Genomic DNA, 474,318 nt, shown 5'->3' with positions numbered 1-474,318 from the left:
CACACACACACACACCACACACACACACACACACACACCATACACACACACACACACATACACACACACACACACACACACACATAAATGAGACAACATCGATGTAACTTGATATTTAGTTAATAGTTCTTTCACTGGCAGAGATGATTAACTCGTCCGACAGACTCTTCAAACAATCTGAAGACGCTGTCGAGCAGCAACACCGGAGGATGTTTGTGCTACATAAAACAAAAAACAAAATGATCTGGGATCTGGATCGAGATCCACTTGTGGCTTTTCCAAAGTTATGAACTCTAAGGAGTCCCGGATTCATCAGCAGCGCTATAAGTCTGTCGTCTCCCCCATGCCTCGCCCCCTCTTTGGTGAGGAAGAACCAGAGAAACGTACCTTTTGCCACAGAGACTCTCTGGATGCCAGGCTGGAACACGCCGCCACAAACCAGCAGTTACCCAGCTGCCCCTGGTGCAGGTCGTGTGCACTGATGCCGTCCACAAAGAGGTGAGGATCCTCACACAGCTCCTGCACACAGCAGAGGTCAAACGTGCACACGAGGGTCATCTATTATCATCATGCAAATTATTCTACAGGTTTTAATGACTTTGCAGCGAAGACGACGCAGCAGCTCAAAACCAATCAAGGAGAATCAGACCGACGGCGGCGCAGGAAGAACTGCACGACAAGCAGGGAAGGTGACCTCTGGTTTGACTGTAATCTAACCCTCCAACTTCCTGTTAGAAGTCACAGAGGTTGCTGAAGTCTATCACTGATCTGCCCATATCAGCCAAAATTAATGATGCACGGACCAATTTTATATATACACACACACACACATATGTGTGTGTGTGTGTGTGTGTGTGTGTGTGTGTGTGTGTGTGTGTGTGTGTGTGTGTGTGTGTGTGAAATAATGTTTTAACAGAAATCCCTTTTAACGGCACAAATTTTTCATGTGAGGTGTGATGAAGGCATGCACGGTCTGCGAGCCTTGGCCTACCTCATCGTATCAGATAAATTAAGCCCAAGTCACCAAATAAGTGTGTGCACGTTGTCCACTTTGCCATCAGCCTAATTTCAAATTTCTTGAATAATCTATTATTTTGAATGAATAATCTTTAATCATTTTTTAAAATCCATATTTCCACATTTAAAAATAAAACATTATTCATTGTTGTACTCTGAATGTAACATTTTAAGACACATAGGTGTGTGAGAAATAACACACATGCACACACAAAACCAAGGTCAGTAATTTGCTGACTCTGCAAGAATTGATTGCTGCAGAAGCAAGCTTTTAATCAGAGGTTACTACAGTGCACCTCCATAAAACTCCATCAAACTGACAAACACGTAGATATTTGGTCTGCAAACACACATGTGAGAACATAGCCTCCTATTATCCAATTAATTACTAATGAAAACATTTATTAGTTGCTCTGTCTGCCGGAGATCAGATTTTTTTTAATTCCTCCTCTGTGGCAGCATTGATCGCTGCAGCGGCGGCTCCCTGTGGGGGCCCGCTGTTCAGGGACCACCTTTGGTGACAGAGTAATAGAATATCGATCCGCACACAGCTCAACACAGACTGAAGTAATGTACATGTTGTGGCTGAGCTTCCACCTAATCACTAGAGAGAACCTTAAAAATGGCTTCAAAGTGCTCCGTAATGTCCATCGGCATACGAGAGGAACCATCAGTTCCCAAAAAGAAGAAAAAAATAAAATAAATAAATCAATCCATCCCACAGTATTGATGTGATTATTTTTCTGCATCGATACACACATGAAAATCCCCCACCCCCCACCCCTAACAGTTAAACTGGGAATTTTTATTTTTTTGCACTGAAAAGCACTTTGCATGCCCTTGGGGGGGAACACAATTATTACAATGACAGGAGGAACTAATTGTTCAGAATAATGCATAATCATGTCCCCTTCCTCACACTTTTTGCATTAACTGCAATGAACCTGTTGCAAAGTTGATTGTCTACATCACAATTTGAATGTACCAACATTAAATTTTATGTTAACTTTAATTTTATGTTAAATTTTATGCACTTCCCAGCCACTGTACCAGTGGCTTCCAGTGGATTGTTTGCTGTTGTGAAGCTCATATTCTGAATTCTTAGATGAATTTGGTGCGTTCATCTCTAACCTGTCAACGAGTGCAGATAACATTCTGATCATTGGTGACTTTAACATTCATATAAATAAGCCTTCTGATGCCCTCTGCAAATCATTTATGGAAATTGTGGCTGCATTAGGATTTCGGCAATGCATTCAGGACTCAACGCACATTAGTGGAAATACCCTGGATTTGGTTCTCGCATGTGGGATTGTTGTCATGTATATTGACGTCATGCCTCTTACATCAGTGGTCTCTGATCACTCACTTATCAAGTTTACAGTTTCGCTGCCGTGTTTAGTGGAACAACAACCTTATTTATCACTACGGCGACGCATCAACTCCTGAACTTAGACTGAACTCGAAGCTAGACTGCCTGATATCTTAGCTTCACACTTGGCAAATACCCAGTCAGTAGACAGACTTGTGGATAGTTTAAACTCAGTGCTCAAAACTACACTCGACATGATTGCGCCACCTGTGTTAAAACCGCAGTCCCTGAAAACACAGTCACCTTGGTTCAATGACTACCTGCGTGACCTCAAGCAAGCAAGTATTCCACCATGTGTGGCATGATGCTATCTTAGACTATAAGCATGCATTACTGGCTATAAAGCGGACCTATTACTCTGATATGATCAACAAAAACAAGCATAACTCAAAGTTCTTGTTCGACACGGTGGCAACACTTATTCATGGACAACCACCTGTAGTTTGCTCTCCTTTGGATTACTTTGAGAAGAAAATAGAAGACATTAGGTTAAACATATCTCAGCATGCCTTAACCCAGCCACTACACCCTGCTATTGAGGTGGGCGCCATTACTGAGGTATTACCTTGATTTACAGAATTTGACAGTATCTCACGAGGCGTGCTGATGAAACTCGGAACATCAACAAAAAGCACAACCTGTTTATTTGATCCTATACCAACAAAACTGTTTAAGGACCTGTGGCCCACTCTTGTGCCAACTGTGCTGGAAATTATTAATCTTTCTTTAACTTCTGGATCTGTTCCTAAATGCTCTCTCTTCACCACGACGGTCCGATACAGTGACCGCATCACTGCAGATGCTGCACTGATCCGTCTATCGATCTCACGCTCCATCCGTCCCTTACTCGTGAACAAGACCCCAAGATACTTAAACTCCTCCACTTGAGGCGAGGACACTCCACCGACCTGAAGAGGGCAAAGCATCTTTTTCCGGTCGAGAACCATGGCCTCGGATTTGGAGGTGCCGATTTTCATCCCGGGGGCATAAATGGGGGCAAAGCTCTTGATTTACCGATCGATCTACGTTCCGATCCTCACCTATGGTCATGAGATTTGGCTCATGACCGAAAGAACGAGATCACGAGTACAAGCGACTGAGATGAGTTTCCTCCGCAGGGTGGCTGGGCGCTCCCTTAGAGATAGGGTGAGGAGCTCGGTCACTCGGGAGGAGCTTGGAGTCGAGCCGCTGCTCCTCCATGTCGAAAGGAGTCAGCTGAGGTGGCTCGGGCATCTTTTCCGGATGCCCCCTGGACGCCTCGCTGGAGAGGTGTTCCGGGCACGTCCTATTGGGAGGAGGCCCCGGGGAAGACCCAGGACACGCTGGAAGGACTACATCTCTCGGCTGGCTTGGGAACGCCTTGGGGTTCCCCCGGAGGAGCTGGGGGAGGTGTGTGTGGATCGGGAGGTCTGGGCGGCTTTGCTTGAGCTGCTGCCCCCGCGACCCGACTCTGGATAAAGCAGAAGAAAATGGATGGATGGATGGATGTTCCTAAATGTTTCAAATCTGCAGTGATTAAACCATTACTTAAGAAATCTAATCTTGACCCTAGTGTATTGAAAAACTATTGGTCAATATCAAATCTATCATTTTGCTCTAAAATTCTGGAAAATGTGGTTTCACGGCAACTCGTGGACTATCATACTGAGAATAACCTCTTTGAACCACTGCAGTCTGCTTTTAGAAAATATCATTCCACAGAGACAGTGTAAGCCTGATCCCATCAGATCTCAGAAGCTAAGCAGTGCAGGACCTGGTTAGTACTTGGATGGGAGACCTCTTTGGAACACCAGCTGCTGTGTGTGTTTCTCCAGGTAACACTGGAATTGCGTCACGAAGGGCATCCGGCGTAAAACCTGTGCCAAATATCAATGCGGATCTGGTTGCATCCACTGTGGCGACCCCGAACACAAAATGGGAGCAGCCGAATGGACAACCAACCAACCAGAGACGGCTCTCACTAAAGTGGTGAATGATCTTCTGCTTACAATGGATTTGGACATCACTACGGTTCTGGTGCTGTTAGATCTTAGTGCTCTGTTTGATACTGTGAATCATCATATTCTACGTGATAGGCTGGAAAATCATTTTGGGATTACTGGGAGTTCCCTTGCATGGTTGACATCATACTTGACCAGTCGTTCTCACTGTGTTTTGTACAGTAACACTACCTCTAACCTTAGTGACATGAAAATTGGGGTTCCACAGGGGTCCATCTTAGGCTACCTGCTTTTCTCCCTTTATATAGCACCCCTTGGGCACATACTGTGGCGTTTTGAGATTATCTTTCACTGCTATGCTGATGATACACAGTTATACATATGAGTACAAGGCTGCACAGTACAGACTGGAGAAGGCCATAACAGTGGCCAAGAGACAGCACAGAGAGAGGACGAAGGGCTTCTACTCTAACGCTGACCCCAGGAGAATGTGGCAATGTCTGGATCACATCACAGACTTCAGGACCAGCTCCAGAACCACCACCATCAGCTCGTCGGACAGCCTGCCAGACGACCTCAGCGTCTTCCACACCCGCTTTGAGAGCCCCACCCCCACCACCTCTACAGAATACAGACACGCTGCACTTTAACCCCCCTCCCCCCCACCAGTTGTCACATCAGCCCAGGTACACAAAGCCTTGAGAAGCGTCTGCCCCTGGAAGGCTGCCGGGCCAGACAATGTACCTGGACGTGCCCTCAGAGTATGTGCTAATGAGCTGGCGGATGTTCTCACCTCCATCTTCAACCTTTCCCTCAGGCAATGCATCGTTCCGAGATGCTACAAGACCACCACCATCGTCCCCCTCCCCAACAACCCCCCATCCTGTCTGAATTACTTCTGGCCAGTAGCATTCACTTCAGTCATTATGAAGTGCTTCGGGAGAATGATACTGTCTCACATTCATAACAGCATCCCGGACACCAGCGACCCACTGCAGATGCCTACAGGCACAACTGGTCTACGTCAGACGCCATCGCCGCCGCCGTTCACATCTCCCTCTCTCATGTGGAAAATAAAGACTCCTACATTAGGATGCTCTTTATCGACTACAGCTCCACCTTCAACACGGCCGTCCCCCACAAATTGTTAGCCCTCGGACTTCACCCCTCCCTCTGTGACTGGCTTCTCAACTTCCTGAATGGCAGGCCACAGTCTGTCAGGATCGGGAGAAGGACGTCAGCCAGCATCACTACTAACATGAGGACCCCACAGGGCTGTGTCCTGAGCCCCATCCTCTACACCCTGTTCACCCACAACTGTGTCGCTTCGACAGTCTGGTGATGTGGTGTGGAGACAGCAACCTCACCCTCAACACAGACAAGACCAAGGAGAGGAGGCCTCACCAGCCGCTGTTCATCCGAGGTCTTGAGGTGGAGAGGGTGAGGAACTTCAAGTAACTGGGGGTCCACATCAGCGATGACCTCACCCGGACATTCAACACCACACAGGTGGTGAAGAACCAGCGGCTGTATTTCCTGAGGAAGCTGAGGAAATTTGGGATGGCACCCAAGATCCTCACCAACTTCTACAGCTGCATCATTGAGTCAGTCCTGACCACCTGCATCACTGTGTGGTATGGCAGCCCTACTGTGTGGGACCGCAAATGCCTGTAGAGAGTGATAAGGACTGCGCCTAAGATCACCAGGACCCCACAACCCTCTCTGTAGAGCATCTACCAGCGCAGAGTCCACAGGAGAGCTGTCTCCATCATCAAAGACCCCACTCACCCCCAACATGGACTATTTACACTTCTCCCCTCAGGCCGCAGGTTCAGGACAGTGAGATGCAGAACCACCAGGTTCAAGAACTCTTTCTTTCCCACAGCCATCAGACTGTTACACAGCTGAAACTCCCCCCCCTTAAGGACGGAGCCCCCCATCACTGGTCACTTTATCTTCTATTGGACACTTCACTATATTACAGACACTTTATTCTATTGCACTACAGTACCTGTTGACTTGAATCCTTTGGCTCAATTGCACTAAATTGCACAAAACCATTTACTGCTGAATGTTGCACACTGATGCAATATCATGTACTTATGTAGGCCATTACACAAGCACATTTTATATTTCCCTTCTTACAGTGTATATTTCTTTTTATTACATTGCTTGTTATCTTCTATTGTTCTTACCAGCATGCTTATTTTATGTTATTTCACCCCCCCACACACTTATATTTAGACATTTTCTACTTGGTTTTATATATATATATATATATATATATATATGCATCCAGTGTGGGCAGCAAAGTAAGAATTTCATTGCACAGGGAAACATGTTTCTGTACTGTGCATATGACAATAAAAGCTTTGAATACATGCCAATAACTGCTGGTAATCTCGTTCACATAAAATCCTTAGAAGATTGCCTTGCATCAGTGAGAAGCTGGACGTCTAGAAACTTCCTACTTTTAAACTCTGATAAGACTGAAATGATGGTTCTTGGTCCAGTGAGACATCGGCATCAATTTGACCAGTTAATGCTTAGCCTAGGCTCGTGTGTTATACATCACACTGACAATGTGAGGAACCTTGGGGTAATTTTTGATCCTACATTGTTGTTTGACCTCCACATTAGAAATATTATGAGGGCTGCTTTCTTCCACCTGTGAAATATAGCAAAGATTCATCCCATCCTGTTGATGGCTGATGCTGAGACCCTGATCCATGTGTTTATCTCTTCTAGATTGGACTACTGCAATGTTCTATTATCTGGTTTACCGCAGTCCAGCATTAGGGCTCTACAATTGGTTCAAAATGCTGCAGCCAGACTTTTGACACGAAGCAGAAAGTTTGACCACATTACACCCATTTTGGCATCTCTTCACTGGCTTCCTGTCCCTGTGAGATCAGATTTTAAGGTTCTGCTACTAGTCTATAAAACTGTTCACAGACTGGCACCTGCCTACCTAGCTGACCTAATTAAACCTTATGTACGGCCCAGGCTCTGCGTTCTCAGGGTGCAGGACTACTTTGTGTCTCTAGGGTGAATAAGACGTCTGTGGGTCACAGAGCTTTCTCTTATCATGCCCCTGTTCTGTGGAATGATCTCCCTGCATCAATAAAACAGTCAGATTCTGTGGAGGCTTTCAAGTCCAGACTTAAGACGCATTTATTTTCCCTTTCATATGGCTAGCATACTAGCATAATATAGTTCTACGCTTTTCACTCTTTTAATCCATTTTATTAGTAAACGGAGCGTGCCGCGGCCTCAGCTTTACCTAAATTCTGGGTCTTTTAGTGAAGCTTAGGGCTAGTGGCCGGCGATCACCTTAGTATTTCTTATGTTTTTCTTGTTGTTTAATGCTGGCAGTATTTTTTTGTCTTTCTGATGCCTGATGCAGTTTTTTTCTCTCTGTTTAAGGTGCAGCTCCATCCAGAGATGGGAGTTGTATTTGTGTTGGCTACCCTCCTGTCCTGTGCACCAACAGCATTTCTTGTATATTCGTTTTGTGAATTGTTCTGTAATTTATGTTTGTATCATGGTCCAAGCAGAGGGTCACCCCTTTGAGTCTGTTCTGCTTGAGGTTTCTTCCTCAGAGGGAGTTTTTCCTTACCACTGCTGCTCTGGGGGTTAGTAAGGTTAGACCTTACTTGTGTGAAGCGCCTTGAGCAACTCTGTTGTGATTTGGCGCTATATAAATTAAAATAAAATGAAACTGAAATATGTTTGTAACCCGCCAAATGATTATGACGACCTTCAGGTTCACAAACACACACTCATCTTCAAACGCTTAGTCCGGGGGACTGAAGCCTATCCCAGCAGTCACAGAGCGTGAGGCGGGGTACACCCAGGACTGGACGCCAGTCTGTCACAGGGCCACAAACAGACAAACAAACACATTCACACCCACTCGCACACCTACGGACAATTTAAAGATTCCAATCCACCTAACCTGCATGTCTTTGGATGTGGGAGGAAACCAGAGCACCCGGAGAAAACCCACGCAAACACGGGGAGAACATGCAAACTCTACACAGAAAGACCACAGGCAGGAATTGAACCCATGACCTCATCGCTGTGAGGCAACAGTCTAACCACTAAGCCACCATGCTGCCCCTTCAGGTTCACCATTTGTTTAATTTTTCTTATCTAGACTTTCTATGTTCCACTCAACCACGAAGCTGTGACTGATGCAGCAACAGACAAAAATCTCTCTAATCACAGCTACTGAGGTTCAAAGCTCCTTCAGAGGTGTTGTGGGTGTCCCGGTGGCTTACCTCACTAGTCCCAGTGGTTTCCCTCACTCATCTCAGTAGCCTCCCTCACTATTCCCAGTGGCCCTCCCTCCCTCGTCTCGGTGGGCTCCCTCACTCGTCTCCTGCTTTGTCAGACTGTGCTACACTCTTTGTTTTAATTGATATAATAAAGGAGACAAACATTTATGATCAATATTTAGATTTTCTATTTTTATTTAATTTAGAGCATGTTGCAGAATTTTTTTTTTTTTTCATTTGGGGATTTAAAAGCATATATGTACAGTATATATATTTTTATATATATTTTTGGATAAAAAAGGCCAATACTTTTTGATTTTAGTTTAACGTCATTATTTGAGCACCAGAGTTCATAAACCTTCAGACAGAAACTTCTATAAACAAACTCAGACTTGACGGCTCCATTTTCCTCTCAAATGTCCATTTAAAGACTTTAAACACTGAGATAAAAAAATGTTTGATTAACAGACAAAACTCTGACAAAACTTGAAAAAGTTATCAGTATTATCTGCACTGAAATCTTCATAAAGGGGTTGGGCCAGGAATTTTTTTAAGATGGAAATTTCAAAAATTATTTTTTAATCTTCACAGAATTTTTCTTGCTGCCATTTTGCCCAGATTTTCCAGCCCTCAGAGCTCCATTAGTCTTTGAGTAATCGCACAAACATAAATAACCTCGGCGGCTTGGACTGATGTTAAGCTCCTGGCGGAGACGGCGGTGCTCCCCCTGCTTTTCTTCCTTTTCTTGCAGCATTCACGCTGCATGACTGACATCAGCACAAACCAAAACGTATAATCTGTGTGACCCAGTTACCATGGCGATGCATGGCGGCTGCAGCGGCAGAAGGAGGCCGCTCTCTAAACCCTGAGGATCCGCACAGTCCCCGAATGTGACAGACTTCAGCACAAAAGGGTGGAATCACAAAATAGATGTCACGACTTTGTTACAAAAATGAGTTGAAATTAAACATAAGTACATGGAAACGTGGAAGACTGTGAGTCTGATTTTTCATCACTTTGTGAAGTTTTATGGAGATTAATGGTCTTAAAATGACGGCCCAGGTCCCACTTATGGACAAAACATCAAACCATCTTATTTTGCTGCAGATCCTCGGGTGTGTTTTACAGTCACTCACTATGTTAAATCAGCTGAGTGGACAACTCCGCCTCTTACGTTACAGCTAACCCGAGCCTATAACTGAGCCTGGATCACAGTTTAAAAGGTGCCCTGAGTGATTTTCTTTTCTGCCAGCAGATGCCACAATAGCTCCATACTTGAGGACCAAAGCAAAGCTTTCCTTCTCAGCCACACCTCAATCCTCCACCCTGTCTGAGCAGAAGGAACAGCAGTTGGAGCCTTTTTTTTAACCATTCAAATGGCTCTCCATGTTGGAAAAGTCAGACGTATGATGATTTTAGTCCAACCACATACTGGATCAGAAGCATTTTTAGTCTCTAAGTATGTGGTATTTAGATGTATTTCTGGAAAGTTGCGGGCCAAAAAAAAAAAGCTATGAGTCCTGCTGTCTCTTTACAGTAATTGTGAAGAGACAAAACAGGTGGGAATCACATGCACCAGCAGTCATACTGAATATAAACAGGGGATAGAAAAGCTCAGAGCACAGAGGGAGTGTTGCTCCATTATCTGCACAGAGTGCCATTAAACCATAAACTATATAGAAAATTATTTAGAACAGTTTTAAATAGTTTCTCCAAAAAAAAGACATTTGTAAATGTGAAGATTTTCTCCTTTTCTATGATTTTTGAGTTTGAAACACTTCTGCTGTGCAGTAAATTTGACTGAATTTTTATTTCAGCCTGTGAAAAGAAAAGCCTCAAATGTAATTTTCATTCGACTGTAAAAATGGACTTATTGTTGCTTACGATGAAAAAGAGTCAAAACCCTGTTTTAGTCTTATTTTATTCCTTTATTTTGTTCTGTATCTGTTGCTTGTTGTTGTCCAGGTGTTTATTAGAAGGAATTTGAAAGTTTTTTTTTTTTTTTTTTTGATCAATCAATCAATCAATCAATCAATTTTTTTATATAGCGCCAAATCACAACAAACAGTTGCCCCAAGGCGCTTTATATTGTAAGGCAAGGCCATACAATAATTATGTAAAACCCCAACGGTCAAAACGACCCCCTGTGAGCAAGCACTTGGCTACAGTGGGAAGGAAAAACTCCCTTTTAACAGGAAGAAACCTCCAGCAGAACCAGGCTCAGGGAGGGGCAGTCTTCTGCTGGGACTGGTTGGGGCTGAGGGAGAGAACCAGGAAAAAGACATGCTGTGGAGGGGAGCAGAGATCGATCACTAATGATTAAATGCAGAGTGGTGCATACAGAGCAAAAAGAGAAAGAAACAGTGCATCATGGGAACCCCCCAGCAGTCTACGTCTATAGCAGCATAACTAAGGGATGGTTCAGGGTCACCTGATCCAGCCCTAACTATAAGCTTTAGCAAAAAGGAAAGTTTTAAGCTTAATCTTAAAAGTAGAGAGGGTGTCTGTCTCCCTGATCTGAATTGGGAGCTGGTTCCACAGGAGAGGAGCCTGAAAGCTGAAGGCTCTGCCTCCCATTCTACTCTTACAAACCCTAGGAACTACAAGTAAGCCTGCAGTCTGAGAGCGAAGCGCTCTATTGGGGTGATATGGTACTATGAGGTCCCTAAGATAAGATGGGACCTGATTATTGAAAACCTTATAAGTAAGAAGAAGAATTTTAAATTCTATTCTAGAATTAACAGGAAGCCAATGAAGAGAGGCCAATATGGGTGAGATATGCTCTCTCCTTCTAGTCCCCGTCAGTACTCTAGCTGCAGCATTTTGAATTAACTGAAGGCTTTTCAGGGAACTTTTAGGACAACCTGATAATAATGAATTACAATAGTCCAGCCTAGAGGAAATAAATGCATGAATTAGTTTTTCAGCATCACTCTGAGACAAGACCTTTCTAATTTTAGAGATATTTAGAGGTCATCCATGTCTTTATGTCTGTAAGACAATCCTGCAGTTTAGCTAATTGGTGTGTGTCCTCTGGCTTCATGGATAGATAAAGCTGGGTATCATCTGCGTAACAATGAAAATTTAAGCAATACCGTCTAATAATACTACCTAAGGGAAGCATGTATAAAGTGAATAAAATTGGTCCTAGCACAGAACCTTGTGGAACTCCATAATTAACTTTAGTCTGTGAAGAAGATTCCCCATTTACATGAACAAATTGTAATCTATTAGACAAATATGATTCAAATCACCGCAGCGCAGTGCCTTTAATACCTATGGCATGCTCTAATCTCTGTAATAAAATTTTATGGTCAACAGTATCAAAAGCAGCACTGAGGTCTAACAGAACAAGCACAGAGATGAGTCCACTGTCCGAGGCCATAAGAAGATCATTTGTAACCTTCACTAATGCCGTTTCTGTACTATGATGAATTCTAAAACCTGACTGAAACTCTTCAAATAGACCATTCCTCTGCAGATGATCAGTTAGCTGTTTTACAACTACCCTTTCAAGAATTTTTGAGAGAAAAGGAAGGTTGGAGATTGGCCTATAATTAGCTAAGATAGCTGGGTCAAGTGATGGCTTTTTAAGTAATGGTTTAATTACTGCCACCTTAAAAGCCTGTGGTACATAGCCAACTAACAAAGATAGATTGATCATATTTAAGATCGAAGCATTAAATAATGGTAGGGCTTCCTTGAGCAGCGTGGTAGGAATGGGGTCTAATAAACATGTTGATGGTTTGGATGAAGTAACTAATGAAAATAACTCAGACAGAACAATCGGAGAGAAATAGTCTAACCAAATACCGGCATCACTGAAAGCAGCCAAAGATAACGATACGTCTTTGGGATGGTTATGAGTAATTTTTTCTCTAATAGTTAAAATTTTGTTAGCAAAGAAAGTCATGAAGTCATTACTAGTTAAAGTTAATGGAATACTCAGCTCAATAGAGCTCTGACTCTTTGTCAGCCTGGCTACAGTGCTGAAAAGAAACCTGGGGTTGTTCTTATTTTCTTCAATTAGTGATGAGTAGAAAGATGTCCTAGCTTTACGGAGGGCTTTTTTTATAGAGCAACAGACTCTTTTTCCAGGCTAAGTGAAGATCTTCTAAATTAGTGAGACGCCATTTCCTCTCCAACTTACGGGTTATCTGCTTTAAGCTACGAGTTTGTGAGTTATACCACGGAGTCAGGCACTTCTGATTTAAAGCTCTCTTTTTTAGAGGTGCTACAGCATCCAAAGTTGTCTTCAATGAGGATGTAAAACTATTGACGAGATACTCTATCTCACTTACAGAGTTTAGGTAGCTACTCTGCACTGTGTTGGTATATGGCATTAGAGAACATAAAGAAGGAATCATATCCTTAAACCTAGTTACAGCGCTTTCTGAAAGACTTCTAGTGTAATGAAACTTATTCCCCACTGCTGGGTAGTCCATCAGAGTAAATGTAAATGTTATTAAGAAATGATCAGACAGAAGGGAGTTTTCAGGGAATACTGTTAAGTCTTCTATTTCCATACCATAAGTCAGAACAAGATCTAAGATATGATTAAAGTGGTGGGTGGACTCATTTACTTTTTGAGCAAAGCCAATAGAGTCTAATAATAGATTAAATGCAGTGTTGAGGCTGTCATTCTCAGCATCTGTGTGGATGTTAAAATCGCCCACTATAATTATCTTATCTGAGCTAAGCACTAAGTCAGACAAAAGGTCTGAAAATTCACAGAGAAACTCACAGTAATGACCAGGTGGACGATAGATAATAACAAATAAAACTGGTTTTTGGGACTTCCAATTTGGATGGACAAGACTAAGAGTCAAGCTTTCAAATGAATTAAAGCTCTGTCTGGGTTTTTGATTAATTAATAAGCTGGAATGGAAGATTGCTGCTAATCCTCTACGAGCATTCTGACAGTTAGTGTGACCCGGGGGTGTTGACTCATTTAAACTAACATATTCATCCTGCTGTAACCAGGTTTCTGTAAGGCAGAATAAATCAATATGTTGATCAATTATTATATCATTTACCAACAGGGACTTAGAAGAGAGAGACCTAATGTTTAATAGACCACATTTAACTGTTTTAGTCTGTGGTGCAGTTGAAGGTGCTATATTATTTTTTCTTTTTGAATTTTTATGCTTAAATAGATTTTTGCTGGTTATTGGTAGTCTGGGAGCAGGCACCGTCTCTACGGGGATGGGGTAATGAGGGGATGGCAGGGGGAGAGAAGCTGCAGAGAGGTGTGTAAGACTACAACTCTGCTTCCTGGTCCCAACCCTGGATAGTCACGGTTTGGAGGATTTAAGAAAATTGGCCAGATTTCTAGAAATGAGAGCTGCTCCATCCAAAGTGGGATGGATGCCGTCTCTCCTAACAAGACCAGGTTTTCCCCAGAAGCTTTGCCAATTATCTATGAAGCCCACCTCATTTTTTGGACACCACTCAGACAGCCAGCAATTCAAGGAGAACATGCGGCTAAACATGTCACTCCCGGTCCGATTGGGGAGGGGCCCAGAGAAAACTACAGACACTACTTCACATTGTTTTTGCAAAGTTACACACCGATTTAATGTTAATTTTAGTGACCTCCGATTGGCGTAACCGGGTGTCATTACTGCCGACGTGAATTACAATCTTACCAAATTTACGCTTAGCCTTAGCCAGCAGTTTCAAATTTCCTTCAATGTCGCCTGCTCTGGCCCCTGGAAGACAATTGACTATGGTTGCTGGTGTCGCTAACTTCACATTTCGCAAAACAGAGTCGCCAATAACCAGAGTTTGATCCTCGGCGGGTGTCTCGTCGAGTGGGGAAAAACGGTTAGAGATGTGAACGGGTTGGCGGTGTACACGGGGCTTCTGTTTAGGGCTACGCTTCCTCCTCACAGTCACCCAGTCGGCCTGCTTTCCCGGCTGCTCGGGATCTGCCAGGGGGTAACTAACGGCGACTAAGCTACCTTGGTCCGCACCGACTACAGGGGCCTGGCTAGCTGTAGAATTTTCCACGGTGCGGAGCCGAGTCTCCAATTCGCCCAGCCTGGCCTCCAAAGCTACGAATAAGCTACACTTATTACAAGTACCGTTACTGCTAAAGGAGGACGAGGAATAACTAAACATTTCACACCCAGAGCAGAAAAGTGCGGGAGAGACAGGAGAAGCCGCCATGCTAAATCGGCTAAGAGCTAGTAGCTACGCTAAGCTAGCGGATTCCTAAAAACACGCAAAGTGAATAATGTGTAAATAATTTAGAGGTGATTCAGCAGAGGGAGTGCTTTAGTTAAGGCACGTAAAGATTACACTGGGAAACAAATCGTAATCTAGATAACTAGATCAATCTAACTGCGCAGATTAAACAGCTAACAGATACAGAAAAACACCGCTGTGCTCCGGAACAGGAAGTGATACAATACCGCAGTGAGAGCCAACCACCAGTAGAGGCAAGCAAGTTTGTGTTTATCAAACAAGCAAGTGTTTGATAAACACACAAAATAATCTTTTCTTATCTCTTTTAGATCTGATCCATTTCCCACTGGATTTAAACTGCTCTAACCCAACTGGATTCATAGTACCACCTGCTGGATGGTTTGGTAAATGCTGGATGGATGAGGGAAATTAGGAGCAGGTGTGGTTGAATTTAAATGTAGCTTGCCTGCCACCTGCTGGACATGTCTGGGATTGTTGCAGGGAATAAATTGATGAAATGCATGATGGAAATTAATAGCAAGTGTGGTTTAATGAGTGTTTGTCAGTTTCTTTCCTTCCTGAAACTTTAGTCTGGTGACCACCAAGGCCATCGCTGCTCGTTTTCACTCTTTTATTTATTTTTTTTTCCTTTCAGGTATTTTACGTGTCGTGTAAGACGAACCGTGTGTTGTGACTGGGAGAAGATTGGTGTGTTTCATAGATTAGTTGGACTCGGCACTGACTCACCCGCGGCCGCTTCCAGACCACACGTCCGATCCTGTTGCCCTGGTACAAGAGCGAGTCGTCCTTGGCGGGGAAGCGAGGGTCCTCAAAGAGCAGGCCGCTCTGCAGGCACTGCCTCTTCAGGGTGGAGTACTGCTGACCTTCAAACGCCTTCACCGAGGTGAACATCCTGCAGCCCTGAGAGACAAACACAAACCACAGTCACATGGTGCTAACTGCAGGTCTTCACGGCTCCAGGAACCGAATAGGTCTACAGACGGTCTTCAGTCCGAGCTCTGCCTGTAATCAATAAAACCCAAGTGGATCCAATATTATGGTCCCCGATTTGTGTTGTTAAGATTTGGGAGATTCTGCGGTAACGGAATTACAGCCACAGCAACTTTATAATAGTGAGCTAAAATACGAGGTCTATTAGAAAAGTATCCAACCTTATTATTTTTTTCAAAAACCATATGGATTTGAATCACGTGTGATTACATCAGACATGCTTGAACCCTCGTGGGCATGCGGGAGTTTTTTCACGCCTGTCGGCTGTGGGCAGTCTGAGTGAGGAGTCGCCCACCCTCTCGTCGATTTTTTCATTGTTTAGGAATGGCTCAGAGACTGCTGCTTTGTTTGATCAAAATTTTTTCAAAACTGTAAGACACAACTGAGTGGACACCATTCGATAAATTCAGCTGGTTTTTGGTAAAAATTTTAACGGCTGATGAGAGATTTTGGTCTGGTAGTGTCGCTGTAAGGACGGTCCACGGCGCCTGACGCCGATCTGCGCTTCGAGGCAGCAGCGTCTCGCCGTTTCAAGTTGAGAACTTCCACATTTCAGGCTCTGTTGACCCAGTAAGTCGTCAGAGAACAGAGAACTTTCAGAAGAAGTCGGCATGAGGAGTTTGTTCGGACATTCCATTGTTAACGGACATTTTGTAATGAAAGAACGTGCGGGCAGAGTCACATGTCGGGCCGGACCCAACCGCGGGGGGTCGCGACCGGAAAAACACCTCCGTTGGAAACCTTAACGGGCAAGTTGGAACATGCCCACGCTGTTAAACAATTTCTCAGATACTCACTTGTTGAAAGCCATCAAAAGCCGCCTGAATTTTACAAATGGTTTTCAACACGGAGGTGTTTTTCCTGTCACGGCGCACACAAAATTTGCGAGCACGTCTTTCATTACAAAATGTCCTTAAACAGTGGAATGTCCGCATAAAGTCCTCATGCCGGCCTCTTCTGAATCTTCTCTGTTCTCTCACGACGTCCTGGGTGAATTAAGCCTTAAATGAGGATGTTTTCAGGTCGAAACAGGCCGACGACGGCGCCTGGAAGCGCTGCGCGATGTCCCGCTCCGTGGGAAGTCCTTACAGCGACAGAAATACCCCATAATCTCTCATCTCAGCTGTTAAACTTTTCACAGAAAACCAGCTTAATTTCTCGAATAGTATCCACTCGGATATTCCTCACAGGTCCAGAAAAAATTTTGATAAAGCAACGCGCGCCGTCTCGAGCAGCATGTGAAACAAAGGAATTCAGCCGAGAGGGCGGGACCACATCTCACTCAAGGCCTGCCCACAGGGAAATGACGTCACCGACACGCGTGAAAAAACTCACGCATGCGCACGAGGGTTCAAGCATGATTGGTGTAATCGCATGTCATTCAAATCCATATAGTTAAAAAAAAAGTAAAAGTGTCAGTTTCTTATCTAATACACCTTGTATGTCGTCGCTGTAATTCCGTTAGAGTAGAATCATCCATCTGTTGCATTTTGGATCCGGCCAGAGGGAACAAAATTAACCCAAATAACTATTACAAATCATCAAAGTAAACTTTACACTTCAGGGAACTGAATAATGTTGATGGAAGGATGACAATGAATGACAAGTAACGATTAGTTAATAGCTGATTAATCGATTGTTGTTTAGGCCATAAAGTGCACAATAAAAGGGGGGCAATATCAAGAATTGGGATTTAAAAACAAAACAACACAACATTAATAATTATTAATTATTAAAACAGTTAAGTAATTTAACAGTCGATTAATAATCGGCTAATTGTTGCACCTCTTACACTATTTGAATGGAAACATTCAGCGATGTACCAAAAAGAAGAAAACTGCAAAAACGTTTTGATACAACATCATCCTTTGGTCTTCTTCTGTCCATTTAGTACATTAAAAACACTGTTTTTAATCCAAAATATGGTGAAAAACTGTTTCTCCAACTTGCAAAAGGTAGATGGTGAATCTAAAAAAAAAAAAAAAAAAAAAAAAAAAAAAAAAAAGTACTGTCATTTCTGTTGAAATAAAAAAACAAAAAAGAAAAAGTATTTTCATAATAATGAGATTATTCTTTATAAACATCACATGTCTAGTCCCATCCAGTAAAAAACTGACCTGTAGCTTGACCACTAAAATGGTTCCTGGCTCCTTGTGGTAAGATGACAAAAGTTCCTACAGTCCTGAAAAATTTAAAATCGCTCCTTTGTCATTTTAACATTTTGAATCAATGTTTTTAAAAAGTTAATTTAATCAACTCTTGTTATAAAACAGGGCCGTAAGGGATCAAATCTAAAACTCTGGACCCGAGGAGAGCTGGACCCTGTGCGAGATCATCAGCTGCACAGAGGTGTCTGAACATCACCACGTAGAGTCCTTCTTCCAGAACGCTGACTGGCAGCAGACGTTAAAACGGTAACATGAACGCTCTCAGCGGGAACACAGAGTGGGTGTTTGCTGCAGCCTGGATTCACCCGATCAGAATGATTAATCTGTCAATTGACGGAGATCCTCTGGGGTCTAATTATCACTGACACGCATCCAAGACGCCGCGTAGCCATCGATCAGTCCAGACCTGAAGGAGCCAAGATAGAACCGCTGGAGGCTGATCGATATTGCACCACCAGGTAACCAAAAAATAAAAATAAAAAAGCCCAGCCCTCTACCTTTATCCAAGTCTCACTGCAGGAGCTCAAAGTTCTCAGAAGATCATCTCTCACCGTCACCTCCCCCGGATGTTTTCATCTCAGTAGAGTAATTCAAAAACAACCAGTTTCATGAAACTCATTAAATTTCGGTGATAATTCCAGAGTTAATTTATTTAACTTCATAATTGTCCACAGATTCTATCGGGACCGTCAGGGATCCAGATTTGGAAGACTGTTGGCCTGTGACAGAGTTATGAACTCAAATAAAACTGATGTCTCAGCCGAGAAGTCTTCGTACTCAACATCTGTCTGTTAGTCTGCAATTACAAAACTCAAACAAATTATAGGTACAGCATTTTCCTCAATTTCCATGTAATTTGCACTTTGGAGAAACAGCACCCCCACTAGCACATTAGCAGCACAGCTAAACACAGACCTGCTGGACCATCTATGTTTAACTGACAACTGTCCCAATATCAAACCTGCAATGCTTTTAAAAAAGACTGTCTCAAGGTCAAGCTTGCAGTGGTTTGAAAAGACCTGTGTCAAGATCAAACTTGCAACATTTAAAAAAGGCTCAATTTCAAACTTGCAATGCATGAAAAACAGGCTCAGTCAAACTTGCAATGCTTGAAAAAAGCTGGCTCAGTGTCAAACTTCCAACACATTAAAAAAGCTAGCTCAGCATCAAACTTTCAATATTTTTTTTTTTAACTGGTTCAGGGTCAAACTTGCAATGTTTTTTTAACTGGCTCATTTTAAAACTTGCAGTGCTTAAAGAAAATTGTCTTAGGGCCAAATGTGCAAGGCGAACCTTGGGTCAGGTTCAAACTTGGAATGCTTTTAAAAACTGTCTCACAGTCAAATTTGTCATGTCTTAACTGGCTCAGAGTCAAACTTGCAATGCTTTAAAAAAACTGGCTCAGGGTCAAATTCCTAATAGATTTTTTTTTTTTTTTTTTTTTTTTATACTGGCTCAGGGTCAAGCTTGCAATGCTTTTAAAAACTGGCTCACAGTCAAATTTGTAATGCTTTTTTAACTGGCTCAAGGTCAAACTTGCAATGCTTAAAAACTGGCTCACAGCCACATTTATAATGCTTTTTTAACTGGCTCAAGGTTAAACTTGTAATGCTTAAAAAGTGGGTCAAGGTCAAACTTGCAATGCTTTTAACTGGCTCACTTTAAAACTTGGAGTGCTTTAAAAAAAAAAAAACTGTCTCAGGGCCAAATGTGCAACACGTTGAAAACTGGCTCAAGGTCAAACTTGGAATGCTTTTAAAAACTGTCTCACAGTCAAATTTGTCATGTCTTTTAACTGGCTCAGGGTCAAACCTGCAAAGTATTTTTTTAAACTGGCTCAGGATCAAATTTGCAATGCATTTTTAAGACTGTTTCAGGGTCAAACTTGCAATGTATTTTTAAGACTGTTTCAGGGTCAAACTTGCAATGTTTTTAACTGGTTCACTTTAAAACTTGCAAAGCTTTAAAAACTGGCTCAGGGTCAAGCTTGCAATGCTTTAAAAACTGGCTCAGTGTCAACTTGCAATGCTTTACAAAACTGGTTCAGCGTCAAACTTGCAATGCCTTTTTAAAAAAAACTGGTTTCATGTCAAAATTGCAATGTTTTCAACTGGCTCACTTTAAAACTTGCAGTGTTTTTTTTTTTTTTTTTTTTACTGTCTCAGGGCCAAATGTGCAACATGTTAAAAACTGTCTCAGGGTCAAACTTGTAATCCTTTTAAAAACTGTCTCTGTCAAATTTGTAATGTTTTTTTTAACTGGTTCAGGGTCAAACTTGCAATGCTTTTTAAAAAAAAACTGGTTTCAGGTCCAAATTGCAATGTTTTTAACTGGCTCACTTTAAAACTTGCAGTGCTTTTAAAAAAAAACAAACAAAAAAAAACAAACTACTGTCTCAAGGCCAAATGTGCAACATGTTAAAAACTCTCAGGTTCAAACTTGTAATCCTTTTAAAAACTGTTTCAGGGTCAAGCTTGCAATGCTTTTAAATACTGTCTGATAGTCAAACCTGTAATTTTTTTTTAACTGGCTCAGGGTCAAACTTGCAAAGTTTTCTTTAAAAAAAACTGGCTCATGGCCAAACGTGCAATTTTTTTTAACAATGTATCTGCCATTATTTGTTGATCGACTGCAAAATTAAAACAATATTCAATTTAAGTTATTTTAAGCACAGTTAAAAATCAAACTGAAATAACAATGGAAGTTATAAAAATATTCAGACCTTTTTAAGTTTTGCTGACGTTGCACCAAAATGAAAAAACTGTCTGGAAATCATCAGAACTACTTCTTTGTCCATCAGTAAAACTAAACTAACGACAGCATGATGCAGCTGTTGATAAACGACACTGAAACCACCGCTGGTCGACATCCACCCTCGCATTTATGAAATAAAGACCGAAAAGAGACAACAGGAAAGTCAAGCAGCAACATTTAAAAATCATCACTCATCTTTATGTGCACAAAGAAACTAAGCCAAATCCACCCAAGTCTCTTAAACATAAATCACCAGCCAGAAGCACCACGAAATAAAGTGGTTTTTAATCAATCAATCAATCAACTTTTTTCTTATATAGCGCCAAATCACAACAAACAGTTGCCCCAAGGCGCTCCATATTGCAAGGCAAGGCCATACAATAATTATGAAAAACCCCAACGGTCAAAACGACCCCCTATGAGCAAGCACTTGGCAACAGTGGGAAGGAAAAACTCCCTTTTAACAGGAACATTAGGGGAGAAGAAATATATGCAGGAAAAAAAAATTACATTATATATATATATATATCAAAGAAGATGAGAAAAACAGATCCCGTCTCCAGTCCCACAGACATGTGAACTGATCCAGCATCAGACAGTTCCACTCCAAAAGTACCAAAATAAACATGGAACTAAAAATCAAACATGGATTCAAACCTGAGAACAGATGAAACGTGGTGCGCGCACAACAGCACGTCGAGCTCTACATTCATCATCATCATCATCGTCATGAAAAAAAACACCATGAAATGATTTAAAGTCAAGTCTGACAATGTGGACTGGTGCCGTGCTTTGCAGCATCCAGGACCCCTCAGAACCACCTTCGGTCCTGGATGACAACCGCACAGGCCGACAACCGATCCATCCCTACCTCCTTAAAGCAGCCATCAATCTGCTGCAACCAGGTGAAGGGTGGGCATGTCCTTGATGCTGTTCAGCCACTGGTGTTCTCAACAGTCAGGCAGCTGCATGCTGGATCGTGACCACAGAGCGGTGCTACATGACCAAAATGTCAAAGCTGACGCCCTCTCACAAGTCAAATGACACTCCTCAGCTGAGTGTTGAATACCAGTGGTACCCAAGGATCCTCTGAAGAGACCTGGTACCAAAAACATCCAGTCGCTGCCTTAGGTCACCAGTTTGAGTCCAACTCTCACAATCAGAGTAGACAGGAAGGACCAGGACCTGAAAGACACAGACTTGCACAGGAAGCCTGGATCTTAGTCTTGATCCAGGACAGTCACAAACCCAAATAATCAGCTTCGCAAATGCTGAACTCTGAAGTCACTGAACTCTGCAGTGATGTTCATGTCTCTGGGTCTTTAGTCTTTGAGACCCAGAGACGCCGGCAAAAAACAAAAAAACTGATGGAGTCACTGGACAGAGGTTTTTGTTGATGCTGCGATCTCTGCAGGAAATCTAAGTCCAGTGAACTAAAGTGACTTGGTCTCTTTGGCGGTTCCTTAGGTACAGGTGGAACAACTTTGTGTCAAACGAGCGGTTACGGTGGGCTCAGAAGAGGACTATCAGCTGTACTGTGAGGGAACGTCGGCTTCGACGTTTTGGACGTGGCGCATTTCTTTGGGCGTGATGCAGCACACTAAGTGTTGAGGTACACAGGAACTGGAGAAGGTCAAGGATGTGAACAAGTGTCACCTGGCTGCAGCAGATAGGTAATTACTGTAGAGAGATAGAGATGAACCAGTTGTCTTCTGCGATGGTTGCCAACCTAAGGTGGTTCTGTAGTGGAGTAGTCGTGGAGGTGCGAGCTGATGTGTTTTATCTCAGATTAACAGCATCCAAGCAGACTGAAACATCTACAGTGCATCCATAAAGTCTTCACAGCGCTTCACTTTTTCCACAATTTGTTATGTTACAGCCTTATTCAAAAATGGATGAAATTGTTTTTTGTTTTGTTTTTTCGCTTGGTGCACCTATCTTTGGGCAGTTTGGTCCATTCCTCTTGGCAGCACCTCTCAACCTCCATCAGGATGGATGGGGAGCATCGGTGCACAGACGTTCAGATCTCTCCAGAGATATTCAATCAGATTCAGGTCTGGGCTCTGGCTAGGTCACTCAAGGACATTCACAGAGTTGTCCTGAAGCCACTCCTTTGATATCTTGGCTGTGTGCTTAGGATCATTGTCCTGCTGAAAGATGAACCGTGGCCCCAGTCTGAGGTCAAGAGTGCTCTGGAGCATGTTTTCATCCAGGATGTCTCTGTACATTGCTGCATTTATCTTTCCCTCAATCCTGACTAGTCTCCCAGTTCCTGCTACTGAAAAACATCCCCACAGCATGATGCTGCCACCACCATGCTTCACTGTAGGGATGGTGCCTGGTTTCCTCCAAACATGACACCAAAGAGTTCAATCTTTGTCTCATCAGACCAGAGAATTTTTGTGTCTCCTGTCTGAGAGTCCTTCAAGTGCCTTTTGTCAAAGTCCAGGTGGGCTGCCATGTGCCTTTTACTAAGGAGTGGCTTCTGTCTGGCCACTCTACCATACAGGCCTGATTGGTCGATTGCTGCAGAAATGGTTGTCCTTCTGGAAGGTTCTTCTCTCTCCACAGAGGAATGCTGGAGCTTTGACAAGAGTGACCATCGGGTTCTTGGTCACCTCCCTGACTAAGGTCCTTCTCCCCCGATTGCTCAGTTTAGACGGGTGGCCAGCTCTAGGAAGAGTCCTGGTGGATCTGAACTTCTTCCATTTACAGATGATGGAGGCCACTGTGCTCATTGGGGCCTTCAAAGCAGCAGAAATGTTTCTATAACCTTCCCCAGAGTTGTGCCTCCAGACAATCCTGTCTCAGAGGTCTACAGACAATTCATTTGACTTAATGCTTGGTTTGTGCTCTGATTGCCAACTGTGGGATCTTATATGTAGACAGGTGTGTGTCTTTCCAAGTAATGTCCAATCAAATGAATTTACCACAGGTGGACTCCAATTAAGCTGCAGAAACATCTCAGGGATGATCAGTGGCTGTGAATTAAGGATGCACTGTATATACAGTGAGGTAAAAAAGTATTTAGTCAGTCCCTGATTGTGCAAGTTCTCCTACTTAGAAAGATGAGAGAGGTCTGTAATTTTCATCGTAAGTACACTTCAACTGTGAGAGACAAAATGAAAAAAAAAAATCCAGGAAATCACATTGTAGGATTTTTAAAGAATTTATTTGTAAATTATGGTGGAAAATAACTATCTGGTTAATAACAAAAGTTCAACTCAATACTTTGTAACATAATCTTTATTGTTAATGACAGAGGTCAAACATTTCCTGTAAATCTTCCACTGGTTTGGACACCCTGTAGCTGGTATTTTGGCCCATTCCTCCATGCAGATCTCCTCTAGAGCAGTGATGTGTTGGGGCTGTCGCTGGGCAACATGGACTTTCAACTCCCTCAACAAATTGTCTATGGGGTTGAGGTCTGGAGACTGGCTCGGCCACTCCAGGACCTTGAAATGCTTTTTACGGAGCCACTCCTTCGTTGCCCGAGTGGTGTGTTTGGGATCATTGTCATGCTGGAAGACCCAGCCACATTGCATCTTCAATGCTCTCACTGAAGGAAGGAGGGTTTGGCTTAAAAGCTCACGATACATGGCCCCGTTCATTCTTCCCTTAACACGGATCACCCATCCTGTCCCCTTTGCAGAAAAATAGCCCCAAAGCATGATGTTTCCACCCCCATGCTTCACAGTAGATATGGTGTTCTTGGAATGCTACTCAGCATTCTTCTTCCTCCAAACATGATGAGTTGAGTTTTTACCAAAAAGTTCTATTTTGGTTTCATCTGACCACATGATATTCTCCCAGTCCTCTTCTGGATCATCCATATGCTCTCTGGCAAACTTCAGACGGGCCTGGACATGTACTGGCTTAAGTAGGGGGACATGCCTGGCACTGCAGGATTTGAGTCCCTCTCTGCGTAGTGTGTAGCCTTTGTTACTTTGGTCCCAGCTCTCTGCAAGTCATTCATCAAGTGCCTCTGTGTAGTTCTGGGATTTTTGTTCACCATTCTCATGATCATTTTGACCCCACGAGATGAGATCTTGCGTGGAGCCCCAGATCGAGGAAGATTATCAATGGTCTTGTATGTCTTACATTTTCTTACAGTTGCTCCCACAGTTGATTTATTCACACCAACATGCTTGACTATTGTAGATTCACTCTTCCTAGCCTGGTGCACATCTACAATTTTCTTCCTGGTGTCCTTCGACAGCTCTTTGGTCTTGGCCATGGTTGAGTTTGGAGTCTGACTGTTTGAGGCTGTGGACAGGTGTCTTTTATACAGATAATGAGTTCCAACAGGTGCCATTAATACAGGCAACAAGTGGAGGACAGAAGAGCTTCTTAAAGAAGAAGTTACAGGTCGGTGATCGCCAGAAATCTTGCTTGTTTGTGGGTGACCAAATACTTATTTTCCACCATAATTTCCAAATAAATTCTTTAAAAATCCTACAATGTGATTTCCTGGATTTTTTTTCTCATTTTGTCTCTCATAGTTGAAGTGTACCTATGATGAAAATTACAGACCTCTTTCTAAGTAGGAGAACTTGCACAATCAGGGACGGACTAAATACTTTTTTACCCCACTGTATGGTAAAATGGTAAATGGACTGCATTTATATAGCACTTTTCCGTCTGAATCAGACGCTCAAAGCACTTTACAATTATGCCTCACATTCACCCCGATGTCAGGGTGCTGCCATACAAGGTGCTCACTACACACCGGGAGCAATAGGGGATTAAAGACCTTGCCCAAGGGCCCTTAGTGATTTTCCAGTCAGGCGGGGGTTTGAACCCAGGATCTTCTGGTCTCAAGCCCAACACCTTAACCACTAGACCATCACCTCCCCTGGACTGTATGGTTTATACAGTATAAATTTGGCCTACTAGACAGTTGGACTCCACCGCCTAATCACAATAACGCCCGTGGAGTTTTTTGATCCAGGAAAACTTCTGTGTAAAGTGTCTGTGAACCGCTGCTCCATTGCTGCAAAGGGTGAGAGTGTGTTTGTGTGTGTGTATGGGAGCGAGGGGGTGTTCTTGTTGCATTTTGGAAGTGCGTCTGTCCTGAAAACAGTTCATGTATTCAGAGTGGGTGTGCCATCTAGTGTTCAAGACAAGAAATTTCAGCCACTGGCCCAACAACAAGTGCACCAAAACATCAAATCTAGGCTTGCATCTTCGATGTACCTTCTGGCAAATTGCAGCTGTAGTTTTGAGATCAACAGAATAAATATTCTCAAAATTATACTATATGGGTTTTTGTTTTTTGTTGTTGTTATTTATTTTTCTCCATTTAGCTTTGCTAAGGGACCCATTCACAACACTTACATTATATTTTTTACACTTAAGTTTACATCATGATATATACTGTTACCGTGAAGGGATTCAGTTTATACTGCAATATAAATTTTAGGTCATATCGCCCAGCCCTACTGTGAATACTTATGTACATGTGATTTCTTAGGCTTTTATTTTTAACAAATTTGCAAAAAAAAAAATTTCACATTGTCATTATGGGGTATTGTGTGTAGAATTTTGAGGAATAAAATGAATTTACTATATTTTGGAGGCTGAAACATAACAAAATGTGGAAAAACTGAAACTCCGTGAATACTTTCTGGATGCACTGTACATTTTAATGTGCATGTCTTGAATGTTCTCATCTTTAAATGCCAGGACAGAAGAAAACATCTGAAGATGAATCAGCCACAGCTGAAGCTGGACACGCCTTCCAACATGCAAACTATAAAATAGTCTGCATGTTGGAGGGACCCCTGCTATAAATCAATGACGACAGCGTCCACCTGCTGGATATCCTCAAACTTTGACTTGGCACAACATTTGATTGCTGCTCATCAACGAAAACATCCCCGTAATTTAATCGTGAGGAATTAGTCCATAGGAGGATGCACACATGAGCGTGGTTATTATTGAAGGATGCTACATCAGTCCTCAAACAATCAAATGATGATCCAGATTACTTCTGTTCAATAAGATTAAGTCCAGTTATTACAACATTTACTATTATTACGAGGTTTTTGTTCTGACTCAACTATACTCATATATACGAGGTCTATTAGAAAAGTATCCAACCTTATTATTTTTTTCAAAAACCATATGGATTTGAATCACGTGTGATTGCGTCAGCCAAGCTTAAACCTTCGTTCGCATGCGTGAGTTTTTTCACGCCTGTCAGTTGCGTCATTCGCCTGTGAGCAGGCTTTGAGTGAGGAGTGGTCCACCCCTCTCGTCATTTTTTTTCATTGTTTAGGAATGGCTCAGAGACTGCCACTTTGCTTGATCAAAATTTTTTCAGAAACTGTGAGGGACATCAAAGTGGACACCATTCGAGAAATTCAGATGGTTTTTGGTGAAAATTTTATGGGCTTCAAAGAGATTACGGAGTGTTACTGTCGCTTTAAGGATGGCCCAGAGCGACTGGTGGTGCACCGCGCTCCGAAGCCGCCATCGACAGGCTGAGCGACCATTTCATTTCTAAACGGATGGCTGTATGGATCCGTGACCATCGTGTGCAATTTCTCTGGTTATCACAAGAGCTGGACATCAACCATTTTCAATCAATCAATTCAATCAATCAATTTTTTTATATAGCGCCAAATCACAACAAACAGTTGCCCCAAGGCGCTTTATATTGTAAGGCAAGGCCATACAATAATTATGTAAAACCCCAACGGTCAAAACGACCCCCTGTGAGCAAGCACTTGGCTACAGTGGGAAGGAAAAACTCCCTTTTAACAGGAAGAAACCTCCAGCAGAACCAGGCTCAGGGAGGGGCAGTCTTCTGCTGGGACTGGTTGGGGCTGAGGGAGAGAACCAGGAAAAAGACATGCTGTGTAGGGGAGCAGAGATCGATCACTAATGATTAAATGCAGAGTGGTGCATACAGAGCAAAAAGAGAAAGAAACAGTGCATCATGGGAACCCCCCAGCAGTCTATGTCTATAGCAGCATAACTAAGGGATGGTTCAGGGTCACCTGATCCAGCCCTAACTATAAGCTTTAGCAAAAAGGAAAGTTTTAAGCCTAATCTTAAAAGTAGAGAGGGTGTCTGTCTCCCTGATCTGAATTGGGAGCTGGTTCCATAGGAGAGGAGCCTGAAAGCTGAAGGCTCTGCCTCCCATTCTACTCTTACAAACCCTAGGAACTACAAGTAAGCCTGCAGTCAGAGCGAAGCGCTCTATTGGGGTGATATGGTACTACGAGGTCCCTAAGATAAGATGGGACCTGATTATTCAAAACCTTATAAGTAAGAAGAAGAATTTTAAATTCTATTCTAGAATTAACAGGAAGCCAATGAAGAGAGGCCAATATGGGTGAGATATGCTCTCTCCTTCTCCTTCCGGCAGATTTCACTTTTAACAAGAGATTTTGTCATGGAAAGCCGAGCGGAGGCTTTGCGCATCACGATGGATTCGCTACTGGAGCGAGACAAAACCACCTCCGTTTTGGTCTCACAGGACGGCTTTGAGATGGCGTTCAGACAGCTGTCAGTGGTTTTTCCATCGAGTGATTATCCGAGAAATTGTGGATGTGCCTGGACATGCCAGAACATGTCCCGTGAGGCTTCATCGTGGCGTTGCTTTGCACCATGCGGCACTGCCGCGACGCGCGGAATTCCTCCACACGTCTGTCTCAATGTGCCGAAAAAGTGCTGATGTCCACGTCTTTTCACAATTTCTGTGCTAGCCAGATGACATCCCGGATAAAACACAGCGTCCAGTTTGGAAATGAACGGCACATTCCACTGTTACAGGAGTTTTTGTCATGGAAAGAGGAGCGGAGGCTTCGCACATCGCGGCGGTGCCGCATGGCGCAAAGCAACGCCGTGATGAAGCCTCACAGGACATGTTCTGGCATGTCCAGGCACATCCACAATTTCTCGGATAATCACTCGATGGAAAAACCACCGACAGCTGTCTGAACGCCATCTCAAAGCCGTCCTGTGAGACCAAAACGGAGGTGGTTTTGTCTCGCTCCAGTAGCGAATCCATCGTGACGCGCGAAGCCTCCGCTCGGCTTTCCACGACAAAATCTCTTGTTAAAAGTGAAATCTGCCGGAAAATGGTTGATGTCCAGCTCTTGTGATAACCAGAGAAATGGCACACGATGGTCACGGATCCAGACAGCCATCCGTTTAGAAATGAAATGGTCGTTCAGCCTGTCGATGGCGGCTTTGGAGCGCGGTGAACCCCACAGCCGCTGGGAGCTGTCCTTAAAGCAACAGTAACACTCTTTATTCTCTACCAAGCCTGTAACATTTTCACCGAAAGCCAGATAAATTTTTCTAATGGTTTCCAGCTGCCAGTCTCTAACAGTTTCTGAAAAAATTCTGATGAAAAAAAGCCCAAATCATTCCGCCATTTCCTGGCAATGAAACCACGACGAGGGGGCTGGACCACTCCTCACTCAAAGCCTGCACACAGGCGAATGACGCAACCGACAGGCGTGAAAAAACTCACGCATGCGCACGAAGGTTCAAGCTTGTCTGACGCAATTACACGTGATTCAAATCCATATGGTTTTTGAAAAAAATAATAAGGTCGGATACTTTTCTAATAGACCTCGTCTATAAATAAAATCAACATGAAGCTGAAAACATCAAAGTTTTATAGAAAAAAAAAACTTGTGGACGTGATGAGCTGATTTGGTATTTAATCAATTAAAAGACTCTAATCAGGATTAGAGCTCCCTGATAGGAACTCGAGGCTGACCGATATATCAGTATCAACGTTATTGTTGCGGATATGAAAACTTTTATTTGACTGAATAAATAATGCAAAAAAAAAACAAAAAAAAAACAATTTGGCTGTTGGGAACTGTATCCTTTTGTAGTTTGTCTCCCAGATGGCACACTGAAGGCATTGTTTACATTTGTCAAGGAATGGCTGGCACCCCATCACCCCTTGGTCACATTACCTACAAGAGACAGAGGCAACGCAACCCGCTGCCATTCATGGTCAATCAGAGTGGGCCTTTCACAGCGATAAGAGATGAGTGGCCGCTACGTCACCAGCTAGGTGAAGGCAAAATAGACAAGAAGTCTAATTAATGTGAACGCTGAGTGATGCAACATGATCAGAGTGATGCCAGTGTGACGGACGTTTGTTATATTTATAGTTATTTATCATAAAGTTTGTGTTTAAACTGTAAAACATTGAGCTTCAACGACATTTTTGTCATAAGAGTTTGATAGCGAAATCCTTTTTTTATGTGTTTATCAGCAGATATCTCAGTATCGTAAATGTTTCTACTGACTAATATCAGTATTGTGCCCCCCCCCCCCCCCACCCCCCCCCAAAAAACAATCCAAATCTGTTTGGCTCTAATAGAAACAGGACTGACTGCAATGATGCTGCACTGAAAAACAGCAGAAACTCCAGAGAACCATGTCAACACCAGAGGAATTTTTTTTCCAACAGTACCAGGATTTTTTAATTTTAGACCAAAAAAGAAAAAAAAATCTTTTGGCAGTTTCTTTCTAAATTTTTTTTTTTTTTTTTTTTTTTTTTTTTTTTTTTTTTTTTTTTTTTTTTTTTAAGTGTTAAAGGATCTGCAACGGCCTCAACATTTAGGCTTCCCTCATCCAACCTTTTCATAATTAACTGATTGTTTGATTGATAACATTCTTTTTGAGATTAGATAGATCAGGTCTCTGCAACAACTGTTCACACAGCATCAGGACACATTCTGATTGTGGTTCTGGTTGAGGAGTTTCAGGCAGACGAACAGCAGCGGGACTGGACCTGCAGAGCTGCAGGTCCAGGAACCAGTTTCTCCTCCCGGCACCACAAACAGAACCAGTCACATGTAGGAACACCTACACAACATGACTCAGCAGTTTTTATCTCCATCACGTCATCATCAATCAAAGAAAACCAGCAAAACAGTCTCTGAGCCAAAATCTCAAATCGGACTCTTTTCCATCTTTAACTGGATTACAGTTTGAGTTCCGGATGCTTTGATCCAAACAACAGCAACAGCTAGAAGAGAACTCAGATAGCGTAACCCTGCCAGCCAGCAGAGTGTGGCTCTGTGATGTCATAAGGTGGGCTAATGAAAGCAATAAAAGGAAACCACAAAATGTTTTGCTGACTGAATGACCATATTCCACGCAAAATTTAATTCAACTGTATTTTGTGCTGGCACACACAATGACACCGCCATCACATAAGCTCCGTCCTCTTTTGCTGGTCATTGGAAATAATAATCGGCAGGTTCTTGAATGGTAAATGGACTGCATTTATATGGTGCTTTTCCATCTGCATCAGACGCTCAAAGCGCTTTGCAATAATGCCTCACATTCAACACCGATGTGAGGGTGCTGCCATGTAAGGCGCTCGCTACACACCGGGCACAACTCGGGGATTAAGGACCTTGCCCAAGGGCCCTTAGTGATTTTCCAGTCAGGCTGGGATTCGAACCAAGGATCTTCTGGTCTCAAGCCCAATGCCTTAACCACTAGACCATCACCTCCCCTCAAAGCATAACAAAAAATGACTTACGGCTTCACAAAAAACGCTGAGTAGTTAACTAAATTTATGTGTGCAAAAGAAATCTGAAGGTTTTTGGATATGTCACATCCACGTAACAAGGGGGTGGGGCAGAATTATTGAAGTTAGTGCATGCGAATTACACTAAAGTAGAGGGGAAACACCTCCACATGTTCTCTTTCACTTTCTTTCAATAAGATGCAAAAAAAAAAAAACAACAAAAAAAAAAACAAAGCGTGTCCACACAGAAAGAATCATATAACACAAATGCTCCAGTAGACAAGTTTGGTATTTCACAAAAAAATTATTCTTTTGGCTACTTCTTTTTTTCCTCCACCATGGGGTCACTACAGTGGAACTGGTTTGGATCCGCAGGCTGATGCCCATACTGACAACTCCAGCTGTACATGGAGATTGGATGGGCTTTGAACCAGAACCTTCTTGCTGCGAAGCATGAGCACCAACAAGACTCCCCCTCCCTCCAAAAATGTGGCTAGACACGTGGCAGATCTGACCAATTGGGGCACCACATCTGTTGATTACACCTCCCACATTTTCATCAATAAATTAAAAGTTTAGACTCGTTCTAAGCAATAATCCAAACAAAAAGATAGAAAACAAATTCTTCCACCTTAACTGGTGACTATGTTAAAAAAAAATATTTTGTGACACTGGATTTGGACAAAAGTAGCAAAATTACCATTTTAAGTTTCAACATCCTTCAGAATGTCTCAGAATCCACTAGCTAGCATTAGCGTCAATCTAGCTCAGTTTCCAGCAGAGCGCTACCCCTTCCAAGATGCTAACATTATCAAACAAAGGAGCAGGAGGCTCAGGCTAAATCGCCCTTTCTGGAATTCATGAAGAGTTTCAATTTGATTTTCAAGTTTCAAAGCAGTAAATACGAGTATGACCCAGACCTTACCCAGCCCATGAGCAAGCACTGTGGAACAAGAGGTTCCTTTTTTCATCGTAACCCCACAAAAGACTATTTTACAACCTCTTGTCATATTAAAACATCACTCATTCTGTTTAATATGACTGTGTCATATTAAAGAAATCCAATTATCAAACCGACAAAAACAGCTGTCAAACAGGAAATACGCGGGAATCAATAAGTTAGCATCAGTCGCATTGTAAAACACAAAAACACGTTTTTCCAAACCTTAAAAATGCACAGTGTAGTTATTAAGGTATTTACTTTACAACATATACAGTACTACCAGTGATATTATTGAATTAATAACGCTACAGCCGCAATGAACATACTGTGCGGAGCAAAACGAAGACCAATGCAGGGTCAATAAAAATCACTAAATTAAAAATTTTTTTTTACAGTATTATATTTATATTGTACATTCAAATCACATACAAAATGCTTCACAAATTAAAATGGAACAATACAATAAAAAATAATCAAACATAAAACCTGAACCAATAAAATACATTTTTAAATATCATTTAAAAAAATATTGAGATGGCCTTCATGTGCTATCGGGAAAATGGCACTTCGCATTTGTGAATTTGGAACTATGAGTTTTTTATAGAGCCCGACTGATATATCTGCCAATATAAGCCCTTTTCAAAGTACTTACTATCGGCCGAAATTTTGCCGATAGATAATTTCTCATAAACAGAACAGTTGCTTAAATAATGTTTGTGTCAGCAATGTAAAATGTCCTTGCACTATTTGTCCAGTAGATGGAGCTCTGACTCCATTCAACTGAGCGCTGCTTACACCAAGCAGCGCAAAATGTGTTCATCACCGGCCACTGTAGTTCGCCGTCACACTGCACTGATCGGCTGGCAAAAGCATACAAGTTTATAAGGATCTATATCCTTATCCTGAACCTATATCTAAGTTGCAGCAACAACAGGTACAAGATCAGATGTATTTCACAACTCTTTTTAAGGATATGTATTTGCTAATTTCACAAAGGTTTAATTCTTGATTGCATTTTTTGAACTTTTTTGAACTACTTCAGGAAAACTGTGACTGAGCTGTAAATTTACCTTGTTAAGTATAAGAAAATACGTTAACATTTTGTACAGAATCAACCGCAAACCATGACTGACGGTTAATAAAGGAATTATTTACCATTCGTGACAAATCCGGCAATGTTCTCCGCCATGTTGAAATGTCAAAGATTATCTCAGATCAAAATTATCTCCCAGTTCCCGAGTCAAAATCACAATGTGACTAGCCATTCATGTTAATTTTGCACAACGGACACTGGTTTTTATCCACAATTCCGATACCATATGAAGGCAGCATAAGATCACACAGTCTATGGAAGACTGTGTGATCTGAAAAGTTTTATTTTATTTTTATGATGCATCATCTTTGTGTCTACAGTATTTTTGTTTCATACTGTTTTTAATATCAGCTTGTTGACAAAATGTATCACACATAAATGATTCTGTTCTAAACTGATTTGTGTTGCTTTTCTAAACCAAGGACATTTTTTCTGTATTTTCCTAACATTTTATACAACAATTTACTGTAGTTGCTCAATTTAAGACGCCTCCCCCCCACACACATAATAACAATAATGATGATGATGATAAGAACGCCTCAAATGGAAGAACAGTTTAAAACATTTCTCTTATTAAAAAGTGAAGATTTAACAAACACATTTAAAAGGATAGATAGATAGGTAGATAAATAAATAGATATACCGCACGCGAGAGGAGGGTCTCTCTGATCGATAATCGATAATGGAAAATCCTGTTGCAGCAAAAATTAGTGTTTTTCTCTTGTGGATTCTGAGGTAAGATGAAAATTAGATTTTTAAATGTATTAATTTTTAAATGCCACATCTAATTAAGGGTTTGACGGACAACATCAAAGAGTGGCTGCGACAAATTTGCCGCTATTTTGGCGCAAAACATCAAAGCCCATTTTACGGTTCTAACGGCGGCGGTTTGGGGAAGAAAAATGTTTTGGGTTCTTTTTCTGAGAAAAATCCTGAATGTTAATCAAACACTCAGCGGCACATCTGCGGGGGTTCAACCGACAACCGCGCCGCCGCTCCGCCTCCTTCCGGCGGGCGGCCGCCTGTCAGCGGGTGTTTTTACCTGAAGCTGTCCGTGGCTCGGCGGGTCTCTGTCGGGGCTCCTCCGGGGGGGCGGGGGGGAAAAGCCGGTCCGGCACGCGCTCTCCTGGGCTGCGGGAATTCCTCGCCTCGCTCCGCCTGGTCCGCCGCTGGAGCTCCGCTCTCCTCCACAGCAACAGCGTCAAGACAGACGCCGAAAACACAGGCTGCGTCGTTGGCGCCTTTCAAAATAAAAGCACGCTGTTGCAGTCGCTGTGTGCGGGGAAAGATTTGTGCCAAAACTACCAATGCAACGGTGAAATGAAATACGCTCTTATCTTGTGCAAGTAATTAACTACTTGATTAACTATTATTTAGCCAAAATGCCACTTCTATGAAAAAAGGCGTTTTATCAATCTGCACTGCTCCCTGTAAGTGTGTGTGTGCATTTATTGATGTACATTCCAGGTCAAAAAAACTGTGCAATATTTTTGAGTAAATCTACTTTTCTGTACGCATCCTGCGTGTTTCTGTCATGCTTGCAGTCTACATAGTATTTTTCTATTTTTCATTCTGTGCCGTGTCTTGCCTTCTATCTGCTCTGTTGTTGCACAATCCCATTATCACTATAAATTGATCAATGTGTGAATAATAAAATAACATTTTATTTACCTAAAGCGGATTTGGCGTAAACTGTTAACCTGCCCATTATTTTAAACCAGATTTATCCATCGCATTGGCCACTGTAGCGGGACTGCAGGTCCGAGGCTTCATCACATTACAAAATCATTTTCCACAGTTTTTGCATGTATACTTTTGAGTGACAATGCGGCAACAACAGGGCTGAAGAAGTCAATAAACGTCATACTTTAGGCCAGTATCAGATAAAACTGTGTTTCTTGTAGTATAAACTGCATTTAAATTCGAAACAAATTATGGCAACATCCAGTTTAGAATCAATGTGCTTAATGTCTGGCCCCGCCCACTTTCATAGAGTCCAGTTAAACCCGTTGACATAAAAGTGTCAATATCTTTTTTTTTTCTTCAAATGAAAACATGACATCACAAAAGCCAATTGTTTCAACATTAAAGAAAATTTATCAGATGCAACAGAAAAAAAGAATAGAAACACCATGAATATACAGGTAAATTTTTAAATATTTTATTTCAGTGCTCTTTTACCTCTTGTTTAATTCCACCTTTCTCAACATATCAATGCTGCGTTTTCAGTCATTCCCAGTTCGGGTCGTTTTATTTTGGATGCGATGACGGAAGTAGTAGCAGGTGTCATGCGGGTGCTTTGACTGTGGTCCTCTCCTCCACAGGCAGCGCGCGGATGGGTGGCGCAGACTGCGCACGCGCGCAGTTAACAGGCCTGTAATCCTCACAAATAAGATGCTCATTAAAGCAAAAACATCCGCCTAATTCACGAAAATAAAACCAAATTAAGCGTCTGTTTCACACAAACCGACACACTGCAAATGCCACACACAGCACCAAATACTGCATTAATGCAGTATTTAACTTAGTCTGACGGTATATTAAGGTATTTTTTCGTGCTACAGTGACGTCATAGCAACATGAGCATCTATAAAGTATTTGGTTTATACATAAATATAAATTGCAAAACTCACCTCCGTTATTCAAGTTGTTCCTGATTGAGGTTGATTATTATTTTATGTCTCTTAAGTTAATTACAAATAAGAAAAGTATATAAATAATCAATATCCATGAGAATATGAGACCTTACCTGTGTGAAGCGCTTTGAGGCAACTCTGTTGTGATGTGGCGCTATATACGAAAATAAATAAATGAAAATAAATTGAAATTGAAGAATATCCATACAGAACAACTGTTCTGTGAGTCAGCAGGGTTGTGAGTAGAGGTGACTGCGAGAAAAAAGTTTTTTCACAAAATGTCCTGTCCTACAAAAGCAGTGTCCAATGGACACTTTGCCAGCTACAGTGAGGGAAGCCCCAAGCTTTAAAGCCTTCAAAAGTCACTTAAAGGAGTGGCTCAGATTAAATCAAAAATGTGATCATGAATTCAATTGTAGAAACTAAGAAGAACCGTAAATGTGCAATACATCACAGCAATATATAAGTTGTTTTTAAAATATACAAATGCATGAAATTAGATTTGTAAATTAATTTATTTAAATTGTATTGCAAATTGTAGCTTCTGTCCTCTTTTGTTCCCTTTTGTCTTCTTTGTCCTTCCTCTTCTTGTCTCTTGTCCAGTCTTGTGTCTTGTTGCTGTAGTCAGTCCTGTGTATGGTAACTTGTCTGTTACAGTGTAAGTTCCTGTGACGTCCATCTGTTTTTATTAACTGTTTGATATCAAACTTTTAAATCAGCCTGTCAGGAACTACAGATGGAAATTAGCCCATGGCTAAAATCTGACATATTTATATATTGTATATGTTCATTAATATGTACTGTCTCTTTTAAATAAAGTCTACCATATATATATGGGTGACTCTTTAACTACGGGCACTATTGGCCTTGTAAATGTAATTTCCACCACACCATTGCCTTACAATATAAAGCGCCTTGGGGCAACTGTTTGTTGTGATTTGGCGCTATATACATGTGCTCTGATGTCACTGTTTATCTCCATAGAAACTACCCAAACAATCTTTCATACAAACTGTTTAAAGGGACATTACAGTGTTGTGGTGGAAATTACGGCAATAGTGTGGGACAACTACATTTTGTTTAAAAAAAATCACAACAGTTGTGTGACACTGAATACCCCAATTATGTTTTGATTATTTTACTGATATTTTATTCAGAGATATTTTAAATCATTAGAAAAAACATTTCTTTACCATTCATTTTTATCATTGAAGATCAAAAGTCTGGGTGTGGGACAAGCACAAAACGGCAATATTTGCATAGAATGATGCTGAAAAAAGGTGAAAAAGTCATCATAGACTACTAGAACAAATTTCTTAAAACACTTTCATTGTAAAGATAACTATAAAAGTGTGAAATTTCCCCTTTTTTCTGTTTTTCATACAATATGATCAAAGCACATAAGTGCCCGTAGTCTAAGAATCACAAATATATATGTTCCTGTTATTACCGTTAATGAGTTTTATGTTTTCCATGTAAAAAAAAAAAAAAAAAAAAAAAAAAGGATTTGGTTTGTACGTTTTTATTTTCAGCTTTTTATTTTATGCAATCAATTTTTTACCTTATGATCCAAATTAAAAATATGAAATTAATGGATTGTTTATTCTCTGTGACTACATGATCACTTTTACAGCTAGCTGTTGCTTCATCAATCACAGCTACACACGCAGAGTGGAACAGACACTTAAAAAGATTTAAAATTCCATTTACACCACCCCCCCAACCCCGTAAGTTTATAAAAAAAAAAAAAAATCAAATCTTGTATTTTAAGTTTAATCATAAAATTCACTTCATCTGAAACAAATGTTTCTAAAATTTTCTTATAATAAAACTAATTCTGAAGTAGTGATGCCACTTCACAGGATCCAGAATTAAACTTTTTTTTTTTTTTTTGTAAACTGAATTAATTCTGTCGCATCACGTGCACGACCTTTGATTTCAACCCGCTGAAATTGCGCTTTCGCGCCATCTGCTGGTCGGCAACCTTTCTACGAAGCCACGCGGCCTATCCATAATTATTTCAACTTTTTATTATTATTGGTTTGATTCCAAAATCAATGAACGAAAACGTGGTTTATTTTCAATTTTTTTTATACACATAACACTCAATGCAACGTGCACAAGCTGCTCCATGCAGCAGTCGGGTTCACCCCACATCAGCTCCGCCCTCACGTGGTTTACAGCTGAGTGGACTGGTTTTGTTTTTTAATTATTACTTTTTGCAGCAGCTGGTTCATGATAATTATCCTAATTCTAGAGCAGTTGCACGATTTGCATCCAGGTGTTTGTAATTATCTAAAAAAAAAAAAAAAGACGCAGAAAAAACACGTCCTGCTTCTTACCGCTGGCGAGGGGTAACATTTTTTTTAATGTGGTAAACATCACTGAGCTGGTTTCACAGACGTCAGGAAGCTGATACAAGAAAATTTCAAACTCACTATTTCCTGGAGTCAGTATATTGCCTAGAAGCAGTTAGTGAGGGAAGCCACCAAAACACCCACAACAATTTTATCAGCCTCAATTCTGCTGAAGGTTCACCAGGCCTCTACTGGTGGTTGGCTCTCACTGCGGTATTGTATCACTTCCTGTTCCGGAGCACAGCGGTGTTTTGCTGTATCTGTTAGCTGTTTAATCTGCGCAGTTAGACTGATCTAGATAACGATTTGTTTCACAGTGTAATCTTCACGTGCCTTAACTAAAGCACTCCCTCTGCTGAATCACCTCTAAATTATTTACACATTATTCACTTTGTGTGTTTTTAGGAATCCGCTAGCTTAGCACAGCTACTAGCGCTTAGCCGATTTAGCATGGCGGCTTCTCCTGTCTCTCCCGCACTTTTCTGCTCTGGGTGTGAAATGTTTAGTTATTCCTCGGCCTCCTTTAGCAGTAATGGTACTTGTAATAAGTGTAGCTTATTCGTAGCTTTGGAGGCCAGGCTGGGCAAACTGGAGACTCGGCTCCGCACCGTGGAAAATTCTACAGCTAACCAGGCCCCTGTAGTCAGTGCGGACCAAGGTAGCTTAGCCGCCGTTAGTTCCCTTCCAGCAGATCCCGAGCAGCCGGGAAAGCAGGCCAACTGGGTGACTGTGAGGAGGAAGCGTAGCCCTAAACAGAAGCCCCGTGTACACCGCCAACCCGTTCACATTTCTAACCATTTTTCCCCACTCGGCGACACACCCACCGAGGATCAAACTCTGCTTATTGGCGACTCTGTTTTGAGAAATGTGAAGTTAGCGACACCAGCAACCATAGTCAGTTGTCTTCCGGGGGCCAGAGCAGGTGACATTGAAGGAAATTTGAAACTGCTGGCTAAGGCTAAGCATAAATTTGGTAAGATTGTAATTCACGTCAGCAGTAATGACACCCGGTTACGCCAATCGGAGGTCACTAAAATTAACATTGAATCGGTGTGTAACTTTGCAAAAACAATGTCGGACTCTGTAGTTTTCTCTGGGCCCCTCCCCAATCGGACCGGCAGTGACATGTTTAGCCGCATGTTCTTCTTGAATTGCTGGCTGTCTGAGTGGTGTCCAAAAAATGAGGTGGGCTTCATAGATAATTGGCAAAGCTTCTGGGGAAAACCTGGTCTTGTTAGGAGAGACGGCATCCATCCCACTTTGGATGGAGCAGCTCTCATTTCTAGAAATCTGGCCAATTTTCTTAAATCCTCCAAACCGTGACTATCCAGGGTTGGGACCAGGAAGCAGAGTTGTAGTCTTACACACCTCTCTGCAGCTTCTCTCCCCCTGCCATTCCCTCATTACCCCATCCCCGTAGAGACGGTGCCTGCTCCCAGACCACCAATAACCAGCAAAAATCTATTTAAGCATAAAAATTCAAAAAGAAAAAATAACACCTTCAACTGCACCACAGACTAAAACAGTTAAATGTGGTCTATTAAACATTAGGTCTCTCCCTTCTAAGTCCCTGTTAGTAAATGATATAATAATTGATCAACATATTGATTTATTCTGCCTTACAGAAACCTGGTTACAGCAGGATGAATATGTTAGTTTAAATGAGTCAACACCCCCGAGTCACACTAACTGCCAGAATGCTTGTAGCACGGGCCGAGGCGGAGGATTAGCAGCAATCTTCCACTCCAGCTTATTAATTAATCAAAAACCCAGACAGCTTTAATTCATTTGAAAGCTTGACTCTTATTATTGTCCATCCAAATTGGAAGTCCCAAAAATCAGTTTTGTTATTATCTATCGTCCACCTGGTCATTACTGTGAGTTTCTCTGTGAATTTTCAGACTTTTTGTCTGACTTAGTGCTTAGCTCAGATAAGATAATTATAATGGGCGATTTTAACATCCACACAGATGCTGAGAATGACAGCCTCAACACTGCATTTAATCTATTATTAGACTCAATTGGCTTTGCTCAAAATGTAAATGAGTCCACCCACCACTTTAATCATATCTTAGATCTTGTTCTGACTTATGGTATGGAAATTGAAGACTTAACAGTATTCCCTGAAAACTCCTTTCTGTCTGATCATTTCTTAATAACATTTACTCTGATGGACTACCCAGTAGTGGGGAATAAGTTTGATTACACTAGAAGCCTTTCAGAAAGCGCTGTAACTAGGTTTAAGGATATGATTCCTTCTTTATGTTCTCTAATGCCATATACCAACACAGGGCAGAGTAGCTACCTAAACTCTTTAAGTGAGATAGAGTATCTCGTCAATAGTTTTACATCCTCATTGAAGAGGACTGTGGATGCTGTAGCTCCTCTGAAAAAGAGAGCTTTGAATCAGAAGTGCCTGACTCCGTGGTATAACTCACAAACTCGCAGCTTAAAGCAGATAACCTGTAAGTTGGAGAGGAAATGGCGTCTCACTAATTTAGAAGATCTTCACTTAGTCTGGAAAAAGAGTCTGTTGCTCTATAAAAAAGCCCTCCGTAAAGCTAGGACATCTTACTACTCATCACTAATTGAAGAAAATAAGAACAACCCCATGTTTCTTTTCGGCACTGTAGCCAGGCTGACAAAGAGTAGCCAGGCTGACAAAGAGTCAGAGCTCTATTGAGCCGAGTATTCCTTTAACTACTAATGACTTCATGACTTTATTTGCTAATAAAATTTTAACTATTAGAGAAAAAATTACTCATAACCATCCCAAAGACGTATCGTTATCTTTGGCTGCTTTCAGTGATGCCGGTATTTGGTTAGACTCTTTTCTCCGATTGTTCTGTCTGAGTTATTTTCATTAGTTACTTCCTCCAAACCATCAACATGTTTATTAGACCCCATTCCTACCAGGCTGCTCAAGGAAGCCCTACCATTAATTAATGCTTCGATCTTAAATATGATCAATCTATCTTTATTAGTTGGCTATGTACCACAGGCTTTTAAGGTGGCAGTAATTAAACCATTACTTAAAATGCCATCACTTGACCCAGCTATCTTAGCTAATTATAGGCCAATCTCCAACCTTCCTTTTCTCTCCAAAATTCTTGAAAGGGTAGTTGTAAAACAGCTAACTGATCATCTGCAGAGGAATGGTCTATTTGAAGAATTTCAGTCAGGTTTTAGAATTCATCATAGTACAGAAACAGCATTAGTGAAGGTTACAAATGATCTTCTTATGGCCTCAGACAGTGGACTCATCTCTGTGCTTGTTCTGTTAGACCTCAGTGCTGCTTTTGATACTGTTGACCACAAAATTTTATTAGAGATTAGAGCATGCCATAGGTATTAAAGGCACTGCGCTGCGGTGGTTTGAATCATATTTTCTAATAGATTACAATTTGTTCATGTAAATGGGGAATCGTCTTCACGGACTAAGGTTAATTATGGAGTTCCACAAGGTTCTGTGCTACGACCAATTTTATTCACTTTATACATTTCCCTTAGGCAGTATTATTAGACGGCATTGCTTAAATTTTCATTGTTACGTAGATGATACCCAGCTTTATCTATCCATGAAGCCAGAGGACACACACCAATTAGCTAAACTGCAGGATTGTCTTACAGACATAAAGACATGGATGATCTCTTAATTTCCTGCTTTTAAACTCAGATAAAACTGAAGTTATTGTACTTGGCCCCACAAATCTTAGAAACATGGTGTCTAACCAGATCCTTACTCTGGATGGCATTACCCTGACCTCTAGTAATACTGTGAGAAATCTTGGAGTCATTTTTGATCAGGATATGTCATTCAATGCGCATAATAAACAGATATGTAGGACTGCTTTTTTGCATTTGCGCAATATCTCTAAAATTAGAAAGGTCTTATCTCAGAGTGATGCTGAAAAATTAATTCATGCATTTATTTCCTCTAGGCTGGACTATTGTAATTCATTATTATCAGGTTGTCCTAAAAGTTCCCTGAAAAGCCTTCAGTTAATTCAAAATGCTGCAGCTAGAGTACTGACAGGGACTAGAAGGAGAGAGCATATCTCACCCATATTGGCCTCTCTTCATTGGCTTCCTGTTAATTCTAGAATAGAATTTAAAATTATTCTTCTTACTTATAAGGTTTTGAATAATCAGGTCCCATCTTATCTTAGGGACCTCATAGTACCATATCACCCCAATAGAGCGCTTCGCTCTCAGACTGCAGGCTTACTTGTAGTTCCTAGGATTTGTAAGAGTAGAATGGGAGGCAGAGCCTTCAGCTTTCAGGCTCCTTTCCTGTGGAACCAGCTCCCAATTCAGATCAGGGAGACAGACACCCTCTCTACTTTTAAGATTAGGCTTAAAACTTTCCTTTTTGCTAAAGCTTATAGTTAGGGCTGGATCAGGTGACCCTGAACCATCCCTTAGTTATGCTGCTATAGACTTAGACTGCTGGGGGGTTCCCATGATGCACTGTTTCTTTCTCTTTTTGCTCTGTATGCACCACTCTACATTTAATCATTAGTGATTGATCTCTGCTCCCCTCCACTGCATGTCTTTTTCCTGGTTCTCTCCCTCAGCCCCAACCAGTCCCAGCAGAAGACTGCCCCTCCCTGAGCCTGGTTCTGCTGGAGGTTTCTTCCTGTTAAAAGGGAGTTTTTCCTTTCCACTGTTGCCAAGTGCTTGCTCACAGGGGGTCGTTTTGACCGTTGGGGTTTTTCCGTAATTATTGTATGGCCTTGCCTTACAATATAAAGCGCCTTGGGGCAACTGTTTGTTGTGATTTGGCGCTATATAAATAAAATTGATTTGATTTGATTTGAAGTCCACATCTGACATGCCAGCTTTATTGAGAATTATTTAGTCTGGAGGTCCTTTGACCAGGTTCCTCCAAATTTGTAGGTGAACGACAAACCTGTAATTCTTGTTAAAGGGTTTGTTTTGGGAATGGTCACTGGGGTCAAAGGTCAAATTCTATATCATCCCACCCACAACTCACTAATATCCACCAAATGGGGCACACATGTATTTGGGTTCCAGAACTATCCAGGGGAGGAGAAACTGTCCACAAGTCAGTCATTGGAGTGGAGATCGTGTCCGTCTCTGATGGACGACAACTCCTCCCACCTTTGAGCAATTTCTACCAAACCTCCTCTGTGGATGAAGGTGGACCCTGCAATTACCCTTAAAGGGATCCTGTTGGGAAAGGTAAAAAATCACTGCGGTCAATTTGATTGTCAACCTGATTTGGACCAAAGTCTCCAGGAGGTGGACTGCAGAACTGGCCTGGCAAGGTCAGCCAAAGGTCAAATATTTTAGTCAGGTGTTTAGGTCAAGGAATTTGCTTTTCCAAATTGATCTAGACCAAACCTGGCACATGGAGGTGAATTCCTGAATTGGCCCGGCGAAGTCAGGCATTTGGGTCAAAATAAAGGTCAAAGTCATCAAGGGCAGAGCCACTGGGGTTCAAGCAATTTCTTTCCAAATAGATTAGAAACAAATTTAGCAGTTGTGTAAGTGGACTCTAGAACTGGCCTAGTGAGGTCAGTCAAAGGCCAAGGACTTGTGTCATTTACTATGAAGGTCTGTGCTAAACAAAACGAGCGCATCGTCACTGACACTCTAAGGAGCGAGCGTACCACCTACCTGCCCGTGGCTCTTAGGGTTCGACTCTGTAGGATCGACTGCTGTTGGTCTTTCTGGTTGCAAAAGTAAACTTAATTAGATGAAAAATCGAACGTGACAGAGAGATAAACAAGGCGGCGTTTCGTAATAAGGTGCCGTTTATTTCATTATTCACATGTCACAGTTTACTCTCCTGTAGTAAACTATGGGAGATACTGCCCTCCGCCTCGCCTGACAGGCTGCCTGCAGATGCCTCCACCTCAGCGGGTGGATAAAACTTTATTTAAAATCATAGCAATATGCTAACATTTATCCACGTACAGTTCTACTGCTCACCCACAGGGGGCTGTCAGGTTCTGGGGGGAGGGGGTCGGTTCTGTTCACCACCTGGATTCAGTTCTGGGAACTGTCGTGATTGTACAGGTTAAAGTTAATGTAGAGTCCCGTCAGCTGGTCCAGAGTCGCCGCAGTGCTACATTCTGTTCACAAGATCCGGTTCTGTTGTGGATTCAAAGTGGACTGCCGGTGTTGGGAAGTCCAGAGAGGTCCTCTCACAGGCTGCAGCTGTGATCCGAGCGCCGTCAGCAATAAAACAGTCTCTAGATTCTCTCCGACTTTAAAACACCTGGAACCACTCAGTGCAAACTCCCACATTTGTGCAGCTTTTTTCCCTTTGTTTGTTTTTTGAAGTTCCGCTTATATTTTTAAAACAAGTCTTTAATTCTTGACTCCCTGCACAAGATTAGATCTTTTTCTAAAATAGGGGACGGGGGAGCCTGGACGTGTCCACGGTTCCTGATCCATTGAAGTCCAGGCACAGTATGCTACGCCATGTAGATGAAAGTGTTTATGTCCGTCTCATCCCGCTTGATGTATTTGTGGTCTATCAACCACTCGATCTGCTCTTTGATCATCTTCTTCTGCGGTAAAAACATGTTCTTTAGGATTTCCACCAGCTCTGTCTGCAGCTGGGCGTTATTGATGTGCTTCCTCATCTTCATGATCTGGATTATGGCCTCCTGTACACGGATTAGACATAGAACAAAACCAATGAACCAGCATGGACCACAGGGAAAAAAAATGTTACCAGTAGGGATGGGTATCAATAAGATTTTATCGCTATCGATACCATTATTGATTCCGCTTATCGATTCTCCTTGTGAATTTTTTGTGTACTAAAAATAGGCTTTACAGGTTTTCTATGTCAGCGGGTCAAAGAGCTTTTTCTTATCGTGCACCCGCTCTGTGGTACGGTCTTCCTGCAACCGTGAGGCAGTCGGAGTCCGTGGACATTTTTATTCTCTTTCTTATGAATAGTTTTTATTTTTTATCTGTTTTATTCTTTAACTTCTGTTTTTCATTATGTATTTGAATTTTTTAATTTTTCTTTATTTTTTTATATTGAACTGTTCTATGTGAGGCGCCTTGAGACAGCTTTTGTTGTATTTTGGCGCTTTATAAGATGATTAAATTGAAATTAAATTGATACTGAACAACATTTTATTGAGTCTTAAAGTAAATAAATAATGAAATTGGTCACTGGATCCTTAAACTCTGGACATAATAAACTCTACATGGTGGATCCTTGATCTCTAGACATAAACAGAAATAAACAAAATCTGTAGTTTTGTCAAAAGCATTTCCTTTCAGACATTATTGACATGAATGTCTTTCCATACCTCTGAGCTGAGCTCTTGCAGCTGGCTGTGCTGCACGTCAGGATGTAATTTATAAAGAATGCAGGACGTCTCATTTTGGGAGGAAAAAAACGCTTTAGTTGATTGTAGTTTATTGTCTGTATTACAGCGTTTGTAAAGAGTGTCATTTTATTCAAAGCGGTAATTCGTTTTGAAGTTATCAATTCCGACCGGACTCTGTCTCAGTAGAGAGCCATGCAGCGTTTGGAGCTGTGCCAACGGAACAGAGGACGATTCTTGTTTCTTGACTGCAACAAGACAAGAGTCCCAGTTAGTGACTTTAATCTGCACAAAAGTGACTCAATATTTTAATGGCTTTGAGAGGGGTTAAGAAGCGGACTTGCCGCTTCTGAAGAGCAGCAAATCAAAGAACCAACGAGCCAGTGGATCGAAGCACTGCTTCACTGATTCATGCTTCAAAGTGGAGTCCCGCTGCAGAAACGGTTAACGGTTGCAGAGTCTGTAATCAACATAGAAAAATGATCATTTTCCCAACAAACACCCCTCAAAAACAACGGCTGCTCTGAAGGACCAATAAGGGAATCGTTAAGCAAAAGGCTATTGATAACGGTGGATCAAATAATTTCTTAACGATACTCGAAAAGAACTGGTTCTCGATACCCAACCCTAGTTGCCAGAAATAAAATACAGTAGTGTTCAGAATAATAGTAGTGCTATGTGACTAAAAAGATTAATCCAGGTTTTGAGTATATTTCTTATTGTTACATGGGAAACAAGGTACCAGTAGATTCAGTAGATTCTCACAAATCCAACAAGACCCAGCATTCATGATATGCACACTCTTAAGGCTATGAAATTAGGCTATTAGTAAATAAAAGTAGAAAAGGGGGGTGTTCACAATAATAGTAGTGTGGCATTCAGTCAGTGAGTTCATCAGTTTTATGGAACAAACAGGTGTGAATCAGGTGTTCCCTATTTAAGGATGAAGCCAGCACCTGTTGAACATGCTTTTCTCTTTGAAAGCCTGAGGAAAATGGGACGTTCAAGACATTGTTCAGAAGAACAGCGTAGTTTGATTAAAAAGTTGACTGGAGAAAGGAAAACTTATATGCAGGTGCAAAAAATTATAGGCAGTTCATCTACAATGATCTCCAATGCTTTAAAATGGACAAAAAAAACATGCGTAGAAGAAAATGGAAAACAACCATCAAAATGGATAGAAGAATAACCAGAATGGCAAAGGCTCACCCATTGATCAGCTCCAGGATGATCAAAGACAGTCTGGAGTTACCTGTAAGTGCTGTGACAGTTAGAAGACGCCTATGTGAAGCTAATTTATTTGCAAGAATCCCCCGAAAAGTCCCTCTGTTAAATAAAGGACATGTGCAGAAGAGGTTACAATTTGCCAAAGAACACATCAACTGGCCTAAAGAGAAATGGAGGAATATTTTGTGGACTGATGAGAGTAAAATTGTTCTTTTTGGGTCCAAGGGCCGCAGACAGTTTGTGAGACGACCCCCAAACTCTGAATTCAAGCCACAGTTCACAGTGAAGACAGTGAAGCATGGTGGTGCAAGCATCATGATATGGACATGATTCTCCTACTATGGTGTTGGGCCTATATATCGCATACCAGGTATCATGGATCAGTTTGTATATGTCAAAATACTTGAAGAGGTCATGTTGCCTTATGCTGAAGAGGACATGCCCTTGAAATGGGTGTTTCAACAAGACAATGACCCCAAGCACACTAGTAAATGAGCAAAATCTTGGTTCCAACCAACAAAATTAATGCCTTGCAGATGTGAAGAAATCATGAAAAACTGTAGTTATACAACTAAATACTAGTTTAGTGATTCACAGGATTGCTAAAAAAGCAGTTTGAACATAATAGTTTTGAGTTTGTAGCATCAACAGCAGATGCTACTATTATTGTGAACACCCCTTTTCTACTTTTTTTTTTTACTAATAGCCCAATTTCATAGCCTTAAGAGTGTGCATATCATGAATGCTGGGTCTTGTTGGATTTTTGAGAATCTACTGGTACCTTGTTTCCCATGTAACAATAAGAAATATACTCAAAACCTGGATTAATCTTTTTAGTCACATAGCACTACTATTATTCTGAACACTACTGTATATATTCAAGGTTTAAAAATCACAAAGCAGGATTAAAATGTTCACGTATGCTGATGATGAAATTTTTTTTTTTAAATCAAAATATTTACTTATTTGATCTTATATTAAGCTGTTAGTATTGTTATACTGATTATAGTGAGATAAAAAAAACTCAGATGTACGTATGTTCGCCTGTGACTGGACTAGCCTCTTGCTCGGCAACTGTAGCCGTGGCTTCTGGTTTCAGAATCATAACAGACTTGGTGGGATCGAGTCCTCTATCTCACACGTGCTGGAAACTGGAAAGTGAAACCAGGTGCCTGCGGCAGGCGCCACGCTCCGCAGTGCTATGGTGTGAGGAGGTCCTCATACCTGTGTTCTTAGAATCCTGAGCTGGACGATGCCCTCATTCTCCTCCTCTCTCATTCGCTCAGTCGTCAGCTGCAGCCGACCAATCAGATTAATCTTCCCCCTTTTCTGAACTTTGGAGTTTTTTCTGTTAATTTCATCAGGATACAAACAGATGAGCAATTCACTGTTCAGCTATAGATTTTTTGTTTGTTTGTTTTTTTTGACAAGTTCACATCATTCTACAAAGTTTCTTACATCAATGAAAACTCCTGGTTGACGTAGAAAAGCGTTCCTTCAGCAAAGTCTTTAGGTGACGCCACCGGCGGCTCATATGACAACACCTGCCGCTTCAGTTTGGGAAATGCCACCAGAGACTGAAAAAACCCCAAAACAAAACAAAACCAGGTCCAGAAGATCAGGATCTCATATAAACCACCAAGCCAGAACCGGATCAGCTCTACTTCAAAATCCAAAAAACATCAACTCAAGTCCCAAAACATGTAAATTAATCAAATTTTAAATCACATCTGCATCTGTTGGTCAGAAAAACATCACATGGGTTTGAAATCTGACTTTAGCAACTAAACGGTGGTGCCATGACCCAAACTACTGCTGTTCTCAAATGTACAATTATTACTGCAAAGTTTCAAACACCTAAGCGGGTACGTTTTACCCAAAGTGTCCGTCGCAGCTCGGCATCTGGCAGCTCAGTGGCGAGTTTGAGGTTTTCAAAGCTGATCCTCTCTCTGGGTCTCTGGTTCCAGGCGAACAGCACGGCCAGCTGGAATGTGGTCACCTCCAGATCATACTGGCCAACTTCGTTCTTGAAGGTTATCTGTTATGAAACATGGCCAAACATAGGTTTGTTTATTCTTTTTTTTTCACAAATGGTTGGGAAAATCAATTTATGTGCAATGCTGCTAATAAACCAAATACTAAATCAGAAAGTAACTGTTCACTTCTCTAATTTAGTACATTAATGTGCAGAAACAGTCCCTCTTGGAGGTTTTCCATGACCTTCCAAACACTGCAACTTAAGATAGCAAAGTGAAAATACACTTAATGGAACTGGGTAGATTTCATTAAGACTCAAACATTGCGGAAATGTTTTTAAGCTTGTAGGGGAATAGAACAGAATTGCACATATATACATACAACAAAACTTGTCCTCTGCATTTAGCCATCCTAATGACAGACACAATCTAACCACTAGGAGCAGTGTGCAGCCACAGTCCAGCACCCGGGGACCAACTCCAGATGTAGAGACGCTGCCTTGGTCAGGGGCAGAGAAAGGAGCAGACCCTAACTAAGCATGTTTTTGATTGTGGGAGGAAACCCATGCAGACACGAGGAAAACATGCAAACTCCACACAGAAAGGCTGGGAATCAATCCCACAACGTTCTTGCTGTGAGGCATCAGTGCTAACAACTAATCCACTGTGCCACCAGAGGTGGTTTTTCATGCAGTTTGAAAAAGCCTTATTTCAAATATCTGCACTGCAAACACTTTTTGCTAGTCTAGGTCCCATGATGTACAGAAAGAACCACACGACATTCGAAAATACATACGACACTATACATGTGGATAGAGGAAGGGACAGAGAATTCGCTAAATGTTATAAAAGTTATGGCAATACTGGATTAAAAAAACAAATGGAAATATTTAGGTGGACCAGCCCAGCCGTTGCCGTGAATACTGGAACTACACTTCTAGCGAGATGATATATCTCCAACCTTCCTTTTCTCTCAAAGATTCTTGAGAGGGTAGTTGTAAAACAGCTAACTGATCATCTGCAGAGGAATGGTCTATTTGAAGAGTTTCAGTCAGGTTTTAGAATTCATCATAGTACAGAAACAGCATTAGTGAAGGTTACAAATGATCTTCTTATGGCCTCGGACAGTGGACTCATCTCTGTGCTTGTTCTGTTAGACCTCAGTGCTGCTTTTGATACTGTTGACCATAAAATTTATTACAGAGATTAGAGCATGCCATAGGTATTAAAGGCACTGCGCTGCAGTGGTTTGAATCATATTTGTCTAATAGATTACAATTTGTTCATGTAAATGGGGAATCTTCTTCACAGACTAAAGTTAATTATGGAGTTCCACAAGGTTCTGTGCTAGGACCAATTTTATTCACTTTATACATGCTTCCCTTAGGCAGTATTATTAGACGGTATTGCTTAAATTTCATTGTTACGCAGATGATACCCAGCTTTATCTATCCATGAAGCCAGAGGACACACACCAATTAGCTAAACTGCAGGATTGTCTTACAGACATAAAGACATGGATGACCTCTAATTTCCTGCTTTTAAACTCATAAAACTGAAGTTATTGTACTTGGCCCCACAAATCTTAGAAACATGGTGTCTAACCAGATCCTTACTCTGGATGGCATTACCCTGACCTCTAGTAATACTGTGAGAAATCTTGGAGTCATTTTTGATCAGGATATGTCATTCAAAGCGCATATTAACAAATATGTAGGACTGCTTTTTTGCATTTACGCAATATCTCTAAAATCAGAAAGGTCTTGTCTCAGAGTGATGCTGAAAAACTAATTCATGCATTTATTTCCTCTAGGCTGGACTATTGTAATTCATTATTATCAGGTTGTCCTAAAAGTTTCCTAAAAAGCCTTCAGTTAATTCAAAATGCTGCAGCTAGAGTACTGACGGGGACTAGAAGGAGAGAGCATATCTCACCCATATTGGCCTCTCTTCATTGGCTTCCTGTTAATTCTAGAATAGAATTTAAAATTCTTCTTCTTACTTATAAGGTTTTGAATAATCAGGTCCCATCTTATCTTAGGGACCTCGTAGTACCATATCACCCCAATAGAGCGCTTCGCTCTCAGACTGCAGGCTTACTTGTAGTTCCTAGGGTTTGTAAGAGTAGAATGGGAGGCAGAGCCTTCAGCTTTCAGGCTCCTCTCCTGTGGAACCAGCTCCCAATTCAGATCAGGGAGACAGACACCCTCTCTACTTTAAGATTAGGCTTAAAACTTTCCTTTTTGCTAAAGCTTATAGTTAGGGCTGGATCAGGTGACCCTGAACCATCCCTTAGTTATGCTGCTATAGACGTAGACTGCTGGGGGGTTCCCATGATGCACTGTTTCTTTCTCTTTTTGCTCTGTATGCACCACTCTGCATTTAATCATTAGTGATCGATCTCTGCTCCCCTCCACTGCATGTCTTTTTCCTGGTTCTCTCCCTCAGCCCCAACCAGTCCCAACAGAAGACTGCCCCTCCCTGAGCCTGGTTCTGCTGGAGGTTTCTTCCTGTTAAAAGGGGAGTTTTTCCTTCCCACTGTAGCCAAGTGCTTGCTCAGAGGGGTCGTTTTGACCGTTGGGGTTTTACATAATTATTGTATGGCCTTGCCTTACAATATAAAGCGCCTTGGGGCAACTGTTTGTTGTGATTTGGCGCTATATAAAAAAATTGATTGATTGATTGATTGATGACAAAACCTAGTAGTTCCATTCAATCACTCAATAGAAGCTCTGCCATTTTGAAGGGTGTTTTTTTTTGGGGGGGGGGGGGGCAGGGGCGCTGAACATTTGTGCAAGTCTGTAACTGAAACCCCAGCTTCTCACTGAAAATCACACCTGCTGCTAAGCCATCAATGACACAGACTTCAGTAACAGTCCAGCAGGTGGCAGACACTTTAAGGGATATTACAAAGGCAAAACAAAACAAAGATTTTTTTATTTATTTATTTATCTGACACATTAAAGTTCACCAGATGTGAAACGGTTTGTCTTAATCATTGTTCGTTAATTCAGCGTGTTACAAGATTTACTGTTTCTGAGTTATTGTCCTAAGAAAAATAAATACATAAAAGGCATACAATGGATTCTTTCCAAAGTTTGAAATATGTTTGATGACTACGTTGGAGATCAAACAGTGACAGCTTGACAAAAAAAAAAAAAAAACCTCCAAAGCCTTGGTCTCGAGTTTGGAGGTGCCGTTTGTGTGCGTCTGTGTGCGTCTGTAGGACTCACGATGCCGTTGGACATGAGGTGATGCCAGTGAAGTTTCCTGCCACTGTGGTTCTTCTTATAGAAATCTTCTACCTCTGGTATCAAATCTTCCAGTTCGGTAGGAAGTGACACAAAAACCTTCTCACTGCTCCTCGACCACGCTCCAGCATTCAAGATCTTTATGTTGACCGAGTCAGCTGGAGGGAAGACAGCAGGGAACGCACATTAGTGGCTGACTGACAGTGAGGCCCTGGATCAAGTCCGGGTGAGGAGCACGCGCTGGTGATGCACTCGGTTTGAAGCTCTTCAGTTCATGGTGACCAACATCTAACCACCAAACCTGCTCCAGTCAGCTGTTATGAAGGAGCGTTTTTGGTCTGGTCTGATTGACACTTGGACCTTTGTTCTCCTTTAACGGTACTGGAACCATCTCTGGGCACCAACTGTGTGGCTCCATGAACTCAGAAATTTCACAACAGCAAAACTTGAACGACACTATGAGGCTACACCTTGAGCAACCTTCAGCCAAGAAGTTACTCAGTTAACTCAAACTTGTTTTAGATTTTCAGACACTGAAGCCGCTCATTCAGCGTCTCGACAGCCTGAACCAGGCAATTCCCAGAGTCCACAAAGATCACAGCATCATCTGTGAAGTTCTGTCCTCAACAAGAAACAACGAACTGTACTGGTCAGGGCCAGGACCAGAACACATCCCCGACACAACCCTAGAATTAAGTGGAAAAGAGTCAGAAACTCTGTTCCCAGACAGGATTTCCCACAGAAGAACCCTAATGAGGGTGTGTCCCCAACAAAACAAAGCACAACTTAATTCTTAATATGCACTGAACAGCTCTGAAACCTAATCAGCTCATCTACACACCAGAAGGCACCAACGGTGTTACTAAGATATCATAATCACAAGAATACATTCAAACCTGTGCTTACTTTGAGAACACGAGTACAATTACACACCGCCTCATGTCCAGAAAACAATCGAGCCACAAACTTACAGCTTCGTTTCCTCATCTGTATTTATGGGCAACATTCCAGCATTTGCAGAAACTAGAGCAGTGAAGTTGATTCTAGCTCCTAAAGAGAAAAAAACACCAACATTTAGACAATATATGTTATTTTCAAAACACAACACCTCAATAGTCACAGTTTAAAAAAAAAAAAAAAAAAAAAAAAAAATCACATGGACTCACATTTTTAATTGTGGGTCAGCAATCAGTGTTCATCTGCGTGAAGTAACATCTAATGTTGTCCATTGCACACTTATTTGTGCATTTTGCTTTAGGTTTGGAATTTAACAGTCCTTACAGCACATGCCACAAACTGAGGTCTTCCTGCATAAATCCACTCTTCATTTCTGCTTCAGTGCCTTTGACATTTTCTCTTGTCCCAGCTACAAATAACCTCCAATATGTTGTCCATTGCATGTTTATTTGTCCACCTTATTCATTTTTGTAATTTAAAAGCCCTTATTTGAAGTAACAGCACACACTGTGGTGTGAACATGTGCAACATTGAGTTCCTGTCTGTTGTTAAACTCGTCCAAGGAAACACTGTTAAAGAGTACCACACACAAGAAAAAATGTGCAATTTATGGTTTTTTTTTATTTATTTTTTTTTTAACAGGTGCAAGTTATAGTGCTGGAAAAAAAAACAACACAGGACTTCCTTACACATGTAAGGGAAGGTATGGCTCTTTAGAAGTTATCAGAGATATTAACTGAGCGTCCTTGATCTAAGGTTCTTTTCAAGGAGGAGAATAACACAATTATGACCAGTAAGTAAAGTTGAAAAACATTGCCGGCATTTATTTAAATAATAAAAAACACATGAAAACTCTTTATCTTGTTTTTTTTTATATATAGTCTCTTTAAATTGTCCTTTGAATCATCAAAGAGGGAAATAGGAAAAACAGAAAAGTATAAAAAAAACCCTCAGAGCTCTGAATAAAATAAAATAAAATAAAATGAATAAACTCCAAAGTCCATCAATGTTCATCTACCCGGGTAAGTATGTTTTTTTTGTTTGTTTGTTTTTTATGTGTCCCACGTGTGGGTGTGTGCGTTAAACCTCATCTGGAGCCTTTGGATAGAGGACCAGGAAGTAGGCGAGTGGCAAGACGCTCCTCTTCTCTCTACTGGCCGCGCGGTGCATCCAGGGAAGTTCATTGATGAAATCAATCTCTCAGGAAAAAAAAAAACAACCTGCATAGCAGGGTAACAGTACTGTAAATAACTCTTCTTAATCACTCTCGTCAGATCTGAAACGTATTTTCGATATCTTAACTCAAAGTGCAGCCCCAACCAGTCTCAGCAGAAGACTGCCCCTCCTGAGCCTGGTTCTGCTGGAGGTTTCTTCCTGTTAAAAGGGAGTTTTTTCCTTCCCACTGTAGCCAAGTGCTTGCTCATAGGGGGTCGTTTTGACCGTTGGGGTTTTTCATAATTATTGTATGGCCTTGCCTTACAATATAGAGCGCCTTGGGGCAACTGTTTGTTGTGATTTGGCGCTATATAAAAAAAAGTTGATTGATTGAAGTTGATTGATTTCAAACATAATAGTCATTCAGTCCATAAACTGCACAAAACGGAATTATCGGTCGCTAGCTTATTAGGTCAATAACATGGATTCGAACGGCATTCAGCATAGGCAGTTCATTAGTTCAGTTCAACTCCAGTTGGTTTTTAGCTTACGGTCAAAATACATCAAAGTTGCTCAAAATAAGCTTACACAACGAATCATACAAGTACATGAACCTAATACATCTTCATAAGATAAGTCTATGTGCTCAGCTTCGTGTCTTTAACAAAGACCATGAATCAAAACAATGTTAGCTAATCTCGCGCCTAGCGCGGGAAGAAATGAAAAAAACTCACCGGAGCAAAGGAAAGTATATACATAATATTCAGCTGTTACGGACTCGGATTCAGACAGATTCTGAGACAGACTTGCTCATCATTCGTAGGCTCAAATGCTGGAGCTTCGGGATCAAGCACAGACTTTTCAGAACTCACGCTAACGTCTGGTTTCTCAGACTTGGTTCAACTCTCAACTGAGTGTCACGTTTGGCTGACTGGTCAGTTTCAGGTCTTTCAAACTTGTGGAATCTGTCTTTCCTGTTCAGCTTGAACATTTCTTGACTCCTCAAGAATTGATCATAGAGGGAATAATACTTTTCTTCGTCGTCGTCAGATTCCTCTTCTTCATCTCAGGTTGATCAGGTTCAGGTGCAGGTAAGTTGTCATGTTTCTGTTGGGACTTATTTTTCTTAGGTTGTTCGTCGTTGACAGTGGATGGGAGGAACCCACATGGCAAAAGTAAATCTCTGTGTAAGACTCTTTCAGGTCCATTTGTGTGCTCAGCGACTACGCAACACAGGGGAGTCTTGATTTACTTGACGACCTTGTAAATGGTTTCATTCCACCTATCAGCAATTTTATGCTTTCCTCTGATGCCAACATTGCGCACAAGGACTCTGTCTCTGGGTAACAGTGTGGACTCTCTCATCTTGCTGTCAAATCTGTGTTTTGTTTTGCAAAGCAGTTTTCAGACTGTGTTTCGGTGCAAGGTCTGTAGCGTTCTGTTAGACTGTCTGTCAGCTTTCTGACATACTCTGTGTGGGATATCTTACTGAGACCTTCTGGGGTAAGTCCAAATGCAATGTCAAGTGGAAGCCTTGGTTGGTGGCCAAACAACTGGTAAGGAGAGTAGCCTGTGGTGTTGTTTTCAGTGCAGTTATATGCATGTACAAGAGGATGCATGAATCCTTCCACTTCACCTTATCTCCTTCTTCCAGCGTTCCAAGCATCTCTAACAGTGTCCTGTTAAAACGCTCAACGGGATTCCCCCGGGGGATGGTAGGGGCTGTCCTCGTCTTTTGATGCCGAGCAACGCACAGAGATCTTTGATCAGAGCTGATTCAAGTCACATCCTTGGTCGCTATGCAACCGTTCAGGAAATCCGTAGTGGATGAAAAAGTTGTTCCAGAGAGCTTTTGCCACAGTCTCAGCCTTTTGGTCAGCTGTAGGAACTGCCACTGCGTACTTAGTGAAAATGGTCTGTTATCACTAGAATGTTCTTAGTGCCTCTTCCGTCTGGCTCTAACGACAGGTAGTCCATGCAGACCAACTCTAAGGGGACGACTGGTCTTAATGTTCACAAGGGGAGCACTTCTCTCAGCTTGCACCTTCCTTCGGATGCATCGCTCACATGTTCGGATCTTCTCACTCACATCAACGGACATACGGGGCCAATAGAATCGGGCACGGACTAAGTCCAGTGTTCTTTCAATGCCATGTGTCCGACAGCATCATGGAGGTTTTCCAGTGCAGCTTTTCTGTATTTGACTGGGAGGACAAGTTGATGAGAATGTTCACCCTGGCTCACTCGTCTTCTGTACAGGACGTCACTTGAAAAGACGAACTGGTTCATTGCCCTCAGCATCAACTGGACTTCTCTGTAGGAGAGTCGTTTCCCTGCCTTCACGATGTCGATGACTCTACTGATGGCTGGATCCTGTCTTTGCTCACGGGCCCAATCTTCAAGAGACATCCGTGGCAACGTACAGGATCCAGGTACATTGGTCTGAGAGAACTCTTCAGGGATAGCAGAAGCCTCCATTGCCAAACACTCGATTGGCACAGGTGGATGTATGGAGTCTGACCCATTGTCTGTCACTGAAGAATGCTGGTGCCTCTGACAAACTGCCTTCACAGCTCAGATGGGAAATCAGTTCCTTTGTCTTCCTGGAGGAATTGTGCAAGGAAAGCGCTGGATACAATTCTCCTCATCGTCGGAAGTGGGATCAGGCTGCAGTGGTCATGAGGATGGGGTCGCCTTGACAAGCCATCTGCATCTTGGTTTTTCTTCCAGCTCTGTACTGGATGTTGAAGTCAAAACCTTGAGAGGGCTGCTAGCCAGCGATGGCCTGCAGCATCGAGCTTGGCAGATGTAAGAATGTACGTCATGGGTTTGTTGTGTGTGATAACAGTGAACTTCGCTCCATAAAGATAGTCAAGGAACTTTTCTGTGACGGCCCACTTTAAAGAGAGAAATTCAAGTTTGTGTGCAGGGTAATCTTCGCTCACAACGGTTCAGTCTCTGCTCGCATAGGCTATCACTCTCAATTTGCCTTCTTGTTCTGGTATAATGCGGCACCAAGTCCAGTGCTGGCATCAGTGTGTACTACGTAGGGCTTTTTCATATCAGCAAAGGCAAGGATTGGAGCTGAGGTGAGTTTCTGAATGAGAGCTTAAATGCATCCTCACAGACTGGTGGTCCATTTCTCATCAAAAGGCTTTTTGTAGTCGGCACTTGAGGGGAGATGAGAGCTGCTGTGTGGGGAGACCAGCTTTCTCTTGGCGGCAGGTACCCAGCAATCAAGTCATTCAGAGGCCTTGCGATTTTGGAGTAGTCTTTTATGAATCTCCGGTAATATCCGGCAATCCAAGGAATGATTCAGCTTTTGATGTTGTTAGGTCAGGGCCACGTGGTCAGGGCAGCAATCTTTTTGGGGGTCAGTTTCTACTCCATTCGCGGACACAACATGTCCAAGGTACTTCACAGATGTTCTAAATAATTGACATTTCTCTGACGAGAGTTTTAGGCCAAATTCTCTCAATCTCTGAAGAGCTCTCAGTAGACGTTCTTCAGGCTCCTCAAGTGTTTCTGAGAACACAATGACGTCATCGAGAAAGACTAAGACCTCTCTCAGGTTCATTCCGCTCATACACTTCTCCATGACTCTCTGAAATGTACTGGGGGCATTAGTAATCCCTTGAGGCATCCGGTTAAATTCCCAGAACCCCATTGGTGTCACAAATGCTGTCTTACACCTGTCGTCCTCATCCATGTCAACTTGATAGTAGCCAGACTTGAGGTCCATGATTGAGAACCACTTCGACCCGGTGAGGACTGAGAAGGCTTCTTCAATGTTGGGTAAAGCGTATGCGTCCTTGATTGTCTGTCTGTTCAATTTCCTGTAATCTATGCACAGTCGGATGTCACCATTCTTCTTCTTAACCACAACGATTGGAGACGCGAAGGGGCTCTCGGACTCATGTATCACACCAACATCTTGAAGTTCCTTCAGGTGTCTCCGAACAGCCTCATAGTCGGAAGGATGGATTGGTCTGGGTCTCTGTTTAAATGAAGTTGGATCTGACAAGCGTATCTTGTGTTTGATTTCAGTTGTGTGACCAAAGTCGAGGTCATTGAGCGCAAAGACATCAGATACTGAATTGAGTTTCTTAGTAATTCTGTCCTTCCATTCTGCAGACAGAGGAGAGTCACCAAAGTCAAAGGCGAGTTTGCCACCAGACACATGCATGGTGTTGCAAGTTGCAGAGGCTGAGCCGAGACGTGGTGGCTCACTCTGGGTGACTTTGTTGCCCTGTGCAGGTAAGCATGACACAGCCGTGAGGAATGAAAGCTTTGCTATGTCATGGCCTCTGGAAAGCCTGATGTCATGTGCGGTCTCATTCTTAACTAGTACAGGCAACTGAGGGACTTGTCATGACATAGCTACAGAACAGGAGGCCGGCAGGTAGGCTGGACTGAGGGGGCTCAACTAAGAGGGTGGCGTTAGTTGATACAGGGACATGTCTGGCGTATCCATTCAAAGCCAACCTTTCTCCTGCAGGAATGATGACACTTTTTGCTCTGTAACTTCACAGTCCCTACTCGTCCATTCTGCTGGTTTATCTTGAATCTGTTGTACAAACTTTTTACTAGTGGGGAACAGTTGCCACTGTCCCTTCTGTGTTCCTCATTCTGGGTGGGTGCACAATTCTCGTAAAGAGGATCCAGAGCGTTTGTGCCAACCAAGAAGGGGACATGCATGTTGGTTCTGTGGTCAGGCACCACAAGTGCAAGGGTGTGGATCTTCACAGGTTTCCCCATGATGTTCTCTGGGAAATCAATGCTAACCTGGATGTAACCAGAGTAGGGCACGTCTTGACCACCAGCCCCTTCTATGTCTAACAAATCTTGAATGGGATAAATCGGCAGGTGTGAGAGGTGTGTCTTGTGAAAGGATTGGGAAACTGTGGTGACCTGAGAACCTGAATCTAGGAGGCTATCGCACTGAACACCCTCGATGACAACAGCAGAGGTACACTTTGGCCCTATTAACCTATTGGAAGAGCACCACCCAGTGGCTGGCTTGGGGAATGGCTTTCACATAATACAGTTTCTCTTGTCCGGTGTTCTGGGGATGTTTTGGTTCGTGTGGGGGTGCAGTGAGTCCCTCTACTGCACCCTGTCCAGTTTAAATGCCCGTACTGAGTTTGCCATTGATCTTGTTTTGTCTTCAGTTCTCTGTATTTCTGGTCCACCAGTGGGTTTGTTGGGGGATTTTCACACTGTCTGGCCAAGTGACCGTCATTGCCACACTTGAGCAGAACCAAGCCTTCGGCATGGGCTTTGAAAGTGTCTGTTGGGAGTGACTGCAGCTACAGCACTAGCTGAAGGGGTTCAGTAACTGTAGTCTGGGGGTTTTTCTAGCATACTTTTGCTTTCGTTGTTCTCTCTTGCTTGTGAGCTGCATTTTTAGTTCAGCAACCTGCTTACGTAAGCCTCGGTTTCGTTAATGTATGTCTAGAGAACATTAGCGCTCGGGTCATGACAGAAAGATGCTTCTTCCACTAGCTGCATGTTCATGGATCTGGTTTTGTGCTGCCTAGATGGCGTGCAATACGATCTTGCTTGGCCGCTCTGCGGTCCTTCCTCTGTTCTCACTTGAAGCAGAATCCGGAAAAATCTTGGGGCGTCTCTGTTTCAGGCCTAACTGCAAGGACAAAATGAGAGACGGTCCAGCATCCACGTTGGAACTGCCGCAGCACCTGGTTGTTGGCGTACAGCTTTGGCAATAACGCCCTCTTTATGACTGTAGTAATAACACCTGCAGTCACTGCAGGTACTCTGAGGCTCTCTCTCCAGCGTTCTGATGAGTGCTGAGAAATCTGCAAAAATCTCTTGCCCGTCCTCCACTAGTCCATAGCTGACTCGCGAAGCTTCACATAGTCAGAGGGGGCTGAATCTGGGCCTAGTTGTCTCACTAAATCTGAGGCTGAGGGGGAGGAGGCTTTCTAGGATTTGGATGTCGCTGTATGTCACGGGGGTTTTGTCCTGATCATGAGTGCCACATGGAGAGCACGTGTCTGAAAATCTGCTTCGTTAGCAGGCTTGGGAGTTTGCCTGAGAAGGGACGAAGGCGTTTGAATCTTGGTTTGAAGTATCAACTTTGTTGTTTTAATGACATGCTCTACTATTATCTTCTGCACAACTGGTGGGTTGACAATGTCTTCACTGAATACTCTTTGGGGAGTTTGGAATGAATGCCCTGTAGTGTACTTGGTTTTAGGGGTGTGTTCAGGGAATAATGCTGAGGTGGGCATGCACTGATGTGTTTTTTACAAACCAGGGGGGTGCTACTGTCATCAGAGTCAGCTTCGCTATTAGAGCTAGTGTCGCTACTTAACTCTAGGGGTTCGGCCTTGGGGGGTTTCTGAGGAGTGGGAGTCATTCTATAAGCCTTATCTACACGCCACAATATCTCAGGATTTCTAGGACTGGAAAAGTATTCAACTGCTTCAGATAGTAGGTTAGCTGATTCCTCTGATTCAAACTCCACAAGGGCTTAACACCATTCGCTTGCCCTGTCTGTCTAACTCCTAGCACCTTTTTCACTGTCCATAAGTGGAACAAAATTCGGTAATCTGCTCGTCAGTGTCATGCAACGTAATACCTCAACATACACAGCATTTCTCTAGTTAACACCATATGTATTTTCAGTATCCATGGTAACCAAAAAGTGTAAATTCAATTCACAGTATGAACTTCAAACTATTGAAATGGAAAAAAGTCGTACAATGTATCTTATCAGTCCAAACCGGCAATAAAAATAGTCAAAAATAAACATATACTCCTCCTGGCTGGCTCGCCAAATATGTAAGGGAAGGTATGGCTCTTTAGAAGTTATCAGAGATATTAACTAAGCGCCCTTGAGCTAAGGTTCTTTTCAAGGAGGAGAAATAACACAATTATGACCCAGTAAGCAAAGTTGAAAAACCATTGCCGCATTTATTTAAATAATAAAGAACACATAAAACTCTTTATCTTTTTTTTTTTCTATATCGTCTCTTTAAATTGTCCTTTGAATCATCAAAGAGGGAAATAGGAAAAATAGAAAAGTAGAAAAAAAACCTCAGAGCTCTGATAAAATAAAATAAAATAAAATGAATAAACCCAAAGTCCATCAATGTTCATCTACCCGGGTAGTATGTTTTTTTGTTTGTTTTTTTTTTGTGTCCCACGTGCGGGTGTGTGCATTAAATCTCCTTATCTGGAGCCTTTGGATAGAGACACAGGAAGCAGGTGAGTGGCAAGACGCTCCTCTTCTGTCTACTGGCCACGCGTGCATCCAGGGAAGTTCATTGATGAAATCAATCTCTCAGGAAAAAAAAAAAAACAACCTGCATAGCAGGGTAACAGTACTGTAAATAACTCTTCTTAATCACTCTCGTCAGATCTGAAACGTATCTTCGATATCTTAACTCAAAGTGCAGTATTTCAAACGTAATAGTCCATTCAGTCCATAAACTGCACAAAATGGAATTCGGTCGCTAGCTTATTAGGTCAAAACATGGATTCGAAACAGCATTCACGAGCATAGCAGTTCATTAGTCAGTTCAACTCCAGTTGGTTTTTTAGCTTACGGTCAAAATACATCAAAGTTGCTCAAATAAGCTTACACATGAAATCATACAACTACATGAACCTATACATCTTCATAAGTTAAGTCTTATGTGCTCAGTTCATGTCTTTAACCAAAGACCATGAATCAAAACAATGTTAGCTAATCTCGCACCTAGCGTGGGAAGAAATGAAAAAAACTCACCGGAGCAAAGGAAAGTATATACACAATAATGCTGTCGGGGTCTTTTCTTGCACGGATCTTGGTTCTCACAGGATTAATCACTCAAAACAAAGTAGTTTTTTTTTTTTTACTGAATCATGAAAATAAAATAATAATTTAACTCATAGTAGTCTTTGCTTCACCACTATCCTTCAATGCAAACGTTTCCTTCACGTTTGGGATCTCGCTCTGTTCACATAGCAACAAGTGCTCTTCATCTACTAATCTCCCTTCCCAACAGTGTTACTACTGACCCTAGTGGACGGGAATGGAATTTCAAGTACATAGATAACAGCACATAGGAAATATAATAGAAACTGTCAATGAGATTAACTGGAAAATTTGAGTGGGTTACACACAGTTGTACCGCTCACCTGGTAAAGCAAGCTTGTTATGTTTGTGCATTTCTTTGAAGGACTGGTTGAGGTCTTCTGACACCTTGATGTCCTGAAACATCCGTGCCAGTTTGTTCACATAGTCAGCTGGCATCCCTACTTCCTGTGAGGGCAAATGACATCAAAAAGTCAGTTTTGTTTGCATTTAGGGATCCACTCATCACCCACACTGCGCCCCCTCTAGCTGCTACCTTATCGTGGTGGGGGAGTTTGCGTACCTGAATGATCCTAGGAGCTATATTGTCAGGGGCTTTGTGCTCCCTGTAGGGTCTCCCAAGGCAAACAGGTCCTAGGTGACGGGTCAGACTAAGGGCAGTTCAGAATCTCCATGACCAGTAAAGATCAAGGACCTGAGACGTCGCCCGGTATGGCAGAGCCGGGGTCCCACCCTGGAGCCAGGCCTGGGGTTGGGGCTCACGCGCGAGCGCCTGGTGGTCGGGCCTTAGCCCATGGGGCCCGGCCGGGCTCAGCCCGAAAGAGCGACGTGGGCCCGCCCTCCTGTGGGTTCACCACCTGCAGAGGGGGCCATGGGGGTCAGGTGCAGAGAGGATTGGGTGGCGGTCGAGGGCGAGTGGACCGGTCCATGCTCACAGCCCCTGACTGCTGGGACGTGGAATGTCACCTCGCTAGGGGGGAAGGAGCCTGAGCTTGTGCGGGAGGTTGAGAGATACCGACTAGAGATAGTCGGGCTCACCTCCACGCATAGCTTGGGCTCTGGTACCCAACTCCTGGAGAGAGGCTGGACGCTTCATTTTTCTGGCGTCGCCCACGGGGAGAGGCGGAGAGCTGGGGTCGCATTGCTTATTGCTCCCCAGCTCAGTCGCCAAGTGTTGGAGTTCACTCCGGTGAACGAGAGGGTCGCGTCCGCTTTCGGGTCAGGGACAGGTCTTTCACCGTTGTCTCGGCCTACGGGCCGAGCAGCAGTGCAGAGTACCCAACCTTCCTGGAGTCCCTGGGAGGGGTACTAGATAGTGCTCTGACTGGGGACTCCATTGTTCTCCTGGGGGATTTCAACACCCACGTGGGCGGCGACAGTGAGACCTGGAGGGGGGGTGATCGGGAAGCACGGCCTCCCCGATCTGAACTTGAGTGTGTGTTCAGTGTTGGACTTCTGTGCTAGTCACAGTTTGTCCATCACGAACACCATGTTCGAGCACAAGGGTGTCCATAAGTGCACGTGGCACCAGGACACCCCTGAGCTGGAGGTCGATGATCGACTTTGTAGTCGTATCATCTGACCTTCGGCCACATGTCTCGGACACTCGAGTGAAGAGAGGGGCAGAGCTGTCGACTGATTCACCACCTGGAGGTGAGTTGGATCTGCTGGGAGGGGAGGAAGCCGGTCAGACTGGCAGGCCCAAGAAACAACTGGCGGAACTCTTCTGTCAGCAAGGTCTTCAAATCCCACCTCCGGGAGAGCTTCTCCCAGATCCCGGGGAGGTTGGAGACATGGAGTCCGAGGGGACCATGTTCTCCACCTCCACTGTCGATGCGGCTGCTCGTAGCTGTGGTCGCAAGGTCTCTGATGCCTGTCGCGGCGGCAATCCCCGAACCCGGTGGTGGACACCGGAAGTAAGGGATGCCGTCAAGCTGAAGAAGGAGTCCTACTTATCTTTGTTGGTAGGTGGGATGCCAGAGGCAGCTGACAGCTACCAGCAGGCCAAGCGTGCCACAGCCCATGCAGTCGCAGAGGCAAAAACTCAGGTCTGGGAGGAGTTCGGGGAGGCTATGGAGGAGGACTATCGGTCGGCCTCGAAGAGATTCTGGCAAACCATCCGAGCTTCAGGAGGCAGAAGCAGCTCTCCACCCGCACTGTTTACGGTGCAGGTGGGGAGCTGTTGACCTTGACTGGGATGTTGTCGGGCGGTGGAAGGAGTACTTCGAGGATCTCCTCAATCCCATCGTCACGTCTTCCGAAGAGGAAAGCAGAGACTGGGGGACTCAGAGGCAGACTCATCCATTACCCAGGCCGAAGTCACTGAGGTGGTTAGAAAGCTCCTCGGTGGCAAGGCTCCTGGGGTGGATGAAATCCGTCCTGAGTACCCTTAAGTCTCTGGATGTTGTGGGACTGTCTTGGCTGACACGCCTCTGCAACATCGCGTGGCGATCGGGGACGGTGCCTCTGGATTGGCAGACCGGGATGGTGGTCCCTCTGTTTAAGAAGGGGGACCGGAGGGTGTGTTCCAACTATAGGGGGATCACACTCCTCAGCCTCCCCGGTAAGGTCTATTCCAGAATACTGGAGAGGAGAATTTGACCGATGGTCGAACCTCAGATTCAGGAGGAGCAGTGTGGTTTTCGTCCTGGTCGCGGCACACTGGACCAGCTCTACACGCTCCACCGGGTGCTCGAGGGTTCATGGGAGTTCGCCCAACCAGTCCACATGTGTTTTGTGGATCTGGAGAAAGCGTTCAACCGTGTCCCTCGGGGCACCCTGTGTGCTCCGGGAGTACGGGGTCCGGGGTCCTTTGCTAAGGGCTATCCGGTCCCTGTACGACCGCAGCAGGAGCTTGGTTCGCATTGCCGGTAGTAAGTCAAACCTGTTTCCAGTGCACGTTGGCCTCCGCCAGGGCTGCCCTTTGTCACCGGTTCTGTTCATTATTTTTATGGACAGAATTTCTAGGCGCAGCCAGGGTGTAGAGGGGGTCTGGTTTGGGAACCACAGAATCTCGTCTCTGCTGTTGCGGACGATGTGGTTCTGTTGGCTTCGTCAAATCAGGACCTTCAGCGTGCACTGGGGTGGTTTGCAGCTGAATGTGAAGTGTCCGGATGAAAATCAGCACCTCCAAATCCGAGGCCATGGTTCTCGACCGGAAAAAGGTGCTTTGCCCTCTTCAGGTCGGTGGAGTGTCCTTGCCTCAAGTGGAGGAGTTTAAGTATCTCGGGGTCTTGTTCATGAGTGAGGGATGGATGGAGCATGAGATCGATAGATGGATCGGTGCAGCATCTGCAGTGATGCGGTCGCTGTATCGGACCGTCGTGGTGAAGAGAGAGCTGAGTAGGGGGGCAAAGCTCTCGATTTACCGATCGATCTACGTTCCGATCCTCACCTATGGTCATGAGATTTGGCTCATGACCGAAAGAACGAGATCACGAGTACAAGCGGCCGAGATGAGTTTCCTCTGCAGGGTGGCTGGGTGCTCCCTTAGAGATAGGGTGAGGAGCTCGGTCACTCGGGAGGAGCTCGGAGTCGAGCCGCTGCTCCTCCATGTCGAAAGGAGTCAGTTGAGGTGGCTCGGGCATCTTTTCCGGATGCCTCGCTGGAGAAGTGTTCCGGGCATGTCCCACTGGGAGGAGGCCCGGGGAAGACCCAGGACACGCTCGAGGGACTACATATCTCGGCTGGCTTGGGAACGCTTTGGGGTTCTCTTGGAGGACCTGGGGAGGTGTGTGTGGATCGGGAGGTCTCGGCGGCTTTGCTTGAGCTGCTGCCCTGCGACCCGACTCCGGATAAAGCGGAAGAAAATGGATGGATGGCTGGATCATCACCCTGTTCACAGTATGCATCCCGTTGCAGATGGACGAATCTAAGATTGGATGGCATAAAAATGGTGATGATGAATATTTGGGTCGTCTCATATTTTTGGTATTTCTCAGTGTGATGTCACTGAAATCAGGTGGTGAATGGGAGGAAATGAGATGTTGAGTTGAGAAAAATGAAGTGGACACACACACACAGGTAATAACAGAGATCCTACCCTGAGCCACTCCACCATGTTCTCCTCTATCTCGCTGTCGGCTGAGATGTCCAGGATGAGCCGACGGGTCAAGTGGGCTTTGTGATAGCGCATAAACACGTCCTTGTTCTGGACATACTTTAGAACCAACAACTGCAATGAAAAAAAAAAAAAAGTGTCTTGGGGGGGGGGTGGGGTCGTCTTATAAACAGGTTTGTCTTATATTCAGAACAGTATGATATTAACAGGAAAAGGGCCTCTGAGTGTTCAACCCGACCTTTGACAACTGCTTCATATAAAAATATTTCAAACATACAACTTCTTTGAGTTTGGCTTCGAGCTCTTCGGACGTCAGCTTCTTGCTCAGTGGCGTTTTCCTCAGCAGCATGTCGCAGTAGTTTGCCAGCAGCTCTGGACATTTGGACTCCGGCTGTGTTTTCAAACCAACCCTGAAAACACGGCAAAAGAAAGAAAAACACCTCATTGCTTCGGCTGGTTATCGGTGCCACATGCAAAAGTGCAGCTTACCCCTTTTGCTTCATGGGAAGCTCCAGTTTAAAGATAGTGGCGTCATTGACGACAGCCTTATACGCCTGTTAAAAAAAGGTGAAAACAGTGTTGCCGTCAGTTACGAGAACTCTGTGACATACTGGAGCATTGCTGGTCGAAGCGGTGCTCACTTTGTCTCTGGCTGTGAGGAACCGTGGGTCATCCTGAAATGCTTCTTTTACCAGCCTACTGAAACGATTAAACAAGGTCAGCAGCTGCTCCACGTATTTCTCAGAGTCCTGAGGAGAAAAAAAAATTTAATTAAAAATGAAAACCAATAAATCTAAAGAAAAAAAAATCTTATTCTAGCCAGAAACTGAAAAACAAGAATTCTTGTCAGGTTGTCAAATTTACGATGGTCCTTGAACTAATCATTTGCATCAAACACTTGTTAGGAAAAACAAGTGTAACAGTGATATTTCAGCAAAATAATTTTATTCTATGTCTCATTTAACATTTTGCAAGAAATAAACTGTTTCCATAATTCATATTCAATGCATGATTTTTATACTCTGTTGCATTTGGGTAATTTCCAAAAACTAAAAAATGAACAAAAAAGGGGAAAAAGATCATTCTGGATGTTTTTCCTTTAATTGTTTATTATTCAACCAAGGTTCTAGTTTTTGGAAATCCCACCAAATGCAACAAAGTATAAACATTTCAAAGTTAATCATGGGTGAACCTTTTTTTTTTAATCAAATCCAAAAATAAAAAAGACTGATTTTCATTGTTTTCTAGCAAAAGCTCATAAGAATATGATACAGGACTATGGGGTTCTAAAAAAAAGTTGTATCCCCTGGAGTGTGTGATGCTCACCGACGTGATAGTCTCCGCTGACGCCACCATATCAGCCAGACCGGAGCTCATGATGTGATCCTCCAGGTCCTTCAGCATAGGCTCAATCCCGCTGGGTACTTTGTCCATCAGAGAGAACATCAGACGGAGCTCTGTGAAAAGAGGGAAAAATGACATCATCGCTTTGAAGAGACAAAACATCACAATAATTACCATATCGACTTATTGTGCAATAGAGTGACCTCGATCACTTTTCAGACCTTAGTATGTCCTTCTGTGTTTATATAAGAATGTCGCCAACATCATGTTAGATTAAACAGTGTGGATTTTACTGCAGCAGTGGAGCAGTTCCCCACCCTGCATCATGGAAGCCGAATGGACAGAAAAGTTTTGATCCTGGTGGCAAAGCCCCCCCGCCCCCACCACACACACACACACACACTGACCAGAGTGACAGTGAAGCAGGTGAAGTGAAGAGGACGTGTTACTCGATGCAAACGTGTTTGTTTGAACAACTGCAGAATTCCAAACAGAAAGGTTGGAAGAATGATCTGAAAAAAGCTGAGGGAACATTCTGGGTTTAAGCTAAATTAATGTTAACATAAAGAGTCATTAAGTCAGCTTGTTTAAGGCCTTTTTTGTTTAGGTACAGGTTTTGTTAACAGAGCTGGAGAGCGCATCTTATTTGTTGTTAATTTACTTTTTACATTTGAATATTTTTTCCATTTTTCCAGTTCAAATGTTTGAATCTCCTTAAAAAAAATTTTTATTTTATTAATCGTTGAAAGTCTACTTGTATTACTAGTTGCACCTAATGCCGACTTTTATTACTTGCGACCTGTACGATGACTTATTACTGTGTTGTTGCATCTCTGAGAAGTAGCAGCTTAGTGAGCAAGCGTTTATGTGCAAACACTTCCTGATTATGACAAATTGTTCTTCAGGTGTTTTCATACTGAAGCAGATAGTGATGATGGGTGGGCGATTTCCTGGTGCAAACCTGAGCTGGCTGAGCCTTTGGTGGGCGCAGTCCGGCCGTACTCACTCTCTGTCTCATTTCGTTTGATCATGCCTGGACACTCAGCTAAGATGGTCTCCTTGAAGGACGTTACCAGCGCACTGACACAACATTCCATTAACTGGGAAAACACACCAGTTATTTACATGGAAAATTCAATATGGAACATTTTGCAGCATATGTTGAGATTAGCGATGACTTAAGGTGTAAAGGGGCCTGATGTCTTAATATGATCCAGATGAGACAAAACCAGCAAAAACACAAGCAGAGTTTTAAAATGTGGAGATTTAAAGCAGATAATCTGCTATTTATTCTGAAATAAAATGACAAATGGCATCTTATGAAGGCTCGGTGCTGAAACTCACTGCTTGGACAGAGTTACAGTCTCGTCTGGTCTCCAGGTATCGCAGTGCACGTTTCTCCTCTTCCCTCAGTTTAGAATCTGCCTGCATGGGAGAAAAAATAAACACCACAAAAAAAATTCAGTCTGGATGCTTTTGCATCTTTGTTGGCAAGATTCTGTCAGTTAATAAAATTGTTTTACATGAGTCTACCAGTGAGTAGAATTTTTTTTGATGCACAAACACTAAAATTTAAAGTATTTTTTTATTTATATACATTTTTATTTATTTATTTATATTTATTTTTATTTATTTTGTTTTATAATTAACCATATTCATGTGGAAGACCTCTTGCTGACATCCTTTTGTCTGTGTTCTAACGTCTCAAACAATTACAGTAACTCCTGCCTTTGATTTTCAGGTACTGACCCTACTCGTGAGGAATAAAGGTCAAAGTCAAAGGTAAAGTTCAAATGGATCAGGTGGAGTTAAATGTAGGTCACAAAGGTCAAAGTCACTGTTAACATACACCCTCAAAGACCAAATATGAAGGGCAACTTTCCATTCAGTTTAATTTATCTACAAGTACTTTTGGTTTATCCCCAATAATGTGGTCGCTTTGACCTCATTTGAGGACAGAAACAATCAAACATTAAGTAATTTTAAGGTCACGTGTCACCATTTTACTAATCCTTAGCTCGGGCTGACAGATTGCTTTCTGGTTTAAAAATTCTTTGACAGTCTATGCAGAGAAAATTGCTTCAAATCTGAATAATTAAATGCAGACTACAAAAAAAGAAAAAAAAATCACTCAAATCCAGCAGAACTTTGCTTTTAGAGGGCATGTTGTCCCACTCAGTCTGGTCTCCTTGAGGTTTCTTCTTGTCATCCAAAATGCGGGAGTGTTTTTTTCTTCTTCTTGCCCCTGTTGCCCCTGTGTTTTGTCTGGGGGGTGGGCAAAGTTGGGCAGTAGTCACGTGACAAGTCCCAGGCCGAGAGTTGTGATACGTCACTGTATCAATAAACTGAATAGCACGTCCGTGTCCAAATATTTGTGGACCTCGCTTTCATAATTCCACAGAGACGATTCACCAAGCTGTAGGTTTTACTCACATATTTCATGTAATTCTGGACGCCGTTTTGCTGGAGGTAGGCCGGTGCCTGAGTTCTGTAGAACCTTTCGGTGGAGTCCATGTAGGCCTTCTCAAAGTTGTCTCTGTAGATTTGCAGTTTATCATCAGGGTTGGAGCACAGATTCACTGTTCACACAGAAAAACGTGACATCACAGTCCAACACTCAACTTACACAAAAACTGTATAAACCACTTTCATAAGTCACATCTACAGACTGCAGTTTTGATTTTTACCATCTAGGCCCACTGTTATTTTTTGTATTTGTAATGTATTTTAACTTAAGCACTTGATTATACTTTATGAACACTTGCAGTTGGTTCGGTGGTGTGGTGGATGTAGCGAGACATTGCACCAGCAGTGGCTCTCAGAACTGACAAGAAAAGCAGGAGGAACCCATCTGTAATTTGTACAACGCTCACTTTGTCACAGGCAAAGGATCGTATGTTTGATGCATGGACGGAGTTCATCACGTACGTGGGGGATAATATTACAGAATTTATGACATTTAGTTGTCCTAACTTGGCTCGCGTTAACTCTAGCAACATTTCTCCCTCAACTCCTGGAAGATATGGGCCTTAAGGCCAATTGATGGAAGATAACAGATCTTATGAGCTGAACATCAGCATCATGCAAATTAATCTCAAAGCTCCAACTCCTCAACTGTTTTGACGTCGAGTCTACGGACATCTGTCAAATTTAATCATCAACAAGTCTTCCTCCCAGTTGCCCTCTGGTTTTGGTCCAGAAATTAAGAGTGTTACACAACTGAAGGGGTGGTGGCCAAGTGGTTAATGTGCTTGGTTTCACTTCAGAAGGTTCCAGGTTCAAATCCCACCCCTGCCACATTTCTCCATGTAATGTGGAGTTGCGTCAGGAAGGGCATTCAGCGTAAAACTTGTGCCAATTCAACATGTAGATCCACCTTGGATTTGCTGTGGCGACCTCGAGTGCAAACAAGGGAGCAGCCGAAGGGACTTACTTTACACAACCGAAAGAAAAAGGTCGCAGATACAAACAGCGGAAGTGAGATTCCTCCGTCAGGTATCTAGGTTTACACTCCAAGACAGGGTGAAGCTCGACCATCCAGGAGGGTCTCTGAGTACAGCCGCTGTTTCTTCACATCGAGAGGAGCCAGCTGAGGTGGTTCAGGTGTCTGATGAGGATGCCTCCTGGTCATCTCCCAAGGGAGGTTTTCCAGGCATGTGCACCTGGGAGGAGGCCACGGGGAAGACTGAGGACATGCTGGAGGGATTAAATCTCCCAGAAACAGAAGACTAGGCCGAAGATAGGGAAGCATGGGATGAGCTGCCTAGTCTGCTACCACCACGACCCAGTCCCGGATAAGAAAATGAATGAATAAAGACTGTTGTCGAAGTAACCATGTCAGCTTGAATCTCTCGGAGCGTTGGATCCAGACAGTTTTCCCCAAATACATTTTCCATATGCCTCTGATAGGTGGATTCTGTCACATGACATTTATTATTTGTCCCACTGTATCGGTGATGTAACTAGCTTGTATTTTAATACCAAATGTTTAGCTATGTACTTTTTTTAAATTAAAAAATACTTCCATAAAGCCAGGAAGCTAAACTCACAGGAACATCTTTAGTGCTCCTGGAAGGTCTTACTCACTGGATTCAGGAAAGCAAAGGTGCATTTCCACACATACTGCAGAGCTCCTCGCCAGCTCTCGCTCTGCTCAGCGGTCTGTCAGCGAGTGGCCTCCTGGTCACTCAGAGCCTACTCTGCCCCCTGCTGTTGCTTACCAGTTAAGTCAAATCTCACTTGATGTGAATCTATTTAGGTGTGATATAAACAGATAAGCACTGCTGCCTCACAGCAATAAGGTCATGGGCTCAATTCCCACCTGTGGCCTTTCTGTGTGGCGTTTGCATGTTCTCCCTGTGTTTGTGTGGGTCCCTTCTGACTGCCCCAGCTTCCTCCCACATCCAAAGACATGCAGGTTAGGTGGACTGGTAACATTAAATTGTCCATAGGTGTGAATGTGTTTGTCTATATGTGGCCCTGCAACAGACTGGCATCCTGTTCCGGGTGAACAACACCTCACGCCTCACAAGTAAGTGGTTGAAGATGAGTGAGTGATAAAACAGACAATGTTTTCCATTCGTACAACAGCAAGAATATTTGCACGAGTTGAAAGATGAAAATGAGGCACCTACAGAGTCAAAGGAAACATTCAACCTTTGAGCTCGTGCAAATATTCTTGCCGTTTCACAAATAAACATTCACCATTTGTTTACTAAACAGATTGTGCAGTCATGATTTTAAATCCAGACTATAGGTGAGAAAACGCCATGAACCTACGATAAAATGGTTTGTAATTTGGACAAAATGATTCTAGAAACTTGGATTCTAACAAAGTATTGGATTATCGTCATTTTAACAATACACCAACACTCAGGAGCGACGAGGAATCAAACTCACAGCATCTCTGCTAATAAACAATCTGCTGTTCTACAGAGACTACATGTGAAAATCTGCTGGCTATAATGTTGCTCACCGTAGGACTCTCGCACTCCGATGACCAGCTGCGAATCAAAGGCCTCGCCCAGCCGCTCGGCGTGTACGAGCTTCATGGCGCTATCTTGTAACCGGTTCTTAATGTTGGAGAAGATGGACTCGTTCCACGTGTCCAACATCAGCTGCAGAAATCACAGTGAGGACAGACAAAAACAAAAAAAAAAACCCTGATATTTTAAACTTTGTGGTCTGGGTGAAAAGTTTTTTCCATTGTTGTTTCACGTTTTCTGCACAGTGACGTCACAGCACAAATGAGTTCATTTCCTGTCAACCTGTTCTATCGGGTGCATACATTCAGAAATAGACACTTTCAAAAAGTCACATATCACCCAAGGACAGAAAAAAGATTTACTGCCCGTTTTTCTCCGTGCACATGTGAGGACTATCTGCTGTGCTGGATTCTTGTTTATTTGGTGATAAAAGTTTCACTCAGCAGGAGACACAAATCTTCAAAATTTGGATAAATTCTTCAAATGACAAAGGATCTTCTGGATGTAACTTCCAGAGTTCTGAGTAACTACAACATTGCAGAGTTGTTCATTTCATTTCAGAACTAAAGAAGTGAGCACTGTTGCCTCACAGCAACAGTGAGTAAAATGTTCTTTGCTCAGATTCAAAAATAACGTGTAAAGGCTTGTTTTTATGGGGTCAAATCATTTAAAACCCCACATAACGTGCATGATATGGTGAAGAACACTAAGAGAAACAGTCTTTACATATAATGATGTCAAGTGAAAACATGCAAAAACTAAAGAACAAATGCTCAAGAACAGGACGTTATGAAAGTTTTTACGTTTTAAGCAAATTTGAAGCTAGTAAATACTCTGATACTTTAACTGCAAAAAAAAAAAAAAAAAAAAGATTCAGGTGGACTGTGATGAGAGGTTGATCTATCATCCGCCCCCCCACCAGATCACCAACAATTTATTCATTTGACTGACTGATTGATTGATTTTTGGTGGAAGATCTATGGGCAGACAGAAAATCCTAAAAGTCTAGGTCTCTAAACCAAACCGGTTCCCCACCCCCACCCAGGGCCTCTAGAAGGGCAAATACATATCTTTAAGGCCAAAATCGGACTTGCTACAAAAAATTAGTTTTTGAAGTTTAAAAATCTCAGTGCGCCAATGACTGCCCAACTTCATTTTGACTGGCGTCAATCTGTGCTGGGAGGAGTGCCGGAAAATTGAAAATTTTTCACAGGCAGTTGAGGGCTCTGCCCATTAACATCACCAACCTGTGACCTCCAGCATTCACTGGATCGGTTCACAGCCGAGTGTGAAGCGGCTGGGATGAGGATCAGAGAGGACTTCTAAATCTGAGGCCATGGTTCTCAGCAGAAAACCGATGGATTGCCTACTCCGGGTAGGAAATAAGGTCTTGCCTCAAATGAAGGAGTTTAATTACCTTGGGGTCTTGTTCATGAGTGAGGGGACAATGGAGCGTGAGATTAGCCAGAGAATCAGCGCAGCAGGGGTGGTATTGCATTCACTCTACCGTACTGTTGTGGACGAAAAGGAAGTTGAGCCAAAAGGCGAAGCTCTCGATCTACTGGCCAATCTTCCTTTCTACTTTCACTTTTCACCTATGGTCATGAGGGTTGGGTCATGACCGAAAAAAGTAGACTGCAGGTACAAGCGGCCAAGATGTGTTTCCTTCGGAGGGTGGCTGGTGTCTCCCTTAGAGATAAGGTGAGAAGTTCGGTCATCCGTGGGGAGCTCGAAATAGAGTCGCTGCTCCTTTGCGTTGAAAGGGGCCAGCTGAGGTGGCTCAGCATCTGGTAAGCATGCCTCCTGGGCGCCTCCCTAGGAAGGTGTTCCAGGCACGTCCAACTGGGAGGAGACCCCGGGGAAGACCCAGGACTAGGTGGAGAGATTATATCTCCACACTAGCCTGCGAACGCCTCGGGTTCCTCCAGTCAAAGGTGGTTAATGTGGCAAATGAAACGGAAGGTTTGGGTCCCCTGCTGGAGCTGTTGGCCCCGTGACCAGATCCTGGATAAGCAGTTGAAGAAGTGATGAGTGATAATAATAACAATAAGTTTTCTTATTTTTTAATTTGTAGAATTTGAAGGTTTTTTCCATCTGCTCACAGACATCCCCCCAAACACCACCAAACCCCCCCCCCCCAAAAAAAACAGGCAAATCTGAGATGTGTGTGTGTGTATATATATATATATATATACACACACACACCCTGAACAAAAATATAAACAACACTTTTTGCTCCCATTTTTCATGAGCTGAACTCAAAGATCTAAACATTTTCTATAGACACAAAAGACGTATTTCTCTCAAATATTGTTCACAAATCTGTCTAAATGTGTGTTTGTAAGCACTTCCCCTTTGCCGAGATAATCCATCCCACCTCACAGGTGTGGTGTATCAAGATGCTGATTAGACAGCATGATTATTGCACAGGTGTGCCTTAGGCTGGTCACAATAAAAGGCCACTCTGAAATATTCAGTTTTATCACACAGCACAATGCCACAGATGTCACAAGTTTTGAGGGAGCGTGCAGTTGGCATGCTGACTGCAGGAATGTCCACCAGAGCTGTTGTCCATGAAATGAATGTTCATTTCTCTACCATAAGCCGTCTCTAAAGGCGTGTCAGAGAATTTAGCTTTACATCCAACCGGCCTCACAACCGCAGACGACGTGTAACCACACCAGCCCAGGACCTCCACATCCAGCATGTTCACCTCCAAGATCATCTGAGACCACCCACCTGGACAGCTACTGCAACAACTGGTTTGCAGAACCAAAGAATTTCTGCACAAACTGTCAGAAACGGTCTCAGGAAAGCTCATCTGCATGCTCATCATCCTCACTGGGATCTCAACCTGAATGCAGTTCGTCATCGTAATTGACTTGACTGGGCAAATGCTCACATTCAATGGCGTCTGGCTGCTGGCCAACTGTATGCAAAGGAGATGTGTTGCACTGCGTGAGGCGAATGGTGGTCACACCAGATAATGACTGCGTTTCTGACCCCTGCCAATAAATCAAAACTAATTTCAGAGTGGCCTTTTATTGTGGCCAGCCTAAGGCACACCTGTGCATGATTATTGCACAGGTAAGTGCAATACACAATACAGCCCAAACACTCAAACCATCTGAATATGCTGTGTGGCACTGTAACACTTCCATAAAAAACAGAGAAAACGTGCATCAATCTGTCCCATTGTGATATTTGTCTGGCTAATCTAAAGAGCACTAACTTTACAAAACGGCACACAGTAAATATTAAGTCTTTTAACCTCACCCGCTGCCTGCTTTCAGCTGGATTCATCATTAAAGTCTGATGAAAAACTCTTATCCACAGAAGACGCCCTTGTTTAAGAATACCACATCTGGAAATACTTTAATTCCTTATTGTGGAATAAAAAAGTCCATCAGTGCAACATCATTGTTTCAGAAACCTGACCAATGAGATGTGCCGTAAGAAATCCCATCAGGGGGAGTATGCGCTGGCCGATCAAGAGCACCGTCATTCACGGTGGAGGCGTGGAGCAATCAGCGGACCGCATGGAGGCTCAAAAAAATCGTTGATAACCTTAATTTTTGGGGAAAACCTCAAAAAAGCAGAAACCCACGTTTCATATTATATCATATTATAATCAACAGTTTAAAAGACACCCCCCCCTTTATTCTCATCGGATCTCCATTGATCTCATATATGGCACTTTGTCAACCCCAATTGACAGAAATCCCTCGTAGCAACGGAGAATCCCTGCTTATGGATGCTCTTTTTGAGTTGCTAGAGCTGCATAAAGGCAGCTACCATCATCTGAAAGCGCCGACATTTCAGAGTGTATCTGATCACCGTTTAACCTCGTTTGTCCCTGTTGCTCGTCACCTTGCGGACGATGCTGTCCTCCATGTTGGACTTCTTGTTACTGCCCTGCTTCCCCATCAGCGTGGTCTCCAGCTGGCAGAACGGTTTGGGCAAGATGTCACACTGCGTGAAGAACTTCCTCCATTCCACAATGTAGGCCTTCAGCAAGGCTGTGTCATCCTGGTGACTCAAGACCCGCTAACAAAGACATGAAAGGTAGGAGAGCCGCCATTAACGTGACACCACACACAGACGGGGTGGGTTTTTTGAGGGGAATTATTATTGTTTTTAAACTTACAGTTTGTGCTTGCTTGATGAAGTCTAAGATGTCCTCTTTCAGGGCCTGGTGGATTTTAGCTGGACCTTTATCATCCCACAGGCAAACGGCATGAACGTCGCTATGGAAGCATCACAGGAAAGTTTTTCTTTTTTTTTTTTTAAAGCAAAAACAGCGTTTTTTTTTTTTTGTTTTGTTTTTTGTATTCTGAAACTAAAGTTTTCAAAAAAAAAAAAAAATCTTCTACTGCCCACACACAAAAAATATATATAAACTGGATGTATTTTGTCAGAATATCAGCATTGTGATGAGATTCTGTTTTGTTACAGGCCCCCGAGGAACATAATTGTAATTACTTTCTCCATAGACTGACACAAGACAATGACGACCAGAATGACCCCCCCCCAATCCCCCCCCCAACACATTCTTCAGTGCCCTCATATAGTCTGACTCTTTCTCTCAATGTTTTAGACGAATATGGTGTTGGATTTGCGATTAGACAAAGAAAACCTTTTCAAGCTTTCTTCCATTTAAGAAAAACATAAAACTTACATTTTATTGGTCTCTGTTTTCTGTAATTGAATGAATTTTAAAAAATGTGCGTGCACACATAAATAAATCTGCCAGAATACATTTTAAATGCTTGATGTTCAGCTGTTATGGTGAACGTACGAGAAGAGGTCAAACCACTGCTGTTTGGTGACTGACTCCTGCCGCAGGAGCTTCAACACGATGGGACGCATCACATCCCATTTGTCCTCAAACTGGAGGGAGCCTTTGTTCTGGAAACACACACACAAACCACATTAACATCAGATTTAAAAAAAAAACAACAAAAACAAAAAACTGTTGATATTTGATTTAGTACACATTGAGAGAATGTGTTGCCAGATATTACTGCTAAAGGAGCACAACATGTGATAACTTTGTCAATAACTTGACTTAGGGCCCCTTCACACATAATGTGAAAGACGCAGAAACCAGAAGAAAATCCGCAAACCAAACACAAAATGGGGAACCACGAAACATTCCACCTGCTGTCTTGAGGGACGCACGGTCGCACAGGTGTGAATGACACACCAGCGCCCATTTCGTGCACGAGCGTGCACAAACACAGTGCGAGCAGCTGCAATGTGTTGCACCACATCGCCATAAAATTGTTAAAATTATCACCACACACCATAAAAAAACAGTATGTGTGCAAAACACACATACTCCACATGTGATTTGGGGGGAAGCGAGCGAGCACGACACGTGCACACACATGCACGCCACGTGTGTTGCTTTTTGCAATGCTACACTTGTGGTGGCACTTAGACAAATTTCACATCTAGCTTGAAAGTGATCGTCTGCTCACTGTTTTCGTGCTGACAGCGCAAAGCGCCACAGATTTTCCATGTGCCCAACAAGCGGTGTTGGATGTTCGCGTGTGTCACCTGGAATTTGGCCAACACCTGCGGTGAGAGGGATCAAATAGGCTCTTACAGGGCACTCTCTATTTTTCGGCCGCTGGTGTGTGCGAATAATTGTAGCGACAGGTGTACGAGGCGTTGGAGGTAGCTCAGATTTTTCATGAATGGCATGCAATTAGGGCTGCATCTATCGATTATTTTAGTAATTGAGTATTCTATCGATTATTCTGGCGATTAATCGAGTAATTGGATAAAAAAGTACTTTTGCGTTTTTAAACATCAATAGTCCAGGGCTCTCCCTAAGCAATGGCACAATGTCGCTGCGCCAAATCCTTGCCATTTTCCTGAAATGGCGATGGGATGTAGCTTTCTGGGGGGTTTTTTATTAACCATTTTTAACTTGTTTTTTCTTAAAGGTTGGTGGACTGGGTCCCTGTGTGATTTTTTTTTTTTTAATGGACTGGGTCCCTGTGTGATTTTTTTTTAATCCCTCGTTCTCTGCAATTCAGCAGATGCATTTCAGATGGAGTTTGTACATGCAAGCCTCGCTGTCAGTTTTTTTTTTATTAAGTTACCGTGTTGTGAAGTGTTGTGTGTTGCTCAAAAAAGCAAAAATTAAAAAAACGAAACACTCAGTGCGAGTCTGAGCAAAACACAGAACAATGAGTGGACTTCTGCTGAGAGAATCTTCTTTCAGAATTTGTCAGTGTGGCCGGGGACAGAGCTGTGACTCGTCCGGTGTGAGGGGAGTGCTGAGTCCCTCACATTGGGCAGAAAGAGATAGCTGCCGGCTGCCGGGGGAACAGCCACTGCCCACGTAGACCGTGTGTTTGCACAGTAAGTCTCTTTCAGATGATCAGCGTGGACTGCCTTCCTTTTAAAAGGCTTCATTTTACTCTGTGTGTCACGTTGTAAAGCTGTAGCTTTTGGTGCTAAATTCCTCTAGTCTTCTGTTTTTTTTCTGGGACGTTACAGCGCCACACAAAGGCCTGGCATATGTACTACAATAGTAAACAAAGCCTTGAGGCACAGAATTTGCCTTGAACATTTTTTGTAATCGAGTTACTCGACTAATCGTTTCAGCCCTACATGCAATTCCTCCTTTGTGCGCTAGTCGGCGTCAATCCTGTAATGGGTAAAGGGGCCCCTCCTGGAGTTTGTCACTTTTGGCATTAAAAAACGGTCTTGATCAAACTGTATTTAATTAAAATCAGCAGCGCAACACGTCATCAATTTCTGTACAACAAATTTCAAAGCAAGAATTGTGCTTTACTTTATCAGTAACTAATCATATCTGTTGAAGTGTTAATTAGCCCCACCAACTGGCAGAGGAGGCGTGGAGCTTATGCAACCACTGTCTGTGTTTGTGCAGGAAACAACAGTGCACAGAGGGACTCTGGGCCAGAGGAAAGTTGATTCCATTTTATATGAATTCAGATTGAAATGGTGGAACTAGTTATCATTTTTGGTACCACTGTTAAGTGAACCCACCTTATGAAGTAACAAAGAGCTCAACTTTCTCTCAAAAAAGATTCAACTAAGCGGCAAAGTTCAGTGAAAGACACACACACACACACACACACACACACACACACACACACACACACACACACACACCAAGTCAGAGGTCTGCTCAATCAATATCATTAAATCTAAAGACAACTTGCATTCGGGTGTTACGTCATTTGTTGCTTGTTTTGTTCAACATGGTGTAAAATGATGAATTCACAGAAATTTTTCAGAGCACCAGAGTAAAAGTCGCACCTGTTAAAAAAAAAACAAGTCCTTGTGAAAAAGAGGAAAAACCCATGTAAGTCACACTGGCGTGTCAGCTGCACCTTTTTTCTGAATTATCAGCTTATTTATTTGGGATTTTTGTGCAGAAAAAGTGCCAACAAAGCGGGATGTCAGGTGTGTGTCTGTCTGTCTGCAAGCAAAAGGACAGATTTTCACCAAAATGGTGGGAATATTACTTGGGCACATATGATTAGATTTGATTTATTTGGCAATAAAGTACATGCAGAGGACAGCACAATAAAGCATAAACTTATTTCTATTGTGGTCCTCTGGATTCAGTCTTCTTGAGACTAGGGCTGTCACGATTAGGAATTTCTGGAGACGATTAATTGTCAGACAAATAATTGCGATTGACGAATATATTGTCTTTTTTTTTTTCCCTTCTTTATATTCTACTATTGTAGTATAATTACACAACTCTGGAAGAATGTTTGGCTTCTGTGAGTGGAGAAACTGGGAATGGTGCAACATTTTATTTTCTATTTTACATACAGTCCCAACTTTTTCTGATTTGTGGTGGTTTCTGTTGCATTTCTGAAATTGTTTCTCCGCATCAGTACGTTTGTGCTTAAACACTGCATTAAGCCATATTGAACAAATAATACCTTGGAAAGTAACAGCTGTTAAAGTTCAGAGTTCTCACCTGCTTTTTGTGATCTGTGCGTCTGAACATCACCACAGCTTCTCCATGTCAGGGTTTTTTGTTTTTTTGTGGCTCAGTTCATTCATATTCTCATTTTTAAAATAGTTTTTAAAGCTATTTGACATTTATTTCATCTCATGATCTCAAAAATTCAGCATACGACACGCACATGGTGTGAAGAGGACTGGTAACGGCAGAATCACACCTTTAGAGAAAGTTCAGAGAGAAGTAAAAGCAGCTTCACGTTTTGGGGGGTTTTTTAACTACTTGTTCACTCGGGTTAAAATCCTCTCTGCTCCGCACTCGCTGCGCACTGATGGTTCTCAGACTGTAACGTGTCGCGCCTGCATCAGGAATCTCCCTCACGCACCCCTCCCTCGCAGTCTGCAGCCTTTTGACTGTGCGCGCGCGCGCACGCACACACAGAGACACACACACCGACAGCTCCGCATTTTAGACGGCTTTTGAAGAAGACGGCCACTGTTTTAATCGGCCGTCTTATCTAAACGGCAGGACGGATCGTTCTTCAGCCTCCATGTTATTGTCCCGCCTTAAGACGAGAGCGAGGCTGCAGCACAATGACGTCAGATTCTGAGTCGTTTTATGCTTTGTGGATAAAATAAATAATTCACGGTAATCGCGAATATGAAAAATAATCGCGAATATGAAAAATAATCGCGATTGACAAATATTGTAATAATTGTGACAGCCCTACTTGAGATTAATCACGTCTTTATGCAAGATCAAACAGTTTGATCACTCAGACAGCAGACGCTGGTCTGTTCTTAGAGGACAAACATTTGACATACTTCACATATTTTCACAAATCAATATTTGACATGAAAAGGCGGTCGTCCTCCATTTAATGTTGCTGGAATTTAAATCTTGCCGACTCCTGTTTTTGTGCTGCACTTGTGGCTTTTTTTGTTTTCCAGATGACAAGCTGCTTTAGATAAAAATGTCAGCCAAATGAACAAATGTTAATACAATATTCCCTGTGCTGGTAACGCCGCAGGCCTTGGAAGCACTGGTGGAACTTGGGCCTGCAGCAAATATGAAGTCAGCTTGCAGAATTAAATTAATACTTAAAGTGGAACTATACAACGCTGGTCAGTGTTTTTGCCATTTTTTTGTTTTGGTCACTCATTCTTCTCTACGGAGCTTCACCTACAGCTCAGGAGCTTCGCCTACAGCTCAGGAGTACGCAGTGGTGGTGCCAAGAGAAAAATTTGCAGGGGGTGGGGGGGTGGGGTGGTACAGCTCCAGAGGAGCTGGGGTCTAGTGCCCTGTGGGGCCCCAGAATGAAATTTTTATCTAATGATACTTTTTCAGCATCTCCTGGAAGAACAAATCTCGAAATTAGTGGATATTTAAATGATCCTATATTCAACCTTTTATTTGACCTGTCAATGATGATGTTGTGTAAATTCATGCAGCCTAAATCCATTCAAAGCCACAATGTCTTTTTACAATGAAAGAAAGTCATATAATCTCGTCTAAAATCCTGTTTGAACAGCAGAATGTTTACCAGGGAGAGACAAATTCTTACCGTGTTTTCCTGAGAGGGCACAGCTCAGTTTTCCCGTGTGTTTTATCTTTCAGGTGTGTTGATGAAGTGACAGTTCCACGGATTCTTATCCTTATCAGACTTTTTCAAACAGTCTTTCTCGCCATCTTCTGTCTGTGCGACGTCGGTCTGTGACAGACATGCTGCACAAATCTTTTAAAAACTTGAAAACTCTAAAAGTTTGGGATGTTCATATGCATCGCACAGGAGACACACAGCGTCGCCGCAGCAACCAACCAGTCCTGCTTTACGACAACTATTGTAACGGCTACGCTTTGAGTGCAAGTTTTCCTCTGCGAAACTCCGCGGATCCGAGGAAAGTGATTTGTGTCTGTAACACACAGATCAGTGTCCGCAGACTTATAAAACTTACACGTCGTTTAAAAAAAAAAAAAAAAAAAAAAACAGAACGCTTTGCAATAGGCATTTTAAAAATTCAGTGATGTTCACGATTATGAGCTGATGTAACGTGAATTTCTCCTCTGTAAGATCAATAAGTTTATCTATCTATCTATGATTAAAGAGTACATCACTAACACCCCACCTCCCCTCCCCATGATGAAATCCTGTGGAGTCCCGTGGATCCGCAGAGTTTTCACAGCCCTGGGGGGGCTTGGGGGGCTTAAGCCCCCCCAATAATAAGACAAGCCCCCCCTCAGCGCCCCCAATAATTCTGCCAATAATGTGAATAGCGACTGACATATTGTGGATCTCAACTGCAGTTTTGCGCTGAGAATGTCTCAATATGCGTAACTGAGCAAATGTGTGTGTTTGGCAGTGTTGTATAAAGTACCGGAAAATCACACTTACGTAAAAGTACAGTTACCCATTAAAAAAAATGACTTTGGTAAAAGTTCAAGTCACTGATTGAAATGCTACTCAAGTAAAATTCTTAAAGTATCTAGTATTTATTGTACTTAAGTATGACAAGTAATGTACAACTAAATGTACTCCAATTATTTGAAAGTAAAGTACAAGTAAATGTTAATAATCAAAACTGACTGATTTTTTTATATTACTAGGCTTGTAAATGACTGGTAGTATTTGTCAAAATACTGAAAATTGTGCACATCACACAAAAACACTTCAGAAACAAGGTTTCAAAACCTAAACGAGAGTAGGCTACTCACTAGGTGTTCACAGGAAACAGTTATTTATTTCTATATGTATTTATTTATTTTCATTGTTACATGGTTTTATCTTTTGTTGTTTTGTTTCATTAGGTTCTTTTTGCCTCTCTAAAATTGTATTGTAATATTATTAGTCTATTATGTAGACTATTATTGTTGTTGCTATAATATATGAATTAAAAATTTAAAAAAATTACAATTTGACTCTTTTACGACAACGAACGCTGAGCCATTAATTATACAGAAAACAAATCAACACAAACATGCTGATGCGAACAGCTTAATGCTAACTTTAACATTGAAATGCCATAGACATGCTAACATGTTAGCATTGGTCCCGTTTTTAAGTTATAAAATACATCTATCACTGTTTCAGAAGACCATAACAGGTCGGTTTAACATAAAAATACTAAATATTACTCACAGACAATGCTCTTCAGGGTTTTAGTGGGGAAAATTTTGAAAAAAGCAAAATAAAACAATCATCCACGAATTGTAGATCGAAGCACTGCTTCGACTGCGAATCCTACGCTTTGATTGGTTCAAGGTTCAAAGCAAAGCCGCGCTGCAGAAAGTCAATTACAGACCCACTGCAGGTCTGTAATCAATGTAGAGAAATGATCATTTTCCTGACAAACACCCCCCCAAGTGCGCAACTGCAAGAAAGCCTATCGGACATGCCTCTGGACAAATCGGCCTGACTTCGTTGCAGTAACTAGTAATCAGTGGTGTCTCTTTTTTCGTGTGTGTGTGTGTTTTTTTTTGTAACAAGTAACGCCATGGCGCATAGAAAATGTATCGGAGTAGAAGTATGCAATTAAAGTCGGAAATGTAGTGAAGTAAAAGTGAAAGTAAGCTGAATTAAAAAAACTCAAGTAAAGTACAAAGTCTCCCAAAACGTACTTAAGTACAGTAGTCAACACTGGTGTTCGGTGATCCACCAATGCTGAATCACCCTTCACAAATAGAATTTTCAGTTTTGCAAATAAACATTTATTTGTAAAAACCCACACACGTTACAAATCAGAAATTTGTGTTTGTGGATCACAAAGCAGGTGTACAAATCAAAGGATATTTGTAAATCACCCTCTGTGATTTACAGTTGGAGCCCCTCCAACTTTTACCCCAGCACACCCTCAGCCCCTCACCCCCCCCCCCAACAAAAATTTCCTGGCGCCGCCACTGGGAGTACATATGTCACAAAACTCTTGTAAAAGCCCAGGTTACACATAGATGGTTTTGTCCGCAGGTAGTACATAGACTGAAGTTCGCGGTAGTTCCGGCTGTTTTCGCTGTGGAAAGGGGCGGAGCATTTCGCCGGCATTTTGAGCGCCGTACTAGCCGCAAATACGCGGATAAAACGCTGCTAAATCCGCCGAATAAAGCGGAGTTTTGACGCCGTAGCATCCGGCACACGTCAGGGAACGGGGCTTAATACTCAGTTCTATTCTTTACAATCGCAGGTTAAGACGCGCGTGAGAACGGCGGTTGTTTCTGCTGCCGCCGATAATGCCCAGTGTACGCTGGCTTTATCCAGGCAAATCCTGCATACTCCAGGAACTTTTGCTTATAGGCACCGCCCCCAGAGTATAATAGGCTGAAGCAGCTGTCAGTGCAGGGGGAGGGAGTGGACAGGGAGCTCATCTCTCAGCCTTTTCTTTTTTTCTCCTTTTCCCCCTCCTCAAGTCTTGCTCGTCTGCACCACAGGACTACCCTATGCTTCTGAACCAGACCTCTTGGTAGTCCTGCCGCTGCAATTTTATTTTAGGGGGTATACTGGAGCTTCTCTGCAAAAATATCTGGAGCTGGCCGCGAGTGAGAGACCTGCATGCAGCGCGCTAGCGTTTTTATACTGACCGCCGCCTATCGGCCGTTTGGTACGCCGTTAACCGGGAGGTGGCGTTTAGAACATCGTACTGTCCGCTAGCGCCGCCGTTTTGTCTGCCTCTGTTGCCGGTTAAAACGCCTTTGAGAACACCGATGTGGGCTCTATCGTCGTTTTACACGCCGTTGGTTAGGGATACAACGCCGGCCGCCAATTACGGCGGTGTAAACTGCGGGACAACAGGAAGGGGCGGGATGACACAGCGATTAAAAAGTATCAAACGCCGTTGTTCGCACTGTCTCCGTCGTCAGGCCACTTCTCCGGGAGAGCTCCCAGAATTATTTGACATGTTGAATAATTTTTTCGACGATTCCCGGTGAAGCCAGAACCAAACCACGCCCCCGTGCGCCGGCGTTAACTACGGCGTGTGATCCCTAAAACGGCCCGGAGGGGGCAAAATCTCTGTCGGGATGCTTCCGGGAGAGTTTACCATCTACAAGGTCTATTAGAAAAGTATCCGACCTTATTATTTTTTTCAAAAACCATATGGATTTGAATCACGTGTGATTACATCAAACATGCCTGAACCCTCGTGGGCATGCAAGAGTTTTTTCACGCCTGTCGGTTACGTCATTCGCCTGTGGGCAGTCGCCCACGCCTCTCGTCGTTTTTTATTGTTTAGGAATGGCTCAGAGACTGCTGCTTTGTTTGATCAAAATTTTTTCAAAACTGTAAGGCACAACTGAGTGGACACCATTCGATAAATTCAGCTGGTTTTCTGTAAAAATTTTAACGGCTGATGAGAGATATTTGGTCTGGTAGTGTCGCTTTAAGGACAGCCCACGGCGCCTGACGGCGATCTGCGCTTCGAGGCGCAGCGTCTCGCCGTTTTCAAGTTGAAAACTTCCACATTCAGGCTCTGTTGACCCAGGAAGTCGTCAGAGAACAGAGAACTTTCAGAAGAAGTCGGCATGGAGTGAGTTTATTCAGACATTCCATTGTTAACGGACATTTTGTAATGAAAGAACGTGCGGGCAGAGTCGCATGTCGGGCCGGGACACGACCGCAGGGGTCGCGACAGGAAAAACACCTCCGTTGGAACCTTAACGGGCCAAGTTGGAACATGCCCAAGCTGTTTAAACAATTTCTGTTACTCACTTGTTGAAAGCCATCAAAAGCCGCCTGAATTTTACAAATGGTTTTCAACACGGAGGTGTTTTTCCTGTCGCGGCGCACAAAGATGCATTTGCTTTCAGGAAGTCAGCGGAAGGCAATCCATGGAACCGAGTCAAGGAAGCGCAACAATCCACAGAAATACATAAAGAACAGAGAATTTATCTCAATGTACTTGCAAATGCAACAGCAAGAACACAGGTTTGCATCTGTTTGCATACTTCTACTTTTCAGCTCTCGCCATTCCTAGAAAGCCCGACCGAGGCTGACCTGTGTGTGATCCCTTGCTTGGTTCTCTTCCTCTTTTTTGCTGCTCTGCCATGACGATGAACATGTATGAAATAAAGCCTTCATTGGCTGTTATAGCTTGTTAGCTCTCCAGTGCCTTATAGGAGGGCGTGTATGTGTTGTTGTAGTGCTGTAAAGAAGTTTGTGTTCTCGTGAGACTTGAGATTCTCATTCAAAGGCATCCCTAAAGTTGCAAGGTTGGTTTTCTGCTATGAGATGCCTGTGGGTGGGGGAGCTATTCTTCCCAATGCAAGTCATTTAGCAATTACAATTACTACAAACTGTAAAATTAGTTTAAAAATGTTGCTAGCCCCCTTTAAATATATGGTCTCTCTCTCTCTCGCTGCCCGGTGTGAGGGGCTCAGCACTCCCCTCACATCGGGCGATGTCACAGCTTCGTCCCTGGCCACACTGACAAACAGACTCTGAAAGAAGATTCTCTCAGCAGAAGTCCACTCATTCTTCTGTGTTTTGCTCAGACTCACACTGAATGTTTTGCTTTTTAATTTTCACTTTTTTGAGCAACAACACACACTTCACAAACACGGTAACTTAAATAAAAAAAAAAAAACTAACTGCGAGGCTTGCAGGTTCAAAACTCCAGCTGAATGCAGGGAAGGTGATGATCTAGTGGTTAAGGTGGCTTGAGACCAGAAGATCCTCGGTTCAAATCTAGGGATGGGTATGATAAGATTTTATCGATATCGATACCATATCGATTCTGCTTATCGATCCAATTCCTTATCGATTCCCTTATCGATACCTCTTCTGACTTTTGTACTAAAGTAGGCTTTACAGGTTTTCTATGTATTTCATTGAGTCTTAAAGTAAATAATATGAAATTGGTCACTGTATCCTTGATCTCTGGACATAAATAAAAATAAACAAAACAGTGTTTCGCTTTGAAGTTATTAATTCCTACTGGACTCTATCATTCTAACTTGACTCGGCAGAGAGCCGCGCAGCGTTTGGAGCTGTGTGAACAGAATGGAGTACGATTTCCGTTTCTTCTTTGCAATAAGACAGGAGTCCCAGTTAGTAACTTTAATCGGCACAAAAGTGACTCATGACTGACATATTCAGGGATGAAAGTGGTGAAAAACAAAAAAGCTGAAACCCAAAATTACCCCCCAACAACACGTGCACGAAAATGTTTGAACTCTAGAAGCTCTGAAATGCAATCTGGGACTATTCCAGACAATAAACTGCAGTGAGTGCAGCATCCATTTTGGTGAGGAAAAAAAAAAAAAAAAAACACTTTCCTTATTCATATTCATTCCAGTAGTATTCTGCTATTACTAGGATGCAGCAGTTTTCTAGCTTGGCAGATAGTTCTGGAGGAAATCACTGAAGAAATTAACACATTGAAAATATGGTTTGACCAAAACAAACTGTCATTAAACTTAAATAAGGCAGGGATGAAATGGAGGTGTAAGAGTCACTAGGTGTTCACAGGAAACACTTATTTCTGTATGTTTGTATGTATGTATGTATGTTCATTGTTAGTTGGTTTTATATTTTCTGTTGTGTTTTTATTCAGGGTCTTTTTGTCTCTTTCTATAAAATTGTATATAATCATTAGATTAGTTATTATTACTATTATTGTTGTGCTAGCTATTACTATTAATATATAAACAAAAATAAATGTAAAAAATATTACAATTTGTAATACATTTGACTCTTACGACAAACGCTTGACAGCTGCAATTGCTTAATGCTAAGTTTAACATTGAAAATGCCACAGACATGCTAATGTGTTAGCATCAGCCCCGTTTTTAAGTTATAAAATACATCTATCAACTGTTTCAGAAGACCATAACAGGTCAGTTTAACATAAAAAAGGTAAATAATACTCACAGCCATATGCTCTTTAGGGTTTTAGCGGGGGAAAGTGAAAGAAAAAAAAATGTATCAACAAAGCAATGATCAAAGCACTGCTTTGATCTGCGAATCACTGATTCAATTGGTTCAAGGTTCAAAGCAAAGCCGTGCTGCAGGAAAAGTTTATTACAGACCCGCAGCAGGGTCTGTAATCAATGTAGAGAAATTATAATTTTCCTGACAAACACCCCCAAAAACAATGGCCACTCTGAAGGACCGATAAGGGAATCATTAAGTAAAAAGGTTATTGATGTCAGTGGATCGAATCATTTCTTAACGATACCCGAAAGGAACCGGTTCTCGATACCCATCCCTATTCAAATCCCAGCCTGACTGGAAAATCACTAAGCTGTGTGTGTAGTGAGCGCCTTGTATGGCAGCATCCTCATCGGGGATGAATGTGAGGCATTATTTGAGCATCTGATGCAGATGGAAAAGCGCTATATAAATGCAGTGCATTTACGGCACCCCCACTAATCCAAACTCCTCTGATTCCGCTAATATGTCATTAATACATACTGGTCATTGCCATGAAGTCAAGAAACCTCTGAGCCATGAAACCATGTACTTGAGTCAAGAGACATTCATAAGACACAATTATACAGTGTCAAATGACTTCACATAATCCAGGAATATTATGTCCTGTGGTACTTCATGGATCAGCTTTAAATCCAGAACCTCAAGAAGGGTTGGCACAGTCAACGAGACCGACCTGAGGCCAGGCTGCAGTGGGCACAGAAACCTGGTCATCCACAGATGTTCTAATATTTATTTATGAAGGCACAGCTTGATATGGGTCACACAATTAGCTGCAACACCTGCTGGAGTTTACTGAACAAAAACACCAGCAAACGACTAACATTCTCTCCCGCACATTCAGCCTCGCCTTTACTCATAAGCTGGAAATTAATTTGGTGACACTGACGACATTTATAATAGTATTTTCCACATTTAATCGCTCTGGTGTTAAAGTGTGTGTTGGAGCAGCTAGCTGTAAAAATCACTGACAGTTAGCTCCTGTTAGCATGCAGCAGCTAACAGCTTCAACCCGCTCAGCTGTTCGCTCACAGATAAAAGTTCGCATCTCAGAAGAGCGCTAACATAACAAACACATACACAAACAAAAAGACAAACGGTTGAATTAAAGCGGCTCCTACCTTCAGCAAATTAGACTTCGCCATGTTCCCTCAACTCATCCTGCCGCCAAATCTCGCGTGAACTGCAGAGAGTCGATTAAAGGGCCATTCTGGTTCCGCTGGGCGATGAAGAAGAAGACGACGACGACGAGTCGAAGAAGGAGTCCAGAGACAGAAGGAGAAGAAGGCAGAGGAGAAGGCGTGACAGATGAAGATACAAAGGACAGGGTGAGATGGAAACCATTGATCTGCCGTGGCGCCCCCTAACGGGAGCAGCCGAAGGCAGACGACGAAGAAGAAGAGAACTGGAATAAAGAAGCTAAAAACGCTTTTTTTTTTTTTTTTAAGCTGGTACTTTTGTACATTTACTAAAGTGACATTATCAGTGCAAACAGTTCTTACAGACCACTGGCGGATCTAGAGCCAGGGTTGAGAGGGTTACAAGCCACCTTGAGTTGCAAGCCAAAGGTGCGATAAAACATGGGATTCGTCTTGTAAAAAAAACAATGGTTGATTGATGACTGCTGCTGAATAACACGACTAGAAGATTTCCAGTTTTTAAAATCCAAATTGTGCAATAAAACAATGAGTAAGATTTTCAGTGTTTAAAATAAAATTGTCTATTAAAAATAAGGACTTGATGATGTCCAGTGTTTAAAATAAAAATTGTGTAAATGTGTAAGAAAAACAATGACTAGATGATTTCAAAAATAAAGTGTTTCAAAAAAAAAAATAAAATTTTTATGTTAAAATAATGACTAAGATTTGCAGTGTCTAAAGCAAACGTTGTGTATCAAAAATGATGAGTAGAAGATTTCCGTTGTTTAAAATAAAAAAAAATTGTCTTAAAAATGATGGTTAGAAGATTCCCTGTGTTTTAAAATAAGTGTATTAAAATAAAGACTAGATGATTTCTAGTGAGATCGATAGACGGATCGGTGCAGCATCTGCAGTGATGCGGTCGCTGTATCGGACCGTCGTGGTGAAGAGAGCTGAGTAGGGGAGGCAAAGCTCTCAATTTACCGATCGATCTACGTGCCGATCCTCACCTATGGTCATGAGATTTGGCTCATGACTGAAAGAACGAGATCGCGAGTACAAGCGGCCGAGATGAGTTTCCTCCGCAGGGTGGCTGGGCGCTCCCTTAGAGATAGAATGAGGAGCTCGGTCACTCGGGAGGAGCTCGGAGTCGAGCCGCTGCTCCTCCACGTCGAAAGGAGTCAGTTGAGGTGGCTCGGGCATCTTTTCCGGATGCCCCCTGGACGCCTCGCTGGAGAGGTGTTCCGGGCACGTCCCACTGGGAGGAGGCCCCGGGGAAGACCCAGGACACGCTGGAGGGGCTACATCTCTCGGCTGGCTTGGGAACGCCTTGGGGTTCCCCTGGAGGAGCTGGAGGAGGTGTGTATGGATCGGGAGGTCTGGGCGGCTTTGCTTGAGCTGCTGCCCCCGCGACCCGACTCCGGATAAAGCGGAAGAAAATGGATGGATGGATGGATGATTTCTAGTGTTTAAAATAAAAAATTGTGTATTAAATAATGACTGTTTTCCAGCATTTAAAATAAAAATTGTGTAATAAAAACAATGACTAGAGGATTTCTAGTGTTTCAAAAATAAAAAAAATCCCATATTAAAATAATTACTACGATTTCCAGTGTTTAAAGCAAATTTGAGTATTAAAAATGATGACTAGAAGATTTCCTGTGTTTAAATAAAAATGTGTACTAAAATGATGGTTCAAAGATTTCCAGTGTTTAAAATAAAAAATTGTGCATTAAAACGATTAGAAAGTTGGTATTTAGCTTCTCCGATTGCCTTAGAATGCAGATTTTCTTTCTGGGGGCGGGGGCATGCTCCAACCCCCTTCACCTGAAGCTAGATTCACCCCTGCAACCTTTTGCTGCTGATCAATTTCCTTTTTTTCAGTCCTCTTTATTCTCAGTCCTTTTCAACATAAAACACATTTTAAAGATGTATCAGATGCAGTGAACCTTTAAACTTCAGACTCGTGGGAATCTGGAGGAAAACTGCAGTGTGGTGTCACATGTTCTGGTCGGGAGCCAGATGCACTTTGACCTTGTGACCCTCTGACCTTTGCCTATGCCTATGATCACACTGTAGCTGCAGATTGAATTCACTTCCAAACATGGTGTGTTTGCTGAATAAGCAGACTTTGTTTTTAGGAGGATTTGTGTCCTCGATAGCTCTTCTAACTTCGTTATCTGGAGACCGTCTGAGAAACACAGACTTCAGACTTCACGCCGGCAGCAAGTCAACAACAAATCTTCAGTTTTACGGCTTCAAGGACACTTGATGTTTGTTTTCATTCTTTCTCAAAAGGATTTTTTTGCTTTTACATAATCTTAAAACAGGCTCCTTTACAATTCTACAATGAAAAAATATGAACTATTGTAAGTGAAGTAATATGAAATGTGTTATATTGAGAGTAAGTTAAAATAATTTACTGCAAGGTGAAAGAAAACTCTTAAATAAAAGTGACAGTTCCAGGTTTTTACATGGTGTTGACTCTGTGAGGACTAAATTAAATGAAATATTCATTAGGATAAATTTACTAACCAGGTTATTGAAACAGAAAAAAAACACAACCATTCATTTATTCATTCATTAGTTTTATTTTTTTCTGCTTATCCAGTCTGGGTTGCGGTGGCAGCAGACCAAGCAGCTCACCCCACACTTCCCTATCCTCAACCAAGCCCTGTAACTTTTCCACACCACAACCAGTTATAGATATTTAATTACATGTAATAATAATGACACCAATTATACCAACTAGTATTAAATCATTATTAATCATTATTTGCAGTACATCTGTTATCATCCAACGTGGATTTGCATATTGAATTGGCACAAGTTCCACGCCGGATGCCCTTCCTGACACAACTTCACATTACACATAGTCCAAGAGCCAGGGTCCATTTAATTGCGTAGAATGACAGGTTGTTTAATGGGTATTTTTGGAAAGGAGGAACCTTGGAACATTCAAAACAGGACTACTTACATGTCCCAGCTGGGGCGTATAGTAGGAATTAACCCTTTTCTGTTATTTTCCCGCACGTGCATTTAGCAAAAAATAATGGGGTAGGGCAAATTAAAACCTCAATATCTCCATAAGTATTATGGCTAGAAAAAAGTTCTATACACCAAAATGTTTGTTTTAATGTAGCCTTTTATACAAAATACAGTATTTGTAAATTGACCTACTTTGGAGGTCAGTGGGGGTCAAAAGGTCACCTGAGAGACGGTCAGCCCAAAATCCTCGCCCAAATTTTGTTTTGGCCAGATTTTGTTTTGGCCAGATTTTGAATGGAAATTCTCATGAATATTTACAAATTTATTTTTTATAGAGATCAGACATCAAGGTAGAAATTTAGAATAGTTTGGTTTCCACCAAAAATACAAAAGTATGGTAATTGTGCTGTACATTATAACATACGTTTCATAGAAAACTGAAGCTGATGCATTGGGATTGGAAAATACATTACAACATTGTTTTCACATTAACAGAACCAGCTCACTGTCTTTAAGGCAACCCTGAATTGACAACCTTTCTTGTCACTGCAAGATGTGGAGTCTGATGACAATGTTGATGATGAGGATGATAACGAAGATGATGAAATGTTGATGCAAAATGCATCTTCTGATGAAGAGGAGTCAGAGGAAGAATATGACTAGGATACCAGACTATGTTAAAGGTGAACTCCACACGGCAGTGCTACATGCATTACCTGGCAACTTTGTTGTGCAAAGTCTGAGATATTGCTAGGGGCTTTTATAGCCATTCAAACTAGAACTACAATGTTAGAAAAAACAAGTTGATTGGTGCTGTATGGGTAACTCCGGTGTACTTCAGATGTGAGTTACATTTGTAGATCTGGCATTAAGTTTGATCGATCTCTTGATAATGTTTATACATACTTGTATTACTTGTGAGGCACTTGACCTTGTGACCTCTACCACCAAATATGTTTATTAGCAATAGTCTCATTCAAGGTGGAGGTGGGATTACACCAAGGATCAGCTCTGAGTCCTTTCTTGTTTGCAGTGGTGATGGACAGATTGATGGATGAGATCAGACAGGAGTCCCCATGGACTATGATGTTTGCAGATGACATTGTGATCTGTAGTGAGAATAGAGAGCAAGTTGAGTCTAGTCTGGAGAGGTGGAGATATGCTTTGGAGAGAAGGGGAATGAAAGTCAGTAGAAGCAAGACTGAGTACATGTGTGTGAATGAGAGGGAGCCCAGTGGAATAGTGCGGATACAAGGAGTCGAAGTGGTGAAAGTAGATGAGTTTAAATATTTGGGGTCAACTGTTCAAAGTAATGGAGAGTGTGGTAGAGAAGTGAAGAAGAGAGTGCAGGCAGGGTGGAGTGGGTGGAGAAAGGTGGCAGGAGTGATTTGCGACCGAAGAATATCAGCAAGAGTGAAGGGGAAAGTTTACATGACAGTAGTGAGACCAGCTATGTTGTACGGTTTAGAGACGGTGGCACTAACAAAAAGACAGGAGGCAGAGCTGGAGGTGGCAGAGCTGAAGATGTTGAGATTCTCTTTGGGAGTGACGAGAATGGACAAGATTAGGAATGAACATATCAGAGGGACAGCTCAGGTGGGACAGTTTGGAGACAAAGTCAGAGAGGTGAGATGGTTGGTTGTCAATTCAGGGTTGCCTTAAAGACAGTGAACTGGTTCTGTTAATGTGAAAACAATGTTGTAATGTATTTTCCAATCCCAATGCATCAGCTTCAGTTTTCTATGAAACGTATGTTATAATGTACAGCACAATTACCATACTTTTGTATTTTTGGTGGAAAACAAACTATTCTGAATTTCTACCTTGATGTCTGGTCTCTATAAAAAAATAACAAATTTGTAAATATTCATAAGAATTTACATTCGAAATCTGGCCAAAACAAAATTTGGGCGAGGATTTTGGGCTGACCGTCTCTCAGGTGACCTTTTGACCCTATTGACCTCCAAAGTAGGTCAATTTACAAATACTGTATTTTGAATAAAGGTCTACATTAAAACAAACATTTTGGTGTATAGAACGTTTTTTCTAGCGCTAATACTTATAGAGATATTGAGGTTTTAATTTGCCCTACCCCATTATTTTTTTGTTAAATGCGAGTGCGGGAAACTTCAATTCAATTCAATCAATTTTTTTATATAGCGCCAAATCACAACAAACAGTTGCCCCAAGGTGCTTTATATTGCAAGGCAAGGCCATACAATAATTATGTAAAACCCCAACGGTCAATAACAGAAAAGGGTTAATTCCTACTATACGCCCCGGCTGGGACACGCAAGCAGTACTGTTTTGAATGTGCCTAGGTTCCTCCTTTCCAAAAATACCCATTAAACAACCCGTCATTCTACGCAATTAAATGGCCCCTGGCTCTTGGACTAACAGAGAAATGTGTCTGTGGGCTCTTTTCATCAGCATCAAGTTTGTCTGTGCGGCCCTGACGTCATTTATAAAACAAAGGAGGGGTAAGGACTTCTGTTGCCATTTTTTATTATTTTGTTATTTGTTACAAAAGAATTCGTGCCCTATTTCAACAGGATATAATAACTGTGCCCAATGTAATTTTTTACTGGCGAAACTTTGTAAATGATAATATCTGGAACCAGAGCTGGTCCATCCTCCAAAAACCTATGATAAATAACAAAATGAAAGATGTAGCGTTAAACTTTTGCATAGAATTTTCCCCACAAATCAATATATGGTAAAATTTCTCAAAACTATTGATCCCAGCTGTTCTTTTTGCAAAAAAACTCCTGAAACTATTAGTCACCTTTTCTGGAGCTGTCCAGTCACGAAAATCTTTTGGAAAGATTGTCAGCAATTTATCAGTAAGTTGGATCCTGCTTTTTTATTATAATTTGAACATGTAATTTTTGGTATTCACACGAATCTCCTCAGAAACAAAAAGATTGTTTTAAATTTAATTGTTTTTTTTTCAAAATTTTACATATACAAATGTCAATTTTCAAACACAGCTTTATTTTTCCCTGTTGTTATAAAAGAAACTGAAATGTATTTGTCCTCCATAGCAAAAAGCTCACATCACAAAGCAATCTTTACATATAATAGCTGCTTGTCACTTAATATATTCAACATTTCTTGATCTCATATTGTATAGACATTTTCTTTTGTATTTTTTTATTGTGTTACCAAAAAATGTAATATATATATAATTGCTTTTGCCTTTGCCTCCTCCTGGTATTCTGATGTTCATGTATTGTTTACTTTAAATATTACAAAAAAGGAACTCCTTTTTTTCTTCTTTTTTCCTTTTTATATCTCTTTGGCCTTATGTTTTGTTCGTTTGTTTGTTGTTGTATTTGTTGAAATAAAGTTTTGAAAAAAAAACGGACTTCTGTTGCCAGGTCCGATTATTAGAAGCACATTTGAACTTCTTTTGAGGTAGTTATATTGATGGTTATCGGTTGCGCTTAAAAAAAATCTTGTACAGAATATAGTTTGTTATTCATCATTCTTTCCCTATGCTTGAATAATAATTCAAATACCTATTCTCTCTGTCATGCACAAACCTGCATCAACGAGATTTATCAAGAATTTCTTTCATTGTCACTTTTTTTTAACGTGTCACCGGATCTGTCCATCACTGTTGTTGAATATTTCAAGGACGTTAATGTCCCCCATAGTTATTACTTATGGTTGCCAGTTGGAATTTATCATAAATCGTGATAATCAGACTTCCGTCAGATTATTGAGACAATAATGAAATCAGAAATTGTTTAATGGCTGGCCTGAGCAAATTGTTGCAGTATCTCTTCTTGTGTGTTTCTTTTGGAGATCCAACTCCTTTTTAAATTTCTTTTCCAAAAACATGTGTGCTTGATGTTTTGTCAATATCTGGCAACACAGTCCCCGCTACCGCTTTGTCTGCGCTGCTGCGTGGAACGAAGTTCTGCGGCCGCGTGGATCGTCACTTGTCTTACGGTTTTTGCACAAATATGAGGATTTATTTATAATGACTGAAGAACAACACATATGTACCGGTACGATCTTTGTTTTATTCTTATTCGGTTATTAGCATTAACTTAGTTTTTGTAGATAAAGATGACCTGGTGCCCGAGGATCCGAACTCCATTTAAAATATTAATGATTTAATATTAACCGAGTTTATTCGCAGTCTTTTCTAACTGCTGAAACTTCATTATAACTTTAGACAGAATCATGGGGTTGGCCGCTATAATTCGGTACGTAATATATCTAATGTAGTAATGGTCACTGTGAAACTGACATTTCCTAAATTTATTGTGTTCATATTCCAGAAGTCCAAACCTACACAGTCTGTGCTTATTATACATTTCGGTTTACGTGATTGCTACTTTATACCGTTTTTATTACAAATAATTTTGTCAATATTAATCTTAAACAGCCTTATGTGTGTATAAATTGTACCATATGTAGACTTCATCAGGAAAAACAACCATTTTGTGTTTGCGAGCTGATGTACAGGTGTATGAGGTGTAGTTTTTCTGTAAATATCCATTCTGGTTCTAGTCTTTGTACCAGTACACGTACTGATAATAATCTCACTTTGTGGTTCAGGTGTCCATGCTAAATTCTGATAATCTCACTTTGTGGTTCGGGTGTCGATGCTAAGTGCTGATACAAGTCTCGCTTTGTGATTCAGTTGTCGATGCTAAGTGCTGATACTAATCTTACTTGTGATTCAGTTGTCGATGCTAAGTGCTGATACTAATCTCACTTTGTGGTTCAGGTGTCCATGCTAAGTGCTGATACTAATCTCACTTTGTGATTCAGGTGTCGATGCTAAGTGCTGATACAAGTCTCGCTTTGTGATTCAGTTGTCGATGCTAAGTGCTGATACTAATCTCACTTTGTGGTTCAGGTGTCAATGCTAAGTGCTGATACTAATCTCACTTTGTGGTTCAGGTGTCAATGCTAAGTGCTGATACTAATCTCACTTTGTGGTTCAGGTGTCAATGCTAAGTGCTGATACTAATCTCACTTTGTGATTCAGTTGTCGATGCTAAGTGCTGATACTAATCTCGCTTTGTGATTCAGGTGTCGATGCTAAGTGCTGATACTAATCTTGTTTTGTGATTCAGGTTTTGGTACTAATGCAAGAAAAGCTGATGAAAGAAAAGCTGGATGTCTAGCAATTTCCTACTTTTTAAACTCTGACAAGACTGAAATGATGGTTCTTGGTCCAGTGAGACATCGGCATTAATTTGACCATCTAAGGCTTAGTCTAGGCTCTTGTTTCATACATCACACTGACAAAGTGAGGAACCTTGAGGTAATTTTTGATCCTACGTTTTCCTTTAACCTCTACATTAAAGATATTATGAGGAATGCTTTTTTCCACCTGCGAAATATAGTGAAGATTCGTCCCATCCTGTCTATGGCTGATGCTGAGACCCTGATTCATGCATTTGTCTCTTCTAGATTGGACTACTGCAATGTTCATTTTCTGGTTTACCGCAGTCTAGCATTGGGGCTCTCCAATTAATTCAAATGCTGCTGCCAGACTTTTGACACAAAGTAGAAAGATTGACCACATTACACCTATTTTGGTGTCTCTTCACTGGCTTCCTGTCCCAGTGAGTTCAGATTTTAAGGTTCTGCTATAGTCAGTTGCCAAGTTCTGGATCACTTTTTTAAAGTCCCGCTATACGGAGTCATAATGCAACTGAATGTCCTTTATTGTGTATTGTTGTATTGGGTATTTGGATGTTATCTCGCTGAAAAGGTCTGGGTGGAGTAGCCCTTCTACTTAAAGTGTGAAGCCACATTATGTGTGGTGCAAATATTTGTCGGAAATAGATCACTTTGCCGGTTCTGGATCACGACACTCTGCGTCACTTTGGATCATTCCTGGCATCTGGCTGGAGCCCTTCTAATGCAGAATGATACACACTGTGTCCGAGAATGTGTTTTGAACACAAAATGATACTTATTAAATGAGAATTTAGTTAGTTTTGAAAAGCGCCGTTATACATTTTTACGAGCAAAAAATGGAAGTGTGGAGGTGAGATTTCTCCCGAATTAAAAAGTAAAAGCCCCCACATTAATCCTCATTCGTGATGTTGAGATGACTCCCAAAGTACACATGGCTCACAAGTACTGACACGAGGCTTCTGCTTCAGTGATCCACAACCGGCAGATTTTCGTGTCAGAGATAAATGCATGCAGCAATTAAACAGCAAGACATAAGACACTGACATTTTCTACCCATGTAAGTATTTTCCCACTCTAGAACCAAAAACACAGAATGGCTAACTCACCTTTGCTACTTAATAGAGATCATCACTTTCACATGAGTGAGTAAGAAAATGCGCGCACACCACCGAGACCATATGTTTTGAATCTTCTGCTGATCACAAAGATGGCTGGATACGGTCAAGCTTGTGGTCGTTTGTAGACAAAACATCAGTCTTTCCATTGATACCAAGTATTAGCTTATTTGCGCTGATTACGAAAAACTGCAGCGCAAATACTACAGCAGTGATCCGGAACTAGGCAAGTGACTGTACTAAACTATAAAACTGTTCACGGACTGGCCCCTCCCTACTTAGATGACCTTTTTTAGGTTGCCAGTTGGAATTTATCATAAAGCGTGATAATCAGACTTTGTACGTACGTACGAATCAGACTTACCGGCCTACGTACCGGCCCGGGCTTAGTGTTCTCAGGGTGCAGGACTATTTAGTGTCCCTAGGGTGACTAAAAAGTCTGCAGGTCATAGAGCTTTCTCTTATCATGCCCCTGTTCTGTGGAATGATCTCCCTGCATCAATAAAACAGTCAGATTCTGTAGAGACTTTCAAGTCCAGACTTAAGACTCACTTATTTTCCCTTTCGTATGGCTAGCATACTGGTATAGTATGTTACTATGGTTTTTACTCTTTTAAATTCATTTTATTAGTAAACCGAGTGTGCCACGGCCTCAACTTTATCTAAAGTCTGGGTCTTTTAGTGAAGCTTAGGGCTAGTGGCCGGTGATCACCTTAGTATTTCTTCTGTTTTTCTTGTTGTTTAATGCTGACAAACTATATTGTATTTGTTGTCTTTCTGATGCCTGATTCTGTTTTTTCTCTCTGAGGTGCGGCTCCATCCAGAGATGGGTGTGGTGTCTGTTTCTGAAACTTTCCTGTCCTGTGCATCAGCATGGACAACCAAAATTTCCTGTATATTCGTTTTTGTAATTTGTGTCTGTATCATGGCCCAAGCAGAGGGTCGCCCCTTTGAGTCTGGTCTACTTGAGGTTTCTTCCTCAAATCATCAGAGGGAGTTTTTCCTTACCACTGTCACCTGTGTGTTTGCTCTAGGGGTTGGTGAGGTTAGACCTTACTTGTGTGAAGCGCCTTGAGGCAACTTTGTTGTGATTTGGCGCTATATAAATTAAAATAAAATGAAAACGCTGATACTAATCTGGCTTTGTGATTCTTTCTCTACGTAATACATGGAGAAGATGATGTAAGTAAGTCCCCTCGAATGCTCCCTTGTTTTCTCTTGGAGTCACCGCAGCAGATGGTGGATGCCTTTGCTGATGCAGCTCCACATTACATGGAGAAATGTAGCAGAGCAGAGGTGAGGTTTGAACTGAGAAGCATCTGCACTGAAACCAAGCGCACTAACCACTTGTCCACCTCCCCGTGTATGGAGAAGAGGATGCTGTAGTAGTATTCCAGATGTTCATAGTTACAGTTCAGGAGTTGTGGTGAGAATCCTACGAGTCAGGCAGAAAGAGTCACATGACATTCCTGTGCAGATTTGGTTCCAGGTTCTGCTCAGATCATCTGATGAAGATGATAAATAGGACTGATGTTAATTACTAAATTTTGCACATGGTGTTAATGTGTTCAGGTTTATCTGTGAAGGACATGGAATTGGTGGAGCCGCTGGCAGAGCAGCAGCAGTGCTGGAGTTGGCAGGCAGCCTGCGGCCTGCATGGTTACAACCTGCGGGATATTTTCACATGGTGAGATCTGTTCAAATATAAGATTACAGACTAAAAGACAGTCCAGAATCTGAGAAAAAAACAGAGTGCTTGTGTTGCTGCAGGAGCCTGCTGAAGACTGTTGCCATGGGCCAGGTCTTGTCCCTGCTGATTTGTGGGACTGCGGTGAGCTGCCAGTACCTGGCTGAGGCCGGAGTGGAGACGCCGATGCTACAGAGTTTCCTGAACTACGCCATGCTGCTTCTCGTCTACACGTCTGTCCTCGTCTTGCGGAAAGGTCAGCTGGTCCCCATCCACAGCGTTTACACTTCTTCTTCTCTGTGAGTTGTCTGCGCCACATTAAGGCCCCCATCACACATAGCAAGAATGTGCCAGAACCATGCCCGACACGGCAAAAATTGCCATAATTCGAAGCAGTCAGGAGGAAAAGAGGCGTGGCCAGCTCTGTCAGAAAGCATCCGAAGTACCTCATCCACACCTGCATGATGGTATCCAAAGCACATGTAGACAATAGGTAGATGACACAGATGGCTATAAAAGGTGCTGAAGACTGCCTGGTGTCCAAACGTCCAAATGTCTGGATGGCAGATCGGTGTTTTCCTGGCTATAATTATAACTCAGCCGTGTGTGTGTGTTTGCGCACATAATGCTGCATGGGCCACTAAGTGCACACATGTGCATGCCTGCCACTGCACAGCTTTGCTCCAGAGTTTGCTGCCATTGGGCCATGCTGTCCCTCAGACGGAGCTTTTCCAGGGAACTTTCTTTTTTCTTGTTTGCACACTTCAGCAGCACAGTGCAACTCTGGACACCGTAATGGTTGGATTATCACATGGAATTAATTTTTTTCTTTTGGGTGAGAGGATTCTAACCTCAGGCTGCTGTCCTGGCTTCATTTTCCATGTTGGCGCTGTGAAACACTCCTGGACTGCTGTTGGAGGTAAGATGCATGTTTATTAATGCTGTAACGGTCTGGCACAAGCTCCGTGTTATATCTCCTCCAGAGTTAGAAGTGAACATTCACAGCGTGAGATCCGTCCAGCTCTGAGCCTGACGCATGCAATGACATGTTATTGCACACCACGGAGAGAGGCAGCTGCCCATGTTATGATGGAGACAATAGTTCACATTATTTAAGTCGCCCATGGGAAGGAATGGACAGATATCTGTGCTGTAAGGTCTGTTATGGATATAACAGCTTGTCCAGATCTGCAGCACTGTGCCACACGTTGACCCCCAGTGCCACAGTGCTTTCGGTTTGTTCGTGCTGTGTTCACATCCCCTGCACGTGGATGGCTGTGTGCCACATACATATCAACAGTCAACGGTTCCTTTGCGCTCTGGGGGCAGGGAGCGACATTAGAGGTCGACATTATTATACGTGGCACATGCAGATACCAGCAGGCTTTGCGCCGTGTCAGATCCATCTCGAGGTTCCTTCCTATGCGCTCAAATAATTTCAGATGCTGTTTTGCCGCCATCAGAATATGTACATTGCGGTTAGATGGTCCTCAGACTGCTCATGGACCACCGTCGGATAGGTGTCCCATCTCGACCGCACCTGGAGAGTTATGAACATGTGCTTCACACTCGTGGCCGCCGGCAGATTTTGACCAACTGTGTGGACTTCCGTAGATGGCTGTCAGAACATTGTGGAACTGAAATCTGACACTTTTCAGTTGTGCGCCGATTTATAACTCCGACGCCATTCTGTGTGATTCTGGCTATGTGTGAGAGGGGTATAAATCTGTTTCCACAGGTGACCGGAACATTTTGCATATTTTAAAGACCAAGTGGTGGAAATATTTGGTGATGGGTGTTGCCGACGTGGAAGCTAACTACACAGTGGTGATGGCGTACCGCTTTACTACCCTGACCAGTATCCAGGTGAGACCAGGTGACCGCTGAACGGGACGCCGCAGAGTTTCTTTCTGGCCTTAAAACTTTAAAGGATGTTGACAGAACAAAGTGTGTGGCATTTAATGTAATATTGTACTCAACCTTCTTATCAGCGCTCTGCTTTTACCTGCATCACTGAAGACATGGCAGGTCGAGGAGTTGCTTTGTGTGTAGTTGTGGTTTATGTGTACGCAACATCTTGACAAAGACACTGTGTATCAAAATAATACTTGAATCACACGTTCGCCTCTCCAACACCTCAGACAGGTTTGATGCAAGTTCTCTGGCCCGTTGCTTTGGGGGGTTCAGATGCTCACTTTGCCCATGTTTTCCACAGTTTTCATATTGGTGCCTGTTCGAGGTCTCTACCAGAGTATTATCAAAGTACCACTATAATACGTGTACCTGTAATCACTCCCTGTATCTACTTCAGCATTTCATGCTGCAAGCTGTCAGTCCGCTGTTTTGTGCAGCAGGACCGAGTTGAAAAAAGAGTTTCCTTCTGTGTCTCAGAGCGTGACGACACAGAGCGCAAAGAGCAGAGTGTAGAGTTACAAACATATTTGTAACCTTTTCTTTTTTTCCCACTCTGCTGCTCTGTGAGTGTCCTCACTGTGGTTAAACTAAAAACACAACTGCAGACCTGCAACACATTAACAACCAACACTAACACCTTTTTTCAAATATGCCTAAAGTCTCTTTCTGAGGACGGCGTGAAGTAAAAAGCGCTGACAAAACCTTACCTCTCAATCAGATCGTGCCTTATACACAACTTCTCCACTGCAATCCGGGGGCGAATCCAGACAGAAAGAGGGTGTTGTGGCTGGGTTGTGCTCCCACGACAGCCCTCAGTTAAAGGTCCACTTTTGAAGACATTTTTCATACTAATAGAATAGAATACTACTTACTAGTACTACTACTATGGTTTATAGTAATAATGATAAGAACAGTATTGTTAATAACTAAAATGTTTAAATCAGTATTACTCTGGGCCCGAGTTTTACTACAGTTCTGCACTGTTTAATTGATGAGCTACATAAAAATAGATTTACTTCATTTAACTTTTCTGCATAACTACATAACTGATGTCTAAGCTCAGGCATTACTTGGTCTGTTTGTGGTTGTAGCTTTAAAATCTGGTCATTTAGAGTTTAGGGAGCCATGAATATGAAGATGATTGTGGCTTTTGGGGTTATCATGTGTTTGAGGTTCGTTTGATCAACAGATAAACTAACAGGTTTTTTTTTTCCAGCTACGTCTTCTGTCTAAAGTCAAGTCCTTCCTCAGTAGATGTGATCTTCAGATGGTCCTTCATGCTTTCATCAGCTCCAGACTTGATTATAATACACTTTGTGCTGGTGTTAACCAGTTTTCTCTTACATGCCTCCAGCTTGTGCAGAATGCTGCTAATCATCTTTTAATGAACACTTCCAGAAGTGCGCATTTTACACCTGTACTTTACTCACTCCACTGGCTTCCTGTTCATTTTAGAGTTGATTTTAAGATTTTAATGTTTGTTTTTAAAGCTATTCATGGCCTTCCACCTTCCTACTTGTCTGAATGTTTATTTTTTTACAGTCGGACATTATGGGCGTCTGATGTTCTGAGGTCAAAATATAAACTCTGGGGTGATGGTGTTTTTGCGGTAGCTCCAGACTGTGCCACAAGTTACCTCCTGATTTATGCACTAGTTCTGACCCAGCATTTTTTCAATCCAAGCTCAAGGCTTATTTAAACCTTTAACACCTGGTGGCGCTGTGACGTGTTTTGTTTTTATGTGCCTCTTTAATTTATTGTATGTTTGTTTTATTTTCGTCAGTTCTTGTTACTTGATTTTTTTTACTGTAAAACACTTTGGACATCGTCTGGCTGCTGTAAAGGGCGATACAAATAAATATTGATTGATTGATTGATAATAATCCTGTCAAACAAACAAGTAGGTTGTGATATCAATTTGGGGAAGAGGCAAAGAAAAGGTGAAAAGGTACAAAAAATGGCACACATATTAAGCAGTACAACTAAATTGATGCGGGAGGGGCATTAATAATAATAATAAAAACGTCCAAAAAAGATCCTTAGATATCAAAATCCCAAAATTCTCTGGGGGCCTTGAGTGGCCCCAGACCCCCTGCCAACAAAGGTTCACTTTCACCAATTTCAGATTCTGCGTAAGGGCCTGATTCTAATTGTTGCCACCAGGGGGCAGATTCTCTGAAACCTTGTGTACTTGATATCTTGACAAATATTTTGTATAGGAAGGTGAGCGTTAGTACACAAAGTCTAAGACCTCAGACAACTTTGAAATGGGTGTGTTTTTATGATAATCGTCACCACCAGGGGGCTGAATTTTGAAACATTTGTATGTGACATCTAAGACTTGAAGGTGTAAATTGGTACAAAGGTCATCTCAGTAATGTTTTGGACATATTGGACATTGGGCACATTAAATTCTAATTTTGTCCACCAGGGGAAACTTAATGTGTGCGGGAACTCCACCCGGTCTTCGTGGGTCGCGGTCAAAGTGGATTCTGTAGATTATTCCTTGCTAAGACCTTGTACAAGTTTGAGGTGGGGTTGGGTGGGGCAGGTTTGGGTCCGTGTTGCCCTTGTTGAGCGAGCTTGGAATTACGTGCATGCACATGTGCACAAAGCTTGGTGTTGTGCTTAATGCCTGTTGTGTTTCAGCTGCTGGACTGTTTTGTGATCCCAGTGCTGATGGTTCTGTCCTGGTTCCTCCTGAAGACTCGGTACCGGCTGGTCCATTTTGTGGCTGTGGGGATTTGTTTGTTAGGAGTCGGGGCCATGGTGGGGGCCGACATTCTGGCTCACAGAGACCAGGGCTCCTGTAAGGAAAATGATCTCATGTTTTTCTCTCCAGAATATTTTTTTTAAACCGCAGTCTGGATCTTAGATTTTTCCTCTCAGCTGATCAATGATCTTATTGATCACATATTTATTTATATCACTCTTTCCAATCACAGAATCAGATGAATATCTTTGTTGAAGTAATGATTAAAAAGCAGAAATGACTCATATTTTAAACAAGAGCAATCTGACGTCAAAGAGTTTTCTGACATCTGCCAATCTGGATCTCAATCACCTCCAAAATTGAGTGGAGTCTTCCAAGCTCTAGTATGTGTCTGTGTTGAAAATTTTTGTCAAAATCTGTGCAGTAGTTTTGACATAATCCTGCTAACAGTAATCCTTGAAAGCCTATATAAAGTGAAATTTGATCCAGAATCCGGATCCAGATTACCTCCAAAATTTAAAGTCTTTCATGGCTTAATATCTATCTGTGGTGAAAACTGCATCAAAATCCATGTAGTAGTTTTGATGTAATCCTGCTAACAGACAGACAGACTTTAAACTTTAAAGTTTTGTAAGTTATTTCTAGATTGTTTCTTATGAATGGTTTTGTATTTGGGACTTTTCATATTATAATTTTATAATTTTTAAAGATGCGTTTTCTTCTCAATTTAATATTCCTTCCTTTGTAAATGATTCCTCAATTAAAAAACAAAACCACAATTACTGTATTTTCCAGAGTGCGTGGCAATGATGATTTGATTTCTGGGAAAGTCCGATGTAAATAGTCATTATAATAATTAATAATAATGAAGGTGATATTTTTCAGTGTATAAGTCATAAGTTGCAAGACCTTCCAAAGACAGTAAGAAGTTGTGACTTATACTCTGGAAAATACAGTAATGTTATTTTCTAATTATATTTGTTTTTGCTGCCTTCCTGCGTGCAGATAATAATGTTGCCCTCGGCGATGGTTTGGTGCTGCTCAGCGCTGTTCTGTATGCCGTATCCAACGTGTGCCAGGAGTACACAGTGAAGAACCTGAGCTGGGTGGACTTCCTGGGCATGATGGGATTGTTCGGGAGCGTCATCAGCGGTATCCAGCTGTACGTTTCTGACACCATTCAGAAACTCGTAACCTGACCACAAAAATCAAATTAGAATTTTTCAAGTTTTTTTTTTTTTAACCATCAAATTTCTTTATGTCTTATGCAGTCTCGTGTTTTTAATGAAGCCGCTGTGTCAGAATCATTAACCAATTAGACATAATGTGATTTTATTCAGTAAATTTATTTTAATGTTTCTCTAAATTCCTTCAGGTTGCAACAAAGCCAAAATAATTTTTCTGTTTCAGACTGATCATCCGTCATAATTAAAAATAAATCATGAAGTAAAACTTATTTTGATTAAGGTTTATTGATTTTTGTAAAACACAAAACACAAACAGCTCAACTAACGACCTGATCGACCCGCCAAATTAAAATCAGTCAGACAATCAAAGCACAAAATTTTCACTTTTAAGTTTTTTTTTCTGATGATTGAAAACACATATCACAGCAGAAGCAGCAGCTTCATCAATGAAAGTCATGTTTCAGGGTTTTTTGTTGTTGTTTTTATGATTAGCTTCACCAGCCAGCAGAGAGGGTCAGAGGTTATTTTGATTCTGATTTAATTTTGTGACATATTCACTGGGTGGAGGAAATGCTGGTTAAAGTTTTGTGGTGATCCGAAAACAAGTCAAAATGTTTTTACTTTGATCCATTTCTTGAACGGTCTTTCTTTATGACATCACAGAGAGCTTTTCTGAGTGCTGCTGCCCTCTGTTGGGTTGTTGGAGGTAATGATGGATGACCATCGTTAACCCGGTGAAGGCTTGTGCTCTGTGTGCTCTTCTAGTTCAACAATCTGATGCTGTTCTTCACAGAGCTGTTCTGGAGACACAGGCGGTGAGAGCGATAACGTGGAACCTGAAAATCGGTGAGTTCCTGAAACAACATATGAACAAAACCCTGCTGAAGAGAAATGTAATTTTGTTTGTTTGTTTGTTTGTTTGGTTGGTTTGCTGTAACAAAAATGTTTGTTGTACAAACGGCCTCCTCTGTTTCCTGTCAGGACACAGAATCAGTTTAATTTGTATGGGAACGCCTGTGACATTATTCCAAAGCTACTGCTCGTTTTCCGCTTCACTTTCCTTTAAATGGAAAATGGGAACCTCTTGATGTCCCAGTGTCAGTTTCTGCTCAGCAAAGTTCAGCAGATTTTTCTTTTGCACTGTTGAAAGTTAAGATCATAAAATACTTTTAAATACACTCAACATAAATATAAATGCAACACTTTTGGTTTTGCTCCCATTTTGTATGAGATGAACTCAGAGATCTAAAACTTTTTCCACATACACAATATCACCATTTCCCTCAAATATTGTTCACAAACCAGTGACCAGTCACCATGATTAGTGCACAGGTGTGCCTTAGACTGCCCACAATAAAAGACCACTCTGAAAGGTGCAGTTTTGTTTTATTGGGGGGGATACCAGTCAGTATCTGGTGTGACCACCATTTGCCTCATGCAGTGCAACACATCTCCTTCGCATAGAGTTGATCAGGTTGTCAATTGTGGCCTGTGGAATGTTGGTCCACTCCTCTTCAATGGCTGTGCGAAGTTGCTGGATATTGGCAGGAACTGGTACACGCTGTCGTATACGCCGGTCCAGAGCATCCCAAACATGCTCAATGGATGACATGTCCGGTGAGTATGCCGGCCATGCAAGAACTGGGACATTTTCAGCTTCCAAGAATTGTGTACAGATCCTTGCAACATGCGGCCGTGCATTATCCTGCTGCAACATGAGGTGATGTTCTTGGATGTATGGCACAACAATGGGCCTCAGGATCTCGTCACGGTATCTCTGTGCATTCAAAATGCCATCAATAAAATGCACCTGTGTTCTTCGTCCATAACAGACGCCTGCCCATACCATAACCCCACCGCCACCATGGGCCACTCGATCCACAACATTGACATCAGAAAACCGCTCACCCACATGACACCACACACGCTGTCTGCCATCTGCCCTGAACAGTGTGAACCGGGATTCATCCATGAAGAGAACACCTCTCCAACGTGCCAAACGTCAGCGAATGTGAGCATTTGCCTACTCAAGTCGGTTACGACTACGAACTGGAGTCAGGTCGAGACCCTGATGAGGACGACGAGCATGCAGATGAGCTTCCCTGAGACGGTTTCTGACAGTTTGTGCAGAAATTCTTTGGTTATGCAAACCGATTGTTTCAGCAGCTGTCCGAGTGGCTGGTCTCAGACAATCTTGGAGGTGAACACGCTGGATGTGGAGGTCCTGGGCTGGTGTGGTTACACGTGGTCTGCGGTTGTGAGGCTGGTTGGATGTACTGCCAAATTCTCTGAAACGTCTTTGGAGACGGCTTATGGTAGAGAAATGAACATTCAATACACGAGCAACGGCTCTGGTTGACATTCCTGCTGTCAGCATGCCAATTGCACGCTCCCTCAAATCTTGCGACATCTGTGGCATTGTGCTGTGTGATAAAACTGCACCTTTCAGAGTGGCCTTTTATTGTGGGCAGTCTAAGGCACACCTGTGCACTAATCATGGTGTCTAATCAGCATCTTGATACGGCACACCTGTGAGGTGGGATGGATTATCTCAGCAAAGGAGAAGTGCTCACTATCACAGATTTAGACTGGTTTGTGAACAATATTTGAGGGAAATGGTGATATTGTGTATGTGGAAAAAGTGAGTTCATCTCATACAAAATGGGAGCAAAACCAAAAGTGTTGCGTTTATATTTTTGTTGAGCGTATAAACAATTGCAACACAGTTGCTCAGCATTGACAACTACATTGATCAGTTTGGAATTTATTGATTATCACCTTTTCTTCATTATTTTGAAATCATTGAGCTGTAAACCTAAAAGGGGTGGGGGGGGAGCAATTCTCTGTTTTTTATTCCACTGAAACTGTTTTTTTTTTTTTTGTTTTTTTTTTGTAATATTTGGAAATTTCTGCTTTGGATTTTAATTGACAATAAAAAAACAACCCAAAAATCAAATCATATCCATGTTTATGCAGGAACTCTGTTGCACAGTTGTCAGGATAATTTGTGTTTCGTGTGTGTGCTGCAGGGCTGCTGTTCACGCTTTATGTCTCGTGCATGTTCGCGCTCTACAGCTTCATGCCCCTCGTGGTTAAACTGAGCAGCGCCACCGCTGTCAACCTCTCTCTCCTGACCGCCGACCTGTTCAGCCTCTTCTGCGGCCTCTTCCTGTTCCACTACACCGTAAGTGATGCCTGCAAAATGGCGGAAACACCGATTTTACCAGTGCAAATATTTGCACTAAATTTATTTGAAATATTTTAATAATGTTTTGAGGTTTTCTGCTGATAAAGAGACAGTGATCCTGATTGGCCAATACACTGAAACAAATGGAACTAAAATCCACTGAGTTGTTAAAGTTCTAATACGCAGAAACGCGGAAACAACAAAGAGAATTTCTTCTTTTTGACATTGTGATGAACTTCCTCGTCTTTTTTGTTGTCCAGTTTTCAGCCCTCTACATCATCTCCTTTGTGGTCATCGCCGTGGGTTTCATCATGTTCAACGCTGTTCCCACGTACTCCGCTTTACCTGAATCTGGATCCACAGAGGACGAGCATGTCAATGTCACAGCCCAGAGCCCCTCAGACTCCCCGCCTACTGTCAATGGCCCGAGGCAGCCCTAAGTAGCCAAAGCGGCCTTCCTTGGACTGAAGCAGCCCGAGGTGACCTGAGTCACCCCGAGTGGCTTTAAGTAGCCTAAGACAGCTCTATGCGGCCCGACGTGGCCCATGTGGTCCGAGGTAGCCTGAGGCAGCACTAGATGGCCTGCGACACCCCGAGTTGCCCTCAGTAACCCAAGGCAGCCCTACAGTGCATCCTGAAAGTATTCACAGCGCTTCACTTTTACCACATTTTGTTACAGCCTTATTCCAAAATAAATAGAATAATTTTTTCCCTCAAAATTCTACACACAATACCCCGTAATGACAATGTAAAAAAAAAAAAAAAAAATTTTTTTTTTTTTTTTTTTTTTTTTTTTTTTTTTAGATCTGTGCAAATTTATCAAAAATAAAAAACTGAGAAATCACGCGTACATAAGTATTCACAGCCTTTGCCATGAAGCTCATAATTGAGCTCAGGTGCATCTGGATTCCACTGATCAACCTTGAGATGTATCTACAGCTTAATTGGAGTCCACCTGGGGTAAATTCAGTTGATAGTACATGATTTGGAAAGACACACACCTGTCTACATATAAGGTCCCACAGTTGACAGTCAGAGCACAAACCAAGCATGAAGTCAAAGGAATTGTCTGTAGACCTCCGAGACAAGATTGTCTGGAGGCACAAATCTGGGGAAGGGAACAGAAACATCTCTGCTGCTTTGAAGGTCCCAGTGAACACAGTGGCCTCTATCATCTGTAAATGGAAGAAGTTCAGATCCACCAGGACTCTTCCTAGAGCTGGCCACCTGTCTAAACTGAGCGATCAGGGGAGAAGGACCTTAGTCGGGGAGGTGACCAAGAACCCTATGGTCACTCTGTCAAAGCTCCAGCATTCCTCTGTGGAGAGAGGAGAACCTTCCAGAAGGACAACCATCTCTGTAGCAATCCACCAATCAGACCTGTATGTTAGAGTGGCCAGACGGAAGCCACTCCTTAGTAAAAGACACATGGCAGACCGCCTGGAGTTTGACAAAAGGCACCTGAAGGACTCAGACTAGGAGAAACAAAATTCTCTGATCTGATGAGACAAAGCTTGAACTCTTTGGTGTCATGTGGTGGCAGCATCATGCTGTGGGGATGTTTTTCAGCATCAGGAACTGGGAGACTAGTCAGGATTGAGGGAAAGATGAATGCAGCAATGTACAGAGACATCTTGGATGAAAACCTGCTCCAGAGTGCTCTTTCAGCAGGACAATGACCCTAAGCACACAGCCAAGATATCAAAAGAGTGGCATCAGGGCAACTCCGTGAATGTCCTTGAGTGGTCCAGCCAGAGCCCAGACCTGAATCCCACTGAACATCTCTGGAGAGATCTGAAAATGTCTGTGCACCGACGCTCCCCATCCAACCTGATGGAGCTTGAGAGGTGTTACAAAGAGCAATGGACAAAACTGCCCAAAGATAGGTGCACCAAGCTTGTGCCTTCATATTCAAGACTTGAGGCTGTAATTGCTGCCGAAGGTGCATCAACAAAGTATGCAACCTTGTTGTGTAGCACTATATAAATAAATGAAAATTAAATACATGGAAATATTGAGCAGAGGCTGTGAATACTTATGTACATGGGATTTCTTAGTTTTTTATTTTTAATAAATTTTGCAAAAAAAAACAAAACAATGTTGTCATTATGGGGTGTTGTGTTTAGAATTTTGAGGGGAAAAAATGAATTTACTCCATTTTGGAATAAAGGTGAAATATAACGTGAAAAAAGTGAGGCGCTGTGAATACTTTCTGGTTGCACCATGCATGGCCTGAGGCGGACCTAGTGGCCCTAGGTAGCCCGAGACAGCTCTATGCAGCCCAAGGTAGCCCTAGTGGCACTAAGTAGCCTGAGGCAGGCCCAGGTAGCTGAAGCGAGCCCTTGGTGGCCTGAGGTAGCTCGAGGCAGCCCTACATGGCCCTAGGTAGACTGTGGCAGCCCTGGGTGGCCTGAGGGGACCCCAGATGATTAGACACAGTCTTCAGTAGCCCACGGGGCTTGAGATTGTCTTAGGTGGATGGAGATTGACCAAGTGACCCTAGGTGGCCTGAGGCCAGTGACAAAAGCAGCCAAAACTACACGACCAGGTGGAAGAAGGCTGCAAACCTAAATCACACATGAGGATGAAGATGTTCAGTCTGTTTATGAAGGAATATTAGTGCAAAAAAAAAAAAAAATCAAAGAAGTCAGGTTATTAAGGCATCTCATACTTCCTTTATTATAATGAAATGTTGAGCCATAATCCATGAGCTCCAAAGTAAACACCACACATCAGGGTGGAGCTAAAATACTGTTTTCAGTCACTGTTGGTTGATTTGAATGAATTTCGAAGTTGTAAACTGTTTCATTTTGTACTTTTTCATAAAATTCTGCTCAGAGTGTGGATCTCTTACAAAAGTAGACTTTAAAAATTATTTTCTTTCATCTGTTACATGATATTTTTGCTTGTGAATCTGCTGCAAACTGTGAATACTGAAAAAATATCTTCTGAAACCTGAACGTACAACCAGCTTGCAAAACCTGAATTCCATCAGGATTTGGTGTAAATGCTTGACTGAGGAGCCAATGGTGCGAAGCTGCACTCTAAAAAAAGGAACTGTTGTCTCAACAAGAAAAAATGATGTAACAATTTGCATAGATTTTTCTAAAGTTATTTCAACTTTCAACTGAGTTAATGCCATTAGACTTCTCTAGTTAAGTTGAAATAACCAGTTAAGTTGAAATAACTTAAAAAAAATCTATGCAAATTGTTACACCACTTTCTCTCGTTGAGGCAGCGGTTCATTTTTGAGAGTGTATCATCTATGGGATTATGATAGCACACCTCTGACTTTCACTGCACCACTGGGCTTCGCGCCGCCCCTTGACTCTCATGCACATTAGACTCTTTCACATTCCTTATTAGTGGGTGAACAATCCAACGCGTGGTGGATTCTGCTTCATGATGGTAGGAAGAGTCAACATCGAAGGATCACAAAGTGACATCGCTGTGAACGCTTGGCCACCACAAGCCAGTTCTCCCTGTGGTCACTTTTCTGACACTTCCTGCTTAAATCCCAAAAGTCAGAAGAATGGTGAGGCCCTGCTTTCACGGTCTGTATTCAAGATCAAGCGAACTTTTGTCCTTCTGCTCCACAGGATGTTTCTGTCCTCCCTGAGTTTGCTTTAGGACACCTGCGTTACAGTTTGACAGGTGGCCCACCGCAGTCAAACTCCCCACCTGCCACTATCCCTGGAACGGGTCACACCCAGTGGGGCCGGGTGCTTGACACCAGAAGCGAGAGCCCGCTCGGGGCTCACCTCTTGTGAGAGCTGCATTCACGTTTTGTGGGATGTTTTATTCGCGGTTTGCAGCAAAATTATTCACAGTTTGCGGATATTCACGGTTTGCATAAATTTTCATTAATGGTTTGCGGACAATTCACGATTTTCAACAGATTCTCACATTTTGGGGGTCAATATGGGAGCTGGATTGATCCACTTTGGGCATTTTGTTTTTCATCATGAAGAGAAAATGCAGATATTTTTATATTTCATGTGAGATTAACAGATTATTATATTTTTCTAAAAATGTAGATGTTTATAAACAGATGTCAGTTGTTAACTTGTTAAGCAAGATGTTATGTTTCGGACGCGGTCGGAGCACCGACCCAGCGTTTGAAGGAGCCAGCATAAAATAAGCAGAGCACGGTTCAAAGGATAACAGAATTTAATAAACATAACAGTGAGTGATGCTAAACAACTAAACAGTCCGCGGTCTGGTGAGGTGAAAACACGGCGCGCTCTCAGCAGCGCAAACGGTCCGGAGCCACAGCGGTTCGGACCCAGGGACTCCGCCGACACCCCCCAGGTGGCCGCGACAAACCAAGTCTGTGAAGAAAGAAAACATGAGGTGAGTCCAACTCCACACAGAGAGACACAACTCAAAGGTGCACGCAATCAGCAAACACTTTCTGGCTTAAATCTATACATCAGCTTCTCACCCTGCAGGCACGGAACAACTCAGTTCAAATCTCCACTGCAGCAGAAGCTGATTAGACAATTAGCATAACGTGACAGCTCACTACAAGGTGTGAGGGACACCTAATCCACTTACTTCATAAAAGTCACCAAAACCAAATTACCTCAGGAAGTGTGCTGAAGAGCGTGAGACCTCACCCAATCCTCCTTCACAGACTGTGGCGTCAAACCTGGAGCGGTCTCTGCGTCCGTGATGGTGAGATTGTTCTCCTGACGTCGATCTCACACGTCTGCTCACAAGGTCGAGTCTCTGGCAATCACACACTGTGCATTCAAGATTTAAATGCAGCAATCTCTGATTAAGACAAAATATACCACAGCTGTGAGTCCTGATGACCTGCACGTGATAACAAGCCTCAGGTGTTCAGGGTGAGGTCCTGATGCTCAGCCACTCAGTCCTGAATGCATACCACCTGGTGGGAGAAACAGAAAACAAAAACCAAACCAGCCAAACACCCCAGCCCACAACACAAGAATATGCTACAATACGCTTTACTGTCACAGAACCTGTTTTCAATCTGTTACACAACTCCTTTCTCAGTTTTATATTAAAAAAAAACTTTTTTTCAGAATCTATGTTTTACAGTCCACTGTGTTATTTAAAAGGGTAAGATTGTGGAAAAAATCTATCATTTACGTTCATATATATTTGCTGAAACCAAAATTTTCACATCAAACACCTCATTTTAAACCTCTATCATATGATACAAAAGTCCATATATGGACTCTGCTTCCTCAATGACACACACCCACATATTGGGAGAAACACGTCTCCAAAGGGACAGGGGGTGTGGCCAGCAGCAGATGCTTTTTATTTCAGGCAACAGGCACAGAAACTGATTTTTTGTTAAGGATGCATTGCCTACTGTATTTTTTTTTTTTACTAAACATTTTGTCCGTTTTTCTAAATCGTCCTGAGAAAATATGGAATATGATTCTTTTAAAAGTTGTTTAATTTGCTGCTTGACCAAACAACAAGAAGAGTTTATTTATTTGATTTGTAATTTTTTTTTTTTTTTTACTATTAAATTGATATTTTCAGGCTCTGGAGTCCTGGTTTTTTTTTGTGTGTGTGTGTGTGAAATGTGTATGATGTTGAAGAATCTGTTGTAACATGTTACTACAAATTTGCAGTATTGTTAATTCCACAGGTATGTTCCACTTTGGTGAATGGTTTTAACATAGTTTTAAAAAAATTATTGAATGAACGAATGAATAAGTTTATTCAGCACGCACATGAACAAAATACCAACATAAAAATATCTTAACATAACAAATCAAAAAAAAAAAAAAATACAACACAATAACTCCCAAATTGGGTGTGGCCGAAAGGGCATGCATGGGCTGAGGCAAAAGCTTATAAACGCCCACCCCGTACACCAGTTACTATACACATTTAAATACACTCAAAACGAGGTAACAATCAGAAAATAACGTAACTGAACAGAACAATCAAATATATGTTGTGCAAGTAAACAAAAAAGAACCACAAAAACAATTAGCCTAATATAACATACTGTAGTAAGAAATTGCTTGTTTTTATAGAGCCTTTTAACACCTACCAATGAACCACTTGATTTAATACTATCAGCACAATTATTACATATTGTAACACCTTTTACAGAAATACGACTTTTAACAGTAGTTCAAATCTTTCTTCTTTCAAATCTCAATGTTCCTCGCAAATGATAACTGGACTCCCTCATTTTAAACAACTCCTGAATGTGTAGAGGCAAAAGATTATTTTAAAATTTGTACATGATTTGTATCGTAAAATAATCCACCAAATCTTGAAATTTCAAAATACCCAGACAAGCAAACAATTGGTTTGTTGGTTCATAATATAGATTTTTACTTATAACTCTTATAGCCCTCTTTTGTTACAGAAAAACTGAATTTGTTTTTGTTTTATACGTTTTTCCCCAAACCTCAATACAATACAGGGCCGTATATAAAATGTGAAAGGGGGGGTTCAAATCCTTGAGTTGGGGGTCCAGTGGGCCGCAGGGCCCCCGGTGGGATCGAGGGGCAACGCCCTCAGGGGGGCAAAGCCCCACGAAGCAGAAGCTGTTTGAGGATTTCGAGTGGTAAAAAGGTACATAAATTTCATTTGAAACCCAAAATGTATCATTTTATGCAATACATTTTTATATACAAATAGTCCTTGCTTGGGATTGGATCAGTTGCCATAAGAACCACCCAGGAAGAACCAAGATAACATTAATGCAAACTTTATACCTGCCTGTCTGTTGAGAATGACGCAACTGACAGGCGTGAACAAAACTCACACATGCGCACGAAGGTTCAAGCTTGGCTGATGCAAGCACACATGATTCAAATCCATATAGTTTTTGCAAAAATAAAAAGGTCGGATAGTTTTCTAACAGGCCTCGTATTTAGCGGTATTAATATTCGCGTTTACATTATGAATATGTACGTATATGTACGTTATGTATTAAAATAGCGGTATTTAATTTGGTGACCTTGTTTAACTCGTGAAATTCGCATAATAAATCCCACGCGAATATTTGCACCTTTACAGTATTTGCAACAGGAAGGAGAAGCTCCCTTTATTTCTCAGCTTATACATACAAACATGTTTTTACAAACCAGACAAGTGTAATTGTGTGTCTACATGGGTATTTACAAGCCTACTAGTCTGTTTGATATCAGAGGAGGATAGGGATCAGGGAGCAAAAATTCTCAACCCCCATGGGAAAAGTTTATCTAGCAGTTTCCCCTTTCATCATTTAAGGGATTACTCTGGCAGAGGAAATTGAAACTTGAGGGTGTGTGATAATAGCTGTGTAACAGTTAGTGCTTGTTGCTTATTATCAATGAAAAGAAAATACATAACGTTGATATCCAGATCAGAAAAAAATCAGCAGAAAAAAAAAAATCAGCAGAATTCTTGCGGGGGGGGGGGGGTCGGTTGAACCCCCTCTATATACGGGCATGCAATAGGTCATATATGGGACAAACTAATGATACAGCATGACCAACGAATTTGGGGGGAGAAATAATGTGCTTTGTACAAAATTGAAATAACTTTTGAAATTTTAGATTTTACATAATTTTTGTGACTTTTCCAACTTAATTTATCATCAATAAAAATGCCAAGAAATTTAGTTTCAGATACAGTTTCAACATTGTTCAATGATAAGTTTCTATTTAAATTCCTAGGCTTATTTCCAAATATAATACACTTAGTCTTACCAAAATGAAGTGACAATTTATTAGAATCAAACCTGTATTTAAAATTTAATAATTCCCTCTCCATCCTTTCCAAAAGCTGTTCCAAATTGTCCCCACTACCGAAGATAGTTGTGTGATCAGCAAACAAAATACAATGCACAGACTTTGACACCAAATCTATATTGTTAACATACAACAAAAGCAGCAATGGCCCAAGGACTGACCCTTGGGACATCCCACAGGTGATCCTCAACAATTCTGAATTTGTCCCTCCAAAATGAACACACTGATACCTGTTTGATAAATAACTGGCTAACCAATCAAGTGCTAATACTCTAATGCCATACTTCTGTAATTTGTCCAGTAATAAAGAATGATCTATGGTATCAAATGCTTTCTGTAAATCAAAGAAAACCCCTACAGTATATTGCTTCATCTCTATTGCATTTGTAACTTGTTCAACAAAGTCAATTACAGCCAGTGAAGTGGTGCAGCTTTTTTAAAAACCATACTGCTGTTCACTAAGTATATGATGTTTGGATATAAAATCATTCAACCTCATTACAAATATTTTTCCAGAATTTTAGAAAACTGTGATAACAAAGAAATTGGCCTATAATTTGAAAAAAACATGCTTGTCACCATATTTAAACAAAGGCATCACCTTAGGTATTTTAATTTTAGAAGGGAATTTCCCAGTTATTAGTGACAAATTGCAGTTAAAGGTTTAATAATACAATGAATAATATTTTTGATCAAAAACATACTAAAGTTATCACAGTCAGTTGATTTTTCCCCTTTAATTTATAAACAATGTTGATAATTTCGTTTTCATCTACTTCTCTAATGTACATTGAATCCAAAACAGAATTAAGTAATTTACTGTTGTCCATAGAATGTGTTTTAGAAGATATAATTGAATTTGATACATTTTTACCCACGTTAACAAAATAATTATTGAAATGATCAATAACTTTATTTTTTTTTACAGTTTTATCAGAACCTGTATAAAATAAGTTGAGTAATCTTTAACTATTTTCCTCTTGTTAATATTTCATTTAATATCTTCCAGGTGCCAGTAATGTTGGTTTTATTTTTAACCAATAAGTCGCAATAATATTGCTTCTTACATAATCACATGATATTCGTTAATTTTTTTTTATATATCATATATTTACTTTCAGCCTCCTTAGTTCTAAATTTTATAAACTGCTTGTACAAAAGATTAATTAAGATAATTAATTAATAATTAATTAAGATAATTATTAATTATTTAATTTAAATTCCAAGTAAAATCTAATCTTGGCTGTGTTATCAGATTTTATTTTATTTGCATTGATAAGTTCTGAACCCCTTTAATACAACACAGATATTTTTTTTACAGCCGGTTTTCTCTCAACAAGTGAGTCTGGTCAGAGTTACTTTAGTTTAGTTACAGTGTTACTTTAGTCCCGGTCTCCCCAACTGCGCATGCGTGTTGGGAGGCCCCCTCTCGGCTGAATGCGGAGCTGCAATGCGTTTGTGCGTTCCCGAGCGATCAGCCTCAGTCATGGAGGAAAAGTGAAGAGGACAAAGCGCCGGTTTGTCTCCGTCTCTTCCGTCAAACCAGTAAGAAAATTCACATTTTGCTCTGCACTGTGTGTTTTTTTTTCGGCGCTGCAGCGACGCGATTTTAAAATCGTCCTCTACAGGCGAATTAAGGACGCTGTCCGATCCGATAATCTGTCCGCAGGCTGGTGGCCTGGTTCGGTTCTCACCGCGGAATGGGATCGTTCGGATCCGGATTCAGGGTTTGAAGAAAAGGTTTCAGCACCGCGGACAGTTCCGCACGCTGAGGCCGAGCTCACAGCGCCTCTGTCGGCCTCACGGTGCAGCTTCAGGCCGGTCTGCGCACCCTGAGCCCGGACCCAATGATCTGGATCCGCATCGGCCCATGGAGATCGAGCGAGTCGATGGAACGCTTCAGAGCTGCAGATAACCAGGACTGACTGGGAAAAAAATGTTAATGGAAAAAGGTGTTTCTGCTCTAATTGGCTTTATTAATGTCCCAAAAATCATAGTCTGATGGGATTTAAACCAGGCTTTTCATAGGGGGAGAGGGAGTAAAAAAATGTAAACCAAAAATTTGTTTGGTCAGATTTATCTGGCACTTTAAAAAGGTGAGAATCAGATTATAATCTCAGTTTGTTGCCAGACGCCTTCTAGGTCCTTTTGCTGATTTCAACCAAACAGTGAAGTCAGTGAAGTTTGACTTTGAAATCACTGTAAAAGAATCAATTTGGGCAAAAGTCAAGGAATTAGAATTTCAACCCAATTTGAATGTGGCCCAAATTTAGAACGATTCCAGAATTGCCCTGGTGAGGTCAGCCAGAGGTCAATCATTTGGGTGAAGGTCAAAGTCAGTGAGGTGGAATGTCAGACTGTTTAATGTCTTCATGTCTACAGGTACGATGACAGAGAATAAAATGAAACAAAACACACTCTTCAAATGTTTTGTACCAAAGGAGCACCTCAGGAATAATTATACATTTTTTATTTCTTTTTAGGTGAAAACACAAAAACGTCTGTGAACACACTGGAGGGGTAAGCAGCCACGATGAAGCATTTTCTGAGGTGAGCACAGTGATTTTACAAACTGAAAGATGAATGAATTAAATGTAAAGTCTGTGTGGCTCTGCCCCAGATCAGAAGAATAAATGCAGTTTTGTTTTATATAATATGTTTAAATGTTTTTTTACCAGTCAAATTTTAAAAATAGTGACTGAACACTAAACAATGTGCCTGAGTGCAGTGTGCACATGTGCATCCACACGACAAATAACCAAAGACTAAAGTCTGAAGCTTGTGCATGTGCCTATTTTTTTGGCATGTTGTTTCTCCTGCTCTGTCTGCGTTTATTCGGAGTAACACTACAGAACTGTTTCACTGTTCATGTAATTTTCTGTTTCCCAAGATGCATTTCTCCATTTTCATTTTCAGTGTCACCTTTAAAAATAGCGCTTTGATCCGCCGGCACACGAGAACAACAGCACTGTTTTCTGACCCCAATTTAAGTGTCCTCCCTTCATTCTGTTTCCTTTTCAATGTTCATTTCTTTCTCTGGACATCTTTAGGTTTCTGCACTGCAATAATAAAATTATTCTTTGTTACTTTCCTCCTCAAAGTTGACTGAAAATATTAAACATTCCCATTTAAATCATCTGCGGTAGTCCAGACCTGTCACCCATCCATCAGCCTGACTCCTCCCCTCTGGTTCTTTGCAGAGTCCTGACCCAGTTCTTTGTGTTCCTCTACTGTAAATGTTTGTGGCGAGGCCTCAAGTTTGTTGTCAGGAAGTTTACGGGACGCTGTGAGCTGCAGCGCATCTGTTACAACAACAAACACGGAGCGCAAAGGACCCTCAAGATTGGTAAATCCACATACTGGATCACGTCGTCTGTAGTCCTCAAAGTCTAATCGCCTGCTGAGAATAACAGTTCAGATAGAATCCAAAAGTCCCAACATTAAAGTAATCAGATTACTGTCTTGATTTAATTCCACATAAAAAGAAAATAACTCTCAGAACAAGATGACTTCTACTGAGATATATTCTTTAAGACAACAATAAATATGTTTAGGAATGAAAATGAAGGTTAAAATGGATAATTATTGTTTGAATATTTGGTGTTAAAGTCCAGATTAAGGTCAAAGTTACACAGTGAAATCAGTTTTTCAGTAGTGTTCTATCTTAACTTTAATAAATTCTAAATTTTGTTACTGTTAATAACTTTAATTTGATCAGTAATTTTAGGTCAGAGTACAGATGGAGTTCTGTGCAGTGTTTACAAGCAGAAATCCAATAATGGTTTGGTGCTTGTTCCTTTTCTCACAGCAGGTAGAGTTTAGATTGTCACAAGCTGCACCAGAGATAAAATGAGAAATTTATGCAGTGACAAAACAGGTGAAGCTTCACAGATAAAGTCAGCGAGCCACTAACCCAACTCAAAAAATCTGCAGGATGTTGTTTTCCTATCAGATTCCTGTAGGATTTTCTGGAGTTGGCATAAAATTTTGCTAAAATCCAATGCAGATCTGCATCAGATCCACCATGGGGACCCAACAAACAGGGAGCAAGAAAAAGAAAAGCAACTACAACATTTCTATATGATTTTATTTCCCCATAGATAATGGTAATATTTTATTGAATTTAATTTTTTCTTATTGGATTCCTTCAGGACTTCATTTTCCTTTCAGATTCCTACAGGGTTTTATTTCCTGTCAGGTTCCATAAGGATCTTATTTTCATATATATATATATATATATATATATATATATATATATATATATATATATATATATATATATATATATATATATATATACTCGTACATACATACATACATACATACATACATATATATTTACTTATTTATTTGCTGTTCTTCCCGTCTGGTTCTACCATCTGGCATCTGCTCAGTCGTCTCTTTCAAATAAATATTGTTACCAAATCTTCGCTTTTTACAAGATCATATCTGCTTTGAAAATGTGCTTGTTTTGTTAACATGTCAATTGTTCTGAAAATAATAAATCTAGATTTTATTTAATGTAAACATTTTTCTTCCAGAATCGTCCCTGAAGTTCTCCAAGAATGAGGTAAGAGTCTCTGCTGTGAAGCTCAGTCTGGTCCTAAGTCTGAGCCGTTGACATGGCAACACTGACATTTCATCACTGCATACGATCAGCGTTCAGACCAGCAGAGTTCACTTTGAAGTGATGATGAAGTGTTTGTTGAAACCTCACTGAAGCTAGAGCTAAAATGGACTAAAAAAAAAATCACCAATTCAGATTATTCATGTAAAATATCCTAAAATCAGTCCAATCTAATGTCCTGCTTTAGCTCAGGATTTATTTGCTCATTTTTCTTGTTTTGTCTTTTACACTCTCATGTTCCAGCTGCTGCAGTCGTCTCTCAGCGTCCATCCTGATAAAGTGGAGAAGACCATTGATGACATCATGGCCTTGAAGAAGATTGACCCCGACACCAACCCACAGTGAGGCGCCGCTTTAACGCTCTCACTGATGCTAACGCGCTGAGCCGAAGCTTCCAGCTCTGAGTCTGCTGCCACAGCTTCGTAAAACCCGATGTCAAAGTTTGATTGTGATGCTAACAGTCACATCCATCCATCCATCCATCCATTTTCTTCCGCTTTATCCAGAGTCGGGTCGCGGGGGCAGCAGCTCAAGCAAAGCCGCCCAGACCTCCCGGTCCACACACACCTCCTCCAGCTCCTCCGGGGGAACCCCAAGGCGTTCCCAAGCCAGCCGAGAGATGTAGTCCCTCCAGCGTGTCCTGGGTCTTCCCCGGGGCCTCCTCCCAGTGGGATGTGCCCGGAACACCTCTCCAGCGAGGCGTCCAGGGGGCATCCGGAAAAGATGCCCGAGCCACCTCAACTGACTCCTTTCGACGTGGAGCAGCAGCGGCCCGACTCCGAGCTCCTCCCAAGTGACCGAGCTCCTCACCCTATTTCTAAGGGAGTGCCCAGCCACCCTGCGGAGGAAACTCATCTCGGCCGCTTGTACTCGCGATCTCGTTCTTTCAGTCATGAGCCAAATCTCATGACCATAGGTGAGGATCGGAACGTAGATCGATCGGTAAATCGAGAGCTTTGCCCCCCTACTCAGCTCTCTCTTCACCACGACGGTCCGATACAGCGACCACATCACTGCAGATGCTGCACCGATCCGTCTATCGATCTCACGCTCCATTCGTCCCTCACTCGTGAACAAGACCCCGAGATACTTAAACTCCTCCACTTGAGGCAAGGACACTCCACCGACCTGAAGAGGGGAAAGCACCTTTTTCCGGTCGAGAACCATGGCCTCGGATTTGGAGGTGCTGATTTTCATCCCAGACGCTTCATACTCAGCTGCAGACCGCCCCAGTGCACGCTGAAGGTCCTGATTTGACGAAGCAAACAGAACCACATCGTCCGCAAACAGCAGAGACGAGATTCTGTGGTTCACAAACCAGACCCCCTCTACACCCTGGCTGCGCCTAGAAATTCTGTCCATAAAAATAATGAACAGAACCGGTGACAAAGGGCAGCCCTGGCGGAGGCCAACATGCACTGGAAACAGGTTTGACTTACTACCGGCAATGCGAACCAAGCTCCTGCTGCGGTCGTACAGGGACCGGATAGCCCTTAGCAAAGGACCCCGGACCCCGTACTCCCAGAGCACTCCCCACAGGGTGCCCCAAGGGACACGGTCGAATGCCTTCTCCAGATCCACAAAACACATGTGGACTGGTTGGGCAAACTCCCATGAACCCTTGAGCACCCGATGGAGCGTATAGAGCTGGTCCAGTGTGCCGCGACCAGGACGAAAACCACACTGCTCCTCCTGAATCCGAGGTTCGACCATCGGTCGAATTCTCCTCTCCAGTACTCTGGAATAGACCTTACCGGGGAGGCTGAGGAGTGTGATCCCCCTATAGTTGGAACACACCCTCCGGTCCCCCTTCTTAAACAGAGGGACCACCACCCCGGTCTGCCAATCCAGAGGCACTGTCCCCAATCGCCACGCGATGTTGCAGAGGCATGTCAGCCAAGACAGCCCCACAACATCCAGAGATTTAAGTTACTCAGGACGGATTTCATCCACCCCAGGAGCCTTGCCACCAAGGAGCTTTCTAACCACCTCGGTGACTTCGGCCTGGGTAATGGATGAGTCCGCCTCCGAGTCCCCAGTCTCTCCTTCCTCTTCGGAAGACATGACGATGGGATTGAGGAGATCCTCGAAGTACTCCTTCCACCGCCCGACAACATCCCCAGTCAGGGTCAACAGCCCCCCACCTGCACTGCTTCCACCTCCTGAGGCGTTGGACGGTTTGCCAGAATCTCTTTGAGGCCGACCGATAGTCCTCCTCCATAGCCTCCCCGAACTCCTCCCAGACCCGAGTTTTTGCCTCTGCGACTGCACGGGCTGCGGCACGCTTGGCCTGCCAGTACCTGTCAGCTGCCTCTGGGGTCCCACCTACCAACAAAGATAAGTAGGACTCCTTCTTCAGCTTGATGGCATCCCTTACTTCCGGTGTCCACCACCGGGTTCGGGGATTGCCGCCGCGACAGGCACCAGAGACCTTGCGACCACAGCTACGAGCAGCCGCATCAACAATGGAGGTGGAGAACATGGTCCACTCGGACTCCATGTCTCCAACCTCCCCCGGGATCTGGGAGAAGCTCTCCCGGAGGTGGGAGTTGAAGACCTCGCTGACAGAGGGTTCTGCCAGTCCTTCCCAGCAGACCCTCATGATATGTTTGGGCCTGCCAGGTCTTACCGGCTTCCTACCCTCCCCGCGGATCCAACTCACCACCAGATGGTGATCAGTCGACAGCTCTGCCCCTCTCTTCACTCGAGTGTCCGAGACATGTGGCCAAAGGTCAGATGATACGACTACAAAGTCGATCATTGACCTCCGGCTCAGGGTGTCCTGGTGCCACGTGCACTTATGGACACCCTTGTGCTTGAACATGGTGTTCGTGATGGACAAACTGTGACTAGCACAGAAGTCCAACAACTGAACACCACTCAGGTTCAGATCGGGGAGGCCGTGCTTCCCGATCAATCCCCTCCAGGTCTCACTGTCACCGCCCACGCAGGCGTTGAAATCCCCCAGGAGAACAATGGAGTCCCCAGTCGGAGCGCTATCTAGTACCCCTCCCAGGGACTCCAGGAAGGCCGGGCACTCTGCACTGCCGCTCGGCCCGTAGGCCAAGACAACAGTGAGAGACCTGTCCCCGATCCGAAGGCGTAGGGACGCGACATTCTCGTTCACCAGAGTGAACTCCAACACTTGGCGACTGAGCTGGGGAGCAATAAGCAATGTGACCCCAGCTCTCCGCCTCTCCCCGTGGGCGACGCCAGAAAAATGAAGTGTCCAGCCCCTCTCCAGGAGTTGGGTACCAGAGCCCAAGCTGTGCGTGGAGGTGAGCCCGACTATCTCTAATCGGTATCTCTCAACCTCCCGCACAAGCTCAGGCTTCTTCCCCCCTAGCGAGGTGACATTCCACATCCCAACAGCCAGGGGCTGTGAGCATGGACCGGGCCGCCGGGCCACCCGCCCTCGACCGCCACCCAATCCTCTCTGCACCCGATCCCCATGGCCCCCTCTGCAGGTGGTGAACCCACAGGAGTGCGGGCCCACTTCACTCTTTTGGGCTGAGCCCGGCCGGGCCCCATGGGCTAAGGCCCAACCACCAGGCGCTCGCGCGCGAGCCCCAACCCCAGGCCTGGCTCCAGGGTGGGACCCCGGCTCCGCCATACCGGGCGACGTCACGGTCCTTGATCTTTTACTGGTCATGAAGGTTCTGAACAGTCATATTAACGACTTATTAATTAACATCTTTCCATCACATTCAGTTGCCACTAGATGGTGTCACCAGTGTAGGGAAAAGGCACCCATGGATCCACTGGAGTCACATGACACAGATCGGTTTCCGATAATGATGTTCACTTGTAGAACTCCTGCCCGACAATTCGTCCTGAATTGAGCCAGATACTGGCCTCTCTCTCCCAGCCTGTGATTGGCTGGCGGCCGAGACGCTGACGTCTGCCTCACTCCTATTGGTCGTTTAGGAGTGGGAAATCTCACTCCAAGATGCAGGCCAGTATCCGGCCCAATTCATAGGCAGGCTGGTTGTCGGGCTACTTGTAGAACTCATCCATCGGCTGTAGACCCGGATGTTCTCGGCTTTACACCAGATTTGTGTGAATGGGTGGATCACAGACACCACACTGCTCACTCTCCTTCACCAGTTTCAGCTCAGCGGTTCTTCCATTAGGGTCAGCACGCCTGCATTTGTGAGAAAGAAAGGATGATTTTGCACTGCTGTTGTGAAGATGTTTGTCCATCCTGCACACAGGTTGGGGATCTCGCTACAAGCCAGCCTGCTGCAGATTGTCGGTTACAGGACTCTGGTGGCTGAGGTGGAGACGCTGCGCAGGGAGCCGTACGACTGCGAAAACGATGACCACGAGACCATGCTGATGAAGGTAAACACCAATGTGCCGGGAGAACTGCTGGAGTTCAAGGGCCAAATTTAAATGTGGGTGTGGCTAAAAAAATCTCTGCTAGCAGTGACACCGCTCGCCAACAGGCAAGGTAGGCAACTGCTTGAGTTCCCAGACCACTAGAGGGCCCCCAAGGGCTGACAGCCAGGAGGTAAACTGTTGGCTTACTGCCGTGTACCAGCAGGTGGAGATCGAGCTGCTTGTTCATGAGGTCCAAAGCCGCCCTTTAGGTCACACAAACGTTTTTGTAGGTTTTAACACCAATAAGGCGAACCATCAACGATCTCAGAACCACTATGATCTCGGTACAACATGTATTAATGTAATACGTTTTTGTCCATATCTCCTTTAAAGTGTAGGTGACATGATATGTAATGTTTTTTGGAGTATTTAAAACTAAAATTAAACAACAGTTTGAAATTCATCCTTTTCTAATGCACAGTTACTGAAGGGATAAATATTCAGATTTTGAACTGCATGTCACTAAAAACCAGGAACTTCCTGGTGAGTTCCAACATTGGAGAAGAAGGAGGAAGTGATCACAGTGCCGGAACCATTATCGTAATAGTCCCATTAATTTATGGATTTTTACAGGCTACTTCAGGTCGGAATTGCACTGTGTTTTCCGCGTCAGAACAGTTAATTCACGCAGGCAGAATCCTTTTGATTGGCAGGTGGAACACTTCTATTGATGAGCTCACATGCACGCACGGTGTCTGCGACTTCTCCACTCGACATGGAGGCAAAACTGAGTATTTTCACATTATTTTATTGTTTAGTGGATCATGGAATAATTTGGTCTCGTGCAGACTGAGACATTATGAGCAAATTGTTATGTGTCGACGCGGGTTGAGGAGCAGACCTGCGTCTGACTGAACCCAGCTGTTGTGTGGGCCGCTGAAGAGGAGGTACTGCTGGCCCACCACCACCAGTCGGCGCCCTGCTTGGAGTGCGGGCTTCAAGCATGAGAGGGCGCCGAGACAGAGTGACAGCTGTCACTCATTTACACCAGCTGTCAACAATCACCGTCATCTCTATAAAAGCCGGATCATTACTCCACCTCCTCGCCAAGAAATCTACTACCGTCGAAGGTAATCTTCTCTGCTGTATCTTACGATATTATTATCATTATTATTCTGCTTTGCAGCCGTGTTCCTGCGTCTCAGTCCCTGCTGGAGTGGTATACAGTGAGAGTCAGTGACGTCCTAGCCTCTCACTCCTCCTAAGGAAGCGACTGACAGGAGCTGCACGTTTGTTCTTTATTGGAGGTGGAGGTTCTCCCTCCCGAAGGAACTAGTTCCAAGGATTACTGGGTGTGTGGATACACACTCACCTTAACTGTTTTGTCATCTTCTGCCAGCAGTACCAGGGTCTGCAACAGAAGACGGTGACCACCTGGGGACTCAGGACTTGGCGGCTCCGGTGTTCTTCAGGCCGTTGGTGGTGGAAGCTGTGTGGGTCCCGGCTCTCAGATCGCCAGAGGTCTCCTATCTTCGAGCCTGCCCGCACGTCACCTTGTGTACAATTGGCACTATCTGTATCTGTATTTAGTTGTGCGATTCACAACATTAAATTGTTACTCTTTGTCTTATCCATTGTCCGTTCTTTTGCGCCCCCTGTTGCGGGTTCGTGTTACGACCCTTTCCCAACAGGATTTCTCGGCCATTCGTCATGGATCCCGAGGGCCGTCAACCACAGCTTGAACAGCCAATGGGAGAACAAGGAGCGCAGGCGTCAGCAGGAGGCGTGGTAAGTGATCTGCAGCAAATCCTTACCGCTTTCACTGCTCAGTTAAATCTGGTAACCGAGCAAAATGCAGTCCTCAATCGGAGGGTGGAGGCTCTCACCGCCAGAGTGGAAGCGCGCGACTCGAGCGCTGCTGCAGTGACTCCTCCTGCTGGCTCTGGGCCACGTACAGACATTCCACTGGCCGTTCAACAAACCCCCACCGTCCCCTGAAGCTTACATAAGCCCTCCAGAACCGTACGGAGGCTGTGTCAAAATGTGCGCAGACTTCCTAATGCAGTGTTCGCTCGTTTTTTCACAGCGTCCAGTTATGTACGCATCAGATGCCAGCCGGGTGGCTTATGTGATTAATTTGCTTCGAGGTGAGGCACGCGCTTGGGCTACGGTGCTTTGGGAACAGAATTTGTGGCTCCTGACGTCATACGCTGGGTTTGTACGGGAATTCAAACAGGTGTTTGATCATCCCAACAGAGGGGAGACCGCCTTGAGCGTGCTGCTGTCAATGAGACAGGGGCGCCGAAGCGCAGCTGATTATGCAGTCGACTTCCGCATTGCGGCTGCGAGGTCCGGCTGGAATGATGTTGCGCTCCGCGCCGCCTTCATAAGCGGACTGTCTCCAGTACTGAAGGAGCATTTATTGGCTAAGGACGAACCGCAAGACTTTGATGGGCTTGTCAGTTTGGTTATACGCTTAGACAACCGGTTGAGTGAACACCGTCGGGAGCAGGCCGGGGGGCGTGGTCGGGCTCAAGCCGTCCCTCTCTCCTCCGGGTCCGAAAGGGTGTCGTCTTCCCCACGTTCCACTGCCAGAGGGCTCCATGTGGCAACAGCTCCCCCTGCTGACGAAGCTATGGACACAAGCAGGGCCAAATTAAAACCTAATATCAGACAAAGGAGACTGGCCCGCGGGGAGTGTTTTTTCTGTGGCTCTTGTGAGCACATGTTAAAAGACTGCCCCAAACGATCAAAACTCCAACGCCCATCCTTAGGAACTGGGTTAAGGGTGGGTCATAATATGTACACAGAGAAAACCCATAAATCAGCACGAATCCCAGTAACAGTCCTGTATGGGGATTTAACCCTTCATGCCCCAGCACTGGTAGACACGGGGTCAGAAGGGAATCTGCTGGACAGCAGATGGGCTAGGGAAGTAGGGCTTCCTCTGGTGGCCCTGCCTTCACCATTGAAGGTACGAGCACTAGATGGCACTCTATTCCCGTTGATTACACATCAGACACAGCCAGTAACCTTGGTTGTGTCTGGGAATCACAGGGAGGAGATTGTGTTTTATGTAACACCTTCTACCTCCCGAGTGATTCTGGGATTTCCATGGATGGTGAAGCACAATCCCCGGATTGATTGGCCGTCTGGGGTGGTGACGCAGTGGAGCGAAACCTGCCACCGGGAGTGTCTTGGATCCTCGGTTCCACCCGGAATTACAGCTAAAGAGGAGGTCACAGTCCCCCCCAGTCTGACGGCGGTGCCCGAGGTGTACCACGATCTTTCTGACGTCTTCAGCAAAGATCTGGCACTCACTCTTCCCCCGCACCGACCGTACGATTGTGCCATCGATTTGATTCCGGGCGCTGAGTACCCGTCCAGTAGATTGTACAACCTCTCACGTCCGGAACGCGAATCGATGGAGACCTACATCCGGGACTCCTTAGCCGCCGGGTTGATTCGGAACTCCACCTCCCCGATGGGTGCGGGTTTCTTTTTTGTGGGTAAAAAAGACGGCGGACTCCATCCATGCATTGACTACAGAGGGCTGAATGAGATTACGGTTCGCAATCGATGCCCGTTGCCCCTGTTAGATTCGGTGTTCACGCCCCTGCATGGAGCCAAAATGTTCACCAAACTTGATCTTAGGAATGCGTACCACCTGGTTCGGATCCGGAGTGGAGACGAATGGAAGACGGCATTTAACACCCCGTTAGGTCATTTTGAGTACCTGGTCATTCCGTTTGGTCTCACTAACGCCATGGGACGTGGAGAAGACCGTCCGGGAGGCCCTGACCAGGAACCCGGACCCGGGGAACGGTCCAAAGAACAGACTTTACGTCCCACCAGAGGCCAGGGCTGCCGTCTTGGACTTCTGCCACGGATCCAAGCTCTCCTGTCATCCCGGGGTGCGTAGGACCATGGCAGTAGTCCAGCAGCGCTTCTGGTGGGCGTCACTGGAAGCCGACGTCCGGGACTATGTCCAGGCCTGCACCACCTGTGCCAGGGGCAAGGCGGATCATCACAAGATCAGGGGCCTCCTCCAGCCCCTGCCTGTGCCTCATCGCCACAACAGCCAGGTCTCGTCTGCTACCGGCCTCTCCCCTTTCGAGGCGTGTTTGGGGTATCAGCCCCCTTTGTTTCCACTTGTGGAGAGAGAGGTCGGGGTCCCCTCGGTCCAGGCCCACCTGCGAAGGTGCCGCCGGGTGTGGCGGACCGCCCGTTCTGCCCTGTTGCAGGCCCGGATGAGAGCTAAGGCCCATGCAGATCGCCGGCGTTCCCCGGCCCCTGCATACCAGCCTGGGCAGGAGGTGTGGTTGTCTACCAAGGACATCCCACTGCAGGTTGAATCACAGAAGCTCAAAGACCGGTTCATCGGACCCTTCTCTATACTCAAGATCCTCAGTCCGGCCGCAGTGAAGCTGAAACTCCCAGCTTCACTGCGGATTCACCCAGTTTTTCATGTCTCTAGGTTAAAGCCATACCACGCCTCGCCACTCTGCACTCCTGGACCCGTACCACCTCCTGCCCGTATCATCGACGGGGAGCCGGCATGGACTGTTCGTCGGCTCCTGGACGTCCATCGGAAGGGCCGGGGTTTTCAATATCTGGTGGACTGGGAGGGGCACGGACCCGAAGAACGCTCCTGGGTGAAGAGGAGCTTCATCCTGGACCCGGCCCTCCTGGCCGATTTTTACCGCCGACACCCGGACAAGCCTGGTCGGGCGCCAGGAGGCGCCCGTTGAGGGGGGGGTCCTGTTGTGTTGGCCGCTGAAGAGGAGGTACTGCTGGCCCACCACCACCAGTCGGCGCCCTGCTTGGAGTGCGGGCTTCAAGCATGAGAGGGCGCCGAGACAGAGTGACAGCTGTCACTCATTTACACCAGCTCTCAACAATCACCGTCATCTCTATAAAAGCCGGATCATTACTCCACCTCCTCACCGAGAAATCTACTACAGTCGAAGGTAATCTTCTCTGCTGTATCTAACGATATTATTATCATTATTATTCTGCTTTGCAGCCGTGTTCCTGCGTCTCAGTCCCTGCTGGAGTGGTATACAGTGAGAGTCAGCGACGTCCTCGCCTCTCACTCCTCCTAAGGAAGCGACTGACAGGAGCTGCACGTTTGTTCTTTATTGGAGGTGGAGGTTCTCCCTCCCGAAGGAACTAGTTACAAGGATTACTGGGTGTGTGGATACACACTCACCTTAACTGTTTTGTCATCTTCTGCCAGCAGTACCAGGGACTGCAACAGAAGACGGTGACCACCTGGGGACTCAGGACTTGGCGGCTCCGGTGTTCTTCAGGCCGTTGGTGGTGGAAGCTGTGTGGGTCCCGGCTCTCAGATCGCCAGAGGTCTCCTATCTTCGAGCCTGCCCGCACGTCACCTTGTGTACAATTGGCACTATCTGTATCTGTATTTAGTTGTGCGATTCACAACATTAAATTGTTACTCTTTGTCTTATCCATTGTCCGTTCTTTTGCGCCCCCTGTTGCGGGTTCGTGTTACGACCCTTTCCCAACACCAGTGCTAAAATAACCAGAAAGCGGTTCCAATAACAAAACAATTTATTTTCCCCCTTTTGTGCAATACTCGGTGTACAAACATAAAACGCATCTGTCTGGCGGAGTGAAGGACGGCGCGCTCTCCAGCGCCCAAAGGGATTGAAGCCCGGAGCCTCTGGACCCACGTTCACCGCCAAACACCCCCAGGTGGACACGACAAACTGACTCCGTGAAGGATAGAAAAGGTGAGGCAAGTCAGCAGCCACAACCAACATCCTTCAAAGGCACACACCATCAGCAACACAGTCAGGTCCGAATTTAAGCTTCATGTAAACGAGCAGCCTCTCACAACAGGTGGAGGACCACCTGTCCGCACGCCACGGCCGTGAGAAGCAAGCTGCACAACTCTCATCAATATTCACATATACTGCGTAACAAAATACCAAATTACTGTTAACAATTATTCAGACAATCAAATCACCTCTGATGTGTGCTGACAGCATGTGTCCCTCACCCGTCCTCCTTCACAGGCACGATGTGTCAAACCCAGGCGCGGTCCTCAGCGTCTCACAAACGAACATCACAAGGTCGAGTTCCCGGCACTTCTGCTCGAATCACACATGGCTTAAATGCAGAACGCCATCTCATTATCTGCTTCAGCTGAAAGTCTTTAAGGTTGCACGTGCGCATCATCCACAGGTGCTGCATATCATGTTGATGAGGGTGAAGGACTCTTCTGCCAGCACCTTCTCCACAGACAATAAATCAGTTTGCATACCACCTGGAGAGCAAAGAAAAGAAAAGAACACCAAAATGTCCAGCCAAACCCCCCAACACACAACTGTACCCCCCCTTTAACGGGAAGCCTCCCGGCGACCAAACAGACCAGGTCCAAGAACAGCACCTCCCTCCGGGGTCCTCATCAGGAAGCAAACGGCGTAACGCTCCCAAGGTCCACCGCATACAGCAGGACAGGGCACCGCAGCTGGAAGGCCGACTGGCATCAACAAAAATCCCAAAAGAGTCCCAAATTCAACCTAACATACAAGAAAAACACAAAACCCACCCAAAACCTCCCCAGGGGACCTTCCCATCCAACCCCGGGAAGAAAAGAAAAACTCCCAAATGCAAAAACCCAACACAGCCCCACAACACAATACAAACATAAATGCACAAAGAAAAATAACAAACAACCCCCCCAGAACGACTTGCAGAGCCCGACACCCCCCCAGAAGGCCTTTACCGCCAGTTCCAGGAGAAATAGTCAAAGCCGGAATCCCACAGAGGTCCCCAGGTACACATGGAGCAACGGCGCCCCCCAGAGGACCATACCATCAAACCCCAGGAGGCACCCTCCCCACAACCAAGGAACCCTAGACCCGGCCACACTTGGCTAGTCGGCCCCACAAGCCAATTCCCCCCCAGAGGACCGTCCCATCAACCCTGGAGGTGGAACCTGGAAGGAAACAGAAGAAACACAAAATTCCAACCCCCGGTGGACTACATTAAACAACCCCGGGGGCAAATAAAACAACCGATAAACCCTGTTACCTTCCCCAGCACCCCGAAAGACCCCAGATCACTCCCAGAGCCCTCCGTCGGCTCAATTTTGGCAAACGGCAACAAAATTACCAAGCCGGGGAAGGGAACAGGAAAAACTAACCCGGCCCCAACCCCAAGGCACAGCGGAAAACCGGAAATACGTCCGGTGCCCCAACCCGACCATACCCCAGCCTATCGGGAGGGGTGGAACTACCGAAATGGCGAACGGCAACAGATCGGCCCACCCCTCCGACAGAGGTATGTTCCCGCTGCACCACACCCCGGCAACACCAATGACAAACGGTACAAAGGCCCACTGAGGCTGGAGTGGAACCGGGCCCTAACCAAACCAAAAAAAAAACGCCCCTGACAACCCCCCCCCAGGTGCAAAGGTCTTCTGAGAATGCTCAGCGTGACCAACCTGCACCACCCCACAACCCATAAGAGGAACGGTCTTGGGGCGAGTGAGGTTGGGGTTAGGGAAGCAGGGAAATAAAAAATAACAAAACAAAACGACCCCAGAACCAAACAGAAAATACCTAAGTACAAATAATAAAAACCAACGATCAACTGAGTCCAGCCGAGCTCCGAATCGCCTGTCGTTCACTCCACCAGAACCGCCTCTGAATCCCCAAACAATTTATAACCCCTTTCAAAAAAAACAAAACAGCCCAAATAATTTTTTTTTTTTTGTGTGTGTATTATTTTGCCTGTCCCAGAACTCCTGGAGATACGTCACCACTATTTTTCTTGACGCTTATATGACGGGGCAATATAGCAGCTTCAGCTCGTCCGAGCTGCATGGGCTCATCCGCAAGAGGAGCCAGAGGTCCCGTCGGAGGAGTCTCAGTGGGGCGAAGAAGAGGCAGCCCAGATCTGTGTCGGGGAAAGCCCCGAGACGAAAAAACCCGTTCTGATGGCCACCCTCTCTCGCGTCCACGCTCCTTTATCCGATCATCTAGACGAATCACCAAAGATATTAGCTCATCTAAATCGTTTGGTTCGTCACGGACTGCTAGCTCGTCTTTTAATGAATCATTTAAACCATCCACAAACACTCCTTGTAAAGCTGCGGCATTCCAACCGGACTGAGCAGAAAAAATTCGGAAATCCACAGAATACTCCGCCGCACTCCGCCTCCCCTGCCTGAGATTCAGCAACCGTTGGGCAACGGTATTTGTTTTCACCGGATGGTCAAAAACCAATCGGAACTCCCGGGAGAAATCCTTAAAGGATCCTAACAATGGCGAGGTATTACTCCACAACGCAGTGACCCAAGCTAAGGCGTCACCTCGGAGCAAATTTGTCACATATGAGACACGGCTGCCATCAGGAGAGAAGGAAGCCGGTCGTTGAGCAAAAACCAGAGAACATTGCATCAAAAACGGAGCACAGGCTTCAACGTCTCCCGCATAAGGCTCCGGATGACAAATAATCGGTTCGGGCGCCGAATCTCTGGGTGACGGAGTTATCTGCACCGGTATCGATGGTGCCGCAGCTGGAGCAGCAGGAAGCGGAACGGCTTGCGCTGCAAGCTCCGTAACACGGGCGTCTGTTTGTTTAATTTGGTTTGCGAGATGCTGTAATTGCTCCCATATTTTCTCCAAGTGTTCTTGAACTCTTTCGGCAAATGGAACCGCCTCTGCCGCTGGGTCCATTTTAGAATGGCTGGGAACTACTGTTATGTGTCGACGCGGGTTGAGGAGCGGACCTGCGTCTGACTGAACCCAGCGCTAAAATAACCAGAAAGCGGTTCCAATAACAAAACAATTTATTTTCCCCCTTTTGTCCAATACTCGGTGTACAAACATAAAATGCGTCTGTCTGGCGGAGTGAAGGACGGCGCGCTCTCCAGCGCCCAAAGGGATCGAGGCCCGGCGCCTCTGGACCCACGTTCACCGGCAAACACCCCCAGGTGGACGCGACAAACCGATTCCGTGAAGGATAGAAAAGGTGAGGCAAGTCAGCAGCCACAACCAACATCCTTCAAAGGCACACACCATCAGCAACACACTCAGGTCCGAATTTAAGCTTAATGTAAACGAGCAGCCTCTCACAACAGGTGGAGGACCACCTGTCCGCACGCCACGGCCGTGAGAAGCAAGCTGCACAACTCTCATCAATATTCACATATACTGCGTAACAAAATACCAAATTACTGTTAACAATTATTCAGACAATCAAATCACCTCTGATGTGTGCTGACAGCATGTGTCCCTCACCCGTCCTCCTTCACAGGCACGATGTGTCAAACCCAGGCGCGGTCCTCAGCGTCTCACAAACGAACATCACAAGGTCGAGTTCCCGGCAATTCTGCTTGAATCACACATGGCTTAAATGCAGAACGCCATCTCATTATCTGCTTCAGCTGAAAGTCTTTAAGGTTGCACGTGAGCATCATCCACAGGTGCTGCATATCACGTTGATGAGGGTGAAGGACTCTTCTGCCAGCACCTTCTCCACAGACAATAAATCAGTTTGCATACCACCTGGAGAGCAAAGAAAAGAAAAGAACACCAAAATGTCCAGCCAAACCCCCCAACACACAACACAAATGAGGGACTGAAAGTCTTTCAACTTGCGGCTCAAAGCGCCCGCGGTGGATCAAGAGGATCCATTCACAGCAGAGAGAACCATCAGCCGCACATGCAGTCAACGGATTACACCTGTAGCTGACGATGCCGTTCTGGATCGGTACAACAGAGGCTCAACCCATCAGCCGCAATTAATGGATTACAGCCAGCGCCTACCTGGCACCAAACTCCCGTGTGACAAAAGGGACTTTCCTTCAGCCAGAAAATAAGGAATTCAGCGTTGTATAGTAACGAAGTAAAAATACTTCACTACTGTACTTAAGTACGTTTTGGGAGACTTTGTACTTTACTTGAGTTTTTTAAATTCAGCTTACTTTCACTTTTACTTCACTACATTTCCAACATTAATTGCATGCTTCTACTCCAATACATTTTCTATGTGCCATGCCGTTACTTACAGAAAAATACACACACACACACACACACACACACACACACACACACACACACACACACACACACACACACACACACACACACACACACACACACACACACACACACAAAGTCCTGTTTTCACCCAGAAAACTCTTGACTGCAACGAAGTCAGGCCGAATTGTCATGAGGCATGTCCGGTAGGCTTTTTTGCAGTTGCGCACTTGGGGGATGTTTGTCAGGAAAATGATCATTCCTCTACATTGATTACAGACCTGCAGCAGGTCTGTAATCAACTTTTCTGCAGCTCGGCTTTGCTTTGAACCTTGAACCAATCGAAGCAGTGATTTGCAGATCAAAGCAGTGATTCACAGATTGAAGCAGTGCTTCGATCTACGATTCGTGGATTCATTGTTTAATTTCGCTTTATCCTAATTTTTCTCCGCTAAAACCCTGAAGAGCATATGTCTGTGAGTAATGTTTAATATTTTTATGTTAAACCGACCTGTTATGGTCTTCTGAAACAGTTGATAGATGTATTTTATAACTTAAAAACGGGACCGATGCTAACGCGTTAGCATGCCTATGGCGTTTTCAATGTTAAAGTTAGCATTAAGCTGTTCGCATCAGCACGTTTGTGTCGATTTGTTTTCTGTATAATTAATGGGTCAGCGTTCGTTGTTGTAAAAGAGTCAAATTAAAATTTATTTTTCTTCTTCTTCTTCTTTGCCTTTTGGCTGTTCCCGTTAGGGGTCGCCACAACAGATCAATCGTTTCCATCTCACCCTGTCCTCTGTATCTTCCTCTGTCACACCAACCACCTGCATGTCCTCCCTCAGCACATCCATAAACCTCCTCTTTGGCCTCCCTCTTCTCCTCCTGCCTGGTGGCTCCATCCTCAGCATCCTTTCCTCTATATACCCTGGGTCCCTCCTCTGCACATGTCCAAACCATCTCAATCTCACCTACTCTGACTTTGTCTCCAAACCGTCCCACCTGAGCTGTCACTCTGATATGTTCATTCCTAATCTTATCCATTCTTGTCACTCCCAAAGAGAATCTCAACATCTTCAGCGCTGCTTCCTGTCTTTTTGTTAGTGCCACCGTCTCTAAGCTGTACAACATAGCTGGTCTCACTACTGTCATGTAAACTTTCCCCTTCACTCTTGCTGATATTCTTTGGTTACAAATCACTCCTGCCACCTTTCTCCACCCACTCCACCCTGCCTGCACTCTCTTCTTCACTTCTCTACCACACTCTCCATTACTTTGAACAGTTGATCCCAAGTATTTAAACTCATCTACTTTCGCCACTTCTACTCCTTGTAACTGCACTATTCCACTTGGCTCCCTCTCATTCACACACATGTACTCAGTCTTGCTCCTACTGACTTTCATTCCCCTTCTCTCCAAAGCATATCTCCACCTCTCCAGACTAGACTCAACTTACTCTCTACTCTCACTACAGATCACAATGTCATCTGCAAACATCATTGTCCATGGGGACTCCTGTCTGATCTCATCCATCAACCTGTCCATCGCCACTGCAAACAAGAAAGGGCTCAGAGCTGATCCTTGGTGTAATCCCACCTCCACCTTGAATGAGTCTGTCATTCCGACTGCGCATCTCACCGCTGTCATACTATTCTTGTACATGTCCTGCACTACCCTAACATACTTCTCTGCCACTCCAGACTTCCTCATACAATACCACAGCTCTTCTCTTGGCATCCTATCATATGCTTTTTCTAAGTCCACGAACATACAATGTAACTCTTTCTGGCCTTCTCTGTACTTCTCCAACAAATTTATTTTTAAATATATTTATTTTAATATTCAAATTTAAATTTATTTTAATATTTTAATATATAAATAAATTAAAATACATTTAAATGAATTAAAATAAATTTATTTTTATTCATATATTAATAATACCAACAACAATAATAGTCTACATAATAGACAATAATAGTCAATAATAATAGACTAATAATGTTACAATACAATTTTAGAGAGAGAGACAAAAAGAACCTAATGAAACAAAACAAAAGAAAAGATAAAACCATGTAACAATGAAAATAAATAAATGCATATAGAAATAAATAAGTGTTTCCTGTGAACACCTAGTGAGTAGCCTACTCTCGTTTAGGTTTTGAAACCTTGTTTCTGAAGTGTTTTTGTGTGATGTGCACAATTTTCAGTATTTTGACTAATACTACCAGTCATTTACAAGCCTAGATAAACTTTGTAATATAAAAAAAAAAAATCAGTCCGTTTTTGATTATTAACATTTACTTGTACTTTTACTTTCAATACTTGAGTACATTTAGTTGTACATTACTTGTCATACTTAAGTACAATAAATACTAGATACTTTAAGACTTTAACTTGAGTAGCATTTCAATCGGTGACTTGAACTTCTACCAAAGTCATTTTTTAATTGGTATCTGTACTTTTACTTAAGTGTGATTTTCTGGTACTTTATACAACACTGAAGGAATTAAATTATTTTCAGACGTCGTTTTGTAAAGTTGGATGAGTTTTCAGATGATCTCACTGAAACGGACAGGTAAGACTATATTATTTACTCCTTGTGTGAATGGTTTTAATATTTAATCATGTGTTATGCTACTAATGTACAAACTGTATTCAAGAAGGAAACAATATTTATTTTAAAAAATAGCTGATATTTTAAGTCCCGCATGTCATTTTTCAGATTTGAAATGTATGTACCTGTTTCTGATGTCACAGATAGTAAAAGTAGTTTTTTAAAATCAGTTGATTACAACTAAAAAGCTGACAAAAATAAATAAATAAAAACAGTTTGTCACCTCCACCGGCATGCCGAAATCACCTGCATTATTTATTTATTTATTTTATAATCACCATTCTGTGTTCTCTCTCATTGTGGTCTAAATAAGGCTCATAAACCATAAGTCTGTGTCCCCACAGTTTCTTCAGAAACACCTTCAGACTGGACTTAAAAAAAGCTCCACACTAGAAAAAAATCGTCTGAAAACAGCTCGACCTCCGCTATGTTTACAATTGATTTGGGCTTGAATAAGCAGATCCCATTCCGGTGATGACGTAGCAACAATATAGTCGCGGCTGAGAGCTGAAATAGAGTGCAAGATTCAGACAGCTGTAGTTTATCATTCACCTGCGCACTTATCATCGACTTTTATTGTTCAGGATTTTTTAAAATCAACATTTCATAATTTTTATTGATTATTTGTGCATATTTTTTGGTGTCACATACTCTTTAATATTTATCCTATAAATTTAGAACAACTGTGAACCATGTTGTCAATCAAAAGTTTCAGAACACAATTACAGACCCAGACAGTGTCACTGAGCAGCGGGTGGTCAGTGACACCTCTGCAATGCCTCAGAGAACACAAACTTACCCCTTTATTCAGGACTCACTACACTTTTTTAGTTTGCTGTCAAAAAATTTAACATATGGTTTGTGAAAAGAATTAAGTTAATTAAAAAAAAATTAAAACACATTTTAAAAAATTTGCACAAAAGGACAAATATTAAGGGAGATACAGACCAAAACGTATGATATTAGTACCGAGATCGTTGTTATGTGTCGGACGCAGGACGGAGAACCGACCAGCATTTGAAGGACCCTGTATGAAATAAGCAGAGCACGGTACAAAGGATAACAGAATTTAATAAACATAACAGTGATGTGCTAAATACAACAAATGAGTGCGCGGTCTGCGAGGTGGAGATGACGGTGTGCTCCCAGCAGCACAAACGGTCCGGAGCCAGAAACAGTTTGGACCCAAGGACCCCGCCGACACCCCCCAGGTGGCCGCGACAAACCGAGTCTGTGAAAGAAGAAACCATCATGTGAGTCCACACTCCACACACAGAGAGACCACTCAAAGGTGTACACAAACAGCAAACACTTCCTGGCTTAATTACTAATCAGCTTCCCACCCTGCAGGCATGGATCATCAGTTCACATACTCAACTGCAGTGGAAGCTGAACAAATGACTAACATAACAGCTCAATATAATAAGGTGTGAGGGACACCACATTTACTGACTGTACTCATGTTAGTCACAAAACCTAACGTACCTCAGGAAGTGTGCTGACGAGCGTGAGACCTCACCCCCTCCTCTTTCACAGACCATGGCATCAAACCTGGACGTTCTCTGCATCCATAATGATGAGATGGCTCTCAAGACGACGATCTCACCTGGGAAGAGGAGAAAAGAAAAACAACCCAAACTTAAGCTTGCAAATAAAAAACGCTAACACCCCCCTCCCCCCCGGACGACATGTAGGGACCAACACCCCCCAGAGGACATCCCGCCAGCTCCAGGAGTAAGAACCACAGCCAAGGTCCCTCTGGGATCCAAAGTCACCCACGGGGACTCCCAGAGCCTCCCAGAGGACCGTTCCATCAACCCCAGGAGACGCCCCCCCTCATGATCAATGGACCCAGCCCCGGCCGTCTATGGCTAGATGGACCCACAGCCCTTTCTGCCCCAGAGGACATCACAGTCACACCCTGAGGGCGGAAACTGGGGGGAAAAACAAAAGGAAAAAAAAAACATACAAACAAAACAACCCCAACCCCACCCCCTCGGCGCAGTGGAAACTGGAAGCACGTCCAGCGTCACCAACCATGACTATACCCTAGAAGTCAACCGGGAGGAGTGGAACAGCGGTTATGGCAGACGGCACAAAACGGCGCCACCCCTCCGACTTCCAAACCAGCCACCAGCTGCGGGTATATCCCACTGCCCCAAACCTCAGCCACGCCGATGGCAGACGGCTCAAAGGCGCGCTGAAGCCGGAGGTGGAACAGGGAATCAACAAAAAAAAAAACAACACACCAAACCCCCCCCTCCCCTCCCAGGTGCAGAGGTTACCTGGGAAACGCCCAGCATAACCAAACTGCACCACTCCAGCAATGCCGACAACCTACGGCTCACACGGCTGGAGCCAGAGGAGAAGAGAGGGAATAAAAAAAAAATACCCCAAACCCCCCCCCCCCCCCTCCCGGGTGCAGAGGTTACCTGGGAAACGCCCAGCATAACCAAACTGCACCACTCCAGCAACGCCGACACGTACGGCTCACTCGGCTGGAGCCAGAGGAGAAGAGAGGGCATAACAAAAACAAAAAAAAAAGAAAAAAGAAAAAAACAACCCAATTACCCCCCCATCACCCCCCAGGGGTCCGTCCCATCAAACCCTGGGAGGTGAAATGAAAAGAAATAAAAAAAAAGAGTAACAGACTAACATACAGTTATTTGGGTCCTTTTTTATGCTCCAGACAGACTGCAGGATCACGACCCCAGAACACTAATAGTGAAAAACATCCCACACAAAAACCAACTCAAAAAACACCCACAAAAAATGAACCAACACAAAACTAATAAGTGATTTATACCGTCAAGCTCAAACAAATGGAACACACCTGTTCCACCTTAAGAGCTATGACGGTAATGTGACTCAGTCACCAACAGAGGGAGCCAAAGTGCTGAAAATAAAAACCCCTTTGGTGACAGAGAAAACAAATCTGGCCAATTTTCTTAAATCCTCCAAACCGTGACTATCCAGGGTTGGGACCAGGAAGCAGAGTTGTAGTCTTACACACCTCTCTGCAGCTTCTCTCCCCTGCCATCCCCTCATTACCCCATCCCCGTAGAGACGGTGCCTGCTCCCAGACTACCAATAACCAGCAAAAATCTATTTAAGCATAAAAATTCAAAAAGAAAAAATAATATAGCACCTTCAACTGCACCACAGACTAAAACAGTTAAATGTGGTCTATTAAACATTAGGTCTCTCTCTTCTAAGTCCCTGTTGGTAAATGATATAATAATTGATCAACATATTGATTTATTCTGCCTAACAGAAACCTGGTTACAGCAGGATGAATATGTTAGTTTAAATGAGTCAACACCCCCGAGTCACACTAACTGTCAGAATGCTCGTAGCACGGGCCGGGGCGGAGGATTAGCATCAATCTTCCATTCCAGCTTATTAATTAATCAAAAACCCAGACAGAGCTTTAATTCATTTGAAAGCTTGTCTCTTAGTCTTGTCCATCCAAATTGGAAGTCCCAAAAAACAGTTTTATTTGTTATTATCTATCGTCCACCTGGTCGTTACTGTGAGTTTCTCTGTGAATTTTCAGACCTTTTGTCTGACTTAGTGCTTAGCTCAGATAAGATAATTATAGTGGGCGATTTTAACATCCACACAGATGCTGAGAATGACAGCCTCAACACTGCATTTAATCTATTATTAGACTCTATTGGCTTTGCTCAAAAAGTAAATGAGTCCACCCACCACTTTAATCATATCTTAGATCTTGTTCTGACTTATGGTATGGAAATAGAAGACTTAACAGTATTCCCTGAAAACTCCCTTCTGTCTGATCATTTCTTAATAACATTTACATTTACTCTGATGGACTACCCAGCAGTGGGGAATAAGTTTCATTACACTAGAAGTCTTTCAGAAAGCGCTGTAACTAGGTTTAAGGATATGAGTCCTTCTTTATGTTCTCTAATGCCATATACCAACACAGTGCAGAGTAGCTACCTAAACTCTGTAAGGGAGATAGAGTATCTCGTCAATAGTTTTACATCCTCATTGAAGACAACTTTGGATGCTGTAGCTCCTCTGAAAAAGAGAGCTTTAAATCAGAAGTGTCTGACTCCGTGGTATAACTCACAAACTCGTAGCTTAAAGCAGATAACCCGTAAGTTGGAGAGGAAATGGCGTCTCACTAATTTAGAAGATCTTCACTTAGCCTGGAAAAAGAGTCTGTTGCTCTATAAAAAAGCCCTCCGTAAAGCTAGGACATCTTTCTACTCATCACTAATGGAAGAAAATAAGAACAACCCCAGGTTTCTTTTCAGCACTGTAGCCAGGCTGACAAAGAGTCAGAGCTCTATTGAGCTGAGTATTCCATTAACTTTAACTAGTAATGACTTCATGACTTTCTTTGCTAACAAAATTTTAACTATTAGAGAAAAAATTACTCATAACCATCCCAAAGACGTATCGTTATCTTTGGCTGCTTTCAGTGATGCCGGTATTTGGTTAGACTCTTTCTCTCCGATTGTTCTGAGTTATTTTCATTAGTTACTTCATCCAAACCATCAACATGTTTATTAGACCCCATTCCTACCAGGCTGCTCAAGGAAGCCCTACCATTATTTAATGCTTCGATCTTAAATATGATCAATCTATCTTTGTTAGTTGGCTATGTACCACAGGCTTTTAAGGTGGCAGTAATTAAACCATTACTTAAAAAGCCATCACTTGACCCAGCTATCTTAGCTAATTATAGGCCAATCTCCAACCTTCCCATCTCTCAAAAAATTCTTGAAAGGGTAGTTGTAAAACAGCTAACTGATCATCTGCAGAGGAATGGTCTATTTGAAGAGTTTCAGTCAGGTTTTAGAATTCATCATAGTACAGAAACAGCATTAGTGAAGGTTACAAATGATCTTCTTATGGCCTCGGACAGTGGACTCATCTCTGTGCTTGTTCTGTTAGACCTCAGTGCTGCTTTTGATACTGTTGACCATAAAATTTTATTACAGAGATTAGAGCATGCCATAGGTATTAAAGGCACTGCGCTGCGGTGGTTTGAATCATATTTGTCTAATAGATTACAATTTGTTCATGTAAATGGGGAATCTTCTTCACAGACTAAAGTTAATTATGGAGTTCCACAAGGTTCTGTGCTAGGACCAATTTTATTCACTTTATACATGCTTCCCTTAGGCAGTATTATTAGACAGTATTGCTTAAATTTTCATTGTTACGCAGATGATACCCAGCTTTATCTATCCATGAAGCCAGAGGACACACACCAATTAGCTAAACTGCAGGATTGTCTTACAGACATAAAGACATGGATGACCTCTAATTTCCTGCTTTTAAACTCAGATAAAACTGAAGTTATTGTACTTGGCCCCACAAATCTTAGAAACATGGTGTCTAACCAGATCCTTACTCTGGATGGCATTACCCTGACCTCTAGTAATACTGTGAGAAATCTTGGAGTCATTTTTGATCAGGATATGTCATTCAAAGCGCATATTAAACAAATATGTAGGACTGCTTTTTTGCATTTACGCAATATCTCTAAAATCAGAAAGGTCTTGTCTCAGAGTGATGCTGAAAAACTAATTCATGCATTTATTTCCTCTAGGCTGGACTATTGTAATTCATTATTATCAGGTTGTCCTAAAAGTTCCCTAAAAAGCCTTCAGTTAATTCAAAATGCTGCAGCTAGAGTACTGACGGGGACTAGAAGGAGAGAGCATATCTCACCCATATTGGCCTCTCTTCATTGGCTTCCTGTTAATTCTATAATAGAATTTAAAATTCTTCTTCTTACTTATAAGGTTTTGAATAATCAGGTCCCATCTTATCTTAGGGACCTCGTAGTACCATATCACCCCAATAGAGCGCTTCGCTCTCAGACTGCAGGCTTACTTGTAGTTCCTAGGGTTTGTAAGAGTAGAATGGGAGGCAGAGCCTTCAGCTTTCAAGCTCCTCTCCTGTGGAACCAGCTCCCAATTCAGATCAGGGAGACAGACACCCTCTCTACTTTTAAGATTAGGCTTAAAACTTTCCTTTTTGCTAAAGCTTATAGTTAGGGCTGGATCAGGTGACCCTGAACCATCCCTTAGTTATGCTGCTATAGATGTAGACTGCTGGGGGGTTCCCATGATGCACTGTTTCTTTCTCTTTTTGCTCTGTATGCACCACTCTGCATTTAATCATTAGTGATCGATCTCTGCTCCCCTCCACAGCATGTCTTTTTCCTGGTTCTCTCCCTCAGCCCCAACCAGTCCCAGCAGAAGACTGCCCCTCCCTGAGCCTGGTTCTGCTGGAGGTTTCTTCCTGTTAAAAGGGAGTTTTTCCTTCCCACTGTAGCCAAGTGCTTGCTCACAGGGGGTCGTTTTGACCGTTGGGGTTTTACATAATTATTGTATGGCCTTGCCTTACAATATAAAGCGCCTTGGGGCAACTGTTTGTTGTGATTTGGCGCTATATAAAAAAATTGATTGATTGATTGATTGAACCAAAAATGTGCTTCAACTAAATTACGCTGGAGCTGACACAACAGACGCAGTAGTTATCTTCACCCGGGGAAACGGGGCTACAACTGTAACACAGGAAGCACAGCGACCCGTGCTACAGAGCTCCGCCGTGCGCGTTCACCCATTACAAACACACTCATGCAGCTCCCGTTTAACCTCTTATCCGGTCGGAGTGTGACGCGAAGCCGTCGCCAGTCACACTCCACCACGACCCACGGATAAGGCACAACACAGGAACACGGCTGCAAGAGAGCACAAATCAGTATTCGATAATGGGTTCTCCAACACGCACCATCCGGGCGGAGAGCACCCGCAACTGATCCGGATAACTTCTGAATGTCTGCTGCCGCCTTGCCGGCGCGTTACCGTCTCTGCTACCGCTGGGTCCGTGATGTATGGCCAGAGACTACTGTTATGTGTCGGACGCAGGACGGAGAACCGGCCAGCGTTTGAAGGACCCAGTATGAAATAAGCAGAGCACGGTACAAAGGATAACAGAATTTAATAAACATAACAGTGACGTGCTAAATACAACAAATGAGTGCGCGGTCTGCGAGGTGGAGATGACGGTGTGCTCCCAGCAGCACAAACGGTCCGGAGCCAGAAACAGTTCGGACCCAAGGACCCCGCCGACACCCCCCAGGTGGCCGCGACAAACCGAGTCTGTGAAAGAAGAAACCATCATGTGGGTCCACACTCCACACACAGAGAGACCACTCAAAGGTGTACACAAACAGCAAACACTTCCTGGCTTAATTACTAATCAGCTTCCCACCCTGCAGGCATGGAACATCAGTTCACATACTCAACTGCAGTGGAAGCTGAACAAACGACTAACATAACAGCTCAATATAATAAGGTGTGAGGGACACCACATTTACTGACTGTACTCATGTTAGTCACAAAACCTAACGTACCTCAGGAAGTGTGCTGACGAGCGTGAGACCTCACCCCCTCCTCTTTCACAGACCATGGCATCAAACCTGGACGTTCTCTGCATCCATAATGATGAGATGGCTCTCAAGACGACGATCTCACCCGTCTGGTCACAAGGTCGAGTCTCTGGCAAATACACACTGTGTACTCCAGACTTAAATGCCACTATGCTCCAATCCATGTAGATGCACCACAGCTGTGAGTCCTGACGAGCTGCACATGATCAGCCTCAGGTGATCAGGGTGAGGTCCTGATAAATCAGCCACACAGCCACTCAGTCCTAAACGCGTGCCACCTGGAAGGAAAAACAAAAGACAGAAACAGAAGACAGAAACAAAAGGCAGCCAGGCACGCCAGGCACCCCAGCCACAACAGTCGTATTGGTACCACTGGTACCAAGGTCGTGTGATTCCGAGGTTTCCAGTTACCGTCAGAACTGTGTGTATATTTCTATGAATTTTTCAGTACAAGTTGGTAAATTCCACAATTTGTGTAGAAATATTTGTACACACTATTGCATAAATCTGTGAGTACAAACAGTTAATAAATGAGGACTCACAAGTTTTCTGTTGGATTTAAGGACATTTTTGCACATTTTCAGCGCTTTTTAGTAACTTGATAAACATCAGCCCTCATCAGTGTATATTTTACTGTACAATAAAAAAAGAATCATGGAGTTCTGTCATGAATGAAAATCTGTTTTTCCTGATGTTCTGAAGCTCTGCCTCCAATCCTAGAAAGAACCTGATAATCCACATCAGTGGGCTGGATTTATTGTATAGCTCTGCTAGATTGTTGATTCATTCTCTCTCTCTAAAAAAGTGATCTTTATCCATTTTTTTACTGACCGGGCTTCTTATGATGCAGTTGTGGGAGGAGCTTCGTCCTGACATGCCCCTCACCGGACGCATCTCCAAGCAGTGGTGTGAGATCGGTTTTCAAGGCAGCGACCCCAAGACGGACTTTCGAGGAATGGGCTTGTTGGGTCTGCACAACCTGCTGTGAGAACTCAGCCACACTAAAATCAGAATCCAGAACCTGTTTGGTCGCGCTGTGTCATTTTTCACTTTTTAATTTGATGGGAAAAAAAAATGAAAGAAGACACTATTAATTTCAAAATATTGGGTGCTTTTAGCGCGTCAACAACAAAAATATCTGATCTCATTTACATAAAATTTGCCATTTTCCTCATATATAAGCAAAGCCAATGAGGTCACTGACCAAATCCCAAAATAAACTAAGTTTAAACAAAACCAGATTCAGAATTTTGTATGGGCCCCTTCACACATAGTGCGAATTTGGTCAATTTGCACAGAAATTGCACATGAAGCTGGAATTGTGTGCAAACTGTGTAATTTCGTAGCTGTCTCTAACGCCTCGTACACCTGTTGCTACAACTATTTGCACACACTAGTGGCTGAAAGACAGTGTGTGCGCTGTGCGAACCCATCGACCCCTCTCGCGGCAGGTGTCGGCCAAATTCCAGGTGACACACGAACATCTAACACCGCATTTAGAAAATGTGTGGCCATTCGTGCTATCATCATGAAAATAGTCAGCAGATGATCACTGTTGAAGTGGATGTGAAATTTGTCAAAGTGCCCCACGACTGTGAAATTGCCAAGTGTACATGTGGCGTGCCAGAGTGTCGGCTCCCCCCACAACACATGTGTGCATGTGGGTCCCCTCCCCGATCCTATGATCACAGGACTGTGATTGTAGGTCAGTGATAAAGTTTCTGACTGGCATTCAGAGCTTTTGGAAGGCGTGGGTTCGAGTCCCGTGTGTGGCATATAATTTTTTTATTTTCAGCAACTGTTGTGAAAAGCTGCTGGGTTCCTGCTTGCACAAAACCGTCGTAGCATGTATTTTTTTATTTATTTTTTGTTCACAGCAGCTGCACGATGTTGGCAGTGTGTTCCCGCATGCGTGATCGTGCATGCCTGCCCGTCAGCACGATGTTTCGTGGTTCGATCATTCATGCTGTTTTGCCGTGAGTCAACTTGAGTTGTACTTTATTCGCACTATGTGTGAAGGGGCCCTAAGATTTCGTGTTTATAATCATGCAAACAAAGTTACACAAAGACCATCATGAGAACGTACACCATTGGTAGCATTGTTAGCAACCTAATAACGAAAAACTAAAATGCGCGCACACACGTTTTATGTTTTTTATGAAAATATAATTTTTGTACTAATACACACGCAATATATATATACACTCAACAAAAATATAAACGCAACACTTTTGGTTTTGCTTCCATTTTGTATGAGATGAACTCAAAGATCTAAAACTTTTTCCACATACACAATATCACCATTTCCCTCAAATATTGTTCACAAACCAGTCTAAATCTGTGATAGTGAGCACTTCTCCTTTGCTGAGATAATCCATCCCACCTCACAGGTGTGCCATATCAAGATGCTGATTAGACACCATGATTAGTGCACAGGTGTGCCTTAGACTGCCCACAATAAAAGGCCACTCTGAAAGGTGCAGTTTTATCACACAGCACAATGCCACAGATGTCGCAAGATTTGAGGGAGCGTGCAATTGGCATGCTGACAGCAGAAATGTCAACCAGAGCTGTTGCTCGTGTATTGAATGTTCATTTCTCTACCATAAGCCATCTCCAAAGGTGTTTCAGAGAATTTGGCAGTACATCCAACCAGCCTCACAATCGCAGACCACGTGTAACCACACCAGCCCAGGACCTCCACATCCAGCATGTTCACCTCTAAGATCGTCTGAGACCAGCCACTCGGACAGCTGCTGAAACAATTAGTTTGCATAACCAAAGAATTTCTGCACAAACTGTCAGAAACCGTCTCAGGGAAGCTCATCTGCATGCTCGTCGTCCTCATCGGGGTCTCGACCTGACTCCAGTTTGTCGTCGTAACCGACTTGAGTGGGAAAATGCTCACATTCGCTGGCGTTTGGCACGTTGGAGAGGTGTTCTCTTCATGGATGAATCCTGGTTCACACTGTTCAGGGCAGATGGCAGACAGCGTGTGTGGCATCGTGTGGGTGAGCGGTTTTCTGATGTCAATGTTGTGGATGGAGTGGCCCATGGTGGCGGTGGGGTTATGGTGGGCAGGCGTCTGTTATGGACGAAGAACACAGGTGCATTTTATTGATGGCATTTTGAATGTACAGAGATACCGTGACGAGATCCTGAGGCCCATTGTTGTGCCATACATTCAAGAACATCACCTCATGTTGCAGCAGGATAATGCACGGCCCCATGTTGCAAGGATCTGTAAACAATTCTTGGAAGCTGAAAATGTCCCAGTTCTTGCATGGCCGGCATACTCACCGGACATGTCACCCAATGAGCATGTTTGGGATGCTCTGGACAGGCGTATACGACACCGTGTACCAGTTCCTGCCAATATCCAGCAACTTCGCACAGCCATTGAAGAGGAGTGGACCAACATTCCACAGGCCACAATCGACAACCTGATCAACTCTATGCGAAGGAGATGTGTTGCACTGCATGAGGTAAATGGTGGTCACACCAGATACTGACTGGTATCCCCCCCAATAAAACAAAACTGCACATTTCAGAGTGGCCTTTTATTGTGGGCAGTCTAAGGCACACCTGTGCACTAATCATGGTGTCTAATCAGCATCTTGATATGGCACACCTGTGAGGTGGGATGGATTAACTCAGCAAAGGAGAAGTGCTCACTATCACAGATTTAGACTGTTTTGTGAACAATATTTGAGGGAAATGGTGATATTGTGTATGTGGAAAAAGTTTTAGATCTTTGAGTTCATCTCATACAAAATGGGAGCAAAACCAAAAGTGTTGCGTTTATATTTTTGTTGAGTGTATATATATATATATATATACATACATTTATGAAAATATCATTCTTGTTATTTGTTAGTGAAAACCCAACAACGACAAGTTTGTTGTTGGGTTTTCAATAACAAATAACAAAAACTAAAACACACATATTTTGTGTTTTTATGAAAATATATTTTTTGTTATTTGTTATTGAAAACCCAACAACAAATTTGTCACTGTTGGGTTTTCAATAACAACAAAAAACTAACACACACAGTTTTTATGTTTTTATTAAACTATCATTTTTGTTATTTGTTATTGAAAACCCAACAACATACAAAGTTTGTCATTGTTGGGTTTTCATTAACAACAAAAAAATAATACACACACACACACACATACACACGCACGCGTTTTATGCTGTTATGAATATATCATTTTCCAACTTGTTGGATTTTCAATAACAAATAACGAAATGATATTTTCATTAAAAAAAAACAAAAAACAACGTGTGTGTGTGTGTGTGTGTGAGCTTATGTTTGCATCCTTAAATTTCTCTATTGGCAAAATATTTTCAAAGATGAAAACAGTCATATTGTTTCTTTTCTGTTTTGAAAGTCGTTTGAACAATTTTCAGGTGCAGAACAGCAACATGTCACTTCAACACACACAGTGTGTGTATGTTTGTGTGTGTGTCTGTGTCTGTCTGTCTGTCTGCCTGTGTGTGTGTGTGCGCACGCACATGTTTTAGTTTTTTGATATTTGTTCTTGAAAACCCAACGATTTTCAAGAACAAATAACAAAAAATATATTTTAAACGTAACCATTTAACAATAACCGATGCTGTTGAAAACCCAACAACAACAAAGTTTGAACTAACATCTACGAAACCAGTTTGTTGAAGTGACTGATTTTGTCTGTTCTTGTGTCTGTGCAGGTATTTTGCAGAACACGACAAAGCGAGTGCTCTGCAGATGCTCCACGATTCTCTGCAGCCAAAACACAAGTACGTCAACGTTCATCTTCTCTTCACTCAAAGCGTGAAGATCTTTCATAACTGTACCAAGAACTGTGGTAGAATATCGTCCACCTCAATCAGGCCATAATCCAAGATGGAGCTTAAAAATAATGTACAAAAAAACAAAAAACAACACAACTACAACTGAGAATATATCAGAAAATACTGCAGGAACAAACATGTATTCAAGAGAATAACCGCTCAGATTTGAGCCCAATTTAATTGCCCATTTTTGGGTTGTTGTTTATTTTGAGAAAGTTTTGGTTTCTACAATATTTGTCATCCTCACAGCAGCTAAGGCACTTAATCGCACCTGACATCACGAGGAAGTAAAGCTGAGCAACAATATAACAACAGCAATGGCAATCATAAAGGGACCTAAAAGGGAGCCTTGTGGTACACCACAAAATATTGGAGGAGAGAAAAAAGTTATCAGTCAACCACATGTAATTTTTTTCCCCTGTAGACAACTCAAATCTGTCTGTCCACATGTGCGTCCATGACCTTTGCTGCAAAATTCTTCAACAGAATATATTTGGAACTTAACGTGTCTGCAGATTCCACACAGTGGAACACACCACCCACCACAAGCATCCGCTCACCGCCTTTTTTAATGTAAGTTGATTAAAGGCCTACTTTACATTAAATTAAGTTTATATTGAAGATGACTAAACGTCCACCCTGAAGTAAATTAGTTTCTGATCCAAACACATTGTAAAAAGCAAAATTTATTGAGTTTTCAGGGGGGTTTTCTTGCTGCTTCCACGTCTTACTTGTGATGATGTCATCAGTGTGCATCAGTCTTTCCCAACTTCTAGAAATGTCCTGGGTGAACTACAACAACTTCGGTAGTAGTCGCATTACAATTACATCAGTTTGAGAGCTTGCAGTACAAGAATTGTGCACAAGGTGGAATGAATCTGACACTAAATGAATGAGATATGATGAAATCAGACATTTTATTGAAATATATGAAGGGAGGGGCATTCTGGCGAACGTAATATTGGCCACGCACTCGTGCATCTCTTCTATTAAAGTGTCAATAAATAAATTATTGAAATAATTAATTAATAAAAAAATAATTCTGGCTAAAAATCCCACAAAAAATCATACATTATTTTTTTTCTGTAAATAAATTAATTAATTAATTAAATTAAATAAATGTATTTAATTATGGAATAATAGATATTTTTGGCAGTGGATCTGCCTTGTCAGAAAATACTAAAACATGTTGTTGTTCAGTTCTTCAGGTCAACTTGCTAAATTCTTTCAGTTCATCTAATTAAACTCCATTTATTTTGAGACGGAGCAATAAGATTAAAAAATTATTAAAATGTGATTTTTGGGAGGAAAAGTGGGTGACAGTAGTTGTTTGTGTTTTCTACCATAGTTTTGGTGTATTTTCTTTTTTGCTTTGTTTTTTAAAGTGCACATTGCCATGGTTACCCTGCCTTTACCACATGGTGCTTCATTGTATTCATTCTTACAGCTTGACGTCATTCACTGCGTCACCATTTACTGACCGCTGCTGCCGCTTATGTTCTTTGTCGTCGGCGTCTCACTGATGTGTCTCATTTCACGAATGAAGATTGTTTTCTTTTCCACCTTCATTTCTGCCCGTGCTTCCTTCTGTCTCACACGCACTGTAGGAGCTCACGCCCAACCCAAAGGTATTTTCTCCTTCTCTGCCGTCACGCTCCTCTCTCGCTGTTTCATGCATTCATAGCTGCACTGGTGTTTTTATGTGTTTGCAGCTGTTTCATTACTCTGCTGGAGATGCTACTGTACGGAATCAGATTAGTGCCAAACTGTAAAACAAACGGAGAAAATGGAAACAACTTGAAGCCAAAATTTGACCTCAACAAAACCAGACAAAATTTAGTTTCTACCCAAATCCAAGCATTATAATGTCAGTTTATTTTTGTAACTTGTTGCAAAATTACACCTCATTTTTGTGAAAAGAACATATTTATCTGGGGGGAAATTCCATGGTTAATATGGTCTTTCCCTTCAAACGCCATCGTGCAGACACACTGCACTTGTTTGATGCACGTTAATGGTGGCGTGTACACTAACATCCATAAGATGTCTTGTAAAACACTTCAGACGTGTTATCTGGTTTCAAAAACAGCATTTTTAGATTTCAAAGTGTTTAGTTCAAGCTAATGTTTTAGAAAGTATACAAGTATTTATACAGAAATAAACTGTTTTGAAGTGTTTTCCGCCATCTTGGTTTATTTTGTTTGACCGAGCAATCAGTTGACGTCAAGCTACCTTTCTTTACTTCCACTGCTTTTCGCCGTGTCCGTCCCAGAATCCTCACACAGATCAGGGGAAGCCCCCACATCAGCTATGATGTCACGACCAAATGTAGGCCAGGACATCTAATTGCTTGAATATCTTCCCTACAGGGGTCTAAATTCTAAATTGTTTCAAGACAGTGCAAATTTTGATCGTATTGGCAACATAATAGTATGAATACATTATTTAAATGCTAAGGAATGAAATTATAATGCTGCCAAAGAAAATTCTTTTTATGACTTTAATTTAAAAAAAACCCAAAGGCTGTACATCTTTAATTTCTTCTCTTTGTTGTTTTCAAATAACATGAAAAGTTGCACATCAGAAATGTTTGTACATCAAGAATTAAATTTGCACACTCGCACGAATGAGTGGAGCCAAAAACTTGATGAAATAAGGAGATGTCCAAACATCGACTCATCCAAATGAATTCAAAGACTGATGAAACTTAGCTTGATGACCAGGAGTTCATTATTGGTGTGTTTATTGTTTGCATCAGCCAGAGCATGAACTTCATGGAAATTCTACATTTTTGGATGTAGAGTCTTCAGGACTATTTTTTTTTTTTGTTACATGTTTGTGGTGCATTTGACAACTGATGCGCCACATTAAAAAAAAACAAAACAAAAACAAACAAACAAACAAAAAACCCTGCAGTTAGCATTAACATATGCAGTCATGGTTGAGGCTAACAGATAATGTTACTGTAACTGTGGTTGGCATCACTGGCGTGACTGCATGCATTATTGCAAAGTTAAAAAAAATATTTCCCTTCATTCTGTGGGATGGTGACAAAATACACTCAACAAAAATATAAACGCAGCACTTTTGGTTTTGCTCCCATTTTGTATGAGATGAACTAAAAGATCTAAAACTTTTTTCACATACACAATATCACCATTTCCCTCAAATATTGTTCACAAACCAGTCTAAATCTGTGATAGTGAGCAATTCTCCTTTGCTGAGATAATCCATCCCACCTCACAGGTGTGCCATACCAAGATGCTGATTAGACACCATGATTAGTGCACAGGTGTGCCTTAGACTGCCCACAATAAAAGGCCACTCTGAAAGGTGCAGTTTTATCACACAGCACAATGCCACAGATGTTGCAAGATTTGAGGGAGCGTGCAATTGGCATGCTGACAGCAGGAATGTCAACCAGAGCTGTTGCTCGTGTATTGAATGTTCATTTCTCTACCATAGGCCGTCTCCAAAGGCGTTTCAGAGAATTTGGCAGTACATCCAACCAGCCTCACAACCGCAGACTACGTGTAACCACACCAGCCCAGGACCTCCACATCCAGCATGTTCACCTCCAAGATCGTCTGAGACCAGCCACTCGGACAGCTGCTGAAACAATCGGTTTGCATAACCAAAGAATTTCTGCACAAACTGTCAGAAACCGTCTCAGGGAAGTTCATCTGCATGCTCGTCGTCCTCATCGGGGTCTCGACCTGACTCCAGTTCGTCGTTGTAACCGACTTGAGTGGGCAAATGCTCACATTCGCTGGCGTTTGGCACGTTGGAGAGGTGTTCTCTTCACGGATGAATCCCGGTTCACACTGTTCAGGGCAGATGGCAGACAGCGTGTGTGGCGTCGTGTGGGTGAGCGGTTTTCTGATGTCAATGTTGTGGATCGAGTGGCCCATGGTGGTGGTGGGGTTATGGTATGGGCAGGTGTCTGTTATGGACGAAGAACACAGGTGCATTTTATTGATGGCATTTTGAATGCACAGAGATACCGTGATGAGATCCTGAGGCCCATTGTTGTGCCACATCCAAGAACATCACCTCATGTTGCAGCAGGATAATGCACAGCCCCATGTTGCAAGGATCTGTACACAATTCGTGGAAGCTGAAAATGTCCCAGTTCTTGCATGGCCGGCATACTCACCGGACATGTCACCCATTGAGCATGTTTGGGATGCTCTGGACAGGCGTATACGACAGCGTGTACCAGTTCCTGCCAATATCCAGCAACTTCGCACAGCCATTGAAGAGGAGTGGACCAACATTCCACAGGCCACAATTGACAACCTGATCAACTCTATGCGAAGGAGATGTGTTGCACTGCATGAGGTAAATGGTGGTCACACCAGATACTGACTGGTATCCCCCCCAATAAAACAAAACTGCACCTTTCAGAGTGGCTCACTATCACAGATTTAGACTGGTTTGTGAACAATATTTGAGGGAAATGGTGATATTGTGTATGTGGAAAAAGTTTTAGATCTTTGAGTTCATCTCATACAAAATGGGAGCAAAACCAAAAGTGTTGCGTTTATATTTTTGTTGAGTGTAATATCCGTTATATCAATAATGGGAAATGCATCAACATATCGTGTTGAGAATTAAATTGGAGACGGTACAGGAGACACCCTAGGTGGTGACAGGACCTGGATGGTGGAACCAAAATCCCTCCCATGCAACAAAATGTGCCAATAAATGTCACACATGATTAGCAGAAGTAAACAAGCAACAAGACGAGGTCATGTTTTGTTTCAACTTGTTTGTATTTTTACTTAATTTTTTAAACTTAATTTTATCCATGTTGTGACTTTCTGAACATTTCTTTGCCTTCACAGTGGCATCAACACTCCTGAGTGGGACCAGAAAAACATTGACAAAGCTATCGGGTGCGTTTGTTTGTTGTACTGTTAATGCCTTAGACACAAAGATCATTGGACCCATAAATCATTAGAACCAAAGATCATTAGACTCATAGATCATTACACCCAGAGAACATTTGAGCCAAAGTGCATTAGACACAAAGATCATTGGACCCATAAATCATTAGAACCAAAGATCATTAGACTCATAGATCATTACACCCAGAGAACATTTGAGCCAAAGTGCATTAGACACAAAGATCATTGGACCCATAAATCATTAGAACCAAAGATCATTAGACTCATAGATCATTACACCCAGAGAACATTTGAGCCAAAGTGCATTAGACACAAAGATCACTGGACCCATAAATCGTTAGAACCAAAGATCATTAGCCTCATAGATCATTACACCCAGAGAACATTTGAGTCATAAATCATTAGAACCAAAGATCATTAGACTCATAGATCATTACACCCAGAGAACATTTGAGCCAAAGTGCATTAGACACAAAGATCATTGGACCCATAAATCATTAGAACCAAAGATCATTAGACTCATAGATCATTACACCCAGAGAACACTTGACCCAAAGTCATTAGAGCCAAAGACCATTAGACTCAAGGACTATTACACCCAAAGAACATTTGACCCAAAGAGCATTGGACACAAAGATCATTAGACTCAAAGACCATTACACTCAAAGAACATTTGACCCAAAGAGCATTAGACACAAAGATCATTAGACTGAAAGACGATTGCACATAAAAGAACATTTGACCCAAAAGGCATTAGACCCAAGGACCATTAGACTCAAAGACCATTACACCCAAAGAACATTTGACCCAAAGCGCATTAGACACAAAAGATCATTGGACCCAGAGATCATTAGACTCAAAGATCATTAGACCCCAAGATCACTGGACCCAGAGACCATTAGACCAAAGATCATTAGACTCAAAGATCAATAGACCCCAAGATCATTAGACCCAAAGATCATTAGACCACTGCAAAACAACAAAAATATGTTTTAAAAGCGACTTATAGCTACATTCAGAGTTTATGTGCAAAGTGCCGCCCTGAACACCTGGAATAGTTATATACGAGGTCTATTAGAAAAGTATCCGACCTTATTATTTTTTTCAAAAACCATATGGATTTGAATCACGTGTGATTACATCAGACATGCTTGAACCCTCGTGGGCATGCGAGAGTTTTTTCACGCCTGTCGGTTACGTCATTCGCCTGTGGGCAGTCTTTGAGTGAGGAGTCGTCCACCCGCTCGTCGATTTTTTTCATTGTTTAGGAATGGCTCAGAGACTGTTGCTTTGTTTGATAAAAATTTTTTCAAAACTGTAAGGCACAACTGAGTGGACACCATTCAATAAATTCAGCTGGTTTTCGGTAAAAATTTTAACGGCTGATGAGAGATTTTGGTCTGGTAGTGTCGCTTTAAGGACGGTCCACGGCGCCTGACAGCGATCTGCGCTTCGAGGCGGCAGCGTCTCGCCGTTTCAAGTTGAAAACTTCCACATTTCAGGCTCTGTTGACGCAGTAAGTCGTCAGAGAACAGAGAAGTTTCAGAAGAAGTCGGCATGAGGAGTTTATTTGGACATTCCATTGTTAACGGTCATTTTGTAATGAAAGAACGTGCGGGCAGAGTCGCATGTCGGGCTGGACCCGACCGCGGGGGGTCGCGGCAGGAAAAACACCTCCGTTGGAAATCTTAACGGGCAAGTTGGAACATGCCCAAGCTGTTAAACAATTTCTCAGTTACTCACTTGTTGAAAGCCATTAAAAGCCGCCTGAATTCTACAAATGGTTTTCAACACGGAGGTGTTTTTCCTGTCGCGGCGCACACAGATTTGCCGAGTCGTCACGGAAACGACTCGGCGAATTTGCGCGTACGTCTTTCATTAAAAAAATGTCCTTAAACAGTGGAATGTCCGCATAAATTCCTCATGCCGGCCTCTTCTGAATCTTCTCTGTTCTCTCACGATGTCCTGGGTGAATTAAGCCTTAAATTAGGATGTTTTCAGCTCGAAACAGCCAGACAACGTCGCCTGGAAGCGCTGCAGGACGTCCCGCTCCGTGGGAAGTCCTTACACCGACAGAAACACCCCATAATCTCTCATCAGCCGTTAAACTTTTCACAGAAAACCAGCTTAATTTCTCGAATAGTGTCCACTCGGATATTCCTCACAGGTCCAGAAAAAATTTTGATAAAGCAACGCGCGCCGTCTCGAGCAGCGTGTGAAACAAAGGAATTCAGCCGAGAGGGCGGGACCACATCTCACTCAAGGCCTGCCCACAGGGAAATGACGTCACCGACACGCGTGAAAAAACTCACGCATGCGCACGAGGGTTCAAGCATGATTGGTGTAATCGCATGTCATTCAAATCCATATAGTTAAAAAAAAAAATAAAAGGGTCGGTTTATTATCTAAGAGACCTCGTAATTAACATCCACACAGCATGAACCAAAAGGTCACCAAATCCTCCGAAAATAATTTAACGTCTGCGATCTTCCAGATATTCTTTTGCCATTGTGGGGATCAACATCACTGATCTGGCATATTCTCTGCTGGTCAGCGGTGCGCTGAAGACACACCTGTACAATGTGGCCCCGGAAACGCCGAACCTGCTGCACTTCCAGCAAACTTTCTGTAAGTCATCACCATCACTGTTATGATATGAAGGTGCCGCATAAACCACGTCTACGTCAGAATTTATCATTTGTACTTTAAATTTAATTAACGTTAATTACTAAGTAATATAAATACACACAAACATACATGTACACACACCTGCAAAGATGTACACATCAATTGATAAAATGTTTTTGTTTTTTTTGTTTTTTTGGTAGCATCCAGGCTTTTTTCATGTACTGAATTTTTTAAGTCATTTATTTTGTGGTAATAATGAACTCAAATTGCTGCAGTTTCGTCTAAAAGAAAAATTGTTCGTAATCAAATTCTCACCACAGCAGGCTGATGCTTCTCAGCGCATTTAAATGGAATCATACTTCCACCTGGTGGATCACAGTAGTAATGGGTAAAGAAACAATGCCCTCCCGCGTTGCGTAATTTTGCAGTAACGGATGCACACGTAGCACAAATTTTTAATGTTAAGATAAATTATGGCCAGATTTTGCTGTCAATGTAATTCTGCTACAGTCAAGTAACTAGAAACATGGATTACAGCATTGGATTACAAACAACAACAAAAACAATCTTGTTTATTTATTTATTTTTATAACTCTGCCCCACATGACAGAGTCAACCATTTCTTAAGGTTATCCAAAATTAGATAAAATAATATGCCAAATTTCCAACACTAAGATTAAAGTTAAAGTTTGATTTTAGGGCACCGCACCTTCACGTGCACCAAGCTTAAATTGCTGACAGTTTTAATGATTTTTTTAAAATAAAAAATCTGTTTATTTGTAATAAATAAATACAAAATTTTAAAAAGCTGATCTTAAAATTATATAACAGAATAACAATATGTAATTTTATGATTAGGCAGCTCAGAAATGAGATTATAAAGCAAAACAGTGGTAATAATTGCCTCTAACACTAGTCGCTAACGTTAGCCTCCAATGAATTTTTTTTAAACTCTAGAAAAATGTAGCTGTTTAATTAACAACAACAAAAACCCCTTTTATTACTTGAATTATTTAAATTGTTTGAGGAGTCAAACGTCTTGTGAATTCTTCCCGTTACTTTTTTGTAGACATAACGATTCTGAGTCGCTAATCTTTGCGCTTTACTCGGTGGTAGGTTATCTGATGCAGGAGTTTCACCGGTTCTGGATCAAGGAGGATCCCAGCGACATCATGGAGTTTAACCGGATTCGCTCCAAGTTCCAGCGGCGGATCATGCGACAGCTGAAGAACCCGGACGCGGCTCTGTGTCCGCACTTCTCCGCCTCTGACCTGCACCTGGTCAACCTCTGAACCCGCACGGCTGCTCTGGCTGTTTCAGCTCTACTTTGGTGTTTGAATTTTACCTCCTCCAGAAACACAAATTGAAATTAAAGCGTACATTTGTTTAAATTCCATAAATGAATTGTTTCCATCAGCAAACACAAACCAGGAAATAATGGCAGTGATTTAATGCCGTAATGTACTTTCAAATTGAACAGCAGCAGTGTGACGTTTGATAGTTACAGTCACATGACCAACCACACCGAGTTCAAATGGGAAGTGACTAAAATAGCTTGGAATAAAAAAAATAAATAAATAAAAAAAAAAGTTGATGTAAAAATGTTCTGGCATCGGACATCAGGAGCCAAAAATCAAAATAGATTTTCTTTGGACATTGATTCCAGATGTTTCCGCATGAACGCCAGCCGCTGAAATCTTGTTGAAGTTAAAGATGAACTCCGCCATTTTTCAATTTGCCATTTTTAGATGTTTTTGGGTTTCATTTGAGGCAAAAAGGTTTTAATTGGTGCAATATTGTTTTACAACACAAACATCGTCACAGACTAACACACTACTAAACAGCTAAACAATATTTTCAAACTCATTATGCAGTTAGCTGCATAGCTTAGCCTCCTGTGTGCACCTGTCACAGAGTTGTGACAGGTGCACGTTTTTCAACAGCTCATCGACAGGAACCGTTCAGGTTTGGCTTCTGTTCAGAAAACGGAAACTGAGTGCTCATCTCTTTTAAGATGGAAACATTTTTCATTTTTGGAAAAATAAAGAATTTTGTTGCTGTTGTTTTTAATTTGTGTTTCTAAAAACTTCAAAAACAAAAAGAAAAAAATTACACACGTGCACGCACACGGAGAGATCTGGAGGAGATTCTCGTCCTCGTCATCTCACCTCGTCCCAGCTAACGTCATCATGTCACATCACTGCCAAAAGGTCTCTCTCTCTCTCTCTCTCTCTCTCACACACACACACACACACACACACACACACACACACACACACACACACACACACACACACACACACACACACACACACACACACACACACACACACACAGCACCACAGACGAGCGTTGTCTGTCGCTTTAGTGATTTTGTGACGATTGTATTAAAACGTTTATATGTCTGTTAGAAACATTTAAGTAACTCACATTTTCAAATCGCTGTAATAGCGCCGAATGTTTCGGTAATTATTCATTCTGAATGTGTCCACATGACAAAAAAAAAAACAACAAAAAAAAAACTGCTGCTGCGTTTCTGTAGTTTTTAATGACATAAATAACAAGTGCACAATGTCAGTTTATAGGTAACTCTTGGCAAATTATTAAATGTGGACAAGTTTGTTTTTGGAAGAAAAAATGCTCTATGATCTTTTTAAAAAAATTTAGATTTACACATTTGATGTGCACAACTTTTTTCCGGTTTGACTCTCACAAAGCAGCTAAGAGTTAAATTATCATATGAGCTCAGTGTTGATAATTAATATTTGTGGTTTTATTTTTGCACATTCACAGGAACAGTCAGAAACTTTCTTTAAAAATCTTTAAAAATATCTTACAAACAGCAAGAACGTTTGTGATGGTCTTAGCTTTTCATTTTTAATGAATGTTTTCGCATATTCATGATTGTTTTATATAAAATTCTATTTGAATTCACTGAATGTGACGTACTTGTTTCAGCCAAAGCAATAATTTATATTATGTTTGTTTGCACTATTACGCTTTAATTTTTAACAGCTGCTCTCTTGGCGTCCAAATGCTAATCATTGGTATCGCGGCGATACGTATCGTTTTTTAAACTTTAGGCTGCAGAATCTCAGCAAGCTAGCTCAAAAGTCGGATGTGTGAAATGACAAAATTTTAGTTATTATAGCAACAAAGCTGCTGAATTTTACTTATAATATCAGTTTGGAAGATTTCAGAACTTCTACTTACAATTTATGGCCCTGTCACACCTTGACGATTTAGCCTGCATATGCTGACCGTATTAAAAATGCTGCCAAATGCGGGTGTATGTTTAAGAAATCAATGCAGCCGTCACACCTTGATGACTTAACCAGCGTATGCCGACAGCCCCATTTCCACCAAGCGGTTTGGGTCGGTGCTGCATGGTATTATACATGTCAGAATGGTTAATTTGCATTTCCATTGCAGGACCCTTTGTTTGGTAGGTGGAACACTTAAATATTAACGGGCATGTCATCAAACGCACATATGGTGTCATGCTGTGTCTCCGCTGCACACAGAGGCACAACAGACTAATTTTAACGTTATTTAATTTAATTTTATTTTTGTCTTGGTGGATCATGGGATTTAATTTAATCGCATGCAGACAGAGTCCACTGATGTCTGTGATAAACGCTGAGACGCTAATGAGGTGCAAAGTGCTAGCTTCCTCTGCTGAGACGCGCACCCGCTGGAACTGAAAAACACAGATGGACTTCTTTAAAACACGTTTCTTCAGCCACAACAAGGAATTAAAGTATTTTCAGATGTTGTTTTCCAAAATGAGGGTGCTTTATGTGGCTACATGTTCGTCAGGCTGTGATGATGAATCTGACTGAATTGAACAGGTCAGATTAAGACTTTATATTTACTCCATGTGTTGAATGGTTTTAATATTTGAAACAGTCTGTTCACATGAGGACTGCAGTTTTCAGCCTATCAGCAGACAGCATTAACGGATGTATTTAGACTTATGAGTAACTTACATGAAACGTGTCAACAATCGTATAATTACCTACAATTTCTGTCCTGCATGTGCAACATGTATGAGTCATACGCTGGCATACATGGAAAATTTTAAGCATGCCCAAAAATTTTCAAGGTACTCAGCGTATTACAGCATATATCAATGTGCTTCAGTGTGCTCTTAACTTACACAAACTTACTCATAACTTATAAGTTGTACACCAGCGTATGCCAGCGTAATTTAATATGGTTGGCATACGATGGCTAAATGGTCAAGGTGTAACAGGGGCTTTAGGTGGCAGAAGCTCAGTTTGCTATCTTAAAAGTGGGAAAGGAAATGACAAGTTTAAAGTTTAAAGTGAAGCAAAACCATCTGAATTGTATATGTTTAGTGGTGGGTCAGTAGATTCTGTTCTTAAAGTTTTAACAGAAATAAATAAATGAAATAAATAAACTGTAGAACTGCAACGTCTTGTAAGAACCAAAGCGGATGTAGCGTTAAACCAGTTTGAAACTGCGGAGCAGTGGTTAGCATTCATGTTCAAACCTGCTTTGCATGCTTTCCTCATGTCTGTGTGGCTTTCTTGCCACCATTAATAACGTACACATTAGATTTGTTAAACGTGCCAAATCGATGTCTGGGATTTGCTGTGGCAACGCTGTACGAAAGAGATTAGCCACAAAGGAGGAAAAGGACTGAAAACTATTTAACACTCTCAAACATTTTTAAAAAGTCAAGCCCAGTTTTACTTGCATCAGATTCTTTCATTTGCGATCCTGCTACAAGTTAAAATTTACTTTGGTCTGTGATAATGCTATGAACAAACTGATTTTCCAGAGTTTTGTGCTTTTCATTTTTTGTGAATGTGTACAGAAATGTGGCACTGTATGGCCACCATACACTCAGATCAGAAAAGCACTCACACTGTCAAACAAGATGCATTTTTTTTTTTTTTTTTACTTTTGCAGTTTTTTAGTCCGTTTTCACACTTCACATGTTGCATTTTTACACAACATTGTAAAAACACACGTGGTTCTGATGTCATCAATCATTCTGATTAACAATTGTTTTAGAAATTGTCAGTATTATGCAGCTGTTCACTGAATGGCAGCTTTGTTTGCTTTGCACCGATATAAAAGTACAAATACTCTTTTTGTTTGTGATAATACATCAGTACTTTGTGGTATTACAGTTTACTGGTACTGTAGCTGACCTTAGGTACGTGCTGCTTTAAAACAATCATCTGCATGATATTTTCATCACTGCTTTGATGTTCTGTATTCTTCATAACGCAGAAGTAAAAATACTTCTAAATGTAGTTATGTACTTCATTGGTCTGTATTGTACTTTTTGAAACCATAATAAAAACCTCAACATCAGTTAATATTATAGTACAATCATTTAATAAAGATTATTAATTGACAGTTTTCTTTGGAGAGCAGATTTGGAAAAAAAAAGTGTGGATCGCTACAATACAAAAAAATAATGTTGAAGTAATGGCGCCATCTCTGAATATTTTGGTTTGTTTTGTTGCGCTGACTCAGCTATGGTAATCCCCCACCCCCCCAAAAAACTGCTGCTACACACATTTTTTTAAGGTTAATGTCAAAGGTCAACTACATCTCCAAAGCAGGAAAAGTTGGGATGTGCGAAAAATGCATCCCCCCCCCCGTGATTCTTACGTTACTTGAACTTTGGTTTCACTGCAGACAACATGAACTCCAAGAAAGTTCATGTGCTGTGTTGTCACATTCATTTGATAATATGTGTCCATTCCTTCATTTAAGACCTACAACACATTGCCCCCCTGCCCAAAAAACAGTTGTGATGGGAACATTTAGCGTTAGTAATGAGGTAAAATAAAAAGAGATATATTTAAATAATACAAAATGATGTCATCTCAAACAGGCAATATCAACAGGTGAATGTAATCATAATTTGGGACAAATAGAAATGTTTAAAAACAATATTTCTCAAAGAAAGACTGGAACAGATTTGTATATTTCTCCACCTCAATTCATCATGCCATTGAACATTTCAAAGAATCTAAGAATTTCAGTGCGTAAAGAGTGCAAGCCGAAGCTGAACACTCGTGATCTCTGATCCCTCGGACGGCACTGCATCAACAACCAACCTTCATCAACAGCTGATATAACCACATGGGCAAGGCATTACTTTTGAAAACCTTTGTCAAGCACTAAAATATGGAGTTACATTCACAAATGCCACTTCAAGCTTATCTCTGCAAAAATGAACTGTATGATATGTGAACTTTGTCCAGAAGCAGAATCGACTTCTCTGGACTCTGTGGTATCTGGGTTGGATCATCACAGTGCAGATGTGTATTGTGGTCATGATCAGTATTTAGGATTGTTTTTTTTAAATGGAAGAAATGGATGTCAAAAACGAAAATGACCATCCAGATTATTACCAGCCAAAAGCCAGGGTCTGCCTTGTCATTTACACTCTGTGAGGCACCATTAAAGCAGAAAAGTGCACTAAAATATTAGAGCAACATATGCTGCCTTCAAGACTTTACCAGATATCAGTGTATTTTTTAACAAGACAATACAAAACCACATTCTGCACACATTAGAAATGCATGGCTGCAGAAGACGACAGCACGGATACTGGACTGGCCTGCCTGCAGTTCTCACCTGTCCACAAGAGAGAATGAGTGGACAATTTTGAAACCAAAACTCCAGCAATGGTGCCCCCATATTGCTGCACACCTTAAGATGTGTTTGTAGGAAGAATGGTGCAAAATAACACCTGAATGTATTTTAACCAGATATCGTTTTAGAACAGGGGTGCTCAAGTTTGGTCCTCGAGATCTACCTTCCTGACACTCTTAGTTGTCTCCCTGTTCCAACACAACTGAATTCAATGAAAGACTCGTTAGCAGGCTTTTAATGAGCCTTTCATTGGATTCAGGTGTGTTGGAGCAGGGAGACAACTAAGAGTGTCAGGATGAGCCTTTCATTGAATTCAGTTGTGTTGGAACAGGGAGACAACTAAGAGTGTCAGGAAGGTAGAGCTCGAGGACCGAACTTGAGCACCCCTGTTCTAGAATATTCATTAAATATAAAGTGCAGAGTGAAGGTGCAAAGGTCCGGCTCAGGCTTTCTGCAGAGCTTTCAGAGCCCTCTGGGGGAAGAAGCTGTTTTTAAGTCTTTCTGTTTCCGTGTCCTCAGGACTGTGAGTCTGCCAGAGGGGAGGGGGTCAAAAAGACGTTGTCCAGGGCGGGTGCAGTCAGACCTGATCTTTTCGGCTCTGTTTCTCAGCCGGGCAGAGTGGATATGGTCCAGGGGTGGAAGAGGGACACCGATGATCTCTTGTGCAGACTTGATGACCAACTGCAGGTCTTTCCTCTCTTCTGAGGTGTAGCTGGAGAACCTCACCGTGCATCCGTAGGACACTTTCTATGGAAGAAGTTGGTGATAAGTTTCTGTGGGTGCCCAGATTTCCTGAGGGTCTGCAGAAAGTCTCTGCTGGTCCTTTTTCACAAGCTCCTTGGTGTTCACTCCCCACGTGAAGTTCTCTGAGATGTGAACACCAAGGTACTTGAAACTGCTCACCTGTTCCACCTCTTCTCCACTGATCACCAGGCTGGCGTGCGTTCTGTCCTTGTGTTTCCTGAAGTCAATGATGAGCTCCTTTATATTGTTGGTGTTGATGAGCAGATCATTGTTCTGACACTAGGATGTGAGGCCCTGGAGCATCTCTCTGTAGGCTGCCTCACTGTTGTTGGTTATCATCCCCACCATGGCTGTGTCATCTGCTGAGTATGTAATTTGTGCTATGAATGGGAGAGCAGTCATGTGATAAGCAAGTATAAGAGTGGGCTGAGAACACAGCCTTGGGGAGTGCCGGTGTTCAGTGGCAGAGGAGATGAGGTCTCCAAGTCTCATGTGTGTTATCTGTTGGATCGTCCCAATACTATATTTTTGCGCTGTGCCTGAAAACATGACCATGATCACCATCATGTTCACCACAGTCTTCAACAGGGCCGTGGAACCAGGAACCTTTCAGGATCAGGTGCGTTTTTCCAACAAAACTCAGCTGATGTATTTTTACTCCGGCATAGTACCGATTAACTCTGTGTCAGTGTTTTTGTGTCTTACACTGTGTGACAGTCACATTTAATCCATGCGGGAAATGTGGCGTCATTTCTTTAAATAAGCTCTGATTTGGAGATATATTTAAAAAGTTATTTTATTAGTGTTTTGTTAATGTTTATGATTTTGTCAATGCTTTTTTTTTCTACATTTTGATTTTGTTAATATTTTAAGCATTTTTAATTTTGTATTTTATGAAATATTTTCTTTGTTTTTAATGCTGCATTAATTTATTTTTGTTTTACATTTGTTTTTCCGTTTTGTTGATATTTCAAAAATTGTTTAAAGTTTTTTTTGTGCATTTAGTTAATTTTTCTTTTTAATCTTTGTTGGTGTTTTTGTAAAACGTTTGTTAATATAGTTCGTGAATTCCACCCCCCCCCCACACACACACTTTAGGATCACCAAAGTCTCTCTGTACTGTATTTTCTGGAGTACTCGTATATGTCTCTTTTTTTTAACTACTCTGGGAGGTGCTGTGTAATTTTTACAAAAAAAAAAATTACACATTTGTTATGAATAATATTAATTATGATTATTTATAAAGGCCTTTCACAGAAATCAAAGCACGAAACAAAACAAATTCTAAAAAAAAAAAAAAAAAAAAATGCCAATGATAAAAAAATTTAACAAAACTGCACAACAATAATGCACAAAAATCCCAAATTAAAGAGTTGATAATACAGAAAAAGGTCCCATTTATACTCTGGAAAATACGATAATGATATATTCTGACACCTATAAATGTTCAGTTCATTCAGTTGGTCGTCGACCTTTGATTCTTTCAGCATCATTCTTCATTTTCAAAAGTTGTTTCTCTCACTGTCATTTACTTTATTAAACACTAGGGGGCAATAAAGTCAAATGTTCAGGCAGCTGAAATAACTGAGGGCTGAACGTTGAGGTATAATTTTAGGGACAAGCCTCAACATTAAAAACATGAAAGTATAGAGTAACAGAAAATAAAATCCTAAAACAAACGGCCTCCACAGAGTGGGCGTGTCCACTGGCAATCAGACTTCACGCAGACTTGTTAAGGAGGCCACGCCCCCTGGGTATCACTGGCTGTGGTCTTCTTGTTCCATGTTTGAAGTGTCCTCTGTGTCCTTCGAGAAGCACAAAAAAACAGGACATCGTGTTAGAATCAGTGGGCGTGATCAACAGAGCCACGCCCACTCTGGAGGGTTCCATCCTGAAACCAAAGAACCAACCAAGACGCCTACATGTCAACACAAATCACAAATTCAAATTTTCTAAAACATCATGTTTGAATAAGGACACAATGGAGTCATTTAAAATAAATTTTTATTAAAAAAACAAAGTAAAACAAAACAAAATAGAAAAGGAATCAAACTAAAGATCGAACAGTTGAAACCAAATGTCATATTTGAAGTGAGCTGAAGTCTTTCAGCTGGTTTCTGGTATCCGGTCACAGTGCGCGTGAGAGAGAACATCAGTCACCTGAAGATCCACAGTGTTTAAATCATAGCGGCTCAGATTTAATGCAAAAGGAAACACGCCACAAACGTTTCTCCTCAAATGACATTTCAAAGAATGACATGAGGAAAAAAAAAAAAACATTTGAAAGTTTGGGGTCGAAGCTATGGAACATTCTTTGTGGAATATCTGAATTATCGCCTCTGTGACGGGTGGAATCGGTCAATTCAGACATTTTTACCAACACTCCCTTTTCATCTTTTTTCATTATTGCCGTGAATAAAATCATTAAATGTAATTACAAAAACATCTCATCACTACCTGCTATGTACACGTTGAAAAAAAGCAAGCACGTTATACAGTCGTTGCTATTTACACCCGTTTTCTTCTTCATTTACATATTTACTTATTTTCACAGTCTCCGAAGTTTTCTCCTATTTTCAGTATCAACAGATTTATTTATTTCATTTTTTTTTGGTGTGTATTAATACAAATATTTTTTTTTCGTGTCTCCATGGGTGAAAACTGTGCCGGTGCCATGCGTTGATATCCAGACTGCTCTTGTCTCCAGAGAAACTCTTCAGCTTCACAACAATTGTGATTGTGGTTTGGTTTCGCCACATCACAGCAACCCAGGAAAGTTTACAGTTTTCTCGTCTTCATCATAACGTGATATTAAAATGTTCCTTCCCTCGCTGTCTTCTGGTGGAATTCACGTGCCACGTCTTCTTTAAAAAAGTTCAGTTCAGTTTTGGCCTTGCAATGATTTCTCAGAATGAGTCTTTACCTCATCCATTGGTGCCGTCTCGCCCCCTGGTGGTGAGCCGCCGGGTGCGTGAATCCTGGTTCTGGTAGTTTTGTGGGCGGTGTGGTTTTTGTTTGTTTGGATTAAGGCACTTGAGAAGTTTTTGGTTTTCACGGCAGCTCAGAGGACACCAGGGTGAGGCCGGAGCTCTGGCGGAGTGGTGGTCCAGCGTGCACGGCTTTGGGACAGTCGGGTGTCAGCACGCGACCGTTCTCACCGACACTGCCGGTGATAGACAGACGGGCTTTGTTCCTCATGGCTTCTGTAAATGTTAGCTGAGGGGAGAAAACAACGAATGTAAGCAAAGAAAAAACTGAGAACATCCCACCTGGAAGTGCAGACTGGAGTTTTTGGGCAAGTTCATGCAAGTTTTTAACACTTTTGTATTTCTTATTAATATTGCTGATTCTGGATTTGCCGTTGGATCCAATGACTTCAACAAACAAACAAATACTTCATTTAATCCGAGCTCCAAAATTAACACAACTAAGAGTCAGAATGCTAATGTCAACCACAGTGACAGTAACAAAACAAAAATGGCAGAAGGCTCTAATAAAAAAAAAGGGTTAAAATTTTCTAACTGCTGGGAAATCTGTCACCTTTTCCTGCACGTTTGGATGCAGATTGATTTTGTGTTTGGAAAGAAAACTCCAATCTGCGTCAACAGGATGTGTGAACACACAAAAGCATGTGAAAATCTACACAAGTAGACATTTAAATATGCAGACAGGTGACAAATTACAGGAAAAACCTTTAGGTATTAATCGCCAGAGAAATGACTTTAAATGTCCATCTTCTAAATCTGCTTGTTCCAGTAAACCGTACGGTCACATTAGCTACAAGAGACAGCTGCAAAGTGACCAGCTGCCATTCATTTTCAATCAGAGTGGGCATTCTGCAGCGACAAGAGACAACGGTTGCTACACTGCCTAGCTAGGTGGGGCCAACATAGACAAAAGGACTTTTTTATGCAAAAGCTAAGTGACCAGACACGCTGACTGCCAATCAGAGTAAAGGCAGCGTGATCACAGCTGGTTGCTCGCTCAAACAAAATCCATGAATGTCATTTTTTTCTCATATATTTTGAAAAAGTTAGCAAGGAATAAACACTGCTAAATCAAAAAAAAAAAACCAAAACATTTCTTGCAGATAAAGTGGTCCTCAGAGGCGCTGCCTGTGCTTAGTTTGACTGATTATTTTGTTATTATGGTTTAAGAGGATGGTCCCCACTCTGAGTCCGGTCTGCTGAATTTTCTTCCTATCATCAAACTGCCTGAAGGAGGTTTTCTTGACTGCTGCCTCCAACGGGCTTTGCTCAGGCGGTGAGTACGTTTTAGATTTAGATTTTATTTAAATTCACGTCCACTTAACAGTAATTTTCTTCCATATTTGATGCCTGTTATTACTTAAGAAACCTAATCTTGACCCTAGTGTACTGAAAAACTACAGCCTGATATCAAATCTATCATTTTGGTCTAAAATTCTGGAAAAAGTGGTGTCACAGCAACTTGTAGACTATCTTACTGAGAATAATCTTTTTGAGCCACTGCAATCTGCTTTTAGAAAATATCATTCCAGAGAATGATATTTTCTAATGATATAATTATGAGCTGAAGTCTTTCAGCTCATAATTATATGATAATGATATAATTATATTATTATTATTATGAATGAATGATCTTCTGCTTACAATGGATTCGGACACCACTATGGTTCTGGTGCTGTTAGATCTTAGTGCTGCATTTGATACAGTGGATCATCATATTCAAATCAAATCAAATCAAATCAATTTCATTTATATAGCGCCAAATCACAACAAACAGTTGCCCCAAGGTGCTTCATATTGTAAGGCAAAGCCATACAATAATTAAAGAAAAACCCCAACTGTCAAAACGACCCCCTATGAGCAAGCACTTGGCGACAGTGGGAAGGAAAAACTCCCTTTTAACAGGAAGAAACCTCCATCAGAACCAGGCTCAGGGAGGGGCAGTCTTCTGCTGGGACTGGTTGGGCTGAGGGAGAGAACCAGGAAAAAGACATGCTGTGGAAGAGAGCAGAGATCAATCAATGGTACTACGAGGTCCCTAAGATAAGATGGGACCTGATTATTCAAAACCTTATAAGTAAGAAGAAGAATTTTAAATTCTCTTCTAGAATTAACAGGAAGCCAATGAAGAGAGGCCAATATGGGTGAGATATGCTCTCTCCTTCTAGTCCCTGTCAGTACTCTAGCTGCAGCATTTTGAATTAACTGAAGGCTTTTCAGGGAACTTTTAGGACAACCTGATAATAATGAATTACAATAGTCCAGCCTAGAGGAAATAAATGCATGAATTAGTTTTTCAGCATCACTCTGAGACAAGATCTTTCTAATTTTAGAGATATTGCGCAAATGCAAAAAAGCAGTCCTACATATTTGTTTAATATTCGCATTGAATGACATATCCTGATCAAAAATGACTCCAAGATTTCTCACAGTATTACTAGAGGTCAGGGTAATGCCATCCAGAGTAAGGATCTGGTTAGACACCATGTTTCTAAGATTTGTGGGGCCAAGTACAATAACTTCAGTTTTATCTGAGTTTAAAAGCAGGAAATTAGAGATCATCCATGTCTTTATGTCTATAAGACAATCCTGCAGTTTAGCTAATTGGTGTGTGTCCTCTGGCTTCATGGATAGATAAAGCTGGGTATCATCTGCGTAACAATGAAAATTTAAGCAATGCTGTCTAATAATACTGCCTAAGGGAAACATGTATAAAGTGAATAAAATTGGTCCTGGCACAGAACCTTGTGGAACGCCATAATTAACCTTAGTCTGTGAAGAAGATTCCCCATTTACATGAACAAATTGTAATCTATTAGATAAATATGATTCAAACCACTGCAGCGCAGTGCCTTTAATACCTATGGCATGCTCTAATCTCTGTAATAAAATTTTATGGTCAACAGTATCAAAAGCAACACTGAGGTCTAACAGAACAAGCACAGAGATGAGTCCACTGTCTGAGGCCATAAGAAGATCATTTGTAACCTTCACTAATGCTGTTTCTGTACTATGATGAATTCTAAAACCTGACTGAAACTCTTCAAATAGACCATTCCTCTGCAGATGATCAGTTAGCTGTTTTACAACTACCCTTTCAAGAATTCTTGAAAGAAAAGGAAGGTTGGAGATTGGCCTATAATTAGCTAAGATAGCTGGGTCAAGTGATGGCTTTTTAAGTAATGGTTTAATTACTGCCACCTTAAAAGCCTGTGGTACATAGCCAACTAATAAAGATAGATTGATCATATTTAAGATCGAAGCATTAATTAATGGTAGGGCTTCCTTGAGCAGCCTGGTAGGAATGGGGTCTAATAGACATGTTGATGGTTTGGAGGAAGTAACTAATGAAAATAACTCAGACAGAACAATCGGAGAGAAAGAGTCTAACCAAATACCGGCATCACTGAAAGCAGCCAAGAGAACGATATGTCTTTGGGATGGTTATGAGTAATTTTTTCTCTAATAGTTAAAATTTTATTAGCAAAGAAAGTCATGAAGTCATTACTAGTTAAAGTTAAAGGAATACTCGGCTCAATAGAGCTCTGACTCTTTGTCAGCCTGGCTACAGTGCTGAAAAGAAACCTGGGGTTGTTCTTATTTTCTTCAATTAGTGATGAGTAGTAAGATGTCCTAGTTTTATGGAGGGCTTTTTTATAGAGCAACAGACTCTTTTTCCAGGCTAAGTGAAGATCTTCTAAATTAGTGAGACGCCATTTCCTCTCCAACTTACAGGTTATCTGCTTTAAGCTGCGAGTTTGTGAGTTATACCACGGAGTCAGGCACTTCTGATTTAAGGCTCTCTTTTTCAGAGGAGCTACAGCATCCAAAGTTGTCCTCAATGAGGATATAAAACTATTGATGAGATAATCTATCTCACTCACAGAGTTTAGGTAGCTACTCTGCCCTGTGTTGGTATATGGCATTGGAGAACATAAAGGAATCATATCCTTAAACCTAGTTACAGCGCTTTCTGAAAGACTTCTACTGTAATGAAACTTATTCCCCACTGCTGGGTAGTCCATCAGAGTAAATGTAAATGTTATTAAGAAATGATCAGACAGAAGGGGGTTTTCAGGGAATACTGTTAAGTCTTCAATTTCCATACCATAAGTCAGAACAAGATCTAAGGTATTATTAAAGTGGTGGGTGGACTCATTTACATTTTGAGCAAAGCCAATCGAGTCTAACAATAGATTAAATGCAGTGTTGAGGCTGTCATTCTCAGCATCTGTGTGGATGTTAAAATCGCCCACTATAATTATCTTATCTGAGCTAAGCACTAAGTCAGACAAAAGGTCCGAAAATTCACAGAGAAACTCGACCAGGTGGACGATAGATAACAACAAATAAAACTGATTTTTGGGACTTCCAATTTGGATGGACAAGAATAAGAGTCAAGCTTTCAAATGAATTAAAGCTCTGTCTGGGTTTTTGATTAATTAATAAGCTGGAATGGAAGATTGCTGCTAATCCTCCACCTCGGCCCATGCTACGAGCGTTCTGGCAGTTAGTGTGACTCGGGGGTGTTGACTCATTTAAACTAACATATTCATCCTGCTGTAACCAGGTTTCTGTAAGGCAGAATAAATCAATATGTTGATCAATTATTATATAATTTACTAACAGGGACTTAGAAGAGAGAGATCTAATGTTTAATAGACCAGATTTAACTGTTTTAGTCTGTGGTGCAGTTGAAGGTGTTATATTATTTTTTCTTTTTGAATTTTTATGCTTAAATAGATTTTTGCTGGTTATTGGTGGTCTGGGAGCAGGCACCGTCTCGACGGGGATGGGGTAATGAGGGGATGGCAGGGGGAGAGAAGCTGCAGAGAGGTGTGTAAGACTACAACTCTGCTTCCTGGTCCCAACCCTGGATAGGGTTGGGACCATGGAGAATTATTGGAAGCAGAATTAATGGAGTCTGATGAATAAAATCACATCACATGTCACACATAAATACAGTTTGATGAATAAAGCAAAGTCACATGTCACACATAGATAGTCATGGATGGATAGTCACGGTTTGGAGGATTTAAGAAAATTGGCCAGATTTCTAGAAATGAGAGCTGCTCCATCCAAAGTGGGATGGATGCCATCTCTCCTAACAAGACCAGGTTTTCCCCAGAAGCTTTGCCAATTATCTATGAAGCCCACCTCATTTTTTGGACACCACTCAGACAGCCAGCAATTCAAGGAGAACATGCGGCTAAACATGTCACTCCCGGTCCGATTGGGGAGGGGCCCAGAGAAAACTACAGAGTCCGACATTGTTTTTGCAAAGCTACACACCGATTCAATGTTAATTTTAGTGACCTCCGATTGGCGTAACCGGGTGTCATTACTGCCGACATGAATTACAATCTTACCAAATTTACGCTTAGCCTTAGCCAGCAGTTTCAAATTTCCTTCGATGTCGCCTGCTCTGGCCCCCAGAAGACATTTGACTATGGTTGCTGGTGTCGCTAACTTCACATTTCTCAAAACAGAGTCGCCAATAACCAGAGTTTGTTCCTCGGCGGGTGTGTCGCCGAGTGGGGAAAAACGGTTAGAAATGTGAACGGGTTGGCGGTATACACGGGGCTTCTGTTTAGAACTACGCTTCCTCCTCACAGTCACCCAGTCGGCCTGCTTTCCCGGCTGCTCGGGATCTGCCGGGAGGGAACTAACGGCGGCTAAGCTACCTTGGTCCGCACCGACTATAGGGGCCTGGCTAGCTGTAGGATTTTCCAAGGTGTGGAGCCGAGTCTCCAATTCACCCAGCCTGGCCTCCAAAGCTACGAATAAGCTACACTTATTACAAGTACCATTACTGCTAAAGGAGGCCTAGGAATAACTAAACATTTCACACCCAGAGCAGAAAAGTGCGGGAGAGACAGGAGAAGCCGCCATGCTAAATCGGCTAAGAGCTAGTAGCTGCTCTAAGCTAGCGGATTCCTAAAAACACGGAAAGTGAATAATGTGTAAATAATTTAGAGGTGATTCAGCAGAGGGAGTGCTTTAGTTAAGGCACGTGAAGATTATACTGTGAAACAAATCGTTATCTAGTTAACTAGATCAATCTAACTGTGCAGATTAAACAGCTAACAGATACAGCAAAACACCGCTGTGCTCTGGAACAGGAAGTGATACAATACCGCAGTGAGAGCCAAACACCAGATATTCTACTTGATAGGCTGGAAAATCATTTTGGGATTACTGGGAGTGCCCTTGCATGGCTGACATCATACTTGACCAGTCGTTCTACTGTGTTTTGTACAGTAACACTACCTCTAACCTTAGTGACATGAAATTTGGGGTTCCACAGGGGTCCGTCTTAGGCCCCCTGCTTTTCTCCCCTTATATAGCACCCCTTGGGCACATATTGTAGCATTTTGGGATTACCTTTCATTGCTACGCTGATGATACTCAGTTAAACATGTGGATAACTGCTGGTAATCTCATTCACATAAAATCCTTAGAAGATTGCCTTGCATCAGTGAGAAGTTGGATGTCTAGAATCTTCCTACTTTTAAACTCTGATAAGACTGAAATGATAGTTCTTGGTCCAGTGAGACATCGGCATCAATTTGACCAGTTAATGCTTAGCCTAGGCTCGTGTGTCATACATTACACTGACAAAGTGAGGAACCTTGAGGTAATTTTTGGTCCTACATTGTCCTTTGACCTCCACATTAGAGATATTACAAGGACTGCTTTCTTCCACCTGCGAAATATAGCGAAGATTCTTCCCATCCTGTCTATGGCTGATGCTGAGACCTTGATCCATGTGTTTATCTCTTCTAGATTGGACTACTGCAATGTTCTATTTTCTGGTTTTCTGGCTCTCCAAGTGGTTCAAAATGCTGCAGCCAGACTTTTGACACGAAGTAGAAAGTTCGACCACATTACACCCATTTTGGCGTCTCTTCACTGGCTTCCTGTCCCAGTGAGATCAGATTTTAAGATTCTGCTACTAACCTATAAAATTATTCATGGACTGGCACCTCCCTACCTAGCTGACCTAATTAAACCTTATGTACCGGCCCGGGCTTTGCGTGCTCAGGGTGCAGGACTACTTTGTGTCCCTAGGGTGAATAAGAAGTCTGTGGGTCATAGAGCTTTCTCTTATCGTGCCCCTGTTCTGTGGAATGATCTCCCTGCGTCAGTTAAACAGTAAGATTCTGTGGAAACTTTCAAGTCTAGACTTAAGAAGCACTTATTTTCCCTTTCATATGGCTAGCATACTGGTATAGTTTTGTTTTATGCTTTTTACTCTTTTAATTCATTTTATTAGTAAACATAGTGTGCCATGGCCTCAACTTTTCCATAAATTCGTGGCATTCTAGTGAAGCTTAGGGATAGTGGCCGGCGATCACCTTAGTATTTCTTCTGTTTTTCTTGTTGTTTAATGCTGGCAAATTATACAGTATTTCTTGTCTTTCTGATGCCTGATTCTGTTTTTTCTCTCTGTTTAAGGTGCAGCTCTATCCAGAGATGGGTGTGGTATATTTGTTGGCGACCCTCCTGTCCTGTGCACCAACAGCTTTTCCTGTATATTAGTTTTGTGAATTGTTCTGTAATTTATGTCTGTATCATGGCCCAAGCAGAGTGTCACCCCTTTGAGGTTTCTTCCTCAGAGGGAGTTTTTCCTTACCCCTGTTGCTCTGGGGGTTGGCAAGGTTAGACCCTACTTGTGCAAAGCGCCTTGAGGCAACTCTGTTGTGATTTGGCACTATATAAATGAAAATAAATTTAAAATTAAATTTAATTTTTTTTTCCAACTGTGCTCAGACCTAAACAAGGCAGTCTCCATTCAAAGCCTGCGATTATTAACAAAATGCTGCTTGCTGCCTGCACTGTAATATGGTGTTAAGTTTCACACATATCTCTGGGTGTGGTGAACCAAACCGCTTTAGGTCAGGGCCCTCTGTGAGGCAGCGAACCCTCCCTGGAGCCTGACGTGCACCTGCTAAATGATGGAGGGCTGTGATTGGTTACTTTTCCGCTGTCTATGGTGTTTTATAATCATTTTAATATTTGTTGTGGGTGTGTTCTGTCGGTTGTGTCTGTATGCATTTGGATTTGCCTGTGTCCCTTTCTGAATTTTGTGTGTGTCTTCCCTCTGCCTGTCTTCCGGGTGGGTCCCTGTGACATTCTGTCATGTCTGATGCCCACGCCCCCCTTTGGGTTTCAGGATGTCTGTGTGTTCTGTGTATGTCCTCCTCATCCGTCAGTCGTGTCTGAGTCTGGTATGTGTGTGTGAGTGTGTACGTGTGCCCTTGGTTAGTGTCAAAGTGTGAAATGCATGTGTGTGTATGTATGTCCCTGGTTCGTGTCTGAGCCCAATGTGTGTGTGTATGTATGTTCTTCCGCTGTCTGTTTCTGTTGTGTCTATGCCATGTGTATGTGTGGTCCTTACAGTCTTGGTCTCATAGTCATTGTATCTTAGTGTTGTTGTCATTCTGTCTCCCCCGTCCACAGTTCACCTTGTCCTTATTATTCATGCTGATCAGTTTCTTTATGGACTTCTTGGTTTGTCATATTTGTCTTCCATTTTCAGTCCTTTCCATTTTGAGTTCTGTGTTTTTTTTTTGCATATATTCTTTGTCTTAGGTTTTGCACAGTTTGTTAATTGATCTACATTTGAGTTGCTTATCATTTATCATGTCATTTAGTTTCATGGTTGTTTGCATTTTGTTACTTGATATGTGTCTTGGCTGTTGGTCTTTTGTCAGTCACTGGTAGGTTTTGTTTCCACGTTCTGTCAGATGTTTTAGTCTCTTTGTGTTTTCACATGTCTCCAAGGTTTCCATTCTTTTTTGATCACTGCACCTGTTGTTTATTAGTTTAGCTTGTTTTTAAGTCACACCCGTGTCTCTGTTCAGTTGCTTGTCTATTGTGTTAGTTACAGAACTATATTAGTCTCTTTTGTAAGTATTTTTTGTGTCATCATACTCCACTGTTTCTGCCTTTTGTTACTCTTGTTCGCTCCTGGAACCTCCCTTTTGTTATCCACCCTGTCTCCTGGTTTGAGCCCTTTTTTGTATGCTCACCCCATCACTGGCATGTTGGATTGTTTGTCACTTTGGATCATTAAAGCACCGTTGTTTTTGCATCTTCACTTCTGTGTCCTGGCTGCCTGCTTTTGGGGTTCAATTTGACTCTGCTCCTGCACAATTCATAACAATATTGTTTGATCATTTGCAGCTGTGTTTGTGTAGTATTCTACTGGCCAGTAAACTTACAAATTATTATTATTATTATTATTATTAATATGGAATAAAGATATAGCTCATATTCACTTTTGCTGCAACTGATTTTGTGTTGACATGCTAATTAAAAAAAGGGGGGGCATCAATCGCTACTTTTATTGTAACTGGGATACCTAAAACGTTTGCACATCAACATACATTTTGGACAAAGTGAAAGTGAAGCTGAAAACTTAAAACTCTGATTTTATATATACACGTGTGTGTGTGTGTGTGTGTGTGTGTTTAGCCACTTTATCTATTTCAAGTAGTTGTATTCACATTTGTTTTAAATGTAGGCTTAAAATGTCAATTTTTTTAAAAATCATTTGAAATATTTCTTTGTCAACTATAATTTTGTTCAAATAATAGATTCACAAGCTTAGGTCCGTCTTAGGCCCCCTGCTTGTCTCCTTTTGTATAGCACCCCTTGCACACATATTGCAACGTTTTGGGATTACCTTTTATTTCTATGCTGATGATACTCAGTTGTACATGCCAATAACTGCTGGTAATCTCATACACATAAAGTTCTTAGAGAATTGCCTTGTGTCAGTAAAAAGCTGGATGTCCAGCAATTTCTTACTTTTAAACTCAGACTAGTGCAAAATTATGGTTCTTGGTCCAGCGAGACATCAGCATCAATTCGGCCAGCTAACGCTTAGCCTAGGCTCATGTGTCATACATCACACTGACAAAGTGATGAACCTTGGGGTGATTTTTGATCTCACATTGTACTTTGATCTTGACATTAGAGATATTACAAGGACTGCTTTCTTCCATCTGCGAAATATAGCGAAGATTAATCTCATCCTGTCTATGGCTGATGCAAAGACCCTGATTCATGCATTTGTCTCTTCTAGACTGGACTACTGCTATGTTCTATTTTCTGGTTTACTGCAGTCCAGAATTAGGGGTCTCCAATTGGTTCAAAATGCTGCTGCCAGACTCTTGACAAGAAGCAGAAAGTTCGACCACATTACAGCCATTTTGGCATCTCTTCACTGGCTTCCTGTCCCTGTGACATCAGATTTTAAGGTTCTGCTCTTAACCTATAAAATTATTCACGGACTAGCACCTCCCTACTTAGCTGACCTAATTAAACCCTATGTACCGGCCCCGGCTCTGTGTTCTCAGGGTACAGGACTGAATAATAAGTCTGCAGGTCACAGAGCTTTCTCTTATTGTGCACCCGTTTTGTGGAATGATCTACCTATGGTGATGAAACAGTCTGATTCTGTAGAGATTTTCAAGTCCAGACTTAAGACGCATCTATTCTCCCTCTTGTATGGCTGGCATACTGGCACAGTATGGTACTATGCTTCCTATCCCTTTAACTCATTTTATTAGTAACGGAACAGGTCTTGGCCTCACTTAATCTAAATTTGTGGTCTGTTAGTAAAGCTCAGGGCTAGTTACCGGTGATCACCTTAGTATTTTCCCTGCTTTCCTGTTGATTTACTGCTGTTGAATTATACCTGAGGTGCACTTTTTTCCGGCCGACTGATTCTGCTCTTTTTTCCCTGTCCAAGGCACTAAAGACTGTTGGGAAAGTGTAGTGACACGGACCCACAACAGGGGGCGTAAATGAATGGACAATGGAAGGAGTCAAATTATAACACTTTACTGTTGTGAATGACACAACCAAACACAGCAGATTCAGAATGTGCAACAGTCAATTAATAAAGGTGTCGTGTGGGCAGGCTCGACGATAGGAGACGCCCGTCTGGAAACGAACCGGAACCACACGATTTCCACCACCACCGAACCCGAAGAATACTGGAGCCGCCAAGTCCCGGAGTCCCCAGGTGGCCACCTTCCCGGCGTGTCGGATCTGGTACTGCTGGCAGAAAGCAAAAGACAGTCAAAGGGTGGGTGTGTGAACACCCAGTAACAATCCTGGTGGGAATTCCACCTCCGCCTCTCACTCAACACTTTGCAGCGGTCCCTCAGAAGAAAAAGAGCGCCGTCTTGCACAGCCTCCACTAAACGGACCGGTACTCCTGCAAACACTCACAATAACAGATTTACAAATATCACAAAAGGCTGAGGATATTACTTCCAGATGAAGATGATATCTCGGCAGTTTGGTGGAGGTGTCTTCCTGCTTTTATACCAGATGTGATGATTAGTGACAGCTGTCACGGATGATGGGTGACAGCTGTCACCACGGCTTGTTCCTGAGGCGGGCAGCGCCCTCTCGTGCCTGAAGCCCGCACTTCAGGCAGGGCGCCCTCTGGTGGTGGGCCAGCAGTACCTCCTCTTCAGCGGCCCACACAACAGGACCCCCCCCTCGCCAGGAGGCGCCCGACCAGGCTTGTCCGGGTGGCGACGATAGAAATCGGCCAGGAGGGCCGGGTCCAGGATGAAGCTCCTCTTCACCCAGGAGCGTTCTTCGGGTCCATACCCCTCCCAGTCCACCAAATACTGAAAGCCCCGGCCCATTCGACAGACGTCCAAGAGCCGGCAAACTGTCCAAGCCGGCTCCCCGTCGATAATACGGGCAGGAGGCGGCGCTGGACCGGGTGCACAGAGGGGCGAGGTGTGATGCGGTTTTATCCTGGAGACATGAAAGACCGGATGGATCCGCAGTGAGGCCGGGAGTTGGAGCCTCACTGCGGTAGGACTGAGGACCTTGAGGATGGGGAAGGGTCCAATGAATCGGTCTTTTAGTTTGGGGGACTCGACCTGGAGTGGAATGTCCTTGGTGGAAAACCACACCTCCTGCCCGGGCTGGTATGTGGGGGCCGGGGACCGTCGATGGTCTGCATGGGCTTTAGCCCTCGTCCAGGCCCTCAACAAGGCCGAATGGGCGGTGCGCCACACCCGACGGCATCTCCGCAGGTGGGCCTGGACCGAGGGCACACCGACCTCTCCCTCCACCAAAGGAAACAAAGGGGGTTGGTACCCCAGACACACCTCGAACGGGGAGAGGCCGGTGGCAGAGGACACCTGGCTGTTATGAGCGTACTCGATCCAAGCCAGATGTTCACTCCAAGCCGTCGGGTGCGCAGAGGTCGTGCACCTGAGGGCCTGCTCCAACTCCTGGTTGGCCCGTTCGACCTGATCGTTAGTCTGCGGGTGATACCCAGACGAGAGGCTTACAGTGGCCCCCAGTTCCCGGCAGAAACTTCTCCACACCTGCGAGGAGAACTAGGGACCGCGATCCGAAACGATGTCTGTTGGTATCCCATGCAGCCGGACGACATGGTGGACAAGGAGATCCGCCGTCTCCTGGGCCGACGGGAGCTTCGGGAGGGCCACGAAGTGGGCCGCCTTGGAGAAACGGTCCACTATCGTGAGTATGGTGGTGTGTCCCCGGGACGGCGGGAGGCCCGTGACAAAATCCAGACCGATGTGGGACCAGGGGTGGTGAGGCACAGGAAGTGGCTGTAGAAGTCCCTGTGCCTTCTGGTGGTCCGCCTTGCCCCTGGCGCAGGTGGTGAAGGCCTGGATGTAAGCCCGGACATCAGTCTCCAGGGACGCCCACCAGAAGCGCTGCCGGACTACTGCCACGGTCCTACGCACCCCTGGGTGGCAGGAGAGCTTGGACCCGTGACAGAAGTCCAGAACGGCAGCTCTGGCTTCTGGTGGGACGTATAGTCTGTTCTTCGGCCCTGTTCCGGGATCCGGGCTCCGTGCCAGGGCCTCCCGGACGGTCTTCTCCACGTCCCAGGTTAGGGTAGCCATGATAGTGGACTCCGGGAGAATGGGTTCTGGTGGATCCGACAGCTCGGTCTTGACTTCCTGTTCATGCACCCGGGACAGGGCATCCGATCTTTGGTTTTTGATCCCGGGGCGGTAGGTGATCCGGAAGTCAAAACGGCGGAAAAACAGTGACCAGCGGGCTTGCCTGGGGTTCAGTCGCTTGGCGGTCCTGATATACTCCAGGTTCCGGTGGTCAGTGAAAACCGTGAAAGGCACTGACGCTCCCTCCAGCAGGTGTCTCCGCTCCTCAAGAGCCTCTTTCACCGCAAGGAGCTCTCGATTGCCCACGTCATAGTTCCGCTCTGCTGGGGTCAACCTGCGGGAAAAATAGGCACACGGGTGAAGAACCTTATCGGTTTCTCCGCTCTGGGATAGCACGGCTCCTATCCCTGAGTCAGAGGCGTCCACTTCAACCACAAACTGGCGACCAGGATCGGGCTGCACCAAGACCGGTGCAGTCGAGAACCGGCGTTTCAACTCCCTAAACGCGGCTTCGCACCGATCCGACCAGGTGAAGGGAACTTTTGGTGAGGTCAGGGCCGTCAGGGGGCTAACTACCTGACTATACCCCTTAATGAACCTCCTGTAGAAATTTGTGAAGCCGAGGAACTGTTGCAGCTTCCTACGGCTTGTAGGTTGGGGCCAGTCTCTCACCGCTGCGACCTTGGCCGCATCCGGGGCGACGGAGTTGGAGGAGATGATAAACCCCAGGAAGGACAAAGAAGTGCGGTGAAACTCACACTTCTCGCCCTTCACAAACAACCGGTTCTCCAACAACCGCTGCAGGACCTGACGTACATGCCGTACATGGGTCTCAGGGTCCGGAGAAAAGATGAGTATATCATCCAGATATACGAAGACGAATCGGTGCAGGAAGTCCCGCAAGACGTCATTAACCAAAGCTTGGAACGTCGCGGGGGCGTTAGTGAGGCCGAACGGCATGACCAGGTACTCAAAATGACCTAACGGGGTGTTAAATGCCGTCTTCCATTCGTCTCCCTTCCGGATCCGAACTAGGTGGTATGCGTTCCTAAGATCCAACTTTGTGAAGATTTTGGCTCCATGCAGGGGGGTGAACACTGAATCCAACAAAGGCAACGGGTATCGGTTGCGAACCGTGATCTCGTTCAGCCCCCGATAATCAATGCATGGACGAAGACCGCCATCTTTTTTGCCCACAAAAAAGAAACCTGCTCCCATCGGAGAGGTGGAGTTACGGATCAGCCCGGCAGCTAAGGATTCCCGGATGTAGGTCTCCATTGATTCGCGCTCAGGTCGGGAGAGGTTGTACAGCCTGCTGGACGGGAACTCCACGCCTGGCAACAAATCGATGGCACAATCATATGGACGGTGCGGGGGAAGAGTGAGTGCCCGATCCTTGCTAAAAACGTCAGCAATATCGTGGTACTCAACCGGCACCGCCGACAGATTGGGGGGAACTTGGACCTGCTCCTTAGCCTGGGAACCGGGAGGAACCGAGGATCCCAAACACATCCGATGGCAGGTTTCACTCCACTGTACCACCACCCCGGACGGCCAATCAATCCGGGGATTGTGTTTCATCATCCAGGGGAACCCCAGAATCACACGGGAGGTAGAAGGAGTCACAAAAAACTCAATCTCCTCCCTATGATTCCCTGACACTACCAGAGTTACTGGTGGTGTCTTGTGTGTGATTAAAGGGAGTAGGGTGCCATCTAGTGCTCGCACCTGCAATGGTGTAGGTAGCGCCACCAGAGGGAGCCCTACCTCCCTGGCCCATCTGCTAACAGATTCCCTTCTGACCCTGTGTCTACCAGTGCTGGGGCCTGAAGGGTTAAATCCCCACTAAGGATTGTAACTGGGAGTCGTGCGGCAATATGTGTGTGTCCCACGTGAATTTCTTGGCCCACCCTAAGCCCAGTCTCTAGGGGCGGGCGTTGGTGTTTAACCGTTCGGGGCAATTGCTCAATTGATGCTCCATTGAGCCACAAACAAAACACGCCCCGCGTGGAAACCTCCTCTGTCTATTAGGTGGTCTAAATGTGGCCCTGCTCGTGTCCATAGCTTCGTCAGCAGGGGGAGCTGTCGCCCGGGACGTAGAGGCCAGGGAGCGTGGGAAGGGCGGACCTTTCTCGGACCCGGAAGGAAGAGGGACGGCGCGCGCCCGGCCACGTCCTTCGTCTCGTTCCCAACGGCGTTCCTCCAACCGATTGTCTAACCGTATAACGAGATCAATAAGCCCATCTAATTCCCGCGGTTCATCCTTGGCCACTAGGTGCTCCTTTAGGACTGACGACAGTCCGTTTACAAAGGCAGCGCGGAGCGCAGCGTTATTCCAGCCGGACCTCGCAGCCGCGATGCGGAAGTCGACTGCATAAGCAGCTGCGCTTCGGCGCCCCTGTCTCATCGACAGCAGCACAGTTGAAGCGGTCTCTCCCCTGTTAGGGTGATCAAACACAGTTCTGAACTCCCTCACAAACCCAGTGTATGTGTGAAGGAGCCGTGAATTTTGCTCCCAAAGCGCCGTAGCCCAAGCGCGTGCCTCTCCCCTAAGCAGAGTAATCACATAAGCTATTTTGCTTGCGTCTGACGCGTACATGACGGGACGTTGTGCGAAGACGAGCAAACACTGCATAAGAAAGTCCGCGCACGTCTCCACACAACCTCCGTACGGCTCAGGAGGGCTTATGTATGCTTCAGGGGATGGTGGGAGGGGTTGTTGAACCACCACTGGAACATTAATATCTAGCACAGGATCGACAGGAGGAGGAGCTGCAGCAGCGCCCTGAGCGCTTGCCGCCACTTGCGCGGAGAGAGCCTCCACCCTGCGGTTCAGGAGGATGTTTTGCTCGGCTATTTGATCCATTCGAGCCGTAAAGGCGGTGAGAATATGCTGTAGCTCACCAATCACGCCTCCTGCAGATGTCTGCGCTCCCTGCTCTCCCATTGGTTGTTCAACAGCCTGGTGACGCCTCTCGGAGTCCATGACGCTGGCCGAGATATCCTGTTGGGAAAGTGTAGTGACACGGACCCACAACAGGGGGCGTAAATGAACGGACAATGGAAGGAGTCAAATTATAACACTTACTGTTGTGAATGACACAACCAAACACAGCAGATTCAGAATGTGCAACAGTCAATTAATAAGGTGTCGTGTGGGCAGGCTCGACGATAGGAGACGCCCGTCTGGAAATGAACCAGAACCACACGATTTCCACCACCACCGAACCCGAGGAATACTGGAGCCGCCAAGTCCCGGAGTCCCCAGGTGGCCACCTTCCCGGCGTGTCGGATCTGGTACTGCTGGCAGAAAGCAAAAGACAGTCAAAGGGTGGGTGTGTGAACACCCAGTAACAATCCTGGTGGGAATTCCACCTCCACCTCTCACTCAACACTTTGCAGCGGTCCCTCAGAAGAAAAAGAGCGCCGTCTTGCACAGCCTCCACTAAACGGACCGGTACTCCTGCAAACACTCACAATAACAGATTTACAAATATCACAAAAGGCTGAGGATATTACTTCCAGATGAAGATGATATCTCGGCAGTTTGGTGGAGGTGTCTTCCTGCTTTTATACCAGATGTGATGATTAGTGACAGCTGTCACGGATGATGGGTGACAGCTGTCACCACGGCTTGTTCCTGAGGCGGCAGCGCCCTCTCGTGCCTGAAGCCCGCACTTCAGGCAGGGCGCCCTCTGGTGGTGGGCCAGCAGTTCCTCCTCTTCAGCGGCCCACACAACAAAAGACATCGCGCAAAGCTGACGGCTGTGCACCACAGGGCACTGGATTGACCGCGAGACACTCTGCCTGTGGTGTCAATGACTGTGTGCTCATCTCAATAATGGACTGTGTTTTTGATGCTATTCTGGTTTTTCTGTTTCCTGTTTTTTCAGCTTGGTAAAACTTTGTAAAAACTTTGTAACTGTTAGAATGGCCTAAGCAGAGGGTCACCCTTCTGAATCTGGTCTGTTTGAGGTTTCTTCCTCAACATCATCAGCGGGAGTTTTTCCTTACCACTGTTGCCTGGGTGCTTGCTCTAGGGGTTAGTAAAGTTTGACCGTACTTGTGTAAAGCACCTTGAGGCAGCTTTCTTGTGATTTGGTGCTATGTAAATAAAATAAATTGAAACTGAATTTTGTATATGCGATATTTATTTGTGTAACATCTTGAAAATACGAGTTTTGGATCAGGAATTTGTACCGATAGATACTGAATATAAAAGGACTCTGATCTGAACTGGTAAAAAAACAATGGGACACTCCTAGTTTCTGATAAAATAGTTAACTTCTGGGTGGAATATCAAATTGTGTCTAACCAGCAATCAGGTTGCCATGCCCACCACATCATGGAAACGCTTCAAGTTCTGACCAAACATAACTGTCAATATTGGCTATGGCTAAAAATTTGAATACATTTTTATTTTAAAGGGAATATAAGTTATTTACACACATGCTGATAAATGAAAGGAGCCACATGGTCTGGTGTTGAGTTGATGTCATGTTAAACGTAGACTCAGTGCATCCTGCCACACTGAGACAAAACTGGACGGCAGACCAGGATATCACATGATGACATAGTGAACAAATGGACAGATACGTAAGAAGCGTTTTGCCACTGATCACAACAGTCACGCAACACGATAAAGGCAGCACGCGGACACGGTAGGTCTCACTTACAGTCGCTGTGCAGGGAGCTAGTGGGGGGTGGGAGAAAGGGCTGGATGGACCTTCTACGAAAACCTCTCTCTATATCTTATCAGCTTCCCCATCGCTGCCACGCCTACTGAAAACCTCACTAAACTCTGCTACGTTGTGGATGCTGGGTCTTGGACTTTGGTCCTGGCTAAGCTCAGGGCTATGCTGGGGGCTGCCTGTGAGGCAGGGGGTGCAACTGCGGTGATGGGGGTAATGGGGATTTTGAGACTGAGCCTCCACCTTCATTCTCTTGGCCTCGTTGCGTGACTTGTAGCAGAATTCGATGAGAGCCACCAACATGGCAAGACCCAGACCCCCCACCAGGATGTAGAAAACCCCAGCCACGTTGCTAAGGCTGAGGGCTTGGGATGACTTGTCCTGTAGTTTGAGAACAGCCGGTAGAGAGAGAGGAACAAAAAGTGTTGCAAACAATTACACAACATATCGACAAATTAAAAAGCTGGACTCTTTCACAGTCTCACAACATTTTCACTACATGACTTCTAGCCTAAGTCAACTAAGTCTACATGGAATCACAGCAATGAAAATTAAGCTATATGCTGATGATCACGTACGCTATCTTACAGAAAGGATTACACAGAATGCGCTCTATGTGGATTCTCATCAGTGAAAATAAAGCTATATGCTGAAGATCACGTACGCTATCTTACAGAAAGGATTACACAGAAGGCGGTCTACATGGACTCGCAGCAGTGAATATGAAGCTATACGCTGATGATCATGTACGCTATCTTACAGACCCAGAAACGATTACACAGAATGCAGTATATGTGGACTCACAGCAGTAAAAACAAAGCTATACACTGATGATGATGCACACTATCTTACAGACTCAGAAAGCGCTTGTCATGCTTTCCTCTCCTTCACATGACCATTTGTATGTCCTGTATTTAAGGAACAGACTAAGAAGACATGACCACTGTGGAAGATAGTTCCTGTGTGGTAAAAATGTGTCAGAGCGTCAGTGCACCACTGCCTGCACACAGGCACACTGTAATTTTAATATCAAATCAAATAGTTCCTTTGGGGGCGTATGAAATAAGAATGCAATCAGTGCATGTATGTGCACACACAAGTGAGGCGAGTGAGCAGGAAATAATCTGCAGGAAAGGAATGCCGCAAAAGAAGGTGCTGTTCCATTTTACATGCAGAGTTACAATCTGGTAAATAGTAAGTAAAAGAAATAAATGAAATGACTAATTAAGTGCAATAAGTGTAATAAATCCAGTGAGAGCCACTCAGGGAAAGGACAGTTGCGACACGGTCGAAGTGAAACTGATTTGTGTGAACACTGCGTGTGAAAGCGTGTTCCCTGGTGAAAAGGAGCCAGACATCATTTCTTCCTCAGTAGGAGGAGGCTGTGCACAGGCGCAGACGGCTCACTGGACCTCGATGAAGTAGTGATTCTAAAAAGCCTCTCGAGTTGGGATCAGATGTATAAATATTGTGAGCACAATAACGTCTTTCACAATTGCCTGATTGTCACTAAACTTTGTATGTGATTTAAGCATGATGACCCCAAGAAGACCTATTAATTTGAGGGACAAAAGGACAAAGGTCAAGGTCACTGGCACATGCTTTGCATAAAATTTGTGAACACATAATTTCTTTCTTAACTCCCTGATTGTCACCAAACGTTGTACGTGCATTAGCCCTTTGCAAAAAAGGGTCACTTGCCAATGGCAAACCTATCGATGTTTACTGAGGGTGCCGTGGGTTCATCGTCTGTGGTGGTCTGAGTGGTTGTCATCCTGGACCTAAGGCAGTTCCCAGACCTGACCTGAATTCATGTGGACCCTTTTCGTCAGGATCATATGTGATTAACTTTGACACACAAATTCATGCCAATACCCAAAAACGAGCCACCATCATCTTGACAAACTAAAAGTAAACTCTGTCCGCTACGAGCTTGGTGAGCCGACTCAGCAGGACATCACAAATCCTAAGTGTAGAACTACAGTTGCCGGCGCCCTCATATGGTGCTCTTCTGTTCCTGCAGATTTCCTGCTTGTCAGCATCTAAATGTGTGTGCACATCTTTTTTTTGCCAGCAGACGAACACCACATCGAGCTCTGCTACATCTCGTGTGACATACAGTAATATGTGAATGTTTCCCGGGGATATGGTATCTTAGGTGATGAGTGATGACCGGCGTGCGCGTGATCCTTCATCTCTGCAGCAGTGACACGTAGCATAGCTGTAAGGTGTCTGTCTCGCTGGCTCCCTCAGGCTACGCCTGGGGTCTACGTGCAGTCTGTGGGTGTGTGTGCGGTGCGTGGAGGCAGTGAGGGGTGGGGGAGGCTCCCGGGATGACTGACCTTACTTCCCGAGTCCTTGGGTCCACACTCCCCTTTATCGTACCACCATTTGTTTTTCAGTTTGTCTAAGACTCCTGCTTCACTCAGTTTCAATACGGCAAGGTTTACAGGCGTTCTTCAAATCACGGGGAGGGCGGGGGAGGGGGGGAAATAACATAAATAACATCATAGGACATGTTATTTTATGTTATTCAGTCAGAAGATGGCCAACAAGAGCAGCTCAGTACTCTTCACAAAGAGACGCAGCCTCGGGGCCCCACGCGGGCTACATGTCTCTACGCTCAGCGCTGCAGATAGGCAGCATGTGGGAGGAGTTAAGGGGGAAGGGGCGAGCTAACAGACATATACAGGTAGGGCCCGGCGCATCACTTTTCTGGAAACGGGCGCATACTGCTGGGACCTTTTTTTTTCTCAATAGCAATGGAAGCTCGAACCAAGGATGCAGAACTATTGGCTCAGAGACGTCAAACTCGCTGTGCGTCTGTCCAATAACAGCGCAGGATTACAAAGCTAACAAACGGTCCTTCTGCCTTTGTGACGCTCCGCTACGTCAGCAGCCCCAGCGAATATTTCTGCATCAACGGTCATCGTGCTCGTCTATCGGCATTAAAAAGGGTGAAAGCCACTGTTGCGCTCGACCCGGCAGATGCTCCTGTTACCAACAAAACATTTCTTTATTACCCACATCAAGGTCACATGGGCATAGCGACATAGCGGCTAACCTTCTCGCCACCGCCTCCGCTGCCACACTCTCCTTTGTCGTACCACCACTTGTTTTTCAATTTGTCCAACAGGCCCTGCTCATTGAGTTTTAACACGGCCAGGTTTACTGCACTTCTTGAAAACGATAAAACATATTTGGTGAGAGGGGTGAACATGCTGTCCAATTATTTTTTCTGGGTGGGGGTGGGGGGTAGGGAAGGGGGGGGTAGCAGTAAGAGAGGGACAAAGGTGGAAAAGTGCATTAATGCTTTAAATGGTTTCATCCCAGCCTGGATCTGAACAGAACCCGCAGGACCAAACGCACACTGAACACAAATCTGCCTGGTAACACGCGTTAATGTCCACAACATTATTATTTTTTTAAAACAATCGTTTTCACACTTGTGTCTGTACTGTGTCCACTGTTTTACAGACTCACTGTGCTTTAAAACTTGCATGTGAGTGCATCATTAAAGCTTTTGTGCAAATTGCACTGAAAACACTTCATATTTCAGACAAAAGTGACACATTCTGACAGAACTGCAGCAAATGTTGTGACCAGCAAGACCACTGTGGAATTAATGTACAGTCAACTAAATAATACTCAACAACTCCAAGCTTTTCAATCTATACATATAACGTGTTTCCGCAAATATATCACGTGTAGCTACATATATAATGTGCTGGCGCATGTATGACATGTTGCTATATATGAACAGAGGATTAAAATGTCTGCAAAATTAGTCGGAGTTCAGAATTTTACTGCTGGTGAAAACTAACAGAGATGTTCAGCATGAAGCTGTAACTGAAAGTGTGTTTTTTTTTTAAATCAAAACAATGCAAAAACAGCTTCAGTTTACGTCCCGCAGTCTAAAGGCATAGTGCTTTGATAAAGTGGACATTATTGAGACACGCGTGAAAATGATTGAAACTGTAAACTGAGATTAACATGTTATTTGAAAAGCAAGAAGCAAAATACTGATTTCAGGTTTTTCCTTTTATCTCTTTAGCCAACATCATTGTCTTATGACATCACAAAGACTGATTGAGAATAGAAGGCAGAAAAACAACTACAACAGTTGGCTGTTTTACACTCTGAGTGTTCTTATGCATACAAACTCTGTGTATGTGTGTGTGTGTTCCATCTAAACTGAACAAATATTCTAGGAGAAACGTTGAATTCTCTTTGGCCTGAAAAGTGTCCAATTTTAACACATTGGCAGCAAATGTTGGCAGTCCACATCAGGCCGCGTTTTGAGGAACTGACACCTCTGGAGAACTTGGAGCGATTTTGACGTGTAGACACCGTTATATACGTCAGCTAATTCAAAGCTCACAGGATTTCTGGGCATTAAGCTGCAGTGGAAAATCATGATCGACTTCTGTGCATGAAAAGCGCTTTTAAAAGGACTGTGTTCCGATTTCATGGATTCTTTGGAAGGCTGCGGCGGAACGTGTGCAGATTTGCTTCAGTGTGCGTTCTGATCCCTTTAATTAATGTCAAACAAAACAGTTGTGGGAAACGTGAAAGACGTTTGTGGAGTCATGTGAAGCTGCAGCTCTGACCGACAGTCGCTGGCGTTTCTCCACTGATGTCGTGAAAAGCGATGGAGACATAATCCCAAAAACAATGTTGAGTGGAGGGACTATCAGGATCCGTCAAGGACTCCAACACCAGCCTCGCTGGGAAACAAACCGATTCGACTTCAGGCCCAACAGAGACAGAATTTACAGACAAACAGGCTTTGATTTCCCACCTGTCAGAAACATTTTGGAACTAACTGCATTTCTGGAATCGTTTTTAGAGTGTGAGTGAAAATCCTGCCATAGTTTTCCAAACGCTCTCTAATTGGACATGATTAATTATTGGAATGCTGCACATAAAACGTGCACTCCCTGATGTGTTGCTGTCAGGTCGTAGACATGCACACACCAGTGCACAACTTTGGTAAATCCATCCTTCCCTTTAGTGAGACCTTGCCAGCGTCTCTGATCGACTGAAGCCGCGACTCCCCGTCTAACTGCTCTGTATTCAGTGGCAGGTCTGTAAATTCCGCTCTGCATGGACAGCGGTCACTGTGTCAGTCAGAGCTGAGCGTTCAAACAGCTCCCAACACACCATTTCAGTCAAAACAACCTGACAAGCTCCAGCGGCATTAACCCTCAGAGGTCCAGGTCATCATAGATAATGAAATACAGAACATCTCTGGAACCATTCCGACACTTAGCCACTTTATTAGGCATGCCCGCTCAACCGTTCAAGAGGATAAGCACCTACTCAGTCAATCAGGAGGCAGAAATGGTCAATGACATGGTCAAGAGGTTCTCAATGTGGCCATCTGTGATGGCCCCCTGCCGTGTTGTCTAATATGTCCGATGTGTGTCTTGAGGTTTTCGTCAAAGATAATCTGCTGGTAATTGCGGCTCATTTTGACATTCCAGTTACAAGTCGGGATAAGAAAAAAGCTATTAAACAGCAAATTGATGACGGGTTGGTCGAAAAGGGCATGTCTTCTCCTGAAATCCTGACGCTGATTTGCACAAATTAGAGCTGCAGCTGGAAAGTCAGTTTAGGCTTCGTGAGCATGAAAATCAGTTTAAGCTCCGAGAGCAGGAAATTCAGTCTAAACTTAGAGAGCAGGAAATGCAGGCTAATCTCAGGGAGAAGGAAATTCAGTTAGAACAAACTGGATTTGGAAGAAGAGCGGAGACGTGAGGCGGTGCGTGTGTCTGGTGTACGGACGGTTAATCCTGGTGAAGCAGACTTTGACATGAACAAGTACATTCGATTTATCCAACCCTTTAGTGAAAAGGATGTTGATAAATATTTAGTTTTGTTTGAGCGTGTGGCGTTGATGTTAAAGTGGCCGAGGGAGGTTTGGCCATTGCTGCTGCAATGTGTGCTGACAGGTAAAGCTCAGGAGGCTTATGCTTTGTTATCACTGGAGGATAGTTTGGTTTATGACAAAGTGAAAACTGCCATGGAGACAGCATATGAGCTTGTGCCAGAGGCATATAAACAGAAATTTCAGTGTTATAAAAAACTTGACCATCATAATTATGTGGAATTTGGACGTGACAAAACTGTGTTGTTTGATCGTTGGTGCGCTGGCGCAAAATGTTAAAAACTTTGATCAGCTGCAAGAGCTAATTTTGATAAAGAGTTCAAGAACTGTGTACCAGAAAGGACTGGAACTTACAGATGCTGCTGTTTTGGAGTATGAGTAAGTACTGATTCATAGGTCTTTTTTTTACAAAATGTGACTCCAAACCTGAGTCTTGGTTCCAGTGTGCCAACAGAGGGGCACTCAGAGGGCTCTGGTCGGTCCAGTTGGGTGAAACAGGGGGATGTAAAAAACTCTGTTTTGCGTGATAGTGATCTGGTGTGTCACTACTGTCACAAGCGTGGGCACATTAAGACAGATTGTGCTCTACTAAAGTCAAGGACATCTCTTAAGCCCAAAGGAGTAGGTTTAGCTGCGCTGGTGCGTAATGCTGTGGAACTTAAGTTGGAAAACATGAGTTCTGAACCATGTGACTCATACCTGCCTTTCATTCGCGAGGGGTTTGTCTCATTGGTGGGAAATGATAAAAAGGTGCATGTCAAAATTTTGCGTGACACAGGGGCATTTGACTCGTTTATCCGAGCTGATGTGTTGCCGCTGTCTGAGGAGTCGGAGACAGGCACACGGGTTCCAGTTCGAGGTATGGGTCTTAATGTGCTCTTTGTGCCGTTGCATAAAGTGTCACTTGAGTGTGAACTGTTCAGCGGGGACGCAGTTTTGGCTGTTCGTCCTGCATTGCCAGTGGAAAGTGTCTCTGTTATCTTGGGCAATGGTTTGGTTGGTGCGCGTTTGTGGAAGGACGTTGCTGGATCAGCTGTACAGAAGGAGGCGGAGCCAGTTCCATACTTGCTTCCTCAGACTGATGAGAGCAGTAAACAGTTCCCCCAGGTGTTCACTGTGTGTGCAGTTACTCGGGCTATGGCACGGATGAAGTTGTGAAGGGGAAATGTGAAAGAAATGTTCATGTACCTCTGTCTGATTTTCCTGTGTCTTTGTCTCGCAGTGAGCTGGTGGCGGAGCAACACAATGACGTGTCTTTAAAAGGCCTTTTTGATCAGGTGCGTCCAGCCAGTGACATCCTGGATTGCGCGTTTGGGTACTTTCTTCAGGATTCACTGTTGGTGAGGAAATGGTTGCCCCATGCGGGTATTGTCGGTGATCCTGTGTTTCAGATCATGGTGCCCAGTAAATTTCGCTCTGCTGTGTTAAAAGTCGCATATGATGAGTCTGGACATTCCGGGCTGACTAAAATGTATGACCGGGTCCTCAGACATTTTTTTGGCCGTGTCTGAAAAGGGATGTTTCTTCATATATTAAGACATATCATGTGTGTCAGCTTACTGCTAAGCCTAATCAAGTGTTGAAGCCAGTTTCATTGAGTCCAACTGACGTTGCATCTGAACCATTTGAGCATTTCATAATTGATTGTGTTGGGCCTTTACCTCGTTCAAGGTCTGGGTCATCATATTTGCTCACAGTGATGTGTCAAGTTACACGGTATCCGGCAGCTTGTCCATTGCGGATGATAACTGCTCGGGCAGTGGTGCGAGCACTTGCTCAGTTTATTTCTGTGTTTGGTATTCCGAAAGTCATACAGTCGGATCAGGGCAGTAACTGTATATCTCATCTGTTTGGCCAGGTCTTGAAGCACCTCAGAGTGCGGCATATTAAAGTGACGGCTTTCCATCCTGACTCGCAAAGCACTTTGGAACATTTCCACCAGTCCTTGAAGTCGCTGTTGCGTGCTTACTGTACTGAGTTGGGTGGCGACTGGGAAAAAGTTTGCCTTGGCTGATGCTGGCTGCTCGTGAAGTCACTCAAGAGAGTAATGGGTTCAGCCCAAATGAGTTGGTCTTCGCACATACAGTGAAAGGTCCTTTGGCTGTAGTGGCAGACAGATTAAAGGAGCCAAACCCACCTAAAAACCTGATAGATTATGTCAATGGATTCAGATGGCGCTTGTATGTTGCAAGAGATTTGGTCAAGTTGAAAATGACTGTGGCACAGAAAAAAACTGAAATCTTTGTTTGACAGGCGTTCGGAGGTGCATTTGTTTTTGCCGGGTGACCAAGTGTTGGCTCTTTGTCCGGTTATCACATCACCTTTTCAAGCGAAGTTTAGTGGTCCTTACACTGTGTTGGAACAACTTTCTGATCAAAATTATTTAATCTCAATGCCTGAATGCAGGCAAAAGCAACAAGTGTGTCATGTCAATTTGTTGAAACCTACTATTCCAGAGAAGTGTCACAGCGAACGGAGGATGTTGAGGCTTCTGCGGTATGTATGGCAAGTAGGGCGCTTGACAGTTCTGGTACCTTGGACAGCTCACTGCCGCTTACCGTGAGGAGTGACAGCGAAGTGGGGACGTTGGACAGTGCTCTTACACAGGGACATCTTAAGAACTCAGAAATTTTGTCAAACTTGGATGTGTTGCTTGGTCATTTGGTCGACGCATACAATAATAATTCTTCTAAGTTGTCATTCTCTGAATAAATGTGGGGAACTTATTGACATATGAAAATGACTCTAGGAATGACACCAGCAATATATATTAAAAAAAAATTGATTGACAATAATAATAATAATATTATTAATGTCATTATTACTAACTATTATGGTGGGAATTCTTCTTCTTCTTATTATTATTATTATAATAGATATTCATCACTAATATATGACATCAATTACATGATAATAAAAAAGGAATATTGGTCACACTCGGTAGGGGTAATAATGTATGGGTGTTTGGGGGTGGGATTAAATAAGCTTGTCTTCTTCCCACCCCTTTTCGGGCTAATTGCGCGTGTATGTATGTATGTTTGTACGTATGTATGTCCTGTTCCTTTCAACCCAGTGTGGGTAAATGTAAATGTGAAAGAAATGCTTATTTTGTAAAGCTCGAAATAAATAATCAATCTATATATATATATATATATATATATATATATATATATATATATATATATATATATATATATATATATACACTCAACAAAAATATAAACGCACCACTTTTGGTTTTGCTCCCATTTTGTATGAGATGAACTCAAAGATCTAAAACTTTTTCCACATACACAATATCACCATTTCCCTCAAATATTGTTCACAAACCAGTCTAAATCTGTGATAGTGAGCACTTCTCCTTTGCTGAGATAATCCATCCCACCTCACAGGTGTGCCATATCAAGATGCTGATTAGACACCATGATTAGTGCACAGGTGTGCCTTAGACTGTCCACAATGAAAGACCACTCTGAAAGGTGCAGTTTTGTTTTATTGGGGGGGATACCAGTCAGTATCTGGTGTGATCACCATTTGCCTCATGCAGTGCAACATATCTCCTTCGCATAGAGTTGATCCGGTTGTCAATTGTGGCCTGTGGAATGTTGATCCACGCCTCTTCAATGGCTGTGCGAAGTTGCTGGATATTGGCAGGAACTGGTACACGCTGTCGTATACGCCGGTCCAGAGCATCCCAAACATGCTCAATGGGTGACATGTCCGGTGAGTATGCCGGCCATGCAAGAACTGGGACATTTTCAGCTTCCAAGAATTGTGTACAGATCCTTGCAACATGGGGCCGTGCATTATCCTGCTGCAACATGAGGTGATGTTCTTGGATGGCACAACAATAGGCCTCAGGATCTCGTTACGGTATCTCTGTGCATTCAAAATGCCATCAATAAAATGCACCTGTGTTCTTCGTCCATAACAGACGCCTGCCCATACCATAACCCCACAGCTACCATGGGCCACTCGATCCACAACACTGACATCAGAAAACCGCTCACCCACACGATGCCACACACGCTGTCTGCCATCTGCCCTGAACAGTGTGAACCGGGATTCATCCGTGAAGAGAACACCTCTCCAATGTGCCAAACGCCAGCAAATTTGAGCATTTGCCCACTCAAGTCGGTTACGACAACGAACTGGAGTCAGGTCGAGACCCAGATGAGGACGATGAGCATGCAGATGAGCTTCCCTGAGACGGTTTCTGACAGTTTGTGCAGAAATTCTTTGGTTATGCAAACCGATTGTTTCAGCAGCTGTCCGAGTGGCTGGTCTCAGATGATCTTGGAGGTGAACATGCTGGATGTGGAGGTCCTGGGCTGATGTGGTTTCACGTGGTCTGCGGTTGTGAGGCTGGTTGGATGTACTGCCAAATTCTCTGAAACGTCTTTGGAGACGGCTTATGGTAGAGAAATGAACATTCAATACACGAGCAACAGCTCTGGTTGACATTCCTGCTGTCAGCATGCCAATTGCACGCTCCCTCAAATCTTCTGACATCTGTGGCATTGTGCTGTGTGATAAAACTGCACCTTTCAGAGTGGCCTTTTATTGTGGACAGTCTAAGGCACACCTGTGCACTAATCATGGTGTCTAATCAGCATCTTGGTATGGCACACCTGTGAGGTGGGATGGATTATCTCAGCAAAGGAGAAGTGCTCACTATCACAGATTTAGACTGGTTTGTGAACAGTACTTGAGGGAAATGGTGATATTGTGTATGTGGAAAAAGTTTTAGATCTTTGAGTTCATCTCATACAAAATGGGAGCAAAATCAAAAGTGTTGCGTTTATATTTTGTTGAGTGTATATATATATATATATATATATATATATATATATATATATATATATGTGCGTGTGTGTGTATAGGTATGTATGTATGTGTAGGTATATGTATATATATATTTATTTATGTGTTAGTGGGTATGTATATAGGTATATATGTGAATGTGTATATGGGTGTGTATAAATTTATATATATATGTGTATGTTAATGTATACATGTATGTATATAGGTATATATGGCATGGCCCAAGCAGAGGGTCACCCCCTAGAGCCTGGTCTGCTTGAGTTTTCTTCCTAAGAGGGAGTTTTTTCCTCACCACAGTTGCCTAGTGCTTGCTCTGGGTGTCGGCAAGGTTGGTCCTTATTTGAGTGGAGTGACTTGGGCCAAATTTGTTGTGATTTGGCACTTTATATATATACATAATATACTTATACATGAATTGAAGCGTAATTGAATATTGAAGTGTATGTCTGTGTGTTGATATGTAGTGTGTTGTGAATTTGTGTTTATGTTATTATGACTGTCATAATTGTTGGACTTGTACTAGCAGGGGTGGGCGTTGATAAGCTTTGCTTCTGCCCACACCCTTTCGGACTCACAGGCTTTGTTTATATAACATTCATGTTATTTGTATGTTTCTGTTTTTTTGGATTTGTGTGTGTGTGCCAAATAAATCCATTCATTCATTCATTCATTCATTCATTCATTTGCCTAGGTGTCAGGCTGAACAGGTGTGTGATTTGATAAATCATTTTCCATGTTTGTTTTCAGATACACCAGGGCGCACACATCTTATTGAGCATGACATTGATGTGGGAGATGCTCGGCCGATTAAGCAGCGCTTTTACAGAATCAGTTTGGATAAGCGCAAGCATCTGGATGCGGAGGTAAAATATATGCTGGAGAATGGCATGGCAGAGCCAAGCGCGTCAAGTTGGGTGTCTCCATGTATTTTGGCTCCTAAATCAGATAATACGTCGCGTTTTTGTTCTTTTTTTCGTAAGCTTAATGTGGTTACAAAACCAGATTGTTTTCCTTTGCCGAGAATGGATGACTGCATGGACCAGGTGGGTTCTGCCAAGTTTGTGAGTAAATTTGATCTCTTGAAGGGCTACTGGCAAGTGCTGTTGTCTAAGTGTGCACGTGAGGTGTCTGCGTTTGTTACTCCGTCAGGTTTGTTTTCTTACACACTGATGCCTTTTGGACTTAGAAATGCGCTAGCTACGTTCCAAAGGTTGATGTATGCTGTTGTGGGCGACATGTCTGGTTGTATGGTGTATCTGGACGACGTGGTGGTTTAGCCTGACACCTGGGAAGAACATTTGGAGTGCATGGAGGAGCTTTTCACTCATCTGGCGGGGGCAAGGCTGACTGTTAATCTTGCAAAGTGTGAGTTTGCAAGGGCAACTGTTACCTACTTGGGTCGTGCAGTTGGACAGATGGAAGTTTGCCCTGTGGCACCTAAAGTTCAAGCCGTTGAGGAATTTTCGGTTCCTAGCACTAAAAACTAAACTAAAAACGTATGCGTTTTTTGGGATTGGTTGGTTACTATCGTTGTTTCTGTAAGTACTTTCCTCAGTGGTTGAGCCGTTAACTAACTTGTTGCACAAAGATGCTAAATTTGTCTGGTCTTCTCTTTGTCAGTAGGCATTTGAGAGTGTGAAGAGCTCCTCTGTGCAGATCTGGTGTTGGCTGCCCCACGTTTAAATGAACCATTTCAGCTGTACGTGGATGCTGGGGGCTGGAGCGGTCCTGACGCAATCGGATCATTTTGGTTTGGATAGACACCGTTAGCTATTTTTCAAAGAAATTTGATAAACATCAGCTAAACTATTCAACTATTGAGAAAGAGACACTTGCGTTGATTTTGGCCCTGAAGTATTTTGAGGTGTATTTGGATGGCGGAGCCAAAATTACTGTTTATACCGATCATAATCCATTAACATTTCTGACCTCGGTTAAGGCGCCTAACCAGCGTTTGGCTCGTTGGTCCTTGTACCTGCAGACATATAATCTGGACATAAAATATATTAAGGGAAAGGAAAATCTGGTAGCGGATGCCTTGTCACGCGCCCCGGTTTAAGAACCACATTTCACAGGGTCCTGGTAGGACCTGTGTTTTGGGGGGGAGGGGGGTGTGACGGCCCCCTGCCATCTTAATGTATTTGTGTGTTGTCTAATGTCTGTTGTGTGTCTTGAGGTCTCGGCCACCTGGGAGGTGCTGACTGAGCTTCCTGCTTGGGAGTATAAAGGGAGGGGTTTCTCTTTCCTTCTCTCTGCTCCTCCTCCCTCTCCTGGATCGCAGCTTGGGAAGCAGCTGCGTCTGGTCTGGTTTGGTCCTGGTTTGGGTTTGACTCACCACATCGTCTTTCTTTTGTTTTATCTTTTTATTCTATAATAAAGTTCCCCTACTAAGGGTTTTAAAGATTTGCGCTTCCATGTGGGCCTCAGTTTTTTTGTTGCAGCTTTTGAGCCGGGTCAGAAGGACACGCATTCGTCTCTGGAATCTACAGACAGTGGTCTGAAAAAGAAGACACATCAAGTGGCGGTTCTTTGGGTGAAAATGTTTTCGGCAGAAGTCGTTTGATAGAAAAACACCAGGAACTCAAATCACAAAAACCAGCAGAAGACAATCTGACACATGGAACCGTACCAGAGGGCACTTCCTGTCAGCTAACAACAATTAAGTGAGTCTACAGCGGGCTCGGTTTCACTGAAACTGGACAACAAAAGGTTAATCAAATATTATTCAGTCTAGTGAGTCTGGATTCCTGCTGCCACATTCAGGGAGCCGGGTCAGAATTAGATGTTAACAGCATTGGATTCATCCCGCTAACAGGCTGGTGATGTAAAATGGCGCAGCGGTGTGATGTCATCATGTCAATATGGACCAGAATCTCTAAAGAAATTGTCTAGAGCCATTTTGAATCTATACAACAGTTCTGAAGGTTTAAAGTGGGACCAGACTATTACTAGTGAAGGGTACCTAATGAAGTGGCCACTGAGTGAAAACGTCCGTTATTTTTAGCCTTTACGTGAAATTCCAGGTGAGACCAAACAAAAGAAGGTGGAGACGTTCAATCATCCAAACGTGCTGATATTTATAATCCAGCAGAGAACAAATATGGCATCACCATGTGTGTAACTGCAGCCCATTAAAGTGAAATTTAGGAATTACAAAAAATAAATCAGTTAGTGGAATGCTTTTCCTGAATCGGTGGCAACGTGTGGCCAGTGTTTGGTTGAGCTCATCAGGTTCAGAATTTCCGATGGATCCACAGATATCAGTTTGTTCCGAGAATGATTCTCTGTGCTGATTATGTGCAGAATTATCATGTGATGGATCCGATTTCAGATAATTACCGCTAATTCAGCAATTCCCATCTGCTGAGATGATGCTGAACGACGTCTCCACGTGCAGCCATGTGTGAACTGATATCTAATTATGACAGGACAAACATCCAATCACTGGCCACATGGTGGCGCCAATCCAGAAACAGGATTCCATTACGTGATTTTTCCACCCCCATGGATGGAAATCACATAAAGTATATATCTTATTTTCCAGGGTATAAGTCACACTTTTTTTTGTATTATCAGCTCTTTAATTGAGCTCTTTAATGATTTCTGTGTATTGCTGTGAAGTACTTTTTATTACTGGCATTTATTCTTTCATTATTAGAGTTTATTTTTGATTCCAGTGAAAACTGATATAAACAGTCGTAATAAAATCAAGGACTTGATAAAATCATTGGAGTTCATTTATTTGTCTGTCTGACTGATAGCAGGATAACATCAAACCTACTGCACAGATGTTGACAAATCTTTCATCCATGGTTGACTCCATTAAATTTTGGAGGTGATCAACATCAAGATCCAGATTCTGGATCATTTCTTAATTTGAACCATTTTGAGGATCAAAATCTGCTTGAAGGATCTTGGCAGAATTTAAATCACATGTGGCTGTTGTACAAAGGAAGAACCTGTTAATGTTGGATGTTGGGATCCGGATCAATATGCAGGTTCTGCAGCAGAAACATACGACATCACGACATAAAACCAAGATCAGGAAGACACTATTTTGTTTCAGCTTGTGAATTAAATACCATATTGCAACATCTTGATCAGTCGGACTATTCTGGATCAGTATGCAGTTAATGCATTGTGTTGTGGAATCCGGTGTCGCCGACCCCCCCCCCCCCCCCCCCCCCAAAAAAGGTCCCCATGGCTTCACTGCGCAGCGTCATTTCTGAGCTTCAGCCACGGTTCAGTGATTAGCACCATGTTTCTGCTTCAAACTGCCTCCAGTCATCATCGATCTTAGCGACAGATATCTGAAGCTTTTGTACAACAATCATTTCCGCATAATTTCAGCATTATTTCATCATAAAAGACGGAGGAAGTGAACGCAGCACCACAGCTACACGAGCTGCTGGTGTACGGGTGGTGTAAGGCAGCCCCCGATAAGAGCCTACATGGATGACCTGACCGTCACTATAACATCGGTTCCAGGGAGTAGATGTATCCTTCAAGGACTCCAGGGACTCATTATCTGGGCAAGGATGAGTTTCAAGTCTTCTAAGTCAAGGTCCATGGTGTTGAAGAAGGGTAAGGTGATTAACAAATTCCAGTTTACCATCTCAGGAATTGTCATCCCATCTATCACTGAACAGCCAGTCAAGAGTTTGGGGAAGCTCTTTGACTCGACCCTGAAAGCCACTGCAGCCATCCAGAAGTCCACCCAAGACATTGGTATTTGGCTCAGCAAGGTTGATAGGTCTGGCCTGCCTGGTAGATTTAAAGCCTGGATCTATCAGCACTCCATTCTGCCTCGAGTTCTGTGACCCCTGCTGATCTGTATTGCCCCAATCACAACAGTTGAGCTCCACGAAAGGAAGATCAGTGGCTTTCTTTGGAAATGGCTGGGCCTAGCACGCAGCCTCAACAGCACAGCATTGTATGGGATGAACAACACCCTACAGCTACTGTTCAGTGGTCTCACTGAGGAGTTTAAGGTGGCACGCACACGAGAAGCCCTACAGTATAGGGACTCCAGGGACGGAAAGGTGTCATAAACAGGCACTGAGGTGAGAACAGGTAGGAAATGGAGAGCATAGATGGCAGTGGAGCTGGCGGAGTCACGCCTGAGACAGAAGGCCCTGGTGGGCAACCTACCAACTGGCTGAGCAGGATTGGGCTATTTCCCAAAAGCCCAGGTCAGCAAGGCCAAGGGTAGGGAGAAACACCAGCTGCTCCAAGAGGAGGTCCGTGCAGGGGTGGAGGAGGAACGGGTGAGCAGGGCGGTAGGACTCCGGCAGCATGGAGCATGGACGAAGTGGGACAGTACACTGCAGCGCAGGATCACCTGGACAAACATCATGCAGGTAGACTTCTTCTGTGTCCGATTCCTGGTGCAAGCAGTCTACAATGTCCTGCCAAGCCCAGCAAACCTTCATGCCTGGGGGAAGAACAAAACACCTTCTTGCCCACTCTGCTCTGGAAGAGGGTCATTAGAGCACATTCTCAGCAGCTGCCCCAAAGCCCTGGTGGATGGGCGTTATCATAGATGCCATGACCAGCTGCTCAAATCAATTGCTGAGAGCTTAGCCTCAGCCATTAATACTAGTGTGCAGCACCACTCCAAGAGGAAGGAAGTCACCTTCATCAGAGTTGGAGAAAAACCCCAGGCACAGGCAAAAACAACAACTGGCCTCCTCCACACAGCTTCTAACTGGCAGCTGCAAGCTGATCTTGGAAAGCAGTTGAAGTGAGGGGACGATGGAGCATGAGATTGGCCGGAGAATTGGCGCAGCAGGGCCGGTGTTGCATTCACTGGTCAATCTTCCTTCCTACTCTCACAGCACACTGCCATAACATCGCTACGACCAGACTTGATTGTCACCTCCGAAGCTTCAAAACATTGCATCATGCTGGAACTCACAGTGCCCTGGGAGGAGCGCATAGAGGAAGCAAAGGAGAGGAAACGGGCCAAGAATCAAGAGCTGGTGGACCAGTGCAGGAACCAAGGCTGGAGGACCTACAACAAACCTGTAGACGTTGGCTGTAGAGGGTTTACAGGATGCTCGCTCTGCAAAGTTCTCAGTCAGTTGGGCATCACAGGAGCGGCCAAGAAGACGGCCATTCGTGCCGCAAGTGAGGCTGCAGAGAAAGCCACCAGGTGGCTATGGTTGAAGAGGGTTGATCTGTGGGCTGCTCCTGGGATACTAGCCAGGGCCTGATCAACCCTGGCTGGGTCGCCTGGGCGAGGGTGTCTGATGTTGTGAGACCCGAAACACTCTATGACCCCAGGATACATCACTGACGAAGTGTATATATATATATATATATATATATATATATATATATATATATATATATATATATATAGCGCCAAAACACAACACACACTAGTAAGGTCTAACCTTATCAACCCTATCCTTACCAATATTTATATTTAGAAAATAGAGAGACAGAGACATGTACACACACAGAATTACAATTTTTTTTTGCTACTTTGGAAATGCTATATATATATATATATATATATATACACGTATATATATATATATATATATATATATATATACACGTATATATATATATATATATATATATATATATATATATACACGTATATATATATATATATATATATACTATATATATATATATACACGTATATATATATATATATATATATATATATATATATATATATATATATATATATATACACGTATATATATATATATATATATATATATATATATATATATACACGAGGTCTGTCCGAAAAGTAATGGACCTTTTTATTTTTTCAAAAACTATATGGATTTGAATCATGTGCGCTTGCATCAGCCAAGCTTGAACCTTCGTGCGCATGCGTGAGTTTTTTCACGCCTGTCGGTTGCGTCATTCGCCTGTGGGCAGGCTTTGAGTGAGCACTGGTCCAGCCCCCTCGTCGGATTTTCATTGTCATGGAAATGGCTGAGCGACTGCCACTTTGCTCCATGAAAAATTTTTCAGAAACTGTGACAGACAGCCAGGTGGAAACCATTTGGAAAATTTAAATGGCTTTCGGTGAAGATTCTATCGGCATCACGCAGATTAAGGACCATTACAGCCGGATTAAAGACGGCCCACACCGGTGGAGGGCGCGCCGCGCTCCGAGCGGTCATCGACAGGCTGAAACGACCAGATCATTTCCAAAGTGAAGGCTGTGTTGATCCAGGACGTCGTGTGACTACCAGAGAAATCACAGAAAATGTGGACATCAGCACTTTTGCGGCACATTCCACTGTTACAGGAGATTTTGTAATGAAAGACGTGCGGAGGAATTCGCGCATTGGGATGGAGCCGCTCATGGCGCACAACAAATTTCCTCCGTGTTGGAAGTCTCACAGGACATGTTGTGGCATGTCCAGCTGTTACACAATTTCTCAGATACTATTCTCAACTGAAAAGCCACCGAAAGCTGTGTGAATGAGCGCACAACAAACTTTCCATCTCACCCTGTCCTCTGTATCTTCCTCTGTCACACCAACCACCTGCATGTCCTCTCTCAGCACATCCATGAACCTCCTCTTTGGTCTCCCTCTTCTCCTCCTGCCTGGTGGCTCCATCCTCAGCATCCTTCTCCCTATATACCCTGGGTCCCTCCTCTGCACATGTCCAAACCATCTCCATCTCGCCTCTCTGACTTTGTCTCCAAACCGTCCCACCTGAGCTGTCCCTCTGATATGTTCATTCCTAATCTTGTCCATTCTTGTCACTCCCAAAGAGAATCTCAATATCTTCAGCTCTGCCACCTCCAGCTCTGCCTCCTGTCTTTTTGTTAGTGCCACTGTCTCTAAACCGTACAACATAGCTGGTCTCACTACTGTTTTGTAAACTTTCCCCTTCACTCTTGCTGATATTCTTCGGTCACAAATCACTCCTGCCACCTTTCTCCACCCACTCCACCCTGCCTGCACTCTCTTCTTCACCTCTCTACCACACTCTCCATTACTTCGAACAGTTGACCCCAAATATTTAAACTCATCTACTTTCACCACTTCTACTCCTTGTAACTGCACTATTCCACTGGACTCCCTCTCATTCACACACATGTACTCAGTCTTGCTTCTATTGACTTTCATTCCCCTTCTCTCCAAAGCATATCTCCACTTCTCCAGACTAGACTCAACTTGCTCTCTACTCTCACTACAGATCACAATGTCATCTGCAAACATCATAGTCCATGGGGACTCCTGTCTGATCTCATCTGTCAACCTGTCCATCACCACTGCAAACAAGAAAGGACTCAGAGCTGATCCTTGGTGTAATCCCACCTCCACCTTGAATGAGTCTGTCATTCCGACTGCGCATCTCACCGCTGTCACACTATTCTTGTACATGTCCTGCACTACCCTAACATACTTCTCTGCCACTCCAGACTTCCTCATACAATAAGTAAGTAAGTAAGTAAGTAAATTTTATTTATATAGCACCTTTCACAGACAAGAGCCACAAGGTGCTTCACAACATAAAAGCAGAGTACACCACACAAACATCAGACAATGGCCGAGACATAAAAACATAAAACATAACATAGGATCACAGAGCAGCCTAAAAGCTAAGCAAACGCTTGAGTAAAAAAGAAAGTCTTAAGTTGGCTTTTAAAAGTATCAACAGAGTCCAGTGAGCGCAGAGAGAGCGGGAGACCATTCCAAAGCCTGGGAGCAACAGCCTGGAAGGATCGCTCTCCTCTGGCTGCAAAATGGGTGCAAGGAACCATCAACAGATTGCCACAACTCTTCTTTTGGCACCCTATCATAAGCTTTTTCTAAGTCCACAAACACACAATGTTTCTGTCCTTCTCTGTACTTTTCCAACAGTATTCTCAGAGCAAACATTGCATCTGTAGTGCTCTTTCTCGGCATGAAACCATATTGCTGCTCACAGATCTTCACCTGTTTTCTAAGCCTAGCTTCTACTACTCTTTCCCATAACTTCATGCTGTGGCTGATCAGCTTTATGCCTCTGTAGTTACTGCAGCTCTGCAGATCACCCTTGTTCTTGAAAATAGGAACCAGCACACTTCATCTCCACTCCTCAGGCATCCTCTCACTTTCCAAGATTTTATTAAACAATCTGGTTAGAAACTCTACTGCCATCTCTCCTAGACATTTCCATGCCTCCAATGGAATGTCATCTGGACTAACTGCCTTTCCACTCTTCATCCTCTTCATAGCAGCCCTCACTTCTTCCTTGCTAATCTCTTTTACTTCCTGATTTACTCTCACCACATCATCCAGCCTTTTCTCTCGCTCATTTTCTTTATTCATCAACTCTTCAAAATATTCCCTCCACCTTCTCAGCACACACTCCTCACTTGTCAACACATTACCATGTGCATCTTTTACCACCCTAACCTGCTGCACATCCTTTCCAGCTCTGTCCCTTTGTCTGGCCAATCGGTACAAGTCCTTTTCTCCTTCCTTACTATTCAACTTCTTGTACAGCTCGCAATATGCCTTTTCCTTTGCTTTTGCCACTTCTCTTCTTGCCTTACGCCGCATCTCCTTGTACTCCTGTCAACTTTAAACTCCAATAATAAAAATTTCAATAATAAACGTACAACAGTACACAAAACTCCTCAATTAAAGAACTGATTTTGAAGAGATCAAATGGACTCACATTTCCATATTTGTCCGGTGTTTTCTGTTGTCCAAACTGCATCTAATAGTAATAATGATGTTGTCCATTGTAATTATTTTTGCAACATAACATCTGTATATACGTACACACACACCACACACACACACACACACACACACACACACACACACACACACACACACACACACACACACACACACACACACACACACACACACACACACACACACACACACACACATACGATATATATATATATATGTGTGTGTTTTGTTCCTTGCTGGATGTTTATCAAAGTTCTATTTTATTTTTGGAGGATAGCACCAAAATTTACTTGCATCTAACTTGCATCTGGATGTATCACTTTATTTTTTTTTTTAATTTTGTGCATTCATCAAGTAGACAAAAAAAGCTAAAAACTGGCCAAGACCTCGGAGGGTTAACTAAATACTGTCTATACGTGTATTTAATCATGCAGATTATTAAAAACGTAGAGCCACGTTTAAGTTAAATTAATGCCTTCACATGCCGTTCCAACAATGTGCTAAAAAAACAGCATGCACAAGCACAAAAACTTACTTGATTTGAAGAGCTGCAAAGAAAAATATTCAATAAAGAACAGCCAAATCATTACGAAGACTCTGCACATGCATTCAACAAACACAGGTGCAAAAAGCCACGGTGTCTGTCTGGGAACAAAGGCCCCACCCACCCAAACCAAATGGGAAGAAGAGACAAATATAGAAAAGCGAAAAGGCGGCACACCAGGGAAGGTGGAATACCATAACAACACGTAGAACATATTGTTACACTATTCCACCCACCTTAACTGTGAACCCTTGGGTGTGGCTACTCCATAGCCTTTGGAGTCCAAGTTGCCTCCCACTTTCATTGTGTCGCAGGGTTTTCGCTGCTCTGTGTACTCATTCATTGTGGACTCCAAGAGGAAGGCGTATTTCCCTTTGGACTTGCGGACCCGTGCCACCCCCTCAGCCGTGGTCTTGGTGAAGACGGTAGGTTCAGCCGACTTCATGTAGCCCCACATCTTCTCATAGACCGCAATCTTGGACCGCTGAAGGGTTTCGAGGGGTTTTAAGGTTCACAGGTAGATGTGCCAGGAGAAAGGTGAGACACAGCATATCCGCAAACAATACGAGGTAGAGAAGACATGGTGCATCAGTTCAAGTGTTGGCATTACATTTACAACATTTGATCTCTCAGTTACCATATTGTTCCGAATATAAGACTTTTTCTTTGGAAACACATCTACAAAATTGGGTTGGTCTTACATTCAGGGTCAAAACATTCACATGCAGCAGGTGATGCCAAATATCCGCCCTGCCCCTCTAACTTTCTTTGGGGGCAGTTGGTCAGAGTCTAAATGCTGCTGTTGACTGTTGCAGCACTTTTGTTTAAAAGAAAATGCTGAGATCAAGCATTTTAAATGATAAGGAGTCATAATGCAAACTTTAAGCTCATGGTGATAAATACAGCAGAGTCATCAAACAACACTCAAGCAGCCAAGAAATAACGGTGTGACAGTGGAATGACAGAAGATGGCAAGTCAAAAATGACTTAAAAATGTCAAAAATTTCAACAATCAGAAAATCTTTCCATGGTCCCAACAAGGAAGAACGTTTACTGTGAGTTCATGGATGGGAAAAAATTGAGCAGCTGCCCATAAAATGTGGTTTTATAAAATTAATTTTAAATAAAAGCCTGGAGAGGCATGATTGGGAGGAACGGCATCCCGATCTAAATCCGAATGGTCGTCCACCTGTCTATAGTAAGGCTGGGACTCTGCTGACCTCGAATGAGGATGTAATCCGACGCTGGAAGAAAAACTTTGAGGAACTCCTGCATCAGACCGGAGTGCCCTCTATAGTAGGGGCAGAGCTGGAAGCTGATGGAGGATTATCATCAATTTCCCTGGTGGAAGTCACTGAGGAAGTCAAACAATTCTGCAGTGGCAAGGCCCCGGGGGTTGATGAGATCCATCCAAAAATGCTGAAGGCTCTGGGTGTGGAGGGACTGTCTTGGATGAGATGTCTCTTCAACACTGCGTTGAGGGCTGGGACAGTGCCTAAGGAGTGGCAAACTGGGTTCTTGTTCATGAGTGAGGGGACGATGGATGGAGCATGAGATTGGCCGGGGAATCGGCGCAGCAGGGCCGGTGTTGCATTCACTGGTCAATCTTCCTTCCTACTCTCACCTATGGTCATGAGGGTTGGGTCATGACCGAAAGAACTAGATTGTGGGTACAAGCGGCCAAAATGGGTTTCCTCAGGAGGGTGGCTGGTGTCTCCCTTAGAGATAAGGTGAGAAGCTTGGTCATCCGTTTGGAGCTCAGAGTAGAGCCGCTGCTCCTTTGCTTTGAAAGGAGCCAGTTGAGAAAGTTCGGGCATCTGGAAAAGATGCCCCCTGTGTGCCTCCCTAGGGAGGTATTCCAGGCACATCCATTTGGGAGGAGATCCCGGGGAAGACCCAGGACTAGGTGGAGAGATTATATCGCCACACTGGCCTGGGAATACCTCGGGATCCCCCAGTCAGAAATGAACAATGTGGGGAAAGGGACATTTGAGGTCCTCTGCTGGAGCTGTTGCCCCCATGGCCTCATCCCGGATAAGTGGCTGAAGATGAATGAGTGAGTGAATGAGTAAAAGCATTTTCTTGATACAAAAAGAAAATTTGTTACTCAGAAAGTTACCAAAAATGACTTGAAAAAAAGGGGAAAGCTTTGTCTTATAATCAGGGCCATCTTATATTCGGAATAATACATGCTTATTTGCATCAAACTCCAGAAAACAAGCAATATGAGGAATTGTCCAGTTTGTATGAACTTTAAAACTGGTCATGTTTGAGTAAAAAAGTCTGGTATACATAGAGCAGCCTATTGGTTATCTTTGAGGTCGTCACAGGTCCAAATGGTTGGAAAACATACGTAAGCAAAAAAAATGACCCAAACCCAACATTCATAAGTAAAATTTCAAAAGAGTCCAACCCAAATGGTTTTCGACAACAGATCAAATAATAATTTTGAGATTTCAAATTTCACATTTCGCAACTGTTACCATGGCCACATTTGAATAAACATACTGGCATTCTATATCGTAGGCAAAAAGCAGTATGCACAATTTGTAGGTTGCCCAAATACTCAACATGCATTTAGTAGTCATTGAAGGTGAGTTGTAGACTATCATTTGCTTCACATTACAGAATCCATGGATATACACCGGCACCAATGGGCCGAGGACCCGACACTGGACTGACATAATGGTTTGAATTTGTTGAATTTTGTAGCACTTGGTTAAAAATCTTTTCAGAGAAGAGGAACCGTTTTGGGAACTTGAGAACTTTTCGGTTTCTTCATGCCAGTGAAGGACTGTTTTAGTTCCTGAACCATCCTGTACTCTCTGCTCAGAAATACAGAAATGTTGCGGTGCACTTGTTTTCTGTTAGGTCTAGTTGGTGTCAGACTAACAGCTAAGGTTTGGAACAAACATCATATTAACTAAAATCAGAACTGTATGGGCCCCATTTCCACCACCGGAACTTTCGGGCCATTTTAGGAGGTCTGACATCTTTGTCCAAGTCTCTACTGCATGGACGGCCCCTGAGAAGCCAATATACTTGTATGAACCAATGTGGAGATGACTTGCGAAGTCAAGCTAGACTCGCCCGGAATTAAACGTGCAGTGAATTAAAGCGGCGAGAAATGAGAAAAGCTGAAGTAGGACCACAAGTGCCTGCGTGACCACCACAACAAAACATGGTCATATCGTAAAACCGATGCAATACTGCACCACACACCTCTGAGCAAGGCGGTGAGAGGCCTCGCGGCTTTTTTGACGACGGACGTGGTGGCGAAAAAGAAAGTTGTAGAGAAACATCAGCAGTCAGGTAAACAAATAATGACTGACGTGTTTATCATTTCATTTAACCTCTGTATCATTGTTTGTGCGTGTCTCTTCTCTCTCAAGATAGGAACTCAAGATCTCCGGCATGGGACGAGCTGACCAAAAGGCTAAAGCCCACATGGGCTCTAGCATGCTATGTTGGATGATAGCAACAGCTTGCTAGTTACCGCTAGCATTAAATGCTTGCCGTTACTGTGAGCCTGGTGGGTCCTGAAAATGATCTTGGGAAGTCTGGGGAGTAGGGAAAGTTCCTGTGGTGGAAACAGGGCTTATGTGAATGAGGAAGTTCCTGCAGGAACCACAAAGTTCCAGTTTGGGACATTTCAGGGTAATTACTGAAGACTTTGGAGACGTGCATGGTGCTGAGAGAAAGCATTTATATGACCTTATTGGCAACTAAAGGTCACAATTTGTGTTCTTCCTGAAGGTTAAAGTTCCTGTGGTTGCAGAACTGCAGGAAGTGAATCAAATTGTCATGTGGGGTGGTTATGTTTGATCATTATGTTCATGTTATGTTTGGTTATTATTCTTCTGGTGGTGGTTTGCTTAGTGTTTTGTTAACTGCACTCTCTGGTCGGGTGGTTTGGGTTTGGTTGCGTCTAGTTCCCCTTGTTTGACACGCCCTTTTTCCTGGTTGTTCCTCCACACCTGTTCCACATTTTCATTAATTACTCTGGTTATTTAAGCCCTCTGTTCACATCCATGCCTCGCCAGTTTGTTGTTCCTTTGTGTCATCGTTCCAGCCTTTTGTACCTAGCTCTTGATTCTGTTTTTTGCTTAGCCGTGTTTTTGAATCCTTGCCTGTTTTTGACCTCGCTTTCGTCTCATGTTTTGGAAACTTTTGCTGATCTTGGCTTGCCTTCCTGTGTACCGACCTTGGTTTGATTAACCAGTAAAATGTTTTTTATTCACAACGTTCCAAAGAGAGTCTTGCATTTTTGTCCTACCTTTTTGGGTCCAGGTCCATGATACAAATCCAGGAAGGGTTCAGTGCAACATCATCCACGTGTTCCTTCAAACATCTAAAGCATTTCTTTTTTTTTTTTCCTCCTGCCTGACCTCTGACTTCTCAGTAAGATCAACTCACCCTGAAGAACTCTTTGGTGGAACCAGAGTCCAAAGTGCCGTAAGCAATGTCGGTCTGCTTGGCCAGATCCTCGGCGCTCTCAATGGGTGAAACCATCCTCTCCACGGTCAGGAAGGCCGCCAGGTTCGCCGTGTAGGACGAGATGATGATGAGCGTGAAGAACCACCACACCCCTCCCACGATGCGACCCGACAATGATCTTAAGGGGCAACAAAAGACGGGAGGTGGAAGGAACATGGAGGGAACGGTTTGGACAAACAGTTAAAAAGAAAAAAAGAGGAGGGAAGAGATGTCCAGCAAGAGAGTTCCCGTAGTGAAATGAGGAGAGAGTGAGGGGTCAAGGGGTGAAATAAAAAAGAAAATAAATCCAGTCAGTACTGAAAATACAGTAAAAGGTTCCAAGTTCACAAAAAATGGAAAAATGACATGAGATGCTGTCATCATGCCAACACATGAAAGAAAGATGTCCATCAAGTTCAGCATCACAACTGGAAAGACGAGTTTATGGTTTTATGATTCACCCCCATTTTCACAACTGGGAAAATGTTGAGGTGCCGGCGGAAAACCAAATTCCAACGATCATCTGTCAATTCATTAATTAAAACACATTTTCATTTTAATTGTTGTCAACTTAAAAATGATTTTAAACTCTGAGCTGTATGAATGTGTGTCACAAATCAAGACTGTTGTTGTTGTTGTGTCGTGGTTCCTGAAACTGTGCTTATGTGACCACAAGGTGGTGCTGTGGCAGCACTGAACGTCACCACAGCTGTATTTACTCCTCATGAATGGTTATTAGGTCATACAGAAGCCCTGTCATATGCTTACCTTGACCACTTGCGATAAAAGAGACGTGGCGCTGTCACTCCCTGAGTTTTACAGGGGGTGGAGGGGGAGAGGGGGTGCGAGGTGAGCTGCAGGTCCTCTGGATGGCACGATGGCACCACCGTCTTCTTGTTTCTTAGCTCAAGGGAGACAGATCGCTAGCTGCTCTGAAGCAGCAGAAGGTCGAGAGGAGAATCTCAAACTGCAAATGCTGCAATGAGGACAAACACGAGCTCTCCTTGCTGCAAATCAGACAGCAGAGGATACAAAACCCTCAGGCCTCGCTGTCAGATGGAAACAGAGAGGTGGCAATGCAGCACGGGCGGGGGGGGGGGGGAGCTGCAGCCATCACTGTTTTCTTGGCTGCTATTTGCACCGCGTCTTCCTGCAAACTCTCCTCTTCTTCCAAACGCACATGTACTTGGCTCTGCGTGTGCACAGACAATGTGCATGCAGATTTCCTGCAGCAATCAGAGAGCCGCTTTTAGAGCATCTGGCTTCGTCCCCAGACATCGAGACAGCAGCACCTTTGACATTTAGTTGTTTTTGTTGTTGTGACTTCAGCATGGAGGCATGCAGGAAACAGTTTTCTCCACATTGTCAGAGCTGCACATATAAAGAGTGAATGTCATTAAGGGCGAAAACACGCGTCATCTGTGTGCACTGATGTGAACACAGTGCAACCGCAACGACACAGAATGGGTCACGTAACATCAGGCTAACAGATCAGCACATTTTGCTGGGATTTTCCATATTGGCGATCCTGTTCAGGAGGCAGCATCTGTCAGATGCCGTACAACAGAGCCAAACTTCCACCGGATAGGTGGAAAACACTGATGCTATGCTCAGTCACACTGACACTATACTCAGTCACACTGATGTTACGCTCAGTCACACTGACACTATACTCAGTCACGCTGATGCTATGCTCAGTCACACTGACGCTATGTTTCACACTGACACTATGCTCAGTCAGGCTGACGCGATGCTCGGTCACACTGACACGATGTTTGACACTGACAATATGCTCGGTCACACCGGCGCTATGTTCAGTCACTGACAATATGCTCGGTCACACTGACACTATGCTTGGTCACACTGATACTATGCTCGGTCACACTGACACTGTGTTCGGTCACCGAACATAGCGTCAGTGTGGCCGAACTTCGGTCACACTGATGCTATGCTCGGTCACACTGACACTATGCTCGGTCACACTGACGCTATCCTCGGTCACACTGACACTATGCTCGGTCACACTGATGTTATGCTCAGTCACACTGACACTATGCTCGGTCACGCTGATGCTATGCTCAGTCACACTGACGCTATGTTTCACACTGACACTATGCTCAGTCACGCTGACGCTATGCTCAGTCACACTGACGCTGTTTCACACTGACACTATGCTCAGTCAGGCTGACGCGATGGTCGGTCACACTGACACGATGATTCACACTGACAATATGCTCGGTCACACCGGCGCTATGTTCAGTCACTGATAATATGCTTGGTCACACTGACACTATGCTTGGTCACACTGACACTGTGTTCGGTCACAGTGACACTGTGTTCAGTCACCGAACATAGCGTCAGTGTGACCGAACTTTGGTCACACTGATGCTATGCTCGGTCACACTGACACTATGCTCGGTCACACTGACGCTATCCTCTGTCACACTGACACTATGTTTCACACTGACACTATGCTCGGTCACACTGATGTTATGCTCAGTCACACTGACACTATGCTCGGTCACACTGACGCTATGTTCAGTCACCGAACATAGCGTCACTGTGACCAAACTTCGTTCACACTGATGCTATGCTCGGTCACACTGACGCTATGTTTCACACTGACAATATGCTCGGTCACACTGACACTATGCTTGGTCACACTGATACTATGCTCGGTCACACTGACGCTATGTTCGGTCACACTGACACTATGCTCAGTCACTGACACTATGCTCGGTCACACTGACACTATGCTCGGTCACACTGATGCTATGTTTCACACTGACACCTTGCTCGGCCATACTGACACTACGCTCGGTCATACTGACACTATGCTCGGTCACACTGACACTATGCTCGGTCACACTAACACTATGTTCGGTCACACTAATGCTATTGTAACACGGGTAAAAAAACCAACAGTGTGATGCATCATTTTGTATAAATTATCTTTGTTTTCCCTGCATGCTTTGCGCACCGGTCACGTGACCGCAGCCAGCCAATTAGCTAGCTATATTACAGTCATTCAGGAAATACCGGTGAATGCGAGAGACGCCTCTGGATTTGTTGCTGCAGGAGCCGAGCTACCATGACCCAAGCACTTGATAGGAGCATTGGCTTGTCAGAATACGTGGAATTGGCCAGGTCTTGATGGCGAGCTAAGAACTGAGCTAGTCCTGAATCTCAACCAACTCCTCCACTTACCTCAATGGGTTGGTAGGGGCTCCTGCAGCCGACTTGTCCACTCTCGCACCTCGTACTCCGCTCTACGAACTGTTCTGCTCAGTAGAGCTGTCTGAAGTTTGGACTGTAAGCGAAGGCTGTTGCACCACAGCCACTTGCATTCATCAAATGGACTTTTACACACTGTGCATTTGGGGTTGCAACTAGTTTTGGATCCTGTTGTAAATACTGAAGTTGATTGAGTATCTCGAATGGTCATTCACCTCTAAATTTTTAATGTTGTCTTGTCTGCTTTGTTTGTCTCAATACATGGTACCACTTTTATTTATAAAACTACATCCAGTCTCTGCCTCTTCTCTTTTAGAGTCGAACCAAGTCTTCTGATACTAGCTAATACGTTAACACACTACCCCTAAGTGTATATCAACGTATATGCTACACTATGCTCAGTCACACTGACACTATGCTAAGTCACATTGACACTATACTCAGTCACTGACAATATGCTCGGTCACAGTGACACTATGCTTGGTCACACTGACGCTATGTTCGGTCACACTGACACTATGCTGAGTCACACTGACACTATGCTGTCACACTGACACTATGCTCGGTCACACTGACACTATGCTGAGTCACACTGACACTATGCTGTCACACTGACACTATGCTCAGTCACTGACAATATGCTCGGTCACAATGACACTATGTTCGGTCACACTGATGCTATGCTCAGTCACACTGACCCTATGCTGTCACACTGACACTATGCTGTCACACTGACACTATGCTCGGTCAGGCTGATGCTATGCTCGGTCACGCTAATGCTATGCTCAGTCACACTGACACTATGCTCAGTCACTGACACTATGCTCGGTCACACTGACACTATGCTCAGTCACACTGACACTATGTTCGGTCACACTGACACTATGCTGTCACACTGACACTATGCTCAGTCACTGACACTATGCTCGGTCACACTGACACTATGCTGTCACACTGACACTATACTCAGTCACTGACACTATGTTCGTTCACACTGACACTATGCTGTCACACTGACACTATGCTCAGTCACTGACACTATGCTCGGTCACACTGACACTATGCTGTCACACTGACACTATGCTCAGTCACTGACACTATGTTCAGTCACACTGACACTATGCTGTCACACTGACACTATGTTCGGTCACACTGATGCTATGCTCAGTCACACTGACCCTATGCTCAGTCACAATGACACTATGTTCGGTCACACTGATGCTATGGTCAGTCACACTGACACTATGCTAAGTCACACTGACACTATGCTCAGTCACACTGACACTATGTTCAGTCACACTGATGCTATGCTCAGTCACTGACACTATGCTCAGTCACTGACACTATGCTCGGTCACACTGACACTATGCTGTCACACTGACACTATGCTCAGTCACTGACACTATGTTCGGTCACACTGACACTATGCTGTCACACTGACACTATGCTCAGTCACTGACACTATGCTCGGTCACACTGACACTATGCTGTCACACTGACACTATGCTCAGTCACTGACACTATGTTCAGTCACACTGACACTATGCTGTCACACTGACACTATGTTCGGTCACACTGATGCTATGCTCAGTCACACTGACCCTATGCTCAGTCACAATGACACTATGTTCGGTCACACTGATGCTATGGTCAGTCACACTGACACTATGCTAAGTCACACTGACACTATGCTCAGTCACACTGACACTATGTTCAGTCACACTGATGCTATGCTCAGTCACTGAAAATATGCTCAGTCACACTGACACTATGCTCAGTCACTGACAATATGCTCAGTCACACTGACACTATGCTGTCACACTGACACTATGCTGTCACACTGACACTATGCTCGGTCACGCTGACGCTATGCTCAGTCACACTGACACTATGCTCAGTCACTGACACTATGCTCAGTCACTGACACTATGCTCGGTCACACTGACACTATGTTCGGTCACAATGACCCTATGCTCAGTCACAATGACACTATGTTCGGTCACACTGGCGCTATGCTCAGTCACACTGACACTATGCTTGGTCACACCGATGGTATGCTCGGTCACACTGACACAACGCTCAGTCACACTGATGCTACGCTCGGTCACACTGATGCTTCGCTCGGTCACACTGACGCTATGTTCAGTCACATGGGTGCTACGCCCGGTCCTAGTGACGCTACACTCAGTTATATGATAGTGACCCAAATGTCGGACATAGTTAATGCATTCAGGAGGGTGGGGCTTGTATTGGTTGTAATGTAGAGATGAATCAGTAATTTATCTCAGATCTGGATAAAAGTTTAGGTTCAGAAGAACAAACCTGTTTTGATTGGACGCTGATCCTAATTCAGTCATTGCACAGTAACAAACAGGGCTGGATATATATTTTATTATTACCATTTTTAAAATCACACATTGAACTGGATTAAACAGCAATAATGTCAAAGTAAACATGCTTTTGAAAAAATGTGACAAAATTTAAATTTTAGAAACATCTGAGGGTATTGCTTCCCAGTTTGTACAAAGAACCATCAGTCCGACCAAATAATGGATGTTTTCTTGTCTGAATCTCAGCTGCAGAGACGCACTGCAGCACATGAAGCATGAAACACACAGTTAATGTATTAGCTCTGGATTTGAATACAAATTACCCCCCCCCCCGAACACACACACTGGCTTTTCCTTCAGAACAGAGACATTTCGCTTTTGAAGACAAAAAATGGAAATAACAAACGACTTAAAGAGATAGGATGGGGGGCGTCAGAGTCGTGCTTCCTTATTTCACAGCATTATCTCTTCCTTGCTTTTCTGTGCATGCAGCAGTGGCTGATGGGAGCCTCATGGTACCATCCCCTCGAACCCTCCACAGTGTGCCGGCTGATCATGCTGACTTTGATTCACATTGACATACTGCTGTGTCTTGACGGATCTGCACTAAACAGGGTGTGGGAAGGAGCTCAGGGCTGCATGGGGCTCTGGGTAATTTCTGTTCCTTTGATTTTCTCGTCATTGATGAAGGTAACAAACTCTGAAAGCTGCTGACTGTGAATGTGTATTTTCTGTCATAGAAATAAGAATAATTTAGCAGTTTTACATTAAACCTGGACTGGGAACATCATCAGGCGGTGTTGGAAACACTCTGAGGAGCTCCTCAACCCGCTGACATGCCCTCTTTTGAGGTGGCAGAGAGGATGGGGTACCAGGACCACTGCAATGCCCTATCCCGAGTCAGAGCTGTGTCAGCATTCTCACATCAGAGCCGATCCTGGTGGTGTTGGACTCCGCCGGGCTCTCTGCTGCTCCTCGCCACCAGTCCTGTACATGACGTTCACGGATTTGGATTTCAAGGCACAGACAGAGACTGGAGGGTCTCCAGTTTGGTGAGCTCAGAATTGCATCTCTGTTTTAATTGGATGATGAGTTCAGGTGGTTCGGGTCTCTGGTGAGGATGCCTCCTGGTGGTATCCCTCATGAAATCTTGCAGGCATGTCCAACTGGGAGGAGACCCCAGGGAAAACCCAGGAAAAGATGGAAGTATTATATTTCTCAGCTGGCTTAGGAACTCCCCTGGATCCACCAGAAAGGATTCCCAAGGATCGGGAAGTGTTGGATGAGCTGCTTGGTCTACTACTACTGCGACCCGGACACAGATAAGTGACAGAAAATGACAAATGAATGAATAAACAGTTTGTTATCCGCCACTGGCGTGACAGTTTTACCATCGTTACGACATTTTACTTTAACTAAAAGGCAAAGCTTATTGTGAATAAATGAATTTTAGTACCTTTTGTGATGTCATCAAAATGTTAATTAACTAATTAATTTCATTTACATAGCGCCAAATCACAACAATGTTGCCTCAAGGTCAAACCTTACAAACCCCCAGCGCAAGAACACACTCTGCAGTGGTAAGAAAAAACTTCTTCTGATGATTTGAGGAAGAAACCTCAAGCAGACCAGACTCAAAGGGGTGACCCTCTGCTTGGGCCATGCTACCGACACAAATTACAAAACAATTCACAAAACAAATATACAGGAAATATTGCCGGTGCACAGGACAGGAGGGTTTCAGAAACAGACATCACACCCATCTCTGGATGAGACGCACCTCAGAGAGAAGAAAACAGAATCAGGCAATGGTAGCTTATGAATGAATGGACGAGCAAAGGGGGGGGGCGGGTGTTCCAAAAATTCCTTGTACACTCAAAATAATGCTCGTAACCTACTTCGTAATCATACGTTAGACAACAATGCCAATCGAGTCCATATGTATTTGGATGGTAACGATTACTGTAACTTTGTTTCTGAACACCAACATGGTAAATTAGAAATTAAATAATCATGATGCGCTTGAAGAGTAAACATTTATCTTTAATTCAAAGGGTTTAACAAAAATATGGCATTAACAATGTAGAAATTTAAACCACTTTTATACACAACCCCTTGATTTTTAGAGTCCAGAAGTAACTGGACAAACAAACATTACTGTAAATACAGTAATGTTTGTTGTGGTGTGGACTCAACAAAAATATAAACGCAACACTTTTGGTTTTGCTCCCATTTTGTATGAGATGAACTCAAATATCTAAAACTTTTTCCACATACACAATATCACCATTTCCCTCAAATATTGTTCACAAACCAGTCTAAATCTGTGATAGTGAGCACTTCTCCTTTGCTGAGATAATCCATCCCACCTCACAGGTGTGCCATATCAAGATGCTGATTAGACACCATGATTAGTGCACAGGTGTGCCTTAGACTGCCCACTGAAGAGGAGTGGACCAACATTCCACAGGCCACAATTGACAACCTGATCAACTCTATGGAAAGAGATGTGTTGCACTGCATGAGGCAAATGGTGGTCACACCAGATACTGACTGGTATCCCCCCCCAATAAAACAAAACTGCACCTTTCAGAGTGGCCTTTTATTGTGGGCAGTCTAAGGCACACCTGTGCACTAATCATGGTGTTTAATCAGCATCTTGATATGGCACACCTGTGAGATGGGATGGATTATCTCAGCAAAGGAGAAGTGCTCACTATCACAGATTTAGACTGGTTTGTGAACAATATTTGAGGGAAATGGTGATATTGTGTATGTGGAAAAAGTTTTAGATCTTTGAGTTCATCTCATACAAAATGGGAGCAAAACCAAAAGTCTTGTGTTTATATTTTTGTTGAGTATATAAGTGTTATTGTAAACTAGTGTGTTGCCCGTGGGGATCCATGGGCTGTAGACTGGATAGTGTTTATAAAATAGGTAAAAAAAAAAAAAAAAAAAAAAAAGACATCAATAATCTACAGATCATGACAGAGGAATTTCATTGAGCAACATCAGGCAGCTAATTCATGACTTAATTGTAGCGCTTCTGGCCCCGCCCCTTTCTCACTTGACCAATGGTCACAGCTCCCGCACAAATCAGGTCTTTGGCATTACAAATAATTTTTTTAAAATTAAATGACAATTTTGTAAATTTCGGTTTCTGAGACAATGAGTAAAATTGCAAACTTGACGCTGACCGCTCATCCATTTAAACACTTTTTTTTTTTAATGAGCTCATGTGAAACTTTGTCTTTTCATAAAATAACACAACCTCCAGCAATCTCAGGCGAAAAGCCCAGAACTTAAACACCTTTCATCTGGGATTTGTCATCAATTAGAGAGACTAACATGTCACTGTTTAATTTAAGATCCCCTCTGCTCCTGTTTCCATGGAGACCAGGATATTAATCACTGAATTATTTTTTAAGTGCTGCCTTGAAGGAGCAGGAGGAGGAATCAACCCTCAACCTGAGAGAATAAGGAAGAACCTCAGATTTCCCTCTATGTGGTGAAATAACCCCCCCACCCCAAAAATCAGAACCATCAGAGATCAATATTCCCGCTTCAAAAGGTTATCGCCCCCTAATCCTGCTCATTCAATCCGGACTATTAAAGAGATCAAACTTTGAAGAGGAACAAGAAATGGGGACTTTGTTTAAGATTTTGTTGAAAATCAGCCGCATGGAGATATTTGTGTGTGTGTGTGGTGTGCGCGCGCACAAAGCAAATGAACGAGGGACTTTTTCTTGCTGTAGGATTTTACTTTGACTGCACTGCTTTTAATCATACACTGAGTAACCAGGACAGTTAAAATAGTTATGTTGCACCTGTTAAAAAAATACCTCTTAAAGAGGAAAAACCCATATACAACTCGCACTGGAGTATAAGTCAAAGTCAAAGTCAGCTTTATTGTCAATTCTTCACATGTACCAGACATACAAAGCAATCGAAATTACGTTTCCCAACATGCCACAGTGAAATATTCCTGACAGTAATGTAGTCAATATGACAACATACCTAGTGTGTTGGGAAAGTGTAGGAACACGGACCCACAACAGGGGGCGCAAATGAACGGACAATGGAGTAAGTCAAAATAACAAAGCTTTACTGTTGTGAATGTGCACAACGAATACAACCAATCACAGCAATGGACAACAGTCAATTCACAAAGTGTCGTGTGGGCAGGCTCGAAGATAGGAGACGCCTCTCCAAGGTAAGACCGGAACCACACGGCTTCCTCCGCCACAGGACCCCGGGAATACTGGAGCCGCCAAGTCCCGAACTCCCAGGTGGCCACTGCCTCCGCGTGTCGGACCTGGTACTGCTGGCGAGGAACAAAGGACAGTTAGATGGGGGCGCGTTTGCACCCAGGACTCCGAACAGCAGGGAAGTTACCTCCACCTCTCGTTGGAACAGTAATCCACAAACTAGCACAATCCAAAAAGATACACTCCGTAGCTTCGATACGTTACCTCTCTGGTAGAAACGATATCTCGGCAATGAGGTGGAGGTGCCGTCCTGCTGATATACCCCACAGATGATTGCCGTCAGCTGTCTCAGGTGATGGGTGACAGCTGTCACCGTAGCTGCTCACGTGAGGCGGCGACGCCCTCTGGTGCCTGGAGCCCGCACTCCAGGCAGGGCGCCCTCTGGTGGTGGTGGGCCAGCAGTACCTCCTCTTCAGCAGCCCACACAACATAGTGTTGAAGTAAACAATAAAAGTCACTCCCTTCGGCTGCTCCCTTGTTTTGCACTCTGTAATATCAGCTCTTTAATTTTTTATTTATTTTTTGGGTGCATTATTATAGTGTACTTTTCATTACTGGCATTTATTCTTTTACTATTAGAGTTTATTTTGTTTGCTGCTTTGATTCCTGGGAAAGTCTAATATAAATAGTCATTCTAATTATCATTATGAATAAAGAATGTGTGATTTTTCAGTATATAAGTCGCACTGGTACATATGTTGTTATAACTAATATTTTTATGGTTATATAATTTTGTGTGTGTTTTGGTGGTTTTTAAACAGCTTCTGAGATGGAAACTATTAGCTGTATCTGGCAACATAGATGAGACACGCTTGAGACCTTTTTTACATGTAAGATACCTGACGTCATTTAAAAAAATTCAGCTGTAAAGATAATTTGTCACAATACATGTATGTTGTTTTGTTTGATAAGAAGTTGCTGTTTTGTATAAATTAGTGCATTTAAAATATGTAAATTCCAGTGGCATTGGGAAGCAAACAATGTGTGTGTGTGTGTGGGGGGGGGGCCGCACTGAGTTAACATCCAGTGGAAGTCGTGTATAACACGTTAGCTCCTCATACCTTCATCCATTCATGTCAACTGAAAGCAGAAGTCGGGGGGGAAAACCCGGGATCACCGCGTAATATGTGTTTCACATGTTAAACTCCTAAAAGTTTGACAAAGTGTTTCATAAATATTCAGGGTAAAGTCAGCGAGGACGCCACGGCCCTCCTCCTAAACGGGTCCTTTTCACCTCTGGTCCTGTCGCTCACCGCACGTGGTCTAATCTCCCCCAGTGTGAAGGGATTTGCATGTCGCCCTGTCACGCCAAACAGGAAGCAGAAGTGCTCCGGAGCTCCGGGGCGCCATGCTGATGGATTGGTGGAATGCAGAGGACACCACAGTCAGAGACAGCCAGGCCTGAAATATAGACCTTTCATTCTGACGCTGATATTGTGGAGCAGCACTAAAGTCCTTATCGGCGCTAAACAGGCGGGGATGTGGCGGGCAGGGGTGCAAATGATGGTGGGTGGGGGGGTGAACTCTTAAATGAGGGTGCTTCATCAAAGTCACAGGTCCACTCTGGTCTCCTCTATAGGTTGCTTACATGAGGCTGGGCTAGATTTGAAACCGTGGATCCCTCCATGGTTCTGGTCCGGTGTGGACACCCTGAAAGATTCAGGCGGGTTTGGCTTCATCTCCTAAATTTTACCAACTTTAAGACAAATCCTTAAAGGCTTAAACAAAACAGAGAAAGACTTAAAACAGGAGCATCTTAAAAACACCCCAACTATCCATCTACTGGAACTTTAAGCTGGATGGTGACACTCACAGTGAAGAAAGACAAACCCTTAAATACTAGAAGCTTTGAAGACACAGTGAAAACAGTGGAAGACAGAATCACCAACGTCTGATTGGATGCTTATATTGTGCTTGTGCTTTTTCTCGCAGTCGCCACAGTCGTACACTGGAGTCCCTTCCTGATGCAATTCCAGATGTACAAAGAGAATAACCCTACGGTCACATGAGCTACAAATGAGGGCGACAAGCAGTGGTGTTTGACTCTTGATGGGCGTTCCCAGAGCGTGGCCAGCTTGTAGCTACTTCACCATTAAAGTGCACAATCTTTTATGAAATCATAAAAGATGGAAAAACGTGATGCTGTCACGACCTTTTCACTTGATTTGTTTCAGTCCAGCGTCTTTCACAGTAACATTCCTGTATCGTTAGCTAGCATGCTAGCATCGCCATAGGATGTCTTGTAAATCACTTCCAAAGTGTTATCTGGCTACAAAACCAGTTTTTTTTTTTTTTTTAATTTAGAGGTGTTTATTTCTTGCTAACTTTCCAAAATATATGAGAAATATATTTGATTTAACAGAAATAAGCCATTTCAAGGCTGTTTCCGCCATCTTGGTTTATTTTGTTTGAGCAAGAAAGCAGTTCAGGTTGGAAGTTGTCGTGTCGTGTTGCTCAGTATTTGAGTAAAATAGACCTCTGGTCTATTTTGACCACATCCAGCCGGCAGCATCATGTTTGTTCTCTCTTATTGCTGTAACAGGCCATGATTGAAAATGAATGGCAGGTCGCCGCTTGTTGCTAATGTGACCGTAAGGCACGTGGCGCCTTGAACCGGGGACCTTCTCATTGGGAATTAAGCAAACTAACCAAAACATTCTCACATACCAGCTTGTCACATTTGACCCAAACGAACATCAATACGTGACGAGTTGGGTCAAGTTTGTGTCATTTAGTGACGTGCAGAGTAATGCTAACCTTAGCGGTTACGCAAACACAGATAAATGTTCCCTGCTGTGTGGAGGGATGATACGGGAATTAAATTTTAATTTTAAAGCACTTTATAATTACAATTCAAGATGCAATAAAAAAAAATTTAAACACAAAAAACAGCAGAGAAGTAACAGAAACAATGTAAAATACAAAGACCAATAAACACCAAAACTGACAACACCACTAAAGAAGAACTGAAAACGATTCATTCTGACAACCGTACGCACGAATAAACGTTCACATTTAAGCTCAAGTGAACATATTTACAAACGTGGCTTTTATGACTCATGTATGACAATTTAATCAAAACTCAGTCTGTTCCACAGCACAAAAACTGTGTTACAGCAACTGATGATGTCACAGGTCGGTGATTTCTGATTGGACAAAAGATGAGGGGAAAAAAAAAAATCCCGGTTTGCACTTCTCACTTTAGAATCAAATCAAGCTGCTCCTGACATGACTGAAGCATAAACAGACAAAGGACGGATTTCACTGTGTCTTCAAAACGGCAACATGTCAGCAGAAATATTCTAAAGACACCAGCAGCTAAACATCGCAGACAAACAGACAGCAAAACGCACAAACCCCAAATCTCCACGCGTCCTGGACACCAGTCCACGACGGGGTTCTGGCTCTTGTGTTTCTCGTGTCACTGACTGAACCCAGATATTTCCATGAAACATGAAACTAGCTCCAGTGTGGCTCTAGAAGCTAATCTGGAAGGAAAATGGAAAATCCTGAAGTGGGAACTGAGTGTTTGTGGATTATTCCACATTTGTGGAAAAACAAATATGAGCTGGTACTTTGAAAAGCTTTAAAAATTTTTTATTTTTGTCAGACAAATCATCGTTTGGCCCATTTTTTTATGCTGAAGAAATGACTCAAAAACTAAACCTTTATGAAATGTGGCGAGATGTTTGGGTCTGACTTTTATTACAGAGATTAGAGCATGCCATAGGTATTAAAGGCACTGTGCTGCGGTGGTTTGAATCATATTTGTCTAATAGATTACAATTTGTTCATGTAAAGGGGGAATCTTCTTCACAGAATAAAGTTAATTATGGAGTTCCACAAGGTTCTGTGCTAGGACCAAGTTTATTCACTTTATACATGCTTCCCTTAGGCAGTATTATTAGACGGTATTGCTTAAATTTTCATTGTTACGCAGATGATACCCAGCTTTATCTATCCATGAAGCCAGAGGACACACACCAATTAGCTAAACTGCAGGATTGTCTTACAGACATAAAGACATGGATGACCTCTAATTTCCTGCTTTTAAACTCAGATAAACTGAAGTTATTGTACTTGGCCCCACAAATCTTAGAAACATGGTGTCTAACCAGATCCTTACTCTGGATGGCATTACCCTGACCTCTAGTAATACTGTGAGAAATCTTGGAGTCATTTTTGATCAGGATATGTCATTCAAAGCGCATATTAAACAAATATGTAGGACTGCTTTTTTGCATTTACGCAATATCTCTAAAATCAGAAAGGTCTTGTCTCAGAGTGATGCTGAAAAACTAATTCATGCATTTATTTCCTCTAGGCTGGACTACTGTAATTCATTATTATCAGGTTGTCCTAAAAGTTCCCTAAAAAGCCTTCAGTTAATTCAAAATGCTGCAGCTAGAGTACTGACGGGGACTAGAAGGAGAGAGCATATCTCACCCATATGGCCTCTCTTCATGGCTTCCTGTTAATTCTAGAATAGAATTTAAAATTCTTCTTCTTACTTATAAGGTTTTGAATAATCAGGTCCCATCTTATCTTAGGGACCTCGTAGTACCATATCACCCCAATAGAGCGCTTCGCTCTCAGACTGCAGGCTTACTTGTAGTTCCTAGGGTTTGTAAGAGTAGAATGGGAGGCAGAGCCTTCAGCTTTCAGGCTCCTCTCCTGTGGAACCAGCTCCCAATTCAGATCAGGGAGACAGACACCCTCTCTACTTTTAAGATTAGGCTTAAAACTTTCCTTTTTTGCTAAAGCTTATAGTTAGGGCTGGATCAGGTGACCCTGAACCATCCCTTAGTTATGCTGCTATAGACGTAGACTGCTGGGGGGTTCCCATGATGCACTGTTTCTTTCTCTTTTTGCTCTGTATGCACCACTCTGCATTTAATCATTAGTGATCGATCTCTGCTCCCCTCCACAGCATGTCTTTTTCCTGGTTCTCTCCCTCAGCCCCAACCAGTCCCAGCAGAAGACTGCCCCTCCCTGAGCCTGGTTCTGCTGGAGGTTTCTTCCTGTTAAAAGGGAGTTTTTCCTTCCCACTGTAGCCAAGTGCTTGCTCACAGGGGGTCGTTTTGACCGTTGGGGTTTTACATAATTATTGTATGGCCTTGCCTTACAATATAAAGCGCCTTGGGGCAACTGTTTGTTGTGATTTGGCGCTATATAAAAAAATTGATTGATTGATTGATTGATTGACTGGGAACAAGAAAGTTTTTGGGCAAATCTATGAAACTGGTCTGAGTGGGGAAATCTAAAATTCTGTCAAATTACAACCTCAATCACATTCATACCAACAATATTCATGAGGATTTCTGAAAGGTTGATCTGAGGCAGGTATAATGTAGAGAGCTTTACCAACAAATGGATTTTCACAAGGTAGAGCACAGAAAACTATAAAATATTAACATTCTGATATTGGGTCTGTTATTAGTCAAAAATTTTAATACCCCTTTGGGCGGGGGGGGATATACACTGCAAAATGAGATATTTTGAGCTTCAGCTGAAGTTTGAGTGGAGAGTTAGTGTACAGAGGCGTGGCCAGCGAGAAACAAACAAACAAACAACCAACAGCAAAGCTGACAAACAGCAAGACAAAAGCTGAGAGAGAGAGAGAGAGAGAGAGAGAGAGAGAGAGAGAGAGAGAGAGAGAGAGAGAGAGAGAAGTAAAATCTGGTTCTTTCAGGCACTATGATAGTTTGTGACCCGAAATCTCACAGAACATTTGATTATCCTCCCATTAGAGCCTGACCGATATGGATTTATTGGGGGCTGATATGATACTGATATTGGGGAGTAAACCATTCATGTCAATAATGTATCTGCGACACAAACATAAAAAATCTCAATGATCCTCAACAATTTTGTATCAAACCCTTAAGACAAAAAAGTAACTGTCTTCATGTTTTACAGTTCAAACATGAACTTTATAAGCAACTATAAATAGAACCAACAATCAACCAACGTACATCAGGCTGCTTTCCCTCTGATTGGCAGTTGCCCTGTTGCATTGCTTAACATTTTCATAAAAGACTTTTTGTCAATTTTGGCCCCACCCACCTGGCGGCGTAACAACGTGTCTCTCGTAGCAATAAAATGCTCACTCTGATTGAAAATGAATGACAGCTGGTTGCTTTGCCTCTGTCTCTTGTAGCTAATGTGATCAAGCTGCTGATGTGGGTTCCAGCATTGTAAACAAAGCTGTTGGGTCTCCCTCTGCTGGACAAACTACACAATGACACCATTTCCAACAGCCAAAGTGTTATTTTGAATTGAGTATTTGGCAAAATAAGTGTTTTCATGTCGGCAAAAATAACACTGATACCGATATGCTTGTGAAAGCCGATATTCTCAGCAGACTGATATACCAGTCGGGCTCTACCTCCTGTCTTGCAAACCACAACATTTTGAACACTGTAATTTTTTTATTGTTTCATTTTTTCACGTGTACGTTGTGCATTTTTTTACATTGCAGACAGAAAAAAAGAGAAAAGACAAACAGGTTCAGTTATTTCTGACTGAACTCTGAGTTCTGTTCTAGACTTGTTTCCCAAAATCATCTCATTAATTTGCACGTTTCTCGAAATAACTGATTGAAATGATGGTAGATTTACGCCGACCTGCTGAACGAACGCAGAAACTTAAAATCTTTTCAGCAGCTCCAGAATCTGAAGCAGGAACCAAAGAGACAATTTCTCATTAGGTCCAAACCTTTATGTTAAAATCTGTCTCCCAACCAATCAAAAACCTCCATGTTGCCTTTGTGTCCTTGGGCAAGACACTTAACCCACCCTGCCCGTGTGTGAATGAGGTGGTGGCTGGAGGGGCCGTAGGCACAGAATGGCAGCCACACTTCTGTCAGTTTGCCCCGGGGCAGCTGTGGCTACACTAGTAGCTCACCACCACCAGTGTGTATATGTGTGAGTGAATGTATAATGCAACTTGTAAAGCGCTTTGGGTGTCTTGAATAGCGCTCTATAAATCCAAGTCATTATTACGAGGTCTGTTAGAAAAGTAACGGACCTTTTTATTTTTTGTAAAAACTATATGGATTTGAATCATGTGTGATTGCATCAGCCAAGCTTGAACCTTCGTGCGCATGCGTGAGTTTTTTCACGCCTGTCGGTTGCGTCATTCACCTGTGAGCACGCCTTGTCAATCAATCAATCAATCAACTTTTTTCTTATATAGCGCCAAATCACAACAAACAGTTGCCCCAAGGCGCTCCATATTGCAAGGCAAGGCCATACAATAACTATGAAAAACCCCAACGGTCAAAACGACCCCCTATGAGCAAGCACTTGGCCACAGTGGGAAGGAAAAACTCCCTTTTAACAGGAAGAAACCTCCAGCAGAACCAGGCTCAGGGAGGGGCAGTCTTCTGCTGAGACTGGTTGGGGCTGAGGGAAAGAACCAGGAAAAAGACATGCCGAGAAGGGGGGCAGAGATCGATCACCAACGATCAAATGCAGAGTGATGCATACGGAGCAAAAAAAGAAAGAAACAGTGCATCATGGGAACCCCCCCACAGTCTACGTCTAAAGCAACATAACCAAGGGATGGTCCAGGGTCACCCGATCCAGCCCTAACTATAAGCCTTAGCGAAAAGGAAGTTTTAAGCCTAATCTTAAAGTAGAGAGGGTATCTGTCTCCCTGATCTGAATTGGGAGCTGGTTCCACAGGAGAGGAGCCTGAAAGCTGAAGGCTCTGCCTCCCATTCTACTCTTACAAACCCTAGGAACTACAAGTAAGCCCGCAGTCTGAGAGCGAAGCACTCTAATGGGGTAATATGGTACTACGAGGTCCCTAAGATAAGATGGGACCTGATTATTCAAAACCTTATAAGTAAGAAGAAGAATTTTAAATTCTATTCTAGAATTAACAGGAAGCCAATGAAGAGAGGCCAACACGGGTGAGATATGCTCTCTCCTGCTAGTCCCGTCAGTACTCTAGCTGCAGCATTCTGAACCAACTGAAGGCTTTTTAGGGAACTTTTAGGACAACCTGATAATAATGAATTACAATAGTCCAGCCTAGAGGAAATAAATGCATGAATTAGTTTTTCAGCATCACTCTGAGACAAGACCTTTCTGATTTTAGAGATATTGCGTAAATGCAAAAAAGCAGTCCTACATATTTGTTTAATATGCGCTTTGAATGACATATCCTGATCAAAAATAACTCCAAGATTTCTCACAGTATTACCAGAGATCAGGGAAATGCCATCCAGAGTAACGATCTGGTTAGACACCATGCTTCTAAGATTTGTGGGGCCAAGTACAATAACTTCAGTTTTATCTGAGTTTAAAAGCAGGAAATTAGAGGTCATCCATGTCTTTATGTCTGTAAGACAATCCTGCAGTTTAGCTAATTGGTGTGTATCCTCTGGCTTCATGGATAGATAAAGCTGGGTATCATCTGCGTAACAATGAAAATTTAAGCAATACCGTCTAATAATACTGCCCAAGGGAAGCATGTATAAAGTGAATAAAATTGGTCCTAGCACAGAAGAACTTTAGTCTGTGAAGAAGATTCCCCATTTACATGAACAAACTGTAATCTATTAGACAAATATGATTCAAACCACCGCAGCGCAGTGCCTTTAATACCTATGACATGCTCTAATCTCTGTAATAAAATTTTATGGTCAACAGTATCAAAAGCAGCACTGAGGTCCAACAGAACAAGCACAGAGATAAGTCCACTGTCCGAAGCCATAAGAAGATCATTTGTAACCTTCACTAATGCTGTTTCTGTACTATGATGAATTCTAAAACCTGACTGAAACTCTTCAAATAGACCATTCCTCTGCAGGTGATCAGTTAGCTGTTTTACAACTACCCTCTCAAGAATCTTTGAGAGAAAAGGAAGGTTGGAGATTGGCCTATAATTAGCTAAGATAGCTGGGTCAAGTGATGGCTTTTTAAGTAATGGTTTAATTACTGCCACCTTAAAGGCCTGTGGTACATAACCAACTAACAAAGATAGATTGATCATATTTAAGATTGAAGCATTAAATAATGGTAGGACTTCCTTGAGCAGCCTGGCAGGAATGGGGTCTAATAAGCATGTTGATGGTTTGGATGAAGTAACTAATGAAAATAACTCAGACAGAACAATCGGAGAGAAAGAGTCTAACCAAATACCGGCATCACTGAAAGCAGCCAAAGATAACGATACATCTTTGGGATGGTTATGAGTAATTTTTTCTCTAATAGTCAAAATTTTGTTAGCAAAGAAAGTCATGAAGTCATCACTAGTTAAGTTAATGGAATACTCAGCTCAATAGAGCTCTGACTCTTTGTCAGCCTGGCTACAGTGCTGAAAAGAAACCTGGGGTTGTTCTTATTTTCTTCAATTAGTGATGAGTAGAAAGATGTCCTAGCTTCACGGAGGGCTTTCTTATAGAGCAACAAACTCTTTTTCCAAGCTAAGTGAAGATCTTCTAAATTAGTGAGACGCCATTTCCTCTCCAACTTACGGGTTATCTGCTTTAAGCTACGGGTTTGTGAGTTATACCACGGAGTCAGACACTTCTGATTTAAAGCTCTCTTTTTCAGAGGAGCTACAGCATCCGAAGTTGTCTTCAATGAGGATGTAAAACTATTGACGAGATACTCTAGCTCCCTTACAGAGTTTAGGTAGCTACTCTGCTCTGTGTTGGTATATGACATTAGAGAACATAAAGAAGGAATCATATCCTTAAACCTAGTTACAGCGCTTTCTGAAAGACTTCTAGTGTAATGAAACTTATTCCCCACTGCAGGGTAGTCCATCAGGGTAAATGTAAATGTTATTAAAAAATGATCAGACAGAAGAGAGTTTTCAGGGAATACTGTTAAGTCTTCTATTTCCATACCATAAGTCAGAACAAGATCTAAAATATGATTAAAGTGGTGGGTGGACTCATTTACTTTTTGAGCAAAGCCGATAGAGTCTAATAATAGATTAAATGCAGTGTTGAGGCTGTCATTCTCAGCATCTGTGTGGATGTTAAAATCGCCCACTATAATTATCTTATCTGAGCTAAGCACTAAGTCAGACAAAAGGTCTGAAAATTCACAGAGAAATCACAGTAACGACCAGGTGGACGATAGATAATAACAAATAAAACTGGTTTTGGGACTTCCAATTTGGATGGACAAGACTAAGAGACAAGCTTTCAAATGAATTAAAGCTCTGTCTAGGTTTTTGATTAATTAATAAGCTGGAATGGAAGATTGCTGCTAATCCTCCGCCCGGCCTGTGCTACGAGCATTCTGACAGTTAGTGTGACTCGGGGGTGTGACTCATTTAAACTAACATATTCATCCTGCTGTAACCAAGTTTCTGTTAGGCAGAATAAATCAATACGTTGATCAATTATTATATCATTTACCAACAGGGACTTAGAAGAAAGAGACCTAATGTTTAATAGACCACATTTAACTGTTTTAGTCTGTGGTGCAATTGAAGGTGCTATATTATTTTTTCTTTTTGAATTTTTATGCTTAAATAGATTTTTGCTAGTTATTGGTTGTCTGGGAGCAGGCACCGTCTCTACGGGGATGGGGTAATAAGGGGATGGCAGGGGGAGAGAAGCTGCAGAGAGGTGTATAAGACCACAGCTCTGCCTCCTGGTCCCAACGCTAGACAGTCACAGTTTGGAGGATCCAAAAAAATTGGCCAGATTTCTAGAAATGAGAGCTGCTCCCTCTAAAGTGGGATGGATGCCGTCTCTCCTAACAAGACCAGGTTTTCCCCAGAAGCTTTGCCAATTATCAATGAAGCCCACCTCATTTTTTGGACACCACTCAGACAGCCAGCAATTCAAGGAGAACATGCGGCTAAACATGTCACTCCCGGTCTGACTGGGGAGGGGCCCAGAGAAAACAACAGAGTCCGCCTTGTGGGAGGAGTGGTCCAGCCCCCTCGTCAGATTTTCATTGTCAGGAAATTGGCTGATCGACTGCCGCTTTACTTCATCAAAATTTGTTCAGAAAGTGTGAGAGACAGCCAGGTGGAAACCATTTGGAAAATTCAGATGGCTTTCGGTGAAGATCTTATGGGGATCACACAGATTAAGGACAATTACAACTGGATTAAAGACGGCCCACAGCAGCAGATGGCGCGCTGTGCACCGAGCGGCGATCAACAGGCTCAAACAACCAGATCATTTCCAAAGTGAATGCTTTGTTGATCCGGGACGTCGTCTGACTACCAGAGAAATGGCAAGACAGCTGGACATAGCACTTTTTCGGCACATTCCACTGTTACAGGAGTTTTTGTAATGGAAAGAGGAGCAGAGAAATTTCCCTCAGAGGCGCTCATGGCGCGGGACGAAAGCACCTCCGTGTTGGTCTCACAGGACAAGCCCTAACATGCCCAGCTCTTGCACCATTCGGAAAATTCAGACAGCTTTCGGTGGCTTTTCAGTCGTGTGACTATCCGAGAAATTGTGGACGAGCTGGACATGCCACAACATGTCCTGTGAGGCTTCATCATGGCGTTGCTTTTTGTTCTGTGCCCTGCGCCTCCGTCCCGACGCCTGTGAATTTTCTCCGCTCCTCTTTCCATTACAAAAACTCCAACAGCCAATTTCCTGACAATGAAAATCCGTATGAGGAGGGTGGACCAGTGCTCCACTCAAAGCCTGCTCACAGGCGAATGACGCAACCGACAGGCTGTGAAAAAACTCACACATGCGCATGACGGTTCAAGCTTGGCTGATGCAATCACACATGATTCAAATCCATATAGTTTTTACAAAAATAAAAAGGTCCGTTACTTTTCTAACAGACCTCGTATTATATACGTTCTGTCTGAGTTACTGTCTGAGTATTTTCATTGTATCACTTCCTGTTCCGGAGCACAGCGGTTGTTTTTCTGTATCTGTTAGCTGTTAATCTGCGCAGTTAGACTGATCTAGTATCTAGATATGATTTGTTTCCCAGTGTAATCTTTACGTGCCTTAACTAAAGCACTCTTTCTGCTGAATCACCTCTAAATTATTCACTTTGCGTGTTTTTAGGAATCCCCTAGGTTAGCGTAGCTACTAGCTCTTAGCCGATTTAGCATGGCGGCTTCTCCTGTCTCTCCCACACTTTTCTGCTCTTGGGTGTGAAATGTTAGTATTCCTCGGCCTCCTTTAGCAGTAATGGTACTTGTAATAAGTGTAGCTTATTCGTAGCTTGGAGGCAGGCTGGGCGAATTGGAGACTCGGCCTCCGCACCGTGGAAAATTCTACAGCTAGCCAGGCCCCTGTAGTCGGTGCGGACCAAGGTAGCTTAGCCGCCGTTAGTTCCCCCCTGGCAGATCCCAAGCAGGCTGACTGGGTGACTGTGAGGAGGAAGCGTAGTTCTAAACAGAAGCCCCGTGTACACCGCCAACCCGTTCACATTTCTAACGTTTTTCCCCACTCCGACGACACACCTGCCGAGGATCAAACTCTGGTTATTGGCGACTCTATTTTGAGAAATGTGAAGTTAGCGACACCAGCACCATAGTCCAATTGTCTTCCGGGGGCCAGAGCAGGCGACATGAAGGAAATTTGAAACTGCTGGCTAAGGCTAAGCGTAAATTTGGTAAGATTGTAATTCACGTCGGCAGTAATGACACCCGGTTACCGCCAATCGGAGGTCACTAAAATTAACATTAAATCGGTGTGTAACTTTGCAAAAACAATGTCGGACTCTGTAGTTTCTCTGGGCCCCTCCCCAATCGGACCGGGAGTGACATGTTTAGCCGCCTGTTCTCCTTGAATTGCTGGCTGTCTGAGTGGTGTCCAAAAAATGAGTGTGGGCTTCATAGATAATTGGCAAAGCTTCTGGGGAAAACCTGGTCTTGTTAGGAGAGACGGCATCCATCCCACTTGGATGGAGCAGCTCTCATTCTAGAAATCTGGCCAATTTTCTTAAATCCTCCAAACCGTGACTATCCAGGGTTGGGACCAGGAAGCAGAGTTGTAGTCTTACACACCTCTCTGCAGCTTCTCTCCCCCTGCCATCCCCTCATTACCCCATCCCCGTAGAGACGGTGCCTGCTCCCAGACCACCAACAACCAGCAAAAATCTATTTAAGCATAAAAATTCAAAAAGAAAAAAATAATATAGCCCCTTCAACTGCACCACAGACTAAAACAGTTAAATGTGGTCTATTAAACATTAGGTCTCTCTCTTCTAAGTCCCTGTTGGTAAATGATATAATAATTGATCAACATATTGATTTATTCTGCCTAACAGAAACCTGGTTACAGCAGGATGAATATGTTAGTTTAAATGAGTCAACCCCCCCGAGTCACACTAACTGTCAGAATGCTCGTAGCACGGGCCGAGGAGGAGGATTAGCAGCAATCTTCCATTCCAGCTTTAATTAATCAAAAACCCAGACAGAGCTTTAATTCATTTGAAGGCTTGTCTCTTAGTCTTGTCCATCCAAATTGAAGTCCCAAAAAACAGTTTTATTTGTTATTATCTATCGTCCACCTGGTCGTTACTGTGAGTTTCTCTGGTGAATTTTCAGACCTTTTGTCTGACTTAGTGCTTAGCTCAGATAAGATAATTATAGTGGGCGATTTTAACATCCACACAGATGCTGAGAATGACAGCCTCAACACTGCATTTAATCTATTATTAGACTCTACTGGCTTTGCTCAAAAAGTAAATGAGTCCACCCACCACTTTAATCATATCTTAGATCTTGTTCTGACTTATGGTATGGAAAATAGAGACTTAACAGTATTCCCTGAAAACTCCTTCTGTCTGATCATTTCTTAATAACATTTACATTTACTCTGATGGACTACCCGCAGTGGGGAATAAGTTTCATTACACTAGAAGTCTTTCAGAAAGCGCTGTAACTAGGTTTAAGGATATGATTCCTTCTTTATGTTCTCTAATGCCATATACCAACACAGTGCAGAGTAGCTACCTAAACTCTGTAAGGGAGATAGAGTATCTCGTCAATAGTTTTACATCCTCATTGAAGACAACTTTGGATGCTGTAGCTCCTCTGAAAAAGAGAGCTTTAAATCAGAAGTGCCTGACTCCGTGGTATAACTCACAAACTCGCAGCTTAAAGCAGATAACCCGTAAGTTGGAGAGGAAATGGCGTCTCACTAATTTAGAAGATCTTCACTGTAGCCTGGAAAAAGAGTCTGTTGCTCTATAAAAAAGCCCTCCGTAAAGCTAGGACATCTTTCTACTCATCACTAATTGAAGAACAACCTCAGGTTTCTTTTCAGCACTGTAGCCAGGCTGACAGAGTCAGAGCTCTATTGAGCTGAGTATTCCATTAACTTTAACTAGTAATGACTTCATGACTTTCTTTGCTAACAAAATTTTAACTATTAGAGAAAAAATTACTCATAACCATCCCAAAGACGTATCGTTATCTTTGGCTGCTTTTCAGTGATGCCGGTATTTGGTTAGACTCTTCTCTCCGATTGTTCTGTCTGAGTTATTTTCATTAGTTACTTCATCCAAACCATCAACATGTTTATAGACCCATTCCTACCAGGCTGCTCAAGGAAAGCCCTACCATTATTTAATGCTTCGATCTTAAATATGATCAATCTATCTTTGTTAGTTTGGCTATGTACCACAGGCTTTTAAGGTGGCAGTAATTAAACCATTACTTAAAAGCCATCACTTGACCCAGCTATCTTAGCTAATTATAGGCCAATCTCCAACCTTCCTTTTCTCTCAAAAATTCTTGAAAGGGTAGTTGTAAAACAGCTAACTGATCATCTGCAGAGGAATGGTCTATTTGAAGAGTTTCAGTCAGGTTTTAGAATTCATCATAGTACAGAAACAGCATTAGTGAAGGTACAAATGATCTTCTTATGGCCTCGGACAGTGGACTCATCTCTGTGCTTGTTCTGTTAGACCTCAGTGCTGCTTTGATACTGTTGACCATTAAATTTTATTACAGAGATTAGAGCATGCCATAGGTATTAAAGGCATTGCGCGCGGTGGTTTGAATCATATTTGTCTAATAGATTACAATTTGTTCATGTAATGGGGAATCTTCTTCACGACTAAAGTTATTATGGAGTTCCACAAGGTTCTGTGCTAGGACCAATTTATTCACTTTATACATGCTTCCCTTAGGCAGTATATTAGAACGGTATTGCTTAAATTTTCATTGTTACGCGATGATACCCAGCTTTATCTATCCATGAAGCCACGAGGACACGCACCAATTAGCTAAAACTGCAGGATTGTCTTCAGACATAAAGACATGGATGACCTCTAATTTCCTGCTTTTAAACTCAGAATAAAACTGAAGTTATTGTACTTGCCCCACAAATCTTGAAACATGGTGTCTAACCAGATCCTTACTCTGGATGGCATTACCCTGACCTCTAGTAATACTGTGAGAATCTTGGAGTCATTTTTTTGATCAGGATATTCATTCAAAGCGCATATATAAACAAATATGTAGGACTGCTTTTTTGCATTTACGCAATATCTCTAAAATTCAGAAAGGTCTTGTCTCAGAGTGATTGCTGAAAACCTAATTCATTGCATTTATTTCCTCTAGGCTGGACTATTGTAATTCATTATTATCAGGTTGTCCCTAAAAGTTCCCTAAAAAGCCTTCAGTTAATTCAAAATGCTGCAGCTAGAGTACTGACGGGGACTAGAAGGAGAGAGCATATCTCACCCATATTGGCCTCTCTTCATTGGCTTCCTGTTAATTCTAGAATAGAATTTAAATTCTTCTTCTTACTTATAAGGTTTGGAATAATCAGGTCCATCTTATCTAGGGACCTCGTAGTCCATATCACCCCAATTAGAGCGCTTCGCTCTCAGACCTGCAGGCTTACTTGTAGTTCCTAGGGTTTGTAAGAGTAGAATGGGAGGCAGAGCCTTCAGCTTTCAGGCTCCTCTCCTGTGGAACCAGCTCCCATTCAGATCAGGGAGACAGACAACCCTCTCTACTTTTAAGATTAGGCTTAAACTTTCCTTTTTGCTAAAGCTTATAGTTAGGGCTGGATCAGGTGACCCTGAACCATCCCTTCGTTATGCTGCTATAGACGTAGACTGCTGGGGGGTTCCCCATGATGCACTGTTTCTTTCTCTTTTTGCTCTGTATGCACCACTCTGCATTTGATCACTAGTGATCGATCTCTGCTCCCCTCCACAGCATGTCTTTTTCCTGGTTTTCTCTCCCTCAGACCCCAACCAGTCCAGCAGAAGACTGCCCCTCCCTGAGCCTGGTTCTGCTGGAGGTTTTCTTCCTGTTAAAAGGGAGTTTTCCTTCCCACTGTAGCCAAGTGCTTGCTCACAGGGGGTCGTTTTAACCGTTGGGGTTTACATAATTATTGGTATGCCTGGCCTTACACATATAAAGTGCCTTGGGGCAACTGTTTGGTGTGATTTGGCGCTATATAAAAAAAATTGATTGATTGATTGATTGATTGATTATATTTATTAACAGCACTAACGAACAGGGCTGTGTGGACATTTACTATACTACTACTATTACTACTACTACTACTAATAATAATAATAACAACAACAACAATAATAATAAGTTGTGTTCCTCCTCACATAACTTTTTATTCCAAACACACAATGACAGTGAAGAAACGTGACTGATCCCACAGGATCAATATTTACCAGCTTCAGTATAGATTACTATTTCTGTCTGTGAGTGTTAACAAGAAGACTCTGGGTTCATATGTACAGCTGAATATTATCCAGTGGACATGCTTGATATTGAGGTTTTGTTTCAGGTTCTTGGACTTGTTGAATCTGTCTATCATTTTATTTTATTTTAGACAATAGACAATATTCATCTGTTGGTTTATTCCGGAAAATAATGGTGGAAATAATCATTTATGAATTTTATATCACTTGATGTAGTTTACCTCAAGGAGGCGATCAATAAATAAGAGTGACACAAAGTTTAGTTTCGGGAAAAAGCAGTTTTCATAATAAATCCTTTAACAATTAAGATTCTCACATATTCTATTGTTTTTACACATTTGTTTGGTCTCATTTTTGTTTTTTTTTTTTCCCCTCCATCATTTTATTTAAAAATCACACATTATATTGTTCCACGTCTGTTCAGCACCACGGACAGCTCACCTTAATAAGATGATAATAGAATGCATTTCTTTTTATTTTATTTTTTTGATATTAAGGCATTCTGCCTCATCGGTGACTGTTTTCCACTTCACTCTGATCACCTCCCAATAGCGCCACCTTTTGGAAGAACAGCCACAATCACGATGATTGTCTTCGCACCAAATTTCATATTCATGTCAAAAATGCATCAACATGTTGACTGTGTTTAAACTTTTGTCTCACACATAAGACACACACACGCAACACAAACAGGGAACCTACAGTAACGGAATTACAAGGTCAGCAAACTCCGGTCATATTTTAACTTATCATTAGAAATTTGCTCTGACTGTAATGCAGTTATCGTAGAATTACCAAAATACACACACAGCAAAAGCAGCAAACACATCACAGTTCAACACCAACAACAAATTGACAGCAGGACAAAGATGATAATATAATATAATATAATATTTTGCACTAAAGTCAGCATACAAATCCTCACTGTTATCACAAATTTATCTCCCAATTCTTACAAATATTCTACAGAACCTATAATATTTAAACATGTTCAGTCGTCAGTGACAAATGAAAACCTCACATTTGTAAAATTTTAAACAGGAAAAAAAAGCTTTTAAATATTTCAACTTGCATTTAGAGGCAGATCTGAAATCAAAACTGTTAACAAACACTTATTTGACCAAATGTTATGAGGTTTTCACATCATCAATAAGTATTTAATTAGGTGGAATAGACGAGTTTCAACTTCAGCGTAGATAATTCAAGCTAGTGTCAGAAAAAAAAAAATGATGATGACGGTAAGTCGTGACTCATGCTGAGCTGAGGACACATTACAAAACTCTTCACCTGAGCACAAACTGAAGCATTAAGAAAGAAAGAAAGATATCAGATACATTAAATAACAGAGACGCCACGCAAGCATTTTGAATGCAAAACTTTGGAGTTGGAGTGAATTTCAGTTATTTTGATGGAAATGGCAGAATACTGTACATCAATTACAACATTGCCACCCAATCACAAAGTGTTGCTGACGAAAGGGGACCAACCTGGACCCGGACCACGTGAATCTTGTCCAATGAGGCGCCTGTCAACTGTGCAGTTTTGTATGTTTGACCGTCATTCCTACAAGTTACATCCATACAAGAAAAACAATCTCAGATCTGGCAACACGGAAAAAACTATCACCACAAGGGTCATCAAAGAGCAACATTATGAGAACAAAGACCAATGAGTTGGACCTAAACTTCTTATTTGTAATTGAGTAACTTAATAACTGCTTTTATTCTTTGCTTCATCGATGGTCCAACATATGAAAACTGAAGCACTGAAGGCCTGTGATGGTAACCGGTCTATAACCCCGTAATGTGTCCTCAGCGGGCTTCAGAGACATAACAGACAGAAGTTGTAACTGAGAGTCTACTGGACTTTGGTCTTACCTCGGTGAGATGTCACAGCCCTGCTGCATGAAGGCTCCCAGAGAGAACCAGAGCGAGTTGAAGATACCAAACTCATTGGGGGCTGGTCACTTGGCGGACCGTCGGTGCCCTCTTCAGGCTCCTCGGTGTGCCATTCATACGGGCTGAAGCGGCTGACCAGGAAGAGCACCACGCTCACGCCGATATAGGCAAACACGATGCACATCCAGATCTCATAGGCCAACGGGTCCAGGAAGGAGAAAACCCCTGGTTTGGATTTTTGGGGCTTCTTGATCATAATGGAAATACCCAATGACATGAAGGGCTTTGAGAAGTCAATCACCTCCTCCCGGACCAACGTGATAGTCAAAGGGGCCACAGCTATTTCCGCTTTCTGTGAGGACGAGAAGAAGAAGAACTTTATCAGCCATCAGAAACAGTGTAACTGCTGAACGTGGTCAATCACCCGCCTGAGCCAGAAAACAAAGATCACAGATCATCTGTCCATCTTCTGCTGCTGATCATGGACCAGGTCACAATAGCAGCAGACCAACCTTCCACATCTTCCAGCTTCTCCCAATTGTCTCCAAACACTACCCTAGTCTAGATGTCTGTAATGCCTTATTTACCTTGTCCTGCCCAAACCAGATATCTGATGTCTTCTTCTTGCCTGAGGTTGTTGCATTCAGTTACCCTCTCCCTGTGATGTAGCTGTTGGGTGTTTTTTGTATTTTATTGTGTTGTAAATGTGCTGCAAAACAAGTTACCCGTTGGGACAAATAAATTTGAAGTTGATATAATATGTAATCCCGACCAGGATTCTCCTCTCGTTTGATCAAAGCTTATAAAAAATGAAAGGCTTCAGAGGGCTGATGCTTAGTTTTCAGCACTTACCCTGTAAGCTCTGCACACTGGACCATATTCATGTCCAATATCATGCTACCAATCAATCACAAATCTTTTGCTGATCAATATAAACTCCAGATCATCTTCTTTAGCCCTCCTGGTTATGAGCATATAGAACAAAATGTTTTTTTTTTCACACCATGTGCATGTGGACCTTGACCTTTGCTCACTCCTCTCCAAAAGTGAATCATCTCAAGATACCTACCCGAGTACAGAGTGGGCCAATAAAATGTTACTACTTTTTGATCGTACACAGGTTTTTGAAATGAGAACTTATTCAAAAATTGTATTTACAGACTTGTAACAGAAACATCAGATTAACATTTGATACCAAAGGTTTCCCGCTTTGTCTCTTTTTTCTTCGCACAGTTCGCTAAGTAACAAATTTTTACTTTTGTCTTGTTCCTGGGTTAAAACCATAATTTCCTATTTCTTCACAACCAATCAAAAGAGAAAAGAGTGGTCTTGACCTCCAAACTTTGGTTTTGTGGTCAGGACAATGAAATTGCAAATTAACCAGTTTTCGCATTCACTGAGTGGTCACTATTAATTTCTGGAAAAGTTAAGTCCATTTGTCAGAGTTGTGGTCATCATATTTTCTTTTTGTGATCATGTCAAAAGGGTTCAAACATCATTTCAAACATAATACAATGTTGACAAAGCAATTATATTTCTGAAAACCTTCCTAATTTGTACAGATTGAGCAAGAACTTTCACGAACAGGAGAGTAATTTATGGTTGACAAACAAGTTCAGGAATATTCTTGAGAGATCAAGAAGATTCCAGAATGCCATTATGAAAGAGTGAGAAAGTTCTGGGGTGTTACATGACAAATATTTAAACAGGGTTCATAGGCCACATTCAGTCAAGCTCGGACTACCTGAGAAGATGCTCCAGAAGAAGAGAGATGGCATCAAGAGGCTGCAATCATTCTCCAGATAAATTCTGCTACATCTGTGGCCAGTTCATCAAGAAAAGAGCAAACAATTTTTCTGTGACAGCATCCAGCAAAATGTGTGAAGCCTACAAAGCTTATTTTGGAATGCCAGTTGGAGACCAAGATAAGAACTGGGCACCTCACTTAGCTTGTGAATATTGCAAGAAAACACTTAAGGTGAGAAAGTTATGTTTTGTTGAAAAACAAAATCTTGTATGGTAAATATTGAATGGTCAGTCATTAAACAAATATTTTCACTCTTTTTGCAGGATGGTACAGGGGAAAAGAGAGCAATGAAGTTTGCTGTTCCAAGAATATGGCGTGAACCCACTGACCACTCAACCAACTGCTACTTCTGCATGGTGGATCCTTCCAAACGCCGAAGTGGGAAGAATGCACCTGCTATTCCTTATCCTGACATTCCATCTTCCATTGCACCAGTGCCACATAGTGCTGAGCTTCCTGTACCTTCACCTCCAGAAAGAAAACAACCATCAGAAGAAGAAAGCACTGAATCAGAGGAGGGGAGAACAGTGAAGTGGACTGTGACATTACAGATACAGTTTGTGAGAGGAATCCTTACTTCCCAAGTCAAGGAGAGCTGAATGACCTCATCAGAGATCTTGGTTTGACAAAGTCAAATGCTGAGCTTTTGATCTCAAGGCTGAAGGAGTGGGACTTGTTGGATGAAAGTGGCAAGTAACAAGCCAAAGAAAATGTCACCAACTTTTTCTAGCTTCTTTGAAAGGAAGAGAGTTTGTGCTATTGCTGTGACATTTCAGGACTGTTCAATGCAATTGGAGTTGCATGTAATCCAAATGAGTGGAGACTCTTCACTGATAGCTCATCCAGAAGCCTGAAGGCTGTGCTACTGTGCACAATGAGAACAAGTATCCATCACTTCCTTTGGCTCATTCAGTGCATCTCAATGAGGATTACAACAGTGATATCTGCTGGAAGCTTTGAACTATGATGAGTATGGATGGGAGGTCATTGGGGACTTCAAATTGGTGGCATTTTTGATGGACTCCAGGAGGTTTCACCAAGTTTCCCTGTTTTCTCTGCCTTTGGGACAGTAGAGAAGGCAGCACATTATCACCGGAAGCAATGGCCTGAAAGGACTGAATTCTCAGTTGGAAGCCGTAACATTAAACATGAGCCTTGGTGGATCCTCACAAGGTTTTGTTCCCTCCTCTGCACATCAAACTGGGTCTCATGAAACAATTTGTCACAGCGCTTGACAAAGAGTCTGCAGCATTCAAGTATCTTCAAGACTTTTCCCAAAGCTGTCAGAGGCAAAAGTGAAAGCTGGTGTTTCATTGGACCACAAGTCAAGAAAATCATAGAGTGCCCTGAATTTCCAAAGAAACTGACAGCAAAGGAACAGGAGGCATGGAAAAGTTTTGTTGATGTTGTCCATGGGTTTCTGGGCAACCACAAGGCTGACATTATGTGGAACTGGTTGAGACTTTGGTGAGAAACTATGGCCAAATGGGCTGTAGGATGTCACTGAAGGTCCACATTCTGGATGCTCACCTTGACAACTTCAAGGACAACATGGGGGTATACTCAGAAGAACATGGGGAGCGCTTCCACCAAGACATAATCGAGATACCTTTTTGAATGTTTTTCTGCTTTTATTTTTGATAGGAACAAGAAATGGGAAGAGAGATCTACTGAAGGTGAAAGTTCAAACCTGGAGGCAATGCGAACCACACCACACTAGGTAAGATGTAAATGCAAAAGCCCCCTTATTCACTTTCTGCCACTTATCTGGGTCACAGTGGTGGTAGACCAAGCAGCTCACACCATACTTCCCTATCTTCAGCCAGGCCTTCCCAAGCCAGCTGGGAAATATAATCCCTCCAACTTGTGCTGGCTCTTCCCTGGGACCTCCTCCCAGTTGGATGTGCTTGGAAGTCCTCACTAGGAAGACAACCAGGGGGCATCCTCACCAGATGCCCAAACTACCTCAGCAGGTCCCTTTCAGTGTGAAGAAGCAGCAGCAACTCCAAATCCCTCCTGGATAGTTATGCTTCTCACCGTGTCCAGGAGTGTAATGGAGGAATGTCATTTCTGCCAACTGTGTCCGTGACCTTTTTCTTTTGGTCATTACCCAAAGCTTATGACCATAGGTGAGGATAGGAGCGTAAATTGACTCTTAAATCAAGAGTCTTGCATTCTGGCTCAGCAACATCAACAAATTAACTTTTAAATTTTAGAAAGGAATCTAGAACAACAGGTAACAGCTGTAAAATTTACAAGGACAGACCACAATTTGACATCAGAAAAAACCTTTTTCTTCCAGAAACAGTCTGGAACAGCCTCTGCAAAATGCAGTGGATGCCCCACCTGTCAAATCTTTAGTGCCAACTAAACAAGCAATGGAGGTCCAACCCCAATAAAATGGAACTATCACACCAAACCTACAGCTCTCCACATGCCAAAAATAGTCAGTTAGTTTTCAGCACTTGAGGCTGAGGAAGCCAGAAACTGACCTATAAGCAAATCTATGAACAAAATCCAAAAATACTTTAAAAAGTCCACTTGTAGCAGAAACTCTGATAGAGCTTGGAGGAAATATTCCACCAATTTCTGACAGAAAACATCCCAGTGTATATCTGGGATCATCCATCCATCCGTCCATTTTCCATATCCACTTACTCCAATTAAGGTCATGGCTGGTGCTGGAGCTTATCCCAGCAGTCATAACGCGTGAGGTCATGGTACACCCTGGACAGGATGCCAATCTATCACAGGGGCCTCGCGGCTTTTTGACGACGGACGTGGTGGCGAAAAAGAAAGTTGTAGAGAAACATCAGCAGTCAGGTAAACAAATAATGACTGACGTGTTATCATTTCATTTAACCTCTGTATCATTGTTTGTGCGTGTCTCTTCTCTCTCAAGATAGGAACTCAAGATCTCCGGCATGGGACGAGCTGACCAAAAGGCTAAAGCCCACATGGGCTCTAGCATGCTATGTTGGATGATAGCAACAGCTTGCTAGTTACCGCTAGCATTAAATGCTTGCCGTTACTGTGAGCCTGGTGGGTCCTGAAAATGATCTTGGGAAGTCTGGGGAGTAGGGAAAGTTCCTGTGGTGGAAACAGGGCTTATGTGAATGAGGAAGTTCCTGCAGGAACCACAAAGTTCCAGTTTGGGACATTTCAGGGTAATTACTGAAGACTTTGGAGACGTGCATGGTGCTGAGAGAAAGCATTTATATGACCTTATTGGCAACTAAAGGTCACAATTTGTGTTCTTCCTGAAGGTTAAAGTTCCTGTGGTTGCAGAACTGCAGGAAGTGAATCAATTGTCATGTGGGGTGGTTATGTTTGATCATTATGTTCATGTTATGTTTGGTTATTATTCTTCTGGTGGTGGTTTGCTTAGTGTTTTGTTAACTGCACTCTCTGGTCGGGTGGTTTGGGTTTGGTTGCGTCTAGTTCCCCTTGTTTGACACGCCCTTTTTCCTGGTTGTTCCTCCACACCTGTTCCACATTTCATTAATTACTCTGGTTATTTAAGCCCTCTGTTCACATCCATGCCTCGCCAGTTTGTTGTTCCTTTGTGTCATCGTTCCAGCCTTTTGTACCTAGCTCTTGATTCTGTTTTTTGCTTAGCCGTGTTTTTGAATCCTTGCCTGTTTTTGACCTCGCTTTCGTCTCATGTTTTGGAAACTTTTGCTGATCTTGGCTTGCCTTCCTGTGTACCGACCTTGGTTTGATTAACCAGTAAAATGTTTTTTATTCACAACGTTCCAAAGAGAGTCTTGCATTTTTGTCCTACCTTTTTGGGTCCAGGTCCATGATACAAATCCAGGAAGGGTTCAGTGCAACATCATCCACGTGTTCCTTCAAACATCTAAAGCATTTCTTTTTTTTTTTTCCTCCTGCCTGACCTCTGACTTCTCAGTAAGATCAACTCACCCTGAAGAACTCTTTGGTGGAACCAGAGTCCAAAGTGCCGTAAGCAATGTCGGTCTGCTTGGCCAGATCCTCGGCGCTCTCAATGGGTGAAACCATCCTCTCCACGGTCAGGAAGGCCGCCAGGTTCGCCGTGTAGGACGAGATGATGATGAGCGTGAAGAACCACCACACCCCTCCCACGATGCGACCCGACAATGATCTTAAGGGGCAACAAAAGACGGGAGGTGGAAGGAACATGGAGGGAACGGTTTGGACAAACAGTTAAAAAGAAAAAAAGAGGAGGGAAGAGATGTCCAGCAAGAGAGTTCCCGTAGTGAAATGAGGAGAGAGTGAGGGGTCAAGGGGTGAAATAAAAAAGAAAATAAATCCAGTCAGTACTGAAAATACAGTAAAGGTTCCAAGTTCACAAAAAATGGAAAAATGACATGAGATGCTGTCATCATGCCAACACATGAAAGAAAGATGTCCATCAAGTTCAGCATCACAACTGGAAAGACGAGTTTATGGTTTTATGATTCACCCCCATTTTCACAACTGGGAAAATGTTGAGGTGCCGGCGGAAAACCAAATTCCAACGATCATCTGTCAATTCATTAATTAAAACACATTTTCATTTTAATTGTTGTCAACTTAAAAATGATTTTAAACTCTGAGCTGTATGAATGTGTGTCACAATCAAGACTGTTGTTGTTGTGTCGTGGTTCCTGAAACTGTGCTTATGTGACCACAAGGTGGTGCTGTGGCAGCACTGAACGTCACCACAGCTGTATTTACTCCTCATGAATGGTTATTAGGTCATACAGAAGCCCTGTCATATGCTTACCTTGACCACTTGCGATAAAAGAGACGTGGCGCTGTCACTCCCTGAGTTTTACAGGGGGTGGAGGGGGAGAGGGGGTGCGAGGTGAGCTGCAGGTCCTCTGGATGGCACGATGGCACCACCGTCTTCTTGTTTCTTAGCTCAAGGGAGACAGATCGCTAGCTGCTCTGAAGCAGCAGAAGGTCGAGAGGAGAATCTCAAACTGCAAATGCTGCAATGAGGACAAACACGAGCTCTCCTTGCTGCAAATCAGACAGCAGAGGATACAAAACCCTCAGGCCTCGCTGTCAGATGGAAACAGAGAGGTGGCAATGCAGCAGGGCGGGGGGGGGGGGGAGCTGCAGCCATCACTGTTTTCTTGGCTGCTATTTGCACCGCGTCTTCCTGCAAACTCTCCTCTTCTTCCAAACGCACATGTACTTGGCTCTGCGTGTGCACAGACAATGTGCATGCAGATTTCCTGCAGCAATCAGAGAGCCGCTTTTAGAGCATCTGGCTTCGTCCCCAGACATCGAGACAGCAGCACCTTTGACATTTAGTTGTTGTTGTTGTGACTTCAGCATGGAGGCATGCAGGAAACAGTTTTCTCCACATTGTCAGAGCTGCACATATAAAGAGTGAATGTCATTAAGGGCGAAAACACGCGTCATCTGTGTGCACTGATGTGAACACAGTGCAACCGCAACGACACAGAATGGGTCACGTAACATCAGGCTAACAGATCAGCACATTTTGCTGGGATTTTCCATATTGGCGATCCTGTTCAGGAGGCAGCATCTGTCAGATGCCGTACAACAGAGCCAAACTTCCACCGGATAGGTGGAAAACACTGATGCTATGCTCAGTCACACTGACACTATACTCAGTCACACTGATGTTACGCTCAGTCACACTGACACTATACTCAGTCACGCTGATGCTATGCTCAGTCACACTGACGCTATGTTTCACACTGACACTATGCTCAGTCAGGCTGACGCGATGCTCGGTCACACTGACACGATGTTTGACACTGACAATATGCTCGGTCACACCGGCGCTATGTTCAGTCACTGACAATATGCTCGGTCACACTGACACTATGCTTGGTCACACTGATACTATGCTCGGTCACACTGACACTGTGTTCGGTCACCGAACATAGCGTCAGTGTGGCCGAACTTCGGTCACACTGATGCTATGCTCGGTCACACTGACACTATGCTCGGTCACACTGACGCTATCCTCGGTCACACTGACACTATGCTCGGTCACACTGATGTTATGCTCAGTCACACTGACACTATGCTCGGTCACGCTGATGCTATGCTCAGTCACACTGACGCTATGTTTCACACTGACACTATGCTCAGTCACGCTGACGCTATGCTCAGTCACACTGACGCTGTTTCACACTGACACTATGCTCAGTCAGGCTGACGCGATGGTCGGTCACACTGACACGATGATTCACACTGACAATATGCTCGGTCACACCGGCGCTATGTTCAGTCACTGATAATATGCTTGGTCACACTGACACTATGCTTGGTCACACTGACACTGTGTTCGGTCACAGTGACACTGTGTTCAGTCACCGAACATAGCGTCAGTGTGACCGAACTTTGGTCACACTGATGCTATGCTCGGTCACACTGACACTATGCTCGGTCACACTGACGCTATCCTCTGTCACACTGACACTATGTTTCACACTGACACTATGCTCGGTCACACTGATGTTATGCTCAGTCACACTGACACTATGCTCGGTCACACTGACGCTATGTTCAGTCACCGAACATAGCGTCACTGTGACCAAACTTCGTTCACACTGATGCTATGCTCGGTCACACTGACGCTATGTTTCACACTGACAATATGCTCGGTCACACTGACACTATGCTTGGTCACACTGATACTATGCTCGGTCACACTGACGCTATGTTCGGTCACACTGACACTATGCTCAGTCACTGACACTATGCTCGGTCACACTGACACTATGCTCGGTCACACTGATGCTATGTTTCACACCGACACCTTGCTCGGCCATACTGACACTACGCTCGTTATACTGACACTATGCTCGGTCACACTGACACTATGCTCGGTCACACTAACACTATGTTTCGGTCACACTAATGCTATTGTAACAGGGTAAAAAACCAACAGTGTGATGCATCATTTTGTATAAATATCTTTGTTTTCCCTGCATGGCTTTGCGCACCGGTCACGTGACCGCAGCCAGCCAATTACTAGCTATATTACAGTCATTCAGGAAATACCGGTGAATGCGAGAGACCCTCTGGCTTTGTTGCTGCAGAGCCGAGCTCCATGACCCAAGCACTTGATAGGAGCATTGGCTTGTCAGAATACGTGGAATTGGCCAGGTCTTGATGGCGAGCTAGAACTGAGCTAGCTCCTGAATCTCAACCAACTCCTCCACTTACCTCAATGGGGTGGTAGGGCTCTGCAGCCGACTTGTCCACTCTCGCACCTCGTACTCCGCTCTACGAACTGTTCTGCTCAGTAGAGCTGTCTGAAGTTTGGACTGTAAGCGAAGGCTGTTGCACCACAGCCACTTGCATTCATCAAATGGACTTTACACACTGTGCATTTGGGGTTGCAACTAGTTTTGGATCTGTTGGTAAATACTGAAGTTGATTGAGTATCTCGAATGGTCATTCACCTCTAAATTTTTAATGTTGTCTTGTCTGCTTTGTTTGTCTCAATACATGGTACCACTTTTATTTATAAAACTACATCCAGTCTCTGCCTCTTCTCTTTTAGAGTCGAACCAAGTCTTCTGATACTAGCTAATACGTTAACACACTACCCCTAAGTGTATATCAACGTATATGCTACACTATGCTCAGTCACACTGACACTATGCTAAGTCACATTGACACTATACTCAGTCACTGACAATATGCTCGGTCACAGTGACACTATGCTTGGTCACACTGACGCTATGGTCACACTGACACTATGCTGAGTCACACTGACACTATGCTGTCACACTGACACTATGCTCGGTCACACTGACACTATGCTGAGTCACACTGACACTATGCTGTCACACTGACACTATGCTCAGTCACTGACAATATGCTCGGTCACAATGACACTATGTTCGGTCACACTGATGCTATGCTCAGTCACACTGACCCTATGCTGTCACACTGACACTATGCTGTCACACTGACACTATGCTCGGTCAGGCTGATGCTATGCTCGGTCACGCTAATGCTATGCTCAGTCACACTGACACTATGCTCAGTCACTGACACTATGCTCGGTCACACTGACACTATGCTCAGTCACACTGACACTATGTTCGGTCACACTGACACTATGCTGTCACACTGACACTATGCTCAGTCACTGACACTATGCTCGGTCACACTGACACTATGCTGTCACACTGACACTATACTCAGTCACTGACACTATGTTCGTTCACACTGACACTATGCTGTCACACTGACACTATGCTCAGTCACTGACACTATGCTCGGTCACACTGACACTATGCTGTCACACTGACACTATGCTCAGTCACTGACACTATGTTCAGTCACACTGACACTATGCTGTCACACTGACACTATGTTCGGTCACACTGATGCTATGCTCAGTCACACTGACCCTATGCTCAGTCACAATGGACACTATGTTCGGTCACACTGATGCTATGGTCAGTCACACTGACACTATGCTAAGTCACACTGACACTATGCCTCAGTCACACTGACACTATGTTCAGTCACACTGATGCTATGCTCAGTCACTGACACTATGCTCAGTCACTGACACTATGCTCGGTCACACTGACACTATGCTGTCACACTGACACTATGCTCAGTCACTGACACTATGTTCGGTCACACTGACACTATGCTGTCACACTGACACTATGCTCAGTCACTGACACTATGCTCGGTCACACTGACACTATGCTGTCACACTGACACTATGCTCAGTCACTGACACTAGTTCAGTCACACTGACACTATGCTGTCACACTGACACTATGTTCGGTCACACTGATGCTATGCTCAGTCACACTGACCCTATGCTCAGTCACAATGACACTATGTTCGGTCACACTGATGCTATGGTCAGTCACACTGACACTATGCTAAGTCACACTGACACTATGCTCAGTCACACTGACACTATGTTCAGTCACACTGATGCTATGCTCAGTCACTGAAAATATGCTCAGTCACACTGACACTATGCTCAGTCACTGACAATATGCTCAGTCACACTGACACTATGCTGTCACACTGACACTATGCTGTCACACTGACACTATGCTCGGTCACGCTGACGCTATGCTCAGTCACACTGACACTATGCTCAGTCACTGACACTATGCTCAGGTCACTGACACTATGCTCGGTCACACTGACACTATGTTCGGTCACAATGACCCTATGCTCAGTCACAATGACACTATGTTCGGTCACACTGGCGCTATGCTCAGTCACACTGACACTATGCTTGGTCACACCGATGGTATGCTCGGTCACACTGACACAACGCTCAGTCACACTGATGCTACGCTCGGTCACACTGATGCTTCGCTCGGTCACACTGACGCTATGTTCAGTCACATGGGTGCTACGCCCGGTCCTAGTGACGCTACACTCAGTTATATGATAGTGACCCAAATGTCGGACATAGTTAATGCATTCAGGAGGGTGGGGCTTGTATTGGTTGTAATGTAGAGATGAATCAGTAATTTATCTCAGATCTGGATAAAAGTTTAGGTTCAGAAGAACAAACCTGTTTTGATTGGACGCTGATCCTAATTCAGTCATTGCACAGTAACAAACAGGGCTGGATATATATTTTATTATTACCATTTTTAAAATCACACATTGAACTGGATTAAACAGCAATAATGTCAAAGTAAACATGCTTTTGAAAAAATGTGACAAAATTTAAATTTTAGAAACATCTGAGGGTATTGCTTCCCAGTTTGTACAAAGAACCATCAGTCCGACCAAATAATGGATGTTTCTTGTCTGAATCTCAGCTGCAGAGACGCACTGCAGCACATGAAGCATGAAACACACAGTTAATGTATTAGCTCTGGATTTGAATACAAATTACCCCCCCCCCCGAACACACACACTGGCTTTTCCTTCAGAACAGAGACATTTCGCTTTTGAAGACAAAAAATGGAAATAACAAACGACTTAAAGAGATAGGATGGGGGGCGTCAGAGTCGTGCTTCCTTATTTCACAGCATTATCTCTTCCTTGCTTTTCTGTGCATGCAGCAGTGGCTGATGGGAGCCTCATGGTACCATCCCCTCGAACCCTCCACAGTGTGCCGGCTGATCATGCTGACTTTGATTCACATTGACATACTGCTGTGTCTTGACGGATCTGCACTAAACAGGGTGTGGGGAAGGAGCTCAGGGCTGCATGGGGCTCTGGGTAATTTCTGTTCCTTTGATTTTCTCGTCATTGATGAAGGTAACAAACTCTGAAAGCTGCTGACTGTGAATGTGTATTTTCTGTCATAGAAATAAGAATAATTTAGCAGTTTTACATTAAACCTGGACTGGGAACATCATCAGGCGGTGTTGGAAACACTCTGAGGAGCTCCTCAACCCGCTGACATGCCCTCTTTTGAGGTGGCAGAGAGGATGGGGTACCAGGACCACTGCAATGCCCTATCCCGAGTCAGAGCTGTGTCAGCATTCTCACATCAGAGCCGATCCTGGTGGTGTTGGACTCCGCCGGGCTCTCTGCTGCTCCTCGCCACCAGTCCTGTACATGACGTTCACGGATTTGGATTTCAAGGCACAGACAGAGACTGGAGGGTCTCCAGTTTGGTGAGCTCAGAATTGCATCTCTGTTTTAATTGGATGATGAGTTCAGGTGGTTCGGGTCTCTGGTGAGGATGCCTCCTGGTGGTATCCCTCATGAAATCTTGCAGGCATGTCCAACTGGGAGGAGACCCCAGGGAAAACCCAGGAAAAGATGGAAGTATTATATTTCTCAGCTGGCTTAGGAACTCCCCTGGATCCACCAGAAAGGATTCCCAAGGATCGGGAAGTGTTGGATGAGCTGCTTGGTCTACTACTACTGCGACCCGGACACAGATAAGTGACAGAAAATGACAAATGAATGAATAAACAGTTTGTTATCCGCCACTGGCGTGACAGTTTTACCATCGTTACGACATTTTACTTTAACTAAAAGGCAAAGCTTATTGTGAATAAATGAATTTTAGTACCTTTTGTGATGTCATCAAAATGTTAATTAACTAATTAATTTCATTTACATAGCGCCAAATCACAACAATGTTGCCTCAAGGTCAAACCTTACAAACCCCCAGCGCAAGAACACACTCTGCAGTGGTAAGAAAAAACTTCTTCTGATGATTTGAGGAAGAAACCTCAAGCAGACCAGACTCAAAGGGGTGACCCTCTGCTTGGGCCATGCTACCGACACAAATTACAAAACAATTCACAAACAAATATACAGGAAATATTGCCGGTGCACAGGACAGGAGGGTTTCAGAAACAGACATCACACCCATCTCTGGATGAGACGCACCTCAGAGAGAAGAAAACAGAATCAGGCAATGGTAGCTTATGAATGAATGGACGAGCAAAGGGGGGGGGGGGGGGGTGTTCCAAAAATTCTTTGTACACTCAAAATAATGCTCGTAACCTACTTCGTAATCATACGTTAGACAACAATGCCAATCGAGTCCATATGTATTTGGATGGTAACGATTACTGTAACTTTGTTTCTGAACACCAACATGGTAAATTAGAAATTAAATAATCATGATGCGCTTGAAGAGTAAACATTTATCTTTAATTCAAAGGGTTTAACAAAAATATGGCATTAACAATGTAGAAATTTAAACCACTTTTATACACAACCCCTTGATTTTTAGAGTCCAGAAGTAACTGGACAAACAAACATTACTGTAAATACAGTAATGTTTGTTGTGGTGTGGACTCAACAAAAATATAAACGCAACACTTTTGGTTTTGCTCCCATTTTGTATGAGATGAACTCAAATATCTAAAACTTTTTCCACATACACAATATCACCATTTCCCTCAAATATTGTTCACAAACCAGTCTAAATCTGTGATAGTGAGCACTTCTCCTTTGCTGAGATAATCCATCCCACCTCACAGGTGTGCCATATCAAGATGCTGATTAGACACCATGATTAGTGCACAGGTGTGCCTTAGACTGCCCACTGAAGAGGAGTGGACCAACATTCCACAGGCCACAATTGACAACCTGATCAACTCTATGGAAAGAGATGTGTTGCACTGCATGAGGCAAATGGTGGTCACACCAGATACTGACTGGTATCCCCCCCCAATAAAACAAAACTGCACCTTTCAGAGTGGCCTTTTATTGTGGGCAGTCTAAGGCACACCTGTGCACTAATCATGGTGTTTAATCAGCATCTTGATATGGCACACCTGTGAGATGGGATGGATTATCTCAGCAAAGGAGAAGTGCTCACTATCACAGATTTAGACTGGTTTGTGAACAATATTTGAGGGAAATGGTGATATTGTGTATGTGGAAAAAGTTTTAGATCTTTGAGTTCATCTCATACAAAATGGGAGCAAAACCAAAAGTCTTGTGTTTATATTTTTGTTGAGTATATAAGTGTTATTGTAAACTAGTGTGTTGCCCGTGGGGATCCATGGGCTGTAGACTGGATAGTGTTTATAAAATAGGTAAAAAAAAAAAAAAAAAAAAAAAAGACATCAATAATCTACAGATCATGACAGAGGAATTTCATTGAGCAACATCAGGCAGCTAATTCATGACTTAATTGTAGCGCTTCTGGCCCCGCCCCTTTCTCACTTGACCAATGGTCACAGCTCCCGCACAAATCAGGTCTTTGGCATTACAAATAATTTTTTAAAATTAAATGACAATTTTGTAAATTTCGGTTTCTGAGACAATGAGTAAAATTGCAAACTTGACGCTGACCGCTCATCCATTTAAACACTTTTTTTTTTTTAATGAGCTCATGTGAAACTTTGTCTTTTCATAAAATAACACAACCTCCAGCAATCTCAGGCGAAAAGCCCAGAACTTAAACACCTTTCATCTGGGATTTGTCATCAATTAGAGAGACTAACATGTCACTGTTTAATTTAAGATCCCCTCTGCTCCTGTTTCCATGGAGACCAGGATATTAATCACTGAATTATTTTTTAAGTGCTGCCTTGAAGGAGCAGGAGGAGGAATCAACCCTCAACCTGAGAGAATAAGGAAGAACCTCAGATTTCCCTCTATGTGGTGAAATAACCCCCCCCACCCCAAAAATCAGAACCATCAGAGATCAATATTCCCGCTTCAAAAGGTTATCGCCCCCTAATCCTGCTCATTCAATCCGGACTATTAAAGAGATCAAACTTTGAAGAGGAACAAGAAATGGGGACTTTGTTTAAGATTTTGTTGAAAATCAGCCGCATGGAGATATTTTGTGTGTGTGTGTGTGTGCGCGCGCACAAAGCAAATGAACGAGGGACTTTTTCTTGCTGTAGGATTTTACTTTGACTGCACTGCTTTTTAATCATACACTGAGTAACCAGGACAGTTAAAATAGTTATGTTGCACCTGTTAAAAAAATACCTCTTAAAGAGGAAAAACCCATATACAACTCGCACTGGAGTATAAGTCAAAGTCAAAGTCAGCTTTATTGTCAATTCTTCACATGTACCAGACATACAAAGCAATCGAAATTACGTTTCCCAACATGCCACAGTGAAATATTCCTGACAGTAATGTAGTCAATATGACAAACATACCTAGTGTGTTGGGAAAGTGTAGGAACACGGACCCACAACAGGGGGCGCAAATGAACGGACAATGGAGTAAGTCAAAATAACAAAGCTTTACTGTTGTGAATGTGCACAACGAATACAACCAATCACAGCAATGGACAACAGTCAATTCACAAAAGTGTCGTGTGGGCAGGCTCGAAGATAGGAGACGCCTCTCCAAGGTAAGACCGGAACCACACGGCTTCCTCCGCCACAGGACCCCGGGAATACTGGAGCCGCCAAGTCCCGAACTCCCAGGTGGCCACTGCCTCCGCGTGTCGGACCTGGTACTGCTGGCGAGGAACAAAGGACAGTTAGATGGGGGCGCGTTTGCACCCAGGACTCCGAACAGCAGGGAAGTTACCTCCACCTCTCGTTGGAACAGTAATCCACAAACTAGCACAATCCAAAAAGATACACTCCGTAGCTTCGATACGTTACCTCTCTGGTAGAAACGATATCTCGGCAATGAGGTGGAGGTGCCGTCCTGCTGATATACCCCACAGATGATTGCCGTCAGCTGTCTCAGGTGATGGGTGACAGCTGTCACCGTAGCTGCTCACGTGAGGCGGCGACGCCCTCTGGTGCCTGGAGCCCGCACTCCAGGCAGGGCGCCCTCTGGTGGTGGTGGGCCAGCAGTACCTCCTCTTCAGCAGCCCACACAACATAGTGTTGAAGTAAACAATAAAAGTCACTCCCTTCGGCTGCTCCCTTGTTTTGCACTCTGTAATATCAGCTCTTTAATTTTTTATTTATTTTTTGGGTGCATTATTATAGTGTACTTTTCATTACTGGCATTTATTCTTTTACTATTAGAGTTTATTTTGTTTGCTGCTTTGATTCCTGGGAAAGTCTAATATAAATAGTCATTCTAATTATCATTATGAATAAAGAATGTGTGATTTTTCAGTATATAAGTCGCACTGGTACATATGTTGTTATAACTAATATTTTTATGGTTATATAATTTTGTGTGTGTTTTGGTGGTTTTTAAACAGCTTCTGAGATGGAAACTATTAGCTGTATCTGGCAACATAGATGAGACACGCTTGAGACCTTTTTTACATGTAAGATACCTGACGTCATTTAAAAAAATTCAGCTGTAAAGATAATTTGTCACAATACATGTATGTTGTTTTGTTTGATAAGAAGTTGCTGTTTTGTATAAATTAGTGCATTTAAAATATGTAAATTCCAGTGGCATTGGGAAGCAAACAATGTGTGTGTGTGTGTGGGGGGGGGGGGCCGCACTGAGTTAACATCCAGTGGAAGTCGTGTATAACACGTTTAGCTCCTCATACCTTCATCCATTCATGTCAACTGAAAGCAGAAGTCGGGGGGGAAACCCGGGATCACCGCGTAATATGTGTTTCACATGTTAAACTCCTAAAAGTTTGACAAAGTGTTTCATAAATATTCAGGGTAAAGTCAGCGAGGACGCCACGGCCCTCCTCCTAAACGGGTCCTTTTCACCTCTGGTCCTGTCGCTCACCGCACGTGGTCTAATCTCCCCCAGTGTGAAGGGATTTGCATGTCGCCCTGTCACGCCAAACAGGAAGCAGAAGTGCTCCGGAGCTCCGGGGCGCCATGCTGATGGATTGGTGGAATGCAGAGGACACCACAGTCAGAGACAGCCAGGCCTGAAATATAGACCTTTCATTCTGACGCTGATATTGTGGAGCAGCACTAAAGTCCTTATCGGCGCTAAACAGGCGGGGATGTGGCGGGCAGGGGTGCAAATGATGGTGGGTGGGGGGGTGAACTCTTAAATGAGGGTGCTTCATCAAAGTCACAGGTCCACTCTGGTCTCCTCTATAGGTTGCTTACATGAGGCTGGGCTAGATTTGAAACCGTGGATCCCTCCATGGTTCTGGTCCGGTGTGGACACCCTGAAAGATTCAGGCGGGTTTGGCTTCATCTCCTAAAATTTTACCAACTTTAAGACAAATCCTTAAAGGCTTAAACAAAACAGAGAAAGACTTAAAACAGGAGCATCTTAAAAACACCCCAACTATCCATCTACTGGAACTTTAAGCTGGATGGTGACACTCACAGTGAAGAAAGACAAACCCTTAAATACTAGAAGCTTTGAAGACACAGTGAAAACAGTGGAAGACAGAATCACCAACGTCTGATTGGATGCTTATATTGTGCTTGTGCTTTTTCTCGCAGTCGCCACAGTCGTACACTGGAGTCCCTTCCTGATGCAATTCCAGATGTACAAAGAGAATAACCCTACGGTCACATGAGCTACAAATGAGGGCGACAAGCAGTTGGTGTTTGACTCTTGATGGGCGTTCCCAGAGCGTGGCCAGCTTGTAGCTACTTCACCATTAAAGTGCACAATCTTTTATGAAATCATAAAAGATGGAAAAACGTGATGCTGTCACGACCTTTTCACTTGATTTGTTTCAGTCCAGCGTCTTTCACAGTAACATTCCTGTATCGTTAGCTAGCATGCTAGCATCGCCATAGGATGTCTTGTAAATCACTTCCAAAGTGTTATCTGGCTACAAAACCAGTTTTTTTTTTTTTTTAATTTAGAGGTGTTTATTTCTTGCTAACTTTCCAAAATATATGAGAAATATATTTGATTTAACAGAAATAAGCCATTTCAAGGCTGTTTCCGCCATCTTGGTTTATTTTGTTTGAGCAAGAAAGCAGTTCAGGTTGGAAGTTGTCGTGTCGTGTTGCTCAGTATTTGAGTAAAATAGACCTCTGGTCTATTTTGACCACATCCAGCCGGCAGCATCATGTTTGTTCTCTCTTATTGCTGTAACAGGCCATGATTGAAAATGAATGGCAGGTCGCCGCTTGTTGCTAATGTGACCGTAAGGCACGTGGCGCCTTGAACCGGGGACCTTCTCATTGGGAATTAAGCAAACTAACCAAAACATTCTCACATACCAGCTTGTCACATTTTGACCCAAACGAACATCAATACGTGACGAGTTGGGTCAAGTTTGTGTCATTTAGTGACGTGCAGAGTAATGCTAACCTTAGCGGTTACGCAAACACAGATAAATGTTCCCTGCTGTGTGGAGGGATGATACGGGAATTAAATTTTAATTTTAAAGCACTTTATAATTACAATTCAAGATGCAATAAAAAAAAATTTAAACACAAAAAACAGCAGAGAAGTAACAGAAACAATGTAAAATACAAAGACCAATAAACACCAAAACTGACAACACCACTAAAGAAGAACTGAAAACGATTCATTCTGACAACCGTACGCACGAATAAACGTTCACATTTAAGCTCAAGTGAACATATTTACAAACGTGGCTTTTTATGACTCATGTATGACAATTTAATCAAAACTCAGTCTGTTCCACAGCACAAAAACTGTGTTACAGCAACTGATGATGTCACAGGTCGGTGATTTCTGATTGGACAAAAGATGAGGGGAAAAAAAAAATCCCGGTTTGCACTTCTCACTTTAGAATCAAATCAAGCTGCTCCTGACATGACTGAAGCATAAACAGACAAAGGACGGATTTCACTGTGTCTTCAAAACGGCAACATGTCAGCAGAAATATTCTTAAAGACACCAGCAGCTAAACATCGCAGACAAACAGACAGCAAAACGCACAAACCCCAAATCTCCACGCGTCCTGGACACCAGTCCACGACGGGGTTCTGGCTCTTGTGTTTCTCGTGTCACTGACTGAACCCAGATATTTCCATGAAACATGAAACTAGCTCCAGGTGTGGCTCTAGAAGCTAATCTGGAAGGAAAATGGAAAATCCTGAAGTGGGAACTGAGTGTTTGTGGATTATTCCACATTTGTGGAAAAACAAATATGAGCTGGTACTTTGAAAAGCTTTAAAAAATTTTTTATTTTTGTCAGACAAATCATCGTTTGGCCATTTTTTTATGCTGAAGAAATGACTCAAAAACTAAACCTTTATGAAATGTGGCGAGATGTTTGGGTCTGACTTTTATTACAGAGATTAGAGCATGCCATAGGTATTAAAGGCACTGTGCTGCGGTGGTTTGAATCATATTTGTCTAATAGATTACAATTTGTTCATGTAAAGGGGGAATCTTCTTCACAGAATAAAGTTAATTATGGAGTTCCACAAGGTTCTGTGCTAGGACCAAGTTTATTCACTTTATACATGCTTCCCTTAGGCAGTATTATTAGACGGTATTGCTTAAATTTTCATTGTTACGCAGATGATACCCAGCTTTATCTATCCATGAAGCCAGAGGACACACACCAATTAGCTAAACTGCAGGATTGTCTTACAGACATAAAGACATGGATGACCTCTAATTTCCTGCTTTTAAACTCAGATAAAACTGAAGTTATTGTACTTGGCCCCACAAATCTTAGAAACATGGTGTCTAACCAGATCCTTACTCGGATGGCATTACCCTGACCTCTAGTAATACTGTGAGAAATCTTGGAGTCATTTTTGATCAGGATATGTCATTCAAAGCGCCTATTAAACAAATATGTAGGACTGCTTTTTTGCATTTACGCAATATCTCTAAAATCAGAAAGGTCTTGTCTCAGAGTGATGCTGAAAAACTAATTCATGCATTTATTTCCTCTAGGCTGGACTACTGTCATTCATTATTATCAGGTTGTCCTAAAAGTTCCCTAAAAGCCTTCAGTTAATTCAAAATGCTGCAGCTAGAGTACTGGACGGGGACTAGAAGGAGATAGCATATCTCACCCATATTGGCCTCTCTTCATTGGCTTCCTGTTAATTCTAGAATAGAATTTAAAATTCTTCTTCTTACTTATAAGGTTTTGAATAATCAGGTCCCATCTTATCTAGGGACCTCGTAGTACCATATCACCCCATAGAGCGCTTCGCTCTCAGACTGCAGGCTTACTTGTAGTTCCTAGGGTTTGTAAGAGTAGATGGGAGGCAGAGCCTTCAGCTTTCAGCTCCTCTCCTGTGGAACCAGCTCCCAATTCAGATCAGGGAGACAGACACCTCCTCTACTTTTAAGATTAGGCTTAAAACTTTTCCTTTTTGCTAAAGCTTATAGTTAGGGCTGGATCAGGTGACCCTGAACCATCCCTTAGTTATGCTGCTATAGACGTAGACTGCTGGGGGGTTCCCATGATGCACTGGTTTCTTTCTCTTTTTGCTCTGTATGCACCACTCTGCATTTAATCATTAGTGATCGATCCTCTGCTCCCCTCCACAGCATGTCTTTTTCCTGGTTCTCCTCCCTCAGCCCCAACCAGTCCCAGCAGAAGACTGCCCCTCCCTGAGCCTGGTTCTGCTGGAGGTTTCTTCCTGTTAAAAGGGAGTTTTTCCTTCCCACTGTAGCCAAGTGCTTGCTCACAGGGGGTCGTTTTGACCGTTGGGGTTTACATAATTATTGTATGGCCTTGCCTTACAATATAAAGCGCCTTGGGGCAACTGTTTGTTGTGATTTGGCGCTATATAAAAAAAATTGATTGATTGATTGATTGATTGACTGGGAACAAGAAAGTTTTGGGCAAATCTATGAAACTGGTTTGAGTGGGGAAATCTAAAATTCTGTCAAATTACAACCTCAATCACATTCATACCAACAATATTCATGAGGATTTCTGAAAGGTTGATCTGAGGCAGGTATAATGTAGAGAGCTTTACCAACAAATGGATTTTCACAAGGTAGAGCACAGAAAACTATAAAATATTAACATTCTGATATTGGGTCTGTTATTAGTCAAAAATTTATAACCCCTTTGGGGCGGGGGGGGATATACACTGCAAAATGAGATATTTTGAGCTTCAGCTGAAGTTTGAGTGGAGAGTTAGTGTACAGAGGCGTGGCCAGCGAGAAAAAAACAAACAAACAACCAACAGCAAAGCTGACAAACAGCAAGACAAAGCTGAGAGAGAGAGAGAGAGAGAGAGAGAGAGAGGAGAGAGAGAGGAGAGAGAAGTAAAATCTGGTTCTTTCAGGCACTATGATAGTTTGTGACCCGAAATCTCACAGAACATTTGATTATCCTCCCATTAGAGCCTGACCGATATGGATTTATTGGGGGCTGATATGATACTGATATTGGGGAGTAAAACCATTCATGTCAATAATGTATCTGCTGACACAAACATAAAAAATCTCAATGATCCTCAACAATTTGTTATCAAACCCTTAAGACAAAAAAGTAACTGTCTTCATGTTTTACAGTTCAAACATGAACTTTATAAGCAACTATAAATAGAACCAACAATCAACCAACGTACATCAGGCTGCTTTCCCTCTGATTGGCAGTTGCCCTGTTGCATTGCTTAACATTTTCATAAAAGACTTTTTGTCAATTTGGCCCCACCCACCTGGCGGCGTAAACAACGTGTCTCTCGTAGCAATAAAATGCTCACTCTGATTGAAAATGAATGACAGCTGGTTGCTTTGCCTCTGTCTCTTGTAGCTAATGTGATCAAGCTGCTGATGTGGGTTCCAGCATTGTAAACAAAGCTGTTGGGTCTCCCTCTGCTGGACAAACTACACAATGACACCATTTCCAACAGCCAAAGTGTTATTTGCATTGAGTATTTGGCAAAATAAGTGTTTTCATGTCGGCAAAAATAACACTGATACCGATATGCTTGTGAAAGCCGATATTCTCAGCAGACTGATATACCAGTCGGGCTCTACCTCCTGTCTTGCAAACCACAACATTTTGAACACTGTAATTTTTTTATTGTTTCATTTTTTCACGTGTACGTTGTGCATTTTTTACATTGCAGACAGAAAAAAAGAGAAAAGACAAACAGGTTCAGTTATTTCTGACTGAACTCTGAGTTCTGTTCTAGACTTGTTTCCCAAAATCATCTCATTAATTTGCACGTTTCTCGAAATAACTGATTGAAATGATGGTAGATTTACGCCGACCTGCTGAACGAACGCAGAAACTTAAAATCTTTTCAGCAGCTCCAGAATCTGAAGCAGGAACCAAAGAGACAATTCTCATTAGGTCCAAACCTTTATGTTAAAATCTGTCTCCCAACCAATCAAAAACCTCCATGTTGCCTTTGTGTCCTTGGGCAAGACACTTAACCCACCCTGCCCGTGTGTGAATGAGGTGGTGGCTGGAGGGGCCGTAGGCACAGAATGGCAGCCACTTCTGTCAGTTTGCCCCGGGGCAGCTGTGGCTACACTAGTAGCTCACCACCACCAGTGGTATATGTGTGAGTGAATGTATAATGCAACTTGTAAAGCGCTTTGGGTGTCTTGAATAGCGCTATAAATCCAAGTCATTATTACGAGGTCTGTTAGAAAAGTAACGGACCTTTTTATTTTTGTAAAAACTATATGGATTTGAATCATGTGTGATTGCATCAGCCAAGCTTGAACCTTCGTGCGCATGCGTGAGTTTTTCACGCCTGTCGGTTGCGTCATTCACCTGTGAGCACGCCTTGTCAATCAATCAATCAATCAACTTTTTCTTATATAGCGCCAAATCACAACAAACAGTTGCCCAAGGCGCTCCATATTGCAAGGCAAGGCCATACAATAACTATGAAAAACCCCAACGGTCAAAACGACCCCTATGAGCAAGCACTTGGCCACAGTGGGAAGGAAAAACTCCCTTTTAACAGGAAGAAACTCCAGCAGAACCAGGCTCAGGGAGGGGCAGTCTTCTGCTGAGAGGTGGGTGGGGCTGAGGGAAAGAACCAGGAAAAAGACATGCCGAGAAGGGGGGCAGAGATCGATCACCAACGATCAAATGCAGAGTGATGCATACGGAGAAAAAAAAGAAGGAACAGTGCATCATGGGAACCCCCCACAGTCTACGTCTAAAGCAACATAACCAAGGGATGGTCCAGGGTCACCCGATCCAGCCCTAACTATAAGCCTTAGCGAAAAGGAAAGTTTTAAGCCTAATCTTAAAAGTAGAGAGGGTATCTGTCTCCCTGATCTGAATTGGGAGCTGGTTCCACAGGAGAGGAGCCTGAAAGCTGAAGGCTCTGCCTCCCATTCTACTCTTACAAACCCTAGGAACTACAAGTAAGCCCGCAGTCTGAGAGCGAAGCACTCTAATGGGGTAATATGGTACTACGAGGTCCCTAAGATAAGATGGGACCTGATTATTCAAAACCTTATAAGTAAGAAGAAGAATTTTAAATTCTATTCTAGAATTAACAGGAAGCCAATGAAGAGAGGCCAACACGGGTGAGATATGCTCTCTCCTGCTAGTCCCCGTCAGTACTCTAGCTGCAGCATTCTGAACCAACTGAAGGCTTTTTAGGGAACTTTTAGGACAACCTGATAATAATGAATACAATAGTCCAGCCTAGAGGAAATAAATGCATGAATTAGTTTTTCAGCATCACTCTGAGACAAGACCTTTCTGATTTTAGAGATATTGCGTAAATTGCAAAAAAGGCACGGTCCTACATATTGTTTAATATGCGGCTTTGAATGACATATCCTGATCAAAAATAACTCCCAGATTTCTCACAGTATTACCAGAGATCAGGGAAATGCCATCCAGAGTAACGATCTGGTAGACACCATGCTTCTAAGATTTGTGGGGCCAAGTACAATAACTTCAGGTTTATCTGAGTTTAAAAGCAGGAAATTAGAGGTCATCCAGTCTTTATGTCTGTAAGACAATCCTGCAGTTTAGCTAATTGGTGTGTATCTCTGGCTTCATGGATAGATTAAAGCTGGGTATCATCTGCGTAACAATGAAAATTTAAGCAATACCGTCTAATAATACTGCCCAAGGGAAGCATGTATAACGTGAATAAAATTGGTCCTAGCACAGAACCTTGTGGAACTCCATAATTAACTTAGTCTGTGAAGAAGATTCCCCATTTACATGAACAAACTGTACTCTATTAGACAAATATGATTTCAAACCACCGCAGCGCAGTGCCTTTAATACCTATGACATGCTCTAATCTCTGTAATAAATTTTATGGTCACCAGTATCAAAGCAGCACTGAGGTCCAACAGAACAAGCACAGAGATAAGTCCACTGTCCGAAAGCCATAAGAAGATCATTTGTAACCTTCACTAATGCTGTTTCTGTACTATGATGAATTCTAAACCTGACTGAACTCTTCAAATAGACCATTCCTCTGCAGGTGATCAGTTAGCTGTTTTTACAACTACCCTCTCAAGAATCTTTGAGAGAAAAGGAAGGTTGGAGATTGGCCTATAATTAGCTAAGATAGCTGGGTCAAGTGATGGCTTTTTAAGTAATGGTTTATTACTGCCACCTTAAAGGCCTGTGGTACATAACCAACTAACAAAGATTGATTGATCATATTTAAGATTGAAGCATTAAATAATGGTAGGACTTCCTTGAGCAGCCTGGCAGGAATGGGGTCTAATAAGCATGTTGATGGTTTGGATGAAGTAACTAATGAAAATAACTCAGACAGAACAATCGGAGAGAAAGAGGTCTAACCAATACCGGCATCACTGAAAGCAGCCAAGATAACGATACATCTTTGGGATGGTTATGAGTAATTTTTTCTCTAATAGTCAAAATTTTGTTAGCAAAGAAAGTCATTGAAGTCATCACTAGTTAAAGTTAATGGAATACTCAGCTCCAATAGAGCTCTGACTCTTTGTCAGCCTGGCTTACAGTGCTGAAAAGAAACCTGGGGTTGTTTTATTTCTTCAATAGTGATGAGTAGAAAGATGTCCTAGCTTCACGGAGGGCTTTCTTATAGAGCAACAAACTCTTTTTCCAGGCCTAAGTGAGATCTTCTAAATTAGTGAGACGCCATTTCCTCTCCAACTTACGGGTTATCTGCTTTAACGCTACTGAGGTTTGTGAGGTTATACCACGGAGTCAGACACTTCTGATTTAAAGCTCTCTTTTTCAGGAGGAGCTACAGCATCCAAGTTGTCTTCAATGAGGATGTAAAACTATTGACGAGATTACTCTAGCTCCCTTACAGAGTTTAGGTAGCTACTCTGCCTCTGTGTTGGTATATGACATTAGAGAACATAAAGAAGGAATCATATCCTTTAAACCTAGTTACAGCGCTTTCTGAAAGACTTCTAGTGTAATGAAACTTATTCCCCACTGCAGGGTAGTCCATCAGGGTAAATGTAAATGTTATTAAAAAATGATCAGACAGAAGAGGAGTTTTCAGGGAATACTGTTAAGTCTTCTATTTCCATACCATAAGTCAGAACAAGATCTAAATATGATTAAAGTGGTGGTGTGGACTCATTTACTTTTTGAGCAAGCCGATAGAGTCTAATAATAGATTAAATGCAGTGTTGAGGCGTCATTCTCAGCATCCTGTGTGGATGTTAAAATCGCCCACTATAATTATCTTATCTGAGCTAAGCACTAAGTCAGACAAAAGGTCTGAAAATTCAGAGAAACTCACAGTAACGACCAGGTGGACGATAGATAATAACAAATAAAACTGGTTTTTGGGACTTCCAATTTGGATGGACAAGACTAAGAGACAAGCTTTCAAATGAATTAAAGCTCTGTCTAGGTTTTGATTAATTAATAAGCTGGAATGGAAGATTGCTGCTAATCCTCCGCCCCGGCCTGTGCTACGAGCATTCTGACAGTTAGTGTGACTCGGGGGTGTTGACTCATTTAAACTAACATATTCATCCTGCTGTAACCAAGTTTCTGTTAGGCAGAATAAATCAATACGTTGATCAATTATTATATCATTTACCAACAGGGACTTAGAAGAAAGAGACCTAATGTTTAATAGACCACATTTAACTGTTTTAGTCTGTGGTGCAATTGAAGGTGCTATATTTTTTTTTTTTGAATTTTTATGCTTAAATAGATTTTGCTAGTTATTGGTGGTCTGGGAGCAGGCACCGTCTCTACGGGGATGGGGTAATAAGGGGATGGCAGGGGGAGAGAAGCTGCAGAGAGGTGTATAAGACCACAGCTCTGCCTCTGGTCCCAACGCTAGACAGTCACAGTTTGGAGGATCCAAAAAAATTGGCCAGATTTCTAGAAATGAGAGCTGCTCCCTCTAAAGTGGGATGGATGCCGTCTCTCCTAACAAGACCAGGTTTTCCCCAGAAGCTTGCCAATTATCAATGAAGCCACCCATTTTTTGGACACCACTCAGACAGCCAGCAATTCAAGGAGAACATGCGGCTAAACATGTCACTCCCGGTCTGACTGGGGAGGGGCCCAGAGAAAACAACAGAGTCCGCCTTGTGGGAGGAGTGGTCCAGCCCCCTCGTCAGATTTTCATTGTCAGGAAATTGGCTGATCGACTGCCGCTTACTTCATCAAAATTTGTTCAGAAAGTGTGAGAGACAGCCAGGTGGAAACCATTTGGAAAATTCAGATGGCTTTCGGTGAAGATCTTATGGGGATCACACAGATTAAGGACAATTACAACTGGATTAAAGACGGCCACAGCAGCAGATGGCGCGCTGTGCACCGAGCGGCGATCAACAGGCTCAAACAACCAGATCATTTCCAAAGTGAATGCTTGTTGATCCGGGACGTCGTCTGACTACCAGAGAAATGGCAAGACAGCTGGACATAGCACTTTTCGGCACATTCCACTGTTACAGGAGTTTTTGTAATGGAAAGAGGAGCAGAGAAATTTCCCTCAGAGGCGCTCATGGCGCGGGACGAAAGCACCTCCGTGTTGGTCTCACAGGACAAGCCCTAACATGCCCAGCTCTTGCACCATTCGGAAAATTCAGACAGCTTTCGGTGGCTTTTCAGTCGTGTGACTATCCGAGAAATTGTGGACGAGCTGGACATGCCACACATGTCCTGTGAGGCTTCATCATGGCGTTGCTTTTGTTCTGTGCCCTGCGCCTCCGTCCCGACGCGTGAATTTCTCCGCTCCTCTTTCCATTACAAAAACTCCAACAGCCAATTTCCTGACAATGAAAATCCGATGAGGAGGGTGGACCAGTGCTCACTCAAAGCCTGCTCACAGGCGAATGACGCAACCGACAGGCGTGAAAAAACTCACACATGCGCATGACGGTTCAAGCTTGGCTGATGCAATCACACATGATTCAAATCCATATAGTTTTTACAAAAAATAAAAAGGTCCGTTACTTTTCTAACAGACCTCGTATTATTATACGTTCTGTCTGAGTTACTGTCTGAGTTATTTCATTGTATCACTTCCTGTTCCGGAGCACAGCTGGTTTTTCTGTATCTGTTAGCTGTTTATCTGCGCAGTTAGACTGATCTAGTTATCTAGATTATATTTGTTTCCCAGTGTATCTTTACGTGCCTGAACTAAAGCACTCTTCTGCTGAATCACCTCTAAATTATTCACTTTGCGTGTTTTAGGAATCCCTAGGTTAGCGTAGCTACTAGCTCTTAGCCGATTTAGCATGGCGCTTCTCCTGTCTCTCCCACACTTTTCTGCTCTGGGTGAAATGTTTAGTTTTCCTCGGACTCCTTAGCAGTAATGGTACTTGTAATAAGTGGTAGCTTATTCGTAGCTTTGGAGGCCAGGCTGGGCGAATTGGAGACCTCGGCTCCGCACCGTGGAAAAATTCTACAGCTAGCCAGGCCCCTGTAGTCGGTGCGGACCAAGGTAGCTTAGCCGCCGTTAGTTCCCCCCTGGCAGATCCCAAGCAGGCTGACTGGGTGACTGTGAGGAGGAAGCGTAGTTCTAACAGAAGGCCCCGTGTACACCGCCAACCCGTTCACATTCTAACCGTTTTTTTCCCCACTCGACGACAAACCCCTGCCGAGGATCAAACTCTGGTTATTGGCGACTCTATTTTGAGAAATGTGAAAGTTAGCGACACCAGCAACCATAGTCCAATTGGCTTCCGGGGGCCAGAGCAGGCGACATTGAAGGAAATTTGAAACTGCTGGCTAAGGCTAAGCGTAAATTTGGTAAGATTGTAATTCACGTCGGCAGTAATGACACCCGGTTACGCCAATCGGAGGTCACTAAAATTAACATTAAATCGGGGTGTAACTTTGCAAAAACAATGTCGGACTCTGTAGTTTCTCTGGGCCCCTCCCCAATCGGACCGGGAGTGACATGTTTAGCCGCCTGTTCTCCTTGAATTGCTGGCTGTCTGAGTGGTGTCCAAAAAATGAGGTGGGCTTCATAGATAATTGGCAAAGCTTCTGGGGAAAAACCTGGTCTTGTTAGGAGAGACGGCATCCATCCCACTTTGGATGGAGCAGCTCTCATTTCTAGAAATCTGGCCAATTTTCTTAAATCCTCCAAACCGTGACTATCCAGGGTTGGGACCAGGAAGCAGAGTTGTAGTCTATACACACCTCTCTGCAGCTTCTCTCCCCCTGCCATCCCCTCATTACCCCATCCCCGTAGAGACGGTGCCTGCTCCCAGACCACCACAACCAGCAAAAATCTAGTTTAAGCATAAAAATTCAAAAAGAAAAATAATATAGCACCTTCAACTGCACCACAGACTAAAACAGTTAAATGTGGTCTATTAAACATTAGGTCTCTCTCTTCTAAGTCCCTGTTGGTAAATGATATAATAATTGATCAACATATTGATTTATTCTGCCTAACAGAAACCTGGTTACAGCAGGATGAATATGTTAGTTTAAATGAGTCAACACCCCCGAGTCACACTAACTGTCAGAATGCTCGTAGCACGGGCCGAGGAGGAGGATTAGCAGCAATCTTCCATTCCAGCTTTAATTAATCAAAAACCCAGACAGAGCTTTAATTCATTTGAAGGCTTGTCTCTTAGTCTTGTCCATCCAAATTGGAAGTCCCAAAAACCAGTTTTATTTGTTATTATCTATCGTCCACCTGGTCGTTACTGTGAGTTTCTCTGTGAATTTTCAGACCTTTTGTCTGACTTAGTGCTTAGCTCAGATAAGATAATTATAGTGGGCGATTTTAACATCCACACAGATGCTGAGAATGACAGCCTCAACACTGCATTTAATCTATTATTAGACTCTACTGGCTTTGCTCAAAAAGTAAATGAGTCCACCCACCACTTTAATCATATCTTAGATCTTGTTCGGACTTATGGTATGGAATAGAAGACTTAACAGTATTCCCTGAAAACTCCCTTCTGTCTGATCATTTCTTAATAACATTTACATTTACTCTGATGGACTACCCAGCAGTGGGGAATAAGTTTCATTACACTAGAAGTCTTTCAGAAAGCGCTGTAACCTAGGTTTAAGGATATGATTCCTTCTTTATGTTCTCTAATGCCATATACCAACACAGTGCATAAGTAGCTACCTAAACTCTGTAAGGGAGATAGAGTATCTCGTCAATAGTTTTACATCCTCATTGAAGACAACTTTGGATGCTGTAGCTCCTCTGAAAAAGAGAGCTTTAAATCAGAAGTGCCTGACTCCGTGGTATAACTCACAAACTCGCAGCTTAAAGCAGATAACCCGTAAGTTGGAGAGGAAATGGCGTCTCACTAATTTAGAAGATCTTCACTTAGCCTGGAAAAAGAGTCTGTTGCTCTATAAAAAAGCCCTCCGTAAAGCTAGGACATCTTTCTACTCATCACTAATTGAAGAACAACCTCAGGTTTCTTTTCAGCACTGTAGCCAGGCTGACAGAGTCAGAGCTCTATTGAGCTGAGTATTCCATTAACTTTAACTAGTAATGACTTCATGACTTTCTTTGCTAACAAAATTTTAACTATTAGAGAAAAAATTACTCATAACCATCCCAAAGACGTATCGTTATCTTTGGCTGCTTTCAGTGATGCCGGTATTTGGTTAGACTCTTTCTCTCCGATTGTTCTGTCTGAGTTATTTTCATTTAGTTACTTCATCCAAACCATCAACATGTTATTAGACACCATTCCTACCAGGCTGCTCAAGGAAGCCCTACCATTATTTAATGCTTCGATCTTAAATATGATCAATCTATCTTTGTTAGTTGGCTATGTACCACAGGCTTTTAAGGTGGCAGTAATTAAACCATTACTTAAAAAGGCCATCACTTGACCCAGCTATCTTAGCTAATTATAGGCCAATCTCCAACCTTCCTTTTCTCTCAAAAATTCTTGAAAGGGTAGTTGTAAAACAGCTAACTGATCATCTGCAGAGGAATGGTCTATTTGAAGAGTTTCAGTCAGGTTTTAGAATTCATCATAGTACAGAAACAGCATTAGTGAAGGTTACAAATGATCTCTTATGGCCTCGGACAGTGGACTCATCTCTGTGCTTGTTCTGTTAGACCTCAGTGCTGCTTTTGATACTGTTGACCATAAAATTTTATTACAGAGATTAGAGCATGCCATAGGTATTAAAGGCATTGCGCTGCGGTGGTTTGAATCATATTTGTCTAATAGATTACAAGTTGTTCATGTAAATGGGGAATCTTCTTCACAGACTAAAGTTAATTATGGAGTTCCACAAGGTTCTGTGCTAGGACCAATTTTATTCACTTTATACATGCTTCCCTTAGGCAGTATTATTAGACGGTATTGCTTAAATTTCATTGTTACGCAGATGATACCCAGCTTTATCTATCCATGAAGCCAGAGGACACGCACCAATTAGCTAAACTGCAGGATTGTCTTACAGACATAAAGACATGGATGACCTCTAATTTCCTGCTTTTAAACTCAGATAAAACTGAAGTTATTGTACTTGGCCCCACAAATCTTAGAAACATGGTGTCTAACCAGATCCTTACTCTGGATGGCATTACCCTGACCTCTAGTAATACTGTGAGAAATCTTGGAGTCATTTTTGATCAGGATATGTCATTCAAAGCGCATATTAAACAAATATGTAGGACTGCTTTTTTGCATTTACGCAATATCTCTAAAATCAGAAAGGTCTTGTCTCAGAGTGATGCTGAAAAACTAATTCATGCATTTATTTCCTCTAGGCTGGACTATTGTAATTCATTATTATCAGGTTGTCCTAAAAGTTCCCTAAAAAGCCTTCAGTTAATTCAAAATGCTGCAGCTAGAGTACTGACGGGGACTAGAAGGAGAGAGCATATCTCACCCATATTGGCCTCTCTTCATTGGCTTCCTGTTAATTCTAGAATAGAATTTAAAATTCTTCTTCTTACTTATAAGGTTTTGAATAATCAGGTCCATCTTATCTTAGGGACCTCGTAGTACCATATCACCCCAATAGAGCGCTTCGCTCTCAGACTGCAGGCTTACTTGTAGTTCCTAGGGTTTGTAAGAGTAGAATGGGAGGCAGAGCCTTCAGCTTTCAGGCTCCTCTCCTGTGGAACCAGCTCCCAATTCAGATCAGGGAGACAGACACCCTCTCTACTTTTAAGATTAGGCTTAAAACTTTCCTTTTTGCTAAAGCTTATAGTTAGGGCTGGATCAGGTGACCCTGAACCATCCCTTAGTTATGCTGCTATAGACGTAGACTGCTGGGGGGTTCCCATGATGCACTGTTTCTTTCTCTTTTTGCTCTGTATGCACCACTCTGCATTTGATCATTAGTGATCGATCTCTGCTCCCCTCCACAGCATGTCTTTTTCCTGGTTCTCTCCCTCAGCCCCAACCAGTCCCAGCAGAAGACTGCCCCTCCCTGAGCCTGGTTCTGCTGGAGGTTTCTTCCTGTTAAAAGGGAGTTTTTCCTTCCCACTGTAGCCAAGTGCTTGCTCACAGGGGGTCGTTTTAACCGTTGGGGTTTTACATAATTATTGTATGGCCTTGCCTTACAATATAAAGTGCCTTGGGGCAACTGTTTGTTGTGATTTGGCGCTATATAAAAAAATTGATTGATTGATTGATTGATTGATTATTATTTATTAACAGCACTAACGAACAGAGGCTGTGTGGACATTTACTATACTACTACTATTACTACTACTACTACTAATAATAATAATAACAACAACAACAATAATAATAAGTTGTGTTCCTCCTCACATAACTTTTTATTCCAAACACACAATGACAGTGAAGAAACGTGACTGATCCCACAGGATCAATATTTACCAGCTTCAGTATAGATTACTATTTTCTGTCTGTGAGTGTTAAAAGAAGCTCTGGGTTCATATGTACAGCTGAATATTATCCAGTGGACATGCTTGATATTGAGGTTTTTGTTTCAGGTTCTTGGACTTGTTGAATCTGTCTATCATTTTATTTTATTTTAGACAATAGACAATATTCATCTGTTGGTTTATTCCGGAAATAATGGTGGAAATAATCATTTATGAATTTTATATCACTTGATGTAGTTTACCTCAAGGAGGCGATCAATAAATAAGAGTGACACAAAGTTTAGTTTCGGGAAAAAAGCAGTTTTCATAATAAATCCTTTAACAATTAAAGATTCTCACATATTTCTATTGTTTTTACACATTTGTTTGGTCTCATTTTTGTTTTTTTTTTCCCCTCCATCATTTTATTTAAAAATCACATTTATATTTGTTCCACGTCTGTTCAGCACCACGGACAGCTCACCTTAATAAGATGATAATAGAATGCATTTCTTTTTATTTTATTTTTTTTGATATTAAGGCATTCTGCCTCATCGGTGACTGTTTTCCACTTCACTCTGATCACCTCCCAATAGCGCCACCTTTTGGAAGAACAGCCACAATCACGATGATTGTCTTCGCACCAAATTTCATATTCATGTCAAAAATGCATCAACATGTTGACTGTGTTTAAACTTTTGTCTCACACATAAGACACACACACGCAACACAAACAGGGAACCTACAGTAACGGAATTACAAGGTCAGCAAACTCCGGTCATATTTTAACTTATCATTAGAAATTTGCTCTGACTGTAATGCAGTTATCGTAGAATTACCAAAATACACACACAGCAAAAGCAGCAAACACATCACAGTTCAACACCAACAACAAATTGACAGCAGGACAAAGATGATAATATAATATAATATAATATTTTGCACTAAAGTCAGCATACAAATCCTCACTGTTATCACAAATTTATCTCCCAATTCTTACAAATATTCTACAGAACCTATAATATTTAAACATGTTCAGTCGTCAGTGACAAATGAAAACCTCACATTTGTAAAATTTTAAAACAGGAAAAAAAAAAGCTTTTAAATATTTCAACTTGCATTTAGAGGCAGATCTGAAATCAAAAACTGTTAACAAACACTTATTTGACCAAATGTTATGAGGTTTTCACATCATCAATAAGTATTTAATTAGGTGGAATAGACGAGTTTCAACTTCAGCGTAGATAATTCAAGCTAGTGTCAGAAAAAAAAAAAATGATGATGACGGTAAGTCGTGACTCATGCTGAGCTGAGGACACATTACAAAACTCTTCACCTGAGCACAAACTGAAGCATTAAGAAAGAAAGAAAGATATCAGATACATTAAATAACATTAGACGCCACGCAAGCATTTTGAATGCAAAACTTTGGAGTTGGAGTGAATTTCAGCTTATTTTGATGGAAATGGCAGAATACTGTACATCAATTACAACATTGCCACCCAATCACAAAGTGTTGCTGACGAAAGGGGACCAACCTGGACCCGGACCACGTGAATCTTGTCCAATGAGGCGCCTGTCAACTGTGCAGTTTTTGTATGTTTGACCGTCATTCCTACAAGTTACATCCATACAAGAAAAACAATCTCAGATCTGGCAACATGGAAAAAACTATCACCACAAGGGTCATCAAAGAGCAACATTATGAGAACAAAGACCAATGAGTTGGACCTAAACTTCTTATTTGTAATTGAGTAACTTAATAACTGCTTTTATTCTTTGCTTCATCGATGGTCCAACATATGAAAACTGAAGCACTGAAGGCCTGTGATGGTAACCGGTCTATAACCCCGTAATGTGTCCTCAGCGGGCTTCAGAGACATAACAGACAGAAGTTGTAACTGAGAGTCTACTGGACTTTGGTCTTACCTCGGTGAGATGTCACAGCCCTGCTGCATGAAGGCTCCCAGAGAGAACCAGAGCGAGTTGAAGATACCAAACTCATTGGGGGGCTGGTCACTTGGCGGACCGTCGGTGCCCTCTTCAGGCTCCTCGGTGTGCCATTCATACGGGCTGAAGCGGCTGACCAGGAAGAGCACCACGCTCACGCCGATATAGGCAAACACGATGCACATCCAGATCTCATAGGCCAACGGGTCCAGGAAGGAGAAAACCCCTGGTTTGGATTTTTGGGGCTTCTTGATCATAATGGAAATACCCAATGACATGAAGGGCTTTGAGAAGTCAATCACCTCCTCCCGGACCAACGTGATAGTCAAAGGGGCCACAGCTATTTCCGCTTTCTGTGAGGACGAGAAGAAGAAGAACTTTATCAGCCATCAGAAACAGTGTAACTGCTGAACGTGGTCAATCACCCGCCTGAGCCAGAAAACAAAGATCACAGATCATCTGTCCATCTTCTGCTGCTGATCATGGACCAGGTCACAATAGCAGCAGACCAACCTTCCACATCTTCCAGCTTCTCCCAATTGTCTCCAAACACTACCCTAGTCTAGATGTCTGTAATGCCTTATTTACCTTGTCCTGCCCAAACCAGATATCTGATGTCTTCTTCTTGCCTGAGGTTGTTGCATTCAGTTACCCTCTCCCTGTGATGTAGCTGTTGGGTGTTTTTTGTATTTTATTGTGTTGTAAATGTGCTGCAAAACAAGTTACCCGTTGGGACAAATAAATTTGAAGTTGATATAATATGTAATCCCGACCAGGATTCTCCTCTCGTTTGATCAAAGCTTATAAAAAATGAAAGGCTTCAGAGGGCTGATGCTTAGTTTTCAGCACTTACCCTGTAAGCTCTGCACACTGGACCATATTCATGTCCAATATCATGCTACCAATCAATCACAAATCTTTTGCTGATCAATATAAACTCCAGATCATCTTCTTTAGCCCTCCTGGTTATGAGCATATAGAACAAAATGTTTTTTTTTTCACACCATGTGCATGTGGACCTTGACCTTTGCTCACTCCTCTCCAAAAGTGAATCATCTCAAGATATCTACCCGAGTACAGAGTGGGCCAATAAAATGTTACTACTTTTTGATCGTACACAGGTTTTTGAAATGAGAACTTATTCAAAAATTGTATTTACAGACTTGTAACAGAAACATCAGATTAACATTTGATACCAAAGGTTTCCCGCTTTGTCTCTTTTTTCTTCGCACAGTTCGCTAAGTAACAAATTTTTACTTTTGTCTTGTTCCTGGGTTAAAACCATAATTTCCTATTTCTTCACAACCAATCAAAAGAGAAAAGAGTGGTCTTGACCTCCAAACTTTGGTTTTGTGGTCAGGACAATGAAATTGCAAATTAACCAGTTTTCGCATTCACTGAGTGGTCACTATTAATTTCTGGAAAAGTTAAGTCCATTTGTCAGAGTTGTGGTCATCATATTTTCTTTTTGTGATCATGTCAAAAGGGTTCAAACATCATTTCAAACATAATACAATGTTGACAAAGCAATTATATTTCTGAAAACCTTCCTAATTTGTACAGATTGAGCAAGAACTTTCACGAACAGGAGAGTAATTTATGGTTGACAAACAAGTTCAGGAATATTCTTGAGAGATCAAGAAGATTCCAGAATGCCATTATGAAAGAGTGAGAAAGTTCTGGGGTGTTACATGACAAATATTTAAACAAGGGTTCATAGGCCCACATTCAGTCAAGCTCGGACTACCTGAGAAGATGCTCCAGAAGAAGAGAGATGGCATCAAGAGGCTGCAATCATTCTCCAGATAAATTCTGCTACATCTGTGGCCAGTTCATCAAGAAAAGAGCAAACAATTTTTCTGTGACAGCATCCAGCAAAATGTGTGAAGCCTACAAAGCTTATTTTAGAATGCCAGTTGGAGACCAAGATAAGAACTGGGCACCTCACTTAGCTTGTGAATATTGCAAGAAAACACTTTAAGGTGAGAAAGTTATGTTTTGCTGAAAAAAACAAAATCTTGTATGGTAAATATTGAATGGTCAGTCATTAAACAAATATTTTCACTCTTTTTGCAGGATGGTACGCAGGGAAAACGAGAGCAATGAAGTTTGCTGTTCCAACAATATGGCGTGAACCCACTGACCACTCAACCAACTGCTACTTCTGCATGGTGGATCCTTCCAAACGCCGAAGTGGGAAGAATGCACCTGCTATTCCTTATCCTGACATTCCATCTTCCATTGCACCAGTGCCACATAGTGCTGAGCTTCCTGTACCTTCACCTCCAGAAAGAAAACAACCACCAGAAGAAGAAAGCACTGAATCAGAGGACGGGGAGAACAGTGAAGTGGACTGTGACATTACAGATACAGTTTGTGAGAGGAATCCTTACTTCCCAAGTCAAGGAGAGCTGAATGACCTCATCAGAGATCTTGGTTTGACAAAGTCAAATGCTGAGCTTTTGATCTCAAGGCTGAAGGAGTGGGACTTGTTGGATGAAAGCGTGGAAGTAACAAGCCAAAGAAAATGTCACCAACTTTTTTCTAGCTTCTTTGAAAGGAAGAGAGTTTGTGCTATTGCTGTGACATTTCAGGACTGTTCAATGCAATTGGAGTTGCATGTAATCCAAATGAGTGGAGACTCTTCACTGAAAGCTCATCCAGAAGCCTGAAGGCTGTGCTACTGTGCTACAATGAGAACAAGTATCCATCACTTCCTTTGGCTCATTCATTGCATCTCAATGAGGATTACAACAGTGGTAAATATCTGTTGGAAGCTTTGAACTATGATGAGTATGGATGGGAGGTCATTGGGGACTTCAAATTGGTGGCATTTTTTGATGGAACTCCAGGAAGGTTTCGCCAAGTTTCCCTGTTTTCTCTGCCTTTGGGACAGTAGAGACAAGGCAGCACATTATCACCGGAAGCAATGGCCTGAAAGGACTGAATTCTCAGTTGGAAGCCGTAACATTAAACACGAGCCTTTGATGGATCCTCACAAGGTTTTGTTCCCTCCTCTGCACATCAAACTGGGTCTCATGAAACAATTTGTCACAGCGCTTGACAAAGAGTCTGCAGCATTCAAGTATCTTCAAGACTTTTTCCCAAAGTTGTCAGAGGCAAAAGTGAAAGCTGGTGTCTTCATTGGACCACAAGTCAAGAAAATCATAGAGTGCCCTGAATTTCCAAAGAAACTGACAGCAAAGGAACAGGAGGCATGGAAAAAGTTTTGTTGATGTTGTCCATGGGTTTCTGGGCAACCACAAGGCTGACATTATGTGGAACTGGTTGAGATTTTGGTGAGAAACTATGGCCAAATGGGCTGTAGGATGTCACTGAAGGTCCACATTCTGGATGCTCACCTTGACAACTTCAAGGACAACATGGGGGTATACTCAGAAGAACATGGGGAGCGCTTCCACCAAGACATAATCGAGATACCTTTTTGAATGTTTTTCTGCTTTTATTTTTGATAGGAACAAGAAATGGGAAGAGAGATCTACTGAAGGTGAAGGTTCAAACCTGGAGGCAATGCGAACCACACCACACTAGGTAAGATGTAAATGCAAAAGCCCCCTTATTCACTTTCTGCCACTTATCTGGGTCACAGTGGTGGTAGACCAAGCAGCTCACACCATACTTCCCTATCTTCAGCCAGGCCTTCCCAAGCCAGCTGGGAAATATAATCCCTCCAACTTGTGCTGGCTCTTCCCTGGGACCTCCTCCCAGTTGGATGTGCTTGGAAGTCCTCACTAGGAAGACAACCAGGGGGCATCCTCACCAGATGCCCAAACTACCTCAGCAGGTCCCTTTCAGTGTGAAGAAGCAGCAGCAACTCCAAATCCCTCCTGGATAGTTATGCTTCTCACCGTGTCCAGGAGTGTAATGGAGGAATGTCATTTCTGCCAACTGTGTCCGTGACCTTTTTCTTTTGGTCATTACCCAAAGCTTATGACCATAGGTGAGGATAGGAGCGTAAATTGACTCTTAAATCAAGAGTCTTGCATTCTGGCTCAGCAACATCAACAAATTAACTTTTAAATTTTAGAAAGGAATCTAGAACAACAGGTAACAGCTGTAAAATTTACAAGGACAGACCACAATTTGACATCAGAAAAAACCTTTTTCTTCCAGAAACAGTCTGGAACAGCCTTCTGCAAAATGCAGTGGATGCCCCACCTGTCAAATCTTTAGTGCCAACTAAACAAGCAATGGAGGTCCAACCCCAATAAAATGGAACTATCACACCAAACCTACAGCTCTCCACATGCCAAAAATAGTCAGTTAGTTTTCAGCACTTGAGGCTGAGGAAGCCAGAAACTGACCTATAAGCAAATCTATGAACAAAATCCAAAAATACTTTAAAAAGTCCACTTGTAGCAGAAACTCTGATAGAGCTTGGAGGAAATATTCCACCAATTTCTGACAGAAAACATCCCAGTGTATATCTGGGATCATCCATCCATCCGTCCATTTTCCATATCCACTTACTCCAATTAAGGTCATGGCTGGTGCTGGAGCTTATCCCAGCAGTCATAACGCGTGAGGTCATGGTACACCCTGGACAGGATGCCAATCTATCACAGGGCAACCTGAGATCATGTTCTGTAGAAGTCTTCAGAGCCAGATTGTGCAAACAGCTGATGTACAATCCTTCCTCACCCCTGTGAGTGAGCACATTGGAGACAGTGGTCATGAAAAACTCCCCCCAGATGATGTTTTTGATTACAGGAAGAAACCTCAAGCAGACCAGACTCTGAGGGCTGACCATCTGCTTTGACCATAGTAACAAAGTGGAACAAAACCAAGAGGTGGAGTCTAGAGTCCCAGCTAAATAGATTCAGTTGTAACCCCAGCCATGATGCAGGGGGGAGGTGACGGTCTAGTGGTTAGGTGTTGGGCTTGAGACCAGAGGATCCTCAGTTCAAATCCCAGCCTGACCGGAAAATCACTAAGGGCCCTTGGGCAAGGTCCTTAATCTCAGAGTTGCTCCCGGTGTGTAGTGAGCACCTTGCATGGCAGCACCTTGACATCGGTGTGTGAGTGTGTCTGTGTGAATGTGAGGCATAATTGTAAAGCGCTTTGCGCGTCTGATGCAGATGGATATAAATGCAGTCCATTTACCATTTATCTCCAACCGCACCCCCACCCCCCCAAAGACCCATAATCCCACAAGTAAGTTCTGGGGTTCACAAATTTCAGTGTAGACCGCCGTCATCTCCACAGAGACGAGCCACATTCAGAGGTGATGAAACATGAATTCATCCAAAATATATTCACACGCTCATCAAACATTGTAATGGGACACTGTGCAGTCACTGCCCAATTCTGGAACAATCAGACCACGAATCTGTGACAAGACCAAACCTTCACAAACCCCTGATGAGATCGTGTTTGACTTTTTGTCAAATACACAGACACACTTTTCGCTGTGGCTGCACAATACTTAGAGGGGGTAACAAGTGCCACAGCGGCTCAGAAGAAGCCCCCAGAGACGCCATCACAGACCGTCTCCAAGTCTGAAAAACACGCAGATTCAACAATCGATCAGCCTTCTTTTTATTGTCGTGATGGAAGCGTTTCCAGTGAGGCTGAGCAGTGTGTCCCGCCATGTTTGAAGTGGCTTCCTTAAAAGCAAATCATTGTCCACCAGAAAATAAATGACCAACAATTCGCCTTTTTCTCACCAACTGATGCCAGTTCACCAGAATTTCTCCCTTGACTGAACAAATCGGAGTGCAATCGAGCTAACAGAGAAAAAGAAATCAAAAAAGAAATGCTTTAACCTTCTCTAATCCTGAGCAGTTTAGCTGGAACTCCAAGAAGATAAAATAATGTGTCAGAGAAATATGCTTGCAGCACAGGCAGAAAAAAAATATGATCCAGCAGCCTCCGAGGTCTGCAGCTGTGAAAAAGTGGCTATCCACAAATCCACAATCCAGATTAGGGTGGGTGATTTAACAGCTCGAGTGACCCGGCCTGCCTGGCCTGGAAGCACAGGGCTTTATATCAGCACCAATTTAAACTTTCATTACCAACCTCTGGACGCTGATGGAGGCAAGAATGGGTAAAAAGGCCAGGGAAAATAAAATGAAAGAGATTTAAATTCTTTCATCCTCAGCAAAAGTTAGACGCAGTGGTAGGCACAGTTCTGCTAACCACTAATTATTGAAGTTAATGTTTTCATTAGCAGATTAACTTTTCAGATAACTTTGAAAACCATCAGCGGACCAATTAGCTCCCAATAAATTTAGGACCGATCATTTTTAGACCGCTAACATATTTATATATAGTGAATAAAGCATATAGTTAAAAACATTTGTGAAGTCTGAAATCAAAGGTTTTAGTGCCTACCTGTTATATGTTTTGTAGCAGACGGGCAGCTGTGAGAGGTACAGCTCTAGCCGCTGCCTGCAGAGGGCAGAGGATAGAGGATAGAGGATAGAGCTGACTACCAGAGAGAAAGGAAGAGGAAGAAAAAAAAAAAGATAATTTCTCTTCACACCACACAGACCTGCCGGTCATTTCACTGGAGTCTTGTACAGGCAGACAGTTTTGACTTATGGTAAAATTTAAACAAACTAATTCTGGACAAGTTATTTAAATTAATGTCACGTCTGTTGTTTTATAAAGTGAAAATATCAGCTATATGTGTTAGTTTTAAAGTAGTGCACTAATTTTGAAGGTTTTAGAGTTTAGGCACACATGCCGCAGTGCATTATGGGTAAATGCTGTTCATTGGTATTCATACTGCCATGAACACTGTTCATGGCAGTATGAATACCAAGTGCCACACATTCGCTAAAAGTGCTGAATCTACTTAAACAGAATTCAGTTTTCAAATTGCCTTTTTTACAAATGAAAAAAAAATTACATCTTTACAAATACAGATTTATTTGTAAAACCCAGTAGTTGTGTGTTATACCGACCAACCAACCACTCATGTCAGGAAACTAATTTACCCATAATGCACTGCGGCATGTGTGTCTAAATGCTAAAACTTTCAAAATTAATGCATTACTTTAAAACTAAAACATATAGCTGATATTTTCACTTTATAAAATGACAGACGTGACATTAATTTAACTTGTCCGGAATTAGTTTGTTTAAAATTTTAACCATAAGTCAAAACTGTCTGCCTGTGCATGACTTGGGTAATATGCCAGCGAGCCTGTATAGTGTGAAGAGAAATTGTTTTTATTCCTCCCTTCCCCTTCCCCTTCCCTTTTCCTTTCGCTTTCATCACCAGGTCTCCTTTGCTGAGAGAAGGCTGATCTGACACAGAGGCACTGGCTTGTTGTTGTGTCAGTAGTTGCTAGTGTACTGAAGTCAATACTGAAAGTTATCAGTTTAGCTTTTATCTGTAACTTCCATGAAATTTTTTTAGGGGTTTATCAGTTTACCTTTATAAAAGTTAACTTTTCAGTTAGCAGATTAACTGTTATCAAATCTAACTTTTTGGTTAACTGTGCCTACCACTGGTTAGATGACACCCAAGACTTTCTTCAAATACAGGAGGTCAGGGTGCAGCAAAGAGACAAAACAACGGGCAAGACCAACACAAAAACTGAACGCTGTGTTGATCCGGGACATCATGTGACTACCACAGAAATGGCAACAGAGCTGGACATAGCACTTTTGCACTTTTAGCACTTTTGCGGCACATTTCACTGTTACAGGAGATTTTATAATGAAAGATGTGCGGATTTTGCGTGTCGGCACGAAGCAGCTCAGGACGCGCAGCAAAAAAAAAAAACACCTCCGTGTTGGAAACCATTCAGAAGATTCAGACGGCTTTCGATGGCTTACAGTCGAGTGAGTATCCGAGAAATTGTGTAACAGCTGGACATGCCCCAACATGTCCTGTGAGACTTCCAAGACGGAGGTGTTTTTTTGCTGCACGTCCTGAGCGGCTCCGTGCCGACGCGCAAAATCCTCCGCACGTCTTTCATTACAAAATCTCCTGTAACAGTGGAATATGCCGCAAAAGTGCTATGTCCAGCTCTGTTGCCATTTCTGTGGTAGTCACATGATGTCCCGGATCAACACAGCATTCAGTTTAGAAATGATCTGGTCGTTTCAGCCTGTCAAATGGCCGCTCGGCGCGCGCCCTCCGCCACTCCTTAGTCCGTGTGACGCCGACAGAATCTTCACCGAAATACAACTGAATCTTTCGAATGGTTTCCAACTGCCTGTCTCTAACAGTTTCTGAAAAAAATTTCATGGAGCAAAGCGGCAGTCGCTCAGCAAGTTCTCAGACAAAAGAAATCCGATGGGAGGGGTGGACCAGTGCTCACTCAAAGCCTGCCCACAGGCGAATGACGCAACCGACAGGCGTGAAAAAACTCACGCATGCGCACGAAGGTTCAAGCTTGGCTGACGTAATCACATGTGATTCAAATCCATATAGTTTTTGAAAAAAATAAAAAGGTACGATACTTTTTGGACAGACCTCGTAAGTCTGTTATTTTTACTAATTAGGAAAGCAAATTTTAAGAAAGCATCCACTTGCCACACTCCTTCCGATCTCATAAAATGTGACCAAACCCACAAAAAAATGCCGTTAAACTTCCAGAAATGAAATGTGCCATGATCTCACAGTGCCGCTGCAGATGGCGGGTTTTTGTGGGCTGGACACGTGAACACAGCTGTACTCTGCACCCTGACCGTGTCCTAACACGGCGCTGTGTTGCTGATTAGTTGTGACAGGGCGACTCACCTCAGACTTGTCGAGTTCATAGTGAGTCACAGCGGCAAGAAAGAGATAACACACAGGCGCAGGCAAGAAAGATGCCATTTGGTGAACATGACAAAACAAACAGCTCTGAACAAGAGGTGGAAGCCATTTTCAATAAAATGTTTACACGTTTTAGGAATAAACACGACTACAGCGTGCTGACTTTACGCTAAAAGTGTTACAAATGACATTTTAAACATTAACATAGCAGCTAACGACTACTTACTGGCATCATGGCGTCCTGTGATGAGAATGAATTAACACTCCCTCTGTGCTCTGAGCTTTTCCATTTTCTATTTACACTTCCGATATGGCTGCATGTGTACGTTCAGTAAATGTTGAGTGTCACCATGTGACACGGTGGCCTTCCCCACATTCATAAGGAGACAGCTGTACTCACTACTCAACGCATACTTGTTGACTGATTTTTTTTCTTTTTTCTAAAGATGTCAGACTGCAGTGACTTTTCAGAAATACTTCCAAAAATCCCATTTAGAGGCAAAAATGTGTCTGGCCAAGAATGCAGTCAGACAAGAATCTAAATATGTCTGGCTTTTCCCACACAAAGAGCTGTTAGACCAGCTGAAAGGCTTCAACCGTCGTTCTATTGAATTTGGAGGAGGGAGGTTGGGGAGGAATGGCTGAGGAGGGAAGCTTTGTGCAAGTGTGACATCTTGTGGCAGGAAAATCATTAACAGCACCTCTGAAGTGCAATTTAAGTGCAAAATTAAATTGTTATAAGTAACTAGTGATCACGTCTTGTGGCTGCCCCCATGTTTTATTCCAAATGTTGAATCTGGACACAGCTTCAGATCTACAAAGAGAATAGGAACCAGGAATAAGTTTAAAATGTCTTCATATTCATGAAACTGACTTTGGTTTCTTTTAAACAGTCAAATTCACAACAATAAAGTATGTGAACAAAAATAAAATGAATTCCTAATTTCCCTAAAAATTTGACAATGACTTCTCACTTTAATTGTATCCGAATCCCAACCGAAATCTAATCACTTCATCCCATCAATAAACCGCTTGTACCTGCAGAGTGTGAACAAAACTGGAGTAGGTGTCCTTCAGATATCTTGTTAACATGCAGACATACAGTCAGATCCATAAGTATGTGAACAGGCCATTTGCCTTATTTTGCCTATTTGCCACCACAACAGAGAAGAAAAAGAAATAATCAAAATGTGCTCATAATGCCGAATTTCACATTATATTAAAGGTGTTTAACAAAAATAACAAATTCACCATTTAGGAATTATTACCATTTTTATACGGAGCCCATAAATAATTGGACAAACAGTAAAAGGATTCTTTTTAACACAAGTTTGTTGCCTGGAATCAATAAATCTGTCTGGAGTAGTCAGTGAGGGAAGCCACTAACACACCCAGACATCTCTGAAGAAGTTATAGGTTGCCGTGGCTGTGACTGGAGAAAAATGTGCATCATGCAACTTTTGTCTGTTGCACCTGCAGGTAAACACCCTCATGGTGGAGCGGAACGAAAGCATGAAAGAAAGCATGCTGAACATCCTGAGCCTAGGTTTGATCCATTTTTTTCCATGAATCTCCTCTGTTCCCCTCCTCCATCAAGGTGTGATAAACTAAAGTTGCACATTTTCTGAAATCACAGCTACAGAAACTTGTAAGTCTTTCAGAGTTGTTTGGGTGTCTTGATGGCTTCCCTCACCAGTCTCCTTTTTGGCACAGTCACTTGATACAGTATGATACTGTCTGTATTTCTTAATGATGGTTGAAAATAAAGTCCAAGACACTGGAAATGTCCATGTGTCCACCCGCTGTCTTGGTCTGCCGAGTTACAGACGTGCTTTTTCTCCAAAAACACCAAAACTCAACTATATTCATTTCACAGTGACATCAAATAGAGAAAACATGTTCAAAAATGTGGTTGCACATTGAAGATAAGCGTGTTCTGGTTCATGGTCTGGTCTTGGTGGCCTCTTTGGTTAGAGTTTAAATGAATGGCAGAAATGTAAATGACAGCATGAAATTATGTGTTGGGAAGAAATGAGTCAGACGCAATGAAAAGCAGAATCAAGTCCCACAGGGGGGAAAAAAACCTGAAGGTTCTTACCCCGTACACCAGCTCCCCAACCATCCCATTCCAGATCTTCGTCTCTGGGTCTCTGGCGCCGTATTTTCCGTCGGGAACGATGGAGATCTTGTACTTGATCCCGATGTGTTTGGCGATCTCCGAGGCCAGGTCCACGCAGTATCCTTCGTACTGGTCGTTGCCCTCGTACATCTCCCAGTTTTTCTTCAGCATCACATATGGACCCTCCTACACAAGGGACCAGAACCAGTCAAACAACTATCAGACACATTTGAGAACCGCTTTCCACCAAAGAGTTCTGGTTCTGGAAAAGGTTTTGTTTTGGATTTCTGAAAAAAGGTGCGATCCAGTGAACCAGTTTCTACCAAATTTATAGTCAAATCACAGAGACTGGATCAAAATACACGCCCACTTCTCCACTATTATTCTATGTAAGGACATAAGACACGCCCACTTCTCCACTATTATTCTATGTAAGGACATAAGACACGCCCACTTCTCCACTATTATTCTATGTAAGACATAAGACATGCCCACTCCTCCACTGTTCATCTATGTAAGACATAAGACACGCCCACTCCTCCACTGTTCATCTATGTAAGGACATAAGACACACGCACTCCTCCACTATTATTCTATGTAAGGACATAAGACACGCCCACTTCTCCACTATTATTCTATGTAAGGACATAAGACACACCCACTTCTCCACTATTATTCTATGTAAGACATAAGACACGCCCACTTCTCCACTATTATTCTATGTAAGGACATAAGACACACCCACTTCTCCACTATTATTCTATGTAAGGACATAAGACACGCCCACTTCTCCACTATTATTCTATGTAAGACATAAGACATGCCCACTTCTCCACTATTATTCTATGTAAGGACATAAAACACACCCACTTCTCCACTATTATTCTATGTAATGACATAAGACACGCCCACTTCTCCACTGTTCATCTATGTAAGGACATAAGACACACCCACTTCTCCACTATTATTCTATGTAAGGACATAAGACATGCCCACTTCTCCACTATTATTCTATGTAAGACATAAGACATGCCCACATCTCCACTATTATTCTATGTAAGGACATAAAACAGACCCACTTCTCCACTGTTCATCTATGTAAGGACATAAGATACGCCCACTTCTCCACTATTATTCTATGTAAGGACATAAGACATGCCCACTTCTCCACTATTATTCTATGTAAGACATAAGACACACCCACTTCTCCACTGTTCATCTATGTAAGGACACAAGACACACCCACTTCTCCACTGTTATTCTATGTAATGACATAAGACACACCCACTTCTCCACTATTATTCTATGTAAGGACATAAGACACACCCACTTCTCCACTATTATTCTATGTAAGGACATAAGACACACCCACGTCTCTACTATTATTCTATGTAAGGACACAAAACACTCACAATTCTTCACTATCATTCAATGTAAGGATGTTGTGTGGGCCGCTGAAGAGGAGGTACTGCTGGCCCACCACCACCAGAGGGCGCCCTGCTTGGAGTGCGGGCTCCAAGCACGAGAGGGCGCCAGACCCAGAAGAAGTGACAGCTGTCACTCATCCTCTGCACCAGCTGTCACTCGTTCATCATCACCACCATAAAAGCCGGACTGCAACTCCACCTCCCCGCCGAGAAATCGACTACCATTACCAAGGTAATTTCTCTGTGAACTTAAGACTGTATATCTGTCTAAACTCTTCTTTGCAGCCGTTTTCCTGTCGGTGAGACTCGTCTGTGGAGGTGGCGTTTGAGGTGTTCAGCGACGGCTTCGCAACACCTCCCACCCAGATAAGTGCTCAAACAGGAGCTGCACGAGTGTGTGCTTGGAGGTGGAGGCGCTTCCTCCCTCATTAACTGTGGATTTACTGAGTGTGCGGATTCACACTCACTCATCATATTTCTGCTTTCTGCCAGCAGTACCAGGGTCGACAGCCGAAGACAGAGGCCACCTGGGGACTCGGGACTTGGCGGCTCCGGTGTTCTTCAGGCCGTTGGTGGTGGAAGCCGTGTGGGACGCAGCTTCTCTCTCGTTGGGGGTCTTCTATCTTCGAGCCTGCCCACACGTCACCTGGTGTTAAATTGACTGTGCAGATTACAGTACGTTTCGTTGTGTATTATCACAACATTAAATTGTTACTGTTTTTGGCTTATTCATTGTCCGTTCATTTGCGCCCCCTGTTGTGGGTCCGTGCTACGACACCTTCCCAACAAAGGACACAAGACACACCCACTTCTCCACTATTATTCTATGTAAGGACATAAGACACACGCACTCCTCCACTATTATTCTATGTAAGGACATAAGACACGCCCACTTCACTATTATTCTATGTAAGGACATAAGACACACCCACTTCACTATTATTCTATGTAAGGACATAAGACACACGCACTTCTCCACTGTTCATCTATGTAAGGACGTAAGACATGCCCACTCCTCCACTGTTCGACTATGTAAGGACACGAGACACGCCCACTCCTCCACTGTTCATCTATGTAAGGACATAAGACACGCCCATTCCTCCACTGTTCATCTATGTAAGGACATAAAACACGCCCACTCCTCCACTGTTCATCTATGTAAGGACATGAGACACGCCCACTCCTCCACTGTTCGACTATGTAAGGACACGAGACATGCCCACTCCTCCACTATTCATCTATGTATGGACATAAGACACGCCCACTCCTCCACTGTTAGACTATGTGGAGCTATAAGACATGTCCACTTCCTTGTTTATCTATGTTGGGAGGTAAGATATGCTCTCTGATGACTTTTTTATTTCTTCTATTTATGGTATTAATCCAGCTTTAGAATACAGAAAAAGTAAATAATAAAAAATGCAAAGAATGCACAGCGGGAATTGAATGACACTTGTAAGAAAATATGTGTTCAACTCATAATTTCAACATTATTTTGACTTCATGGGATGTGAAAAAAACAAGTATATTTGTCCTCTTCACCGAATGTGGACACAAACTTTAATAAGCCCCCCCAACACACACACACACACACACACACACACACACACACACACACACACACACACACACACACACACACACACACACACACACACACACACACACACACACACCGGGGTTTTTTTGGATGATTTTCCTAATTCACCTCATGCTCAATAACAGATCCAACTTCATTCCACACTGTTGGAATTCAGCAAGACAGGAGAGGGATGGTGCTGTTTGTTTGTTTCTTAGCAGTAAGTTGTTGCACTGTAACTCAATTATTGTAAAATCAGATTTAAACTCTCAGGGTTTGAAAAGGCTCAAACGTGCCGTACTTGCCGTTTGCTGCCCCCAGGCTCAGCCCAGTATTTGCATTCAGCCTCTGTGGTCCAGTCTGTGGTTTACTTCCTTTGGCCTAAGGCTAAAACACATCTCAGGAATAAACTGCTGCATCTCCTGATACACAATCAGCCGCCTTCCACAACTAAAGTCACTGGTTTCCAAACCTGAGCTCATAGTTAGGTTCTATTTTCAGATAAATAGACTACCCATGGCGTTTTTGTTAAAAGCGGACAACAGGCTGATTCTTATGTATTTTGACCTGCTGAGTTAAAATATTGTTGTTAGCATGCTGTATCTTTATTCCTTCACTGCCTAATTTGCATAATTTGTTGTGTGGGCCGCTGAAGAGGAGGTACTGCTGGCCCACCACCACCAGATGGCGCCCTGCTTGAAGTGCGGGCTTCAAGCACGAGAGGGCGTCATAGCAACCGGGAGTGACAGCTGTCACTCGTCATCAGCACCAGCTGTCACTCATCCACATCACCACCACCATAAAGGCCGGACTGCAACTCCACCTCCCCGCCGAGAAATCAGCTACCTTGGAGGTAATTTCTCTGCTGTATTCACAACGAATAATAGTCTGATCTCATTTGCAGCCATTTTCCTGTGACGTGTTCCTTATCTGCTGTATTGGCGTTTGGTGTGGACTGCGACAGCTTCGCCTCCCACCCCAACCAGATAAGTGGTTTTCACAGGAGCTGTCCGAGTGTGTTATTGGAGGTGGAGGTTCTCCCTCCTTACAGAACACAGACTGTGGGATTACTGAGTGTGCGTACTCACACTCACCTGTGCTGTTTCTGTTCTCTGCCAGCAGTACCAGGTCTGACAGCTGGAGACGGTGACCACCTGGGGACCCAGGACTTGGCGGCTCCGGTGTTCTTCAGATCCGTTGGCGGTGAGGGCTGTGTGGGATCCGGCTCGGTTCTGGACGGGCGTCTCCTATCCTCAAGCCTGCCCACACGTCACCCAACGTGTAATTGACTATAGTCCCAAACTGATTGTTGTCTGTATTCCGTTGTGCACAATTTACAACATTAAATTGTTACTGTTTGGCTTATCCATTGCCCGTTCTTTTACGCCCCCTGTTGTGGGTCCATGTTCCTACACGTTCACAACAGGATTTCTCGGCCAGCGTCATGGATCCCGAGGGGCGTCAACCATCGCTTGAACAGCCAATGGAAGAGCGAGGTGCACAGGCGCCAGCAGGAGGCGTGTTAGGTGAGCTGCAGCACATCTTAACCGCTTTTACTGCTCGGTTGGACTTAGTTACCGAGCAGAGCATTGTTCTCAATCGAAGGATGGAGGGTCTCACCGCCCAGGTGGAAGTGCATGCTCAGGGCGCTGCTGCAGCACCTCCGCCTGCTGACCGAATGCCAGAGACAGACATTCCACTGGTCGTTCAACGAACCCCCCCACCTTCCCCTGAAGCATACATAAGCCCTCCGGAGCCGTACGGAGACTGTGTGGAGACGTGCGCGGACTTCTTGATGCAGTGCTCGCTGGTCTTTTCACAGCGTCCCGTCATGTACGCGTCAGACGCTAGCCGGGTGGCTTACGTTATAAATTTGCTTCGAGGAGAGGCACGCGCCTGGGCTACGGCGCTCTGGGAGCAGAATTCACGGCTCCTAACGATTTACACTGAGTTTTTGAGGGAGTTCCGACAGGTGTTCGACCACCCTCATAGAGGCGAGACCACTTCAAGCGTGCTGCTGTCGATAAGACAGGGGTGTCGAAGTGCAGCGAAGTATGCAGTCGACTTCCGCATCGCGGCAGCGCGAGCCGGCTGGAATGCTGTTGCGCTCCGTGCTGCCTTTGTAAACGGACTGTCTCTGGTCCTTAAGGAGCACCTGGTGGCGAAGGACGAGCCGCAGGATTTAGACGGGCTTATCGACCTGGTTATACGGTTAGACAACTGATTAACAGAACACCGACGGGAGCGAGACGAAGGGCGTGGTCAGGCACAAGCCGTCCCTCTTCCTCCCGGGTCCGAAAGGGAGCCGACTTCCCCACGCTCCACAGCCAGGGCTCTCCACGTGACGACAGCTCCCCCTGCTGATGTTGCTATGGAAACGAGCAGGGCCAAAAAGCGATCAGATCAGAGACAAAGGAGGCTGATCCGTGGAGAGTGTTTTCTCTGCAGCTCAACCGAGCACACACAGAGAGAATGCCCCAAACGGTCAAAACAGCAGCACTCGTCCTTAGAGACTGGGCTAAGGGTGGGTCACAATAGCCACACGGGGAGACCCCGAAAATCTGCACGTATCCCAGTCACGATCCTGAGTGGGGATCTAACCCTTCACACCCCAGCACTGGTGGACACGGGGTCGGAGGGGAATCTGCTGGACAGCAGATGGGCAAAGGATGTTGGGCTCCTTCTAGTGGCCTTACCGTCACCATTGTCGGTGCGGGCACTAGATGGCACCCTTCTTCCACTAATCACACACCAGACACAGCCCGTGACTTTGGTTGTATCTGGGAATCACAGGGAGGAGATTGTGTTTTATGTAACACCTTCTACCTCCCGAGTGATTTTGGGTTTTCCATGGGTGTTAAAACACAATCCCCGGATTGATTGGCCGTCTGGGGTTGTGGTTCAGTGGAGCGAAACCTGCCACCGGGAGTGTTTTGGATCCTCGGTTCCACCCGGTGTGACAGCTAAGGAGGAGGTTTTAGTCCCCCCCAATCTGGCGGCGGTGCCAGCCAAGTACCATGACCTTGCTGATGTCTTCAGCAAGGATCTGGCACTCACGCTGCCCCCCACACCGTCCGTACGATTGTGCCATTGATTTGATACCGGGTGCTGAGTACCCGTCCAGCAGGCTGTACAACCTCTCACGTCCGGAACGCGAATCAATGAAGACCTACATCCGGGACTCGTTAGCTGCCGGGTTGATCCGGAACTCCACCTCCCCGATGGGTGCTGGTTTCTTTTTTGTGGGCAAGAAGGACGGCGGACTCCGTCCATGCATTGATTACAGAGGGCTGAACGAGATCACGGTTCGCAACCGATACCCGTTACCTCTGTTGGATTCAGTGTTTACGTCCTTGCATGGAGCCCAAATTTTCACAAAATTGGATCTTAGGAATGCTTATCACCTGGTTCGGATCCGGGAGGGAGACGAGTGGAAGACGGCATTTAACACCCCGTTAGGTCACTTTGAGTACCTGGTCATGCCGTTTGGCCTCACCAAATGCGCCCGCGACGTTCCAAGCGTTGGTTAATGACATCTTGCGGGACTTCCTGCATCGGTTTGTCTTCGTATATCTAGACGATATACTCATCTTTTCTCCGGATCCTGAGACCCATGTCAAGCATGTACGTCAGGTCCTACAGCGGTTGTTGGAGAACCAGCTGTTTGTGAAGGGCGAGAAGTGCGAGTTCCACCGCACTTCTTTGTCCTTCCTGGGGTTCATAATCTCCTCCAACTCCGTCGCCCCTGATCCGGCCAAGGTTGCGGCGGTGAGAGATTGGCCCCAACCAACAAACCGTAGGAAACTGCAACAGTTCCTCGGTTTTGCAAATTTCTACCAGAGGTTCATCAAGGGCTACAGTCAGGTAGTTAGCCCCCTGACAGCCCTGACCTTCACAAAAGTCCCCTTCACCTGGTCGGATTGGTGCGAAGCCGCGTTTAGGGAGTTGAAACGCCGGTTCTCGACTGCACCGGTTCTGGTGCAGCCCGATCCCAATCGCCAGTTTGTAGTTGAAGTGGACGCCTCTGACTCAGGGATAGGAGCCCTGCTATCCCACAGCGGGGAGTCCGACAAGGTCCTCCATCCATGTGCCTACTTTTCCCGCAGGTTGACCCCGGCCGAAAGAAACTATGACGTCGGCAACAGGGAGCTTCTTGCGGTGAAGGAGGCTCTTGAGGAGTGGAGACACCTGTTGGAGGGAGCATCGGTACCATTTACGGTTTTCACGGACCATCGGAACCTGGAGTACATTCGGACCGCCAGGTGTCTGAACCCCAGGCAAGCCCGCTGGTCACTGTTCTTCGGGCGTTTTGACTTTCGGATCACCTACCGCCCCGGGACGAAAAACCAACGATCTGACGCCCTGTCCCGGGTGCATGAAGAGGAGGTCAAGACCGAGTTGTCAGACCCGACGGAAACCATCATCCCCGAGTCCACTGTCGTGGCCACCCTCACCTGGGACATGGAGAAGACCGTCCGGGAGGCCCTGACACGGAGCCCGGACCCGGGGACAGGTCCGAACGACAAATTGTACGTCCCACCAGAGGCCAGGGCTGCGGTCCTAGACTTCTGTCACGGTTCCAAGCTCTCCTGTCATCCAGGGGTGCGAAGGACCGTGGCAGTGGTCCGGCAGTGCTTCTGGTGGGCGTCTATGGAAGCCGACGTCCGGGAGTATGTCCAGGCCTGCACCACCTGTGCCAGGGGCAAAGCCGACCACCACAAGGCCCAAGGCCTCCTCCAGCCTCTGCCCGTGCCTCATCGCCCCTGGTCTCACATCGGCCTGGACTTTGTCACAGGCCTCCTGCCGTCCCAGGGCATGACTACCATCCTCACGATAGTGGACCGGTTCTCCAAGGCGGTCCACTTCGTGGCCCACCCGAAGCTCCCGACGGCCCAGGAGACTGCAGACCTCCTGGTCCACCATCTCGTGCGTCTGCATGGGATTCCATCGGACATTGTCTCGGATCGTGGTCCTCAGTTCTCCTCCCAGGTTTGGAGGAGCTTCTGCAGGGAACTGGGGGCCACCGTAAGTCTCTTGTCCGGGTACCATCCCCAGACGAACGGGCAGGCAAAGTGGATGAATCAGGAACTGGAGCAGGCCCTCCGCTGCGTGACCTCTGCGCACCCGACTGCCTGGAGTGACCATCTGGCCTGGATCGAGTACGCTCATAATAGCCAAGTATCGTCTGCTACCGGCCTCTCCCCGTTTGAGGTGTGTTTGGGGTACCAGCCCCCACTGTTCCCGCTAGTGGAGGGAGAGGTCGGGGTGCCCTCGGTCCAGGCCCATCTGAGGAGGTGCCGTCGGGTGTGGCGTACCACCCGCTCTGCCCTGCTCAAAGCCCGGACGAGGGCCAAGAACCATGCAGACCGCCGGCGTGCCCCGGCCCCTACGTATCAGCCTGGGCAGGTTTGGCTTTCCACGAAAGACCCTGCAAGTGGAATCCCCGAAGTTAAAGGACAGATACATTGGACCTTTCACCATACTCAAAATCCTCAGTCCAGCCGCAGTGAAGCTGAAGCTGCTAGCTTCACTGCGGATACATCCGGTTTTCCATGTGTCACGTATCAAGCCTCACCACGTTTCACCCTTCTGTACCCCCGGACCGGCCCCGCCTCCTGCCCGGATCATCGACGGGGAGCCGGCTTGGACTGTGCGCCGGCTCCTGGACGTCTGTCGGAAGGGCCGGGGGTTCTAGTATTTAGTGGACTGGGAGGGGAATGGACCTGAAGAACGCTCCTGGGTGAAGAGGAGCTTCATCCTGGACCCGGCCCTCCTGGCGGACTTCTACCGGCGGCACCCGGACAAACCTGGTCGGGCGCCAGGAGGCGCCCATTGAGGGGGGGGTCCTGTTGTGTGGGCCACTGAAGAGGAGGTACTGCTGGCCCACCACCACCAGATGGCGCCCTGCTTGAAGTGCGGGCTTCAAGCACGAGAGGGCGTCATAGCAACCGGGAGTGACAGCTGTCACTCGTCATCAGCACCAGCTGTCACTCATCCACATCACCACCACCATAAAGGCCGGACTGCAACTCCACCTCCCCGCCGAGAAATCAGCTACCTTGGAGGTAATTTCTCTGCTGTATTCACAATGAATAATAGTCTGATCTCATTTGCAGCCGTTTTCCTGTGACGTGTTCCTTATCTGCTGTATTGGCGTTTGGTGTGGACTGCGACGGCTTCGCCTCCCACCCCAACCAGATAAGTGGTTTTCACAGGAGCTGTCCGAGTGTGTTATTGGAGGTGGAGGTTCTCCCTCCTTACAGAACACAGACTGTGGGATTACTGAGTGTGCGTACTCACACTCACCTGTGCTGTTTCTGTTCTCTGCCAGCAGTACCAGGTCTGACAGCTGGAGACGGTGACCACCTGGGGACCCAGGACTTGGCGGCTCCGGTGTTCTTCAGCTCCGTTGGCGGTGAGGGCCGTGTGGGATCCGGCTCGGTTCTGGACGGGCGTCTCCTATCCTCAAGCCTGCCCACACGTCACCCAACGTGTAATTGACTATAGTCCCAAACTGATTGTTGTCTGTATTCCGTTGTGCACAATTTACAACATTAAATTGTTACTGTTTGGCTTATCCATTGCCCGTTCTTTTACGCCCCCTGTTGTGGGTCCGTGTTCCTACACTTTCACAACATAATTTTCCCAAAGTTTGCTTGTTTTTGCTCAAGAAAAGCAATGAAAACTATTATCTTTGTGTTATTTGAACTGCTGAATTCATAGTTTCTTATTTGCAAGCTGTATCTTCTCTCCTTCGTCCCTAATATGCATTAAACGTCATGGCCGCCTGCTGTTGCCATACTTTGTAGAAGCTTGTTCTATGAAAGAAACTGATAACAAAACCAATTTTTCCCCATGTCTCTGCTGCACAATCAGGCCTACAAATGCTGTTCTTATGCTTACTTATACTGGCCTGTTGAAAAACATCTCCTGTGGATTTAAAAATCACAATATCATTATATTCATTCCTTGATGGCATGTAAATGACCCTTGTGTATTTTTTCATCACAAATGCTGAACAATATCATGATAATTGAAAATAAGTGAAAATCTATACAATTGGCTCAGTACAGCACAGATAATGTATACAGCTTCAGTACCAGAGGGCTACTGCTTTCGACACCAGAGGGCAGGCCTCACTGGCCAGTGGCCAGACACATGGTGCCACAGTGACTCAACAGCAGCAGCAGCAGCCACAGCATAGACGTGGTCAGTCAAACTGCATCGTTCCCTGATATATTTGTGTAGATCATCCTGTCACACTCATGTTAAGGAGACTCTGAGATACTTTGTTCATCTATATCTGTGCATGTTCATGTTCTACTGTGTTGGTTTGTGTGGACAAGTTCCAATCTTGCGGTATTGGTTTTGTAGTATATATTATATTTAGTAGCATTAGATTAGATTTGTGTTGTCTCTTGTCTGCTGATTCTCTTTATATACACTGTGTTAGTTTGCCAGTGTCCCTTGACACTAGATTGATTTGCATATAATCTTGAAAGTGTAGTAAGATAATATAGTTGAATCTCTGTGTTCTGTAGCATTTAGGTTTAGTTGCGTTCATCACTTCAATTGTGGAGTGACTTCCTCTTGTTAGCACTTTCTCGTTGCATACTTCAGTGGTGATCAAAACATTTGGACTGTTCTCAATACTTATTTAGGTAACAATCTCTGTTGTCTTGAATTGAAAAATGGAGGCCTTAGGCAGCATGAAACGAGATTCTTTGGTGGATGGTGATATCTGCATCATGATATCTGCATCAGGACTGCACTAAAAAAAATCTTGTTGAGGGTTGTCCCAAAGGAAGGGCTACATTGCAGGATAGTGCAAGAGTCCGTCACAAGCACAAAGATATGGAGAACGAACTCACAACTGAGAGGATATTGAGTTCTGATGAGACGTCTCTAAAATGGCATAGTTCCTGTTATAGTTGGTTCACCAACAAGACAAATATTAGGAGACTAGAGAAAAAGTTCAATGTCTGAAGACAAAGAGAAACCCATTGCAGGTTCCTCCACTGGTCCAGCTGCAAGACTCAGAAGTGCCTCCAGTACTTTCAAATGGGCTGTTTGCATATTCTGCCAGGAGGAGAAGACTGACAAGACTCTGCACAATGTTGAGACCTTCAAGATGAATGAAAAGATACTGACGACTGCAGAGTTTGATGGTGATCTGTACATCGCTCTTGCTGGCTGTGGTGATCTCATGGCAGCAGAAACAAAATATTAGAACAGTCTTACTCACATTTGACCTTTAGAGACATGCATATTTGTCCAAGAAATGTTTCATTTCAACATATCATTATCATTGACCTCATTTTGCTCATTTGCTCGCTTTGGTCAAATCAAAGATGACTTAACAATACCAAGCAGTCACTAAATTAATAATTTTTTTTGCTATGATGGGGAGAAGGATGAGGGATACAGCTTTCCAACAACAATATTTAAATTCAGCAGGTCAAATTATATAGAAATATAAATTGCATTTTCTCATCCAATCAAACAGCACCACACTTCTGACAAATTTGATGAAGCGGGTGGGCATTTTCTATAATGCAAATTATGGGTGAAAGAGTAAAGATACAGCTTGCCAACAACAATATTTGAATTCAGCAGGTCAGAAAACATAGAAAAGGATGTTTTCAGTTTGCTTTTATAGTGCATATACAACCAAAATTGTGGAAATTTTGACGTAATTGGCGGCCATTGGGGTGAAGGGTAAAGATACAGCATGCCAACAACAAATTTTGAATTCGGCAGGTCAAAATGCAAAGGAATCTGCTTTTAACAGAAAATGCCTTTGGCACTTTATACAGGCTTCTTTTCTGAAAATGGAACCTTACTATCAGGGACCAGACTCTGGACTTAAAAGACGGTCTGTCACCTGGGTTTTTCGTAGTGTAGTTGTGGGTGCTAGCTGTAAGTAACTAAACCAAAAACCAGGTTAACTAAATAGTTGTGCAAAGCCATCAAAATGTACCAAAAACAGCCAATAATTAACAAACTACCATGAATCAAATACACAATCAGTCTGCTAGAATCTATGGTTTATTTATAGCTAACAACTACAGCTACACTACGACAAACCCAGGTGAGAGACAGCCCTTGAGGTCTAGAGTTTTGCTAACTATGCTAATGTTGGGAAGGTGTCGTGACATGGACCCACAACAGGGGGCGTTAATGAACGGACAATGGATAAGCCAAAAAGTAACAATTTAATGTTGTGAATCGCACAACGAAATACAGACAATGACAGAGAATGTGGATCGTCAATCATACACAAGGTGACGTGTGGGCAGGCTCGAAGATAGAAGACATCTGGCAAGAGAAGAGCCAGATCCCACACAGCTTCCACCGCCAACGGATCTGAAGAACACCGGAGCCGCCAAGCCCTGCGCCCCAGGTGGCCACTGTCTTCAGCAGTCAGACCCGGTACTGCTGGCAGAAACAGAAACAGTTAATGGTGGGTGTGTGAATACACACCCAGCAATCTTTCAGTGCTTAGTTCCTCCAGGAGGGAAAACCTCCACCTCCAGTAACACACTCGTACAGCTCCTGGAAAACCACTTATCTGGTTGGGGTGTGAGGCGAAGCCATCGCAGTCCACACCCAACGCCAATGCAGAGCAGACAAGGAAACGTCGCAGGAAAACGGCTGTAAATGAGATCAGACTTTGTTTGTTTAGGATGCAGCAGAGAAGTTACCTGAATGGTAGCTGATTTCTCGGCGGGGAGGTGGAGTTGCAGTCCGGCTTTTATGGAGGATGTGGTTGAGTGACAGCTGGTGTTGATGATGTGTGACAGCTGTCAGTCCCAGTAGTTCCAACGCCCTCTCGTGCTTGAAGCCCGCACTCCAAGCAGGGCGCCATCTGGTGGTGGTGGGCCAGCAGTACCTCCTCTTCAGCGGCCCACACAACAGGCCCCCCCCTTCAACGGGCGCCTCCTGGCGCCCAACCAGGCTTGTCCGGGTGACGGTTGTAGAAATCGGCCAGGAGGGCCGGGTCCAGGATGAAGCTCCTCTTCACCCAGGAGCGTTCTTCGGGTCCATACCCCTCCCAGTCCACCAGATATTGGAACCCCCGACCCTTTCGACGGACGTCCAGGAGCCGACGCACGGTCCATGCCGGCTCCCCGTCGATGATCCGGGCAGGAGGCGGTGCAGGTCCAGGGGTGCAGAGTGGTGAGGTGTGATGAGGTTTGAGATGTGACACATGAAAAACCGGGTGGATCGGCAGTGAAGCTGGCAGCTTTAGCTTCACTGCGGCCGGACTGAGGACCTTGAGGATGGGAAATGGTCCAATAAAACGGTCCTTGAGTTTTTGTGACTCCACTTGAAGCGGGATGTCCTTGGTCGACAACCACACCTCCTGCCCGGGCTGGTATGCAGGGGACGGGGAACGCCGGCAATCTGCATGGGCTTTGGCCCTCGTCCGGGCCTTCAATAGGGCAGAACGGGCGGTCCGCCACACCTCCTGAGGTGGGCCTGGACCGAGGGCACACTGACCTCTCCCTCCACAAGCGGGAACAATGGGGGCTGGTACCCCAAACACACCTCAAACGGGGAGAGGCTGGTGGCAGACGAAACTTGGCTGTTGTGGGCGTACTCGATCCAGGCCTGATGGTTGCTCCAGGCCGTCGGGTGCACGGAGGTCATGCAGCGGAGGGCCTGCTCCAGCTCCTGGTTAGCCCGCTCTGCCTGTCCGTTTGTCTGAGGGTGGTACCCGGACGAGAGACTCTCCTGGGCCATTGGGAGCTTTGGGAGGGCCACGAAGTGGGCCGCCTTGGAGAACCGGTCCACTATCGTGAGGATAGTGGTGTTGCCCTGGGACGGCGGGAGGTCCGTGATGAAGTCCAGGCCGATGTGGGACCAGGGGCGATGAGGCACCGGTAGAGGCTGGAGGAGGCCCGAAGTCCTTTTGTGGTCAGCCTTGCCCCTGGCACAGGTGGTACATACAGGCCTGGACGTAATCCCGGACGTCGGCTTCCATAGACGCCCACCAGAAGCGCTGCTGGACCACTGCCACGGTTCTGCGCACCCCTAGATGACAGGAGAGCTTGGAACCGTGACAGAAGTCTAGGACCGCAGCCCTGGCCTCTGGTGGGACGTACAATTTGTCCTTCAGGCCGGTCCCCGGGTCTGGGTTCCGTGCCAGGGCCTCCCGGACGGTCTTCTCCACGTCCCAGGTGAGGGTGGCCACGACAGTGGACTCGGGGATGATGGTCTCTGTTGGGTCCGACAACTCGGCCTTGGCTTCCTCTTGGTGCACCCAGGACAGGGCATCTGATCGTTGGTTCTTGGTCCCGGGGCGGTATGTGATCTGGAAGTCAAAGCGCCCGAAGAACAGTGACCAGCGGGCTTGCCTGGGGTTCAGCCGCTTGGCGGTCCGGATGTACTCCAGGTTCCGATGGTCCGTGAAAACCGTGAAGGGCACCGTCGCTCCCTCCAACAGGTGTCTCCACTCCTCAAGAGCCTCCTTCACCACCAGGAGTTCCCGATTGCCGACGTCATAATTCCTTTCAGCCGGGGTCAATAGGCACAAGGGTGGAGAACCTTATCGGACTCCCTGCTCTGGGACAGCACGGCTCCTATCCCTGAGTCAGAGGCATCCACTTCAACTATGAACTGGCGATTAGGATCAGGCTGCACCAGAACTGGCGCAGTCGAGAACCGGCGTTTCAACTCCCTAAACGCGGCTTCGCACCGATCCGACCAGGTGAAGGGGACTTTAGCGGAGGTCAGGGCAGTCAGGGGGCTAACTACCTGACTGTAGCCCTTAATGAACCTCCTGTAGAAATTTGCAAAGCCGAGGAACTGTTGCAGTTTCCTACGGCTTGTTGGTTGGGGCCAATCTCTCACCGCCGCAACCTTGGCCAGGTCAGGGGCGACGGAGTTGGAGGAGATGATGAACCCCAGGAAGGACAAAGAAGTACGGTGGAACTCGCACTTCTCGTCCTTCACAAACAGCCGGTTCTCCAACAACCGCTGCAGGACCTGACGTACATGCTGGACATGAGTCTCAGGGTCCGGAGAAAAGATGAGTATATCGTCTAGATATACGAAGACAAACCGATGCAGGAAGTCCCGCAAGACGTCATTAACCAATGCTTGGAACGTCGCGGGGGCGTTTGTGAGGCCGAACGGCATGACCAGGTACTCAAAGTGACCTAAGGGGGTGTTAAATGCCGTCTTCCACTCATCTCCCTTCCGGATCCGAACCAGGTGGTATGCATTCCTAAGATCGAGTTTGGTGAATATTTGGGCTCCATGCAGGGGCGTGAACACCGAATCCAACAGAGGTAATGGGTATCGATTGCGAACCGTAATCTCGTTCAGCCCTCTGTAATCGATGCATGGACTGAGTCCGCCGTCCTTCTTACCCACAAAAAAGAAACCCGTGCCCATCGGGGAGGTAGAGTTCTAGATCAACCCGGCAGCTAAGGAGTCCCGGATGTAGGTCTCCATTGATTCTCGTTCCGGACATGAGAGGTTGTACAGCCTGCTGGACGGTTACTCAGCGCCCGGGATCAAATCGATGGCGCAATCGTACGGTCAGTGCGGGGGAAGAGTGAGTGCCAGATCTTTGCTGAAGACGTCAGCAAGATCGTTGTACTCCTCCGGCACCGCCGTCAGATTGGGGGGGACTTTGACCTCCTCATTAGCTGTCACACCGGGTGGAACCGAGGATCCTAAACATTCCCGGTGGCAGGTTTCGCTCCACTGCGTCACAACCCCAGACGGCCAATCAATCCGGGGATTGTGCTTCACCATCCATGGAAACCCTAAAATCACTCGGGAGGTAGAAGGTGTTACATAAAACACAATCTCCTCCCTGTGATTCCCAGACACAACCAATGTCACAGGCTGTGTCTGGTGTGTGATTAATGGAAGAAGGGTGCCATCTAGTGCCCGTACCTTCAAAGGTGAAGGCAGAGCCACCAGAGGGAGCCCTACTTCCTTTGCCCATCTGCTGTCCAGCAGATTCCCTTCCGACCCCGTGTCTACTAGTGCTGGGGCGTGAAGGGTTAAATCCTCACTTAGGATCGTGACTGGGATTCGTGCGGATCTACGGGGCTTCCCCGCGTGCGTGTTATGGCCCACCCTTAGCCCAGTATCTAAGGACGGGCGTTGTAGTTTGACCGTTTGGGGCAGTTCCTCTGTATATGATCACTAGAGCCACAGAAAAAACACACCCCGCGGGCCAGCTTCCTTTGTCATTTGATTTCACTTTGGCCCTGCTCGTGTCCATAGCTTCGTCAGCAGGGGGAGCTGTTGCCACACGGAGCCTTCTGGCTGTGGAGCGTGGGGACGACGGCACACTTTCGGACCCGGAAGGAAGAGGGACGGCTCGTGCCCGGCCACGCCCCCTGCCCTGCTCCCGACGGTGTTCCTCTAAGTGGTTGTCTAAGCGTATAACTAGGTCGACAAGCCCGTCAAAATCCCGCGGTTCCTCCTTAGCCAGCAGATGCTCCTTCAGGACCAGAGACAGTCCGTTTATGAAGGCGGCGCGGAGTGCAACGTTATTCCAGCCGGCCCTCGCTCCCGCGATGCGGAAGTCGACTGCATACTCTGCTGCACTCCGGCGCCCCTGTCTCATTGACAGTAGCACGCTCGAAGCGGTCTCGCCTCTGCTGGGATGATCAAAAACCTGTTTGAACTCCCTTACAAACCCAGCGTATGATGTTAGGAGCCGTGAGTTCTGCTCCCAGAGCACTGTAGCCCAGGCGCGTGCCTCTCCTCGAAGCAAATTGATGACATAAGCCACCCGGCTAGCGTCTGACGCGTACATGACGGGACGCTGTGCAAAGATGAGCGAACACTGCATTAGGAAGTCTGCGCACGTCTCGACACAACCTCCGTACGGCTCCGGAGGGCTTATGTATGCTTCAGGGGACGGTGGGGGGAGTTGTTGAACGACCAGTGGAACGTCTGTGTCGGGCATGGGACCAGCAGGAGGAGGTGCTGCAGCAGCGCTCTGATCGCGCGCCTCCACCCTGGCGGTGAGAGCCTCCATCCTCCGATTGAGAATAGCGTTCTGCTTGGTTACCAAATCCAACCGAGCAGTGAAAGCGGTTAGAACATGCTGTAGCTCACCTAACACACCTCCTGCTGGCGCCTGTGCACCTTGCTCTTTCATTGGCTGTTCAAGCTCTGGTTGACGCCCCTCGGGATCCATGACGCTGGCCGAGAAATCCTGTTGGGAAGGTGTCGTGACACGGACCCACAACAGGGGGCGTTAATGAACGGACAATGGATAAGCCAAAAAGTAACAATTTAATGTTGTGAATCGCACAACGAAATACAGACAATGACAGAGAATGTGGATCGTCAATCATACACAAGGTGACGTGTGGTCAGGCTCGAAGATAGAAGACGTCTGGCAAGAGAAGAGCCGGATCCCACACAGCTTCCACTGCCAACGGATCTGAAGAACACCGGAGCCGCCAAGCCCTGCGCCCCAGGTGGCCACTGTCTTCAGCAGTCAGACCCGGTACTGCTGGCAGAAACAGAAACAGTTAATGGTGGATGTGTGAATACACACCCAGCAATCTTTCAGTGCTTAGTTCCTCCAGGAGGGAAAACCTCCACCTCCAGTAACACACTCGTACAGCTCCTGGAAAACCACTTATCTGGTTGGGGTGTGAGGCGAAGCCGTCGCAGTCCACACCAAACGCCAATGCAGCAGACAAGGACACGTCGCAGGAAAATGGCTGTAAATGAGATCAGACTTTTGTTTGTTTAGGATGCAGCAGAGAAGTTACCTGAATGGTAGCTGATTTCTCGGCGGGGAGGTGGAGTTGCAGTCCAGCTTTTATGGAGGATGTGGTTGATGAGTGACAGCTGGTGTTGATGATGTGTGACAGCTGTCACTCCCAGTAGTTCCGACGCCCTCTCGTGCTTGAAGCCCACACTCCAAGCAGGGCGCCATCTGCTGGTGGTGGGCCAGCAGTACCTCCTCTTCAGCGGCCCACACAACAGCTAATCAGCTTAGCTGAACCTAAAACACACTATGTATGAATGAATGAATGAATGAATGAATTTATTGGCACACAGGCTCAACAAAAACAAAAAACTGATACACAAGACAATTCCACAGTGACATGTGTCACCAAAAGGGGGTGAGCAGAAGCAAACCCTATAAACGCCCACCCCTTATATACATACATACATACATATATACTCATTACTCAACCCCCAGAGCAAGCACACAGGCGACAGTGGTAAGGAAAAACTCCCTCTAATGTATTGAGGAAGAAACCTCAAGCAGACCAGATTCAAAGGGGTTACCCTCTGCTTCGGCCATGCTACAAACACAATGAGGCATAATTGTAAAGAGCTTTGAGTGTCTTATGCAGATGGAAAAGCGCTATGTAAATGCAGTCCATTTACCTGTAGTTCTTGACCAAGTTTTCACACATTGCAGCAGAGATTTTGGTCCACTCCTCCATACAGATCTTCTCCAAATCTTTCAGGTTTGGAGTTTCAGCTCCCTCCAAAGATTTTGTATTGAGTTCAGGTCTGGAGACTGGCCAGGCCACTCCAGGACCTTGAAATGCTTCTTACGGAGCCCCTCCTTAGTTGCCCTGGCTGTGTGTTTGGGGTCATTGTCATGCTGGAAGACCCAGCCATGACCCATCTTCAATGTTCTTACTGTGGGAAGGAGGTTGTTTGCCAAAATCTCACAATACATGACCCCATCCATCCTCCCTTCAATACGGTGCAGTCCTGTCCCCTTTGCAGAACAGCATCACCAGAGTATGATGTTTCCACCCCCATGCTTCACTGTTGGGATGGTTTTCTTGGGGTTGTTCTCATCCTCTAAACATGGTAAGTGGAGTTGATTCCAAAAAAGCTCTATTTGGTCTCATCTGACCACATGACCTTCTCCCATGCCTCCTCTGGATCATCCAGATGGTCACTGGTGAACTTCAAATGAGCCTGGACATGTGCTGGCTTGAGCAGGGGGACCTTGCTGCCCTGCAGGATTTTAAACCATGACAGCATCATGTGTTACTAATGTAATCTTTGTGACTGTGGTCCCAGCTCTCTTCAGGTCATTGACCAGGTCCTCCTGTGTAGTTCTGAGCTTTCTCAGAATCATCCTTACCCCACAAAGTGAGATCTTGCATGGAATCCCAGACCAAGGGAGATTGACAGTCATCTTGTTTCTTCCACTTTCTAATAAATAACCATAACAGTTGTTGTCTTCTACCAAGCTTCTTGCCTGTTGTCCTGTAGTCCATCCCAGCCTTGTGCAGGTCTACAGTTTTGTCCCTGGTGTCCTCAGACAGCTCTTTGGTCTTGGCTATGATGGACAGGTTGGAGTGTGATTGATTGAGTGTGTGAACAGGTGTCTTTTATACAGGTAACAAGTTCAAACAGGTGCAATTAATACAGGTAAAGAGTGCAGAATAAGAGGGCTTCTTAAAGAAAAATTAACAGGTCTGTGTGAGCCAGAATTCTTGCTGGTTGGTAGGTGTTCAAATACTTATTTGCAGCAGTAACATACAAATAAATTATTAAAAAATCATACATTGTGATTTCCGGAATTTTTTTTTAGATTATGTCTCTCACAGTGGACGTGCACCTAAGATGAAAATTTCAGACCCCTCCATGATTTCGAAGTGGGAGAACTTGCAAAACCGCAGGGTGTTCAAATACTTATTTTCCTCACTGTACATAGATACATACATATATACACATACCTACATATACCTACACATACATACCTACCTACATACATATGCAATGCGTGTGATTTTATACTACATATTTACAAGATAGAAAAACAAAGTGCACACAACTAAACAATTATCAACAAAAACACCCTGACCCTCAACACCCTTCCTCCTCCCTGTACATAGAAAAAACCATGTGCCTATACCGCTGCTTAAACTGGTTCATGCTTGGACATTGCTTGAGCTCCACCCTCAATCTGTTCCACATCCTCACTCCACAAACAGAAATACAAAAACCTTTTAATGTTGTACGTGCCCACTGATGTTTTAAATTAAACTCCCCCCTCAGATTATAATCCCCTACTCTATTAAAGAACATGTTTTTAATATTTCCAGGAAGTAAATTGTTTATTGCTTTATACACGATTTGTACTGTTTGAAAATGAACCAGATCAGTAAATTTTAAAATTTTTGATTTTAAGAATAGTGAATTGATGTGGTCTCTATAACCAGTTTTATGAATTATTCTTATAGCTCTTTTCTGCAGTATGAATAATGGTTGTGTTGTACATTTATAATTATTGCCCCAGACCTCTGCACAATAGTGTAAATATGGTAAGATCAGTGAGCAGTAGAGAATGCGGAGTGAGTTGTGGTCCAGAATGTATTTAACTTTGTTCAGAACTGAAACGCTTCTTGACAGTTTGCTCTGTATATGTTTTATATGAGACTTCCAGTTTATTTTATCATCAATTATCACCCCAAGAAACTTAGTTTCATATACTCTTTCAATATCCACCCCCTGTACTTGTAACTGTACTTGTATGTCTTTATTACAGTTGCCAAATAACATATATTTTGTTTTACTTAAGTTTAATGATAATTTGTTTCTGTCAAACCACATTTTCAGATTTCCCATTTCTGTAGTGATGTTCCTTAATAGTTTCTGCAAATCCCCCAAAAATGTACTTTTTTTTGGTACATTTGATGTCTGTGATCGGCAGGTCGATCAATAACCCAAACCACCTAATAATACTCATCACACACGCCATTACGTCCACGCTCACTCTGCACACACCCTCATGATGTCATAAATGCATATGGACGCCAAGCTGCCCACACGTACATGTCACAGAGCGCACGGTGTCCCGTCTGCTTGCCTTTGTGTTTTACAGAAGATCAATAATGTGTCAAATGTTCTGAAACAAACTGTTGAGGATGTGATCTTCTGTGGATCATGTGGTCGCGACACGGAATCACGTCTGTGATTACCTCCACCAATGTATTATGTTTTCGGTCGCGTTTGTTTGTCAGCAGGATAACTCAAAAAGTTTTGAACGGATTTTGATGAAATTTTGTGGAGTGGTTGGAAATGACAAGAGGAACAAGTGATTAAATTTTAAATTCCCGATGCTAACGTGTTAGCATGTCTATGGCATTTTCAGTGTTAAAAGTTAGCATTAAGCAGTTGCAGCTGTCATCACGTTCAGGTGCATTTGTTTTCAATTTGTAATACGAGGTCTATTAGAAAAGTATCCGACCTTCTGGTTTTGTCGGTAAGCTTCCAAACATAGAGCGCCGCAGTTTGTCCTGATAAACAGCTAATCCTGTCGAGACTCGCTGCCAGTTCCAGGGTCCAATAGTTTATATCCTACTTTTTTTTGCTCAGAGTTTCTGCAAGTTTCCAAAACTTCACAATAAATGCATTTTAATGTAAAAGCAGTAGAAGCTACACATAGTGAAAAAGCTTTATTTTGAATCTTTAGCTTTATCTTGTGTCAGCACTGGTAATATACCGGACACCAGTCCATCGCAGGTTCCCACGTCCAGCAGGGTGGACTGGGACAATACAGATAAAGGAATTTGTTGAAGGACACAGGCAGGATTTGAACCCGGGGTTTATGAATCCTGTCCTGTTGATCCACCTGATCCAAAGAGTTGAATGTTTAGTGTTTGTGCCGAGGTTAGCTGAGGCCACATCAACATGGCAGAAAATAACTGTCCAAACAACATTTCTAGTTTCAGCAAAAAATAAAATGCACCAACAGAAAGGACCTCACCAGGGGCAGCTGGAAGGCAGAACTTGTTGGGGCTTTGGCCTCCCAAAAAGTCACAAAGTTCACAAATCATACTTCTGTTCATTTAACACCTTGGTGATTTGTTTGTCACATGATATGGATTACTGGTACTATTTGCCATTGTAGTCCATTTACTGTGCAATTTTGGTTCTATTTAGTGTGCAGTTTTGGTACTATATGTTTTGTGCTATTGTACACCGCGACAACTGTGCGCTCACACTAGCAATGATGGTGTTTAGCATAAACACAAACATGGCAGGGTTTGTTTCGGTGACAGATGATGATTTAAATGAGCTTACTGATGGTCCAGTACGCCATAAGCTGTTTTGAGGTGTTTGCAGTATTCACTGGGACGTCTCTAGTTGAAGCAGAACCGCTGTCGGATGAAGAACTTGACAAATTCTGTTGCGATTTTTCGCTGGACTGAGGAAAGCAGATGGCAGTCTATATATGAAGAAGTCAGTGCACGGCGTCAGCTATGGATGACATCATCAGGATTGTTTTTGAACTATCTGACTGTTTTTGCAAGTTGGCAGAACAATTTTGGACTGGACAGGACTCCTATTTAAAGTTCATGTTGGACTGTTTGGAACCTCTTGAACTCAAAGTACCAGTGATGCACACCAAAATGTGAGTCCCTTTTCTCTTATGAATTAATAAACCATCAAATGGCAAGGATCTATTTTAGGTGTTATATAAAACAAATAATGAATGTTTGAGTGCAAAGGAAAGAATATTTCATTTGGTGAAAGCTGGAATGTTCAGAATGTTCAGATGGCATGTTCACAATGGAACGTTCTATCTTTCACCGAATTAAATATTCTTACCATTGCACTCATAAACATTCATTATTTGAAAAATAAAGCACAGTAAACCCTCCTAATAACAACAGCAGTGATGTTCTCCTCTTAGAATGGACAAAGTGGTACCATATTGGGTGAAATATTGAAATACTCCCCACCCCAATTTCTGCTAATATTTCTGTTCCATTACTGCAACATAAATGCCACGATAATAACATCACAAACCCACCATGTAGCTGTTTGATTTCCTCAACTACTTTAAAAGCTATGGACAGGGATGAGAATAGAGTATCAAGAAGTATCAGTAAGTGGTATTGTACTAACACTGGTACCAATAAAGTCCCACGATACCCGTCTCTGGATTAAATCCAGTCACTCTATTTGTGCTGGGTAAATGTTTTACAGTTTAGCTCTAATCCTGCCACCGACCCCGTGCACGTGGTCCACCTGCAGTTTTTAACCTCATGTAGCAATTTGAGATTCAGTGCCTTGCTCAAGAACACTGACACACAGACACAAATGGTTGGGAGTCAAGCCCCTGAGACTTTGGTTTAATATGAAATGGTTCATTTAAATAATGCAACAGAATGATGCGCATCTTTGTACGTATCAGCATCAAACATAACAAGTGATATCGTCCTGAAAAACAACTTGCACGTTAAATCAAACACTCTTTTGGGGCATCGGTGCGGAACTCATACCCTTGTTGCTGTGTGTGTTAGGGTTGTTAAAAAAATTGATACTCAGATGCTAATCAGTACTAGTCTATACAAGAAATTTATATTGGATTAGATACTCATTTTCAGCAGCATTGATAGCAAAAATCAAACACCCAACACGTTGGTAATAAAAATGAAATCTGGCCAAAGACAAAAGTCACGGAGTGGTTTCACTGTGTCTTGTTTCACTGTTGTTTGGCATTGAAACTGTGACTTCTTAGTCAATTAGCAGCTTCAAACTAATGCTGCCTTCAGAAATCACACAACAGAAACCCATCTGAAAATGGCGCTCACTTGATGAACACAGGAAATTATATGGATGCACGCAGTAACATATTCAAGCTTTATGGCTTTAAAGTCTTTACAAGGAACACGTACAGAAGTTGTTTTGGGGGATTCTTTTGCAGTAGCTCAGACACCTTAAAAAATATTTAACACCTATAAAAAAATACAAACTATTTATCATATATAGAGCTAACGGTTGTTTTGCACGACATCAGACAACTTACAAATAATGTTGCTGTTGTTATTCTTTGTATTGTTCTAATCTTTATTAAAAAAAATAATCCATCATAATTTGTTGTCATTCCCCCCACCCCCAACTGGTATTGAAAGTGGTATCAAGTACTTTTCTGGGTATTGTATCTTGTTTGTAATTCTAGTATCATGACAGTCCTACTGTGGGTAGATTTCACATGAAACAACATGATGGCACTCGTACATGCTTGATTTTATTTAAGAAAAAAGGAACCAGGCAACAGAAAGACTCAGATTACAGCAGAACACAGAAGCAGAGGAGTGCTGATTTAACAAGTTTTTCAAAGGGCTAATTCATCCGTCCTGATCGCAGGCACTGCACATGAAAAAAACTTAGAACACAGAAAACCAAAAAACCAAACAAATATCCAAATCCAGGAAAGGACTAAGTTTTCAAAAATGAAGGAATGTTTGCAAGATTGATGCAGAAATTTGAGGCTATTAATCAAATCTGAGCACGTTTGTGATGCTGCATGAACTCCATCATTTGGATTTAAACCTGCATCCTGGTTTCAAACCACACAGATGCAAAATGCAGCATTCAGCATCTGCACCCTAATCACAGGAAAACCGACTTCCAATGTTGCCAAAAATACGTGAATGTCATTAAATGAACAATAAACAACTTCTCCATCATGGGATCATAATGAAGCAGCTGTACTTGAGGAGGTGTTGAAACCACAATCAAGGATCAAACCAAAAAGTAGACCAAAAATCAGAAGACCATAAAGCTTTTTTTTACAAAGGAAGAGAAAAATAAACGAGTGTGACCACAAATACAGAAAGCGTTCAATAAAGAATAGCACTGATTATCAAAAAGCACAGTTTAAAGAAAAAAAATATATATTTGTCTCGAAACAAAAACGAGGTTAAATGTTTAGCAGGAGCTCAGATATAGAAGCATTTCATAGTCAACATTCTTGCTTTGTAATGTCACAAAGCCAGAAATAAGACCATTTATGAAGTTTTTTTTTTAGCAGCTTTGTTACATCCTCAAACATACTGAGGAGGAGTCAGCAACACATGACCGTCTGTTTATTTACATGCTATAACTCAAAACATGGTTCACAGGCAACAACAGCAACATCAATAACAATAATGATTACCATATTCTCCGGAGTATAAGTCGCAGATTTTTTTTTTACTGCGACTTATACTCAGGTGCAACTTATATACCAAAAAATCATGCATTTCTTATTCATAATAATAATAATTAAAGTAACTATTTATAGAAGACTTTCACAGGAATCAAAGCACTAAACAAAATAACTCCAATAATAAAAGAATAAATGGCAATAATAAAACGTACACAACAATAATGAACAAAAATCTTAATGAGCCAATATACAGAAAAATGTGTGACTTATTCACCAGAAAACACATATAGTACATTTTGTGCAGAGATGTTTCTTTGGGTTCATGAAAAATAGAATAAATGTCTAAAGTCTCACCTTATGACATCACAAAGACTTGATGGATACAAGGAAAAATTGATAAAGAATTCCATTCATCCATTTACTATACCTGCGTACTCCAATTAAGGAGTAAGGCAGGATTCACCTTGGACAGGAATGCCAGTCTGTCGCAGGGCTACATACAGACAAACAAACACATTCAGACCTACGGACAAATGAAGTTTCCAATCCACCAAACCTGCATGTCTTTGGATGTGGGAGGAAGCGGGAACACCCGGAGGGAACCCACACAAACATGGGGAGAACACGCAAACTCCACACAGAAAGGCTGCAGATGGGAATCAATCCCATGACCTTCTTGCTGTAAGGCAGCCGTGCTAACCACTAAGCCACCATGCTGCCGGATAAAGAATTTTTTAACATTAGTTCTCATATTTTTTTCTCACCATCAGCAAAGAGCGATTTTCGTATTCATGTAAGTTAGAGTTATGGTTACGGGGGAAGGGGTTATGTTGGGGGACTTAGCGGGTTAGGTTTAGGAAACCAGCACCCAGAACCCATTGGAGACGCTCCCAAATGGAGATACGAAACAACAAACATTACAAATTCACTGCAGGCTGCTTCTGATTGGCCACATGGATCCCTCCAAAAGATGACGTAAACATACACAGGAAGGATTAGCCGCTAATGCTATTGAACACAGACCGTTGTGAAGACTTTAGGATCCATTTGGGCCTCAGTTGACATCCGTCCTCAACAAAGTGTCTTTAAATACGTCTGTGTCCTCTTCTGATCGCTCACATTCTGTTACGGCTCCTCTTCAGTTTGATCAGGGTGGCCATTAAATTCGCCTTCAGGGCGTGGTCTGGGCTTGAGCCCGTGTCCGCCGCTCTGCCGTTAAGTCCTTTCATTTCCTGCTCGGGTCCGACTGGGGCTCAGTTTCTTAAAATGGGTTTCCTCATCAGGGGCTGAAAAGGAGGGAGGATTGTTCTGTGACTGTCCGTTCGCACCTCCGCCCTCCTCCACTCAGCTCCGCCTCCGAGTCAACGGGCTGCGAACCTTCGTACACACAGATTTCAGCTCAATCTGTGTGTACGAACAAATTAAGAAAGTTTGAAAGATTCATGTTTAAAACAGTTTTGTAATTTCAGATATTCAAACCAATTTTTTTTTTTTAACCTAGAGAAGAAACTTTGTGATGAAACTTTGTTTCCTTAAAACCTGATCGGACTCATGAAAATAAAATGTTCATTTGAACAAAAGACACAAAAAAACGAATCAACACAAACGGTGTCGATAAAACAAATGGTCACCTTTGAGCTTCTAGAATTTGATCATTTTGCTGAATGAAACCAGTGGGAAAAAAAATAAATCAGGCTCCTGCATGTCATTTTGATAATAATTATAAAATAAATCTCTACAAGACGACAAATTAAAATCTAAAATACACAATCACAGATTGCTCAAATCTGCAAGGTTTTTAACACGGCACAAAATAAATCATCACTTTTACAGCCAACTGGCTTCAGATGAGTCAGCGGATGGACAGTTCAATCAATCAATTAAAAATTTAAACAGTATGAGTCAGCATAATCAGACTGTCTAAAGCAGGTCGTAGCTGAAAGCAGAGTGAGGGAAGCCACCAAAATAAACAAAGACATAAAATAAATAAAAAACTGGAAAAACGTTTTCTCCTGTTTTGTTTGATATTGGTATGATGATGTTTTAGAGGGGTTTGGCACCTATTTTATCCTCTTTGCATGTTTTAAGGTAACATTTTTTTTTTAATTTTGATATTTATATTACAAAATTTTATGCTGCAATTTTATTTAATATTATTGCATTTTATTCTTGAATTTTATATATTTTTGTATTCTTGTTCAGTCTGTGGAAAAACCTTAATAAATGAAGAAATGAAATCCAGGCTCAGTGTTACTCAAGGGCACACAAGCATATCTCCTATTTCAGAATTGTGTGAGGTGTCTTGGTGGCTTCCCTCACTTGTGTCCTAGCTTTTGATAGCTACCTGCTCCAGACAGATTGATCAAACTGTGTCTTTATTTTTCCTCATAATTAATTTAATTGAACTCAGATTTTCAACTACTAGATTTTTATTTATTTATTTTTAATCCAGCTCGATTCGGTATGTTATATTAATGCAGAAAAGTTTTTTTTCTGCTCTCTGCAGAAAAACAGCTTCTTTCCTTGTAACGAGAAAAGCTGCTCATTATTGTGAGAAACTTTCAGAATCAGTCACTGTCACGATAAGCAAATGTTTTATTTTGAAAGGCGGTGTCCAGGAGCAGCTTTAGGTGATGTCAAAACGAGTTTTTTTAAACATTACCAACAGTTCCACACAGAACTATGAACTGCAATGACGAGTGCGTGCCTGCGTGAGTGTCGGAGAAACACGCAGCAGTCTCTTACCATGATGGTCGTCACGACAACAGTCCTGTTCTCCATGCCGGTGGTGTCGTTCGGAAGCAGCGGAGAATCCTGGATCAGGACCAGTTTATCTGCATCATTCCAGTAGCCAATCTGGAGCAAAAAGTAAGCGCAAGATTCCGAGGGGTGTAGTTGTTCGTGTACTTTTGTCTGATTGCTTCACATTTCTGTTCACGGTGTGGAGACGTGCATAAAAGTGCAGAGCCAAGAAATAATGTGAAGTTTCAGCACAGAGCTCTGATGGAAGAGAGCCTGATGAAATTAGTTCAAAATGTGTTTGGACGGGAAGAGACGCTCCTGGAAATGTATGAATTATTTTTATACGCTCGTGTTTGACTGTCATGAAAAATGAAAATGATCATTTTAAACGGACAGAATATCTGACCCATGTCGCCTGTGCACGTGTGTGTCTGGATATGTGTGAGTGTCTGCGTGTCTGTCCGCGCACGTGTACGTTGGTGCACCTCTGCATGTCTGTGTCTCTCTGTGTGTGCATCTGTGAGAGTGTGTGTTTGCTTGTGTGTGTGTGTGAGTGTGTGTGTGTGTTTATACATGCATGTGTGTGCATATGTGTACATGTGTGTGCATATGTGTGTCTATGTTTGTGCATGTGTGCATCTGTGTCTATGCGTGTGTGCATGTGTATCTATGTGTGTGCATGTGTGTACGTGCATTGTTTGTATGCATATGTGCGCATATATGTATGTGCATGTGTGTGTGTACATGTGTGTATGTGCATGTGTGTTTATATGTGTGTGCACACGTGTGTGCCTGCATATGTGTGTGCATGTGTGTATGTATTTATGCATATGCATGTGTGTGTGTATGTATGTGCGTGTGTGTGTGCACATACACTCAACAAAAATATAAACGCAACACTTTTGGTTTTGCTCCCATTTTGTATGAGATGAACTCAAAGATCTAAAACTTTTTCCACATACACAATATCACCATTTCCCTCAAATATTGTTCACAAACCAGTCTAAATCTGTGATAGTGAGCACTCCTTTGCTGAGATAATCCATCCCACCTCACAGGTGTGCCATATCAAGATGCTGATTAGACACCATGATTATTGCACAGGTGTGCCTTAGACTGCCCACAATAAAAGGCCACTCTGAAAGGTGCAGTTTTATCACACAGCACAATGCCACAGATGTCGCAAGATTTGAGGGAGCGTGCAGTTGGCATGCTGACAGCAGGAATGTCAACCAGAGCTGTTGCTCGTGTATTGAATGTTCATTTCTCTACCATAAGCCGTCTCCAACGGCGTTTCAGAGAATTTGGCAGTACATCCAACCAGCCTCACAACCGCAGACCACGTGTAACCACACCAGCCCAGGACCTCCACATCCAGCATGTTCACCTCCAAGATCGTCTGAGACCAGCCACTCGGACAGCTGCTGAAACAATCGGTTTGCATAACCAAAGAATTTCTGCACAAACTGTCAGAAGCCGTCTCAGGGAAGCTCATCTGCATGCTCGGCGTCCTCATCGGGGTCTCGACCTGACTCCAGTTCGTCGTCGTAACTGACTTGAGTGGGCAAATGCTCACATTCGCTGGTGTTTGGCACGCTGGAGAGGTGTTCTCTTCATGGATGATGCGAAGGAGATGTGTTGCACTGCATGAGGCAAATGGTGGTCACACCAGATACTGACTGGTATCCCCCCCAATAAAACAAAACTGCACCTTTCAGAGTGGCCTTTTATTGTGGGCAGTCTAAGGCACACCTGTGCACTAATCATGGTGTCTAATCAGCATCTTGATATGGCACACCTGTGAGGTGGGATGGATTATCTCAGCAAAGGAGAAGTGCTCACTATCACAGATTTTGACTGGTTTGTGAACAATATTTGAGGGAAATGGTGATATTGTGTATGTGGAAAAAGTTTTAGATCTTTGAGTTCATCTCATACAAAATGGGAGCAAAACCAAAAGTGTTGCGTTTATATTTTTGTTGAGTATACATGTGTGTGTATATGTGTGTATGCGTGTGCATGTGTGTGCTTGCATGTGTGCATGCATGCGTCTGTGTATGTGCATGTGTGTGTATGTGCGTACGTGCATGTGTACCCATGTATGTGTGTGCATATGTGTGCATGCATGCATGTTTGTGTGTGCGTGCATGTGTACATGCATGCGTGTGTCTATGCATGTGTGTGCATGCATGTTTGTGCATATATATGCATATACCTATATGTCTCTGTGTGTGCATGCATCTGTGCCTGTATGGGTTTGTGTGTGTAGATGTATATGTTCGTATATCTGATGTGCGTACCTGTGTGAGTACGTGTGTGTGTGTGTGTGTGTACATGCATCTGATGTATAAAGCTGTGTGAGTGTGTGTGAATGTTTGTGTATCTGATGTGTGAACGTGTGTGTGTCTTTGTGCGTGTATCTGATGTGAGTGTGTGTGTGTATATATCTGATGTGTGTGTATGTGTGTGTGTATATATCTGATGTGTGTGTGTGTGTATGTATATATCTGATGTGTGTGTGTGTATATATATATATCTGATGCGTGTGTGTGTGTATATGTATATATCTGATGTGTGTGTGTGTATATATATCTGATGTGTGTGTGTATATAACTGATGTGTGTGTGTGTATATATATCTGATGTGTGTGTGTGTGTGTGTGTGTGTGTCTGTGTATGATTTCTTGAGCTTCTGCATCAGTTGGGTCAGCTCTACATAAATGCAGCCCATTAACCTTTTGACCTTTGGTGACCTTGAATGTTCAAACTCAACCTTGTTACTGTTTAATGATGGTTTAAGGTTTTTACGTTAGTTGAGGATCAAGTGTTCAGGTTCGGACAGAACTGATCAAACTCGGAGGCAAGACAGAACACGTGACTTAAAGATGTAATCTGCACGACTCCGTGTCAAACACGCAAAGCACCACTTTTACTCTGAGTGTCCACAGAACTTAAACTACAGTTTAAAGGATTGATTCTAACAAAATTCTGTCTGTCCTGTTTAAAAATGTTTACTGACATATTCAACATGACACACGTGCAATATTTGATTAAAAAAAGAAAGTATTTTTATACCCGTCTGGGTCCATTTGTCTTCAGTTCAAACACATCCATCGTGTAGTTGGTTCTGCGTCCATAGTGGTCAAACTGGACGTTACCTGTGAGTCCCTGCAGATGCACCTGCACAAAGAAATGGTAACCATGACAACAGAGTCAGCAGCATCCGGCCAATGGATTAGAACAGAAACAGATTCTATTTAGGTCCATTTGAGCTTCAAACAACAACATCCACCGAGCAACAGAATAAGCAGGTAGAGTTTGAAAAGGTTTCAAAAGATTTAAGCCAGAATATTTTGAGTTTAACTCTATCAGTGTACAGAAGAATGTTGCTACAATGGAGAAAAAAATAAATATAATAAAAAACTTTAGACTTGACATCATTAGTTAGTCTTTCCGGTGAAAAACTCAAAAACCAGATATAATTACACAGTCAGTTTGTCAGGCAACATGTAAAATTACCTGAAGAGGTGCAGTCAGAGTTTTCCAAGCTAAATTATAACTCAAAGTATATACAGTGATGGACACAGTTCCGCTAACCGCTAATTATCAAAGCTAACGTTTTCCTTAGCGGATTAGCTTTCCAGATAACTTTGAAAACCATCAGCGGACCAATTAGTTTCATTTCAATTTAGTTCTGATAATTTTTAGACCACTAACATATTTTTGTGGGCATAGTGAATAAAGCTTAACAGTTAAAAACAGTTGTAAAATCTGAAATCAAAGATTTTAGTGCCTGTCTGTTACATGTTTTGTAGTAGACAGACAGTCATGAATGGTAGAGCTCAATCCTCTGCAGGCAGACGAGAGCTGACTACCAGAGAGAAAGAAAGAGAGAGGAAAAAAAAAGATAATTCACTCTGTCCTTTGAGGGTTATTTTTTTTTTTTAGCTTCCACTGATCTAAACACAACATATTTAAATGTATTCAGTCCTCTGACTCTCCTCTGTTCTTCTCTTCTTCCCATCTACTCCCTTCTTTCTGGTGCAACACAGCACAGTGTCATCTGCAAAAAAGATGATCCTTATTGCAGACCTGCTTTCCCAGGAATCTTGTCTATTGCGCTGGCACTGCGATCCTTCCTTCTTGCCCCACCCGCTGCCTCACTCACCTGTTTGAGGGTGCGCTCCATATCAATGCCTTGGTTCCACGGGGCAGCAGGATTAGCCAGACAGTCGCCAGCATTCCCCCTTCTAGAAATGTCCACCTTCTGTCTGCGAAGGTTCCTGAAGGCTTCAGCCATCACCATCACCCCGTCGTACGTTAGCGCTGAGGTGTACTACAAGAAAACACAGAAAGCGTCACAATGACACACATGTCCATTATCACGCTGTGACATACTGACAGCGAAAACAAACATATCTACATTTGCAAGAATGAACACTTTAATTTCCATTAAAGAATGAATTAATGATTTTTGAGACACAGCGAGCTAGCGTAATAGCCACTGCCATTTCTGAGGTCGTTTACGTCCATTACGTCAAATGTAACATCGCCAGAACAGGACGCCAGCACCACCTTTTTTTGTTTGTTTTTATTATGTTAAAACCATGTGTCGTCTCTGTGTTGAACTGTGCTATACAAATACATTTGCCTTGTGTCAAATTTTACTGAATATGACATCGATCCCTGCAATTTACACAGATTATTTGTGTGAGTGTGTCGCCCTCTAGGGGAAATGTAGTGACTACGCAGGTGGAGTTGACATTGAAATTAGCTGAAATTCAGTCCAAACATTTGTGGCCATGATGCGGTGCGACTGTAGTATAAAGTCGGTGGACAGTTTTCAAATTATATTGTAATAATCACAACGGAAACGAGTTTCCAAGATTTTAACTGTGAAGACAGCATTCAGGGAAAAAAGGCAACCAGGAACTATTTGTGTGGAAGTCATGATTTTATTGGTTTGGAAAAGGTTTGGGAAAGATGTGGAACTTCTAGGGTCACATCCTTGCAGCACCTGAAATTTATAGAGGTCATTCTTGATCTACACTGACATATTTTTTGGCTCTGTGACCTTCAAAACTAGCCTAAGCCCATTCTTCATCGAACGTGACCTAGACCTTCAAGAAATGTATCCTGTTGCCAGTTTGGTAAACTCATGTTATTTCTTTCAACAGTTATTGGGAGTACAGTGCTGCAGATATATTTGTGGCCCTATGACCTTCATAACTAGGTCAAGGTCAGTCATCACTGAAGCTGGCCTACACCTTGAAAGGATACATGTTGGCTGCAAATTTGAGGAACCTGTCTGAAATTCTTGGAACGTTATTGAGAGCGCAGTCTTCATCACACACTGATGCTATTTTTGGCACTGTGACCTTCAATATTTGGTCAAGGTCACTCACAGCTGAACTTGACCTAGACCTTCAAGGGCTACATCCCTGCTGCAACTTTGGTAAACTGTGGTAAACCGGGACACCTCCATAATGTTGTTTCTGTTCTGAAAACAGAATGTGGCGCTCTGCTGCAAAAGTGCACCAGAAAAGCTTATGAGGCCAATTAAGTTCAGGTGCAGCCGGACAGGAAAAGTGTTGTGCAGCGTCTGCTGGTCAGTTCTTTAAAATAATGTGCGTTGGGGGTGGGGGGCTGCCTCCTGTCTCTGCAGGGCCAAGCAAAACTCTGTGAAGGTCTTGTTGTTGCAGAGAGGCTGCACTTTTCATCTGCTCATTATTTTCGGGGACCATAAAGGAGGAGACGATTGTATCCCCTCGAGATCCTGGTGATGGTGTGGACTCAGATTATTGGCGTTGACAAAAATGACTCTCCCTCACGATCTGCACCTTTTCCTAAAAGTCACCTCTGGCACCGCGGAAAACTATGTGAGTGATGGAAGAGAAGCAGCGAGCGTTTTGTCCGCCCCAGTAACAGCGTGGCTTTAATTATTGTAGCTAGCAGGAGCTCATTAAGTTGTCCTCTGGCTGGGGTGAATCCAATTCATTAGCTGACTCTTTACGGTGACATTACGGTGCCAGGGAGACTCCGGAGCACTGTCGTCCTGTTACTGCTGGACAAAGCCTCTCCACTAACTCCCAGAGAGAGTTAGCAACAAGCCAGAGTCACTACCATCAGATCAACGCTGGAACAAACATCAACACAGAAACTAGGGAGCTGCAGAGACGGAACTGGACCAAATCTGGACCAGAAGCAACATCCTGCAGGGACGGAGCTAGATCAAATAGGGACCGGAAGTAACATCCTACAGGGACGGAGGTGGATCAAATAGGGACCGGAAATAACATCCTGCAGGGACGGAACTAGATCAAATAGGGACCGGAAGTAACATCCTGCAGGGCAGAGCTGGATCAAATAGGGACCGGAAGTAACATCATTCAACACCCATATTGGCCTCTCTTCATTGGCTTCCTGTTAATTCTAGAATAGAATTTAAAATTCTTCTTCTTACTTATAAGGTTTTGAATAATCAGGTCCCATCTTATCTTAGGGACCTCGTAGTACCATATCACCCCAATAGAGCGCTTCGCTCTCAGACTGCAGGCTTACTTGTAGTTCCTAGGGTTTGTAAGAGTAGAATGGGAGGCAGAGCCTTCAGCTTTCAGGCTCCTCTCCTGTGGAACCAGCTCCCAATTCAGATCAGGGAGACAGACACCCTCTCTACTTTTAAGATTAGGCTTAAAACTTTCCTTTTTGCTAAAGCTTATAGTTAGGGCTGGATCAGGTGACCCTGAACCATCCCTTAGTTATGCTGCTATAGACGTAGACTGCTGGGGGGTTCCCATGATGCACTGTTTCTTTCTCTTTTTGCTCTGTATGCACCACTCTGCATTTAATCATTAGTGATCGATCTCTGCTCCCCTCCACAGCATGTCTTTTTCCTGGTTCTCTCCCTCAGCCCCAACCAGTCCCAGCAGAAGACTGCCCCTCCCTGAGCCTGGTTCTGCTGGAGGTTTCTTCCTGTTAAAAGGGAGTTTTTCCTTCCCACTGTAGCCAAGTGCTTGCTCACAGGGGGTCGTTTTGACCGTTGGGGTTTTACATAATTATTGTATGGCCTTGCCTTACAATATAAAGCGCCTTGGGGCAACTGTTTGTTGTGATTTGGCGCTATATAAAAAAAAATTGATTGATTGATTGATTGATTGATTGATTGATCCTACAGGGACGGAGGAGGAACAAATAGGGACTGGAAGCAACATCCTGCAGAGACGGAACTGGACCAAATAGGGACCGTAAGTAACATCCTGCAGGGACGGAGCTGGAACAAATTGGGACTGGAAGCAACATCCTGCAGGGATGGAGCTGGATCAAATAGGGGCCGGAAGTAACATCCTGCAGGGCAGAGCTGGATCAAATAGGGACCGGAAGTAACATCCTGCAGAAACTAACAAACCAGACCCTGTTTGACTCTGCTAAACATGAAGTAGTCAAACATGTTTTTGGCACCACTTAAAGGGCCAGTGATAATATACCATGGCCTACACAAATTGTATGGTGGCCATGTTGTGTCAGCTATAGCCAGGTAAAGGCCCGGTCCCACTGGCATTTAGGAAGATTTGTGTATGGACTGTGCACAAAATTGATCATATTTGCTAAACGGCCGCAATAGCCGTGAAACATGCTTGTATAAGTTGGCCGACATCTGCACACGTCCACAATTATCCGCAGAGGCACGTTTGTCCATTGCCAGGATTTTTGAGCTGCACAAAACTTTGGTTGCGGATTACATCCGCCTTACATACTCAATACATACTGACGCTATGCACTGTATATCTGCTGATATCCACAACTGACTGGGATTTGCGGCTTGGCAGCGTACTGGGACAGTGTGTAAAACGGATATATTGCGTGCCTGTCACGTCCACATCGTGGACTAAAATAAGTTGAAGCGAATGCATACAGACTGGCTACGGATAAAGCGTTTATATTACGTCTGCTTTGCAGACAATCTGTGAATGCATAACAAACATGTCACGTAAACCCAAAGTACTATATGTGGCAGAAGTTGACATACGTGCCAGTCAGTGCCAGTGCAGCTGTGGAGACGTCCGATGTAATAGCTGCTGCCATCCAACAGCATACTGTAAATCCCCAGCTGCAGAGACGTCAGCCGTGGATCTCGGTTCCCTTTCAGGACTTTTATTTAACACCAACAAAAGGAAGAGTTGCTGTTACAGCCGCAACTCACGCTCTTTATTCATGACTCTCTCAAAAAAGAACACTGTCTCACAACCCCAAGCGGCTTCCCCCCTCCTGCTCCCCAAACTCATGAACAGTTAACCCTTGCATAACAACATGAACATCAACTCTATGATCATTACAATACCAATCAACTTGTTCAAGTCAAGCAATTGCTCCAGAGGCTGTGGTGTTGGTGTGAATAGTGATGCTGAAAGGGCCGAGTGCACTTCTTTTATGACCACAATGCAGATGCTGCACACCCGCAACACGTGCACAATGCATTCACAACACATCCATAATACTGCCGTGATAATCACAATGCGTCCGATCTGTTTCCTCAATACTGTTGTGTGTTGGGGGGTTTGGCTGGATGGTTTTGTGTTGTTTTCTTTTCTTTGCTCTCCAGGTGGTATGCAATCTGGTTTGTGTCTGTGGAGAAGGTGCTGGTAGAAGAATCCTTCACCCTCATCAACATTATTGGCTGCACTTGTGGAGGATGTCCACGTGCAGGCATAATGACTCGCAGCACCTGTGGATGATGCTCACGTGCAGACTTAAGGACTTTCAGCTGAAGCAGATAATTAGATGGCATTCTGCATTTAAGCCATGAGTGGTTCAAGCAGAATTGCCGGGAACTCGACCTTGTGACGTTCGTTTGTGAGACGCTGAGGACCGCGCCTGGGTTTGACACATTGTGCCTGTGAAGGAGGACGGGTGAGGGACACATGCTGTCAGCACACATCAGAGGTGATTGATTGTCTGAATAAGTGTTAATAGTAATTTGGTATTTTGTTACGCAGTATATTTGAACATTGATGAGAATTGTGCAGCTCGCTTCTCACGGCCGTGGCGTGCGGACTGATGATCCTCCACCTGTTGTGAGAAGCTGCTCATTTACATAAAGCTTAAAGTCAGACCTGAATGTGTTGCTGATAGCGTGTGCCTTTGAAGGATATTAGTTGTAGCTGTTGACTTACCTCACCTCTTCTATCCTTCACAGAGTCAGTTTGTCGTGTCCACCTGGGGGGTGTTTGGCGGTGAATTTGAGTCCAGAAGTGCCGGGCTTCGATCCCTTTGGGCGCTGGAGAGCATGCCGTCCTTCACCTCGCCAGACAACCGCACATTTATGTTGTACACAATTATTGCACAGAAAGGGAAATAAATGTTTTGTTTTTGGAACCGCTTTCTGGTTATTTAGCGCTGGGTTCAGTCAGACGCAGGTCCGCTCCTCAACCCGCGTCGGCACATAACAAATACATGCATTATGCATCCGTGATTGTTCGTCATATATTCACTATACGTTATTAATATATCCATATTATTATTAATATATTTGTCATTTTTGGCCACTTTTGTTGTGGATGACAACGAACGCCTGTAATTTGTATACTCAATTTATGCACAATTAATCCTCTCCCCAGTGAGACAGGGCCCTAAGAGTCAAAATTTAAGACTGGAGTACACAGTGTGTATTTGCCAGAGACTCGACCTTGTGACCAGACGGGTGAGATCGTCGTCTCTAGAGCCATCTCCCATCAGTGGATGCAGAGAACGTCCAGGTTTGATGCATGGTCTGTGAAAGAGGAGGGGGTGAGGTCTCACGCTCGTCAGCACACTTCCTGAGGTACGTTTGGTTTTGTGACTAACATTTATACAGTCAGTAAATGTGGTGTCCCTCACACCTTATTATATTGAGCTGTATGTTAGTCGTTTAAATCAGCTTCCACTGCAGTAGAGTTTTGTGAACAGGGTGTTCTATGCCTGCAGGGTGGGAAGCTGATTTGCAATTAAGCCAGGAAGTGTTTGCTGTTTGTACACCTTTGAGTGGTCTCTCTGTGTGTTGAGTGTGGACTCACATAATGATTTCTTCTTTCACAGACTCGGTTTGTCGCGGCCACCTGGGGGGTGTCGGCGGGGTCCTTGGGTCCGAACAGTTTTCTGGCTCCGGACCGTTAGCGCTGCTGGGAGCGCACCGCAATCCACCACGCCAGACCATGCACTCTTTTGTTGTTTTCGTATCACTTCACTGTTATGTTTATTAAACTCTGTTATCCTTTGTACCGTGCTCTACGCTGGTCGATTCTCCGGGCTGCGTCCGACACATAACAGTAGTCTCTGGCCAAACATCACGGACCCAGCGGTAGCAGAGACGGTACCGCGCCGGGAAGGTGGCAGCAGACGTTCAGAAGTTATCCGGATCAGTTGCGGGTGCTCTCCGCCCGGATGGTGCGTGTTTGAGAACCCATTACTGAATACTGATTCGTGCTCTCTTGCAGCCGTGTTTCCTGTGTTTGTGCCTTATCCGTGGGTCGTGGTGGAGTGTGACTGGTGACGGCTTCGCGTCACGCTCCGACCGGATAAGAGGTTTAAACGGGAGCTGCAAGAGTGTGTCTGTAATGGGTGAACGCGCACGGCGGAGCTCTGTGGCACGGGTCGCTGAGCTTCCTGTGTTACAGTTGTAGCCTTGTTTCCCCGGGTAAAGATAGCTACTGTGTCTGTTGTTTAGCTCCAGCGTCATTTAGATGAGCACATTTTTGGTTGTGTGGTACACACAGCTGCTCACAGGAAAAGCAGCATGAATTATTTTCTGTCACCAAAGGGGGTTTTTCATTTTTAGCACTCTGGCTCCCTCTGTTGGTGACTAAGTCACATTACCGTTAAGCTCTTAAGTTGGAACAGGTGTGTTCCATTTGTTTGAGCTTAACGGTATACGTCACTTATTTGTTTTGTGTTAGTTCATTTTGTGTGGGTGTTTTTTGAGTTGGTTTTTGTGTGGGATTTTTTACACTATTAGTGTCTGGGGTCGTGACCCTGCAGTTCTGTTTGGAGCATGAAAAGGACCCAAATAACTGTTTGTTAGTCTTTCTTTTTATTTCTTTTAGTTTCACCTCCCAGGGTTTGATGGGACGGTCCCCTGGGGGGTGATGGGGGGGGGGTAATTGGGTTGTTTTTTCTTTTTTCTTTTTTTTTGTTTTTTTTTTGTTATGCCCTCTCTTCTCCTCTGACTCCAGCTGGGTGAGCCGTAGAGTCGGCGTTGCTGGAGTGGTGCAGTTTGGTTATGCTGGGCGTTTCCCAGGTAACCTCTGCACCTGGGGGGGGGGGGGGGGGGGGGGGGGGGGGTGTTTTTGTTTGTTGATTCCCTGTTCCACCTCCGGCTTCAGCGAGCCTTTGAGCCGTCTGCCATCGGCGTGGCTGAGGTTTGGGGCAGTGGGATATACCCGCAGCTGGTGGCTGGTTTGGAAGTCGGAAGAGTGGCGCCGTTTTGTGCCGTCTGCCATAACCGCTGTTCCACTCCTCCCGGTTGGCTTCTGGGGTATAGTCACGGTTGGTGACGCTGGACGTGCTTCCAGTTTCCACTGCGCCAAGGGGGTGGGGTTGGGGTTGTTTTGTTTGTATGTTTTTTTTTTTCTCCTTTTGTTTTTCCCCCCAGTTTCCACCCTCAGGGTGTGACTGTGGTGTCCTCTGGGGGGGAAAGGGCTGTGGGTCCATCTAGCCATAGACGGCCGGGGCTGGGTCCGTTGGTCATGAGGGGAGGCGTCTCCTGGGGTTGATGGAATGGTCCTCTGGGAGGCGCTGGGAGTCCCCGTGGGTGACGTTGGATCCCAGAGGGACCTCGGCTGTGGTTATTACTCCTGGAGCTGGCGGGATGTCCTCTGGGGGGTGTTGGTCCCTACATGTCGTTGGGGGGGGTGTTAGCATTTTTATTTGCAAGCTTAAGTTTGGGTTGTTTTTCTTTTCTCCCCTTCCCCGGGGTTTGATGGAACGGTCCTCTGGGGGGGGGGGGGGGGGTGTTAGCATTGTTATTTGCGAGCTTAAGTTTGGGTTGTTTTTCTTTTCTCCCCTTCCCGGGGTTTGATGGGTCGGTCCTCTGGGGAGGGGGGGGGGGGGGTGGTTTGGTTGTTTGTGTTTGTCTTTTTTGTTTTATGACTAATTAGACTGTGAACATGGTTGGACAAAGGCTGACCGCACAGGTTTAAGAACTCCTGGCCACACCTGTGCTAAGTGACTGACAGAAACAAAGGCAAAGATGCAGCCAGAGGAGAAGACATCAACCGTTCTGTTAAATGAAGATTCTGTTGGAAGATGAATGCAGAGACGGTTTCCAGCCATGGTCCCTGGAGGGGGGTGTTTCTCCTGGGCCAGGTTTGTGTGGTCGCTGGAAGGCTTCCCGTGAGGGTGGGGTGCTGTTGTGGCTGGCGTGCCTGGTTGGCTTTTGTGTGTCTTCTGTTACTGTCTTTTGGTTTTCCTCCCAGGTGGTGCGCATTTGGGACTGAGTGGCTGTGTGGCTGAGATATCAGGACCTCACCCTGATCACCTGCGGCTCGTCAGGACTCACAGCTGTGGTGCATCTACATGGATTGGAACATGGTGGCATTTAAGACTGGAGTACACAGTGTGTATTTGCCAGAGACTCGACCTTGTGACCAGACGGGTGAGATCGTCGTCTCTAGAGCCATCTCCCATCAGTGGATGCAGAGAACGTCCAGGTTTGATGCATGGTCTGTGAAAGAGGAGGGGGTGAGGTCTCACGCTCGTCAGCACACTTCCTGAGGTACGTTTGGTTTTGTGACTAACATTTATACAGTCAGTAAATGTGGTGTCCCTCACACCTTATTATATTGAGCTGTATGTTAGTCGTTTAAATCAGCTTCCACTGCAGTGGAGTTTTGTGAACAGGGTGTTCCATGCCTGCAGGGTGGGAAGCTGATTTGCAATTAAGCCAGGAAGTGTTTGCTGTTTGTACACCTTTGAGTGGTCTCTCTGTGTGTTGAGTGTGGACTCGCAATCCACCACGCCAGACCATGCACTCTTTTGTTGTTTTCGTATCACTTCACTGTTATGTTTATTAAACTCTGTTAGCCTTTGTACCGTGCTCTGCTTATTTCATACTGGGTCCTTCAAACGCTGGTCGGTTCTCCGGGCTGCGTCCGACACATAACACATACTGAAAAACATACCACATTATTTATGTGATCACAAAGATTCCAAAAAAGGTATAGTTTGGACTATCTATGAATTAATGTTTGGAGTTATGGGGCAAAAAATAGCAAAAAAAAAAAAAGAAAAAAAAAAGAAAAAAAAAGTGTTTTCACTTTTTTCAGTTTGTACATGGATCAAAAGTTAAACCTGCTGCATTTGTGAAAAAAAAATCATGCAAAATTATTGGTTGAGCTAATTATTGGTTCTAAAATGGAATAATTTGTACCTTCTATTGTGTTTTGTTTTGCGTTACAGCGTAACAAACATATGTCACAGAATCCAGCGGATGTCGACCTTATTTGACTTTTATATTCAGCTCAGTCAGAACTATTCCAGTTTTAATCCTATTAACTCTGTTCAAAACTGCCACAAAGTCATCCAAGACTAACCCAAGAGACCTGGTACCAAAGACATCCAGTCCTCAACTTAGGTCACTGGTTAGAGTAAAAGTATTACAACCGTACAGTAAAACAGGAAGCCCCAGGGTCCTAAAGAATCACGATTCATTCTCTTAATGAGGCACAAAACACCTCAGTGGAAACTCGCTGCCTGACTTTTGCCGCATTTGTGTTAAATGGTCTCAAAGTTTAAGTGTCAAACCTCAGTGAGGAGCCAAGTAAGGAAAGAACAAACACGCAGACATGGCGTCATGTGATGTCACCGCTCGCTGTAAAGCGTCCAGTCCATCAGACAGTGTGTGTGAGTCACAGTGTTTCCGCTCCGCTGCAGCTGACGTTTTAAATCCAAATCTGTTTCTTTGCAGGGGCGAGGCCGTCTGCTGACCACCGCAGCGTGATGTGTTCTTACCCCGGTGCCACTCACAATCTGTGCAGCTGACAAATGTGAAGTAGGTCAGTCTGTCACGTCCCTGGATGTGACAGTGCGCCGGATGAAGACTCCTGCTGATGGTGACACTGGGTTTGTCTTGTCTGTTTTGTTGCTGCAGCGTGCACTGAAACGTGCACACCTGCTTAGTATTTTGTTTTATTTAGGATTTGTGCTTTCTGCTTGTTTCCTTTCCATGCTATTTATTATTATTATTATTATTATTATTTTTTGCTGCTGTGCACTTTGCGAACACGCTGCTTCCCGTTTGTGTACGTAATGTGTTCTGATTTATATTCCCTCTCTTCATTACCTTTTGTGAGGCTCCTGCAGGAACCCGGGCCCTGCAGGGGGACTAAAATTGGTTTACGTATTTAAGCCCATATTTTATGTTCCATAAACCGAACCCTCAGTCTGTGATACGTCTTCAATTCTGCAACTCGCTGTTTCTCGCAGTGTCAAACAGAAAAATGCACACTGCTCTGAAAGCCACTCCACATGTTGACCTCAGGGATTAGAGAGCTGGCAGATGAGATCTGAAATCATATGGTTTTTCATGTCTTATGAATTTATGTTCTGTCTGCTCACTGATGCAGCACTTTGAGGAACTCAAATGTCACATGTTGGATCAATGAAAGATCAAGGAGACTTAACATGCAAATGAAAAATGACACAACACAGTTGCTAAATATTTAATGTGATCAACAAATATTAACACGGAGCCAGAGCCTGTGCTGGGTGATGTTTGTCCCTGATAACGCTCTGTTCTTTTCCACAGCAGCGCTGGGTGTATATAGAGTCCATAGAAAGGTGATTGGAGCCAATCACACTCTCTGCAGTTTTAATGACGAAGAAGAAGCAAAAATAGAAGGAAACATACAAATAGAAGAAGTAGAAGTAGAAGAAGGAGTAGACAGAGTAATAGATGTAATAGACGTAGAAGAGGCAGAAAAAAAGTAGTAGAAGAAGGTGGTTCAAGACCACCCCTGTCCATTTCTCCATTTAATGTGTTATGAAAGGCATCTGGCATAAAATCTGTGGCAATATCAACATGCAGTTCCCTCTTGGATCCAGGGTTGCCAACTTTGGAACCTTGGCTGGAATGGTAGAGAAGCTTGAATCTTCGAATGGACTGGGTTGCTTGATGCGAGGACGTTTCGCTTCAAATCCACTGGCGCCCTCTCTGTTACATAAAAGGCTATACCAGCACCGCAGAGAGGGCGCCACTGGACCTCAGTCTGCAGTTCATCTCCACCTTAAAGACACTAACCACACGTTTGAGGACAAGGAACTTAAAATCTTAGCCAGAGAGAAGAAATGGTTTGAGAGAGGGGTGAAGGAGGCATTGTATGTGAAACAGTTGAAACCCAGCCTTAACAGGGGAGGGGTCTGAGGGTACTCAGGTCAAAGCAGTTTCAGTCTTTTGTTCATGGTAATGAGTCATTCATGTCATCAGGAGAGCCGTTAAGAGAGCCATCAGTCCCATCGTTAGGAGGGACAGCTACCCTGTCATTAGGAGGGTGCTAACTAGAGCACAATAGGTGCTAATTAAAGCAACTGTTTAGTCACTAGCCTATCGCAGTCTGCCTCTCGGTAGGAGGGGTCTGGTTAATTTTAATACTCCAGCTTTTGTGGCTTCTGTTTTATTCTTCTCTACAAGGGTCAAGACAGAAGTCAGACTACCAGAGCAAGAATTTTAGCTGTGGAAGTTTCTGCGATTTGAAGCAAAACTTCCTCGCGTCAAGCAACCCAGTCCACTCGAAGATTCAAGCTTCTCTACTATGGAAACCACCTGGACAACTGAGAGCCTTCACAGAAACTTGGCTGGAATGAGACTAATTTTTGATAAACCTAACCTTAATTTTTTTTTTAAAAAGTCCTTGTTTACTAATAAAAATAATAATAGAAGGGAACCCGTTTGATTTTTATCGCCTCCACATCCATCCTCCTTCCTGTTTTCCAAATATTTCAGCAAGCTCAGGAGTGTGAGAGGCAAATAAAGAAAAGTGCTTAAAATGGCTGGGGGTCAAGATGGTCCTGGTTGGGGGGTCTGGGGAGCTTTGCCCCCAGATACTGGAGGGTTTTAGCCATGCTAATGCTCTCCAGAACCATTTTCTGCAGTGAATTTGCAAGGAATGATAGTAAGGATGGAGACAGCTGTTTATCCAACGCTTTACAAGTTGGACAAAATCTGTCTTCATGACACCAACTTCTGCTGTGTGTGTCTTCTCTCCAAAACTGGAAAGGAGGACTCAAGCCTCAAGCCAGGAGGAAGACTACACCACTGAAATTATCTAGTTTTAAAATAAAAACCTTTGAAGCCCCCAAATCCCCTTCATTTTGTATTTCACAATTTATAGCTCTGTTACATACAGTATTTTTATGATGGCACATTATAACACAAGTATATTATTAATGTCTTTAAATGAAAATATAGTCAACATTTCAAGATGCACATCGAACCTTTATTATTTAACATACATAACAGCACCTGTTTAATTGTTCAATGCAAGTGCTATGTTAAAGATTGGCCAGCAGATGTCGCCATATCAAATGCTTCAAACACTGAACCATTTCAACATATTAAAAAGCTTCGGTTTCTCCATCACAAATAATTATCAATAAAATACTTCAGTGACCACACGTTTTCAGCATGAATAGATTTACAATCATGAATACTTGCTAACTAGGACATTAAATAAAGTATGACGTGTCCTTTAAATGACCTAGTTTGCAACTAGTTGAAGTCTGTAGCCGACTGTGTCAACACACTGATTAGACTCCATCTGAAGTTATCAGACAAGAGATTATTCGGTTTGTTAAGGTATTTTATTGGCTTACTTTATCATCCAAAAAGTGGCCGACTCAGAAACAAACTTCGAAGCTTTGCTTGAACTCTGAACTCTTCACGTGCTGACGTATCTCAGCTGTGAGGTTTTCAGCAAATCAGTGATCAGAGAATACCATCAGTCAGAACATTGACAGCAGATGTTAACATCTGTTAAGAAACAACGCGTTGTGGTCTGGTCTAATCTAGTCATCAATGGAAAATTAACGGGATACGTTTTTACTCAGGCGTGACATTTCTTGTGTGTGCCTGAGATTGATGCTGAAAGCGTAAGTCTCACACCAGATGCGTGAGAGCTGGCATCCCTGCTGGATCTGCTGTGGCGACTCAAAGTGGAAAAAGGTGAAGCTGAAGGGATTAACTATGTTCCCAACGCAGAGTTATTTGTCCATCTTGTTTTTAGAATTTAAAAGTCCTTATGTTAAGTAGCAGCACAGGCTGCAGTGTGCACATGTGCTACACAGAGTTCCTGTCCGTTCTGAAACTCGTCCCCAGGAACATGCCGTGTTACAAAGTGAGTTCCCCATACAGAAAAAAAGGTCCGTAAAATACAGTATTTCCAGCTGGGTGGACTGAGACAGTGCAGATGAAGAAACGGGTAACGTGACCCAGAGTCAAATTCAAGTCTGCACACCTCCTTACCTCACTGCTCTGCCCACAGACGTAATAATCCATGAATTCAAGTTAGTATGTGTGCACAGTTTATGTAATCTATTTTTTAATTTGTGTACCCAAATTACTTAATTTGTACGGTTATATTACTTATGTAACTAGTTCATTCTGATTAAAACAAAAAACTGAATAATTTCTCACCTGGAATCACATACTTTATAATTTCAATTAACTTTTTTATGACTTAGAATCAAATTTATTAAACTCTTTGGGTGAATAATATTTGCAAATAAAGATTAACAATTTATGTTAATGCACTGGTTAAATCTCCACATAATATTTAACGTTATATATTAGGAATATTTTAATACCTTGGGCGGAGCATCAGAGCCTGGATACTCCCTCTGATCCAGCTTGTTCCAGCGCTGCATCAGTTTGATGACCATTGGGTTGCTGAAGTCGACGAGTTGGAAGCCCGTCACGTTCGCTCCACCGTGCATGAAGCGCTCCAGGTTGATGTCTTTAAAACCCTTGAGGATGAGGGAGGGATCACGGGTTTGGGCAAAACAGAAACCACATTAAAATTATTCAAAATAAGTGTTGCAGTTTTCATAAAATGGGCTGATTTTTGTTTTTGGTGTGTTGCTTTATTAAACTGCATTGTCACTTTTTTAATGCATCCTTTGTTTCATGGTATTATTTCATGGGATGGTGGCTTCTCCTACAGTCTGTGTAGGAGATGCAAGTTAAAAGAAATTAGAGACTGTAAGGTGGTGGCAGGAGAGAGTGTAGCTAGACAGCATAGGTGGTGAAAAGGAACTGGAAGAATTGGAGTGATGAGGAAAGTAGACAGGAGTTCATGCCAAGAAAGAGCACTACAGATGCAAGGTTTGCTCTGAGAATACTGATGGAGAAGTATAGAGAAGGCCAGAAGGAATTGCATTGTGTGTTTGTGGATTTAGAGACAGCTTATAACAGGGTGCCAAGAGAAGAGTTTTGGTATTGTATGAGGAAGTCTGGAGTGGCAGAGAAGTATGTGAGGGTAGTGCAGGACATGTACAAGGAGAGTGTGACAGTGGTGAGATTTACAGTAGGAATGACAGACTCATTCAGGGTGGAAGTGGGATTACACCAAGGATCAGCTCTGAGTCCTTTCTTATTTGCAATGGTGATGGACAATGGTGAAAGTAGATGAGTTTAAATACTTGGGGTCAACTGTCCAAAGTAATGGAGGGTGTGGTAGAGAGGTGAAGAAGAGAGTGCAGGCAGGGTGGAGTGGGTGGAGAAAGGTGACAGGAGGGACTTGTCACCGAAGAATATCAGCAAGAGTGAAGGAGAAAGTTTACAAGACAGTAGTGAGATAAACTATGTTGGACAGCTTAGAGATGGTGGCACAAAGAAAAAGATAGGAGGCAGAGCTGAAGATGTTATGATTCTCTTTGGGAGTGACGAGGATGGACAGGATTAGGAATGAACATATCAGAGGGACAGCTCAGGTGGGACAGTTTGGAGACAAAGTCAGAGAGGTGAGATTGAGATGGTTTGGACATGTGCAGAGGAGGGACCCAGGGTATATAGGGAGAAGGATGCTGAGGATGGAGCCACCAGGCAGGAGGAGAAGACGGAGACCAAAGAGGAGGTTTATGGATGTGCTGTGGGAAGACATGCAGGTGGTTGTTGAGACAGAGGAAGACACAGAGGACAGGGTGAGACGGAAATGATTGATCTGCTGTGGTGACCCCTAACGGGAACATCTGGAAGAAGAAGGTTTCACGGTTTGAAATCTTGTCCACACCTTGGAAAACCTTACAGGGTCTGGCGGGATGTCTAATGAATCAGAATGTTTTAGTCTTGTGGGATTTTTGAGATGTTCAAAATGGACTTTTTCCTCATCAAACCTCCTTGGCACCTGTATCACTGTCGTACACACCGTGACATCACTGGTGTGTCCTTCTGACCTTCCGGGATGGATGTCTGTGAAAACACAGACTAGACTTTTGGCAGGCGGCTGGATGATATTTGCAAACAAATCCAGGAGAAACTCCAGCGCCAGAAACTTTACATTTCCTGTTTGTGTGCCACAAAGAAAAAGATAAACGTGAGATGTCGTGTTTTCTCACCAGGTTGGCCATGATGTAATGGTAGCCTTTCACATGCTTCCCCACGCTGACAATCTGTGAGGGGACGGAGCAAAACTCACTGTTAATCTGACTGGATTAAATCACATTACAGGTTAATTCCATTAAATCACACGTGTGACACTCAAACCTGTCACATCCCTGAGGATGTCAACACGCCACTATGACACTCAAACACAAGCTGACACGCAGACGCTGTAAAACACAAAACCTGCTGAGAACCCTGAGCAGATGTGCAGTTAATCAGAGCAGTAATTGAAATGAAAAAATGCTTTGGGTTTGTCAGAAATCTCAAGTTCTTTTTTGAAGAACTCTTAAATTATCCACCCAATAAAAGGATTTCCACGAGAAAACGAACATCCTCAGTAACAGATGGTTGTTCTGAGCCACCATCGGTTCTGAGCGTGTCGCTGATGAGCAGCTACCAAGGTCCAATTACACATTCTACCCTGATCCTGGATCCGGGTCCTGTGGCCCGATGTGAGTATACATGGGATGATGACTGAGACAAATGCGGCATTAACGTCACTGATTGCCCAGCGACCTCGGAATGTGTTGGGAATCATCACACCTGTTGTTGCTGTTTGACTGAGGACTCTCCATGAGGTAAAGATGCACCATAAACTGTTCGAAGCATGACAGATGTCAGAGTGGAGATTTCCTGAATAATTCAACAATTACAGCGACAACAGGGAACAACGGTGGGATAACGAGGAGGAGGAAGGTGCACATCATATTCCGAGTGAGTCGATGCCAACATACGTCACCAGAGATCAACTTCAAAACTTCCTCATCAGCTAAAATCCTCCAAAACTGGACAAACACATGCAACATATGACACAACAGCAACAAAAACCAGAGGTCAGTGTTGATGTCATCACCTGTTCCAGCATGTTCTGCAGCCGCTCCGCCTCCAGGTCGATGACAAACTTCTTCTCCTGCCGCCGGTCCAAGTCCTCCAGCAGGCGCCGGTAACTGGCATCGTTGAAGTTTTCCACACAGATGGCGCTGACCTGCCAGTTGTTCTGCCCGGCCTTCTCCATGATGGCCTGCAGGATGGCATATCCTGACGCACACAAACAAACAAACATCACATGCATCAAAGGTGGCTGAGCAATCCCAGCTCCACTGAACACAACAAGAAATGTTGTTTTGTTTCTGTATTTTCCAGAGTATAAGATATGTGTTTGAACTAGTTTGGGAGGTCCTGGTATTTGTCAAAGGTCATATATGTATTTTGGAACCAGAACTACACATTCTTGGTTCTACACTATTCCACATTTACAGCATATGTGCAAGTCAGAAACGGTGCTGGCTCTCTATGGCAGAGGGCGGGGCTTTCTGTCAGGTTTGTGTGTGTGAAGAAGAAGAATGTCAGTGAGGAACACGGAGAGCTGTGAAGGTGGCGGATCTCCAGCACGAACAGATGTCCCCCTTTAAATGGCCCCTCCCAGTGGCCATCACAATCTGGCAACCTGACTCCCTTTGCTCCCAATTAGTGGATTAACCTGTGATCCGGCAACCTGGGTTCCCCCCACACATACATATTAGGAGGACGTTGGTGCCAAGAGGGGTTCTGCTCACAAAAACAGATGCTCATATACAAATGCATCACTTTTCATCTTGGACAAAGTCCCTGCGTCCGTCCTAACAGCTCCGGTCTGGACACAGTCTGAGGTTGAGTCCTTTTATACAGAGAGTAGTGACAACTGAGAATATGACACCATTTTGGGGCCAATTGTGCAGAACTACTGAAGCAATGCTTTCACTGTGCACAGCGACTATGTATGTATAACACAATGTCACTGCACCAACACGGGACAGGTTAGGGAGGACTTTGAATGTTAGATTTTGTCTTGGGGGGTTGATTTTTGTTGTTTATTAAAACTGTATGAAGAGGAAGGTCTGTGAGTATAAACTCAATGTCAGACTGACTGTAAAGTGATACTGGGTTTGTTTGAAACACTGAGCAGCAAATATGAAGTGAGAAGATTGATGATGGTGAATACGTGTAATCATCCACAACAGTAGTAATAATAGTTTAGGGGTGGTGGCCAAGTGGTTAATGCGCTTGGTTTCAGTTCAGAAGTTCTGGGTTCAAATCCCACCCCTGCCACATTTCTCCATGTAATGTGGAGTTGCGTCAGGAAGGGCATCCGGTGTAAAACTTGTGCCAATTCAACATGCAGATCCACCTTGGATTTGCTGTGGCGACCCCGAGTGCAAACAAGGGAGCAACCGAAGGGACTTACTAGTAGTAATAATAGTTTGGGTTCTGTCCTGATGCCTGGAGAGAATGTGAACATATGACTTGTAACAAAGTCGCACTTAAAATGATTTAACTGCTTTGATTAACTGGATACGAGGAGCTTTAAAAATACACCTTTAAAAACTCGTAAAATTTACTTTTTAAAGAAAAAACTAAGGCAATAAAGTCAAACATGCAAACATAACACAATGACACACACACACACACACACACACACACACACACACAAACTTAAATAAAAATGATGATGTCAGCTTTCATCCCACACGGCTGACTTTATTTTCCCAAATTTTTCGTCTGTTGGGATCTGGAGGGAATCTGTACATCTTGAACCCCTTGTCATGTCTGTTTGTGCATCTGAATGCACAACAACCTGGCATTTTCAGCAAACAATTAAATAAATAAATAAACTGGATATACACACAGATAGCTTAACAGTAAATGCAAATTTGGCCCCAAGAGTGCACCATGAGTGACGTGACCATTTTTTCCCCCCACTCGTCATGTCGCTACTCTTTGTATGAAGGGGGTCACAGAAAAGGAGCAAATTCACATCCTCGAAATATGTGACAAAGCGAAAACCTTGAGACCAGCGGTTTAAAAAAACAGAGCTCCACGAGTGAAGTAGTTCAACTGAGTCCTCAAACTCCTCATCAGGAATCCAAAAACAATCCCAGGCCAGATATATGGAAAATTCCTTTACTCATTACTAGATCCACTTCACCTACCCGGTCTTGTCCTATTCATAATTCCAGTTACTAACAGTAAGTTAGCCTCAGGCTAACAAACACGTTAGCCTGAGGCTAACTTATCGTGAATGTGTTTGAGAAAATTTCACATCTTGGTGTTTTGTACAACAGCCGTCGTTGTTTAAGTGGTATGTTGGGTTTATATTGATCGACTGATTGATTTGACGTTGACAAGCAGATGGCGAGGGGCAGAATTCAAAGGTCACACAAAGCACCAGCTGTGACGACCTAATAAATAAATTTAATAAACATTGGTATTACAGTAAACACTGATGCTAACCGGCCCGCGTAACTAGACTCATCGCACTTTGTCCTTCTGTCTTCATGACTGTTTCCTCCTTCGTTTCCTTTTCTTCAAGAAGTTTAAGATTTCCTACAAAATTCACTCTTGTCTCTTATTCTTTGGATTCCTTTCCTCTCATTTCCTAATCCATGTTCTTTTTTTCATGACCCTTTTTGTTTCCTTTCTTCCTCCTTTCCTCTCCTATGTCCTTCTCTCGTTTTCATTATATTTCTCCAAAATCCTCAATTTGTCATTTTTTTCTCTCCTACCCTCCTGTTCCCTCTTCATTCTTGTTTTCTTTGCACTTACCTTCTTTCCTTGTTTCGTTTATTGTTTCATTTCCTATTTTATCCCTCTCCTTGGTTCCTCTGATCCTCTAATTTCCTCTCTTCTTATTTCATCTCCTTTCCTCATTCCTCTTCACTCCTCATTTCCTCTAATCTTCTAATTTCTTCCCTCCTTGATTCCTTTCCCCATCCCTCCTCGTGCTTCCTCATTTTGCCCATTTTATTCTGTATTTTTTTTTTCCTTTCCGTGTGTCAACATGTTTTATGTGTCTATTTTGGAAAAGCCTACAGGTTCCAGCGGCGGCTTTGATTCTACAAACTTCCCATGATGCTTCAGTGCAGGGAATCAGGCTCATTGACGAGATCGGCCATGCGTGCTGTCGCTCGGCATCAGATTCGATGCTGGCCCTGTGCCTCAACAAATCGGGACGCCAAAGTCCTTTCTGAAGAATTTGTGACATTCAGCCAAAAAGTCAGAAGAGACACTTTTCCAGAACTTTCCTGCAGGAAGATGAAGCGTGGTTTGAAGTGTCTGAGGTCAGGCTCATTTTCTGTTGATGCTTTTCCAGCTCCCTCAGCTTTTCATGGAGGGTGAAAAATGCTGGCGGGCAGCGTTTTCATTAAACGCGCTGCCAGGCAGCAAACACATTTCAGCTAATCAGCTAAAGGTGGATAAAATTAGAAATGACCACCAGGAGGACAAAAAATAAATAAATAAAAATAACAGGAAGGCTGAGTGAAGAAGAAACTAAATAATCAGTTCATCATAATTAACACTCATCAGGGAGAAACGTTACATCCATCACAGCTGATGTTCTGCTGACAAACATGGGATGAATTAGTCAGGTTTTTTTTTTTTTTTTTTTTTTTGGACTTTAACAGGATCTAGAGTTCCGTCTTCGCCTTCCGCCACAGCTGGTCGTGATTTTCAAAGCCGATTCGCTTTACGTGTCACGTCGTTGTCAGTCGCTGTTACTCGCTGTGACTGTGACTGCGGCAGATCAGCAGCCGTCAGCTTGTTTTCAGCACCGCGGACAGCTCCCAGTCAAACTGCAGCACTTTGCTTCAGTTTCTGTCGCCTGTCAGACGCACGTCTCCACTCGGATCTGATCGCGTTCATTTGATTCTGATCGCTGTCTAAATCCTGTCACACAGGTGACAGCACGGGACTGATTTCAGGTCAGCAAACGGAGTGACTGCGGCTCAGGTGTTTGAGTGGATCGTCGGTTACATGAAGGGTCGCTGGTTTGATCCTTGAGTACGTCTGATCTGTGTGCTGACGTGAACTTGAGCAAAACAATGAAAACCAAATTGGCCCTCCCGATTTGATGCAGCTCAGCTAAATCGCCAAGAGTTAAACAGAGGAGGGTCGATCGATATAAAATACACCTTTAAAAACAACAACAATAAAAACCCTTCCTCAATCACGGTCTCAGGTTTGCTTCATTTTCACGTAGTCTGTAGATTCTTTGGGACAAATATGGAACATCCACAGTATTAGGTTTATACTTCAAATAGGCTTCTTTCCCAAAGAAGGTGGCTTGTCATTTTTTGGCACAGACACTTAACATCTTTCCAACTTTGAAAGGCCATATCTCTGAAAGTCATGGTAATCCCTCTGTGTTGAGGAAGATCGTCTCTTGATCGATTCCCGGACACGACGGTGGAAGCGGAGATGACTGAACAGGCTCAGTCCTGATGCACACTAATTCTGATTCACAATCCTGCTCCTGTCACTCTTTGCTGATCATGAAAGTGTCCAGGGTCCATCGAGAGATGCCTTGTATAAAGTGGGAATGTCATGTGCCAACAAACACATGGTCCTTGACAGATCCTTAGCCTCCTCCAATGGCTGGGAAATCCCAGACAATCGGGATCTGAGGACCTGCTGCCGCCTTCATCCACCTTCACAGCCGTTGTTTGATAAAGCCATCACCTCCACCTGATCTGCCATTGAGGAATATGTGTTTCACCAGAGCCCAGTTAGCCATCTCATGGTCAGGGTTCCTGTTAGGCCTTCATGGCTACCATAGCGACTATGGAGCATATAACGTTCCCACTGTACTTCATCCCAACAGGCAATACCTCACTTCTTCTGTTACCCAGGTGACATGATGTGAATGAGGAGTTGGGTTTAGACACCCCTCTATAAGTCCAACAGATGATAACTTGGTTTTTCTGGGGTTTCTCCACAGGTACATAATGTCTATTTCATTCATTCATTTTCAAACGCGTATCTGGGTGCAGGTTCCAGTGGCAGTAGAGCAAGCAGCTCATCGTACACTTCACTATCCTTGGCCAAGTCCTGTAACTCTTCCTGAAGGATCCCAAGCCAGCTGAGAATTATAATCTCTCCAGTGTGTCTATTTGAACTTAATCAAAGTTTCCTTGGTTATACAGAATTCAGGACACACTGAAAGGATTATATTTCCCAGATAGACTGGGAACACTTCAAGATCCCCTTGGAAGAGTTGGAAGATGTGACTGGGGACAGGGAAGTGTGGGATGAGCTGTTTGGTCTACATCCACTGTGACCCAGACACGTATAAGTGGCAGAAAGAGAATGAATGAATGAATGAATAAATAAATAAATTCTCAATTTAAAGATGTTCTGAGTCCCCTTCCTGATGTACAACCCCTGGCAAAAATTATGGAATCACCGGCCTCAGAGGATGTTCATTCAGTTGTTTAATTTTGTAGAAAAAAGCAGATCACAGACATGACACAAAACTAAAGTCATTTCAAATGGCAACTTTCTGGCTTTAAGAAACACTATAAGAAATCAAGAAAAAAAAAGATTGTGGCAGTCAGTAACGGTTACTTTTTTAGACCAAGCAGAGGAAAAAAATATGGAATCACTCAATTCTGAGGAAAAAATTATGGAATCACCCTGTAAATTTTCATCGCCCAAATTAACACCTGCATCAAATCAGATCTGCTCATTGACATTGACCCTATGCCATGACATTGACCCTATGTGTCTTTTTGCAAGGAATGTTTTTGCAGTTTTTGCTCTATGACAAGATGCATTATCATCTTGAAAATGATTTCATCATCCCCAAACATCCTTTCAATTGTCCAAAATATCAACATAAACTTGTGCATTTATTGATGATGTAATGACAGCCATCTCCCCAGTGCCTTTACCTGACATGCAGCCCCATATCATCAATGACTGTGGAAATTTACATGTTCTCTTCAGGCAGTCATCTTTATAAATCTCATTGGAAAGGCACCAAACAAAGTTCCAGCATCATCACCTTGCCCAATGCAGATTCGAGATTCATCACTGAATATGACTTTCATCCAGTCATCCACAGTCCACAATTGCTTTTCCTTAGCCCATTGTAACCTGTTTTTTTTTCTGTTTAGGTGTTAATGATGGCTTTCGTTTAGCTTTTCTGTATGTAAATCCCATTTCCTTTAGGCGGTTTCTTACAGTTCGGTCACAGACGTTGACTCCAGTTTCCTCCCATTCGTTCCTCATTTGTTTTGTTGTACATTTTTCGATTTTTGAGACATATTGCTTAAGTTTCTGTCTTGATGCTTTGATGTCTTCCTGGTCTACCAGTATGTTTGCCTTTAACAACCTTCCCATGTTGCTTGTATTTGGTCCAGAGTTTAGACACAACTGACTGTGAACAACCAACATCTTTTGCAACATTGCGTGATGATTTACCCTCTTTTAAGAGTTTGATAATCCTCTCCTTTGTTTCAATTGACATCTCTCGTGTTGGAGCCATGATTCATGTCAGTTCACTTGGTGCAACAGCTCTCCAAGGTGTGTTCACTCCTTTTTAGATGCAGACTAACGAGCAGATCTGATATGATGCAGGTGTTAATTTGGGGGATGAAATTTACAGGGTGATTCCATAATTTTTTCCTCAGAATTGAGTGATTCCATATTTTTTTCCTCTGCTTGGTCTAAAAAAGTAACCTTTACTGACTGCCACAATCTTTTTTTCTTGATTTCTTATAGTGTTTCTTAAAGCCAGAAAGTTGCCATTTGAAATGACTTTAGTTTTGTGTCATGTCTGTGATCTGCTTTTTTTCTACAAAATTAAACAATTGAATGAACTTCCTCTGAGGCCGGTGATTCCATAATTTTTGCCAGGGGTTGTGCTTCACCTCTGGTGAAGTAAAACAATTGCACTTTTGGAAGTATCCCATGATGACATCATTTTAATGTAAAAATAAATATCCTGAATGACCAACAATATGGAGACACATTTGGCACGAATTGGGTCAGACCCACCACAATGGACGTTTTTGGGGCCCTTCAGGGTCACAAATGGATGACAGCTTGGATTTTATTCTATTCTGATGTCATCTACCTGTGGGCTAAAAATCTATTCCAAACCAGGATTCCTTCCTTTTCAAGGTTCACTTCAGATTTCATGATTAAACTGATGATGTGCAAATTTCTTTGTCTCAGTCTATTCAGCTGTAAATGGGTCCTGATCTTGGCTGGGGAAGTAATCAGAGTCAGACTGGTGCCCCATCCTGGGGGAGTCCTAGACTCTTATCCACTTCACACCACACAATCCCAGGATAAGCACCGGATTGATGGATCTCTCGTCCTGGAGAGGACCTGCTCAGGAAGTTCCTATGTAAAACATCAAGAATTTCGCAGCAGAAGGTTTAGGTTTTGAATCAAGGACGTTGGCTGCAACTAGTCTCAGAATAGATTTTGGTTTTGTGTCGTAGCGAACTTGCCGTTAGATACGAGAAGGTTTGTCACAGAATAAAGGAGCTTTTTACCAACTCAAGCATGTCAGACCTGAGATAAGAGAAAAAAACGGGGAATGAGTGGTATGTTCTTCACTCTGTGAACCTCAGAAAACTAATCTGCTCCCGGAGTCACTGCAGCGCTGAGTGAGAACAGCACAGCTTCACCGCCACCTGGAAAATGGAAGTGAGCAGAGGAGATGTGATCCAGGCAGCCGCCCGAATACATTTTGTGTTGTAATAGAAATGTGACACGGGGGGAATAAGAGAGCCGAGAGAAATGGCAGAAGATTGGACGGACTGAGAAAAAATGAAAACAGAAGAGCTGGAGAAAAAAAAAATCGCTTTTGCCATTTAAAAGCAGAAAGTTTAACCTTTAGACACATTCAAGTTAAAATGTGTTAAAATCAAAGTGAATAAATCTGACATGATCTCAGGTTCTTTAAAACAGAATCAACTGATATTTACAGTTTGAGTCAAAGTCCACAGAGTCAAAGACCACAGGTCCATTCAGTCATCTTGGAAGGTTGATTTCAGTTTATTTATTCAGAGAACCAAACAAGCCAGATTAGCATGAGAATGATCAGCAGATACGGGTGACCTGGCCAAGAAAGGCAGCAGCACATGTCTTGATAGACAGGTTAATATCAAGAGAACATTAAAGACAAATAAAATACAAGCAACATACAGATCAAACAATCAGTGTGGTCATTGTAACAATAAAACAAATTCAAATTTAGAAACATGGGCACTGTACAAAAGAATTCTGTTCGTGGCCTCAAAGGAATCAACCCAATACATGACATCAGGCCTCGAAAAAACAGGTAAAGTTCAGAAACAAAAAGAATCGTAAAGGAGCTGCTACAGGCGCCCCCTTTTGCTGACGGGAGGGGCAGCAAGCGCAACATACAGACTGGCTCAGTGGGTATGTCGCCATCTAGCGAGCGATGTGAACATTTCAGGACATCTGGTACATTTCCTACTTGAAACCCAAAATTCAGGAAAGAAAAAGGCATTTCTAAATGTCAGAAATGTAGGATTTTGTTTGTTTGTTTGATTTTTGCATGCAGAGCTTTGACCTACCAGGATAAATGTATAAAAATTTTGATTTTGAGAGTTTTAAGGTTCTTGAGTTTTAAGACACGAACGTTTGCTGGAAGGACGTAATTTCTCCTGACAAGCAGAACTTGCATTGTGAACAAACTAAACGTCACTCACCCCGGTCCGTGTCGTAGAGGAAGACAAACTTATTCCACTCGTAGTGATCCAGTAGGGACAACAGCGCCCCCCGGATGGACGGCCGGAGCTGCAGGGTGAACTGGCTCTCGCCTTCTGTGGGGAAGCTGGGCGTGATGAGGGAGATGTGCAGAGCGCTGCAGAACGACGTCAACGTGTGGACGGACCGCTTGTCATATAGGCCAAAGATGGCGAAGACGCCACGGGAGTACTGTGAGCAAACTGAAAAAAATAAACAAAACAAAAAAGTACCCATTAATTAAAAATGACATAACACCAGCTGATCTCTAAGATTCAGTAAAGATGGCGTAAACAGCTGAAATGTCAGAACTGTGTGCGATGCACCTGAACAAACTAACAAGCGTTTTTTTCCCAAATAAACTTTACTGAGATCAAACCTCTGCAACGTTTCCTTAATGTCTGCCTTCCCAGGGAAGAAACACTGTCACAAGTCCACCTGAGGTTCTTCGGTTGGAAGACAAAAAGTCATTACACAAAAATGTTTGTCATGTCAAGAGCCAAACTAACAGCTGTTTTACTCCACGTGGCTAATGAGCGCAGTGTCTGCTGCTACGAGGAGAATTAAAGCCAACAGGACGCCATTGTCATGTTGATGTTCTGAGAAAATGTGGAGGGACATGAAGCTTACAGGACTCGACTGTGTTGCCAGCATGTCAGTATGGTGCACTTTGCTGCTGGAGCTAAAACCTAACGTGATATATTATAGTTATCCCAGAATTAGGATATCCGGGAATTCTGCATTATGATATCGCTGAAGGGTCCGTTCCATGCACCACACTCATCAACCTTCATTATTTGTTTTATATCAATCAATCAATTTTTTTATATAGCGCCAAATCACAACAAACAGTTGCCCCAAGGCGCTTTATATTGTAAGGCAAGGCCATACAATAATTATGTAAAACCCCAACGGTCAAAATGACCCCCTGTGAGCAAGCACTTGGCTACAGTGGGAAGGAAAAACTCCCTTTTAACAGGAAGAAACCTCCAGCAGAACCAGGCTCAGGGAGGGGCAGTCTTCTGCTGGGACTGGTTGGGGCTGAGGGAGAGAACCAGGAAAAAGACATGCTGTGGAGGGGAGCAGAGATCGATCACTAATGATTAAATGCAGAGTGGTGCATACAGAGCAAAAAGAGAAAGAAACAGTGCATCATGGGAACCCCCCAGCAGTCTACGTCTATAGCAGCATAACTAAGGGATGGTTCAGGGTCACCTGATCCAGCCCTAACTATAAGCTTTAGCAAAAAGGAAAGTTTTAAGCCTAATCTTAAAAGTAGAGAGGGTGTCTGTCTCCCTGATCTGAATTGGGAGCTGGTTCCACAGGAGAGGAGCCTGAAAGCTGAAGGCTCTGCCTCCCATTCTACTCTTACAAACCCTAGGAACTACAAGTAAGCCTGCAGTCTGAGAGCGAAGCGCTCTATTGGGGTGATATGGTACTACGAGGTCCCTAAGATAAGATGGGACCTGATTATTCAAAACCTTATAAGTAAGAAGAAGAATTTTAAATTCTCTTCTAGAATTAACAGGAAGCCAATGAAGAGAGGCCAATATGGGTGAGATATGCTCTCTCCTTCTAGTCCCCGTCAGTACTGCAGCATTTTGAATTAACTGAAGGCTTTTTAGGGAACTTTTAGGACAACCTGATAATAATGAATTACAATAGTCCAGCCTAGAGGAAATAAATGCATGAATTAGTTTTTCAGCATCACTCTGAGACAAGACCTTTCTGATTTTAGAGATATTGCGTAAATGCAAAAAAGCAGTCCTACATATTTGTTTAATATGCGCTTTGAATGACATATCCTGATCAAAAATGACTCCAAGATTTCTCACAGTATTACTAGAGGTCAGGGTAATGCCATCCAGAGTAAGGATCTGGTTAGACACCATGTTCTAAGATTTGTGGGGCCAAGTACAATAACTTCAGTTTTATCTGAGTTTAAAAGCAGGAAATTAGAGGTCATCCATGTCTTTATGTCTGTAAGACAATCCTGCAGTTTAGCTAATTGGTGTGTGTCCTCTGGCTTCATGGATAGATAAAGCTGGGTATCATCTGCGTAACAATGAAAATTTAAGCAATACCGTCTAATAATACTGCTTAAGGGAAACATGTATAAAGTGAATAAAATTGGTCCTAGCACAGAACCTTGTGGAACTCCATAATTAACTTTAGTCTGTGAAGAAGATTCCCCATTTACATGAACAAATTGTAATCTATTAGACAAATATGATTCAAACCACCGCAGCGCAGTGCCTTTAATACCTATGGCATGCTCTAATCTCTGTAATAAAATTTTATGGTCAACAGTATCAAAAGCAGCACTGAGGTCTAACAGAACAAGCACAGAGATGAGTCCACTGTCCGAGGACATAAGAAGATCATTTGTAACCTTCACTAATGCTGTTTCTGTACTATGATGAATTCTAAAACCTGACTGAAACTTTTCAAATAGACCATTCCTCTGCAGATGATCAGTTAGCTGTTTTACAACTACCCTTTCAAGAATTTTTGAGAGAAAAGGAAGGTTGGAGATTGGCCTATAATTAGCTAAGATAGCTGGGTCAAGTGATGGCTTTTTAAGTAATGGTTTAATTACTGCCACCTTAAAAGCCTGTGGTACATAGCCAACTAACAAAGATAGATTGATCATATTTAAGATCGAAGCATTAAATAATGGTAGGGCTTCCTTGAGCAGCCTGGTAGGAATGGGGTCTAATAAACATGTTGATGGTTTGGATGAAGTAACTAATGAAAATAACTCAGACAGAACAATCGGAGAGAAAGAGTCTAACCAAATACCGGCATCACTGAAAGCAGCCAAAGATAACGATACGTCTTTGGGATGGTTATGAGTAATTTTTTCTCCAATAGTTAAAATTTTGTTAGCAAAGAAAGTCATGAAGTCATTACTAGTTAAGGTTAATGGAATACTCAGCTCAATAGAGCTCTGACTCTTTGTCAGCCTGGCTACAGTGCTGAAAAGAAACCTGGGGTTGTTCTTATTTTCTTCAATTAGTGATGAGTAGAAAGATGTCCTAGCTTTACGGAGGGCTTTTTTATAGAGCAACAGACTCTTTTTCCAGGCTAAGTGAAGATCTTCTAAATTAGTGAGACGCCATTTCCTCTCCAACTTACGGGTTATCTGCTTTAAGCTATGAGTTTGTGAGTTATACCACGGAGTCAGGCACTTCTGATTTAAAGCTCTCTTTTTTAGAGGAGCTATAGCATCCAAAGTTGTCTTCAATGAGGATGTAAAACTATTGACGAGATACTCTATCTCACTTACAGAGTTTAGGTAGCTACTCTGCACTGTGTTGGTATATGGCATTAGAGAACATAAAGAAGGAATCATATCCTTAAACCTAGTTACAGCGCTTTCTGAAAGACTTCTAGTGTAATGAAACTTATTCCCCACTGCTGGGTAGTCCATCAGAGTAAATGTAAATGTTATTAAGAAATGATCAGACAGAAGGGAGTTTTCAGGGAATACTGTTAAGTCTTCTATTTCCATACCATAAGTCGGAACAAGATCTAAGATATGATTAAAGTGGTGGGTGGACTCATTTACTTTTTGAGCAAAGCCAATAGAGTCTAATAATAGATTAAATGCAGTGTTGAGGCTGTCATTCTCAGCATCTGTGTGGATGTTAAAATCGCCCACTATAATTATCTTATCTGAGCTAAGCACTAAGTCAGACAAAAGGTCTGAAAATTCACAGAGAAACTCACAGTAACGACCAGGTGGACGATAGATACTAACAAATAAAACTGGTTTTTGGGACTTCCAATTTGGATGGACAAGACTAAGAGTCAAGCTTTCAAATGAATTAAAGCTCTGTCTGGGTTTTTGATTAATTAATAAGCTGGAATGGAAGATTGCTGCTAATCCTCCGCCCCGGCCCGTGCTACGAGCATTCTGACAGTTAGTGTGACTCGGGGGTGTTGACTCATTTAAACTAACATATTCATCCTGCTGTAACCAGGTTTCTGTAAGGCAGAATAAATCAATATGTTGATCAATTATTATATCATTTACCAACAGGGACTTAGAAGAGAGAGACCTAATGTTTAATAGACCACATTTAACTGTTTTAGTCTGTGGTGCAGTTGAAGGTGCTATATTATTTTTTCTTTTTGAATTTTTATGCTTAAATAGATTTTTGCTGGTTATCGGTAGTCTGGGAGCAGGCACCGTCTCTACGGGGATGGGGTAATGAGGGGATGGCAGGGGGAGAGAAGCTGCAGAGAGGTGTGTAAGACTACAACTCTGCTTCCTGGTCCCAACCCTGGATAGTCACGGTTTGGAGGATTTAAGAAAATTGGCCAGATTTCTAGAAATGAGAGCTGCTCCATCCAAAGTGGGATGGATGCCGTCTCTCCTAACAAGACCAGGTTTTCCCCAGAAGCTTTGCCAATTATCTATGAAGCCCACCTCATTTTTTGGACACCACTCAGACAGCCAGCAATTCAAGGAGAACATGCGGCTAAACATGTCACTCCCGGTCCGATTGGGGAGAGGCCCAGAGAAAACTACAGAGTCCGACATTGTTTTTGCAAAGTTACACACCGATTTAATGTTAATTTTAGTGACCTCCGATTGGCGTAACCGGGTGTCATTACTGCCGACGTGAATTACAATCTTACCAAATTTACGCTTAGCCTTAGCCAGCAGTTTCAAATTTCCTTCAATGTCGCCTGCTCTGGCCCCCGGAAGACAATTGACTATGGTTGCTGGTGTCGCTAACTTCACATTTCGCAAAACAGAGTCGCCAATAACCAGAGTTTGATCCTTGGCGGGTGTGTCGTCGAGTGGGGAAAAACGGTTAGAGATGTGAACGGGTTGGCGGTGTACACGGGGCTTCTGTTTAGGGCTACGCTTCCTCCTCACAGTCACCCAGTCGGCCTGCTTTCCCGGCTGCTCGGGATCTGCCAGGGGGTAACTAACGGCGGCTAAGCTACCTTGGTCCGCACCGACTACAGGGGCCTGGCTAGCTGTAGAATTTTCCACGGTGCGGAGCCGAGTCTCCAATTTGCCCAGCCTGGCCTCCAAAGCTACGAATAAGCTACACTTATTACAAGTACCGTTACTGCTAAAGGAGGCCGGAGCATAACTAAACATTTCACACCCAGAGCAGAAAAGTGCGGGAGAGACAGGAGAAGCCGCCATGCTAAATCGGCTAAGAGCTAGTAGCTATGCTAAGCTAGTGGATTCCTAAAAACACGCAAAGTGAATAATGTGTAAATCATTTAGAGGTGATTCAGCAGAAGGAGTGCTTTAGTTAAGGCACGTAAAGATTACACTGGGAAACAAATCGTAATCTAGATAACTAGATCAATCTAACTGCGCAGATTAAACAGCTAACAGATACAGAAAAACACCGCTGTGCTCCGGAACAGGAAGTGATACAATACTGCAGTGAGAGCCAACCACCAGTAGAGGCAAGCAAGCAAGATATGACACCTAAATAGCACTTTTAAGTTGAAAATTTCTCAACTTTTCCAGAAAGGTGCCATGATGTCACTGCAGCACCTTTTTAAGGAAAAGTAGAGGATTATTTTGCATCTGTCCAATTTTGCTGGTTTGTCATTCAAAATCTAACAGAGACCAAAAAAAAAAAAAAAAAACCCTCATCTGTGACAGTAGATTGGACAGATACTTGGTTCTGGCTGTGGGTCAAAACATTTTATTGGTGTACATCATAAGTTTGTCTTCCTGACCACTTTACTGTTACCACAGAAACATTCCATGAGGAGCACCCTCCACAGAAAAAGCTGAAACTGCTGGGATGAAGCATTTTTGTGTGCTCACTCAGCGCTTTTCCACCAGGAAAAAAATGCCATGTGGACACGAGGACTAAGACAATCTGGGAAGCTTAATGCTCACTCTCCTATCAGTGTTTTTAATACTGGAAATATAATTCTGCATGCAGCAGTGTTCATCATTCAGATTTAAATATTATACATCTATATCATCACATGCAAAATGAGTCATAACAAGTATTTTAACTCCAGCAGTAAAGAGAAACATCTTTGGAATACAAATATGAAAAAGTCAATTCCTATATTTGATATTTGATATTTCACTCCAACTTTAATTTCAGGAAGAAGAGTTTCTGATGTGACATTTTTCCGCTTCTGCTGAGAGACGCCACAGAATATGAAGAGCGGGACAACTGCTGTCCAAAAAGGCCACCGAGGATCAAACGGACCTGACAGAGAGATGGGCCGGCCTCCTGGACTGGTCCATTTAGTCCCACACCACCAGTGACCCTGAAACAGCATCCGTTGTCCTCACACTCCACTGAACAAACGGGTCAGAGCTCGCCACACGTCAGGCCAATCAATGGACGGCAGCATAAACTCTGCACACGGCGTGCCTGAAACCGCATCTCATGCAATTTACCATCACTATATATGCAGACAGGGGGAATCTTTTGGTTTAAAAAAGGACATTTTGGGAGTCCATGTTGGTGGTGCACAAGCTGGGCGGCCTGCAAAAGCAGACACCACTCCCATTTCTGGATGGAGCCGCACCTCAAACAGAGAGAAAAAAAAACAGTATCGAGTGGCAGAAAGACAACAAATACAGTATAATTTGTCACCATTAAGCAAAAAGAAAAACAGAAGAAATACTAAGGTGATCACCGACCACTAGCCCTAAGCTTCACTAAAAGACCCAGGATTTGGATAAAGTTGAGGCCACAGCCCGCTCCGTTTCCTAACGAAATTAATTTAAAAAGAGTAAAAAGCATCGTAACATACTATACCAGTATGCTAGCCATACGAAAGAGAAAATAAGTGCGTCTTAAGTCTGGACTTGAAAGTCTCCACAGAATCTGACTGTTTTATTGATGCAGGGAGATCATTCCACAGAACAGGGGCACAATCAATCAATCAATCAACCCCTTTCTTATATAGCGCCAAATCACAACAAACAGTTGCCCCAAGGCGCTCCATATTGTAAGGCAAGGCCATACAACAATTATGAAAAACCCAACGGTCAAAACGACCCCCTATGAGCAAGCACTTGGCCACAGTGGGAAGGAAAAACTCCCTTTTAACAGGAAGAAACCTCCAGCAGAACCAGGCTCAGGGAGGGGCAGTCTTCTGCTGAGACTGGTTGGGGCTGAGGGAAAGAACCAGGAAAAAGACATGCCGAGAAGGGGGGCAGAGATCGATCACTAATGATTAAATGCAGAGTGATGCATACGGAGCAAAAAGAGAAAGAAACAGTGCATCATGGGAACCCCCCCACAGTCTACGTCTAAAGCAACATAACCAAGGGATGGTCCAGGGTCACCCGATCCAGCCCTAACTATAAGCCTTAGCGAAAAGGAAATTTTAAGCCTAATCTTAAAAGTAGAGAGGGTATCTGTCTCCCTGATCTGAATTGGGAGCTGGTTCCACAGGAGAGGAGCCTGAAAGCTGAAGGCTCTGCCTCCCATTCTACTCTTACAAACCCTAGGAACCACAAGTAAGCCCGCAGTCTGAGAGCGAAGCGCTCTAATGGGGTAATATGGTACTACGAGGTCCCTAAGATAAGATGGGACCTGATTATTCAAAACCTTATAAGTAAGAAGAAGAATTTTAAATTCTATTCTAGAATTAACAGGAAGCCAATGAAAATGCACAACTCTGCATTTAATCATTAGTGATTGATCTCTGCTCCCCTCCACAGCATGTCTTTTTCCTGGTTCTCTCCCCTCAGCCCCAACCAGTCCCAGCAGGAGACTGCCCCTCCCTGAGCCTGGTTCTGCTGGAGGTTTCTTCCTGTTAAAAGGGAGTTTTTCCTTCCCACTGTCGCCAAGTGCTTGCTCACAAGGGGTCATTTTGACCGTTGGGGTTTTTCCATAATTATTGTATGGCTTTGCCTTACAATATAAAGTGCCTTGGGGCAACTGTTTGTTGTGATTTGGCGCTATATAAAAAAAATTGATTTGATTTGTTTGTTACAAAACTTCAGAATTAGTGCATTATTCAACATTAAAAGATACGTTATATCTTAACTTTGCACAAATGACAGAATTTACATTAATGGAGTTATTCTATCAGTATTCATTTTATTTATACACCAAACCATAACTCATCACTGCTTTATTTTCCAAGACCTCCGCCTGATGGCAGCATTGTGGTTGAGTAGAGCGTTGAGCTTTGTGGCTCTTCTCAGTTGCTTCTGCGCTGGAAGCCATGTAGTAAACGCTTCCAGTAGGGGGCAGGATGTTCAAAGACAGAAGTGCTGACTGATTGTTTGGGTCTGTTGTCGCTTTTGATGCTTCCAAAAGTGATCGTGGTATTAAAACTCAAAATCAGCTTGTTAATAGTTGCAAGTGTACTGGAGACAATAGTGGAATTTATCGGTTATCTGTAACTTCCAATACATTTTTGGGTGGTTTATCGTTTTAGTTTTATCAAAGATAACTTTTCAGTTATCTGATTATCTGTTATCAAAGTTAATTTTTTGGTTATCTGTGCCCACCACTGATGCCAATGATTATCAGCAACAATAAATCCACAGGACAAACAGCAGCTCGACACATGCCGTTACACTCCAGTGTGAGCAGGATAACGAACAAACCTTTGATCTTTTTTGAACGCCGCCTTTGTTCGATGTTTTTGAAGTTTCATCATTCCTTCCCCAGCCTATAGTGCCATCCTCTCGGTGGAGGATTGAACTGAATAGTAATTGTGAAGGTGTTTGCAGAATTATTTCATGACAGCCGCCTCATCACTCGAGTCTGTGGGACAAAACGTTGAACGTTTAAAAAAAATAAAGACATAGTGGCCATTAGTAGCTTATCCTCTGCTCATCAGGTTAACCCAGGGCATGATGGGAAATAAAGCGAAGCAGACAGGATACAGTGTGTGTGTCAATCAATCAATCAATCAATCAACTTTTTTCTTATATAACGCCAAATCACAACAAACAGTTGCCCCAAGGCGCTCAGTGTCAGCAGCACTTGTGCATTACGTGGAAATGTGCTGCAGTGATGTGTGTGTGTGTGTGTGTGTGTGTGTGTGCCACGCCTGAGGAAATGTCATGCACATGTGTGTGCAGCATGTACTTGAATGCATGTGAGCTCACAGCAAGAAGGGTTTGTCACACAGGTACTTTTCTGTGTCACTGAAAACCAGTTCAGAAAATCTCAGAGGTTTGGGTCTGGATCAGAAGACGTGGCTCTGTGGAATCCATCAGCGGGATGAAGTTCGTCTGTCCTCGGAATGATGTTGATTCGGGGATCCAGGCAGCCATGAAGTAGTCCAGGAGCTTGGTCGCACTCTGGTGGGTGGATCATGGTGGCGTGGGTGGTCTGGTGATCATCCAGAGTCAGCTCCCAATTCAGATCAGGGAGACAGATACCCTCTCTACTTTTAAGATTAGGCTTAAAACTTTCCTTTTCGCTAAGGCTTATAGTTAGGGCTGGATCGGGTGACCCTGGACCATCCCTTGGTTATGTTGCTTTAGACGTAGACTGTGTTTCATAATTATTGTATGGCCTTGCCTTGCAATGTGGAGCGCCTTGGGGCAACTGTTTGTTGTGATTTGGCGCTATACAAGAAAAAAGTTGATTGATTGATTGATCTTCCGGCTCAATGAAAACTATAAGACTGATTTTGGACATTTATATTTCAGTGTAGCAGAATTTTCTAAAACTGTCTTATTACACGAAGCAAAAAAGTTCGACCACATTACACCCATTTTGGCCACAACTTTATCTGCTAACTAACTAAATGCTGCTGCCAGACTTTTGACACAACGCCAACTTTTGACCATGCGTTTATCTCTTCTAGATTGGACTACAGCAATGTTCTATTTTCTGGTTTACCGTAGTCCAGCATTAGGGCTCTCCAATTGGTTCAAAATCCTGCAGCCAGACTTTTGACACGAAGCAGAAGGTTCGACCACATTACACCAGCCCGAGCTCTGCGTTCTCAGGGTGCAGGACTACTTTGTGTCCCTAGGGTGAATAAGAAGTCTGTGGGTCACAGAGCTTTTCTCTGATTATTTTTTTATTTTTTTTATTTTTATTTTATTTTAGCACCGTTGTCGTGCGTTTGCTGTTGTCGTGCGTTGCCTGTGCTGCTTCATGGCCTGTTTGGTGCCTTGATTGGGGCACTCCTTCTGCTGAATCATTTCTGGATTATTTGCACATTATTCACTTTGTGTGTTTTTGGGAATCCGCTAGCTTAGCGCAGCTACTAGCTCTTAGCCGGTTTAGCATGGCGGCTTCTCCTGTCTCTCCCGTACTTTTCTGCTCTGGGTGTGAAATGTTTAGTTATTCCTCGGCCTCCTTTAGCAGTAACGGTACTTGTAATAAGTGCAGCTTATTCGTAGCTTTGGAGGCCAGGCTGGGCGAATTGGAGGCTCGGCTCCGCACCGTGGAAAAATTCTACAGCTAGCCAGGCCCCTGTAGTCGGTGCGGACCAAGGTAGCTTAGCCGCCGTTAGTTCCCCCCTGGCAGATCCCGTGCAGTCGGGAAAGCAGGCTGACTGGGTGACTGTGAGGAGGAAGCGTAGCCCTAAACAGAAGCCCCGTGTACACCGCCAACCCGTTCACATCTCTAACCGTTTTTCCCCACTCGACGATACACTCGCCGAGGATCAAACTCTGGTTATTGTCTTCCGGGGGCCAGAGCAGGCGACATCGAAGGACATTTGAAATTGCTGGCTAAGGCTAAGCGTAAATTTGGTAAGATTGTAATTCACGTCGGCAGTAATGACACCCGGTTACGCCAATCGGAGGTCACTAAAATTAACATTAAATCGGTGTGTAACTTTGCAAAAACAATGTCGGACTCTGTAGTTTTCTCTGGGCCCCTCCCCAATCAGACCGGGAGTGACATGTTTAGCCGCATGTTCTCCTTGAATTGCTGGCTGTCTGAGTGGTGTCCAAAAAATGAGGTGGGCTTCATTGATAATTGGCAAAGCTTCTGGGGAAAACCTGGTCTTGTTAGGAGAGACGGCATCCATCCTACTTTAGAGGGAGCAGCTCTCATTTCTAGAAATCTGGCCAATTTTTTTGGATCCTCCAAACTGTGACTGTCTAGCGTTGGGACCAGGAGGCAGAGCTGTGGTCTTATACACCTCTCTGCTGCTTCTCTCCCCCTGCCATCCCCTCATTACCCCATCCCCGTAGAGACGGTGCCTGCTCCCAGACCACCAATAACCAGCAAAAATCTATTTAAGCATAAAAATTCAAAAAGAAAAAATAATATAGCACCTTCAATTGCACCACAGACTAAAACAGTTAAATGTGGTCTATTAAACATTAGATCTCTCTCTTCTAAGTCCCTGTTGGTAAATGATATAATAATTGATCAACATATTGATTTATTCTGCCTTACAGAAACCTGGTTACAGCAGGATGAATATGTTAGTTTAAATGAGTCAACACCCCCGAGTCACACTAACTGTCAGAATGCTCGTAGCACGGGCCGGGGCGGAGGATTAGCAGCAATCTTCCATTCCAGCTTATTAATTAATCAAAAACCTAGACAGAGCTTTAATTCATTTGAAAGCTTGTCTCTTAGTCTTGTCCATCCAAATTGGAAGTCCCAAAAACCAGTTTTATTTGTTATTATCTATCGTCCACCTGGTCGTTACTGTGAGTTTCTCTGTGAATTTTCAGACCTTTTGTCTGACTTAGTGCTTAGCTCAGATAAGATAATTATAGTGGGCGATTTTAACATCCACACAGATGCTGAGAATGACAGCCTCAACACTGCATTCAATCTATTATTAGACTCTATCGGCTTTGCTCAAAAAGTAAATGAGTCCACCCACCACTTTAATCATATTTTAGATCTTGTTCTGACTTATGGTATGGAAATAGAAGACTTAACAGTATTCCCTGAAAACTCCCTTCTGTCTGATCATTTTTTAATAACATTTACATTTACTCTGATGGACTACCCTGCAGTGGGGAATAAGTTTCATTACACTAGAAGTCTTTCAGAAAGCGCTGTAACTAGGTTTAAGGATATGATTCCTTCTTTATGTTCTCTAATGTCATATACCAACACAGAGCAGAGTAGCTACCTAAACTCTGTAAGGGAGTTAGAGTATCTCGTCAATAGTTTTACATCCTCATTGAAGACAACTTTGGATGCTGTAGCTCCTCTGAAAAAGAGAGCTTTAAATCAGAAGTGTCTGACTCCGTGGTATAACTCACAAACTCGTAGCTTAAAGCAGATAACCCGTAAGTTGGAGAGGAAATGGCGTCTCACTAATTTAGAAGATCTTCACTTAGCCTGGAAAAAGAGTTTGTTGCTCTATAAAAAAGCCCTCCGTAAAGCTAGAACATCTTTCTACTCATCACTAATTGAAGAAAATAAGAACAACCCCAGGTTTCTTTTCAGCACTGTAGCCAGGCTGACAAGAGTCAGAGCTCTATTGAGCTGAGTATTCCATTAACTTTAACTAGTAATGACTTCATGACTTTCTTTGCTATCAAAAATGACTCCAAGATTTCTCACAGTATTACTACAGGTCAGGGTAATGCCATCCAGAGTAAGGATCTGGTTAGACACCATGTTTCTAAGATTTGTGGGGCCAGGTACAATAACTTCAGTTTTTTTCTGAGTTTAAAAGCAGGAAATTAGAGGTCATCCATGTCTTTATGTCTGTAAGACAATCCTGTAGTTTAGCTAATTGGTGTGTGTCCTCTGGCTTCATGGCTAGATAAAGCTGGGTATCATCTGCGTAAAAATTAAAATTTAAGCAATGCTGTCTAATAATACTGCCTAAGGGAAGCATGTATAAAGTGAATAAAATTGGTCCTAGCACAGAACCTTGTGGAACTCCATAATTAACCTTAGTCTGTGAAGAAGATTCCCCATTTACATGAACAAATTGTAATCTATTAGATAAATATGATTCAAACCACCGCAGCGCAGTGCCTTTAATACCTATGGCATGCTTTAATCTCTGTAATAAAATTTTATGGTCAACAGTATCAAAAGCAGCACTGAGGTCTAACAGAACAAGCACAGAGATGAGTCCACTGTCTGAGGCCATAAGAAGATCATTTGTAACCTTCACTAATGCTGTTTCTGTACTATGATGAATTCTAAACCCTGACTGAAACTCTTCAAATAGACCATTCCTCTGCAGATGATCAGTTAGCTGCTTTACAACTACCCTTTCAAGAATTTTTGAGAGAAAAGGAAGGTTGGAGATTGGCCTATAATTAGCTAAGATAGCTGGGTCAAGTGATGCCTTTTTAAGTAATGGTTTAATTACTGCCACCTTAAAAGCCTGTGGTACATAGCCAACTAATAAAGACAGATTGATCATATTTAAGATCGAAGCATTAATTAATGGTAGAGCTTCCTTGAGCAGCCTGGTCCCCAGCAGAAGACTGCCCCTCCCTGAGCCTGGTTCTGCTGGAGGTTTCTTCCTGTTAAAAGGGAGTTTTTCCTTCCCACTGTAGCCAAGTGCTTGCTCACAGGGGGTCGTTTTGACCGTTGGGGTTTTACATAATTATTGTATGGCCTTGCCTTACAATATAAAGCGCCTTGGGGCAACTGTTTGTTGTGATTTGGCGCTATATAAAAAAATTGATTGATTGATTGGTAGGAATGGGGTCTAATAGACATGTTGATGGTTTGGAGGAAATAACTAATGAAAATAACTCAGACAGAACAATCGGAGAGAAAGAGTCTAACCAAATACCGGCATCACTGAAAGCAGCCAAAGATAACTATATGTCTTTGGGATGGTTATGAGTAATTTTTTTCTCTAATAGTTAAAATTTTATAGGCAAAGAAAGTCATGAAGTCATTACTAGTTAAGTTAAAGGAATACTCGGCTCAATAGAGCTCTGACTCTTTGTCAGCCTGGCTACAGTGCTGAAAAGAAACCTGGGGTTGTTCTTATTTTCTTCAATTAATGAGGAGTAGTAAGATGTCCTAGCTTTACGGAGCTAGTTTTACAGATGGCATTCTGGGTAAAATGTGCCTCCGCTCACACTGATTGGTTGATTCATTCTATGTAAGCCAACACGTTAATGTGAGTTGTGTCGTGTGTTGGTGTTTACAGATAAATGTGCTTTTGTAAAATATGCCATTTTTTTATTTGTAAAAAAAAAAGGCATTTTCAAAAAAAAAAAAAAAGCCAAATTGTAATTAGATAACCGTCTGATATAACCGGTGTCAAAATAAATAGAACACTGCCATAATCTACTGGTGCCAGTGTGAGTTTTGGCCCTTTTTCAGCAGATATTTCATTTGTGCGAGAATTTTTTGGATCGCACTGAGTTTCAGGTTAATCGCGCATCCTGCATCGTTTAGTATACATGGAGTAACGAGCTGCGTTTAACATCTCACGACCACCTCCTGATCGGCGATCGTATGGTCAGATGAAAATCAAACCTGTTTGATATTCTGGTCGGCCGTCATGAGGGTATCCCGCAGCTGAAGCGCTACAAGTGTCCTCTCACACTGTGCTTGTGCAAACACCACAGACCTGTCTTGTAAATTTTTTTTTAAACTTTGATGTCTCCCATCGAGAGTTTTTGTAAATTAAGTTTGAAAAAAAGCTTCTGTTTATGTTTTGCTTCTGGAAACACGAGTCTGACGTGTAGTTTTTGAATGTACAATGTGTGTGAGAACATAAATTGGGCGCTCTGAACTTTTACACCGTGCGGTTCTGTGGTACAGTCTGAGCTGGAACCGAGTACAGTGATTGAAAATACCAGCCCAGCTTCAGTTTGAATACTGCCATGAACACTACTGGCCTGTAGATAGCAGTAGAGACCTTGAAAATTTGCCAAAACAAAATTCCAGATAATCTGTGTTGCTACTTGCTACGTTAAAGATGCGTGGAATTTAATAAATGCAAACACAGTAACAACATCTATAAACCCAGAGAATATATTCACGAGAGTTTAGGCACTAGAGTTTAATGCTGTTGTCCGTAGAGCCTGATCAGAGTGTCTCAATGCATTTCTCTTGTCGTGAACATACTGAGATTACCCTATCACCCATAATGCACCTGGACACAGCATATCCACACTACAACCTTAAAAATTAGCGCATTACTTTAAAACTAAAACATATATCTGATATTTTCACTTTATAAAAACTTCAGACGTGAGGTTAATTTAAATTTAAATAACTTGTCCGAAATAAGTTTTGTTAAAATTTGAACCATAAGTTAAGTTAAATGTATGCCTTTGGATAACTTGGGTGATATTGGCTGCATACCAGTATGGTGTTAAAAGGAATTAGTTTTTTTGTGTGTGTGTGACCAGTTCTCTTTTACCTGCAGAGGATAGAGTGGTTTCTTCTAGAAGCAGTTCTCCTCTGTTTGCAGAGGGTAGAACTACCCATCTGTTCACCTTTGTTTACCACGTTAACGCTCTAAAAATTATCGGCCAAAAATTTATCAGAAGATAATTAGTCCGATAATGGTTTTCAAAGTTATGTGAAAAGAAAATTTGATAATGAAAACTTTATCTTCGATAGTTATCGGATTATCGGTACTGTGCCCACCACTGGTTGGCGTAAGCACGATGACGCTGGTCTTTATGACCAAGGACCTTTAGGTGCAGGTGATCAAAATGTTTGGTCTGACAGATTTGGGCTGATAATAGATGTTGTGCAAAAGGAAAAAAAACCCATCCTTCCTGTTTATGGTGTTGTAATGTTTTTAACATTTTCTCTTTTGAATAAAAATGCAGAGGGAAAACAAGCTGCATCATTCCGTTTGTATAAATAAACTGGTTGAATTAATTGTTGAAATCCTGCAAATCTGGAGGGACTGACTAATGGTTTATGACTCAGTGAATTTCAAAAAGCACAGAAGGGCCTCAGCTGCACCATGAGGCCTCCCCTTAAAGGATCAGGTGGCTGCTGGTGTGCTGTCCGTCCCGGGCCGGCGTGAAGCTTCACCACTGAGGCCCTTCATCACTAATGGGATCGGTTTTAGGGAATCACAGTGTACGCACAAGCATGTAACCAACACACAAAGACACACGTGCGCCATCATGTGTGTGCACAAACAAACAAAAAAACCACCTTGGCAGAACTGAGAGGTTATGAGTCTGGAGACAACAGTTCTTTCTGGGTGGATGCTGTCAGAGCGGCTCATCCTCAGGAGGCAACTCTGCAGAACAAAGCACGCTCAAGTTTTATCTTAAAGACAGCCAGATAAAAAAAAAAAAAACAAATGTACAAGTCGACACGCTGCGTTCATGTCTTTCACAGTCTAAACAACAATATATTTCATGACTTGTGCAGTATTAACATTTCTTAAATTTGATCCAATTAAATGTGAGTCAGGGAACCAATTGCGCTCAGCCAACATGCAAAGCTCCGGCTGCACACGGCCAACTCGTGAAGCTCCGGCTGCACACGGCCAACACGTGAAGCTCCGGCTGCACACGGCCAACTCATGAAGCTCTGGCTGCACACGGCCAAATCGTGAAGCTCCGGCTGCACACGGTCAACTCGTGAAGCTCCGGCTGCACACGGCCAAATTGTGAAGTTCCGGCTGCACACGGCCAACTCGTGAAGCTCCGGCTGCACACGGCCAACATGTGAAGCTCCGGCAGCACATGGTCAACATGCAAAGCTGTGGTTGTGCCCGGCTAATGTGTGAACCTTCGGTTACACTTGACATTTATATGAAGCTTCACTTCGGTCCACGACCATATGAAGCTTCAGTTCAGTCTACGATCATATGAAGTTTCACTTCGATCCACGACCATATGAAGCTTCAGTTCGATCCAGGATCATATGCAGCTTCAGTTAGATCCAGGATCATATGCAGCTTCAGTTCGATCCAGGATCATATGCAGCTTCAGTTCGGTCCACGAGCATATGAGGCTTCAGTTCGGTTCACAACCATATGAAGCTTCAGTTCGATCCACAACCATATGAAGCTTCAGTTCGGTCCAGGATCACATGAAGCTTCAGTTTGGTCCAGGATCATATGAAGCTTCAGTTTGGTCCAGGATCATATGAAGCTTCAGTTCAGTCTACGATCATATGAAGCTTCAGTTCAATCCACGACCATATGAAGCTTCAATTCGATCCACGACCATATGAAGCTTCAATTCGATCCACAACCATATGAAGCTTCAGTTCGATCCAGGATCATATGCAGCTTCAGTTTGGTCCAGGATTATATGAAGCTTCAGTTGAGTCCACGATCATATGAAGCTTCAGTCAGGTCCAAGATCATGTGAAGCTTCAGTTCGGTCCACGATTATATGAAGCTTCAGTTGTGGAGTTAAAGCCACAAAAGGTGTCACAGGTCAAAGGTGTGTGTTTGGATGTCAGTTGAGATAATTGAGAAAAAGGTTTAATTTCCAAAGTGCTGCGACTGCAGTCAGAAGGACTTTACCAGATTCTCTGTCTGTGTTTGTACATGAGTGGATCTGTAAGTGCAACGAGGTCAACAAAAACAGGATATGACACGTGTGTGTATGTGTGTGTGTTGGGGATGTAAATCAGACCTATGACTCAAGAACAGGAGGGACAAAAGGACAAAAAGGTTCAGAACAAACAAGGACGGTCTAAATATCTCAGGAAGCATAAAACATGATCCAGACACTAATTACCATCTTCTGACTCAGTCTTCTGTCCCTGTGGTCTAACTACCTGACAACGTCCCTATGTCCATCTCTATGTCCCTTCATGACGGGGTCTCCTCATGACACTCATCAAGTAGAGGATGTTTTTTCTTGGCCTTTTTTTCTTTGTTTATTTATTTGTTTGGCTGTTTATTGGTAGAATTACTTAATTTTATTAAATCTACTGAAAACAAATTTGGATTTTGTAGGACTGAAATTTAGTCCAAATACAGATATAGAGGTTTTAAAGTGATTTGTTGCAAACAAACAACCAAAAAAAAAACAAACAACAACAACAACAAAAAACAAACCAACTCATGCTAAAGTTGCCAAAAAAGCCATTTTTGTTTTTTGTTTTTTTGGTTTAGTTGTAACTCAGTTCCAAATTGAGTGACAGCTTTCAAAAAGTTTGGCAGGTTATCGATGAGAGTCGTTTCATACCTCGTACCGCAGATGGGTTGCTTTTAGCTTAGATTAGCAAACTCAAATTACTGTGTTTTCCAAAATATACATCACAGTGGGGGAGAATTAATCACATCTGTCCAAAAATGCATCATGAAGAGGAAGAAGAAAAAAAACAAGTCACATTTATTTTTTAAACATGGTACTACAACATGATGCAAAAAAGCAAGAAGCAAAATAAATTTCAACAGCACATTATTTTTAATGCAAACAGCACATCAGCAAGCAGAAGCTAATGAGCTGATGTTATTGTACGAGGCACAAAAATACAAGTAAAATGGTTTTTGTCACCACTACATAAACTGTCACACATCAGGCAAAAGTGCAATGTAATTAAACATTTGAAGACTTTGGTAAAACATTTTTGAAAGACGTGATGGTCTAGTGGTTAAGCGTAGGGCTTCAGACCAGACGATTCTCGGTTCAAATCTCAGCCTGACCAGAAAATCACTAAGGGTCCTTCAACAAGGTCCTTAATCCCCAAGTTACTCCTGGTGTGTAGTGAGCGCCTTGCATGGCAGAACATCGGTGTGTGAGTGTGTTTGTGTGAATGTGAGGCATAACTGTAAAGCACTTTGAGCATCTGATGTAGATGGAAAAGCGCTAAATAAATGCAGTCCATTTATAACCTGACCAGCTTATGTCTTCATCATTCCACCAAAATCCAAACGCCACCTGACCCATTTGCTGACCACAGTCAACTGATGGTGACATCATCCTCCATCGTATACCTGAATGATCTTTGGTTCTTAATAGATCCACTCTGGAGGGTGTGAGCTTTGGCCCCTCAACCAGTTCCGGAAGGAGCCTCTTGGATGAGAAACATCTTGAAGTTCAAGGTAACAGGTCGATTTGCTTTTTACTTAAATTTGTATTAATTCTGCCAAGTGACAGGAGTGTGGAGCTCATGATCATCGTGTGGGTTTGAAAATGTTAAAACTCAAGAGGTAGCTCACAGGTGGCGATGAAATTTTACGGCAAGATGGACTTTGGGTCACAGACGTGTAAACACATTTTTGGTGCCATTCTTGCTTCATTTTGGTGCAGGACTACTTTGTGTCCCTAAGGTGAATAAGAAGTCTGCGGGTCACAGAGCTTTCTCTTATCGTGCCCCTGTTCTGTGGAATGATCTCACTGCGTCAATAAAACAGTCAGATTCTGTGGAGACTTTCAAGTCCAGACTTAAGACGCACTTATTTTCCCTTTCATGTGGCTATCATACTGGTACAGTTTTGTTTTATGCTTTTAACTCTTTTAATTAATTTATTAGTAATTGGAGCGGGCTGCAGCCTCAACTTTACCTAAATTCTGGGTCTTTTAATGAAGTTTAGGGCTAGTGGCCGGTGATCACTTTAGTATTTCTCTGTTTTTCTTGTTGTTTCATGCTGGCAAATTATACAGTATTTTTTGCCTTTCTGATGCCTGATTCTGTTTTTTCTCTCTGTTTAAGGTGCAGCTCCATCCAGAGATGGGAGTTGTATTCGTGTTGGCGATCCTCCTGTCCTGTGTGCCAATAGCATTTCTTGTATATTCGTCTGTGAACTGTTCTGTAATATATGTTTGTAGCATGGCCCAAGCAGAGGGTCACCCCTTTGAGTCTGGTCTGCTTGAGGTTTCTTCCTCAGAGGGAGTTTTTCCTTACCACTGTTGCTCTGGGGGTTGGTAAGGTTAGACCTTACCTGTGTGAAGCGCTTTGAGGCAACTCTGTTCTGATTTGGTGCTATATAAAGGAAAATAAATTGAAATTGAAATGCGTTCAATTTTCCTTTAGTCTTTTATGTATCGTCAATGTTTTCTTCTAATGGCAGCACAATGAACAGAGAACTGTCTCCATGCTGTTGTGATTACTGGGGCTAAATTGTGCATTCCCAGAATGCACCTTGTAGCATCACATTTTGTAATATACACTGCAGGATCTAGAAGCCACTAGTGGCTGTTAATGGTAAGCAACTACTATGGGGGGGGGGGGGGGGGGGGGGGGGGGGGGGGGGGGGGAGTAGTTGTGCCACCTATATACGTATATACACTATGATTATTACATACAGTATGATGCAAGTATTACAGGTATACTAGTGCAAGTCAGTAGTACAGTCTGAGTACTTGCCAAAATATTAGGAACACCATGGTAGTACCATTTACAAATGAATTCATGTCCAACTGGCTGGTCTATATTCTGACTGGATCCACATTCAGATATGGAGAAAGTGTGAACTAATCTATTGAGGAATGCAGTACAGCACCAACACTGGTGTCACACATCTGACACGTCGTGTCCTTTTACCTCCGTCTAACCGCCTTAGAGATATTGGTCCTATTTATAGAAAGTGCTGAAAGCAGTTCAGACAAGCAGAAAATATCAAAAAGCACAATATATTTTAGCCAGCAAAGACAGAGCAGACAGAAAAGGAAAATGGAAGGCAGTAATTTAAAATCTGGGCAAAATGGAATTGGCATGGAACACCAGGCTGCCACTTTCCATCATAAAAAAAAAAAAAAAAAAAAATTGGTAGAAACAGCAGGTGGTCTGACAGCTTGAAGGAAAATCATGTATTTTAGAGAAATAACTGGAATACGATTACAGAATTACTTTGTAAATGGGTCAGAATTGGTCTGGGAGCATTCACCGGTGCTGCACGTCAACGCATCCATCACATGATGGAACCACCCTGGGTTGTGATTGGTCCATCCCCACCTCCCCAAACAAGCCATCTGTCTGCTGCCATCAGGTGATGCGTGAGCTTTTTTCCCCACTTAATGGGATCCTCATCACTGAGACACCTGCACCACATGGCCATGGTGTCATAGCTCCACAATGCAAGAAACCCTCAGCAGTTTGTGATGTCATCAGGTAAAGCAATCTCATCTACAAGATCATGATACTATCATGAAATGTAGTATATTTTCATAATGGTATCACCTTCTAACAGATCATGAACTGCTGTGAGACTGGGCCCAGTTGTAGCCAAACCAAGACTACTCTGGAGAAACTGGTTTCCAAGACATCCAGTCACTGCCTGAGGTCACTGGTTAGTGGCAAAAGCCCCACAAGCATACACCAAGATGCTCCTGCAAAGATATCAGCATCACCAAACACCTCTGTCCAGTGAGCCTCTGAGTCCTTAAGCTCTTTCCAGACGTCTCTCAAACTCATTGTCCCTCAACAACATGATCACTTTATCTAGTGCTTTTATTTTGTTACTCCTGACACATTTGTTTTCATGACTTTACTTCCTGTTCAAGACACCCGGGTTTCCAGGTCACATGTATGCACACATTTCGGCGTTTATTGAGAAATGCACTGCTTACCCGTCCACCACGAATCAATCAGAGCCTCGAGAGGGATCAGGCAGTGACCAATCCAACTAGCAACCTGTCACGACAATGACTCGCCAAGCTAGCTTGTCACTGGAGAAGAAGCCCGTTAGGCTTGTTTACAAGTAAATAATACATTGTGATAAGAGCGATTGATCAGGTAATGGCTGGCTGCCAGCCAGTAATTGATTTTACTGAATATATTGATGAAATAAATACGTGTGATGATGAGCACTGCACTGACTACGCGGTAGCTGCAGCAGGCCATCGCGATAATCAGACTTCAACCCTGATAAATCCACAATGCATGTGAAATTTATGTTGCTTATTCACTTAAAGTCACGTGTTGGTGAAATACACTAAAACAAATCCGAGTGCAGAATCCAACACTTTGAAAGTAACTCTGTGTCTGTCCGCCTGCATTCACATCGTCGGGTTTAGTGGCGTGATGTTCAGTTTTACTCAACAAAAGTTCTCCTGTGTTAAAATTTCACTGTGGGCTCTCTGAGAGAACTAAGAAGCTGGCACAGGGCGCCTCCTTCCTGCCAACCGCCTGCCGTCCCCGTGGACATCAGCGGGACTTTGTTTGCACTCCTGGACTGAAATAAACATTTGCATAAATTCCTGAAGACATTCATTTTTTCTAACAAAGGTTAGAAAACTGGAACCAAACACACAAAATGTGTGATTTCACTGAACATGGCGGGGGGGGTCCTGATGCACAACAGGAAGCGACGAGCCAGAAACGAAAGGAGAAGTGATGATTGAGTGACAGTGCTTGGAAAACATGGCTCCATTTAAACGCCGCCACCAGATGGGGAGGTTAATGAGGAGCGAGTCGTGTCTGAACACGATGCCTCAGCGTTGGGCTGCGCCACCAGAGACAGACCCAACAGAGTGTGCGTTTACACCGCGCGATGGAGAACCAAAGGCTGGAGATAAAACCTGCATCACTGCAAAACGCCATCTGGGTGTTCAGAGCAGCGAAGACGTCCAGTCCGCCCCCAAAAGGTTACAGCGAAATCAAATCTCATCTCCACACTGTAAAACAAATGATGATGAATCTACTGTACGCAGAGACCAGAAAATTAGGCACGCCGTAAGAATGTGATGCAACAGTTCTACAAAAGGACCAAAAGTAACAGGACAGTGGTCTTCTTAGCCGCTTCACATTCAGGTTTTATTTCCTCATTATGTCAAAGTCAGCATTTAAAAAGTTTGGGGTCAATCTGAAGAAATCTAAAGAGACTTGAACCCAAATTTCAATAACAACATTAGCAACCAAACGATTATGGACCCAACGGTCACTGCTGCAACTAAACACATATTTCAAAAAGGGGGGTTCCTGCTGGAAAAACAGAGCAGGCTGTTTAAAAATCCACCGAAGCCCATGTTTTCGGTGGATTCGGTGGTGGTACACTGAATCTCCTTATGATTATATCACACTGTATATTCCAGGCTGAAAAGGTTTTCTAAACATTCAGCTCAGAAATGTATTTGCTTCACTTCTTCCAGAAGCTCCGCCCACAAAGGGTTCCTATTCTGAATCGGACTGGTCTTACAAACACAGGTTGATTATTTGTTGAGTAACCCTGCCAACGATCCGGCCACTGAAACAGAATCCGACAGAGAAAAAAAATTCATTCCAGTTTTTAAAGACTAAATATGTTCAGCACCAATTAAAGCAACTTTCAGCATCACTCAAAACCAGCTGGATGCATTCTGACAAAACCAGGTGGGAATATCTTTCTTGCTTGGTGTGACACCAAGCATTATGCATACCTTTTTATCTGCATACCATCTTTTGTATTATTTATATTTTAATATTTTTATATTTTATAAGGAGGAGTTAAGGGAAATTTCATTTTACATTGTATAATGACAATAAAATGATTCTGATTCTAATTATCATTCTTCATTTTCCATTTCAAGTGTCCAGTTCTACCACCCTGCAGGTCTTTGGAAATGGGAGGAAGTTGGAAAACCCAGAGAGATCCTACACAGATACAGGGAGGACATGTCGATATGGAAAGGACCAGGCGGGAAGCGATCCCACAACCTTCTTCCACCATCCCACCTGGTGGAGATATTACTTAGACACAAATCCAGAGCTGATTAGATTTTGGAGCAATTTTGGAGCAATTTTTTGGAGCAAAAAAAAAAAAGGTCTAAAGGTCAGGTCAGTTCTGGAAGCAGGTGCTGGTACCACATTCACCACACCACAGAACCACCTTGGGTTCTGGACAACCGGTCCATAACCACTGACTGAAAGTAACTATCTATCTGCTGCAGCTAGGTGAAATGTGGGTGTGTCCTAGTGAGATGTAGGTATGTCCTTGGGCAGGTGAGATGTGGGCGGGTCCTTGGGCAGGTGAAATGTGGGCATGTGTTTGGACAGGTGAAATGTGGGCATATACTTGGGTAGGTGAAATGTGGGCATATCCTTGGATAGGTGAAATGTTGGTGAATCCTTGGGCAGGTGAAATGTGGGTGTATCCTTGGGCAGGTGAAATGTGGGCATGTCCTTGTGCAGGTGAAATGTGGGCGTATACTTGGGTAGGTGAAATGTGGGCATATCCTTGGGCAGGTGAAATGTGGGTGTATCCTTGGGCAGGTGAAATGTGGGCGTGTCCTTCGGCAGGTGAAATATCGGCATGTCTTGGGACAGGTGAAATACGGGTGTATCTTTGGGCAGGTGAAATGTGGGCATGTTCTTGGACAGGTGAAATGTGGGCATGTCCTTGGGCAGGTGAAATGTGGGTGTATCCTTGGGCAGGTGAAATGTGGGCATGTCCTGGGCAGGTGAAATGTGGGCATGTCTTTCGACAGGTGAAATGTGGGTATATCCTTGGGAAGGTGAAATGTGGGCATATGCTTGGACAGGTAAAATGTGGACATATCCTTGGACAGGTAAAACGTGGGCATATCCTTGGACAGGTAAAACGTGGGCATATCCTTGGACAGGTAAAACGTGGGCATATCCTTGGACAGGTGAGATGTGGGCGTGTCCTTGGACAGGTGGGATGTGGGCATATCCTTGGGCAGGTGAAATGTGGGCGTGCCTTTGGACAGGTGAAATGTGGGTGTATCCTTGGGCAGGTGAAATGTGGGCATGCCTTTGGGCAGGTGAAAGGTCGGCATGTCCTTGGACAGGTGAAAGGTGGGCATGTCCTTGCATGTCTATATAGTTCTGACTCATCCTGAATTGTTGGCTTTGCGTGTATATCCCTGCTCCGCACAAATGGGCTCATCGTTCCTCTCTGAAGGAAGACAGTGATTGGATGTTTGTAGATGCTTTCTAAAGATCTATTTCCGGGGGTACGGATGCGGGACCTGAATCCAAGTCATGGCCACGGAGCTCTGCGGCTGCGGTATACCGAGACCCTGCGGCGCTGTGGATTTTTCCGCAAATGCTGGAGCGAGCGCTCCGCATCAAAACAGCGAGCGTAGTCTCTGGACCTGTTGCCAGAGTTGGCGCAGCTCTGCACAGCAGAGAGGGGGGTGGTGTGAGTGGCCCGCTGCGGCATTTACCAAGCCTGCAGACTCAGTAAGCGCATCGGAGAAAGTGAGAGCAATCGCGGTGATGCCGACCAGTGCCACAACCGGCCCACCTGATAAGGATGCAGAACACAATGTGCTGTTTAGATCTGCTTCTCTGGTGTCCTTTGGGTTGTGCGCGCCGCATACAAGTAGTTGCCATACTCAAAAGACCAAGATTCCTTGTGGATAGGACATGTGCAGAACACAAAATAATGTTCCTTTCTATGGGGATATCTCGATACGCGTTTATATGACCTGATATTCGGGTTACAAAAGGAGTAACCCAGGGGTCTTATTCGGGTTTTTAAGAACTGGAATATGAGCATATTCTGGTTTTTGTGGGTGTTTACATGGCTGTGCGCAACCGGGTTATTGCTAATATTCCGGTTATGAAAGGGTTATTGGCTGCATGTAAATGTAGTCATTGATGGGATAAAAATGTTTCCTAACAAAAACAAATTCATCATGTGATGATGGCGCCTTTATATCAATATGTGCTATAAAGGCGCCATAGCAATATATAGCAATGTTGCACTTTAATGTTGGAATGTGATGTACCTGGATGACATTCGGGTGATTGCGTTCCACACAGCTGGCTCGGCTCCGCTCAAGGTTGACTGGCACACTCATGACTGATCAGCCAGCTCCTGCTGGAGTGCCCCTGTTGCCAGGAAGCTGAGTGTGGTCAGCACCTGTATGGGCACAGCCAACCCCTGGCTTCTCACCGTGTTGCGCTCTGAGCCTGCCGCAGTTCTGTGCACAGCTCCAGTAACAGTGGCCTTGGTAAATAAAATCTGCTTATGGACCAATTATTGTCATTTGCAAGTAAATCCTCACGTTCCCTGAATACAGGCTCACGTCAGATTGGACCGTTTGTAAGGTCCTCTAATGCCGCATTCACACCGGGCGCGATCAGACGCTACAAATTCGCGGGGGTCATGTGGCGACGGACGCACCACCTTCGCCCGGTGTGTCGCTCTGCATTTGCTGCGAAAATTCACCCCAGTGCGTCATCAAATAGGAGGAGCTTCTATTCTGCTCGCCGGCTCCGGTTGTCCGTAAGTTAACATGACGGACCTTGATCACACGGAGCGCGTTGTTGTGGAAAGCTGACAAACTTCAGGAGACGTTCCCAATTCAGGGAGTATCATTATATGCTGCACGAGCTGCGTCTGGATGACGGCCGCTTTCAGTGGTCCTTCCGCCTCTGCGGGACCCATTTGAGGACCTCCTGTCCCGTTCACGCGCGCACATGTAAACAATTAAAAAAAAAAAAGAAACTCTGCTGCCTGATACGGGGCTGCTCCTCGCTCTTCCCCCCAAAAAACTCTGTCATAATTGTGTTTAGAAACCAGTCACCATTTGCTTTATTATACATCTGTGTAGTTAATTAATAAAATATTCTCCACAGACGATTCGCTCGTGCGCACGTAAAAAAAAAAAAAAAAAAAAGAAACTCTGCTGCTTGCTGTGGGGCTGCTCCTCACTCTTTACCAAAAAACTCTGTCATAATTGTGTTTAGAAACCAGTCACCATTTGCTTTATTATACATCTGTGTAGTTAATAAGTAAAATAATCTCCATGGACGATTCGATCGCGCGCGCACGTAAACTAAAAACAAAAAGAAACTCCGCTCCCCGATGCTGTGGGGCTGCTGTTCGCTCTAAAAACTCTGTCATAATTGTGAAATAAAGGACAAAAAAGACATAAGTCCTGCTCACACGCTGCTACCAGATACAGGACATGTTCACATCTTCAGTTAAACTCCAGACATCTCCACGTCACTACATATTCAGTCCCTGATTGGTCATCGCGGAGCGACGAGATGAAAAAGTTCAGATTTTTCAACTTGGGGAGGAGGGCAATGTGACGTGACGCAATGCAATATCACGCCACAAACGCGCCAATCGCTCAAAATCACTTCACTCACTTCGCTTCCCTCGCGTCGCGCTGCGTGACTTGGCGCCAAAACGCGTCGTTCCATAGGGATTACATGGCAACCTGTCGCTGCTGTCGCTCGCATCGCGCCCGGTGTCAACGCAGCATAACAACGCTAACGCAGCCATTGTTAGTGCCATTTTATGCATCACTTTGGGCATGCGTTTATGTCCACCCAACTTACGTACTTCATGTTTTCACACTATTTACAGTTGCCAAAAGCATCCACAGCACCTGAGCTTCCTCCAGCTCTAAATAACTCAGTTGTGTGTTTTCAGCTGATTTTTGTGCTTCCAGACTTTAAGGTTTAATGTGAGAACTGTAAATGCTGCAGCAGCGGAGGTGAGCTGGACCCTTTTGGATCCTTTTTTATGTGTGTTGTTAAAAACGCAGCTGGAGCATTTTGATAAAGAGCGCTGTATCTCTGGAGAAGCGCAGTAATTGGGAGCTGGACAGTGTCGAGTTGTCACCTGCAGAGATGACGCTCCTCCATCCACACCTCCCTCACTCTTTCTGTCAGACCACACTCCTATGAAAAAAGTCACACACCTGTGACCATTTAGGAAACAGAAAGTGTTTTTTGCCAGCTGGCATCCAAACACGCACCACATAACATCACGTGAATAACTGCCACATCCCACCAACTAACGAACACACCTGTGGTTTCTAATGTCAGCGGTTAGCCGGAAAACCCCAGAAAACCTTTTTATAGGTTTATAGTTTATGTGAATGTAGGAACAAATGAAGCTACTTTAAAATTAATTTTTAAAATGTGAGACTAATCAGTGTAAAGGTTCCTCAGGGACTCTGAACCGGCACATTTTTTTTCTGTTCCTGCTCTGGTAAAAGCAGACAAGCTTGTTTAGGTGCTCTCAGCCAATCAAGAGCCAGTGTACACCTGGGTGATCCAATGCACGTACAGAATGAATTGGGAAATGCTGGTGTACATGATATCCTTCCACGAGATGTCTCACTTTGGCTGCTCCTCCCCATCCTTCCTCTGCAGTGACCAGAAGGAACAGCAGTTGGAGCCAGCAGAGCCAGCAGTTCTCCATGCAGGAAAAGCCAGATGTCTGTTGGTTCTAGTCTGGCATGTTCTTGAGGAGGAGATTTATTAGTTTCTGAATGGGTTTGTTAGGGTCCTGTCTCACTGGGCTGTGACAGCCTGCGAACGGCAATTGCGAGGAAAATCGCTTGATTTAATTAGCATTTAAAAAGGAATAGTTTGCACCATCTGTCATGCTTAGTTATCATGTTATGGGTTAACATGTGATACATCATAGAATCCAATGGACATCGACCTTGTTTGACCTTTACTTTGGAGACCAAGCATTCAACACAGTCAAAAGTAGTCCATTTATTAATCCTTTTTCAACCAATAATTTGCATTACTTTTTTTTTACCAGAATTGGAGCAACTTTAACTTTTGAGCCCTGTACAAACTGAAACTGATCCTTGTTACCATTTTTGCTGTTTTTAAAATTCAAATTTTGAAATTAAAATGTATTCATTTATATAGCGCCAATTCACAATGAGATTGCCTCAAGGCGCTTCACACAGCATAATAAAAGCATAATAAAACTGAATTAAAAATTTAAAAATACAATAAAAAGACAAAACCATAAAAGAATACAAGAATAAAAACACATCATAACACTAATGATAAAACAAGGAAAACAAATGAGACTTTAAACATCTTTTAAAAGTCTCCACAGTATCCGACTGCCCTATGTGTGCCGGGAGATTGTTCCACAGAGCTGGGGCACGATAGGAGAAAGCTGTTGTGAAAGTGTCGTGACACGGACCCACAACAGGGGGCGTTAATGAACGGACAATGGATAAGCCAAAAAGTAACAATTTAATGTTGTGAATCGCACAACGAAGTACAGACAATAACAATATGGTGGAATGTCAATTATACACAAGGTGACGTGTGGGCAGGCCCGAAGATAGAAGACGTCTGGCGAGAGAAGAGCCGGATCCCACACAGCTTCCACCACCAACGGATCTGAAGAACACCGGAGCCGCCAAGCCCTGCGCCCCAGGTGGCCACTGTCTTCAGCAGTCAGACCCGGTACTGCTGGCAGAGAACAGAAACAGTACTGATGACTGTAAGTTCGCACACTCAGTAATCCCACAGTCAGTGTTCAGTTAGGAGGGAGAACCTCCACCTCCGAATCACACACTCGTGCAGCTCCTGAGACAACCACTTATCTGGTTTGGGGTGTGAGGCGAAGCCGTCGCAGTCCACACCAAACGCCAACACAGCAGACAAGGAATCCGTCCCAGGAAAACGGCTGCAAAAGAGATCAGACTAATGCTCGATTAAGAGTCAGCAGAGAAGTTAACTGAATGGTAGCTGATTTCTCGGTGGCGAGGTGGAGTTGCGGTCCGGCCTTTATGGTGGTGGTGATGTGTAGTGGATGAGTGACAGCTGGTACGGATGATGAGTGACAGCTGTCACTCCCGGTCGCTCCGACGCCCTCTCGTGCTTGAAGCCCGCACTTCAAGCAGGGCGCCATCTTGTGGTGGTGGGCCAGCAGTACCTCCTCTTCAGCAGCCAACACAACAAAAGCTCTGTGACTGGCAGATTTTTTTATTCACCCTGGGAACACATAAAAGGCCCTGCACCCGGGCTGTTACATAGGGGCTTACCAGGTCAGCTAGATAGGGAGGTGCAAGTCCATGAACAATTTTATAAACTGATAACAGTTCCTTAAAATCTGATCTTGCAGTGACTGGAAGCCAGTGAAGAGATGCCAAAATGGGTGTAATGTAGTCAAACGTTCTGCTTTGTGTCAAAAGTCTGGCAGCAGCATTTTGAACCAGTTGAAGACCCCTAATACTGGACTGCGCTAAACCAGAAAATAGAACATTACAATAGCGTCATCAGCATAGCAATGAAAGGCAATCCCAAAATGTCGCAGTATATTCCCAAGGGGTGCTACATAAAGGGAAAAAAGCAGGGGGCCTACAGAACCCCAAACTTCAAACATTTTACCCCATAACTCCAGAACATTCTGTCATAGATAGTCCATTTTTGGAATCTTTATGATCAGACAAATAATGTGGTATGGTTTTCAACATGAATGGAGCATTTTTAAATTTTGACCCCTGTGTAATTCTTTATTGACCCCTGTAACTCATTAGAGGTCAGCTCCAGGATGGCTCCATATCTGAAAATAAACATTTGTTAATTTAGAATATGTGTGCCACACTCCACGCTTTTATCACAAAATGAACAATTGTCCCCACTAACTGAACATGGAAGATAGGACAGTAGAACCAGCAGGGACATCATTCTGCAAATAAGTAAGTGCGATGTAGGCTTTATTGTTATTATTATTATTTATTTATTTTATTTTATCATTATTGGGAACAGTGGGGGACTTTTCACAGTCTATTCACATGGATAATATCAGGATAATAAGAACTGAACACTGTGCAAACATGTCATTCCTCTTCAGCTGCAAGTGGACATTTCAATGAGACACCAACTGAGACACTGTCACTCTTTCACGTTTGGTTGCTAAGTCGTGTCTCCAATTGCTATCCAACAGTCATGTCCAGTGAGATACGACCCTTAGAAGAACCTCTAGTACTTCACTACTCTCCACCATACTGAATACACGTTTCACCTTTCTTTTTTACATCTAGATCATTCTGACACCACTGGATCTGGTCTAAGGTAAAAGGCAGCAGTGACCTGAAAAAATGACCATAAAGTAGAGCACAGTACTGTATGACTGTGAGACCTGGAAACTGAGTAGTGACCTACCGTGACCCCTAGATGTTTTTGGCACTTTGTCCCTTCGGTGGATCCTTGGATACCAGTAGAATTACTGTGTGCTGAATGAATGGTCACTTAGGGAGCCACTGATGAGGAGTATAACTGGCACTGTAAGGGAACATCACCTACAACATTTTGACCGTGAGGCACATTTCTCATGTTTGACGACTCCAGTTGCGGGAAAAGGACAAGAGGACACAGAGGTATCACTTGGCTGCACCAGACAGATGGTTACTTTCGTGAGATGGAGACTGACAGGTTGTGTGCCTGAGTGGTTGCCATCCAGGACCCAACAATGCTCCCAGACCTGACCTAACCAGGACAAAAACATTACCTCCTTCTTTTGTCTTTGTTGGCTGCTCCCATTAGGGGGCACCACAGCAGATAATCTGTCTCCATCTCACCCTGTCCTCTGTGTCTTCCTCTGTCTCACCAGCCACCTGCATGTCCTCCCTCAGCACATCCATAAACCTCCTCGTTGGCCTCCCTCTTCTCCTCCTGCCTGGTGGCTCCATCCTCAGCATCCTTCTCCCTATATACCCTGGGTCCCTCTTCTGTACATGTCCAGACCATCTCAATCTCACCTCTCTGACTTTGTCTCCAAACCGTCCCACCTGAGCTGTCCCTCTGATATGTTCATTCCTAATCCTGTCCATCCTCGTCACTCCCAAAGAGAAACAGAACACCTTCAGCTCTGCCTCCTGTCTTCTTGTTAGCGCTGCTGTTTGTAAGCCGTAAAACATAGGTGGTACCAGGACAAAAAAAAAGAAAAAAAAAACATTAAGGTGTCAAAAAGAGCAACAATTTTTCACATTTAAGACACTTAAATAACAGTGGATAATGTTGAAAGTAATATGAGGATGCTAACACGCTCAAACCCGTTTTGTCGGAGGTGCGAAAAAAAAATCTTTTAAATGTGCAATTTTAAGATGTTTGCTGCACATTAAATGTGACTATTATTATTATTATTATTATAAAACATGTTTTATGTTTGATATGACAGGACTGGGATCAGGATCAGAAGTGCAAAGAAAATCTGTTTAGTATTTAATAACGTAACTACATCAAGTTAATCAAGTTCATTGCACCACATGAATCTGCACATTAACCGGAGTATTCATAATGTGAAGGCACCGTGAGGCATTTGATGACCAGTCACAAAAAACGACGGGTGACGGCTTTGATCAGAGAACAGAAGAGTCACATTAAACCCTCCAAAAGTCAAATCATCCTCAAACAAGCCACTTTTCCTCACAGTGTGAAGTGTGTGGACAGGACACTGGACTTCCAGCCACTCTTCAGGATCTGAGCCGCTGAGCTCATCATTAGTTGTGGCGGAATGAAGCTGGACCTCCTGACTTCTGTATAAATCTCCATCCAAGCCAGACGGGAGCGACCGTGACCTCATGATGACAGTTAACAAGAGTTATCACCGTTTGTGCTCAGAATATATCTTCTCATTCTCTGGGGGCTCCTCTTACCAGCGGGGGGGGGGGATCTGACTGCACTCAAATGCAACTTTTGATGAAGTCAAAATAAAGCCAATAAGACTCATGACTTTTTTAAATGACTGAAACTGAAGCTTTTCTGATAATATTCATCAGAAATTAGTTGCTGCCATGCATCAGTGTGTCTATGCACCGGTCACGCGGAGGTTTTCGCATTACCACTCAACGGTCACTGGGCCGATCTGCTCAAAACATGGCATGCGGGTTCAGCTGGGGGAGGAGCCGTGCATGCTTCATTATCAGGGGCGTAGCACCAAATTCTGGGCCCTAGGTACTAGCCATAGTGAAGACCCCCCCCCCCCCCCCCCCCCACACACACACACACTGTTATGTTCTTTTTTATTAACGCAAACACCAAATTTCTAATGTGTGGTCAAACCAAGTCTAAATCATGTATACCTTAGATCACACCTGGGAGTTAGAACCCTTGTTAAAGTTGGGGGGTGCAATATTGAGTTGGGGGGTCTGGGGGACCAAAGTGCACCATTTTCTAGAAAAATGGTGCAATTTGGTGCATTCCCATCTGTGAAAATGCACAGGAATGCACCAAATTGCACCATTTTCTAGAAAATGGTGCAATTTGGTCCCTCAGACCCCCCAACTCAATATAGCTAGCTTTCAAGCTCACCTCTCTTTTCAAAGAATTTGGTTAGCAGCTGCTTTCCCTCATTTAGTTTTCTTTCCCTTTCCTTTTTTCTCTTCTTTTTTGAAATCCGGACTTTGAGTTTTTAGGAAAGACATATTTTATTTCAGCCTAAACACTAGGGCTGCAACTAACGATTATTTTACTAATCAGTTCATCGGTCGATTATTTTTTCGATTAATCATTTTGGGTTTTTGTACTTAAATGTGAGTTTTGCCATTATTTCTTTAAGTGAGTTATTATTCAAAGGCATTTGTCAAACAACATCAACGTTTGACCCTGTTATGTTATAAGTTAAGTTAAGTTAAATTATGTTATGTTATATTCTCATCAAAAACATACCTGGAGTAGTGTTTTGTTTTATTTTGCACATACATACATCACCGACACACCACAAAGAGATTTCCATCAGGTTTCACCCGATTATGAGCATTTTTAGATGCCTATAGCAACTATCTCAATCACTGACAACATATTACAGCAAGAGTCCACAAAAGTATTTTAAAGGCCTGACTAAAGTGTAATATGTTATATTTAATAAGATATTTTCATGAAAAAAGACACAAATGTGCAGGTTACTGCATTTTATTTTTTCCTTGTGTAAAAACACAGCTTAGATGTGGTTTGACCAAAACAAATTGTCATTAAACTTAAATAAAACAGGGATGAAGTGGAGTCACTAGGTGTTCACAGGAAACACTTATTTCTATATTTATTTATGTTCTTTGTTAGTTGGTTTAATCTTTTCTGTTTTGTTTTATCAGATTCTTTTTGTCCGTTTCTCTAAAACTGTATTGTGGCATTATTAGTGATCATTACTATTATTGCTGTTGTTTCTATTATTTTATTATTATTGATACGACAGCAAACGCTGAGCCATGAATTATTATACAGAAAACAAATGTGCTGACAGCTGCAACAGCTTAATGCTAACTTCAGCATTGAAAACGCCATAGACATGCTAACGCGTTAGCATCGGTGCCGTTTTTAAGTTATAAAATACATCTATCAACTGTTTCAGAAGACCATAACAGGTCAGATTAACATAAAAAGGTAAATGTTACTCACAGACATATGCTCTTTGGGGTTTTAGTGGGGAAAAATTAAGATAAAGTGGAATAAGACACTGAATCAACAAAGCACCAGATCTGCGATTGCTTCGATTGATTCAAGGTTCAAAGCAAAGCCGCGCTGCAGAAAAAGTTGATTTATACAGGCCTGGTGCCAGAAAAAAAATATTAAGAGGGCGATGAGTTTATCACAGGGGGCGGGGTCACCCCCCCCAAAAAAACTGCACACCGGAGGCTACCTGCCTCTGAGCGTGCTTAATGAATTGGGTGCGCTCCTAGAAAGCTCCTGTATTTAGGCTACACCGTTGTAAGAGACTGACTAAGAGTAAAGAGTGATGACAGTATTTTTTTTTATTATTATTTGAACGTATAGACCCTCGGTCAAGTGATCTCCTGCATACCACAAAACCAAACCAACAACTGATCTGAGAAACGACACGAGACAGTAGATTAACCCCACATACAGCCCTCCATCACAAGCGCAAACACAGTGCAATTGGGCATGACAGTCACACAACGGGTCAAAGATAAACCTTTCATGTAGATATACAGTGGTCCCTCGTTTATCGCGGGAGTTACGTTCTAAAAATAGCCCGCAATAGGCGAAATCCGCGAAGTAGTCAGCATTATTTTTTACAATTATTATAGACGTTTTAAGGCTGTAAAACCCCTCAATACACACTTTATACACTTTTCTCAAACAGGCATTAACATTTTCTCACTTTTCTCTCGTGTGTAAACACTCTCAAAGTTCAAACCTTAGTAGAAAAATAAGACCAACCTGTTTTCAGGCCCAAACATTTGTTTGAGAAATAAAAATAGAACATTTTCCTATAAATAATTATGATGGCTTTTAGAACTAACAAATTTAATTTTAACGATCAACCTACAAGGTTGGACACATAAGAAATTATTAATAGTGACTGACCAGTATTTCACAGTTCCTCTGATCGCGCCTCTTCGTCGTGGCACCGCGTCTTTTTCCACTGAGTCACACCTCGCTGCAGGTGTCTTTTTCCGAGTGAGAACACAGTTATGGGTAGTTGTTGGTGCTCTTTTTTCTTCTGGGTGAGAAGATTCTTATAAACAGACACGCAGAACACAATGCGCGTACTCTCCCTTCGCGGTGCCGCAACAGGTGTCACGTCATCTCGACAGAACACCGGCCTGCTTGATGAGGACGCAGAGCACAATGCGCTGTTAAAAAAAAAAAAAAAGCATGAAAAATTGGACTAAAAAAAATCTGCGAAACTGCGAGGCGCTATATTTTCCAGTATTTCTTTTTCTTTATTTTTTATTTTTATTTTTGATAACTCTCACATCCGAGAGGGTGAGGTTGATGACGTGAGGGGGCGTCGCCCCCAAACACCCCCTCTTGGCGCCGGGTCCGGATTTATATGGAAGAAACAAAACATTTGTGGTAAAACAAAGTTATTTAACAACTAATTGATGACTAAATTAGTTGATAACTATTTAAATAATCAATTAAATCGATTAGTGGTTTCAGCACTAGTAAACACCTCCTCTTTCTGTCAGATCCCGTATTTGGGATGTGTGTGTGGGGGGAGGGGGTGGGGGGGGTGTCACCTGTGCTCCTGGACTAAACCATTGTACAACTGTGCAGGGGTGGAAGGGCCCTCAGATCTTTCAATATTATTGTTAGAGCAGAATTATGTTTTGCAACATTTATACATTCATTCTAATTATATTCTTTTACAGCATGAATTGTATGGACATTAATAACATGCAACACAAAAATGTATTTAATGCCAGTTTTTTGTGGGCCCCACCCCATGCTCTGGGCCCTGGGTACATAGTACCCTTTACCCCCCCAGTCCGACGCCCCTGTTCATTATCATCATGATCAGCCTGCAACCCTAAAAAGTTATTTGGGTCTGAAAAAAACCCACGTTCTCCCTATAAGACCCAGCTCAGCCAAATGTGCTATGTGAGTTCGGCTGGGTGTTGCCAGGTACAATTGCTCCAAACATTTCTACTTTCTACATTTTTACAAATCACAGAATTGTTTCCTCCGCCAAGGAGGTTATGTTTTCGGTCACGTTTGTTTGTTTGTCTGTCTGTCAGCAGCATAACTCAAAAGGTTTTGAACGGATTTTGATGAAATTTTGTGGAGTTGTTGGAAATGACAAGAGGAACAAGTAATTACATTTTAGTGGTGATCCAGATCACGATCCGGATTCAGAAATTTTTTAAAGGATTCTTCACCACTGCGGGATAGGGGGAATTTTGACATTCTAGTTTCTAACTCCACAAAAACAAGGCAGAAAGGCTTGAAAAAAATTAGGGTGTAACATAGTCAAATGTTCTATCAAACAACAAAGTTTGGTTCCGGATTCCAGATCTCGTGACCCAGAATATGCAAAAATATAGGGAAAATAGAAAATGTGTTAGTGTGAGATGACAAATGAAGCTAGAGATGCACAACTAACACCAAACTGTAGCTGAATCTGTACTGATTCAGTAAGGTGTCATCAGATTTGATGTAGCTTCAAATGTTATGGAGCTAGATCCAGAAGAAAACCGCCATTACCGAAAAATCGTTTTTATACAATAACTTTTCAACTAATAAAGACATAAAAGTGATTCCAAGTTCTAGTGGCATGTTTTCATGGTGAATGATGTCAAATATGCAGGAAAGAAAAGTGTATGTATCATAGTTTTGGTTGTAACACTGAATTGTTGAATAGATCACTGTGCCAAGGAGGGAATCTCTTTAGGGTCAGTGACCCTATGGCCTTGGCAGAGGTTTGCACTCTCTGAGTGCTTCTAGTTTTACAAGAAATTCTTCAGTCTTCACCAGGAACCTTTTTTTTAGGGGTTTCTCTCAGTTACTCTTAATCGGATTCAGTCCGAGTTACGTTAAGTTCAGCAAATGGAACACTTTGACTTCAGACCCAAGAAGTTGACCACATCCTTGCTCTGCAACAGCAAAACACAACAAATCTATAGTTTGGGCTTCCCATATGTCTTCTACCAAACTTCAGCTGAAATTTCAGGATTTCTTTTTGGAAAACCCTCCTTTATAACACTTCATCGTGACTCTGTGTAACTGACGGCACAACAGACCAAAGTTAGTCTAAGCACAGTTTCTCCACTCACATCCACAGAAGCCTACAACTCCTTCAAAGTTGTCGAGGTGTCTTGGTGGCTTCCCTCACTAGTCTCCTTCCACCATGATCATGCAGTTTCTGAAAGCAGGCTACATGACACTAGGGCTGGGCGACATGGACCAAAAATCATATATTATTCTTACGCTGAATGGGGATATATGAAATCTGTATTTTATACAATATGAGCTAAATATACAGTTTTAACCTGATGCCACACACATGATGTTACAATGTGCTTTTATTTAAATAAGAGGCCTTCCAGATTTTGTGCAAAGAACAAAAGTGCAGACAAGAAGACTAGTGCATCTGTTGATTTTAGGAGATTTTTAAAGCCTTCTTGTTTCACTGTTGCTGCTATGGGGACCATATCTTTAGTGATGTGGAAGGAGAGAGAGAGAGAGAGTGAAAAGCCACTTTGAATGCATCAAGACAACATCACAACTAAATTAAATGAAGCTTGCATCGAGCTTTGTTTCGAGGCAGACTTCACCGCTGTGATGCCTCGAACGTTGCTGGAACACTCTTGTCATGCTGCTGTAGATGATGGAATAAACTTAAAGTGCTTCTGCTTTTTTATCCAATTGACATCTGGCAGCATTTACAGATAAAGTTGCTTTGCTCCACATCTGAAATCCTGAACATGAATCTCCCCTTTTACAGAACCAATGCAGTTTTTTCTTAAAAACTACCACATCCACATCACTGACAGGCGCCATGGTTGCCTCATGTTGCTGTAAAGTTGTATGAGGAAGACACAGCGGGGCGGGGCTGAGCCTGCTTTCTATGGACTCCAAAATGAGAGGAGCAAATGCTTTAATGAAGAAAAAAAATGGTCATACTACAACATCAAAGATATATCGGTGGTATTGTCCCCTCTACATATTGATTGCTAAAATACAGTGGCACTAGAGCACTTGGCAAAATTCTATTGTACCTGCATTTATGGTACATGTCCACCAGGTGGAGATATTGCTCCATTTCAAGAACCCTGAGTCACAGCCAACAATGGCCAACACCTTGCTTAGATTAGTTGATAATTCAAAATATCAAAACACCGCCCAGCCCTACTTGACAGATTTATCGTACACTACCATACTGTATGTATTAATGATTGATGGAAATCAGTAAAAAAAAATTCAGTGACTTATGAATGTTTTTGTTTTTATACCCTGACTTGTCTGAAGAAAACTGGGTGTAAAAGTGATGCTTCAGTCCTTGGATTTAGAATAAATTACCCCATCAAAGGAACAGACGTATATTAACAAATAAAATGACCACACAAAACATGAAATATGTTGTGTTTATTCTGTCTCCAATGAAACAGAAGTTAAAGGACACGGAAGGCAAATGGACTGCATTTATATAGCGCTTTTCCATCTGCATCAGATGCTCAAAGCGCTTTACAATAATACCTCACATTCATCCAGATGTGAGGGTGCTGCCATACAAGGCGCCCACTACACACCGGGAGCAACTAGTGGATTAACGACCTTGCCCAAGGGCCCTTAGTGATTTTCCGGTCAGGCTGGAATTTGAACCGAGGACCCTCTGGTCTCAAGCTCAACACTTTAACCACCTCCCCTGAAGGATAATTTCTTTCCTTTTAATTTGCATTTTTCATATCGTGCCCACTTTTATATGGTTGAATCATTTGATTTGTTTCTCAGATCACTCAAAATATGACTGTGTCTAATGATACATGAAAATATAAACAATTTGGGTAAAAAAAAGAGATTTCACTCATTTGAAAAATCATCTATGTGATGTAAAATTTTAATATTGGGTTATGATGGGCAGGATTATTATTCTGAATCCCATTATTTCAAACAGAAGAAGCCAAAGTTTGTTCCCTGATAGTTGAATCTGTGTGTCTCGTGTTTGTTTTTCGTGTGACAAACAGAAGTGACTGAAGTTCGAACCTCGTCTGCTCTGTATTCAGTCTGTACTGCACGTTTTTGGCAGATACTTCAGTTTTTACGATAAAAACCTTCTGACTTCTTTCTTCTGAAGGCTCTGTGATATATGAAAGTCATTTACACTCACAGCAGGATCCTCAAATCCAGATCAAAGCTTTGTGCAGTTTGGAGGAAGCCTTCCAGCTCGTCTTCATAAGAAACACAGTAATTTCTCAGCTATAAGTCAACTTAAAAAAAAAAGAAATCCACATTTTTATTATTTCTGATGGTATCAGGAGAGGCGGAGCCTCACGACCGCGGACACAATGTGTCCCCAAAAACATTTGACTCAAAGCAGAAAAGTGCTTATAGTCGGAGATTGCTTTGGTCTGTGCAAACAGGTCGTTTTTATGGAACATGTGACCAAACTGAATGTTGGGACCAGTGTTTCTACATACATCATACTTATTTTATTTGTACAATAATTTGGCTCCATGCACCATGAACTATTTTGGAAATCTGTGAATGTACAATCTCTATTTCACATTAAAGTACTTCATTAGGACCAACTGGAAGGAAATAAGGCCAGGAGCTTTTTACGTGGTGGCAAGTTGGATTATCGTGTGGATGGGAGGAGAAATGGTGTTGGGGTCATTTTAAAGAAGGCGTTTGGACTGATGGAGGATGAGTATGAGTGTGTTGGAGGTTAAGCAAGTGTCTGACAGGGTGATGAATGTGAAGTGGGAAACTGAAGGGGGGCGATGAATATCATCAGTGCATATGCCCCACAGGTAGGCTGCAAGATGAAGGAGAAAGAAGATTTCTGGAGTGAGTTAGATAAGGTGGTGGACAGTGAACCCAAGCATGAAAGAGTGGTGATAGAAGTGGACTTCAATGGGCATGTTGGTGAAGGGAACAGAGGTGATGAGGAAGATATGGGTAGATATGGTATCAAGGACAGGAATGTGGAAGGACAGATGGTCATTGATTTTGCAAAAAGTATAGAAATGGCTGTAGTGAATACCTACTTTAAGAAAAGAGAGAAGCACAGGGTGACATATAAGACTTGAGGAAGGTGCATCAGGTGGACTACATTCTGTGGAGGAGATACAAGCTGAAAGAAATTAGAGACTGTAAGGTGGTGGTAGGAGAGAGTGTAGATAGACAGCATAGGATGGTGCTTTGTAGGACAACTTTAGAGGTGAAGAAGAAGAGTGAGAGCTCAACAAAGACTTTGCCAACACACGCAGCTTTCCGGCATATTCCACCTGTTGTTGGGAAGGTGTCGTGACACGGACCTACAACAGGGGGCGTTAATGAATGGACAATGGATAAGCCAAAAGTAACAATTTAATGTTGTGAATCGCACAACGAAATACAGACAATAACAATAATGTGGATTGTCAATTATACACAAGGTGACGTGTGGGCAGGCTCGAAGATAGAAGACGTCTGGCGAGAGAAGAGCCGGATCCCACACAGCTTCCACCACCAATGGATCTGAAGAACACCGGAGCCGCCAAGCCCTGCGCCCCAGGTGGCCACTGTCTTCAGCAGTCAGACCCGGTACTGCTGGCAGAAAACAGAAACAGTTAATGGTGGGTGTGTGAATACACACCCAGCAATCGTGTAAAGCTTAGTTCCTCCGGGAGGGAGAACCTCCACCTCCAGACACAGAATCACCCGTGCAGCTCCTGTCAGTCACTCTCCCTGGAAGGAGTGTGAGGCGAAGACATCGTAAGTCACACTATCCGCCAATCCAGTTACAGACTGAGTCCACAGGATACACGGCTGCACACAGAACAATGTTCAAACACTCAGAAAATCACAGCAGAGAAAGTTTACCTGGAACGGTAGCTGATTTCTCGGCGAGGAGGTGGAGTTGCAGTCCGGCTTATATGGTGATGAGTTGAACGAGTGACAGCTGGTGCTGATAAGTGACAGCTGTCACTCCCAGCGGCTCCGACGCCCTCTCGTGCTTGAAGCCCGCACTCCAAGCAGAGCGCCATCTGGTGGTAGTGGGCCAGCAGTACCTCCTCTTCAGCGGCCCACACAACAGGACCCCCCCCTCAACGGGTGCCTCCTGGCGCCCGACCAGGCTTGTCCGGGTGCCGGTTGTAGAAATCGGCCAGGAGGGCCGGGTCCAGGATGAAGCGCCTCTTCACTCAGGAGCGTTCTTTGGGTCCATACCCCTCCCAGTCCACCAGATACTGGAACCCGAACCCCTTACGACGGACGTCCAGGAGCCGACGCACGGTCCATGCCGGCTCCCCGTCGATGATCCGGGCAGGAGGCAGTGCGGGGCCAGGGGTGCAGAGTGGTGAGGTGTGATGAGGTTTGAGACATGACACATGGAAAACCGGGTGGATCCGCAGTGAAGCTCCTGAGGTGGGCCTGGACCGATGGCACACCGACCTCCCACTCCACGAGTGGGAACAATGGGGGCTGGTACCCCAAACACACCTCAAACGGGGAGAGGCCGGTGGCAGACAACACTTGGCTGTTGTGGGCATACTTGATCCAGGCCAGATGGTTGCTCCAGGCCGTCGGGTGCGCGGAGGTCATGCAGCGGAGGGCATGCTCCAGCTCCTGGTTAGCCCGCTCTGCCTGTCCATTGTCTGAGGGTGATACCTGGACAAGAGACTCACGGTGGCCCCCAGTTCCCTGCAGAAACTCCTCCAGACTTGGGAAGAGAACTGAGGACCATGATCCGAGACGATGTCCGCTGGTATCCCATGCAGACGCACGACGTGGTGGACCAGGAGGTCTGCCGTCTCCTGGGCCGTCGGGAGCTTCGGGAGGGCCACGAAGTGGGCCGCCTTGGAGAACCGGTCCACTATCGTGAGGATGGTGGTGTTGCCCTGGGACGGCAGGAGGCCCGTGATAAAGTTCCCGCTAATGTGGGACCAGGGGCGGTGAGGCACCGGTAGGGGCTGGAGGAGTCCCGAAGTCCTCTTGTGGTCGGTCTTGCCCCTGGCACAGGTGGTACAGGCCTGGACGTAATCCCGGACGTCGGCCTCCATAGACGCCCACCAGAAGCGCTGCTGGACCACTGCCATGGTTCTGCGCACCCTAGGATGACAGGAGAGCTTGGAAGCATGACAGAAGTCCAAAACCGCAGCTCTGGCCTCTGGTGGGACGTACAATTTGTTCCTCGGGCCGGTCCCCGGGTCCGGGTTCCGTGTCAGGGCCTCCCGGACGGTCTTCTCCACGTCCCAGTTGAGGGTGGCCACGACAGTGGACTCGGGGATGATGGTCTCTGTTGGGTCCAACAAGTCGGCCTTGGCTTCCTCTTCGTACACCCGGGACAGGGCATCTGATCGTTGGTTCTTGGTCCCGGGGCGGTATGTAATCTGGAAGTCAAAGCACCCGAAGAACAGTGACCAGCGGGCTTGCCTGGGGTTCAGCCGCTTGGCGGTCCGGATGTACTCCAGGTTCCGATGGTCCGTGAAAAGCATGAAGGGCACCGTCGCTCCCTCCAACAGGTGTCTCCACTCTTCATTCCTCTCAGCCGGGGTCAACCTGCGGGAAAAATAGGCACAAAGGTGGAGAACCTTATCGGACACCCTGCTCTGGGACAGCACGGCTCCTATCCCTGAGTCAGAGGCATCCACTTCAACTATGAACTGGCGATTAGGATCAGGCTGCACCAGAACTGGTGCAGACGAGAACCAGCGTTTCAACTCCCTAAACGCGGCTTCGCACCGATCCGACCAGGTGAAGGGGACTTTAGTGGAGGTCAGGGCAGTCAGGGGGCTCGCTACCTGACTGTAACCCTTAATGAACCTCCTGTAGAAATTTGCAAAACCGAGGAACTGTTGCAGCTTCCTACGGCTTGTTGGTTGGGGCCAATCTCTCACCGCCGCAACCTTGGCCGGATCAGGGGCGACGGAGTTGGAGGAGATGATGAACCCTAGGAAAGACAAAGAAGTACGGTGGAACTCGCACTTCTCACCCTTCACAAACAGCCGGTTCTCCAATAACCGCTGCAGGACCTGACGTACATGCTGGACATGAGTCTCAGGGTCCAGAGAAAAGATGAGTATATTGTCTAGATATACGAAGACAAACCGGTGCAGGAAGTCCCGCAAGACGTCATTAACCAATGCTTGGAACATCGCGGGGGCGTTAGTGAGGCCGAACGGCATGACCAGGTACTCAAAGTGACCTAAGGGGGTGTTAAATGCCATCTTCCACTCGTCTCCCTTCCGGATCCCAACCAGGTGGTACGCATTCCTAAGATCGAGTTTGGTGAATACATGGGCTCCATGCAGGGGCGTGAACACCAAATCCAACAGAGGTAATGGGTATCAATTACGAACCCTAATCTCGTTCAGCCCTCTGTAATCGATGCATGGACGGAGTCCGCCATCCTTCTTACCCACAAAAAAGAAACCTGCACCCATCGGGGAGGTGGAGTTCCGGATCAACCCGGCAGCTAAGGAGTCCCGGATGTAGGTCTCCATTGATTCTCGTTCCGGACATGAGAGGTTGTACAGCCTGCTGGACGGGTACTTAGCGCCCGGGATCAAATCGATGGCGCAATCGTACGGTCGGTGCGGGGGAAGAGTGAGTGCCAGATCTTTGCTGAAGACGTCAGCAAGATCATGGTACTCCTCCGGCACCGCCGTCAGATTGGGGGGGACTTTGACCTCCTCATTAGCTGTCACACCAGGTGGAACCGAGGATCCTAAACATTCCCGGTGGCAGGTTTCGCTCCACTGCGTCACAACCCCAGACGGCCAATCAATCCGGGGATTGTGCTTCACCATCCATGGAAACCCTAAAATCACTCGGGAGGTAGAAGGTGTTACATAAAACACGATCTCCTCCCTGTGATTCCCAGACATAACCAATGTCACGGGCTGTGTCTGGTGTGTGATTAATGGAAGAAGGGTGCCATCTAGTGCCCGTACCTTCAAAGGTGAAGGCAGAGCCACCAGAGGGAGCCCTACTTCCTTTGCCCATCTGCTGTCCAGCAGATTCCCTTCCGACCCCGTGTCTACTAGTGCTGGGGCGTGAAGGGTTAAATCCTCACTTAGGATCGTGACTGGGATTTGTGCAGATTTACGGGGTTTCCCCATGTGGGTATTGTGACCCACCCTTAGCCCAGTCTCTAAGGACGGGTGCTGCTGATTTGACCGTTTGGGGCAGTTTCTCTGTGTGTGCTCAGTTGAGCTGCAGAGAAAACACTCCCCACGGACCAGCCTCCTCTGTCTCTGAACTGATCGCCTTTTGGCACTGCTCGTCTCCATAGCAATGGCAGCAGGGGGAGCTGTCGTCAGGTGGAGTGCCCTGGCTATGGAGCGTGGGGAAGACGGCTCCCTTTCGGACCCGGGAGGAAGAGGGGCGGCTTGTGCCTGACCACGCCCTTCGTCTCGCTCTCGTCGGTGTTCTGTTAATCGGTTGTCCAACCGTATAACCAGGTCGATAAGCCCGTCTAAATCCCGTGGCTCGTCCTTCGCCACCAGGTGCTCCTTAAGGACCAGAGACAGTCCGTTTACAAAGGCGGCATGGAGCACAACAGCATTCCAGCCGGCTCGCGCTGCCGCGATGCGGAAGTCGACTGCATACTTAGCTGCGCTTCGGCACCCCTGTCTTATCGACAGCAGCACGCTTGAAGCGGTCTCGCCTCTATGAGGGTGGTCGAACACGTGTCTGAACTCCCTCACAAACCCAGCGTATGACGTTAGGAGCCGTGAATTCTGCTCCCAGAGCGCCGTAGCCCAGGCGCGTGCCTCTCCTCGAAGCAAATTTATAACGTAAGCCACCCGGCTAGCGTCTGACGCGTACATGACGGGACGCTGTGAAAAGATGAACGAGCACTGCATTAAGAAGTCCGCGCACGTCTCAACACAGCCTCCGTACGGCTCCGGAGGGCTTATGTATGCTTCAGGGGACGGTGGGGGGGTTCGTTGAATGACCAACGGAATGTCTGTTTCAGGCCTCCGGTCAGCAGGGGGAGGTGCTGCAGCAGCGCGCTGAGCCTGCGCTTCCACCCGGGCCGTGAGAGCCTCCATCCTCCGATTCCGCTCGGTGACTAAGTCCAACCGAGCAGTGAAAGCGGTTAAGATTTGCTGCAGCTCACCTAACATGCCTCCTGCTGACGCCTGTTCACCTCGCTCTTCCATTGGCTGTTCAAGCGATGGTTGATGCCCCTCGGGATCCATGACGCTGGCCGAGAAATCCTGTTGGGAAGGTGTCGTGACACGGACCCACAACAGGGGGCGTTAATGAACGGACAATGGATAAGCCAAAAGTAACAATTTAATGTTGTAAATCACACAACGAAATACAGACAATAACAATAATGTGGATTGTCAATTATACAGAAGGTGACGTGTGGGCAGGCTCGAAGATAGAAGATGTCTGGCGAGAGAAGAGCCGGATCCCACACAGCTTCCACCACCAACGGATCTGAAGAACACCGGAGCAGCCAAGCCCTGCGCCCCAGGTGGCCACTGTCTTCAGCAGTCAGACCCGGTACTGCTGGCAGAAAACAGAAACAGTTAATGGTGGGTGTGTGAATACACACCCAGCAATCGTGTAAAGCTTAGTTCCTCCGGGAGGGAGAACCTCCACCTCCACCAGTCACACTATCCGCCAATCCAGTTACAGACTGAGTCCACAGGATACACGGCTGCACACAGAACAATGTTCAAACACTCAGAAAACCACAGCAGAGAAAGTTTACCTGGAACGGTAGCTGATTTCTTGGCGAGGAGGTGGAGTTGCAGTCCGGCTTATATGGTGATGAGTTGAACGAGTGACAGCTGGTGCTGATAAGTGACAGCTGTCACTCCCAGCGGCTCCGACGCCCTCTCGTGCTTGAAGCCCGCACTCCAAGCAGGGCGCCATCTGGTGGTAGTGGGCCAGCAGTACCTCCTCTTCAGCGGCCCACACAACACCTGTTTCTTGACAAGATTAATTGAGCGTCTATGGACCCTTTTCACCAAATTACCTGGAATTAACATGGCGACCAGCCTCCTTGCTGGGATACGGCTCAGTGCGACTGCGGCCTCTAGTTCTCATTTATAACCTCTCTGGATTACACCAAGGATCAGCTCTAAGTCCTTTCGTGTTTGCAATGGTGATGGACAGGTTGACTGATGAGATGAAACAGGAGTCTCCATGGAGTATGATGTTTTCAGATGACGTGGAGATATGCTCTGGACAGCAAGGGAATGAAAGTCAGTATGAGCAAGACTGAGTACATGTGTGTGAATGAGAGGGAGCCCAGTGGAACAGTGCAGTTACAAGGACCAGAAGTGGTGAAAGTAGATGAGTTTAAATACTTGGGGTCAACTGTCCAAAGTAATGGAGAGTGTGGTAGAGAAGTGAAGAAGAGAGTGCAGGCAAGGTGGAGTGGGTGGAGAAAGGTGATAGGAGGGATTTGTGACTGAAGATTATCAGCAAGAGTGAAGGGGAAACTTTACAAGACAGTTGTGAGAGACGGTGGCACTAAGAAAAAGACAGGCGACAGAGCTGAAGATGTATTTCTCTTTGGGAGTAACAATGGACAGGATGAGGAATGAACATATCAGAGGGACAGCTCAGGTTCTGCTGCAGCAGATCAGTGGTTACTTTGGAGAGGTGGGGATGGACCAGTTGTCTGTCTGGGTGGTTGCTTGCCATGCAGGACCCAAAGTGGTTCTGTAGCGTGGTGGATATGCGTATGTGTGGAACCAGCATATGTTCCTCGATGTGACCTAACTGGGATTTTCTCTGTTGTTGAGGAAAAACAAGTGATCTGTAAATATTTTGGCCTCTGGGAAACTTTTCCAATTTTTATGACTTTTTTTTTTTAACCCTTTTTAATTCCAGAAAGTTCCTAGTTAACTTTTAATTAAAACTTAAACATAAACACGTTCATGTTTTGAGCTCCAGTTTGTTTCACGCTGAGTTTTCTTCACTTCAGAAAATGTTCACGGTTTCCAACGGCTCTCGTGGTCTCTTTATTTTTCTTTCTTTCTTTTTTAGTGTTCTCATGCTTGATGAAACGAGCACACTGAAGATGTCAGTGTTGTTCAGAGTTTTGCATAATGCAGGTTTGTGGAAGTTCAAATTTTCTTCACCAGGAGGAGCATCATCTGGCCTGTGTGCCTCATTAACCCCCTCAGATCCCCACAGAGACGGGAAATAAGACCACAAGGAGGGCTGGAGGCATGGAGCGCTGCCACCCCTACCTGTGTGCGGATATAGGGGGTAACTGGGGCAAATGTGATCAGCCAAAAACCCAGAAGTACAGATCTACACCCCAAGAAGATGAGAGGATTCCAAACATCTGATCAGAAGGTTCTGGGTTTATCTGTTTGATCCTGTTAGAAGTAAAGACAAACATGTTAAAACACTTTTAAAAGGATTTTTTTTCTGTGCCTGTTACTTTAAACAGCAAGGAGCTGCTGCTGGCCACGCCCCCTCTTCTCTTGGACACACTGTCTTTCACAGTAAGACACGACAGAGGACACAAACAGTTACACATCCTTCAGCTTTACATCTGAACACAAACAAAATTAGAACAAGTATGTTTTAGCTCCTCAAACATCCTCCTCTCGTCACTCTCCCCCTCCACTCATCCTCATCTCCCCCCTCCTCTCCTCCTCTCCTCACGCTACCCCTCCACTCGTCCTCATCTCCCCCTCCTCTCCTCACTTTCCCCATCCACGCGTCCTCCTCTCCCAGTCCTCTCCCCCTCCTCTCATCTCCTCTCCTCTCCTCACTTTCCCCCTCCACTTGTCCTCCTCTCCCCCTCCTCTCCTCTCCTCACTCTCCCCCTCCACTCGTCCTCATCTCCCCCTCCTCTCCTCACTTTCCCCATCCACTCGTCCTCCTCCACTTGTCCTCCTCTCCCTGTCCTCTCCCCCCTTCTCTCCTCATTCTCCCCCTGCACTTCTCCTCCTCTCCCCTCCTCTGCTCACTCTCCCCCTCCACTCGTCCTCCTCTCCCCACTCCTCTCCTCACTCTCCTCCTCACCCTGCACTCCTCCTGCCCCCTCCCTCCAGCGCCCCCTCTGTTCACTCCAGCTCCTGCAGTGTCGGCGTGAGCGTCTTTCCTCTAGGGGCCATTAATGTGCATCATCGTGCACTCTGCCCCCACTGGATCAGGCGAGTCAGCGGATTTACTCGGAGAGAAGTAGAAGAAGAAGAAGAGGGAGCTTAAAGATTCAAGGACGCTTCATTATCACCGGCAGGATGCAGAGACTCTGCAGGCAGAGGACGCGGGGACTGGAACCACAGCTCAATAAGAACACGTCTGATTCTGTCACTTGGCTGCAGAGACCAGCTGCAAAATGTCAACAGCAGAGCTCGAACAGTCACGGATCCGCCTCTAAATCTGTCTCAGAAAATACAAACCTGGTGTCCAAACTCTGTGATTAAATACGAGACCAAATACTGCAAAAGTCACATTTTGCAGCACAAACTGCTTTGATACTGTGGACGAGTTTCCACCCTCCATTACCACCACCTCCTTCAGCAGTGACTTGGACCTCAGTAAAAGTTAGCATTCTAATGAGTGCACATCTAGTTTGATTAATTACTGTATTTTCCAAAGTATAAGTCGCACCTGAGAAAAAAAAAGAAGAGAGGAAAACTATACAACTCACATCAGAAGACAAGTCCCACCTTCTCACTATATGAGTAACCCTCTTTATAACCTAGTGTTTCCTGGGGGGGTGGGGGGGTGGAGGGGAGCACATTAACAATGGACGCAATTCCTCCACACGTCTGTCTCAATGTGCCGAAAAAGTGCTGATGTCCACATGTTTTCACAATTCCTGTGCTAGTCAGACGACGTCCCGAATAAAACACAGCGTCCAGTTTGGAAATGAACGGCACATTCCACTGTTACAGGAGTTTTTGTCATGAAAAGAGGAGCAGAGGCTTCGCGCGTCGCGACGGTGTCGCATGGCACACAGCAACGCTGTAATGAAGCCTCACGGGACATGTTCTGGCATGTCCAGGCACATCCACAATTTCTCGGATAATCACTCGATGGAAAAACCACCGACAGCTGTCTGAACGCCATCTCAAAGCCGTCCTGTGAGAACAAAACGGAGGTGTTCCTTTGTCTCGCTCCATCAGCAAATCGGTCGTGACGAGCGAAGCCTCCGCTCGGCTTTCCATGACAAAATCTCTTGTTAAAAGTGAAATCTGCCGGAAAATGGTTGATGTCCAGCTCTTGTGATAACCAGAGAAAGTGCACACGACGGTCTCGGATCCACAGAGCCATCCGTTTAGAAATGATCCGGTGGTTTGTGGCTCTCGATGGCAGCACAGAGCGTGGCGCGCCGAGCATTCTTAAAGCCGTCCTTAAAGCCGTCCTTAAAGCTGTAGTAACAGTCCTTATTCTCTGTGAAGCCCATAAAATTTTCACCGAAAGCCAGATAAATTTTTCGAATGGTTTCCAGCTGCCAGTCTCTAACAGTTTCTGAAAAAATTCTGATGGAAAAAAAGCCCAAATCATTCCGCCATTTCCTGACAATGAAAATCCGCCGAGGGGGTGGACCACTCCTCACTCAAAGCCTGCTCACAGGCGAATGACGCAACCGACTGGCGTGGAAAAACACGCATGTGCACGAGGGTTCAAGCTTGTCTGATGCAATCACACGTGATTCAAATCCATATGGTTTTTGAAAAAATAATAAGGTCGGATACTTTTCTAATAGACCTCGTAGCATATATACATACGAGGTCTATTAGAAAAGAAACCAACCTTTTTATTTTTTCAAAAACTATATGCGTGAGTTTTTTCACGCCTGTCGGTTGCGTCATTCACCTGTGGGCAGGCGCCAGTCTCTCAGGAAGAAGTCAGACAAAGGAATTTCGACGAGGGGGGTGGACCAGTGCTCACTCAAAGCCTGCCCACAGCTGAATGACGCAACCGACAGACGTGAAAAAATTCACGCATGCGCACGAGGGTTCAAGCTTGTCTGACGTAATCGCACGTGATTCAAATCCATATAGTTTGTAAAAAAATAAAAAGGTCGGTTTCTTTTCTAATAGACCTCATATATAACATATAGCCTACCATAAATGTAAAAATAACTTCAATATACTCTCCTTAATACTACAACTCCAGTTCCAATGAAGTTGGGACGTTGTGTAAAATGTAAATAAAACCAGAATGCAATGATTTTCAAATCCTCTTCAACCTATATTCAACTGAATACACCACAAAGACAAGATATTTAATGTTCAAACTGATAAACTTTATTGTTTTTGTACAAATATTTGCTCATTTTGAAATAGATGCCTGCAACACGTTTTAAAAAAATTGAGACAGTGGCAACAAAAGACTGTGAAAGTTGATGAATGCTCAAAGAACACCTGTTTGGAACATTCCACAGGTGAACAGGTTCATTGGAAAACAGATGAGTGTCATGATTGGGTATAAAAGGAGCATCCCTAAAAGGCTCAGCCATTCACAAGCAAAGATGGGGTGAGGATCACCACTTTGTGAACAACTGTGTGAAAAAAAAAAAATAGTCCAACAGTTTAAGAACAATGTTTCTCAACATTCAATTGCAAGGAATTTAGGGGTTCCATCATCTATAGTCCATAATATAATCAGAAGATTCAGAGAATCTGGAGAACTTTCTACACGTAAGGTCGAAAACCAACACTGAATGCCTGTGACCTTTGATCCCTCAGGCGGCACTGCATTAAAAACCAACATCATTGTGTAAAGGATCTTACCGGGTGAGCTCAGGAACACTTCAGGAAACCATTGTCAGTAAACACAATTTGTCGCTACATCTACAAGTGCAAGTTAAAACTCTACCATGCAAAGTGAAAGCCAAACATCAACAACATCCAGAAACACCGCCGCCTTCTCTGGGCCCGAGCTCATTTGAAATGGACAGACGCAAAGTGGAAAAGTGTGCTGTGGTCTGATGAGTCCACATTTCAAAATGTTTTTGGAAATCATGGAGGCCGTGTCCTCTGGACAAAAGAGGAAAAAGACCATCCAGATTATTACCAGCGCAAAGTTCAAAAGCTAGCATCTGTGATGGTGTGGGGGTGTGTTAGTGGCCATGGCATGGACAACTTACACATCTGTGATGGCACCATCAATGCTGAAAGGTACATCCAGGTTTTGGAGCAACACATGCTGCCATCCAAGCAACGTCTTTTTCAGGGACGTCCCTGCTTATTTCAGTAAGACAATGCCAAGCCACATTCTGCACGTGTTACAACAGCGTGGCTTCGTAGTAAAAGAGTGCGGGTACTAGACTGGCCTGCCTGCAGTCCAGACCTGTCGCCCATTGAAAATGTGTGGCACATTATGAAGCGCAAAATACAACAACGGAGACCCTGGACTGTTGAACAACTGAAGTCGTACATCAAGCAAGAATGGGAAAGAATTCCACCTACAAAGCTTCAACAATTAGTGTCCTCAGTTCCCAAATGCTTATTGAGTGTTGTTAGAAGGAAAGGTGATGTAACACAGTGATAAACATACCACTGTCCCAGCTTGTTTGAAATGTGTTGCAGACATCCATTTCAAAATCAGCAAATATTTGCACTAAAACAATAAAGTTTATCAGTTTGAACATTAAATATCTTGTCTTTGTGGTGTATTCAATTGAACATATGTTGAAGAGGATTTGAAAATCATTGTATTCTGTTTTTATTTACATTTTACACAACGTCCCAGCTTGATTGGAATTGGGATTGTAAGAGTAGGACTAATGGACCCAAGGACTAGTGGGAAGTTCCCAATATTTAGCCATTAGCTAGTTTAGCATCAACATGCTTTTGATGGGAAAAAGGTCTGTGTGGACGATGAGGGAACGTTTCCCCCTTCTTGACAAAATTAACTGGACACATAAATCCCTGCGTTAATACTAGCAGCAGATAAACACATCGTCGCTGTCCGTCGGTGTGAATATGTGAATGCTGACTAACGGAACACAATGGAACAAGCGGGAGGTGCAAACGTTTCTGAAGAATCATTTAACACAGAAAATAACCGTCAGCTGCTTCACAAGGCCAAGATGAGTCCTTTCTCCAACACCAGAAAAATTAATTTAGACTCACGGCTGCACACAGGAACTCAAGGCACCTGCAGCTGGGACCATAAGTATTTGGACCGTAAAACTCCCCATTTTTAACGCACACACACACACACACACACACACACATATATATATATATATATATATATATATATATATATATATATATATATATATATATATATATACGAGGTCTATTACAAAAGAAACCGACAGTTTTATTTTTTAAAAAACTATATGGATTTGAATCACGTGTAATTACATCAGCCATGCTTGAACCCTCGTGCGCATGCATGAGTTTTTTCACGCCTGTCGGTGATGTCATTCGCCTGTGAGCACGCTTTGTGGGAGGAGTGGTCCAGCCCCCTCGTCGGATTTTCATTGTCTGAGAAGTTGCTGAGAGACTGGCGCTGTGCTTGATCAAAATTTTTTCAAGAACTGTGAGGCACATCTGAGTGGAGACCATTCGAGAAATTCAGTTGGTTTTCGGTGTAAATTTTAACAGCTGATGAGAGATTTTGGATTGTTTCTATCGCTGTAAGGACTTCCCACGGAGCGGGACGTCACGCAGCGCTCCGAGGCGACGTCGTCATCCTGTTTCAAGCTGAAAACCTCCAAATTTAAGCCTCTGTTGACCCAGGACGTCATGAGAGAACAGAGAACTTTTCGAAAGTTCAAAAGCGATCAAATGAATTAATGTGATTATTAACCATCAGAAGACAAGGTAAAACCTCTTAAATCATTCTAACAAGGTAAAACATCTGAAATCATTCTAAATCAGTTTTAAGCAGAAACAAGGTGACACTCTGTGATGCTTTGAAATGACCGACGCGCAGTGAACGCATCAGCTAGCAGCTCATGTAGCCACAGCACTCTGATCGCTTCCTCTGTCTTTGATGAAATAATACTGAATTTATGTGGGAATGATTGTTGTTTAAAAGCTTCAGATATCTGTCGCTGAGACAGATGATGACTGGAGGCAGTTTGAAGCAGAAACGAGGTGATAATCTGATGATGCATGCGCAGTGAAGGCAGGGCGGACCGAATTTTAAGGGGGAACAATTTGTTTGCGACACCGGGAGACTGAGAGAGATCATGTAAACTGCCCCCCCCAACTCTGAGCTGCTGCAGAAACAGAGGACTTAATGGCTCACAACATCCAGCACTGATATATCAAAAATACGGGGACGGGATCCGCAGTATGTAGATAATACCACGATCTGATTATAGAGCCCAACATCAAACCACATCTAGTATGTTGTCCAATGCACATTTATTTGTCCATCACTTTGGAATTTAAAAGTGCTTATGGTAAGTAACAGCCCAGCCTGTGGGGTACACATGTGTGACACTGAGGTCCTGTTTGTTGTTGAACTTACCCCTGGGAAAGTGAGAATATGTTTCACATACAGAAAAATAAACTTTTTCTGTATGTGAAACATATAAGAAACTATACATTTTCTTATATGTTTTTCCCACTTCAAGAGGCATTTTTTTTTTTTTGACAGGTGTGATTTTAGTTTAAACATTTTAATCTGAAGTTGAAAAAGACTCTTAACCCAGAGTTTCCAACCCCGGTCCTCAGGAACATCTAAGTTGGTCATTTTTCACCTGAGAGCCCAAAACCTGACCTTGACCTCTGATCTTCACTAAGAACTAATATACTGTTCTCAAAATCAAGTGAGCAGAGTTATTTTGTGCCCACAGATGGAAACGGGACAGAAAACAATCTGTGCATGTGCCAGAGTGCATTGGTGTGATCATTTTAAGGGTTTATTCAAAACAAACATATCGTCAACTGAATAAATCCACTGTGGAAATTACAACAAAATAAAAAATACATTTGGTCAAACATTCTCAGTTGTGAATGTCTGAAACCATGTTTAAAATTATAAAAATAAATTTCTACATAATGTTGTTTTCTATTTCTTGGCCACGCCCATTTTGGGGGTACTGCCTAAATACTGAATGGATTCCACTCCGGGTGAATCAGTCCCATTAAAGTTCAGTGTCAGTCCGTTCATTTGTGTTTTTATTCATCCTGCTGATGAGTCAACACAGTAATATGCGTGAAAATAAAACCTTTTTAGTGGATAAGAACCCATTTTTCACCATCACTTCTCCTTTTTTGTATCTTCCCATTTACTCGCACTGTCCTCCTCACTGCTTCGCCACATTAATCTCCCATTAGCCCACCCCATCCTTTAACAGCAGCCATTAATAACCAGCATCCAAGAGCTCGACACGTCACGCCAAAAGGCCTGAACTGTATATTTTGCCACCATTCTGGAGAAGCATGGTCAGACAAAAGAGGGGCTCAGGCGGCCATTTAAAGGGCAGCGCCACAGAGCAGGACGGGGCCCGTGCACAAAGCCCACAGAGACACAGATAAGAGATTTAAAAGGGGCTAACTTGTAACACAGCTGCATTATTCGTGTGCACTCCCGCAGACACATCAGCCAGCGTTTTGGTCATCAAGGACAAACAGGAGGCGTGCAGCACGTCCAGAGCTGCATGCACAAGACCAGGCCGCTGTGAGTCAGAGCGACACGTGGAATATAAATGACTCTATGCAGATTAAGATGTTTGAACACAGAAGAAGGTAGCCCAGCATGTAGGAGGGCAAAGTAACCCTTTCCATGCCCCCGCACCACACTAACGGCAAAAACCGTCTGCAGGCGCCGAGTTCTAAAAGCAGCTCAGAAACAGGTTGGAAAATCCTCCACCGCTAAACTGAGTGGAACAAAGCCGTCTGGAATGTCCAACAAGATCTGGCTAGACTGACATTGAAATCTGACGTTACAGCAACATGGCGGCGCACACGGCGAGCAGTCAGCAGAATAAACTTTTCCTTCATTTTTATATGTATGTAATGTTTGATGGTGGATTTTATGCAGTAAAGGTATCAGAGCTAAGTTGCATATCTTGGTGTTAGAATCAGAATCAGAATAGCTTTTATTCACCAAGGATCTTAAGAATACAAGGAATTTGAACTGTACTCTCTCTGTACAAACATGTATAAGTATGCTGTATAAATACACTAAACACTAAATAATTCACAGTAAAACAAATGTGCAAATAAAAATATGATTACCCAGACAGCAAATAGATCCGGGCCGGATGTAGTCCAACATCTGGTACCAATCCTGAAAAGAGATCCGGTCCAGACAGTTTTTGCACCCTGGCCCAGATCTGGCACGGCTCCGCTTTACAGTTCTGGAACAGATCTGGACCAGATCTGAACTGGATCCGCAAAAGACCAACTGTTTACAGACCATATCTGGCACGGATCTGGGGAAGATGTGGACCGCATCACAGCACCGTGGCAGGAACAGGTTGTACAGGGGTAAGTTCCGTGGATCCGAGGAAACTGATTTGTATCTATAACACACAGATCAGTGTCCCTGGACTTATAAAACTTGATTGTCGTAAAGAAACAAACCGCTTTGCAATAAGCATTTATAAAAGCCTCAGTGACGATCACGATTACAGAGTACAGAGTTTACAACCGCTAATGGATAGTTTCTACCAAGTGCAGATAAAATTGCTTATCGTTATGCCCCATGTTCCTGCCACGGTGCTGTGATGCGGACCACATCTGTCCCAGATCCATGCCAGATATGGTCTGTAAACGGTTGGTGTTTTGCGGATCCAGTTCAGATCTGGTCCAGATCTTTTCCAGAACTGTAAAGCGGAGCCATGCCGGATCTGGGCCAGGGTGCAAAAACTGTCTGGACCGGATCTCTTTTCAGGATTGGTACCAGATGTTGGACTACATCCGGCCCGGATCTATTTGCTGTCTGGGTATCTTCTGGTTTTCTTTGGGACTGGGATAACAGTGGAGCGTCTGAAGCAGGACGGGACCTCGCACAGGTGCAGAGATCAGTACAGCAGTGGGGTTAAAAACATGTGACAATCCCTCTCCCAAGATGGAGAATGAAAATATCGCAGAAAGGAGCTCAGATGTCGTTAGCCATGAAAACATGTGTAAAGGATCTTACTGCGTGGGCTCAGGAACACTTCAGAAAACTATTGTCAGTTAACACAGTTCGTCGCTACATCTACAAGTGCAAGTTAAAACTCTACAATGCAAAGTGAAAGCCAAACATCAATAACATCCAGAAACGCCTCTGCCTTCTCTGGGCCCGAGCTCATTTGAAATGGACAGACGCAAAGTGGAAAAGTGTGCTGTGGTCTGACGAGTCCATATTTCAAATTGTTTTTGGAAATCATGGATGCTGTGTCCCCTGGACAAAAGAGGAAAAAGACCATCCAGATTATTACCAGTGCAAAGTTCAAAAGCCAGCATCTGTGATGGTATGGGGGTGTGTTAGTGCCCATGACATGGGCAACTTACACATCTGTGATGCACCATCAATGCTGAAAGGTACATACAGGTTTTCGAGCAACACATGATGCCATCCAAGCAACGTCTTTTTCAGGGACGTCCCTGCTTATTTCAGCAAGACAATGCCAAGCCACATTCTGCACGTGTTACAACAGCATGGCTTCATAGTAAAAGAGTGCTGGTACTAGACTGGCCTGCCTGCAGTCCAGACCTGTCGTCCATTGGAGACCCCAGACTATTGAACAACTGAAGTTGTACATCAAGCAAGAATTGGAAAGAATTCCACCTTCAAAGCTTCAACAATTAGTGTCCTCAGTTCCCAAACACTTATTGAGTGTTAGAAGGAAAGGTGATGTAACACAGTGGTAAACATACCACTGTCCCAGCTTTTTTGGAATGTTTTGCTGGCATCCGGCTCGTGGTTAACAGATGAAAATTTTAAACTTTCTCAATTCTCGACAATAACCTGGTGGCTTCATTATAACATGGAGGATTACCTACAACATGCAACTCATTTTTTATTCACAGTTTTTATAATATTTTATCTTTTTGGCATAAAACTGAAACATAAAGTAAAAGTTGAAATCAACAGCCGGCACGTCAGACGGTTCTGAACTCTACATGACACCAACATCTGTGCTTTTTGTACATGAGACAGTTATTAAAGGAAACACATGTTCACATTCTCCCACTAATTATCCTCATGCCTTCAATGATGACCTCCATCTCTCTTCTCTCCGTTCCGACGCCGCCACCTATTCATCAGCAACGTCTCTGCAGTTTTGATCCATGAGAAAAATGGCAGCAAACAGGAATAAAGATGCTGGGCAACACTAAAGGGGCTTTGATCTCGGATTCCCCACTGGCCCCAAGCGATCACAGCCATTGATTGGCTCCTGTAATTCTGCGCTGATTTGGGTTGGCCAATCAATGGGCTCCAGACTGGCTTCCTGTGGCGGCACAGCCATTATACAGAAGGAGAAAAGCTCAGAGTTTCTTCTGTTTACAGCCGGCGGGCAGCCGCAGCAGGACAGCTGCCGCTTCAGTCGTTTCCTGTCTCAGCATCTGTGCAGACCGCCGAACAAAAACCATTAACCACAGGCAGATGCCACACGCCACGCAGAGTGAAGCACAACCTGCTCTAGACTCAGCATCAAATCCCCATAAAACTCTGAGTCGGCCCTGTTTCTTCTTACGCTCAGGAGAAAACAAAAACTCTAGTCATGGTTTTACGCCGTGGATGGACCCGGTGTCACCGCCCGAACAGTCCCCCCCAAAATCGGTCTGCCTGCTTTCACTGCACGTGCATCATTTCTGAGCGATTCACAGATTATCGCCTCGTTTCTGCTTAAAACTGACTTTAGAATTATTTAAGAGGTTTTACTTTGTCATCTGATGGTTAATAATCACATTATTCCCTTTGATTGCTTTGGGTGTAGAGAGTCCATCTCAGACGAGCTGCTGTGGTCCCAAATGATGCATGTGCATTGGAGGCAGGGTGGACCTATTTTTAGGGTGGGTTCAGTCTGCAACACCAGGTCTGGAATGGATCCCATTACAGTTTGGATGTGGATGAAGTGTCTGTTTTCTGGGTGTTCTGGCTTTGCAGGTTAATCTGATTAAATTGCCCATGGGTGTAAATGGTTGCCCGTCTGTGTGCATTTGTCCTGTGGTGGATGGATCTGTTCCAAGTGAAACCCACATCTGGTCCAATGACTGTTTGAGGATATCAGCATCCTGCAGCTCTGGAAGGCACGGAGGTGTCTTGGTTTTTGACTGTAATTGATTGAGACTAAGATCCAAGATCTAAAGATCTCCTGCACTCAAACATCACAAGTGCGCCTGTGCACGGCCCAACAGGGACAATCAAGTCCTCAACCTTTGAGATCCAGGGACACCTGGGACCAGTGTGTGGAGTCCTGAGGTTGCTCGATGCAGGTTTTTAGTGATGCTGATATCTTTGCAGGAAGGTCCAAATGAAGGTCCAAGTATTTTGGCTCCTGGTGCTTCTTGTCTTACTGCACCACTGTGAGACTTCGACGCTAACCAGCGACCTAAGGCAAGAACTGTGTGGTCTCTGTGGAGGATCCTTGGGTATCACTGGAATGAGTTTGTATCAAATGAGTGGTTACCTGAGGAGGCTAAGTTGAGGAGTATCACAACTTATCACAACCTGTTGTGATAGTCCCCAACAGGGAGATACAGGACGGCATGGTGACTTAGTGGTTAGCACTGGTGCCTCACAGGAAAAAGGTTGTGGGATTGATTCCCGGCCTTTCTGTGTGGAGTTTGCATGTTCTCCTCGTGTCTGCGTGGGTTTCCTCCCACAATAAAAACATGCTAATTTAGGGTCTGCTCCTTTCTTTGCCCCTGACCAAGGCAGCATCTCTACATCTAGAGTAGATTGTGTCTAACTGTAATTAGGATGGGTTAAATGCAGAGGACAAGTTTCATTGTATGTATGTATATACAGTGGTGGGCACAGCTAACCAAAAAGTTAGCTTTGATAACCATTAATCCGCTAACTGAAAAGTTAAATTTTACGAGGTCTGTTAGAAAAGTAACGGGCCTTTTTATTTTTTGCAAAAACTATATGGATTTGAATCATGTGCGCTTGCATCAGCCAAGCTTGAACCTTCGTGCGCATGCATGAGTTTTTTCACACCTGTCGGTTGCGTCATTCGCCTGTGAGCAGGCTTTGAGTGAGCACTGTTCCACCCTCCTCGTCGGATTTTCATTGTCAGGAAAATGTCTGAATGATTGGAGCAGCGCTGCATCACATTTTTTCGGAAACTGTGAGAGACAGCCAGTTGGAAACCATTCGGAAAATTCAGATGGCTTTCGGTGAAGATTCTATGGGCGTCACAAGGATTAAGGAGGATTACAACCGGATTAAAGACGGCCCACAGCAGCGGAGGGCGCGCCGCACTCAGAACAGCCATCGAAAGGCTGAAATGACCAGATCATTTCCAAAGTGAAGGCTGTGTTGATCCGGGACGTCGTGTGACCCAGAGAAATTGCGGAAGAAGTGGGCATAGCCATTTTAGCACATTCCACTGTTAAAGGAGATTTTGTAATGAAAGACGTGCGGTGGAATTCACGCGTCGGGACGAAGCCGCAATGGCGGAGAACAAAAGCAAGTCCGTGTTGGAAGTCTCACGGGATATGTTGACATGCCCAGCTCTCCACAATTTCTCGGATACTCACTCTACTAAAAAGCCACCAAAAGCCGTCTGAATCTTCTGAATGGTGGAAGACATGTCCCGTGAAACTTCCAACACGGACTTGCTTTTGTTCTCCATCTTTGCGGCTTCGATCCGATGCGCGAATTCCGCCGCACATCTTTCATTACAAAATCTCCTTTAACAGTTTCTCTGGGTCACACGACGTGCCGGATCAACACAGCCTTCACTTTGGAAATGATCTGGTCATTTCAGCCTGTCGATGGCCGCTCGGAGCGCCCTCCACTGCTGTGGGCAGTCTTTAATCCGGTTGTAATGCTCCTTAATCCTTGTGACGCCCATTGAATCTTCACCGAAAGCCATCTGAATTTTCCGAATGGTTTCCACCTGGCTGTCTCTCACAGTTTCTGAAAAAATTTGATGCAGCGCTGCTCCAATCGTTCAGACATTTTCCTGACAATAAAAATCCGACGAGGGGGTGGACCAGTGCTCACTCAAAGCCTGCCCACAGGCGAATGACGCAACCGACAGGAGTGAAAAAACTCACGCATGCGCACGAAGGTTCAAGCTTGGCTGATGCAAGCACACATGATTCAAATGCATATAGTTTTTACAAAAAATAAAAAGGTCCGTTACTTTTCTAACAGATAGCTATATAGCTAAACTGATAAATCCCTAAAAAATTTAGTGGAAGTTACAGATAAAAGTTAAACCGATAACTTTCAGTATTAATTTCAGCACATTGGCACCTACCGACACAACAACGAGTCAGCGCTTCTGTCTCAGATTGGCCTTCTCTCAGCAAAAGAGATCTGGTGATCAGAGAGAAAGGACAGAGGGAGAAAACATAATTTCTCTTCACACCATACAGACCTGCTGGTCATTTCACTGGAGTCTTGCACAGGCAGACAGTTTTGACTTATGGTTATAATTTTAAACAAAATAATTCCGGACAAGTTATTGAAATTAACATCACGTCTGTTGTTTTACAAAGCAAAAATATCAGCTCTGTATTTTTTCCCTCCCTCCCTCTTCCTTTCTCACTGGTAGTCAGCTCTGCTCTGTCTGCAGAGAATAGAGCTCTACCATTTCTGTCTGTCTGTCTGCTACAAAATATGTAACAGACAGGCACTAAAATCTTTAATTTCAGACTTTATGAGTGTTTTTAACTGTTAAACGTTATTCACTATGCCTGCAAAAATATGTTAGTGGTCTAAAAGTTATCCGAACTAAATTTATTGGAAGCTAATTTTTCCACTAATGGTTTTCAAAGTTATCTGGAATGCTAATCTGCTAATGAAAACGTTAGCTTCGATAATTAGTAGGTAGCGGAACTGTGCCCACCACTGTGTATATATGTGCAATGACAATAAAGTTTCTGTTCTATTCTATTCTTGTGAGGAGCGTCAACATTGACATTTTGGACTTTTTGGGGCATTTTCTCTGTGCGTGATCCAGTGGACACGTGCCCGAGTACTGAGGACCCCAGCGGTTGGAGAAGGCTGAGGACACACCTGTGTTTCACCTGGCTATAGCAGATAGATGGTTAGTTTTGAGATGTGGGGATAAACCGGCTGTCTGCCCAGGTGGTTGTCATCCAGGACCCAAGGTGGTTCTATGGTGTCATGATACAGTCAAGCACCAGGACATGTTCCCAGATTTGAATCGACTACAAATCTCAAAAACAGTGTCCCAGCGTTGATATAAAAACATGAGCGGCGATGCTGAACGAGGCCTCGATACATCACAAGTGGATCTGAAACAAATCAAAAACCTTCCATTTGGTTTCCTGTTGAAACATTAAAACAAGAGACTGAATGAGGTTCTCATTTTTAAACATGCGTATTTACAGTCAACGCAGTGTCTGTATGCTCGTGCACGTACGTGCACAAAGGCATGTATTGTTTGTTCAGTTAAAGCAGCCGTCAAATGGGAATAAATTGAGGGTTTTCATAATTCAGGAAGTGTTAGTTTACAAATTTATAGATGAATGTTTTCAGCTTAATTTAGCTTACTGATTTCTCAAGCGGCACAGATGGAATATACGAAGCTGCTGTATTTTGTGGTGTTGGTTTTAGTCCCACCCCAGATAATCACAAACCGCCGCTTACTAATGTTGTATCCAACCAACCACAGTGGCCGCATGAGCGTGGCGTGGTGATGACGTAAGCAGCTGCTGTCCCCTTCAGCGCGCTCGGCTGCACTCAGATCAGATGTGAACCAGCAGACGCAGCTGTGCATGTAACCTACATCAGTGCACAATCGCTCAACCCAAATACACGACCGACCATTTCGGACAACCCCCCCCACCAATAAAAATTGGGATGACATCCATTATGATAACGTGAGAAATTTTCAATTTAAATTTATCATTTTGGCAACACTAAGTGATTAAACTGAACAATAAAAAAAAGCTATAAAATGACCCCAAAAACCCTCTAGTAACTAACTCAGGACCCCCCCCCACCCCCGAGTAGATATTTAACAGCAAACAATGTTGGACAGCAAACAGAACTTCAAATCATCCACGAAATTCTTAGACTGATGTTGACGCAATTTTGCTCAGACATTTTTTATTGTGTTTTTTATGCATCATTTGTAAATAATGACATTTATTATATATAAGCATTAAACTTTCTCACCATTTCGGAATGGAAATGGGGAGTCAATAACACCCAGGACCAGTATGAGTACAGAAATTTGAAACAATACCCAACCAACCCCACAAATACCCTTTAAAACTTTTCTTGAAAGGTGGTGGGGGGGGGGGTATAAAATGATAATCACGCATCTTAGAACAAATGGGAGTCCTGTAGTCTTCTGTGCTACCGTTTAAAAAAGGGGAAACAAACAAAAAGACAAGAACAAGCAAACATCAGCACGACGCAAAGTGAAAACCAAGTTTAGCTTCAAGGACGGGAACACGCCAGCATCAGCATCACAGCGCGGAAGAGCTAACTTTAGCTTTAAAGATGAGAACAAACTAACATCAGCACTGCAGACACAAGATTAGCCATCTGTAAGATTACAGGCAAGAAAACGACTACAACATCACAGATGGAGAGGCAGAGCTAACTTTAGCTTCAGGAAGCATCAGCACTGTTAGCCTCAAAGACAAAAAGCACCAGCTAACATCAGAGAAGGACAGCGAATGAGCTAATGTTGAGTTCAAGGACAAAATAAGATAATATTAACATACATACAACTTCAACTGCTTCGCAGAGGAAACAGCTCCAGCAGGGGACCTCAAACTTCCCTTTCCTGGGCCACAGTGACCACCTCTGACTGGGGGATCCTGAGGCATTCCCAGGCCAGTGTGGAGATATAATTTCTCAACCTAGTCCTGGGTCTTCCCTGGGGTCTCCTCTCAGCTGTACGTGCCTGGAACACCTCCCTAGGGAGGCCCCCAGGAGGCATCCTTACCAGATGCCGAACCACCTCAGCTGGCTCCTTTCAATGCGAAGGAGCAGCGAGCTCCCCACGGATGACTGAACTTCTCACCCTATCTCTAAGGGAGACACCAGCCACCCTCCTAAGGAAGCCCATTTCGGCCGATTGTACCCGCGATCTAGTTCTTTCGATCGTGACCCAACACTCATGACCATAGGTGAGAGTAGGAACGAAGACTGACCAGTAGATTGAGAGCTTCGCCTTTTGGCTCAGCTCCTTTTCATCACAACAGTAGAGTGAATGCAACACCGCCCCTGCTAAGGCAATTTTTCCAGCCAATCTCATGCTCCATTGTCCCATCACTTGTGAACAAGACCCTGAGGTACTTGAACTCCTTCACTTGGAGCAAGGCCTCATTCCCACCTGGAGTACGCAATCCATCGGTTTCCTGCTGAGAACCATGGCCTCAAATTTAGAGGTGCTGATCCTCATCCCAGCCACGCCATGAAGCCAAGACTGATAAAGCCAACAGGACCACATCATCTGCAAAAAGCAGAGATGAGACCCTGACCCCACTAAACTGAAAGCCCTCCTCTCCCAGATGAAGCCTCCTGTCCATGAATATCACAAACAGGATTGGTGACAAGGCGCAGCCCTGCCGGAGGCCAACCTCCACCAGAAATGAGTCTGACTTACTGCCGAGCCCCTGAACACAGCTCTCGCTTTGTGAGTACAGAGATTGGATGGCCCTGAGAAGGGACCCCCTCACTCCATACTCCCACAGCACCTCCCACAGTATCTCCCGGTGGCGGGGTACTCGATCATACACCTTCTCCAAGTCCACAAAACACATGTAGACTGAGTGGGCATACTCTCAGTCACCCTCCAGGATCCTTGTGAGAGTGAAGAGCTGGTCGGGTTGTTCCACAACCAGGACTGAACCCGCATTGTTCCTCTTCAATGAGAGGTTTGACTATCGGCCGAACCCTCCTTTCCAGCACCCTGGAGTAGACTTTACCAGGGAGGCTGAGTAGTGTGATGCCCCTGTAGTTGGCACACACTCTCTGGTCTCCTTTTTAAATATGGGGACCACCACCCCAGTTTGCCACTCTTTAGGCACTGTCCCAGACCTCAACACAATGTTGAAGAGATGTCCCATCCAAGACAATCCCTCAACACCCAATGCCTTCAGCATTTCTGGATGGATCTCATCAACCCCAAGGGCCTTGCCACTGTGAAGTTGTTTGACTACCTCAGTGACTTCCACCAGGGAAACTGATGATGATCCCCATCAGTTTCAATCTCTGCCTCTACTGCAGAGGGTTCACCTAATATTAACGTTGACTTCTGACAGAATAAGCCATCACCGAGAACATTAAGTTATTACAGAAGGACACAATCAGAGATCTTTATAGAATCCGTTCATTCACTCATATCAAACTTCAGTGTCCACAGACAGACACAGTATGAAGTCATGTGATCGACTTACAGGCATTGGTGACTGCGAAGCTGTTGGCTGTCTCAATGTTGTCCACGTGAGGCACCAGATTGAACGGGGCTTCTGAGGCGTTGGGGCTGGTGTTGTGCAGGAAGATCGCCAGACGAAAGGCCGTGTACTCCTGATCAGTGTTTCTGATGAACAGACCGCCTGAGGGGGGGGAACAGATCAGAATAATATCAGGGCCAAAAACCTCTGAACCTTGAATCCAATTTAACCAGATCATCCACATTCTGTCTTAATTTGCATAATGCAGGTATTCATCACCAACACCCATTTTACAGCAATTACTTTTACAAATACTACAACTAGTTTAGAACCATTTTTTTTCCCATGACAAGTGTTCTTATTACCTTTTCCTCATTTTCACCATTACAACTTTATTCTTCAAAATTTTATTCAGTATTATGGCTTCATGTTGATTTTTTTTTTTTGTGAGAAAAACCCAAAAACAAAGCAAAAAACAAACAAACAAAAAACAAAAAAAAAAATACAATGTATTAAATTCTTACTTCATTCTTGAAATAGCACACCTTCTTTTTCTACAAGTATGATGAATTTACTCTTGGAGTCATGGTGCATTTTAGTTCCAAAACACAAGTATTTCATAATGCAGCTTTTTTCTACAAGTATGACAACTTTAGTCTTGTACTGATATACTTTTTTTTTTTTTTACCAAAACATGATTATTTCATAAAATTCTTAGCTTATTGTTGTAATAATAGCCTTTTTCCCAAGCATTATGACTTCACTCTTGAAGTTATACAATTTCTTACACAAAACAGTTCTGTTCTGTCTGAGTTATTCTCATTAGTTACTTCATCCAAACCATCAACATGTTTATTAGACCCCATTCCTACCAGGCTGCTCAAGGAAGCCCTACCATTATTTAATGCTTCGATCTTAAATATGATCAATCTATCTTTGTTAGTTGGCTATGTACCACAGGCTTTTAAGGTGGCAGTAATTAAACCATTACTTAAAAAGCCATCACTTGACCCAGCTATCTTAGCTAATTATAGGCCAATCTCCAACCTTCCTTTTCTCTCAAAAATTCTTGAAAGGGTAGTTGTAAAACAGCTAACTGATCATCTGCAGAGGAATGGTCTATTTGAAGAGTTTCAGTCAGGTTTTAGAATTCATCATAGTACAGAAACAGCATTAGTGAAGGTTACAAATGATCTTCTTATGGCCTCGGACAGTGGACTCATCTCTGTGCTTGTTCTGTTAGACCTCAGTGCTGCTTTTGATACTGTTGACCATAAAATTTTATTACAGAGATTAGAGCATGCCATAGGTATTAAAGGCACTGCGCTGCGGTGGTTTGAATCATATTTGTCTAATAGATTACAATTTGTTCATGTAAATGGGGAATCTTCTTCACAGACTAAAGTTAATTATGGAGTTCCACAAGGTTCTGTGCTAGGACCAATTTTATTTACTTTATACATGCTTCCCTTAGGCAGTATTATTAGACGGTATTGCTTAAATTTTCATTGTTACGCAGATGATACCCAGCTTTATCTATCCATGAAGCCAGAGGACACACACCAATTAGCTAAACTGCAGGATTGTCTTACAGACATAAAGACATGGATGACCTCTAATTTCCTGCTTTTAAACTCAGATAAAACTGAAGTTATTGTACTTGGCCCCACAAATCTTAGAAACATGGTGTCTAACCAGATCCTTACTCTGGATGGCATTACCCTGACCTCTAGTAATACTGTGAGAAATCTTGGAGTCATTTTTGATCAGGATATGTCATTCAAAGCGCATATTAAACAAATATGTAGGACTGCTTTTTTGCATTTACGCAATATCTCTAAAATCAGAAAGGTCTTGTCTCAGAGTGATGCTGAAAAACTAATTCATGCATTTATTTCCTCTAGGCTGGACTATTGTAATTCATTATTATCAGGTTGTCCAAAAAGTTCCCTAAAAAGCCTTCAGTTAATTCAAAATGCTGCAGCTAGAGTACTGACAGGGACTAGAAGGAGAGAGCATATCTCACCCATATTGGCCTCTCTTCATTGGCTTCCTGTTAATTCTAGAATAGAATTTAAAATTCTTCTTCTTACTTATAAGGTTTTGAATAATCAGGTCCCATCTTATCTTAGGGACCTCATAGTACCATATCACCCCATTAGAGCGCTTCGCTCTCAGACTGCAGGCTTACTTGTAGTTCCTAGGGTTTGTAAGAGTAGAATGGGAGGCAGAGCCTTCAGCTTTCAGGCTCCTCTCCTGTGGAACCAGCTCCCAATTCAGATCAGGGAGACAGACACCCTCTCTACTTTTAAGATTAGGCTTAAAACTTTCCTTTTTGCTAAAGCTTATAGTTAGGGCTGGACCATCCCTTAGTTATGCTGCTATAGACGTAGACTGCTGGGGGTTCCCATGATGCACTGTTTCTTTCTCTTTTTGCTCTGTATGCACCACTCTGCATTTAATCATTAGTGATCGATCTCTGCTCCCCTCCACAGCATGTCTTTTTCTTGGTTCTCTCCCTCAGCCCCAACCAGTCCCAGCAGAAGACTGCCCCTCCCTGAGCCTGGTTCTGCTGGAGGTTTCTTCCTGTTAAAAGGGAGTTTTTCCTTCCCACTGTAGCCAAGTGCTTGCTCACAGGGGGTCGTTTTGACCGTTGGGGTTTTACATAATTATTGTATGGCCTTGCCTTACAATATAAAGCGCCTTGGGGCAACTGTTTGTTGTGATTTGGCGCTATATAAAAAAAATTGATTAGATTAGATTAGAAAACATGTCATAAAATTATTAGCTTATTCTTTTACTAATACAGCCCCTTTCTACAAGTATTAAGACTTTATTCTTGTAATAGCCATTTTCCCAATAACAATACAGGCCTCAAACACTGCCTGCCCTATAGGAACCCTCACCAGACACGAATTTTTGAAAAATAACATAGATTGCGTAATTAAAAAATAATGCTAAATATCTATTAATTTGGTGCCATCTACAGCACTCTGATCAGCCCTGCAGTGCTGAATCAGTTACAAACCATGATGGAAAAAAGGTCAGCACTTAGTTTTTTCTCCTGTTTGGAGCTTCACCTGTGAGTCAAAACAATTGTTACAAATTTTGTCTTAGAGATCATGTAAGTGGCTTTAATGTAAATTCCGCAAGAGTACGTAACGTCTCCGGAAATATAATCTAAAATGTGATTCTGTTGTGTGAACCAGCGGACTTTTGCACTTTAGGCTTGTTTAAGGTGAAAATACTGTCAATTAAACAGCCATAGATTTGTTAAGCAGAAAACTGTAAAAATCTTTGATTCATGACGATTTTGTATCCAGGTTTTAACTTTCAAGGAGGAAATTCAAAAGTGAAAACAGTCTTGATCAAATAAGATAATTATTTACCTAGATTTATATATATATATATATATATATATATATATATATATATATATATATATATATATATATATATATATATATATATATATATATATATATATATATATATATATATATATATATATATATATATAAAGTGTTTGGGGTATAATGTTAAACATCTCCAAAGTCCAACAATTCCACAAGTGTTTTGGTAGCTGTTCTCTTGCAATAAACATAATTTAGGACTGCCACAGCTTGTTTGAGACCTTTGTGACATATGTAACAAAAAATACCCCCCACCCCACCAATTTTTTTTATTTTTTTGTTTTACTTCATATCATGAAAAGACCCCCCCCCCCCCCCCCCCCCCCCCAACCACCCCCACTGCACTCAGTGACTCAGGATTACTTTATTTCACAATCATAGAAAGAAAAAAGTACATTTAAAATAGGGGGAAAACTGAGTAGTATAAAAATATTTATGTCTTTACAAAATCTGAATGGATCTCAACATTCTTACTTTTTTCTTTTTCAGGCATTGTGACTTTATTCTTATAACCATATAAAAACATGAATTAATTTCAATTTTAAAAAATGTTAACAGTACTTTTGGGGAAAATGTACCTTTTACAAAATACAGTGAATACTTTCCAGATGTCCTGTATGCGGGCTTCCTTTTCATGAGCATGTTTACCAAAAACCCGTTCTTCTTTCACGCTTTTCAGAAGGGTTTCAGGTGAATTCAAATTAAGAAATGTGAGCACGTTCTCCACAGCTGAGCGCCACCTGGAGATTTAAGGAGCCGTAAAGTGGACAGGTACGGGATTTAAATGCTGCCACCAGACATTTATTACAGGTTTAATCTGGTTTTAGCAACTATACTCAAGAAGAGTCCTCATATTATCAATCAATCAATCAATCAGTTTTTTTTATATAGCGCCAAATCACAACAAACAGTTGCCCCAAGGCGCTTTATATTGTAAGGCAAGGCCATACAACAATTATGTAAAACCCCAACGGTCAAAACGACCCCCTGTGAGCAAGCATTTGGCTACAGTGGGAAGGAAAAACTCCCTTTTAACAGGAAGAAACCTCCAGCAGAACCAGGCTCAGGGAGGGGCAGTCTTCTGCTGGGACTGGTTGGGGCTGAGGGAGAGAACCAGGAAAAAGACATGCTGTGGAGGGGAGCAGAGATCGATCACTAATGATTAAATGCAGAGTGGTGCATACAGAGCAAAAAGAGAAAGAAACAGTGCATCATGGGAACCCCCCAGCAGTCTACGTCTATAGCAGCATAACTAAGGGATGGTTCAGGGTCACCTGATCCAGCCCTAACTATAAGCTTTAGCAAAAAGGAAAGTTTTAAGCCTAATCTTAAAAGTAGAGAGGGTGTCTGTCTCCCTGATCTGAATTGGGAGCTGGTTCCACAGGAGAGGAGCCTGAAAGCTGAAGGCTCTGCCTCCCATTCTACTCTTACAAACCCTAGGAACTACAAGTAAGCCTGCAGTCTGAGAGCGAAGCGCTCTATTGGGGTGATATGGTACTACGAGGTCCCTAAGATAAGATGGGACCTGATTATTCGAAACCTTATAAGTAAGAAGAAGAATTTTAACTTCTATTCTAGAATTAACAGGAAGCCAATGAAGAGAGGCCAATATGGGTGAGATATGCTCTCTCCTTCTAGTCCCCGTCAGTACTCTAGCTGCAGCATTTTGAATTAACTGAAGGCTTTTTAGGGAACTTTTAGGACAACCTGATAATAATGAATTACAATAGTCCAGCCTAGAGGAAATAAATGCATGAATTAGTTTTTCAGCATCACTCTGAGACAAGACCTTTCTGATTTTAGAGATATTGCGTAAATGCAAAAAAGCAGTCCTACATATTTGTTTAATATGCGCTTTGAATGACATATCCTGATCAAAAATGACTCCAAGATTTCTCACAGTATTACTAGAGGTCAGGGTAATGCCATCCAGAGTAAGGATCTGGTTAGACACCATGTTTCTAAGATTTGTGGGGCCAAGTACAATAACTTCAGTTTTATCTGAGTTTAAAAGCAGGAAATTAGAGGTCATCCATGTCTTTATGTCTGTAAGACAATCCTTCAGTTTAGCTAATTGGTGTGTGTCCTCTGGCTTCATGGATAGATAAAGCTGGGTATCATCTGCGTAACAATGAAAATTTAAGCAATACCGTCTAATAATACTGCCTAAGGGAAGCATGTATAAAGTGAATAAAATTGGTCCTAGCACAGAACCTTGTGGAACTCCATAATTAACTTTAGTCTATGAAGAAGATTCCCCCATTTACATGAACAAATTGTAATTGTAAATCTATTAGACAAATATGATTCAAACCACCGCAGCGCAGTGCCTTTAATACCTATGGCATGCTCTAATCTCTGTAATAAAATTTTATGGTCAACAGTATCAAAAGCAGCACTGAGGTCTAACAGAACAAGGACAGAGATGAGTCCACTGTCCGAGGCCATAAGAAGATCATTTGTAACCTTCACTAATGCTGTTTCTGTACTATGATGAATTCTAAAACCTGACTGAAACTCTTCAAATAGACCATTCCTCTGCAGATGATCAGTTAGCTGTTTTACAACTACCCTTTCAAGAATTTTTGAGAGAAAAGGAAGGTTGGAGATTGGCCTATAATTAGCTAAAATAGCTGGGTCAAGTGATGGCTTTTTAAGTAATGGTTTAATTACTGCCACCTTAAAAGCCTGTGGTACATAGCCAACTAACAAAGATAGATTGATCATATTTAAGATCGAAGCATTAAATAATGGTAGGGCTTCCTTGAGCAGCCTGGTAGGAATGGGGTCTAATAAACATGTTGATGGTTTGGATGAAGTAACTAATGAAAATAACTCAGACAGAACAATCGGAGAGAAAGAGTCTAACCAAATACCGGCATCACTGAAAGCAGCCAAAGATAACGATACGTCTTTGGGATGGTTATGAGTAATTTTTTCTCTAATAGTTAAAATTTTGTTAGCAAAGAAAGTCATGAAGTCATTACTAGTTAAAGTTAATGGAATACTCAGCTCAATACAGCTCTGACTCTTTGTCAGCCTGGCTACAGTGCTGAAAAGAAACCTGGGGTTGTTCTTATTTTCTGCAATTAGTGATGAGTAGAAAGATGTCCTAGCTTTACGGAGGGCTTTTTTATAGAGCAACAGACTCTTTTTCCAGGCTAAGTGAAGATCTTCTAAATTAGTGAGACGCCATTTCCTCTCCAACTTACGGGTTATCTGCTTTAAGCTACGAGTTTGTGAGTTATACCACGGAGTCAGGCACATCTGATTTAAAGCTCTCTTTTTTAGAGGAGCTACAGCATCCAAAGTTGTCTTCAATGAGGATGTAAAACTATTGACGAGATACTTGCGCCTTGGGGCAACTGTTTGTTGTGATTTGGCGCTATATAAAAAAAATTGATTGATTGATTGATTGATACTCTATCTCACTTACAGAGTTTAGGTAGCTACTCTGCACTGTGTTGGTATATGGCATTAGAGAACATAAAGAAGGAATCATATCCTTAAACCTAGTTACAGCGCTTTCTGAAAGACTTCTAGTGTAATGAAACTTATTCCCCACTGCTGGGTAGTCCATCATAGTAAATGTAAATGTTATTAAGAAATGATCAGACAGAAGGGAGTTTTCAGGGAATACTTTTAAGTCTTCTATTTCCATACCATAAGTCAGAACAAGATCTAAGATATGAGTAAAGTGGTGGGTGGACTCATTTACTTTTTGAGCAAAGCCAATAGAGTCTAATAATAGATTAAATGCAGTGTTGAGGCTGTCATTCTCAGCATCTGTGTGGATGTTAAAATCGCCCACTATAATTATCTTATCTGAGCTAAGCACTAAGTCAGACAAAAGGTCTGAAAATTCACAGAGAAACTCACAGTAACGACCAGGTGGACGATAGATAATAACAAATAAACTGGTTTTTGGGACTTCCAATTTGGATGGACAAGACTAAGAGTCAAGCTTTCAAATGAATTAAAGCTCTGTCTGGGTTTTTGATTAATTAAAGCTGGAATGGAAGATTGCTGCTAATCCTCCGCCCCGGCCCGTGCTACGAGCATTCTGACAGTTAGTGTGACTCGGGGGTGTTGACTCATTTAAACTAACATATTCATCCTGCTGTAACCAGGTTTCTGTAAGGCAGAATAAATCAATATGTTGATCAATTATTATATCATTTACCAACAGGGACTTAGAAGAGAGAGACCTAATGTTTAATAGACCACATTTAACTGTTTTAGTCTGTGGTGCAGTTGAAGGTGCTATATTATTTTTTCTTTTTGAATTTTTATGCTTAAATAGATTTTTGCTGGTTATTGGTAGTCTGGGAGCAGGCACCGTCTCTACGGGGATGGGGTAATGAGGGGATGGCAGGGGGAGAGAAGCTGCAGAGAGGTGTCTAAGACTACAACTCTGCTTCCTGGTCCCAACCCTGGATAGTCACAGTTTGGAGGATTTAAGAAAATTGGCCAGATTTCTAGAAATGAGAGCTGCTCCATCCAAAGTGGGATGGATGCCGTCTCTCCTAACAAGACCAGGTTTTCCCCAGAAGCTTTGCCAATTATCTATGAAGCCCACCTCATTTTTTGGACACCACTCAGACAGCCAGCAATTCAAGGAGAACATGCGGCTAAACATGTCACTCCCGGTCCGATTGGGGAGGGGCCCAGAGAAAACTACAGAGTCCGACATTGTTTTTGCAAAGTTACACACCGATTCAATGTTAATTTTAGTGACCTCCGATTGGCGTAGCCGGGTGTCATTACTGCCGACGTGAATTACAATCTTACCTAATTTACGCTTAGCCTTAGCCAGCAGTTTCAAATTTCCTTCAATGTCGCCTGCTCTGGCCCCCGGAAGACAATTGACTATGGTTGCTGGTGTCGCTAACTTCACATTTCGCAAAACAGAGTCGCAAATAACCAGAGTTTGATCCTCGGCGGGTGTGTCGTCGAGTGGGGAAAAATGGTTAGAAATGTGAACGGGTTGGCGGTGTACACGGGGCTTCTGTTTAGAACTACGCTTCCTCCTCACAGTCACCCAGTCGGCCTGCTTTCCCGGCTGCTCGGGATCTGCCAGGGGGTAACTAACGGCGGCTAAGCTACCTTGGTCCGCACCGACTACAGGGGCCTGGCTAGCTGTAGAATTTTCCACGGTGCGGAGCCGAGTCTCCAATTCGCCCAGCCTGGCCTCCAAAGCTACGAATAAGCTACACTTATTACAAGTACCGTTACTGCTAAAGGAGGCCGAGGAATAACTAAACATTTCACACCCAGAGCAGAAAAGTGCAGGAGAGACAGGAGAAGCCGCCATGCTAAATCGGCTAAGAGCTAGTAGCTACGCTAAGCTAGCGGATTCCTAAAAACACGCAAAGTGAATAATGTGTAAATAATTTAGAGGTGATTCAGCAGAAGGAGTGCTTTAGTTAAGGCACGTAAAGATTATACTGGGAAACAAATCGTAATCTAGATAACTAGATCAATCTAACTGCGCAGATTAAACAGCTAACAGATACAGAAAAACACCGCTGTGCTCCGGAACAGGAAGTGATACAATACCGCAGTGAGAACCAACCACCAGTAGAGGCAAGCAAGCAATATTAGAGACAACCACCACTGGCTGGACAATATATGAAACGCAATTAAAGGCCAATATTGGCCCCCTAAATCTTTTTCTATAACTGACAAGTCGGTATTAATGCTTCACCACAGCATCTCATAATTATGTGAGCATTTCTACGCTTTGTGACAAGGTGCCGCCCCGATGCCATGGCACATGCCTGCACCGGAGATGTTACAACCTGTTCACCAACACGTGCAAGTCAACCAAATTTATACAATCAGAATATACAATAAAATGGCCAGAGTTACTGAGCAACACTTTGTTCTGCACCGTGGAGCCAAGTAAGAGATTAATGAAAATGAAAACCATTGTTAGCTGCAACCCAACCATAAAATGTAACAAAGGGCATCATGTCAAAGGTCATGCATGTTTGTTTCACCTCCACCTTCGTGTAGGAAAATGTTGCCTCAGCCGTTCGTGGAAAATGTCAGGCGGGTTTTAGCTGGAAAGCACTTTTGTTTCACATTTCAAAATCTAACTTCAGGCTACATGTGTTGGGATGAAACAACATAAATGTCCTTTAAATCAAAATACCAGTGTGATCTTTTTACGTCTGACCTCCTTAAAGGCAGCATCCAGATCTGAAGCCATTCTGCAGACACTTTCTTTAAAGTGTAGGTGACACTAAAAAATGTGCAAAAATAATCACTAAAAATGATGAAATGTTGATTTTAAAAAATCCTGAACAATAAATGCGCAGGTGAAGGATAAACTACAGCTGTCTGAATCTTGCGCTCTATTTCAGCCCTCAGCCGCGGCCATATTGTTGCTACGTCATCACCAGAACGGGACCTGCTGATTCAAGCCCAAATCAATTGTAAACACAGCTGACATCGAGCTGTTCACGGATTTTTTTTTTTTTTTTTTTATAGTGTGGAGCTTTTTTTAAAAAGTCCAGTCTGGAGGACTTTTTTTTTTAAAGTCCATTCTGAAGGTGTTTCTGTTTTTTGGCAGCACTTCGGTCGTAATCACCTGATAAAAAAAAACAGTTTTATGATTTGTGACATTAGAAAAATATGGTGAGGAAGTGTGGAGTTTTTTATTTGTTTTTTTTTTTTTTTTTTTTTTTTTTATTACTTAGAAACAATTTCAAATCTGAAAAATGACACGAGGGACTGAAAATATCAGCTATTTTTAAAATAAATATTGTTTTCCTTCTTGAATATGTTATTATTAAATATTAAAACCATTCACACAAGAAGTAAATATATAGTCTTACCTGTGCATTTCAGTGAGATCATCTTAAAACTTATAAACCTTTACAAAACCACATCTGAAAAATAATTGAATTCCTTCTGTTCTGGTTGAAGAAAACTCCATTTGACACATGGGAATTTGGTGCCAGGTTCCAGTGCAGCTGTAATCAGTTATTGAGGCTGATCGATCCAGTCTGTGCTAACGAGCGGCTTTGCGCTGCAGGATAAAGACTCGGAGCGCCTCATCTGCTCATAACATCTCAGTCTGCACACGATGACATTATCCCATCATCTAGAAAACAATAAAATAATGTGACGCTCCTCAGTTTTGTCTCCATGTCAAGTGGAGCAACCAGGGACTCTGTGCAAGTGCGCGCTCGTCAATGTAAATGTTCCACCTGCCATTCTGCCGGCGAAAAGTAACCGTTCTGACACCGAAAACATGGTGCAGCGCCAACCCGAACCACGGGGCTGTCAGTCGTGTGTAAAAATTAATGGGACAATTAAGATAATGGTTCCAGAGCTGACGCCACTTCCAGCTTCTTCTTGTCCAATGTCGGCACGCCGGGAAATCTTTTAGTGGCGTGCAGTTCAAAAGCCGAATATTTAGCTTTTGAAGAACTGCGCACCAGGAAATGATAAATTTCAAACTGTTGTTTAATTTTAGTCTTAAATATTCATGAAAACATGGCATTACGTATCACCTACACTTTTAAGTCCAGGCTCCAGAAACCACCGGAGGTGTTTTAATACAATTTATCATTAGTTAACAATCACTTTGACGGGTTTATAAACTTATTTTTACCACAAAATTCTGAAGATCTCAAACCCAGTCAGCTGAAATACTGGAGTCATGTTGCTAAAAGTGATGATGTAATCATGTCTAATTTGCATATGGCAGGAAGTGGAACCACACTCTGTTCTCTTGAAGGTTTTGTTGGGGGGGAGATGGGTGGAGACTATAGAGGGTTTTCATGTGACGTATCGGTCACGTCATTTTGTGTCCCGTGGCCATTCTGGATTACGCGGTGGCCGCTGTGATACACTACGTGCATTTGGCGAAAAATTGCAGAAGCTTCAACGTCGGTGTGAAGAAGCCTCACGGCACCGTGGCACACAGAGAGATCCGCCACTACCAGAAATCCACTGCTCCCAGAATTTTATTTTATTCGGCAATAAAATTGACCAGTTTGTTGAGTACAAGTCACCAGATAAGCCTTTTAGTCACCAGAGAAGGTCAAAAAGTTGGTAAATCTAGTGACAGCATCACAAAAATAGTGATTTTGCTTTATGTTCTCGAGATACACACGACATCTGTAGTTACACTGCCCCCTAGAGGTGACATGGGTATTGCAGCTGCCTTGTCTTAATTTCACAGGATGCAGAAAAATCATCTTTAAAATGAACGCATTGCATGTGCATCGCGAACATACAGCTAAAAAACAAACATGGTCGTGTCGAGTACTTAAGTCAATGCCTTCAACTGCATTCTTAAAGAATTCTAGAGTTCAAAATTACAGAATTTGGGTGGTCAAAGAACTACTAAAGCACTGTTTACTCACAAGCTGAACTGAAACCAGAGGAAAGGTTTATTCAAGAGCCCGAGAAAAACGCCCTGATTTTAATTCCAACACTGCATTCACACATTGAGTTTTATTCAGAAAAAGGATCCTCCGAAGAGAACTAGTACCAAAGACATCCAGTCGTCGCCTTACTGTAGGTCACTGGTTAGTGTCCAAGTCTTACAGGAAGCACCAGCACCTGGGATTTGGACCTTTCTTCTCCTGCAAAGATATCAATGTCACCAAACACCTCTAACCATATGAAGATGTCTAAGGATCTCAATGGCTGAGGACCAAGAGACACAAAGGTCACTGCTGAGATGAATGTCTCCACAACCTCTACTGTTTCACCACATTCTGATCCAGGATGTCACTGGATGTTCAGATCATAATCTTGATCTAGAACAATCGGAAATGCCGACACTCATCTTCTCAAGTGCTGTAATCAAGGAACCCATTAACTCTGCAAAGATCAAAGCATCATCTCTGAAGTCCAGGTCATTAAACCTTTCATTGCTGACAAAAGCACCTAAGTTGCAGGTTTCAACAACGCTGCTACCCAACACCCAGTCCAACACCCTGTCCAACACCCTGTCCTACCCAACACCCAGTCCAACACCGTACCCGACACCCAGTCCAACACCCTGTCCATCACCCTACCCGACACCCAGTCCAACACCCTGTCCAATACCCTACCCAACACCCAGTCCAACACCATACCCAACACACAGTCCAACACCCTGCCCAAAACCCATGACACCACCCTACCCAACACCCAGTCCAGCACCCAGTGCAACACCCTGTTCATGCCTTCACTGAACACTGTAGGAGCCAGAACATATATCTGATGGAACACCAGAATTTGCAGGGAAGAAGTCTGAGATTCTGTCCTTGGTCCACACAGCAATCATAGTCCCAGTGTGAAGGCTGACTGTGATGAAATTCTTCATACCAGAGTTTTTACAGATTTTACGAGCTTTCTCAAGTTGTGGTTATCTGATGATATCTCATTGGCTCAACGGTAGTCTGCATTAACCCACAATGCATTCAGTGTCTTCATCACAAAACAGGCTATACGAGGTCTGTTAGAAAAGTATCCGACCTTATTTTTTTTAAAAAAACCATATGGATTTGAATCACGTGTGATTGCGTCAGACAAGCTTGAACCCTCATGCGCATGCATGAGTTTTTTCATGCCTGTCGGTTGCGTCATTCGCCTGTGAGCAGGCTTTGAGTGAGGTGTGGTCCACCCCTCTCGTCTATTTTTTATTGCGAATAAATGTCTGAACGATTTGGAGCTTTGCTGCATCAATTTTTTTCCAGAAACTGTGAGAGACCTCCAGGTGGACACCGTTCGAAAAATTAATATGGCTTTCAGGGACGATTTTAAGGGGATTAAACAGATTACGGGGTGTTACTGCCACTTTAAGGACTGCCCACAACTGCTGAGAGCGCGGCGCGCTCCCAGCCCCCATCGACAGGCTGACACCCCGCTGGAACAACCAGATCATTTCCAACGTGAAAGCTTTGTTGATCCGAGACCTCATCTGACTTTCACAAAAAGGCAGAAGATGTGGACATCAGCACTTATTCCGGCACATTCCACCGTTACAGGAGTTTTTTTCATGGAAAGAAAAGCGGAGGGACGCGCCACGGCTCCGTTCATTACGCGGGACAAAACCGCCTCGGTGTTGGTCTCTCAGGACAGCTTTCAGGTGTATTTCAGACGGATTCCGGTTGCTTTCCAGTCGTGTAAATATCCGATTGTGATTGTGCATGAGCTGGACATGCCAGAACATGTCCCGTGAGGCTTCATCACGGCGTTGCTTTGCGCCGAGCGGCTGCACTGCGACGCGCGGAACTCCTCCGCACATCTGTCTTAATGTGCCGGAAAAAGTGCTGATGGCCACGTCTTTTCACAATTCCTGTGCTAGTCAGATGACATACCGGATCAAGACAGCGTCCAGTTTAAAAATGAACAGCACAGTTCACTGTTACAGGAGTTTTTGTCATGGAAAGAGAAGCTGCTCCACCGCGTGTCGCGGTGCAGCTGCTCGGCGCAAAGCAACACCGTGATGAAGCCTCATGGGACATGTTCTGGCATGTCCAGCTCATGCACAATCACAATCGGATATTCACACGACTGGAAAGCAACCGGAATCCATCTGAAATCCACCTGAAAGCCGTCCTGAGAGACCAACACCGAGGTGGTTTTGTCCCGCGTAATGAACGGAGCCGTGGCGCGTCCCTCCGCTTTTCTTTCCATGAAAAAAACTCCTGTAATGGAGGAATGTGCCGATAAAGTGCTGATGTCCACATCTTCTGCCTTTTTGTGAAAGTCAGACGAGGTCCCGGATCAACAAAGCCTTCACGTTGGAAATTATCTGGTTGTTCCAGCGGGGTGTCGGACTGTCGATGGGGGCTGGGAGCGCGCCGCACTCTCAGCAGTTGTGGGCCGTCCTTAAAGCGGCAGTAACACCCCATAATCTGTTTAATCCCCATAAAATCGTCCCTGAAAGCCATATTAATTTTTCGAACGGTGTCCACCTGGAGGTCTCTCACAGTTTCTGGAAAAAAATTGATGCAGCAAAGCTCCAAATCGTTCAGACTGTTGTGTGGGCCGCTGAAGAGGAGGTACTGCTGGCCCACTACCAAAGGGCGCTCTGCCTGAAGTGCGGGCTTCAGGCACGAGAGGGCGCTGCCGCCTCACAAGAACAGCCGGGGTGACAGCTGTCACTCATTAACTATGACAGCTGTCATCAATCACCAGGTCATCAACCACACACACAAAAGACGGACGACATCTCCACCTCGTCGCCGAGATATCATCTACCTCTATGGTAAACTCTCAGCCGTTTGACTGTGCCGTTACGCACGTGATCTCTTTTCTGAGTGTTTGCAGGAGTTGCTGTAGCTGCTGTCAGCTGGGTGCTGCGCTTTGTGGTCCGTGTTGGAGTGACGTTCTTCACCCTCACGCCAAAACGATAAGTAGCTCTTAGGCTCTGCACAACTGTGTTCTGTGTTAAAGGTGGAGATATTGTTTCCCACCTGGAAAGACGACTTGCTGACTGTTTACTGAGTGTATTGTCACACACTCATCACATCTGTTCTTCTGCTTCCTGCCAGCAGTACCAGATCCGACAGTCAGAGACGGTGACCACCTGGGGACTCGGGACTTGGCGGCTCCAGTATCCTTCGGGTTCGGTGGCAGTGGAATTCATGTGGGATCCGGTTCTACTCGAGACGAACATCTCCTATCCTCGAGCCTACCCACACATCACCTTATATATTTTGATTGTGATCCAAATTCTGCGTTTGTCTGTATTTTCGTTGTGCACAATTCACAACAGTAAAGTGTTGTATTTTTGGCTCATCTATTGTCCGCTCATTTACACCCCCTGTTGTGGGTCCGTGTCACTACACTTTCCCAACAGGATATCTTGGCCATCATCATGGATCCCGAGGGGCGTCAACCATCTGTTGGACAGCCAATGGAAGAGCAGGGTGCACAGGCATCTGCAGGAGGCGTGTTAGGTGAGTTGCAGCAAATCCTCACCGCCTTTACTGCTCGGTTGGATCTAATGACTGAGCAGAACGTCATCCTCAATCGCCGGATGGAGGCTCTCACCGCGCAGGTGGAAGCGCGCGCTCAGGGCGCTGCTGCAGCTCCTCCTCCTGCTGACCCGGTGCCGAATATAGACATTCCACTGGTCATTCAACGACCCCCCCCCACCATCCCCTGAAGCATACATAAGTCCCCCAGAGCCGTACGGGGGTTGTGTGGAGACGTGCGAGGACTTTTTAATGCAGTGTTCGCTCGTGTTTCCACAGCGTCCCGTGATGTATGCGTCCGATGCCGGTAGGGTGGCTTATGTGATTAATTTGCTTCAAGGTGAGGTACGCGCCTGGGCTACGGTGCTCTGGGAGCAGAATTCACGGCTCCTTACCTCTTATACTGGGTTTGTGAGGGAGTTCAGAACAGTATTTGATCACCCAAACAGAGGCGAGACTGCTTCAACAGCGCTGCTGTCAATGAGACAGGGGCGTCGGAGTGCAGCTGAGTATGCGGTCGACTTCCGCATCACGGCTGCGAGGTCCAGCTGGAATACCGCTGCACTCCGCGCCGCCTTCGTAAACGGACTGTCGTCAGTCCTGAAGGAGCATCTGGTGGCTAAGGATGAGCCACGGGGGGAGCCACTGTTCCCCCACACCGTCCGTACGACTGCGCCATTGATTTGATCCCGGGCACTGAGTATTCGTCCAGCCGGCTGTACAACCTCTCACATCCGGAACGCGAATCAATGGAGACCTACATCCGGGACTCGTTAGCTGCCGGGCTGATCCGGAACTCCACCTCACCGATGGGTGCAGGTTTCTTTTTTGTGGGAAAGAAAGACGGCGGACTCCGTCCATGCATTGACTACAGGGGACTGAACGAGATCACGGTCCGCAACCGGTACCCTCTACCCCTGTTAGATTCGGTGTTCATGCCCCTGCATGGAGCCCAAATATTCACAAAACTCGATCTTAGGAATGCGTACCACCTGGTTCGGATCCGGAAGGGAGACGAGTGGAAGACGGACTTTAACACCCCATTAGGTCACTTTGAGTACCTGGTCATGCCGTTCGGCCTCACCAACGCCACCGCGACGTTTCAGGCTTTGGTAAATGACGTCTTCAAATCAAATCAAATCAATTTTATTTATATAGCGCCAAATCACAACAAACAGTTGCCCCAAGGCGCTTTATATTCAAGGCAAAGCCATACAATAATTACGGAAAAACCCCAACAGTCAAAACGCCCCCATGTGAGCAAGCACTTGGCACCAGTGGGAAGGAAAAACTCCCTTTTAACAGGAAGAAACCTCCAGCAGAACCAGGCTCAGGGAGGGGCAGTCTTCTGCTGGGACTGGTTGGGGCTGAGGGAGAGAATCAGGAAAAAGACATGCTGTGGAGGGGAGCAGAGATCAATCACTAATGATTAAATGCAGAGTGGTGCATACAGAGCAAAAAGAGAAAGAAACACTCAGTGCATCATGGGAACCCCCCAGCAGTCTAAGTCTATAGCAGCATAACTAAGGGATGGTTCACGGTTACCTGATCCAGCCCTAACTATAAGCTTTAGCAAAAAGGAACGTTTTAAGCCTAATCTTAAAAGTAGAGAGGGTATCTGTCTCCCTGATCCGAATTGGGAGCTGGTTCCAGAGGAGAGGAGCCTGAAAGCTGAAGGCTCTGCCTCCCATTTTACTCTTAAAAACCCTAGGAACTACAAGTAAGCCTGCAGTCTGAGAGCGAAGCGCTCTATTGGGGTGATATGGTACTATGAGGTCCCTAAGATAAGATGGGACCTGATTATTCAAAACCTTATAAGTAAGAAGAAGAATTTTAAATTCTATTCTAGAATTAACAGGAAGCCAATGAAGAGAAGCCAATATGGGTGAAATATGCTCTCTCCTTCTAGTCCCTGTCAGTACTCTAGCTGCAGCATTTTGAATTAACTGAAGGCTTTTCAGGGAACTTTTAGGACAACCTGATAATAATGAATTACAGTAGTCCAGCCTAGAGGAAATAAATGCATGAATTAGTTTTTCAGCATCACTCTGAGACAAGACCTTTCTAATTTTAGAGATATTGCGCAAATGCAAAAAAGCAGTCCTACATATTTGTTTAATATGCGCATTGAATGACATATCCTGATCAAAAATGACTCCAAGATTTCTCACAGTATTACTAGAGGTCAGGGCAATGCCATCCGGAGTAGGGATCTGGTTAGACACCATGTTTCTAAGATTTGTGGGGCCAAGTACAATAACTTCAGTTTTATCTGAGTTTAAAAGCAGGAAATTAGAGGTCATCCATGTCTTTATGTCTGTAAGACAATCCTGCAGTTTAGCTAATTGGTGTGTGTCCTCTGGCTTCATGGATAGATAAAGCTGGGTATCATCTGCGTAACAATGAAAATTTAAGCAATGCTGTCTAATAATACTGCCTAAGGGAAGCATGTCTAAAGTGAATAAAATTGGTCCTAGCACAGAACCTTGTGGAACTCCATAATTAACCTTAGTCTGTGAAGAAGATTCCCCATTTACATGAACAAATTGTAATCTATTAGATAAATATGATTCAAACCACTGCAGCACAGTGCCTTGCCTTTAATACCTATAGCATGCTCTAATCTCTGTAATAAAATTTTATGGTCAACAGTATCAAAAGCAGTACTAAGGTCTAACAGAACAAGTACAGAGATAAGTCCACTGTCTGAGGCCATAAGAAGATCATTTGTAACCTTCACTAAAGCTGTTTCTGTACTATGATGAATTCTAAACCCTGACTGAAACTCTTCAAATAGACCATTCCTCTGCAGATGATCAGTTAGCTGTTTTACAACTACCCTTTCAAGAATTTTTGAGAGAAAAGGAAGGTTGGAGATTGGCCTATAATTAGCTAAGATAGCTGGGTCAAGTGATGGCTTTTTAAGTAATGGTTTAATTACTGCCACCTTAAAAGCCTGTGGTACATAGCCAACTAATAAAGACAGATTGATCATATTTAAGACCGAAGCATTAATTAATGGTAGGGCTTCCTTGAGCAGCCTGATAGGAATGGGGTCTAATAGACATGTTGATGGTTTGGAGGAAGTAACTAATGAAAATAACTCAGACAGAACAATCGGAGAGAAAGAGTCTAACCAAATACCGGCATCACTGAAAGCAGCCAAAGAGAACGATATGTCTTTGGGATGGTTATGAGTAATTTTTTCTCTAATAGTTAAAACTTTATTAGCAAAGAAAGTCATGAAGTCATTACTAGTTAAAGTTAAAGGAATACTCGGCTCAATAGAGCTTTGACTCTTTGTCAGCCTGGCTACAGTGCTGAAAAGAAACCTGGGGTTGTTCTTATTTTCTTCAATTAGTGATGAGTAGAAAGATGTCCTAGCTTTACGGAGGGCTTTTTTATAGAGCAACAGACTCTTTTTCCAGGCTAAGTGAAGATCTTCTAAATTAGTGAGATGCCATTTCCTCTCCAACGTACGGGTTATCTGCTTTAAGCTGCGAGTTTGTGAGTTATACCACGGAGTCAGGTACTTCTGATTTAAGGTTTTCTTTTTCAGAGGAGCTACAGCATCCAAAGTTGTCCTCAAAGAGGATATAAAACTATTGACGAGATAATCTATCTCACTCACAGAGTTTAGGTAGCTACTCTGCCCTGTGTTGGTATATGGCATTGGAGAACATAAAGAAGGAATCATATCCTTAAACCTAGTTACAGCGGTTTCTGAAAGACTTCTACTGTAATGAAACTTATTCCCCACCGCTGGGTAGTCCATCAGAGTAAATGTAAATGTTATTAAGAAGTGATCAGACAGAAGGGAGTTTTCAGGGAATACTGTTAAGTCTTCAATTTCCATACCATAAGTCAGAACAAGATCTAAGGTATGATTAAAGTGGTGGGTGGACTCATTTACATTTTGAGCAAAGCCAATCAAGTCTAACAATAGATTAAATGCAGTGTTGAGGCTGTCATTCTCAGCATCTGTGTGGATGTTAAAATCGCCCACTATAATTATCTTATCTGAGCTAAGCACTAAGTCAGACAAAAGGTCCGAAAATTCACAGAGAAACTCACAGTAACGACCAGGTGGACGATAGATAACAACAAATAAAACTGTTTTTTTGGACTTCCAATTTGGATGGACAAGACTAAGAGTCAAGCTTTCAAATGAATTAAAGCTCTGTCTGGGTTTTTGATTAATTAATAAGCCGGAGTGGAAGATTGCTGCTAATCCTCCACCTCGGCCAGTGCTATGAGCGTTCTGACAGTTAGTGTGACTCAGGGGTGTTGACTCATTTAAACTAACATATTCATCCTGCTGTAACCAGGTTTCTGTAAGGCAGAATAAATCAATATGTTGATCAATTATTATATAATTTACTAACAGGGACTTAGAAGAGAGAGATCTAATGTTTAATAGACCACATTTAACTGTTTTAGTCTGTGGTGGAGTTGAAGGTGCTATATTATTTTTTTCTTTTTGAATTTTTATGCTTAAATAGATTTTTGCTGGTTATTGGTGGTCTGGGAGCAGGCACCGTCTCTACGGGGATGGGGTAATGAGGGAATGGCAGGAGGAGAGAAGCTGCAGAGAGGTGTGTAAGACTACAACTCTGCTTCCTGGTCCCAACCCTGGATAGTCACGGTTTGGAGGATTTAAGAAAATTGGCCAGATTTCTAGAAATGAGAGCTGCTCCATCCAAAGTGGGATGGATGCCGTCTCTCCTAACAAGACCAGGTTTTCCCCAGAAGCTTTGCCAATTATCTATGAAGCCCACCTCATTTTTTGGACACCACTCAGACACCCTACAATTCAGGGAGAACATGCGGCTAAACATGTCACTCCCGGTCCGATTGGGGAGGGGCCTAGAGAAAACTACAGAGTCCAACATTGTTTTTGCAAAGTTACACACTGATTCAATGTTAATTTTAGTGACCTCCGATTGGCGTAACCGGGTGTCATTACTGCTGACGTGAATTACAATCTTACCAAATTTACGATTAGCCTTAGCCAGCAGTTTCAAATTTCCTTCAATGTCGCCTGCTCTGGCCCCCGGAAGACAACTGACTATGGTTGCTGGTGTCGCTAACTTCACATTTCTCAAAACAGAGTCGCCAATAACCAGAGTTTGTTCCTCGGCGGGTGTGTCGCCGAGTGGAGAAAAACGGTTAGAAATGTGAACGGGTTGGCGGTGTACACGGGGCTTCTGTTTAGAACTACGCTTCCTCCTCACAGTCACCCAGTCGGCCTGCTTTCCCGGCTGCTCGGGATCTGCCGGAGGGGAACTAACGATGGCTAAGCTATCTTGGTCCGCACCGACTATAGGGGCCTGGCTAGCTGTAGGATTTTCCAAGGTGCGGAGCCGAGTCTCCAATTCGCCCAGTCTGGCCTCCAAAGCTACGAATAAGCTACACTTATTACAAGTACCATTACTGCTAAAGGAGGCCGAGGAATAACTAAACATTTCACACCCAGAGCAGAAAAGTGCGGTAGAGACAGGAGAAGCCACAATGCTAAACCGGCTAAAAACACACAAAGTGAATAATGTGTGAATAATTTAGAGGTGATTCAGCAGAGGGAGTGCTTTAGTTAAGGCATGTGAAGATTACACTGTGAAACAAATCGTTATCTAGTTAACTAGATCAATCTAACTGCGCAGATTAAACAGCTAACAGATACAGCAAAACACAGCTGTGCTCCGGAACAGGAAGTGATACAATACCGCAGTGAGAGCCAACCACCAGTAGAGGCAAGCAAGAGCTTCAACTTCAATTCAAATTCAAAAACTTTATTTGTCCCCAAAGGGCTATTCGGGACTTGCGGGACTTCCTGCACCGATTCGTCTTCATATACCTAGACGATATTCTCATTTTTTCCCCGGATCCTGAGACCCATGCCCAGCATGTACGTCAGGTCCTGCAGCGGTTGTTGGAGAACCGGCTGTTTGTGAAGGGCGAGAAGTGTGAGTTCCACCACGCTTCTTTGTCCTTCCTGGGGTTCATAATCTCCTCCAACTCCGTCGCCCCTGATCCGGCCAAGGTTGCGGCGGTGAGAGACTGGCCCCAACCGACAAGCCGTAGGAAGCTGCAACAGTTCCTCAGCTTTGCGAATTTCTACAGGAGGTTCATAAAGGGCTACAGTCCGGTAGTTAGCCCCCTGACAGCTCTGACCTCCTCCAAAGTACCATTTACCTGGTCGGATTGGTGCGAGGCCGCGTTTAGGGAGTTGAAACGCCAGTTTTCGACTGCACCAGTTCTGGTGCAGCCCGATCCTAGCCGCCAGTTTGTGGTAGAAGTGGATGCCTCGGACTCAGGCATAGGAGCCGTGCTGTCCCAGAGCGGGGAGTCCGATCAGATTCTCCATCCTTGTACCTATTTTTCACGCAGGTTGACCCCAGCTGAGCGGAACTATGACGTGGGCAATCGGGAACTCCTCACGGTGAAGGAGGCTCTTGAGGAGTGGAGACATCTGTTAGAGGGAGCCGCGGTACCATTTACGGTTTTCACGGACCACCGGAACCTGGAGTATATCAGGACCGCCAAGCGGCTGAATCCCAGGTAAGCCTGCTGGTCATTGTTCTTCAGGCGTTTTGACTTCTGGATCACCTACTGCCCCGGGACCAAGAACCAAAGATCGGATGCTCTGTCCCGGGTTCACGAAGTCGAAGTCAAAACTGAGCTGTCGGATCCGCCGGAATCCATCCTACCTGAGTCCACTATCGTGGCCACCATCACCTGGGATGTGGAGAAGACCGTCCAGGAGGCCCTGGCACGGAACCCGGACCCAGGTAACGGACCGAAGAACCGCCTCTACGTCCCACCAGAGGCCAGAGCTGCCGTCCTGGACTTCTGTCACAGTTCCAAACTCTCCTGCCATCCAGGGTTGCGAAGGACCGTGGCAGTGGTCCGGCAGAGCTTCTGGTGGGCGTCCATGGAAGCCAACGTCCGGGACTATGTCCAGGCCTGCACCACCTGCGCCAGGGGAAAAGCTGACCACCAACGGGCACAGGGACTCCTCCAACCGTTACCTGTGCCCCATCGCCCCTGGTCCCACATCGGCCTGAACTTCATCACGGGCCTCCCGCCGTCCCGGGACATGACTACCATCCTCACGATAGTGGACCGATTCTCCAAGGCGGCCCACTTCGTGGCCCTCCCGAAGCTCCCTACTGCCCAGGAGACAGCAGATCTCCTGGTCCACCACGTCGTACGTCTGCATGGGATACCCGTGGACATCGTCTCGGATCGAGGTCCCCAGTTCTCCTCTCAAGTCTGGAGGAGTTTCTGCAGGGAACTGGGGGCCACCGTGAGCCTCTCGTCCGGGTATCACCCGCAGACCAACGGACAGGACAGGCAGAACGGGCCAACCAAGAACTGGAGCAAGCCCTGCACTGTGTGACGCATAACAGCCAGGTGTCCTCTGCCATTGGCCTCTCCCCATTTGAGGTGTGTCTGGGGTACCAGCCCCCATTGTTTCCTGTGGTGGAGGGAGAGGTCGGTGTGCCCTTGGTCCAGGCCCACCTGCGGAGGTGCCGTCGGGTGTGGCGCACCACCCGTTCTGCCTTGTTGAAAGCCCGGATGAGGGCCAAAGCCCATGCAGATCGCCGGCGTTCCCCGGCCCCTGCATACCAGCCCGGGCAGGAGGTATGGCTTTCCACGAAAGACGTTCCTCTACAAGTGGACTCGCCAAAACTCAAAGACAGATACATTGGACCATTTAAGATCCTCAAGGTCATCAGTCCTGCCGCAGTGAAGCTCCAGCTCCCAGCTCCAGGTTGAAACCCTATCACACCTCACCCCTCTGTGCTCCCGGAGTGGCGCCGCCTCCTGCCCGGATCATCAACGGGGAGCCGGCTTGGACTGTGCGTCGGCTCCTGGACGTCCGCCGGAAGGCCCGGGGTTTCCAGTACTTGGTGGACTGGGAGGGTTATGGACCCGAAGAACGCTCCTGGGTGAAGAGGAGCTTCATCCTGGATCTGGCCCTCCTGGCCGATTTCTACCATCGCCATCCCGACAAGCCGGGTCGGGTGCCAGGAGGCGCCCGTTGAGGGGGGGGGTCCTGTTGTGTGGGCCGCTGAAGAGGAGGTACTGCTGGCCCACTACCAAAGGGCGCCCTGCCTGAAGTGCGGGCTTCAGGCACGAGAGGGCGCTGCCGCCTCACATGAACAGCCGGGGTGACAGCTGTCACTCATCAACTATGACAGCTGTCACCAATCACCAGGTCATCAACCACACACACAAAAGCCGGACGACATCCATCAAATTGTTGTCATCCCAAAAGAAGTGTGTGTGTGTGTGGGGGGGGGGGGGGGGGGTCCCACTGGGAAAAGGCAGTGGAGCTTGTGAACCAAAGGAAGTATGGAAGCCAGTTCCTGAGAGCTGATTAGGAAAAAATAGCATCATACTTTTATCTATGAGATAAAACATTAAGCCATACCAGTGATAACAATAATATCTTTTGACAGTATTGTCATTTATTAAGTCATAATTAACTCATAACCTCATAAATCTGACCTGGCAACTTAATCACGAGTTAATAGCTTCTAATCAGGTATATCAGGTATAAATCACTCATGACTGAGCATCTTCTCCTGACGAGTTAGTAACCAGTTAAGTTACCTGACACAGTGACTCAGTACATCATGACTGACTATCAGTACGACTAAACGTCTCAGTTACGATCTGGTGATTGTGACTTTGATTTGCTGTGTCCTGTTTGAGGGTTATTATCTAATTATGAGTAAATGATAAAGATTTATTTTATTAATTGATTTAAATTCGGCATTAATTGGCTTCTACACATTTGGGACAGTGTTTGATTGCGGAGAGGTCCAGTGGACACACGCGCGCACTTTGCCGCTTTGATGTGCTGCAGTGGCGGAGCGCACGACGGGACGCGCACGACGGGACGCGCACGGCGGGACGCGCACTCCAGCCTGCAGATCTGCAAAAAAAAAAAAAAAAAAAAAAAGCCCGCTGCGTGTGCGTGGAGGCGCTGAGACGTGTGTGCGCACTTTGAGTGACGGGAAGAAGTGGATCCACTCACCGATCTGGACGCTGCTCGGGAAAGCTCCCATCGTCAGTCCCCAGAAGCCCGAGAATACGAGGAAGCAGCCGCCGGCAGAAATCCTCATTTTGTTTCGGTTGCAAACCGGAGCAGCTCGAACCCGGGTCCGGCACCGACACATCCGGCGCTCCTTAAACATCCATGCGGGCTTCGGACGGTGGCTTCCCTCCGCAGTGCCGCGCGTTCGTCCGTGCGTCCGTCGCTGGAGGTTTTTGCGCAAATCAGCAGCGAGCGCGAGCCAGAGGCGCACAGCCACGGTGCGTCAGGCGGGGGGGGGGGGGGGGGGGGGGGTCCGAAAACTTCACCGCACACACACATTCATTCAGTATGAGGAGGACGCCCCCTAAAGACCAGAAAAGGGGGGGGGGGGGGGGGGGGGGCTGTGATGCTGTTCAACATTTATGTTATTTTACAAAAAGAACAAATTCACACCTGCAGTCAAAACAACTGCATTACAGATTTGATCATTTCCTGCATTTAAAGAGTTTTTTTAAATACACACATTTTTTTAAATGTGTCTAAAGCTGCTGTTTATATAAATCCTCCATGATATATACACCCCCCCCCCCCCCACACACACACACACATTACACCTGAAATATTTCAGTGCATTGTGTGTGTGTGTGTGTGTGGGGGGGGGGGGGGGGGGCTGCTCGTTTGTTATAATTTCCTGTCTGAATGATGTGAATTCAAGTTATGATCAGGTTCAGAATCCTCTTCACTTCTAAAATCCCTTAATTAAAAAGAATGTCAATGTTAAACTGTACAAAAAATGTCCTGGCCCTGCCTCTTTATTCGACATTATTATTATTATTATTATTATTATTATTATTATTTTACAGGCAAAAATGTAACATGCAGGTGGTTGGTGACAGAGCCGTATATAGGAATGTGAAAGGGGGGGTTCAAATCCTTGAGTTGGGGGTCCAGTGGGCCGCAGGGCCCCTGGTGGGGTCGAGGGGCAACGCCCTTGTGGATTTCGAGGGGTAAAAAGCTACATAAATTTCATTTCAAACCCCAAATGTATCATTTTAGGAAATACATTTTTATATACAAATAGTCCTTGCTTGGGACCATAAGAACCACCCAGGAAGAACCAAGATAACATTAATGCAAACTTTATACCTGCCTGTTGGTTGCAAATGATGCAACCAACAGGCGTGAAAAAACTCACACATGCGCACGAAGGTTCAAGCTTGGCTGATGCAAGTACACATGATTCAAATCCATATAGTTTTTGCGAAAAATAAAAAGGTCGGATAGTTTTCTAACAGACCTCGTATTTAGCTGTATTAATATTCGCGTTTACATTATGGATATGTACGTATATGTACGTTATGTATTAAAATAGCGGTATTTAATTTGGTGACCTTGTTTAACTCGGGAAATTCGCATAATAAATCCCACGCGAATATTTGCACCTTTACAGTATTTCCAACAGGAAGGAGAAGCTCCCTTTATTTCTCACCTTATACATACAAACATGTTTTTACAAACCAGACAAGTGTAATTGTGTGTCTACATGGGTATTTACAAGCCTACTAGTCTGTTTGATATCAGAGGAGGATAGGGATCAGGGAGCAAAAATTCTCAACCCCCATGGGAAAAGTTTATCTAGCAGTTTCCCCTTTCATCACTTAAGGGATTACTCTGGCAGAGGAAATTTAAACTTGAGGGTGTGTGATAATAGCTGTGTAACAGTTAGTGCTTGTTGCTTATTATCAATGAAAAGAAAATACATAACGTTGATATCCAGATCGTAAAAAAATCAGCAGAATTCTCGTAGTTGGGGGGGGGGGGGGTCGGTTGAACCTCCTGAACGTCCTCTATATATGGGCATGGGTGAGACAGAAGAAGATACAGAGGACAGGGTGAGATGGAAACAATTGATCAGCTATAGCGCCCCCTAACAGGAGCAGCTGGTAGTTATTTTTTTTCTTCTTCCTTTTTTTTTTTTTAATATCCTATAAGAATTCCTGCAGACAAAGTCTGCCTGCACAGATTTCAATAAAGATTCATTTTTGGTTTTCAGATTTTGACAAAATGCGTCACTGAGAACATGTCTGTCAATACCAAATGTTGCTTACCTGCTCATTTTCTACATTACCAGACAAAAATAGCCCCCTTGTCCTCACCACACTGGATTCAGATGAGTTTTGTTTTCCGGACAGTTCTCTCACTAAGCAGAAAGAATGTTCTTGCTTTTCATCGTCCATGAGGCAAAGCCTTCACTTTCTAGGTACATCTGTTCCAATTTGCACTAAATGTTAACTGGACGGGTTTACTTCAGCAGAACTTGAGGACGAGAAAAAGTTTGGCTCAGTTTGTGGTTTTTGATCGTCTGGATGTGTCAGGGTTTGAAAGTCTGGTTTTCTGTTTTATTTTCTTTGGTTTGTTTTGTTACTTTTCTGTTTTGCTGTACTTTGTTTTTCTGTGCTTTCTCTTGCTGGGTTTTTTTCTGTTTGAGTCTGTCTCTTGGTGATGGGTGTTTCTCTCTCTGGCCACACGTTGGTTCTGGTGCTTTCCATGCACACCTGTTTCTGATTTGCTGATTGTCACCCGGGGTTATATAAGCTCACTGAGTGTGTTTGTCCCTTGCCAGTTTGTTGTGTCTTGTGCCTTCATTCCAGCTCTGTTCCTGCATTCATGTTCCTGCCTGCATCCACTTTTAATGAAGTCCACAATCTGCTTTTTCCTTTGATCTCCATCCCTGCACTGAAAGGTTCTGCTCATCTGCATGCCTTTGCACAGCCCCATTCTACTATGTTATATCTATTTGACAGTGAACATAGTTTTGCCTGTCTATTTGACTTCTTTACTTCTTACAGAAGTATTTTTCCTTTTCTTTTTCTTTTTTTAATGCACCTATGACACCAGATCCAATCCCTTGTATGTGAGAACTTACTTGGCAATAAATTTGATTCTGATTCAGATAACTCCGCCCTATGATGTCACAGACGTGCAACCTCCACACCTTGGTTGATGTTCAAACAGACATAAGACATGCCAAATGGACCAAAAACATCTCATGACGTATGAACTGCACCACCAAAAGCCCCCAAGTCTTCAGTGGGGTTGTCATGAAAGGATGCAAGAATGATGAACATCCAGTTTCAGAGCCTGTTGTACCCGTGTGAAGCATGAACCAGGACCACCTCAGTTCCTGTGACTCGCCCACCTCCACAGGAATCAAAACCACCATCTAGCCTCTCAGGTTTTTTGCTGGACAGCAGCTGATTTGGCTTGATTTGCTGCGATTATAATTACAGTTCCCAGTAAAGGAGGGTCTGAGTCAGACCGACTTTGTGAACAAGGCATGTGATGGATCTCTGCCATCACTCTGGAGATGAACAGATGGGAAGCCTGCAGTTGATGCTTCATGTTTTACATCAGGGATGATGAGAACTGTTGCTCAGATGCTGTCAGGAAATCCATTATCAGGATCCTTCTGGGTTCCTCTGACTGTTGCCCCTCCAACTCTCCATCCATGTTTTTCTACAATGGCATGTGAACTATGTGCAATACTGCAAATTGGTAAAGGTGTAACTGATTTTTTTTAAAGATCTAATCAGGTTTTAGGAGCACCAGAATTTTTAATGGACCAAACATGTCATGCAGGTCATGTACCTTCCTGGAGGCAACCACAGAAGTGTGAGAGTTCAGGACAGGTGTAGGAGTGTGTACCCAACTAGAGTCCCAGATGGCAACCACCATAGGCAGATAACCAGTCCATCTCCACATTGTAAAAGTAACCATCTAACTTCTTCATTCAGGTGAGACATGGGTGAGTCTTTGGTCTTCTCCAACTGCTGGGTTCCTCAACACTGAGGCATGTGTGTGCTGGATCATGTTTTGAGAAACGTGAGACATGACCAAAATGTCAAAGCTGATGTTCCCTCACAATGCCAGTGAGTCCTCATCTTCATCTCCCTAAATAAATGTTTATTTGACATGAAGTCATTCCAGCGGAACCCAAAGATCTCCTCACGAGACCCTGAAGAGCCATCTAGCCGTCCCTGTTAGTGTTGAAGTTCCAACCATATAGTAGACAGGAAGCAGTTGAGCCTCAAAAGTTTAGACTCTTGTTGTCCCCCAAAGCTGTCAGCATCATCAAATACCTCTGTCCATGGACCTCATGGTCCTGGATCTTTCTTGCATCAGTAAATGCTTCTAGGAGGGCAGACGCAATGTCTCCTGTAAGTACCATTAATGTTCAGGTTGAGGTTCATTTTAGTGTAAGTCATTCTGCTGATGTGGGAAGCTCGTGTCCATCAGCATGCGTACCTGATGTATAAATATGGATCTAGAAGAACAAAGCAATATTTGGGATGTTGGGAATGAGACCAGACTGAGGAAGTGCTTATTCCTTTATTTTCAATATTTAAACTTCAATGAGGTCACCTCAGTCAGTTTGTTTGGTCCAGTTGTGTTGATCCGGCCTAGAAAGACAATACGGCGGCATCAGGAAGACCCACTGGTAAATTCACTGGAGCAAGTGTGGAAAGTCTCAACCTCACCACAGGGTGATTTTTCTGCAATACAAAAATGACATCAGGCCTCATCCATAGTGTCCAACGGCTTTACGCTGACCAGCAACCGAGATTCCGGGTCCATGCTGTGCTGGCTGTTAGTCATAAGTACCCGAAATAGGGATCTGGACCACGCTTCTGCAGTGTCACCAAGTGCAGAAAATGGGTTCCTGAGCATGTTACTACATAGAGCAGCAAGGAGGCTTAGACAAGCACACGAGCAGACCAGTGAGTAAAACCAGTTTCATAAATAACCCACAAATGGATCAAATGTCAAATTAAAAGACTGAAGTCTGGAGGTTATGGATTTCCAAGACAGGTGATGAATGTGAGCCAAATAAGGAAAGAGCTGAGGACAGAAGGCGAGTCGAGTCTGTAGGTCTAAGAACCTACAACACAGGAGCTGTGGGGAGTGTCGGCTTAATCTACTTCGAATTAAAAATATGGAAAAAACAATCTGAGCAATTCTGTCTTGGGGGGGCAGTGCTTTGAATCTATATTAGTTAACAAGCACATGGTCTGCACTAACGCACAGTGTCCTGAGCAAACATCGATAAGTTTACCACTGATTAGTGACAAGTAACACTTTCCTGCAGAAGGTATTGACAAAGTACACCTCAGTGCTTTTGACCTCAAAATCAATGGGCATCTTGGGGTCACTGTGCCAAACACATGTACCAAGTTTGGAAACAATCAGGCAATTAGGAAAGAAGTTATTGAGCTCATAAGATTTTTACAAAGTATGGACCATTTATCCTGGCCTTTTGACCCCAAAGTCAAGAGTCTGTCTGATGCTTCCACGGACTTTGTGTTTGGAATGTCAGGGACTCCAGCGACACTGGTGTCTCTGTCAGCGACCAAAGGGTCACCAACATTGACTTTACAGACAATGTTTTGCTCTTTGCAGATTTAACAGATGCCTTGAGTGCAGCAACTGAGAAGATGAGCGAGGAGTCAGTGTGCAAGTTAGCAATGGTCCTGGATCAAGACACTTAATCTCCATTGACTCAGTCCACCCAGCTGTAAATGGGTATTGGCCTTGGCTTGGGGAAGTAACCTGTGTTGGAATAGAGTCCAGGGGGAGTCTTAGACTCTCAATTGCTTCACACTTAAGAATCCGGAGTTAAGCACGGGCACCAAATGGCCTCAGGGGACTGGCTCAAGACCAAGAACCAGGTGTTCAATGACCTGGAGTGTGCCATCAGAAGTGCATCGACCTCGTATTTGCGGCAAAAGTGTCCATGCGATAGAGATTCACTAATCTCAGCACTGATGTCCAAGTCTTTGGGACATCGACTTTTGAGTTCAAGAGACACACAGAATGAGCTTATGGAGTCATGAGCACACAGAATAGGGGCACTTTTTTATTTCCAAAGTTGTTACAGGACAATGAAACTTCAAGTCTTCAGGGTCTTGGTGTTTATCATCTTGTGTTGTTGGGAAACTTTGACATTGGGCAACAATTAAAGACGGTGACTGGATGTCTTCAGAAATACAGCAGGTGTCTCATGAAGATCCTTTGGTACCACCGGAATGACTGTGCCACATGAACAGTTCCTTGCGGAGACTCAGATGAGACGCACTATGTTTACTGTGACAAACATCATATGAGACACTTTGGCTACACGGCTTGCTTCCCGATGCCTGATCCACCATCAGTGCTGAGAAGCACAGGAGAGAACAAAAACAACCACCTGATTTGGTAGATTGTTTGCTTCAGCTGGTGAGGAAGCACTGGTGGTCTGCCTGAGTGGTTCCCCTCTAGGACAGTTTTGCAGGTAGGTGGATGCACCAACCTGCAGGACCAGTGGATGCTCTCAGACCCGACCTCCGTCCCACATCACCCATGGTGCTGATGTTTGCTGTAATCCGAGCAATCTGCTTTATTAATCAGATTTCTGGAATCTTGCATTTGTGTGCTCCTACTGACAGAAACTCTGCGGCACTCAGACCCAGTCAAACCCGCTGCAGCAGATTCCTTTTGACACCCTCAGGATGGTGCAAACATCTGTTTATGTGCATGCACACGTGTGTGTGTGTGTGTGTGTGTGTGTGTGTGTGTGTGTGTGTGTGTGTGTGTGTGTGTGTGTGTGTGTGTGTGTGTGTGTGTGTGTGTGTGTGTGTGTGTGTGTGAGAGACTAAAGCAGTGCGTAGACACCATCTGCATCCTGATATGTGTCGGTGCCGTTCGTAATCTCGATGTCTCCTTCAGGCTGGATTACAGTGCAAGTAAAAGACAATCTGTTTTTTTTCTTTCACATGTTCGTTTTAAATTATAAAACCAACACACACACACACACACACACACACACACACACACACACACACACACACACACACACACACACACACACACACACACACACACACACACACACAGTACTGACAACATTTGCTGCAGGAGAATTAATTTCTTTTCGACGCCGCTGCAGCCTCATATCCGCGTCAACTGATTTCCTCCTGTTCACTGAATGGTCACAGTGTTTGTCTGGAAACATTAAATTTATGTCAGAATTATTAAAATTAGTGTCTTCTTTAAATACAAATAAATAAATGGGGGGGAGGGGCAAAGATGGACAGCAGTGGTGCCCCGACACTTGCACGACTTTGATCCGCAGACATGCATGAACTTCTTAGCAAGCACTTGACCTCTGACCTCAGAAGATAATTCATGAACTGTGAATGATTCCTGAACAGTAAACCTTATTTCCTAAACGGAGAACATTATTTCCAGAACTGTGATCATTACTGTGTTAAGCCTCCTGTGAACTGTGTTACAAGTGCAATCACTCACCATCTTTCTCCTCCATTCTCCTAGTTCCTGATCTCGGCTCTGTGAACCTGCAGCTCCCTATTTTTCCACCGCCACGAGCAGGCTGACTCTGCACTCTGCAGTCACCCCCAGTGCAGCATTATTATTTCCCTTTTTGTAAATAAACATCTTTTCGTTCACAATCCGTTCTGTTCTTTGCTCCCAACATTTGGGTCCATAGCCTGAACTGGTCCAGTCCCATCTGGACCTCTGACCATACCATTAAGGTAATTATTTGTCAAATCAAATCAAATCAAATCAATTTCATTTATATAGCGCCAAATCACAACAAACAGTTGCCCCAAGGCGCTTCATATTGCAAGGTAAAGCCATACAATAATTACAGAAAAACCCCAACTGTCAAAACGACCCCCTGTGAGCAAGCACTTGGCGACAGTGGGAAGGAAAAACTCCCTTTTAACAGGAAGAAACCTCCAGCAGAACCAGGCTCAGGGAGGGGCAGTGTTCTGCTGGGACTGGTTGGGGCTGAGGGAGAGAACCAGGAAAAAGACATGCTGTGGAGGGGAGCAGAGATCGATCACTAATGATTAAATGCAGAGTGGTGCATACAGAGCAAAAAGAGAAAGAAACACTCAGTGCATCATGGGAACCCCCCAGCAGTCTAAGTCTATAGCAGCATAACTAAAGGATGGTTCAGGATCACCTGATCCAGCCCTAACTATAAGCTTTAGCAAAAAGGAAAGTTTTAAGCCTAATCTTAAAAGTAGAGAGGGTGTCTGTCTCCCTGATCCGAATTGGGAGCTGGTTCCACAGGAGAGGAGCCTGAAAGCTGAAGGCTCTGCCTCCCATTCTACTCTTACAAACCCTAGGAACTACAAGTAAGCCTGCAGTCTGAGAGCAAAGCACTCTATTGGGGTGATATGGTACTATGAGGTCCCTGATTATTCAAAACCTTATAAGTAAGAAGAAGAATTTTTAAATTCTATTCTAGAATTAACAGGAAGCCAATGAAGAGAGGCCAATATGGGTGAGATATGCTCTCTCCTGCTAGTCCCCGTCAGCACTCTAGCTGCAGCATTTTGAATTAACTGAAGGCTTTTCAGGGAACTTTTAGGACAACCTGATAATAATGAATTACAGTAGTCCAGCCTAGAGGAAATAAATGCATGAATTAGTTTTTCAGCATCACTCTGAGACAAGACCTTTCTAATTTTAGAGATATTGCGCAAATGCAAAAAAGTAGTCCTACATATTTGTTTAATATGCGCATTGAATGACATATCCTGATCAAAAATGACTCCAAGATTTCTCACAGTATTACTAGAGGTCAGGGTAATGCCATCCAGAGTAAGGATCTGGTTAGACACCATGTTTCTAAGATTTGTGGGGCCAAGTACAATAACTTCAGTTTTATCTGAGTTTAAAAGCAGGAAATTAGAGGTCATCCATGTCTTTATGTCTGTAAGACAATCCTGCAGTTTAGCTAATTGGTGTGTGTCCTCTGGCTTCATGGATAGATAAAGCTGAGTATCATCTGCGTAACAATGAAAATTTAAGCAATGCTGTCTAATAATACTGCCTAAGGGAAGCATGTATAAAGTGAATAAAATTGGTCCTAGCACAGAACCTTGTGGAACTCCATAATTAACCTTAGTCTGTGAAGAAGATTCCCCATTTACATGAACAAACTGTAATCTATTAGATAAATATGATTCAAACCACCGCAGCGCAGTGCCTTTAATACCTCTGGCATGCTCTAATCTCTGTAATAAAATTTTATGGTCAACAGTATCAAAAGCAGCACTGAGGTCTAACAGAACAAGCACAGAGATGAGTCCACTGTCTGAGGCCATAAGAAGATCATTTGTAACCTTCACTAATGCTATTTCTGTACTATGATGAATTCTAAACCCTGACTGAAACTCTTCAAATAGACCATTCCTCTGCAGATGATCAGTTAGTTGTTTTACAACTACCCTTTCAAGAATTTTTGAGAGAAAAGGAAGGTTGGAGATTGGCCTATAATTAGCTAAGATAGCTGGGTCAAGTGATGGCTTTTTAAGTAATGGTTTAATTACTGCCACCTTAAAAGCCTGTGGTACATAGCCAACTAATAAAGACAGATTGATCATATTTAAGGTTGACGCATTAATTAATGGTAGGGCTTCCTTGAGCAGCCTGGTAGGAATGGGGTCTAATAGACATGTTGATGGTTTGGAGGAAGTAACTAATGAAAATAACTCAGACAGAACAATCGGAGAGAAAGAGTCTAACCAAATACCGGCATCACTGAAAGCAGCCAAAGAGAACGATATGTCTTTTGGATGGTTATGAGTAATTTTTTCTCTAATAGTTAAAATTTTATTAGCAAAGAAAGTCATGAAGTCATTACTAGTTAAAGTTAAAGGAATACTTGGCTCAATAGAGCTCTGACTCTTTGTCAGCCTGGCTACAGTGCTGAAAAGAAACCTGGGGTTGTTCTTATTTTCTTCAATTAGTGATGAGTAGTAAGATGTCCTAGCTTTACGGAGGGCTTTTTTATAGAGCAACAGAATCTTTTTCCAGGCTAAGTGAAGGTCTTCTAAATTAGTGAGACGCCATTTCCTCTCCAATTTACGGGTTATCTGCTTTAAGCTGTGAGTTTAAAGGCACTTCTGATTTAAGTCTCTCTTTTTCAGAGGAGCTATAAAACTATATATATACTCAACAAAAATATAAACGCAACACTTTTGGTTTTGCTCCCATTTTGTATGAGATGAACTCAAAGATCTAAAACTTTTTCCACATACACAATATCACCATTTCCCTCAAATATTGTTCACAAACCAGTCTAAATCTGTGATAGTGAGCACTTCTCCGTTGCTGAGATAATCCATGCCACCTCACAGGTGTGCCATATCAGGATGCTGATTAGACACCATGATTAGTGCACAGGTGTGCCTTAGACTGCCCACAATAAAAGGCCACTCTGAAAGGTGCAGTTTTGTTTTATTGGGGGGGGATACCAGTCAGTATCTGGTGTGACCACCATTTGCCTCATGCAGTGCAACACATCTCCTTCGCATCATCCGTGAAGAGAACACCTCTCCAACGTGCCAAACGCCAGCGAATGTGAGCATTTGCCCACTCAAGTCGGTTACGACGACGAACTGGAGTCAGGTCGAGACCCCGATGAGGACGACGAGCATGCAGATGAGCTTCCCTGAGACGGTTTCTGACAGTTTGTGCAGAAATTCTTTGGTTATGCAAACCGATTGTTTCAGCAGCTGTCCGAGTGGCTGGTCTCAGACGATCTTGGAAGTAAACATGCTGGATGTGGAGGTCCTGGGCTGGTGTGGTTACACGTGGTCTGCGGTTGTGAGGCTGGTTGGATGTACTGCCAAATTCTCTGAAACGACTTTGGAGACGGCTTATGGTAGAGACATGAACATTCAATACACGAGCAACAGCTCTGGTTGACATTCCTGCTGTCAGCATGCCAACTGCATGTTCCCTCAAATCTTGCAACATCTGTGGCACTGTGCTGTGTGATAAAACTGCACCTTTCAGAGTGGCCTTTTATTGTGGGCAGTCTAAGGCACACCTGTGCACTAATCATGGTGTCTAATCAGCATCCTGATATGGCACACCTGTGAGGTGGGATGGATTATCTCAGCAAAGGAGAAGTGCTCACTATCACAGATTTAGACTGGTTTATGAACAATATTTGAGAGAAATGGTGATATTGTGTATGTGGAAAAAGTTTTAGATCTTTGAGTATATATATAGTATAAAACTACTGACGAGATAATCTATCTCACTCACAGAGTTTAGGTAGCTACTCTGCCCTGTGTTGGTATATGGCATTGGAGAACATAAAGAAGGAATCATATCCTTAAACCTAGTTACAGCGCTTTCTGAAAGACTTCTACAGTAATGAAACTTATTCCCCACTACTGGGTAGTCCATCAGAGTAAATGTAAATGTTATTAAGAAATGATCAGACAGAAGGTGTTGTGTGGGCCGCCAGAAGAGGAGGTACTGCTGGCCCACCACCAGAGGGCGCCCTGCCTGAAGTGCGGGCTTCAGGCACGAGAGGGCGCTGCCGCCATGGACACAGCCAGGGGTGACAGCTGTCACTCATTATCTCATGACAGCTGTCATCCATCTACACTTCATCAATCCACTCCATAAAAACCGGACGTCATCTCCACCTCGTTGCCGAGATATCATCTACATGTGAAGGTAATAGTCTCAGCCTTAACACTAAACTGTGTCTTAGTCTGAACTCTTTTTGCAGCCGCTTTACTGTGGTGTTCCTTATCTGAGAGATTGGCGTTTGGTGTGATCAGCGACGGCTTCGCTTCACACCCCAACCAGATAAGTGGTTAGACAGGAGCTGCACGAGTGTGTATTAGAGGTGGAGGTGGAATTCCCACCATTGTTGTTACTGGGTGTGCATGCACCCACATCTGACTGTTTTTGCTCCTCGCCAGCAGTACCAGATCCGACACTCGGAGACGGTGGCCACCTGGGGACTCAGAACTTGGCGGCTCCAGTATTCTCCAGGTTCGGTGGCGGAGGAAATCGTGTGGTTCCGGTTCTTCTCAGGACAGACATCTTCTATCCTCAAGCCTGCCCACACGTCACCTTTGTGGATTGACTGTTTGCTCAAATTCTGTAATCCTCTGTGTTATTGTTGTGCTCTTTCACAACAGTGTTCATATTTGACTCTTTCATTGTCCGATCATTTATACCCCCTGTTGTGGGTCTGTGTCACTACACTTTCCCAACAGGATATCTCGGCCAATGTCATGGATCCCGAGGGGCGTCAACCATCTGTTGGACAACCAATGGAAGAGCAGGGTGCACAGGCATCTGCAGGAGGCGTGATTGGTGAGTTGCAGCAAATCCTCACCGCCTTTACCGCTCGTTTGGATTTGATGACCAAGCAAAACGTCATCCTTAACTGCAGGATGGAGGCTCTCACCGCGCAGGTGGAAGCACGCGCTCAGGGCGCTGCTGCAGCTCCTCCTCCTGCCGACCCGGTGCAGAATATAGATGTTCCACTGGTCATTCAACGACCCCCCCCCACCATCCCCTGAAGCATACATAAGTCCCCCAGAGCCGTACGGAGGTTGTGTGGAGATGTGCGCGGACTTTCTTATGCAGTGTTCGCTCGTCTTTGCACAACATCCCGTAATGTACGCGTCTGACGCCAGTAAGGTGGCTTATGTAATTAACTTGCTTCGTGGTGAGGCACGCGCTTGGGCTACAGCGCTTTGGGAGCAAAATTCACGGCTCCTTACCACTTATACTGGGTTTGTGAGGGAGTTCAAAACGGTTTTTGATCACCCTAATAGAGGAGAGACTGCTTCAACTGTGCTGCTGTCAATGAGACAGGGGCGCCGGAGCACAGCCGAATATGCAGTCGACTTCCGCATCGCGGCTGCGAGGTCCGGCTGGAATAACGTTGCCCTCCGCACCGCCTTCATAAACGGACTGTCGTCGGTCCTGAAGGAGCACCTGGTAGCCAAGGAAGAACTGTGGGATTTAGATGGGCTTATTGATCTCGTTATACGGTTAGACAATCGGTTAGAGGAACGCCATCGGGAGCGAGACGAAGGACGTGGCCGGGCACGCGCCGTCCCTCTCCCTTCCGGGTCCGAAAAGGTTCCGCCCTCCCCACGCTCCACAGCCTCAACGCTCCGTGTGGCTACAGCTCCCCCTGCTGACGAAGCTATGGACACGAGCAGGGCCACATTTAGACCACCTAACAGACAGAGGAGGCTGGCCCGCGGGGAGTGCTTTGTCTGTGGCTCGAGTGAGCATCTGCAGAGAGACTGCCCCAAGCGATTAAACACCAAACTAAGAGACAAGCTTTCACATGAATTAAAGCTCTGTCTGGGTTTTTGATTAATTAATAAGCTGGAGTGGAAGATTGCTGCTAATCCTCCGCCTCGGCCCGTGCTATGAGCATTCTGGCAGTTAGTGTGACTCGGGGGTGTTGACTCATTTAAACTAACATATTCATCCTGCTGTAACCAGGTTTCTGTAAGGCAGAATAAATCAATATGTTGATCCATTATTATATCATTTACTAACAGGGACTTAGAAGAGAGACATCTAATGTTTAATAGACCACATTTAACTGTTTTAGTCTGTGGTGCAGTTGAAGGTGCTATATTATTTTTTCTTTTTGAATTTTTATGCTTAAATAGATTTTTACTGGTTGTTGGTGGTCTGGGAGCAGGCACAGTCTCTACGGGGATGGGGTAATGAGGGGATGGCAGGGGGAGAGAAGCTGCAGAGAGGTGTGTAAGACTACAACTCTGCTTCCTGGTCCCAACCCTGGATAGTCACGGTTTGGAGGATTTAAGAAAATTGGCCAGATTTCTAGAAATGAGAGCTGCTCCATCCAAAGTGGGATGGATGCCGTCTCCCCTAACAAGACCAGGTTTTCCCCAGAAGCTTTGCCAATTATCTATGAAGCCCACCTCATTTTTTGGACACCACTCAGACAGCCAGCAATTCAAGGAGAACATGCGGCTAAACACGTCACTCCGGTCCGATTGGGGAGGGGCCCAGAGAAAACTACAGAGTCCGACATTGTTTTTGCAAAGTTACACACCGATTCAATATTAATTTTAGTGACCTCCGATTGGCGTAACCGGGTGTCATTACTGCCAACGTGAATTACAATCTTACCAAATTTACGCTTAGCCTTAGCCAGCAGTTTCAAATTTCCTTCAATGTTGCCTGCTCTGGCCCCCGGAAGACAATTGACTATGCTTGCTGGTGTTGCTAACTTCACATTTCTCAATACAGAGTTGCCAATAACCAGATTTTGATCCTCAGCGGGTGTGTCGCCGAGTGGGGAAAAACAGTTAGAGATGTGAACGGGTTGGCGGTGTACACGGGGCTTCTGTTTAGGACTACGCTTCCTCCTCACAGTCACCCAGTCGGCCTGCTTTCCCGGCTGCTCGGGATCTGCCGGGAGGGAACTGACGGCTGCTAAGCTACCTTGGTCTGCACCGACTACAGGGGCCTGGCTAGCTGTAGGATTTTCCTTCATGTTTATATTGTAATAGATTGGTAAAACAGTTGCATGTTCATTCCTTCTTGTATCTGTAAAAGTATGTTTATGATCGATTTAACATCTCATTATAATGGTTCAGGCAAGCTGTGCTGTGCTGACACAGTTACTAGCACTCACACGCAGTGTTTTTTAATTGTTTGTGTAATGTTCATGTGATGTTCACGTAATTAATGTGTGATGGAGATTTTGAACATTTCAATATTTTCTTGGCGCATGTGCACAAAGCAGCGCACAGTTTACAACAGTTTATGAGTTTGCTCTCCTGCTCGGCAGAGTGCGTGCAAGTGCGCGGATGAAAGTCGTGCAAGTGTCAAGGCACAGAGCAAAACAAAAATCATACTTTTTCATCTTTTAGCTTTGGGGGAAGCCCCCCCCCCCCCAAAAAAAAGGCTGGGTGCTGGAGGACGTCCTATACTTCCTGGATGCAGAGATCATGTCTAGAGTACATACAAACTTATAAAAAATAAAACATAAAAGATTTACTCAAGGGGTAGAGTTTGTCAGCTGGTTGACAGGCCTCATTTCTCGGTGTTATGCCACCTTCTAACCCTGAGCCCGAGTGGACGAGCCAGTTAAGATGCTGACCACCTGTCCATGCAGAAGATTATTCTGAGTCACAATATTACCAGGAGTCCCTGTCAGGACTGGTGCCTCTCCTGCTACTTTGAGCAGTTGTATCTGTCAGGATTTGGCGTTTTGCTTGAATCATGTCTGCTCTGGCCTGTTTAGTTAGGTTTGGTTGATTTTGTTGCATGTGATTTATCTTGCTGGGGCTTTCCTGCTTGGTCCGTTTCTGTCCCTATCTCTCTTGGTGGTGGGTGGTGCACACTGTCTGGGCCACACCTTGTTCTGGAGCTTTCCGCACACCTGTTTCTAATCTGCAGCTCACCACCTGGGTATATTTAAGCTTCACTGGTTGCACTAGTTCCTCGCCAGATCGTTAAGCCTTGTGCTTTCGCTTCCAGCCTTCCTCCTGAGTGTTTTCTGTGATCTGACTGCCTTGCTGCGTGTTTGATACCCTCTGCCTGGTTTTTTGACTCTGCCATTCTCCCAGTGTTTTTGTTACTGTTGCTGATCTCTGACTGCCTTCTTGTGTACTGACCCATGCCTGTCCTAACAGTAAGGAGCTTTGAACGCCAACCATCTGAGAGTGAATCCTGCATTTGTGTCCACCATGAGTGTGTCTCCGAGCCTGATAGTATCCAGCTGAGTCTCCTGTTGGATCTCTGATGTCAGGGTTCTTGAGTCGAATTTTCCAGTCAACTGCAAACCACCAAATGTTGGTGAGATCACAAAGGCCATGAAACAGCCAAAAGCAGGAAATCATTCAACTCCAGGTATGGATGGTATGGATGGTGCACTGTTTAGGGGTGTGTTTACTGTTTAGTGGCATGTTTATTGTTCAGGGGCACATTCATTGTTCAGGGGCATGTTGATTGTTTAGGGGTGTGTTGATTGTTTCAGGGCGCATTGATTGTTTAGGGGTCCATTCATTGATTATGGGCACGTTATTTGTTTAGGGCCGTATTGATTGTTTAGGGTTGTGTTGATTGTTTACAATTTCAATTTAATTTATGAATTTATATAGCGCCAACTCACGACAAAGTCACCCCAAGGCACTTCACACAATTCACAACAACACAAATGAATCTAAAATCAAAATTAAAAGCAAGAAAAACACAATAAAAAGATAAAACACAGTAGAATAAAAAGAAATGACAAAGTTAACACAAACATTAAATTAATGATAAGACAGTCTAAAAAAGTGGATCTTCAGTCTTGATTTAAAAGTCTCCACTGTGTCAGACTGCCTAATAACAGCATGTTCCCTTAGTTATGCTGCTATAGACGTAGACTGCTGGGGGGTTCCCATGATGCACTGTTTCTTTCTCTTTTTGCTCTGTATGCACCACTCTGCATTTAATCATTAGTGATCGATCTCTGCTCCCCTCCACAGCATGTCTTTTTCCTGGTTCTCTCCCTCAGCCCCAACCAGTCCCAGCAGAGGACTGCCCCTCCCTGAGCCTGGTTCTGCTGGAGGTTTCTTCCTGTTAAAGGGAGTTTTTCCTTCCCACTGTAGCCAAGTGCTTGCTCACAGGGGGTCGTTTTGACCGTTGGGGTTTTACATAATTATTGTATGGCCTTGCCTTACAATATAAAGCGCCTTGGGACAACTGTTTGTTGTGATTTGGCGCTATATAAAAAAATTGATTGATTGATTGATTGATGTTTAGGGGCGCATTCATTCTTTAGGGAGTGTTGATTGTTTATGGGCGCATTCATTGTTTAGGGGTGCGTTGATTGTTTAGGGTGTATTGATTGTTTATGGGCGCATTGATTGTTTAGGGGTGCGTTGATTGTTTAGGGTGTATTGATTGTTTATGGGCACTTTCATTGTTTAGGGTTGCATTGATTGTTTAGGGGTGCGTTGATTGTTTAGGGTGTATTGATTGTTTATGGGCACTTTCATTGTTTAGGGTTGCATTGATTGTGTAGGGGCACGTTGATTGTTTAGGGGTGCATTGATTGTTTAGGGTGTATTGATTGTTTATGGGCACTTTCATTGTTTAGGGTTGCATTGATTGTTTAGGGCACGTTGATTGTTTAGGGGTGCATTGATTGTTTAGGGTGTATTGATTGTTTATGGGCGCGTTCATTGTTTCGGGTGTGTTGACTGATCCATTTTGAAACTCAGTAACCACCCACATCAAGCTCCAGTCTAAGCTCTGACTTCCCACAGAAACGTGTCTGCAGCTTAATGCTGTATCGATCCCTGACCACCTCCACCCAGGTTGATAGGTTCTATGAGGGGGCTGTTCTTCCTGATTTGTGGCTTTGCTCCTTTTCCGTCATTATTTTCTCTCTTTGGCTGATCTTCTGAATAGAATCTGAGGATGCTGCGGTTGGTTGGTCTCCTGCTGTCTGCTCTCACTGAGAAACATCCTCAGACGTGAACTTGCACCTTTTGCACTCATTTATAAGATCCTTTTTTTCCTGTGCACCTTGCAGATGTGACCTGCAAAGAATAAAATCCATGTTTTTTTTTTGGTCTCTGGTCTGTGTGCGGATCATCACACAGCATGAGTCACGATGTGCTGCAGAGAACGTGACCTATAAAAACTAATGACTTTGTAAACATGCAACTTCCAGCGGCAGAGGTCATCTGAGCAAACAACAGAGATTATTTCAGCAGAGACGCAGCTCGTGAGCGCAGAACGCAGCAGGGTTAATAGGATGAGTCTGTCTATGAAACAGCAAAATGCATTTAATCGACCCAGCTGACCCGAAGACACAGACGTGAAACATCTCCAAAACAGAGGCGCTATCACAATAGGCATTAGCGCGCCGCATTACAGCAGTTATTTTTACAAAATCCTTCTGTTCTACAGTGAAAAATTCCCAGGCTTTTATTATGTTGCATTATGGAGTAAAATGGCAAAAAGCAAACACAAACTCATCTACTTTTGGTGAACTTTGATGTGCCAGATCACGCCAACAAAGTAGCCTTGTTTTGCCCATGTAGTATTCCATAGATGTGTCTGTCACCTGCTGGACAGTTGGTGAAACAATGGAATGATGATGGATTAGGAGCAGGTGTGGTTGTCAATGTGTCCCAGTTCAGTGGCTGCATCCATCTAACACCTAGTTTCCACGTAGCTGCACAGCCTGTGTCCCTAACACATGCGAAGTGCCACCTAGTGTTGAAGGCAGGGAAGTACACTTAATGACAGCGAGGACAGGCTGTTCTGCACGAAATAAGCGCACAGAATACTAAAAAGACAAAAACAAGACGCAACAAATCTACCTCTCCCTGCTGCAACAAAATAATATTCACAATGTGATGAAGCCACAAAAGTTTTTTTTACTACACTTTGAACATCAGCGTTCAAATAACTGAAACAAAGAAGCTCATTTCTTTTGGGGTCAAACAAAGGTTTGGACGTGTGTACCACCTACAGTCACAGAGCACCGTACAGAGAGTATGGCACACTGAAGGAGGCTGAGTGTGCAAACACTGTGGCAGATAGTCCAGATAAAATTAACTGGGTGGACGCTTTGACATCTATGCGAACGCGAGCTAGCCAACTAACACTTCTAACACCTCATGAAGCACTAACAGGAAGACCAATGCCCGTCCCCTATCTTAGAGGTAACCGGGGCGGACAAAACGGTTAGAAACCGGTTTGGGTAGTGGAAGAATGTGGCCCTGTCATTGACGGTATCCACAGCTGTGGCCCCCGCGGCTGCTGTGTGGTTCTGTGTTCTCTGTGTATGTGTGTGGGGGTCTGTGCGTGTAATTGTGTGTGTGTGTTCGGTGTGTGTGTGTGTCAGGTACATTAACATGATACTTGTATCTCAGCCACCAATGCTCCAGTGGGCTGTTGGTTCTGAGGACAGGTTTTAATTGTTTTTGTTTCAGTCATTTTCAGTTGAGACACCCAGAATAACGAGCGGTCAGTCAGTCCGCTCGTTATCCTACATTATGAAGTACTGAACTTTATTCAGCTAAGGAATAGATACGGATTATGTCTGGCTGAGGACTGGGGCTGGGAGCCCCGGTCGTCCCCGTTAGTCCTCTCCAGTGAAGATGAGCTCCAGACACCCACAGCGGGTGGGCCCTGGGTGTTTACAGACCGTATTTAGCTCTGTTTGTTTTTTGGACACACTCCTTGTCGAAGCACCGGGCGTTGATAAGAGGGTCAAGCCTCTGTGAGTGTTTATCCTCCATTGGTTTGTTTTCCATTTTTCAGTAACCCTCTGTAGGTTTTCCCTCACAGGCTAAAGTGACCGCTGGCAGGTAGTTATATTTCAGTTGTGCTTAGTTTTGATTGAGACCGCGAATGGTCTCAAAGGAGGGATTCGTCAGAGGTATGTTAGTTTGGTTATGAAACAATCATCATGCAATCTTACAAAAGCTGCAGCGAGTCAAACGGAGCGTCCACATCAGCGATAATAAGACAGACTATTTCAACCAGGCACAAGCTGTGAAAGTGTCAGAGAGAAGTTCCTTTCCTCAGAAGACACGTCTAAAAAGGAAAAAGGCAGGACATGGTCAAAAGGGGGAGGTCCATGGAGGTTAATCAAATCAAATCAATTTTATTTATATAGCGCCAAATCACAACAACAGTTGCCCCAAGGCGCTTTATATTGTAAGGCAAAAGCCATACAATAATCATAGAAAAACCCCAATGGTCAAAACGACCCCCTATGAGCAAGCACTTGGTGACAGTGGGAAGGAAAAACTCCCTTTTAACAGGAAGAAACCTCCAGCAGAACCAGGCTCAGGGAGGGGCAGTATTCTGCTGGGACTGGTTGGGGCTGAGGGAGAGAATCAGGAAAAAGACATGCTGTGGAGGGGAGCAGAGATCAATCACTAATGATTAAATGCAGAGTGGTGCATACAGAGCAAAAAGAGAAAGAAACACTCAGTGCATCATGGGAACCCCCCAGCAGTCTAAGTCTATAGCAGCGTAACTAAGGGATGGTTCAGGGTCACCTGATCCAGTCCTAACTATAAGCTTTAGCAAAAAGGAAAGTTTTAAGCCTAATCATAAAAGTAGGGAGGGTGTCTGTCTCCCTGATCCGAATTGGGAGCTCGTTCCACAGGAGAGGAGCCTGAAAGCTGAAGGCTCTGCCTCCCATTCTACTCTTACAAACCCTAGGAACTACAAGTAAGCCTGCAGTCTGAGAGCGAAGCACTCTATTGGGGTGATATGGTACTAAGAGGTCCCTAAGATAAGATTGGACCTGATTATTCACAACCTTATAAGTAAGAAGAAGAATTTTAAATTCTATTCTAGAATTAACAGGGAGCCAATGAAGAGAGGCCAATATGGGTGAAATATGCTCTCTCCTTCTAGTCCCCGTCAGTACTCTAGCTGCAGCATTTTGAATTAACTGAAGGCTTTTCAGGGAACTTTTAGGACAACCTGATAATAATGAATTACAATAGTCCAGCCTAGAGGAAATAAATGCATGAATTAGTTTTTCAGCATCACTCTGAGACAAGACCTTTCTAATTTTAGAGATATTGCGCAAATGCAAAAAAGCAGTCCTACATATTTGCTTAATATGCGCATTGAAGGTCATATCCTGATCAAAAATGACTCCAAGATTTCTCACAGTATTACTAGAGGTCAGGGTAATGCCATCCAGAGTAAGGATCTGGTTAGACACCATGTTTCTAAGATTTGTGGGGCCAAGTACAATAACTTCAGTTTTATCTGAGTTTAAAAGCAGGAAATTAGAGGTCATCCATGTCTTTATGTCTGTAAGACATTCCTGCAGTTTAACTAATTGGTGTGTATCCTCTGACTTCATGGATAGATAAAGCTGGGTATCATCTGCGTAACAATGAAAATTAAAGCAATGCTTTCTAATAATACTGCCTAAGGGAAGCATGTATAAAGTGAATAAAATTGGTCCTAGCACAGAACCTTGTGGAACTCCATAATTAACCTTAGTCTGTGAAGAAGACACCCCATTTACATGAACAAATTGTACTCTATTACATAAATATGATTCAGGTTAGGAGTCACCATTCTCACCAAGATCCACCATGAAGTTCAGTTTTTTCAACACTCATGACAAATGCTTTACCAGAAAAGGACAGGAGGTGGCGCTTTGCACTATGTCAGATGAAACGGACTTTCACAGAAATTAATGCGTAAACTGTTGTCACGGCTACGTGCACATATACCATGTGGTACGCGATGCAAGGCTGCGTCCCATGAAGGCCTGGCCTTCTGAGACAGCAGAGGCTGAACCAACCACTCTGAAAAGAGACGTCTAGTCCACGGAGCATTTTGTGACTGCTTCATTAGCTTCTTCTGCTTAGCATACCCGCCGTCACCTGGCAAACATGACAGCTACTCACAACAAGCTAGCATAGCGGGCGTAAGCCGTAATGTAATAATCATTTTTTTCAAAACTTTATACTACATTACTTATTTACAGTTGTACATACGGAGCCCAAAAGCACCCTTTTTAAAAATTTAATTAATCAATCATTTTATGTTTTTTGGAGGGGGGAGATCATACCATGACTCATTGAATTGTTTGGCCCGTAAAGGATACTCCTGCTGTAGCTTTCGTTTTGGGGGAAACCAGGCTGTGTTCATCACATTCCATAGAACCTCTAAAATGAGACCGCCTAGTCACTCCACTATGACGCTGAAGGATGTGGCCGATGCAAGCAGCCTTCAAATGATTTTTCAATTTCAATGTACGATGTACAATGTATGTATTTTCATTTGTTTAGCACCAAATCACAAGTAAGTTGCCTCAAGGCACTTCACACAAGTAAGGTCTAACCTTACCAACCCTCAGAGCAAGAACACAGGCGACAGTGGTAAGAAAAAAAATCTCCCTCTGACGATTTGAGGAAGAAACCTCAAGCAGACCAGACTCAAAGGGGTGATGGTCTAGTGGTTAAAGCTTTGGGCTTGAGACTAGACGATCTTCGATTCAAATCCCAGCCTGACCAGAAAATCACTAAGCGTCCTTGGGCAAGGTCCTTAATCCCCTAGTTGCTCCCGGTGTGTAGTGAGCACCGTGCATGGCAGCAGCCTGACATCAGGGTGAATGTGACACATTATTGTAAAGTGCTTTGAGCATCTGATGCAGATGGAAACGCGCTATATAAATGCAGTCCATTTACCATTTATTTACCATTTGGGCCATGCTACTGACACAAATTACGAAACAATTCTCAAAACGAATATACAGGAAATTTTGCCGGTGCACAGGATGGGAGGGTTGCAGAAGTAGACACCACACCAGGATGTGAATAACGTAAGCAGCCTTCAAAGGATGCGGACAACGAAAGCAGCCTTAAGGATGCGACCCAAACAGACAAACAGTTTTTGCATGGGGAAAAAAAAATACTAAATCAAAGACCTAAAGAATTATGTTCTAATATTCCAGCCACACCAACTGAAGACCACACACACACACACACACACACACACACACACACACACACACACACACACACACACACACACACACACACACACACACACACACACACACACACACACACACACACACACAAAGCTTTGCATGTCCTTTCGGCAGAAATTTTACACTCAGTGTCCTTCCTCAGCCAGTCAGGTGACATTGCAGGAATATCGTCCTAAAACGTGTGGGTGTTGCACAGCAGCTCATTTAACGGTTTCTCAAGAAGAGTGAAGATTCACCAACGACAGTGATTATTGGAGTCCAAGAAATAGGTCAAGAGTTTAGAAAATGTTAAGAGGAGAGAAAGCAGCAGCCAGATTTATTTTATTTGAGCAGCTGCAGCTCTGAATTAATCTTCTATTCCTTCTCCTGACAGAGCGACACCTTCACGATAAGTGGTTCTGAAAAATTAAAAGCTAACCAATCAGCCTGTGCAGGCAAAGACATTTTTAAAGGAAGGAAATGCCACATGGTGCCCCAAGATACACATACAGCTTCTTCTCCTTCAGTAATTTATTTCAAACACTCAGACATCAAACATCTAATGGTGTTTTTGACAATGTAAGCTTTCATTTAATTTGCTGATCAATATATGCTTCAGATCATCCATCTTTGCTTCTTGTTTGTTCAGACATATGAAAAAGGTATTTTTTAGACCATATCTTCTTTGACCTTTGACCAAATGACTCCAAAGTCGAATCACCTCTAGATATCAATACATGTCATATTCTCACCAAGTTTAAAAGAAATCTGTCCGGTTGTTTGTGAGTTATCTTCCCCACACACGTCAGTGAAACGCTCAGGGTATCGAAGCCCCAGAACAGACAACTTAAACAGAAGTGGTTTCTCCTCAGACAACGGACGGATGTGCTCCAGGTCTGAGTTACCATCGTGACTATAAACCATTTTGTGCAGGTTCCTTAGAGCAGTGGTTCCCAATCCTGGTCCATGGGGCCCCAATAACTGCACAATTGCCATTTCTCAGTCTTCGCTGTGCATAAGGAGCTACATCAGGTATGTTTTATTGTTCAGTCAGCAGCTGATTTGGACTATTTTGGGTCCTTGGATCAGGATTTGGAGATGCACACTCTCTCCTGTAATACAGAAAGATTCAAACCAAACTGGGTGCTGGACTCTACATCTGCAGTCACTCAAAGATCTCTGCAAATCCACATCATCATCATCATCATCATCATCATCATCATCATCTGTGAATCCAATCATAAGCGTGTTCAGAAAACCACCTGACAGACAGGATGCGGCTTCCATCTGGATCACACACAACATTTTAACAAGCCCCAACCTCCAGTGCTAAAAATTAAGCCCACCAATAAGTGTCAAACCTTGCAGTTCCGTGAGTGGCCACTTGAGGCTGGGTCCAAAATTGAGACACTCCCAACAGACCCCCACCACAGTAAAAAGGCCAAACATCAGAAGAGAATGTTGTTACAGCCTGGTACAAAGACAAAGTCTCAAAGATAGTTTTCCTGTTCATGAGTCCTTTGTGGGGTGTCCCCCCTCATTTTTTAAATAACTCATCACTTCAGCCTATTATAAATATAATATTATAATTAAAATTAGGGGTGTGGTCACTTTGAGTGACAGCTAGTATGCCAGTGGGTCCAGAAAGCCACCTGCTGGCATCAAGCGTTAAGTGACATTTTCAGAATGTCAACAAATGAAAGGTCAAGGTGTCTTAAAGGTAATAAAGGTCACGCTGAAATTTCACTGTTGTTTGTTTCATTGTTAATCCGATATTAGCGTAACATCATCTGTTAGGTATAACAAGCTACTTCGTCCCTGCGTATTGTTCCATCTACTTTTGGATGTCACGTGACTCTTTCATGAACATCATGTGACCTGCAGTAGTGGAAAAAGTGCATTTTTGCATAATAAAGTTTTTCAAATTTCCATGTAAGTGTATAAAGGACCCCCCCCCCCCTTTGAAATACACATTTAGCACAAAAAATATTTTAGTATTTTAGTCTTTACGTTAGCGCTGTTAGCGCTAATTAGCAGGCATTGCTAGCTTGGTGAAGTTGATTAATGACTCCGCAGTTATTGAGGTTTCATGCTGTCACAATTTTTAATGACTTCACAAAGTCCACAGAAACAGGCCTTAATCAGTCACCTGGACCAGTGTCTTCCTCAGTCTTATTTGAAAACCAAAGTCGACTTTTTTTACCGTTAGCCTTAGCATGTTGTGTGACTCCACAATGGTGAATCAACCGTTCTGGTGAAGCCCTGGCTGGAGGACAATAAAGACCGATTTGAGAGACCAAAAAACCGAAAAGGCTCTTTAAGGACATCTTGTCCGTTAGTCAGCTGCTGCAGAACGTTTCAGATCTCAGTCGCACACAAACAGAGATCACGAGACGAGTTCACTAAATCAACACTTAATGAGGAAAATCAATACAAAGTGTCACAGCGACTTCTGCTTTTAATGACGCAGAATGAGATAATTAAATATTAACGAGCTTTTTATTAGGAGCTTGTTTATTGAGATGAGCAGAGACATTGGCATGAATTTTTAAACAGGACTTAAAGACTCACAGGAGTGTTTTTTTCTGGAACATTTTTTTTATCATCATGAGCACAGTGTTAGGTTTGGCTATATTCTACACGCGCGTGTGTGAGCTAACGTGCGGCTTTCTGCAGGGAAACGACGATCACCCATTTATGTGACAAAAAGCCGTTTGCGTTCTCTGGAAGAACTGGTGGGATTCAAACGATGCTGCTGCGTGTCACTATAAAACGGTCAACGTCTGGACTCAGCGGAAACGAGTTCACAATCATCTGACATGTTGGAGACAAACTTTGTTCCCTGAGCGTTTTGAAATAATCACAGCTGGTTAACGGTTATTCTGGTTGAAACGTGTCTCTGGTTTGTTACGTGATATTTCTATATGAGTAATGAGACTAATTTGGGCTGTGACAGCTTACGAGTGGCAATCGCAAGGGAATGCATGAGAATTCACGCGACTTTCGCTAGCTGTAGCTATCCCCTTGCGTGAGTCGCGGGACGTCGCACCTGAATTTTGAACAGTTTAAACCTGGTGAGGCAACACAAGTCCTCACCACATACTCACAGAGCCGTCGTGGGCATCGCACAGCGCTCTGACTGTACCACAGCCTCCGCGACTCAGAACGTAAGAGAACTTTGTGAGGGGTCAACACACTTTTCCTTTTATATGATCAGAGAGGAGCTGCGCTTCTGGAAGTGGCCTTGCAAGTCCTGGAGCTGCTCTGCTGCACAGTCTGGAGTTGTGCTGTTAATTTCCTTTGTATTGTGGAGCACGACGGGAATAAGTTTAATAAGTTATTGTACATGGAGATCAGCACACTGCTGATGGAGAAACTGGACATCTACTTTTCTCCAGTCGAGTATCAAACCAAACCCAAAGACACTGGAGGGAAGCAAACGCTCCAAAAGCTGCTCCTACCACGTAGACCAGGAAACAGCATTTCTGACCAATGAGGAGACAGTTTGCTCTCACGTGGCTCTTTATATCATCTATCACTTCCTTTTGGGAATATTGATACATGAACGTAACAACTGGAAACATGTCATTGAAAGAAAATCTGACAAAAATCATTTAATCCCTGTGGGGTCAGTCGGTTTATGTGTGTGTTTTTTTCTGGATTTGATCAGTCTGGTGAGTTTGCTTGTTGGGGCTCCGCCCCCCCCTTTGGAAAATCGTCCCTAAATGAAAACATTGCAGTGGTGCCGCTCAGTTTGTGACGCAGCATTTCTTCCAAAACGGGGCCGAGACTCCAGTGAACGCCTGCGAGATACCACGCTGGAGTTTAAGCAGCTCGAGCCCGAAATAGAATCATGCCGCCCCCCCTAGGCTAAAACTCACCCCCACCCCTTTAAATTCAAGGCTGGCCTAATCCCAGAGCTGAGCCACGAGTTGTACAGCAGCGATTCCCAGCAGAACCGCGCACAATGGTGAAGGCTTTGATCCACCAAACAGACAAAAAATGACTTTAAACTAAATAAAATAAAATAAAATAAAAACACGCATCATCACCTGCATCAGGTGTCTGCTTTTATTCGTCTCTGTGAGATGGCGGAATGTTGGCAGTTCTGTCCTCCAGCATTTACATTTGTCACCTGTTGATAATTCTATATAATGTAACGACAACAACAAACAGCTTGTTTGTATTTATGTGCACAACTCACACATTTCATAATATACAAAGATAAATTAGTTTCTTTGCCACCTTTAACAGTCAGGGTGCGTTGGACACGTTCTCCTTTTGTGTGGTGATGAAGCTCGTTAAAGGTCCACACAAGCGATCCAACTGTTGTCACAGATCGACCTCTAAATTCCACTTATTTTTTCTCTCCTCTTTTTTTTAAAGGATCCACAGTATGAAGCGTGTGGAAATGCAGCCCACGACTGCAGTGCACCAGCGTGCCCTCATATGTGCACCTGTGGATGTCTTGGTCTTAAAATGATGTGATTATGGGTCATGTTGGAGCATCACCAATGTGGAGCAGCTCAGTTAATTATAAACTCCAGTGCAATGTTTCTGAGATGTTCAGGTTCACGGTGTGCATCAAACAGCATTGAAGAAACAAAACAAACATCAAAGACAAAGTAAAAATGAATGGAAAAGTACAAAACATTACCTCACTGCTTCACCTCAGGCAGCTTTAGCGGCTGTGGTGGACTCACATACTTTGACATTTTGCACTCATTTAAGTCCTTTTTCAAAATAGCAGCATGCCAGGCTACAACACACCTAGTTCTTAAAGGAAGTGACGATCTGACCAATTTAATCCACATTAGGCTCAAAACACCTCAACGGCTAATTCTGAGCAAAAATACAATGAAACTATGTAGCAAGTATAAAAACCACAAACAGGAAACTGCTTCAGCTGGATTCATACAAAATCCTTTCTGCAGGGTTGTGTTAAGATATAACCTCATTAAACAAACACTGTCAATCAATCAGAAAGTAACGTACGCCAAGAATCTACTTCTCAGATTTAACACTTTTCTGTGCAGAAACTCTCACAGACCTCATTCACCGCGTACCTTCCTCTACCACTTTCTTCTTAGTGGCTAATTTTATACAAAATCCATTCTGCAGGGTTATATGGAAATTCTACAACCACATGGCTTTAGTTTTACAAACACTTTGAAACAATTAGAAAGTAACGGCTTATTTAAAGAAACCAACTCTCTCAGTTGCACCTGTTGCTAATCCACCATCAAATCCAGTTTCCACCAAACATCCAGCAGATGGCAGTCACCTTTACAGAGGAAAAAAAACATTTCTTTTTGATCTGGTTTCATCAAAGTTGAATAGATCTTGATGTGTTTGTTTTCATTAGGAGCCCTTTTACTCCGTCTGTTCAGTTTTCCAGGCACATCCACAAATTTAACGTAATGTGATGCAGAACAGAGAAAAACTGTTCAGAGCTGAATGAAAATGAGTCATTTAGATCTCAATTTCAATTTAATTTATATAGTGCCAAATCACAACAAAGTTGCCTCAAACTGGTTCTTGTTGTTTTTCTCGTAATGGCTTCACATTTCCTGACTCGGCCCATTTGTCTAATAGGTTTTATTCCAGATCACATCCACCCAGCGGAGTGGGTTTTGTGAGTGTTTTTGGATACTCTGCAGGTGAAGGTCAGATCTCCACCCCAGAAAAGACGACGTGCAGCCAAGCTGGACTTTGTGTGTTTGGATGAAGAAGCGGCTCCAGCACAGCATATGGATTTGTTTGCAAAATGCCTTTTTGTTTGAAATGACCAGACGGAGAGATGCGACCCTGAAAACGATGCCAAGTCCTCGGAGGCAAACCACCAGGAAATGTGGGTCACCACAACAAACTCCAGCAGATTGTACAATCCGCCTGAGCTCTGAGGGGGGGTTTCTCCTCCTCAAGCATCTTTTTTTCCTCCAAAACAAAAAAATCTTTCCTGCACAATCAGTTTCACAATTTTAAAATTCCAGCCTCGTTTACAGTCTGTGATCGGGAAGAATTGCCGTGGATGCGGCAGTAATTGCAGCAGCAGACGTGCTTTGAAGTGCAAATGCAGAAGAAGACTCAGCACATCCACAACACGTGCCAAGTCAGTTACAAGGTCCTCACTGAAGCTTTGACAATGTGGCAGCGACACGCTTATGTTGTTTTTTTTGGCTGAGTCGACATTTGTGCTGTGTGCCGGTTCTACAGGTCCAGCTGGTTCCAAACAATAGTAAATAAACAGAGAGATGGCGCAAAAAAACCAACAGTACCTATAAAAGACGTCCATCTCCTCCTGCTTTCATGGTTCCACTTCTTCACGTCAAAGAAAGTCACAGTTTGACTTGTTAGTAGAGTTACTCAAACAGCAGTGGCTCAAGTGGAAAACAACAAGACCATTTCAAGCTACTTCAACCACACCTGCTCCTAATTTCAATCATGTATGTGACAAGAGTATTACCTGCAATAACCACAGACATCCAGCAGATGGCAGACAGGCCCATGGGATATTAAATACATGAAACAAACTCACTTTTTGAATTGATTTGGTGGATCAAAGTTAACGTAGTTCTAGTCAGTTTGTCTTTGTTATATGAGCATTTAGTTTGGTGAGTTATACAATGAAAACATTTATAATTTTTGAGTTATTGTGTTGACAATCAGGAAGGGGTGGACTCTTTCTACACTGCATTTTACAGGATATACACCTTGGCTTTTCAGATGTTTGGACCAAAATAATGTTTGGAGCAGAAAGAAATGTAGTTGAAAGATTTGCTTAAATTGGTTTTGTTTTCAAAGACTTGTCACTTCCTCCATGTGCCGTTCCAACTAATGTAAGCAGTTGGGGGGGCAAACATTTGATATATGTTGTAAGTATGCAGTCAGAACTCAAAAAGACGTCATTTTAGACCGAGTTCCATGTTTTACATCACTCCACAAATGATTAATTGTGGATTCAAAGTGTTTACACTCTTTTTTGTGCTTCCTTTACTTCAGGTAAATAGAAATTTAAAAAAAATGCAAACCTGGAGACAGTCACAAATCTAACAACAGGCAGAAACTGCGTGAAGTTACACTGAACGTAACGACTGACAGCAGGCGAAACACGAGCGATGTTGAAGAACAGAGAGGACACTGGCAGAGGAAAGAAATAACCCAGAAACGTGAATTCATGAGAAACCAAATGAGCATTGAATGATTCATGAAGACATTCATACCCAAATACTGATTATCTGCTGGATGCTGTTCAACTCTGGATTGGAGGGTGGAGCTCCAGTGTTGGATTCAGACTCCTGTGTAGTGTGGAAGGAGACCAGACGGCTGCGCCGCATTTCCGACTACTGGATTATCCAGAGTATAGGTTGTGGCTTTTTTCCCAGTTTGGAAGGTGCTGCGACTTATACTCAGGTGTGACCTATATACTGAAAAATCACATCTGTTATGGATAATAGTAAATATGATGACTATTTATACAGGAGTTTTCCAGGAATCAAAGCACTAAACAAAATAAAATAATGGCCAATTAATAAAAAGTACACAACAACAATGCATAAAAATCCCAAATTAAAGATCTGATAACACAGAAAAAAAATGAAATATGGGTTCTTACTCTTCAAAAAGTATTTTTTTTTTAAAAGGGTGCAACTTACATGCTGAAAAAATTCACAACATAAATCTGAAAAATGTCATATTTCTACTTGATCAGTTTACTCAAATGCAACCTGAAAGCAAAGAACTTCCTCATCGCTGGAGGATTCGTTACGGGACAGTGACTCCCTCTTATGGTGCTTCTATGCCATCTGTCAATACATCTTATTTTGGAAGGAGTTTTTATAAACAATAACAGCAGACTTGACTCATTTCCTGTCTGTAAAAGAATAACAAATCTGTGAAAACTGATTCAAATATAAAACCTGAAAACTTATGTGGATGTTTTACATAAAGAGTTGGTTTATTGAAGCAAAGATTTCACTTCAGTGTTGAAAACATCAGTTCACATTGTTCTTCATCATTTATAGATCTTCAAACTTATCAAATCACCTGCAGCAGTGATCAGCTGCTGTGTGTGTGTGTGTGTGTGGGGGTGTGTGTGTGTGTGTGTGTGTGGGGGGGGGGGGTCTGCAGACTCAGATATACTGTATTTTCCAGAGTATAAATTGCAGGGTTTTTTTTCCCTGTATTATCAGCTCTTTAATTTGGGATTTTTGTGCATTGTTGGTGGGTAGTTCTGCATTAATTGCTGTTTATTCTTTTATTATCAGAGTTTATTTTTACATTCACCAATGACGTAATAAAATAATCAGAGTTTATTTATTTGTCTGTCTGTTAGCAGGATTACGTCAAAGCTACTACATGGATTTTGACAAAATTTGCACCACAGATAGATATTAGGCCAAAGAAGAACGCATTAAATTTTGGAGGTGATCTAGATCTGGATTGGCGGATGTCAAATATCTGTGATTGTTCTTGTCTTTAGTGCTTTGGTTGCAGGGAAAATCCAGTATAAAACAGTCATTATAATAATAATTATTTTTAATAATGAATGTGTGATTTTTCGGTATACAAGTCTCACTGGAGTATAAAGTGTAGGACCTCCCAAACTAGTAAAACAAACAAACAAAAAAAGCAAATTATCCTCTGGAAAATATGTTAAATTTATATTATCAGTACTTGGGTGATTCTTTAACTACGGGCACTATTGGCCTTGTAAATGTAATTTCCACCATACCATTGCCTTACAATATAAAGCGCCTTGGGGCAACTGTTTGTTGTGATTTGGCGCTATATACATGTGCTCTGATGTCACTGTTTATCTCCATAGAAACTACCCAAACAATCTTTCATACAAACTGTTTAAAGGGACATTACAGTGTTGTGGTGGAAATTACAGCAATAGTGTGGGACAACTACATTTTGTTTAAAAAAATCACAACAGTTGTATGACATTGAATACCCCAATTATGTTTTGATTATTTTACTGATATTTTATTCAGAGATATTTTAAAACATTAGAAAAAATGTTTCTTTACCATTCATTTTTATCATTGAAGATCAAAAGTCTGGGTGTGGGACAAGCACAAAACGACAATATTTGCATATAATGATGCTGAAAAAGGTGAAAAAGTCATCATAGACTACTAGAACAACTTTCTTAACACACTTTCATTGTAAAGATAACTATAAAAGTGTGAAATTTCCCCTTTTTTCTGTTTTTCATACAATATGATCAAAGGACATAAGTGCCCGTAGTCTAAGAATCACCCACTTATGGTCAGCAAAACAGAGCGACCCTCAAGGAACCACATGTTGAGAAGGTATCTTTTTGTTGAAACTGCTAGATACAACTTCTTTGTGGCATCACTGTTACGTCACTTTGACTAATCAACTCTAAAATTTTACTGACCAATATGAGCGTTTAATCAAATATCTAGTCACACTGGTGGCAGTGGAGAAACTGTGGTATTTTTTGGGGGGGGAGGGGTGAAATGTTTTGCTTGATCTTTGACTAATCTAAATGGTAAATGGACTGCATTTATATAGCGCTTTTCCATCTGCATCAGACGCTCAAAGCGCTTTACAGTTATGCCTCACATTCACCCCGATGTCAGGCTGCTGCCATACAAGGCGCTCACTACACACCGGGACCAACTTGGGGATTAAGGACCTTACCCAAAGGCCCTTAGTGATTTTCCGGTCAGGCTGGGATTTGAACCGAGGATCCTCTGGTCTCAAGCCCAACACTTTAACCACTAGACCATCACCTCCCCCAGTCTGAGCCAGAAAGACCAAAAACAACAACACTATCAGAAGTCGACTGATTCCATACAAACAAAGTCCTTCATACCAGCAGCAATAAATCAATAACAAGTATAGATTTCTATAAAAATCATTGAACACTAGTAAGTCCCTTCAGCTGCTCCCGTGTTTGCACTCGGGGTCGTCACAGCAAATCCAAGGTGGATCTGCATGTTGAATTGGCACAGGTTTTACGCTGGATGCCCTTCCTGACGCAACTCAACATTACATGGAGAAATGTGGCAGGGGTGGGACTTGAACCCAGAACCTTCTGAACTGAAACCAAGCGCATTAACTACTTGGCCACCACCCCTGTATAAAAATCAGTGAACACTGATCAATGATATTCCATCTCCCCCTTCTTTATAAAGACCCCAGTGACTGAAATGTCAGGAATCACTCAGATTTTTTATGTAAATATCAGCAGAGATGTCAGTATCGTAAACTTTACTCCAATATCGGTCGGGCTGTAAAAAGAATAAAAATCAGAACAAAGCTGTGTCTTTGTGTCTCTCAGACTCATTAAACAACAATCAGTTATGTCTAATTTCTGTCAAAAAGCGTCTCACCTCTGATCAGCTGCGTGTTTTCAAGGTGTTTAGCATAAAAATTATCTTTATGGAAACACAACAAGCAGCTCAAGCAGAGATGCATTAATTAGCCGCTCATTAACTCAAAGTGTTGGAACCAAAATGTCAACAGCATGTCAAAACATCAAAATGTTCCTAAAACACATCCCCCAACACAGTTAATCTGAACGGAACAGGTGACGGGGAAGACGCAGATTTGTCTCTGCAGTCACATTTCAAACATCAACGTGAAACTCAGCCGCAGAATCCATGAATAATGTTTACGTATTAATCATTCATGGAGCGCAGCCAAGCAGACGACCGCTCCCCTGAAGCTACAGCCTGTCCTCGACACCATCAATTATCCATCAGAATTCAATCAGCTTTCTGAGATCGTTTAAGCAAAACAGCCACAAAATGAGGCTCCGATCAATGACTGGGAGCGGTTCGCCATAAAAATCTCAACTTTCAAAATTAAACGTTGCTGCCGTGACTTAAATGTACTGTAATGAATTCAACAAAACACCCGTCAATCTGGCTGCTCCAGTCACAGAAAGTCTTTGGGTTTCAGACCATTTAAGACAACTAAATATCGTGAGTTCTACGTTGGCCTAGACACCTGCTAGCTATCCATAATGTCAAGTGGATTAGATCCTAGAACTTCCTCTATGTGGACTGAGACGATGCAGACGAAATGTCCCGAACCCTGGTCTATACACTCACCGGTCACTTTACTAAGTACACCTTTCTGGTACCAGGTTGGACCCCTTTTGCCGTTAGAACTACCATAATTCTTCATGGCACAGATTTAACAAGGTGTTGGAAACATTCCTCAGAGATGTTGGTCCATATTGACATGATGACATCACGCAGTCGCCCATTCAACCAGTCTGTCCATTCTCCTCTGACCTCTGACATCAACAAGACATTTTCATCCACACAACTGCCGCTCACCGGATATCTTCTATTTTTTGGACCATTCTCTGTAAACCCTAAAGATGGTTATGCATGAAAATCCTAGTAGATCAGCAGCCCGTCTGACACCAACAACCAATGTGACGTTCAAAGTCACTTAAATCATTTCTTCCCCATTCTGATGCTCGGCTTGAACGTTAGTAAGTCGCCTTCACCACATCTTGATGACTAAATGCATTAAGTTCCTAGGGTTTGTAAGTGTAGAATGGGAGGCAGAGCCTTCAGCTTTCAGGCTCCTCTCCTGTGGAACCAGCTCCCAATTTGGATCAGGGAGACAGACACCCTCTGTACTTTTAAGATTAAGCTTAAAACTTTCCTTTTTGAAAAAGCTTATAGTTAGGGCTGGATCAGGTGACCCTGAACCATCCCTTAGTTATGCTGCTATAGACTTAGACTGCTGGGGGGTTTCCCATGATGCACCCAGTGTTTCTTTTTATTCACCTCTTTTTGCTCTGTATGCACCACTCTGCTTTTAATCAGTGGTGATTGATCTCTGCTCTCTTCCACAGCATGTCTTTTTCCTGATTCTCTCCCTCAGCCCCAACCAGTCCCAGCAGAAGACTGCCCCTCCCTGAGCCTGGTTCTGCTGGAGGTTTCTTCCTGTTAAAAGGGAGTTTTCCTTCCCACTGTCGCCAAGTGCTTGCTCATAGGGGGTCGTTTTGACCGTTGGGGTTTTTCTGTAATTATTGTATGGCTTTGCCTTACAATATAAAGCGCCTTGGGGCGACTGTTTGTTGTGATTTGGCGCTATATAAATAAAATTGATTTGATTTGACTTAGGTTGCTGCCATGTGATTGGCTAATTAGCTACAATAAAACTCACCTAAACTGTCATTGTATAAACCGGATATTCGCACTCACCAGACAAAAGCAAAGTCCCAATGCTTTTGTATGGTTTTCCTTTTAATAAACACCATATATTCCGGATAATTGATTTTCAGTCACATTGGACAAAACATCCAGTCCCATCGTAACATATTTCCATTAAAAACCCTTGCATGTACCAGACAGAACAGTCTGGACGTGTCCAGTAACAGAGGTACAAAATGAAGTTTAGCACTCAAACTCACCGATTCGGGGAAAGTGGGACCGTATTTCCATTATTAAAAGCCCGGGTGTTTATCTTTTTCAAACCGTGCTCAGACATGGGACTTAAACGAGGCAGGGCGTAATTCAAGGCTGGTGATTATTAACATGCTGCTGTGATTTGTCACTTTTCCATTTTCACTCTTTCCTCTCCCGTCATATTTTAAAGGTTTTTGCAGTGCGCCTGCTGATTGCCTTTTGATCATGGAACAAATATGTTTGGCAGAAAAGTCCGTAAATATTACAAACTTCACAACATGGAGTTGAAACAAGATGTTCAAATGACCTACAATTCATGGAGGTAAACTGTACGTATCATACTGTTGGTTTGGAGGTTGATAATTGTATGAAAAAGTGGAGCTTGTTGAGGAACAAATTAATCCAGAAAAAGCTGATGTCCCTGCTGTAAATTGCAATAAGACGTGACGGGGAACTTTAAAAGGGTCACGCACACGTCTATGTCATTGCATGGCCACAGAGTTATAGAGTTACAGATGCATAAATCAGGCTTTAGGATTTTAAGGTACCACTTCACAGTGGACTGAGTGACTCGACCAAATGTAATCTTTTTTAATGTACATAATGTTCGGCGCTTATTTGTTTATTTATTCAGACAAAGTTTTGGCCCGGTCAATAAATGTAAAAAAGCATGCTGTGAGAATCAAGGTCACGTGTTTAATCAAGGAAATGCATAAGACTAATTGGTGCTAGCTGGGGATTTTCCCTGTAGATCGTTTGTCACCTCCTGACTGTAACTACTCCGTTACATACATATAACAGATTGGGTTTATATAATATACCAGGGGTGGCCAAGTTCGGTCCTCGAGAGCCACCTTCCTGACACTCTTAGTTGTCTTCCTGCTCCAACACACCTGAATCCAATGAAAGGCTCATTAAAAGTCTGCTAACAAGTCTTTCACTGGATTCAGGTGTGTTGGAGCAGGAAGACAACTAAGAGTGTCAGGAAGGTGGCTCTCGAGGACCGAACTTGGCCACCCCTGTAATATACAATAATATATTGGGTTTTGCCAACTTGATGAAGTCACTCAGTCTTGGCGTTGGAAGCTCATTCGTTGTGAACTAGCACTAGCAGCAGTGGTGTATAAATAGACAGTGCAGCACGTGCCGGCGCACTGGGGCCCGGGACATACAGGGGCCCGTGAATTTGTCTGAACTAATTTACATTATCACAGTGACGCGCACTGCACACAGCGTGCATGAAAGTGCACATCATGCACTTTAGGCAGCTGATTCATTACCTTGTAGCTTTGAAGCAAACCTCCCTCTGACATGGTTTCCCAATTGATGAAATAGTTAAGTGCAATATATTCCAAAATGGTGTGTTTTTAATGACTAATAGACCAAATTTACAATAAAGAATACTCAGTTAAAAGAATAACGTAATGTCTGTCGGGATGTTTCATAAGATGCTATGCCGTGATGAATGCTGGGTAAACTACATTATACGCTGCCTCCATGTCCAATGACAAAAAATGTTTTCCTACAAACATAAATCTGGCAGTAATAAAAGAAATGACAGAAAAGAAAGAGAAGAGAGCAAAGCTGAAATTACACAGTTTTGGATTTTCTAGCATGACCAGTAGTAGGCACCTGAACACTTGCACAAATTTGATCCCCGCACTGCTGTGAAATTCCTCATGCCAATGCGTAATTTTGTAGCTGCTGACGGATTTGTTCTCAGAACTTGTCTGATGAAACCATCTCTCAACGCTCCCAGAATCACAGAGAAATTACCTACAGCTGCAGGTTGTCTTGTGCGCATCGTGCTGTGGAGAACACATTTGGAATATTGTCTCAAAGGTAATTATTTATAATATATATATTGCAGTGGATTGGTAAAACAGTTGCATTTTCATTCCTTCTCGTGAGTTAGATAATGTAACCGTAAAATGATGTTTATCATAGTTGTAACATCTCGTCATAATCTCAATTTCAAGTTCAGATGCACTGCCGTAATGACATGCCATGTTTTCGAATACGTTGCGCAATGCTCACGACTAGTTCACAAAATTAATGCGTGCCAGATGTTTTGAACACTTCAAAATTTCTTTGCGCACTGGCACGCAGCTGCGCACAGTTCACACACAATTTACAATGAGGTTACACACTGACACGCCAGATTGCGTGCCAGTGCAGGGATCAAATTTGTGCAAGTGTCAAGGTGCAGTTGGAAGATATTTAAATAAAGTGCCAAAAAAATAAAACAATAACATCTCCCTTCTGTCTTGTCATGCGATATGCTTCATTTTATTATCATCTCTTCTTGCTTTAAGGTTTATCATGTGGGGGTGCACTCTGGACTTTGCAAGAAAAATGATTTTGTGATCATTTCAGCACCGCCATGAATTAGACAGCTCCTCCCCTGCTGTCTGATGCGATGATGAGGTCTGTTGACCTTCAGACTGATACAGCACCAAGCATTAAATCTAGATTCTTGACCTCTTAAAAAAAAATCTGTGTAGACCTCATAGTGTGGGTGGGCGCATGCATGTGTGTGATTGTGCGCGTACGCCTAATAACTAGTAACATGCATGTAGCCCACCTACGTTGCTATGAGGTTGTTACACTACTGACTAGCAGCGCCCTGTAGCGTGCAACTTCACACCACCTGGCCTCCAGACGAGGTCAAGGACACGCCCACGTATCACCTGTATAGTTTAGAGATATGGAACAGTTCCGTAGGGTGCTGGATGTGTCAACATGGGCCTCGACCTGCTCGTACTGAACACTGAGTCCAGTTTGGAGCTGGTCTTCATGTTCAGATCATCAGATTGACTCTCCATCTTTAATCGTGCGGTTTCTGATTTCTTTGAAGGCTGTCATTCTGAATCCTGGCCCGAACCCTGAGACCTCAGTAAAGAGGACGGGCCGGGTCGACGGTCCCTGCAGACTTGCTGGTCCGGCGCTACAGCAGCGGCGAGCCAGCACAATAATTACTTTCACAGGAGGAGTGTGTTTAAGAACGATAAGCGTTACTTTGGGAGAAGACGAGTGAAGCTGCTGCTTATCTGCACACAGCAGAGCGCACGCTGTAATAACCCTGACAGACAGAGGAGGGGCGCTAGGAGCAGCCCAGATCTGGATCTGACACACGGTCTTGGTACATGCTGCTTTAGATTTGTGCTCTTGTATTGACTCGGCGCCATTTATGTTAAAGATGCCGCTTTTCCCTGATGCCGCATGGGATAGGCGCGGTAATTGGTATTCAGGGCGTGTCGCCGCTGCAGCGCTGCTATGGATGCAGCGCATGTCAGGACGCACTTGTCAAGTAAGTCTGACCACCGTAAGATGGAAGCGAAACGAGCTGAAGTGGCTGCTGGGAAATCGCTTAAACAGGTGTCGTGCCAAAGTTCTTATCCCCGTCAGAATTTGTATCCCCTGGCGCGGGAGCGCGCATTCAGTCAGTGCAGCGCTTCCAGATGTTCTGCAGCTCTTTAAACGATCTCCTCCTGCTCCCAGACAAAAATAAGAGCATGTTGGTTGTTCAATACATGACATAAAAAATAAGTTTCATAATCTTTTGACGACGTTTAATGCATGCGTGTCTTCACGTCGATTACACGCACAGACACACAAACGGTGTCCAACATAAAAAAAAAAACCGCTGTAACCCGTTTATATATGTAAAAAACACGCTGTAACCCGTTTATATGTGTAAAAAAACACTCTGTAAGACGTTTATATATGTAAAAAAAAAAACACACAAAAACGCTGTAAGACGTTTATATGTGTAAAAAAAACACACGCTGTAACCCGTTTATATGTGTAAAAAAACACGCTGTAACCCGTTTATATGTGTAAAAAACACTCTGTAAGACGTTTATATATGTAAAAAAAAAACACACAAAAACGCTGTAAGACGTTTATATGTGTAAAAAAAAACACGCTGTAACCCGTTTATATGTGTAAAAAAAACACGCTGTAACCCGTTTATATGTGTAAAAAAAAAAACACGCTGTAACCCGTTTAAATGTAAAAAACAAAAACGCTGTAAGACGTTTATATGTGTAAAAAACACTCTGTAAGACGTTTATATTTGTAAAAAAAAAAAACACAAAAACGCTGTAAGACATTTATATGTGTAAAAAACCCGTTTATATGTGTAAAAAAACACTCTGTAAGACGTTTATATATGTAAAAAAAAACACAAAAACACTGTAAGACGTTTATATGTGTAAAAAACACTGTAAGACGTTTATATATGTAAAAAAAAAAACCACAAAAACGCTGTAAGACGTTTATATGTGTAAAAAACACTCTGTAAGACGTTTATATTTGTAAAAAAAAAACACAAAAACGCTGTAAGACGTTTATGTGTAAAAAAACACACTGTAACCCGTTTATATGTGTAAAAAAAACATGCTGTAAGACGTTTATATATGTAAAAAAAAACACAAAAACACAAAAATGCTGTTAGACGTTTATATGTGTAAAGAACACTCTGTAAGACGTTTATATATGTAAAAAAACATGCTGTAACCTGTTTATATGTGTAAAAAAACACTCTGTAAGACGTTTATATATGTAAAAAAACCACTCTGTAAGACGTTTATATATGTAAAAAAAAACACGCTGTAACCTGTTTATATGTGTAAAAAAACACTCTGTAAGACGTTTATATATGTAAAAAAAAACACGCTGTAAGACGTTTATATGTGTAAAAAAACACACGCTGTAAGACGTTTATATGTGTAAAAAAAAAACACACGCTGTAACCCGTTTATATGTGTAAAAAAAACACACACACGCTGTAACCCGTTTATATGTGTAAAAACACACACGCGCTGTAACCCGTTTATATGTGTAAAAAAAAAACACGCTGTAAGACGTTTATATGTGTAAAAAAACACACACGCTGTAACCCGTTTATATGTGTAAAAAAACCACACACGCTGTAAGACGTTTATATGTGTAAAAAAACACACACGCTGTAACCCGTTTATATGTGTAAAAAAAACACACACACGCTGTAACCCGTTTATATGTGTAAAAAAACACACGCGCTGTAACCCGTTTATATGTGTAAAAAAACACACGCTGTAACCCGTTTATATGTGTAAAAAACACACACACATGCTGTAACCCATTTATATGTGTTAAAAACACGCTGTAACCCGTTTATATGTGTAAAAAAAAACACACACGCTGTAACCCGTTTATATGTGTAAAAAAACACACGCGCTGTAACCCGTTTATATGTGTAAAAAAAAAACACGCTGTAAGACGTTTATATGTGTAAAAAAAAACACACGCTGTAACCCGTTTATATGTGTAAAAAAACCACACACGCTGTAAGACGTTTATATGTGTAAAAAAACACACACGCTGTAACCCGTTTATATGTGTAAAAAAACACACACACGCTGTAACCCGTTTATATGTGTAAAAAAACACACGCGCTGTAACCCGTTTATATGTGTAAAAAAACACACGCTGTAACCCGTTTATATGTGTAAAAAACACACACACATGCTGTAACCCGTTTATATGTGTTAAAAACACGCTGTAACCCGTTTATATGTGTAAAAAAAAAAACACACACGCTGTAACCCGTTTATATGTGTAAAAACACGCTGTAACCCATTTATATGTGTAAAAAAAACACTCTAAGATGTTTATATATGTAAAAAAAAAACACAAAAATGCTGTAAGACATTTATATGTGTAAAAAACACGCTGTAACCCGTTTATATATGTAAAAAAAACACACACACGCTGTAACCCGTTTATATGTGTAAAAAACACGCTGTAACCCGTTTATATGAGTAAAAAAACACTCTGTAAGACGTTTATATATGTAAAAAAAAAAACACACAAAAACGCTGTAAGACGTTTATATGTGTAAAAAAAACACGCTGTAACCCGTTTATATGTGTAAAAAAAAAACACGCTGTAACCCGTTTATATGTGTAAAAAAACACTCTGTAAGACGTTTATATATGTAAAAAAAAAAACACACAAAACGCTGTAAGACGTTTATATGTGTAAAAAAAAACACGCTGTAACCCGTTTATATGTGTAAAAAAAAACACGCTGTAACCCGTTTATATATGTAAAAAAAAACACGCTGTAACCCGTTTAAATGTAAAAAACAAAAACGCTGTAAGACGTTTATATGTGTAAAAAACACTCTGTAAGACGTTTATATTTGTAAAAAAAAAAACACAAAAACGCTGTAAGACATTTATATGTGTAAAAAACCCGTTTATATGTGTAAAAAAACACTCTGTAAGACGTTTATATATGTAAAAAAAAAACACAAAAACACTGTAAGACGTTTATATGTGTAAAAAAACACTGTAAGACGTTTATATATGTAAAAAAAAAAACACAAAAACGCTGTAAGACGTTTATATGTGTAAAAAACACTCTGTAAGACGTTTATATTTGTAAAAAAAAAACACAAAAACGCTGTAAGACGTTTATGTGTAAAAAAACACACTGTAACCCGTTTATATGTGTAAAAAAAACATGCTGTAAGACGTTTATATATGTAAAAAAAAACCACAAAAACACAAAAATGCTGTTAGACGTTTATATGTGTAAAGAACACTCTGTAAGACGTTTATATATGTAAAAAAAAAACATGCTGTAACCTGTTTATATGTGTAAAAAAACACTCTGTAAGATGTTTATATATGTAAAAAAAAACACGCTGTAAGACGTTTATATATGTAAAAAAACCACTCTGTAAGACGTTTATATATGTAAAAAAAAACACGCTGTAACCTGTTTATATGTGTAAAAAAACACTCTGTAAGACGTTTATATATGTAAAAAAAAACACGCTGTAAGACGTTTATATGTGTAAAAAAACACACGCTGTAAGACGTTTATATGTGTAAAAAAAAAACACACGCTGTAACCCGTTTATATGTGTAAAAAAAACACACACACGCTGTAACCCGTTTATATGTGTAAAAACACACACGCGCTGTAACCCGTTTATATGTGTAAAAAAAAAAACACGCTGTAAGACGTTTATATGTGTAAAAAAACACACACGCTGTAACCCGTTTATATGTGTAAAAAAACCACACACGCTGTAAGACGTTTATATGTGTAAAAAAAACACACACGCTGTAACCCGTTTATATGTGTAAAAAAAACACACACACGCTGTAACCCGTTTATATGTGTAAAAAAACACACGCGCTGTAACCCGTTTATATGTGTAAAAAAACACACGCTGTAACCCGTTTATATGTGTAAAAAACACACACACATGCTGTAACCCATTTATATGTGTTAAAAACACGCTGTAACCCGTTTATATGTGTAAAAAAAAACACACACGCTGTAACCCGTTTATATGTGTAAAAAAACACACGCGCTGTAACCCGTTTATATGTGTAAAAAAAAAACACGCTGTAAGACGTTTATATGTGTAAAAAAAAAACACACGCTGTAACCCGTTTATATGTGTAAAAAAACCACACACGCTGTAAGACGTTTATATGTGTAAAAAAACACACACGCTGTAACCCGTTTATATGTGTAAAAAAAACACACACACGCTGTAACCCGTTTATATGTGTAAAAAAACACACGCGCTGTAACCCGTTTATATGTGTAAAAAAACACACGCTGTAACCCGTTTATATGTGTAAAAAACACACACACATGCTGTAACCCGTTTATATGTGTTAAAAACACGCTGTAACCCGTTTATATGTGTAAAAAAAAAAACACACACGCTGTAACCCGTTTATATGTGTAAAAACACGCTGTAACCCATTTATATGTGTAAAAAAAACACTCTAAGATGTTTATATATGTAAAAAAAAAACACAAAAATGCTGTAAGACGTTTATATGTGTAAAAAACACGCTGTAACCCGTTTATATATGTAAAAAAAAACACACACACGCTGTAACCCGTTTATATGTGTAAAAACACACACGCTGTAACCCATTTATATGTGTAAAAAAACATGCTGTAAGACGTTTATGTGTAAAAAAAACACGTTGTAAGATGTTTATATGTGTAAAAAAACACAAACACGCTGTAACCCATTTATATGTTTAAAAAAACCACGCTGTAACCCGTTTATATGTGTAAAAAAAAACACGCTGTAACCCGTTTATATGTGTAAAAAAAACACGCTGTAAGACGTTTATATGTGTAAAAAAACACGCTGTAAGATGTTTATATGTGTAAAAAAAAACACACACGCTGTAACCCGTTTATATGTGTAAAAAAACACACGCTGTAACCCGTTTATATGTGTAAAAAAACACACACACACACACGCTGTAACCCGTTTATATGTGTAAAAAACACTGTAAGACGTTTATATATGTAAAAAAAAAAACACAAAAACGCTGTAACCCGTTTATATGTGTAAAAAACACTCTGTAAGATGTTTATATATGTAAAAAAAAAAACACAAAAATGCTGTAAGATGTTTATATGTGTAAAAAACACGCTGTAACCCGTTTATATATGTAAAAAAACACACACACACGCTGTAACCCGTTTATATGTGTAAAAAAACACACGCTGTAACCCGTTTATATATGTAAAAAAAAACACGCTGTAACCCGTTTATATGTGTAAAAAAAACACTCTGTAAGACGTTTATATATGTAAAAAAAAAAAAAACACAAAAACGTTGTAAGACGTTTATATGTGTAAAAAAAAACACGCTGTAACCCGTTTATATGTGTAAAAAAAACACGCTGTAACCCGTTTATATGTGTAAAAAAAAAAACACGCTGTAACCCGTTTCAATGTAAAAAACAA

At 43.4% G+C, this 474,318-nt stretch overlaps 5 protein-coding genes and 1 long non-coding RNA gene across 10 annotated transcripts in view; 3 read left to right on the top strand and 3 right to left on the bottom strand.

Annotated features, from left to right (window-relative positions):
• capn5b (calpain 5b) overlaps positions 1-34,471 on the bottom strand; it is a 91,609-nt gene extending 57,138 nt beyond the window's left edge. The window contains exons 1-3 of the mRNA XM_034177674.1: positions 34,329-34,471; positions 15,546-15,719; positions 388-519 (exon numbers count right to left, since the gene is read on the bottom strand). Of these exons, the coding sequence (XP_034033565.1) occupies positions 388-519; positions 15,546-15,710 (297 nt within the window). The 5' untranslated portion in view covers positions 15,711-15,719; positions 34,329-34,471. The remainder of the gene's footprint in view (positions 1-387; positions 520-15,545; positions 15,720-34,328) is intronic.
• A 9,571-nt stretch (positions 34,472-44,042) lies between these two features.
• cul5b (cullin 5b) lies at positions 44,043-89,505 on the bottom strand. Of its 2 annotated transcripts, none has more exons than XM_034177672.1 (19): positions 89,378-89,505; positions 77,177-77,286; positions 76,526-76,625; positions 76,249-76,425; positions 72,369-72,510; positions 69,827-69,972; positions 68,738-68,818; positions 68,355-68,493; positions 67,376-67,506; positions 66,691-66,798; positions 66,539-66,603; positions 66,327-66,459; positions 66,032-66,163; positions 62,313-62,436; positions 52,035-52,210; positions 48,702-48,863; positions 48,284-48,402; positions 48,050-48,173; positions 44,043-44,920 (listed from the first exon to the last, which is right to left on the bottom strand). In XM_034177672.1, exons 1-19 carry the CDS (start codon positions 89,399-89,401, stop codon positions 44,726-44,728), a joined length of 2,388 nt encoding a protein of 795 aa, XP_034033563.1. In that variant the 5' UTR covers positions 89,402-89,505; the 3' UTR covers positions 44,043-44,725. The 2 variants fall into 2 exon arrangements, with proteins under 2 accessions (XP_034033563.1, XP_034033564.1); XM_034177673.1 differs by having other exon boundaries at positions 68,400-68,493.
• Positions 59,031-75,935, top strand: LOC117516814. Its single transcript, XR_004562549.1, has 3 exons — positions 59,031-59,043; positions 74,899-74,903; positions 75,789-75,935. It is a non-coding gene; the product is annotated as an uncharacterized LOC117516814 (long non-coding RNA).
• A 6,789-nt stretch (positions 89,506-96,294) lies between the features above and the next one.
• slc35f2 (solute carrier family 35 member F2) lies at positions 96,295-110,089 on the top strand. Its single transcript, XM_034177670.1, has 9 exons — positions 96,295-96,399; positions 100,240-100,354; positions 100,438-100,610; positions 102,093-102,220; positions 104,918-105,077; positions 105,987-106,143; positions 106,962-107,014; positions 109,198-109,352; positions 109,616-110,089. Exons 1-9 carry the CDS (start codon positions 96,372-96,374, stop codon positions 109,793-109,795), a joined length of 1,149 nt encoding a protein of 382 aa, XP_034033561.1. The 5' UTR covers positions 96,295-96,371; the 3' UTR covers positions 109,796-110,089.
• Positions 110,090-118,551: 8,462 nt separating this feature from the next.
• Positions 118,552-159,853, top strand: elmod1 (ELMO/CED-12 domain containing 1). The gene is made up of 11 exons (XM_034177671.1): positions 118,552-118,639; positions 119,578-119,644; positions 120,295-120,440; positions 121,636-121,664; positions 121,965-122,062; positions 125,936-126,065; positions 146,966-147,099; positions 150,830-150,898; positions 155,800-155,850; positions 158,357-158,490; positions 159,607-159,853. Exons 2-11 carry the CDS (start codon positions 119,628-119,630, stop codon positions 159,780-159,782), a joined length of 984 nt encoding a protein of 327 aa, XP_034033562.1. The 5' UTR covers positions 118,552-118,639; positions 119,578-119,627; the 3' UTR covers positions 159,783-159,853.
• An 8,016-nt stretch (positions 159,854-167,869) lies between these two features.
• gria4b (glutamate receptor, ionotropic, AMPA 4b) lies at positions 167,870-431,055 on the bottom strand. Of its 4 annotated transcripts, none has more exons than XM_034177668.1 (16): positions 430,777-431,055; positions 406,388-406,546; positions 342,057-342,296; positions 333,404-333,588; positions 332,505-332,558; positions 330,756-330,914; positions 317,095-317,262; positions 316,002-316,106; positions 312,931-313,041; positions 285,249-285,455; positions 274,393-274,766; positions 245,993-246,191; positions 207,652-207,899; positions 189,542-189,656; positions 186,721-186,858; positions 167,870-169,095 (listed from the first exon to the last, which is right to left on the bottom strand). In XM_034177668.1, the coding sequence occupies exons 1-16, from the start codon at positions 430,934-430,936 to the stop codon at positions 168,931-168,933; spliced, it is 2,787 nt and encodes a 928-aa protein (XP_034033559.1). In that variant the 5' UTR covers positions 430,937-431,055; the 3' UTR covers positions 167,870-168,930. The 4 variants fall into 4 exon arrangements, with proteins under 4 accessions (XP_034033559.1, XP_034033557.1, XP_034033560.1 ...); XM_034177666.1 differs by lacking the exon at positions 189,542-189,656 and adding an exon at positions 188,820-188,934; XM_034177669.1 differs by lacking the exons at positions 167,870-169,095; positions 189,542-189,656 and adding an exon at positions 188,820-188,934 and having other exon boundaries at positions 186,512-186,858.
• Between the last annotated feature and the right edge of the window lie 43,263 nt (positions 431,056-474,318).

The sequence above is a fragment of the Thalassophryne amazonica genome, chromosome 9 (assembly GCF_902500255.1).
Source record: "Thalassophryne amazonica chromosome 9, fThaAma1.1, whole genome shotgun sequence".
Classification (NCBI taxonomy): domain Eukaryota; kingdom Metazoa; phylum Chordata; class Actinopteri; order Batrachoidiformes; family Batrachoididae; genus Thalassophryne; species Thalassophryne amazonica.
The sequence above is the reverse complement of the archived record's forward strand: the minus strand, read 5'-3'. Positions and strand labels throughout refer to the sequence as shown.

Coding starts and splice junctions, on each gene's coding strand:
- cul5b (XM_034177672.1), bottom strand. CDS start 89,401: ATGGCGAAGTCTAATTTGCTGAAG. Junction 72,511..76,248: donor AGGACAGCATCGTCCGCAAG/GTGACGAGCAAC, acceptor TGATTTCTGCAG/CTGATGTTGGACACGTGGAA. Junction 68,494..68,737: donor ACTGTAACTCTGTCCAAGCA/GTGAGTTTCAGC, acceptor GTGTTTTCCCAG/TTAATGGAATGTTGTGTCAG.
- slc35f2 (XM_034177670.1), top strand. CDS start 96,372: ATGACTGAAGAACAACACATATGTACCG. Junction 100,355..100,437: donor CTGCGGGATATTTTCACATG/GTGAGATCTGTT, acceptor GTGTTGCTGCAG/GAGCCTGCTGAAGACTGTTG. Junction 100,611..102,092: donor TGTCCTCGTCTTGCGGAAAG/GTCAGCTGGTCC, acceptor CTGTTTCCACAG/GTGACCGGAACATTTTGCAT.
- elmod1 (XM_034177671.1), top strand. Junction 121,665..121,964: donor TGAAGTTCTCCAAGAATGAG/GTAAGAGTCTCT, acceptor CTCATGTTCCAG/CTGCTGCAGTCGTCTCTCAG. Junction 147,100..150,829: donor TTGGGTCTGCACAACCTGCT/GTGAGAACTCAG, acceptor GTGTCTGTGCAG/GTATTTTGCAGAACACGACA.
- gria4b (XM_034177669.1), bottom strand. CDS start 430,936: ATGTTTAAGGAGCGCCGGATGTGTCGGTGCCGGACCCGGGTTCGAGCT. Junction 330,915..332,504: donor ATTACATCATGGCCAACCTG/GTGAGAAAACAC, acceptor CTCATCCTCAAG/GGTTTTAAAGACATCAACCT. Junction 188,935..207,651: donor CCCAAGGGTTCACAGTTAAG/GTGGGTGGAATA, acceptor CGTGATTTGAAG/AACGCCTGTAAACCTTGCCG.